Source organism: Mus musculus, chromosome 9 (assembly GCF_000001635.26).
Source record: "Mus musculus strain C57BL/6J chromosome 9, GRCm38.p6 C57BL/6J".
NCBI classification, from domain to species: Eukaryota; Metazoa; Chordata; class Mammalia; order Rodentia; family Muridae; genus Mus; species Mus musculus.
In genome coordinates this window covers 22,445,717-22,989,897 of record NC_000075.6, presented here as the reverse complement: position 1 = coordinate 22,989,897, position 544,181 = coordinate 22,445,717, and the positions used below count along the sequence as shown (strand labels likewise).

Below are 544,181 nucleotides of genomic sequence, written 5' to 3'. Positions count from 1 at the left end.
GCAGCTGCCCCAATAGGAGCAGCTTTGAGTGATGTCCCCATCAGCTTGCCCTGGATTCTAAAGAAAGTCTGAAACCTCCGGTGATTGGGACATCCTCTTTTATGAACAGTCTAATTAGGAAAATTCATGTTAACCTCAGCAGCCGAGTTTCAGTGCTGAGCTAGAATTCCCTGTATGTCTCAAGGGAGATAGCTGTGTCTCAGTTCCCTCACAGCCTCGGGCAGGAACACCTTCTCAGGAAATCCAGGGGCAGTCAGAACCAGCTCACAGCAAAGAAGTCTGCTTTGTGGTATCAGCCAGAGCACAAGGATTTTCACAGAGCACGGCAGCTGTTTTCCTAGAGAATCACACAGAGACGTCACAGAGAAGTACAGCAGAGTGTAACCCAATAGACCACATTATTGTATATTTGTATGTATAATATATACATGCATATTAGATTATACGCTAATCTAATAGACCAGTGGCAGAGGTCAGACTGAAACAGCTAAGGGGAAAAAGACAGTGAAACCAGCCAAAGATGACAGAGCCCAAGCACACCTACACATACACAAGTGTAAATGTGCACACTTCCCTGGACACTATACCCAATTCATACGACAGATGTATCCACCACATCTGGCATCTTAAGAATTTAGAGTCCCTCGAACGTACACGTGTCTAGGGACTGGAAGGAGAACTGCGCCTCATGTGAGTAGACTGTGAGTCTTTAAGGCAGTCCATACATTCAAAATTGCCTTTGCCCTCCAGAACAACACTAACTCTTCTGTGATCTCTGGATATGCCTGTTCTCTAACACCCCTTCAGGCATCCCCTGATCTTTCAGTAACTGTTGCCACCACCCCTTAGGCGAGCAAGCCTCATCGCGTCACCATGCTCCCAGGCTGGGGTATTTGTTTATGGTCTGTACTCCCATACTGCATCTCTTTACACTTAGCCACCTTGGGTCCTAGTGATGTACTCCTGTGCCTGCCTCCCCTGCTAACCTGTTGGCACAAAATTGGGGTTTCTTCATTTTGGAATCAGCATGCGTTTTGCCTGGCACTTAAAGCCAGTTTGACAAATTCAATAAATAAGCAAATGGACTGTTAAATTCTTAAAGAAATCATCAATAATTTCGTCAACAGCTCTAAGCATATTCTCATCACTCAAGTCCACCCACCCTCACCCCCCATCCCCACTCTTGGGCCGACCCCCCCCCCAACCCTGCAGCTGATGAGAGAGAAAACTGAGTTGAAAACATCTTAACATGTTGAACTTCAGACCGTTCTTTTTTTATTTTTTGTACCAGATTAATAGATTGAAAAATAAACTGAAGAGAGTTAAACCCGCTGCAAGGAACAGAAATACCGATCCAAGAAGCGCCTACATAGTGAAAGGCCCTGGGACCTGGGCTCTGGTTATTTTATCTCCCAATCGCCTCCCAGAAATGCTAGGTGTCTTTAGGTAATACTTGATGTCTGTCGTTTAAGATAACTCAACTTAGTAAATCGTCAGGATGACCTTGAAACACTAAGGGAACCAAACTCAGGCACTGTGGAAAGGAGAGAGTCCTTTAATAGCCAGCTGAAAGGACAAAAACCCCACTCCTGGTGCACGATGTTAGGATGATCATTTCTGCTCTCAGAGGCACCCACAACAGTAAGTACAAGAAGAAACAGCAACACCAGTTCTTCACCAGCAATAGGAGGCAGCTGTTGCCATAAGCCATAAAATATACACATTATAAAGAGGATGAGCCCAGCAGGGTACAGGGCTCAAAGTGCATGCTTCTAGGTGGTTCTCTGGCTGGGAAGCAGATGGAGTTGCCCAGGATCTCTGGAAATGCTCAAGCGTTGGAAAGCCCAGGGGCAAGGACAAAGCAGACAAAGGAGAGATTGGGTTGTGATTCCAACCCTCCTTTAGTGGGTTAGCACTTACACCTGGAAATAAACAACACAGTCACTGGCTCAGAAGCAGACCAGACTGACTGCTGAACAGTGTGCTACTCTAGGCTCCTTTCCCCATCTACCTTTGAACAGCAATGAAACTTAAAGCCTAGGTTGGAGAATGAAGTGGTCCCATCCCACTGAAAAGATCTACATCACTGGCACAAAGTCAAGGCCGTTCAGGACCTGGTTCCCAGAAGGAAGCAGTCCCCCATCAGCTCCTGCATGGTTTTTTTTTTATTTGTTGTTGTTGTTGTTGTTTTAATATGTAAAGGCACTCAAAAACACTAGATAGTTAAAGGCTTCCAAGAAAAGCTAAGAGACACAAACAGAAGCAGAAAAAATTCTTTTATAGGGACACTACAGAAAGCAGGACATATTGCAAAGAAATTAGGAAGCAAGAGTTTACCATGAAGGGAAACATCATAGAACATTTTATTCTTTGAGACAAGTTCTCAAATTCTAGCCTGACTGACATCAAACTCACAGCAATCCCCCTGCTTCAGCCTCCCCAATGCTGGAATTATAGGTATAAGACACTATATCTGGCTCTTTTGTATTTTGTTTCTAGCCCCCAGGCCCCAGTAATGGACTCTCCATAGAGGTGGACCCAACAGATTAACATAGCAGTCACTTACCCCAGAATTCCCTAATGTGCTTTAAATCAGGCCTGCAAGCTTACTTGATTGTCTCTCTATTTTGATAATTGAAGACCCCAGCATGCTGGACCTCTGCAGAATAAAACTCTCAGCATTTACATACTATTTGAATGTAGGGTATCATTCTTCAGGGAATCACGGACCTTTGCATGTGGAGGCTTGTCCTAGGATTCACTGGAGACACCCCCCACCCCGACCCAAATAGTAGAGTGTTTTTCTGATGGTAAGTCCAGGCACCCAGTTTTCTTTCGTCTTATCCATATCTGTATTTGTTTTGGGTTTAATTTGGAGGCTGAGAGGAACAAAGTGGACCTGTATTTTGTCACCTGGCCAGGAGCAATGGAAGATGCTCCCGACCCCTTACCAGAAGATGGAGGCCTTGTTGCTTCCCATCTGGATTCTGAACTGGCTGTGGGTCTATGGGTTTCCATGTGCAAGGAGACAGACAGTCTGAGATAGGCTTTCAGTTTGTTTTTGTTTTCCTAGGAATGTTCTTCTGTGTCTGTCTGTGTGTATTCTGTCCTCCTGTGTCTGTCTGTGTGTATTCTGTTTCTGCTTCTTATCCTCTCATACAATTTTTTTCTTTGATTCCTAGGATGGGACAAGTACAAAGCACCTCACTGGGCTTGGTCCTGAACCATATTAAGGATTCTTTCACTGAGTCACTTGGGTCTGATTGCTAGTCCCCTCAAACTAACCATCTTTTGCAGGAATGAATGGCCCGCTCATGGCCTGAGGAGGGGACTTTCCATCTCCCCATCATTTGCAAGGTGAAAGTTTAGTCTATGAGACTTGGGGCCACTTGGACCAAGTGCCATATATCACCACATGGCACACAAGACCTGCTTCAGGAGCTGAGTCAACTTGGCTACTGAGTGTCTGCTAAGAAGGCCCAACTTGGTCAACTTGAGGTCCCCTATCTGAGGAGGGCCAGCCAATGCATGCTGTCAGATGCCCCCAAAGCAAAACATCCTTAGCATCCCAGTTCCATCAACCCAAAGGCAAGTACAGGAATTTTTGGGATCTTTGGGTGCCAAGGGTCACTGAGTTAGCCAAACCATTATATGAGGCCACCAGGGCCCAAGAAGAGAATGGACCCCTGAGATGGGCATGGCTTTTAAGATGCTGGCCTTGGCTCTCTCGGACATTCACAAACCTTACCACCTGTATGTGGATCAGAGAAAGGAGAGAGCAAAGGGGGTGCTTACCCAAACTTTGGGACCATGGAAAAGACCTGTGGCTTATTTATCTAAGAAGTTGGACCTCGTGGCCCAAGGATGACCAGCCTGCCTCGGGATTATAGCTGCTACTGCCCGGATGCTGATAAAATAACCTTGGGGCAGGAACTTGTTATCAACATCCCCCATTCTATTGAAGGGACCCCCCAGGGATCCACCCAGCTAGTGGCTGTCTAAGGCCAAACTGGTACACTTTCAGGCTTTACTTTTGAATCCCCCTCACATAAGATATAACCCATCATCTGCCCTAAACCCAGCCACCCCGCTACCTGATCCGTCCTCAGACACACAGGATGATTGTTCGATAGTTCTGGAGCACATCCAGAACATCATATCGGAATTGACTGACAGATCCTGGCCAGACACTGAACTTATCTACTTCACGGATGGGCCAGCTTCATCCAGAATGGAATCAGGTATGCAGGGGCGGCAGTAATGGACTTGGACTCCGTTATTTGGCCAACTGATTTGCTGCCGGGAACTTCAGCCCAGAAAGCTGAACTAAAGGTTCTAACCCAGGCATTGAAACTGGCAAAAGGAGGCATAGTTAACATTTACACTGACAGCAGATGGAATTATTGACTGCGGAAGGAAATACTTGCCTTATTGGAGGCATTATGGCTTCCTCTGAAAGTAGCCATAATTCACTGCCCTGGGTATCAGAAAGGGGACATCAGAAACAGCCCAGGGGAACAGGCTAGCTGGTGAAACCAATAGGGAGGCCACCCAAGCTTCCACTGCAAACATCCTAGTAGCTTTGCTGTCCCCTGCACTCCCAGCCATTTCTGAATATACTGCTGAAGACAAATGACATCAGGGGAAGTGCTGAGGGTTTTACAGAAGAGACGGATGGTTGCTGACCTCTGAAGGCTGCACCACCCTAAGGAGATTGCTAAGCAACTCATCCATCAGACTCATCAAGCTTCACACCTGGTCACTGAAAGCTGAAGGAATTGCTGTGAGGGGCAGGGTACAAAGTATCTGACTTAGGACCCTTGGTTGATCAGGTGTCTCAGACTGAGCCACCTGCCAGACTTAGAACTCCTCAGGCCCCAGTCAAGGAACCTGAATCGGGGTCAACGGCCAGGGGCTAATCGGGAAATAGATTATACAGAAATAAAACCAGAGGTTTTATTGTACATAGGTTTCTTGTACATTAATAGCTATCTCTTTCTTTAGGTTAAGGAAGTTTTCTTCTATGATTTTGTTGAAGATGTTTCTTGGCCCTTTGCTTTGGGAATCTTCTCTCTCTTCTATTCCTTAGGTTTGGTCTTTTCATTTTGTCTTGAATTTCCTGGATATTTTTGGTTAGGTACTTTTTGCACTTTGTATTTTCTTTAAATGCTGTGTCAATATCTTCTATGATGTCTTCTATGCCAGAGATTCTCTCTTCTATCTTTTGTATTCTATTGGTAATGCTTGCATTTGTAACTCCTGATCTCTTTCCCAGTTTTCCCATCTCCAGGGTTACCTCCCTTTGTGATTTCTTAATTATTTCTATTTCCATTTTTAAATCCTGGATGGTTTTGTTTTATTCCTTCACCTGTTTGATTGTGTTTTCCTGTATTTCTTCAAGGGATTTATGAGTTTCCTCTTTAAGGGATTCTACCTGTTTACCTGTGTTCTCTTGTGTTTCTTTAAGGGAGTCTATCATGAGATGGAATTTTAGGTCAGAATCTTGCTTTTCAGTTGTGTTGGGGAATCCAGGGCTTGCTGTGTTAGGAGAACTGGGTTCTGATGGTGCCAAGTAGCATTGGTTTCTGTTGCTTATGTTTTTGTGCTTGCCTCCCACCATCTAGTTATGTCAGGTGTTAACTGGCTTTGCTGTCTCTGACTGGATCCTCTCCCTCCTTTGTGACTGGTTATGATGGACCTTGTTAAATCAGGCTGTCTCCGCAAATGTGGTTATGGTGGAGCTCTGGGAGTTGATCTGTATCTGAGTGTGGATGTTGTGGGTACAGGGGTTCTGTAGCACCTGATCTACTCCAGTGCAGTTGTGAACCAGAAGTTTTGCAGGTGGATAGGTCTTGCTTCTAATGGGCCCCATGGGGGGTCCCAGTTAGGCCTGGTATTGTGACAGGGGTGAGGGAGGTTGTCTCACCTGTGAGCCTGATTGTGACGAATCTCCTGGGAGTTAAACTGTCTCTGAGTGTGAGAGGGGTTCTGGAGCTCTAGCTCTGCCCCAGCTGGAACTTCAACATTTTAAAATCATGTGTGTTATGGTTTGTAGATGCTCTGTCCAGAAGTGGCATTATTAGAAGGTGTGGCCTTTTTGCAGTAGGTGTGCCACCATGGGTGTGGGCTTCAAGATCCTCATCCTAGCTGTCTGGAAGTCAGCATCCTGCTAGCAGCCTCTAGATGAAGATGTAGAACTCTCAGCTCTTCCTGCACCATGCCTGCCTGGATGCTGCCATGTTCCCACCTTGATGATAATGGACTGAACCTCTGAACCTGTATGCTAGCCCCAATTAAGTGTTGTCCTTATAAGAGTTGCCTTGGTCATGGTGTCTGTTCACAGCAGTAAAACCCTAACTAAGACATGTTACTTTAAAAGAACAAAAAACAAAAAACAAACAAACAAAACTCACTATATACTGTTTTTTAAAAAGTTTAGATTTTTATTCAATGAAATGTCAATAGATTTTGGGTTGAATCATGATTTTTGTTTCATGTTTTAAATTGCATTGTAATTATATGCCCATGCTTTATTTATTCTTTGATAATTTCTTGTATGTGTACAATAATTAGTCATTTTTACTTCCATTTCTCCTTCTTGTCTCTTTTTCTCTCCCACCTAAATTTTGTTATTCCCCAAAATGCCCCTTACTTTGATGTTGAGTGTGTTTGGTGGAGGAAGTTGGGGGACTGGAATCCATCTCCCTTTGAGTGTGGTTGCATATTTGACCATAGGCCCTCAGGGAGAGCCACGGCCTCATGAACCTGGAGCTCCATGCATGTTAGAATGTCCACTAGCCCATTCCTGTGTTGGTAACCACAGCTGCAATAAGTTCACGGTACAAACATCACATCATGTCCAGAAGTCACAGCTTCTCAGTAACCGTCCCTACTCTCTGGCTTGTGGCTTCTTTCTGTGGCAATGCCCCAAGTGTTGGACATCATGGTGCAGTTATCCTATTTAGAGCCAAGCACTCAACAGTTGTTTATTCTCAGCACTTCCCAGCTGTGAATCTCTGTATTAACCATCACATACCATAAAAGACGCTTCTCTGATGAAGGCTGAGAGTCATGCTAGTAAATGTGTATAAACATAAATATTTAGAAGGCAGTTTGACAATATATAAATTTAGTAAAACAACATTAGTAGGTCCTCCCTCCTCCCAGGACCTGGGCTTTTGACCAGGTTACAGTACTAGCAATGAATTCCCTCTTCAGAAGTGAGGCTCAAGTCCAATCATAAGGCTGTTGGTTATTCCCATAATAGGGATGCCATTGTGGCACCAGTAGACATATCTTGGTAGACTGGTTGTTATTTTAGTCCACCATGGTCCAGGAGCACCAGAGGCAGGACAGAGATGACATGCTAACCCTTCGAAATGGCTCAGGAAAGGGTGCATGTATGAGAACTGCTCATGTAAAGAGCTCATGGCACACAATAGACTCCAGGGCCAGGGAGAGGCTGATAACTTGCTTTGTCTCTTAGGCTGTGCTCTGGGAAGCCTACTAGCAGAGAAGTAGGAATGGTTTCTCCCCTTCTGTTATGGAGTATGGTGCATTCTTGAGCAACATGGAGTCTTACAGCAAATTTTTTCAACCCCAACATGAAGCACAGTTTGTGAACTGTAGTCTTACATTGTAAGAAATTTACATTGTCAAACCGTTTGTGTAGAGATGTGAGTCTATCGGAGAAAAGCCAGTGGGAGAAGAGCCAGTGACTCACCTGGGCAGCCCTTGTTCACCCAACCTAGGACCTCAGCTGAGATGTAGACACTCCAAACAAATGGTATCTAAGCAAACACAGTATTCAAGTGGCACCAAACCAGAAAGCCCACTTCCTTTTCACCTTGTTCTACTCCAGTTGGATTCTGCAAGGTTTTTTCTCAGTGCACAACAAAGATGTAATGCAGAAACTAAACATATTTATCACTAATCTTGCTTACTGGGCAGCTAATTAGTGGGAGCAAGACATAATGTTTTGAAATCTGGCTCTGGGATCAAACAAGCATTTGCAAAGGAATCTCTAACCACCTGCCTCCTTTACCATGGCCACATAATAAGATGTCTAGCAGGCTTGTGAGGCCAGTGAAGCCTCCATCTCAGCAGCTCCACTCATTAGTAGGAGAGATACAGAGTCATTTCCAGGCACAAGGGTTCCCTGCATGTCCTGGCTTAAGAACAGTGAGGGGCAGCAAGGTACAATTACAACTAAAGGAGACCTGGAGGAAGAACATAAGGAGGGTTTTAAGGTCTTGAGGAGTGACACAGCTAAATACTGAGCAAATTCTGCCTAGGATATCAATACTCTTTCTAGCATGCAGTATTGATAATTATTATTTCTGATTATGCACTCATCTGCATGGTGCTGAAGGACACTGGAAGGAGCTGGTCTTTAGGTTTTGACATTTTGTTGAATATGCAACTCTAATTTTAATTTTTAAAAACACGTGTATTAAAATACTTTTTATCTTAATTATTGAGTTTTTCAATGTTCTTCATGTATCTTGCTGCCAAGGCAAGTACCTCATATGATCCTATGTTTGTGGTCCTTTATTAAATGTGTGCCAACCTCTGACTAGAACACAACTGTCTTTCTCTATGTCTGTCTTCCCTCCTTTTTTTTTCATTATTTCTCCCTTCTTTCTACTTTTCTTTTTTTTATTAGATATTTTCTTCATTTACATTTCAAATGCTATCCCAAAAGTCCCCTATACCCTCCCCCTGCCCTGCTCCCCTACCCACTCACTCCCACTTCTTGGCCCTCTTCTTTTCTTTAATTCTTCCTTTTAAAAGATTAACATATTCCTTTTATCTGTACATATGTGTGCATGTGCATATGCACGCCTGTATTTATGTCTACCACATGCTTGTTGGTGCCTATGAAAGCCAAAAGAGAGGGCATCAGATCCCTTGGGCTTAGAGTTCCAGACAGCTAAAAGCTACCCCATAAGGGTCCTAGGAACCAAACTGAAGTCGTCTGTGATGCTAGCAAATACTCCTAACCACTGAGCCATCTCTCCATCCCCAAGGACACTATTGCTTTCCTTGTAAGAAATTCCAATCACCAGCCACCAATAGTGAGTATGGAGGAAAGGCAAAGAGAACTGGATGACTGGTGTGTTCTTTGCTGTCAGTATAATAGTATGGTTGAGATACTGCCAGCTGAGCCAGGAGAAGAGCAAAGGAGCCCCTCCCACCCACTCTGGAGCTGTCAGCATGGACTTAGCCCTCACTAGGAAAAGCAGCTGCCCATGTGGACTGCATGAGCAAGAGCTTGTGTTAGCTTAAGCATCCTTCAGCGTAGTTGAGTAGGTGCTACCAAACATGATAATGCTTAGCCACTGTCTTCTGGTGTGAGCAATTTTCCAGCCCTGCTAGAAAACCTAACAACTCTATTACATTGAGTTTCTGAGAGCTTCCAGAGGCTCCTGAGGTAGCCGATGGCCTGTTGACTCTTTTGCTGGAGTGTAATTATTGCTTTGGGAAGGATGGGTGGTTGGACAGATGGATGATTAAGAAGTGTAGGCACTTTAGACATAGACCCCGGGCACCGATATGACCTTGCGTGACCTTCAGTCACCCTCAGAAGTTCAAGTTCCTCATCTGTCCACAACAGGGAGGGAAGAATGATCACTGTTTCACAGGTTTACCGAAGGATGAAATGTTCCTGAAAGTGTCAATAAAGTGTAGGGACATCACTTAACAGAAGATTGTATTGGTTTAAATAATACTGAGAAAAATCTTGTATGGTTTGGAGGGTATTTTTGGAGAAGGGAAAAACTCTTTGGAGCCAAAATAAAAACAGCAAGGAAGCCCATGAATGATTAAGGGAGGTGAGTGTCTGCTACTGTCTATGGAAAGCAGAAATCAAAACAAAATTCCCTGAAAATAGAAAAATAGAGCTTTCAAGTATTAAAAAAAAAAATCCCCAGCATCAGACCGCGGCCATCATTCCTGCATAATGTGAGTATGTTTCAGATTAGAGACCCAGTTCACTCGGGGCACAGGCAAAATCCCCCAAAGCTGTCATTTTCTATTTTGAATGCTTTTCCAAATATGCAATATTCAAAATAAATGGTTAGATGCCACACACACAAGCAAAGAGAGCACTCGTGTTTTTAATAGCTTGTGAAATGCAGCCAGGGGTCTGCTGGTTGGGGTTGAAAGGAGGTAGTTCATAAACAGCTCCATCAAGCGTGACAGAGCTTGAGCTGAGTTTCACACAAAGAAAATTCTTCCACAACTCAAGTGCCCCAGCCCCTCAAACACATCTCACTGGTAGCAATGCCACAAGGATACCTTGTGGCTCTAGACTGGGAACGGAGAGGTGAGAGGTTCGAGAGTTATAAGAAATGTAAGATACATTTAATGCTCAACTTTTAATGGTTAGATAAAATCTTTCTGACAGTTTTATAAAGTTAGGAATTGAGTGGAGGCTTACTTTGGAGGGGAACATTGCAATATTCAATTTTACATTGACCCAGATCAATCTGTACAAGAACAGATATGTATATCTCATAGGAAGGGAAGGGGAGTAATTCTTTAGATTCCTTTTTCTCTTGTGCTTAGAATTATCTCAAAGTGGTTATAAAGCCTCAAATAAGTTATTAGCTTTCCTAATGAAATTTAATGTATTATTCTCACCTAGGTAAAGAGAGCAAACATTCTAAGATGTGTCTTCCAGTCTTAATTCAGCCAGCCACTGCCCATGAGCAAAGCTAAGTCCTTCAGCTGCTCTTCGGCACAGTCTTCAACAGGATGCATGGGGCCTTTCATCCTCCTCATCTAGAAAGATTCAACCTGACTCCTTAGTGGCTGGGATTGTTCTCTGCTCAGAGTCACATGGGGTTACATTATCTCTACTACCTAATTCTATCCAGTTGGCTGCAGTCGATCAGTCCAATGGGAGCTGAGGCTTAATCAATATCATCAACTTGGCTGTCTTTAGAGCTGCATAGGAAATTGGGGGAGCATTCCTCTGGGTTTTTTCTGAGCGTATTTCCAGAAAGGATTAAATGAGAGTAGACGGCCCTCACTGAACATGCTTGGCAATACACTATGGCTGGTAGCCTGCATGGAGTAAAATAATAGATTAAAAAAAAATAATAATGCTAGCTGAATGCCAGCATTCTGCATTCCTCTTCCTCCCATCCTTTGTGACAGCCTGTGCCACACCCTCCTGCCACCATGATGTTTTGTTCAAGTGGGTAGTGTCAAGATATTTGGACTGAACCAAAGCTATAAACTCAGACGATCCCTTCGTCATTTAAGTTGTTTCTGGCAGGTACTTTAGTCACAGTGACACAGGAGTAACTAATATATGACCCAGGCTGGAAAAATAGCTTCCTGTAGAATTGAATCAAATATAAGAGATTTATTTCTAGTCACTTGGTCAGGTAAACATTCTTCAAGAGAATCCAAGCATCAGAGAGGCAGAGGGGCAAAGATATGGGAGCTCTTAGCTCCAGTAGACAAGCCCTTCCCAAATGAAGCTCACATGCCTCCAAATCTTTGGAATCCATGATGCATCCCAGTCACAAAATCAATAAACCCCCCAGTTTGAAAGTAAGCAGCTTGGTTCAGGTTGGGTTTTTATAATTGCAGTCTACAGAGCTCTAACTAACATGTCCCTGTAATATAAAACCCCAAACTGAATTAGATCCCGCTGGTGAAACCTATCTCCCATTCTCACCACCACCCCCCATCACATCTCTCTCTCTCTCTCTCTCTCTGTTTGCTAAGTAAATTAGATTTATAGATTGGGAGACTGAATGAAGCCAGAGAGCATCTGATCCCATCTTTCGGCTTTCAAATGCAGAGCCAGAGACCTGAGGACCCCGTTCAAAACCACCTTGTTTATGGTAGAAGATTCCGGGATGCTATCTGTTCTAGCCACAGCATCTTAGGCATGCATCCTAGAGGCTTTCTGTCTTTCTCTCTGCCTCCCTCTTCCTCTTTGAATAACCCTTGCTTCAGTGTCGTCTGAGAAAGTTCTGTGAAAACTACGATCTAGGAATTTAAGAGGTCAGAACAAAAATACTAAGCTACAAGTCCAGATACCACAGAAAGATGGCACAGTGTGACAGAAAACCATGGTTTGGCCTCATTTGCCTGGGTTCAAATTCAACTCTAGCATTTAAGTGCTAAACCATTTGGTTAACTTATTCCTCTAAAGTACCTTATACATCCTGTGCCTACTTTATGAAGTCAGTGCTTAGCAAACTACCATAGGATGTAGACTAGTACTTTTACGAAAGGGCACGAGAGAGAAGAGAACACCCTGTCTTAAGCCTGGAGTGGCACGCAGGTGAAATCCCTTTTCAGTGCTCAAAAATCATGCCAGGAACTGTCCCAGTTGTGAGAGAAGAAAGGAGACTCATTGGAGATTAGGAAGAGCTTAAAAAGAGACATTCACAAATTGTTCTCCCAAATTGACAAGTGCCACAATGGGGTTTTGGGTACTTTTTGCATATTTTTCTTTCTAGGAGATTTCCATATCCAGGTGAGTGGGATACCTGTTCATACCCTGGGGCCAAATACTTTCCTTAGGTATTCAGAACTGCACATTTATCTCAGAACATGGATATTTACAGTGTGTGAAAAACCCGTCTTTCATTTTTCCCATTCCTCGGGTTTTCATTTCTAGCACCAAACAAAAGATCCCAGGAAGTCTTTCTCACTGACAGTGACAGAAAAGTAACGAAGCCAAGCGGATATTTATTTAAGTGACCAGGCGTTGATTTAAGTGCCGGTGATGAATTTGTCACCCTCGCTCTAAGGACTGTTATCTAGGTAATGTAATTGTCATGGATCATAACTATGGGACAAAGCACAGCTTCAGACACTCTGCCAGTTGCAAGAGGGCGGAATGCAAAGTGCTGTCTTCACTGTGCAACTTCTCCCGAAGGAAGGAAGAAGACAATTGGCCTTTCTCAGTCTGGGATTAGCCGCATGCTAACATGCACTGGCATCTAGTGGGAACGCGGGTCTGTGAAGTCCCAGGGCTGTGCTGCTCCTTTGCGGCACTGACTGCTGGTTAGTTACTGACATATGATGTACTCCAGTATTTCTAGAATAGCTCTGCTTTCCATTCTTGCTCCCCTCGTCATCCCCGCTCTCTTGGTCTGCACATGTTCTTTGCTCTTCCTGAAAGCCTTCCTTTTTCTCATTTACTGTGCTTGGACTTGATGGGTTCTTTCCTTACTCAAGGTATAGCCTCCTGTTGCCCATCCCAATTCTGCCTGATTCTTCAAGAACAATTCAATTCTACCTCTCAAGAAATTCCCTAGGAGAGTCCCCTGACAGGCGAGGTCCCTGCTCAGTGCTCATGCACCTGTGCCAGGCATCCTCCCATTGTTAATGGTGGACCTGCATTCCAGCAAATGCCTGCTCCTGTGGCTGCAGAAACCGAGGATCATTTCTATCTGCCTACTGGATGATCTGTACGCTTTATGGAATGATGGTTGAATCGGAATATGTAGTGAAGAAATCACTATTATGGGATGGGGGACAATAGAAAGGAAGACATTACCCTGTAAGTAAGAATTCTCCCATGTTCAGCTGAATGAATGTGCTCATTCCATTTACAGGGCAGAGCAATTATATCATAGAAAAAAAACTCTCTATTTTTGCAAAGCATTTGTTTCATATACAACCTAAAGTGACATGATATTCATCCAAGCACAGTGACATGCTTGCTACCTCTTAGGAAGGCGACCAGGAAAAGGGCAAGCATTCACAAGGGCCACCAAAGATGAACGGGAGTGTCCTAGCACCATTGCTGGGATGCAGACTAGCATAGCATTCATGGAAATGGTAACAGGTTCCTCAAAAACTTAGGATGCCTGGGGTCCTGCCACCCTGAGGAAAGGAGCACCAGGATTCCATGGGCAGGTCTGTGCTCTCCTTGAATAGGTAACACCACCCCGAGGAACAGACGTGAGCAAGCCCTCGCTGGGTTTTCAACCCGTTCCCCATGAAAAAAAATGCTTTCAACACCTTTGTCACAAAATACCGGACTGAGCCGCACGGCTAGAATATTTAGAACACGTGGCTTTGTTTATTATGTGCCATCCTAATGTCATCACTCTTACTAGATTAATTTTCAGTGGGAGGTTTGGTAGTGGTGAGGAGCTAGGAACGGCCCTCAAGGCCCTGCTTAGCACTGCCTTCCTTATTCAGGGTGTGGGATTCTGTTGCCCTAACCTGTAACCTGAAGGTAAAAAATTCTGGCTCTGAGAATTTTGTGAACGTTAAGCGAGCCTGTGCACACAGGGCAAATCCCTGGCAGGTGGTCAGTCGATGGCAGCTATAGGTTAAAGAGGAATTTAAAACTACTTAGCACCCCCTTCTCCTTTTAAGAGGGATTTCATAAGCGTCTACTCTAACACACATAGACAGGGTTGGACTACGGAGCTATGGACAACTACTGGACGACATGTCTGGAGGTGGCTGGCTCTTGACATTTACTGAACATTTACATCTCATCCAGGCCCCCAGACCCAGACATGAGTCTAAGAGATCGCTGAAGACTTTGAATGAGGGTAACAGGGAAGCTGCAACAACCCCATATGGAGCTGTTTCCCACAGTGTGCAGGAACCGTCTTCACTCCACTAGGTCCCCAGAGTGGACGACATTAGTAACAGGATGGCCCATGAAGCAAAGGCAGCTTTGTGTAGCAGGGCTGGGGGAAGCTAATGAAAGACAAATCAGATCTTCTTTCTGTGGCTACAGAGCATAGGAATGTATTAATTAGCAGAAAACCCTGAGGATAGCAGGGGGTAGAAGAAGGGGGTGTCCGAAAACTCTGACATGAGGTGGGGATAGGGTCACACCACCCTCTCCTCTCCTCAGCTTTCGCTGTCACCTCTGGGCCTTTTGGACCTGACACTGTGAAGAAGAAATCTGATGTGTCTGACAATCCCTTTCTAACGGATTTCAGGGAAGCGGCGGCAGGAGGCACATACGCTGGAAACACATGACTCGGCCTTTTACGGTCAGAGACAGGACTGCCCCTAACTCAAGCCATGCTCTGCTCGGTGAAGTTGACATGTTTGAGATTGGAAACCATCCAAAGATAATACAGGATCCAATCTATTTCTACAAGCCATGGCCTTTGCCTTCTTGTGGCCTACCTGCCCTCGACTGCTCTACTTGTGTCTTACCAGACCCTGCCCAGTGCTAATTGATTCTGTGTGTGAGAAAGCACTTGAAGGCTGCCGAGGACCTCCCAGAATAGGGCCATGAGCAAAAATCTGTACTAGATGGTCTCATTTGCCCTACCATAGGGACTTGCCAATGAGGACATTTACAGAAGGGATGTGCTGCTCAGCACACATCTAACAGCTGTCCCAAGAGAAATTCAAACCAAGGGCTCCCTAATCCAGTGCTCTGCTCTGACCTTGGCAAAATGCTACTGGGCATTTTAGACCAGATTGGTCTTTGTCACTGTGTGAGAAAGGGTAGGACATTAAACTCTATCCCTTGTGTCTACCCACTGGGTACCTTTAGGAATCCCTCATTATAGTATGACAACGTATGTGTGTATGTGTGTTTGTGTGTGTGTACATATATACATGCATGGATACATACATACAGACATACATACATGAGTACGTATGTACATATGGAAAAGTCACTTTAAGAACATTGTCTCTATCTGGGACTAGTCTGGCACTTTTTAAGAAAAACACTTCACACAGTTCAGCACCCCATTTACAGGCACAATATTGCCTGCGAGCATCCCCTCCTCAATTTATAACATCGATGCCTTACCTGTTCCTCGTGGGCTATATTTGGAGCCTTGAGTTTTGTTGTGTTTGAATGTGAAATGTCCCAGAAGGAACGTGTTTTGAACACTTGGTCCTTAGCTCTTGTTACTGTTCTGGGAGGCTTGTAGCTTTTGGAGCTTGGGACCCAGCTGGCAGATTCTAAGGTTGGGTGTAGAGAGCTGGAGAACAGCCCTGCATACTGACTATAAACACAATACCGTCAGCCACCATAGTCACCCTATGCTATTGCAATTTAGCAGCCATGTATTCCCATAGACTGTAGCCTTCAAACCAGGAGCCAGAATTAATTCTTCTCCTTTAGGTTGCTTTTTGTTTGTTTGTTTGTTTGTTTGCTTGTTTGTTTGTTTTTCAGGAGTTTATCTCCAGGGCAAAAGAGAAAATCAGCTTCAGCACTTACTGTGACCCCCTCTCTGAGAAGGGTTCAGGGACAGCAGAGATGCTCACAGTCATGTGAAGGCAGCCAATGGTGGCATCAGCAAGCCCACGAGGAAGCCTTGGAAGGACACTCTCCGGCAGTAACCTGATTCCAGGCTTGTAACCTGTCCAGAGGGAAATCGCTGTTGTTTAAGCCCCTGGTTAGCCGTACTTGCCATCGGAGCCCTCACAAATGAAAACCAGCCCAAGAGAACCACGCTGACCAGTCTCCCCTGCATATCACTGTCACCGGGAGTTCGAGAATTGATTCCAACAGCAGGGAAATTCTGGGGAGAGAGAACCCAAAACCTAACTTGGTGATGCTGAATATAGTCAATATTTATTTCACATGGAGGATAACCAGTAGCTGAAAAATAGTTTGAAGTATCTCCTGTGCTGTGGCACTTGCCCTCCAACCTTCGCAACTGGCTGACACCCTCACACCAACCCTTGCCTGTGCCTTTATTGTCTTTGTGTTTTCAGTAAGAACATGTTTGAAAGACAGTACAGCCCAGGCCAAGATAACAAGAACACGTGCAATACCACTCCTCAGTACAGAAGCAAGTCTCAACCTTCTTTTAATTTATTTAGTCATTATTTTATTGTTATTGTTATTATTTGTGTGTGCATATATAAGATGGATGTGTGTTGTGTGTGAGTAGGGAGGACACATGTGTACAGTGGCAAGTATGTGAAGGGCATGGGACAAATTTGTAGAGTTGGTAGTTCTCCTTACATTTTTTTTGTGGGTTCTGAGGATCAAACTCAGGTCTCCAGGTTTTCACAGTGAGCATGCCACGCACTGAGACACCTCACAGGTCCCCAATGAATGAGAAGTCAATGAAATCTTAGCATCAGGCTCTGGAAAGAGTACCAATCAGGAGGTGACAGTAGGAATGGAGTGTCTTATGACTCTAGACAGACTACAGTGTTCTCAACCCTTCAGAGAAGGCTACATGATGAAATCATTTAGTGTGCCTTAGAAAATGTCAGGGTTCCACCTTCATTTCCCAAAATCCTAGTCAGTTTGTCTGGCAGGAGACCAGGCAAGGGAATTGTTCCAGTGTCTCCAGGGCACGTCTGTCTCAGCTAGGTTTCTATCGTGATAAAGATATCATAACCAAAACAACATAGGAAGGAAAGGATTTATTTTATCTTAGAGCTTGTGTGACAGATCTAAAGGTCTAAGGTTTCTACCATCCAGGAAAGTCAAAGCAGAAACTCGAGGCAAGAGCCTGAAGCCAGGAACTAAAGCAGCGACTGAGGAGGAACACTGCTCACTGGCTTGCTCCTCATGACTTGCTCAACCTGCTTTTAAAAATGCAACTCGGACTATCCGCCCAGGAGTGACACTACCTACAGCGATCACACTCCCCCACCCCCACCCCCAAAACACTAATCAAGAAAATGCCCCAGGGTTTCCCACAGGCTAATCTAGTGTAGATATTTTCTCTATTGAGGCTCCTTCCTCCAAAATGACTCCAGCTTGTCTCAAGTAGTTAACATGAGACTAGCCAGCACAAGAGTGAAAAGGAGGGTTTGAGCATGCTCACACTAGCTCTGGAGCCACACACTAGGCTCCCAGTTTCTTCAGGTCTTACTTTTCTCACCTATAAAATGGCCACTGTGACTCAGTAAGAGAAAAGCCATACAGGTGAATATATGACCCATTCTATTAAGTGTTTTTTAAAAAATATATGTGTATGTGTGTTTGGGGTGGAGGATGTGCATATGAGTGCGGGTACCCACAGAGTCCAGAGAGGTTTCTGCTCCTCTGGAGCTAGAGTTACAGGTGATTGTGAGCTGACCTATCCTGGGAACTTCAAAAGTTTAGAATGTCTCTGAACCATCAAGATAGTATCATGAATAAAGGTTAGTAACACTGTCACTGGGATAGTAATTTGGTAATACGAATCGCGTAACTTAAATGTTCAAGTTTGAGTCCAGTTAGTTCAGTTCTGGCAATAATGATGTTTTTTAAGGAAATAAGCAGGCACTAGTTAAGGATTTCCCCTAAGGATGTTCACTTTACAGCACCAATCACAGAAGTGACAACACTGGGTGTGAACAGAATGTCTCACAAGGAACAGTTGTCACTTATGATCCAGACACAGGGATGATGTCACTTGTGACACAGTCACAGGAATGAATCTTAGACAGGAATCAAAACCACGTTTCAGAAATACTTTACACCACAGGAAGAGCTGTTCTGTGGTTTAGCTTGCAAATGTCACACAAAGGGATTGAAGGCGTGGTCCCCAGAGTGGCACTTTTGGTACGCTGTGGGACTTTTCAGAGGTGCACAGAGAAAGGCCATTGGGGACATGTTCTCAAGGTGCGTTGCTGCACTGTGGCCTCCTCCTGTCTGTATTGCTTGTTAACCGAGAATGAGTGGGTTGGCCTACTCTGTGCTCCTCAGCAGAGGCCGAAAAAGCAGTGATTCAGCCAAATCAGGAGCTAATTCTCCAAATCTCAGTGCTAAAAATAAACCTTTTCCCCGTGTAATTTAATTATCCTGGGTATTTGTTATATCAACATTAAGCTAACTAACACAAATCATGATGTATGTTAAATAAGTGAGAGTGAGAGACAATGGAAAACTTTATATAATATGTATACTTCAAACACAATCACATCAAACTGTTAGCCAGCTATAACAATTTATGGCAATTTATAGACTTTTTGGCATAATTTATTTTTCTATGTTGTCTTTCATATGTCTGGGTTGCTTTTATTACCAGATAGGGAACAACATTATTTTAAACAGCTACTGTGGGTTCAGACACAATAAAGATGGTGCATTTGGGGAAACATTTGGCAGAGAGAAGCATGAAATGTTTACAATGCTCTAGCCAAGGAAAGTAGCACCATGCCCAGAACAAAGCCCATGAGCAGGAGATCAGGTGAGAGCAGGACAAGACGACGACCACTTCTGTGTCTCCCCACCAAGGCATAAAGGCTCAGGCAGGAAGATAGTGAAGTCCCACTTACCTCATCTGAACTGCAAAATTCAGATTCTGAAGGCAGGATGGGGAGAAAGAATCCAACAAAAACTCTGACATGAGAGGTTCATCGTGAGACTAAGTAAGCTCAAAGTTCAGGGTCCCTCCTACCACAAGCCTTCCAAACCAAGGATGGGCTCTACAGCAGTCTGTCTGTGTTGAAGTGACCACCACCGCTCAAAATGTGTAAAAGAAAATATGTAGTCATAACCACTTCCTCTGTGACTTTGTCCCCTAACACTTTTCAAGTGACTGGCATTTGGGAGAACTGCCTAGACGCTGACACTATTAGGGTCTGGGGCTCTACGTTTATTGAACTGTACCTTTCCTGTGCATTGTGAGTTTCTTAGGAGCATCTCTGGCTTCTATTAGAATCATGAACAACATTAGCCACTCGCAACTACCGTCAATGTCTCCAGACACTTCCAAAACACCTAGAAGGATACGAAAAAGTATTTCTCCTGACTGGAGGTAGCACTAGAGAGACTACTGTCAGGGATAAAAAGTAATTTGAATAGTGAAATGGGAAAGGGGGAGGGGCTTTAGTTGGAGAAAGAAGTCAAGACAGAAGTAGAGGCACTAAGAATGCCTGAGAAGCTCATAAGAAATTCTATTATTGTTTACCTGAAATTAAATATTATATATTAGTTATGTACATATAATATTTACTATATGTAATATATAGTTATGGTTATATTTAACTAATATATATATATTAATATAACTAATATATAATATATATAGTTATCCAACTTGGGCTAACAATGAACTCCAATAATGACCACCATGGGACAATGATCCTAAGGGTGCAATAGTGGCATTCACATCTTGGTAGTAACTAACAGCTTTCTAAGTGGACTTGAGGCCCGAGCAATAGGAGGAAATTCATTCCGGGCATATGGCTTTTAGAGGGGAACTTAATCCCATTACTTTACTGAACCAGCATAATTCCTAAGTGCATTCTAAATAGTTATCTTTGTACTAGTTCTACTGCTATGATTAAATACCATGACCAAGGCAACCTATTAAAGGAAGGGTTTATTTGGACTTACAGTTCCAAAGAGTTAGGATCCACAATGGTGAGGAGAGTGTGGCAGTATATGGCAGACATGGTGGCTAGATCTGGAAAGCTGAGAGCAAAGGGTTCTCCCCTCAAGCCACAAGCAGAAAGCAGAGAAAGATATTTGGTAATGGCATGTGGTTTTGAGACCTCAGTGGCATTCTTCCTCCAGCAAGGCCTCAGCTCCTACCTTATCCAAACAGTAACACCAACCAGGGACCAAATATTAAAACATCTGAGCCTATGGGGTCACATTCTCATTCAAACCACCACAATTCTTATACCCACAGATAAATTCCATAAAAACCAAAAAGCCAAAACCCAAAAAATAAAAATAAAAAACCCTCTCTTTGCAACAGATGGAGACAATTACAGAAAAACCACACTGGTCAAACTGTAGAGAACACGTGGTTATGGTTACCCAGGTCCGGTTGATAGTCTACAACACAACTTCTTTATCTAAGGCTCAGAAAACATTATGAAAGAGAATCATAGAGAGCCAGAGGACCAGGAAAGCTGTGAAATTGTGTCTCCTAGAAATGACAGGTAAGCTACATCCATAAAACTGCAGCAATATGGCCTCTAAACAAGACCTAAACAAGGACATCACGAACAGACATGCTAACATGGGATGGAGAAACCTCATGGAGTGCCATCTTGATGAAGAACTATAAGTAATTAATAATAAATAATTATTTATCATCATAATAAATATTTATATACATATTTGCTATAATAAATGCTGAGAGTGGGAGAAACGGTCTTTCCCTAGAGAAGAACCCTTTAATTAGAATCAAGTGGTCAGCCTTGAAATCATAGACACAAATGACATTAAGTAGAATGACCATGATTTACTTATATATTTAGGTATAAATATCAAAGAAAAAGAAGTCATGAACTCGAGGGATATATGGAGGATACATGGGGCAGCTGAAGGGAAGAAAGGGAGGATATTATATAATTACATTTAGTTTAAAAAAATCGTTTTGATTAAAGGCAGATATTGCCCTGGCTGAGAAAAAACAGTGGCTTTGAGCTGAGAACACAGTATATTTTAGTTTGAGGTCTGTGGTATACAGTATATGATTTTCCAGACACCTCCATACATGGTTGGATATTCAGTTATTCTGGTAGGAATGTGTTCCAAGGAAACTTCCAAAAGTCTGTGTGCTAAATCATCCATGTGACATGAAGGTGCAAATCCAAGGGCTTTGTTATCTACAATAAGGACAAGTTGATGGCTTTATCACTTAAAGTATGTGGGAGGAGGGTGGAAAAACAATTTTAAAATGTGTGGAGCCAAGCTGTGCATGTTACAAAATGTGTGCATCAAGTTATCTTAGTTACTTTTCTATTACTGTGATAACAAACACGACCAAAGCAGCATAGAAAAGAAAGCCTTGAGTTGGGCTTCCAGTTCCTGAGGGTTAAATCCAAGATGGCTGTGCGAAGGCATGATAGCAGGGACGGAGGAGAACTCACATCTCAAACCATGAGCAGGAAGCACAGAGCACAGCAGAAATTACACGGATGACTTGAAACCTCAACGCCCACTTCTGGTGACATGCCTCCTAATCCTTCCCAAACAGTTCCCCCAACTGGGGACCAAATAGTAACCTGTGGGTGCCGTTCTCATTCAGATGGCCATGCTGGTGCACACTGCGATCTCAGTGTCTGAGACACAGGAGACAAGAATGGGAGTCTGCGCTAAGCTAGACTATAACCAGATCCTCTCAAAACACAGACAAAACGTGGAGCCAGAAGCTACTCCAACACTTGTCCTGGAAGGGTAGAAGAGAACAAACACTTATAGATATCTTCTGTGGAGGAGAAGCTGTTGCTTAATTGCCTCCTGCTTTAAAGAGGGAAAGCCACTGTTCTAGACTCTGAGACTACAGACAAGAGAAGACTCGTGCAAAGGAAGGAGTACTAGATCCCCTGGGTGAAAACATAGCTCATTAGTACCAACAGTACCACACTAATCCTCCCAGAGCCTAAAGTCACCTGATAGCAATCCCACAAGGGCTTGTTTATTTAACTTCAAGACTAAAGTTTTGGGGAATTCACTCTCATATCAAAATCAGGCAATCCAAAGAGCCAGCAGAAGGAGGATGTGCTAGATTATAAATATCTTTGGTTTCTATGAAGGGTTTGCATTTCTGCATCCTTGACTGTTATGACTATTATCCAGGAGAGTAGAGTATGCATCCTAAAATGTGTGGTTTTTATGTTACTTCAATCTCAACTCTGATTTTTATTACATAGTGGAACCATTTCCTTCCTCCTCTTTTGAAAATGTACACCTCCAGCACCATGTTCCACAGGAAAAAGCTTTCCGCAGCCAACTTTATAGAAATCCATATTAAAGTGAGTTCTAAACTCCATGCCAAGATCCTTTCCTCACCAGTGACTGCTTTTGTGTTTGCCGGGCCTGAACCAATACACGGCATTCCTGTATTCTCTTCCCTTTGCTCTTTATGGATTCGTGCTTAGGCGTTCATCCCCATCTTTAAGTCTTTCATATTTTCTGAGAACCGAGTGTAAAACCATTCTTTGGCGGTGGCAGTAAGAAGCGGTCATGTGGACAGGTGACTGAGAAGTTGGGGACCTCATCCCCAATCACAGCTGAGTTCAAGGTGTCTGGGACCCCTCAGCTTCCTCCGGCTATTTGCCAACAGGAAGTCAGGCTATTTACTCTGGCTCATTAACTGTCCCTTAAAATAACAATAAGTTTTGTATTAAATCATCAGATTACTAGCCCAATCTGTGGTCTGTTTCAATAGGATGTACAGGATATTGCTTCTTTCACATGTGTCTTTCTAGACCATATAGGTAATGACAGCCTAGTTTTCCAAGTTAGTTAAATTTAAAATCAACCCATTGAGGAGGAAGAAAAAAATCAAAATGACTCAAAATAGCAGTGGGCTTCAATTATATTTTAATGACTTTCACAACAAACCCCAGTGTCTGTTTTGGCAAAGAATATCTCATAATTTTATTGGGAAGAAAACAAGCCCAAGACATCAAAACATTTTTAGCAAAATCTCAGAATGATAGTTTTATTGCTTTGTGACTTAAAATAACAAGGGGGAAATCCCCTCAAATAAACTTCTGGAATATAACTGAATTCATATTTAATATTTTCCAGCAGATTTAGAAATCTGCTAGACAACAGCAGTTGGGCAGCTCTGGCTCCAGCCCCACACCCATAAGCTGCCATGCGGCTCCTGAGGGGGCACGTTGTGCCTGCTTCATCCTTGTGGTTACTTCATGCTCTTCAAGGTGATGGGAGATATCTGGGCTCTGAGCTGTTGACTGTGCACTGAGCCACTTGTAAAAATCACCATACCTGGAGTATAGTAAGCCCAAGTGGGAAGAGTAGCTTGGTCCCACTGGTATATATTAGCCACCCTGTCAGCGTCTGGCTTTGGCTTAATATGGACAGAATAAACACCCAATTGGATCTCTTCGAGATTCCCTGAAGTAAGGTAAAATCCTGGGGGCAAAGATTAAACCCTAAAGCTAATCTGGCTACACTGCTCCGTCGCTCACTACTCTACTAGCAAGAAAACCTCTTCCCAGTGGAGATGACCGAGATGATGGAGGTGGAGGCGAAGGTGAGGGTGGGGGTGAGTGGAGGTGAGGATGGGGGTTGGGGTGGAGGTGGAGAAATCTCCTACACAACTCCCACACCCTGAACATCTGTTTCTAACCCAAAGTTTCTGCACACCTTTGCTATATCACCCCACCGGAAGAAAGCTGGCCCTCCTCTCTCCTCCACAGAGTCCTGGTGGGGCTTCAGGTTTGTATTTCAACGAAATGCCACTCGCTTTTAACAGTGTTCTATTAGCCACCAAATCTATGGAGCCCATCCCTCACACTGCTACGCTTTAAAGTGGGTGCCAAAGGAGGGCGATAATGATGTTAATGAGTCTCCCAGTTTCTCCCCCATGAAAGTTATGAAGTTACTTGATGAAGTTAATTTATCGTAGAGCCAACACGTTGATGGGCGGGCAGGGGTGGGATCCTGCCCTGTTTCAGTTCCCCATCTTTTGTTGACAAGGTCTTTGAACTCCTGCCCACACAGAGCCCATGAATCAGTGTCGTTTAGTGGATACATTTAGATAATTGGAATAATAAAGATGAAGTGGATACAAAAGATCTACTTTTGTGATGGCTTCTTTTTATCAGAGAACCAGCAGTGGAGCCAACCAGACCACCTACGTCCATGTCCGGCATAACCATCCTATTCTCACCCCTACCTTACTACCATTTCATTCCTTCCTCGAAAGACACTAATTCCCCCAAACTCGGTGTTTCACATAAAAGTAATGAGGATTACACAAAAATTGTAAATTCAAAAGCTCAGCTCACTGTAAAGCTATACTGTGCTGAACAAAAGAAAAAAGAGAACAAAAGAAAACTAATAGTGCACATTTAAGGCCACTTCATATGCCATAAAATTAGGGCAAATACCATTATTAATAAATATATGCTTCCACCTGGGATCCCATCTGTAATCTAATACTCAGGACTAAAGCAAGAGGCTCACTTGTGAGTTCAAGGCCAGCTTAGGCTACAGAGTGAGTCCCTGTCTCTAAAATGTACAAACAAAGCAAATAAACAAAAAATATTAAATACACCTAAAACGGAGCTATGAAAAAGATCATTCTTCTGGGGAACTTGATAAAATCGGCAGGTTATCTGAATGTCCAAGGCTGCTCTGGGGTCCCAGATATGGTCATAAATTGCTCCTTACCCCTCTGACTGCTGTTAAAAGGAACCAAAAGGTGTCACCAAAATAAATACACCAAAAATGTGCATTTATGCAAAGCAATTTGACCATATTTGTTTCCAATCCCAGTATTAGTTTTCTATCTAGGATTGATCTTCAAAAAGCTAAGTTAAATAACCTAGACATTTAAGACAAAAATAAATCTGAAAAAAAGCATGCTATCTAGAGAAAAAAATGCCAAAACAAAAGTTCATTTCTTTAGACTTTCTAGAACATTCCACGTAAATAATCTACATACCTCCTTGTCTTGAGAAAGTTGGTACTTTCCTATCTATACAGATGATTAGAATAAGCCCACAACAAAGGAAGAAAACATCAACAAAATAATTAAGGCAAAATCAAATTCAATTTTAAAAATATTTTAAACAAATTCATCAAAACTAAAGACTCCAGAAACCTACAGAGCAAAGAAGTATTTGTTTTCTTTCCTTTCTCCTTTTTTTTTTTTCATCCCATAAAATTTGAATATCAGCACTCCAAGGAGGCATGAGTTCAGCATTTCAAACTGTGGTGGATTTTATTTTATTAAAGAAACCTGATACTTTAAAAGGATTAAAACACCCAGAGCTAGGATTCCGGTATCAGAAGACCCCTTTGCCTTTAAGTATATCAATACTGAATTTTATAAAATGCTGAGAAAAGTGTGAAACTTAGCATCGGTTTGCCAATTCAAACACAGACCAGCTCACCAAAAGGAATTCACAGTCCAGCTCAATTCACCATGTTGAAAATAATGGCCAACATTTTGCTAGGGAATAGGAATCCCAAATGATTGACACATGAGACAAGCTGGCAGAGCACATCAGGTAGGGTGGGCTGGTGTCTACTTCAATGCCAGGTTAGGGCCAAGCAGGACATAGAATCATCTTGTGCCAGGGCCTAAGCAGAGCTCCCGACTCAGGGAGAAGATGAATATCAAAGTGAGATCCTACTTGTGAGGAGGAGCTGGCAAGCCAAGGACACACTGCTGTAGCATTGCTGTGGTGATCCCTGATGGTGTAACTTAAGGGAGGAGGGATCTGGGCACACAGTATCAGAGGATCCATCCATCATATCTGGGAGGACACTGGAGTGTAAGACCATGGTGATGGAAACATGTGGTAAAGGTGAGGAATCACAGCAGACCATGAAGCACTGAGAAAAGCAGGAACTAGGAGGTGGGTATATAACTCTCACTGACTGGACCCTACTGAGTACTCTGTCAGCTGGGTCCCAACCTTCCAAGTTTACAGAACCAACAATCATTCAAATATGGTTGACATTTCAGACTCCAACCACAACTCAGAGGAAATGTAGGTGATGTCTTTATCAGCTGCAAACATAAGGAAATGTGGGACAAGGTCAAGGTTTCCAGATGAGAGCAGTCACAGCATAACCGGAACCAGGCAGGAAAGGGAACCCATTCCAAGATCCAAGCAAACCATGATCCCAAGTACAGCCTTTCCTGGGCCCCATCTAACGCAGAAGAGAAAGTAGACAGACTGATAAATTATCCCCTGAGAGTTAAAGTCCATTTTGTACATAGGGTTTTGGGGTTGTTTTGTTTTTGTTTTTGTTTTTGATTTTGTTTTGTTTTGTTTTTTTGTCTAATGACCTAGAAGCCTAAGGACTTCTGAAGACTACATGATAGTTAAAGAGAGGAAGAGAAGCCACTTTCAGGGGTGAGCCCTTGGCAGAAACACAGTGGCATAATACAACATGATCAGCCAATGAAGGAAGCAGAGGCCCAGAGCTGGGAATATGAGCTGTGTACTCTTTTGGGAATTTAAGAGACCTGAACTTGACTCAGAAAGCTTAAGAGGCAGGCCCTCAAAGGTAGGAATTTTTGGAGATTTAAAATTTTCCAGATAAGAATTTGAAGACTGCTTTTTTTTTTTTTTTTTTTTTTTTTTTTTTTTGCTAATCCCAAGCTTAAACCTGATTTTGCTAAACAGTTTGATTTTTCTCCAAATTAAGAAAATAATCAGAATTCAATAGTAAACTGAGCATTTATGGTCAATGGTCTAGTCTGGAGATCTTTTTTGTGACTGAGAAATGCAGTAACAATGTGACTACTGATAGAGAGGGTGAAATAGGCCTTCTGGGAAACATAAATCTCCCGGACAAGAGGAGCTGAATTCATTACATGCATTTCCGTGTAAAACCTGATCAAAATGAGCAAAGCAATCACAAGCGACACACAGTGAACCTGTGCCATGCCAAGAGCTTGCATGGTTATACTTCCTACAGGGCTATAAACTGTCTGGGAGGAAAAAGAGAAGCAAAACAACAAAAGAAAGGAAGAAAAGGGAAACAAATGGACCGTTCACATGTCTGGATTGAGTCTCAGCCCGTTGCATGAGGAACTAATTACCTCCAGTTTCAGAACTGGCCTTTTGCTTTGCTTTCAGTTTGAGGTGGTAGTGGCTGGATATCTTCTTGCATTGAACTAGCAGGCCTTCCCCCTTTGTAGTATCAGTTAGACCAGAGAAGCCACGTCTTTCCCTTGCTGTAGGGCACTGAGGCCATAGTCTCTCTTGGAAGAGTGGCTGTCTTTGCAAGTCCCCACTGTCCGTCCACCCAGCAAAGATCAGTAGGCTGCTTCCCCACCTCCGTACTTGTACAGAGTTATGGTTACCCCCTAGTGTTCTAGGGGGTGTTGGCTCTGGGATCCTCTAGGATACCTAAATTTGAGGATGCTCAAATACCTCATATATGAAGACATAATATTTATAAATAATAGGCATACCCATCCCCATACCCTAAATCACCTCTGGGTTACTTATAATACATAATGTAAAGTAAATATGTATTATTTACCAAATTATTTATGGACTTGTGGCAAGAAAAGAAGTCTATATGTTCAAGATATATGTATTTTTTTTCTAGTATTTTGATCTGTGATTGGCTGTATCTGCTGGTGTATAGATTCAGGGATGTATATATCCACTGCCAAGGTCTACTATGTAAGTTACATGTATGCCCTCTAAAGGCAAAAGGACTTTGCCTTCCAAGACAATGAACACAGACAGCTAACCCTGCCTCCCTCAAAATTTCACCAACTTAAATTTGATCTGGTATTTGAGGTTGAATTTGTTTGAATGTCAATGGTATGGTAGGTTTGCCACAAAATTTCCTGAGGGGTGGTGCACATGGAAAATTCTCTCAGTACCTCAACTGTGTCCTTCTCGGTTGTATTTTTCCTGTGCTGGAAATGCCTTCATTCCAGAAATCATACTGATTTTAGAACAATCTTTGCAAACAGTAGTATTCAATAAGGCTAATAGACTGTGACCCATCCAACAGAAAGATAGTAAGGCAGATGGTAATTCTCAGTTAAGGGTAAGCAGACTAGCTCTAAAGCTTTGCTTTTTAGGTTAGCTTGGTTAAACATAGGGGAGGTGGCAGAGCAGGTCCTAGTTTATGGTTACTGGTGGGAGGCAATGTTAACATTTGAGCTAAGAAATGAAATTCCCCCAAATTAATTCAGATCATCCTTTCTGTGATCATTTACAGGAGGAACACTTTTGTTACCACCCCAATAAAAGGTCCTGAGTGAGTGTGGCTGAGACTCCACCCCCAAGCATGACAATCACCTTCGGTGGCTCAGCCAGTGATAGCAGCCAGGATACCTACACTTTAAACACATTCCTTTCTGCTTCCACTACCCAAGAGCCAGAAAACTTAGGTAAGAAAAATGGAAGATCTTCCTGCTGTGGATTTCAACTCTAAATCCATTTCCAAAGTGAATTCCAAGACAAAAGGGAAGTCTTTACAATAAATGCCCTTAGAGCAGTTGAGTAGATACAGGGGGGAAATGTATCGCAGCGTTCTAGCCACAAGTTAAAAAAAAATAATCCAAATCGTGCTTACATCTAAATAAAAATCATAAACCAATAACTCTTCCTGAAGAAAGTGACTTGTAAGAGGAAAACATTTATTTATAGGTCAGAAGTATTACTTTTTCCTTTAGAAACAGTATACATAAATTGTAATATGTTAAAATTAAGTACTTGTGTTAGTAAAAGACATAATTTTTCAAAGATTAAAGATATTTGGATTGACTCTTGGTTAGTTTTATAAGTTGTATTTTGAAAATATTCACCTCCCAGACCCACCTCCACATCCCTCTCCACTCCAACTTTATGAGTTTGTTGTTGTTGTTGTTGTGTTGTTGTTTTAACAACCATTCAGGTTAAATTGCTGTTGTTCATATATTCCTAGGTATATAGGGTTATCCACTGGAGCATGGTCCACCCACCATGGACCACATCCTTAAGAAAACTGATCCCTCTTCCCCTAGAAGCAATCACCTGTTCCAGGCTCCCCCTATGGAGTCAGTATTTGTAAATGGTTTGCTCTTGTGCAGGCAACTATAGTGGCTATGAGTTCATGAGCACATCACTCCTGTCGTGTCCTGAAGTTGCTGTAGTTTCATTCTACTCTTCCCTGCCTGAGACTCTCACAATCTTCCCATCCTCTCTCCCTCAGCCTTGGATGGGGCATGATGCCGATGTCCCATCGGTGGCCAAGCGCTCCATTGGCACTTATCCTCTGCACTCTGAGCAGTGGTGTGTTTCTGCATTAGCTGTCATTCATTGCACAAAGAAACTTCTCTGGTGAGAAGAATCTAGGAGTTGAATCAATTTATGGGCAGAAGGTTACAATTTTAGAGAAAGTTTGAGATTATATTTAGTTAACAGAATAGTAGGTCACGTCTAAGAGCTAAATTAATTTACAGGTAAACGTTTTTAGAGGCAAGTTTGATATTATATCTAGTTAGTAGAATGGTAGTAGGTCATTCCTTGAGCTCGTTAGCTTCTCAAGCATGGGTTTGTAGCCGGATTTGTAGTACCTGAGCTTGTGCTTCCTCCCATGGAGAGGGTTTTAAATCCCATCAGAAAGGGGTTGGTTACCTCCATACCATTTGTACCATTATTGCACTATGGGCCTAACTCATCATATATGTCATTATTGGGGTTTACAGGGTTCATAGTTGGATGACACTGTTGATGTCTTGTCCCCCACCTCCAACAGCTCATGTAGTACCTTTCAGTAATAGCTAGCAGGGAGAACTCTTTCTACTCAGCACCATCTTGATAGCTCTCTGTTCTGTTATACATGGGTGTGGCATCTTCAGCAAAAGAGTCATACCATTGAGTTCTGGTGGCAGGTATCCCACACATGACACTAAACCTTTTATTTAGTCACCTATAGCATGACTAAATAAAATGAACATAATCCCCTATTTGGGAATCTTATAAAATAGAAGGTTTCCATATGACTTTCCAAACATATTTAGTATTAGTCTCCCAAGCCCTTCTTCTACTCTACCCTCCCATCTCTTTCTGCACCTAAATTCCCTTTCTATCATTTCCCTTTTACTTCATATCAGCTATGTTTGACTATCCACCATCCTGGCTAGTTTTCTGCCAACCTCACACAAGGTAGAGTCAGTTTGGAAGGGGAACTCTCAACAGAGAAAATGCTTCCACCAGACAGACTGGCCTGTGGGCACTTGCTTGATTTTTGACTTGGGAGAACTGTTTACCATGGGCAGCACCACCCCTGGACCGATGGTCCTGAATTGTATAATAAAGCAAGCTAAGCAAGCCAGGAAGCAGCATGCGTCCATGGCCTCTGCATCAGATCCTGCCTCCAGGTTCCTTCTCTGCTCAAGTACCTACCCTGACTTCCCTCAGTGATGGATTGTTACCTGGAATTGTCAACAGAATAAATCCTTTCCTTTCCAAGTTGCTTTTGGAAATGGTATTTATTGCGGTACAGAGACTCTTAACTATGACACCTTCCCATTTAAGATCTTTCTTCCCGATCCCCATCACAGGTCTCTTTCTAGTTCCCTGAACTCTACAACTACTCTGATTTAAACACACAAATTAAAGAATCATCACCAAGATACTCATAGGAGCAAGACTGTGCAGGCGTTTGTCTTTCTGAATCTGGATTATATTGTTCACCATAATGTTTTCCAGCTTCATCCACTTACCTGCACATTCCATTTTATTTTTCTTTATATCTGAGTAAAATTTCATTATGTATAGGTACCATATTTTTATTATTATGAATACCAAGGCTGTTTCCATGTTGTAGATATTGTGAACGAAGCAGCTATGAACATGATTGAGACTGTATTTGTCTCTGTAGTAGGATATTGATCCTTTGGGTATATTCAATGAGCTGGAGTTACATGCAGTTATGAGCAACCCAACATGGGTGCTGGTAATCAAACTTTGTCTTATACAACGGCAATATGCACTCTTACTACTGATCTATTTCTCCATCCCCTCAATAGATACCATTAAGAAAGAGGAGTTCTGGAACTAGAGAGATGGCTAATGCTTAAGAGCACTTGCTCCTCTTGCAGAAGAACCCCAGAGTCCCACGATCGCTCATAACCATCTTATGTCCAGTTCCCGGGGGCACTCTGAGAGCCTGTGTGCCCAGTTCTGGTCTCTGAGAGCATCGGGCATTCATGTGATGCTCATATATACATGCAAACAAAACACTAGTACCTATCAAGTGAAAATAAGTAAAATCCTTAAGAGAACAAGGAAGGGAGAAAATGAGGAATGTGGGAAGGGAGGGAGGGAGGGAGGAAGGGGAGGGAGGGAGGGAGGGAGATGGAGAGGGAGGGAGGGAGGGAGGGAGGGAGGGAGTAAGTAAAGGAAAGGAAAGGAAAGGAAACTTGGGCTAGGTAGATGGCCCAGTGGATAAAACATTTACTGTACTAGAAAAGGATTTAAATCTGAATCCTCAGAACCTACCCAGGGCTGGGTGGCATGGCCTGCATATGTAATCCTAGTGTTCCTATAGGGAAATGGCAGGCAGAGTAAGAAGAATCCTGGAATCTTATAGGACAGCTAGCCTGGCATTAAATGCAGAACACTGGAAAGAAAAATTAAACAAAATAACAACAGAGAGTGGGGAGGGAGAGACCCTGTATCAAACCAGGTAGAAGGCAAGGACTGTCAGGCAAGGCTTTCCTCTAACAACAACATATACATCACAACATCTCTCTCTCTCTCTCTCTCTCTCTCTCTCTCTCTCTCTCTCTCTCTCTCTCTCTCTCTCTCTCCCTCCCTCCCTCTCTCTCTCTCTCTCTCTCTCTCTCTCTCTCACACACACACACACAGGAAGAGGGAGAGAGAAGGAGAAAGAAGAGAGAGGAGCCATTGCCCCAGCATTCTAGACTTAGTGGAAATCTCCTACCCTTTAGGGATGAAAGAGAAAAATGACACTCAAGCCATAGGATGGCTGAAGATAATTATAGAACTCAAACCCACAATATCAAACTCCCATAAATAAAGAAGAACAAGGTATCTGGACAATAAGACAGATAACAGCCTAAAGCTGATATATCACAAAAGGAAATTTACAAAATGGTCAATAAACATATGTGAAGGTGTCCAGAGTCAGTTACTAGGGGAAGGAAAATTAAAACCACATGGGGTTTATAACAATACTTAACATTTGACAATGTATCTGATAGGGTTCAGGTCCCACCCAAACATGACGCTTGAGAAAACAGCATAAACAGGGTGTCTCCTGAGTCTCCCCTGATGCGGACTATAGAAGGATTCTCCCACCTTCCTCTAAGTAGGATGTAAGAATTAACACAGAACTGAAGGTTAATGCCAATGTCAGTGATGGTGGAGTGGTGGGAGGGGCTTTCTTCCTCCATCCAGGGTGGCCTAGGAGGGTGCAGCCAGCAGAGTGGTCAGGTCAGAGGAACAGTAAATAGCATGTGCACAGAGTTTGTTCCCATGCACAACCAGGAGTGTAACTAACAATGTTTTTAGAATGTAGGTTTAGATATCATCTTGGGTTAAAACTAAGAAGGGGTTTGAGAATTCTGGAAAGTGAAGGCAAATTATAAGATGAACCAGGAAAATATGGAAAACAACTACTGTTTAATAAAACATGCTGTAGAATTAAATTTGTCATTGTGTCCTGGATTTCCTGGATATTTTGAGTTAGGACAGGGGACTAATATCCAATATATATAAAGAACTCAAGAAGGTAGACTTCAGAAAATCAAATAACCCCATTAAAAATGGGGCTCAGAACTGAACAAAGATTTCTCACCCGAGGAATACCGAATGGCAGAGAAGCACTTGAAAAAATGTTCAACATCCTTAATCATCAGGGAAATGCAAATCAAAACAACCCTGAGATTACATCTCACACCAGTCAGAATGGCTAAGATGAAAAATTCAGGTGACAGCAGATGCTGGCGAGGATGTGGAGAAAGAGGAATGCTCCTCCATTGTTGGTGGGATTACAAGCTTGTACAACCACTCTAGAAATCAGTCTGGCGGTTCCTCAGAAAATTGGACATAGTACTAGTGGAAGATCCAGCAATACCTCTTCTGGGCATATATCCAGAAGATGCCCCAACCGGTAAGAAGGACACATGCTCCACTATGTTCATAGCAGCCTTATTTATAATAGCCAGAAGCTGGAAAGAACCCAGATGCCCCTCAACAGAGGAATGGATACAGAAAATGTGGTACATCTACACAATGGAGTACTACTCAGCTATTAAAAAGAATGAATTTATGAAATTCCTAGCCAAATGGATGGACCTGGAGGGCATCATCCTGAGTGAGGTAACCCAATCACAAAGGAACTCTCACAATATGTACTCACTGATAAGTGGATATTAGCCCAGAAACTTAGGATACCCAAGATATAAGATGCAATTTGCTAAACACATTAAACTCAAGAGAACGAAGTCCAAAGTGTGGACACTTTGCCCCTTCTTAGAATAGGAAACAAAACACCCATGGAAGGAGTTACAGAGACAAAATTTGGAAGTGTGACAAAAGGATGGACCATCTAGTGATTGCCATATCCAGAGATCCATCCCATGATCAGCTTCCAAACGCTGACACCATTGCATACTCTAGCAAGATTTTGCTGAAAGGACCCAGATATAGCTGTCTCTTGTGAGACTATGCCGGGGCCTAGCAAACACAGAAGTGGATGCTCACAGTCAGCTATTGAATGGACCACAGGGCCCCCAATGGAGGAACTAGAGAAAGCACCCAAGGAACTAAAGGGAACTGCAACCCTATAGGTGGACCAACAATATGAACTAAGCAGTACCCCAGAGCTCTTGTCTCTAGCTGCATATGTATCAAAAGATGGCCTAGTTGGCCATCACTGCAAAGAGAGGCCCACTGGACTTGCAAACTTTATATGCCCCAGTACAGGGGAACGCCAGGGCCAAAAAGGGGGAGTGGGTGGGTAGGGGAGTGGGGGTGGGTGGGTATGTGGGACTTTCGGTATAGCATTGGAAATGTAAATGAGCTAAACACCTAATAAAAAATGGGAAAAAAAAAGAATTAAATTTGTCTCTTCTTCTCCTGTTCCATTCTGGTATGGGATAGGGACACACATCTCCCCAAACAGAGATTGCCTTAATTAAAGTAAAGCTCTGACACCTGGAGAACTTGTGTACTTTTCTAAGAACTTTAGCAGCATCTGACTGTCTCAACAATAATTCAAGCATCAAAGATATGTATTTATTGGAGATACAAATGGCTACCACTGAGTAAGGATGTTGAGCTACATGACACCTGGATTCTACTACGAAAATAAAAATGGATAGAATTACTTTATGAAACTGTTCAGCAACATCACCAAAGCCAGGCATGTGTACATACACTTCGTAACCCAGGAATTCTACTCCTAGTGTACATGTAACATATAAACACACAAATGTTCACCACAAGACATATATAAGACTGTTTAGCAGCGCTGTATATAACAGCTAAGAATTAGAAACCCTTCAAGCACCTCTGGGTGATGTACAGCAAACATTTCTTAAGATTTGTGGGATAGAAGAATTTCACCAGCACAATGTCAAAAAAAAAGCCAGGCCTTGATCCTAGTGTTGGGTGTGTGAGTGTATTGAGTAGGTTGAGATGTTTACAGTGTGCATATTTCTTTGTGGCTGCTTATGTCAGTGAAATGCATACTGAGAGGTGAATATCTTTAAGCAAGTCTATGTATCGGAAGAGACACTCAGGCATTAGCATTCCACAGCCTTGTATGCTCCTCTGTCCAGCCGCACATGTATCTGCGTTGCTAAGCTGGACTTGGCCCATAAAGCCACTCTTCTGTATGATTATAATGGATTTCTGCATTTATGTGGCGCCTTTCCTCTGCAGAGATCAAAGTGCTTGTACATAATAAAAGATAGCATATCAAATGCCACGTATCAAACGCAGAGGTCGAGGGAATAAGGGGGAAACATTGAACTCGGGGACATATAATCTAGGAAAGCTACACACGTAAAATAGGTCATAAAAACTTATGTAAAAACATTCATAAACATCAACTATTAGGAATTCATTTGTGTGGAATAAAAAGCCTGCGTCTCCTGAAGTTGCCGTCTTACTCCTGACAGGGGAAGGACAGAGAGCAGCCGGGGCTTTCAATTTAGAACTTAGACTCCTAGGCACCACATGGCAAGATTTCTCTGGAGCCAGCTTGGCACCTCACTGCAGTAAAACAGAACAACTAAATAAACTCTCTGTGCTGCTGCTCAAAGCATTCTCATATGTGCCTTAACACAGAAGCTTACCAGCCCTGACAACTAATTAAATGGGCCATTTTCATATTTGTGAATGAAGAACTCTATTGATGCATTTTTGTGAGGCGTATAGATTACACACACTGCTTTTGTGTTCTGGGTTGGCCGCCCCAAGTGTGTTTCCTCCAAGCTTCTGCTTTTGAAATCACCACGCAAAGCAGACAATGAGGGGTTTTTCACTGATCTAAGGTCACCTATGAAACCTGTCTATGGTGACATTTTAACTTGGCCAGTGACCTCGGGAGATGTTTCCATTCACCTAGCAAAGGGCAAATTTAGCTGTAGGAAATATCTACAAACAAGAGAAGGGAAATAGTGTGTTTCGACGAATTTAAGTAGACTATATTCAGTACCTAGTTAGCTTCAGAGAGTCGGATACAAGCAGGGAAAAGGAAGCCTGTGTCCAGCCCTTGGGCAGGAGGACAATAGCCAATGATAATGGTCAGAAGGAGGAAAAACGGCCACAAACACATGGAAAGCCCTTTAGATCAATACCCTCACTAAAATCCCACAATTAAGCTATTAAGCTAGTAGTATTCTATCCCCATCTCATAGATACCAAAGTGAAAGTTAAAGACAAAACAAAACAAAACAAAAATAGTTAACTAACTTGTCCAAGGTCCCACTATTCAAAATGAAGCCAAGATATAATCACAGGCAACGTTACTCGAAAGGCTGTGTCCTTTAGTCCCAAAGCTAATGAAATTAGAAGGGATATGAGGGTGGGCACTCTACGGGACAATTTTGTATTGAATGACTGCTCTGTCATTCTCTGGGCCCAAGTTTTTCAAGGACTTCTTTGCAGAAGCAGTTTTTGTTCTCAGTCATCAGCTCCAGGGAAGGGTGTGTTTCTGAGGAGAATGGCCAGGAGCTCGGCTGCCGTCCTCCAGGGCTTGTGAGATGGAATGTCAGGAAGCCAGGCCGTGCTTGAACTTGTGCCTCGCCACAACACACATACACTGTGCCTACCCGTCATTACAGCCTGACCTACTGGCAAGGCTCAGACTTGTTCTTTCAACCTAACAGCACCGCAAAGGACCCCTGAAAAGGTTACCCACGTGATAGTTCAAATTCCCTCTATAGGCAGCGGCAGTGATTCATGAATAAGCGTGTTGGTAAGTTGTATAATAGGAGACCAGTGCCGGGGGCGGGGGCAGCTAGGAGATTTTCATCTGAACAGAAGGTCATTTTTAAAATTCAATTTAGTGACACCCTTGTGGGTTTTCCCTGGCACCTAGAATATATGGACTAATAATTGGGAACAGCTGCTCGTCTTGACTGGAACCACTCTATTTAAATAGCTCCAAGATTACACCCTTGGCCTCTGCTTCTTTATATACTTTGGAAATAAACTACTGGATGCCCTAATGTATCCAGACAATGGAAGAAGTGATTTATGGAAACTGACCACAAGCAGAGAAGCAAGCCCCATTCATGTTTCTGGTCAGCCATCACCACCCACGAACTATGGGGAGACAAGGAACTAACAAGGTCATGTGGTTCCTGAATCCCGGGAGTCTCCCACACAGAAGTCACCCTGAGACTGAAGTAACTCTCCCCCACAGGCCTGTTCTTTCAAGTGTCAAATCGTGACTCCACCAAGCACAATCTGACAATCCCAGGGTATTTGTTTCTGGTACACGCAAAAGTCTAAACAGCTAATGAAACTCCTTCAAATGTGGGATTTATTATGTTTAACTCGATGTTTAAAAAGACTTCGGTTTTCTTCACATTTGGGCAACTTTATCCAGTTTACTTTCCTTTTGAATCACCGATTCTAAGATTTATTGTGTGGCTGTTCTGAGCCAATGCTCGTCCCTCAAAATGGCTCAAGCTGAGTCTGTTCATGCCAAACACACCTTAGCCTTCCTTTTCCAGTGTAAATCTCCAACCAAAGAAAAGTAATAAAATACAGCCGAGGGCCTGAGTGTGGGAAACTATTATGGGCCCACTGACAATTAGTGAGTGTGTCTCCAGGAGGGTGGGAGAGCGGGAGGTAAAATGGCATAAAGGGAATGAGAAGCAATTGAATGGACATGTGATGACATCTAAGGGAATAAATACCCTATATTCTATAAATATTCCAAAGACCACGCAGATTGATAAGCTGATCAAGTAGAACCTCCTCTATCCTTGCATCTAGCCAAAATATGAAACTATGGATAGGCAAAACCTCAAGCATATTCAAATAAGTAAATAAATTATCCAACCCAGGATGCTTGATGGGGGAAAAGAGAAAATAACCCGAGGAAAGGAACACCCATCCCAAATAGAAAATACAGCCAGGGGAAGAGGTAGCTGCTCTGGCCACCAGGCTACTGAAGCCAGGCAGGAGGGCGGGCTCTGCAGGGATCATGGAAGTCTGAGACACTTGAGAAGCTGGGTGGGAGGCAGGTGACCTGGAACGGGCAACTTCTGAGGTCGGGTCATAAAGCAAAAGAGAACCAGAAATTTAAAAATGGGGGATGGAAAAATGAAAATCATAAGAACTCCATCCTCCTCCAAAGGGAGAACTCTTAAGGGAAACTACTTCACAAAGACATGAGGAGATTCTCAAATGAATAATATCTCCCACCACTGTCAACTCCTCAGCTGTGTCTGCCTGTGACAGATAATGCTGGTGGAGAGAAAGAAACTGTCTCAAAAAGAAGAGGAATCAGCGGACTGTGTGTGCACATGGACTGTGTCAGGAAACAGTGCACTGTGTGTGCACATGGTCTATGACAGGAAATAGTGCACTGTGTGTGCACATGGACTGTGACAGGAAATAGTGCACCGTGTGTGCACATGGACTGTGAGAGCAAACAGTGCACTGTGTGTGCACATGGACTGTGAGAGCAAACAGTGCACTGTGTGTGCACATGGACTGTGAGAGCAAACAGTGCACTGTGTGTGCACATGGACTGTGAGAGCAAACAGTGCACTGTGTGTGCACAGATGCACGGTATATAAGAGGAAACAGAAGCCCAGTGATGCAGGCCCATCATCCCAGAACTCATGCAGGATCAAGCATTTGCAGCTAGTCTGGGCTATACAGCAAGACTCTCGAAAGAAAAGAGAATAAGAAGAAAATAGGGCCCCCAAATCAGACTTCTTATTGGATGATAATAGCTCTTCCCCAAGCAGTGACAAGCTTTTAGAAATAAAGGAGAAAAAAAATCCTGAAATTTAATACACGATGTATATGTTTTTGCCAAAAATTTTTAATCTGAACTGAATCATCTTTAGAAAGAGACAAATTCAAGTTTAAGACCACTTTGCCCAAGTGGCCTGAACACACACGCACACACACACACACACACACACACACACACACACACTAATTTAAAGAATGACAACAGAAATCCTAGTCCAGATGGAAGAATCTTAAAAGAGATAAAATAGCCATAATACAGTAAGTGGCCGTTGATCGTAAGTTAAATTTAAAACTATAGTACTATCAGAACCGCAGGGGAAGTATTAATATTTCTAATTAGTTCATAGTACTTCATCAGTATCTGGTTTTCTCGGGGTTGTAATTCTTTGGGTTGTACAGTTTGTTGATATTTAATCACTTATTTAGGAGAGAAACAAGATAACCACCATTTTACAATGTTTTGGGGAAACAACAAAGCAATACAAGATAGGGGCTAGAGAGATGGCTCAGTGGCTAAGAACACGTAATGCTCTTCTAGGGGATCCAACTTTGGTTCCCAGCCCCCAACTCAGGTAACTCAAAATTGCCTATAACTCCAATTCCACAGGATTCAACACCTCTGGGCTCCTCAGACACTTGCAGTCAAGAACATATATAAATGCAAATACACATACACATAGTTAGAAATAAACAAACAAATTAATAAAAGGGTCCTTAGAACTGCCAAACATTGCAGGCTATTGCCAGAGCTATTAATTACCTTCTCCAAACTAATAGTAAGGCCCTATTGGTGAAAATATCATTTACTTATGTGATGAAACCTGTCTTGCACAGTCTGACTGTTGCGTGAGTCATGCTTCACTTGAAAGGCCCTAGTTCTCTTCTTAGAGGGCAGCTGACAGGCTAAGGATATCCAGGTAGTGTTTGTTCTAGTTATTTATCTTTTCCATACTTTATTTATAAAGCAATGTTCTTTAGATAATTACCTTTTATAATTTAACACAATAAATATTTTTACCCTACATCTTCCTTTTCCTCTTTAGAGATACAGTGTGAATGATCTAAGGGAACTTCTTAAAACTTTTTTTTCAGTTGCAACTTCTCTTCACCTATAGTGTTTATGTGACCCTAGATATAAAGATGCATAACATGGGTTCAGAGGTTGAACACTTCCTGCTAAGAAACAATTCTCTGCTATACATATAATTTTACAATTTAATAAAGATGAAAACAAGTTGTACACTAAGTAAATCTTAGATGAGTAGTTGATACAGCATGATGTATAACATCTTAAATATTTGTCAGGGCTGAGCAACATTTTGATTTTATAATTATCAGTGCTGAAAACATCATTTTGCTTACATCTATAGTACAAAGTAGCAGAAGTATGCTTAAGGATATTTCAGAAATGGAGATTCTGTCTAATCCCAAGCCAAACTCAAGGAATGATATTTTAAAATGAACTCAAGTTGGCAACTAAAACAACAATTTTTGAGATCAACCATTCTAACCCAATACCATCCAAAGATATAACCCTCCAAAACTTACATGCTGAGGAATGACAATAGTAAAGTATGGAAAGCCTTTGTTGTCCATAATTAAACCACTACATTTCCATAAAATCAGCACACTTTAAACGCACAGTAAAAACACTGTCACAGGTCACAACAGCCTGGTGTCTGAGCCAATGTGTTAGGTTGTGACCATGCATACAGTGTAGAGTGTGCATGGTGTATGCCAGAACCAATGCCCAAATAAAGTCATGTGATGTACCATGGATGAGTGTTGTCAGAAACACTTTATATTCATTACCATCTTAAGTCTGAATTTAATTTTTGGTCACTGACCATTCAGAAACCTCTTACTGTCTCCAAATATTCACGATCTTAGCATTCAGTTGCACAACCCCATATATAGTTACCACGGGAATTTTAAGAAGTTGTTATCTGAGGTGTAACACTGCATGCAGCAAGGTGTGGAAAACCAGCCTCTGCTGTGAAGGAGGAGTTTATGTGGGCATTTTCCAAATGGAAACGTCACCACATTCTTCTGTGTGCGTCATAGTAGGATGAGCATGTATCACAATAAGATGAGCATGCGCCACAGTGGAAGGAGCATGCCACAGTGGGATAAGCATGCGCCACAGTGGGATGAGCATGCGCCATAGTGGCATGAGCATGCGTCACAATGGGATGAGCATGCGCCACAGTGGGATGAGCATGCGCCACAGTGGGATAAGCGTGTATCAGTGGGATGAGCATGCGCCATAGTGGAAGGCGCATGCGCCACAGTGGGATGAGCATGCGCCACAGTGGAAGGAGCATGCGCCACAGTGGGATGAGCATGCGCCACAGTGGAAGGAGCATGCGCCACAGTGGGATGAGCATGCGCCACAGTGGGATAAGCATGTATCACAGTGGGATGAGCATGCGCCATAGTGGCATGAGCATGCGTCACAATGGGATGAGCATGCGTCACAGTGGGATGAGCATGCGTCACAGTGGGATGAGCATGCGCCACAGTGGGATGAGCATGCGCCACAGTGGGATAAGCATGTATCAGTGGGATGAGCATGTGTCACAGTGGGATGAGCATGCGTCACAGAAGGGTGAGCATGCGTCACAGAAGGATGAGCATGCGTCACAGAAGGATGAACATGCGTCACAGTAGGATGAGCATGTGTCACAGTGGGATGAGCATGTGACACAGTGGGATGAGCATGCGTCACAGGAGGATAAGCATACCTCCTAAACATTCCCCGTGCAGGTAAGGGACATTTTTTTCCTGCGTGCGTCACAGTGGGATGAGTATAAGTCCTAACCTTCCCTAGAAAGGTAAATGACATTGCTTGGGGGATTAAACAATGGCTTACTGAAAAAGACATTTGAATATTTGGCCCAAGCAATTAATTATTGAATCTGAGTGCATTCTTTCCCACAGGCTCCCTGTTATGTGTTCAGACTGGCATGCATATTCCAGACCCAGGAATCAGGAGTTGCTATTCTTCCAGCCAGAAGTGGGCAAAATTGTCCAGAAAGTGTCATAATAACATCTGAGTCATACAAAGCCCTTGTCTTTTAGTCACCCACTGTAGAACTGACATTAGGATCTGACTCCACAGATTTTATTTGTGACCTATACTCTCATGTGTCTGCAAAACGTAATGAGGAATTAATGAAAATAACATATTTCTATGCTGGAACAGCTCTTGAGAGAAGAGTCAATATTTGTAAGGAAACAAAAGAGTCAGCATTTTGAAAAGACTCTGCCCTACACTCTAGCTTAACCTATTTGACATTTGTTTTTAAAGAATTCAAAAGCACATTAAAAGCCCCACCTCAGCACTGCTGAAGTCACAAGAGAGGGTGACCTAATTGGGACATTCATGATATCCTTTAAAGCTTACCTGGGTCTCAGTCCTCTGATGAAAATTTTGTAAACTTGTAAGGTTTCTGAATTGTCCAAACTTCATTAGATTAAAAGCATCTTGATCCTTCAGGGGATAAAGCAGCAGCAACAGAGCTCATCTATGACTGGGCACAACTTCAAACCTCGGAGATCGCTTTCCACGCAAAGGGTCTGAGCCCCACTGGCTCTGGTGTGGAGTAGAGATGCACATGGACTCCAGAGAGAAGGGAGGTCTGATGAGACTCAGCATGTTGGTTGTAGGGTCTAAGGCAGCTATTTCTAATGGAGGATGTATTAGCACGGGGCCTATTACACTAAGCGTAGCTGGGTTCCCTTTAAAGGCTGGGGAGAGGGGGGCATCTTCAGTCCTGACCCTTAGGATCTGGCATTCAGGGATACACTTGGCAACATAGTGAGTTCAAGGTCAGCCTAGGCTACCCCAGGTGCGTGCATGCATATATATATATATATATATATATATATATATATATATATATAAACAAATAAATAAATAAATACTGAAGGCAGCACTGAACCTGGCCAAATCCATTTCTCTGTTCTTCACAGGCTCCAGACTTTCTCAAGCAGGCCACTAGTTGAGATGTAAGTCTAGCTTGTAAGTCTCCAGATAGTGGCGGGAATTAGAGGCCAGCAGCCCTGAAGCTGTGGGAGAGGAGGCTTCCAGAAGGCTTTCAGCTGGAGTTAAGTGATACCTATTTTTGACTCTGCCCATCCTGCGTGTGCTCACAAGGAAACACTTCACCATGGGGATATGTTCTTCCAAGCAAGGTGGTAAGTTAGACACTTGTGCTAGCTTCCACATTCCAGCAAAATACCCCTTTCCTTGCTAGAGCATAAGATGGACTTCCCCTTGGTAATTGATTGTAATACATAGCCAAACAGAAAAGTGTTTTGAAAAACGACTCCCCGATCCCTGCCTTTGGCTTAGGTAGAACAAAATTATTTTGGAGTTCATGCTTATAGCCTTAGTGTTTAGATGTCCATAGTAGGAAAAGGATATCCACCTTGGCCACCAAGTCCTAAGGAAAAACCATTTTCTCTTTCTGTGTTAACTGAGTTTGGGGTCAGCTCCTGACAAAGATAAGTAGAACTTCTAGTATTATGCGTGTCTATCCTTTGCCCATTGGACCCAGCTGGTAGGCTCCAACTCAAAGGTATTCTCTTCAAGCTAAACGCTCGGTTCTTTGTTGTTTCTTCACAGGAAGTGCATTTTATCACATAAAGGTAAGTGTCCTAGACTGGCAGGTACACACGTGAGGCTGTGGTTCATGTGCCATATGAAATTCATCCACATATTCCCATCATTGATTTACAATCAGAAGGGTGGCTCTCTTTGGGGGTGGGTAGCTGGAAGGGAACTTGGGAGTATTCCTGACCTGGGTGTTGGTTATGTGTGTGATTGTATAAACAGTGATGAATCACAGAGCTATGTCCCTATGATTTCTTCTTATGGATCTCTCTCTCTGTGTTATAGTTATAATAGTTGATGAACTATTAGTGAATTCTAAACAATAGAAAACCATGTCACCTGCTTAAAACTTACTATTGTAACCTCTCTTGTCTCTCAGGGTATTGTATAAAAGAATCTGGACACCATTGGAAAGGACCTTTGTAGAAAAGGAGCTATTGTCGATAATAAAGTTCTTGGGCAAATGACTACGCTCATCATTGTGTAGGACCTGCCTATATCTACATAATGTATTCATGGCTGCACACGCAGGCAAAGGCAGAAGGAACATGACTTACACGTTGCTGGGCCACAGTTGGAACTCCTATTGCCCAACCCTCACTAACCCACAGTCCCAAGATAGATTATTTTGCAACTAATTACTTGCAGATGCGAGATCGCTTAGAATGTTATGAAAATAGCAGATTGGGTCCTGGAGTGGACAACATAACAGAATCCTTGTTATTCTCGGCTCGAGGCCTTATTTTGTGGCTCAGTTCTGTGTCCTGATATTCTACTGGGGAAGAAGTAAGATCTGTGTCCAGCTCATTAGCAAATGCAGACTGTCCTTTCCTTTTCAATTACCAGAAACTGAAGATACAGCTTCAGCCCTCCTGTTATTTCCAAACAGTTTTCTGCTCCAGCCAATTGGAAAAATGACAGACTCTTCAAGAAAAGTGAACCAGGGGTTAGACAGATGGCTCAGCGGTTAAAGGCGTTGGCTAAGTTCAATTCCCAGCATTCACATGGTGGCTTACAACTGTCTTAATTGTAGTCCCATGGGGCCTAATGCCTTCTTCTGGTGTGCAGGCATACACACCAACAAAACATAAATATGTAAGTAAATATTAAAAAAGAAAAAGGAAAGAAAAGTGAGGCAGAAAGGCATTAAGTTATTCTGCTCTTTTAGAGTGGAAAGAAACAGAAGGTAAAAGACAAAGCCGTCCTGACTCAGTAAGCCAGTGTGGGAACTCAATGAAAGCTATTCATGGAGGCATGGGGGAGGGGTGGGGAAGGCCGATGGTGGGGCTGATAGGGAGGGGACAGATATCAGGGGCTGATCGTAGGGACCAATGGCATGAGGCGGGTGGGGGGGGGTGCTGTCAGGAGCTGATGGTAGGACAGGAGGCAATGGCAAGGAAGGGCACTGATGGTAGAGGCTGATGTGGGCAGGGAAACCGATGGCAGGAGGCCAATGGTAGGGTCGATGGGGAGGAGTGATACTGGCTGCTACAAAATGGCACCATTATCACTTTAAATCACCTTAAAGGAAGAAAACAGATTTCTTCTGAATTTTAAGATGAAAGACAGCTTGAAAAACATGGCTTACAAGATGGGGAAAAAACGAAGGCGAAGTTTGCTAGGGCCACTCTGGGATCAAGCTCTCCAGCAGTAGACCCATCTGACAGCCAGCAACCCACACTTCAGGGGAACTTAGGGAAATCAAAACTCTGAGGGGCAAAGTCTGTCGATCATACTGTCTTTGCAAGGGATCATCAATAATGTCGGGCCTGGGTATGCTCAAACATGCCTATAGGTAAGTAATCCAAGTTGGGCATGCAGTTCTATGCATGTCAGGGAACATCTCTTTTATCTCTGTAAATCACAAACAGCTCCCTCAATGACCAACTGTTAAAACCGAGAAAGAAAAGCAACTGACCTCCCTTAGAACAATGAGCTGAAAAGTAATGATTCTAGTGCTTAGAGGAAAAAAAAATATTTTGAACCAGAATCTTACCTACCAGTAAATAGTATTCACAGAAAATGTTTAGGCCAGAATGATGAAAGACTATCTTTTAGAAAAAGAGTTCACATCTCAAATCTAAAACATGGCAATGTGGGTAGGAGAAAATACAATAATAAGTTAAATAAACTCAGACACAGGCCTAAAGTGTATTAGTTAGGAGATCAGTTCTGTAAGAGATTTGTTAGAGATTGATGTATAGCTAGAAGCACAGAATAAAGAGAATATTTTTAGTTTTGACATCAGTTTCTTCTTTCTCCTTGACCGCTTCTAGCTACAAAACCAAAATGATGATGATGATGCTGATAACAAACAACTCTACCAATTTTCCCAAATTTCATAAAATGTTTGTTGTAACAATCAGGTTGTTGACTTGGCCACCCCTGAGGCGTGATGGCATTGATCATTGTCTTTCTTTCTTAGGCCTGACGTTTCTGTAATGGAAAATACAAATTTCCTGTTGAAAGAGATCAAAATAAGGGGAAAGTAGCTCTACACTGATATTTAAAAGATATAGATTTAAAATGAAATTATCTGAAGGATTAAACATACGAAGACAATCAAATATTAAGGTGGAATATCCAAAATGGAAGTATAATAACAGCATGACCAAATATGAAAAAAAAAACGTTTTGAATCTTTATGTGCATAAGTAGTAATAAACAAAGAGTAATTTAAGAAACAAGGCAATATTAACAAACTCAGTGTAATCATGAAATGTCATTTATACCATCTGCAAAAATCAATGGTGGGTCATATAGATCCCACATATGAAAGAGTCTACCGAATACCTACAAAATATGATAATGATCCTTAAGGAAAAATCTCTCTAAATTCCAAAACAAACAAAACAAAACCTAGAGAGGGCTCATTTCTCAGTCATAACATAAAGGAACTAGAAGGTTAACAGACAACACTCATCAAAAACCTGTCTTCACTTAGGCAACACTTAGTGCTTGCTTTTGAAATAAACTAGACACAAGAACACTGCAAGCTGAAACATCCCTTTCAGTGCATCAAAAAAGATAGGAAGCAGAGAGATTAGAACTCAGAAAGTGTTATCAATTTTAATACACGCACAATTAAAAGTTACTGGGAGGAAATTATGTAAATAGTCATTCCCTTGTGTGGTCTGTCTCATCCCAATCTCTCATGTGAACATTTTCCTTTGCTTTTAATCTAATTGTTGATGTCTTATTATTTTCCTAAAAATGTCTTGCAGAATCTATGGTGGACTCCATTCTAACATTTAAGATACTGCATCTATAATGGATTCCATTCTACCGTTCAGGATACTGCATCTATGGTGGACTCCATTCTAACATTTAGGATTCTGCTCCTTTAGCCATATTTTCTCATTAAACTATGTTGGGACATTTCAATATTTTTCTACCCTGTAAAGGGAGAGTTATCTAAACTCAGTATTTGTCAATACAGCAATACACCAACTTCTACTCATGGCCCCTTTAGGGGTTTGAATGAGAAATATCCCTTTAGGGGCTCACATACTTGAGTCCTTGGTCCCCACTTGGAGGCACTGTTTGGAGAGGCTGTGGGGAGGTGTAGCTTTGTTGGGGGATGGGTGATGCTTAGGGTGGGCTTCCTTTGCTCCACTTCCAGTTCACTTTCCCTGCTCCGTGTTTGTGGTTGAAAATGTGACCGTCTAGCTTTGTGTTCCAGCCGGCTGCTGCCTTGCCTTCTGCCAGCATTTTGGACTGGACCACTGGAACTGTAACCCTAAGCATACCGTTCCTTCTACAAGTTGCTCTGGTCAGGGCATTTTGTCGGTGTAACAGAAAAGTAACTAATACGGCTCCCTTGGGTTCTGGTCACCTCTATAGAAAGGACAGAAAAGACAGTGGCCGATCTCATGGAACTGGAGGTCGCTCATTAAACATCCCTGATGTGATGAAGTGGGGTTCTTTACTCCCTCCTCTCCTGAGTCTCCATCTTGGGAACAGAAATACTAACCCACGAAGCATCTCCAGAATCCACTCCTGTGTTCTTGAGCTGCATCGCTAATAAACAATCACAGCTGACCCAGTGAGCCCAGGTCCAGCCTCACAAACTTTCTAGACATAATTATCCAATTCATACAATCATGTCAAGAATTATCATATAAGATGAAACTTTGCTTTCTTCCCTGCTTCAAGTCAATGGGGGCATCTAGCTCCTGTCTGTTGTCTGCTTTTCTCTCCCCACCCTGAGTCGGGGTCCTGGCTTTCCTACCGAGTGCCCATCTCTTTGGATATAGTCCTCTCTTCTTTATCCCAATACATGCGGAGCTCTAAGATGAAGATAACATCTTTGTGGCTTTCAAAATTATTGTTACAATCTTACTTGCATGTTGGATACCATTAGAGACCCTTACCTCAGTCATATCTGAAATGAAGGCCCAGCAATAAGTGAAATTTTCTATCAGGTTTCTGGTCATCTGTGTGTTGACTTGTACTCTGTAACGATCTAAAATTAAGTTACAGTCTTCTTTACCCTTCAAACAATCACACTCTTACCTTAGCTGTCTATACTTATACTTTGAGCCTTTAGACCCCAAACAGTACAATAGACCTATAATCTTACAATGAATTTAATTTCCTACTTATTTCCTGAATGTTATTCTTTGAAGAGAATACTTAAAAGAAAAATACCTTACTGACTCCTACAGTTAGATTCTTAGGAATGACTGGAACAGCTCAATTCAGTGGCATCAGACAAAGCACACAGGAGTCTAGAGAGAAGCAACAGAAATGCCACACAGGCTGCTTAAAACAATCCTGGGGCCACTTACTGGGAGAATGCAGGGTTGGCTCACAGCATGGCGTGGCTGCAGTTGTAGGAACAGAGCTGGTTCTGAGGTTTGGAAAGACAGGATTCAGTGTGAGGTCCTGACATGCCTCTTTCCAGGACTGATTTTGACTTGGCTGGGTCTTAAGAATTTCCATATATGAGCTTTCTCCATAGATCAGGATAAGGCCCCTGTTTTCAATTCCTAGAACTAAATCAGAGGGCCGTCTCCATTGACGCACCCTCTCTAAGCCATCTCATGGAGCTTGGCTTTGGAGCCCACCCAGAGCAGATGATGAGGGATACTGTAAAGCTCAGAACAGACTTTTCTTTCCAATCTTAAGAGTCTACACACAGAGATTCTGAGCAGAGGGACAAAATGAGGTTAACTCCAGGCCAGACATCCAAATCCACAGCTACCGCCTGCAACTATGAGGTAAGTAGTAAGGCTTTCTCTCAGGATCCATGACGGTTTCTTTCAGGACTCCCTCAGATATCAAAACCCAAGGATGCTCAAGTGCCTGTGTAAGACGGCTCAGTGTTCACACGTCACTGGCACACACCATCACACATACTTTAAATCATCTCTAGATTCCTTATAGTATGCAATATACTCTAAATGCCACGTAAGTTGCAGTACAGTACTAGTTTACAGACTAGTTACAGGGGAAAAGTTTGTACATATTCAGAAGAACAGACACAAAAATATTTCAATTTTTTTAACATCAACAATTGGTTGCATGGTTACAAGATCTACAGAGGAAGAAAGATGGCTATGTTGTAGATGCTTTAGAAGGGGATGCTACCACAAATGGGAGGACAGTAGAGACCACAGGAAGAACCCTAACCGACAACTTCACCTCTGTACACTTTCCCTCAGAGGCACCTCTAAGACCTACATGAAGGAAAGCAACTGATTGTGGCCACCGGCACCCCTGCTACCAGGCTCAGTGACTGTGTGAGGAGTTCACTGTCCACCATTCCCCAACATGGAGGAATAAACTGGTGGCCAGAGTCAGCTTGGTGTTGTCTTTTAGCCCAATTATGGAACTAAGTCCTCTTACCTTAGAATGACAGGTTTCAGGTTCTGAGCAGGCACTACTCTGTAACTTCTGTGAACGTCTTCCCGAAGGCATGAACATTGTCACCCAGAGTCTGACTGTGGACTGCCATTGTTCCTTTCTGTTCTTCTACAAATGTGCATTGTGCAGAAGGGACCATGTGAGCTAACAGACTGACAATGAGACCTTAGCAGCCTCGGACAGGCACCAGGGAAAGGTCTGGAAGTGCTATTTGTAATGCCTACCAGGAACCAGCAACGATTTTCACAATTGTTATTCAATTTGATCCTCACCTCAACCACATGGGAAACATTATCATGTTTAATTCACACAAGGCAAAAGCAACTCAGAGAGATTTGGTGTGTGGTGCATCCGTGAGCCAATGGAGAGCTGGGGTCCCTTCCTGGAGACAAGTATGTTCAGGCTGCACTATGGTCCGTGTGCACCACCTCACACAATGCACGGGCAGAAGATTCTGGCTCTGTGAAGCCTCGAGAGACCTACTACAAGTCAGACCCAACTGAAACCAGCCACTTTTCAATCGGGCAGGGCCAACTGAAGAAGCAGGACTTTGCAGGTTTTCTTTCATGGGTCTCCCTGGAAAGCATGCCCCTTGTCAGGACCACTGGGAACCAGAAAATGGCTTAGTAAAAACTGTCTGCTACTGATTTCTTCCTGTGAAGTGAGGCTGTCTGAGGTACTGAGAGGAGCTGCTGTTTTTGCAGGTGCAGGAGGGGATAACAGGGTGAATGGGGCAGGCAAAAATGGCAAATTCCAACTTGTGCAGTCTAGAGGCAAGAAGGCCCCCCCCTCGCTGGCCTCGGAACTACACCTCCCAAGACCGTTACACACAGACTGTTAATAGGAGAAAAGGAAATCATTGTCCTCAGAACTTGTAAAAGGTACATGAAAAGGAATACTGTAAGTGTCCTATTGTTATTTCATGAGGAAGCTATCCGAGATTTTGAGCATACGGTTAATTAAACATATTTTTGAACTTATTCAGGAAAAAAAAAATCTTTTTTCTTACTTCTCTCCCAGTATTTTTCCAGAACTCAAACCCAAAAGTTAACCCTACCAATTTCGTAATGCAAAATAATTAGCTATGAGCCACCAGCCAGTATTTAGTATGTCAGAGAGTAATGTGATTTACCTCAAAAACAGAATTTAAAATGCACCCCCTAAGAATATCTTCAGTTGGTTAAGGGAAAAAGGCAATCACATGATTTTGAAAAGGTTTTTTGTTTACTTTTGTTTGTTTGTTTTTCCTTTTTAATCTCTTCAAATCCTTTTGAGACCAAACAAAACCCAACTGTCTAGAATTGATCCCCGTGAGCCCAGGACTAGGTTTGTACTTTGCTTTATGAGAAAAGGCAATTCAATCAACTCATGGGTGGAGAGAAAATTCCTTGTAAGGATTCTTCACCCAGTTGTAAGTGGCTCTTTCAGGAATCAAGACTCTGGGCAAGTGGCTTTCCCAGAATAAAATGCATCCAACTCAAAGGTCTTGTTTGCTTTGGCTAATCCTAGTTTGGGCCACATGATTGGGTCCCACAAAGATCTAGAAGGGGTTAGACTACCTACCAGCCCCCTAGCTGAAGGTTTTCTTGATCCTTGGCTCAAGTCCAAAGAAATTCCTCCTTGAAGACAAACCAGAAAAGCATTTTCAGAACATCCTATCACCAAGTTCCCCTTCCCCTAATCACAGATCAAGCCACTGTGCTTTCTGACATAAATTTCCAGTTCATTTACTTATTTTCAATAAAGAAATGCTGTGTAGACATGCGCTCTCTCGGAAAGCTTTATCCATTAAGGTCAGTATACCTATAATTAGGTTCCCTTAACATCCCTGCTTCACAGGAGGGAGGAGGAAGAAAATGTGACCTGGAGTTGGGGTTGGGCAGTGCTTACATTCTAAGAAGGTCACTGTGAGACATGACCAACACAGGCACTCACCAAACCCAAAGGGAGGACACTGAGGAAGAGGCCAGCTGACCAGAGCAAATGGACAACACAATGGGTAAGCTGATTCTCTGCAGAAATGCCGGTGGACTGCAGGAGTCTCTGATCCAACTCTGGGGTTCTCTGCGTGGTTCCCAGTGGGTGGCTCGGATGCAGTGCCTGACTTGGTTGCTCATTTTACAAGACACGTGTAAGGATCCAAACACCTCTCCACTAACTTGTGCTGAAAGAAGTGTAAAATATCTCCCGACACCTCACAACACCCCCCCCCCCAACCCCGTGACTTTTTGGGAACTTTGATGTGACCATTTCCCAGGATTAGGGCTGCAGCAGTTTGGAAGCAATTGCTGACAAGGAAGTCCAAGCTGGCTGTGTAAGGGGCATTTGTTGAATGCCCAGAGACAGCACCAGAAGCAAGCCAGCCCTCCACATTAAAGGAGACACTAAGGAGAAGGCACTCGCTGACTGAGCACTACCCTACCCCCGCCCCTTCTATGTCATATTTCATTACAGTCCCAGAACACCACTCTGGCCAGCAGACAGTTTCTTCTGTGTACTTCCCAACTTAATTTGTAGGCAAATCTCTTTTTCCTCAACATGAAACACAATCCTTTCTGTGATGAGAGGGAATTTGTTCTATTCTATGCACCAATTAGCAGCTGTGACTCTTTATCCTAATTCCCAAGTTCTTCACTAGAATGTCCCCAAGTGCCAACACTTTCCCCTCCAGCATCCCTGCATTAATGCTCATCATCAGGACTCCAAGCTGGGGAAGCTGATGAGGACTGGGCCGGCACCCAGAGTGTAGAGTAAGCCACGGTTGAGTTCTTCTGCACAAACCACATGCTTCCGCATCCCGTCCAGTGTTTCCTTACCATCTGAAATTACAGAAAGCTGGGATTTGGTTTGAATTAAAATGGAGCAGCCTTTTGGAAGGGAGGGCACCCTTGAATGGGACTGGATGAGTTAGGGCCACCCGCTGGGAAAACCTCTAAATTAGACTCTTGCAAGGGACCAAGTTGCCCCAGTGCGTGCTCAGCAAACCAAGTCTCACAATCCCTCCTGGCTTTTCTCCCTTCTATGCCTCTGTCTCATGATTTCTGCTTGATGTCAATTATCAAAAATTAAGATGCAATTATCAAAAGGGCACTTATCCAAAAGGAGAGCACTACACCCTTGGGAGAGGGACCCCGAGGCTGCCTTGATGAGTAAAGGCAGAAGGAAGAACACACAGATGTGGCCGGCTCCTGGGACACATTCCACAATCTCGAACAGCATGGTCAGCCTCTCTCCCTTCCTTTATTAAATTAAACAACCCTATGGTTTCCTCCCTTTCTGTAGGCCACCACATGCCTTTTTCTTGTCTTCTAACCCACGGTCCAATCACTTTCTTAGTTCTCTTTCTCTATGTCTTGGGCATTACTTCCTTTGAGAACCAAGTATTCCAGCACCATGACGGGCATTGTATTTTGCAGAGGGATGCCCTACCGCATGTCTCACCTCCAGAGTACTCTATATAGGTATGCAGGTTGCAGATAGTTTTCTGTAGGATTTTTTTTGAGTAAAGCCTGTTTCTTCTTGGAGGTCACTCTTAGAAAGCAAGAACACAGTTTCCTTTGGGCATACGACCATATCCCTATCCCCAAGGATAAAATCTGGCTGTGGCAGACAAATGTTTGTAAGATAAATGGCCATAGGATGTACATCATAGGATGTACAAATGAAATGGCTCATAGGATGTACAGGAGCAGGAAACCTTGTCTCACAGCAGGGTGTGGGGTGGACAATGTCTGGAGAAAAAGGTGTTGTAGAAGAATTTGGGTCTTCCAAAGGTGAATTTGAACTTGATGCTGAAATCTGTAGGATCTGCCCAGGAATCTCCAAATGAGGTCTGGCTGCTTGGCAAATCTAACTCACAGAAGACCTGAAATGTGCTTAAGTGCTTAAGCCCTTAGAGAACTAGGAATAAGTGAGAAAGAAAAAAGAGGGGGGAAAGAGGGATGGAGGAAGGAAGAGAGAGAGACAAAAGAGAGAGAGCACAAATCATGCACAGTACAAGTAGCAGCCGTCATGGTCGAGTGGTCCAGATGATTCTGGTCAGCAGACATTAAATGTAATTTTCTATGAATTTCAAGTATAGGAGTTTGCATGTTTACTCCAAAAGCTCTCCTCCAAATACTGAACTCTGATCTGACATTTAAAGTAGCATCTGAGCTTGTACCATTAGGGCCCTCACCTGCATTTCTCGCCCAATTAATCACTCTATTGCAGTGTGAACCATGTCTGCCATGTTAGCACAGATTCAGTTTTCCCTTAGACCCATTTGGCTCTGGTAAAGTCTCCACTGTACCATTTCTATGCAATCTCATCATTACTTGGCAAGGACGCTTTAGATGTAATTAAAAGCAGCTAATCACATCAAGGATTCAAATGGAAAGTTTCATAAGCGTGTGGCCCATTGCAAAAAAAAAAAAAAATGCAACTAGTAATAATGTGAGGGTTACACTGTGCTCCAGGAGTAAAAATCCAGAGTGCAGAAATAGACCTGAAGTATAAACTGTGGATGGGAGAAAGCACAAATCCCAAATTAGCCCTTTAAAGTCTTCTAAATATTTACACAGCAATAAAATACAGAAGACAAACTTGGAGGTAACCACAGTAGCAAGAGTATTGTCAGAGTTTAATTTGTTGATCATGTAGAAAAGATTGTATTTATTTAAGGATGATTCAGTTGGATACATGGCTTCACAGAAATGTAATTTTAATATTGAATAAGAGTATGCTGCCATGATGGTCTGGTATGTGAATTGTAAGTACTTTGCCTCTGATAATTAATGACTAAGTTTAAAAGTATGTGGAAGTAGGGGAGATGCACATTAGTACTGTTTGAATTCCTGGGGTATCAAGTTAAACAGAGAAACAGTGAAGACCAAAATGTGGATGATTCAGTTCTTCTTAGAAGGGGGAACAAAATATTCATGGGAGGTAGAGGGTGGAGAGACTTGGGAGGAAAAAAGGAGAGGAGGGGAAAAAGGAGGGGCAGTTTCAGGTATGAGATGAGACAGGATGATATACAGAGAGTCAGGAATTTGAACAGAGGTGTGTAGCAATGGGGCATGGAGAACTGGAGGTAGCCACCAGCAAGTCCAAATGCCAGGAAATCAAGAGGCTCCCAGGACTCAACAGGGATAAGATTAGCTGAAATGCTCAACAAAGGGAAGGGAGAATCTGTAGAGACCATATCCAGAGGTTTGGTTTTTCTACCTCCAAAGCATAGCAAAAACTCTCCCTTCCTCTGAGGAACCCTTGTTGGCTAGTAAAGTGATTGTTGGGAGAGGGGGCCACCCACTCATCTCCAAAACCCAGAAGGGCTCCTGTCTAAAGGAAATACGGGGATAAAGTGTGGAGCGAGACTAAAGGAAAAGTCTTCCAGAGACTGTCCCACCTGGGGTTCCATCCCATAGACAATCACCAAACCCAGACACTAGTGCTGTTACCAAGAAGTGCTTGCTGACAGGAGCTTGTTATAGTTCTCTTCTGAGAGGCTCTGCCAGAGCCCAACAAATATTGAAGCGGATGCACGCAGCCAACCATTGTACTTAGCAAGGAGTCCACAATGGAAGAATTAGAGAAAGGACTAAAGGAGCTGAAGGGGATTGCAACCCCATAGGAAGAACAACATTATCAACCAACCAGATGCGCCCCCCCACCCCCAAGCTCCTAGGGACTAAACCACCAACCAAAGAGTACAAATAAAGGGACCCAGGTGTAGCTTATGTAGCAGAGATGGCATTGTCTGGCATCAGTAGGAGGAGAAGCCCTTGGTCCTGTGAAGGCTCAATTCCCCCAGTGCAGGGTAATGCCAGGGCAGTGAGGTGGGAGTGGGTGGATGGGTGGGGGACCATCCTCATAGAAGTGGGGGGAGGGGAAATGGGATAGGGACCTTGCAGGAAAGGGGATAACATTTGAAATGTAAATACATAAAATATTCAATTAACAAAAGAGGGGGGAAAAGGAAAGAGACCATAGATGCAAGCATCACCAACAGAATACAAGAGATAGAAGAGAGAATCTCAGGGGCAGAAGATAGCATAGAAAATATTGACACACTAGTCAAAGAAAGTGTAAAATGCAAAAAGATCCTAACCCAAAACATCCAGAAAGTCCAGGACACAATGAGAAGACCAAACCTAAGGATAATTGGAATAGATGAGAATGAAGATTTTCAACTTAAAGGGCCAGTAAATATCTTCAACAAAACTATACAAGAAAACTTCCCTAACCTAAAGAAAAAAACGCCCATAAACACAAGAAGCCTACAGAACTCCAAATAGATTGTACCAGAAAAGAAATTCCTCCTATCACATAATAGTCAAAACACCAAATGCACAAAACAAAGAAAGAATATTAAAAGCAGTAAGGGGAAAAGGTCAAGTGTTCTCTTAGGGTCTGTATGACATCTGCCCAGAATCATCTAGCCTTCAGAGTCTCTGTTGAGAAGTCTGGAGTAATTCTGTTAGGTCTCCCTTTGTATGTTACTTGGGAGTCTTCACTCTCCTGATCTCTTTTGTAGGTTTTCTTTTCTATCTCCAGGGTTGTCCCCCATTGTGATTTCTTTATTGTTTCTGTTTCCATTTTTTTAGATCCTGGATGGTTTTGTTCAATTCTTTCACCTGTTTGGTTGTATTTTCCTGTAATTCTTTAAGGAATTTATGTGTTTCCTCTTTATGGGCTTCTACCTGTTTACCTGTGTTCTGTATTTCTGTAAGTGAGTTATTTATGTCTTTTTAAAAGTCCTCTATCATCATCATGAGATGTGATTTTAAATCCAAATCCTGCTTTTCTGGTGTGTTGGGGTATTCAGGACTTGCTTTGGTGGGAGAACTGGGTTCTGATGATGCCAAGTAACCTTGGTTTCTGTTCCTTAGGTTCTTGTACTTGCCTCTCACCATCTGGTTATCTCTGGTGTTAGTTGGTCTTGCTGTCTCTGACTGGAGCTCGTCCCTCCTGTGGGTCTGTGATCTTAGGTGTGTCAGCACTCCTAGGAGATCAGCTCTCTCTGGGTGGAATTTGGGTATGGAGGGCTATGGGACAGCATTAGCTCTAGAGTGCAGATGGAGACAAGAAGGGTAACCTAGTCTTTTAAAATTGAAAATGAAAAACTTTTTCATAGAATATATTCTGATTATGGCAATTCCTCCAGATCCTCCCCACTTTTCCATCTACACAAATCTACAAATCTATAACTTTCTCTCTCTCTCTCTCTCTCTCTCTCTCTCTCTCTCTCTCTCTCTCTCACACACACACACACACACACACACACACACTTGAATACTAAAAATAATAATAAAATAAAAACAAAACCAAAGCAAAGAAAAAGAGTCAAAAACAAAGTTCAAGACCCTGACAACACATTATGACTCAAAGACCCCTCCCCAGATGCCACTAAGTTTGTTTCATGTTGGCTGGTCATCTACTGCTGGGCATGAGGCCTGGCCTTAAGTGTGACTCCACTGGAAAAAGAGTAACTTTTCCTTTGGGAACAGTTACCAGTTTGGGATAGGGATGGGGACTTGTGTCCACTTCCCCTCTCAATGATGGGACCCCATTTAGTGCAGACCTAGGCAGGCCCTGTGCATGGTATCATAGTCTCTGTGCACTGATACATGTACTGATAATGCTGTATCTTGTTTCGGTGGTGTCCTTCATGCCGTCTGGCTATTACAATCTTTTTGCCTCCTCTTCCACACAGTTCCCTTAGCACTGAGGGGAGGGATTTGATGCAGAGATCCCATTTAGGATAGTGTTACTAGCTCTCTCACTATCTGCATATTGTCTACACTGTTGGTCTCTGGGTGTTTTAGGCTTTTTTTCTCATCTATTGCAGGAGGAAACTTCTCTTATGACATCGGAGCAAGACACTGATCTATGAGTGTAATATAATGTCATTAGGACTTATTTTATTGCTATGTTCCTTTAGTAGAAGAGTGTTCTTTGGTTTTCATATAGTAGACCTTAAATTCAAACATATTGGTTGGTTACTCCCATAAGCTTTGTGCCACAATTGCACTATCTTCTCTTACAAACAGGTCACCCATGTAGATCAAAGGGTTTGTATTGAGCTTGGTGTTTACCTTTCTCCTTTGGTATCATGTACGGTACCTTCTAGTACCATGAATACTAGTCAGTGGAGGTGAAGGTCCTAGGTAGGCACCAGCTCAACTTCTCCACATGTAATAAGTTGAGTAGGGTCTTACCAATAGTTTGTGGAGAGTAAACATTAGCCTTCACAGTGGTCTGGGTTGGATTATTTGGGGGATTCCCACGGGACCTCTTTGGCCAACAATTGGATTCCTTGTAATCCATTCCTGAAACTGGAGGTGTTATTTGGTGATGAGAGTTGTCCAGCTGAGGCTCTGTTTTCCCCATTATTTGGTGACTTCATCTAAATCACCTTCTTATATGTAGAGATTTTATGAAGTTTTGCTGTATCAGGTTTTTATATACTCCCTCAAATGGCCCTTAGGTTTAGCTTTCCTCTGTATTCCCTCCATCACCCCCTCTTCCCTCCCTCCTCCTGTTTGATCTTCCCATTCTAGTCCCCCCTCACCTGTCTATTTATAACTATGTATTATTCTATTTCCTGTTCCTAGGGAGATTCATCCCCAACCCCTCCTAGTTTCTCCCTCTTTACCTAGCTTATGTGCTTATATGGATTATATCTTAATTACTGAAGACTTAACAGCTGAAATCCATATATAAGCAAAATATACAATATATGACTTTCTGTGTCTGGGTTACCTTCTTAAGGATGATTTTTTTTTTCTAAGATCAACCACTTATCTACAAATTTGATGATTGATAATGCTATGTCATTTTTTAAATAATCTGGGAATTATATTTTGCAACCAATGTTTAAATTTGTAGAGGATTGACATTTCTTTCATTTGATGTTTGACAAAATTCACCAATGAACTCATTATCTGTGCATTGTGTTCATTGTGAAGAATATTGTGTTCATTCTTAAATTAATGTTGGGATGTTCAGGACGTTCTTTTATCCTTGTATCAATTTTTGCAATGTAGACTATTAAGAAATTTGCTGATTCATTTACACTGTAAAATGTATTGGCATAAGAACTCCATAACTTTCTCTACCTTTTCGCGTCTGTAGCCTCTCTAGTCATGACTCCACATTTAGTTTAGTATTGGCAACGTGGATCTCCTCTCTTTTATCTACCTTGATTAGGTGGATGTTTGTTTGTTTGTTTGTTTGTTTTTTACAAAAATAGCTTTGGTTCCAGAGGTTTGTATAACTTTTTGTTATTATATTTCCTTGAATTCATTATTTTTTGGTTTTTTGTTTTTGTATGTTTGTTTTGTTTTTGGTTTTGGTTTTTGGTTTCTCCAGACATGGTTTCTCTGTATAGCCCTGGCTGTCCTGGAACTCACTTTGTAGACCAGGCTGGCCTCGAACTCAGAAATCTGCCTGTCTCTGCCTCCCATCGTGCGCCACCACACCTGGCTTGGATTCATTATTATGTTCTTTTTTCTTACTTTAGAATCAACTTTCTTAAATGAAAGCTTAGCACTTAAAGCTTCTATCTTGTCAAAGAACCACATTGGATTTATCCCATAAATTGTTTTTGCTATCATTTAATGCACAGTATTTTCTAAGTTTGTTTGTAATTTCTTCTACAGCCTGTGAGTTATTTAGATGTATGTTCAAAATTTCTAAATAGGAAGGATTTTTCAATTCCTTTTTTATTGATTTCCAATTTATTTTACTTGTCATGGGACATACTCCGGGTCATTTTAACCCTTTAAAATCTATGTGGCCAAAGATATAGTCTCCCAGAGCATTCTGTGTTCACTTAGACAAATTACATTAGATGTGATAGTCAACAGCTGCTAACTGGAGTAATGGGGATATTCATGTCTTTATTAATTTTCTGTTTGTTCCTGTAATCAGTTCTTGACGGGGGACTATTGGTGTCTCTAACTGATGTTGATATTTTGATCATTGTCAAAGTCTTGTGGGGCTTTGCTTTATATATTTCATTGTGTTAATAAACACATCATCATTTACGATTGTTCTGTCTTGTCCTTTTTTTTTTTTCTTCCAGCACTGAAGCGTGAGTCTAAGGGCCTTACAAAAAAGGCAAGTACTCTCTTGTAGAGATCTACCTGCAGCAACTGTTGGGTTCTCTTGATGAGCTGTCCCCTTTATTATTAATTTCTCTTTTTTTGCTCTGGTAATATTCTTTGCTTTGAAGTCTACTTTGTCTCACATTTACATTCTGGCTACAATATCATTAGTGTTGGCACGGTGCAGATTTTTCTTCCTTTGATTTTTAACCTGTGTCTTTATATTACACTTTATACTTTGTAGGCAGCATTTAGTTAGGTCTGGTTTATAGAAATCCAGTCTGGCATAAATTATGCTGAATGTAATTATTGTATAGGTGGGTGTAAGGCTACTATCTTGCTATTTGTTTTCTTCTATTTTTCATGTTTTGCTCCTTTAATTTTTCTTGCCATTTAGATTGAATATTTCTTAGTATTTTATCTCTGTAAGGTTGTTTAGTTCTGTTATAACATTTATAATAAATATTTTAAATACATCACAGTCTACTCTTCAACATTATGACATAATTTTATACACAAGAAACTTCTAATAACATACTGTTAAATTCCTTTCTATCCTTTGTGCTGTCATAATTTTACTTATGTATTTAAAATATATTGCAACTATGTTTTTTGTTGTTGTTGTTTTTTTTAACAAAAAACAATTTGGTTTGAACAAATAAATGAGGAAGTTTGTCTATTTTCTGGCATTTACAATTTCTTGTATTCTTTATTTCCTGGTATAGATCTGAGTTTTCATGTGGGATCATTTCTCTTCAACTTTGGAAACTCTCAAAATGCAAAATTTAATATAGTTATACTGCAATGAAGGCAATCTGTTCTGAACTCCCCATGCCTTATATTTGTTTTTAGGGAATTCTTTCAATGGATGTGACTTTGTGGCTGACAAACATAGACTCCCATTACATTAAGTGTGTATATTTTCTTCTGTTTCATATTGCTTCAGTGGGAAGTTGTCAATTCTCTTGACATTTGTGTGTGTGTGTATTTTCTAGTTTAAAAAAATGTTTTCCTCTATATCAATGATTTCCCACCAATTGATTCTGACAAACACTGACACAATCTTCTCTGCTTCTCTTGGCATTTGCTGACCATATTGGCTTTGCAGAATTTACAGTTTTCATAATCCACTATTCTTGTACTATTTTTCTATGGCATCTCCCTTTTCTTGCCACTTCCTCAGCTCACATCACTGACTTTAGAATCCTTGATATTTTCAGATGGGACACCAAAAACTTACTTTCATACTTCTTCCTTTTTTCACTTTAGCCTGGATAGTATTAAATAACATGTCTTAAATTTTGTTAATGTTATCTTCTGAAGTATCTAATTTGTATTTTATTTTATATATTGTATTTATTTCTGGAAATTGTAATTGATTTTTAAAACACTATTGTTTCCTTTGCTTCCTGTTTTGTTTGTGTTTTTATTTTAGATAGTTGGATTCATTTATAATTTTTATTTAAAAACCCTTGCTTGATAACTCCAGTCTCTCTTATTTTGGGGTCTACTTCTACTGATTTTCTCCTAGCTCTAGAATACACCTTTTTCACTATTTGACTTTTTTACATTCCTAGTTTTAAAACATTGACTGCTTTTTTTACTTGAATGATATTTTAGCAGCGCATTGTGTTGTTCACTGTTGAAGCATGCTGAGGTTTGGACAGCTAAATTACTACAGATGAACTCATCTATATGATTTTGAGGCTTATTATATGCTTCTTATGACTGAAACAGCATAGTCCTTACTTGTGTGACTTTAGTCACATAGTCTATTACTATGTTATCCTTGGGGAATATTGATTAAATGCTAAGACTGTACAACAAAGTCTGCTTACTTTGGCTGGTTGAAACTTGGCTCTACCCTCTAATCCATTTTAGCTCTGGGCAGTGTCATGAAATGAATTTAGATCCTATTCATCTTCCGTTTCCCGATTTCTCTCAGATCTATCTCCCTACCCTCACCTCTCTACTCAGCAAACCAATTCTCTTCCTACTCTTCTTCTTTTCCTTTTAAACCCATTAAATCCTATTTGTGTTGACCAACCACTTTTGGGAGTTGGGCTACCCTGGAGTGTGGTTGACATTCCAGAGGCCATACCACTAAGAAAAACTAACATTCACTCTCATAACCACTATCAAATACAAATAGCTCCTCATCTAGTGCTGGGAATTCAATGCTCTCAACTACAACATTCTCTGCTGGGAATTTGGCTGTTGTTAGCTTGTTTAGGTCTTGTGTCTGCTGTCACAAGTGCTGTAATCTTTTATGTGCACCTGCCCTGTTGTGTTTGGAAAACATTGTATCCTTGAAGTTATCTACCATCTCTGGCTCTTAAAATCTTTCTGAGAGTCACCACTTTCTTGTTCTTACTGTTTTCCAAGAAGATCCCTAAGCCTGGAGGGGAGAGGTGCAGTTCTGTGTTGTGTGAACGAGAATTCCCCCATAGACTCATGTGTTTGAACAGTTGCTTCCTAGTTGGTGGTGTTGTTTGGCAAGATATAGGAGTTGCAGCCTTGCTGGAGAAATATATTACTGGAGGTGGGCTTTGAGGTCTTAAGCCTTCTGCCATTCCCTGCATGTGCCCTTCTCCCCCTCCTCTCCTTCTCACTTCCTCTTTCTGTGTCTCTAATTTATGTTAAAGCAAAGGTTTGTAGCTCTCAGTGTTCTTTTCCAGCTGCCAGTTGCTTGGTACCATACCTTCCTACTAAGATGGACACTCAACCCTCTGGACCATAAGCCCAAGCAAACTATTCTTCCTATAGGTTGCTTGGGTTATGGTGTTTTATCACAACAAGAAAGTACCTAACAAAAGTATGGATGCTTCATTTAGTGCTGAACACTCCTGTCTCTTATTCTCTCTGCATTGGTCAGTTGAGAGTCTCTGTGTTAATTGCCATGTATTGTAAGAAGGAGCTTCTCTGATGAGAGTTCAGAAATTCACTAACCTATGGTATATCAGTAAGGTATTGGGAGTGTTTTAATATTATATACATTTAGGAGAATAATAATAGGGTTTTTGTTAAGGCCAATCACAACTCTAAAACATGAGTATCTGTGGGTACTTGACCCCATTTATACTGCCAGGTATGTGTTTTCTCTCTTATGGAGTAGGCCGCTATAGTTGAATATTAGCTTGACTTCTTCATGTTTTATAATTCAAGTATGTGGTGTCTTCAACAATAAGTCCTGACCATCAAGTTCTGGAAGGCAACCATGACTCTGGGTTACATCACTAGGATGATTGATTCAAGTTCCATCCATATACCTGAGAAGTTAATTTCATTTTTAACAGCTGGGTAATATTCCATTATGTAAATATGGTACATTTTCAATACCCATTCATCAGTTGTTGGACATCCTGGCTAGTTCTGTTTCCTGACTATTGTGATAAAGCAGAAAACATGGAAGAGCAAATATCTCTGGGGTAAGATATAGAGTCCTTTGAGCATATGCTTAAGTGGAACAGATGGGTCATATAATATTTCTGCTTCTAGATTTTTGAGGAACATTTATCATGATTTCCACATTTGTTGTACCAGTTTGTACTCCTACTAGCAGTGAAGACATGTTCCTCATTCCATGGCCACATCAGCATCTGATGCAATTTTTAAAAATTAATTATTTACATTTATTAATTATTTATTCATTTACATTCCAAATGTTTCCCCACTCCTGGTCCCTACTCCCAGAATTCTTTACCCCATACCCCTACCCCTTTGCCTCTGAGAAGGTACTCCCCATTACCCCCAGGCATAGGGTATAAAGTCTCTTCAGGGTTAGGCACATCCTCTCCAACTGAGGCCAGAGAAGAGAGTACTCTGCTACATATGTGGTAGGAGTCCACAGACTAGCTGTGTATGCTCTTTGGTTGGTGGCTTAGTCTCTGGGAGCTCCCATAGGTCGAGTTGGTTGATACTCTTGGTCTTCCTATGGGGTTACCATCCCCTTCAGCTCCTTCAATCTTTCCCTTAACTTTTCCATAGGAGTCCCCGACATCATTCTAATGGTTGCCTGTAAGTATCTGCATCTATCTCAGTCACCTGCTGGTAGATGCTCTCAGAGGACAGCCATATTAGGTTCCTGTCTGCAAGTACAGCATAGCATCAGTGTAGTGGCTATTCCTGGTTGTCAACTTGACAATATTTGGAATGAACTACAATTCGGAATTGGAAGGCTCACCAGTGACCCTTATCTGGAGGCTTGGAGATCCTTATCTGGATCTTGGTTTGAAGATCTTGAGCCATAGTGGCTATGGATTCCAGAAGATTGAATCTCCGAGTTAAGGAACACACCTTTAATCTGGGCTATGCCTTTCATCTGGGATTAAAGGTGTGGTGGAACACACCTTTAATCTGGGCTACACCTTTTGCTGGAGACAATATAAGGACATTGGAAGAAGGGAGTCTAGCTCTTGCTCTTGCTCCTTTGCCTGCTTGCTGCGTGAGACTGAGTAACTGCTAGATCCTTGGACTTCCATTCACAGCTGCGACTGAACAATTGTTGGGAATTCGGCTGCCGACTGTAAGTCATCAATAAATTCCTTTACTATTTAGAGATTATCCATAAGTTCTGTGACTCTAGAGAACCCTGACTAATACAGAAGTTGGTACCAGGAGTGGTTCTAGAGTAACAGAAGTACAAGGATGAATCTTTTAAAATACTGGAATTGGCTTGTTGATCCACCAGCACTTTCAAATATTGAAACCTCTCCAGATTCTCTCCCTCCTGGGAGCTCAGAGAATTTTGAAGACCCATGGTTGAAACTATATTCCGAACTTAAAGAAGCTAATGCCCTTGATTTTCTTAATGAATTAGGTGATTCAGTGCACAAAGCTTTCTACAAGATGGGGAAAAAATCGAAAAATGATTTTACTGGCTGGCTGCTCTTAGTATCTGTGGAAAAAATGATGAATGAAAGGAAGGAGTTGTGTGATAAAATCGAAAGGCTCCAGACACAAGTAAACGATCTAAAAGTTGCTAAGTGTGTCCTTGAGGAGAATCTTCTCTCTTGTAGCAATAGAGCTCAAGTTGCAGAAAATCAAACAGAAACTCTCATTGTAAGGTTGGCTGAACTACAGAGAAAATTCAAGTCTCAGCCTCAGAGTGTGTCGACAGTTAAAGTAAGGGCTCTAATTGGCAAAGAATGGGATCCTACAACATGGGACGGGGATGTGTGGGAAGACCATGTTGAAGCTGAGAATTTTGAATCCTCAGATTCTCAAGGGTTTGCCCCACCTGAGGAAGTAGTACCCTCAGCCCCACCTCTTGAAATAATGCCTTCCCCACATGAGGAAATTAATTTTGCAGAGTCTGCTCACGGCCCACCAATAGTTTCTTCTAGACCTGTAACCAGACTCAAAGCAAAACAGGCTCCTAGAGGGGAGGTAGAAAGTATAGTCCATGAGGAAATTCGCTACACTACTAAGGAGCTTAATGAGTTTGCTAATTCATTCAAGCAGAAACCTGGTGAATATGTGTGGGAATGGATTTTAAGGGTGTGGGATAAGGGTGGAAGGAACATAAAACTAGAGCAGGCTGAGTTTATTGACATGGGTCCTCTGAGTAGAGATTCTAGGTTTAATACGGAAGCTCGCATAGTTAAAAAAGGTGTCAAAAGTTTGTTTGAATGGTTGGCTGAGGTGTTTATCAAAAGATGGCCTACTGGAAATGACTTGGAGATGCCTGATATTCCGTGGCTTAGTGTTGATGAAGGGATTTTAAGACTTAGGGAAATTGCAATGCTAGAGTGGATATATTGTGTAAAGCATAATTGTCCACAATGGGAAGGTCCAGAAGATATGCCTTTCACCAGCTCTATAAGACGCAAATTGGTGAGAGGGGCACCAGCACATTTGAAGGGTTTTGTTCTTTCCCTTTTCCTTGTGCCAGATCTTAGCATTGGAGATGCTTCTGCTCAATTAGATGAATTAAATTCACTGGGTTTAGTTGGATCCCGAGGTAACAAGGGCCAGGTGGCAGCATTGAATCGCCGGAGACAAGGTGATCCTAGTTATTATAATGGACAGCGTAGACAAAAGAATGTTTATAATAACATACCCAGTAATGGTCAGCACAGGAGAGGTGAAATTTATAATGGCATGACTCGCTTGGACCTTTGGTACTGGCTAATCAATCATGGTGTTTCCAGGAATGAAATACATAGGAAGCCTACTGCATATTTGTTTGATCTGTATAAGCAGAAAAATTCTCAAACAAATGAAAGAAAGGCTACATTAGATCGTGGTAAACAGCAATCTCGGCCAGTGAATCAATTTCCAGACTTGAGACAGTTTGCAGATCCGGAACCCCTTGAATGAAGGGGTGGCCAGGTTCCTCTGAGGAAGGATCTTGATAAGACACTCAAAGGTTTTGCTGTTACCCTTTCTCCAGTTCTTCCCCAGAGGGATCTACGGCCTTTTACAAGGGTAACTGTACACTGGGGAAAAGGAAATAATCAGACTTTTCGGGGTCTGCTGGATACTGGTTCTGAGTTGACACTGATCCCAGGGGATCCCAAGAAACATTGTGGCCCTCCAGTTAAAGTAGGGGCTTATGGAGGGCAGGTGATTAATGGAGTTTTGACTGATGTCCGACTCACAGTAGGTCCAGTAGGTCCCCGGACACATCCTGTGGTGATTTCCCCAGTTCCAGAATGTATAATTGGGATAGATATACTCAGAAATTGGCAGAATTCTCATATTGGTTCCCTGAACTGTAGAGTGAGGGCTATTATGGTTGGAAAGGCCAAATGGAAGCCTTTAGAGTTGCCTCTGCCAAAGAAAATAGTGAATCAAAAACAGTATCGTATTCCTGGAGGAATTGCAGAAATTACTGCCACTATCAAGGACTTGAAAGATGCAGGGGTGGTGGTTCCCACCACATCTCCATTTAACTCTCCTATCTGGCCAGTGCAGAAAACAGATGGATCATGGAGAATGACAGTTGATTACCGAAAACTAAATCAGGTAGTAACTCCAATTGCAGCTGCTGTACCAGATGTAGTTTCCTTACTTGAGCAAATTAACACATCTCCTGGCACCTGGTATGCGGCTATTGATCTGGCAAATGCCTTCTTCTCAGTACCTGTCCATAAGGACCACCAGAAGCAATTTGCTTTCAGTTGGCAAGGCCAACAGTATACCTTCACAGTTTTGCCTCAAGGATATATTAACTCTCCTGCCCTGTGTCATAATTTAGTTAGAAGGGATCTTGATCGTTTGGATCTTCCACAAAATATCACATTGGTGCACTATATTGATGACATTATGCTGATTGGACCAAGTGAGCAGGAAGTAGCAACCACTTTGGACTCATTGGTAACACATATGCGTATCAGAGGATGGGAAATAAATCCAACCAAAATTCAAGGACCATCTACCTCAGTGAAATTCTTAGGAGTCCAGTGGTGTGGGGCATGCAGAGATATTCCTTCTAAGGTGAAAGATAAGTTATTGCACCTGGCCCCTCCTACAACCAAGAAAGAAGCACAACGTTTAGTGGGTCTATTTGGATTCTGGAGACAACACATCCCTCACTTGGGTGTGTTACTTAGGCCTATTTACCAAGTGACTCGGAAAGCTGCTAGCTTTGTGTGGGGCCTGGAACAGGAGAAGGCCCTTCAACAGGTCCAGGCTGCTGTGCAGGCTGCTCTACCACTTGGACCATATGACCCAGCAGATCCGATGGTACTTGAGGTGTCTGTGGCTGATAGAGATGCTGTTTGGAGCCTCTGGCAGGCCCCTGTAGGTGAATCACAGAAAAGGCCTTTGGGATTTTGGAGCAAAGCTCTACCATCATCTGCAGACAACTATTCTCCCTTTGAAAAACAGCTCTTGGCCTGCTATTGGGCCTTAGTGGAAACTGAACGTCTGACAATAGGACACCAAGTCACTATGCGACCTGAACTACCCATCATGAGCTGGGTACTATCAGACCCTGCAAGTCATAAAGTGGGACGTGCACAGCAGCAGTCTATTATCAAATGGAAGTGGTATATACGTGATCGGGCCAGAGCAGGTCCTGAAGGCACAAGCAAGTTACATGAAGAAGTTGCTCAAATGCCTATGGTTTCTACTCCTGTTACAATGCCATCTGCTGCCAAGCATGCACCTATAGCCTCATGGGGTGTTCCCTATGATCAACTGACCGAAGAGGAGAAGACTAGAGCCTGGTTTACTGATGGCTCTGCACGTTATGCAGGCACCACCCAGAAGTGGACAGCTGCAGCATTACAACCCCTTTCTGGGACAACCTTGAAAGACACAGGTGAAGGGAAATCTTCACAGTGGGCAGAACTTCGGGCAGTACACATGGTATTACAGTTTGTTTGCAAGAAGAAATGGCCAGATGTACGATTATACACTGACTCATGGGCTGTAGCCAATGGATTGGCTGGATGGTCAGGGACTTGGAAAGATCACAATTGGAAAATTGGTGAGAAAGACATCTGGGGAAGAAGTATGTGGATAGATCTCTCCAAATGGGCAAAGGATGTGAAGATATTTGTGTCCCATGTAAATGCTCACCAAAAGGTGACTTCAGCCGAGGAGGAGTTCAATAATCAAGTGGATAAGATGACCCGTTCTGTGGACAGTCAGTCTCTCTCCCCAGCCATCCCTGTCATTGCTCAATGGGCACATGAACAAAGTGGCCATGGTGGTCGAGATGGAGGTTATGCTTGGGCTCAGCAACACGGGCTTCCACTCACCAAAGCTGACCTGGCTACAGCTGCTGCTGATTGCCAGATCTGCCAACAGCAGAAACCAACACTGAGTCCCAGATATGGCACCATTCCTCGGGGTGACCAGCCAGCAACCTGGTGGCAGGTTGACTACATTGGACCACTTCCTTCATGGAAAGGACAGCGTTTTGTTCTTACTGGAGTAGATACTTATTCTGGTTATGGATTTGCCTTTCCTGCACGTAATGCCTCTGCTAAAACCACCATTCACGGATTGACAGAATGCCTTATCTATCGTCATGGTATTCCACACAGTATTGCTTCTGATCAAGGAACTCATTTCACAGCCAGAGAAGTACGACAGTGGGCCCACGATCATGGAATTCACTGGTCTTACCACATTCCCCATCATCCTGAAGCAGCTGGTCTGATAGAAAGATGGAATGGCCTTTTGAAGACGCAGTTACAGCGCCAATTAGGTGGTAACAGCTTGGAAGGCTGGGGTAGAGTTCTTCAGAAGGCAGTATATGCTTTGAATCAGCGCTCGATATATGGTACAGTTTCACCCATAGCCAGGATTCATGGGTCCAGGAATCAAGGGGTGGAAAAGGGAATAGTTCCACTTACTATCACTCCTTGTGACCCTCTAGGAAAATTTTTGCTTCCTGTCCCCATAACTCTAGGTTCTGCTGGCTTAGAAGTTTTGGCTCCAGAGAGGGGAGTGCTCCTACCAGGAGCTACAACAAACATTTCATTGAACTGGAAGCTCAGACTTCCCCCTGGTCATTTTGGGCTTCTAATGCCCTTAAACCAACAGGCTAAAAAAGGAATAACAGTGTTAGGAGGGGTGATAGATCCAGATTACCATGGGGAAATTGGATTACCTCTTCACAATGGTGGTAAGCAAGATTATGTCTGGAGTGCAGGAGATCCCTTAGGGCGTCTCTTAGTACTACCATGTCCTGTGATTAAAGTCAATGGGAAACTACAACAGCCTAATCCAAGCAGGATGACAAAGGACGCAGACCCATCAGGAATGAAGGTATGGGTCAATCCTCCAGGAAAAGAGCCAAGACCTGCTGAGGTGCTGGCTGAAGGTGAAGGAAATACAGAATGGGTAGTAGAGGAAGGTAGTTATAAATACCAATTAAGGCCACGTAACCAGTTGCAGAAACGAGGATTATAAAGTAATATGAATGCCCATTGTAAATTTACTAATGCGTTTGCGATTGTACGAGGGATAGTTATATCATGTTAGGCGTATTTACAACCTTGTTATTGTTTCATGTGAACATGAGATATTATTTGTGTCAAGTTGACAAGGGGTGGATTGTAGTGGCTATTCCTGGTTGTCAACTTGACAATATTTGGAATGAACTACAATTCGGAATTGGAAGGCTCACCAGTGACCCTTATCTGGAGGCTTGGAGATCCTTATCTGGATCTTGGTTTGAAGATCTTGAGCCATAGTGGCTATGGATTCCAGAAGATTGAATCTCCGAGTTAAGGAACACACCTTTAATCTGGGCTATGCCTTTCATCTGGGATTAAAGGTGTGGTGGAACACACCTTTAATCTGGGCTACACCTTTTGCTGGAGACAATATAAGGACATTGGAAGAAGGGAGTCTAGCTCTTGCTCTTGCTCCTTTGCCTGCTTGCTGCGTGAGACTGAGTAACTGCTAGATCCTTGGACTTCCATTCACAGCTGCGACTGAACAATTGTTGGGAATTCGGCTGCCGACTGTAAGTCATCAATAAATTCCTTTACTATTTAGAGATTATCCATAAGTTCTGTGACTCTAGAGAACCCTGACTAATACAATCAGTAAGACTGTCAGGGCTTGGTTCCCACCCCTGGGATGGATGCCAAGTTGGGCCAGTTGCTGGATGGCCTTTCTTACAGTCTCTGCTCCATTTTTATCCCTGCATTTCTTTTAAATCAGATATACTAAATCTAATAAAAAAGAAAGTGGGAAATGGCCTAGAACACATGAGCACAGGGGAAATTTTCCTGAACAGAACACCAGTGACTCAGGCTCTAAGATAACAATTGACAAATGGGACCTCACAAAACTGAAAAGCAAAGGACACAACAGCAACCTGCAGATTGAAAAGATCTTCACTAACCTGTTGCAATTTTTTATTTGTTTTTTCTTTTTTAGGAATTTCTTTTTTTTTAAATTGGGTATTTATTTCATTTACATTTCCAATGCTATCTCAAAAGTCCCCCATCCACTCCCCCACCCACCCACTCCCATATCAATTTTTCTTGTTTTTTTTTTAATTGAAAAAAAATAAACACGCTACAATATATTCTGATCAAGGTTTTCCCCTCCCAGATTCTCCCCATTTCCCTACCATGAAACTCAATGCCTTCTTTCTCTCGCACTTTAGAAAACAGCAAAAGCACCAACAATAAAAACCAAACCAGAATAATAAGCACAAAGAAAAAAACACAAGAAGCTCACACACAAATCCCATAAAAACATAAAACTGGAAACCATAATACACAAGGAAAAGGTTTTTTAAAAAATGCCTAAAGCAACATCAAACAAACAAACCTCCAAAAATGTTTCCAGTGTCTGTTATGATGTCTCCCTTTTCACCTCTATTTTTTACCTGTTTGGTTCTTCTGTCTCCATCTTTAAGGGTTTGTTTTGTTTGTTTGTTTTTGTTTTTCAAGACAGGGTTTCTCTGTGTAGCCCTGGCTGTCCTGGAACTCACTCTGTAGACCAGGCTGGCCTCGAACTCAGGAATCCTCCTGCCTCTGCCTCCCAAGTGCTGAGATTATTTCTTTTCTCGAAGAATCAACTCTTCATTTTCTCTATTCTTTGTATTTTTTAGTTGTTGTTTCTATTTTATTAATTTCAGATAGCGCTTGATTATTTCTTGCCATCACCTCCTTTTAGGTGTTTCATTCATTTGTTCATTCATTCATTCATTATTGTTTTTGAAATGTAAGCACTTAGTTCTAGAAATTGACTAAGAATTACTTTCATTATGTTCCATAGATTTGGGTATGCTGTGTTTTCATTTTCATTCAATTCTAAAAAGTTTTAAATTTTCTTCTTATATTTTTGGTTGTGAGACTGGCCTTTAACAGCTGGGCCACCTCCTGAGCCCTTATTTGCTTCTTAATTTGTCCTAATTTTTCTTTTTTTTTTTTCCATTTTTTATTAGGTATTTAGCTCATTTACATTTCCAATGCTATACCAAAAGTCCCCCATAGCCACCCACCCCCACTCCCCTACCCACCCACTCCCCTTTTTTGGCCCTGGCGTTCCCCTGTACTGGGGCATATAAAGTTTGCGTGTCCAATGGGCCTCTCTTTCCAGTGATGGCCGCCTAGGCCATCTTTTGATACATATGCAGCTAGAGTCAAGAGCTCCGGGGTACTGGTTAGTTCATAATGTTGTTCCACCTATAGGGTTGCAGATCCCTTTAGCTTCTTGGGTACTTTCTCTAGCTCCTTCATTGGGGGCCATGTGATCCATCCAATAGCCGACTGTGAGCATCCACTTCTATGTTTGCTAGGCCCAGGCATACTCTGACAAGAGACAGCTATATCAGGGTCCTTTCAGCATAATCTTGCTAGTGTATGCAATGGTGTCAGCATTTGGAAGCTGATTATGGGATGGATCCCCGGATATGGCAGTCTCTACATGGTCCATCTTTTTATCTCAGCTCCAAACTTTGTCTCTGTACCTCCTTCCAAGGGTGTTTTGTTCCCACTTCTAAGGAGGGGCATAGTGTCCACACTTCAGTCTTCATTTTTCTTGAGTTTCATGTGTTTAGGAAATTGTATCTTATATCTTGGGAATCCTAGGTTTGGGGCTAATATCCACTTATCATTGAGTACATATTGTGTGAGTTCCTTTGTGAATGTGTTACCTCACTCAGGATGATGCCCTCCAGGTCCATCCATTTGGCTAGGAATTTCATAAATTCATTCTTTTTAATAGCTGAGTAGTACTCCATTGTGTAGATGTACCACATTTTCTGTATCCATTCCTCTGTTGAGGGGCATCTGGGTTCCTTCCAGCTTCTGGCTATTATAAATAAGGCTGCTATGAACATAGTGGAGCATGTGTCCTTCTTACCAGTTGGGGCATCTTCTGGATATATGCCCAGGAGAGGTATTGCTGGATCCTCCGGTAGTACTATATCCAGTTTTCTGAGGAACCGCCAGACTGATTTCTGTTAAGTTTTCATGAGTTCAGAAGCTTTCTGTAGTTGTTGTTGTTGTTGTTGATATACAGCTTTAGTTTGTTGTGGTAGTCACATAGGATGCAGAGTGTTATTTCACTCTTCTTAGTTATATCTCTTTTCTTCTGTCTGTTGAGACTTGCTTTATGACCAGGTATGTGTTTAATTCCAGAGAAGGTTTCAATGAGCTACTGAGAAGAAGGTATATTCTATTTTTTCTTGGGTGAAATAGTCTGTAAATGTCTGCTAGGTCTGTTTGTTTTGTAGTTTTAACTCTAGCATCTTTCTGTTTTAGTTTTTGTCTGGATCACATATCTATTGGGAAACTGTGGAATGAACTCACCAACTATCACAGTGTGAGGATCAATATGTGATTTTTTAGTTGCAGCATTTTTTATTTTCTTTTTTTAAAATGAACTTTGGTGCCCTTGTGTTTGGAGCATAAATGTTTAGAATTCCATTATCCTCTTGGTGGATTTTTCCTTTGATGAGTATGCAGTGTTCTTCTATAATATCTTCTGATTATTATTGGTTTGAAGTTTATTTTGTCAGACAATAGGGTACACTTGCTTGCTTCTTAGGTCTATTTGCTTGAAATATGTTGTTCATTCTTTTACCATGAGGTGGCATCTATCCTTGATGATAAGATATGTTTCTTAGATGGAGCAGAAAGATGGAACTTGTTTTCTTGTTTTCTAATCTAGTCTGTTAGTCTGTGTCTTTTTACTAGGGAATTGAAACCATTAGTGATTAGTGTTTATTCATACCTATTATTTTTGTTGTTATGGTATGGGTTTTTCCACCTCTTTTGAGTTATTGTTCTGGGATTACATGCTCCTTGTGTTTTCTTGGGTATGGTTAACCTCTTCAGGCTGATATTTTCTTTCTAGCATTTTCTCTAGAGCTGTATTGGTGGATAGATACTGCTTAAAATCGATTTTTAAAAAAGATTTATTTATATATTATATGTAAGTACACTGAAGCTATTTTCAGACACTCCAAAGAGAGTGTCAGGTCTCGTTACAGATGGTTGTGAGCCACCATGTGGTTGGTGGGAATTGAACTCAGGACCTTTGTAAAAGCAGTCAGTGCTCTGAACCACTGAGCCATCTCTCCAGCTCTAAATTTGATTTTATTATGTAATGTTTTTCTTTCTCTGTCTATGATTGATAGTTTTGCTGAGTATAGTAATCTGGGCTGCTGTCTCTGGTCTCTCAGGGTTTATAGAACATCCATCCAGCCCCTTCTGGCTTTCAGAATCTCCTCTGAGACATTGGGTATTATTCTACTGGGTCCACTTTTACATGTTATTTGGTCTTTTCCCTTGCAGCTTTTAATATTTTTTTTTTGTTCTGTAAACTTAATATTTAGACTAGTATGTGTCATGGGGAATGCCTTTCCTGATTCAGTCTCTTTGGTGCTCTGTATACTTCTTGTGCTTTCATCGGGACCTCCTTCTTTAGGTTAGGGAAATTTTCTATGATTTGTTGAAAACATATTTTGCACCTTTGATAAGCGTTTCTTCTTCCTCTATTTCTCTTATTCATAGATTTGGACTTCTCATAGATTACCCGATTCATTCTCTCTCTCTCTCTCTCTCTCTCTCTCTCTCTCTCTCTCTCTCTCTCTCTCTCTCTCTCTCTCTTCTTCTTCTTCTTCTTCTTCTTCTTCTTCTTCTTCTTCTTCTTCTTCTTTTCTTTCTCTCTTTCTTTCTTTTTAGATTATTAGATTCAACATGTTCTTTAACTGACATACCTATTTATTCAAAGGCATCTTCAGATTCTCCCTTCTATCTCTTTTACTCTGTTGGTAATGATCATATATGAGGCTCTTGTTTGACTTCCTAAATTTTTCATTTCCAGTTTTATCTCTCTTGGATTTTAATTAGTGATTCTATTTCTACTTTCATGTCTTAGATGATTTTCATTACTTGTAGTATTATTAATCTCTTTACTGTCCTTGAACATGTTCTTTTATTGTTTTTTTTTATTAGTTATTTTCTTTATTTTCATTTCAAATGTTATCCCCTTTCCTAGTTTCCCCCTGAAACCCTCCCAGCCCCTCCCCCTCCCCCTGCTTACCAACCCACCCACTTCCTGGTCCTGGCATTCCCCTACATTGGGGGATATAACCTTCACAGGATAAGGGCCTCTCATCCCATTGATGATGGCTAGGCCATCCTCTGCTACATATGCAGCTAGAGCCATGAGTCACACCATATGTTTGTTTGTTTGTTGTTGTTGGTTTTTTTTTTGGTCGGTGGTCTAGTCCCAGGGAGCTCTGGGGGTACTGGTTAGTTCATACTGTTCTTCCTATGGGGCTGCAAACCCCTTCAGCTCCTTGGGTACTTTCTCTAGCTCCTTCATTGGAGACCCTGTGCTTCATCCAACGGATGGCTGTGAGCAGCCACTTCTGTATTTGAAAGGCGCTGGCAGAGCCTCTCAGGAGATAGCTATATCAGGCTCCTGTCAGGAAGTTCTTGTAGACATCCACAATAGTTTTGTTTGTGAATGTTTCTTGTCTTGGTGTTTGTTTATGAGATGGATCCCGAGGTGGGGCAGTCTCTGAATGGTCTTTCCTTCAGTCTCTGCTCCACACTTTGTCTCTGTAACTTTTTCCATGGATATTTTGTTCCCCCTTCTAAGAAGGATAGAAGTATCCACACTTTGGTCTCCCTTCTTCTTGAGTTTCATGTGTTTTGTGAATTGTATCATGGGAATTCTGACCTTCTGAGCTAATATCCACTTATCAGTGAGTGTATACCATGTGTGCTTTTTGGGATTAGGATACCTCACTCAGGATGATATCCTCCAGATCCATCCATTTGCCTAAGAATTTCATGAAGTTGTTTTTAATAGCTTGAGTAGTACTCCACTGTAAATGGACCACATTTTCTGTAGCCATTCCTCTGTTGAGGGACATCTGGGTTCTTTCCAGCTTCTGACTATTATAAATAAGGCTGCTATGAACATAGTGGAGCATGTGTCCTTATTACATGTTGGAGCATCGTCTGGATATATGCCCAGGAGTGGTATTACAGTAGTACTATGTCCAGTTTTCTGAGGAACAGCCAAACTGATTTCCAGAGTGGTTGTCCCAGCTTGCAATCTCACCAGCAATGGAGGAGTGTTCCTCTTTCTCCACATCCTTGCCAATATCTGCTGTCACCTGACTTTTGATCTTAACCATTCTGACTGGTGTGAGATGGAATCTCAGGGTTGTTTTGATTTGCATTTCCCTGGTGACTAAGGATGTTGAACATTTCTTTAGGTGCTTCTCAGCCATTTGGTATTCCTCAATTGAGAATTCTTTGTTTATCTCTGTACCCCATTTTTAATAGGGTCATTTGGTTTTCTGAAGACCAACTTCTTGAGTTCTTTGTATATATTGCATATTTGCCCTCTATCAGATGTAGGATTAGTAAAAAACTTTCCCCAAACTGTTGGTTGCCTTTGTGACTTATTGACAGTTTCCTTTGTCTTACAGAAGTTTTGCAATTTTATGAGGTCCCATTTGTTAATTCTTGATCTTACAACCCAAGCCATTGGTGTTCTGTTCAGGAATTTTTCCCCTGTGCCTATATGTTCAAGACTCTTCCCCCCACTTTCTCCTTTATAAGTTTCAGTGTCTCTGGTTTTATGTGGAGGTCCTTGATCCACTTATACTTAAGCTTTGTACAAGGAGATAAAAATGTCTTTTTTAGCTCCTTTGTCAAAGATCAAGTGACCATAGGTGTGTGGGTTCATTTCTGGGTCTTCAATTCTATTCCACGGATCTACCTGTCTGTCGCTGTACCAGTACCATGCAGTTTTAATCACAATTGCTCTGCAGTACAGCTTGAGGTCAGGGATGGTGAATCCACCAGAGGTTCTTTTATTGTTGAGAATAGTTTTTATTATCCTAGGTTTTTTTGTTATTCCAAATGAATTCGCAAATTGCCCTTTCTAACTCTGTGAAGAATTGAGTTGGAATTTTGATGGGGATTGAATGGAATCAGATTGCTTTCAGCAAGATAACCATTTTTACTATATTAATCCTGCCAATCCATGAGCATGGGAGATCTTCACATCTTCTGAGGTCTTCCGCCATTTCTTTCTTCAGAGACTTGAAGTTCTTATCTTACAGATCTTTCACTTCCTTAGAGTCACGCCATGGTGTTTTATAGTTTTTGTGACTATTGTGAAGGGTGTTGTTTCCCTAATTTCTTTCTCATCCTGTTTATCCTCTGTGTAGAGGAAGGCCACTGATTTGTTTGAGTTAATTTTATATCCAGCTACTTCAATGAAGTTGCTTATCAGGTTTAGGATTTCTCTGGTGGAATTTTTGGGGTCATTATATATACTATCATATCATCTGCAAATAGTGATATTTTGACTTCTTCCTTTCCAATTTGTATCCCCTCGATCTCCTTCTGTTGTCTAATTGTCTGGCTAGGACTTCAAGTACTATATTTAATAGGTAAGGAGAGAGTGGGCAGCCTTGTCTTGTCCATGATTTTAGTGGGATTGCTTTGAGTTTCTTTCCATCTGGGTTGATGTTGGCTACTGGTTTGCTGTATATTGCTTTTACTATGTTTAGGTATGGGCCTTAAATTCCTGATCTTTCCAAGACTTTTATCAAGAACCAGTGTTGCATTTTGTCAAATGCTTTCTCAGATGATCATGTGGTTTTTCTTTTTTTGAGTTTGTTTATATAGTGGATTATGTTGATGGATTTCTTTATATTGAACCATCCCTGCATCCCTGGGATGAAGCCCACTTGATCATGATAGATGATCGTTTTGATGTGTTCTTGGATTCGGTTTGTGAGAATTATATTGAGTATTTTTACATTGATATTCATAAGGGAAATTGGTCTGAAGTTCTCTTTATTGGGTCTTTGTGTGGTTTAGGTATCAGAATAATTGTGGCTTCATAAAATGAATTGGGTAGGATACCTTCTGTTTCTATTTTGTGGAATAGTTTGAGGAAAATTGGAATTAAGTCTTCTTTGAGGTCTGATAGAACTCTGCACTGAACCCATCTGGTCCTGGGCTTTTTTTGGTTGGGAGACTATTCTTTAGGGGATATGAGGCTGTTTAGATCATTATTCTGGTCTTGATTTAACTTTGGTACATGGTATCTGTCTAGAAAATTATTCCTTTCATCCAGGTTTTCCAGTTTTGTTGAGTATAGACTTTTGTAGTAGGATCTAATGATGCTTTGGATTTCCTCAGGTCCTGTTGTTATGTCTCCCTTTTCAGTTCTGATTTTGTTAATTAGGATACTGTCCCTGAGCCCTGTAATTGGTCTAGCTAAGGGTTTATCTATCTTGTTGATTTTCTCAAAGAACCAGCTTCTGGTTTGATTCTTTGTATAGTTCTCTTTGTTTCCACTTGGTTGATTTCAGCCATAAGTTTGATTACTTCCTGCTATCTACTCGTGAATGAATTTGCTTCCTTTAGTTCTAGAGCTTTTAGGTGTGTTGTCAAGCTGCTAGTGTGTGCTCTCTCTAGTTTCTTTTTGGAGGCACTCGGAGCTATGAATTTCCCTCTTAGAAATGCTTTCATTGTGTCCCATACGTTTGGGTATGTTGTGGCTTCATTTTCATTAAACTCTAAAAAGTCTTTAATTTCTTTATTTACTTCTTCCTTGACCAAGTTATCATTGAGTAGAGTGTTGTTCAGCTTCCACGTGTATGTGGGCTTTCTATTATTTATGTTGTTACTTAAGATAAGCTTCAATCCATAGTGATCTGATAGGATGCATGGGATTATTTCAAAAATTTTTGTATCTGTTGAGGCCTGTTTTGTATTCAATTATATGGTCAATTTTGGAGAAGGTACCATTAGGTCCTGAGAAGAAGGTATATTCTTTTGTTTTAGGAGAAAATGTTCTATAGATATCTGGTAAATCCATTTGTTTCATAACTTCTGTTTCACTGTGTCTCTGTTTAGATTCTGTTTCCATGATCTGTCCATTGATGAGAGTAGGGTGTTGAAGTCTCCCACTATTATTGTGTGCTGTGCAATGTGCGCTTTAGCTTTACTAAAGTTTCTTTAATGAATGTGGATGCCCTTGAATTTAGAGCATAGATGTTCAGAATTGAGAACTCACCTTGGAAGATTTTACCTTTGATGAGTATGAAGTGCCCCTCCTTGTCTTTTTTTTGATAACTTTGAGTTGGAAGTCAATTTTATTCGATATTAGAATGGCTATTCCAGCTTGTTTCTTTGGAAACAACCATTTGCTTGGAAAATTGTTTTCTAGCCTTTTACTCTGAGGTAGTATCTGTCTTTGTCTCCGAGGAGGGTTTCCTATATGCAGCAAAATGTTGCGTCTTGTTTACGTAGCCAGTGTGTTACTCTATGTCTTTTTATTGGGGAATTGAGTCCATTGATATTAAGAGATATTAATGAAGCAAATTGTTGCTTCCTATTATTTTTGCTGTTAGAGTTGAGATTCTGTTCATGTGGCTATCTTCTTTTAGGTTTGCTTTTTCTTGCTTTTTCTTGGACATAATTTCCCTCCTTTGTTGGACTATTCTCTTCATTATCCTTTGAAGGGCTGGATTCGTGGAAAGATATTGTGTGAATTTGGTTTTGTCATGGAATACTTTGGTTTCTCCATCTATGGTAATTGAGAGTTTTGCTGGGTATAGTAACCTGGGCTGGCATTTGTGTTCTCTTAGGGTATATATGACATCTATCTAGGATCTTCTGATTTTCATAGTCTCTGGTGAGAAGTCTGGTGTAATTCTAATAGGTCTGCCTTTATATATTACTTTTTCCCTTACTGCTTTTAATAATCTTTCTTTGTTTTGTGCATTTGGTGTTTTGATTATTATGTGATGGAAGGAATTTCTTTTTTGGTCCAAACTATTTTGAGTTCTGTAGGCTTCTTGTATGTTCATGGACATCTATTTCTTGAGGTTAGGGAATTTTTCTTCTATAATTTTGTTGAAGATATTTACTGTCCCTTTAAGTTGAAAATCTTCATTCTCATCTATACCTATTATCCTTAGGTTTGACATTCTCTTTGTGTCCTGGATTTCCCGGATGTTTTAAGTTAGGATTTTTTTGCATTTCACATTTTCTTTGATTGTTGTGTCAATGTTTTCTATGGAATCTTCTGCACCTAAGATTCTCTCTTCCATCTCTTTTATTCTGTTGGTGATGCTTGCATCTATGTTTTCTGATTTTTTTCCCTAGGTTTTCTATCTCCAGAGTTGTCTCCCTTTTTGCTTTCTTTATTGGTTTCTACTTCCATTTTTAGATCCTTGATGGTTTTGTTCAATTCCTTCACCTGTTTGGTTGTGTTTTCCTGTAATTCTTCAGGGGATTTTGTGTTTCCTCTTTAAGGGCTTCTACCTGTTTACCTGTGATCTCGTGTATTTAAGGGAGTTATTAATATCCTTAAAGTCCTCTATCAGCATCATGAGATATGATTTTAAATCAGAATCTTGCTTTTCCAGTGTGTTGGTTTATCCAGGACTTACTGTGGTGGGAGTACTAAGTTCTGATGATGAGTAGCCTTGGTTTCTGTTCATAAGATTCTTGCATTTGCCTTTCGTCATCTGGTAATCTCTGGTGTTATATGTTTTTGCTGTCTCTGGCTGGAGTTTCTTCCTCCTGTGAGTCTGTAAGCCTGTGTCTTTACTCCTGGGTGGACCTGCCTTAGAGAGTCACAGGAGAGAATATTGAACATGTTCTTAATTGTCCCTATTTTGAAGCCCTTTCTTGTTTTTCAACTATACTGCATTTCACAGGGTCTACTGCAGTGGAGTGGAGTTACTGGCTTCTGGTGGAGGCACATTGTCTTGGGTGTTAATGTTTGTGCTCTGCTGGAGTCTAAACATCTGGACTTGAGATGATTAGATTGATTCTGGGTGTTGATGTTTCATTTTCCCTTTGCTGGCTGGGTGTTCCATTCTTTGGTGTCTGTAACCCTCTCTGGATCTTATAAAACTGTAGTGGGTGTGGGCTACCTGGTACAGAATGCTGCAGGTCTGTGGGTAGCAGTGAGAAAGAGAGCTGGTCTAGGAGAAAAAAGTTGAGTGGGCTTCAGGAAAGAGCTAAGGGGATCCTGTCCACACCAAAGGGAGGGGTCTCCAGGCACTGGGATGTGTGGTGGGAAGAGAGGATCCTGCAAGCAGGTTGCAGTAAGGCAAAGAATGATCAGGAAAGACGGATGAAAGGGCTTTCGGAACTCTGTGACAAGAGCTTGAAGCTCCAGTGAATGGAGCTTCAGTGCTAGTGGAGGTCCCTGCAACAGTCTGCTTACAGAAATTGGAATAAGTCTGGAGAGATTATGACCAATGACAAAAAGGAAAGTGGAAGTCACCTACCTGGGTCTTAGCTTTGTGTAGCCACTGGGGTCCCAGGCAGAATGCTTCTAGGTATAGTTGGCTGATGTAGAGAAACAGGAATGGGCTAGAAAAGACAACTGAGAGGGTCCAAGGGAAAGGGAATGCTGGGCCTGGCACAGGGTTTGCTGTAGACCCCAGGGAGTGGAGGTAGGGTAGAGAGGAAGCCCTTGCAAACATTTTGCAAGGCTTAGGATGAGACTGAAGAGATTTTCCACATCAGTCTAAAGTCATGAAAATGAGATGAAAATTTTCAAATAGAAGTTATATGATTCTTGTAATCAGACTAATGAACGAACCATATGAACACTTCAGAGAAACTTCAGTATCCTGCCTGCTACACTGAGCTGATGTGAACTGATTGAGATAAAGATCGCTTCAGCGGGGATACTGATGACTGGTTCATAAGAGCTGTCAGCTCCACAGTTATTTAAAATTCACTCCAAAACAAAACAAAACTCGACAGTTTTATTGTACAAATATGCAGAACCTTTGTAGGAATTGTCTTAATTTTGACAATAACTTTAATACTACATGGTATTGCTGATAGGTAGCAAGTCAGAAAGAAACTTATGCAAACTATCATCCATTTAAAACTGTTAACAAGGTCAGAGGAAAATTAAAGTTATTTTTTAAATTTACTGAATATGAAATGAGATCATAAAATATTTATAATAAAAAGATGAATAAAAGTACGCAATAAAAATTGAATAAACATTAAGAATATAAGAAAAACAATGTAACAGAATGTCAAAGGTATATTGCTAATATCTTTTGTATACATTTTGAATATTTGTGACAACTGTTATCTTTGTGCATACTTGTATCTTATTTAGTCATGCTCTAGATAAGTATCCATTTTCAGTGTTCAATGTTGCTTTTTAAAAAATAGGAACCTCATGTTAAAGTCATCAAGTTGCCAAAGTATTTACAAAAAAAGAATCATGAAATATTGAATTTTAAATAATGGTTCTTCTCTTTAAGGCCAACTTTAAATAAATAAAAATTTATTAAACAGCAGAGAGAAATCTAAGAACAATTGTGTCCATGGAACCTGAAATCCACCAGGAAAGGAAACTATAACTTCTGGCATATAAGCAGGACAAAAGGGTATACTGTGGAACACACTGTGACATTCTACAGCTTCCATGATAAGATGTTTTGTTTTAATTATTATTATTATTTTAATTTTTACTGTTTTTTTTTTGTGGTGAAGGTTGCATATGTGGAGGGAAGATACAATGGGGAGATGAATGAAATTCACACAAAAAAATCAATTAAAAGTTATAGAAAGAAAGAGGAAAGAGAAAAGAAAAAAGAAAGGAAGGAAGAGAGAGAAAGGAAAGAGGGAAGGAAGGAAGGAAGGAAGGAAGGAAGGAAGGAAGGAAGGAAGGGAGAGAGAGAGAGAAAGGAAAGAAGGAAGAAAGGAGCAAGAGAAAAAACCTGATTGAACCCAGTGGCTCCAGGTATTTATCACCTGAGAACTGCCTTCCCTTTTCACAAGCCAGTGGCTTGAGTGACTGAGAAACCAAACCAAAACACCAGGAAACTGAGGGATTAGGATGCATCCTCCATGACTGGCCAGCCTCTGTATAGCTTTAACCAAGGAAGCACACCCAGCCCAAGCTTCTCCCACAGGACTGTGCGTGTTTGGTCATGCCTAAGGACCGGAGAAGGATTGCATCAGGCTAGTTACAAAAGCACCTAAGACTCCTCTGGGAAAGCCAATCTTACTGAAGGAGGGCATGAGGGCTGTGGGAGGGAGTTTGAATGCAGTGTAGTATGTGTTATTTAGTAGTTACCCCTTAGAGAAAATAGATAACAAACACAGAGTGAGAAAACCAAGAGAAAATAGATAACAAACACAGAGTTAGCAAACCAAACACGCAATTCACATAAAATCACCAGAGACAGGAAAACAGAAAGGACATATTGTGGTAAATAATACCCAGTACATCACCACCAAGAACATGATCAAAGCCTGCAGCAGCTCTGAGCCCAGCAGTCTGAGCGGGACCTCCGCTCTGACAGACGTAGCAACAGGCTCTCAGACTTCATATTAAAGGCAGACGTCAATTTTTTAAAAAATCAATTAATAGATTTGACTACAAAATACTAGAAAACTTGCATAGAAAATAAAAGTGGCGTGGAAAATTGAAAACAATGTCTAGATCGAGCATGAGCAGCTGAAAGCTGATAGCATTTCTACGAAATATGACATGTGAGAGTACTGTGTCATCATGGCCACTACTAGCACACTTCCTACAGAGTGGAAGGAGGAACACAAACATGGTGTTCACCAAAGAACTAACACATTAAAACAACACAGGAAGTCAAAGAGCAGCCATCACATGCTACAAGGTTTTGCTTTAAAATGTCCTCTTGTATCCTTAATAATATACTTACATATGGGTGTGCATCTGTGCTTTTGGAAACTGACTAGACTAGAATATCAGCTCTTCTTCCTGTAGATGGTGGGATAGTTAATGAATTATTTAGTCTGGAGAAAACTCCATACTGTTGTGTATAAAGCAGAGACAATAATACCCACACTCCATTATGATCACAAGGAAGGAGCACATTCTTGTGTACAAAATCTAATGGACCTAATGGACAATGTAACAAGTTAGTGTTTTTTTATTTTAGTATGTTATGCTGACAGACTGAGCAATAATAAGGCTATCTGGCTAATTAAAAATCTGGATCATCTTCCAGTTCTGCAACTACACCAGGATAGATATATATATATACAAGCATATGAAGAATAATGGAATCAAAAAGCTACTGCCAAACAACAGAAATATTTTAATCTATGTGCCATAGACACATATAGCCCTGCCTACCACCACATAGCAGATCATGGATAGAGGAAAACAGAGACCTGCTGGACTGCTATGCCACCTACAGACCTGCCCTCGAGCCCCTGGCACAGGCAGACCATAGACAACTGCTTCCTGGAGAATGTCACCCAAGGGTCCGCCAGTGCTGTGTGCAGGCTCCAGTGGGAGCAATCACAACGTGCGAGTGTGTGGTTATCAGATGGGAGAAAGAAGAGGAGCAGCTTGAGCAGTGTGAAGAGAGATGGAACTGGAGACTCGAGGGTGGAGAGGAGTAGCCTGTTGTGAGTAGCCAGCCCTGCCACCTGGGGCCATTGTGAAGTCCCAGCCTGAGCTACTGCTGAGGGCCATGTCTGCATCTGTGGCTAACGCAGTGGCAGGGGTCAGTGTCAATGTCAGTAGCTCATATTGCTACTAGAGAACATGAGAATGTCCCTGGTCCAGGCAAGTCACTAGGGACCACTTGGATGCCCTAGTGTAGAACTGGCCCTACCCCTCACTGGATGCAGCCCTCTGGAGACCTGGCACCACCTCTCACCTGTAGCAACACTTGGGAGAGGGGGCCCTGAACCTCATCTAGGCAGCACAGTAGAGCATGCCCTGGTGGTAGGAGTGTGGGTGAGTGGCTCGAGGGCATGATTGTAGTAGAGCTGACCCCACTACTCTTTTGCTGTGAGGTGGCAAGGGCACAGGGGTGATACCTGCCCCCCTCATCACCTCTGGCAGTTGGGAAAGCTGCCTACAGGATCGTGAGTGCAGGAGAGCTATCCCTGCTCTTATCAGCTGCAGCACTTGAAAGAGTGGGCTGGGCATCTTGCCTAGGTAGTACAGTAGTGCTGGCCTTGGTGGAAGGGGCATGGGTGAGCTGGCCTTCTGCCCTCCAGTAACGCCATGGGAGAACTGGCCCTGTCACTTGTCTACTGTGAGGTGGCATGGGTGTGGTAGTGAATCTCCATCCCTGCCCCTTGCCCCCTGCAGTAGTCCAGAGAGCTGGCCCTGAGGGCATGAGAGCAGGAGAGCTAGTCCTGCCCCCTCACTGACTGTAGCACTCAGGAAAGCAGGCTTGCACCTTGCCTGGGCAACAGTGGAGCTGGCCCTGATAGTAAAGGCACACGTGAGTCAGTCCTGAGAATATGAGAGATGGGGAGTTGGTCCTACCTCTTGGAGGCTGCAACACTTGGGAGAGTGAGACGTACACCTTGATTGGGCAGCACAGTGGAGCTGGTTCTAGTGGTGCAGATAAAGAAAAGCCAGAGCTCTGACCAGCTCAGCTACCACTCAGGCTCAGCTTCCTGGCTCTGAGTTGGTCCAACCCCAAATCTGTATCATCTGCAAATTGTTGAGACATGTGAAAGGGCCAGTCTGGCTGATCCAAAGCTCTAGGATCTCGATGACAGAGGGCAATAACAGGATAACCAGGAGGAAGGCCAGTGAAAACCCAATATTGATAGTGTCACAAGAGTCAGAGATCTGGAAACAATGACTCATTGCAACGTACATTTGCAAGTAAAGATGTGAACAGCAGGGGATACTGTGTAGATATACGATGGGACACACATTGACATACTGTAGCTTCCACGATGAGATGTCTTCTATGATTTAAGTGTGTGTGTGTGTGTGTGTGTGTGTGTGTGTGTGTGTGTGTGTATGTGTGTGTTTGGGGGAGGGAGGTTGCAAGGACAAAGGGTGGACATGAGGGGATACGGAGGCAAGTGGGATTAGAGTGCACAATGTAAAACTCACAAAGAAGCAATAAAAAGTTCTTAAAAAATTATCAACCTATAAGTTGTTGTGATTGTGAAATGTTTAAATAAATTCAAACACATTTATTCCCTGAATGATATAAGAGTAACTAACCATTTTCTAAATGGGTGTCTGGTCCACTCCATGCGACAGGATCCATACCTGGCAGTATTAACATGGCTAAGAACCTGTGGTTAGAATTGTCATAGGCTCTAGGGGAAAACTTGCAACGATTATTCTCCTAAATGTCGACAATATTGAAATGATTCTCTATGACTTATTGTTACATTCATAAATTAGTACATCCCTCAGTCCTCATCAAAGAAGCTGCTTCTTGCAACAGATGGCAATTAGCCAGGAGACCTAGAACTGTTAAGTGTGCCAAGTGGACCAGGTAATGTTTAGCCCTAAATGGAACATCTGTGTCACATAACTCTCCCTAAGGCTTGCAGTCTATGCAGAAAAGGGCTGGAAAGATTAAGACCCAGAAGTGAGAACTGATTTAAAAACAAACAAACAGAGCAGAGTCTTGCCCAACACCCGCAAGGGCCCACACGGGACTCCCCACGGGACCCTAAGACCTCTGGTGAGTGGACCACAGTGCCTGCCCCAATCCAATCGCGCGGAACTTGAGACTGCAGTACATAGGGAAGCAGGCTACCCGGGCCTGATCTGGGGCACAAGTCCCTTCCGCTCGACTCGAGACTCGAGCCCCGGGCTACCTTGCCAGCAGAGTCTTGCCCAACACCCGCAAGGGTCCACACGGGACTCCCCACTGGACCCTAAGACCTCTGGTGAGTGGACCACAGTGCCTGCCCCAATCCAATCGCGCGGAACTTGAGACTGCAGTACATAGGGAAGCAGGCTACCCGGGCCTGATCTGGGGCACAAGTCCCTTCCGCTCGACTCGAGACTCGAGCCCCGGGCTACCTTGCCAGCAGAGTCTTGCCCAACACCCGCAAGGGTCCACACGGGACTCCCCACGGGACCCTAAGACCTCTGGTGAGTGGATCACAGTGCCTGCCCCAATCCAATCGCGCGGAACTTGAGACTGCGGTACATAGGGAAGCAGGCTACCCGGGCCTGATCTGGGGCACAAGTCCCTTCCGCTCGACTCCTGACTCGAGCCCCGGGCTACCTTGCCAGCAGAGTCTTGCCCAACACCCGCAAGGGTCCACACGGGACTCCCCACGGGACCCTAAGACCTCTGGTGAGTGGATCACAGTGCCTGCCCCAATCCAATCGCGCGGAACTTGAGACTGCGGTACATAGGGAAGCAGGCTACCCGGGCCTGATCTGGGGCACAAGTCCCTTCCGCTCGACTCCTGACTCGAGCCCGGGGCTACCTTGCCAGCAGAGTCTTGCCCAACACCCACAAGGGTCCACACGGGACTCCCCACGGGACCCTAAGACCTCTGGTGAGTGGATCACAGTGCCTGCCCCAATCCAATCGCGCGGAACTTGAGACTGCGGTACATAGGGAAGCAGGCTACCCGGGCTTGATCTGGGGCACAAACCCCTTCCACTCCACTCGAGCCCCGGCTACCTTGCCAGCTGAGTCGCCTGACACCCGCAAGGGCCCACACAGGATTCCACACGTGATCCTAAGACCTCTAGTGAGTGGAACACAACTTCTGCCAGGAGTCTGGTTCGAACACCAGATATCTGGGTACCTGCCTTGCAAGAAGAGAGCTTGCCTGCAGAGAATACTCTGCCCACTGAAACTAAGGAGAGTGCTACCCTCCAGGTCTGCTCATAGAGGCTAACAGAGTCACCTGAAGAACAAGCTCTTAACAGTGACAACTAAAACAGCTAGCTTCAGAGATTACCAGATGGCGAAAGGCAAACGTAAGAATCCTACTAACAGAAATCAAGACCACTCACCATCATCAGAACGCAGCACTCCCACCCCACCTAGTCCTGGGCACCCCAACACAACCGAAAATCTAGACCCAGATTTAAAAACATTTCTCATGATGATGATAGAGGACATCAAGAAGGACTTTCATAAGTCACTTAAAGATTTACAGGAGAGCACTGCTAAAGAGTTACAGGCTCTTAAAGAAAAGCAGGAAAACACAGCCAAACAGGTGATGGAAATGAACAAAACCATACTAGAACTAAAAGGGGAAGTAGACACAATAAAGAAAACCCAAAGCGAGGCAACGCTGGAGATAGAAACCCTAGGAAAGAGATCTGGAACCATAGATGCGAGCATCAGCAACAGAATACAAGAAATGGAAGAGAGAATCTCAGGTGCAGAAGATTCCATAGAGAACATCGACACAACAGTCAAAGAAAATACAAAATGCAAAAGGATCCTAACTCAAAACATCCAGGTAATCCAGGACACAATGAGAAGACCAAACCTACGGATAATAGGAATTGATGAGAATGAAGATTTTCAACTTAAAGGGCCAGCTAATATCTTCAACAAAATAATAGAAGAAAACTTCCCAAACATAAAAAAAGAGATGCCCATGATCATACAAGAAGCATACAGAACTCCAAATAGACTGGACCAGAAAAGAAATTCCTCCTGACACATAATAATCAGAACAACAAATGCACTAAATAAAGATAGAATATTAAAAGCAGTAAGGGAGAAAGGTCAAGTAACATATAAAGGAAGGCCTATCAGAATTACACCAGACTTTTCACCAGAGACTATGAAAGCCAGAAGAGCCTGGACAGATGTTATACAGACACTAAGAGAACACAAATGCCAACCCAGGCTACTATACCCGGCCAAACTCTCAATTACCATAGATGGAGAAACCAAAGTATTCCACGACAAAACCAAGTTCACACAATATCTTTCCACGAATCCAGCCCTTCAAAGGATAATAACAGAAAAGAAGCAATACAAGGACGGAAATCACGCCCTAGAACAACCAAGAAAGTAATCATTCAACAAACCAAAAAGAAGACAGCCACAAGAACAGAATGCCAACTCTAACAACAAAAATAAAAGGGAGCAACAATTACTTTTCCTTAATATCTCTTAATATCAATGGACTCAATTCCCCAATAAAAAGACATAGACTAACAGACTGGCTACACAAACAGGACCCAACATTCTGCTGCTTACAGGAAACCCATCTCAGGGAAAAAGACAGACACTACCTCAGAGTGAAAGGCTGGAAAACAATTTTCCAAGCAAATGGACTGAAGAAACAAGCTGGAGTAGCCATTTTAATATCGGATAAAATCGACTTCCAACCCAAAGTTATCAAAAAAGACAAGGAGGGACACTTCATACTCATCAAAGGTAAAATCCTCCAAGAGGAACTCTCAATTCTGAATATCTACGCTCCAAATGCAAGGGCAGCCACATTCATTAGAGACACTTTAGTAAAGCTCAAAGCATACATTGCACCTCACACAATAATAGTGGGAGACTTCAACACACCACTTTCTTCAAAGGACAGATCGTGGAAACAGAAACTAAACAGGGACACAGTGAAACTAACAGAAGTTATGAAACAAATGGACCTGACAGATATCTACAGAACATTTTATCCTAAAACAAAAGGATATACCTTCTTCTCAGCACCTCACGGGACCTTCTCCAAAATTGACCATATAATTGGTCACAAAACAGGCCTCAATAGATACAAAAATATTGAAATTGTCCCATGTATCCTATCAGACCACCATGGCCTAAGACTGATCTTCAATAACAACATAAATAATGGAAAGCCAACATTCACGTGGAAACTGAATAACACTCTTCTCAATGATACCTTGGTCAAGGAAGGAATAAAGAAAGAAATTAAAGACTTTTTAGAGTTTAATGAAAATGAAGCCACAACGTACCCAAACCTATGGGACACAATGAAAGCATTTCTAAGAGGGAAACTCATAGCGCTGAGTGCCTCCAAGAAGAAACGGGAGACAGCACATACTAGCAGCTTGACAACACATCTAAAAGCCCTAGGAAAAAAGGAAGCAAATTCACCCAAGAGGAGTAGACGGCAGGAAATAATCAAACTCAGGGGTGAAATCAACCAAGTGGAAACAAGAAGAACTATTCAAAGAATTAACCAAACGAGGAGTTGGTTCTTTGAGAAAATCAACAAGATAGATAAACCCTTAGCTAGACTCACTAAAGGGCACAGGGACAAAATCCTAATTAACAAAATCAGAAATGAAAAGGGAGACATAACAACAGATCCTGAAGAAATCCAAAACACCATCAGATCCTTCTACAAAAGGCTATACTCAACAAAACTGGAAAACCTGGACGAAATGGACAAATTTCTGGACAGATACCAGGTACCAAAGTTGAATCAGGATCAAGTTGACCATCTAAACAGTCCCATATCACCTAAAGAAATAGAAGCAGTTATTAATAGTCTCCCAACCAAAAAAAGCCCAGGACCAGATGGGTTTAGTGCAGAGTTCTATCAGACCTTCAAAGAAGATCTAATTCCAATTCTGCACAAACTATTTCACAAAATAGAAGTAGAAGGTACTCTACCCAACTCATTTTATGAAGCCACTATTACTCTGATACCTAAACCACAGAAAGATCCAACAAAGATAGAGAACTTCAGACCAATTTCTCTTATGAATATCGATGCAAAAATCCTCAATAAAATTCTCGCTAACCAAATCCAAGAACACATTAAAGCAATCATCCATCCTGACCAAGTAGGTTTTATTCCAGGGATGCAGGGATGGTTTAATATACGAAAATCCATCAATGTAATCCACTATATAAACAAACTCAAAGACAAAAACCACATGATCATCTCGTTAGATGCAGAAAAAGCATTTGACAAGATCCAACACCCATTCATGATAAAAGTTTTGGAAAGATCAGGAATTCAAGGCCCATACCTAAACATGATAAAAGCAATCTACAGCAAACCAGTAGCCAACATCAAAGTAAATGGAGAGAAGCTGGAAGCAATCCCACTAAAATCAGGGACTAGACAAGGCTGCCCACTTTTTCCCTACCTTTTCAACATAGTACTTGAAGTATTAGCCAGAGCAATTCGACAACAAAAGGAGATCAAGGGGATACAAATTGGAAAAGAGGAAGTCAAAATATCACTTTTTGCAGATGATATGATAGTATATATAAGTGACCCTAAAAATTCTACCAGAGAACTCCTAAACCTGATAAACAGCTTCGGTGAAGTAGCTGGATATAAAATAAACTCAAACAAGTCAATGGCCTTTCTCTATACAAAGAATAAACAGGCTGAGAAAGAAATTAGGGAAACAACACCCTTCTCAATAGTCACAAATAATATAAAATATCTTGGCGTGACTCTAACTAAGGAGGTGAAAGATCTGTATGATAAAAACTTCAAATCTCTGAAGAAAGAAATTAAAGAAGATCTCAGAAGATGGAAAGATCTCCCATGCTCATGGATTGGCAGGATCAACATTGTAAAAATGGCTATCTTGCCAAAAGCAATCTACAGATTCAATGCAATCCCCATCAAAATTCCAACTCAATTCTTCAACGAATTGGAAGGAGCAATTTGCAAATTTGTCTGGAATAACAAAAAACCTAGGATAGCAAAAAGTCTTCTCAAGGATAAAAGAACTTCTGGCGGAATCACCATGCCAGACCTAAAGCTTTACTACAGAGCAATTGTGATAAAAACTGCATGGTACTGGTATAGAGACAGACAAGTAGACCAATGGAATAGAATTGAAGATCCAGAAATGAACCCACACACCTATGGTCACTTGATCTTCGACAAGGGAGCTAAAACCATCCAGTGGAAGAAAGACAGCATTTTCAACAATTGGTGCTGGCACAACTGGTTGTTATCGTGTAGAAGAATGCGAATCGATCCATACTTATCTCCTTGTACTAAGGTCAAATCTAAGTGGATCAAGGAACTTCACATAAAACCAGAGACACTGAAACTTATAGAGGAGAAAGTGGGGAAAAGCCTTGAAGATATGGGCACAGGGGAAAAATTCCTGAACAGAACAGCAATGGCTTGTGCTGTAAGATCGAGAATCGACAAATGGGACCTAATGAAACTCCAAAGTTTCTGCAAGGCAAAAGACACCGTCAATAAGACAAAAAGACCACCAACAGATTGGGAAAGGATCTTTACCTATCCTAAATCAGATAGGGGACTAATATCCAACATATATAAAGAACTCAAGAAGGTGGACTTCAGAAAATCAAATAACCCCATTAAAAAATGGGGCTCAGAACTGAACAAAGAATTCTCACCTGAGGAATACCGAATGGCAGAGAAGCACTTGAAAAAATGTTCAACATCCTTAATCATCAGGGAAATGCAAATCAAAACAACCCTGAGATTCCACCTCACACCAGTCAGAATGGCTAAGATCAAAAATTCAGGTGACAGCAGATGCTGGCGAGGATGTGGAGAAAGAGGAACACTCCTCCATTGTTGGTGGGAGTGCAGGCTTGTACAACCACTCTGGAAATCAGTCTGGCGGTTCCTCAGAAAACTGGACATAGTACTACCGGAGGATCCAGCAATACCTCTCCTGGGCATATATCCAGAAGATGCCCCAACAGGTAAGAAGGACACATGCTCCACTATGTTCATAGCAGCCTTATTTATAATAGCCAGAAGCTGGAAAGAACCTAGATGCCCCTCAACAGAGGAATGGATACAGAAAATGTGGTACATCTACACAATGGAGTACTACTCAGCTATTATAAAGAATGAATTTATGAAATTCCTAGCCAAATGGATGGACCTGGAGGGCATCATCCTGAGTGAGGTAACACATTCACAAAGAAACTCACACAATATGTATTCACTGATAAGTGGATATTAGCCCCAAACCTAGGATACCCAAGATATAAGATATAATTTGCTAAACACATGAAACTCAAGGAGAATGAAGACTGAAGTGTGGACACTATGCCCCTCCTTAGATTTGGGAACAAAACACCCATGGAAGGAGTTACAGAGACGGAGTTTGGAGCTGAGATGAAAGGATGGACCATGTAGAGACTGCCATAGCCAGGGATCCACCCCATAATCAGCATCCAAACGCTGACACTATTGCATACACTAGCAAGATTTTATTGAAAGGACGCAGATGTAGCTGTCTCTTGTGAGACTATGCCGGGGCCCAGCAAACACAGAAGTGGATGCTCACAGTCAGCTAATGGATGGATCATAGGGCTCCCAATGGAGGAGCTAGAGAAAGTAGCCAAGGAGCTAAAGGGATCTGCAACCCTATAGGTGGAACAACATTATGAGCTAACCAGTACCCCGGAGCTCTTGACTCTAGCTGCATATATATCAAAAGATGGCCTAGTCGGCCATCACTGGAAAGAGAGGCCCATTGGACTTGCAAACTTTATATGCCCCAGTACAGGGGAATACCAGGGCCAAAAAGGGGGAGTGGGTGGGCAGGGGAGTGGGGGTGGGTGGATATGGGGGACTTTTGGTATAGCATTGGAAATGTAAATGAGTTAAATACCTAATAAAAAATGGAAAAAAAAATAAATAAAAACAAACAAACAAACAAACAAACAAAATCCCAGTGTTTTCAGGACACAGCAGGGCAGTTGCATAATACAAACTCACAGTGGTTATGACAACACATACAAGACCTATAAAAGATCAAACTAGACAAAATTCCCAACGTATAGTGAGGGAGGCAGGCAGAAGCGGGAGTGGGTAGGTAGGGGAGTGGGGGGAGGGAGGGTATAGGGAACTTTCAGGATAGCATTTGAAAGGTATATAAAGAAAATATCTAATAAAAAATAAATAAATGAAAAAATAGAATTTAATAAAGAAATGGAGGGGCTGTAGAAATGAAACAGCAGTTAAAAGCTGCTTTTACAAAGGACCCAGGTTTAATTCAAAGAACCCCACATGGTGGTTCAGGAGCATACATAGCTCCAGATCTAGGGGACCTGATGCCCTTCTCTGCCTTCAAGGGCATCAAGAGTACACACAGAGAGACCAAACACACCTAACATAAAATGAATAAATCTCATTTTAAAAAAGAAATAGCAATACTGAAGACAACTATAACCAAAATGATGAGAGAAATGAAAAACATGAGTTAAATTAAAACTTCAGTGGAGCCTTATCAAAGAGTGGATGATGTAGAAGACTGAGTATCAGGGTACAGAGATATAATATAGAAATTAGAATACTTAGTCAGGGCCAATATTTTTGTTAAAGGTATAAATGGAACATTCAAGAACCGTGGAATTCCATGAAGAGATGAAAACTATATATTCTAGTATAGTGGTAGGACAAGTATTGCATGCAAAAGATACACAAAACGTCTTTAATAAAATCATCAAAGAAACTTTCCCAAGCAGAGAGAAACCCAGATACAAAATGCACACAGAACACACCAAAACAGGCAGGAATAAAATAACAAAACCCCTTTGCAACATATTATAGGCAAAGTACTAAATTTAAACAACAAAGAAGATATATTGAAAGTTGCAAGAGAAGGGCCAACTCTCATATAAAGCCAGACTCATCATGGTAACTATTGACTTCAATCCATTCCATGAAAGCAAGAAGGGCTTGTACTCAAATTGTTCACTCCCAAAGAACATAAACTCTAACCCTGTCTAATATCTCTGGCAAAACTATCTATCATAATTGAAGTTAAAAGAAAAACTTTCCATGACAAACGCAGGCTAAGAGAATCCATGCCCCCCATGCTGGTCCTACAGTGGATGCCAGAAAGGGACAGTTCAGCCTGAAGAGAAAGATAAACAAACTCAAAGGACTACTGTAGAAAAACGATGACACTCATTAAGCAAAAGAGGACAAGAAATTCTCAAATACCACAAACTCAAAAGAATACTTTCCTTTCAATCATAACTCCAAATATCAATGGTCTCAATTTCCCTAACCCCACCACCACCACCACATACGGAATAGCAGACTGGATTAGAAAACAGAACCCTTCCTATTGCTGTCTCCAATAAACACACCTTACTGCTCAAGCCCAAGATTAAACACTACCTTGGGGTAAAAGGGTAGAAAAATTTGTTCCTAACAAACAGGATCAGAAAATAAGCAGTTATTGCTATCCAAATACCTTATAAAATATACTACTTCAAATCAATTCTTGTCAAATGAGGAAAAAAAGGGCTATTTAATATTAATCAAGGGATTACCCCAACAAGAAGATATACATCTATGTGCCAAATATTGGCCCATCTAAGTTTATAAAATAAACACTGCTAGACATAAAAATCACAGATTAACACCCAACAGAGCAGTAGTTGATAACCTCAATACACAATTATCATCATTAGACAGATCACCTGTACAAGACAACTGGATAAACACACAGTCTTTTCAAGACCCCACATAACCAAGATAGACTACATATCAGGACACAAAGCAAGTCTCAACAAAAACACGAATATTTATAAACAACTTTCTGCATTCCAACCAACCACAATGGAATAAAATGAGAAATCAACAGGAAAAAGAAGCTATCCAAACTCATGGACATTAAACACTGCATTCTCTAGTAAGGGAAGAAAGGAAGGAAGGAAGGAAGGAAGGAAGGAAGGAAGGAAGGAAAGAAATACAAATATCCCAGCATTAAAATAGAAATATTAATAAGTAATACTGAAACATGCAGCCCTGTGGGATACAAAGGAAGGAAATGCCAAGAACGAACTTCATAGATCTAAGTGTCTGTATTTTAAAAAGCAGAGGGATCTTAAAGAAGCCACCTGATGATCAACTTTATGGTAAGGGAAAACAAAAACAAATAGACTCCAAAGCAGTAGATGGAGAACAGTGAACACCAAGTCAGGAACCAATGAGTTAGAAATTAGAGCCAAAATCAGGATCAACAGTCCCCCACCCCCACCCCCAGCTATATATCCTGTGAGCTACAATAATGACCATGGGGGAAACTATCACTTTCTGATTGAATTTGAGGCCCTCTTCATAGGAGAGAACACATACCTAGTACTATAAACCTGGCCAAGAACCCATGTATAGTCCCCAGGGTTGAACAGATTACTATTATTCTGTTAAATGAACATAGCATCAAACTGCCCTCTAAATCTACTTACCTATAGAGTAATTCAGACCTTAGAGAACTTTGTGCAGTGGATAGCAACTATTGCAGAAACTCACAACTGGCCAAAGTGCAGACAATAAGTGTCAGTGGAGCACTTGGCCATAATGGGACATCTATATGATGTCATCCCTTGGACGTCTCAAGAACAGAGAGTCAGTTTTCTTTAAGGTGTGGCCACTGGTAGATCAACCATGATCTAGTAGATGACTCTATCCTCAGGAGTATATGACCAGAAAATTTTGGACTGGTAATTTTTGAAAGGTGGGGGCAATGCAAAGCTGTAGCTATAAGGAGATGGGGGGGTGGATTTGGTCAGATTTGGGGTTGCAGTGGGGAGTGAATAGCATTAAAATATACTGCATGGATTCTCAAATAACTAATAAATTTAATTCATTAAAAAGGAGAGCAGCCCTTCCAGTCCACGCCAGCACCGGGGCACTTTGGGCACAGAGTCTGCGGACACCCCCAAGGTCCCCAGAGGACTCTCCATGGGATCTTAGAACCTCTGGTGAGTGGATCACAACTTCTGCCAGGAGGCAGTTTCGAACACCAGATATCTGGGCACCTTCCCTGCAAGAGGAGAGCTTGTCTACAGAGAGTACTCTGAACACTGAAACTCAGGAGAGAGCTAGTCTCCCATGTCTGATGATACAGGCTAACATAATCACCTGAGGAACAAGCTCTAATCAGAGACAACTATAACAACTAACTCCAGAGATTACCAGATGGCAAACATAAGAATCTAACTAACAGAAACCAAGACCACTCACCATCATCAGAACGCAGCACTCCCACCCGACCCAGTCCTGGGCACCCCAACACACCCGGAAACCTAGACCCGGATTTAAAAGCCTATCTCATGATGATGATAGAGGACATCAAGAAGGACTTTAATAACTCACTTAAAGAAATACAGAAGAACACTGCTAAACAGGGAGAAGAACTTAAAGAGGAAGCACAAAAGTCCCTTAAAGAATTGCAGGAAAACACGACCAAACAGGTGATGGAAATGAATAAAACCATCCAAGACCTAAAAAGGGAAGTAGACACAATAAAGAAAACCCAAAGTGAGGCAACGCTAGAGATAGAAACCCTAGGAAAGAAATCTGGAACCATAGATGCGAGCATCAGCAACAGAATACAAGAGATGGAAGAGAGAATCTCAGGTGCAGAAGATTCCATAGAGAACATCAGCACAACAATCAAAGAAAATACAAATGCAAAAAGATCCTAACTCAAAACATCCAGGAAATCCAGTATACAATGAGAAGACCAAACCTACGGATAATAGGAATAGATGAGAATGAAGATTTTCAACTTAAAGGGCCAGCAAAAATCTTCAACAAAATTATAGAGGAAAACGTCCCAAACCTAAAGAAAGACATGCCCATGAACATACAAGAAGCCTACAGAACTCCAAATTGACTGGACCAGAAAAGAAATTCCTCCCGACACATAATAATCAGAACAACAAATGCACTAAATAAAGACAGAATACTAAAAGAAGTAAGGGAAAAAGGTCAAGTAACATATAAAGGCAGGCCTATCAGAATTACACCAGACTTTTCACCAGAGACTATGAAAGCCAGAAGAGCCTGGACAGATGTTATACAGACACTAAGAGAACACAAATGCCAGCCCAGGCTACTATACCCGGCCAAACTCTCAATTACCATAGATGGAGAAACCAAAGTATTCCACGACAAAACCAAATTCACACATTATCTTTCTACAAATCCAGCCCTTCAAAGGATAACAGAAAAAAACCAATACAAGGACGGAAACCACGCCCTAGAAAAAGCAAGAAAGTAATCCCTCAACAAACCAAAAAGACAGCCACAAGAACAGAATGCCAACTCTAACAACAAAAATAATAGGAAGCAACAATTACTTTTCCTTAATATCTCTTAATATCAATGGACTCAATTCCCCAATAAAAAGACATAGACTAACAGACTGGCTACACAAACAGGACCCAACATTCTACTGCTTACAGGAAACCCATCTCAGAGAAAAAGACACTACCTCAGACTGAAAGGCTAGAAAACTATTTTCCAAGCAAATGGTCTGAAGAAACAAGCTTGAGTAGCCATTCTAATATCTAATAAAATCGACATCCAAACCAAAGTTATAAAAAAAGACAAGGAGGGATACTTTATACTTATCAAAGGTAAAATCCTCCAAAAGGAACTCTCAATTCTGAAATTCTATGCCCCAAATGCAAGGGCAGCCACATTCATTAAAGAAACTTTAGTAAAGCTCAAAGCACACATTGCACCTCACACAATAATAGTGGGAGACTTCAACACACCACTTTCATCAATGGACAGATCGTGGAAACAGAAACTAAACAGGGGCACAGTGAAACTAACAGGAGTTATGAAACAAATGGACCTGACAGATATCTACAGAACATTTTATCCTAAAACAAAAGGATATACCTTCTTCTCAGCACCTCACGGGACCTTCTCCAAAATTGACCATATAATTGGTCACAAAACAGGCCTCAATAGATACAAAAATATTGAAATTGTCCCATGTATCCTATCAGACCACCATGGCCTAAGACTGATCTTCAATAACAACATAAATAATGGAAAGCCAACATTCACGTGGAAACTGAATAACACTCTTCTCAATGATACCTTGGTCAAGGAAGGAATAAAGAAAGAAATTAAAGACTTTTTAGAGTTTAATGAAAATGAAGCCACAACGTACCCAAACTTATGGGATACAATGAAAGCATTTCTAAGAGGGAAACTCATAGCTCTAAGCGCCTCCAAAAAGAAACTAGAGAGAGCACACACTAGCAGCTTGACAACACATCTAAATACTCTAGAAAAAAAGGAAGCAAATTCACCCAAGAGGAGTAGATGGCAGGAAATAATCAAACTCAGGGGCGAAATCAACCAAGTGGAAACAAGAAGAACTATTCAAAGAATCAACCAAACGAGGAGTTGGTTCTTTGAGAAAATCAACAAGATAGATAAATGCTTAGCCAGACTCACTAGAGGGCATAGGGACAGCATCCTAATTAACAAAATCAGAAGTGAAAAGGGAGACATAACAACAGATCCTGAAGAAATCCAAAACACCATTAGATCCTTCTACAAAAGGCTATACTCAACAAAACTGGAAAACCTGGACGAAATGGACAAATTACTAGACAGATATCAGGTACCAAAGTTAAATCAGTACCAAGTTAATGATCTAAACAGTCCCATATCCCCTAAAGAAATAGAAGCAGTCATTAATAATTAATAGTCTCTATTAATATCTCTGGATATTAGCCCAGAAACTTAGAATACCCAAGATATAAGATACAATTTGTGAAACACATGAAACTCAAGAAGAACGAAGACCAAAGTGTGGACACTTTGCCCCTTCTTAGAATTGGGAACAAAACACCCATGGAAGGAGTTACAGAGACAAAGTTTGGAGCTGAGACGAAAGGATGGACCATCTAGAGACTGACATATCCAGGGATCCATCCCATAATCAGCCTCCAAATGCTGACACCATTGCATACACTAGCAAGATTTTGTTGAAAGGACCCTGATATAGCTGTGTCTTGTGAGACTATTCGGGGGCCTAGCAAACACATAAGTGGATGCTCACAGTCAGCTATTGGATGGATCACAGGGCCCCCAGTGGAGGAACTAGAGAAATTACCCCAAGGAGCTAAAGGGATCTGCAACCCTATAGGTGGAACAACATTATGAACTAACCAGTACCCCGGAGCTCTTGACTCTAGCTGCATATGTATCAAAAGATGGCCTAGTCGGCCATCACTGGAAAGAGAGGCCCATTGGACATGCAAACTTTATATGCCCCAGTACAGGGGAATGCCAGGGCCAAAAAGTGGGAGTGGGTGGGTATAGGAGTGGGGGGAAGGGTATGGGGGACTTTTGTGATAGCATTGGAAATGTAAATGAGGAAAATACCTAATAAAAAATATTAAAAACAAAACAAAAAAAAAAAAGGAGAGCAATGGGATGTTGTGTTTTTGTTTTTAGAACCCCATGCTATCATCTTCTCAAAGACTGAGCTCTCAGCTCTAAGAATGTGCTGCAGCTGGTCCCACTCCTGACATAGCGCCAACCAATGGCAATACTCTGGCACTTCTCCTGCCCACCCGAGTCACCGTGGATGGAAAATACCAGTCAGCCTTAATATTTTAAAACCAGCCAGATAACACAACCTCTGGGCAGAGAATCTATTGCTCTACACTCATCAGCTATCCTTAATCAGAATTCTTCTGGTGGTGGAGGCCACCACTAGTTCTAGTTGGCCTCAGACTTTACATGGTTCCTCCTCCTGTCTCTAAACCCAACCAAAAAGCCCTTTATCTACCTCTTTTTCTCTCCTTTTCCTCCTGGGACCTGTCAAATCCTACCCTTATCTTCACTGAGTGATTGGCTTCTGCTATCTTTATTGACAGGATCAAGAAACTAATAGGGAACCAGACTTCAGTTAATAGCTCCTCTCCCTACAATGAGATAAGAATTTGATGGAGAAAAAAAAATAGTCATATATCAAATCACATGATTCAAGCTGGATGTGGAGGTACAAGCCTGTTATCCGAACATTCAGGCTGTAGAGGCAGAAGGATAAAGACTTTGAGACCATACTGGAGTGAGTTCCAGACCGATTAGGGTTACAAAGTCAAAAGCCTGTCTCATAAATCCAAATCCAAAACAAACAAAAAAGGGATCCTGTCCCTTCCACACATGCCCATCACAGGATGTAGGCTGCAGGAAGTAGAGGTGGGTAAAGCCAGAGAAAGTGAGTGCAGGAAAAAGAATGGACAAAGTCAAAAAAGAGACAGTGAGCTAAAGAACGCTAATTAGAAAGATGTAAGAAGGGGCTGAAGAGACAGCGCATGCATTAGCCCTTTCTCCACAGTCAGGAGGACTGCAGTTCAGACCTCAGGTGTCCCCACATGTCCCCACACTGAACCCCAGCTTTAAGAGGGGCAGAGATAGTAGGATCATTGGGACTTGCTTGTATAAACAATCTACCCAAGAAAATAAAAACCAAGTTTCAAAGGCAGACTGTGACAGGGGAGGACATCAGACTGTGCACACAGACAAGCACACCCACATATGCACATGTGTGTGCATACATTGTCACAACAAACAAACAGAAAGGAGACAAAGACTGGACAAGAAAGAATGAGCACACAGTCACATGTGAGGCACAGAGACAGCAATGGGAACCTAAGGTCAAAAATGGTGCAAGACTGAGACACATTTCCAAGCTTGGGAGTGTTGACCCCAGTGCTCAGGAGGCAAGAGGATTGTGAGTTTAAGGCCAGCTTGGTCTATGTGAGGTATTATCTGAAAAGACAGAAAAAAGTGAGAGAGAACAGAAGATTCAACACACACACACACACACACACACACACACACACACACACACACCTCTTCTGTTCACACACACACACTTTTGTGAGCTTTTCAGAAAAGGGGTTCCAGTTTTGTGAGGATTCCAGTTGACCAGAGTGCTGAGATATACTGGACACCACAACATCTTTATTCCAGTCCCTATGCTAGATGAAACTTAATCACAGGCCAAAAGCTACCCCCTCCTGTGCTAAACAACTAAGGCTGTTTCATTTTCTGTTGTGTCTCCTACAAAAGGATACTATAAATAACAGATAAGGCATTGTTTGCATTTCTTGACACTTCACATATTAAGAAAAAAACAAATTGTAATTTACTTTTCCTTTAGATGTGATTGTGAGATGTCTTAGTTAGGGTTTTACTTCTGTGAACAGACACCATGACCAAGGCAATTCTTATAAGGACAACATTTAATTGGGGCTGCTTACAGGTTCAGATATTCAGTCCATTATCATCAAGGCAGGAGCATGACAGCATCCAGGTAGGATTGGTACAGGAGGAGCTGACAGTTCTACATCTTTATCTGAGGGCCACTGGGAGAAGACTGGCTTCCAGGCAGCTAGGATGAGGTTCTTAAAGCCCATGCCTATCTAACTAATTATATCTGAATCCTTACTTAGGCAAAAGCCTCTGGGACTCCTTATCTATAATTCCTAATATATAAAATATCTATTTCAATAATAATAAAGTGTGAATCCCTTTATTAGCTGGATGTATAAAGGCCCCACTCACAAGGATGATTGACAGAGGATGTTCACGTACCAGCGTCCTTACAGACACTGTGTGTTCCTTCCTACTGGGAAATCCCCTTACCCTCGCCAGCCCAATAGAGCAGATGCAGTGACAGTCTTGAGCGCTTCTTTTCCTTATTAAATAACCACATCCAAGTCTTACTGTGGAGTAGCAAACTTTTCAGTTTCTCTTAAAAAATAGAGAGTGAAATCATACATACAACCCTGGTTATAAATTCAGTCCAGTTATTGTTTGACAATACGATGCTTTATTAAACTTGAAACAGTTACTACATAAGAATCCTGTGGAAAAAAATGGGCTATGAAATTATTTTACATCTGGATCCCTGTATTATAAAGTCTGTCCCCAAACTTCGTCACCTTGCTAAATCCTGACTATAAGCGCATGTGACTAAAGGCAGCAACCATTTTCTTGGGAAGAAAAGACAAATCTTGTCTTTCAGCTGACCTGTCTGTGACATCCCACGCCCTCCTAGCAACCAACAGCCCTGACCCCATCTTCATGCAGTCACCTCCAGAGATGAGCTTGGCACAGCACCGGGATGGGAACACAGTGTCCAGACAGGGTAGCCTCTGTAATGGCCTCTCCCCTCAACTCATTAGCATTACTCCAGACTATTCCAAAACTCCTTGGCGGGCTGAGACTTCTGGGAAGGAGAAACAGAGAGGAGAAGAAGAAACAGGTTTGAATATTGACAGAAATGGAGAAATGTCCCAGGCACCCTTACCAAGACCTAGATGTTAGAAAACAAGTCATTTTGCAAAACATTCTCCAACATGGCAGAAGGGGACCAGGGTCACTTTTCCAACATTCCCTTACCAGGCATGGGGGGCTCGGTCATGAGGTGCTTGTGGTTGGTAAACAGCTCTGTGGAGTCATCTAGTGACCTTTCCTCTAGGTCTGACTCTGGGATTGGAGTACAGCCACCTAAGTGAAAAATGCAAACAGTATTTTAAGCTAAGGAAACATGCCTTTCCACACAGTGACCACAGCTTGGAAGTACACTGCACAATGAAAATATATGATGTGCAGCTATCTTCGAGAGCAAACCAGAAAAGTTCTCTTAAATGTCTTGTTGTGGTCAAAGTCCATTTTTGACACTGAAGACATGGTCTCAGGATTTGAACTTGGTGGCAGTGACAACAGCATTAGCTTTCTGATTTCCTTGTTTTGTCAGAAATAATAAGTCCTACATCAAATACAATGCCCATAGCATAGCAACCTCTCTGCAGAAATTATCTTCCATATAGACCATCAAAAAAGATGAGATACAGAGAGTGCACACCAGAAGAGAAAGAGCACCGCGTCCTGTGCAGAGGAAGGCAACTGGGCTTCTATGGTTGTGCCCCTGGTGGTCTTCTCTGGACTTCATTCTTTCCCAGAGTCCCACACCTACTAAGACAGACATCCCCCACTTCATAATGCAACAGAAAAGCCATGAAACACCTTTTGGGACATTTCAATATGAAAATGATTTGGGGATGAGCTGTTTTTCAAAGCTTGGATACACCATTTCACCAGATCCATCAAAATCTTGTATGGGAAACTCAAAATCATTTGTGTTTCCTGACACCATCAGCCACATAGTCCATTTTGCTACTGCTTCCTGGAAGGGGACGAGCTCGTGTTTACCATGCATACACTTTTCCCCAAAGCCTTTCTTCTCCTTAATGAAGTGTGAGTTTTGAGTCCTTTCACACACTGAGTCCAAAGCCTCAATACTTAACTTTGGTTTTATGTGTGAAAAGTTTTATGAAGCTCATGACATTTTGAGAAGACAGCATGAACAGCTACCTTCACATCACTTTAGAAGAGAGGGCAGAGGCGAAATCCAGCTCTGATGGAAAAGGTACCTCGCCACCCACACCCCTGCATCCTCACTGAGAAACAAATAGGCGAGGGAAACAGAAGAGAAAAGAGTTTCCAAGTTCATAAACTGAGAAGTCCCCTGGGAACCTTGGGATTTCCAGTCAGTGGGCGGGGCTGAATTGGCCTAGTTCTGTCTGCACAAAGCAAGGCCCCACCTGTGAGAACTAGGCTACTTTTTAGTCTCTTTCCAATGCTAAGTAATGATAGGAACCACTCTTATTATGCATTTTTCTAGGCACTTAAAGCTCCCCATGCATTACCTGTTAATCTCTGTATATCACACCAGGAGTAGATACTATTCTCACTTTAAGGATAGGAAAATGTGCTCACAACACCCAGAGGAAGCTCTACTGCCAGGTGCTCTAACATACCCAGGACCATAGGATCAGAAGTAAGGAGGATACATCTGTCCCAACAACACGGGGAATAACTGGGACCAGTGGGATCCAGGGACATAGGAACCCCGCCTGACCAGTGTTCCTTCCAGGCTGTGTTATCTTGGGTGCAAACTCCTTAGCCAGTCCCACAATACCCAGAGAAAGCTCCATTCCCAGGTGCTCCAACATGTCCCGGATCACAGAATCACAGGAGCTTGGTCACACAGACTCTCAGGGCCCCAGAGGCAACTTCACTCTGACACACCCAGGGTCTCAGGATCACAGAGACAGCTGAACTCTGAGAAGTTCTGACACAACCAGGATCACAGGAAGGACAGACTCCAGTCAGATATAGTGAGGACAGGTAGAACTAGGGATAATCAGATGGCAGGAGGCAAGCACAAGAACATAAGCAACAGAAACCAAGGTTACTTGGCATCATCAGAACCCAGTTCTCCTACCATAGCAAGTCCTGGATACACCATCACACTGGAAAAGCAAGATTCATATCTAAAATAATAGATGATAATAAAGTACTTTAAGAAGAACATAAATAACTCCCTAAAGGAAATACAGGAGAACACAGGTAAATTGGCAGAAGCCTTTAAGTAGGAAACGCAAAAATCCCTTAGAGAACTACAGGAAAACACAATCAAACAGGCAAAGGAAATGAACAAAACTATCCACAATCTAAAAATGGGCATAGAAACAATTAAAAAATCACACAAAGGGAGACAACCATGGAGATAGAAAACCTACGAAAGAAGTCAGGAGTCATAGATGCAAGCATCACCAACAGAATACAAGAGATAGGAGAGAGAATCTCAGATGCAGAAAATACCATAGAAAACATTGACATGTCAGTCAAAAAATGCAAAATGCAAAAAGCTCCTAACCCAGGAGCAAAACATCCAGGAAATCCAGGACACAATGAGTAGACCAAACCTAAGGATAATAGGTATAGAAGAGAGTGAAGATTCCCAACTTAAAGGGACAGTAAATATCTACAACAAAATGAACATACACGAGGCCTACAGAACTCCAAATAGACTGGACCAGAAAAGATATTTTTTCCATCACATAATAGTCAAAACACCAAATGCTCAGAACAAAGAAAGAATATTAAAAGCATTAAGGGAAAAAGGTCAAGTAACATATAAATGCCTACCTATCAGAATTACACCAGACTTCTCACCAGAGACTATGAAAGCCAGAAGATCCTGGGCAGATGTCATACAGACCCTAAGAGAACACAAATGCCAGCCCAGGCTACTATGCCCAGCAAAACTCTCAATTATCATAGATGGAGAAACCAAAGTATTCCATGACAAAACCAAATTTACACAATATCTTTCCCCAAATGCAGCTCTACAAAGGATAATAGATGGAAACCACCAACACAAGGAGGGAAACTACACCCTAGGGAAAGTAAGAAAATAATCTTTCAACAAACCCAAAAGAAGATAGCCACACAAGCATAACTCTACCTCTAACAACAAAAATAACAGGAAGTAACAATCACTTTTCCTTAATATCTCTTAATATCAATGGACTCAATTTCCCAATAAAAAGCCATAGACTGCACACTAGCTACATCAGGGACAAAGACAGACACTACCTCAGAGTAAAGGGTTGGAAAACAATTTTCCAAGCAAATGGTCCCAAGAAACAAGCTGGAGTAGCCATTATTCACCTCAATACGTCAAATGACCCCTCCACAAAATGGTGTTCAAGTGGAAAAGACATGATATCAATCTGCATTTAGGTGCAGCAGATTCTAGTCAAAACATTCCAGGTCTCAAGTAATTGTGGAAACCTGAGTATATAATGTTCTCCATGACTTTTGCAGTCCTGGGATGGAATGAGGGCAGTCTTCAAGTTACCCATGCTTCCCAAAACTAATTTAGAATATCTATGGCATCTACCCTGGAATTGACTGAAGTAAGCACATTGGAGCTTTTTTGTCAGATGCTGAAAATCTAGAGAAGAAAACCAAATAGCAACATTACATAACAATTTATAGTTATCAAATTACACCAGATTTTCAAAGCACTCTTATAAAGATTGCATTTGTTTCTCCTCCAACTCCCTCACCCTTTCTAAGACAATCATATACATCCAATACCCATTTTATGGGTGAATACATTAAGACTCAAAGAATTTAAGAGTGAGTCCTTTGATTCCTAACTGTGGAAGAAGAGGACAAATGGGTACAATGTAGGATTGAAAGTAAGACTGACTTAAAAATCAATGATGCAATAGAAATAGATGTATAAAAGTTGGGGTCTTAGACAGATGCACTTAGAACTTAAAATCAGCAGAATGTATAGAAACAGACACTTATCTAGGACTAATTGGCTCTTCTGGGTCTTTTGTTGTTCCATATCAATTTGAGGATTTTCTTTTTCTTTATGTCAAGAATGAGGGGAGAATGTTTATTGTGATTTCATTAAATCAGTAAATTTTTTGGTAGGAGGGCCTTTTTTCACAATGTTAATTCTACCAAGCTGTACACTTGGTAGGTCTTCAAATTCTAGTATGTTTCTCAATCTCTTTCTTCATACATTTAAAGTCTTTATTGTAGAGAATTTATCCTCTTTTGTTATGTATATTCTAAATATTTTATTTTATTTGAGAAACTGGGAAGAGGAGTGTGTCCATGATCTCTTTCTTAGCATGCTTGTTACTCATATGTATTAAGGCTGGTAAATTTTATTAAGTCAATTATGTATAACACTTTGCTGAAATTATTGATAATTTCTACAATTATTCTAGTCAAATTCTGGGAACATTGGGTATAAGATAATATAATTTCCATTGAAAATAATTTGACTTAATATTTTCCCATTTGTATCCCTTCTCTTGCCTTATTGCTCCAGCTAATGCTTCAATCATGTTATGGCTGAGCAGTAGGGATAGTGAACAGTCCTCTCCCATTCCTGATTTTAATGGGGCTTATTAATAGTTTCATTCATTTAGGATGCTATTGGTCATGGGTTTGTCATACATAACTTTTATTATGTTGGAATATGTTTCCTACAATCCTACTTGTTTTAGGGCATTTATTATGAAGGCATGTTGAATCTTATCAAAGACTTTTTCTTTTTTGGCTTCTATTGAGATGATCATATGATTCTTGTATTTTTGTGCATGTATTTGGTTTATTACATTTATTTCTTATATGTTAAAAATAAAAAAATGATCATTAAAAAAGACAGAAAAAGAAAGAAAATAAAGTAAAATAAATAAAAAAGAAATGTCACCGAGAAGGGCGGGAGAAGGATAGGAAAACATAGGTCAATTGCCAAGGTCACACAAGTTTGCACTGGCCTTTTGGAGAAGCCTATGGGATAGCCCTCCTGCCTTGTTTACTCCCTCTAACGGAGGTAGAGAAAGCAAAGCAAGTGACAGTACTGAGCAGGGCTTGGGACACTAGTAAGACCAGTGTCAGGGAAGAGCAGGCACGCTGGTTACACTTACTCCCCATTGAAGGACCACTGTCCCCAAAGAGAGAGGCAAAGTCCAGTCTCCACTGTAGACTCACAAATCAGTGACTTTTCCATCTCCAGGACAGACAAGGTCAGAAGAAAGAGGGACCAGGAGTGACACTCATGCAATTACCTTCACAAACAAGCTAACTGCAGGTGTGGCAAAGCCACGCCTCTAGTAGGTGGGAAACTGCACAATATCTGCTGTGTGCATGAGAGATGCAAATTTCCATGTTACTGCCCCCTCTGGCTTCTGGCTTACTCTCTATGAGTCAAAGCTACAGCTGAGAACTTAAGAAGTATCCTGGCTCTTTGTCACATAGGTACAAGAAGAAAAGTCAATGGCTACAGATAAACAACAACCAACATCACTCTTCTGTGCCAAATGCTCTGCCCTCCTGATGCTGAAATAGGCAGTGACTATGTATAGTTCCTATTGATCCCTTAGAACTTCTCATTTTCTGACCAGACACACGAAGGGGCTGACCAGTCACTTGTTCTAACAATACAGGTCATTTGTACCTCCATGTAGCCAGACTGCCCAACCAAGTCCTGAATCCCTCCTTGCCTTGGGCCCTATTTTATTATAAAACTAACTGATATTGGAAATAGTTATAAAAATCAAGTCTTCAAAATGAAACTTTGAAGTAGAAATGGCCACTCATCTATAAGTGCTACATCCACTCCAGTAGTGACAAGTGCGACAGGTCCCGAAAACCTGGGCGCTGTCCCGAGGTGAAAAGTTCATGGAAACTTAGTCTCCTGGAACTGTGGTGAAAGGAATTAAAACTTGAGACCTGTGATTCATGTAATGTATGCCAAATAGCCCAAAGAGTTGTTTGTGAGCTTTGAAACCTGGGGCTGAGAACATAGCAGAACAGGCCGGGACATGCCCAGGCAGGCCCGTCATTCCTAAGACATTCCTAAGGATGCTTAGCGATAAAGATAAAGAGAATGACATGACGGACTGGCCCGGAGCCCCCCTATCTCCCGCCCTTCTGACAGTCTGCTAATGTTTAAATGAATCAATCATGTGAAACTGCGCCAATTCCTCCCCCAGCCACACCCCTTTCCTATAAAAAAATCCTAGCTTCCAAGCCTCAGGGTTGAAACCACTGTCTCCTTCGTGAGATACATTTTGACCCGGAGCTCCACCATTATGACTCCACAATGTGGTCAACACCTCTGTCTCCTGCGGGAGTTATGTGTCTGCCCAGAGCTCCGTCATTAAACTACCTCATGCTTTTACATCAAGATGGTCGTCTGTTCGTGATTCTTGGGTGCATGCCGAATCGAGAATTGAGTGGGGGTTTCCCCACTAGGTTCTTTCAGTGGCATCCTGTATAACAAATGCTCCAAAATCCTTGCTTTAGTTGCTAAACGGATCTGTGTGCTTTCCCTTAATATTGCTTTATTACAAGTGCTCCTAAGGTTTGATATTTTGACATATAGCTAAGTTAGATTCTAGGCAGTCCTTGATCAGACCCTGGGCATGGATAGCTAAGTCACTGCCCTACACAGAAATTTACCATTATCTAGGAAGAAGGAAGTTTGTGACTTAAAGAGGAACCAGAGTAGATACTTAGAACTATAGATAGCTGAGTTACACCCTTGCACAAGTATTTACAATAGCCTAGGGGGAAGGTGGACTATACAATAGACTAGAGTAGGAACTATGGCAAGGGCCCTTGCCACTGGCTTCTAAGATTAAGTGGACCTTAGGTGGAGCTGTTTTTTTATCCCAGTTGTTACCATTGAATTTTATCCCAGTTGGTTCTTGCCAGTCCTTCCCTGTTTGCATTCCTCTGTTTTGTGTAAGAATCCAGTAACCTCATTGTACCTCGCTGATGTGTCACCTTACTTCCCTATTTTCTTCTGTATAAAAAGTGTAATGCTCGATTTAACATTACATTCATATCCACACTCCCTTGTGTCGAGTCTGTTTGTCACCCCCAATACCCACAGACTCTATGCCCATCTGCCAGAACCCCTGATTCCCACAGATTGAGGGGGGCCGATTAGGCCCGGTCCGTGGCATATAAGAATGAGGGGCTCCATGTCTGGCTGCTAAAGGGGATGGTAATCACCCTGGTATTCAATTACTCATCCACGGTTAATGGAGGTAGGCATGCAGAGGTCAAGATGGAGACCCAGCTGCTGGGGCATGGAAATATCTATAGTGCTAAGGATCCCGCGTGGAGCAGCTGATTTAGTGGACCAGATAACTTGCAAAAGGAAAACGGCAGGCTCAGTGAAGTTAATAGGCCAAGTAAGTTAAACACAGAAGGTCAGACACCCTCCTGGTCTCACTAGTCTAAGTGAGGTCATCTTACCATCTTACCAACACCAGAAGAAACACCAGGATCTGGTTACAAATTCAGAATCCCAAGAACAAATCCCATACCAAATTCAACCCCAATGCTGCACAAGACAGATGAGTTTATCTGGTGAGATTTTTGTTAGGAGATTCTGTATATATATTTGTTAAGATATTAAAAGTAAGCAATAAAAAGAGAAAAATAAGACATAAAACTTTCAAACTAACAGACCCTCTGAAGCTCATCCATGGAAGTGAAGCCTGGGTCCCATGGATGCCAACTGACATACCCTTGGCTTACAGCCCATTCCATAGGAGAAAGTTAAACACACACACACACACACACACACACACACACGTGTCTGGAATCATCCAGACACAAACAGCTTGTGTGACAGGAGCCAAGGAACTGGCAGGTTCAGCAGGAATTGGGGATTCCTGACCCATGACCAGGTAAGGAACTCCAGGAGGGTAGGAACTCACCAGTCCTGTGGACCTACTGGTACTCTGTGCAATGTGATATACCAATTCACTCTTTCTATCATCAAACAACCCAACTGAAAAGAGCTCCTTCTCACACCACTGTGAACTGACGTTAACTACATCAGTAGCAATTTGCCCTTTTCTGATGATTCTCCAATTCTCTCTTCTCTAAAGTTTCCTCCCGCCATTTTCTCTACCACATCCCCAGCCACCAGGCCACATTTTTAACTTCTTCAGTAAAGGAAATTTGGAATGGGGTTGAACCAGAAGGAACTTAGAAATAAAGACATCAACTTATGATGGTACAAAAAAAAAATCAATGAGCATTCAGCAGAAACTATATACAGATTTTTAGAGTTACAAACCTATTTATTTTATGTATGTGGTGGAGTGCAGTGTGCCAGGATGAGCAATATGTGGAGGTCGGAGGGCAAATCACATGTGTTGGTCTTCTCTGGCCAGCATTCGGGTCCCAAGGGTTGAATCCATGTTGTCAGGCTTGATTCATGTATTCATCATGAATCAAGTAAGTAACTTTCTGAGGCATCTTGCCAGCCCCACTTAAAATTCTGAGTTTTGTTCTCTGTCCAGATTGGGGTATACAACATCATCCTGTCTTGATGCTCGGCAGTAGCAGCAAGCTTCAGATCTCAGTCAACCATCCCATCCCAAGAGAAAATGTCAGAGGCTGTGCACTGTTCTGCAGAGCTCTGAGTCTTGGGAGGTTAAGTAGCTTAAATATCCACTTATGAAATTTTCAACTTCAACAAGCTTATCAGGATGGACCCCCATCATATACCATCTGTATTTTCCTTTTTTGGCTTTGGTCTTTCCATTCCCAGGCTCAATGAATTGATGGATCTGAGGGCCATACTCAGGGCAAGGGTGGGGCAAAGATTGGAAGGAAAGACACAGTTGTAACTAGCCCAGGAGCAGCACCAGCCCAAGGTTAAGTCCCAAGGCATAGAGGACAGGACATGGGGCACTGGAAGTACTGAGCAACAGGAGTGGCAGACTCTACCACAGAGTCCTGGAGTTGGACTCTGCTATAGACTGGGGCAGCCACTGTGCCCTTATTTTTGAGCTCTGTTTATGTGCCTTTGAAGGGGGAAGGGTGGAACAGGTAGGCAATAACAACAAGATTGAAATTGTAAATCTTGCTATTTAAGAAATTGACATTTCTTGCATCCTGCCTTGATGCTGCAGTGGGCTGCCAACCTTTTTGGAAAATCTTAATTTATGAAGTGAAATTGAGAGATTATGTCATTTGCAAAGGTCAGACAGAAAATGTATACAGCTGAAGCCTAGCTCTCAGCTGCATCAGCATTCCTCAAAAATACTTTTCAAATTTCCTATCTGAACCAATACTTTTAAAAATGATTTTTGTTCTGTTTCTTTTGGTTTTTTGTTTGTTTGTTTTGTTTTGTTTGCTTTGGTTTTTGTTTTTTTTTTTCGAGACAGGGTTTCTCTGTATAGCCCCTGCTGTCCTGGAACTCACTTTGTAGACCAAGCTGGCCTCGAACTCAGAAATCCGCCTGCCTCTGCCTACCGAGTGCTGGGATTAAAGGCGTGCGCCACCAGGCCCGGCCTGTTTTGTTTTGTTTTTTTTTTGTTTTTTGTTTTTTGGTTTTTTTGTTTTTTGAGATAGAGTTTCTCTATGCAGTCCTTGCTGTCCTGGAATTTGCTTTGTAGACCAGGCTAGCCTCAAACTCAAAGATTTGCCTCCTTCTGCCTCTGTCTCTCAAACTCTGGAATTAAGCCACCATTCCTGGCTTAATCCAACACTTTTTCAAAAATGTAATTTAAAATGTGTTTTAAAAATTACTAGAAAATGAAAGGAAAAAATAATGCCAGCTTTTATTTTTAAGAATTAGAGTCAAAATTTGCAAAGTCCCTTGTCAACTGCTATACATTTTCAACATCTTTTTTCTCAGTTTTGAGCAACAGAAAGTCTGAAACCAGATGCTGGGGTTTGGCCACACTGTAAGCAGTGTCACTTACAAGACATGGTCGACTGTAACTAACAGGATGCATAGAATTGGGACATTAATAACAGAACACTAGAATGTACCAGAATCTTAGTTACCTTAGACCCCTAGCAGCCAGTGACTCTTTTTGGCACCAGCACAGGTTTCTCCCACTTCACCCACTCATCCATACCCTCTTCACACACATCCTACTTCCAAGTTGCCATATCTTTCAGAAAATCTCTCCCTCACCAGTGCAGGCATCCAAGTTTTGCTTCTGTTGTGCCTTCCACAGTGATGGAAAATCCACTTCTACTTTCTACTGAGATCTTTAACAATATGGGTTCTCACTGAAGAAATCTAGCATGTGAAGGTAGAACTCTGGATACATTTTCAGGAGAGAATAATGTTTTAAGTAGCTGTGACATCATGGAGTTTTATTAGAACTAAGCTATATTGCTTTGAGTAATTTCTGGGCCAGTCTGGAAACTTAAATATAATAAATTTCAAAAATGACACATGCATTATATGTTGTAAGCAACCAGAATAAAGGAATTATAAAAAAGGATTGTAAGTTAGAAATTACATCAATGATCTTAGAAAAATAAGACTGTAAAGTAGCACGGCACCCATAGAAGTACTATAGATTCTGCATATGATTGCTTAGGCTTCTGTAAACTGGTAATTCTTGAACACATACACATAGAAACACTCTTCAGCTCAGAAAGTTAAGTAGAAAATTCTATCAAAAATCTCAACCAATTACCCCTGCATTTGAAAAGAACATTAGGATTTTTGATGGGATTCCAAGTGATTCTCAAATCTGTTTTCATATTCAAAGGCAAATAGTAAAGTGGACAGACTTCCTTCTTACCAAGAGGAATGTCTGTTGTCAACAAGTCTCTCTCTCTCTCATTATATATATATATATTAATATATATATATAGCTTAAAAACTGTTAAAGACTAAGTTGTAAAGCTGGACCAATGTTTTATTTTTATTTTAATGATTTCTTTAACAGATATAAAAGGAGGCTGACCAGCAGAGTTTTTTCTTCTTTTTCTTTTCTTTTCTTTTCTTTCTTTTTTTTTTAAAGAGGTTGACCAGTTGTCTTTCCTTCCTTCCTTTCTCTTCCTTCCTTCCTTCCTTCCTTCCTTCCTTCCTTCCTTCCTTCCTTCCTTCCTTCCTTTATCTATTTTGATTTTGGTTTTTCAAAAAAAGAAAAAAGCATGAAGTTAGGTGGGGAGGGAGGTATAGAAGATCTGGGAAGAGTTGGGGTGAGGAAAGAATAGGATCACAATATATTATTTGAATTTTTAAATTAATTTTTTTTCACTCCATATTTAATTCACCCCCATTCACCCCCTGACTGTTCCACATTCCATACCTCCTCCCCACCCGCTGTGCAGATGTTTTAATTTTTAATTGTTGCTTTAACAAATACAGGAAGTCTGCCAGCAGAACTTAAAAAAAACATAATTTTTAAAAATAAATATGAGATCGACCAGTTGTCCTGTTTAACAAATATTTAAAAAGAAAGTTAATAAGTAGATGTTTGTTTTGTTTTGTTTTGTTTTGTTTTGTTTTGTTTTGTTTAAAAAGGAGGTTGAACAAATGAGCTCGGGCTTTCTCTGCAGGGTGATGTCACACAGTTGACACACAACTATTAGAGGTTATGATAGAAGGTCAGACAGAAATAAATGTAGCTGCCATCCAGAATACCAAAAAACAAAACCAGACTGCAAGGTGAACAGTGTTATAGTGTCTGTGGGGCAGCTGGCATGGGTGGAGCCAGCAGAAGCAGGGTCCTCTGACTTTCCAGTCATGATACAAAGCCTTCATCAAGGACAATTGTGTGCTTGTGCCTGTGTGTATATGCATGTGTGTATACATATATGTGTGTGTGCCTGGGTGTGTATGTGTGTCTGTGTTCTTCAGTATTCATAGACAGAGATACTTATTAATAACAGGCAATAGAATCATCATCAAGGCTAATCGTGTGTGTGTGCATGTGTGTGTGTGTGTGTGTGTGTCTGTGTTCTTCAGTATTTTTAAATAGTGATACTTACTGATAACAGGCAATAGAATCACCATCAAGGCCAATTTTAAGCAACAAATGTGAAATCAGCAAATTTGGAACTTGGTATATGAAACAGTAGCACAGCCATACTATATTTATTTCTGGTGATTTATTTTCATGTCAGCTAGAACAGCGAAATAATAGAATTAAGAGCCAAGATAAAATAACTAGGAGGGGGTAAAAAGGCAGATTTTACTGACGAAGTCTATAGCTAAGACACTGCTCCAGAGAAAATAGGAAAATAGGATAGTCTCTGCAAATGTTAGCATCCCAAACAGCTCTCCAAACTCAAGGCCTATCTGCCCCCTCTCTATCCCTCTTCATTCATCTCTTCATAACATCTGATTATGCCCCAAGAGAATCCTTGTGGCCTTGCTAGCCTGCCTCATGTTTTAGTTTAGACTCAGCCTAAACCAGGAGCTTGACCAGATGGTAAATACTGTTTGGAATCTACAGACCATCTGGTCTCTACTGCCACTGTTGTGACAAAGGAGCCAAGTTCCATGTGTACATGTGAATGTGTTTGTTGGCTAGGTTCCAACAAAGATTTATTTACTAAGGCAGGTGGTGGCCCAGGTTTGGCCCACAGGCAATAGTTTGCCATTCCTGACCTAACAAGACTAATAGAATGGTGCTCTGCACATCGTAATTCCCAGGCTTGCTACTTACAGGCATTTATTACACAGCTAGATGCCTTACCTTAGAGCATTGCCACCAACACATAGTTTCCACCGTAATTTCAAAGCATCATTGTTCTACTGTAAAACCATGCTGTTGTATATATACAGCCTCAAACTTCTCTCTTAAAAGACTTTGCTTTTTGCAATAGTTTTAGCTATATAGAGAGAGAGATTCAGTAGTTGTGCAGAGCTCCCATACATCCTCTGTAATCTCCCCAAGTCTCTCATTAGTGTGGTGTGGTTTTACAGTAATGAGCTAATGCTGGTGTGTTCCCATTGACAAATAATCCATGCTTTATTGAGATTTCTTTCAGTTCTATATAATGCCCAAAATACCAATGATATTGGTGATTTTGTCTTCTTGGCTCTCCTTAGCTGTGACAGCTTTCCAGAATTTCCTGCTTTGATGGCCTTGATGGTTTTGAGGTCTATTGACTGGCTATACTGTTGTGTGGTAATCCAGGCAACTGGCTTCTCTACTGCATTCATGTTTGATCTATTGTCTGTCTCCCTCCATTATCGCCCTACTTTTAACACTTGGTTCTACCTCTAGCCTATTTGCCTTTCTACTGCTGTTTCATCTGGTGTTTTCCTTATGTTGAGACTGTGGAAATACTAAGAGTGAGTTCTTTCATAAACTTGCTATATTAATATGGCCTCTGAGCGATTCATTTGCTTTCAAAGGTGAAACCAAATAGGTAGTGAAGGGAGAGGCCACAGAGGGGAAGGAGGCAAAGCCCAGAGCAGTATGAAGGTCTGCATCATGGAGTAGACTCAGCACGACCTGGGACAGGCACTGATCATAGAAGACTGGCAGCTCCCCAGGCCAGGCCCACCCAGCACCTTCTTCAGCACACGGAACTTTCTTTAGCTCTACTTTTTAATTTTCTCAGCATATTTTTGTGGAATCAAAGAACTTTTGTTTTTTTTTTGGGTTTTTTGTTTGTTTGTTTGTTTGGGTTTGCTTGTTTGTTTGTTTGGTTTTTTGAGACAGGGTTTCTCTGTATAGCCCTGGCTGTCCTGGCACTCACTTTGTAGACCAGGCTGGCCTCGAACTCAGAAATCCGCCTGCTTCTGCCTCCCAAGTTCTAGCAACTTCACTTAGGAGACCCCAAGAAAGAAGCTCAGGAAGGACAGTCAGTGCCATCAGAGCTTTCAAAGGGACGCCTCCTATCCAGGACTGGATCTGCCTGGGTGTGGCCATTCCAGTTACCAGTACAGAAAAGCAGAGGGCTGCCAACCTCTTCCTCGGGTGTATTTAAAGACTCTGGATTGGAGTGCAAGGGGAGAATCATTTCTTCTTTCTTCTTCATGTTCTTAACAAAAATCAAACAGGCAGATAATCACAAAGAATCCCACATGGCCACGGGCCCCTTTCTCCACCCAACAACCAAAATCCGGCAAAGCCATCTCACAGCCTGAACTGCCATTAAGAGTTAAAACAGAAGAAACCTTGACAATACATTCCAGGGACTCTTCTTTTGATAAAGATATACTTGATTAAGAAAGTTTGGGTCTTTTTTTTTTAATGTTAACTTTATGTTATTCAAAACTCACTTCATAGTTTTATAATTCATGGGGTGAGGGGAATGCCAAGAACCACACTCTTAAATAGGAAGTACTTCCCACAGGGACTCTCTCTGAGCACATTCACCTTAAAACTTGATGCTCTTTCCTTCACTTCTTCCTTCCTCTTTCCTTCTCTTTCCCTCTCCATCTTCTCTCCCCTCTTTCTACATGTTCATACCTGCATACTCATGCACTGTGGTGCACCCATCCATGGTTTCACATTCAATTGCTTTAGTTGTACATGATAAACCACAATCCAAAGATATTAAATGGAAAATTTCAAGTAAAAACATTCCAGTGGAGCACAGGTATGGAGAGCACAACAAAATCCTGCAATACCCAGATCTAATCCACTTCTTCCAACTCAGTATGTGGCCTGTCCCTGTGTCCAGTGTATTCTGAATGGCAGTCACGTTTGTTTCTGACTGCCCTGTCAGGCCCTTGGGACTCATCTTCATTATAAGACCAACCAGGGCATGGCAGCAATATAATGTTTTTGGTTTAAGTAACACTGACTATTCTTGATGAAGACCCCGAACTCAAGCAGAATGACTCTGTCACTTGGATATGACAAGCAGAAGCGGCAAAGGACTTCCCAGAAGTGAAAGGGGGACATTAACTTTAACTTCATCAAAGAAAAGGAGCACATGCAGAGAATACATTTCAGAACCATGAACTTGTCAGGAAAAACCGAGATTGCAACTGAGTTTGCATCTCATCTGTGAGCTCATTATTGCACGTTTTCATGGCTGCTGCAGCTCTTTGGATGAGGCCACACCCACGCAGATCCAGTCCTGGATAGGAGGCGTCCCTTTGAAAGCTCTGATGGCACTGACTGTCCTTCCTGAGCTTCTTTCTTGGGGTCTCCTAAGTGAAGTTGCTAGAACTTGGGAGGCAGAGGCAGGTGGATTTCTGTGTATAGAAAGGCTTTGCTAATAATGCTCTGCTTGATCATTTTACTAGTCACATCAAAACAAGTATTTTTCTAGCCAGAGAGAAAAGTATGTATGAAAGATTCCTGCATTATGCTTGAAGAGCAGCTTGGTTTGAGCATTAAGAAATATTTTAGCAAAATAGGAGAATGGGAGACAGGGTAGTAAGTGGGGGAAGGGGGATGAAGGACAGGCAGGTTGATGAGGTAAGGGAAATCAGTGAGGGATTTCATTTTTTCACAGTATATGCTTCTATGTAAGACAACTGAGGTGAATTTCTGAAGGGACCGATGACAAAATATTAAAACATATAAAATAGATGAGGGTTAGGAGATTTAAACCAGAATAGAGAGCCAGTAGAAAGAAGCGTAGATAAACACAGACAAGGGCATAGCAAGGGTGCAATACAGGCAGAGTTGAAGGCTCTGGAGAGAAAGTGTGAGGAGTCCTGAGTAACTCTCCTGCCACACTCCTCCTGCTGACCCCACTGCACACCCATGGAGGGCCCAGTCTGTCCCTAACTGGAACTCAACACTGCCTTAAGAGCACACTACGACTCGTCACACCAGATTATTGGAATTTTTTTGGCCCATGAACACATGTATGCATGCATATGTGCATGTATGTTCTTGTTCTGTTCCCAGGCCAATTTGGGAAGCCACTACCGTGTGAACTTGGGTTTTCAAAGGTGTTCACTGAGGCTGCTTTCCAGAAACCTTCTCATGCCTCACATTCAGGAGTAGGTTAATAAGGATAATAGGCATAGACCTTGTCAAAGCTTGTCTTAGAGACCGTGTCCTGGGGCATGTGGTTATTCTCCTTCTCCTTCATGCTGAGTACACATGGGTACTCAGGTTACTATCATATAACATGGTTCCTAGTCTTGTTGTTTTTCACTTTTAAGATTGGATATCACTATGCTGGCCAGGGTAGCCTTGAACTCTTGATCCTTCTGCCTCACTCTTCTAGGTGCTAGGGTTGCAGGCATGCACCACCATTCCCAGACCAACATTGGAGGACATATACCAATCTATCACCTCCATTCTCATGTTACCCACTACTGTGCATAATGTGGAAACATTAACTTGGCGCCATTATACAGCTTTAAAACTCAGCGAGGCAGAAATGAAATGTCCTTCTGTACAGTATTGGGTCTCCAATTCAGTGTTGTATTTTACTTCTCTGTTCCCTGTGAATTCACTCTACAACTTTGCTTTTTTTCCTGTCATTGGAGAAACCACACGGATCGTATTGGAAATAACCCAGTCATAAGCTATGGAGAAAAATCATCATTAGCCAGGGAGAGGCATAGGAAGGTCACTGGTGAGTGTGCCCCGTATAAAGCCCTGTGGAATGTGTGCAGCTCTATTCTGTTGCTTAATAACCAACTTTGATCCCCCCACACAGTGAGAACTTAAAACACATTCAAGACTATGCATGTACCCAATGCTTAAAAATATTTCCATTTCACACCTCACAGTGGAGACCAAGCGTGTGAATAAAAGGGAGCCTACTATATTTTAAGAGGTCTAGCATGTGTCTCAACAAGTTTTAAAACCCCCATAAAGGCTGAACACTCAGTCCCTCAGGGTATATGGGCTCCAGTCAGAGAGTCTGGATTTAAGAGAGTAGGGTGCTCCTGGCATTAAGATATTCCACAACTTTAATAACATTAGGTGCCCAAGTGTAGCTGGACCACTGGTTAGAATATAGGCCTACTTGGTGGAAGGCATTAAGAAATTGCAGGAACATAGCTATTTCCATCCATTGATGATTGTGTAAACAGAATGTACAAAGAAGAAGAAGAAGAAGAAATAAAAAGAAGCCTTACTTACAAAAAAAGCAAGCACAGTCCATAAATCCTACAGATTGGAAGGAGTCCAGGCTAAGAACTTCTCCAGATGTCAGTCTGTAAACAGGGCTTCATAAAGCAAGTGCTCCCAATTAATGGTTGGCAAAATTATCTCTACACTGTATGGGTGCATTATGGCACCCTGCTGTATGCGGCTGTAGGTAGCAGCATGGTTGACTGGTTGTATAGATTGTTAATCAGTTCTGAAACAACGAAACTCAGGGGAAAGACGTAGGGATCTGCACAATTCTGATTCAGCAAGAAAGTACCGTGAACTCATCACTTCAGGACTCAGAGTTCGGCTGCTCCGAGGTAACGAGAGCTCTCGCACTTGTGTGCATTACATCTGTTTTTCTAACACATTAAGTTCTTAACCTGTAGCACTTGGAGAGAAACACACCCAGTAAGAACATAAACATGGAAACTTTGAAAAAGCGCCTCACTATTTTGTTACCATTTCCAATCACAATGTTTTCACACATGTTGGGGAGGCCATTAGAGCATCCAGATGGGTCACTTAAATATTGCCTAGTCATTGTGAAGGGTGGGGGAGAGGAGAAAGCCAAGAACCACTTCCTTTGTCACCTGATCAATGTGTGGAGCACTCTGCCATGGCACGTAAGATTTTTTACATCTTTCTACGCTGATAAGTGAAGTGTTTTCTTGTTCACAATGAAAGCAGTTGAGATATCCATTTTATTTTCAAATCTTAAGGAAATTCAATGTGCAACTGGAAAAAGTCATAACTATGACATTTCCATTTAAAATATTTTCCTACCTCACTCTTCAGAGATCAGCACTCTCTCACGGTACACACACACAAGCAAAACGTGGCTGCGTTTGAGGAAGAGAGGAAGCCAGTAGTTCTGCAATAGTAATTTCTGAAATCTGGAAGAGTGGACGCATGGCCCTGCCATGGCTGGACACCACACAGGAAGAGCTGTGCTCTTCACAGCTCCCCTTACAGCAAGGGACCCTACCAACCATTCCGCACCTTAAGTTTCTTTCCATGACCCAATTAAAAGCTACAATATTGATCTGTTTTTGTTGTTGTTGTTTTGTTTTGTTTAACTAATGGCAGAACCTAGGAGGTGATTATGAAATTAAGAGTTTGGATGAGCCACTGGCTTACAAGCAGTTTAAGGGAAGAGAAGAAATCTTGCTGGAGAGGGAACACTGCATTTTTCACACACACGATGAGGAAACAGAATAAACAACCAGGACTCATTCCAGGCAACTGAATTACTTAGTGATCAGAATGCTCATTAAACAATGTGCTTTGTAGAACAAGAAGTATACACAGGATGGAAGCTGGACCACTAAATGTAGAAAGCGGCATTCTAAAAGGAGGCATGATGACAGCCAGTGTGGTCATGCTGTGAGTCCCAGCCTGCTTTCCTTGTGTAGGAAAACACACAAGCATGTATATATGCGCACAGCACACATATATGAATTAATGTATATGTATGTATGTATGTATGTATGTATGCATGCATGTGTGTGTGTGTATGCATGTGTGTGTGTGTGTATGCATGTGTGTGTGTGTGTGTGTGTGCGTGTGTGTGTGTGTGCGTGTGTGTGTGTGTGTGTATGCATGTGTGTGTGTGTATGTATGCATGTGTGCGTGTGTGTGTGTATGCATGTGTGTGTGTGTGTGTGTATGCATGTGTGTGTGTGCGTGTGTGTGTGTGTGTATGCATGTGTGTGTGTATGCATGTGTGTGTGTGTATGTATGCATGTGTGCGTGTGTGTGTGTGTGTGTATGCATGTGTGTGTGCTTTGATTCAGAGTTTTAATATGTATCTTGGGTGGGCCTTAAACTGTTTTTTTTTATTAGATATTTTCTTTATTTACATTTCAAATGTTATCCCCTTTCCTAGTTTCCTCTCTGAAAATCCCCTCCTTCCCCCTGCTCCCCAACCCACCCACTCCCACTTCCTGGCCCTGGCATTCCCCTATACTGGGACATAGAACCTTCACAAGACCAAGGGCCTCAAACTCTTGATCCTCCAGCCTCAGCTTCCTGAGTGCTGGGATAACAGGCATGAACCACTATGTGTAGTTTTTTTTTTTTTTTTTTCAGGCAGAAAATACAGCATTTCCTTTCTGAGAGATGGGGGTTAAATTAAGACTTGTATGGGTTTGTCATAGTGCTCAGTACAGCCTAAGCCCGCCAATAAATGTCAGCCATTATTTTCAGCATTAGCCCCAGCTGATGTCAGTCATTTCCATTCTAGCCAGCTGCACATTAAAGAGCAAGCCATGAGGCCAGCATGGATTAAATGTGACTTTCTAAGCCCCATTTAGGCAAAAGTTGAGGGGGTATGTAGGCTGGTGGTGGAATGCTTACAGCAGGACCTGGTGGCCAGTGGAAAAATTATCAACAAAGTATTAAAAATAAATCCTCTTAGGGGGAAATTACTAATGTGCTACTGTCAAACAACCACTCTCTCTGAGACCACAGCAGGAATTTTAAAGGGGCAATGACGATGATGACGATGATGATGATGATGGTGATGATGATGATGGTGGTGGTAATGATGGTGATGGTGATGATGGTGATGGTTGGTGCTGGTGGTGGTGATGATGGTGATGGTGGTGGCAGCAGTGGTCTATGATATGGAATTCCATTTGTCACTTTCTATTTACCAGCAGTGTTCTTACTGTGGAGAAACACAAGCCCACAAGATACTACGAAATAAATGGAGGCAGCGTGAAGATGGAAGAGTGAAACAGTGTTAAGTTTGCTTTCTCATGGGAAACTGAACTGGCCAGCAGATGAACCTTGAGAGAGGAAGTCTGCTGACCTAGTGTTACTAAACACAGGAGGCAGCCAAGGAGCAGAGGGGCAGAGCAGTGCGTTTAAATGTATGCCTCGAAGGAAGCAAACACCAATTATTTTTATATGACTTTAATTCTCCCAGTGAATACTTTATGGGTGTTGGCAAGTCCTTCTGGAAAAGGAAGGGATTATTAATGAAGGATTTGGTGGCAACCACTTACCAGTACTTTGAGAAGTGACTCTTAACAAAGAAGCATTTAGTTTACACCTCATCTCTGAAAAACTTAGAAACCTGAAGAATCTTTCTAAAACAGTAAAAGGTAGTATGGCCATATATACGACTCCTCCACATTTGTCTCTATAGCCCGTAAAATAAACAAATAAACTTCCCACATGGAAATGCGCAGAGCAATGGAGCTGGATATTTCTCTTCTGTTCTCTCTTTCCTTTTTTTCAAAATGAAACCTTTATTAAAACAGTGGCTCTCAGCCTTCCTAGTGCTGGGACCCTTCAATACAGTGCCTCACCTCCTGTTGATCCCAACCATAAAATTATTTTTGTTGTTGCTTCGTAACTGTAATTTTGCTACTGTTATGAATGTAAATATCTGATATACAGGACATTTGATATGCAACTCCTGAGAAGGGGTTGTGATTCACAGGTTGAGAACCATGGATTTAAAAGACCCTGAAAAAAAATCAAAAACAATAAAACATAATACACAGTGAAAGTAGCCAGACTCAACATGTACATATCCCAGTGCGCTTTTATAAAGTTAGAACATCCATTCTGAAGCTGGGGTGCTCTACATTGGATTCCTTTCTCCTTTCTCCTCTCTTCTCCTCTCCCTCCCCCTCCCTTCCCCTCCCCCATCTACCATCACCATTCAGCCTTTCTCCTCTGACCCTTTATTCTGCTCCTTTCTTCATGGCAAACTGTACCTATATGTTCAAATGTTTATTCATATATATATGTGTGTGTGTGTGTGTGTGTGTGTGCATGTGTGTGTATACACATATGTATATACACATATAGGTGTATATATATATGTGTGTGTGTGTGTGTGTGTGTGTGCGCGCACATACATACACATATGTATATATGTATATACATGAATGACTAGGGTTCATGAGGTTTTTTCCTGAGATCGGGCAACCTTATTTAATATTACAATGTCTACTTTCACCTATTTTCTTGTGAATTTTGTGATTAAATTTCTCTTTAAAGTTGAAAAGTATTTCATGTTATATATCTACTAGACTGATATCATATAATCATCTTTCTGTTTTGTTTCCCATTCCCCATGATGGGGGCTGTCAGCCCCCCATAGCTAAATGCCATACTGGCTTAATTCAAAGTTATGACATTGCTGTTCATTTTCCTTCTCTGTAAATCTGTTGACAGCTACAGCTTGTCCCTTGGAGTGCTGTCTATTTAATAATAAAAACCTTCTCTGGTTTACATGTGATCCATTCTTTTTAAATATTTTTTATTTTTTAAATTAATTTATTTTTTTACATTCCATATTTTATTCCCCACTCAACCCCCAACATCTTTCTATGGACAACTAGGTCCGTTCCATTTCCTTGCTGTGACAAATGAACCAACAATAAACACATAGAGGTACAAATATCTCTGTGGTAGGATATGGAGTTGTCTGGGCATATATGCTCAGGCATGAACTAGCTAGGTCATATGGTGGCTCTGTTTTTAATCTTTAAACTTTTTTGAGGAGTCTCAGTATTCATATGGAACTACAAAAGACTATAAATAGGTAAAGCACCCCTAGGAGTAAGGACTCTGCTTAGAGATATTACAGTGCCCAACTTCAAATTATGCTACACAGCTAGAGTGATGAAGACTGCCTGGTACAGGCACAAACACAGACAGGTAGACCAATAATAGCACAGATGTGGAAATACAACAACCAAGTTACACCCTTTGACAAAGGAGGCAAAAATAGACATTGGAAAGGGCTGCTCGTTCAACAAGTGGTGCTGGAAACACTGGGTATCTGGCTGCCAAAGAGTGAAATTGAGTTCATAACTTTAATCTTCTACAAAAGTCAATTTGAAATCGATTCAAGACCTTGGATTAAAACCTGAAATGCTGAAACTGCTAGAGGAAAAGACAGAATATTTTTAAGACACTGGAGTCGGGCAGGGTCTTCGGAACAGAATACCAGCATCACAGGAAGCAGTCCCAAGTATCAACAGATGGGGCTGTATGAAACATAAAGGTTTTGCACAGCAAAGGGAACTAACATTGGGACACACAGCCCATGGAATGGGAAAACCTTTTTACCAACTATAATTCAGATAGGGGTTAATACTCAAAATTTACAAAGAATTGCAGGAAGTAAATATCAAGGAGATAATAATGTCTGTAAGCAAACAGACCAAGGAAATTAATAAAGTTTTCAAAAGAAACACAAATGGCTAACAACTGTGTTAAAAAGTGTACACCATCCCTGATGTCCTCATCAGGGAAACATAATTACAGCTCCTGTGAGACACCACCTCACCCCAATCAGAGTGATTGTCATCACAGCTGGCGCAAATGTTGGGGAGGATATGGAGGAAGAGAAGCCCTTATGCAGTGCAGCTGAGATACAAGTTAATACAGCCATCACGGACGTCAGCTTGCAGAGTCCTCAAAAACTACGACGCTGCTATTGAGTTAACAAAGAATGCATGCCTGCTTGAGGAAATAGAGTCCTAAGGAACACCACAGTGAACAACGGTCCTCCGCGGATTTTCACGTTTGTGAGCAGAACATAATTCAACGGTGAGCAAGCCTTTGAGCCCAAAGATGGTAGCTGTGCTCTGTATTCTGTCTTATTTTCCCCAAATCTAACTTACTCATTCTTGAAAATTCTTACACTATGTAGAACATAGTCTCTCACAGCTGGATCTCAAAATGAAAATTCTCCAGTATCTTCAGACACGAGTCCTCTGGACTTAGTCTATCAAAATTTTAACTCCACTCTGCCATTATTGGCCTGTTTTTAAAAGGAACTAAATGTTTAATCTTTCTATGCCTCAGTTTCCTTGTTTGTAAAAGGCAGATGAAAACTATAGCCAATTCTTGAGAAGACTGTAAAGATTAAATGAGTTAATTATGGAGTAATTAACTCTAGACTGTCTGGTTCAAAATGATGGACGTGACTAAGTCACCACTATCATCTTCATCATATATCCCCAGCTTTCCCAATCAGAGCCCGAGATTCTCACGTGTGAAGAGATGGGGAGCAGAAAGGAGGGAGGCTAGTACATTTCAAAAGTAGAAAATATAAGTGACTGGTATCTGACCCCCCAGGAAAGTGAATTGTTGAGTTAGCTGTTCAAGGGGAAGTCTGACTTAGTGGTCTGACTTGGGAAAAATGGCAGTGTAAAGTAAGAAATAAGAGCTTTTAAAACAAAGACAGTATGGAACAAAAATGCTTTCTACATTATGATGAATATACATGGATACATGCAAAAGAAAATGACCATGCCTGTGGTCTTTATGAGAAATATTTTAAGTAGCGAAATCATTATAATTTACCCTATACATATCTCCAAGTTCTTTTAAAAGAAAATAAAATATCAATTCCATCTTGCAAGAAAAAAAAAAAAAGAAAAAAAAAGAGCTTGGCTAAAAATAAAAATAGGGACCTAGTGAGGCAGTTCCTTGGGAGATCCAGCCAGCAACTGACCAATGCAAATGTGGATGCTTGGAACCAACCATCAGACTGAGCTCAGGGAACGTGGTGGGGGAGGACTGGGGGAGCAAAGGGGGACTGTAACCCCATTGGAAGAACAACATAGGTTGCCTAACCACTCAGTCCTCCCAGAGTCTAGATCACCAACCAAGGAGTGTACCTGGAGGGATCCATGACTCCAGATACATATGTAGCAGAGGATGGCCTTGCCTGACAGCAATGGGAGGGGAGGCCCTTGATCCAGGGAGGTTTGATGCCTCGCATAGGGGGATGCTGGAGCCATGGGGCAGGAGAGGGTGGGAGGGAGGGTGGGTGGGTGTGAAGCACCCTCATATAGGCAAAGGGGAGAGGAGAGCAGATGTGGGATGGGGTGGTGGTAGAGGGGTAGCCAGAAAATGGGATATCATTTGAGATGTAGATGAATGGAATGATTAATAAAAATATTTTTTTAAAAGGGACAAACACTCTAACAGCATCTCAAACTCAACCCTTCCCAAATGTTATTCTTGATTTTCTCTTCAATCCATTCCCAGCTGAGCCCTGTCCAGTGGTTTGGATCAAAACTACTGAAGTCTTCCTAGGCTATCTTCTGGTTATATCATTAAATCTGCTGTTTCTACACTTAAAATATATCCAAAATCTGACCATCTCGGGCCCTGGCCCCGACTCTACCACTGTGATAAAACTCACAAGTTATATGAGGAACCCTCAAACAGTTTCTCTACCCACTATCCACTGGACTCTCTCCAAACAGCAGCCATTGATCCCTTAAAATGGTGATCCTGTTGTTCCTCTGGTAGAAGAGCCTGCTGCTTTTACCCAGAGGAAAAACAGTGTATGCCAGAGGCTGTGCATAACCTGACCCTCCCCACCCCCTGGAACCCCTCTCACCACACAGTCTCATTGGCTTCCTTGCTGTCCCTGTAACATTCCAGGGACATTTCCACCCCAAGGATGGTGTGATAGCCATTCTCCTTACCGATTCTATTTATCTCTCTGGTCACTGCATGAACAAATCCCTAAACTTCTAAATCTCTATTCAAAAGATATCATCTAAACACAGCCCATTCCCACTACCCAGCTTAGAATTATAGCAAAGCCCATTGCCTGACACACATTCTTTCTTTCTGTAACACTGATCATTTTAGCTTTCTAACATGCTACATGGGTCACGTTACTTGTCATGCTTAGTGTTTACTGTTTCCCCCGAGAATGAGAGTTACACATGGCAGAGACTGTTGTCTGTTTTGCTTGCTGCTACATCCCAAGGGTGAGAACAGTGCTTGCTATGACATGATCACTTATTGACTTGAGGGAACAGTGAATGGATTAAGCCTGAGAGATGAGAAGGGAGCAGTAGGAACCAAGATCAATTTTACTTTTCATATAAATAATGTTATCTTTCATGTTCACCAGGATATCAGAAAGTACAGCAAAGCTTGGTATATAACCTCTTGTCTGCTCTCACCACCTCAAGCCCATCTGGATGCTATGTGATGCCAAAAAAAAAAAAATGTTCTCAAAAAGTTCTCTGCTTTAGTTAATGTAAATCTTTCAGAACAGAAATTACTGGATGACAACTCATGGAGACTCAACTCTGAGAGAGAGTAGGCGCAACAACCAAACATTCCATCCTCTACAGAAACCAGGTCTCAGTGGTGATTTCTGTAGGAGCTCATGTTAAAAGACATAACAGAGCCCTTGGAAGTCCAGTTCATGATAGTGATTTGTGGATGAACACACTCCAAAGGAAGGCACAAAGACATCTGTCTGCTGGGAAACTTCTTAACTCCGTCTTCTTTCTGGTGGGCCATCAAGCTATGGCCTGGAACAGATTATTTTTCCCAAGCTCCTTCAAATCTAAGCATGCTTTAAAAATCAAGCCCAATGAAAGATTAGATAAACAACTGGACAGTGTTTTTTCTACTCTAGTAACATAAACATTTCACATCCCTCCCTAGCTCTGTACAGACTTGGATCTCTGATTCCAGAGAAGGTGAAATATCTTCAGTGTTTAAACATTACCTTGAATTATTCACATCTAACTCCATTTTTATCTTATACTTTTTTGGCAATAAAATGCCAGGGTTTATCCAAACTATGGTACTATGATTCTCTTCCAACAGTAAAATAACTTGGACTAAGCCAACTCTGTTTCCTTTGAAGATGAAAATGGCGGTCTTCCCAGCAGTCTCTCTTCTTACCGCTCATGGTCCCCAAACTACATCATTTCAACCCAAGCTTCATAAACATGAAGAAGGAACGTGGGGCTACCTGCCTGTAGTTTCCAAATGAATTGCCTACAATAGAGATGGGTTGAAATAATTGGCAAAGCAAGGGAAATAAAGAGAGAGAAGCTCTTTGGGTGGGGGTGGGGGGCTGGGGCAGACTTCACAAAGTAAAAGGTCCTTGAAGAAGAGGGAATGTCACAGGGGAGGGGGATAGAGCAGGGGTAGAGCAAATGGCATCATCTGGCCTGTGCACACCTCACACTCAGCAGGCTGTGAGATGATGATGGCCAAAAGAGAAGAGAAAACACCATGCTTAGCATGGCATCTCATTTACATCACATCCCACGCTTTCTACAATTCCACCCAGTCCTGGTCCTCACAACTGTGAGGGTAGAGAAAATGAAAAAAGTACCCTTGTGCTCTCAGAAAATCACACCGTTGCCTCAGGCCAGTTCCTGCACAGGTTTTAATACCTTTAACCTTCACTCCTGTATTGTAAGTGGAAATGGCTTTCTAAGTAACTGTGCGGGAATAAATGAGGTTGAAAGAAAGCATCAGACACAAGATTATACTCAATTCTTTGCAGTTAGTGTAATAAATGAAAAGATGTAAAGGAGAAACTGTTGATTAGGGGTTTTTCCTCTTCTAGCAGCATAGCTAGCAGCTTCTAGCATTATTAACACTAGTCAGTAGGGATGGAGCTTCCAAGTGAGTTATTGGCATGACTTCTCCATATTTCATGACATAAGTGTGTGGTGCCTTCATCAGTAGGATCTTATCAATGAAGTCGTGGGGGGTAACCAAGAGCAATGACAACAGCCTCTGATGTTGGGAGTGTCTAAGAGACCTTACTGACCAACAACTAGAAGAGGTAACACCCACCCCTGCAACTAGACAGTTCTTTTCATCTTTAGTTTTCCCTTTTCTTAACAGCTGAATAATATTCCATTGTACAAGTGTACCACATTCATATTATCTATTCATTAGGTGATGGACTTTAAGACTGTTTCTGTTTCTTATCTTTAGGGTATTTGACAGTAAAATATATAGTCCTTTAGATATGTGCCCAAGAATTATATAGCTGGATATTATGGTATATCTATTTCTAGGTATTAAGGAATATCCATACTGCCCTCCACAAAGGTGGCATTAGATTGTAGTCCCTTCAACAGGAAGTAAGTGGTCCCCATTACCCACATCCTCACCAGCACTTGTCATTATTGGTTTTTTTGACTTTAGCTATTTTGACTGGAGTAAGATGAACTCTCAAAGTGGTTTTAATTTGCCTTTTCCTGGTAAGATATTGAAGATTAAAAACTAATAATACTCAGGCATCTGTATTTTGTCTTATAGGAACTCTTTTTAGATCCATGCGTGCTGTTTGTTTTCATAGGTTTCGGTTTCTTTAGTATTTTCTATTCTCTAGATAGCGACACTGTCAGATGGTAAATATTGGCTCCTATTCTATAGGGCACCTCTTTACTTGATTGATGGTGCCTGGCACTGTACAGAAACTTTTTATATTTATAAGGTCACATTTGTTGATTGCTGGTTTTAGCTCTTGCACTATCTTGCCCTTAGTCAGAAAGTCAGTGAGTTGAAGCACATTCCCTTCCTTCTGCTCTAATAGGCTGACCGTGTCAGCATTTACACTGATGCCCTTGATCTGTAGTGGAGTTCATGCAGCATCAGAGATAGGGTTCAATTCATCATCCCTCTCTATGTAGGCACCCAGTCTGACCAATGCCACTCGTTGAAGAGGCGGTCTTTTCTCCAATGTGTACTTTTAGCTTCTCTGTCACAAGTCAGATGGCCATAGCAGCATGGCCTGATATCCTAGATTCTATGGTGTTAATCAATGTGTCTGTTTGTGTTCCAGTACCATGCTCTTTTTATTACTGCAGCCCTGTAGTGGAACCTGGAATCTGGGATGGTGACACCACCAGCAGTGTTACTACTCAGGATTGTTTTGGCTACCCTGAACATTTTGTGTTTGCATATGAAATTTAATACTTTTTTTCAATACATGTAAAGACATGCATAGGAATTCTGGTGGGGATTACATTGAATCAGTGGAAAATTTTTAGCAGGATGCACATTTTCACAATAATAATCCTACCAATCTATGGGCTTTTGTGGAAAGTCTTTTAATTTCCCATTGCCTTCAATTGGTTTCAATTTCTTGATAGACATTTTCATTGTCCAGGTCTCTCATGCCATTGGTTAGGATTATTCCAAAGTATTTTTGTTTGTTTTCTTTGATAGGCTATTGTAAACTGGATATGTGCTAGCCAGCATAGTTAGTTTTGGTTTTGTTTGTCAACTTGCTATTAACCAGGATCATCTGAGAAGAGCAATTACAAATTTCTTTTCTTTTCTTTTCTTTCCTTTTCTTTTCTTTTCTTTTCTTTCTTTTCTTTTCTTTTCTTTCCTCTTCTTTTCTTTTCTCTTTCTTTCTTTCTTTTTTTTTTTTTTTTTGATAAAATTTCCTCTTAGGACTGCCTTAATTGTAGCCCATAAGTTTTGGCATGATGTGTTTTCATTTTATTTCAATTTCAGTGATTCATTCATCATTTAATTGTATATTAGTTAATCTCCATGACTGTGCATGTTTTCTGTGGTTTCTATTTAGTAGTTCATTTTGGTCAGATAAGATTCAAGGAATTATTTAAATTTTCCTAGATTTGTTGAGAGAAATTATATGTTCCAAATTATAGATGTTTTAGTGAAGGCTGTACAGGCTGCTGAGGAGAATATGTAATCTCTAAGGTTAGAATGCGATGTTCTGTAACTATTGTTAGGTCTGCTTGATCTCTGATGTCACTTAGCTATGTTATTTCTACATTTCTTTTTTGTAGGATAACCTGTCCATTGGATATTAGTGTGACCTACTATTAATGTTTTGGGGTTAATCAACTGCTTTACACTTAGAATTTGCTCTATGAAGTTGGGTGCACCTGAGTTTGTTGCATATATGTTAAAAAATTTAATGTCATCTTGATGGATTGTTCCTTGATCAATATGAAGGGACATTTTTATCTTTTTTTTTTAAAGATTTATTTATTTATTATATGTAAGTACATTGTAGTTGTCTTCAGACACTCCAGAAGAGGGAGTCAGATCTCGTTACGGATGGTTGTGAGCCACCATGTGGTTGCTGGGATTTGAACTCTGGACCTTCGGAAGAGCAGTCAGGTGCTCTAACCCACTGAGCCATCTCACCAGCCCCTTATCTTTTCTTATTAGTTTAGATTTAAAGTAGTCTAGCAAAAACTATTGTCAACAATAAAAGAAATTCTGCGGGAATCACCATCCCTGACCTCAAGCTATACTACAGAGCAACAGTGATAAAAACCACATGGTATTAGCCCTCTCTCAGATGTAGGGTTGGTAAGATCTTTTCCCAAACTGTGGGTTGCTGTTTTGTCCTATTGACAGTGTCCTTTGCCTTACAGAAGCTTTGCAATTTTATGAGGTCCCATTTGTCCCATTTTTAAGATCAACTGTTGAGATATTTTCTTTATTTACATTGCAAATGTTATCCTCTTTCCTAGTTTCCCCTCCAAAAATCCCCTATCTCCTCCCCTCTCCCCCTGCTCCCTTACCCACCCATTCCCATTCCTGGTCCTGGCATTGCCCTATACTGGGGCATATAACTTTCACAGGACCAAGGGCCTCTCCTCCCATTGATGATAGACTAGGCCATCCTCTGCTACATATATAGCTAGAGCCACGAGTTCCACCATGTTTTCTTTGATTGGTGGTATAGCTCCAAGGAACTCTAGGGGTACTGGTTAGCTCATATTAATGTTCCTCTTATGGGGCTTCAGTCCCCTTCAGCTCCATGGGTACTTTCTCTGGCTCCTTCATTGGGGACCTTGTGCTCCATCTAATGGATGACTGTGAGCATCAACTTCTGTATTTGTCAGGCACTGGCAGAGCCTCACAGGAGACAGTTATATCAGGCTGCTGTCAGCAGGCTCTTGTTGGCATCTGCCATAATGACTGGGTTTGGTGGTTGTTTATGAGATGGATCACAAAGTGGGGCAGTCTCTGGATGATCGTTCCTTCAGGATATGCACTGAAGGCTGTTTCTGTGACTCCTTCCATGGGTGTTGTGCTCTCCATTCGAAGAAGGAACAAAGTATCCACACTTTGGTCTTCCTTCTTGAGTTTCATGTGTTTTGCAAATTGTATCTTAAGTATTCTAAGTTTCTGGGCTAGTATCCACTTAGTGAGTGCATATCATGTGTGTTCTTTGGTGATTGGGTTACCTCACTCAGGATGATATATCCATTTGCCTAGGAATTTCATAAATTCATTGTTTTTTAATAGCTAAGTAGTACTCCATTGTGTAAATGTACCACATTTTCTGTATCCATTCCTCTGTTGAGGGACATCTGGGTTCTTTCTAGCTTCTGGCTATTATAAATAAGGCTGCTATGAACATAGTGTAACATGTGTCCTTATTACAAGTTGAAACATCTTCTGGGTATAGGCCCAGGAGAGCTACTGCTGGATCGTCCAGTAGTACTATGTCCAATTTTCCAAGGAACCACCAAACTGATTTCCAGAGTGGTTGTACCAGCTTGCAATCCCACCAGCAATGAAGGAGTGTTTCTCTTTCTCCACATCCTCACCAGCATCTGCTGTCACCTGAATTTTTTATCTTAGCCATTCTGACTGGTGTGAGGTGGAATCTCAGGGTTACACACATATTTACAATGGCCTAAGGGGAAGGTGGACTATACAATAGACTAAAATAGGAACTATGGCAGGGGCACGAAGCCCTTGACCCTGGCTTCTAAGATTAAGTGAATCTTAGGTGGAGACCTTTTTGATCCCAGTTGTTAACAATGAATTCTATCCCAGGTGGTTCCTGTTAGACCTTCTGTGTTTGCATTCCTCTGTTTTATGTAAGAATCCAGTAACCTCTTTGTACCTTGCTGGTGTGTCACCCAACTTCCTTATTGTCTTCTGCATAAAAAGTCTGATGCTCGATTTGACAATATATTCAGATCCAACACAACCTCTCCTGTGTGCATCTGTCTGTCAATTCATCCGAAGCTTTGCCCACCCGTGACTAGAGACACGTTCCACTCAGACAAAGGGACCCAGAGGGTCTGCGGCACCTTCTGTTTCTACTTTGTGAAACAGTTTGAGAAGAATTGGAATTAGGTCTTTTTTGAAGGTCTGATAGAACTCTGCACTAAACCCATATGGTCCTGGGCTTTTTGTGGTTGGGAGGCTATTAATGACTGCTTCTATTTCTTTAGGGGATATAGGGCTGTTTAGATCATTAATCTGATCTTGATTTAACTTTGGTACCTGGTATCTGTCTGGAAAATTGTCCATTTCACCCAGGTTTTCCAGTTTTCTTGAGTATAGCCTTTTGTAGTAGGATCTGATGATGTTTTGGATTCCCTCAGGTTCTGTTGTTATGTCTCCCTTTTCATTTCTGATTTTGTTTATTAGGATACCATCTCTGTGCCCTCTAGTTAGTCTGGCTAAGGGTGGTTTATCAATCTTGTTGATTTTCTAAAAAAAAAAAAAAAAAAAAAAAACCAGCTCCTGGTTTGGTTGATTCTTTGAATAGTTCTTTTTGTTTCTACATGGTTGATTTCAGCCCTGAGTTTGATTATTTCCTGACATCTACTCCTCTTGGGTGAATTTGCCATAACTTTTAGGTGTGCTGTCAAGCTGCTAGTGTGTACTCTCTCTAGTTTCTTTTTGGTGACATTCAGAGCTCTGAGTTTTCTTCTTAGGACTTTTTTCATTGTGTCCCATAAGTTTAGGTATGTTGTGGCTTCATTTTCATTAAACTGTAAAAAGTCTTTAATTTCCTTCTTTATTTCTTCCTTGGCCAAGTTATCATTGAGTAGAGTGTTGTTCAGCTTCCATGTCAACATTCGCTTTCTGTTATTTATGTTGTTATTGACAATCAGCCTTAATCTGTGGTGATCTGATAGGATGCATGGGATAATTTCAATTCTTTTGTATCTGTTTAGGCCTGTTTGATGACCATTAAATGGTCAGTTTTGGAGGAGGTACCATGAGGTTCTGAGAAGAGGTACATCCTTTTATTTTAGGATAAAATGTTCTGTAGATATCTGCTAAATCCATTTGGTTCATAAGTTCTGTTAGTTTCACTGTATCTCTATTTAGTTTCTGTTTCCAGGATCTGTTCATTGATGAGAGTGAGGTGTTAAAGTCTCCCACAATTATTGTGTGCGGTGCAATGTGTGCTTTGAGCTTTACTAAAGGTTTTTTAATGAATGTGGATGCCCTTGCATTTGGAGCATAGATATTCAGAATCGAGAGTTCATCTTGGAAGATTTTACCTTTGATGAGTATGATGTGCCCCTCCTTGTATTTTTTTTTTTATAACTTTGGGTTGGAAGTCAATTTTATTTGATATTAGAATTGCTACTCCAGCTTGTTTCTTCAGACCATTTGTTTGGAAAATTGTTTTCCAGCATTTTACTCTGAGGTAGTATCTGTCTTTGTCCCTGAGGAAGGTTTCCTGTATGCAACAAACTGTTGGGTCTTGTTTATGTAGCCAGTCTATTAGTCTATGTCTTTTTATTGGGGAATTGATTCCATTGATATTAAGAGATATTAAGGAAAATTGTTTTTTCCTGTTATTTTTGTTGCTATAGTTGGGATTCTGTTCTTGTGGCTGTCTTCTTTTAGGTTTGTTGAAGGATTACTTTCTTGCTTTTTCTACGGCATCATTTCCCTCCTTGTGTTGGAGTTTTCCCTTTATTATCCTTTGAAAGGCTGGATTCATGGAAAGATGTGTGAATTTGGTTTTCTCATGGAATACTTTGGTTTCTCCATCTATGGTAATTGAGAGTTTTACTGGGTATAGTAGCCTAGGCTGGTATTTGTGTTCCCTTACAGTCTGTATAACCTCTGTCCAGGATCTTCTGGCTTTCATAGTCTCTGGGGAGAAGTCTGGTGTAATTCTAATAGGTCTGCCTTTATATGTTACTTGACCTTTTCCCCTTACTGTTTTTAATATTCTATCTTTATTTAGTGCATTTGTTGTTCTGATTATTATGTGACAGGAGGAATGTCTTTTCTGGTCCAGTCTATTTGGAGTTCTATAGGCTTCTTGTATGTTCATGGGCATCTCTTTCTTTAGGTTAGGGAAGTTTTCGTCTATAATTTTGTTGAAGATATTTACTGGCCCTTTAAGTTGAAAGTCTTCATTCTCATTTATTCCTATTATCCTTAGGTTTGGTCTTCTCATTGTGTCCTGGATTTCCTGTATGCTTTGAATTAGGATCTTTTTGCATTTTGCAGTTTCTTTGATTGTTGTGTCCATGTTTCCTATGGAATCTTCTGCACCTGAAATTCTCTCTTCCATCTCTTGTATTCTGTTGCTGATGCTCGCATCTATGGTTCCTGATTTCTTTCCTAGGATTTCTATCTTCAGAGTTGTCTCCCTTTTTGATTTCTTTATTTTTTCTACTTCCATTTTGAGATCCTGGATGGTTTTGGTCAATTCTTTCACCCGTTTGGTAGTGTTTTCCTGTAACTCTTTAAGGGATTTTTGTGTTTCCTCTTTAAGGGCTTCTAGCTGTTTATCTGTGTTCTTCTGTATTTCTTTAAGGGAGTTATTTCCTTCTTAAAGTCCTCCATCATCATCATCATGAGAAGTGACTTTACCATCTATATCTTGCTTTTCTGGTGTGATGGTGTATCCAGGACTTACTATGGTGGGAGAGTTTGGTTCTGATGATGCCAAGTAACCTTGGTTTCTGTTGCTTATGTTCTTATGCTTGCCTCCTGCCATCTGATTTTCTCAAGTGCTTGCTTCCCTCAATATATCTGATTGGAGCCTGTCCTTCCTATAATCCCAGTTGATTCAGGACTCCTCAGAGTCCAGCTTTCTCTGTGATCCTGTGAACCTGAGATTCTGAGTGTGTCAGAGTTCTTGGCAGTTAAGCTTCCTCTGAGACCCTGAGGTCCTGGTGTGACCAAGCTCCTAGGATGGTGGGATCCTGGAATCCTAAGATCCTGGGTGTGTTACAGTGCCTGGAAGTGGTGTCTCCTCTGAGGACTGTGGGGCTGTCAGTTGTGTTTGAAACCAAGGTAGATCGGCACTGATTAGAAGGAACACTAGCTGCTGGTTAGGCAGGGCTCCTGTGTCCTTGCTCCTACTGTCATAGGCCTGTCACAATTGGTTTGGAACAGATGTTGTGTTCCACTCACCAGTGATCCTAAGATCCTGGGTGTGCTAGGGTACCTGCGGCATGGAGAGTCCTCTGGGGACTGTGGGACCATCTGCTGAGATCATGCCCAAGGTGGCCCAAAGCTGGCACTGACCGGACGGGATACAGATTTTTAGTAGTCTCTTTTGTCAGACATTAGAAGAGGAGCTCCTGATTTTTTCCTAGTTCTCTTTGCTTGGAATACCATGTCCATTCTGTCTGTCTAAGGTTTCTATCTTTGGTGGTTAAGCCTTAGTAGGAGTGAAAACCCTGAGACTAATGAGGTCACAGAGAGGAACTGAGCTTCAGAACTATGTGGCAGGGTTAGAGAGTCCGGAAAAGGCTATGAGAAAGTGCAGACAAGTTGCTATGCAGACTCAGCATTCTGGAGATGTCAGTATCATGAGATGAGCACGGGGACAGCAGCAGGTGTGGACCGGAGCTGGCCTGAGCCTAAAAGCCAAGCTGCAGGTGCTGCAAATAGCAGAGTGGGAGAACTGGAGCCTTTTGGAGCCCAGAGGATTCTGAGTGACCCCCAGACATCACAAGATTTTTTTACATTCTTAGACTTTGGTTTTGATTTGATTTGATTGTGATCATGCCTTGATTCTTCTTTCTTAGCGTACTTTGAAATTTTACAGAGATTTTGGAATTTTAGACTTTGGATATTTTAGAGATATTTTAGATATTTTAGAGAAACTCTGCACTTGGAAGAGACTTTGAATGTTTTAAAGATAATGAACTCTGAACATCTTTGAATCTTTAAAGATCATAGAATTTTTAAATGTTGGGGTGTAATATTGTAATACTGATGCATGAGAGGAACTTAGGGATGAACAAGAAAGGAAAAGTTATGGTTTAACAGTAATGTGTTTATGTCAAATTGACAAGGGGTCAAGTATGCTGACTACTTTTATGTCAACTTGACACAACTCAGTGTCAATTTGGAAGAGGAAGCCTCAACTGGGAAACTGTGCCCAGTAGATAGACAAGGCTGGGGGTGGGGGGACGACGATGACACATTTTCAGATTAATGATTGATGTGGGAGGGCTCTGCCTTCAGGGCTGTTCTGCCCCAGGCAAGGGGTCCAGGGTGTGGTGAGAAGGCAAGCTGAACAACCCATGAGCTGCAGCCCAGTGATCAGTATTCCTCCACCGCCTCTATCCCTGTCCTCAGTTCCAGGTTCTAGCCCTGAGGTCACACTCTGGCTTTCAATGACGATGGACTGGAGGTGTTCTTTTCACATTTATAGAAAGTCTAACTAAGACAGTATCTGCCTCATGTTCCTGGAGGGTTGCAGAACATTTAATACTTATAGAGATTTGTTTTCTAAAGTTGGCATAAGCTGTGCTATTATGAAACTAATAAAATGCCCAATTTACAGACTATAAATTTACACAGGAGAAACTCAAGGACCACATCATGCATAATGCATAATATGTATGCAAATATCCAAATTAAGATGCTAGGAAATCAAACAGTATAACATTGAAGGTATAATTAATCCAGAAATAAAATTAATTTAATTAGTGAATTCTACTAATCGATACTTCAGGCAGGACTATTGGGGGCTGGAAAGCTGCCTCTGCTTTTAAGACCATGCACTGCTTTTGAAGAGGACCTGAGGACCACCATCTAGGATGAATGGCTTATAACCAACTGTAACTCCAGCTTCAGGGGCCTCAACACCCTCTTCTGGCCTTCATGGGTACTTCCACTCACATGCATATAACTGTCAGAATACAGTCCATGAACAACGCTGTATGAAGAACTGTGAGACCTTTAGAGAAAACTCCAAGGAAACAAGACAAGAGTCTTGAGACTCTTCAAAACAAGGACTTGTTCTTGGAATGTGTTTTTGTGCTCCTTCCTGGTATAGCACATAGAGGTGAATTTACTTCATATTATTCATTATTGCTTACTACTGTTATTCAATTAAATGCTTAAACTATTCCTTATAGGTCTGTATAGATAAACATGCCACACCCAGCTTGTCCTTGTGACTGTATCCAGCTTGGACTCACTAGAACTTTACTCGGGTGACTCTTAACCCTCAGAGTAGAAACTGTCCAATGCTCTGAGTAAAGTTGGCTATCGAATGAGACTTTAGTCTGCCTCACTTTTAGGCTCTACTCTTCCTGGTTCATGCCTCCAACTGGAGTGGTAAATATATACCCTCACACACATTTACACAGTTCAAAATTAAATGTAAAAAATAGAATCTTGCACATGCCTTTAATCCCAGAATTTAGGAGGAAGAGGCAGGAGGATCTCTGTGAGTTTGAGACCAGCTTGATCTACAGAGTGAGTTCCAGGACAGCCACAGCTACACAGAGAAACCCTGTCTTGAAATACACACACACACACACACACACACACACACACACACACACACACAGAGAGAGAGAGAGAGAGAGAGAGAGAGAGAGATCTTATTAGAAGATAATATTAAATACCCATTTTAATCTCTTAGTTTTAATTATTTGAGAATTTTATATATACAAATAATGAATTTTGATCATATTTATTCCCACAATCTTCCCAAATCTTCTCAAATCCATACCACCTCTCTACCCCTAACCTCATGCCCTCTCTTATTTTAATTTCATTCAACTTATTGTTTTAAAATGTTGGAAACACACACACACACACATTAACCCAATATATTACATGCACAGTGCATTGGTCTTTTCTTCTTTAAGAACTGCCGAGTCCAATTTGTACTGTTCATATGCTCTTGGATGTAGGGCTATCCACTAGAATGTGGTCATTTGAGAGTCACACCCTTAAAGAAAACTGACTCTCCCTCCTTTAGTAGCCACCAGTCATTAACAGCTGTCCTAAGCCCCTCCTCTTCCCATGTGGAATGGCTTTGATTCTGCATAGGTCTCATGCAGGCAACCACAGCTCTGTGAGCTCATGAGTGCAGCAGGCTTGTTCAGACACAGCTTCACTATGCTCATCCCTCATCTGTAGCTCTTGAAATCCTTCTGATGTTCTCTAAGCTGTGGGGTAAGGATGCGGTGCATAAGGGTGCAGTACAAGTGTCCCATTTGTAGCTGAGCACTCTGTGGACAGACTCTCTGCACTCTGACCAGCTGTGAGTTTCTGCATTAATCACTGTCTGATGCACAAGGAAACTTTTCTGATAAGGTCTGAGAGCAGCGCTAACCGATGGGGAGAGGAATACAGATTTACAAGGCAGTAGGATTGTTTCTGGAACCTGGGAGCTCTTCAAGCATGAGTTGTTGGCCAGATTGACTTTCCTGGGCATTTATTTTCCCTCCTTTGAGGCCAACCTAAAACCCAATCAGGAAATAGCTGGTTCCATTCCTAACTTTCCTGCCATCACTACATCTAGGCCTATGATGGGATGGCAGTCTATCACAGCTCAGTGTTCACAGCTTGATGAGGGTATTGGTGGCTTTTCCTCTCTGCAGGCAGTCTACATATCACCCTCTGGCTCTATGACAGCTAGCCACAGAGAAGAAGCTTCCTGGCTGGTCCCAACTAAACTTCTTCATGTCCTGAGACCAAAGTATATGGTGTCTTCAGCAATACTGTCTTATCACCAAGTTTATTTCTGATATTTTTAAAGCCTAGAAATATACATAACTAAGTTAGTAAGAAACAAAACTTATTAGTAAAGCAGATTAAAAAAATACACTAGTCTGGTTGAAAATGAGAACACTGGCTGGTTATCACCAACATTACTTTACAGTGTTCTAAAAAGTCAAGGTAGCATAAGAAGGAAAAAGGAAGAAATGCAAACATTAGGAACTGATTGTAATTTCTAAATTGTATTGATTAGCTAAAAATAAGCATTAAATCTGCTGAAAAGGCTGAAATATTATAATATATACATAAACTACAGAGGGCTAGTGGTGTAGCTATGTTACCATAAAGCATGCTCAGCACAGGAAAAGCCACACGTTTGAGCCCTAGCATACCCTTCTCTCTCTCTCTCTCTCTCTCTCTCTCTCTCTCTCTCTCTCTCTTCCTCCCTTCTTCCCTCCTTTTCCCTCTCCCTCTCCCTCTCCCTCTCCCACAGCCATACACACAGATGCACACATGCATACACAGTACACAGGATACATGCACAGTACAAATCTCTCTGTGCATCAGATATATATGCACACACTGACATACATACTTCCATGTCTTCTAATGACAGCTCAGTATTCACTGGCCAATCACACATACTAACTAGTCTCATACTATGATATTTCCTAGTGATGTAGATAATGACATTTATAAATGATGAAATAACCTACTAATGCACTCTTTTTTGTCATTAAGTAATACATGACTGTGTACATATAAAATTGTGTATGGACAAGATATAACCAAGAAAGGGAGTAATAGCCATATCTGGTTTTGCTTAGAAGCCTTCAGTGACTCCACATAGCTTCTTTCCAACAAACTGGTCTGGCCTTTAAATCAGCCCTTCCTACCTCAGTGCCTAAAACGACTGTGCAGCCCACATCCCTGTGCCTCATGCACACGCACACCCTGCCTCCTTTCTGGTCCAACTCCTCTTTGCACAGCCACACCCACACACCCTGGCCTTACTTGAGCCACGCCCTTGTCTGCTCAGGCCTCAAGGGCTCTGGATTGGTATTTCTCAAGTGAGGAGTTGGCTGAGGGCAGGAAAATAAAGATGCAAAAAAGACAAGTCATGATTCCACATAAGACCCATGACAAATAATTGAGCAAACACGTGTTCTGCAAAGGCTCTTTGGGTGAATCCCTGGAATATGAATTTGTATAAAAGACGGCAAGGAAAACCACCCAAAGAACAAGAAAATGGAGGACAGGGGGAAAGAAAGCAAACAATTTCAGTCCATTAATCTATTTTTAAAAGCACATGAATAACTATGGAAATTTTTTGTGTGGTTAATTCTATGTGACAGAAAAAATAAAGAGCTGCTGTTTACATAATGGATGCACAGTGTGCATCTTAACAAAGAGATGTCATTTACATAATGGATGCAAGTGTGCATCTTAATAATGCTGTTTACATAATGGATGCACAGTGTGCATCTTTCAGCTGTCATTTTTCTAAAATTCCGGAACAGATTAAAATGAAAGCAGGGAAATAATTTGGGAAAGGTTAGAATACCACATAACATGGGTGGCCGCCATCATGCCAGAAGCAGAGAAGGCTTTGACCCCCGAACTTTTAGAGGCCCTTTCCCAGCAGGTGCTACGTCTCCTAAGGGCACCAAAACAACAACAGCCATTTGTTGGGTGGATCCTGTTACCTGGTCCCTCAGGTGTCAGATCCCACCAAAGTCTCTGCCCAACAGTGGCTTCTTTATTTAATGTCTCTTTGTTAAGTAAAGATATAGCTAGATAGGCCATAAAAGTGTTTTTAAAGGACTAAGTTTAGGTTGAGGTAAAATGACATTTTATGCATAAGAAGATGGGTTTAATGTGCCAGGGCTATAATGTTTGCAGACATAAATCAGAGGTCTGGGACACAGTGACCTTCCTGTTTGCCTGGGAGAACTTACTCTGCATTATTTAATTCAACCAGGAAAGCTTAGTTTTGAAATGAATGAGCTTTAATGGTCCTTTCTATGGCTCTTCCCTCCAAAAGAACAGGTACAAAATATCTTGGCTGAAAGGGTCACTTTAGAACTAATCTGTCTCGTCTGTCTGTCTGTCTGTCTGTCTGTCTCTCTCTCTGTGTGTGTGTGTAGGGAGGGAGAGAGAGAGAGAGAGAGAGAGAGAGAGAGAGAGAGATCTTCAGTAAATAGTATGCAAAAGTTTTCTCTGGAGGCCATAGCGAGTGCCTGGTTGTAAAGTGTGGTATGAGCAGTCATCAGTGTTACAAAGGTTCTGTCCTGAACAGCATGGTTCACAATGCAGAGAGGGTTGAACCTTTAACTTTTCAAGCTACCAAACTGCAGGTTGCAATGATATCCATGGAAACCCTCAGCCTATAAAACTCAAAAATCCACAATTATTTTAGCATCCCAGTGGAATCCATTCCCCCCTGTGTAATCAAATCAGAATTAGTTCTGCTGGGTCTCCTCAGCTTTTTCTGGAGGAAACAAATGAATAACTTCCATCTGCTAGATTGATCTATAAAAATTGTCCCCTTGGTCAAATTATCTTTTAATGATGTCTCAGGCCAATCTCTGGTTCAGTCTCCTGCGGGGTTCTTTGATTTCTCCCCGGTCTCCTCTAAGCAGCCTATGGTAATCCATCACTGAGAGAAGCATCGTCCTGAGCGGAACGAGAGAAACAGCAATCACTTTGCATCCAGACAAGCAATCTTACATCTTGATTGCTACCGACCTCTTCTTACCCAGAACTCCATGTATGTCTAAAGTGCCTATAATTATATCCTGTGGATGCTAAGAACAGGTTTAAAAAGCATCATTGCCTTCTGCTGTCTCTGCTCAACAGTGCCTGGTGGTCCACTGTCTGTTCTCAAGTGATCACCAGGTAGACCTGCTGACCACTAGCATTTCACCTGGATGGACTGAGCTCCGTAAATAAAGACCATCCAGTATGGAGAATACAAGCAGCACACTGTTGTGATTCCCAGCTTCCCAGCTCTACCGCTCAACAGTCCAAGCCAAATCGCCTTAACAGTGTTTACTTATGTAGAAAGTGCAAGGAAAGAATATGTATCTTGTGGGATTTAAAAATCTATCAGATATGTTAGTCCCACAAAAAGCTTCTCAAATATATTAGCTATTTTTACTATAATAAAATATCCCAAAACATGATAGTTAAATAAATCTATAGGTGCAGGCATGGTATTCCAGTTGTGAGTATGGTTATAACAAATTAATATTCTTTATTAAAATCACATGAGCTGTAAAATAAGATTGCCTTTTTGGGAGCCTGAGAGAGGACTCAGTGGTTATGAGCACTTGAAGCTCTGCAAAAGACCAAGATCAGCTCCCAGCACCCACGTGGTGATTACAATCCTCTGTAACTTTAGTCCCAGAGGACCCAAAGCCCCCTTCTGGCCTCCATGGGTATTGCATGGATGTGGTACACATACATACATGTAGGCAAAACACCTACACATAGAAAACAAGGACATATATTTTAAAAAATCTTTCAAAAAGATTATTTCTTCTGGTTATTGTTCTGTCCCAAATGAATAAAACTCATCTAGTTAAGCACAAAATGCTTAGCTGTAAATTCTTAGCCAAATATTTGCTTAGACTTAAAGAGATGAAGGGAATTGAGTAATTCTCTAATCTGTCTAAAACCTTGATTGAAATGTTATTTTATTTTATGTTTCACAACCGTCAAGGGTACTAATCCATGCGCAGCTTATGCTGAAACTGACTGGGAAATCTGGTTGTCACCCACCTTGTTCATAATTTAACTTCTCTTCATCTTGTCATTAAAATGACAGGTAGTAGCCTGGTCACTGGTGGAAGGCTTTCATGTGTAAGCCTCAAACTGATGGGAAACAAATTTGAGTGTCTCTAGGTGCCATGATGGACATCAGGGCCAAGTGTTCCAGGGGGTGTAACCAATGTATTCAACCACTTAACAGTTTAGAAAATACATATCCCTTTCATGAACTGAGTAAATTGGGCCAATTTGAGATGGTGAGTGGCGTGGTGACCCTAAGACTTGGAAATACTGGAAAAAACCTGAAATAAACACGTCCTTCTCCATCTCAGACAGAACAAGGTCTTCTGTCCTGGCTCCTGTTCAGCTCATAATGAGGTGCTCAGAGAGTGAAGTGGCCAGGCTGTGGGAGCCTCTGAGGGACAGATGAGCTCCAAGCTAAACACTGGAAGGAGGGCCCCTTAAAATCCTCCCATTTTTATTAGGGATTTCAAACAGGAATGCCCAATATTAAGGTTTTTTTTTTAAGATGCCAAGAATTGGGGTCAAATAGCAAGCTTTAGTCTTCTGAGTGTGGAGAAATATACAGTTCTGAAGAGGGTGGGCAAGAAGGGCCCATAAAAAGCAGTAGCCCGTAGCTACCCGCCTCGGCCCAATAAGGAGCTTCATGCACCAGTATGTTGAAAGTTTTCTGCTCTTCTCACCACAAACACCTTTTCTTCATCAAAACTATTCCTGTCCAGACGGAAAGGCTACATCCGCTGTTTGCCTCTATCCTAGAGACAGAGACTGTGAGGGATCCTGTACTGATAGAGGCTGGATCTGAGAAGAGGGATGTGACAATGAGCCCTGCCTAAAGGGAGTGCACCATAAACCAGGGATTGCTCCCTGAAATCTTGTCTACATCTTTTTTTTTTCCATTTTTTATTAGGTATTTAGCTCATTTACATTTCCAATGCTATACCAAAAGCCCCCCATACCTACCCACCCCCACTCCCCTACCCACCCACTCCCCCTTTTTGGCCCTGGCATTCCCCTGTACTGGGGCATATAAAGTTTGCGTGTCTAATGGGCCTCTCTTTCCAGTGATGGCCGATTAGGCCATCTTTTGATACATATGCAGCTAGAATCAAGAGCTCCGGGGTACTGGTTAGTTCATAATGTTGATCCACCTATAGGGTTGCAGATCCCTTTAGCTCCTTGGGTACTTTCTCTAGCTCCTCCATTGGGAGCCCTGTGATCCATCCATTAGCTGACTGTGAGTATCCACTTCTGTGTTTGCTATGCCCCGGCATAGTCTCACAAGAGACAGCTACATCTGGGTCCTTTCGATAAAATCTTGCTAGTGTATGCAATGGTGTCAGCGTTTGGATGCTGATTATGGGGTAGATCCCTGGATATGGCAGTCTCTACATGGTCCATCCTTTCATCTCAGCTCCAAACTTTGTCTCTGTAACTCCTTCCAAGGGTGTTTTGTTCCCACTTCTAAGGAGGGGCATAGTGTCCACACTTCAGTCTTCATTTTTCTTGAGTTTCATGTGTTTAGGAAATTGTATCTTATATCTTGGGTATCCTAGGTTTTGGGCTAATATCCACTTATCAGTGAGTACATATTGTGTGAGTTCCTTTGTGAATGTGTTACCTCACTCAGGATGATGCCCTCCAGGTCCATCCATTTGGCTAGGAATTTCATAAATTCATTCTTTTTAATAGCTGAGTAGTACTCCATTGTGTAGATGTACCACATTTTCTGTATCCATTCCTCTGTTGAGGGGCATCTGGGTTCTTTCCAGCTTCTGGCTATTATAAATAAGGCTGCTATGAACATAGTGGAGCATGTGTCCTTCTTACCAGTTGGGGCATCTTCTGGATATATGCCCAGGAGAGGTATTGCTGGATCCTCCGGTAGTACTATGTCCAATTTTCTGAGGAACCACCAGACTGATTTCCAGAGTGGTTGTACAAGCCTGCAATCCCACCAACAATGGAGGAGTGTTCCTCTTTCTCCACATCCTGGCCAGCATCTGCTGTCACCTGAATTTTTGATCTTAGCCATTCTGACTGGTGTGAGGTGGAATCTCAGGGTTGTTTTGATTTGCATTTCCCTGATGATTAAGGATGTTGAACATTTTTTCAGGTGCTTCTCTGCCATTCGGTATTCCTCAGGTGAGAATTCTTTGTTCAGTTCTGAGCCCCATTTTTTAATGGGGTTATTTGATTTTCTGGAGTCCACCTTCTTGAGTTCTTTATATATGTTGGATATTAGTCCCCTATCTGATTTAGGATAGGTAAAGATCCTTTCCCAATCTGTTGGTGGTCTTTTTGTCTTATTGACGGTGTCTTTTGCCTTGCAGAAACTTTGGAGTTTCATTAGGTCCCATTTGTCAATTCTCGATCTTACAGCACAAGCCATTGCTGTTCTGTTCAGGAATTTTTCCCCTGTGCCCATATCTTCAAGGCTTTTCCCCACTTTCTCCTCTATAAGTTTCAGTGTCTCTGGTTTTATGTGAAGTTCTTTGATCCATTTAGATTTGACCTTAGTACAAGGAGATAAGTATGGATCGATTCGCATTCTTCTACATGATAACAACCAGTTGTGCCAGCACCAATTGTTGAAAATGCTGTCTTTCTTCCACTGGATGGTTTTAGCTCCCTTGTCGAAGATCAAGTGACCATAGGTGTGTGGGTTCATTTCTGGGTCTTCAATTCTATTCCATTGGTCTACTTGTCTGTCTCTATACCAGTACCATGCAGTTTTTACCACAATTGCTCTGTAGTAAAGCTTTAGGTCAGGCATGGTGATTCCACCAGAGGTTCTTTTATCCTTGAGAAGAGTTTTTGTTATCCTAGGTTTTTTGTTATTCCAGATGAATTTGCAAATTGCTCCTTCTAATTCGTTGAAGAATTGAGTTGGAATTTTGATGGGGATTGCATTGAATCTGTAGATTGCTTTTGGCAAGATAGCCATTTTTACAATGTTGATCCTGCCAATCCATGAGCATGGGAGATCTTTCCATCTTCTGAGATCTTCTTTAATTTCTTTCTTCAGAGACTTGAAGTTTTTATCATACAGATCTTTCACTTCCTTAGTTAGAGTCACGCCGAGATATTTTATATTATTTGTGACTATTGAGAAGGGTGTTGTTTCCCTAATTTCTTTCTCAGCCTGTTTATTCTTTGTGTAGAGAAAGGCCATTGACTTGTTTGAGTTAATTTTATATCCAGCTACTTCACCGAAGCTGTTTATCAGGTTTAGGAGTTCTCTGGTGGAATTTTTAGGGTCACTTATATATACTATCATATCATCTGCAAAAAGTGATATTTTGACTTCCTCCTTTCCAATTTGTATCCCCTTGATCTCCTTTTGTTGTCGAATTGCTCTGGCTAATACTTCAAGTACTATGTTGAAAAGGTAGGGAGAAAGTGGGCAGCCTTGTCTAGTCCCTGATTTTAGTGGGATTGCTTCCAGCTTCTCTCCATTTACTTTGATGTTGGCTACTGGTTTGCTGTAGATTGCTTTTATCATGTTTAGGTATGGGCCTTGAATTCCTGATCTTTCCAGAACTTTTATCATGAATGGGTGTTGGATCTTGTCAAATGCTTTTTCTGCATCTAACGAGATGATCATGTGGTTTTTTTCTTTGAGTTTGTTTATATAATGGATTACATTGATGGATTTTCGTATATTAAGCCATCCCCGAATCCCTGGAATAAAACCTACTTGGTCAGGATGGATGATTGCTTTAATGTGTTCTTGGATTCGGTTAGCGAGAATTTTATTGAGGATTTTTGCATCAATATTCATAAGAGAAATTGGTCTGAAGTTCTCTATATTTGTTGGATCTTTCTGTGGTTTAGGTATCAGAGTAGTAGTGGCTTCATAAAATGAGTTGGGTAGAGTACCTTCTACTTCTATCTTGTGAAAAAGTTTGTGCAGAACTGGAATTAGATCTTCTTTGAAGGTCTGATAGAACTCTGCACTAAACCCGTCTGGTCCTGGGCTTTTTTTGGCTGGGAGACTATTTATAACTGCTTCTATTTCTTTAGGGGATATGGGACTGTTTAGAAGGTCAACTTGATCCTGATTCAACTTTGGTACCTGGTATCTGTCCAGAAATTTGTCCATTTCGTCCAGGTTTTCCAGTTTTGTTGAGTATAGCCTTTTGTAGAAGGATCTGATGGTGTTTTGGATTTCTTCAGGATCTGTTGTTATGTCTCCCTTTTCATTTCTGATTTTGTTAATTAGGATTTTGTCCCTGTGCCCTCTAGTGAGTCTAGCTAAGGGTTTATCTATCTTGTTGATTTTCTCAAAGAACCAACTCCTCGTTTGGTTAATTCTTTGAATAGTTCTTCTTGTTTCCACTTGGTTGATTTCTTGTCTACATCTTGTTCCAGGTCATCGTGTAGAAGCAAAGATGGTTAAGTGTTAGCCTGTGTGATTTCTGCTTTATTCTCCAGAACTTGTTCAAATTAGGCTTCAATTATTTCCCAGTCTATCCATTAAAGTAAGAAACATGTAGAAAAAAGGCAGCAGTGGCTTCCACAAGCAGATGACTCCCTAGGAAGGAAGCCATCTCTAGCACTGCCCTGCTGTTCCCAAAACCATGGCTGTTTGATTTCTGGGGTCTCAAAGTATATTGGAAAATGTTCTGTTGAGCAACAGAACCAGCAGTCTGGCTACTGTAGGGATGGAGAGATGGCTCCGTGGGTGAAATGCTTGCTGTATTCACAGGAGGGCTGACTAAATCCCTAGAACCCACCAGATGTTAGGGTTGGCAGCATACACCTATAATCCCAGTGCCCCTACTGCAAGACAGGAGGCGGAGACGGAGGGAAGTGGAGACTGAATCCAGGAAGCTCACCAGTAGCTTGCCTGAACTACTCTGACCTTCACTGCAGCAATAACAAGAAGACCCTGCCTAAAACGGGGACAATGAGGATTGACACTCAAGGTTGTCTTCTGCAGGCTACATGCTCATGGTGCCAAGTGTGTTAACAGCCAAAAATATTTTCCTTTGTAAAAAGAGTAGGCATCAAGCCCAAGCATAACTTTAAGAAATGTTGAGGCATTTAAGGTACACATGTCTTCAACATGAAAATAATAAATTAACTGGCCAAAGAAAGGGTAGTTTAAATATTTTTCAAACTTCCTTTTAAAATAGCATTTTATTCCCTAAAAAATAATACTTACAAAACTACATATATAGTCATATGTATGTATGTATGTATGTATGTATGTATGTATGTATGCATGTGTAAATTCTTCTTCCCTACATCTGAAAATTAGCAGGGTAATCGATCCATGTGACCCTAGGAGATTTCTGGCCTTGCCATAACATGGCATGGGTAAGTACATTTGCCATCAGGCAGACATCTTTCTGCCTGTGCTGCCAGAGCTTACCTGACAAACATGTGACTTTGAAGGTGGTTCTGAGCATCCCTAGGTCCCATTTTCTTCATCTGAGAATGTACTCACTTGAAGAGATTACAAGGACGAACACTCTAATGTACACTGCCCCTAGTACACAGTACACTAAGTATGCAAAGGGAAAGAGAAATTATATAATTATATTGTAATCCCCCAAACAAATATTGATCAGTAGTTAACATGGGCATGCTGAAGTGTTTAAAGATAAAGGTTCTAGACAGATCTTTTTTTATTTTTCAAGACAGGGTTTCTCTGTGTAGCCCTGGCTGTCCTGGAACTCACTCTGTAGACCAGGCTGGTCTCGAACTCAGAAATCTGCCTGCCCCTGCCTCCCAAGTGCTGGGATTAAAGATGTGCATCACCACGCCCAGCATAGACACATAATTTTAAAATGCACAAAGATAAGATAAAGTGGATGTTAAGTAGAGGTGGGTTAGATAGGTATATAATAATATGGTTACAAAATGTTAAATTCAGACTTGATGTGTGGAATCTGGGCACCCATTTTTAGACGCTTCCCACGTCACAGTGAAACATTATAGGCCAGCTAGTTAGGAGAGCTGTGAAGAAAGAGGTTGACCTATCAAGCGCTGAGAAGCAATCAAACAGCAGCTTTCAAACACGGCTGCTAGGGATCGGCTGTGACCCGGCACTCCAGAAACTACCAGATGTTTTCTTGTAAGATTCAACATATTACTACTGTAAAAACTATCACTCTCAGCTTTACATATTCATCTAAAATGAAGAAGTATTCCCATAAAAAGCATTATCCATAAATGTCATGGCAGGTTTATTAAGCTAGTTCCAAACTCTATTAGCAGGAGACTAAGAGCAAACTGGCGTATTTATGTAACAGAGCACCACTGGCCAACCAAAAAAGAACGGAGAACTAACACATACAACTGTATGAGTGAATCCCTAAAGCATTGCAAGTATTAAAAACATACCTCGCACCAAAATGCACACTATATAGTTAATTTATGAAGAGCAGCCACATCTAACATGAATTTGGGGTCGTGTTCATTCAGGGCATGGTGGCCAGTGGGAGGGACTCTTCAGTAGGATGGCTGCTGTCTTTCATGAGCCATTTCTCAGAATGTTTTCCAGTTTGTTTGCTGGTTCTGTGTGGTTGGACTTCCTGTGTGCTTCCCAGGGCACATCTGCTGGGGAGTGAGGCCTAGTTACCAGCAACATTCACTGTGGTCATTTGGCTGAGGTAACGTCTCCCAGGCTTCTTAGCTACAAGGCATACTTTCCCTTCTTGGTAAGCAGCTACACTGGAAGAATGCTTTGAGGCTCCACAAATACACTGTTTCTCCTCAGAGTTCCCCCAGACACTGTTAGCATCTGCTGGCAGGCCTTGCTTGCAATGCTTATTCCTGTGATGTTTGTAACATTTTTGTGTTTCTCTCAATCATTCTTCGTTTATTAAATGAGACTTTAAGTAAGAGAAAAAAGCTATCTCTTCTCTACTTACTCTACTTGTTATTTATGGAAGCATGGGTTTGGGATAGTTAACTTATTTTAAGGGTTGTAATACAATACTATAATTGCTTGTTCCTTAAATTCTTCCAATTTTGGCTGCTGGAGGTCCTTGTGGTTGGCTTCTGAGCCTTTGAATATGCTTGTAATATTCTGCTGCTACAATGTGATCCAGGCCTCTCTTGAGTTTTCTTTCCTCTGCCCTAGAATAAGCCATGTCTCCAAAGAGTCAAGGTTCCTATGTTTAACTTAAGTTTCATTTCTTACGTGTTTGTCTTTAATGTCAGCCTTTCTTATATTTGAAAAGTGGTGCTTTCCCCACACATGGGACAATCTTTATGGCAGAAAAAAAAAAAAACAAGAATGCAAAGCATAAGCATGTAGTACCTATATAATAAGTCATTTAAAAATTAGAGATGGTAATTAGAATCGAAATATGGGCACCAGGTCTGCTCACATCTGCTACCTGCCTTTACTCCCAGATCCTAACAGCACATGGAGCCAGGGTATTTCACATTACACCACGTAAACATGTGCATACAAATCTCACTCACAAGTGTACACATACACACATATTATACATTACATATAACCATATACTTTATATGACATTATAGATAATATTTGTATAACACATACACACATATACAGATACAGAGATGAAAACCCTTGATCTCTCTCCTCTCTCCATCGTTTCCTACTCGTATAAAGCAATTTCAGAGCTGATAATCCCCCATGATGAGCAACGGACTCATCACCCTGAGCCGTCGTTGTGTGCATCCCTTCCCGCTCCCAGCCTGCTTTACATTATCAGTCAACATACGAAGCTTCACGCTTTCCTTCCCGTACCCACAGCCTTCACGAGTTCAGTTCAGCACAGAGTCCAGCTCTGCTTCAAGTTCTGCCCCCTCAGCTTTCCCCTCACATTCTGGCCATATTCATTTAGGTTTTTGAAAAAGTGGCATTCAAGTCATGACAGACAGTTCTAGGAGTTGGAATGACACATGGAGGGGTTCTCAGCAAGGGTTACCCCTCTTCTTCCCTACCCATCCCCCATCTCCTCTCTCCTTCTATTCCTCTACCATTCACTCACTCCCTGTGGTAACTGATGTCTACAGTTTCTTTATATATTTATTTTGTACAAATGAAGAGACACAGCCGCATACTATGATGTCATGTTGTACTTTCCTTTAACAATATGTATAAGTCAACCTGATGAAATTCAAGATGATTTGATCTTGTCAAAGAAGGCACGCCTCTGTGTCTCAATGCATACCTGCTGGTCAGAAGCCAGGCTTTCATCTAAATTGGGACCACATATGTAACTGCAGGAAAATATGGTACATGAACATTGGCAAAACTTCTCTGGAAGCTCTCCATGCAGACACTCAAGAATTAGTTTACAAGCATCCACTGCTTTCAAGGAGCTAATGCCTATCAACCATAGCTAAACCATCTTACACCTTACAGAATTAACAGTCCACAAGGCAGAGGTAGGAACTGAAGGGCAATTCAATTCAACTGGGGTAAATCTGTCTATGGTAATCTACAGGCAAGACTTTTCTGGGGTGAGAGGAGGGAGTGAGGTCAACAAGAACTTCTGGGGGAGGGCTCTGCATGCTGAGAAGTGGGGGAGGAGGGGCCCTGCATGCTGAGAAATGGGGGAGGGGCTCTGCATGCTGAGAAGTAGGGGAGGGGCTCTGCATGCTGAGAAGTGGGGGAGGGGCTCTGCTTGCTGAGAAGTGGGGGAGGAGGGGCCCTGCTGAGAAGTGACACCCACTGAGAGCAGCCCTGGCAAACGGAGCAGGCCGGAAGAAGCAGGAACTCTACAGAGGCAGCTGAATACTAATGGCTATATAGGAAATTCGGCTCTACCATGTCACAAGATGGCGAAAGACAAGGTTAGGAAAGAAAAAAATGCACCCTCTAATCCCCATGGCTGAGGCAGAAGGATTGCCCTAAGTTTAAGACAGACATGATGAGGACCCACATCTGCAAAGACCAAATCTGTAAGGATCAAATCTGCACACAGAGAGCAGCTGACAGATTTGAAACGCCCATAAGAGCAAAAGGAACAAAGAGAACTTACTGAAGCACCCATTCACTGGGCTAAACAGAAGAGAGGGGTCCAAAAAGAGCCTGACCTGAGGATGCCAGAGCCAAGAGACCAGGAACAAGAATAGCCCAGGAGGAGGAAATGGTCAAAGGGACAATGCTGCTCCAAGGGAGGTTCAGAAAAGCCTGGATCCAGAGAAGACAAAAACCAGCGAGACTTCTGGGATCTGGGCAAACAAATGCAGTATAAGCATAAAGAGGTGTGAGCAGGACTCGGCAGAGCTGGGTGCTGTTAGGATACAGAAGGAATTTATATCTTTTTAGGTCAAATAAAGAGCAGAGCAGTATCAGATGGGAGGAGGACTCATAATGAGGTCATGACCTCGGGGACACTGGCCTTATATTTTAACAGAGTGGCCTGAATCTGATTTTGGGATTCCTTAAGTAGCGTGCATCTAATTAGATCTGCTTCGCCATGACATCAGGCTCCACTCTGAAGGGGAGCAGAGCCCTAGACCCTTCCGGTCTCCTTCCCTTCCACTGACCTTATTACCTCACAGAAGCACCACTGGGACAGAGCTGACAACCCGGGAAACTCACTTGTGCCTCATGCAGTCATTTTTCTTAGTGTTGCACTGTGATTTCTTAGACTCTAAACATCAAGGATATAATATTTAGTCTTATAATTTTCTTTGGGAAATATGTCTCTAATTTGTCAAATGCACATTCTTCTTCAATGAAATTTAAGCCAATTTAGAATCATTCATTTGAAAGTTTTGTCTTTATATTAATAACATATGTATTTTATAACATTTTTGGCAAAAAAAGTACTGCTTATATACAGTAATGATTCCTTATTTCTCCTTGCTAAAGAAAAAGAGAGAGCTCTGAAAACAACCACAAGTATATCAACAGCAAACGAGCATTTATATCCAGCTTCCAAATCACGGCTATCAACCTTGGAAGAGAAACAAAGCAACTTAATTCTGGGGTCAAAGGGTCCTTGCCACAGACACTTGGATATCTTCATAGCATGTAGATATTAAAGCTGTTGAATTTACTGTTAAAATTCATTTTCTTGGATGAAATAAATAACACCATCAAGAATTTTAAGATAGGCATAAGATGTAAACAACTGCTGTCTAATCAGAGTTAAAGGCCACTCAACAGGAGGAAAAACATGCTTGACAGAAATGCAGCCAGCTTTTCAGGGATAGTGAGGTCATGGGCCTTAGATAAGACTCTACTATTGCCACTTTGCTAGATCAGCATAATTCTTTATTACACTCTAAATCTCATCCAGCTACCACCCCTCAGCAAAGAGGCCTCTCTTTACAGCAAATAGAGATCGTCACAGCAAACCATGAGTGCATACAATACAGTGATCAATCACGGGAAGACCAGCCCAACGGATACATTCACACCATAATTCTTGCAGCTATAGCTGAGGGAACATCATGGAAGACAGGGTAAAAAATAATTGAGAGCCAGAATACCAGGAAGTCTGCTATAAAGCATTCTGTCCTACAAATGGCTACGTGAACAAGACTGGATCAGTGGTGGTGTCAATGGGCATGTTAACCTGGAAGGCGGGGATTTTGCAGGCTCCCACCCTTAGGCAAAGAGCTACAGGTAACTAATGATCTCTACAAGGAGGAGCATCTCCCAGCAATGAGCCACTTATTGGTTGTCCAATTCAGAGTGGTCAGCCATGAAACCGCATACACACAGAAACAAAAACAACAAAAACAGACTCAGCCAGTTGTATTTGTATATAAACTTGTGCATGCATGCATGTATACACACATATGTATGTGACACAATAATCAAAGAAAAAGCTTGAAGCGGGGTGTGGAGGGTTTGAGGTATGATACCTGGGAGGGGCTGGGAGGAGAGAAGGAAGGAGGGAAAGTAATATAATTTTATTTCAGCTAAGACCATATTTTAAAAATCTTACTTTTGTGAAATAACTCATCATCATAATTTTAAAATATATGTGCTATATGCTTATTTATCTTATAGACTATAACACATGTATTATACATTATGAATTATAAAATTAAATATTTCACATTGTAATATATAAACTCTAAAACACAAAAGTATAGACATTTAAAAAAAAAAACCCTGTTGTCTCTAACATGTCCATCACCAACCTTGCACTATGCCAACATCCTAATAGCAAGAACTGACCTTTCTCGCATTGGCTCATATCAATATTATGTCTATAAATGTGTGAATATGTGAAGAATACAGTGGAATTTATGATGGTTAAGGCAGATAGCAACAGAATATGTCTAATGGAAACAAATCTAAATAGACACTCAGAGATAAAACTGAACCAGATGTTGTCTGCAGTCAGAACTTGCTGGGGTTTTTTAATCCCTTGAGAGTAAATAGGTGATTTCCATCAGACACTGCACCATGGTGCCTTCCACTTCCCACCCTGCTCCTAAAACTAAGAGCTGCCACTGACACCTAAGACATGTTGATTTATCTGTGGCTGTGGTTTTCAGTCATAACAAGACAGCTCATCCCAGAGGCTGACTGGCCTCAAGCTCTGTTGCTATGGGCTCTGCTCTGACTCTTGGCTAATGGCTGTTATTCAAGTCCCCAAGTCAGAACTAAGGAGAGACAACTGAAATGGGAGCAGGGCAGTCCTGGCTTTCCCTTCATTGGCAAGGGAACACCACAACCTAGTATCTCTGGACTAAGTACAGACTTGATGCACATCCTGCACCAGATACGGGGGTAAGGTGCCTTATACAGCCTGCCCTCCATAGCCTTCCTGACATTTCAGTGTCCTTATGAAGAGAATGACTTAACCACTGTTGAGAAAGGACACAGGGGCAGATTAAGTGCAGATTTAAGTCTGCTTGTTCGGTATTAGCCTTCCGGCTATATTCAGTTCCCCGGGTAGCCTCACACATACAATGCAGTAGACATCTATAGCCAAGCATTCCCAATGGAGAGTTCCAAAAACTAGAACTTTTTTTTACCTCAAAAAGAGAGATTATCTCCCAGCACTAAGTTCAGTTTTCAGAAAAACAGTCTGGATATGTTTTCAATCTTAAATATTTGGTAAAAAAAAGGCAACATAGGAATAGTTGTGAGATTGCTATTCTCATCACAAAAGGAGCACACACATTTCGCCTTCTTTCCAAAAGAAACGCATCAGGTCTTTAAAGTAACAGCCAAGGATTTCTTTATGTAATCTTCCATGACAGTTTTAGAATATCTGACACAGAAAAGAAACAAATCATTTTTCATTATAACCACCACGGTAAAATAAAAGCTGCCACGATCTGAGCATGCCCCATATGCCAGGCTCTGTGCTAAATGGCTAAGAGCTCGCTCAAATGCACGCAGTAACTTAACCGACAGGCCACACTGCCTCGCACCTTCATGCTCCTAAACCACGACCTATTGTCTCCGACTAATTATGCCATACTTGTATCATCACATGGCTTTCTAATGCCAGCCATGCAAGAGAATTCCAGATAAGAGCTCCAAACGCGGGCAAGGAGTGAACTGATGAAGAGCGAGCCAGCAGAGAGCAGGAAGGCATGCTGTGGAGTAAGGGACTCAAGATGCAAATAAAAGGGTGTTGCTCTCTCTTTGGTAAATAACGTGTGTGGGCGTGTGTGCACATGCACGTATTCGCGTGTACACATACACTCACACATACACACGGCGGCGGGGGGGAGGGGGATAGCATTATAAAAAGCAGTCTTCAGTATTTAAAGCAAGATTCAGCAACATAATGAAGTATTTTTAATTGATGAATTCCAGGCATTGGGGGGGGGGGGGAGTGGGAACCCAACTTTTTCAAAGCTGAAATGAATAAAGTGTAAGTTCCAGTAAACTCTTGGGCTTCTTGGCAGCCCTGTGTGGAGACCTGCAGTTTACAAGGCTGCTGCTTTCTTTGTCACTGCAATCCTGAAGTGAGGTTGCAGTAAAGACCGTCCAGATCGGCTCCTTCACCCTCCTGGCTGCTGCAGCCATGGGTACAGACTGGCATGGACTCCAGACCAACGTTCCTCCCTGTCTCCATCACTTACAGTACACACTGCAGCTGAGTGACCTGGGACTGTAACTCTATAGGCATAGAGGACTGGAGTATTCACAGAAGAATCAATTTTACACTCGACTAGAATAAAGAGTTGCTTGTAAAATGCAAAGAAAGGGACCCAAAGCACACAGTTCCTTTGACAGGTAAAGCATCACACAGTCTCCATTTTAAGATGAGATAGTTACAGAGTCCGAGGTGAGAAAAGTAACCGAGGTTGATCAGTTACACAGATATCTCGATTTCAGGTCAGAATGATGTGAGAACTGGCCAAATAAAACGGCTTCCCCTCTTCTGCTTGTGGAGATTGCTAAGTTGTTAAAAAGCAGTCTGGTGTAATGAAGGCCATGGGATGACAATGAGCTAAGATGAGACAACTGTTACTAATCTTGATAATAAACCCATATCCTGACCTTAGTTTAACGAGTAGAGATCTTACGAACAGCATCATAAGTCAATGAGTACTTAAACGCATTCTTTAAAAAAATCCCTTATTTAGTATCTAGACTTACCATTGGACCCTAGGGGCGATTCATCTCATCTGGAAGGCTGCTTTAATGGTATATTTTGTTTAGATGGCCAATCCCAAGGCCAATTGTCTAGGCCAGTGGGTCTCAACCTTCCTGATTCTGTGTGACCCCTAACCATAAGATTAGTTCATTGCTACTTCATAAACGTAATCTTGATACTGTTATGACTCATCATGTAAATATCTGATCTGCAGGATAACTGTAGTGATCGTGACCCACAGATAGAGGACCGCTGGTCTAGGCTTTAGCGACGGTTCTCCTCTCGTCTCTCTTATCGCTACAGTTTCAAGACATTAGATTTTTGTAGATTAAACATGTCAAGATCATTTTAGGATTTGAGTCTCACAATTACAGGCTTTGTAGTTAACTTAGTAGAAAATAGTGAATTTAATTTGGGGTAGATTTAAGATGGATTCTGTCTAGCCAGCAGATTAAAACTTTGCCTACAGGATACCATTCCAGGGATGCAGGAAAAACATACTTCATTTTCTTTTGAGTAGCTATTTCAGTTTTTTAATTGCCCTCAGTATTAGTATTGGGTCTACTATATTAATGGGAACTGTTTCTCCATCAGCATATATCAATACTGCATTTGAATTTTATGGCCCCTGATACTTGCTACAAAGAACATTTTAGACTCAAGGGTCTGGAGGGAGCAGCATCAGAGGAGAGGGCAAATGTAGGCGCACTTAGCGGGAAGCAAAGCCATCTGGGCCAGGTCGACATCCTCAGTTAACAAAGCCCTGCTCAGTAGCGTGGGCTACTGAGTGCTGTTGTTGTTGTTGGGGTTTTGTTTGTTCATTTTGTTTTGTTTTGTTTTTATTTCCAGTGAGGCCAGGACCCGGGGAGATGAGATTGACTTTTATCAGGAGGGATTAAAGTTAGACATTAGGAAAGCCCTTCCCGAGGAGATGCTGCTGAGATAATGGAGCATATAACCAACAGGCAGCCGGAGCCTGTCCCTGGAGACGTGTCACAGAAGCAGCGTTTTCCTACGTTTTTAGATACAGAAATGTCTGGACATTTAGGATGGAGACTTTATTTTTGGTCCTAGAATATGACTGCTGTTTAGCCAAGTCTCCTGCTACCTCGATGAAGCTACCTCAAATCGAGGAGGAGGAGGAGGAAGCCTCTTTCAACCTTGCCAAAGTAAATGCACTTCCCAGGGCACCTGAACCACAGCCTACCCCCAGGTGTGGCTAATTCTGCCATAGTTAATGAACGTCTCTCCTCAGGAGGTCATCGAGTTAAGGCAGGTTTGGACTGAGCTCCCTGATGAAATAGAAGGATTGTAAAAACGTTTTCTTTTAGAAAGATACACAGTCAAGTTGCTTGTAATGTGGTGGTGAAGATGAAGTTTTGTCATCTTGCTTGTTAGAGTTTTCCAGGATGGCACTTAGATTCATTTGGAGAATTGTTGGGAACAAAATAAAGGGGGAGGGCCAGGGGCCCTGGGGAGGCCCTGGGGAAGAGGAGGAAAGGAAAAGGGGCCTAACATCCGGCCAAAGCTCCTGTGCTCTGGGCAGGTGGACGCTTTCCACATGGCCCCAGGTGAGCATCTAAGCCTCGGACCCACGCTGCAGGGGGTGGAGAAGGGCAGCCCCCAACCTGGGGGTCCCAGGGCCACACCCTGTAGCCCCATGGGTATGGGAGAGAGGGATGAGGGAAGAGTTTCCCAACACTGACCAGAGTGCGCAGCGGATCTTGATGGAGCAGAGACTCTCTATGGTTTAAGTGCTTTATTATAGAAATGCAGGGGGAAAGAGAGGGGGGGGGGAGAGAGAGAGACTGACCAGAGTGTGCAGAGAGAAAAGTTTAGAGAGAAAGGGAAGAGGAGAGAGAAGTGAGAGAAGTTAGAGGTATGAGGACAAAGAAATAAGAGAGAGGTGGGGGCTGAGCACCCCCTTTTATGGTCTTCACTGTTGCTAGGTAACTGAGGAGGAGTTTAGCCTAAAGGTCAGAAGCTTGGGCCATTGCTTACAAGACTACTGACCATGCTTCTCTTGTGGGGTCTGTGGGAGGTGGTACCTTAGGCAGGGGCTGGAGTTCCAGGAGCATGAGGGAACGCCTACCGTGTCATGTAGGTGAATTATGACCATCGGGGTTCAGACCTCAGCTTGACTGGAGACCAGCCTGCAATTCCTCAGACAATATTCAGTTCTCTGTAGTGCCAGGGCCTAGCGAGAGACACTGTATACCCCCATTCACCTTCCATTAAACGTCTCCCACAGACCTGCCTGGAAGCTGCCAGTGTCAAAGGCAAGAAACAGAATCCCGGTCCTCAAGGAGCCAGAGTCAGGGCTGGGTTATGAGAAATTCATCTTAGGATAGTGTGACCTTACAACCATGTGCTAATAAACATATGGGTGAAGCTATGCCCCCGAAGGACAGGGGCACAGGAAGCCAAGACGAGGGGGCAGTGACCTTACACAGTGACTTAGCTTCAGTATTCTTTATACTGAAGTCAGCTCACTGGAGTAGGCAAGATGGCACCCACAGGCAGGAGAGCAGCAAGGCTGGGCTGCAGTAGGGGAATAATAGCAGTGTGAGTCACTGGTGGCAGTGAGGCGGGAGGGCTGAGCAGACATAGCCCAAGCTAGGACTAGACTGAGCTGGGGAAGACCCTAGGAGTTGGTAGGGAGGCCGTGGGGAATGCCAAGCCCTGAGAGCGCTGCCTTCACAGGTTGCACAAGGTCAGAAAACTGGCTAGTGGGTGTTTGACAGGCTCTTCAGGATCCAGACAGAGGCTGGCACGGTGAGCATCTGAATTCCTCTCGGGCTGATAAATCCCATGTACCCCAGGCGAACCTTGCTTAGACCACGCTAGGTTGCTGTTTAAATTTCAGCTCATTGTGCCTCTGACCAGGAGCTAAGTGATGAGTTCACATGCCTTAGGCAACTCTTGAAGAAGAGAAAAAAACAAAACACAAAGTCCTCGTGGTTGGCTAACTCCATTTTTAAAGAGCTGCTTTTTCCCGTTTGTACCTTCCTGACATCGGGAATGTAAAAGTGAAGTGTCAGGAGTCACTGAGTTCTACTTCATCTCTATCAAATTTCCTGTGGGTTTGGAGCAATTATCACAGTGCTTTACCGACCACCAATGCCCAGTTTATTTCTCATCTCCCACAAACACACGGATGGTTAGGAAACCGGCCCGAGACCACTGTGGTCGCTGGGACAACTCTCTTGCTAACAATCGTTTTCCCCAAACGTAGAGAGCAGCGTGGTGAATCATCTGTGGCCACTTACACTCAAGCTGAATACATTAAAATTTAATGTGTCGACACAAGCAGCCAGACTTCAGCCTGCGCAGCACATCCAGGCACTAATGTGTTGGGCTTAATTGTGCTTCGATGAAGTCAGCCGGCGTGCGCGGCAGACAGCCATATTTTGCTGTAAAATGAAAATTATAAACCTCTAATCACAAGCAAAATTTCTCTTTCTAAAATTCATTATTCATGCTTTCCTTTTCCTTAAATTATTCATTTTCTCAAACGCTCTCACACGTTTTGACTCCTCCACTTTCAAGTGATAAATGCCTGAACACGGAGGGTTGTAAGCCCCTGAATATAATATGTTTTTGGCCACACTGCAGGATCTGCTCACGGTGGCCCGGAGCTTCGTGCAGACTGGCTCTTCCCAGCACTGCCTCCCTCCACTTGTACTGAGACACAGGTTTATAGAATTCGGTCTGTCTTAAGAACACCCATGTCTAGATGAGATGTGCTGTATGCCAGGCCCTGGCCAGTTCTGCAACCATTCCTAGCCCTGGCTTCCTTCCCCACTTCACTGGAATCCTGTCTGTGCTTTGGCCAGTGTCTAGACTGTCTACCCTAGCCCCACACTTACTAGTGTGCCTTCGCTGTCAGCCTCAGTCCATCTTTCCAGTGTCACCCCCCCCTTCCCCCCATGCACATCTTTGCTGAACAGCTTTGTGGCTCTCCCTCTGCCTCTTACCCAGTGGTACCACATTTCCTGGCTTGCTGCCTTCATCATATACCTCAGTTTATCATGTTTGCTGTTCCACAATATTTCCTTTCCCTGCTAGGATAGATGCTGCATTAGGTCTATGTCTTTGTTTCTCTGTTCACCATTTGTTTACATGGTAAGTACTCAATAAAGAATTATACAGTAATTTAATCTTTAAGTCAAAACGACAATGGCAATGATGTTTAACTCCCAGTCACCCCTCTAGTTAAATAAGCCCATTATGTCCACAGCTGACCTCAGTTCTTTCCATAAGCTAACTTTCTATAAAATTAAAGGGCTCCCCCAAAGCAATCAGCCATAGGCAACAGTCTAGAACCTGGCACATTGGGGCCCAGGGGTTTTTCACTGACTCTCATTCACATAAGATGTTGAGACAGTAACAGAGAAAGGTAAGGTAAAGCCTGACATTCAAAGGCACTAGGCGTGAGACCTCCTGCTTTTCAGAATCCTGCAGCTGATGGACGATATCCCTCCTACCTGTGGAAAGGTCCTGAAACCACCTGGCAGGTTATCAGTCAGGATGGACTCTCAGGTACAGAGAGGACAGAGCCAACACCCTGCCCAGCACTGTTAGAACTGGGATCTACCATCGCTGCCTTCTCTACTTGAGCCTTCTCTGGCAACAGATCACTAAGCAGAGCACCTGCTCAGAGGCATGGGGCTAGGGGAAAAGGAAACGGGAAATGGGGTCAAATGGGTGTAGGATGTAAGATGGATGTTAAATGAAGAAGGATGTAGCCAGCCAGAGGGCCCAGGAATCCAGGCACAGGCTGCCAAGTGACTCTTGAGAGTTTTCCTCCATGAGTGCCATGGCATGCAAATATACATACATATATACATACATACACAAACATATACATACATACACATATACATATATACACATATACATACATACAATAAGTGGAATAAAAAATAAAAACTCAGAGTTCAGCTACTACCTTTTGAGCATTTTACTTCTTCAAATTCAGGAACACTTCTGGCTAGCCATACACTGTGTTCCTACACTAAGGAAATCTTTGATTCAGATATTAAATATGAATGAATTAATACGATTATCTTTTAAGTAACTAGAAAAATCTAGTCAGACAGCAAATGCTAATGCAAGGCAGCAAATCTCTCCTGGTCAGCAGTGCCACTAAATACCCGGCGACCCTGGGAGATGAGGTTACAAGTATTCAAGGTGGGGTTAGCATAGCATTTTTGGAGTACTAATAAGTTCCTCATAATACTACTCTGAATTATTATTATTGGCATTTATAGGAGACCTACAGCCAGGGGGAGAGAGGAAAGGTACTGGGTCTTGTTATAAAATCCATGCCTAAGATGACAAGGGCTCAGAAAAAACAGGCTTAAATAAATACTTGCTGAATAACTGATGAGCCAGATAAAGATTAGAGCAACAGAAAAGTTTAAATTTCAATTCCCAGTCCTTCATACAAGCCTCTAGACCTTCCTGTAGACTGGCTTGTAATTCTCATTACTCATTAAAACAAGGTTTTGGCATGCCTCCTACAGTCATTCAAACTGCCCTTTTGTACCTTAGGTGGCTAACGTGGCAATATAATTTACAGAGGATACATTATATTAGACATTACAGCCGTTCTGTGATGTTCTCAGATGCCCACCAAGGACTCCAGCAAATTGACACCTCTAAAGTCATTTTCCTGGCATCCCAAGAGTAATTTAGTGCCAGGCCTTCAAATGTGAATAGCTCATATGTCATCCCATTATGCCACCTGGCCTCTGACCAGCACACCTTTAAAATAGATTTATTTAGGCTATAAAATTTCAGGACAGTCCCTCTGTCTTCAAATATATTACATTTAAGCAGCTGGGAAAATAAAATTCTGATTTTCCAATGCTGAAATCTATGAGGCTAATTTGAGAAACAGTAAAGGGAAGACGATCAGGTTCTATTAAAGACACAAAGCTTAGATGATACTTCATAATGTTCTAAGGAAAATACTCACAAGAAGCAAGTTTTCTGAGTGGAAACAGCTATCAAGGACTCCCCGCCCATGGATATCACTTGACGTCAAGCAGAATACTATTTACCATAACAAGCACTAGGGGCTTCCCAACTGGAGCTAGGAAATGGCTACATTTACTGAACACATTAGACTAAAGTCCTGGAGTATATAATTTGCTTTTTGTTAATGAACTGCTCCTCCTTGTTGCCATGAGAGATAAGTGTTCTCTAACGAGTTTCCATAGACCATGAATTGAGCCCATAATTAAGCTGTTCTCAAGGAAATCCTTCAGTGGTAATGGTAACATAGAATGCCATGCCACCAAACGCTGCCAAGTGTTATCAGTTGTGTAAACAAAAGTAGCAATCACATATTCTGTACATAGATTTTTTTACACCCTCATTTATAGCACACAGCAATTAGAGAGAGAGTGGGAAGTGCCATTGTGAAATACTGCCAGCAAGTATTGGGCTGAAGCATCTGAAATCCCTAACGTAATTAAATCTCTAGGAGTTTGAGCAGACAGCAAAGCACTGAGCAATTATTCGGGAAAGGATCCCTACAGTTAAGGCAGACACAAGACAAGCACTCAGGCCAACACAGACACGCATGGCCCCTCAATGGATGGTGCACAGCCAACTGGGACCAGCAATCCAGGAGCTCTCCTTGATGTCGCTGTTGCTGGACCCTCTTCTCTAGTCAACAACTAAACCTTGGAGATTTTATCTCCTAAAAAAGTTCCCTGTCATATCTTCTCATCTTCCTCTGCATTGCTGTTTCCCAAGTCTGGACTGCCAGCATCCCTAGCTTCCACAGTAGCTACCTCATCTTGTAACTAAGTATCGGTATGATTACTTTAGCATTGAAAAAAAAAAGTAACGGCGAACTACATCTGCTTTGTTCACACAGTATCTTCATTCTAGCTACTATCTCGCCATCAGAATCCTCATTTTATGAGGAAGGGAACCATCCCTCACAATTCTTATCCACGGTTTAGCACTTACTATGTAGGTCATGGGGGTCAGACTGTATCATCTCTTTGTTTTGTTGGCTATAGCAGCAGAGATTCAAGGAAGGAATGAGTGAAGCCAGTTCTCTGGCCAAGCTAAAAGGTCAAAAGGAGGAGGAGGTGCCCCAAATTCACGAAGCCGAGATTTCATTACCCACCATGGAAAGGCAAGAAGGGAAAGAGAAAGGACACCAGGAAGGTAAAAGCAAAAAATCTGGGTAAAACCAGGAGGATGATTCTAACATGTGTCCCTCTGGAGGACTCCTAAGATGGAGAAGCTCATTTGTGTCATATAGTTCTTATATTTGCTATTTCTATATACTAAAAACTAGTTTATGATGACACATGTAAACTTTCTTCTAGTAAACACATTAAATGAATGAGCAAGCATATGGAGGCCGTGATAGGCATGTGTAAGAATCTCAGATAGAAGATGCCAGACTTGCCTGCCTCACGCCCTGGAGACCCTGCACTCCTCCGGCTTCCATGTGGCTACTTTCTCAGTTTTCTCTTGCTCATTTCTTGGCTGCTTCTCCTTAATTTCCGAGGTTGGCTCCTGCCCTTCCTTCTCCCTGACCTCTAGATGTTGGAAGGCCTTTCAGCTTAGACCAGCCCCCTTCTTTCTGCTCCCCACACAGAAGGGGACCCATCCAGCTCTAAATCCACACAGGCCCCATCTCCTGACAGGCCAGCGGCAGCTCAGCCTTCTCTCTGGAGATCTAGTGCTGTCATCTGCAAGGGGGCGCAGCCATGCCACCCAGATAGAAGCACAGTCAAGCTGGGCCTTCGATTTTGCACCCCCTAATCCATTTACCCCACGTTGTGCTCACTGACCCCTCTTCATCAGCAGGGCTGACCACCAGTTCATAACTAAAGTCAAAAGCCGTCTCTGACTCTCATTGACCTCCCACCAAACAGGCCCATTGCCAAGGCTGTGTACTGTAGCCTCTGAGGGATTCCTCGGATCTTCTGTTTGTATCACTCGTCCAATCACATAGCCTCTCATCACACTGGCGACTAGAGCTCACTGTCCCATTGTAGACCCGGCTCTTTATCCCCACACAGCAGGCACAGCGCATTCTTTAAAGCATTCATCAAATCATGCCAGGCCACTTAGGAGGACTTAGAGGCTTTCTGTTGTTTGCTTGTTTGTTTGTTTGTTTTGGATGGCACATAAATTCTTTGTCCCAGAATAGAAGAAAAAGTACATGATTGACCTTTTTGCTAACTCTTTTTCTCAAGAGCATCAAGAAGTAGTCTATAAGAAGAAAAGGGAGAACTGGGGGAGCAAGGAGACAGGACTCCGGCCTGATCCGGCTGAAGGCTGGAGTGAGCAAAAGCTACACTCCTCCATGGCTTCATTTCAGAGAAGAAGACGATTCGCCAGCAGAGCTACTCCAGGAAGCTCTCCGTATATCCACTGTAGGGCTGTCATGAGCCTTGTCTGCTGTTGTGTACACTTAATGCAATCCACAACTCTGCTCTTTAGCTGTGTAACTGCTTATTATCTGGCTTTTCAACACAAATAGCCACTCTATACGGACAGGAAGCCTCTCTTCACTAACGCCAATGTCTAGCACATGAATGAAGACGGTGGCATAGTTAAATGTCTATTAAGGACAAAAGTGAGTCCGTTCCACAGGGGAGAGTGGAGTGTGCTGTGACCAGACTTGCTCTTCACAGCACAAGATAAAAGGAAGTCTTCTGCATGGATTAAGGGAAAAGAAAGCCAACTTGAGCAAACACTGGAGATCAATTTAGCTCTAAATGAGATTGAAAATGACTAGAATATAGGTGAGTAATATTCTGATTAACAGAGAAAGATGCAGTGAGGTCCACTTCATGAAAGGAGGTGAGGCGGGGTCAGGTTAACAATCTGTACAACAGTTTCTAGTTCCAGAGTAGATCCAAGAAAGCCAAAGATTAGCCCAGAGCTAGAAACTGTCATGGAGTCTTGGGGAGCAACCCATACGGTTCAGAAGTAGAACATAGCAGGCCAGAGACAGGCAGGGGAAGAGAAAGTGGGTGGCCTGGGAGAGGGGGGAGGGAGGGAGGGACAGAGAATGTGTCACACAAAAAGGAGGAAGAGGAGACAACGGGAACATCACTCAAGCCAATTCTATATCCTGTCAGGCCACCTTCTATGTTCCAGCTGTATTTAATTATAGAGATGTAGAAATGGGTGACAAAGTCTCTTCCCCCAGAGGTGTCAGTCTAGGCAACTTTGGCAAGAGATAGCAGCATCCAGTTGTGGCTGAGAGTACGGCACTAAAATAATGTAAGGACAAAAGGTCTTCTCAACATTTTATGGTATAAGTTGTTTTAATGATCACTGCATATATTTTATCAAATACATTTATTAATTAGAAAACATTCCTTATAATTACTCTGGCTCCTTTTCTGAAAACTAAAATACATTCTTTGATCAGGAAAAAAAACCTATAAAGACCCAATAATATTATGATTAATAAACTAACCTAAACATAAATGAGCAAACACATAATTACTTTCACTAGTCATATAAGGAGTCTGTTTCAAATAATTAACTCTCTGGAGCTGCTCCTACCTGAATGAAGCGCAGCGAGGGAAAGGGAAGCCTCAGCTCACGAGTGACCCCACCCCTCCCCTTTACCCTTTTCTCATTGCACTTTCTACAGTACAGAGTGTTTGGAGTCTGCTGCCCTGTGTATTCACACACACACACACACACACACACACACCAAGGCAAGCTCTTTGGAAGCAGGGACTGTGCTGGGCTGGCTGAACATCATACTCCAATATGCAGAGTGATGCCTGTGACACCTGGGACACAGTCCGCACTAAACAAATTTCATCCTGTTGTCTCAGTCTTGGCTTAGACTATGATGTCATTTTCAGTGGAAGTAAAATATAAAGGATAGAAGAATGTGGTTTTTTCTACAAGATGATACATTCAGTTTTTAAAATATTGTAAGTATGGATTTTCCTGAATCTTTAACAAGAAGAGAACAACTGCACTCCTTTTGTACACGTATGCAGCCATGACCACTAAGTACATGCTCTGTTTACAGACGGTGATGCATCCAGCTTTGCTTTTTCACGTCTGAGCCCTCAGCACCTGCTGCGGTCTCTGCCTACAGCCAAGGTGGCCAGGACCTGGCACTTTGCCAAGGTCCAGCAGCCCTGCTCATTTACTTATCTGCAGCTGTAATTATTTCCAAGATTATTTTTAACAAATGTCAAAAATAGCTTAGTAGAGCCAACATGCAAACACCTGTGCTAAATAAAACTATCCTGCCAGGGTCAGCGTAAACCATGGCTTCTAAAAGCACCAACAGACCTTTTTGGTAACATTTTCCCCATGACCCTGAAGTACAGCTCAAAAAGTGTACTTACAGGGCACAATGGCCCAAGCCAAACGAGATGCATTAAGTAAGAGCAAATTACTTAACAAAATTAAAAGAAAGTTAAAAATATATAATTGGTGAAACAATATAACAGAGGAAAAGGGACTAAAATTTATTACACTTATGTATGAAACTTTCAAAGACTAAAAATAAATTTAAAAGACACAGTTGAGAGAGATCACACAACTAAAGAGGCTTTCTTTTCAGCGGAATATTTATGTATGCTGAGACCTATTAGAAGCTGAGGACTTGGCTTAGGTTTTAAGTTTTAACTGCTAGCTATACAACATGTAAATCAGAGGGGTTTGACCATTCAGTGATCTGTTGGAATGAAAACTTCAAAGTTCATTATGAAAAGATGTTTTCAAAGGTTGGCAACACAGACTGCTTACCTCCAGCAAGACAATTCTGGAAGAACATCACCCTTGCTTGTCGTGTCAAAAGTAACATGTTTCTGGTCAGGCCAACATTAAAAATAAGAAAGCAACGGGTGTGAGCCACACCGCTGGATCTGCCCTCACGGATATAAACGCTTCCCATATTCAAGCAACTGAAAATGATGTGATCTAAATTAATGACTATCTTACTTAAGCACCTGGTTCCAGAACAGCTTTAAAGTAATTAAAATCACTTCTATAGCTATCCTACAGATCTGAAAGAAAATGAAAAAATAATTAGTACACTGTCAATACTGTTCATGAGTTTCCATTGATGAGAGAGACAGATTTATCTTATTGTTAAAATTTTGATTACTCAGAAAGAAAGTAGGAATGAGGAGCCAAAGGCAAGCAGAGACAACAAGATACATAGTCACTACAAATCTGAGGAGAGCCAGCACAGTGTGACTGCTGAGGACAGGCTCGTTGATGTGACAGCAGGTATGAGTGATAGCTCAGAGGATAAAAATTGGGTTGGGCACAGAGCATACATGGACAATACCTAGTCTTCCCCGCACATACACAGCAGATGTGTAGCTTGGAGCGAGGCTGTTCCAAAAGCTGTTTCATGTCTGTGGGATGTGTTCTAGCTGGGCTGCCTCGTCTGGCCTCATTGGAAGAGGAAGCACCCAGCCTTGCAGAGTTGAAGTGCCAGGGTGGGAGATACCCAGGTGGCACCCACCCACCCAGGAGAAGGGGAGCAGGGATGGGAGAAGGGTTGTGAGAGGGGGGTGACCAGGAAGGGGGATGGAAAGTGAATAGGTATAAATAAATAAATAAGTAGATTTTTAAAAATTTGGGCTGTGGGAGGGGCTAGAGGTCTGTGGTTATTCAGTGGCAATTCTTCATAATTTTATTTTTATTGCCAGAAACTGTTGAAATAAACATCAAATTTCACCCTCATATTAGAAATCCCAGAAATATCAGTAGAATATGTGACCTTTTTTTTCACAGGATACAAAGCCTCAGAAAACATCTTCCATGAGAGTGACTAAGGGGCCCTTCCTTTTGGCTCAGCTGTGCAATTTTTAATGATACTGAAAATTTCACACAGTTGGGCTCCCACTGTAATACTTCCAATAAGAATAGTCCAAAGAAAAGACAGCTCCCACTTACAGCCAGGTGAGGGTAAACATGGGTATTCTACATGCTTCCATCTGTACATGTGGGCTCACAGGGTCACGTGACAGGAGTAAGAAATAAGAGCAGCAATGTCCTGTCCAAGGAATTCAGTTCATCTCCCAACACTCAGGCAGGGTTCTTCCCAATTATCTTTAGAATGCTGAGTGTCATATTAGTCTAAACATCTGGAGGGAAAGACATTCCCCAACCCCCCGTCCCCAGGGATTCTATCCCTGTATTAACGGCTCCTCTTCCAAGAACCTGGTCTTCGGTCATCACAGTGTAATTAGTTACTGGCCAGCATGTCTGTCACCGAGTGTTTGCTAAGCACACACTGGGATAATGTTGTTTTCTCAGGTCTTTGATGGTAGGCCTTCCTCTGCAGTGCCTCCCAATTGTTTCTCTTGTCAAATCCAGCTCTAATCCTAGACTCAAATATTCTTTCCCTAATCCTCCATTCCTCTCCTCACAGACTCCATTATGACGAGAGGAGTGTGCACCCTATTTATAACTGAATGTTTCCTTTACTTATTCAACTTAACTTCATTTTCAGAACAACTTTGTATCAATGCACTGTTTAAGAACAAGGGGCTACCTCATATTTTTCAGATTAAAAAAAACCATGGTTTGAAAGAAACAAAGAAACAAAGGAGAAAAAGCGAGCTACTACACAATTGCTTCCTTGCTTCCTGACTGAATTCGTCATTTCCCTGGTTATTAAAAATCACCTTTACTTTCTTCTTTTTTAATTATTTTTATTTAATTATTTTTATTTATTTACATTCCAAATGCTTTTCCCCTTCCTAGTCCAACACTGAGTTCTTGACTCCAAGTCCCCTCCCCTTTGCTTCTGAAATAGTGCTCCCCACCCACCCTGCCATCCCCACCTCGCCCCCACCAGCATCCCCTTCCCTAAGACATCAACTTTCTACAGTATTAAGGACATTTTTCTCCCACTGAGACCAGACAAGTCAGTCCTCTGCTATATATGTGCTGGGGGCCATGGACAAGCTCATGTATACTGTTTGGTTGTTGGTTTAGTCCCTGGGAACTCTGAGTAAGTTGTTCTCCCTATAGGGTTGCAATCCTCTTTAGCTCCATCAGTCCTTCCCCTAACTCTTACTTATTTATTGTATATTTCATGTATTTACATTTCAAATGTTATCCCCTTTCCTGGTTTCTCCTCCACAAACCTCCTATCCTATCCTCCCTCACCCTGCTTCTATGAGGGTGTTCCCCTACCTACCCACCCACTCCCGCCTCCCTGACCTGGCATTCGTCTACACTGGAGCATCAAGCTTTCACAGGACCAATGGCCTCTCCTCCCATTGATGCATGACAAGAGTGCACACGGAGGTAGACAGTCAGAACTAGACAAGAGGAAAGGGAAGAGGAAGAACGCAGAAGGTGTTGCAGGCAATGAGCAGTTAACTACGGAGAGGTGAGAGCTTCCAGTCTGACTCACTAGTGAGGTCATTTGGATGTAGGAAGGATCCTCTGTGTACACACATCTCACTACGACTGTAAGAATGGATACACTGTGCTACAGCAGCCAGAAAGACATACTCTTATCTAAATAAATGCCAGAATTTTTCTGTGTCAACCTCACACAAGCAAGAATCACTTGAGAGAAGAAAACCTCAATTGAGAAAAGGCCCCCACCAGGTTGGCCTGTGGGCAAGCCTACTGGACATTTTCTTAATTAGTGATTTATTTGGGAGGGCCCAGCCCATTGTGGGAGATGCCACCCCACTCCTCCACGACTTCTATATCAGCTCCTGCTTTTAGGTTCCTGCCATGCTTGAGTTTCTGCCCTGACTTCCCTCAGTGATGGACTATTGCCTGGAAGTGTAAACCAAACAAACTCACTCACTTCTCCCAAGCGCTTCTGGTCATGGTGCTTTATCAATATAAGCCCTAACTGAGACACTACTTAACTTTATAGTTGTCGTTGGTAAAAGTAGCTTTGGGACTATGTATTTTATTATTAATTAATTAATATCCCATATTTAGTGAGATTTTGTGCTGTGTCAGGTTTTTGCTAAGCATTTTCCATGTACTGCTACTTTTAATTTTGTAAACTGTAGAATAAAACACCATTATACTTCTATTTAGAAGGTAAGAAAACAAAAAAAATGCACAGGTAATTTTCCTACTTTGAAAGTCATTTTTTAAAAACAGTATGGAGAAAGTATAATAATCTATGTAGAACAAAAAGGCCCCGAAGTCAGTCAGTGCTTTCCCTGAAGCCCTTTCCATATGGACTTCATTTATAGCCCCTCAACAAAAGGCTTCAACCTTATGAAAGTTCAAAGACCAACAGTTAGAAGTTAGAGAGATGCTCAGTGGCCAGGACCACTGGCTGCTCTTCTTGAGGATCCAGGTTTGATTCTCAGCACCCACAGGGCAGCTCAAGTACCTGTAACTCCATTTCTTAGGGATATGACACCTTCTTCTGGCTCAGGGACACCAGTCACATGCATGGTGCACAGACAAACATGCAGGCAAAACACTTGTACACATGAACTAAAATGTTTTTAAAAGACCAATAAGTCAAACCCGGCTAATCATATGAAAGTAAACAACAAATGTCTCAACAGGGTTCTTGTGAAAGTTCAGGGAATTAAAAGTTCATTGGAAGAACTCTCAAATACAACAATAAACTCTTACAGCAATGGGGTCACTAACTCCAGTTTAGAACTCCAGTGTAGGCTGGCTCTCTCTGCAAGGACACACCAGTCACTCACGCAGACTGCACTCTGAGGTTCCTCCCATCCATTTAATGAAACAAAGGTGCGGAAAACGCCGAAGCCCTGTGGCCCACATCACGTCTCCAACTAATATATCCCCGATCCACATCCTTGCTAACTTTGCTGCTTCCTCATTTATCATCTTCCTTTTGGACCCCAAATTTAACAAAGCCAACGCAAACGCAGTTGATGCTTTGGACCATAGCGTCCCCTGTAAGCGCCTGAAGCACGTTTTCCCTTATGGCACCTGCCTGATACCGGACCGTCTTCAAGCTCTTTCTCTGTGTCAAGTTTTTCTGACATCCTTGTTTCAGGACCCATGACATGCTTCTATACTAAGACTATATGCTAAGACTTCTATACTCCATGCTTCTATACTAAGACTATCACTTAACACACCATTTACCATTGTGCAATAAAATGAAGTTTAAAGAAATGAAAAAAGAAGGCAGTAAAAACTTTGGTGTATATGAGGCTCCAGATATGAGTTATTTTCATTTTTATATGGACTCTATATCTATACCTATACACATATTCAAATATTTGATTTAATTTGGGTTCCTGAAATGTTCTAGATACCAAACTATAAAAAGCAGCTTCTGGCAGCTGAAGCTAAATCTCACAGCCTCACACACTGCAACAGACAAAGCAAATGATAGCCATGTGTGACAAGACCAGCTAGGTCATTAAATCATGCACATTTGAAAAATAAAAAATAAAGCCGGGCGGTGATGGCACACGCCTTTAATCCCAGCACTTGGGAGGCAGAGGCAGGCGGATTTCTGAGTTCGAGGCCAGCCTGGTCTACAGAGTGAGTTCCAGGACAGCCAGGGCTATACAGAGAAACCCTGTCTCACAAAAAAACAAAACCAAAACCAAAAACAAAAAACAAACAAACAAAAAATAAAATTAAAAAATTTTAAAAAGAAAAAGAAAAAATAAAACAAAACACCATCCACTGGTCTTTCTGTTGCAGGAGCAGAACGTATACAACTGAGTTTAGAAAAATATATTAATGAAAGTTAATTCCCTGTAAGATACAATTTCAAACAGTAAGATAAAGGTATCAGAGATAAAGTTAAGGATAAAGTAAGATTGATGGTGTGGCAGAATTTGCTCAGAAAATGACGTGAAAGTCCGGTCATGAGTTGATAAAGGCAAGCAGAAGAGGCCCGAGGCAAAGGAGGCCAGCAGGACACGCACAGGCTTCCGAAGATCTAGATTTAAGAGTCCCAAATGAAAGAGATTAAGTGATAATTCTTTTTGGGGGGGAGGTATCTGGGTTACCTCACTCAATATGATGGTTTCCAGTTCCATGTATTTACCTGAAATTTTTAGGTTTTCCATTTTCTTTCCAGCTAAATAGAGTTGTGGAGCCCAGACCCAAATGATTGAGCACTCACTACTCTTGCATCCATGGCCCAGGTATCATTGAGGAAGTGGGGCAGAAAGATGGTAAGAGCCAGGATCAACTGCGTCTCCTCATAATGTTAGAAACTGCATCTATAAAGTCTCAGCAACATGACTGCCTAAGCACCATTGAGGCAAGGAGACAGCAGTGGACAGTCACAGTGGATGGAGGAAATACCACAAGGAGACAGCAGTGGACAAGCCACAGTGGAGGGAGGAAATACCGCAAGGAGACAGCAGTGGACAAGCCACAGTGGAGGGAGGAAATACCGCAAGGAGACAGCAGTGGACAAGCCACAGTGGAGGGAGGAAATACCGCAAGGCCTCAACCCTACACCAAGAACTACAGGCAACTAAGGCTGCCGAGAGCAGGAGAAAGTGCATAACCACAATTCATGAAAAAAGAGAACAAGGAAGAGTATATAGAAGGGCTTGGAGGGAGGAAATGGAAGGGGAAATAATGTAATTATATTGTAATTTAAAAATAAAAGAAATTGTAATAATAATAATAATAATAATAATAATAATAGGACTACAGGCAACTAAAGGAAAGCTCGGGTAGGAGAAATAGTCTTCCCCAGGGAAAAGCACACTATTTCATTATCTGACACCAAATATCCTGCTATGAAAACATATAGAGTAATATCATACTGACTAAGAAGGTTGTATTTATGTATTTATGAATACACATACACACGTGCACACACGCGTGCGCACACACACACACACACACTGTACTACCACTCATTAGTGAAAAAAGTCATGAATTTGTAAGAGAGCAAGGAAAGGTAAATAGGAGGGTTTGGAGGGAGGAAAAGAAAAGAGGTCAAAATATAATTATATTATACTCTCAACAATAAAAGAAAGGTTTCTAAAAGGTCATGATGTTATTGCTAGTGGCAGAAGAGTATCTACCTCTGGCCTCCTGGGAGGGTGCTCTCATTGTGGGCATCACTGCAGGACCTGAGAGGGCATATCCAGAGTGCCCAACCCGTGAAGTCCCACGGCTACAGGAGACCATGGGGGTTTTATTCAGAGATGTTTATCCATCTGCACTTTAATAGGGGGCATGGTACAATTACACACACTCCTGACTTTAATACAACCACTTAGCAACCTCTCGGGCCCTGGTTCCCTCAGCTGTTAGTGAGGGAGGCGAACCAGGTGATTCCTAAGTTCTTATCTGAACCTTAAAATAAGCTTGTGTCTGCCTGTGTGTTCATTAATCCACTCCGTTCTAACACCCTACCCCACAGCCTCATCCAACCTGACAGCACTCCACTGTATGCTTGGTACTCTAACACTCCCCTGCGACCCTGGAGATTCTAACATTCCACCATAGCCTTGTTTCTTCTACCACACCAGTGCGCCCTTGTATACTGAGTCAGCTGTTACAGCCATCCTGCCATTGTGAGCTGTACAACTGGAGATTGGCAGCAGAAATAACTCATGGTACTTCTTACTTTCCCCATTACATTAGTATCATGCCATTTATAGAGAAAAGAAAAGTTAAGGACAAACAAATACACGATGAGCACGTGATGCATCTCTCCTGGGAGCCTGTGTCCTCACAGAAAAGGAAGAACTGGGAAGCGCCCTGTGGCCTTTCCCCCACACTGCCCCAGGAGCTGAAGAGGTGGGGGCTGCATGGAGAACAGCTCATCCCAGAGGGGGCTCTGCTGAGAAGTACCTTTGTAATGCTGTGGTCTGTGTGGCCTAGAGCTCAGCACAGCGGGCCAGGATGTCTGTGTTCCATACCTAACACTTCCAGAGACGGTGTGAGCTCTGGGCTAGACTGCTTCTCCTGCTTCTGCTTTCTGTGGTGACAGAGCAGCCACGTTCCATGTCTCGTCTCCCCCAAGAATGAGCTAAGTATGGGAGTGAGACGTGTGACAAGTGTGAGTTATGAGAGGAAAGTATTTCAGGTGACAGTGAGCACCGTGATGAGAAAGGACGGGGTGCACAGCTGCTCACAATTACTGGAGGTACAATTAGAGCTACAGAGAAGGGAAGGTCACCAGCAGGGAAGAGGGGTGGGTGACTGACATCACACTCCAGCACAGTCAGCTTCAGTGTAGCTGGTGAAAAGTGCTCAGCCAGACGGGCAGGAAGGGCTCGGCCCGTCTAGCACTCCTAGGCTGGGAACAAATGTTTCCTGTCTTCCTCTTTCTTTATTTCTTCCTCCTCCATGTTCCCCTTCCTCTATCTTTGCCAGTCACATACCCAGAGTTTTTACATTGACAGGTTAAATATTCCAAACCCTGGACATGTGCACAACTCTCCAGTTGCTTGGCTACTTGCAGAAGAATGGCCTAAGTTGCACACGCAGTAAGTGTGGCTAGAGGAGTCTCTGGGTTTCTGCTCCCAACCAGGCGCAGACTGGGCTCCACAGGAAGGCCTGGGCAACCACAACCTCAGCTGACAGGAGTTTCTTTCTGTTCCTGTTGCTGCGATAAGAATGTCCTGCTGAAAGGAACATTAGGAAGGAAGGGGGTTATTCTGGCCCAGGGTTCAAGGATAAAGTCACTAACTGGGGACATGTAAAGGAGGCAGACCATACAGCGGACCATACAGCATCCACGGCCAGGAACAGAGGCGTGAGGACTAACACTACACTTGGCCTGCTTTCCCATTTGGCACAGTTCAGGCAGAGAGAAGGGTCCAGCCCAGCCTTAAGATGAGTCTTCCTATATCAAGGTAACTGGCACAGACACGCCCAGAAGCCCATCTCCCAGGTGACTGCAGACCCTGCCAGATCAGGTGTGCTGAGTCCCCCCTCCTGGACTCCTTCCAGAAATCCCACTCCCTTTCCTGTGTAATGTGGAGGGAAGGGTGCATACTCTGTGCCAATCAGAATGAAGAGTTTTCAGGTCATACATCATTGAGCTGTAATGCTCATTTCTTAGGAGGATACTCCTCTGAAGGACTGGAGATCAAAAGGAAGAGCAGGAGGATGTGACAAGGACAAGACACCAAACTCCACCCTCCACACCCTGGTAAAGAACCGCCAACAGACCAGCTAACAAATACTCTTCATAGTAAAGGTTGGGTTTTATATATAGTTATAGTGCAAAAAATTTTTTTTCAAATAATCAAATGCAGCATCCTGGGATTACAAGCTGGCTTTGAAGGATGAACCACATGTACCTGCAGCAGCAGTCGTAACTGGGGATTCTGTCCCAAGCATGGTGCCGAGTGCTTTTCACACACAGAAAGCCATGGCAATCAAGCAAGTATCATTATTCTTACCATCTAGAGCAGTGGTCTCAACCTTCCTCATGCTGCAACCTGTTCATGTCACGGTGTGGTGACCCACAACCATAAAATTACTTCATTGCTACTTTATAATTATAATTCTGCTACTGTTATGAATCACAATGTAAATATCTGATATGCAGGATATCTGATATGCAACTCCCAAAAGGGTCATGACCTACAGGTTGAGAACTGCTGTTCTAGAGGAAGACAGCAGGGTTGGAAACCAATGCCCAAGGAGGGCTAAATCAAAAGGAATAGAAGCAAGATCCAAACACTGGTTTGTCTGCCCCTGAGGCCTGGGCTTATCAGCTTGTTATACAGGCTCCATGTTTATCTTCTGAAGATTCCACCCAAATTCCCTCTTCTGGGCATTCTGACTAAAGAGGGAAAGAAGGCAATAGCAAGAAGATCAGCACCGGGGACAGAAGTCATACATGAAAGAAGAAGAGAATCATGTCACCTCTCAAACTGGGCGCTTGAGTAAAACCACAGCTGCAGTGTGTAATAGCGTCTCTGGCATCGTGGTCCACGAGCTGCTATCGAAAGGTCAGGATGGAGAAGCAGGCCTAGGAGCTTCCAAGGGCCTGAGTGCAGTGTGACTGACCACTCAGACCCACACTGTGGGAAGGCAAGCTTAGCTGTCTGGACCTCAGTGAAGGAGCTCATGGGCCAACTGGGGCTCTCCCCTCCTTGACCCACAGGCGCCTTGGTCCTCTCTGCTCGCCTCTGTGATCCTGGGTCTTTCCCTCAGACTCTTGCCCCTCGTTCCAATGATCACAGTGCAGGCAAACAGCAGACGAGATCTAACTCATCTGGATCACATTAATTCCTTGTATCATGTTATTTACATTCATGAAATTCAGCATCTTAAGATCACATTTGGTAAAACTTTTCCTTAAAAACACTTTTATTCTCTAATCCTCTTTTTATTGGTTAGAAGCAAAACAAAATGGATCATATATTTAAGGACAGAGTCAAGAAAAAAAAAAGACATACCATTCTACAAATGTTTAGCAAGCAAATACCCAGAGAATATTTATCCACGTGGTTACCACAGGATATGCGAGGGGAAACGTGAAAGCAATTTTCTTGGCTATCATCATTTTAATATGAAATTTAAACCCAAATACAGCTGTAGGCACATTTCTCTCCTGGGAAGAGCGCTGTCCTTAGGCAGGAATCTTACCTGGCACAACCATGGCCTGCGGGGCCGCTGCATCTGTGCTCACGCAGAGACGCCCACCTTTGGCTAACCTATCACACAGCAGGGTGATGTGCTTCTTCAGCCGGCTGGTATCTTTGGGTATGTTCAGTTGGCTGCTGAGGTTCAAAGCCTGCTCCTTGGAACTCTTCGACAGGCAGGTTTTCAAAAGGTAGGCAATGGCAGCATCCACGGTTTCTTCCCAGCCCTGTGTGCAAAAGCCAATTTGGAATTTGTATACAAATGACAGCAAGCCAAAGGGACTTGTTACTGTTAACGAGGAGGCGTTAGCAAGGTTTTCAGGTAGTGAGCTACTAGTTCTTTTTGACTGCCTCCCCCAAGGACTGAGGCAATTGGATGAGTCCACATGTGGGAAGTGCTTTGTCCTGTGCCAGGAATAGGAAACACAGTGATAAGATCAATCCCCAGTGCAGGCCTGTTTGATGATCTGGTGGCTTAACTACCAGGAGTGTCCCTTCTTCTGCCTTACAGTCTGCAGAAAAGGATCTGGCCCTTACAGAAGCCCTAGATACAGCAGGGGCACCTGGGATGGAGAGAAGATACTGACATTTCAGCTCCTTGAGCCATAGTCTTGACAAAATCTGATAGTGCTGGTCTCCAGAGGGATTTTGGGAGCTCTAAGGATCTATCTAGTTCCACTTCAGTATCATGTGGCAAAAATAATGGTACAAAATTTGTCCCATTTTTCTTCGGAGCAATTGTATGAGCTACAGTAAAGACCCCAGGAAATGTGGTGTCACCTTAAAATGTGGAGGCTGCAATCCTAGGAACATCACTGCTGCACTGGGACCTCAGCGCCAGCAAAGACAGCAGCAGCACACTGTACTAGTGCCAAAGGGACCAAACTGGCAGGCTCAAGAAGTAAAGGCTGTATGGCAGGAAGAGCCCATAAAAGCAACTTAAGGATAACTGAGTAAGGTCTTCCTGACAGAGGGTGTAAGGCGTTAAAGTTAGGAGGGCACTTGCCTCCTGCTTCCTAGGAGTCCTACCTACAAGCCTCTGGTTATCTCTGCTCTATTGGTAGCTGAACTGAGCTCTGGATGCGCAATGACTACACAGCTCAGGGTCCTTCCTCATTCCTTCCAGGCACATAGAGTTGGTTCTTAAACCAAAGTCCAGAGTCTCTCTATACCCACCAGGGAGCTTCCCTCTGACTGCCATAAACAGTAAACCAAGACTTTTGATTCCATTGACCCATTTCTATCTCCCTGTAATAGATGCCACCAGCAAATTAGGAAAAAGAAAACTGAACCTGAGAATCCTTTCAAGAGGAATTCAAGATCTTTAGAGCAGTGTCCTACTCCAAATCACTAGGACACAATCAACCACTAGTTGCTACAAAGACATCTTTCTACGACTAGCAAAATCTACATTCCACTAATATCTAAAATTGCCTTTAGTAACCTTCTCAGAGAGGACATTTTTCTAAGTTGCTTTTGGAGCTTTTGACAAAGTCCTCTGGAGTGTAAGAGTGAGTCCTGCAAGACCCTTTAGCAACTATATGCTCTGTGGCCATTGCAGCATGAAAACAGTTCTTCTGTCATTTAGACTGATCATTTAAGCAACCTGCTGTATTTATAAACAGACTGCATTAGCTTACTAGAAAACAAAAATAGACCATAATTACTCACACAGAAGACTCCTACAGAATGACTTTTCCTGCTGCCAAGGTGCAGAACAAGTAAAAAACCGTGTTATGTGTTGTCAGAACATGGTCCAAGAATGGAGTCTTATGAGGGGAACTCTGGGCGTCTATGAGAAAACTCCAAGAAAACAAGATAAGAGTTGTGTGGCCTCAGTTTCTTCAAAACCACAGAATTGTTCTAGGAATGTGCTCTGGTGGCCCTCCCAGGTGCAGCGTGAGTTTACTTCAGATTGGTCATTACAACTGCCGATTGCGATTCCATAGCCGTGGGCAGCAATGTGGAGCTTGGTTTGTGACTATACACGTTACTCATGTGCCTGTTTTTAACCCTCAGAGCAGTGCTTCTCAGCCTGCGGCTCATGACCCCTTTGGGGCTTGCATATCAGATATCCTGCATATCAGATATTTGCACTACAATTCATAACAGTAGCAAAATTACAATTATAATGCAGCAAAAAAAAAGTTATGGCTGGGGTCACCACAACATAAGGAAGTGTAGTAAAGGGTCCAGGTGTTAGGAAGGGTCTTAACCAATGCCTCTGAGTATAAATTGTCTAGTGCTCTGAATAAAGTTGGCTATTGCACGAATTTAGTCTGCTTCAATTTTACGTTCCATTCTTACAGGTTCTTCTGACAACTAGAGCAGTAAACAATATATTTATTATAGATAGTTCATATAATGAGACATAGTAACAATACTTAGATTGCTAGTAAAATATTTAGAGGGCCTAAACTACTGCATAAATTCAAATACAATCATAAGAGTGTGCTTGTGAGATAAGAGATAGTGAAGAGTTTCTTAGGAGAAACTCAATGTGATAATACATGAGTAAGCAGATAGCATAACTAGCTAATAAAATATAAAGCAAAACATTGTTCAGGAAGTAGACACTCAAGCATGAGGAGCTGGGGGCTGAGCTGTTCTCATACCTCCTTGGTGCCCAGTCCCTTGCCTCCGTTACCAGCACTGAAAGCACACTTGTGCCCACCTGCAGATGCCAGGTTCCCATCCTTTATGCAGACTAATAATCTGCCGTGTATTTCAAGAGTGAAATGCAATATTGATATGAGAAATTACTGCTTAAACTTCTAGAAGAGAAGTAAGCACGTGCCCTTTTGTGAAACCACCTTTGGCTTTAGTTCTCAAGTCTATAGCTTTAACATCACGGCTGGCCCATGTGTTGCCTAAGGGAGCAAAAGCCTGGGTGAGACAGGAAGGGAGGAAGGGATGGGCTTGAGTGTGCATCTTATTTTGCTTTGCCTTCGTTGTAGCCCTTTTCAGTGGTGGAAATCGGCTTGTTCAGATCAGGGTTGAAGGGGCTCATCTCCTCAAGTCTGGATAACTGCACCTTTCCCTTTGGTTTCCTCAAGACCTTGGCTCTTCCCCACAGGGTGAACTTTGTGCCCTAGTTCTCTACCTGAACTGCACTTTGTGACCCTCTTGGGATGTTACCCTGACAAGATGGAACTCTTCTTCTCCCCGGCACCCTGTGAGGAACTGGACCCCAGCCTTGCTGCATGATGAAACGCAAGAGAAAAGAATGTCTCCAAATACCACTGCTTTACGGGATCTTCCCCCGTTTTCCTCTCTCCCCTCTAGTGTGGCGTTCTGAGACCACACAGAAACATCGATGTTTTAGGCTATGGCTTTGTGCTGCCTTCTCTGTCAAGGTTGCCAGTGGCTGCAGGAAGGGCTTCTATTTTGATCATCCTCAACTAGAATTAAAATCCAGAGAAGTATCTAGAACAGCACACCAAGTGACCCTTCTATAGTATAATTTAACTTGCCATTTTTCTCCATAGGAATCAAATGAAAATAAGGCTAGTTACCACAATTCAAATTTCAAAACTGTAATGAATATGAAGTGGTAGAACTTTAAATGGTTTTGTACACTTCAGGGGAAGTCCATATATTAATTTCTATCTGTTTCTCTATGTATGGCACGCATGCATGTTTGTGCATATGTGTTCAGGCGTGAGAGTGTGGGTACACAACTGCAAAGCATGTGCATCAGAGCCAGCGAGTAACTTTGGGCACCAGTCTTCACTTCCTGCTTATGTAAGGCAGGGTCTCCTGTGGTTGGTCACTGGGTACACTGGAGACTCAGAGACTTTCCCAGAATTCTCTGGTCACTATCTGCCACCTTACCATCGCACTGCTTGCATTGCAGAGGCATGCTACCAGGTTGGTCATGTTTATGAGTCCTGAGATTCATTTGTATTTATTCTTAAAAATATGTATGATTAAATGGTACATGATATTAAGTACTGTGAAATTAAAAAAATGAAAGAGACTCAGATATAGCTCCTACCTGTAAGTACCTTGCATTATCAATAACAGAAAAATATGAAACTATAATGATGTAGAAAAAAACATATATTTAGAGAGTGGTAGATTTAAAGATTTCAGCAGGATTTATTTTATCCTCTAGTCCTTGTCCTAGAACCAAAATCCTCAAGTAAGTTATTCAAGATAGGAAGGGCTTTCTTCTGACCACCACATTTGCAACATTGTATATGCGCATGTGTGTAAACACACACATACACACACACACACACACATCACAAATATTATTTATAAAAATTTTTAAGACTCATATGGTGTCTTGTTAGTTACCAAAACTTTTCCTGTATGTACAGAAAAGCAAGGGAAGATTATGAACCTAAAGTTAGTGAAGCAAGCATGAGTCACTCAAAAAGCAATGTTCCTATTTTTGCAAAGCAATGTTTCCTAGAGCATAAGGCTAACCGACCCCCACAGAGAAAGAAAGCCTGTCACTGCCACCCAGGTACATGCATTCCCACTGTATGCGAGCAACACTGAAGTCAGCAAGGCCACCCATGTCTAGAACCAATGAGATCTGCCTCATTCCAGTTCTGCAAAGGAAACACCAGTTTGCCTAAGAGGAACTGCTGGCTTTGGGCAGAGCCTTCTTCACCTTCAGAAACATGTGATCCAACTGAGGGAGGAGCCAAAGCAACACTGTAAAGGAATTTCTGAGGCGTAGAAATTGAGACAGTGGTGCAGCAGTGTTAAGCATGCCCGACCCCCTCCATGACACCTTCCTGCTGCCATAGGAGGAAGTGCCGTGCAGTGGCCTATGGTACTGACTTAAGAGAAACACCTGAGCCAATGCAGGTTGCTTACATATTTCTTCTTACTCGGGAACGCAATATGTTATTTTTAAAAATTATGTCTAAATGAGACTCACAGCACTCTTTGAATGATTACTTAACATTTGAAGTGTTAAAAAGCATGCCATCAGAGCTTAACTGCAAGTCCTCTTGCTTTTGTTTCTCCTAACAATACATGGAGGAATGGGAGGGCCCCAGCACCGGCATCTTACTGCTGAACTACAGTAGTGATGACCCCATTTGGATGCTTGCCACACACCTGGTCCCACATCAGGCATTCAATTCGTCCTCACACATTTTCAGGGGTATTAAGACTATCCTCATGAAAACCACACACCCTAGTAAATAAAGTTTCCAAATGCACCACAAATGTCTTTGGATTTCGTTCTGTGACGGTTTCCCGGCAATGCTGAGGACTGAACCAGGGTGTTGGATGTGCTAAGCATGTGACCTACCGTTCAGCTACATACACACCGCCTGGATCATAGTTTTAGAAAATATGGTTTAACATATTTGGTTTCCTAAGGGTGTGTCAGTCTGCTTTTATTTTTTTAAGAACTTTTTTTATTACTGATTTATTACTGTTGTCACCTCCAAATGACATAATAAAACATAAAGGGGGCTTATGCAGTTTAGTTGATAGAAACTAAGCAAACAAGGTAATTTTTGGTTCCTTTCTGCTAAAAAATATAACTTGGATACATGTATAGATAACTTGTACATGTATTGCTTTATTCATTTATTGTGCTTAAGTGGATCACTTATAGTAAGGTCACAGCCAAACAAAACAAAGTCCAGAGTATGTAGTTAAAAAAATTCCTAAGAAAGGATACACCTGAAACAGAAGCCGATTCCTTTCTCAAGTCACAGCATCCAATGTAACCTGTGAGCCATGAGCCTGATGCTGCTGACCTGCCAGAGCCTCAGTCTGCAGACTGTAAGTTCATCCCCTCCCAGCGCCTGTAGACAAGTTTACTCATACTCTGAGTATCCTGCTCCTCCTCTGTGCTGTCCGTTTACGAGGTCAGACATTATCTGAATGGTCACAGTCCCTCCCCCCACTCTCCCCCCACCCCTGCTTCAAAACCAAATTGTTTAAAGTACAAGCTCCTTTATCAGTGTACAGATGAAGAGGCCTGTGTCTGAAGTCTGATAACATACATAAGGACTCAGAATCAATTCAGCATTTTGCTCTAGAAGACACTTTAATCCGGGTATGGCATCATATTCTACTCAATACATTTATGTTTCTCAAAATTTGTATTTAGTTTGCTTCAGTATTTCATAATTATAAACATTATGATACCAAATGGACTCTACCATTCTCTTAGTTCATTAACTTAGATTTCTGATATAGTGTTAGCTTTATGATATATGTTTTCCTAGAGAGATCTCTGGAAAGACAGTATCAGAAATAAGCAGCTATGCACATTTTAGTAAATGTCTGTTTTACCATTTATTGCCAAATATGGCTAAGGCATAGGAAGCGAAGTGTGCTTATCAATGGCTGTCACATGTGCACATTTATCACTGGTAAGATAAAAATTCTTGAATTTATCTCTGTTGTTAGGTTATGTGGGTGGGTGGATGCTCCAGTATACAGTCAAGCACAGTTTTACAACTGGGATACACTCTGAGAAATGTGAAATATGTCACATGTCACTGTATGAGGATCCCAGACTGTACTTGCATACAGATAGCTATCATGTGAGTAACCTCAACTTTTAAATATTGAATATTTATTTTTTAAGTGTGTTATTTGAATTAATTTAATTAAAAATTAATTTAATTGAAATTAAACAAAACTATCACACAGCCCACAGTTACCCAGACCCAAGGTCTATACAACTCACTGAACTTGAGTCTATAACTTTAGGGAGCCGTTATCATATATGCTGTCCCTTTACCTTTTGTGGTGGTTTGCATATGCTTGACTCAGGGAGTGGCACTATTAGGATGTGTGACCTTGTTGGAGGAAGTATGTCACTATAGGAATGGGCTTTGAGACCGTACTCCTAGCTGCCTGGAAGTTAGTCTTCTCCTGTTTGCCTTCAGAACAAGAGGTAGAACTCTGAGCTCTGTCTGCACCATGCCTGCCTGGATGCTGCTATGCTTCCTGTTTTGATGAAAATGGACTGAAGCTCTAAACCTGTAAGCCAGCTCCAATTAAATGTAATCTCTTATAAAAGTTGCATTAGTTATGGCATCTCTTCACAGCAATGGAAACCCTAACTAAGACAGAAGTTAGTACCACGAGTGAGGTATAAGCCTGACCATGCTTTTGCTTGAAAGAATGAGAATTTGGGGACTTTGATTTGGAAAGCAGTGGAATGCTTTAAGTGGGGCTTAATGAGATATCCTAGTAGATATATGGAAGACTTTGTTTTGCTGAGGGTGATTTGAACTATGGAAGCCTGGCTCTAGAGGTTTCAGGGGAGAAGAATTTTAGTAACTGGCCCAGAGACTGCTCATGTGATATTTTGGTAAAGAATGTGGTTGCTTTTGGCCTTGTCCAAAGAGTCTGCCTGAGGCTAAGGTGAAAATAGTCAAATTAATTGCATTCTCAAAGAAAGTCTCAAAACAATCCTAAACTCTCTGTTTTGTGGTTTAGTCTCATGAAGGACATCTTGACAACGCTTAATCTGTGATCTAATCTGTAATCTTAAAAAAAAATACAAAATGTATGGTTCAAGTAATAAAAGGGCATTAGGAAGAGCGATGGAGCTAAATCCTGTGTTCATGGAGATAAACAGATTGCAGACTGGTGACTTTGGAGCAAGATCTCACCCAGGTAAGTTTAACATTTACGAATTTGCCATTGAACAAGGAATAGTTATATATAGGCATTATTATTATCTGGTTATTGTTTCCATTCAGACTTTTAATCTTGAATGAACTACAATCCAGAAATGGAGGCCACTGGCTTTTGATCCGGATCTTGGGGAATAGTGGCCAGGAAAAGAGTAGGCCCAAGCATGCTGATACACAACTTTAATCAGGAGAAAGAGGCAAACAGATCTCTGAGTTCAAAGCCAGCTTAAGATAGAGCAGGTTCTAGCTGAATAAACACTTAAGTCCAGGCATGGTGATACATTTCTTTAATCTCAGTATTCAGGAGACAGCCATGCAGATCTCTGAGTTCAAGGTCAATCTACAGAGCAAGTACCAGGACAGCCAAGGTAGGGCAGTGAGGAGTTGGAAGACAGAAATCTGGTGATAATGTTTTAGAACAAGGAGGCCATGTTCCAGCCCCAGCAAGCAGCAGACTTCGCCAGCTTCAGCCATGTGGCTCTTGCTTTAGAGTTAAGAGTAGAAGAGGTTACTGGGACAATTGATACTGGATGGCTGGAGCTTTGAAAGTATCAGTGATTAAGAGGAGACCAGCATCACTGAGGTGAAATCTTCTGGGGAGTGTTTTCTGAGAGCACAAAGAAGCTGTGTTCCAGAGATAACCAAGGATGTACCTTGTATTGAAGCTTGACTTGGTAATATTTAAGAGTCACCCAGGTGGTCCTGGTTTTGAAGGTATGAAGAGGTTATTGGAGAGTAGCTAAGGCTTGGCACTATGAGAGGCCAGGGAAGGCCATTGATAAAGGTAGAGCCTCAGTTGCAATTGACAGACAAGAACTGAAGGGGCCTTGCAAAGAACTTGAGGCTTGGCACCATGAAGTGATCCTATGAGAGGCTGTGGGTGAAGCCTAGTTGCAGTGGAAGACGCCAGTGTATTGAAGATGCCAGTGCCATGGCATAATCACCAAGAACAACATCAGGAGTGGAGTGGAGTCAACCAGAGTGTACAGTGCTACAGAGGGCAGAGCTGGATAAGTGACACTAGCCCTTTTGAGGAAGATCATATGTGAATCCCAGACATGGATCAAGAAACTGTAAAGTTGAAGTTGTCCTGGATACTCCAAGATGTTAGAGATGCCAGAGCCATGGTATACTTGCTGAGGAAGGCTGCTAAAAGGGAGTAGAACCAGCCAAAAAGAACTGTGTTGCAGTCAACAAAGATGAAAGAAGTTAGAGATCTGAAGAGCACTTTGACATTAGACATGAAGATACAGAGTTTGCAGTTTGCCCAGTTTGGTTTTGGTCTTGCTTTGGTTCAGTATTTCCTCACTATGATGTTTTAGAATGGTAATATACATCCTGTGATGGTAGAAGTATGTAATCTGATTTTTTTTTACTTTGACTTTATAAGGGATTACAGTTAAGTGATTGGATGAATCTCAGAAGAGGCTTTGAACTTTAGACTTTTAACATTGTTGAGACGTTTAACATTCTTATAGACTATGGGACTTCTGAAGCTGAACAAAATGTATTTTGCATTATGCTATGGCTAAGTATGGCCCCATAGACTCATATAGTTGAACAAGTGCATGGGGGCCAGGGAGTGGAATATGGTGGCTTGAATACGGTTGGCCCAAGGAGTGGCACTATTAGGACGTATAGCCTTATTAGAGTAGGTGTGTCACTGTGGGTGTGGGTTTTAATACCCTAGTGCTAGCTGCCTGGAAGTGAGTGTTCTGCTAGCAGCCTTCAGATAAAGATATATAATTCTCAGCTCCTCCTGAACCATGCCTGCCTGTATGCTGCAATGCTTCCCACCTTGATGATAATGGACTAAACTTCTGAATATGTAAACCAGCACCAATTAAATGACATCCTTATAAGAGTAGCCTTGGTCATGGTGTCTGTTCACAGCAATGGAAACCCTAAGACAATGACTAAGACATTATGATATTATGTCTCACATGACTATACATGTGCTGGTCATCTAGCTTAATGTATTTATATGATGGATCTATATGAGCTAGGCATGGTGGCACACACCTTTAATACCAGCACTTGGGAGGTAGAGGCAGGTGGATCTCTGTGAGTTTGAGACCAGCCTGGTCTACAAAGAGAATTCCAGGACAGCCAGGGGTGTTACAGAGAAACCCTGTCTCAAAAACAAAAACAAAAAACAGACCAAAAAGATCCATATATCAAAAAATGCTTTGCTCTTATTCAACACAAAAACATTTGGTGCAGTTCACAAAATAAAGAGCATAGAAAAAGAGGTAGAATGTTTCCCTTGTAAAAAGTGATCTTTGAAAAACTTTACAGTTATGGAAGAACATCTGTAATTATTTGAGAGATTATAATAAAATGTGGAGTTTCATCCTCTAAATGATGATAGACTAATAATTCTGTGCTTCAACTCTGTGTGGATGCAAAAGAATCTGTTCTTGAATTTATTGGACATGTAGAGAAGAACACTTGACAATGTTGGGACAATGTGAAGGAAAACAGTGTCATGCCCTGCTGGAGTCCACAAGGGAATACAGCCCAGAAGGAAAGAGGGGGGAGACAGACTGACCTGCCTACAGCAAGCAGGTAGATGGACAAACAGCCAGTGCTATCTACAGGAAGACAAAGCCAGTGGCTCTGCTTTGATGAGACTCAGCACGGCTTCTGTGGATTGATGCTGTGGAGGCACAGACGGGGGAGTTTATAAATGAGAAATGGCGGAGCCAGGGGACACAAAGTCCTGGCTGTCCAGCACTGGCACTCGAACTCCATGCAGGTGCCTCAGAGCCCAGGCAAACACAGAACCAGGTGTGAAGCAGGAGGACTGCGGTGCTGGGCTCCAGAGACATGACAGATGACCTCCACAGAAATGGCAAGAAGGCTGTTTCAAATGCCAGCACGGGCAGTCAGGTAGAAAGGAAATGGCCAGAGGCAAGGAGCTTTCCAGAAAGGAATTCTTAAAAGATTTGGGAAATTGTATCTTATATCTTGGGTATACTAGGTTTTGGGCTAATATCCACTTATCAGTGAGTACATATTGTGTGAGTTCCTTTGTGAATGTGTTACCTCACTCAGGATGATGCCCTCAAGATATAAGATACAATTTCCTAAACACATGAAACTCAAGAAAAATGAAGACTGAAGTGTGGACACTATGCCCCTCCTTAGAAGTGGGAACAAAACACCCTTGGAAGGAGTTACAGAGACAAAGTTTGGAGCTGAGATGAAAGGATGGACCATGTAGAGACTGCCATATCCAGGGATCCACCCCATAATCAGCATCCAAACGCTGACACCATTGCATACACTAGCAAGATTTTATTGAAAGGACCCAGATGTAGCTGTCTCTTGTGAGACTATGCCGGGGCCTAGCAAACACAGAAGTGGATGCTCACAGTCAGCTAATGGATGGATCACAGGGCTCCCAATGTAGGAGCTAGAGAAAGTACCCAAGGAGCTAAAGGGATCTGCAACCCTATAGGTGGAACAACATTATGAACTAACCAGTACCCCGGAGCTCTTGACTCTAGCTGCATATGTATCAAAAGATGGCCTAGTCGGCCATCACTGGAAAGAGAGGCCCATTGGACACGCAAATTTTATATGCCCCAGTACAGGGGAACGCCAGGGCCAAAAAGGGGGAGTGGGTGGGTAGGGGAGTGGGGGTGGGTGGGTATGGGGGACTTTTGGTATAGCATTGGAAATGTAAATGAGCTAAATACCTAATAAAAAATTAAAAAAAAAAGATTTGGACTGTATGTTGTAGTCAACTCTGGTAATACAGAATATTACATAATTAAACAATAGCAGTTGCATCTTATATTGCCATTATGAATAAGAAACTAATTCCACATGTTTATCTTGCTGGCTAGGACCATGGGAAATACCAAAATATTTACTTTCTGGCCCACATTCCCATAGACAGTTATAATTGTGATGATACTTGAGCCGTCACAAAGGCAGACTTAATAGTGACACCAGACTTCCTCCTGTTTCTCTTTTGAGCAGGCTCATTAGTAATGGTGGTGATTAGTCATCGCTCAGTCCAGACAGCAGGCACAATGGTTCTGACTTCAAATCTGACCTGCGGCCTAGTCACCTTTCAGCCTTAGAAGTGAGCCTCGATAAGTCCCTCCGTACAATAGGACTTCCTATTATAAACATCTGCTTTCTCACATGAACCATGTTCAACATGTTAAAAATAAGTTTCCTTTCCGTATCCGTTTGTAAAAGGAACCATCAATCAATTAGACTGAAGGTTCAAGTCTCCCTCTTCCGTTGATGTGAATTTCCATCCAACTTTCTCAGGGAGTTTTAAAAGTTAGTACCAGGGAAAGTTAACTATTAAGTCCTTGAGAATACAATAAAACATTTCTTTTTCAAATGGTAGAAAATACTGCCAAAGATATTGAATGCAATTCAAAGGAATTGAACTATCAAGACAAATGCTATGCCATGCGGAGTTTACAAAGCCAGGTCTCCACACCAGCACACTCTTGCTCTTTTCATTCCAGGCTCCCCCAGAGCCAAGTGAACACACACAGACCTCAGAAAGAGAAGGCTCCGGCAGCCTACTCAGAAACCCCAGTCCTCCTCCTCCTTGCTCTCTTGCCATCGGCTGGATGAAAAATCCAGTCATCTGAGCTGTTTACTAAAATAATGAGAAGCAGATCTGAGCTGTGATCAGGAAGGGTAAAGAGAATTCATCCACATCCAATCCAGGATAAAGCAAGTATCCAGGAGACTGCAATCAAAAGAATTCAAAGGCCATGTTCACGCTGGCAGAAAAGATTCATAAAGGCAACAGTATTTGCCAAGGCCATGTGGAGGATACTATACTTTGCTTTTGGTTGCTGTGATGAAATGCCTGAGGTTATACCCAAATTATAAGGAAGGAAGGTTTACTTGGACTCACAGCTTCAGGGTTATCAACCACGGTCGTTTGGCCGTGTTGCCTTTGGGTCTGTGGCAAGACATAAATAGTAGCATCGTGGTAGCATATGGCAGAGCAGTTCTCACCTCAGGTCAAAGAGAAAGTGAGAGACCGGAGGACATGACTGTGATCCCAGGATCCCTTTCAGCTACCTTCATGACACACTCCCTTCCACTAGGTTCCACCCCCTCCGGGGTTTACCATCTCTCAGTAGTGTTGCAGGCTAGCAGCCAGGCTCCCAGGGCATGCATGGGTCTGTAGAATACTTCTAAACTATATCAAAGGCAGAGCAACAACAATGCTGCTGTCTCCTGCCTCCCTTTATGCAGATACATTCAGATCTCTCAGGTTAAGCTCTTGTTTCTACAAGGACCTGGTGTTGACATACGACCACACTGATCCCAGGACACCACAGATAAGGGACAGTAAATCAGACATCAGGAAGGAATTTCATGTCAGTCTCCTGCTCTGCTTTTATTAGTTTACTATTATGTGCTGTGATGAGTCCAACGGATATAGCCCTGTTTTTCTTGCTGCTTACCACTGCTAGGCTACAGACTTTCTGGAATGCCAGACGTCTCTGTCTGCACTGTCTGCACTGTCTAATGAGCAAGCACCCATCACATGTAGCTACTAGCGAGTGAAAGACAGATAATGAAGTCAATTTATTTCACGTCAGCTTATTTATATTTTGTGTTGTAAGTGGCTACTGTATTGAAGAGTTCAGGATTACAATATTTGCTTATGAAATTGAGTTAAAACCACCAAAAATGACACCTAAATATATTTTGTTTACAAGTTATATCGTAGCCCAAGCAATGCTTAAAAACTAGTAAATCCTTAATAAAAATTCATTAGATGATTAAATGACTTGATAAAAGATAATCCCATTGAGCCTAAAAATGTGTGTATATGTATACACACACACACACACACACACACACACACAGACACACACACACATACACACACTACACCTGTATGACTTTTGGCTTCTGTGAGGCATCAGAGGAACAAGATGTTAATGTGTTACTGTCACAACCTCTAATACAATCCTCATTGGCAGGAGTAGACACAGTATGTTCTATAGAACTTCAAAATAGATGGGATAGACTTTCAACCCTGCTCCCTGTAAGATTTTATGCTCTCAAATATCTTCTACTCCTAGCCTGAAAACTATTTGTTTTATTATAATTTAAAGTTATTGGGAGCACGGGAGTAGAGCTCAATGGTAGAAAATATACTTAGCATTCCTAATGGTCTGGGTTAGATACACAGCAAGCACATACACAAAAGCCCTACTACACACAGTAATGAAATATTATTTCAGACTACATTATGCCATCATTACAGAAAGAGGACAGTGGAAAGTTTTAATTATTAAATCTACCAGTGAAACTATACTTAAGACCTCTTAGAGACAAAACAAAGTTTTCAATATTATTCTCAGTAGACAAATCATCTCTACAAAGTACATCTGGTGCATATATGTTTTAGCACCTTAAAAAAAGTACATGTACTAATCTGAAATACTAGCATTTCTTTGCTACTGGAAAGTGACGGATAAACAAGGGAAAGCAAGAGTGAAAGGACAAAAGAAAGGAAGAGAGAGAGAGAGAGAGAGGGGAAGGAAGGAAGGAAGGAAGAAGGGAGGGAGGGAGGGAGGGAGGGAGGGAGGGAGGGAGGGAGGGAGGGAGGAAAGGGAGGGGAGGAAGGGAGAAAGAAGGAAGGGAGAAGGAGAAGTATCCCTAAAGAGACAGGGAAACAACCATGAGTTCTGCTACACACGCAGCGCTGTTTCAAACAAACTGCTGATGACTGGCACTGACCCCTGATGACATTCAAAGGGCACTGTGCTCTACTACTAACATGGGAAGGTTCTGAATATTGTTTGCTTTGTTAACCTGATAGCATTAGGAAGATATTATTCTAGAGTTTTCTATCAAATGTAGCCTGCTTGATATATTCTATCTCAATAACTACACAACAAATCAGTATAAAAATTATACGGATATGTTTGAAACATAAATATCTTCTGAACATTCCTTCCTACCTGTCACTTGTGGGGACATCTGCCCTTGGGCTGAAAGTGTCTTCTGGAAATGTTGCCCACATGTCCGGGTCTCTCCCCTCACACATGTGCTTTGCCATCCACCCTCAACCAAACCATCTAAATTGCATTCAGATTTTTGTGGTATCATAATAACTTCAATATGGGGTATATTTTCAACATTCTGGTAAGAGACTCCTTTCTTTCCTGCCTCACCCTCCTCTCAAGTTATTTCAGGTTTGAATATTTCATTTTCATGGCTCAGCTGGGTAGCACAGAGGCCCACCACATAACACTTATTTGTGAGGTCTACAGACACAGCATGAGAATTTTGAACTAGTAGTGTGTCAAAACCACACAGTGTATGTGTGTGTCTTAAAAGATGAAAAAAAATGTTTCTTTGAAGATACAAGCTGTCTCAACATCCTAACTCTGAAGTGAATACAACAACTAAAGATGAAGAGTACCACAAGAAGTATCCAAATTGCTCTTTGTTTTCATTCTTTGGTCTGTGTTATTTCCAAATATCTTACATCCAACAGACATAAGTATATTCACCTTCTAATCTCACCACATTAGGAAGAGAGTTGGAAGAAACTTTCTCTGCATTCTCTGGAGAATAGAGGATATATATATAGATGGGCAACATAGAGAGTCTCCAAGAAGAGATTAAGCCTTTCAACGTTCGACATGGTGAACATAGTCATGCATTTCTACAGGACTCTGGTCTCCTTGGCGCACATGGTGAATACATCATGCATTTCTAAGAGATGCTGCTCTTCCATGGTGAACACACTCAATCTAAGATCAACTCCAAACCCCACACAGTGGTGGGAGAGAACCAACTCTGCTAAGAAAAACTGAGTGGCATTACACATTATGAAGTTCAGTAGTAAGTTAGGATGGTGAGACAGCTTGTGTCTTAAAAGAAACATTTTTTCATCTTTTAAGACATACATATACACACTGTATGGTTTTGACCCACTAGTTCACAATTCCCATGCCATGTCCGTAGACCTCACAAATAAGTGTTATGTGGTAGGCCTCTGTGCCACACAGCTGAGCCACGAAAATGAAATATTCAAACCTCAAAGTTCATTCCTTCTAACAAAAACCAATTTTTAATTGTTCTTAGAAAATAAAAGATAAAATAAGAAAATGACAAGCTGAGACAAAGTGCAAAAAGAAAAACTCTTTGTTGATAGTACATTTCCCTCATCCTGACATACCAAACTGGCAGTGGATGCCTGAACCCTCGGAGCTAAACCCTAGACAAACATATTTTCATATATGTATACACCTGATTTATAAATAGGCACAGAAAGAAACCGATAATAGCTAATAATGAAATCAAGGACTCATAACAACAAACTATAATAAATATTATGCTAACGTAGATTCTCTCTTGTCAAGACAATATTTATATATTAATATTTTTTGGTCTGCTGTTGAACACAAAACACAGAAATTTAGAACCTGCAGACAGTGAAACAGGTTTCAGGAAAGCGATCCACTGTCAGTTAGAGATGTTTAGTTTATTATTTTTGTGTCTATCCATGTGTGCATGTGTGTGTATGTATGTGTGCATGTGTGTGTATGTATGTATGCATGTGTGTATGTGTGTGTATGTATGTATGTATGTATGCATGTGTGTGTATGCATGTGTGCATGTGTGTGTATGTATGTATGCATGTGTGCATGTGTGTGTATGTATGTATGTATGTATGCATGTGTGCATGTGTGTGTATGTATGCATGTATGTATTGAGGGGGGGACGGTATGTCACTGTGCATATGCAGAGGTCAGAAGACAACTCTGAGGCACCGGTTCCCTCCATCCACCTTTACTTGGTCTCCAGGCACGGAGCCTGGTTGCTGAGCTTGCATGGTCTTTGTCCTTACCTGCTGAGCCATCTCACCAGCCTTGGCAGCACTAATGCTCCTACTTTTTATATACGGGGTTTGTGTGCACTGGCCTGCCCTGCTTTCTTCTCTTCCACCTTTCACACTCTATACATTCTTCCACTGAATCAATACGGCCTATGCACCAGGGCTGTAGCAAACACAAGACATGATTCTTGTTCTCAACTGTGACCGCGAGGCACACAGTTAGCATGAGGGTGACTTGGAAGGAGGTGCAAGCCTGCTCCAGGGATGACTTCTAATTTCCAGTCCTCTACTTGCCTCACTCTTTAGCTCCTCTTACAGCCCCCCCCCCGGGGGGGGGAACCTAACTCGCTCCTAATGCACACAGACACAGTAATTCAGGCCAGGTAAGGACTCTGGTGACTGACACCATGGTGGGACCAAACCAGAGACTACCTAAGGCTTTATGCCTCCAGAGCGAGTTTATAAACAATCCGACCCACCCCCTGCTCCTTCCCTCTTTGTAGAAAATAGTCTCCGGTTCAGTTTCTGAACGTCAATTTGACTTACAAAACTTTTTGTTGGTCTCTTTATATCATTTGCCAATAAAATAAGTAGCCCACTTTTCAGTGTATGTATTAGTATTTTAGGTCACAAAATAGAGCTTTTCTGTCTTAAAATTTTGATGCAGCTGACAAAACTTGTGATTTTTTTTTTTTTAATGACTGTGGTAGTTTAAATGAGAATGGCCTGTAGAATCATTTTTGGATGCTTTGTCTCCAAGTATTGGTAAGGTTTGGGAAGGACTGGGAGGTTTGGCCTTGTTGGAGGAGGTGGGTCACCATAGGAGGGCTTTGTCCATTCCATTCCCAGTTAGCTCTCTCTGCCTGGTGTTTGTCAATCAGATGTAGGCTCTCAACTACTACTTCACTGCTCTTCCTGCCTGCCTGCCTGCCTGCCTTTCCTGCCTGCCCTGCTTGCCCTGTCCAGCCCTGTCCAGCCCTGTCCTATCCTGCCCTGCCCAGCACTGCCCAACACTGCCCAGCACTGTCTGCCATGCTCCTAGCCATCAATGGTGGTCATGGATCCTAACCCTCTGGAACTATGAGCCTCAGATTGAACATTTTCTTTCTTAAGTTGCCTTGGTCATGGTGTCTCTTCACAGCAATAGAAAAGTAACTAAGACAATCACTTGTTCACTTAAATAAGGCATCTGGCTAAAACACACACTTTCTGAGCAGACAGACTTAGAAAAGCATTTAAGCATAGGAAAACTTAGGTGTTGTTACTTGTAAATGGAGGTAGAAACACTCCTTAAGCTATCTCCAGGGCCACATCTGTGATTGATGGGAAAGGCCTCTTGAGCACTAACTGCTAGTCTCAGGGCTATTAGTTTCATAACCACGTCCTTAGGTTTAGGTTTGAAAATGGGTTTGAAACCAGCATCCCCCTGAAACAACCACCACGAGGAGTATGCTCACACCTCTGGTCTCCACGCTGCCTAGTATTCCTCCATAAATAAGTGCACGCAGAAGAGCACCTGCGAGGTACTTGGTCCTGTATGCATCTAGGATTCAGAGAATTTCGGTGTTTTTCTTTAGTGGGCTCTGGTGAAAACCGTCCCATCCTCATTTTCTCCCTTTCATTCCGAAATGCCTCTTCGAAGGACTTTATGAGCGATTATAAAGAACTCTGTAACCGTAAGCAACTCTTCCCGTCATTCTCAGCAAAACCATCCCAGTCCCCTAACCTTTGAAGTAACACTAAAACTTAAGAACACCGAACAAATGAAAATGACTGAAGTGTTTTCTCTGGCAGCCTGGGAAGGATTAGCTAATCTGGAGGATTTACTGCGATCACTCAGACTGTCAAATGACTACTTTCCTGCAGCTCAGAGATTGAAGAGCACATAAAAACAGACTGAGGACTACATAAAAATGGACTGTATACCTATTTTTAAAACCATTCGTGGTGGGGGGAGAGTGCCATCATATGACACTTTTATTATGGTTTGAAGAAAAGGAAAACAGCTTTTTTGTGAAAACGTAAACCTTCTTTTGGTGCCTTAAAAAAAAATCATAGATAGCCATGTGATACCAACCCCAACCCCAACCCTCCTCAGTCATGCGGCTGTGGGACTTGAGGGTCCTTACCAGTTCCTGCGTGTCTTCCTGTAGTGGCAGAAATGCTGCTTCCAGAATAGCAGTCTGGTCAGCGCTCAGCCTCTGCCACAGCCTGATTAGCAGGATCAGCAAATGGGTGGCACTCTTCAGGCCTGAGAATGACTGCAACAGCCTGTCCTGGTTCTCCTCGATCGCATCTGCTAGAGCAATCACCTGAAGAAATCACAAACTTTGGTTAGGGACAATTTCACAGTCCTTGAGCCTCGGCAGATCTCTTTGCTGTGCTTCTGTTTTCCTTGCAAACAGCTTGACGGGCTCTGTCTTCTTCCAGACACAAGTTACACTGAGTAATACCAAAGTCGGCTGCTAGCTTCCTTCCTCGGGAAAATGCCCCACGTAATTCCAAATCCATATGGCAGGGAAGAAAACATCCCCAGAATCAGCTTTAGAGGGACAGTGTTCAGTGTGTGCTTCGCCATAGGAAGAGTAAAGCTATCTCAGTCTTCTGTAATTGCTATGAAGACTGATCAATTAAAACAAAATCAAAATAACTGTTAGTCTTTGCTTTAAATAACTGGCACTTTTTCAGAACATAACTCTTTTAAATTTGTCTTTATAGATTATATGGCACTGAGATATCCAATACTTCTTAAGGACTTGTAAAAAACCAAACAAGATTCAAATATCTGATTAGTTAAAAAACTGTCATTTTTAACACAAATGTCAGCCACCAACCCACAGGGCATTAGAAAGCAGCTCAGGGTGTGTTAGGTTTGCAATGCCAAATCTACTTAGGATAAAAATTGGCAGGAGTGACTAGAATCTGCTCTAAAAACTTCTCTTGAAAAATCTTGTGGAAAAAGGAGCTAAAGCAACAATTGGGTGGAATATCCAAGTCTGCCCATCAGTGCTTGATTCTATTTTATTTTAATGTCTTGGTAAATTCTGTGCTCATTAAAAGTAATGAACCGGCTGCCCGGGAGACTCATGGCGTCTACAGTCCCCAGGACAGGAAGGGCCAGCGCTGGAGCAGTAAGCTCCTTCTCGAATGCCTGCCTGCCAGCTCGACGACTCAGATGAGATTCAGGAGTCTGGTGCAGGTAAGTCTCCATTCAGTGATACTTCATGGCTTATTGACGCTGGCCCAAAGGGCTTGTTAAAGCACTGTCATTCAAGCAAGTGAAGTCTACAGCTGTGTGGTCTCTCAAATTCCATGTAGGGGCTCCGCAGGGTGTCTGAGAGACACAGGACACTCGATGGGGGGGCGGGGAGGGGGAAGACAGCACAGCTGATCTTTGCCTGAACATGCCATTCACACTAGGACTCTTTTCCATGTGATCAACACCTTAAAGGAGTCACAGAAGCCAATTACAGTCAGTCAGTTCTCCAGGAAGCCAGTATCTGAACCATGGCCAGTAGCACATAAAATCATGGCTTCCTGTGCACCTAGGACTGTGCTTTCCACTAGCATTCTAAGAAGTAGACTGGAGCTCGTAGCCCACAGGACCTCATAATCATTTAAAAGAAAGCATACATACAGAACCAATTAGTGCAAAGAAGCATTGCTATAATAATGCCTTAATTGTGCAGAAAAGAAAGTGTAAAAGAAGCTAGCAAGGGGCCGATTACAATGGACCGGAGTTAATATCCCTGGGGCCTCCTTCACTCAAATGGGGCTGGAGCGCATCCCCTTCCCATTACTTTAAGAAGTCCCCTAGAAGAGGCAGGAGAGGCAAGATTGCATAAACTGTAACACCTGAAATCATATGCACCCTGACCATGATCACAACTGACTCTTGTTGAAGTCTGAGCTTACACTCGCTGTCTTGCTATGAATGGTAACAATTAAGCATCGTTGTGGAGCTATGATGCCAAAAGGACGTGCTTGCTGGCAAAAGTTATAGAAAGATCAAGGTCATAAACCCCCGCTGAGTACCAGGTCCGTGCAGGAAATGTGCAGAGTGCCCTGTAGGGAAACCACAAGGGACAGATCTAATCTCTACCTTTAAAGAGTTCATACTAAAGAAGAAAAATAGGGTGAGGGAGCAAATATTGACCGTATAAGGGAGGCCCTATAGACCACAAAGAAAACTGTCTTGGTGGCATGACTGTTAAAAATGGTCCCCCGATTACCTAAGCAGAGATGGCATGCTGTGGCTTCTGTGCTGTGCCATGTGATCAGCGCCGTTGGTCACTTGTACCTACTTGACATCATTTCTCTCATTCAGAGGAGAAGACTGAGGCCATTCTCAGAAAGGCCCTGAAGTCGTCCGGGCATGGAGCATATACATGGGCAGAGGAGGTGGGGACATCCAAGTGCACGAAATGTGTTTAGACTTGCATTTAAAATTGACCTTGACAATATAAAAATTGCTAGTAAAACTGGCATTAATCTAAAGTCTTAATTTTTTTTCCTACTTAAAGGATATACAGCATCATCAGAAATTGTGAAAGGCAGGCCACTGATGACCAGAAAAGCTTTCCGAGTTTACAAGCTGTTCTTGCACCCCTTTCTTCCGGCCTGTGGGAGAAAGTCCTGTCACTTTCACTGCACTGGGAACTTCCGGTGGGGTGGCCACAGCCCTATCTAGTAAGTAAAAGAACAGAACTGAGCACTGGCGTCCATCTTGCCCAACCTGCTTGAGACTGTAGTCATGCTGTAGGTTCAGAGATGAGCATCCTAACTCCAGCTGAGCTTGGAAGGCTTCAGGGAGGAGGAGCATGTGGAGGGGGAAGCACACCGCAGCTCACTTAGTGAGCCCCTCCCAGATGATCTAGAGAAGGATCTAATTGTTCAATTTTCAGGAATTTTGCAAGCCAGTCATTTCATATGGCCATTACTAAGAATTACAGGACTTAGACTTAAATTACCAAAAAAGAAAAGGATTTATAAATATTAAAAACTCATTATTTGCTGCTGTTACATAGGCCTCATGGTAATCTTTACTTAGTTTATCTGTCTTTGGTTAACAGTTCACAGTAAGTAGTAGGCTACTGCCCATTTCTTCCAACTCTATACTCGGGGACCTTATATCGACAGCTTGAAATCTGCTACTGGGATTATCTACAACAGAAAACTCAATGAGTATTAAGAGGCATGTTAATGATTTATCTGCACACCATCGAGAAGGGAGGCCTCCCAACACATTGGTAGTGAGGAAGGGGCCTTTGAAATCGGATTACAAAGAAGAGACTGCTTGAGGAGGTGCGGTAATCAAGAGGTTGGTCATGGGAATTCTCAGGTGGTGGGCAGGCACTTAACTCTGAAAGCACCAACTATTCCAAGTATCCATGTTAGTCAATAAAGCACCGCCAGGCAGAACAAATGCTTGTGGCACTCACTGGGACATTGGGGAAGCTTCTATGCATGTTCCTTACTACCAAGGGAAAATTCTCGCTAAGTGTAGCAACATGCCAGTTCACGGACCCACCCAACTTGCTAAGCAAAGCTGTCGTGAAAGAAAAAAAGACTTAGTGAGACAGCAGCCCAAGCCATAGGAACTTTCTTTCCAGAACAAGGCCCAAGATACATTAATCTGGGAGAAGCACTACCTCTCACCGTTTCAGACTCCCTGGATGTATTTCTGTGCCATTGTGGAAACAGTCCGTTATCCCCAAATGGTCATAGAAATTGGGAAGAAATGGGATAAACAATTCCTTATGTAAATTACCCCCAAGGAAAATCTTCCTGACCTACTGGCCAGCATGAAATACTAAACAGATCTCCATGTTCTCAATTTAGTTTTGCATGTAACAGCCAAGTTTACTTTGTTCTCCATGAGAGCCAAATGAATTAAACAGAATTAGCATATTAAAAAGAGTTGGAAAAACTAGACCCATCAAGATTCAGATCTGAATGACCAAGGCCCAGAAGAGCTTCAGGATCACCTGGAACTGAGAAATGAAGCCAACCAGATGCTAGAACTTAACATTTGAGGGTAAGTGTCTCCCCGCCCACCAGCCCTAGGCTCATGACTGTCTGAGCAAGCTGTGTGTTCCCTAGTGTTCCACAGAACTATAGAAGGGAGGCCTATAGGAAACAATAAATGCTAACGACTTCAAGCACAATGTGCTGATGGCCTTTGTTTTGCTTTTGCAAATTGATGGTTTCCAAATAAAACAGAGACCCCAAAGGACATCTCTGTCTGATGGCCATATCAGTTGATGCCAGAGTAATGAGGCAGAGGCCCAGGGAGCTGCAGGAAAACACTCAACTCATAAAGCGAGTGTGAAATTAATCCCAAATACTTCCAGCTGCCAAGACAGGCTCTAAAATTGGTTACAGGAAAGCAGCAGCCGCAACAACGGAGTAGACATGAATCATGCTATGTGAACACGGACATGTCCAATTTCTCCACCTAAGCTAGTCCAATCTGCTTCCACATCTCATGTGTGGCACGCAGAGTCCTACTGTGCTGCTGTGGAGACTGACTGTGATCCAGGAGGCAAGCTTAGAGCCGTTAGCATCCGTCACTCAGAGATAGAAAGTGCTGACAGTGTCCATTTCCCAGTGAAGAGATGAAGGCTTAGAGTCTTCTGTGCACATGGGCCAGGGCAATGAGCAAGGGCAGAGAACTGCCAGGATTCCAGTGTGTTTGCTGCCTTCTCAATGAGTGCCCTCTGTCTGCACAGAAATATGAGTATCCACAGGTGACCCTACAAGACCAGCAGTGGATCCTCCTTTGATAACGTAAGGTAAGCACTGCTCAGATAACATACCTGCCACAGGCATGTCCTTTAGTTACACCTTACATCCTTGGGGCTTTCAACACGAGAACTGAAGATGGCTGCTTTCTTCCCAAAGTCACATCAGAAGGCAGCAGTTCATAATGTGTAAGAATTCGACCTGACCACAATCTCATTTTCTCTAAACAAAGGGAGTGGTATATTCTGTATAGTTCAGCGATGTGAAAGTTGCACAACAGTGATTCTGCAGGCCATCCCTTTAGAGAAGCTACTTTTTCAGAAAAGGGTGATTCATCCATTTTTCTATGAATCACAAGTTACAATGTTTTCAATTGTCTAAATAAGCCCGCATTTGTGATAATTGTCAAGATTTCACTGAAGGCTTTCTAGGAACCAAACCCAGGCTGAAGTCTTTATGTGGATTAGTCCGTTTCATTCTCACAAACAACCCTAGGAGGTAGCTACCATTATTGGCCACATCTTAAAAATAAGGAGAAAGAATTACAGAAAGGATCAAACGGCAAACAACAGAGAGCCTGGGAAGCAAGCAGACAGGCCCTCCCTGCCCAGGGAGTCAACTGCCTCCATGCCAGTCCTCTACTATCTCTCCCCAGCAATGGGACACTTTCTTTAAACCGGGCGCCAAAACAAGTTGGTTCCTGTCAGCTATCTAACCACAATGATGAGAAAAGTAAAAGAAGAAGTTTTCATCCATTAACGGCTAACACCATTAATGCTTAATGACATTCAAAATGTCAGAATAGTCATGTGACTCTGGAGTCAATAAGGCTTATGTATGAATATGGGCAAAGCCAATTCCAAGCTGTTCAACTTTTACCTCTCTCAGGCTTAGTCTACTCACCTACACAAGAATTCTCAATAAACATTAGTTAATATCCCTTCTATTCGTTTCTCGTTTCTTTAGCTTCTGTTAACTATTTCTTAACTTTCCCCATAAAGTCTAGGTATAACAAGCAAATTATTTTTATTAGACAAATAATGGTATTGAAAACGGAGGACTCATCTGCTAATATGCGGAGCACAGGATCAAGTCCCCTCTCCCAAGAGCGGGAACAACTGGTCACCACTTTTCCATGTTCCACCCTTTGTGATCACTCAACAGGACAGTCTTCATTTTGTAACTAAATTTCACCAAGTTTCAAATAAAAATGTCATGAGACACTGAAGCAAGCATACTGTTAAAAGCTATGCAAGTCATGTATTGGATCCCTTATTTTCCTTTCTTACACTTCTATTGAAACATGAAGCTGGGCTGGAGAGATGGCTCAGCTGTTAGGAGCTCTCGCTGCTCTTGCAGAGAGGCCTAGAGTTCAGTTCTCAGTACCCCCACACTGGATGGCTCACAACCATCTCTAACTTCAGGGAATTCAACATACTCTTCTGCTTCTGTGGGCACACACACACACACACACACACACAAACACACTCTCGCGCGCGCAAGAGCACAAGCACAAGCACACACACGCATACAAGCACAAGCATGCACACACGACTTCCCCGCTTCGGTGTTATCTGAGATCAAATTCCAACAGTCCAGACTTTAGCATGGCAAAGGCCTTGTAATAAGAATGGAGTTTACTAGAGCTCAATTTTTACTTTGGCTGTAAAGATGCAATTTGTATCTAAAAGCATTGTTAATTAAATAATACTTAAAAAGAAAAGAGAAATATTATGGATGTCAGAAAGGCAAGATGAGCAACTAGGTTGCTACAGTAAGGGCATCCTGAATCTATTACCTATATGCATCCATTACTCTTTGAACTCCTGCACAGACTAAAGCCAGCCCTGGGAGTTTTATTATGAAGGCATAGCAAGGATCTAATTTTTCTTGCTATTGTTGGTTTGTTTGAGACAGTCTCTCTCTATAGCTCTGGCTGTCCTGGAACTCAGCAATGTAGAGCAGGCTGGCACTGAACTCAGAGATCCGTCAGCTTCTGCCTCCCGAGAGCTGGGATGATAGGAGCTCACCACACACCGAGCAAGAACATAATTCTTAGCCACTTTTAGTGCTGCATTAGGTTACATGTAGAGGACAATGAATGGACTCCATTCTGTAGCATCTCTAACAGGGAGGCTCCTGTAGAATTCCTCTACCATGCAGCTTTCAATTCTAAACCTGGGATTAGAATACATTTTTCACCATGACCATTTTGCATGGCTAATATGAGCAGAAATCAATGTATATGTCTCATTAAAAGCCTGACTTACACATACTATATCCATAAAATGATAAAAACAAAAACCAAAAAAACAAAAACCCTGGCAGTTAGGAGCAGCAAGGCCTGACTACTGTGACCCTCGAAATCAAGGCGGCTCTTGCCAGGATTTGAATTTTCCCTGACGCTAATCTGTACTTGCCAAATGCCTTGCAAATCCACATAAAACTCATTTTAGAAAACAAATTATTCCTGAGAAACTTCATTATACTTAAGAAACCCCTCTCCTTCTCCTTTTAAATGTTCTTCCCAGAAGAATGTAATCACTGTGGGGACATAGCTACTGGCTGAGGCATTTCAAATATATAATACCACTGATACATAAAAAATGTTAAAGGAGAGAGACAACTAATTTACAAGTGACACAGAGAATAACTGCTATTTCTGCACAGCTTATTCACTAAGTAGACATGTAACTCCATCAGCTGAAAGGAAACTGACTCCAATGCCTGTCTCATATAAAACTAAAAATACAACTGATCTCAGGCCTGATTATGGTTTTTACCTCCCCGCCTCTTCGCCCCCCGACAGCTGGCCAAAGTTTTACCTCTGTCTATAAAATGATCTACCTACAGCCAAGTGAAACCCAAATTTAAAAAAATAATAATAATTAACAGAAATCAAGTTGTAAAAAGACAAATGAATATTTTCTGGGCCATGCTCTGTCACTGAACACATTGCTTAGTGGAGCTGGAATCTATGGTTGGCAATGTAGAGCCCATTTTACAAGCCCTGGAGAATGCCACAGTTATCTCTCTCCAAAAACAACATCTACAAGGGCTGAATAGCTTCTAAGTTTAGAATGCTTTGGGCAACAGTCTTCTAGACAGACATGTCTGTGAGTAGGAAGCCACCCACGCAGTATGGAACACCACAGTCCACGAAGGGGAGCAACAACGGGATGAGGAGCTGGCTGGCTGGGTGTCCCCAAGCTCCCCTTTAGCTAAGGCGGTCAGTGTTAGGTGAGTTCTACATGTGGCCAACTACAGTATGCTAGTGATCCACTTCTGACTTCTGAGAACCTGGAGACCCCACAGTGCTGGTGACAATACTGACCATTTCCTCAGACTTCCTGAAATGAAGTAACATTTATATACTCGTACACATATGCACACATGCAAGTACATGACCCCCCCACACACACACACACACTCACATGTAAATAAGCAAACAAAAATAAATCTGTGAAGATGGCCTGGTTCTTCTAAACACTTGTGGCTTTTATGACTTTGTTTTTTAAGGTAAAAGACTTATTTATACCCTTACTACCTAGTAGAACAGGCTTACAACTAGAGTACATAGAAATAATATATATGTACATGGACAATGTACATGCAACAATACAATAAACATACGTACATGCAATATGTCCATGGAATAACACAAGGCAACAAGTAGGATTGCCTGGTTTTGTGTAGCATGAACTGGGGTAAAGGACAGCATTTTTACAATCATGGCCTGTTGGAACACTAGACTTGGAAGAGGCCTTGTTGAAGAGACCCTGTGCTTAGTTTCTTCTCTAAATGCTTCCAGGCCAGAGGCTGCCTTGCTGGCAGCTTTACCTGCCTACAATCTCTGGCACATAGCAAGATTTTCATGAGCAGCTGATATTCTAGAATAAATAAGAACTTGCAATGGCTCTGTAACATGAGAACATCCACAAAGACGGTGACTTACTAGGGCACCATGCAGGATTGCTTGGGACAAGCTTGCCTTCCAGGTGAACAAGATCAAATCTGCTATGTTTTAAGGACAGTTGTAGGCTACATGATTGATTAGGCTGACTGTGTCTGTAAGTAACGAGGATCAACATCCACACTTCTACATGCAAAGCTTATCACAGATTCGTCCAAGTCTTCACTGCTCTCACTGCTCTGAAGATTAAGAGGCTAGGTAAGTCCTTATCACTAGACTGCCTCAGCAACTGCAGGAGGTACCCAGCATCTTGTGCTCCACACACTAGGTGCCAGTACCATCTCCTGCCTTTAGCTGGAACAACCAAAGGCATTTCCAGATGTTGCCAATCAATGTCCTTCTCAGAAGAAAATCACCCTTGTTGGGACCCTCTGGTCTAGAGTCCATGTTCTTATACTCAAAGCACCTTTGATTCCTATCAGCAGTAGAGCCCAGAGTCAGAGCAGAAGACCATGAAAACTGACATTCAGGCACTTGGTATCTCAGTCAAACACTGGAGACTATGAAATACCAAAATGTCTATCAGAAATGTGTTTGGATAGATGATATTAGAAGTTTTATAATTAAATTATAAATACCAGACTAGGTCTGATCCACTAACCAATATGCCCATACTTTCCTTTCCATGATCAAGAAGTATTAATCCAGTATTCCACTTGTGGGATGGGTCCAGGACTTGAGTTTAAATAACCGTAGGTATTGCCTTTCAGTAAGCTTCTTGATGCTCATCATGATGTGAGCATTACTTACACAAATAATTTAAGACTTACACATTAAGTAAATTGCCAAAGGCAGTATACAGTATTGAGTCTATGAAATGGGGATGGGGTTGTATATGTGACTTAGGAGCTGTTAAGCCTTATCAAACTAATAAAATAAATAAATAAATGTACTATTAATGCCATAGCAACTTACTATATGCACCATGTGCCAGACATAGACTTGAGAATTCAATAGAGATTGCATCTGAATCTTCTTAACAACCTCTCTAGGAAATTATTGTTTGTGACTAATGAAGACAATAAGATTCAGAAAAATTAACCAACATGGTCAAAACCATATGTCAAGGCAACATGGTCAAAACCATGTGTCAAGGCAAAGATTCCAATCGGGTCTGCCCCAAGCCTACAAAGCAGAAACCCTTCTCATAACACCATGCTATATCCTAATACAGAGATACAGACAGACAGACAGGCACACGTGAGCATGTGCGCGTGTGCGCATACACACACACATAGAGCAAAGAGAGAGAGGGAGAAAGGGAGAGAGAGAGAGATCTATCTATGCTTTTAAGATGTAGTTAATTCTACTTTTATTACCAGGGTCAAGTGGCAGATTCTACAAATGAACTCCCCTCACCAACTGATTGCGTAAGGATTGCACGAAGGCAAAAAGTCCAGAATCCTTTGCATGTCTCTCTTTTAAACAAATGCACACTGGGGTGCACAACTGCTTTTGTTTCAGTAATGTCCTCATGTCCTCTACATTGTTCTCTCTGATTTTCTTCTTCCTCTACCCTATATGGCAGCCTTACAGCAATTTGGGTCTGTGACCCCTGCATTGACCAGGCACATCAAACACTAAAATAAGCAAACCTATCACAGATGGAAAACCAAATCCCCCCCCCCGAACCTATCACAGATGGAAAACCAAATCCCCCGTTTTTGCCATTTGTCCCTAAGAGGCCTCCATGATCTCTTTTTGCATTTGTTTTCTCCTCTCTAACAGGAGGGTTTGTCATAGGGATGTCAGTCACAGTGACAAACACAGCACATGGTAGACACACTACAAAGCCTGGCTTGATTGCCATTATCTTAGTCTTTGGTGTTGCATGGTCACAAATTCAACCAACATAATCTTCATGAAAGCAAAACGAAACAAAATAATCACATACCTGAAAATAAATGCCTTCCATTTGCCTTCTCATTTCTTTTTATATAATTTTGACCTCAGTGTCTTATCATGGGATAGCTTTTCAATATAAAAGAGACATTACTTGCCAAAATTTAGCATAACATCCACTCTCTTCCAGCAGCTATATGCCCTCCTCTATTGTGCCCATTACATTTAGAATTGTGCATTTAATCCTCCCAACTCTGGAAGCAGAGAGTGCTTATCTGTGTATACTGTGTCCCTAGAACAACACTAATGAGGGCCTAAGACATAGCCTGCTCCTGAAACATCTGTTCAGCTAAACAGAACTACTCTCATCTAGCACATTCTACATGGCTAGCTGGTGGCTTGATGGTTGTCCTTGCAGAGTCCTCTCAGAAGCAGAGAAGGTACTGAGGCACAGGGAGAAAGGCCAGGGGTCTAACTTGTAAAACATATAAAGCGAGATGATCTGCAAAGTAAAGCGGATCTGTGCTGGGCCTCGGGGCTCAGTTACAACACAGTTTTCTTTGGGACTCTGCTTAGTGTTAAGATGTCAAGTTCTTCATCCATTTCCCAGAAGATGGCTGCTCTGAGTGCACTCCCTGGCTGCCTGCTGTGGGCTCTCTCTCCTGAAAAGATATTTCACTACCCCACCCCGCCCACTGTGCCAGAATGAGTTCCCTCACAGGAACTCCATAACAAAACTCTGTCCATGGGTTTTCGGTGAAGAACTGGAGACTTCACGGTGTGAGAATCTTCACAAGCACACCTTGCTCCACACCCAGCTGGCCAACAGCATGTTCTTTGCTCAAACTTCTTCCTTCCACAAAACTTTCTGGAGCTAGCAAATCTACTTTGGCAAAAAGTTTTACTTATTTTTAAACTAATGCTACTTTCTTATTTTTTCAAAAAGTAAAACAATGTATTCTAAAAATGTATTTCTCTTAATAAGATTGATTTACCCTAAGGGGAGCATATTTTGTGTGCACATTCACACACTCACACCTACACCCATACACATCTACATACATAAACAAACACATATTCACACCTACACACATACACACATGCATACACATATGCACTTACACATATATTTCTACTCACATATATACTCATACATACATGTACTCACATACACACTTGCACACACATATAAACACACACATGCACTCACATACATACTCACACATACATAGACACATGCACTCATACATGTGCAAGCATGTATGTAGTACTAAATAAATGCAAGTCCTAAATAAATTTCTCCTGCTCTCAATCTGCCTTACGTTGCTTGTAGCCCGAAGGGTGCAGCAGTGGCACGCATACCCTGCTAGTCACCAACAGCTCTGTAATTGGACTCAAGACCTACTCAACAAAAGGAAACTCATACCTAACACTGGACACCTAGCCAACTACCACAGTCCACAAAGGGGAGCAACAACGAGATGAGGAGCTGGCTGGCTGGGTGTCCCCAAGCTCCCCTTTACCTAAGGTGATCAGTGTTATGACAAGTTCTACATGTGACAAATTACAGTATGCTAGTGATCCACTTCTGACTGCAGACAAAAGAACCTGGAGACCCCACAGTGCTGGTGATGATAGTGAATAGAAAAAGCATTTAAACTCCATGTTATGAGAAAGGAAGATAAAATGCCAAGAACCAAAAGCAGGCGTTAAACTAAAATTTCAGGCCCAAGCTTTTGCTCATGGTACCAAGGATGAAAACATGCCACTCCTTATGTACAAGGCACAGGCTAGGAAAGCAGGAAAGCACACAGCCTCCAGTGTGCACATCGAAGGGCATGGAGAAAAGGTGAACACACACACAGCACAGAGGGGCTGAGGTGAAAGGCAGGCAGGAGGCTGAATCGGGGCAGAAACTTGCAGCTAACAGACAGTTGCTCAATAAAACGGAGTCATGGACTCACCTGACCTGTGGCTGCTCTTCTCCAAACCATGCTGGTCTTCACTATTCCAGCTTGAAATTGTGCGATGCCATGTATAGCTTACTGTCTATCAACATCTCTTACACTCGATGCTCATGACCCCTGGACTGTGATAAACAAATGCTATCCTACTTCTCAGACCAAACAGCAAATGTTCCCTGACAGTTGAGTACAACAAGGTTTAGAAAGGACAGAAGCCCCTACTGGCTTCTCTCACCAAAGCCACTGGAGATCCAAGGAGATCCGAAAGAGAACCCGGATGATGTGGAAAGAGAATTGGTGTACATCCCTTCTCCAGTAGCCAGCACCTGCCTAGAACCCACTCGCTTTGTTGCAAAGGTCATAGGCCTTGACCCGAGTCCAAGCTCTGACATCTCACCTTATGTCAAAACCGATTTTCAAGAAAAGACTTCTCACCTTCTAATGCAAAAAGTGACAAAGTCACACTAATTTGCCTCATGGTTATTATGAAGGCCAATTATTGTAATGTGGGGCTAAACATTAATAAACCATCAGACATGGTACAAAACTATGAAGATTCCAAAAGAACAAGGTCTCTGAATATTCTTCACTAATACTTTCCAAACCAAAACCGGCTGCTCAACTTATTTACAAGGGAAAAAAATAAAATGTGTAGCATATCTGAAAAAATAACATCTGGAGGAAATTACAGTCTTAAAAATGGGGAAACTAACGCATTATGATGAATCCTAGGCATATGTCCGAAGACAAAGCACGCTGTGCAGTGCAGATCTGCTACATGATGCAAGATAGAGTGAACCTTCAATAGCTACGAAGTAAGGATCGGAAGACTGTTTTATAGAAAGAATTCCTGCTTTCTGGAATGCTGATGGTACATTCCAGCCTATAAAATAAGCCATTGCCAGAGCTTGTGACAATCACATGATAAAGACACAGATCACAACCCAAATGTGTGCTGAACAGAAGACATGTTGCCTAAGACAGGAGAGCACCGGTGAGCATCAGGCACTGGTCTCACGGGAAGGGAAACAGCTGTCCTGCCCCCAAACCCCCTTTCACCTGAGTGGTCATGTCTGGAAGGGCAATGGCTTTCTGCCATCAAAAGTCAGAGAATTTCAGCACATGGCAAAACATCAAGTAGCTGGCTTCTCTATGGATCAGGAACAATCTTTGTTCTTCAAACTTACACTGCTGTAACCAACCTATGACTTAAAATTCCTGAGTCTAAAAGGTAGGCTAGCATCTCTGAATGTGCAAAAGCTGTAAAATGGCTTATTCACTCTGAAGTGACTCTTAACAGGACTCAGTACAGCCAGGAAGTTATCAGTCTATTTAAACAAATCACATCTCTACAACGTTTGCTCAGGAGATTCTCCTGACCATGAGGAGGCCATGCACACCCCACACGAGTTTGAGAAGCAAACTTTCTTCTAAGACAGTCCCCTACTAACATGGAAAACCCAAGTCAGCTTTCATATCAACCAAGGCAAGAAATGTTCCCTGGACAACACTGGTGGCGTGTCTCAAACAATCTGGTTCAGCTATGCCCTTTATTTATGAAGACAGATGCTGCTTTGCGTATTCCCCCACCACCTTACCACCATCTCCAAGGATATTAAAAAGATCCATTTCTAAAGCTAGGAAATCAGGCTTCAACCCACCATTGTGTGGTCATAAGAATTACACCAAGCTACTCGATGAGTCATCAGACCCTGGAGTCAATCAGCGAACAAATTCGTCATTTTTCCTCTTTTGACAGAGGTGACTGGCTATCCACACCACAGCAAAATAACTGGCAAGAGCAGGCAAGGTCGGGACAGCAAGCCAAAGGCCCTCTTAAGGCTCACACCTAATCAACTGTTTAATTTGGGCACTGAATGAACAGCCAGTTTGAATGCATCTCCCCTCTCCTGGCACACATTACACTATGTCTTCCATATAAAGGCCCAGGAGAAAAATTCTCTCTTGGACCTTAGCGTTAGGAAAAGTCAATATGCCACTGAAAACCAAGCAGCAGTAACACAAGATGTGAATGTGAACAAAAGAAAAAAAAAAGCATTTGCCCTTAAATGTTCTAGCATGTTCCTTTAAAAACAATAAGAATCTTTTAAATGACTGTGGCTACAGCTTTGTACTGATTGCAAAGAAGGCATACCTGTGGCCCATGCCTATTATATTATTAACCATTACCCAGTTTTCTCTTATCTGGACTGCTGGAGGCTTAAAAACTCTTTTTAATTTATCCTTTGCTTTTTTTTTTTTAATTAGGTATTTTCCTCATTTACATTTCCAATGCTATCACAAAAGTTTCCCCTCCCCCCCCCCACTCCCCTTCCCCCTCCCACTTTTTGGCCCTGTCGTTCCCCTGTACTGGGACATATAAAGTTTGCAAGTCCAATGGGCCTCTCTTTCCAGTGATGGCCGACTAGGTCATCTTTTGATACATATGCAGCTAGAGTCAAGAGCTCCGGGGTACTGGTTAGTTCATAATGTTGTTCCACCTATAGGGTTGCAGATCCCTTTAGCTCCTTGGGTACTTTCTCTAGCTCCTCCATTGGGGGCTGTGTGACCCATCCAATAGCTGACTGTGAGCATCCACTTCTGTGTTTGCTAGGCCCCGGCATAGTCTCACAAGAGATAGCTATATCAGGGTCCTTTCAACAAAATCTTGCTAGTGTATGCAATGGTGTCAGCATTTGGAGGCTGATTATGGGATGGATCCCTGGTTATGGCAGTCTCTAGATGGTCCATCCGTTTGTCTCAGCTCCAAACTTTGTCTCTGTAACTCCTTCCATGGGTGTTTTGTTACCAATTCTAAGGGGCAAAGTGTCCACACTTTGTTCTTCGTTCTTCTTCAGTTTCATGTGTTTTGCAAATTGTAACTTATATCTTGGGTATTCTAGTTTCTGGGCTAATATCCACTTATCAGTGAGTACATATCATTTGAGTTCTTTTGTGATTGGGTTACCTCACTCAGGATGATGCCCTCCAGGTCCAACCATTCGCCTAGGAATTTCATAAATTCATTCTTTTTAATAGCTGAGTAGTACTCCATTGTGTAAATGTACCACATATTTTGTATCCATTCCTCTGTTGAGGGGCATCTGGGTTCTTTCCAGCTTCTGGCTATTATAAATAAGGCTGCTATGAACATAGTGGGACATGTTTCTTTCTTACTAGTTGGAACATCTTCTGGATATATGCCCAGGAGAGGTATTGCAGAATCCTCCAGTAGTACCATGTTCAATTTTCTGAGAAACCGCCAGACTGATTTCCTTTGCTGTGTAGATTTTCCTGGATACTACTGGACAGAGTTTACTGACTGACAAGATAAGTTCTGGTTGAACTTAAATGTCTTGTGTCAGGCTCTCAGTTTAGCTGAATTAATATCACTACATATTTAGGATTCAGCTCAGTAAGTCATATTTCTACCTTGTCCCACTTCATCATAACATTAATGATAAGTACTTGAGAATAAACTATCTACTTTGCCTCAAAAAGAAGATTTTTGTCTTCAAAAATCAAAGGTATCACTCAATAAGGCCCATTAAGACGGAGTTGACATCTCGCTGGGGGTTGGTGGAGTGCTGCTATGCACACAAATGCTAAAGACAGGTCCTTATATGCACCAAATGATGCTAGGTAAACTTTGCTGCCCAATTTAAAACTATTGGTTAAATAAAAGTGGGTACAGCCAGTTACTGGGGAGAATAGAGTTAGGCAAGTTTCAGTTACTGGGCTGGGGCTCACAGGTAGGGAAAAAGAGAAAACGAGGAGAAAGCAGGCAGAGAGAGGAGATGGCTGCCATGAGGCCAGGTGTATCATGAGCATGTGGCCAGGGAAGTGGGCCCTGAGGACACGCTGATGGATCAAAAACAACCTGGGTGAGACTCTAACAGCAAGTCCTTGGGGAGCTCGGCTGGAGCATTAACCAGTCCAGTGTACAGAAAAGCGTGGGGGGTAACGCCCCAGTGATTGTGCTAGAGCTGGCTTTAAAATACCGATAGGGTGCTGCCTGGCCGGGGTGATTTATAACTATTAAAGTTACTAAATAACATTTTAAAATACTATTTACAGGCCCCTTCCCTAAACAAAGGTGGGTAGCACCTGCTACTGAATCTAATGGTAAAACATCTACAATTTCTTATAAACAGCCTTGACAGGGTTAAATAAGTGAAGGATGTGGTTGTTAGGAAAACCCGCATTGAAGGTTGGAGAAGGTTAGCTCCAATGGAGGAACACAGTGACTGCAGGCATGGGGTAAATGCCATTAAAGGGCACTGCTGTAAGGATGATAATGTGTCCCCATACATTGGAGACAGCTATGGCAAACAAGCGGAAGATAGCTAGAAAGTTATGAAAAGTTTACTTATCAGTGAGACCCAACGAATAAGACAGGATTAGAGTTTAATGATTCAAAGGTCCATGTCGAACGGGGCAGTATGTAGGGAGGCTGCTTCTCTTCATTGTGTCTATTACACTGTAATACCTCACTGTAGCAGAAAGCCAGTAGAGAGGCAACAGAGGGCTTCAGGCTCACGGTGTTATGGCATAGTCCCTTGTTTCTTGGTGCCATAGAGGACCATGGCAGTGAGAATGTGGGACCAAGGAGGCTCTTCACCTCATGATGGACAGGAAGTGAAAAGAGAGAGATGAGTCCGGGGAGCCAGTTGTGACCTTCAAAGTCCTGCTCCCAGCCATCTACTAAGCATCTATCTAGCAAGGCCCCCACTGCCCCAAATGCCTATTGCCTCTCAAAATATCGTCACCAGCTGGTGGCCAAGTGACTAACACATGCACCTGCTGGGGACATTTCATATCCAAACCACAAAATAGCTGGTAAGAACTTTCCGCTTAGGTCAGTCACCAAACTACAACAAGCTATCAATTATCAAACATGTCAGTCTATTTTTATGTGATTTCTAGAAGAAAATAGAAGTTTCTTCTTCATTTAAAAGTTGTGATTTGCTGGGATGATAGCTCAGTAATACAGGAGTCCTCAGCATTGTAGTTCAAAAGGCTGGGCATGGCTATATACCCATTGTCACCCAAGCCTCGTGGGGATAGGGACAGGAGGGTTGCCAGGATTGGCTGCCAGCCTAGTTCCAGATTTAGGAGTGAACCCTGACTCAAAGGAGTAAGACAAAAAGGAATGGAGCAGGACACATGACCTTTTCCTCTGCCCTTCACACCCAGAGCCCCGCACTCCATATGCACATCATATGCTACACACAATGCACATATACTGAAAAATAAAATATAAAAATAAAGACCATGACTTATTCAGGCTAAGGAATAAATATGTAAATTCATCTTTGTTTTGTTTCTACCCAGGATCTGGCATACTATTCAATTTCTAAAATAGGGAATACTAAAATGCTATATTCACAGGGTTAAATAAATATCATTTGGAGAGGTAAGGCATATGTGGCATAAACGGAAGGACTGCCCCTTCTGCAGGTCACCATGATCCAAATCTATTTCTGGTAAGGCTGAAGAACCTCGGAGACGCAGCTCTGTGCTGTATAATCTCAGCTGAGCTGAGAATGTGTGGTTTCTAACATCTTAGCAGATGAATTTAAGGCTCACTAATTGAAAGAACTGTTGTATAAAATCAGTAATTAGGGAAAGGAAAGACCAGTAATTAGAAGTTCTAAACACTACTAAACACAATCTTACTTCCAGGATATCCCCTTCTGTCTCAAACATACAGTAGAATGTCCTATTTTAAGGCGTAGCTCATGGTGCTTCACCTATATTATAGCTAAACCTAAAAAAAGCAGACCAACACAACTAGGAAATGGAGACCTTTTTCCTGCAGATTAAAGGATGAGTTAGGACCAAAGAGCTGATCACAATGGCACATCCCAACACCCACAAGGGGCATAATCTAAGACACAAGACAACGACGCCTCTACCAACAGACAGGGAAACCTCCCCAGTGCCACTCAGCAAGCAGCGCGTGACCATCTGTGGCCCCTCACCCATGCACATCTGAGCAGCACTAACTGAAGCTGATGCACTATACAAAGCGCGCACACACACATATGCATGTACACAAACACACAGACATGAAGTTGGGGAAGGGGATGTGAAGAGGGCATATGAGGAGAGCTAGGGGAGAGTGGGGACAGGTTAGATTTCATGGTACATATGTATGAAATTAATAAAAAAACATTAAAAGAATGTGCCAACTAATGACCATGAATAGCAGCAAAGCTATTGATAGCACAAAAGCACAATGACCGTCAGGTCAGGATATATGGCAGACGCACAGGTAGCACCTGTCAGGAGAACCTTCTCATTGAACTTCTCTGCTACTTACACTTAGCTATCATTTATTCTCTGCATCCTCAAACTTAGCCTACACATGCTTGTTTACTTTTTAAAGACACGTCTCATATAGCTCTGGTTGGCTTCAAAGTTGCTATGCACCTGAGGATGATCTGAGCTTGCCTGCCTGTCTCCACCCTCCTAGACTTTGATTTACTTCATTGGAATTTGCTTTCCTCTCTAATGAAATGACTACGTTCCCTACAAATACAGACTCTGGTTTATCCTTCTGTGTGGAGTCTTGTACAAAATTAGTAGAGCCTTACACAAAGTAACAATTTGTTGTTCCTACTGCTGCTGCTCCTAAGGATCCAAATAAGGGTTTACTGTGACAAGTAAGTTGCTGCCCCAGTGAGAGTTTAGACCACAGGAGATCATTCATCCTTGCTTCCCATCACTCTGAGGCTCTCCTCTCTGCTGTGAGTCTACCTGAGGAGCGCAGAGCACCAACCTGAAGGTAGCAAGCATCACGCCTGACGGTCTAAATCTCAAAGAAGCACTGGCGGCTGCACTCCTCACTGGACCGGTTGGTTTGCCTACTACATCAACTTCAGGAAGACCAGTTATTGGTGGATGGATGGAAAAGCACAATCAACAAAATATAAACCACATACGGAAAATACAAATGCTTAACTGGGGGGGGGGGGAGGGACTCCAAAAACATCAACATAAACTTTGTTTTTTCTTGGCTATCTATAACAACTTATAGTGATGGCTGTGATGGCCTGCCCTGGCTAGCTGTGGTGGGAAATGATGTACTTGGTCCTGCTGTGACTTGAAGTGCCAAGAGCAGGTTGGTACCCATGGCAGAGCTCCCCTTTCTCCGAGGAAAAGGAAAGGAGGTAAATGGAGGAGTGGTTTGTGAGGGTGGGGCTGGGAAGAGAGGAGGGAGGGGGCTGTAACTGGGATGTAAAATGAATGAATGAATGAATGAATGAATGAATGAATAAATGTAAAATCATAAAGATGCATGGTTATTTGAATCAACATGCCAAAAGTCATGCAGATTGAAAAATACCCAAGATTATTTAATGAGAGGAAAATTACAAATACATTTTAAACACATATTTCTATTGTTCTTACTAAGGCAAAGCTAAAGTACAATTACATACTCTGGACTAAAGGTGTTCCCCTTGATGCCTATCTGAAATTCCTCCTTTTTTCCTGTCATCTTTAACTCCATTGCACCTCACATCAGCTACCCATGTAGTACTCTGTGAGCAACGTAAGAGTTACTAGGACCATACCAACCTCACCTGACAAAAGTACAGGCCTCGTAAGTGCTTCCCAAGTGCATAATAAAATTACAGATATTGGTATACTCCTAAAAACCCTAATTTTTCCTTGAGCTTAAAGCCTTGTAACTCTGGCCCCAAAATGAGCCTCCAGGGTTGAGAGTTGTCCTGAAACTGACATTTGGTATGTTTTTACATATTTTCCTAGAGGAAAGACCCCTGAGTTTTCAGAGTCCCCCTGGAGTCTCTGACCTCATAAAGGGTTCAAAGCCATGAGTTTAATATTCCCCTCTCAGCGCCTCAATCATATTTAATGGTCCATATCCACTATTATTTCACAGACACAGGATTTCTGGCAGAGTCAAGAAAATCTGCCTTTGCCTCAATGCAGGAACCATGATCTCCTGCTCCTAGCCCTCAACGTTTGCTGTGAGGTTCATGCACCACTCCACCTCGCCAGGTTCTCCCCCCCACCCCCCACATTTACTGTGGTATACCAGGGAGCATCTGTTGCTGAGAAAACGCCATGACCAAGGCGACTTAGAGAAGGAAGATTTTATTTTGACTTGAGGTTCTAGAGGGTTAGAGTCCACAATTGTGGAGACAGCATAGCAGCGGGTATAGCAATAGGCAGCAGGTATAGCAGCAGGCAGCAGGCAGCAGGCAGGGCAACAGAAACAGGAAGCTGCTTCTTGGACCATGAGAGGGAACTGAGAGTAGCATGGATTTTTGCTCTCCAATTCTATTGTCATGATGTAGGTCCTCCAGCAAGGCTGCAGCATAGAAACCTCACAAACACCACCGCCAACTCGAACCATGCATTCAATTACTGAGACCATGAGGGGCTTTCTCATGTACAGCATCACACAGTGTTACCATCCCTCAGCTAAGGATGGATGGCAAACTAACTGTCTAGCAGAGGCCATCAATCCATCCACCTGGATCTTTCTTTCTCTCTCTCTTTCTTCCTTTCTTCCTTCCTTTCTTTCCTTCCTTCCTTCCTTCCTTTCTTCCTTCCTTCCTTCCTTCCTTTCCTTCCTTCCTTTCCTTCCTTCCTTCCTTTCTTCCTTTCCTTCCTTCCTTCCTTCCTTCCTTTCCTTCCTTCCTTCCTTCCTTCCTTCCTTTTTTTCTTTTATAGCTTTGCACAGCAGCAGTATCGTAGCCAATGAGGCTTATCCAAGGCAGGATTATTGTTAATTGAAAACTGTTTTTCTTTTGTGCTGTATTTATTTATTTATTTATTTATTCATTCATTCATTCATTCATTTTTTATAGCAACAAAGACTTAGGTAGAAAAGCCTTAAAATACAATACAGAAAATGAAGTTGTAAGCACTCGAGACTTTAGTAACTTTCAGGCGGGTTACACTCAAATGTCTTCCATCACCCACAGCATACCACACCATTCAGCTCCAACTCTCAGGTGAGAATCTTTGCCTATAAAACAGATCCCAGTGATAATGTCTCCTTAAAGCTGTGCAGTAGTAATTCATGTCAGCACTCATAAATAAGAGTAATCTTAAGATATAGCAAATATTTTTCTCTCATAGAATATTTTAATTTTGATGTGGGTCAATTTATTTAAAAGTTTGACAGGCAACCAAAACTATTCTGAGGAACTTAGCAGAATGCAAATGACAACTAAAACAAGAGTCTACATCTCACACCAATGACTCCATGTTTCTGGATCTCTTATTTAAAAAAAAAAAGTTAGGACCAGTGAATAAAGAAATAGGAATCCAATACATGGGGAGATGGGAGAGTCTAAACGCTAAACCAAAGACAGCCTGGACTTTATACTTATTTTCATAATCAATAATTTGTGAGTAATACTCCCTGTCTGGCTTATATTTTTGTTATTCCTTGTTTTTGCTTTTCCATTTCTCTTTGAAGACTATTCTTCAAAAACGTGAAGTCTAATAGTATTAAGACTAAAAACTTCCTACACATGCATATATACATCTGCATGGACACACACACACACACACACACACACCAAAAACAAGCCAGGTGTGAGGCAGAGATAGTAGGATTGTTGCACATTGGAGGCCAGCCTGGGAAACATGAGAAGATTAAAATCAGTCTATATACAGAAACTCTATCTCGAGAAAGCCAAAGCTAGAGGTGGGGGAATCCATGTTAGCCATGAACACTATGTGAAACAGAAGATGAATTCTACTCATCCACGCCTGAAAACCTAACAAGACTTTCTCTTTTTTTTTCATTTTTTATTAGATATTTTCTTCATTTACATTTCAAACGCTTACCCGAAAGTCCCCTATACCCTCCCCCCGCCCTGCTCCCCAACCCACCCATTCCCACTTCCTGGCCCTGGCATTCCCCTACACTGGGGCATATGATCTTCACAAGACCAAGGGCCTCTCCTCCCTATAATGGCTGACTAGGCCATCTTCTGCTACATATGCAGCTAGAGACACGAGCTCTGGGGGTACTGGTAAGTTCATATTGTTGTTGGGTTGCAGACCCCTTCAGCTCCTTGGGTTTCTTAGATGACCATTTCCTTAGAATCTTTTCATGCTGCATGGTTCTGAAAGTACGGTCTTTTATGGAGAAGCATAGGCACCTGTCTTAGTCAGGGTTTCTATTCCTGCAAAAACATCATGACCAAGAAGCAAGTTGGGGAGGAAAGGGTTTATTCAGCTTACATTTCCACATTGCTGTTCATCACTGAAGGAAGTCAGGACTGGAACTCAAGCAGGGCATGAAGCAGGAGCTGATGCAGAGGCCATGGAGGGATGTTCTTCACTGGCTTGCTTCCCCTGGCTTGCTCAGCCTGCTCTCTTATAGAACCAAGACTACCAGCCCAGTGATGGCATCACCCGCAAGGGGCCTTTCCCCCTTGATCACTAATTGAGAAAATGCCTTACAGCTGGATCTCATGGAGGCATTTCCTCAACTGAAGCTCCTTTCTCTGTGATAACTCCAGCTGTGTCAAGTTGACATAAAACTAGCCAGTACAGCACCTAACCATGGAAACTTGTTAGAAATGCAAATCCTGTTTCTACCGTAATCTGTTGAAAAAGAAACTCTAGAGATGGGACATCATGTTTTAACAAACTCCTGGTTAACTCTGATGAACATGTTTCAGAGTTCCCGCTACAGGAAAAGTTGTCAAAGGATGACTGCAGCCTGCCTCGTATTCTACATTTATTATTACAACAGAGACAACCTACTCACTTACTTATTACTTATTATTGCTACAATAGCACAGATGAAACCCAGGGGCAGACTTTATAGTCTGCAACATCTATTCTCCACACCCTTACAAACAAGCTGGCCAACCCTTGACAAACTGGAACCGGTCACTTTGTTATTCTTGCCGCTTAACTGGTTTAAGGTGGGTTTCCTGGGGAGCCATAGACAGATAGGGTATCCAGGATGAAGGAGCGAAAGCTGCTGGTTGTGAAGGTGGGGTGTTGGAGGAAACACTGGCCTCCTGTAAGGAACATGGGCACAAAAGGACATGCCCACTATCTGTCTAGCTCGTATACTGGCTGGGGTGATCTGAGAACTGCACTCACCAATCCACAACCAGAGAGAGAGCCAGACTATGAGCAAAACCACTCCCAGACACAGGATGAAAAAGAAAAAATCTAGTATCTATAGTTCAGTATTTTGGTTTTTCATGATGAAACTATATTGCTTGAGTGATAAGGGTGGAGGATACTAAAATTAAGGACAGAAAGGCCAGACTGAAAATCCAGGAGTTGGGAACCCAAACAAGGACAGACAATTTAATTACATTTAGTCTGTGTTTTGATGTATATATGTTTAGATCCATAATCCATACAAGTTCTAAAGTAAAACAATTCTGGTTTGACACAAACTACGTTTTTCCTGCAACACCTGCGAAGACTGCTTCCTTTTCCATTACAACTGGTACAAAATAAACAGCCAGCCAGTCACAGAGACACAATCAAAGGCACACAGTGAGCAGCCACACAAGCTCGCCACACAGGCAACCCTTTTCTCCAAGAATTCAGCAAGGACCATAACTTAGATATCAATTAATTTTAATCTGTGATGGACTCAATTCAAAGGAATACTTGAACTCTTGGGGATACCAAGAACCTTGTTTCCATAGATTACAATGTAGCCCAACTCATAGCGACATCACACACAACGCACCTGACATTTTCTAGGGGCAAAACCAGACAGACCACAAGCCCCTTTCTTGGACTGGCTTCTGTCTGGTGGAGAATATAATAAATACACACCGAGAACTTTACAAAAAAAGAGGAATCATAGCTCAAAAAGCTTCAGTATAATGAAAACAAAAAGAAACAAATAATCTAGTTAAAATCAAAATTGTGTTAAAAATGGAAATGACAATTTAACAAACAAATAGAAGATTCTAGAAGTTACACTTTAAGAAACTCGCATCTTTTCCAGCACTCGAGGAACCTGAGATGGGAGAATTTTTAGTTTAAGGCCAGACTGGTCTATAGAGTAAGATCCCATATCATAAAGTAACCAAGCAATCAAGTGAGAAGCACCCACAGGGAGATTTCTTCAACGTCCCCTGCACTTGGAGATTTGTCTTCATTAGTGTCTCAGTGCACCTGGTATGAGATACTATAATCCTTCAAGACAAACTTCCCAAGGATAGCACCAGCTTCATAAGTGACACAGTCTTCCTGAACACAAAGAAAGACCTGCATTGTTACAGGCTCATCCCAGGTCTACATGGCCAACTCAGGGCCTGGGGAAAGCAGGTTCTATACTGGAAAGTAACTGCATGGGTAACTGAGCCCTGTCTCTAAGAAGGACAGTTCTGGGATGGATCCTTTCATTACACGCTTGAGCAGATGGGAAAGTGATTTGTTGTGTGGTTGCGGTCACTGTCACCACTAGCAGTGTTTATTATGGTGTGAGTTCCTCCAGCAATAGTGTTTATATATCTACTACGGCAGAACAGGAAGAGTAAGTTAGAGGTTGAGGCTATTGCTCCTGTGTATTAGAAGCCAAGAACCATAGGATAAGACGATGCCTTTGACCTCACACAATTAAATAAGCCATTAATATCTTATTAGTTTGCTCCAACTAAAACCCTTTCATCAATGTTTGATGCAGTTGCCTCTGTGTTAAAGAATCAGTGGTTAGCCCGCAGGAAGCCTGCTAGTAAGGGCAGTGCAGGTGTTCATGCGTGCTGCCTACGGCCAGGTTGCCCACCAGCATGTCCCTGTCCCCTTAGACCTTGGAGTCCACTCAGCTGCAAGCTTACTTATTACACTTGGCCCACATTTTACAACTAGAGCCAGAACATTTTCTTTGAGATATTTTCTCAAGTCTTACATAAGAAATCACCGCTACATTTTTTTTTCCTGGAAAATGATCCTCCTTATGAATTTTGTCTTGCTATTATCCACTATAATATCAAAAAATAAATAAAATTCTCTGTGATCAAGGCTCAGGCCTTTGTCCAAGATTCTCATCTGCTCTTCATCTATTTCTTTTTCCTCAGAAGTTAATAAACTCACCTGGACAGCTTCACCGCGCTTCAGATATGCCTTTTGCCTCTAAAGGGATAAAAATGTCATTCCACTGCACAACCCACTATTTATCATCAAGCTAACCACACCTAACCCTGTTGCTTGCCTACTAATTCTCAGGTGGAGCCTACATAGAGACAAAATAAAGAAATGTCCTTCTAAAAGCTGTGCTATGAATCAAAGGCCCTGAAGGGAAAGTGGGTTTTTACTCTAGTAAATGACAGGAGAGCAATTCCTAGTGGTGGGAGGAGGAAGTCCTCAGCCTAAGCCACCAGTGTCAGTTGCTCTACCAGCTGTGCACAGCCCATGACAGCAGCTTTAGTGACCTGATGATGGTTTTGAAAATTGCACTTTAGCTGGAAATGTTCTAAAATGGTTCTGTAGTTCTGGTTTGCTGACAACCAACATTACAAATTTGGCAAGAAACCCATTGCCCAGCTGCCTCTGATTTACTGAGCCTAGGCACAATCTCCAGCTCGACTGTTGGGCCAGAGGCAGCCAGCACTGCCCCTGCCTCAGGGCATCGTGGAACTGGGAATCCGTAGAGTAGGTGACAGGAAACTCTGTCCAGTCCTGAGCTGTCACTAATGAGAATGCCCTAAGGCCTCTTAGATCGCAGATTCCACATCTGTAAGGTTCTCTCTAGCTCTAAAATCATAGTCCACGGACAGTTACTAAGCATCTATAACAGCAGTTCTCGATCCGAAGGGCGTGACCCCTTTGAGTGTGGCATATCAGATATCCTACATGTCAAGATATTTATACTATAATTCATAACTAGCAAAAGCTACAGTTATGAAGTAGCAGCAAAATACTTTTGTGACTGCAGATCACAACAACGAGAAACTGTATTTAAGGGTCGCAGCATTACTGGAGTGTTGAGAACCACTGGTCTCTTAGGAGGCACATGTGTGACAAATGCCACACTCAGGACTTCGGGGTCTGAATGTTCTCTGGTTGTCTACACAGTCAACTTGCTACCCTCTGTGCCTGGAAAGGGACGCTGCTAAAGAACCCAAACCAGACTCCACGGTCTCATTTTGGCCAACTCATTTCAAACTCCTCTACTGACAGCTATGCAAGCAAACAGGTGACGGTTTTAGACCCGAGAGGCTATTCATTCTAGGCCTCTCTTCTGTCCCACTTCCTCACCAATTTGAAAATTAAGTAAAAAACAAGTGAAATCATAGAAACAAGAAGCTCAGGTTAACAAATAGTTAGCCAGATAACAACAAAATGTTGCCCTAACTGATTAATGAAGTGATTTTATACTTTTTAGTAAAATCAACTAAAAATCAGAACTAATCCATATTTTAGTAAAGATGTCATATTCAAAACTGGTCAATGGGGATTTCAAGATGGCTCAGTGGGTAAAGGCACTTATTACCAAGCCTAATGACCTAAGCTCAGTTCTAGGGACTGACAAGGCACAAAGAGAGCTGACGTTGCCAAAGTGTCCTCTGACATCCACACACACTGTGGTACACATGTGCCCCGGCATGCACACACACACACACACACACACACACCCATACTACTTGTGAAAGTGAAATAAATCAATCCATTTAAAAAGCCTACTTAACAAGTAATTCATAGATTATGATAACCCAATGCCAATATGTGACATGATGTCATTCTAGAATCTAAGAATCACTGTCTAAATCCAGGAGATATTTGGTGTTTTCTGAAACATTTGCTTAAACCTTAACATCCTCTGACATAAGAACATAGGATGTCCTCTCGTGTCCATTTCTCTATACCTGCACAGAGGGCAGGTGGAAGGACGGGTCCCTTGCATTGCTCCCACATTATTCTAGAGCTAGTGTGACTTCTCTTCTATAGCAGATTTGAAATCCTTCAGAGGTGAGATATCAGCAGAGGTCCCAATGTGCGCACACGCACACCTCCCTTGGAGGTAGATCACACATGGTCTGCTATGTAAGGACAGACACCAGCACTACTTGCAAGGAATTTACCATGGAGTACCAGCCTCTGCCACAGTAAAGGGGGAGTGAAGGGAGAGGATTCAAGGACTGCACTAAGTAGCTGGGTGAGAGGGAAGTTTACACTGTTCATTTACATATCAATCAAACTGTGATACCTTACAAGGTTCTGAAAGGGACTTTTTTAAACATCTAAGTTTTATTTTTCCACAGGTGAGACAAGTTGAGTGAATTGCAATAAATTATCTATCTTAGAGTCTGGGTTGTTTAAAAAAAAATCAAGGGACCAAATAAACATATTAATAACATTCTGGGGGAAGTGCCCATATAATTCTAATTTCTACAACGGGGCAAGGCAGTCATACAGTTGGGTTTAGCACACACACACACACACACACACACACACACACACACACACACACACACAAAGGAATTTCACGAGGGCTGGCTGCAGGTCCAGGCGCTGGGCTAGGTCCTATGTTCCAGAGATGAACAAGACATGGCTTCATCTCTCTGGGAGTTTATATTACAGTTCCAAGCTCAACAAAAGCTTTCTCAGAACAAATCCAATCTAACACAGCAATGTCTGGTAGTTATGGTAATTAAAACAAAGGGGCCTTAAGCACACTCACAAGTGTGTCCTCTAGAGAGAAAGATGATACTATTGTAAGAAAACCAAGACAACATAGCCTGGAGGTTTGAGTTGCAAACTTGGGTTACAGGATTTCAGCAACCACAGAGCCAGGCAGCTTTTCTTCTCAGAACAGCTGGGAAAGTTGTGGGGTGAGGTGTCTGGTCCAAGACTATTACTCTTTTTGGCTTCGCTTAGCCTTCCAAAAAAAAAAAAAGATTTCAAACAGACTCTCATATCTTAACCCTCCAGATATTTTCCCAGTTTGTCAACCTTTAATTTTGCATGCTTGATTTTTTTTAATCTCCCTTCCTTTATCAGTGTCTCTATTATTTCTCATTCAGTTGGGAATGCTGTCCTTCTGTCTGTAAATAAACAGAGCTTTGTGATATACCACACATCAAACGTGTTTAGCTAAGTAAAAATTGACAATGTCTGGAACAGTAGCTATAAAGGAAAACCCAAGATGTTGTCTAAAAATATTCAGGGACATCTGTATACGTTAATCATAGTGTATGTACTCCAGGGTCTCTCTCTCCCCAGCTAATAGAGAAGGAAAAAATCGCCAAGTAAAGTCATGGCATCCCCAGTGAGGCCCTCACTGCAGGCTGCACAGGTGTGCTCCTTGTTTATTCTACACCCCGGTCATTTTCAAGAGGATACGTTGTTCCACCCCTCTATATAGCCTTGGATTCTATGTCATGTCATAGAGCATTTGCCTGGGGTTTGATCAATTATCACGAAAGTAACAGAGAAAATCCTTGTCAGGGCAGCATGCATTCTTCAGCCAGTGGATGGACAGGCTCACTATGTATACTTTATGCTCACTTCAGCCCCAGAACTAAGCTGACTTCTCTGTCATTTCTTTCCTCCCCATTAATGAGAGCCATCATTCTTCTCTTCACAACTCTTCTTGGCATCTGGAAGACTAGATAATGTACTAGATAATGTCTGCATATTAAAAGATGCATCTCATTATCTTTCAGCATAAGGGGTATCTTTTCACTCAAGCCTGTCTGTGTCTCATCTCTGCCGCCCAACAGTGATATTATGTTATAGGTGATGTATGCTTTCTTGTTTATATGAATGATTGTGAATGACCCAAATTGAAGTCCAGGTTCATAGAAAAACAGATTAATATCAGCATGTCCTGGATTTTATCTAAGGTATGAATTGCCCATTATGGCTATGATACCAGAAAACACAACAGGTATCTCAGTTGGGCATGTGTTAAAAATCTATACGAGATGAAAAGGTTTAGGTGGAAGGCCAGCATTTGGGGTTATACATTATGTGTTTATCCAACAATGTAACTTTTATTGTGATTAAAAGGTCTAAAGGCTCAGGACAAGAGGCTGGAACAGAAATAGGGTGGACCTGTCACAGAAAACTAGCGATCATTGAATGTCAACAGGATAAAACCTCAACGCTAAGTTTCCACTAAATCCCGGAATATAGTAATAATGACTAATAGGATGCAAATTAGATGACCTAGGCTGGGGCTGGGTCACCTCATCTCTAATACCTGGAATAAGTCTTTAAAGTAAAACAAGGGTCCAGTCACGTGGGACTAATATCCACGTGAAGATCTAATATCCAGCTAAATGATGGGAGAAAGTTGCCCTGCATACCTGAACTGTGCTGACACAGTTGGTGGCAAACGATCTCAACCTCATAGGAAAGTCATACCTGAGAGGTGGTGGGGGCAGTAACTAGCTTGACTGGTTAATCATGTCACAGTGTAAACACTGATCCAAAGATAATCTTGAGGGCCTAGAGAGATAGCTCAGAAGGTACTGTTCCTGACAGCTATACAAATGAGAACACTGTGGGAATTTAACAGAATCAAGCAAGAAGTACTGAGGTGTCTTCAAATGTGAAACAATACTTTATTAAATCCACTATGTAAAAACCAATCATACAAGTAACTGGCAATAGTCCGTATTGACTGTCATTACAGCCAGTGTCATATTTTCAGTTGACTGATCTAAACGGTGGCCGTTAAAAGTTTTGGAAAAAAGCTATGATTCCTTGCTTCTCGTGGGAAGATTCTAATGTAATTACAATTCATATGGGATTCCAGTCTCACATGCTTTGCAGTTGTTCTCCCTCAACCTATTCTGAAGAAAACAGATAATAGACCCAAGTCAGGGACTAGACAGGAAAGCTGGGACTTTATCCCAAGCTTCCAGTCCATGCCGTGTGCCCTGTTGTATCACCTCTGGGCTTTAATAGGTAACTCCCTTATCTCTCTGAAGCTGTTGTACTTTCTTGTGATGTAGTCTTTCATCTCTACCTCCAGTTAAACAAAGCTAGTCCTGACTCCATATATCTTAGCCTTTACAATACATCTCCTACCCAAAGGACACAGGCAAATTTATGTAGCCCAAAACTTGAAAAGAACAAGAATTGTGATTTTTAACATATAAGCTTATATGTTAAATATATAAATAAATGTTATTAAACACTAGCACAATCTACAATATGTAAGAATGTTATACTGTAAGATTCACCCACTTCACTGGACAGCAAGCAATAGAAAATCTAGAAAATATTGTATCACTTAAAAATTTTCATATATCAGATACAACATAAATATCACCTGATATAACTTCTGAGATAAATGCATTATAGCTTAATTTTTCACTACTAAGACCTAGGGCCTTGTACATGCTAAGCAAGCACTCTGCCCCTAAGCTGCCTCTCCAGGCTCAAAACTTAAAAATTTTGAGTTTCAGCAATTAAAAACAATGAATTTATGAAATTCTTAGGCAAATGGATGGATCTGGAGGATATCACCCTGAGTGAGGTAACCCAATCACAAAAGAACACACATGATATGCACTCACTGATAAGCCCAGAAACTTAGAACACTCAAGATACAAGTTGTAAAACACATGAAACTCAAGAAGAAGGAAGACCAGTGTGGATACTTTGTTCCTTCTTAGAATGGGGAACAAAATTTCCATGGAAGGAGTTACAGAGACAAAGTTCAGAGCTGAGATGGAAGGAAAGACCATCCAGAGACTGCCCTACCTGGGGGTCCATTCCATAAACAACCACCAAACCCAGACACTATTGCATATGCTAGCCAGATTTTGCTGACAGGGCCCTGATACAGCTATCTCTTGTGAGGCTATGCCTGTGCCTGGCAAATACAGAAGTGGAGGCTCACAGTAATCTATTGGATGGAACACAGGGTCCCTAATGAAGGATCTAGAAAGTACCCAAGGAGCTAAAGGGGTCTGCAACCCTATAGGAGGAGGAACAACTAACCAGTACCCCCAGAACTGTGTCTCTAGTTGCATATGTAGCAGAGGATGGCCTAGTCGGCTATCAATGGGAGGAGAGGCCCTTGGTCTTGTGAAGAGCATATACCCCAGTACAGGGGAATGCCAGGGCTAGGAAGTGGGAGTGGGTGGGTTAGGGAACAGGGCTGGGGGGAAGGTATAGAGGACTTTCGGGTTAGCACTTGAAATGTAAATGAAGAAAATATCTAATAAAAAATTTTTAATTTTTTTGAGTTTAATTGTTCCATAAATTAATTTATCATCTTTACACTGGCATAAAATCTCAATGGTCAACCATAAATTATACTCTTCTGCTTTAGCAAATAGAATAACTTTAAAACCTAAAATACTTAAAAAACATGATTTTAACTTTATTTTGTATCTGGTTGCAATAGCTCCATTGTACTTGCTGAAGCCTGTGCCAGTGTAGAGGAATTTGATTAATTTTATTTCAAACAAAAATAAAATCACATCATGGCTCACAGAGATACTGTTTAAGTTCGCAGTCTGGCAACACAGCACTTTGAGAGTTGGAAAGGATCGGTGTAGCATGGAAGGATGCTGGAGCCCATTTCTCACACCGATCCAAACAACACAACTGGCCTTGCTTTCACAAGGCTCCCAGCTGAAACTAAATCCACAGTGCAAGGTATGGGAGTGTCCAGGTCTGGAAGTCAACATGGCAGCTCCCCGAGCCGTCTCCCTAGGAATACATGATGCTGCACAGTTGGCTAAGGAGGGTAAATTCGAGTACCTGCAACTCTGCATTTTCCTCGCCTTGTGGAGCAACTAGTTTGGTTTTGTCAAATGATTGGTTGCTGAATAGCACAGCTTCAGTGCCGTGGCCAGCCACAATTAAACACAGGGAAAGTCTGGGCACCGCGTGTCCTGTGAGCAACCCTCAGCTCCACAGCAACTCATGCAGACACCGCCTCTTCAGGTCTGTTTGTCATCAAGCACAGCCCACACCCTGTATCACCGGTTTTCTCCTGGCCTATCCCTATAGTGTCAAGTCTTAAAATACTTAAATGACTTTGTAACTGACCTCCTCACACAGACGTTCTTTAAACATTGCCTAATAAAGAATATTTCTTTTAAAAGTAGATGGAGCCTGGGCTTCCTAAGTGTCTCTTGGGCCAAACCCACACAACCAGGGCCATCAAATGGAAGAGCTGTAGTTAAGACACTTCCTTCCAGCTTTATAGGTAGGCCCATTCTGACTTCTCTGAGAAAATATCTGTCCTTTGTGTGCCACAGGTTCTGAAGAATCTATGCCAAATAATCTTTAAATGGCTTTCCGTATGTGTGTGCCTAAGTACGGTTCACTTACAGGCGAACAGAGCTCACCACCACTTTTTCATTACTGCCAGAAGCGATGTGAGCCATACTGATATTGGCTCTCACAGCTCTGCACTGAGCTGCCGCAGTTTCAACGTCTTCGGCTGTAATGGTTTTTCCGGTTGGTCCATGGTGTTCCCAGTTAAGTGTGAAGGCCCGTGGGAGAATGTACTGGTGCCGAATAACTGCTGCAAGCGAAAGCTACCGCTGCTGTTGCATCCTCCAGCACCAAGCCCCACACTGGCTTCACAGACAGTGTGCCTGTCTCCCGTTCTAGGTCTTTGGAAATAAAGTGCTTAGGAAGCAGAAGTGACTGAGAGTTACTAACACTAAGAATACACATTTTGAACACCAGTGCTGACCCTTATAAGTCACAGCTATGTTGTATGAAGGAAGAGCGTCTTAGATGGACTTCAACACTCTAGCAACATGGCAAAGAGAATAAAGAAACATTCCGTGGGTACTGCTTCAGGTGGTTTTTTTTTTTTTTAATCATTTTCTTCATGTCAAGAATAAAGTGTGTGTCATCTCCTTAATTGTATAAAGGGCTATTGAGCACTCAGTACAATTTGGGGCATGTTTTTTTCTATATTTTGACCAAGCTAGACGGTAGGTAGATATGGAGCCTGGACATTTAAATTGGCTTTCTCTAAACTCAGGGGAGAGCCAGCTAATTGTCTGAGAGCAGAAGACGAGAACTCCGGCAATCTGTTCCAAAGAATCTTGCCAACTCTCAGGAGAGGAACACAGGAATTGGCCAAGGCTTTGTTTTTTTCTGGGCTTATTTTATTTATTTACTTTTTAAGCAGGTCTGAAAAACAGTGGTAGATATTGTAAAGATAATCTATTTTTAATAACAAAAATCAAAGCATCGAGGAATGTAAATTTCCAAATTAAGTATTTTGATTTAGATAGCAGACACAAGTTAAAAGTAATTTTGGAAAATCATCCCACTTCTGTGGAAAATGTGGCTGTCCTTTGAAAGCTAACACAGAGCTATCTCAAGACCTTACAACCTCAGAACACAGAGCTATCCCAAGACCTTACAACCTCAGAACAAGGCACTGGTCCGGCAGAACTCCAAGTGAGCATTCAGGCTCAGGAACATGCCTGCACTAGTCACAAGGTCCAGAGGTGAAAACGGTCAAATCTCTATCACTGGATGGATAAATAAGCAAGGTGTGCTACATTCACAAAAATAATAATATGGTATTAGCCATAAAAATAAAGAAATGACTCGTGGCACAAAGAAGATGAAACTCTAGCACATTATGATGGTAAGTAAAATCCAGACACCTAGATCACATGTGGTGAGAGCCACTGCTATGAGACATATTAAATGGGTGAATCTACAAAGACAGAGAACAGAGATAGGTGTCTCGGGGAAGAGGTAAAGTGGGGCAGTATTTATTGGGTACAGAGCTTTGCTTTCCTTCAGAGGAAATACTGTGGAACTAGCCAGAGGATGATCTCACTGCATTGTGGATAGTCAAAGCCTATAAGTTCCTCATCTCAAAACGGTCCATTTGTGATACATACGTTATAACAAAAAGGTGGAGCTGTCCAAATGCAGAGGGTTGGGCTAAAGAGCTGAAATCAAATTACCCTTCCAAATGACCCAGGGGAAGAGGCTGGTAGGATTAGGACAGCCCTAATGGAAGAAGAATTGGGGGAGAGAGAACATCATGCAAGATTCGATGGGACAACACGGTTGGTCTGGAAGAGAGAGAGAAGACTGCAAACTTGTCTTGTAGTTGCAGTGGGGAAGGTTGGTGCTTGCTCCCTTCCAGTAGCTCCCTGGGCTCTGGCTCTGGGCTCCAATCCTCACAGCAGGGGACCTGTCAGCTTTTTACAAAGTGAGGAGGTGAGGTCTGATTCTGGGGAAGAGAGAAAGGAACCTAAAGGGTTTGTAATTTAGCAATAACAGTTTCATCTCAATAAATTATTTCTTTAGTGCTGTCCAACTAAAACAGACAGCATTAGTGTTTGAGAAATACAGACTTGGAGAAATCTTCGTTTGAAACTATTCTCAGGCAGGGCCTAAATGTGTAATAAATAAATAAATAAATAAATAAATAAGATATTTATAATGCTGTGAACAATTCAGGTTGCAGTTTGTCCTCACACTTGGGTTTATTTAGACATTATTTGTGTCTAAATAATCTTTTTTCAAACCAAAATTATTTTCACTTGTTCCTAAAAAATATTTTTAACAAGAACAAAATATTTTTTACAAGAACAATGATGCTAACAAGAAAAGCCTGACAGGTTACACACATCAATCATGAGCATAAACAGCAAGATTTAAACCAGTCAGTCAGTTACTAATCAAAGCTAAGAAAAGGTCCAGAAATTATCAAGTCTTGGAACATTAAGTTTTAGAAGAATTTAAAACACAGCTTTCTATAACTGAACTTGGCTAATGAAAAAGTATCCAATAAACTTAACTCAATAAAACTCTTCCAGCAAGGGTCACCACTGCAGATGTTTCCCATGCAGAACAAATCATCTGTGTGTGGACCAGACAGGATGGAGCACTATGTGGTTCTACAGCTGTGATAAAACTGAGTCAGTCAGCAGCTCAACGACAAGGCTGACTTGAGGCAACAACAGTCCCAAACACCATCACCGTGTCAGAAAAGAGGCCTGTTTCACAAAGCACATCGTCACCAATGTAATTCAGAAAGGCTGTCCTCTTAAAAGCCAATACTGTTTGACCCACATAAACTCCAACATGAAAAACCTATTTTAAAATACACTCATGTTTATGACAAATACCAAATAATAAAAACAGACCTAATAAACAAAGCTATTTTAGATTTGAGGGGTTAAAAGCCAACGCCCACATCTTGGTTTCTAATACTGCTCCTCTGTGAAAGACACGGGAGCCTTGTGGGGAAACACTGATACAAGGACAGGGTAAGCAGCACACAAAGGGGCAGGGTGCATTCTGTAAATCTCAAAACTTCCAAAAGCTTTAGGCACTTGTGTAGACTACCCTGCATCGTCCACATAAACCATCCCTAGCTGCAGTCGGTACAGCATCACCTGCACAAACCATCCCCAGCTGCAGTCGGTACAGCATCACCTGCACAAACCATCCCCAGCTGCAGTCGGCACAGCATCACCTACACAAACCATCCCCAGCTGCAGTCGGTACAGCATCACCTGCACAAACCATCCCCAGCTGCAGTCGGCACAGCATCACCTACACAAACCATCCCCAGCTGCAGACAGTTCTGCCCAAAGCCCTTGGGTTCCTTCTCTTGAGCAGTTTCTTAGCCTCAGCTCCTTGCACACTTGAGGCCAGATGTTTATCTGTGGTGAGGGGCATCATGCACACTGGTGGGGCTTAACAGTGCCTTAAGCCTCTCTTTCCCAGACACAAACAGTATCCTCTTCCTCCCAGGTGACATAATAATAATAATAATAATAATAATAATAATAATAATAACAACAACATCTCTCCAGTCATTGCTGTATGTCCTGGATGAGGATCCTAAATTACCCCTCCCCAAAACTAAGAACTATTTTTAAAATAGTCTTTTCAACAAAACCAAACCAAAATGTTTTGTAACACACTTTTCTTCAGAAAGGGTCAATAACGCCTGTAGCTATCAAGTTATGAAAATCGATTGAGAAGATGTGTGGGAAGTATTTGTGAAATGTCAGCTGTTTCTACTGACCCAAAGGAGTACCAGATGTCCCTGGCTCTATCATGGAGGAACTTAGGACAACAAGAAGCAGGCTGACTTCTGCCTCAGACTTGATGGGGAGAACTCAGAAACCCACAGTGAAGCTGGGCTGGTGATTCACTGTCAAGAGCTTCAGGGCTACTGGTGCCCTTTATGCCTTTTAGGTAAAAAAAAAAAAAAACCCAGATGTGACGTGCCTTTGACCAGACAGTCTGTTCACGCATCAAGAGATCTCATCTCCTACAGCAGAAACGGCATGGCTTACCCCCCCCCCCCCCACACACACACACACTTTCTTTTGCTTTTGCTTTGTTTTCTTGTTTCCTATCTCATCGTATCGCCTTCATGTCTAATAGGTTTCTACTCAAGGCAGTCTGACAAAGTCACTTACCTTATTCTGCAAGAATTCCTTCCAGTAACAACTGACAGCTTACCCTGGCATTAGAGGCCACCGAGAGCCACTGCTGCTCTATGTGCCTCCTTTGAGCAGGGTGATAATTAAGGAACTGAGTTTTCTTTTCTTCTTTTCTTTTTAAAGCCTGTCTGGACTGGGACTCCAAACCACCCAAGTTTAGAACCACAGAAGACTGTAAGAGAAACCCGGGGCTGCCAGTTTTGTGCTCTGTTTTAAGAGCTGTTAATAAGTGATTGCTTTAGTGGTTCATATTTTGCTAGACTATTTTAAAAAGAGGAAATCATTTAACTGCTCAACAAGTAAGTCAATGTGCCCGTCGTTTATGTCTAATAACTGTTTTGGAAGTATTTGGAATTTCTGGATATAATGAAATCATCCTGTGAGCATCAAAACAGAAGAGTTGGATCACTGTGTGTACCCTCTGCTCCCCCTGCCTCATCTGTGGACCCTTACTCCAAGAGACGAGTGTTTATACAGTGTTATTAGTGACTTTTGGTAAGCCGTCTTTGTTTGATCATAGATATCACAATGACCTTTAGTCACAGTACAGAGAATATCCTGGAACAAATTTGGGAATGGCAAGTCTTAAAAACCTTGGGCTCTGATTTTAAATTCTTTCAACTGGTGGGTAACTTTAAATTTCCCTCAGGTTTATAATTGAAGAATGGACACTGAAATGTGTACTCTGCTTTGGTAACAAATGTAAGGGAAGCGCACAGTGACCCAGGTGGTGTCTTACCAGTCTCCCCTCCTCTCTGTGCCTACCTGTACTCCTGCATCAGGCGCAACAAGTGATGGCCTGAATTAAAAGCAGAGCTTCTCTTTTGATTCTCTCTTCTGTATTTATTCTCTGCATCCTGGATATGGGTAAATAAATGTCTCTTCCAGCAAAGATGGGAAGTTCAGGATAGCTGTCTTGCATAACAAGATCCTAGATGTCAGAGCCTGCTAAATAACTATGCCATTGCATTCTAGGAAGTAGCAGTTGGAGCTGTGACTAAAAAGTGGGAGGAATCCACCCATTCAGTGGGTTCACATTTTAATGTAGAACTCAGGGAAGGCGCTAACTGGAAAGGATTGGGGTTTAGCTCTTTGTAGTTATGATTGTGTGTTGGGTTTCCTAACTAGACCCCATCTCTGAACCAAGTCTCACTATTCCTCTCCTGGGAGCAGTGAGGTAGGCTGGGTCTGTGTCTCCCTGGTGCAGGTTAGCCATTGTGAGTGCACAACAGCCATGGGGCTTCCCGATTGTTTGAAAGCCTAAGATGAGGCTTTGTCCTTGGTCCTAGGGTTTCAGGGGGACTTGTAAGATGCTGTTTTCACACTGGATCATCTTTCTGGAAGGTACATGGGACACTGATTAATGAGTCACAGAAGCAACTAGCCTTAGGATTCTGAGGGTTGGTGACAAGAGATCTTGCTAAGGAACCAGAACACTGTCAGGAATGAGATGAATTGGTTTATGTGAGTGTGCAGTTAGCTTTTGTCTCTTAGAACTGATTCATCTTGGGAAACAAGACAAGGCAGATGCCAGAGCCTCTCTTCTGCCTGCCCCAGGGCAAGGCTTTAAGTTCCTGGGAACCCAAGAGAAAGAACTCTTGCATCTTAGCTGGCATTACTGTTCTTAGTAAGTGCCTGCACTGTAGTAATTCAGTGAGAAATGCCACCAGACTCGTGCCTGGTAACCGAGATCACATAGGCTGTCACCTCTTCCATAGCTAGCTGACTCCAGATGGATTTGTCTGGAAGCCTAATGTCTGTATCAGTGGAGCAACTTAATGAAGTTGTCCTGAAAGGGTGCTAAAGGCCACAGCATCTCTATTTAGAGTTTAAAAATACAATTTAATGTCTTTAAGCCAATGCTCTTAAAATGCCAGTCCATAAATTAACCTGCCGCCTGCCAAATAGTTGCCATTTGTGGATCAATAGAAGTTCAAAGGGGTTAAGTGACTTGTCAAAGTAACACAGCAAGTAGCATAATCAGAAGGAGATTTGAGGCTTTTAATTTGTAGTCTTTTCTCTAAAGCAATTAGCTGGTTTGGTCTCAGGATTAGCACAAGGCAGGTCAAGTGGTATCCACAGGTGTTCCTGGGAAAGAGGCAGTTTTCTCCCTGGAGAGATCTGGCTTTTGTTCATCTTTCAGTAGTAGTTGTTACCGTGAATCTCTGGATTTGACTAACATGTGTGTCCTGCTATTTATGAAGGAATAAATGTAAAATGAAGTCAAGGAAAGTTTGAATGGACCCTACATGTAAGGATGCCTTCTAGATGGGAGAAAAGACTGAGATGAAACCAGCGTCTTCACTGTTGTAAGAGCACGGCCCCTAGAATGAGCGTTGTTGTAGCTGTTGCTTCAATTCTTCTATAACTGTGTTGAGAGATGATGCCAGTGTGTAGGATTAGACTTGTATTTAAATTCCTGGTTCAGTGTAAGATTGTGTGGGGTCACTGACCCCCTTGAAGAGAGTTCCTATTAGCAATGTTGTGCCCACTTCTCTGTGGGAAATGCTTCCAAGCTTTCGGGTAAAATAAGGAGGAAGAAGCTACAGGTTGCTCGTTGTCTGGGACACGGGGATTGAAATCCAGTGCTGGCAGAAGCTGACTGAGCTACACTGAACCTGGACCAGGCTGCGAAAAGCTGGGCTCTGTCTGCCCAAGCTAAGAGTCATTTCATGCAATAGGTGAGCCTGTCTCAGTTACAAACCCAGGATGTATTTTGGCAGTTCCAGGGCCTGGGTTCAGTAGGTGCTAGTTAACTAGTGGCAGCAGAGATGGGATTCCATAAACTGGCTGCCTCCTTATGTGGTATTTGAGGTTTAATTGGCAGACAGCTGACCTTGTCTCTAATTAAATTGCTTCTCAACCCAAGATCTTGAAAGACAGCTTTTGTGGCATATGTCAAACACTGCATTTCTCAGCTTGTGAGTAGCATTGGGAAATATGAAGTTTGCAGATCGTGAGTGTAATGCTAAAAGAGTCATTAAAAGCCTTACTGCTGCTTGCTGAGGGGAAGAGGACGAGAAGGGGGTGAAGACACAAAGCCTAGCTCCCTCCCTTGAGCCCTCTTCCCTTCTAAAGGCCACATGAGTCCGGAGGTCACAGTTTTGTTCTGTTTGTTTCAACTAGCAATTTTTATTTATTCAAGATTTGGGAAGTTTGCCCCCAAAAACTTAGTTTTTAGTTAGGGGTAGATAATTTAGGACTCTCACTCCTGGACATCCAGCAGTGTCTGGGAGATTTCTGTTTTTAATCTCACCCAGGAAGAGGGAGGATGCTGTTGGGGTCAGAGAGAGGGGGGGGGGGCAGGGTAGGGCACTGTTAAGCCCCCCAGCCCCCTATTGTGCATGATGCCCCTCACCACAAACAAACATCTGGTTCCAAGTGTGCAAGGAGCTGAGGCTGAGAAACTGCTCAAGAGAAGGAACCCAAGGGCTTTGGGCAGAGCTCTCCTGTCTGCAGCTGGGGATGGTTTGTGCAGGTGATGCTGTCCTGTCTGCAGCTGGGGATGGTTTGTGCAAGCAATGCTTAGGGAATCCCACTCAAGTGTCAAACACTCCTGGTTTAGTCACCTCTTGCAAATGGCATCACAGCTAATCCGCCCTGGCATAAAGAACCTATCTGCCTTGGGATCTGAGCTCCTCTCCACATGCACAGATCAGTCCTTAAAGCCAATGGGCCACAGCAACCCTCCCTGGGACCCCCTTCTCCAGACTAGCTTTGATTGGCCCAGCACCTGAGCCACTGCTCCTTGGCCCCGTCCCCCAGGCCTCCTCCTCATGATTCTGCTCTAATATTCGTGTGAAATATCAAGAAGCCCAGAAGAGAAGAAATAATCCTGATAAGAAAGAAATGAAACTTCCTGATACCATAACAAATTGCAAAACTATAATAGCTCAAACAGTGTGGCGCTGGCCCAAAGCCAGACATACAGAAGAGCTGAACAGAAAAGAGGTCGGGAATATACCCACACGAGTATGTTCAAACAAATTTTATCAAGGAAAACAAAACCACACAAAAGGGGAAAGCATAGACAATTCTAACGAAATTAGGAAAATGGATAATTACATGGAAATAAAAGAAACTGGACCCTGAACATGATAAACAAAAGCTGTTCAAAGTGGATTGAATAGCATAACCTAAGACCTGAAACCACAGAACTACTAGAAGAAACTGTGGGGATCTTGCTCAGTACACAGACCTCAGCAGTGACTTCTTCTGACCTGGCACCAAAGGTACCAGCAACAAGAGTCAGAAACTAGATGGCAGAAAAGGTGTGAGACAGCAAAGGGAACAGTAAGGGAAAGGGTGACCGTCAAATGGGAGTAACATTTGCAAAGCATCTATGTAATGGTGAGTTAATGTCCACAATATGTAAAACCTCCTCAATTCTGCAACGAAAATACAAACTCACTTAAATAAAAAAGACAAAGAACTGAATAGAAGATTCTCCAAATGAGTACAGCTCGTGGGGCCAACAAATATATGAATACCTGCTGGTTATTTGAATTGTCAGGGAATGCATATCTAAACCATGCCCATGAAAATGGCCATTAGGATAGAAACTATAAAAACAGATTTTAAAAAAAAAGTAACACTGGCCAGTATGCAAACAGCCAGTAGCTCTGAGCACTCTGCATGAGTGGCAATGAGGCTGTTGCTAAGGAACAACGCGGAGGCTCCTCCAGAGTTCACACTACAGAGCAGGGATCCGAGGGGTGGAGGTAAGTGACCATCAGAATTCAAAGCCCCTACCCCATCTGCCTTCTTAAGAGCAAAGGAGAGATTGGAGCCTCTTAAGGTAGACAGTGGTGCAGACAGGAGATGCCTCGGGTTACAGATGGCACCACAGATAGTTAAAGATACCAACCATAGCTAGAAAGGTCGGGCACACGGGAAGAGATGCCTGATCTGGGGAAATACTCAGAGGTCTGCACAGAGCTGGGACCTAGAACTCTCCCAACAGCAGGCTGAGGCTAGGAACCTGGCAGCCAGGAGGCAAGGGGACTGAGCTCCTTGCTCTCGGCTCACCAGCCGTAACTGTAGTCTGTCCACTCCGAACTAAAACAACAACAACCCCACTAGGCACTAATAAAATTGTGTGCCTGCCTACACATCCTGTACCAGCCAGCTAAAACTGAATTCTTATATTAAGGAAAATGGACACAAGGTAGACACTAGCAGTCTCTGAATGACGCATCCCTGTTTGGCTCTGCATAAAAAACAAAAACAAAAACAAAAAAGCCTGTTCTGGTTCTTTAACTACCCCTAAATAACCTACAATACCCAGAAAAATCAAAAAACAAAGCTTGAATGGTTAAATATCACCAAAATTCTTAGTAAATATATCTGCCAGATCAGCTTTATCAGGTCAGTACTCCACAACCTCATTTCTCCACAGATAGCAAATACACACTGAATAGCCCAGTGACAAGCTTCTATAAAGTACCACCAAATATCTTAGGGGAAATTAAGATATTTATGTTAACACATATCTAATCTTCTAACATTCAAGTGACATCTAAAATTTCCATCTGCAAAACACTCTAGATGCCAGGGTAGCACTCTCTGTCAGTCCAAGCCATGGGCCCTGCAGATGTAGATCATCTGCTGTGCAGATGTAATGCAGTAGGCGCTATGGGTGCTCCCACGGTGGCCTGTGCTCTACGACACAAGGTCTATCCAGAGCACCATCCTCTTCCGAGTCTGTTTCTTTGTGAAGTGCCTACTGCTGTCACTTACTGAAACCCTCGTGTGATATCAGCCTTTGGCCCCAAAGTGAGAGGAGAAGCCAGGAATACATTGGAATACAGTCTGCTCTGTCTCTCCCTGCACATCTTTAGCAATCTTTGTTTTTGTTTCTTCCTCTATGATAAAGTGTAAGAAACAGGGTCCTAAAAATAACGCAAGGTCCTTGGATGGTCGTGTGGAGAATGCTGGCCCTCAGCTGTGCAATGTGCTTCTTTGCGGACTTATTGGTTCACAGGTTTCTTTCTCGCTGAGGATGGCTTCCTGCCTGTCTCTGCCCGCAGTCATTAAGCGTCCTGGTAGCAGGACTTGCCACATTCAGTCTGTCTGGGGAGGATGAGCCGAGCAATCACCTGGGTCTCAATCTGTTCTCCACATGTTCAGGATCTGTCCAGATGCCAGCTGGAAGGCCTTGGAGGGGCTCAACAGCAGATCCAGCCTCGAGGCCGGTCTACATCAGCAGAGGGGAGAAGACAGGGAATGACTCAGTCTAACAGCAGGAGAGGAGGACGCGACCCTTATTCGTCCCAGGAGCACTGGAGGGAGGGCTGCCCTGTAGAGTGCAGTACCATCTTTTGATAAAGAGAAGGAACAGGGGACACTGAGGGCAGCAATGCAGGCACTTTCTCATCCAATCCCCCCTCTGTCTCTTCTGGCCTAAACACCAAGTTTCCGACTTTAAATAAAACTCTTGATGTTTTCCACCAGCCATTTGCCAGCTGTGGTCATAACACAGAGTAGGGATAGGTTGATACTTCATGTTAATTTAGTTTTGTATCAGCTAAGATGATACTCGTGACATCCTACACCACAAGGAACATCAAGCTTTTTCTGAAAACTGACTTAATATGGAATTAGTAACTAAGTATAAATTTTACATTTACTATCAAGATGTTAACCAAGACAGAAGTACAGACATTCTCAAGTAAATCGTGACTTTCCAGGCCTCCTCTACTGACATGTAAGGTCCTGGGCCACGTCTCTATGACCAGAGGATTTTGTTGTTGCTCCTTCTAATTTCAAACAGCCATATTTTAGAGGTTGTGTTCTCATATCAAAAAACCTTGTATTTAAGCTTTCATCGTTTACACTGCTTGAAAGAGCAATACTAAAGTACACATTGGCTGCCTCAAAACTACGTTAACCTCACTTACACGGTGCGATGTTAATCTTCCCTGTCAGCTTAACTGGATGGGGAATTTAGATGATTAAGTAAAAGGTGAAGCAGTGGGCACCTCTGAGAGGATTTCCTTGACTAGACAGATTATTTGAACAGGGCATCTCACCCTAAATGTAAGCAGCACTTCCTGGTGGCAATGCAGATACAAGGGAAATAGAAGAGGCAGCCTTGCTTTTGCCTGTTTGCCTTCACTCCTGCAGGCAAGGTCATATACTCTGCTGCGGCTATAACTGCATCCCTTCTTTGACTTCACCAACAGAACCAGCTTTAAGGAGCTTCTAACACAGACTTAAGACCAGCAGCTCTTCAAGAATCTTCAGGAATTCAGCACCCGATCTGGACTGCTGAGACTTGCAGCTTGGTGAACTGAGTGATTATCAGGTTCTCAGCCTCTCCTGTATGAAGACCACTGTTGGACTATCCCAGCCCAATCTGGTAGGTGACCTTTTAATACATCTTCACTTGGTCAATTCCTTGAGAAAGCCCTGGCTAATTCAGGTGGAGTATATAGATTTCAACAAAATGATGAGCAATTAACAAGTAAAGAACGTTCTAGTTCCACGAGAGCACAGGAGGCTATTCATGAGTCAGCTCCTCAGTCGGGTCTCACCAAGTTTAATTTTATTATCAATATCCACAAGGTGTACTGAGCAGACGCTTACCGTGTTAGATCAGCACTTCTGACATAAATGTAACACACATGGTTTTCTTTAAAATGTTACATCCTGTAAATCTGCACATGAAAAATAATGGGATTGGGGTAGACCACTCAAAACCCACCCAGCTTCTCAGAGTGCTAACTGAAATATAAAGTCCCACCAGGAATGTTAGCACAGGTCAATCTCCACTAATATTTGCACTTAGGGGTCAGTCAGTCATTTAAAAACCTGAAAATGTAGTCTTGGACTTTCTCCTGCAATATGCAGGTGCTTGTGTGGATTCAGCTCAACTGGCTCCCCAAACTCTCTCTCTCTCTCTCTCTCTCTCTCTCTCTCTCTCTCTCTCTCTCTCTCTCACACACACACACACACACACACACACACACACTGGGGTTGGGGGAGCACCCTGTATTCTCTGCTTCTGCACTATACTATAGGAAACACAGGAAGCAACACAACCAATCACAATTTTCCACAAGTAGAATCTTCTGCAAGACTTTTTTTTTCCCAAGAATTTACCTCTCCAAGAGCTTCTGGCATTGCTAAGACTGTTGTAGTTGTTGAGAAAACTTGCTGCATATTGGAAGTGAATGGACTTCAAGGGGCTTCTACCCTCCATCAGAGATAGGCTCCAAGGTATGGCCTAGAGCACCCGGAACTAAAAGCAGTTAGCTTGACCTCTCAACAGGCGATATTCTGGGGTTTACTTGAGATCACTAAGCCTCAACCCTGGCACATGTTCAAGCCAGCACTCATTTAATACATGTGCTCTTGGAGCCAAGACATCTGTGTGTTGTAATGACATGCAAGCTACAATGGAGTGTTTATATCTCACTTTAGTGTAATATGACATTTAACTGTTGCAAATCAGCTTTCTGTAATGACTAACCCTTACTGAAGGGTTTATTGTATTTCCAGTTAAAGACTTTAGCAGTGTACAACTTTATATGGATTGATTAAGCTATTAATTGTACCAATTCCAGAAGACAACAGCTAAATGTACAAAGTGAGGACATGACCACTCCACGGCATGGTTGAGGGGAAGGTTTTTAGTGTAGACATGAGGGAGACAACAGCCAAAGGCATCTGGAAGAATCCAGAGCAGAGAAAGAAAATAGTAGACTGAAATGGCCAGCAGGCTGGACCCAGCGTCGGGGTGGGAGGTTAAGAGGGTAAAGAGAGAGGCGGGGAGAGAGAGAGGCTGAAACAGCAGGGTTATAAGAAGAATGAGAAGCTGGGAAGGGAAGCTTCTAAGCAGGGCGAGAAGAGCCCAGAAGGCAGTGTAGACTCTGGGACAGGTACCTGTGTGACTGAGGAGCCTGGAGTCCACCACGTCCCTTGGTGTGTTAACAGGCACCACCCAGAGCCACTTGTCCTTTCTGCTAATGATAAGGAAATGGCTCCTTTGGTAGAAGGGAACCAGCTTCATAAGTCCCAGAGGAATGCTGGCTTTTGTCTAACTGACAGATTTTGGACCTGACAGTAAACATGTTGAAAATTAGAAAAGATTTAAAGTAATCTATAGCATCTCAAATTATCAGATTATTTACTTGACTAGGCTCAGGCAACTTATTTCACATTCCTCTCCCTGAAGAACAGCATTATTCTTCCCCCAAACTGACAAGTGAGACAGGATGTCTCGCAGCAGAAGAGAATGACCTGCTGGCTTTTAGGAGCTGGGAAGAAGAGCTTAGCATTTGGGAGAAGCACTACTCTGAGTCCCCTCAGAGACAGCAAGAGAGGTGGCCACCTCAGTCTGCAGGTCCAAGAGAACTGAGGAGAGGCAAGGTCACACCCTGGCATCCCACAGAGCACCTCAGGATCCCTCCTCAAAAGGAAAAGCAACCATTCTGGTCAGGGCTGCCTCAAGGGGAAGGGAAGGGAAGGCAATTCTCCTTTAAACCTGAGGCGGTAAAGGCAAAGGTCATTGCAGAGGTCAGACAGCCGACTGAAGTAGCTCCTCTAAATTAGAGACATTCTCTGGTAAGCTACTCCACAAAGACTGAAGTCCTGGCTCTCTGTGTCCAGAACTTCCAAATCTGCCTGATGGATTTTCTGGGTTCTCACTTGACTGTCTTAAACCTCTAATCCATGGTGGCACAGAGCTGTCTAGGGTCACACAAAACAAGTTTGGGCTTGGTAAAAGGTCCATGCTCACTATTATATATATATATAGTCCAGCAACATTCACTTGCTGGAATGTTAGTCCAGCAAGGACTCCTTATAGGTCAAGATGGAGAATCAACAAATTATTTTCAGTTTCCCTGGAAAGTTCATGTTCATATGTAACATGGCTTCCAAAGTAAGGTGACAAGCTCTTTATAACCACACTGATCATTCCTCACTGGGCATAAAAATCATTGTTCTATATTGTGTTCATGACAATATGTAAAAATCAGCATTTGATCCTTGGGAGACAAATTGGAAGCAGGGACAGACAGTGGGGGACAGTGGAGAGTTTGCTGTGACAGTGAGGTCTTGGCAGACAGCAGACCCAGAGCACAGGGACCATGGCACCTGCACAAGCCCAGGTCAGGCAGGCTGACATCTTACAGATCTACTGCAGAACCAGCATATATATGAGAAGAAACCCTCTCTCCACCTCTCTTTCTCTGGGATCAAATCAAGATTCTAATGACCGGTTAGACTGACTTATTTCATTGGTCTTAAAACAGGTTCTGCCAGGTGTGGTGGCGCACACCTTTAATCCCAGCACTCGGGAGACAGAGGCAGGTAGATTTCTGAGTTCGAGGCCATCCTGGTCTACAAAGTGAGTTCCAGGACAGCCAGGACTATACAGAGAAACCCTGTCTCGAAAACAACAACAACAAAAACAAAAAAACAAAAAAAAAAGTTCTTTTTTTAAACCAAAATAAACTTCACAACTCTTGATAATACTTCCATTTCAACTACAACCTAGTCATGATATTTCATAGGAATCCACATGATCCACCCGCTTTCCATACAAAGGCATGAGAGTAGACTAAGATCAATTCAGTCATCAAAACCAATTCCAGTATGTGACACTGCACAGGAGGAATTTTCATGCCTGGCACAGTAACCCTGACCAAAAGCCCAGGACTAGGGAGACCACAGCCTGTGGTGAACCGTCTGCTGTTGTTATATTAAATATCACGCTGTCAAATGGTCTTATAAATACTAGTGTTCGTAGCTATAGATTTTATTGCTCTAAATTTTGGCCAAGAAGCCTCTTTTTTTATAGGTAGTGGTTGATATAACCATGACTGCTCAGCTCAGCTCAGCCCAGGTGAGCTCAGCCGTGGGTGAAGCATCTACATGAACCTCTCCACAGCCAAGGCTCAGGGAAAATCGCAGAACAGTGGATGGACAGAATATAAAGAAGAGAGCTTCAAAATACAGACTTCAGGCTATGACATGACCACTGGACATGGCAGCCCACACCAACTGTGATTACCTGTGGGTCTGCCTCCAGTTAGTAAGCAGGTCAACTTTACTTAGGGTTGTTCAAGGCTTATAAAATGGGGGGGGGGGGCTGAGGGTGGGGAGGACATCCAGGATGGGCAAAGGTGATTGGCTGGGAGCTTAGGGTACCTGGAATGCCTTGTTAGCATGGGGAAGCATTTCAGGAATCCCAGTTGCTGGCTGCACAGGTTTTGTGAGGAGAAAGGAAATTGGTCCTATCCAGTAATTGAGGCTACCTGCATTCCTCAGGTAGAGACATATGTGTGAGCTTAAAATTCCCCAGACAAGGTCAGAGGAGAAAACACCACTAATGAAGTGAGTCCCCATAAAGCTTGGAGCCCCGAGGCTATCTGGTCATGGTAGACTTTGACCCTAGGGCAGAGTTTCCCACAGTTATCTGCAGACATGGTTGTACCTTGTACAAGACCTATATAAGCTCAAGTCAGTCAAAACCCCAGCTGAAAGGGGAAAGTGTTGTGTTTATAAAAAGATAAAGAAAGGAGGGATATGTTCTATGGAGGTGTGGTGAGGTGTGGGGGAAGGAAGTGCCTCTGCTGGCCATGCTGAGACATCCCTTCCCCTGAGGGACCAGCCACAGGACGGTATAGAACAGAGTTTATTCAGGGCATGGGGAGGGGAGTCAAGAGGGTAGTAGAGGTGGAGAAAAGCAGAGAGAGTAGAGAAGCCAAGAAGTAGAGGACTAGAGGCCAGTCATGAGTACTTGGAGAGAGGTGGGGGGGGGAAGGGACGAGAGGATGGAGCAAGAGAGCGAGGAGGGGGAAAGCTGCCCCTTTTATAGTAGGTCAGGCCTACCTGGCTGTTGCCAGGTAGCTGTGGGGCAGAGCTTAGGCAGAGTGCTAACAGAAAGGAGGGACTATTAGTAGTTGATGGTTGCTGAGGAAAGAGAGTCTCTTGCCTTTGGGGTTGTAGCTGTTTGTAGGTAGCCATGTTCAAGTGCACATTGCCACATCCACACACACAGGAACAGGACTAATGGGACTCACAGGGTGACTAGTAACCATAAAGAGGGAAGGGCACTAAATTGGAATGGGCAAAGAGTGGGGGAGGGGGGGTTACAAGAAGTTGAAGGGAAGGGATAAGGAATGGACAATATCGAAATGCATTGTATAAATGTGAAAATTTTAAAACTAATTCCATTAATTTCTCATCTATGGACATAGAAAATACCAAATATGTCTACATTTCTAAGAGACTCTACTAATCTTCAAAGCTATTTCTCAGGAGTGTTTTTGTTTATGTCTGCTGATATTTACATACCCTGATAATTTATCAAAGCAAAATGGAGTGAGTCCCTTTTATTTCCATCAATTATAATTTAGTGTACCAACCTATTATACTATAAACTAGTTTGCTAAACTACTATATTACAGATTTAACAACTGAGTCAAATCTTCCAAAATGCTTCAAATATAGTCACTGATGGCTTTCTTGATATTCTCTTTAAGTTCATACTTTAAATGTGTATTCTATATATTCTACATATAGCTTACAAACCACAAGCCACATTGCTCTTTTCACAACATTGATATTACTGTCTGAGTTATACAAGCTATTGTTATCTTAATCTTTTCCTGCTCTTTGAGAAATCCAATACCATAATTAGTATCAAGAGCTTTCACGCAGAGAGTTCAAAGATTTAACCATTATCTGAATGCAAAAATTTATTATAAGTATAAACTGTGGAATGCTGGAAACATCCCTACAATTGGTGGGAATCTTTGAGTTAAAAGAGCCTATTAAAGGAATTCTTCTAACACATCCTTAAATTATCTGTGTTCCAAAGAAAATAAGTCCAACTCCTTATAATGGCTTCTTAGAAAGCAAATAAAAAATGTATGAGATGAAATAAAAGCCACCAGAGTACACATTAGTTCATCTGGGCTGGGCCACAGCCTCATGGACACAAACTGGATAAGACAGCACAAGAGGTGTAAACACAAATGTGGACTGTCATAGTCCACACTGCTATAACCAGCATGCGAGCTCGGGAAATTATTCTAAAGACCTGTATAAGATTCATACAGTAATAGCTCAAACTAGAGTTAAATGAGTAATTACTATGTTTCTAAAAGCTGCTACTACGATTGTTTACTTCAATGAGCAGAGCCACTGAAAGCAGTGTTTCTCCATCTCACATCTGTTGAAATCAATGTGGCCTCAACATGTACATTGTTCCCACTCCCACTGGTGCCTGGGGCTCCAGAACCTCCCAGGCCTTTTCCTTCTTTTTATCAATTTAAAGCTTATCCTTGTCTCAATATCCAAGGCTGGATATTTATCTAGCATGCTCTAAGCCCTGGGCTAAATAAATAAATACACAGAGAAAAAAGAGAAAGAGAAAGGAGAGAAAGGAAGGAAAGGAGGAAGAACGGGGAAGAAAGAAAGGAAGGAAGGAAGGAAGGAAGGAAGGAAGGAAGGAAGAAAGAAAGAAAGAAAGAAAGAAAGAAAGAAAGAAAGAAAGAAAGAAAGAAAGAAAGAAAGAAAGAGAGGGAGAGGGAGAGGGATGGGTGGGGAGGGAGGGAGGGAGGAAGATCTTGCTTGCATACAGTAGGGCACCTTCTTGGTAGCTCCACACTGACTGTTTTGACACTTCTTCTTCCTTCCACTGTTTTCCACGATCCTTTCTCCTTGTTTTATAATCCTTGTTACCCCTGAGCCTATTTTTTCATACTAGCACTTTTTCCATATAAACATCTTTATACTTTCATTTTTCTTGTTGTTACAGGATGCAACAAATGCAGTCTTAGTGTTTACTCCAATGAGTTTCAGAAATCTCCCTTATTCCTTTTTCTCCTTTTCTATAGGCATCTGCTCTTCTGACCGTCCTTCTCTAGATCATGTGTGTGTGATAAGTTAGAACTTATACCCTGTCACACTGTATGCACAATGCGATGCATATTGCTAATACTTAATCAGTTTTCACCTCCTTCTCTGGCTCCATGATTCTCACCCTTTAGCTTTAGGTCTGCTTGTTGCTCTAGTAGTCTTAGACTACGCAAGCAAAACATGTACCAACAAAAAACACTTATCTTTCTTGATTCTGTAGCACAGATAAATCTAGTCTTGGGGAATGCTACTGAACTGTATCTATAATGTGTTTTTTTTCTATTATTAATAGTTTGTGCAACTCTATGTTTTATTATTTCATACTTGAATAAATAAAACCGCATAAAAACGAAGTCCTGGAAATTTACCTCTTTTATTACCACAGCAAGTAACATACAACACTGCTATCAATCCTTGGTGCCTTTGATGTAGGCATGGAAAATGGTATATATTTTCTAAAGATTTATTTATTTATTCTATGTATGTGATTACACTGTTGCTATCTCCAGACACACCAGAAGAGGGCATCAGATCCCATTACAGATGGTTGTGAGCCACCATGTGGTTGCTGGAAATTGAACTCAGGACCTCTGGAGGAGTAGTCAGTGCTCTTAACTGCTGAGCCATCTCTTCAGGCCCTGCAAATGGTATTCTTAATCTACTGGTGAAGGAAAGACTCACCTGTAGCTCCTGCCTACCAAAAGCTGGGTACTCAAGTGAATGGACTCTGTCAACACAGAGAGAACAGCAGTGGACAAGGAAACAGACCTGCTTTGGAAATGAATATCCTGGGTTTGTGTTTGTTTCCTTCCAAAATGGTGCTTTTGGAGAATACGGTAACATCTGCAGCCATGTCTGCTCCTTTTAATGGCTCTTCAGGACCACGTTGACCTGAGCCCTGATAGGCTGTGAGGAGCAGCCTATCAGAGGCTCCCGCTGCTCTGGGACTGGCTAAGAAACCACTTCATCAGGCTTCCCCTCTTTGAGTTCATTGTTTGATGCTTAGAACATGGTGTCCCACTACTTGTTCTAACTTATGTTTCTCACTTGCTTGGTGTTTATGGCTATTTATGTTCTCTCTGAGGACTTTCCATGCATGCCCACCACCTGGCCTCCTGACCACCTGATTTTCCTGATGAGCTCTCTGACTATGAGCACTCTGTCACACTCCTTTGAAATAAAAATAGAAACTCAGCCTCATTTGCCTGCAGTTTCTTTCAATTTAAAAAAATTATATTTTGCTTTAATCAAATTTATCACATTTTTGTTCCATTATTTCTTCTATCTATAACTCAATTTAAAAGTCTTTCCTCACCCTAAGGTTATTAACACAGGCTCTCCTTTGTTTTTATAAAAGCTATGCTTCTCTCATCTAGGTAGGTAATTAAAAAATTTTTTGTTTATGGTATGGACTAGAATTCAATTATAAATTTATATTCAAATAATCAATTAGTTTATTTCTATGCTATTTGAAAACACAAAGCCATACAAAATGTTTATTGTGGTAGTCACCACAGCATATTTTTGTTTGTATATTATATTTATAAATATTAATACTTATTGTCAATAGATGAAAATTGCTAAAGAGAACTTGTGTCTTTATCACTTATATATTTCAGAACCTAATATATCCCACAAAAGTAGTTTCTGAGTGTTTTCTTTGTTCAAGTACAAAAGTCATGTCACACTAAAAAAACATATGAGCACTGCTGGCCAAGAAGCACTCACTTCTTGACTATAGATCAATCTATTTTTCCAGATAAAGAATTTATGTGAAACTAAAATTAACTTTCCAAGAGACACTAGAAATAATTCTAACAGTCCAACATTTCTGACTGTCCAGTACAAATGCTCTGGAGTTAGGGAGACAGGGCTTGAGTTCATCAGATGAATGGTTTTCAGTCACTGCTTGGAAGACGAGCATGGGAAGGGAGGTCAGCAGGCTGGACTTTCACAGAAAGTGAGCCCTGCTCTGGCTCTAACTTACCTCAAGAGAAATAGACTTGAACTAGACAGCCACTGACCATCCTTCTAGACAAAGTTTAAATGTCTGAGATGGTTTCAAAGCAGAGACACCTTATGGTGGATAGAGATAGACTGTGAAACAGGTTGATGGCTGTGGGCTATGTTTTTCCTTTATTAAGCCAATGTTTTGAATCATATACAAATGTCCTCACTTGTGTACAAAGCTTTCCATCAAACATTCATGATAAAGAATCATGGTATATGAATGCAGACATCATTGCGTATGTCAGCAAGATTGTGCTGACAGGACCCTGATATAGCTGACTCTAGTGAGGCTGTGCCAGGGCCTGGCAAATACAGAAGTGGATGCTCACAGTCATCTATTGGATGGAACACATGGCCCCCAATGGAGGAGCTAGAGAAAGTACCCAAGGAGCTGAAGGGCTCTGCAACCCTATAGGTGGAACAACAATATGAACTAACCAGTACCCCCAGAGCTCATGTCTCTAGCTGCATATGTAGCAGAAGATGGCCTAGTTGGCCATCACTGGGAGGAGAGGCCCTTGATCTTGCAAAAATTATATGCCCCCATACAGGGGAATGTCAGGGCCAGGAAGTGGGAGTGGGTGGGTTGGAGAGCAGGGTGGGGGAGGGTATAAGGGACTTTTGGGATAGCATTTGAATTGTAAATGAAGAAAATATCTAATAAAAAATTGTAAAAAAAAGTCATGGTATAATATATTTCCATATTGCAGTGCATATGGTTGTTATATGGATGGCTTAGTTATCTTTTTAATTTATAGTTAAGATGTATCCATTTTAAAAATCCCACATAGAAGCTACAATATTTTCATTTCATAGAATAGACAGTAACTCTCTTAAAGAGCTAATGAGAATCCACAGCTAACATCCACTCATCATCAGGAGGCCTCCTAAAGGCGTATGTAAGCTTCTGCTTTAGATCTACAGCTTCTTTACGTCTGTGTGTGCTGTCTGAAAAACAGACTGAGATAACAGACTTAGAGAGCTCTAGCACTCTCTCTATCATGCGAGCTCTCTTTCTCATATAGAGGCAACATTTGATACAAATAGTATCATTTCTTCATCTTAAGACTTTCACTTCTTTTGTTCTTCCCAAAATGACTTCATCCTGTAGGATATATACATATATATTTATCTCTGTCACAGTTTGTCTATTACAGTCTTAGAATTCTATACTAGTTTATAAAACAAAATTCTTAACTCTTCCAGAGCTTTTGAATTTTACTGTAGTTGTTAGAGAGAAAATGTTTTCACTAATAAAGCTGAGCATTTTTACGTTTAAAAAAAAAAGAATCATGATATAGTGACAAATTACACAGAAATAACCTCTGACCACTAATGGTTTATACTTTGAACATGTAATAGTACATGTTTAACTCAGTAAAGATAACTTTTAAAACATTTATCCGTTTCTTACTAACAATTGGGACACATAGTAATAGATATCATTAAAGAGATAGGTACACTCCCTTTCAATAATTCACAGCTTTGGAAACAAAACAGATACGTAATAAGATAATGCAAATAAAACTTTATGAGTGCTTCTATGACGACGAGGGACTCACAGGCTTCCGCAGCAGTGAGGGCAGCGTAGATTCCTTCAAAGTTACTGGAGCAGTCATCACAAATAAATAGGTCTTACATATCATCAAACATGATACTATTGGTTTGAATTTGAAAAAAAAATGCTTTTCTTCACTATTTACAGCATGAGAATTTAAAATTATGAATCATATAATTAAAAGTGTCAAATATGGAATTCTTAGAAAACTAACTTTCTAAACACTGATCATGTGGGTGAGAAGATTCAAAGTTGCTGTAGTGACAAATGAAGAAAAAAGACTATTATTCCATTCATAAATAACAGCAAACTAAAATTTAACTGGAAAGGATCTTCAAGAATACTATAGTATTTTTTAGTATAAAATATGACCCAAATTCATATGAAGAACAATATCAATGTCATATTTTTGCTATAGGGCCCCACATCTCTAGGCTCAATTAAACATCAGAAAGACTGTAGATGATGGAAACTGTAATCGTATCACCCAGGGGACCCAAAGGGTAGTGGCCCCAGCTTCAGTACAACAATCTCTAGGAAGCCAAGGGCTCAGTATATTCAAGCTGCATTTAAAGCTTTCCATAAACTCTGTGTGTCAACAAGTTGAGAAGGCTGAAGAAAGCAAACAGCTGGCACTGCTAACCTAATAGCCTATAATCCTCCCAGCTATGAGCAGACAAACCATGCTGAATATGGAGAAAACACACCTCATCTGCTTGTAATCAATTTAGTGATTTTTATGAAAAATGTCTCCATAATGAACATGAACTGCTATTTTGTAAAGAGCATTTGTGATTCCTGTACGTTAGTCAAACAACGGCAAACACAGGATGTTACCAACAGACAACCAGTGGCAGTTGGTTCAGTCTCTATTGATGTATCTGCATTGCCAGGAAAGACAAAGACCCTTGTAAAGGCATCACTTTTCTGAGTGATGAATGCTTAATGGACGTGGTTGCTTCCAGTGACGTCCTTGGCCCAGTCCTCACCTTCCACCAAGGCAAAACAAGAACATTTATTAAGGATCTTCTGTACGTGTATATCTCCATTAATAATTTGAGAGAACACCATCCATCACTCTCAGATGAGAAAGCCAGGATCAGAACCTATCACAGGCTCCAGGAGGTTTCCCTGCCTCTGGATGAGTAGAATGGTTAAACGATCCCAGGTACTCTGCTTGCTGGTATGTTTCCTCCCTTTCGGTGTCAATAAAATTCTAGAGATGCAGGATCTCAAGAAAGACAATCAAACAACCTTTCAGATGACAGTATCCACTGTTATAAGATTTGGGATCATTTTATAACCCATGAGGACACTGCTCCTACCAAGTAAGACAGAAGAATGAAGGTCACCGTTTGCCTCATGCAACGTTTCTAAAGATGAATCGATAGTTCAAACAAATTGGCGGAATCACAACATTAAAAACCATTATTTGTTTCACAGAGTCACTCACGGGGAGGTAAAATCTTTGATTTTTCCTTAACACATACGATAACAGAATGTTGAAAGGAAGTAATGGAGTCGCGGTGATGTAACTGAAATGTTTCCTCTGAGTTTGGTATGTTCTGGATCTCGTTTAAGGTCAGAGCTGAATACTACATTCAGTGTGAGTTGCATTACATCATAGCCATCACTGCACAGTTTTAGACTTCATTACTTAAGACCCAGTAAGTAAAAAACAGACGTGCCATTTCAAATGTTACTTGTTTGATTACATTAACTAAGCATTCAATTAATTTTGCCATGATTATAAATAAAATATCTAGGTCATAAAAGAGTTCTGCAAATGAGCTAAAAAAAAATACAATCTCAGTAATTGCTTCTGAAGCAGACAGCAGCTCTCTCTTCCCCATGTCAGACCTGCAGAGCTCTTACCTATCTGGATGATCAGACCTGTACCATCCCTAATTCATAGGCCTGCAGAGTCCAGCCATTTAAGCTGTCAAAATTACATGCTAAAATAAAATGGTCCCTAAGCATCAGGCAGCTGTTAGGGGCTGCTCCCCAAAGTGTTCTGATTACTTTTAGCAGAAAAACAGTGTCCTAACTTCTCTATTAAAATATATCATTGAAATATATAATTGAAATGAAAATACACGCAACATCAAAATAAAAATGATGACAGCAACATAAACTAAAGTCTGAAAAGTGGTTTTTTTTTTCACCAAATAAAAGATATTGGCTCAATGTTTGGAAAGTTGTTTAACAATATACAGCATGAACTTTTCAAGTGCTCTATTATTTGGTCTAATAACATTATTTCTAGAACTATATCCTAAAGATATCATTATAGGGATACGGACATAGATGTAAACAAAGAGATGAATATTACTTATAAAACACACCAATAATAAATATGATCAAAAATGATGTGTATGTGTATACGTGTGTACTATGTGTTTATGTGCATATATGCCAGGCCTAGGTATCTCTCTTGAGTTGCTGATCAGAGGAGTCCAAGAGACCCCTAAAGCAGTGAAGGCTACTTGTTGTCGTTTCCATTGGTTGTCTCCGTAAAACTGAAGGTTTTCTCACATGGGGCTTGGAGAAATGGAGCTGGACTTGACCTAGAAGCCTCCTCCCTGAGGAGTGGCTCTCACAATACCAAAACCAGAGGGAGCAGGCAGCTGCCAGGAGAGGAAGGCCATCAGTGGTCCTACCCAGCTGTAAAGTCTGTGACCCACAGCAAGAAGCTGAATGGCAAATGTCCCAGAAAGCACAATAATGGCACTTATACCTGGGGGACCAACAACCACCTCATTAAAGTTAAGGCTCATCCAGTAGGAGAGAGTTCATGCCTAGGACTGTAAACCCACGGCTGGTGAGGACACTGACCCAAGAGAAAAACCTACAGTAACCAGTTTCATAAACCATTATATAAATTGACTGTATTCTAAATAACTATAGATAAGTGTAACTCTCACCCTTTGTTGCAGACAGAAACCATCACATAACTCTACAACTGGTCAAAATGCAGAGAACTGACTATGGGTGTCCAACCTCAGTTAATAAGTCAATAATAGAATCCCTACAGTTAAGGGCCAGGAACATTGTAGAAGATGGGTCAGAAAGATAGTAAGAGCCAGAGAACCAAGATATCTGCTGGGCAAAAGTATTTACTGTATATGACAGGGAAGCTGCACCCATGAAATCTCAACTCTATGGCTGTGTGACTAGGACCCGAGAAATGGCAAGGCCAACGGTAATGCCAGTGTGGAGGGAAGAAATTTCATAAGATACCACTCCTTGATGAAGAGCTATCAGGAACTAAAGTTACTGCAAGAGGGAGAAACAGTCTTCTCTAGAGATGAACTCCCTGATAGGTTATAGGTTATCCCAGTTCCAAATAGTTAGTCATGAACTCATGTAAACGTGAGCAACACTAAATGAACTCAGCAGGTGCTGCTTATAAAGTGTGTGAGTGTGTGTGTGTGTGTGTGTGTATAACAATTATAATCAAAGATAAGAAGCCATGAATTTGAGGAGTATGAGGGCAGTGTAAAAAAAGATAGAAAAAGGACAAGAAATGTGGAAATTATGGAAATAGAGCACTCTTTATGACATTCTCAATAAATAAAAGAAAATAAATGATGCTTGAAAATTAACAATTATCATATATACATCAAAAATCTAATTTTAAAATGTACTATGGCAACATATATGTGCTATAATACTTAAAATTTTTATTTAAACTATAGATATAACATAAACTTTCTCCACATTTTTTACAAGACTAGAAGCTGAGCATATTAATAAGGTGATAAAATTCCATGTAATTTTATTTTCCTCCTCATATGATTCCAAATTTTGTGCATGCCAAATTTTTCAAGTTATGTGCATTGGCTATTCATAAAGTATGAAATTACTTAAAGGATAATGCTTATATCAGCCCCATATCAACTGATTTAATTCCAGTTGGCATCAACAAAATTAAAAGATCTGCTCTATAAGAAATCTTTTCTATAAATGTGAAAGGCATGCAAACAGCACAAGCTGAAACGGAGAGTTCTCGACATAATTGTATCTCTTCAGACTGAACACTAAGGCTGATAGCACTAATGGGCCGAAGCTAGAGCGGCATGAATAATACATCACTGTGCCAATCAATGGAACCGCATTACACGCTGATGGAAAACAAATGCCCAGAGTAAAAACACAGGCATTCAAATGCAGCTATCACCTACTCCCCACAACATCAGGGTGTGGGAGGGCTGGGACAAGTCTGCCAACAGGATCCCAAGATATGCCAAGGGAAAGGCACTAGACGGTGATCAGGTGACGGGAACTTTCTGATGACTACACATGCATTTCCATGTAACTACTGTGTCCTCTTCTACAAAATCCGTGAGGCTAGAAAATTCAACTGTTTAATTAACATATGCAATTTGTACAAAATTAAATGAATTATGCTGGAGAAAAATAAACAAGCAAACTCGGCAGAGTTATCTCTACCTCTCAGTCAAGGGTCTGCTAACGAGGCAGTGGAGGAACTGATTCTGTTTCTAGACTCTGGGTGGAGCGGCTAGGTGATTGACGAAACGTGCCTCAAGGAACATGCACGTCTCCTTACTCATGCACAGCTGTTACAGATCAGAGCCTTGGGAGAGAATGAGGGAGAAAGAGACCAGCATATAAAAGGCTGTTTGACTCTAAAATCCTGCAAGGGAAACTCTTAGCGCAAATGTTCTACAAATGATACCGCACAGGAGTATTTTAGAACCAAGAAAAGCATGCTATCAGGAGACCTGGCTTGGGGATGTTCATGACAGCTCCCTCACAGACCTAGTTATAAGTGATGCCATTTTCAGTTCAGATCATCTTCCATGGTATAGTGAACTAGATTAATCTGATCTTCTCTATTAAATTATTTCTGGGACAACACTAAAGCAAGGAGATAAAACACTATACTCATGGCTTAACACTTGAGTTTAGCAGTCAAAAAATGAACACCTGGAGTGAATGGCACTGGCTGGTCTTCTAAGGAAGCTTTTAGGCTTATTCACAAAAGGTATATGTAATCACATTGCACAGCAATCACACTGCCAAAGGGTAATTTCTGAAGTAACTTAAGAAAAATAATATAACCTAAATGTTTAACGGACTAGAGTGCATTCCCATGGCTCTTTCCTCTTGGTGATCATTTTGAGATCAAAACTATGATGGACTGCCCCGTTAAGTGCTGCTCCAATTTGCTCTTCTTCATTAGTGCTAAGTCCCTTCAAATCTTAAGAAAAGACATCTAGTGATAAAGCAGAGCTAAGTCCATTGTATACCAGAGTCATTCCTACTAAACACATGGTGCTTATCTTAGTCTATTCAGCTCTGAGGATACCATGCCCTCCACACCAGGAAGACCTACAATGCACCAGTTTTGTTTTGGTTCCTGTTGTTGTTTGGTTGGTTTCATTTTTTACCTTGATGTCATGCAGAGGAGTTCTCTCCCAATTAGCCACAGGTTCATGGTGGCTCAGAGCTTCCTCAGACAGGTCTCCTATGTACAAGCTGGGCTCAGAAAATGAAACTCACAAACAGAGAAATGCAATGTCAAGAGAGGAGTACAATCCTTTTGGCATTTTAGCTCCTTGGCATAATTGTCATTTTCCTGATGGATTTACCTACATGAAATTTAAAGTCCATGTGTTCTCATCAGCTTGCACATTAAGCAAAATTTAAGAAAAGTGTAAGTTTTTAAATCTTTCTTCATAAAAAGTGAACTTAATCAAGTGCCACCACAAAATTACTAGGTCAACAGGAAATCAAAATTGAAATTACATGCCATGAACAGCACTGTGTACCTATAATCCCAATACTCTGGAGTCTGAGGTAGGCAGATCTCAATATCAAAGCCAGCCTGGTCTACAGATAAAGATTCTGCCTCAGTGTGTTGTGAGTGAGTGTGTGTGTCTGTGTGTGTGTGTTTAGGCTAGAGAGGTCAGTGTATAATATCTGCTTCACTCATTCTACCCTATTCCTTGAGGCAGGGTCTCTCACTGGCCTGGTATTCATCCACTCAGCCATACTAGCTAGCTAGCAAGCCCCAGAAAGCCTCCTGTTTCCACTTCTCAGTTGTATAATGAATCCAGCTTTCTAAAATAAATAAATAAATAAATAAATAAATAAATGGTTTATTTTAGATTATGTATATGCTTGTTTGCCTATGATGGGATATTTTTTGCATAAATACATGTGCCCACAGCTGTGGGAAATATTAAAAAATGGCTGATAAGCTTCCTGTACCAGCAATTCTCTGCTCCATGGGGCCTGGCCGGCCATGCACTGGCAGGTTATGGCTGACCTGTTTTTATCTTGTGGAGACTCTGATTCAGAACTCCTCAATCTCTCCACCCGGCTTGCTAGGTTCCCACTGGTGGGTCACTACCACACTAGCCCCATGTTTCAATACCCCCACAGCCTTTGTGATGCACATCAAGCAAAACCACGCTTTGCCACCATACCTTTCTCTCTGGAACCCAGCTGAGTCACCATGAGAAGAAAAGCACCACACAAACTTAGTTCAGAAACAATGGTAACTCAAGCTCAGGGCGCAACAGATTGAATCCTACTCTTGTAAACCATATGTCATCTTGTAAGCGGATTTGCCATAAGCCAGAGACACTCGTAGCTACATCTTTTCCTCACACTATCCCTGTCCAAAAGGACCTAACTCTCTCCTGCTTCCTCTCTTCATCCATCCAACGTGGAAGTCCCTCCAACTGGCCCAGTGACTGGCTCCTTTATTCATTAGGAGACTGGTTCACAAGAAGTCACTACTTGAGCATGTGACTTATTCCTTGTCTGCAGCCCCTCCCAGGAGAGCAGAATTAGCATCAAAGTACAAACAGTACCAGGCCCATCCACAACACTCAAGAGACTAAAAGAGGGTGTCAGATCCCCTACAGCTAGTTACAGGCAGTTGAAAGCCATCCATCCTGAGTACTGAGAGCCCAACTCAGGTCCTCTATAAGAACAGCACAGACTCACCTGATGACTCATATCCCTCCAGCCTCTGCCCAGCTTCTTACCTGCTGCAGATCTGAACCTCACACCTGTGTAACAGGTGCCTGACTAAGTGAGCCATCTACCCAGCTCCCACGTTTATAAAGTATAGACTATTCATGAAAAAAATCATTTAAAAAAACAGCATGGCCATGTGTTGATCAACTATCTAATTACCATCTATGAACTGTATTATCACTTTTAAAGAAAAATTTTTAGTTAAATTTATTTCTTTTTAAAACTGGAAAGGTAAGTATCAGTAGCCCCGCTTTAGAATAACAGAACTCTCAAGGTTCAACCTCTTAGAGTCAATGACAGGTCCTAGGAAGTATCTAACAGCCTCCCGAGACAACAGCTCTGAATTTGAGTATGGTTTGTAGGCAAATTCATAGCCTGGCCTGCTTTCAGTGTTCCAGAATCAAAAAGAAGAAGAAAGGATACAAACACTCAAATGAAAGCAGTGAGAAAGAAAACAGAACATGGGGGGTGGGAGCCAGAGATTGGATGATTCAGAATATAATGAATGACTTAGCTAAGTCTTTCAGCCCCAGATAAAAACTACTGAGGAATGCAAGAGATAACTAGGAAAGGAGAGGGATCTACCTGCAAGCAAGGGCAGCACTTTATAAAAAGCTAACTACTGTACAGTGCCTGCAGAGACGTTCCTGCATGTGCCTAAAGAATAGAGGTGCCCAAAGGAGAAGGAAGAAGAAAACCACTCCAGCATTCAGGCCATGCTGGCCTATGCAACGTTGAGCTTTTCCCAGTGCCCCTCTTGTCCTTAACATACTATAAATGTATTGTCACTCTCCAAAAGGTACACTATTTGGCTACAGAGTCAGTTTATAGAATACAATCTTAAAAATTATATCGAAGCCACAGCAGCAGCGGTCGCCATCTTGGTCCGGGACCCGCCGAACTTAGGAAATTGGTCTGAACGGGTGAGAGGGTGCGCCAGAGAGCCTGACAGCTTCTGGAACAGGCGGAAGCACAGAGGCGCTGAGGCAGCACCCTGCGTGGGCCGGGGACAGCCGGCCACCTTCCGGACCAGAGGACAGGTGCCCACCCGGCTGGGGAGGCGGCCTGGGCCACAGCAGCAGCGGTCGCCATCTTGGTCCGGGACCCGCCGAACTTAGGAAATTAGTCTGAACAGGTGAGAGGGAGCGCCAGAGAACCTGACAGCCTCTGGAACAGGCAGAAGCACAGAGGGGCTGAGGCAGCACCCTGTGTGGGCCGGGGACAGCCGGCCACCTTCCGGACCAGAGGACAGGTGCCCGCCCGGCTGGGGAGGCGACCTAAGCCACAGCAGCAGCGGTCGCCATCTTGGTCCCGGGACTCCAAGGAACTTAGGAATTTAGTCTGCTTAGGTGAGAGTCTGTACCACCTGGGAACTGCCAAAGCAACACAGTGTCTGAGAAAGGTCCTGTTTTGGGCCTTCTTCTTCGGCCAGGAGGAGGTCCAAATACAAGATATCTGCGCACCTTCCCTGTAAGAGAGCTTGCCAGCAGAGAGTGCTCTGAGCACTGAAACTCAGAGGAGAGAATCTGTCTCCCAGGTCTGCTGATAGACGGTAACAGAATCACCAGAAGAACAATCTCTAAACAGAGTCAACTATAACTACTAACTCCAGAGATTACCAGATGGCGAAAGGTAAACGGAGGAATCTTACTAACAGGAACCAAGACCACTCACCATCACCAGAACCCAGCACACCCACTTCGCCCAGTCCAGGGAACCCCAACACACCTGAGAACCTAGACCTAGATTTAAAAGCATATCTCATGATGATGGTAGAGGACATCAAGAAGGACTTTAATAAATCACTTAAAGAAATACAGGAGAACACTGCTAAAGAGTTACAAGTCCTTAAAGAAAAACAGGAAAACACAATCAAACAGGTAGAAGTCCTTACAGAAAAAGAGGAAAAAACATACAAACAGGTGATGGAAATGAACAAAACCATACTAGACCTAAAAAGGGAAGTAGACACAATAAAGAAAACTCAAAGCGAGGCAACTCTAGAGATAGAAACCCTAGGAAAGAAATCTGGAACCATAGATTTGAGCATCAGCAACAGAATACAAGAGATGGAAGAGAGAATCTCAGGTGCAGAAGATTCCATAGAGAACATTGGCACAACAATCAAAGAAAATGGAAAATGCAAAAAGATCCTAACTCAAAATATCCAGGAAATCCAGGACACAATAAGAAGACCAAACGTACGGATAATAGGAGTGGATGAGAATGAAGATTTTCAACTCAAAGGTCCAGCAAACATCTTCAACAAAATTATTGAAGAAAACTTCCCAAATCTAAAGAATGAGATGCATATGAACATACAAGAAGCCTACAGAACTCCAAATAGACTGGACCAGAAAAGAAATTCCTCCCGACACATAATAATCAGAACATCAAATGCACTAAATAAAGATAGAATACTAAAAGCAGTAAGGGAAAAAGGTCAAGTAACATATAAAGGCAAGCCTATCAGAATTACACCAGATTTTTCACCAGAGACTATGAAAGCCAGAAGAGCCTGGACAGATGTTATACAGACACTAAGAGAACACAAACTGCAGCCCAGGCTACTATACCCAGCCAAACTCTCAATTATCATAGAGGGAGAAACCAAAGTATTCCACGACAAAACCAAATTCACGCATTATCTCTCCACGAATCCAGCCCTTCAAAGGATAATAACAGAAAAAAACCAATACAAGAACGGGAACAACGCCCTAGAAAAAACAAGAAGGTAATCCCTCAACAAACCTAAAAGAAGACAGCCACAAGAACAGAATGCCACCTTTAACAACTAAAATAACAGGAAGCAACAATTACTTTTCCTTAATATCTCTTAACATCAATGGTCTCAACTCCCCAATAAAAAGACATAGACTAACAAACTGGCTACACAAACAAGACCCAACATTTTGCTGCTTACAGGAAACTCATCTCAGAGAAAAAGATAGACACTACCTCAGAATGAAAGGCTGGAAAACAATTTTCCAAGCAAATGGTATGAAGAAACAAGCAGGAGTAGCCATCCTAATATCTGATAAGATTGACTTCCAACCCAAAGTCATCAAAAAAGACAAGGAGGGACACTTCATTCTCATCAAAGGTAAAATCCTCCAAGAGGAACTCTCAATTCTGAATATCTATGCTCCAAATACAAGAGCAGCCACATTCACTAAAGAAACTTTAGTAAAGCTCAAAGCACACATTGCGCCTCACACAATAATAGTGGGAGACTTCAACACACCACTTTCACCAATGGACAGATCATGGAAACAGAAACTAAACAGGGACACACTGAAACTAACAGAAGTGATGAAACAAATGGATCTGACAGATATCTACAGAACATTTTTCCCTAAAACAAAAGGATATACCTTCTTCTCAGCACCTCATGGTACCTTCTCCAAAATTGACCACATAATAGGTCACAAATCAGGCCTCAACAGATTCAAAAATATTGAAATTGTCCCATGTATCCTATCAGATCACCATGCACTAAGGCTGATCTTCAATAACAAAATAAATAACAGAAAGCCAACATTCACATGGAAACTGAACAACACTCTTCTCAATGATACCTTGGTCAAGGAAGGAATAAAGAAAGAAATTAAAGACTTTTTAGAGTTTAATGAAAATGAAGCCACAACGTACCCAAACCTATGGGACACAATGAAAGCATTTCTAAGAGGGAAACTCATAGCTATGAGTGCCTTCAAGAAAAAACGGGAGAGAGCACATACTAGCAGCTTGACAACACATCTAAAAGCTCTAGAAAAAAAGGAAGCAAATTCACCCAAGAGGAGTAGACGGCAGGAAATAATCAAACTCAGGGGTGAAATCAACCAAGTGGAAACAAGAAGAACTATTCAAAGAATTAACCAAACGAGGAGTTGGTTCTTTGAGAAAATCAACAAGATAGATAAACCCTTAGCTAGACTCACTAAAGGGCACAGGGACAAAATCCTAATTAACAAAATCAGAAATGAAAAGGGAGACATAACAACAGATCCTGAAGAAATCCAAAACACCATCAGATCCTTCTACAAAAGGCTTTACTCAACAAAACTGGAAAACCTGGACGAAATGGACAAATTTCTGGACAGATACCAGGTACCAAAGTTGAATCAGGATCAAGTTGACCTTCTAAACAGTCCCATATCCCCTAAAGAAATAGAAGCAGTTATTAATAGTCTCCCAGCCAAAAAAAGCCCAGGACCAGACGGGTTTAGTGCAGAGTTCTATCAGACCTTCAAAGAAGATCTAACTCCAGTTCTGCACAAACTTTTTCACAAGATAGAAGTAGAAGGTATTCTACCCAACTCATTTTATGAAGCCACTATTACTCTGATACCTAAACCACAGAAAGATCCAACAAAGATAGAGAACTTCAGACCAATTTCTCTTATGAACATCGATGCAAAAATCCTTAATAAAATTCTCGCTAACCGAATCCAAGAACACATTAAAGCAATCATCCATCCTGACCAAGTAGGTTTTATTCCAGGGATGCAGGGATGGTTTAATATACGAAAATCCATCAATGTAATCCATTATATAAACAAACTCAAAGACAAAAACCACATGATCATCTCGTTAGATGCAGAAAAAGCATTTGACAAGATCCAACACCCATTCATGATAAAAGTTCTGGAAAGATCAGGAATTCAAGGCCAATACCTAAACATGATAAAAGCAATCTACAGCAAACCAGTAGCCAACATCAAAGTAAATGGAGAGAAGCTGGAAGCAATCCCACTAAAATCAGGGACTAGACAAGGCTGCCCACTTTCTCCCTACCTTTTCAACATAGTACTTGAAGTATTAGCCAGAGCAATTCGACAACAAAAGGAGATCAAGGGGATACAAATTGGAAAAGAGGAAGTCAAAATATCACTTTTTGCAGATGATATGATAGTATATATAAGTGACCCTAAAAATTCCACCAGAGAACTCCTAAACCTGATAAACAGCTTCGGTGAAGTAGCTGGATATAAAATTAACTCAAACAAGTCAATGGCCTTTCTCTACACAAAGAATAAACAGGCTGAGAAAGAAATTAGGGAAACAACACCCTTCTCAATAGCCACAAATAATATAAAATATCTCGGCGTGACTCTAACGAAGGAAGTGAAAGATCTGTATGATAAAAACTTCAAGTCCCTGAAGAAAGAAATTAAAGAAGATCTCAGAAGATGGAAAGATCTCCCATGCTCATGGATTGGCAGGACCAACATTGTAAAAATGGCTATCTTGCCAAAAGCAATCTACAGATTCAATGCAATCCCCATTAAAATTCCAACTCAATTCTTCAACGAATTAGAAGGAGCAATTTGCAAATTCATCTGGAATAACAAAAAACCGAGGATAGCAAAAACTCTTCTCAAGGATAAAAGAACCTCTGGTGGAATCACCATGCCTGACCTAAAGCTTTACTACAGAGCAATTGTGATAAAAACTGCATGGTACTGGTATAGAGACAGACAAGTGGACCAATGGAATAGAATTGAAGACCCAGAAATGAACCCACACACCTATGGTCACTTGATCTTCGACAAGGGAGCCAAAACCATCCAGTGGAAGAAAGACAGCATTTTCAACAATTGGTGCTGGCACAACTGGTTGTTATCATGTAGAAGAATGCGAATCGATCCATACTTATCTCCTTGTACTAAGGTCAAATCTAAGTGGATCAAGGAACTTCACATAAAACCAGAGACACTGAAACTTATAGAGGAGAAAGTGGGGAAAAGCCTTGAAGATATGGGCACAGGGGAAAAATTCCTGAACAGAACAGCAATGGCTTGTGCTGTAAGATCGAGAATTGACAAATGGGACCTAATGAAACTCCAAAGTTTCTGCAAGGCAAAAGACACTGTCTATAAGACAAAAAGACCACCAACAGACTGGGAAAGGATCTTTACCTATCCTAAATCAGATAGGGGACTAATATCCAACATATATAAAGAACTCAAGAAGGTGGACCTCAGAAAATCAAATAACCCCCTTAAAAAATGGGGCTCAGAACTGAACAAAGAATTCTCACCTGAGGAATACCGAATGGCAGAGAAGCACCTGAAAAAATGTTCAACATCCTTAATCATCAGGGAAATGCAAATCAAAACAACCCTGAGATTCCACCTCACACCAGTGAGAATGGCTAAGATCAAAAATTCAGGTGACAGCAGATGCTGGCGAGGATGTGGAGAAAGAGGAACACTCCTCCATTGTTGGTGGAATTGCAGGCTTGTACAACCACTCTGGAAATCAGTCTGGCGGTTCCTCAGAAAATTGGACATAGTACTACCGGAGGATCCAGCAATACCTCTCCTGGGCATATATCCAGAAGAAGCCCCAACTGGTAAGAAGGACACATGCTCCACTATGTTCATAGCAGCCTTATTTATAATAGCCAGAAACTGGAAAGAACCCAGATGCCCCTCAACAGAGGAATGGATACAGAAAATGTGGTACATCTACACAATGGAGTACTACTCAGCTATTAAAAAGAATGAATTTATGAAATTCCTAGCCAAATGGATGGACCTGGAGAGCATCATCCTGAGTGAGGTAACACAATCACAAAGGAACTCACACAATATGTACTCACTGATAAGTGGATACTAGCCCAAAACCTAGGATACCCACGATATAAGATACAATTTCCTAAACACATGAAACTCAAGAAAAATGAAGACTGAAGTGTGGACACTATGCCCCTCCTTAGAAGTGGGAACAAAACACCCATGGAAGGAGTTACAGAAACAAAGTTTGGAGCTGAGATGAAAGGATGGAACATGTAGAGACTGCCATATCCAGGGATCCACCCCATAATCAGCATCCAAACGCTGACACCATTGCATATACTAGCAAGATTTTATCGAAAGGACCCAGATGTAGCTGTCTCTTGTGAGACTATGCCGGGGCCTAGCAAACACAGAAGTGGATGCTCACAGTCAGCTAATGGATGGATCACAGGGCTCCCAATGGAGGAGCTAGAGAAAGTACCCAAGGAGCTAAAGGGATCTTCAACCCTATGGGTGGAACAACATTATGAACTAACCAGTACCCCTGAGCTCTTGACTCTAGCTGCATATGTATCAAAAGATGGCCTAGTCGGCCATCACTGGAAAGAGAGGCCCATTGGACACGCAGACTTTGTGTGCCCCGGTACAGGGGAACACCAGGGCCAAAGGGGGGGAGTGGGTGGGTAGGGGAGTGGGGGTGGGTGGGTAAGGGGGACTTTTGGTATAGCATTGGAAATGTAAATGAGCTAAATACCTAATAAAAAATGGAAAAAAAAAATTATATCATTATGGAAAAGTGGATTAAGGGTGTTTACAAAACCAGCCTAACACTGAAGCAAACAAAATGCTTAACAAAGAGGGTGTAGTGGCTATTCCTGGTTGTCAACTTGACAATATTTGGAATGAACTACAATCCGGAATTGGAAGGCTCACCAGTGACCCTTATCTGGAGGCTTGGAGATCCTTATCTGGATCTTGGTTTGAAGATCTTGAGCCATAGTGGCTATGGATTCCAGAAGATTGAATCTCCGAGTTAAGGAACACACCTTTAATCTGGGCTATGCCTTTCATCTGGGATTAAAGGTGTGGTGGAACACACCTTTAATCTGGGCTACACCTTTTGCTGGAGACAATATAAGGACATTGGAAGAAGGGAGTCTAGCTCTTGCTCCTGCTCCTTCGCCTGCTTGCTGCGTGAGACTGAGTAACTGCTAGATCCTTGGACTTCCATTCACAGCTGTGACTGAACGATTGTTGGGAATTGAGCTGCCGACTGTAAGTCATCAATAAATTCCTTTATTATCTAGAGACTATCCATAAGTTCTGTGACTCTAGAGAACCCTGACTAATACAGAAGTTGGTACCAGGAGTGGTTCTAGAGTAACAGAAGTACAAGGATGAATCTTTTAAAATTCTGGAATTGGCTTGTTGATCCACCAGCACTTTCAACTATTGAAACCTCTCCAGATTCTCTCCCTCCTGGGAGCTCAGAGAATTTTGAAGACCCATGGTTGAAACTATATTCCGAACTTAAAGAAGCTAATGCCCTTGATTTTCTTAATGAATTAGGTGATTCAGTGCACAAAGCTTTCTACAAGATGGGGAAAAAATCGAAAAATGATTTTACTGGCTGGCTGCTCTTAGTATCTGTGGAAAAAATGATGAATGAAAGGAAGGAGTTGTGTGATAAAATCGAAAGGCTCCAGACACAAGTAAACGATCTAAAAGTTGCTAAGTGTGTCCTTGAGGAGAATCTTCTCTCTTGTAGCAATAGAGCTCAAGTTGCAGAAAATCAAACAGAAACTCTCATTGTAAGGTTGGCTGAACTACAGCGAAAATTCAAGTCTCAGCCTCAGAGTGTGTCGACAGTTAAAGTAAGGGCTCTAATTGGCAAAGAATGGGATCCTACAACATGGGATGGGGATGTGTGGGAAGACCATGTTGAAGCTGAGAATTTTGAATCCTCAGATTCTCAAGGGTTTGCCCCACCTGAGGAAGTAGTACCCTCAGCCCCACCTCTTGAAATAATGCCTTCCCCACATGAGGAAATTAATTTTGCAGAGTCTGCTCACGGCCCACCAATAGTTTCTTCTAGACCTGTAACCAGACTCAAAGCAAAACAGGCTCCTAGAGGGGAGGTAGAAAGTGTAGTCCATGAGGAAATTTGCTACACTACTAAGGAGCTTAATGAGTTTGCTAATTCATTCAAGCAGAAACCTGGTGAATATGTGTGGGAATGGATTTTAAGAGTGTGGGATAAGGGTGGAAGGAACATAAAACTAGAGCAGGCTGAGTTTATTGACATGGGTCCTCTGAGTAGAGATTCTAGGTTTAATACGGAAGCTCGCATAGTTAAAAAAGGTGTCAAAAGTTTGTTTGAATGGTTGGCTGAGGTGTTTATCAAAAGATGGCCTACTGGAAATGACTTGGAGATGCCTGATATTCCATGGCTTAGTGTTGATGAAGGGATTTTAAGACTTAGGGAAATTGCAATGCTAGAGTGGATATATTGTGTAAAGCATAATTGTCCACAATGGGAAGGTCCAGAAGATATGCCTTTCACCAGCTCTATAAGACGCAAATTGGTGAGAGGGGCACCAGCACATTTGAAGGGTTTTGTTCTTTCCCTTTTCCTTGTGCCAGATCTTAGCATTGGAGATGCTTCTGCTCAATTAGATGAATTAAATTCACTGGGTTTAGTTGGATTCCGAGGTAACAAGGGCCAGGTGGCAGCATTGAATCGCCCGAGACAAGGTGATTCTAGTTATTATAATGGACAGCGTAGACAAAAGAATGTTTATAATAACATACCCAGTAATGGTCAGCACAGGAGAGGTGAAATTTATAATGGCATGACTCGGTTGGACCTTTGGTACTGGCTAACCAATCATGGTGTTTCCAGGAATGAAATACATAGGAAGCCTACTGCATATTTGTTTGATCTGTATAAGCAGAAAAATTCTCAAACAAATGAAAGAAAGGCTACATTAGATCGTGGTAAACAGCCAAATGAAAGAAAGGCTACATTAGATCGTGGTAAACAGCAATCTCGGCCAGTGAATCAATTTCCAGACTTGAGACAGTTTGCAGATCCAGAACCCCTTGAATGAAGGGGTGGCCAGGTTCCGCTGAGGAAGGATCTTGATAAGACACTCAAAGGTTTTGCTGTTACCCTTTCTCCAGTTCTTCCCCAGAGGGACCTACGGCCTTTTACAAGGGTAACTGTACACTGGGGAAAAGGAAATAATCAGACTTTTCGGGGTCTGCTGGATACTGGTTCTGAGTTGACACTGATCCCAGGGGATCCCAAGAAACATTGTGGCCCTCCAGTTAAAGTAGGGGCTTATGGAGGGCAGGTGATTAATGGAGTTTTGACTGATGTCCGACTCACAGTAGGTCCAGTAGGTCCCCGGACACATCCTGTGGTGATTTCCCCAGTTCCAGAATGTATAATTGGGATAGATATACTCAGAAATTGGCAGAATTCTCATATTGGTTCCCTGAACTGTAGAGTGAGGGCTATTATGGTTGGAAAGGCCAAATGGAAGCCTTTAGAGTTGCCTTTGCCAAAGAAAATAGTGAATCAAAAACAGTATTGTATTCCTGGAGGCATTGCAGAAATTACTGCCACTATCAAGGACTTGAAAGACGCAGGGGTGGTGGTTCCCACCACATCTCCGTTTAACTCTCCTATCTGGCCAGTGCAGAAAACAGATGGATCATGGAGAATGACAGTTGATTATCGAAAACTAAATCAGGTAGTAACTCCAATTGCAGCTGCTGTACCAGATGTAGTTTCGTTACTTGAGCAAATTAACACATCTCCTGGCACCTGGTATGCGGCTATTGATCTGGCAAATGCCTTCTTCTCAGTACCTGTCCATAAGGACCACCAGAAGCAATTTGCTTTCAGTTGGCAAGGCCAACAGTATACCTTCACAGTTTTGCCTCAAGGATATATTAACTCTCCTGCCCTGTGTCATAATTTAGTTAGAAGGGATCTTGATCGTTTGGATCTTCCACAAAATATCACATTGGTGCACTATATTGATGACATTATGCTGATTGGACCAAGTGAGCAGGAAGTAGCAACCACTTTGGACTCATTGGTAACACATATGCGTATCAGAGGATGGGAAATAAATCCAACCAAAATTCAAGGACCATCTACCTCAGTGAAATTCTTAGGAGTCCAGTGGTGTGGGGCGTGCAGAGATATTCCTTCTAAGGTGAAAGATAAGTTATTGCACCTGGCCCCTCCTACAACCAAGAAAGAAGCACAACGTTTAGTGGGCCTATTTGGATTCTGGAGACAACACATCCCTCACTTGGGTGTGTTACTTAGGCCTATTTACCAAGTGACTCGGAAAGCTGCTAGCTTTGTGTGGGGCCTGGAACAGGAGAAGGCCCTTCAACAGGTCCAGGCTGCTGTGCAGGCTGCTCTACCACTTGGACCATATGACCCAGCAGACCCGATGGTACTTGAGGTATCTGTGGCTGATAGAGATGCTGTTTGGAGCCTCTGGCAGGCCCCTGTAGGTGAATCACAGAAAAGACCTTTGGGATTTTGGAGCAAAGCTCTACCATCATCTGCAGACAACTATTCTCCCTTTGAAAAACAGCTCTTGGCCTGCTATTGGGCCTTAGTGGAAACTGAACGTCTGACAATAGGACACCAAGTCACTATGCGACCTGAACTACCCATCATGAGCTGGGTACTATCAGACCCTGCAAGTCATAAAGTGGGACGTGCACAGCAGCAGTCTATTATCAAATGGAAGTGGTATATACGTGATCGGGCCAGAGCAGGTCCTGAAGGCACAAGCAAGTTACATGAAGAAGTTGCTCAAATGCCTATGGTTTCTATTCCTGTTACAATGCCATCTGCTGCCAAGCATGCACCTATAGCCTCATGGGGTGTTCCCTATGATCAACTGACCGAAGAGGAGAAGACTAGAGCCTGGTTTACTGATGGCTCTGCACGTTATGCAGGCACCACCCAGAAGTGGACAGCTGCAGCATTACAACCCCTTTCTGGGACAACCTTGAAAGACACAGGTGAAGGGAAATCTTCACAGTGGGCAGAACTTCGGGCAGTACACATGGTATTACAGTTTGTTTGCAAGAAGAAATGGCCAGATGTACGATTATACACTGACTCATGGGCTGTAGCCAATGGATTGGCTGGATGGTCAGGGACTTGGAAAGATCACAATTGGAAAATTGGTGAGAAAGACATCTGGGGAAGAAGTATGTGGATAGATCTCTCCAAATGGGCAAAGGATGTGAAGATATTTGTGTCCCATGTAAATGCTCACCAAAAGGTGACTTCAGCTGAGGAGGAGTTCAATAATCAAGTGGATAAGATGACCCGTTCTGTGGACAATCAGCCTCTCTCCCCAGCCATCCCTGTCATTGCTCAATGGGCACATGAACAAAGTGGCCATGGTGGTCGAGATGGAGGTTATGCTTGGGCTCAGCAACATGGGCTTCCACTCACCAAGGCTGACCTGGCTACAGCTGCTGCTGATTGCCAGATCTGCCAACAGCAGAAACCAACACTGAGCCCCAGATATGGCACCATTCCTCGAGGTGACCAGCCAGCAACCTGGTGGCAGGTTGACTACATTGGACCACTTCCTTCGTGGAAAGGACAGCGTTTTGTTCTTACTGGAGTAGATACTTATTCTGGTTATGGATTTGCCTTTCCTGCACGTAATGCCTCTGCTAAAACCACCATTCACGGACTGACAGAATGCCTCATCTATCGTCATGGTATTCCACACAGTATTGCTTCTGACCAAGGAACTCATTTCACAGCCAGAGAAGTACGACAGTGGGCTCACGATCATGGAATTCACTGGTCTTACCACATTCCCCATCATCCTGAAGCAGCTGGGCTGATAGAAAGATGGAATGGCCTTTTGAAGACGCAGTTACAGCGCCAATTAGGTGGTAACAGCTTGGAAGGCTGGGGCAGAGTTCTTCAGAAGGCAGTATATGCTTTGAATCAGCGCTCAATATATGGTACAGTTTCACCCATAGCCAGGATTCATGGGTCCAGGAATCAAGGGGTGGAAAACGGAATAGTTCCACTTACTATCACTCCTAGTGACCCTCTAGGAAAATTTTTGCTTCCTGTCCCCATAACTCTAGGTTCTGCTGGCTTAGAAGTTTTGGCTCCAGAGAGGGGAGTGCTCCTACCAGGAGCTACAACAAACATTTCATTGAACTGGAAGCTCAGACTTCCCCCTGGTCATTTTGGGCTTCTAATGCCCTTAAACCAACAGGCTAAAAAAGGAATAACAGTGTTAGGAGGGGTGATAGATCCAGATTACCATGGGGAAATTGGATTACCTCTTCACAATGGTGGTAAGCAAGATTATGTCTGGAGTGCAGGAGATCCCTTAGGGCGTCTCTTAGTACTACCATGTCCTGTGATTAAAGTCAATGGGAAACTACAACAGCCTAATCCAAGCAGGATGACAAAGGACGCAGACCCATCAGGAATGAAGGTATGGGTCAATCCTCCAGGAAAAGAGCCAAGACCTGCTGAGGTGCTGGCTGAAGGTGAAGGAAATACAGAATGGGTAGTAGAGGAAGGTAGTTATAAATACCAATTAAGGCCACGTAACCAGTTGCAGAAACGAGGATTATAAAGTAATATGAATGCCCATTGTAAATTTACTAATGCGTTTGCGATTGTACGAGGGATAGTTATATCATGTTAGGCGTATTTACAACCTTGTTATTGTTTCATGTGAACATGAGATATTATTTGTGTCAAGTTGACAAGGGGTGGATTGTAGTGGCTATTCCTGGTTGTCAACTTGACAATATTTGGAATGAACTACAATCCGGAATTGGAAGGCTCACCAGTGACCCTTATCTGGAGGCTTGGAGATCCTTATCTGGATCTTGGTTTGAAGATCTTGAGCCATAGTGGCTATGGATTCCAGAAGATTGAATCTCCGAGTTAAGGAACACACCTTTAATCTGGGCTATGCCTTTCATCTGGGATTAAAGGTGTGGTGGAACACACCTTTAATCTGGGCTACACCTTTTGCTGGAGACAATATAAGGACATTGGAAGAAGGGAGTCTAGCTCTTGCTCCTGCTCCTTCGCCTGCTTGCTGCGTGAGACTGAGTAACTGCTAGATCCTTGGACTTCCATTCACAGCTGTGACTGAACGATTGTTGGGAATTGAGCTGCCGACTGTAAGTCATCAATAAATTCCTTTATTATCTAGAGACTATCCATAAGTTCTGTGACTCTAGAGAACCCTGACTAATACAGAGGGCAACATGAAAAATCAGCTGAGGCCACTACAATACCCTGTAGAGCTAATTAACAGCCTTGTCCAAACACAGGCAAACTTCTGTAGGTATAACAAGTCTATGCACGACATTTGTTCTGTCTGTGTCACCACTCCCAGCAAAGTGATGTCTTGGGACATAAATGTCCCTTGTCAGTAGACAGCAAAAGGGAGGACAGAGGACACAGTGTTGGCTATGTTCTACTCTCTGCTCGGTTTCATTTTCCCTGGACCCTGTAAGGCCACGTCAGTCATCTTTCCCCAGTTTATGAGGATGGAGGAAGAAAGAAAATAATTCTCTCCTGGTCTGCTTTAAAAATTCATAAACACTCTCTGTACTTTGGACTGCACTAAACTCTGGAAACCCCCAAGACAATGAGGTGTGAGAGGAGGATGTGCAGTAACCCACTTATCTCTACTGGAACTCCAGGGGGCAGGGGCGGGGCGGGGCCAGCGATGAGACAGCTTTAAAAGCACAATAAATATTTAAAGCCACTTGAGTTCAGCATATTGACTCAACGGGAGATAATAGCCCAGAACCACACACTTCAAACATGAGTAGTGCAAACAGGGCTGCCGTCTATCCAAGTGTTCCTGTGAGTGTTTCAGGCATGCAGCAGGCAACCACATCCTTCCAGGACAGTCTGAACTTATATCTGTTGTCCTGGTGGAGTTTTCAGTATATTAACTGATGATTCTTAATGTTTTCCTTTTTCCATTCTAGAGTGCCTACTTAGATTATAAGGTCATCCTAACCTAAGGCCGGCACCATCAACACTGTAAAATGATGGGAATCTAATAGTGAAAACACACATACATACACACACACACATTCAAACTATAGATCTGTTAATTATGTGACCTGGGGGAGATTTTCCAACTCTGATCTGTGGCTCTCTTGGGCAAAAGGAGCACAGTAAGAACCACTTGAGTGTGGCTATGGAAGTTAAATAATAAAATCGTCTACGCTTAGCATAGTAGCGGTCTATGAAGCTATGGGTTTTCCACTCATGGTTCATCACCATTTGCTCCTCACTACAAAAACAGGAACTACTTCACACCAGGAAAGATAAAACAAAAGGAACGAAGGCAACAGAGACAGCTAGGGAGAAGGGCAAGCTGACTAGGGAAGCTGGCAGGAGCAGAAACTGAGTGGCTCAAAGAAGCAAATTTACAAGGACACTTGATCTTCCTGAATGTATGGAAGGTGCCTGGGACAGGAGGCACTACTGACCTCCCAGTCTCTCTGCCTCTCTCTCACCCTCCTAAGTCAGTCAGGTGCAGCTAGGATCTGAAGAGATGACTCCTTCATCTCCAAGGACAGTCAAAAACTGGGAAGAGCCTATAACTTTACAGAATTTGTGGACAAACAAATTCATCTACCATCGCTTTGCTGATGCCTGGTAGACTTAAGACTCCTGTATCAGAGGCAAGGACTGGACTGCTTAAAACCACAGTCACCAGAAAGGCAACACACACACACCAGTCCCCTAGGCCCACCTTCTAACAGGTGATCCAAGAGGCTCAGAATCACATGTGTGCATACAGCGGGAGGCTGTCTTGCACCTAGAGAGCTCTGAGCTCAAGGAACCGTGATGGTCACTCAGTCATATGCAGGATTTGTCCCAGGAGAGAAATTAAGTCTCAGTGACAACAGACCTTGACTAGCTCCTCTTTCCCTGCAAGGAGACACTGTCTCTACCATCCAAGACCGTTTGCCACACAATAGCTCTAGAAAAGGTGGTCAGTGTCTCTGCTCATAACGTGCAGGAAACCATGGTGCCAGCGACATGTCATAAACCGTGCTCCATCTTGCAATAGGCACACACATGAGCATGAAGACACACACACACACACACACACACACACTCTCGAGTATAAGTGCACAGTGTTCCCTATGTAGATAAACTAGAACACTAGTCAGCGTAACTTTTTGGTGTTTCTTTACAACAGAACTTCCCAGAGCCTTTGAAAGTCCAATCTGGCTTAGTGACTCTCCCACAGCAGGATACATGAAAGTCCAATGTGACTTAGTGACTCTCCCACAGCAGGATACATGATGCACTGTTTCAAAGCCCACTTTTCACAGAACACCTATTAATATCTCCCAGAGGAATATTCCTTGGACCACAGTTTGGGAAATTTGGAGAGAGTTTATATCATGTGCCCGATTCCATCATTTTCCCTTGCATGAAGTTAACTAATATTTTCCCATTTACTTCCTAAAATCTAAATTTTACAGGGAAGTGTTTACAAAAAAATGCTTTTTAAAGTCCCATATTATTGAAAGGAAAGACATCAGATTTTCTATCTGCACTGGAGATTACTAAAAATGCTTATGATAATGTCAGCAGTGCACTGAGCACTTGCTGGCACCCAGTGAGTGCTCAGACAAACAGCAGCTATTGTGAGTCTCAGCCATTCTGATCACAGCGCAGTCACAGAACCCTCTTTGTAACACACTGGATTCCTATTGTAAGCAGGCGGGTGCGACTGCAGCCACATTGGGTCATGACTGGTGATGTTTCCTTCTTGAATTCTCTCCTACATTTTCCTACATGCAATGTTTTCCAGTCTCCTCGTGCCAATGTTTTTCTCTACAAGCCGGACCATATAAACCTCTGGGTTTATTTTAGTCTAAGTTTGATAAATGTTACCTAAAGCAAGTCTTCCTTTTTGTTTTAACACCAAAAATTAGATCCACATTTATTTGAAAGAATTCAAAGTCCTTGTGCTTGTATTCTTACAAGACTTCCCTCCCCAGCAGGCCGCCAACGGAAGGTCAAGCAGGGTCTCAGAAGTAGGCGGCAAAAGTCCCTGGCTTAGCGATTCAGTGTGGCCTGCTTGGGTGCTCCATGAGAAGGCAATGTCAACTGAGCTTGCTTGGGCCCCAAAAGTGTTTTCTTACTCCTCATTCCTTCCAGCCTCTCTCTGCCAGTGCCTTCGGTTTCTGGGCCTTTTGAGGAAGGCTGACCTGGCAGACAAGTTCCTATCCATTTCAGCACAGGAACCCAGGGCCCACCCAGGCTCTCTCCAGAGGATGCCTGCTGCAAGAAGTCAAGGGCAGTGCCCTGACCATGTGAGAGCCGGGAAGGACGGCAACAACCGTTTCTGTGACCGTCTCTGCGCTTATGGGAAGGAAAGGGAAGGGCAGCTCTGCAGCACAGCAGGGGGATGGCAGCCCGGCACCCAGCATCCTCACAGTGCCCTGGATACGTGCTTTTGCTCACCATTCAGCTTCCTGTCTGGGGAGAGCAAGGATGGATGAACACACAGTAGAGTAACGTGGAGCCAACCCTTCACACTACTGTGATATTCCCACAAGCTGATGGTGACAATTGAGTCCACATGTGTCCCTCAGGATGATCCAATCTCTACAGTCAAGTTTGCTTAGAGCAGTGAAGCAAGAAAGTACAATTCCATCCCCAAAGGTTAAAACCGAATGTTACAATTCTGTGTTTCCTTCTCCAGACCTTCTATAAAGGAGAAGGGGAAAACCAAACATCCAGCAAAATCCTGAAAACGCGGCACACATATTACATTCTTCCATGAAGGTATATGAAGACTGCTTTCTAAAACCTCATGTCATGGAATGTTTTAGATGCTTTTAAATACTTATTTCACTATGCATGCATGTGTATATGTGTGCACATATTTGTCTGTGTGTATGTGTGTGTACATGTACATATGTACATGTGTATGCATGTGTATGTATATGTGCATGTGTATGTTAGTATGTAAGTAAGCTAATTTTTTGAGACAGAGTCTGTCACTGAACTTAAGAGTTCACATCTGGCTATATGAGCTGGTCAGCAAGTCCTAGGGATCTTTCCATCTCTGCCTCCCCTTACACTAGGATCATAAGTTCTCAGGATCTGTACTGGCTGGTTTTGTGTCAACCTGACACAGGCTGGAGTTATCACAGAGAAAGGAGCTTCAGTTGAGGAAATGCCTCCACGAGATCCAGCTGCAAGGCATTTTCTCAATTAGTGATCAAGAGGGAAAGGCCCCTTGTAGGTGGGACCATCCCTGGGCTGGTAGTCTTGGGTTCTATAAGAAAGCAAGCTGAGCAAGCCAGTGGAGGCAAGCCAGTAAAGAACATCCCTCCATGGCCTCTGCATCAGCTCCTGCTTCCTGCCCTGCTTGAGTTCCAGTTCTGACTTCCTTTGGTGATGAACAGCAATGTGGAAGTGTAAGCTAAATAAACCCTTTCCTCCCCAACTTGCTTCTTGGTCATGATGTTTGTGAAATAGAAATAGAAACCCTGACTAAGACAGGATCCTTCCATCTCTACCTCCTCTTATACTAGGAACATAAGAGCAGGTGGTGATGCCCAGCTACTGTACCAATGCTGGGAACCCAAAGTCAGGTCCTCGTGTTTGCAAAGTGACTGAGCCTTTTTCTCCCAAAGTCCTGAGAAATTCAATCATCAGTGCCATTTGTATGAGTTACAAGACAGTTGCCAGGCATTTTTCTGACCCTTTCACAAGAATTACCAAAGAAACTTCTAAATATTTCTCTTCTTTTTTGAAGTGAATAGAACTCAGGGTTGAGAGCAGGAATCTGTACTTTTATAATGTCCTTCTCTAGATGAAACCCCAAGAAACACGAAAACCACTAAGGCACAAAGAGCATCTCAGAGCAGCACTGAGACTGGCGGCAGCAGAAAGTTCTCAGTGGGAACCAGACTCGCTCTGCTCCTGTTGGGGAGGAATGCAGAACAGGAGTCTCTCTGTTGTTTTGGAATTATATAGCAAGTAGGTTTTTTGTGTTCCTGAATATATTGCTTTTTTTTGTTTTTTACTTTTGAGATTGTAATTTAATTATGTTTCTCCCTCTCCTTTCTTCCCTACAAACCCATCCATACAGCCCTCCCCACTCTCCTTCAATTTCATGGCCTCTTTTTCATTGATTGTTATTGCAGGCACATGCGCCATACACACCACACACACACACACACACACACACACACACACATACACACGCGCGCGCACACACATATCACTTTTTAAAGTTATTCCTCAGACAGAGAATTGAAAAGATTGAATTCTCAAAAAATATGTTATATGTAACATACAAGTATGAAATACTGAGGAAAAATAGGCCACTCTTGCTTAATGTCTGTGCAAACCTGCACTACCAGGGACTATGGATAACAAAGCAACAACTAAAACACAAAAACAAAACCCACCCAGCAGCTCAAAGCCTAGCTCCTGCTAAGAAGCGAAGCCTCAGTTCTGCAAATGTTGAGTCTGTCCTTTTGTGATGTGTGTGCTACCGAAAGGGTCCTTTTCCCTCTCCCACCTGTCAGAACCTGATCCACTTACAACTTTTCAAGTGGATATTCAGCTTTTCTTTAGTTGTGTCTGCCCCCTGGTGGCTGCTTACCCCATCTCAGCTGTCAATCACCCTTGAGAAGGAGAACAGATACTATATGCCCCAGTACAGGGGAACGCCAGGGCCAAAAAGGGGGAGTGGGTGGGTAGGGGATTGGGGGGGGTGGGTATGGGGGACCTTTGGGATAGCATTGAAAATGTAAACGAGGAAAATACCTAATTAAAAAAAAAAAAGGTTAGTTGGTTGCCCAGTACTCTGGCTGGGATACCCACACATTCTTGTTGGCGCTCTCTGGGCCTTTTATTTCTAAAGCACATGCAGGTTTGAAGTTTATCAACTTGGAAAACAATGGAGGGAAACGTTATGCTTTGGGGGGCACCTTCATGGTGCCCTTACTTGCTTCAGACAATATGAGGCCCTACTAAGTATCTCAGCAGAGGAAGCCCAGCCAGACCCCTATCACAGCCCTACACACAGTGGTTCTAAGGCCAAGTGCTGCTCCTACTCCAGCCTGCAGACCACTGGACTGAGGGAGGACCGGTGCACACATGCCTTTGTTGCCAATCACGTGGTCCAAGCAAGCTTGCTAAAGCTTTCAACCCTTGGCCAGCTGCTTCTGGAATCTATCCAACTGTCTATATCTTCCTACAGGCTGTGCTTCTTGGCTCCAGACCCTCACTGTGACCACTGTCCTGGCTGGTTAGGAAGTGCCACTCATGTCTAATGAAGAGTCACGTACTGGGTCATCCTGAGTAAGATTTCTTCCTAGGCATTTCTGTGCCAGCCTTATTTCAACCAGATAATCTATTGTACAGATTGAATAGTTAGAGTCTATTAATTATATGTTCTATAAAAATTAAGTTTCTCTGATAGTCAGCTCTTTTGTCTTTTGCCAAATATAGTACTTTGACTCCTTTCTTTACAATGTATTTTCCATTATCTATGAACACGTGTGCCTGTCTGTGCAGAGTCTGTCATGTGTTACCTATGAACACGTGTGTCTGTCTGTGCAGTCTGTCATGTGTTACCTATGAACACATGTGTCTGTCTGTGCAGAGTCTGTCATGTGTTACCTATGAACACGTGTGTCTGTCTGTGCAGAGTCTGTCATGTGTTACTTATGAACACATGTGTCTGTCTGTGCAGTCTGTCATGTGTTACTTATGAACACATGTGTCTGTCTGTGCAGTCTGTCATGTGTTTTTTATGAACACATGTGTCTGTCTGTGCAGTCTGTCATGTGTTACCTATGAACACATGTGTCTGTCTGTGCAGTCTGTCATGTGTTACCTATGAACACATGTGTCTGTCTGTGCAGAGTCTGTCATGTGTTACCTATGAACACATGTGTCTGTCTGTGCAGTCTGTCATGTGTTTTTTATGAACACATGTGTCTGTCTGTGCAGTCTGTCATGTGTTACCTATGAACACATGTGTCTGTCTGTGCAGTCTGTCATGTGTTACCTATGAACACATGTGTCTGTCTGTGCAGAGTCTGTCATGTGTTACTTATGAACACATGTGTCTGTCTGTGCAGTCTGTCATGTGTTACCTATGAACACATGTGTCTGTCTGTGCAGTCTGTCATGTGTTACCTATGAACACATGTGTCTGTCTGTGCAGTCTGTCATGTGTTACCTATGAACACGTGTGTCTGTCTGTGCAGAGTCTGTCATGTGTTACTTATGAACACATGTGTCTGTCTGTGCAGTCTGTCATGTGTTACTTATGAACACATGTGTCTGTCTGTGCAGTCTGTCATGTGTTACTTATGAACACATGTGTCTGTCTGTGCAGATTCTGTCATGTGTTACCTATGAACACGTGTGTCTGTCTGTGCAGAGTCTGTCATGTGTTACTTATGAACACATGTGTCTGTCTGTGCAGTCTGTCATGTGTTACTTATGAACACGTGTGTCTGTCTGTGCAGTCTGTCATATGTTTGTAGCTCTCTTAGAGGCCACAAGAGGGTGTTGGATCCCAGAGCTGGAGTTATGGCTAATTAAAAGCTGGACAATATGGGTGCTGGTACTCAAAAGAGCAAAATGTGCCTTAAATCATTAAGCCATCTCTCTGGGCCTATGTGCTTCTTTTCTTAAAGTATCATAGCATAAATAAAAAAATAATATTATATAACATTTTTAATTCTTTGAGAATTTCACAAGATGTATGTAGCATATTTTAACAATTATTCTTTTTAAAGTATGAGTTGGAGTAAAATAAAATCCCTATTTTCTTACTTAACCAATATATTTTACAGTTCCAAGCATAAAGTATCACCACTGTGAAATCACACACTATTATCATATCTTGCTTTCTCTCTAAAAAAACAAGTTGGCAGAAAACAGAAAGGAAAGCTTCTCTTAGTAAATTACTAATGCAAGAAAAAGTCAGCTGCTCTGCAATGGCGAAGCCTGATTCGGTGGCATGTTTCAGTCTACAGCGGTCTGTAGATGAGATCTCACCACAGGGTGAGATGAATCTCCTGCACGGCACGGCGAGGTGATGCAGTATGTCATACGTCTTCCCAAAAGCAGCACAGCCTAAAGCATAGCAGCTCCTAAACCTGCAGCACCATCAGTTCATACATGACTCATATGTACAGAGCACCATGCACTCATACATGACTTATATGTACAGAGCACCATGCACTCATACATGACTTATATGACTTATATGTACAGAGCACCATGCACTCATACATGACTTATATGTACAGAGCACCATGCACTCATACATGACTTATATGTACAGAGCACCATGCACTCATAGATGACTTATATGACTCATATGTACAGAGCACCATGAGCTCATATATGACTCATGCGCATGAGAAAAATACTCCAAGCACAATAAACTAAATGGTCTCATTTAAAAGAATCTGTACTCTTAGATTTTATATGTAATAGCACACATTCACAAATCTGGATGTCTATATACTAAATTGAAATTATATAGCTTTAGTGGTAAGATTTGGGTAATTGCTATGTCTTTCTCGTTATCTGTATTTTCTGATATAGAATTCTCTGTCCATGTCAAAATACGCCATGCTGATGCTTCCACACTGTATGGCACCATTGCCACGTTCCTTCTTCCTATGCTGCTGGCAAGCAGAGAGCATCTTGAGTCTCGGACAGGCAGGGGACAGGCAGGGGACAGGCAGGGAGTATCCTGACAGCAGCTGTACACAAGGAGCCCGCTCCAGGTCTCTGAGGTTTCCATCGATTTTTCTTAAATGTGAAATTCCCATGTGTTCTTACACTTCAGTCTAAGGAAAGGCACGAGCTTGTTTTGCAACCACTGGCTTTTGCTGCACTCTGCTGGAACATTCCCTGATGTTCTCCACGATCACTAAGTATGCCTAGATCCTGCTACAGCTGAGGAAAATGGTCTCATAGACAGTTACATATTTCCAGGGTCAGTTAACAGTAATAAAAGGGTTGGAGTTTACAAGCACACACCAAACATTTGTTCACGTGTTAAAGAATGGCTGTGCACATTGATTATGGTAAGGTAGAGGGGGCATCGTTAAACATTAGCAGTTCCTCTTTTGTACAATGCACTTAGCGATAGATTTATTTTTCTCAGCACTTCTAAGCAAGCTGAACAAATCTACCTTCAGTTACCACAACAGTGCAGTAAATCCCTGGACACACCTAACCTGACTCTTAGGAAGTGTCAAGGTCACCTGCTTCTTGTTGTGTTTTAATCTGAACTGCATTAAAGCAGGTCATTTTGCAGTTTACTGGGAAGTAGCCAAGTGACTAATACCTGCTTTATCCAGTGACCAGCACTCAGGTCTCAATCGCTCGCTCAATACACCCCCAAACACCCCAAAACACCTGCAGTCAATAACCAGTATGAAGCTTGCTTGGTGAAAAGTAATCTACGCGGCCCCAAATTCCACAAAACCGTGGAGAACCCTCCACACTACCTGTGCAACAGACCAGCCCCGGGCTGTGCTCCGGGCTGGACTCTCTCCACACAGAGGAAAACTTCACCTCAGCCGCCTTGGACGTTGCCAACACAGATTTGGCAAGTATCCCGGTGGAGAAAATACTTCTCGATTTTTAACTAATACCTGCTTAAATTTTGTTTTGGCCTCATGGCCTGGAAAGAAAAGTCTGGAATGACCCCGTCTTTTGACTTTATAATCTGCATAAATCTCTCAAAAAGAGGCTTCACCAGGAAACTTTCCGTGGAACATTTCATCTACAGAGAGAGAGAGAGAACTCTGTGGCTGTCCCAGCTGCACCTCAGAGCACAGTGAGGAGACTGCTCTGCCTTAGGACAAAGGTACAAAGCGCTGAGCGGCTTCAGCATAGATCCCAGGCGAGGCCTCACCCAAGCTGGCAAACACCAACTGCACGCTAGCACCCCCAAGTGTCAGGTGCCTGGCCAACAGCAAGGCCAAAAAACCCAGGGCCAAAGGAGCTCAGTGTTAGGGCCTTGCCGGTTTTGTTTTGTTTTGTTTTGTTTGTTTGTTTCCGTGAATGACTTTTACAAAGCAGCTCTGTGTCTAGGGGAAAGTCACTACCCTGCCAAAGAGGACAGCCCTACTTGCTAAGCGCTTAGGGATCGGTGGTCACAGGAAATCATCAGCGCCTGCGTGGGAAAGGCACCCTAGCTTACAGAGGAAGAGATGGGGCCTCAGAGCTTCAACAACCTGCCCACAGCCACAAAGATGGACAGTGCAGACACAGAAACCCAGGTTCATGGAACCCTGGAATCTGTCAACCACACCAAGCTGCACTGTGACCCTGGCTCTTATCCCATCTCATCTATGAGAGGTTGGAAGAGGTCATTATATATTCGAGGCATCTCTCTATTCCTCCTTTAAGTGAATTAACTAATTTCCAAGACCTCTTCATATTCAAAATATCTACTATTTTTAGTGTCTGTTTATGTCTTCCACCTGCCCTTACACTCATTTTCTTCGATGTAGCATTGGGAAATAAATTAACCAGTCTACACTAGTCAAAGGTAATCAGAGAAGTTTTGTGTGTCTGACACTCTGGTACTGAGCATAAAATCTGTAATTATCAGTAATATTCCTACTGAACTTGACTGTTACTGGATTAGACTAGTTATTGAGTAAAGGCAGGCTAAACAAAATGTCCACTACATCTAAGGGACATAACCTAGTTTGTAAGACTCCATTCCCTAAAGCTGTTTATTATTTACTTGACATAATTTTGCAAAAAAAATAAACATTTATAATCAAATAAGGGGAGGAACTTATATCATACTATCACCATTAAAACCTGGTTTAATGGCATCCTGTATTCATTATTTATCACAAACTCTAAGCATATTTACACAATAAGGTGACACGAATTTAACTAAAAAAAATTATTACATTTATAAAGAAACAACATGATGCTTTTGAACAACCTCCCATTTCCGTCAACTTATTTAATTATTAGTGACTTCAAAGGAAAAGAGACATTTCTAAAATCCATTTTTCTCAAAAATGTATTATTTTATCTCACTATTGATGTATAATTTAATTAAAGCTCCAAGCCCACATTTTTCTTTCTAAGTGGCAGGCATTTTCATTAACTAGCACATAGTTAACCCATTGTCACAGTCCCCTAAAACAGCCCACATGGTGGGGAATAATTAAGGTAGCTAGGGGAAAGGTCACTTAAGACTTCACCATGGTGTGAGCTCAAATTATAGGTTTGAGCAAGCCGGGAGGACCAATGCTCGGGAAAATGTGCAATCTTAATGGAATGCAGAACAAATGAACGTTTTAACGTGTGATGCTACTCGGTTGCATAATGGGATTTTGTTGAGTGCTACAGGAGGCAGAAAATAAAAGTAACCCTGCAGGGTATGCCTGTTAACTGCTTCAGGCTCGGGGCATTATTGGCTCACTAAATGGGCACATAATAACATGAAAGACTGGTTCTGCCCTCTGGTTGGTGCTTTTCTGTTGGTTGCTCTTTTTTAAAAGACTGGGCAAGACCAAGCCTTTTAGGAATTTGTTAGCTTGTTTCCCAAGTTTATTCTCTAGCCTGAGGAAGAGGAGCTCGTGACCAACGCCCTCTTGGCCTTCCGCCCTAATCTATCATTAAGTCAACCAGAAAGGTGGCTACAAGATGCGTTCAGACTGAGCCCTCTCCACACAGACCACCACCTTCTGTCCCTGCTGACCCAGGAGCCTGCAACTCAATCCCTGCCTCCTGCTGGTGAAGTAATAACCATCGGCCTTTGTTTTCATCCAATTAATTGAGTGAAAATGGCTTCCACTGTGAAAAGACCCTTCATGACCCAGCTCCAACTCTAAAACCTGGCACAAAAAAAAAAGAAAAAAGGAAAAAGGAAAAAGGAAAAAGGAAGGAAGGAAGGAAGGAAGGAAGGAAGGAAGGAAGGAAGGAAGAGAGGGAGGGAGGACGGGAAAGGAGGGGAAAGAGGAGGAACGGAGGGAGGGAAGGGGGGGGGGAGACTGGATCACCAGCAGCGTAAGCTTCAGCCCTGTGAGTCAAAGAGTCACAGTGTCAGACACTGGGGACACATTCAGTTTCCCAGGAGAACTTGCTCTTTAGCAGTCACTTCTTGTTCTCATTTTGAAGGGTGAAAACATACCCATTAGCCTTTAGGTAGGCAGAAGTCTTTCCTCAGTAGACACAGGCTATGTCCTGATGACATGCACAGCCAGAAGCATTCTTTAGTGCAGAGACATATTAACAGATAAGCATCCAAAGAAATTAGTATCGTGCTTCTCTCCAGACCAGCAGATTTCAGACAAATCATAGGACCTAGCAGTGAGTGTCTGTCCAGTGCCTCATGTAGGCTCGCCATCAGAGAGTTTAACCCTTACTACAGGAAAGTACCTACAATGAAAGAGTGAACACAGATCCACCATTGATCTCTCCTCATCATGTGTCAAAGGCCGCAAGGCACGTGTCTGAAAGCAAGGCTAGGGCGAGCAGAAAGAAACAGCACTAAGGAAGAGCCCACTTTGATTGGCACAGAGGCCTGCGAAGGGGCTCCCCCTAGCCAAACATGTACCAGTGTTCTTAATGCTATACTTAATACTTACTAATATAAGTAATCCTTAATACTTAAGTCTTTGACAGGCTCTGCTAACCATGCCTGACGTCTGCCTCAGAGCCTGGGTGGAACCTTGGAAATGCCAGGAAACCCAGGACATGTAGGTAATCAGAATAGGAGTTGGGATAGAAATTACCTGCTAATAGACCTTGAATTATATTGAAAGCATGTCTATATGGAGTAGAAGACTGACTGTCACCAACATAGAAATAGGAAATGCTAAGAGGAGGAGTTCCCTGACTTTAGCTACAACATTCTCAATGTGTTTGTCAGTAAGGGAATAATACCATAAGAGAAATAATGCTATAAATGTTATTTCTTTCACAGAACAGTCCTCAAAAAATCTCATTTAGCCTACCATGTGTGAAAATGGAATTGAACTGGTATACATTTGAAATAAGAAATAAAAAATTGTATTTTTACAAGTGACTTAGTATATTATTCACCCTAAAATAGTGTTATGGATTTGACTCCAAATCTACAAATCAGCTGTAAAATACGGTGCCTACTCTCTAGCTTCCAGAGTGCCACACTTCCTCTCCCAGACTAGATTCCAAACTATTGAGGAGAACAACCACTTCAAATATATTTCCTCCCCCTTCCTGACACCCTGCCCAAGGTCCTAAACAAATAGCTACTGCACCAACATAAATAAATGAAAAGTTCCCCTAAAAGAACCAGAGGAGTCAATATTCCTACTCCCCTAGTCACACAAAGGAACGTGGACACTGGGGCTTCAGTGTCAAAAACAAAAAGACAACTGGTGATCTGTCCGTCCCTCCCTGCAGTCCCACACGTGTGCTGGTGCCACGGCTTTCTACAGTTAGACTGCCTGTAAATTACAACCGCCTTGGCGATAAAGACTGTCTGCTTTGGCTTTGGCTGCTGCTGCAGCCTCAGTGACCTCATGTAGACACCCATAATTCAGCAGCCTGGCATGTAGCAGGTCAGGCACGAGGGTGACCACCCATAATGCCATCATGAATAGGATAAGGACATGGTAGTTGTGAACTTCCATCAACCTGGGCTGCATATCAAGGTACTGTTTAAAAAAACAAAAAAGAAACAAAAAACAAAGCACATTAAAGGCACAAATAACTATGATCCCTAGATAATCACAGCCCCATCCCCCAAGGTCTACACTGGTTAGTAGCAGATTCTGAGCCCTGAAATCTACAGTTTGTTTTACACTTTTATCAGTGCAGACTTTTAAAAGACTCCTTGCCCTCCTCTCCCCTCCCCCCCCCACATATACATACACACACACACACATATACACACACACACACACACATACACACACATATACACACACATATACACACACACATACACACATAAACACACACACATACACACACACATACACACACACACACACACATACACACACCTTTTCTAGCTGTCCATCTTGGGAAGTATAGTATGTGAAGCCAGGTCAGTGTCGGGAGAGCCCAAAGGTCACAAGAACTACACAGAAGTAGGATTCACCATCAACCTGACCACATTGTGAAGAAATCAGACACGGAGGGTCAGTGGCTTCTCAAGAAAAGTGGGTTTTGTTTGTTTTGTTTGTTTTAGTTTTTAAAATTGTTTCAAGTATTAATAATATGTTTAAAACAATATTCTGTGAGCCCATTGCAATTTTTTCTTTTGTCTTGACAGTTCTAAAGACAAACTGAGATCCTCGTAGTCCTATGCTTGACTACCAAGCCCCCAATTCTAATGCTTCATCAAGAAGATAGACACAACTTCTCAGGCTGCTCTGAAAGGCAAAATTACCCCCTGCTACTTTGGAAGTATTAAAGCAAAGCCATGAAGGCTGTCAACAGGGCAAGACATAACATGCAGGAGTAAGCCTCGGCAGCCACGAGGCGCCTACAAACCTGCAAAGTTATAGCCTGAGCAATGGTTTACAAACTTCTGCAAAGAACTGAAATCATAAATGATACCCAAGATCTACAGTTGAATAACTTTTAAGGTATTCAGTTGGAGACGGGCCTTCCCATCCTTGTACAGACGGTGCAAGGGGCTCCACAGACGCCCTGGATGCTCTGCAAGCCCGTTTTAGAACACTGACCATTTTAGTGGCAGAAATCCTGGGGCAAGAAGAAAAGCAAGAGCTCGAAGGAGACTATGATAAGCATATGTATTCAAAGCCAGGACAGAATCAAGTATGTTTTGTGAGATGTTCTACTATAAAGTGCTGTGTTTATGATGGAAAACACCACAAAACTCTCCTTATACATGCTGACTATAGTGTCCTGTTGCTTGAGTTCACAAAAGCATGGATACAAGATTGTAACATTATAAGGCTCCACCACAAACTAGAGGAAGTTCCTTAAAAACTGAGCACTGGACCAAGAGTTTCAATGATACACCATCTGGTATCACAACAGCACAAGTGAGGAAGGTTCTCAAGCACTGGGAATGAGACCAGGAACTTCAGACGTCCTCTAGTGTATAAGTGGCACAACTGTCTCAGCAGTAACAAGCCACTTTCACCTGAATTTGAGGCCCACTGTCCTGGAAGGAACTTGTCTGCATCTGTAAATCTGGCCAAACTGCTGTATATATACACTCAAAAAAATGTTTTGCTGTTGTTTGTTATTTTAGGATTTCTTTAGATTTAGTTTATATGCACGAATATTTTTTCATGCATGTATGTATGTGCACCATGTGCATGCAGTGCCCAGAGAAGCCAGCAGATGGCATCAGACCCCCTGGAACTGAATTTTATGGGTGGTTGTGAGGCACCATGTGAGTGCTGAAATGCAAACCTGGCTCCTCTACAAGGGCACTGAGTGCTCTTAACAGTTGGCCAGCTCTCCAGCCCCTGTTTGTTTTCAGGTGTTTGTTTTCTTCTGTTCTGTTTTGAGAGAGCATCTCGCTATGTAACTGTCTACAACCCTCTATATAGATCACTTTGGCCTCGAACTCCAGAGCGCTACCTTCCTCTGCCTCCCATGCGTGAACTTAAAGTTGTCTGTTGAAACACTCACATTTATATGTACAGATCAGTACTCTGTCTAGCCTTCATCAGACAAGGTTGCTGTTGCTGTTGCAGCAGGTGACGGTTAATGTATGAATCTTATAACTGACCAAAGTTCAAAGAATAAGTTACAGCAGAGTTCTCTGTCTCAAGAGAGACAGAGACAGCTTCTCCAGAGAGTTAGGGATCCCAGTGGGAGGGGGAAATGTCACATGGGGAGATTTATCACAAAGATACTACCTTCTTCTGGACACAACTGAGCTATTGCACTCATGAGTTCACACAACCCACTGTTATCTGGACGACACATAATCTATCAATAGTTCATTTGGGTAAAGGAGAGTCCCAGGCGCCCTTCCCCTCCAAATGGACTATTGCAATTAGTCCCATTGTGAATCCTCCCTCCCTCCCTCTCTCTCTCTCTCTCTCTCTCTCTCTCTCTCTCTGTGTGTGTGTGTGTGTGTGTGTGTGTGTATGTGGGGCCACGGGTAAGTTGACCTTATCCACTGGATACCTTCTCAGCCACACCCAAGGAAGTAGATAATTAAACTCAGTGAGACACACATGCAAATGAGGGCTGAAGAAGAGCTCACTGAAAACGATCCCAGTGGGGGGGGGGGTGGATATAAAATTGACTAAAATTTATAATAAAAAGTGTGTCCACGCATTCTCAACAAGATCTACTATGGAAGCCTTAACTGAATGTGTCTTTAGCGACTGGGAAGAACACTCAGTATCCGAGCTCTTGCCAAGCGTGTGAAAGGCTCTGGTGGGATCCCCGGGTAGGTAGGACCCCGAGTGGGTAAGATGCACGCTCTCTCTAACTGGGTTGCTTTGTCCTTCACTGACCTTTTCATCTCAATTTCTGCATCAGTCATTTCTTCTCCATCTTGTCACATTAAACCTATGACAGATGGCTGCTGTCCCCAAACCTTGTGCAGTTCTCATTTAGCAGCACAAGGACACCTTATACATGTTTATCTTTATTGTCCCTGGATTCATGAGTGCTGCCACCAGCAAGAAAGCCTTACATGGCCTCAATGATGGAACATATGGAAGCAGCGAGCCACCTCCTCTGTAAATCCTGCACCCTGCAGGAGCCTTTGAAATGAAACAGAAATCCACTAAAATAAGACCCAGCCACTAAGCAGCATTTATTCTAGATTATTTGTTATCTCACAGAACCAAAGGAAAGAGATAGCACCCCAGGAGTTCAATTAGAGAGACTTCCTCAAACTCTGATCTCTTCCAATTCCTTCAACCACTATGGTTCTGTTTTCCTTGCTTCTTGGCAGTACACAGTTTACAGTTCTCAGGTATACAAGTACCTAGAATATGATCACCTAACAATAAAATATCCTCATTCTTCTTAGGCCAAGTAAAATTAATTACTAGATTGAAATTTTAGCTTAATTCAATTTATTATTCCTGCTCTTCAGATAGTCACTAACATGTATGTCTCTGCTTTTCTATACTATTGTTACACCTAATCTTTTAAGATAACATTTTTAAGTAAATAAATAATTCCAATTTTTTAATGGGAGAAAAACTGAAAATAGACTAATAGATTAAAAGCCTCAAACACAATCCCTACATTGAATACAGAGCTTTTAAACATTAGCTCTAATGAACAAGTAAAAAAAAAAAATTTAAAAGAACAGTAGCTCATCTCAGTGTCAGCCAAGACCAGGAACAGGTGAACCACACTGCCACACCATATTCAAAGCATGAGATACCATTTTTAACTTTAAATTGGCAAAGATACCATCCGATGATTTTTATTTATTAATTGTCCCCAGGTGAGGAATGGTGGCTCACACCTGCAATTCCAGCACATGGTGGAAGAAAGAAGAGCAGGGGCTCAGAGTCATCGACTATATAACCAGCTATATTACCAGAGGTCAGAGGAGGTTACAAGACTCCAACACAAAACAAACAAAACAAAACAAAACAACCTCCAATGTTGGCAGAAAGTGGAGTTCAACTGTTGCTGCACAGAAGAAACATGAAGTACCCTTTCCAGGAAGAAACATATGTCAGATGCCTTTGAAAATACACATTTGTCTTGAAATAGCTGGTCCACAATGGAAACTTACCCAAGGAAATAGTCAACAACGAGCCAAGTTTTAACTCTAAAGAAGTTCACTGAGCAATGTTTACCACAGTAAAGATGTTGAAGGAAATGGATGATCCAATACCAGAAAATTAATCATATTAATTTTGGTAGAAATAATCACACTATATAGATTTAAGAAAAAACATTCCTACAGTATTTAAAATAACATAAAATATCCCTGAGATCCAACAAGAGAGGCTGAGTCCCACATCCAGCGCCCCAAACTAGACTGGCCACTCTCACCTGCACCATAACCAGTCTCTAGACTTCAACTAGGACTTGTGATACCTAACCCCCAACCAACAGATTCCACCCATACTACATCCCACCTCCCCACCCAGCTAGGTCTACCCCACTCTCTAAGAATGGACACACATCCTGTAGACTCCCAGGAACTTGTGCTCACCTGACTTCATTCAACCTAAGCCATTTCCACCATGTAGGCCCAACCTGCCCGCACAGCACTCTTCTTCCCCAACCTTCTCTGTCCATATCAAAAACAGAACTAACAAAAGTAGTCTACATGCATAGGTCTCATCACAAAAACACAAATAATATCCAGTGTCTCCTCACTAAAACCTACCATTCCTGTAGAAATGTTTGCCAGTGAGAATAACCTTGATGAAGTCGAGGTCATAGAATTTAAAAGAACAATAACAAACTTCATTTAAAGAATTTAAAAAGTTTAAAGAAGACAGAAATACCTCAATGAAATGAAGTGGTTAAGGGGTTGGTAGAGTAAATGAAAACTTTCCCCACAGGCTCACATATTTGAGTGCTTAGTCACCAGGGAGCAGAACTGTTTGAGAAGGATTAGGAGGTGTGGCCTTGTTGGAGGAAGTATGTTACTGAGGCTGGGCTCTGAGGTTTCAAAAGCCCATGCCTGGCTCAATGTCTCTCTCTGTGCTTGCTGCCTGCTGGTCAAGATGTCAATATCTCCATTACTTCTCTGGAACCATCACCCCCTGCCTGTTTGCAGCACACTCCCTGCCACGATAATGGACAGACTCTCTGCAGCTATAAGCAAATCCCCAATTAAGTGTTTTCTTCTATAGGTTGTCTTGGTCATGGTGTCTCTTCACAACAATATAACAGTAACTAAAACAATGGGGATAAATGACTGAAGTGGTATCCAGGGCAACATAAGCACAAGACTGGTGGAAAGGATGAAGATGAGCCAAGGCTTAAGAACTGAACAAATGTAGCACATTTTCTGTATCCATTCCTCTGTTGAGGGGCATCTGGGTTCTTTCCAGCTTCTGGCTATTATAAATAAGGCTGCTATGAACATAGTGGACCATGTGTCCTTCTTATCAGTTGGGACATCTTCTGGATATATGCCCAGGAGAGGTATTGCTGGATCTTCCGGTAGTACTATGTCCAATTTTCTGAGGAACTGCCAGACTGATTTCCAGAGTGGTTGTACAAGCTTGCAATCCCACCAACAATGGAGGAGTGGTCCTCTTTCTCCACATCCTCGCCAGCATCTGCTGTCAACTGAATTTTTTATCTTAGCCATTCTGACTGGTGTGAGGTGGAATCTCAGGGTTGTTTTGATTTGCATTTCCCTGATGATTAAGGATGTTGAACATTTTTTCAGGTGCTTCTCAGCCATTCGGTATTCCTCAGGTGAGAATTCTTTGTTTAGCTCTGAGCCCCATTTTTTAATGGGGTTATTTGATTTTCTGGAGTCCACCTTCTTGAGTTCTTTATATATATTGGATATTAGTCCCCTATCTGATTTAGGATAGGTAAAGATCCTTTCCCAATCTTTTGGTGGTCTTTTTGTCTTATTGACGGTGTCTTTTGCCTTGCAATTTTTTTTAATTTTATTGGCTATTTATTTCATTTACATTTTACAAAGGAGTATGCCACCAGAGTGGCTTCAATTTAACTCATAACAGTGAAATGACTAAATCATTTTTCATTATTCTCTACCTGGAGAGAAAGAAAGTTAAAATGGCTGAGGACAGAGCATTTGAAGGCATCAGGTGCTTTAGAAATGCTGGGCTGCCCACACCTTAACTTTGGAAACTTTGTCTTAGCTAGACTAGCAGGTGACTACCAGCTACAGACACTGTCAGCTATCCCATTGCCTAGTGTTGATAATGAAATGTCCAAAAACATTAATTCACTTAAAAAAAACTTAATTTTTCTTCCTTGCTGCTTGGTGTACACTGTCTATTAAATAATATTAACTGCTAGTCAGCAGCCCTTAAACAATTTCTGCTTTAGAATGCTTTATAATATTGCGCCTAGTCCTTGATTAGGACACTCATGGGAAAATGTGCTTAAAAAAATAAATGTAACCTAACTGCTATGTAGCAAATAACTTATCTCACCTGAGACAAGTGTAAAGTTTTCAAATGTCTCTAGCTTCTTTAACATGGGAAAGATGATGGGACCTATCCTTGTTCCAAGGTAATTACTTTGTAAGCACGAAGGTATCATAAAAATTCCACAGTGACAAAACAGAGTGCTGAAACAACTTGATAATGAAATGCAGCCACAGTGGTGGTGGAAGACTGCCCACAGTACCTACAGTGCCTGCTCAGTTCCAGGAGTGGGAACAGCAAACAGACTTGTAAAGGAGAGTTCATGTCTCATTAGCAAAATAATTGTCTTGCCCCAGAGAAAATCCCTGGCAGAAATGGAAGGCAAAGTCTCCAGCACCTCCCAGACAAAAGACCAGCTTCCCTGGAAGACCAGTGCCTCCCACAAGCAGGTGACAAGCACCTCCCAGCCCGTGGGGACTGACTGCACTCCCAGCTCTGTGCTGGGTACCCAAACACAGAGGCCAATACATCAGGGACAGCAGTTACTTTAACCAGAGACAGACTAGAAACAGCCTGAAAAGAAATCTATGTCAACTGAAATGTGCATTGTTTGTTTGCTAGAGTTTAAGGACCTAACAGAAACATGGCCCAGAAGCAAGGCTGCAAACTCTTCTAACAAGACGGGTCCTAGTACCAAACAAACACCCCACACTGGAATGGCACATTATATCTACAGAGCTCCTATCAGTCATGGCATTGCTTACTTCTCTGTCGCAGGGATAAAATGCCATGAGCAAGGTAACCAACAGACAACAGCTCACTGAGGCTCACGGTTCCAGAGGGATGAGGCCAGCACGGCAGAACACAGGCATGGCTACAAACGGCACACGGAGGCAGGGACAGGAAACCCAGAGCTCTCTTCTTGGACTGGGAGTATGAAGCAGGGAGCAAAGGAGAAGTGGGGCAAAGCCTCATGGTCTCAAAGCTCAGTGACATAGTTACTACCATCAGCAAGGCTACAGCTCGTAAACTTCCCAAACAGTGCCACCAGCTGGGGACAAAATGTTCAAACATCAAAGCCCACAGGGGACATTTATAGTTCACAGCACCACAGCCTCTACTGATATCAGTCAGATGATTATTGTTTATTGTGCTTAGACACGTCTATTTAACAGCCTCATATTTCACTTGACATGTACCATTTTCTCTTTTGAATTCTTAAGTAACCTTATTCAGTGGTAAAAGGTTAGATAGAAGAAAACATGGGCCTGTCTTCCTAATTATCATCTACACTAAAAAGCCAAGCTCTTTGAGGCTAAAACCATCCTAACAATACCTCTACATACCTTTTCCAACTGCAAAGGCTTTTCCACATGCTAACTCTCCAGTGAATCTTTACTAGCACACTATTTAACCTGCCACTGAAGCAACGGCTTCAATGACCAAGTGCTCTGTTTTTCTGAGGCTTTTTGCTTACTAACCCCAAACACCTATTACTGAAACATCTGGAGACTGTCAAGGCTCCAAAGCCACCAAAAACACCACAAAATGCATTTCCTAATATATATCTGAAGAAGTTAAAGGCGCGTACACAAGATTATAAGAAACATATACAGAACTTACTATAACTAATATGTCGCTTTGTGTTGTTTCCTGGGAAATGGTTAGCAGCTCAGTTTAGACAGAGGAGAGAATGTACAGCTTGTCTCAAGATGAGTTTGTGGGTTTGTGCACTAACCCCAGAGAGCACGGTGCGCCTGACCATGAGGGCTGGGATAGGCAGCCTTGCGAAGCCTTGTCAAGAAATGCTTTAAATATTAAAAACCTATGTCAACCCTTGTTCTGCTTATGAGTAGACTTGATACAATCAAGAAAAATTGGTTTCGGATGTGGAACACTTCGGGGATTTGAAGTAGTTTGCTAAATAGGAAGCTAAATCCAATTACTTTCCTAAAGATTTGGCATCTTTAACTGAAAACCAATATTCCAATTAACATTAAACAAATATCCAAGCTTATCCACATATTCCAGGCATCCTTTCTGGCTAACAACCCACTGCATCTCTGTATTTAATTATTCCCATATGCATATATATGGTCTGCTTTATACTCAAAGTATATAAGGCAAGAAAAAAGGAAAATTTTAAATGTCTTCTGTGGCCCACTCTCCTGGGCACAACCTAAACTCAACCTTCTATATAATTACGCCTGTTTTCCTAACTAAGTGCATGCCAACACGCTTCTCCTTCACACAAGGTTTCCAACTGCATAAATGATGTGTCAAAGTCTCTCTTAAAATTTTTTTCATTCTGGTCCCAAATTACAACAAATTAACAAACGGCGTTAAGTACTGTTCTTAGCTCACTAAGAGCTTAAAGCACTTGGGATATTGTGAGCAGGGATATTACACGGCTCCCTTTAACTTAAAGGATGGTGTGGAGGACAGAGTCAGGCAGCAGACTCTTCTCAAAAGGCACAATGGGAGTCAGGTGTGGCTGGACAGCTTATGCAGATGTCGGAGGCTGTTTCACAAGCCATTGCACGGTATGCCATCTCAATCAGAGTTAGCTTTTACCATAACATATGCCATAATCTCCCTGATCAGGAATTATGATCAGAACAAGAGAAATTTATTCAAAATAAGAAAAAATTGTTTTTTATTAAAACTCTTATTTAACTTCTGTAGCTGCTTATAGGTCAACTCTCTAAAGAAGAAGCAGTGTATACAACTGGACTTGGATAGATGTGGAGATGACACAGTGATCCAGGGCTCAATTCTGAGGTACTGTCACCCACACAAAACAATTATTAAGTAATATCCGAGTTGGATAAGGAAGAGACTGAGAGCAAAGATCGCCAGGCCCAGCTAAACAATTCGCACACAGAGCAGGTGCCCTTAAGCCAACTCATGGTGTGTGTTGTTGTAGGAAATTTCTAATTTCAGTCATGAGTTTCTACTCCACCTTTGAACATTGGTTCCCAGATAAAGAGACACAGAACCTTTATTTTTATGATAAGCCTTTAAAGTACAAGAGCTGTGCAGATATCTACCCTTAAGCTATTAATATCTATTTCTCCATCAATAAACCCAAGTTATAACTTGTTAGGTTCCATCCGGGCTGCTCTTAACTCCAACTGGCCAGTCCTCATGGCCATGTTTACATGACTCACCCACCCCATGGCATCTTCTCCTCTCTCCACCTTCTTCTCTTCTTCTTCATGGTCGCTGTCTCTCACCTCAAGCCCAGGAACTGAAATCCCACTTACGTCTCTTCTGCCCAGTTACAGGCCACCAGCATCTTTATTTAACCAATATTTTAAATTAAGGAGCAAGGTCATATAGCATTACTTGGTGTGTGTGTGTGTGTGTGTGTGTGTGTGTGTATTTTCTCATCCCTGAGGCAACCAGGGCCAGTATTTAGCATTACAAAATATAACAACAAACCAAATCTTAACAAACGTAAAGCATCAGGGGGCGCTCTGGTGCTTGCTCAGCACACGCTCTTTATAACCTCCGTGTGAGCATAGCCTACTAACTTTGACAGTCACTAGTAAAACCCACAGAGGTTGGTTTAGGAATCAGCAAGTCAAGTGAACATCAGGTAAGGGATTAGGCTATTACTCCAACAACCCAATAATAAAAGTAACACAACCCAATTAATACTGGAGGAAGGATGGTGTCTATGTGAGAAGTTGTTCAATATCATTGTTCAGGAAAAAATACAGCCACGATAAAGTATCATTAAACACCTGTCAGAATATCAGCCCACATCTGATTATATAATTATTCCCTCAAACAAACAAAACTCCATAAACTAAATAAGACAGAGATAATATGGACACATTAGAACCATTTTATATGACTGGTAAACATAAACAAATAGTCACTATGGAAAATAGTTTGCTGATCCCACAAAAAACTCCATAAACTAATTATTACAGAAATGATATGGACACATCAGAATCCTTTTATATGAATGGTAAATACAAACATAGTCACTATGGAAAATAGTTTGCCAATTCCACAAAAGGGGTGGTGCCATGGCCAGGAGTGGTGCCCCTGTATAAGGGCAGTATATAAGGTGACCAGTGAAGTCAGATTCATAAAAATACAAAGGAAGGTGGCTGCCAGGGCTGAGGACAGGGACCTAGGGAGCTGCTGTACAATGAGTTTAGAGTTTCAATCATGACAAAGGAGAAGGGTCTAGAAGTCTACAGTCCAGTATCAAGCTTAAAGTTGACACTACTGTTCTGTCTAAGTCACATTTGTTAGCAGGCTACATTTCATCTCATGGGTTTCATTTAGCCACAACTTGAAGTGGATATGTCAATGAGATATAAGAAAGAAGAGAAAATAAAAGTAGACCATTCTTACTAGATATATGTGTGAATACAGGGGAGGATGGGTCACCTCTTAAAGCAAAAAAGAGAATCCTCAACAAGTGTTAGGGTGTAATGAAAAAACAAAGGAAGAGACCAAAATGATCAAAGAAGCTGACTACGCAGTCAGTTTTCAAGTGGCCAGCAGTGGATGCAAGGGTTTAAAAAGAATGAACAAAGTCTTTCTTTGAGACAGACGAAACAGGAAAAAGTTAAGAGTAGAGATGGGCAATTTCCACTGTGGTTAACATTATGCATTAAACATGAAGCACCCCCATGGGCTCACGTGTCTCAACACTTGGTCACTCTGTTGAACAGCTGGTGGCACTGTGTGGGGAGCTATGCCAGCTTTCAGGAAGGACGTATAGAGCATGGACCTATATTGGTTGCAGCCTTGCCCAGCTTCCAAGTCCTGGATCTCTCTGCTCCCTGGTCCTCCAAAATGTAGGGAGCCCTACCCTGGTGTTACAATTGTCATGACCTGCCATGTCCCACTGCCATCAGGAACTGCACCTTCCTGATGATGAGTCAAAAGACATCTTTCCACCCTCAAGTTGCTTCTGTTATATTTGGTTATAATGACTCGGGAGTAGCTAAAAGGCTCAGGTTTTAGCATGTGGGAATGGCTTTGTCTCCTAGTAATGTAAGAGAGGTATGCCTGGGGTGATTGCTGACTGACTCAGACAAATGAAAGTGCTGAATGGAGAAGGTAAATCAGGAGATTATACAAAGGATCCTGGAAGCAAGAGCAGGAAAAAGACCAATGTTTCGCCATCCTTAAGGAAAGGATGGTGAAAGCAAGAGGCTTGAGACGGTAGAAAGGAAGGCATTTGAGATGACTGAATGGGAGTGGCGTGCAAGGTTACCTGACCCTGAAACTCTATTCCTAATCACCTACTAAATAAATAAATAAATATTAATAAGTAGCATATATCCATATAATACACACAAACACTCTCAACTGCATTATTGGTGCACTAAGGAGAAGCTGGAAACAGCTAGCCAGCGGCCAGTGACCAGGTAAACGGTGACTGGGTGAACCAAGACTGTGAAAACAGGGTATCAATGCAGCGAGAGCACTCATCAATGAAAGGATGACCTGATGCTTGCCACAGGAGAGACGAACCACAAAAGTACTGCGTGAACTGAAAGAAGCCAGCTGCAAATGACGTCACTTTTCATTCCATTTGTATGAAGAATCTAGAAAACTCCACTGTACAGAAAGTGAACCGGCAGCTGTACTCAGGTAGGACAGAAGATTAAGGTCAATGGGAACAAAGGAGCTTTTAGGAAAATAGTCACCTTCTAAAACTGGATTACGGAAATGGTTTTACTGCTCTTAAAATTATTTAAAATCTTCAAACAACACATTAATGATGTGTTTGGTATGCAAATTAGATTTCAATGAAGCTGTTTGGAATTTTGCTTACTTTTAAAACAAGTTTAATGTTCTACTGGCTAATTTTGTGTCAACTTGACACAGCTGGAGTTCTCACAGAGAAAGGAGCTTCAGTTGAGGAAATGCCTCCATGAGATTCAGCTGTAAGGCATTTTCTCAATTAGTGATCAAGGGTGAAAGGCCTCTTGTGGGTGGGACCATCTCTGGGCTGGGAGTCTTGGGGTCTATAAGAGAGGAAGCTGAGCAAGCCAGTAAAGAACATCCCTCCATGGCTTCTGCATCAGCTCCTGCTTCCTAACCTGCTTGAGTTCCAGTCCTGACTTCCTTTAGTGATGAACAGCAATGTGGAAATGTAAGCTGAATAAACCCTTTCCTCCCCAACTGCTTCTTGGTAATAATGTTTGTGCAGGAATAGAAACCCTGACTAAGACAAATGTCTTTTCATTTTATATTTATGAGTGTTTTCCCTACATGTATGCCTGGTGCCCATGGAGGCCAGATGATGACATCAGATCTCTTGGAACTAGAGTTCCCATCAGTTGTCAGCCGCCATGAAGGTGCAAGGAACCAAACTGGGGTGCACTGCAAGAATCTCTCCACCCCTTAATGTTCTTATGCTCATATGTATATACAGGGTACAAAGTAGTACTGTTATTTTAATATGTGAAAGTAATGAATAAATGAAGGAAACCTCGATTATTAACACCTTTATAATCAGATTATTTTAAAAATTACTTTTAAAGAAATTTCAGATGTACCACACTCCATTCTGTCCCTACAAACATTTGTGACCCAGTGCTACGGTGGCAGAGACAGGTTAGCCTCTGGGGCTTGTGAAACCCCAGCCTAGCCGATTTGGCAACTTCTGGGATAGTGAGAGATTCTAACTCTCTCAAAAAGGAAATTAAAACAAGAGGCAGACATTGTCATTCAGTCTTCTCATTCCTTGAAGAGTGATGCCTTGGTCTTGGTCTCTTAAGAGGATAAACTATCTTGACTAGCATAGTTTCTAGAGATACCAGAGCTGAGATTGGAAAGATCAGAGTCCTACCTTTCAGAAACTTTGGAATGTCATAATGAGAAGTGTCGAGCTAACGTGACAGACAATAAGTTCCCAAAAAGGCCTTGGACTAGAAGGTAAAAGCAGATTACAACTGCAGAAAACTGTGATGAGTCTTATCTAATGAACCAAACAGGCACATGATGTGTTTGACTGGAAAGATCAAGACCTGTGGGACTTTTGAGACCAAGGCTTCTACCTACCAAGGGCAGATCCTCTTACAAACCTCTATAATAAGTTAAGTGGTGGGAGCTGAGGTTGTAACTCAGTGGTCAGGTACCTACCTCACTCTTAGGCACAAGGTCAGGTAAAAGTTGGAAAACTAAGTTGATATTTATGGACTTAAGTGACCCTAAAAATTCAACAGAGCATGGCTTGGTGACTGAGGAATCACCCAAGCAAGTTTGGATGGGAGATAGGATTTCCCTGGAGTTTAACATCCTGATATAGGAATTTAGGAATCATTTAAAGAGAAACTTAAAACTATGTATGTAGCTCCCTGGGCCCTGGATTTTACACACACACACACACACACACACACACACACGTGCCATTAGGAGACAGTGAAGTCAGATGCTGAATAGCTGCTGATCTTAATGAATAACACTCCATTTATGGCTTTCATAAAGAGTGAAAAGGTTTTGAATTAATGGCAATTAAATATGTAAATGGCATTTCTTTTAGTTATATTAAGTTATTTTTACCTACTTGCTCACAAACACACACACACACGCACACCCACACACACACACATATATATATACACACACACACATATTACATATACATATACGTGTGTATGTGTGTGTGAGAGAGAGAGAGAGAGAGAGAGATAACAGGAACACCTTTGATGAAGATTCCTTCCTCCCTGGGCCCTGGATGAGAGAGAGAGAGAGAGAGAGAGAGAGAGAGAGAGAGAGAGAGAGAGAGAGAGAGCTAACAGGAACACCTTTGATGAAGATTCCTTCCTCCCTGGGCCCTGGACTACACTAATACTTTAAGTGGTTCACTGAGTCATGAGATCCCTGACACAGAAAAAGCACAACTAGGCTTAGACAAAGTGAAGCTGTGCACAGATGTTCTTCTAAAGAGGGCACAGCTCTCTGTTGTGAAAGATCACAAAATGATGTCCTTTGGAAATAGACTGTGTCCCTTTATTTAAAGAAGGACCAAGGAGATGTAGGAAAGGGATGGAAGAGGGCAGACCGAGAGGTCTATAAGGCATGTAACGATCATTAACTAGCAATCAAACCATTCAGAACTCAATTTAGAGAAAGCAGATATGCGGGATAATTGTGCTAGATGGGGTCAAACATGGAAACAGATAACATATATGAAAGCAACCCGCATACGGTTACAGAAAACTGGAGGTCACTTCTAGGTTTCTTCACTCATCACTGACACAAAAAGGTAAGATATTCATTTTCTTATAACAGAACCATCAATAGTTTTATTGTACTATTAGAAACATCTTATGTCTGAGTATATCTCAAAGAGCCAACTTGAAGACAAAAGATCAAACAAGAAGCAGAAGAAAAGTTCAGCCGCAGATGTGTGCTGCTCACTTCTGGCTTCGGGTACTTTAGTCCAGACTGCAGATCCCGTTTCTGAATCTGATAAACTTGCTGAGATAAAATGCTAATGTTAAATTTACTATCTAGGCAGCTCTAGCAAGCAGACACTCGAATACTGACTGAGAGAATGCAGACAAAGGGTGTGCATTCAATTTATAAGAAATGCACATGGCCCCAGGGAGGTAAAGCATCCCAGATGGTTATTGAAAGGAGAATGCTAATAGCTCTGCTCTCCCCCGATGGACGATCTACTGCCACTAATGTCAATCAGCTTTACGTCTCTAAGCCCAGGGGAGCTGCAGCACTATAACAATGCTTTGTGCACACACATCTTGGCTGAAAGTAACTCATTCCCACAAAGCCCTGTAAGTTAGAACGCTGTCAAGGCAGCCCACCACCAGATACCGGCCAGCCAGTCACACTCCAAGGATGCCACAAAATGACCCCAACGTCTACAATGGTTTCTTAGGTCCTGAGCTGATGAAAATGTAAGATGCTTAGCCCCTTTATATAATCCTTCAGTGCAAACAACATATACTTGTGTAGATGACAATGGGAAGAGTAGCAGCAGGTGGATGTCACCCCCGCAGCTTCTGACAAGTCTAAGGAAACTACACAGCATGGACATCAAGGGGACTGGACCTGAGCCTGATGAACACTGAGGTTTACATGGTGGTACCCTAACTGAACCCCAAACCAAGCAAAGCCACATAACCATCTCACACCGACACTAAAAGTCATTGTGTCAGTGACGGCCTGCTTGTAGATAAGAACTTAAAAGGACTGTAGGAAAGGAAATGATCAAGGAGAGACATTGGGGCCTGCAAGATGGCTCAGAGAGATTGCTGCCAAGTCCAAAGATCTGAGTTTGAATCTGGAACTCATATGATGGAAGGCAGGAATCAACTTCTACAAACTTTCTTCTGGTATCCACACTTTTTAAAAGATATATATATATATATATATAATTTATTTTATGTATACGAGTACTCTATGTACACCTGCATGCCAGAAGAGGATATCAACACATTACAGATGGTTGTGAGCCACCATGTGGCTGGGAATTGAACTCAGAACCTCTGGAAGAACATTCAGTGCTCTTAACCACTGAGCCATCTCTCCAGCCCCTGGTGTCCACATTCTTGCCATGACACGCACATACCAACAAAATAAGCATACATACATACATACATACATACATGCATACATACAATATATGTAATAAAAATACATTACAAGAAATAATATAAAATTCCCCCTATGCAGAATTGTGCTATCCAGAAAAGCAGGCACTAGCCCCACTCAACACGTGAAATGTACAAGTCTAAGATAGGCCAGGTTTGTGAAGGCTCACAACACAGTGCAAAACATTTCAGTATTATCTCATCACATGTTTAAGTGATATTTTAACATATCTAGCTACATCAAATTCCTAAAAATTACTTGTTTCATTTTACTTTTAATATAGCAACTAGAAAATTAAGTATTACATAACTGGCTCAGATCTGTGGCTTGGGCACATTTCTGCTGCTCAGCACTGGCCAAGACTCTGTACCCACGCAGATATTAACTACAACAATACATTTATTCAGACACGCTTTGTAGCCTGTATTCCAGGTTTTATTCCTACGTGGATGCAGTGAACGTTACGTGGCTGTGCTAGGGTTTTGTATGTTTCTCAGGTCTGAATGAGACCCAGTGAGGGTCCAACAGGAAACAGGAACCACTTTAATTCCTGCATCCATCCCAGCACAGCCTTTGGCCTAGTCACTCTCCCTGGAGTCAAATGGCATAAGCCAATTCCAGTGGAACAGCAGACAAAAGCACTAAACAACTGAGGCCTAGAAATCATCTTAGGACTAGAGTCAGGAAAGAAGAAATCCATCCCCCAAGAAAACATTAATGAATCTGTGGTCACACCCCTTTGTCAGGAATTCATTAGCATAAAATTTACCCTTGCAACTATTTCAAGTATAGAGGAGTGTAAGGCATATCCACATTGTTATAGAAAAGTTATCTTAATGCTCATCAAATTGTTATCCAAAAAAAAAAATTGCTTAATAATTTTAAGTAATGGGGCTAAAGAAATGCGTCAATAGGTAGCATGTGCTACTCCTCCAAAGGACCTGGGTTGGGTTCCCAGCACGCATGTCAGGCAACTAACAATCACCCTTAGCTCCAGCTCCAGAGATCCAACTCCCTAATCTACACCCACAGACACCTCTACTCACATGTACACACACACACACACACACACACACACACACACACACATATATACAAAAATTTAAAAATAAGTCTTTTAAAAGAAAATTTAAGTACTCTAAAACTATATACCACCTTTAATTTTACACTCACTGCAAATCTGTACAAATATGTCTATTATAGATGTATCTGTGTCATTATTTGTAACTTACTATTTACTAATTCATAATTAGCTAACTTTATTTCATAAAATTATGTGCATGTATATATGTATATATGTGTGTGCCTATGTGTATACATGTGTGCATATGTGTATGTGTGTGTGTGTATGTGTATGTGCCTGTGTGTAACTATGTGTATATGTGTGCATGTGTGTGTGCCTATGTGCATGTATTCATGTGTATGAATTCTGGGAAGCTCACACATGCCGTGGTATGTTGGTAGAGATCGGAGGACCTTGAGGTCTCAGGCTGCCTTCCACCCTCACCTTAAGACAGTATATCTTTGCTCTTCTCCACTCTGTATGCCAAGCTAGCCACCACACAGGAGCTAAGTATTCTCCCGCCTCCTCCACCTCCATCTTACAGTGGGAACACTCGCATCAGCACCACTTCTACCTGGCTTTATGTGGTTCTTTACGTGGGATTCACACTTAGGTCCTTGAGCTCCTGCAGCAAGCTATTTACCCTCAGTGCTGCCTCTCTGACCTTGACTGCTTCAATTAGATGAACTACTTCATATTACTTTAGTTGTTAAATAATAAAATAAACATGTGAACTGCTGCTGTAGAGTAAAATGACCACAGGCATTTAGTCACTGTGGAAAGCTAGTAATTAATACATAAACAACTGGTAAGCATATTTTCCACTGCGAACGTCTCAGCTAAAGTCCCAAGAGTAGAATCCAACCATGGAAAACTATAATCTACATTTTCTTTTTACTGTCATTCTTCTGGTTTATTTTTTCATTTTAAAAACCCTCATTCACGCCTAAATAACTGTCTGTAAATCCCATGCTCTGTTTTCTCATTTAGCTTCTTCTGCCTTTGGAAACAGAACTTCCATAGCCTTTAATGGCGACACAAAGACTTGGGCCAGCCACAGCATCACATCCCCACTTGCACCTTTTCAGTGTGCTGGGCCTTGTTCCCCTTCCCAGGGGCAGTGAGTGAAGCAGCCTCTGGAGGGATTCATCACATGATCATTTGTGTTGGCACCAAAACTGCACTCATTTAAAAGCCATGCACCAAAAAGCTCTTAGATTTCGACATGACTTAAAATGATTTTTTTTATATCAGTGCCATGCAAATAAACAGAATGGAAGGAAGTTTTAAATGCAGGAAAAAGTATGAATAGCAAACCCCAAACCACACACTTTCTGTTTAAAATTATGCCTAATAGAGCCTCTGTTTTGCAAAAGAGGAAAATTAGCCAACTCCCTCTCGAAAGCACTAATGATTATCAACCATTGCATCACACACATGTCATCTGACACACTCAGATCAGTAAACATTTCCTTCTTTGCAACAGAGGCTTAGTGTTCAAATGCAGGGAAAAAACCTCAGCCCCCAAAAAGAGTATCCGGACACAAGCCAAACCAGAGGCTATGTCTAATTTCCCTATTTTAATTTACCCTACCAATCAGTCTTGCTTTGACTAGCAAATGTACGTGAAGTTCTTACAACTTGGACGAGAGCAGATTTCCCGAAGCGTCTCTGGTGATTGGTTTGAGTATTAGCTTTCTGTGATGGCACAGGAACCAAATTTGAACAGACGTTAGCAAGATGGCCAACGCCCTCTTCCTCTGCACAGACTCCAGGATGGATGACTGTCTGGGAGATCTTGCTGGTGATAGCTGAATGCAGTGTGAGCGAGACGATTACATATATATCCGTATATACATATGCACAGACGACTAGCTTGCACACACATCCTTTTGCAGGAGGCCAAGCGTGCTTATGCTAAAGAAAATCTGGGTGTCTGATTCCCACCTTGCAAAGGTAACAAAAACAGTTCACATGCTGGAACATGTTTGATATCTGGGTGGCATCGATAGCATTCTAAAATGCCACCCGATCCCGATGCCTTCGAGTACTGGAGGCACCAGTGGATTTTACTTCAAACTGACCAGATTAGCATGAGCAGCGCATCTTCCCTTTCCTTCGTCCCTCGGGCCCTCCCATACAGCAAAGTGGATACACGGCCATGTTTCAGTTTTACAAATGAGGAGATTTAGACTTCTAAAAACAGGGATAAGGAGACTGGCAATGTGCTTACTTTCCTCTAAAGCTATGTCCCCAAAGCTGAAAGTATTGATCCTGTGCTCAGCAATTTGAAAGTCCCTGTTCACAGGAAGCCAGCTCCTCCCCACACACATATATCATGAGCTCATTTCCTGGAGGGATACTGTGGAGCCCTGTCCTTGGTTCATCCATGAGCCAACTTCAATGAGAGGTATCTTAAAGAGGCCCCAAGAGAGTGTGATAGAGTGGCAAGTCCCGTGTGGGAAAGGGATGCTAACAGGACAGAGCATGAGTGAGGACATGTTGCTGCAGATAGGAGAGTCTCTGCGCAGTGAAGCAGAGAGCACCAAGGTAACTAATTCAAACACGTGCATCTGATGTCTATGTCAGGCAGAGAAATACATGGCCTCACAGCTGGAGCTTAGGAAGCTGAGGCCACTGGATGGCAAACTGGGGCCAGGCCAACCTTGAAGACAGGTGGGGGGGGGGCAGAAAGGAAGGGGAGGGAGATAAAGGAATGGAATAGGAGTGAGTAGGACAGAGAGGAGAGGAGGAGAAAGGAGAGGGGAAGGCAGGAGAATGAGGAAGAGAAGAGGGGAGGGTAAGAAAGGAGAAGGAAAAAGAGGACAGGGGAGTAGAGGGGAAGGGGACACAGAAGGGGAGGGGAAGGGAAGACAGGGGAAGGGAGGACAGAGGAGAGAAGGGGAAAAGAGGGGAGGGGAGAAGACTGTCCACCTTGTACCTATCTTAATACAACTTGAAGCAATCTAAAAGGCAAAGAGGCTTGATTGCAGGATGCAGTTTCTTGTGAGAGTTCTCTTCACCGAGAGTTTGCTTGGCTACCAGTTAACCTAGCCACTCATCCCAGAGAGATGCCCTGGAGTCACCCAGATAAGTGGTCAGGCCATGTGATACACCCTGCCCTGCGTTTCTACCCTGTGCTGGATTCCATTCATCTTACTCTACAAGTAAGGTTAGAAAGCAGGGGAGGATACTGTCTTAGTTATCATGTTATTGCTGTGAACAGATACCATGACCAAGACGACATTTAATTGGAGCTGGGTTACAGGATCAGAGGTTCAGTACATTATTACCAAGGTGGGAACATGGCAGCATTCAGGCAGGCAGGGTGCAGGAGGAGCTGAGAGTTCTACATCTTCATCTGAAGGCTGCTAGTGGAAGACTGACTTCTAGGAGTTAGGATGAGGGTTTTAAAGCCCACACCCACAGTGACACACCTACTTCAACAGGGCACACCCTAGGCTGAGCATATATAAACCATCACAGATACCTAATGAAAAATGAAAGGCCAGGGCCCTTGGTCCAACAAACACTAAGAATTCAAACAGCTACTGTGACCGTTGAGCCAATGACTACACATGTCCAATGAAGTCGCCTTGAACCAGTGTAAAAGGAGAACGTACAAAAGGTCTAGGTAATAAATGCCGCCATTCCAGGGATGCCTGTAACACTGGCCACTTTAAATAAGTCCTTAAAATTAGAAAAATTATCTTGAGACCACACTTGTGGATAAATAAGATTTTAATGAAAATAAAATACAGATTATACGTAGAATTCAGTGGTAAAATCCTTGCATAGCACAGAAGGTCTTAGAGTCAACATAAAGCATTTGTAATGTAATACAATATAATATTTAATATGTTGTAGTATTAGTAATGCTAAAAGAAAGAGAATAGACCCAGAGTTCTTTACTTCTCCAAATAAACGGTCACCATGCATCTTTCCACGTTTGTGATCTGCACAGACCAAACAACACAGGAGAGGGCTTGAAAGTGAATGCTGGGCACAGTAACACACACATCTAATCCCAGCACTCAGGATGCAGAGGCAGCTGGATCTCTGTGAGTTTGACGCCAGAATGGTCTACACAGTGAGTTTCAGAACACAAAAGGGGGACAGGGTAGGTGTTTGGACATTGGGCCTACATCCACCAGATAAATTAGCTAGGCTGGCCCCTGGGGCCATGAGGGATACAGAGGCCAGTGATCCCAACTATTTACAAGTCAAATGCTAAGTGTGTAAGTAAACACATCCTAGGCCATACACCCAATGTCAGGTAAGCAAAGCCCGAGACTAATGGAGCAGCTGATCCACAGGGACAGGAGCAATAATGGCTATTGCCGCGTGCACCAGCATCTGGGATGGTCTGATGTACAGGAAAGCTGTTAAATGATATGGGTAGCATTTGAGCTCAGTAGGAAAGAGAGCATGTTATGCAATAAGCTGGAGCTGAGCAACTTAGCTCACCAATTTTGGCAGGGAGATTAGATTCTCACTAAATTGAATAATAAAGTCCAGATGGACTTAAAAGTATATAAAGAATGAGGGAGTATAAATGCTAAAATAAATTATAAGTTGATACCTCTGCACTCCTGACATTTGGAAGGTATCCTAAGCAGAGGAACTTAAAGCATATGCATATATATCACTATGAAAATAGTTTTAAGATTTTTACACATTAAAAGACATTAAAATAAAGTAAAATTAAAATGAAAATTTTGTAATACCTTTTAGCATATGATTATATGACAGAATAGCTTTTTTATACAGGCTGCAAGAAAGATTAGTATAGAAAGTATTTATGCATGATAAGGCCACCATAAAAATTGCTACCAATGTATTCAGCAGAAGGAAAACATGAACAACTTGATAGAATAATTACCGAGAGACACCTGTGATGTAAATCACACACAAAAATATAGATGACCACATTACCATGGTAAGCAAGTCCAGGAATAAATAGTGAAATGACAACCACAGTAACATGTCAGTGAGAACCACAGAGAGCCAAACAAGACAACCTTTGCAACAGGCATTTGTGGCTGGAATGTGGCTCTGTGTTAGAGCACCTGGCTAGCACACACAAGGCCATAGGTTCTGTTCCCAGCACTATATCCAGAAAAGGGAAGAAGGAATAGAGAAAGGAAGGAGTCGGGAGACAGAAAGGGAAGGGAGCAGCTGACAAGAATAGCTTCTGAGCCGGGCAGTGGTGGCGCACGCCTTTAATCCCAGCACTCGGGAGGCAGAGGCAGGTGGATTTCTGAGTTTGAGGCCAGCCTGGTCTACAGAGTGAGTTCCAGGAGAGCCAGGGCTATACAGAGAAACCCTGTCTCGAAAAACCAAAAAATAAACAAACAACAACAACAAAAAAAAAAAAAAACAAAAAAAGAATAGTTTCTGATAGGAGAACTAGCATTTAGCTCTACAAATGTATGTGCATGCACAGATGTGTGTTTGTGCATTTGTGTGTGTGTCTCTGTGTATATGTGAGTGTAAGTCTGTGTGTGTGAGTGAGTCTGTGTGTATATGTGCATGTGTGCCAGGGGGTCTGTATGTGAGTCTGTGTATATGTGAATTTGAGTTTGTATGTGTGAGAGTCTGTGTGTATGTGTGCACATGTGCATGGGGGGGTCTGTGTGTGTGAGTCTGTATGTGTGAGTGTGAATCTGTGTGTCTGTGTATATATGTACATATGTGCATGGGATGTGTGTGTGTGTGTGTGTGTGTGTGTGTATAAGTATGTATGTAACTTTTGGGAGCAAATTGTTTGGAAATGAGTCACTCAGAAGTCAGCCACCTGGGTTCAGGATCCTCATGTCCTTTCCTTGTTGTACCAAACAACTGGGGTCAGGCTGGCTTACAGGAGCTGGGAGACACCCACAAGGACACAAGGCTTCATCAATCTTAGTTAAGGTCTCCATCTGTGAGGCTGACAGATAGCAGAGTTTCATTCAGATGAAATATTACTGAAATCTCCTTTGCCTGATCAATTAGTAGCACCGTGTTTGAGAAGGCATAATATATTAGTCACATGACCAACAAGAGTAATCACAGCCCAATAAAATTTGTTGACATCTTGAATACCAAGCACTACTCAGAGTGATTTACGTGTTTATATATTTACATAGTCACAAATCCACAGAGGATATGCTGTGTACACCAGTATTCTGTAAGAGGCTTAGAGAAGCTAAGTTTCATCCTTTTTATTATTCCAAGTCATTTGTCAGAGATGACGCAGTTAGCAAGAAGCATGTGCATGGCTTGGATCACAGGCAGGATGATGACAGGCAGGATGGCTGGTCACACAGTTCTTAGTTCTCATGCTCCGATACATCCGAGACCCACCCCAGCTCTCGTGATGGTTACGGTCAATGCCAGCTTGGCTGGACTGAGAATCGATCAGGCGATACACCTATGGGTGTGTCTATGACGGCATCTCCAGAGGAGCTTACCTCAGGAGGACAGACTTGCCCTCAGTATGAATGAACAGACCATGTGCTAGTGTCCTAGAATGAATGGCAAGGGTGAGTTGAGTGTTGCTGTCCATTCCCTCAGCACCCCCCCCCACCCCGAACGCTGATGTGGTGTGCCTATAGGGCCTCACACATCTCATGGCTTCCAAGTAGAGAGGGCAGGCACAACTCTCAGGAGGAGGTTCACTCTTCACTATGGATTCTGGGGATCAAACTTGGGCTATCAGAACCAGTGACAAACACTTTTACCAAATGGGCCAACTTGCAGGCCCTAAGGGACGTGTGGTTTAAGGGTTGGGGGGGGGGGAATTATCTTCTATTCAAAAAAAGGGCTCAATAATTCTGAAAACAGGAAGTGAATTAAATTTGCCTCACAGCTGACCATAGCGCACATGGCCTCATTACATTAAAAGCAAGAAAGATGTTCTCTGCCAAGAATTTAATGCAGTATGGCCTTCCCGGCCATGTCAGTTTCCCTGAGTCCTCTAATTATGCCATTTAGAAAGAAAAGGTCTCCATTTCTCAGCACTGTTTGAACATGCTAGGATAACGTGGATTGAAGGGTTCTCTGATGCTTGCTACTTTGCAATGGTGCTTTCACTAAAACATGGTTTGTCTTTATAAGTGGCAAGAAAACATTCACTTAAAACAAATATTAACTAAGCACGTGGAGACACAAATTATAAACACAAAGGCAAAAACATGGTAATTTAAGAAAAATGTTCATTTCTGTCTCTGTGTTCATAAAACCATCACTGCAGCCTTAAACAATGACACCTCAGCACCACAGACACACAGTGCCAAGGGACAGTGCATATGCCACTGCACAGCTCAGGGTTCTTCTCTGACTGCTGCCAACCAAGTCTGTCACAATGGCACTAGGACCAAAAAATTAAAGGCACCCTGCGTGACAAAGAAAGGACTCCATAAAGCTAACAGATCTCATTTCAGACTGAAATAACAGAAAAATACCTTAAAGATCTAGTAACACGCCGTGCACGTTGCACACCTATAATCCACGCACGTGAGAAGAACATGAAGTTTGGAGATCTGCCTTGGCTACAAAGTGAGATTTACCTCAAAAAATGAAAACAGTCATAAAATAGTTTTGCTATGAGAGTAAGATGGGGCTTTAGTAAAGACTGGTCCTTCACAGATTTAGCCTTTCAAAAGTATGATCTATGTCAAGACACAGAAGAGATGACTAAACACAGACATGTGACACAGAGGCATGTCATAGGCTGGCTTGATCCCAAGGCTTCCTAACTGAGGACGGAGCTCCTGGTAGTGAACAGCTGCTGGGGAAAGGACATTCACTCTGCTTTGGGGATGTGGCTATGATTAAGTTGCCCACAGTCTAGTGGATGGCACCATACCCATGTGCATTTGAGCAGCACTAATCAGATTAATGTTTTTTTTTTAATGGGGGTATGAAGTTAAGAGGGTGATGTGCTGAGGAGGCTGACGAGAGTTGGAGGGAGAAACTGAAGGTGGATGTGGTCGTATCTCATTATATCATGTATAAAATTACAAACGGCTGATCTTTAAACTGTGAGCTGTTTTGTCTCATCATCTGAGGTTCATCTGCACTGAGAGACTCCATGCTGCAGAATCCCCTGTAACCACTGTGAAGGAGCGGAGCTCTGCACCCGTGTGGGATGTCTCCAGCAGAGACACCGAGAGAAGAGAGGTGCGCTGAGACCTGACGCGTGATATTCTCGTGGGGATTTAGCCTCACAAATCATCTCATTACAGACGCACTCTATCAGACAGTTTCTGGGAAGAGGCCAAGCAGATAAGAGCGGCTCTGTTTTTGTGAGGATGTCAGAGAGCAACACGGGGGATCTGGCATTAGGAACGGCTACAGCTTTCTTTAGAAAAGTATATTCCTGCTAACCATAAAATTAAGTTAAAGAAATTAGACTTTTATGCTCAAGAAGTTAAATGTACAATCAGTACATTAGCAATTCAATAAATTCAATAAAATTGAATGGCAAAGAACAATTCTGGACAGCATTTCTTTCTTTCCTTCAAAAACTGTTCACTCTACATCTATAAAGAATGAAAGGCTAAAATACACATTTCAGTACAAATCTGATCATCTAGTACCTATTATTACAAATGTAAAATCCCAACTTTGGAGCTAGGCAGAGAAAGAATTGAAACGCCAACATTCAAATCCACAAAAGAGGGTGGCGGTCTTGCGACACATGCCACTGGGAACAGAGTAGATGAAGCTCCCTCGGCAGCCCCTGTGCATTCCTCTAGGGGGCACATTTTCAACTAAAGCATTGTTGTACATATGAAGAGATGCTTTAGGGGGAACAGATGAGTGGTCACAGAAGTGTGGGGACAGAGGAGGGGGTGGGGAGGAAGGGAGAAAATGAAAAACAGCCAACCCTAAAGGCAAGCAGGGTTTTAATTGGTGCCCACATCCTGCTGGCACCATCCTGCTGGAGCTTTCTAGAGTGTCACCGCTGGGAGAAGCTAGAGCAGTGACACGTGGATATGTCTAAATTACCTGTCACAAGTACACAGGAATATGCAGTTATTAGAGTTTTCTAAAATCTCAGTTTTAAAATTCACAGTGTAAATACTGCCAATATTATTTTTAAAACAAAGTAGTGATCCCATGTAGAAACCCAAGAAGACACAAGAAGGCCGAGGTCTTCATTATAATCATACAAATACTGGGAGCATGTGGTAGTTTCTTGGGAAAACAGAGAAGAAAAGGAATACTTATAGGCTACACCAAAAGCATCACACACGCATCCTGATCCTACTGTCCAGCATATGTCAGTGCCCTGGCGCCTGACCCTCGGGAAGGAAGAGACAGGTGTACTGACACACATTTGCCCCGACATGGCACTGACCTGCTTGTATGTCCCGTCCAGCAGGGTGTCCAGGTGCTGCAGTGGGGCAGGGGTCTTGTCTCTGAATCTTGTCAGAAGCCGACGCTGAATGGCCCGAAATTGTACAGCTCTTTCAGATAAAAGTTCTTCCAATTTTTTACCATTTATCCGCAGCTATAAGGAAAAATGTCTTACATTGGTGTTAAATAGAAACTATAAAGGATGTTTATATTAAAGTACAAACAATGCATTAAACGCTGTGAAAGAGTTGGACAGACGTGAACAGAGTAATAGGCATTAGGAGCACATGGGACTTGGCTCAGGACTACAGGGACAAGGCAAAACCAGTCAGTGAAGGCTGAGCCAAGTGTCACAATGTGTCACAATGTGTCACAATGTGTCACAATGTGTCACAATGTGTCACTGTGGAGAGCGGATTATCTTTAACATCTTTCCTGAAGACAGGCTACAGAGAAAAAGCTGAATTTCTCTTTTTCACTGCAACAAACAGAATCGCAAAGTGAACTGAGGTTTAGACACCAAAGCACTAGAAGTAAATTAGTTTTATAACCTCCACTTTTATTGTTTGAAACAAAAGCCACTGACACACATCACAAACATATACAAATCTACACAAAATCAATCTGCTAATTTACTAATAAAAAATAGAACGCAATTTCCTAGCACTTAAACAGCTGCTATGGCCCATGATTCTTACTCCACTCCTCCTTGCTCCTACATCTGTCAGCACCTCTCAGAAGCTGCAATGGGTACCCACCACCCTCAGCGGCCACCCCTGCACCTGCTGCTAGGGCCAACCGGGTCTTATGGCTCAGATGGCATCTACTGCCACAGGCACAACACAGGCTCAGATGTAGAGCATGCTCAGCTGTACTGCTCTGCCCAGCCTGCCTTGCATCAGGTCCCTGCCAGTTCTGCCTCTTCACCCCCCACAGATGGGGCCCTGCTCCTATGAGAGCAAGCAGTTCCTGGACTGCTTACCACACTGAGTGGCCTAACCCTATGCAGGAGCTTCAGCGAGACCCTGAAAAAGTGTGAATACACTCACGGTCTGAGCTCCCTGCCCTGAAGAGGCCATGGCTTGCTCTCACCCTCACCCCTCACCAACAGCCGAATGGAGATGAGACAGTACTTGGGACTGGGAGTAAGGAGGGTAATTCTCATCTCAAAGACTAATAGAAGACATAAATCTTCAATTTAAAAGTTGACTTTAGACCATACACACAAAATGGCAAACAGAGGGCTGCGGAGAAGTCTGTGAGAGTAAGGTACTTACTACATTAGCATAAGAATAGAATTTGAGTCCTTGGAACTTCTATAAAAACCAGCCCTCCTGTAGCCCCAATCCACACACATGTGCATGTGCACACACACACACACAGAGAGAGAGAGAGAGAGAGAGAGGAGAGAGAGAGAGAGGAGAGAGAGAGAGAGAGAGAGATCGCCCTAGGAGAAGTTGGTTATCTAGAATGACCACAATTGGGAGCTGTGTGATCAGGGAAAGACCTAACCCTGATAAATGAAGTGGAACACAATCAAGGAACATATCCAATGCCCCCTCTCATCTTCCAGGATCTGCACACACACACACACACACACACACACACACACACACCCTACATTCATTACTTCTCTATTGCCGTCATAAAACAACATGACCAAAGCAACTTATAAAGGAACTGCTGATCAACTGGACTTTTGGATCCAGAAGATTAGAGTCCATGACAAGGAAATGAAGACATGTGAGCTGAGAGTTCACATCTCACCACAGCACACACAGAGCACACAGACAGCACCGTGGAGAAGCATCGAGGACCAGCCCTGGAACACACCGCCAACAAGGCCATACATCCTAATCTTCCCCAAGCAGCTCCACCGAGGGGAATTTATGAGCATGTGGGGCCATTCTCATTCAAACCACCACACATGAAAACTGATATACACCTGTGAACGCACACATGCTGCACTCCACACATGAAAACTGATATACACACGTGAACGCACACATGCTGCACACCACACATGAAAACTGATATACACCTGTGAATGCACACATGCTGCACACCACACATGAAAACTGATATACACACGTGAATGCACACATGCTGCACACCACACATGAAAACTGATATACACCTGTGAACGCACACATGCTGCACACCACACATGAAAACTGATATACACACGTGAACGCACACATGCTGCACACCACACATGAAAACTGATATACACACGTGAATGCACACATGCTGCACACCACACATGAAAACTGATATACACCTGTGAACGCACACATGCTGCACACCACACATGAAAACTGATGTACACACATGAACGCACATATGCTGCATACCACACAAATACACATATACAAAATTCATTCTAAATGATTCACTGCTGTTAAGAAAAGTGAGAAGATAAACAGCAAGTTGTATAAAGCAATAGTAATAACTATATTCATGACAAAAATTATGCCATAGTGTCTAGACAGCATCTATAAACCAATGCAAAAGCCCTACAGACCAACAAAATCACTAAAATAAGAGAAAAGAAGTAAAATTTATAGTAAAAAGGGTTAATGACAGCTTTATTTATTTTGTGCAAAACATTATAGCCATAAAAAGACCTTAAATTCAAGATGGTTTTACCTCAGAATCTATGTACCTGAATTATAAGAGTGTAACACAAAGCCTCACCCACTTATCCACAATAGCTTCTAAGTAATAGCCTTTGATCTAATGATCCCACTAGTAAAAACTTATCCAAGAGATAATGCTTACAGATATTATATAGACATAGGATATTCATAACACTATTGTATTATTACTATGCTTTGATATTATCAGTTAAAATACCCACCATGAGAAAACTTGATTGAATAATGAGGAATACCGTGCAAAGTACAGTACTGGCATTCAGTACTCCCTAGTGATACTAATACAGCAAAGCAAGCCACAGAGTAGTTTTCCTGTCATGCTGTCCATGTGCTTTTTCAAGAAAAGCTGAGTATTAGCATAGCTGTGACAACACCGACTATTTCGAGAAAGACACTTAACAGCCCCCAAAGAGGAGACTGGCAGGTTAGGGGATGAGAGTCAGGAGCCTGTCTCCTACTGTGAAAAATAATATCAATGAAAAAAATCCAGTCAGTCTGATAAGGAAAACATACCTTTCATTATCAAAAACTAAGAGGCAGGACTGAAGAATTATAGTATTAGTAGACATGATAACATAGAAAAGAGAAAATCTCATGGGGTCCCATCAACAAACAACTAATGTCTGCTGAGAGAAGTGGTCTTTCTAAGCTATGAGCCCCTAATTGGTTACCCAGTACAAAATGATCAGTGCTGAATCACACACACACACACACACACACACACACACACACACGAACAACAAAAGCAGACTCAGTGAGGGGTGTGTGTGTGTGTGTGCGCGTGCACATGCGTGCACACACGTGTCATACATACATATGTGTACATCTCACATAATAATCTAAGAAGAACAATCTATCACTTTGAGAGTAGGGAGGGAGGCATGGGAGAAGATGGATTGAGGGGGTATGAGGGGGGCTAGAGGGTGGAAAGAGAAAGAAGCAAACAAAGTACTTAAATATTTGAATTTAAAATGTATTAAACCCTTTTAAGGAAAGGGAAGTTGGAACTCAATCGAGAGGAGAATGGCAGGGTAGAGATGACTGGATCAGGAAATGGGAAGGGAAGGAGGTACACACCAAAGACTGGGGGAGGGGGAGGGTAAAGGGGAACAGCAGGGCATGAGTAACTGACAGGGATATGGGGAGGGAACTCTTTAGGAAAGGCAGGGAGGTAACACAGAGGACAGAGAGGTGGGTGAAAGAACAGTGAGGATTCCTGAGAAAGCCACAGGAATCACAGTGTTAACTGTTTATACAACAAAGTTATAACACACGTAACTCCATGACTAAATTTGTGTGTGTAAAAGGATCATTAAATATATATAACATATATGTATAGACATATATTTTATACATATACATGTATCTGTACACAGATTATATATATAATCTAGTTATATATATATATATATATATACATATATATATATATATAATCTAGCTATATATATAATATATAATATATATAGGAAAGGGAAGTATATAATATATATATAATCTAGTTATATATATATATATATATATATAATCTAGCTATATATATAATATATATATGTATATATATATTATATATATAGTGGTCTTTTCTAATCTAGGCTGATGGGACTCCCACTAAGAGCCAGAAACTACCTAACAAAAAACACAGTTCCACACATGAGAAGCCCTCTTTTGAATTCTTGGCCAGGGATGTCCAAGGAACTCTCAAAACATACAGCCTATTGCTGCTGCCTTTGGTTACCCACCAGAGGTGGAAGGTAACTGCCTATTACTGATTCCTTTCCAAAACAGGGCCCAGAAACCCCTGGGCCCAAAGCTGGAATTGTCTTCTACCTGAGGACTAGCTTTTGTGGTACCCAAAAGCACTATACAAACTTCCAAAGGATGGAGGCACAAGGAGTCCTACCCAATTATGACTATCTCTGAAGCACACTGACAAACAGCAAGACATGCTGACCCTACCCTACTAGTGCACACGTTACCTGGGTGGTAAGCAAAGGCTCTCTAGTTGAATGTAACACCCATTTAACAAACAGGAGACACTGCCTGGTACTGGAAGCCTGGCTAACTACCCAGTGCTAGTGAACTCTGGTTACTAGAAAAGAACCTGAAACCACCAATTTACTACTCAGCACAATCCCTAACAACAATCTATTAACACTTGTCCTTATACCCACAGATAAGTTTTCCCTCCTCAAGGAAACTTTTCTTTAAGATAGATGGAGACCATTACAGAAAACCACAATGAAGCAATAAGCAGAGTTGTAAAGTCCAGTCCTACCGCACACACCCACAGAACATTCCCACACCTGAGGCTCACAGAACACTGCAGAAGAGAATGGCTGAAAGACTGTAAGGGCCAGTGGATCCGGAAGTTTGCCGTGAGACTGTGTCTCCGTCATAACAGAAGCTACACCCAGAAAGTCTCACCAACATGACTGCCCAAGCATGAGCTGAACAAGGACAGCACCAACGAGGAAAGACCACAATGCCTCATCCCTACACAAAGAACTCGGGCAACTGAGGACAGCTGAGAGCAGGAGAGACGCTCTTCCCCAGGAACGAGCTCACCAACTGGTTGCCCAATGCCAAGCAGACAGCTCTGAAATGTGCCCATGGGTAACTTTATATGGACTCAAGAGATTATGCATAGCAGTGCACCTGTACACACATGTATTTATATGCACAGGGCTGTAAATCTGAAGGAGAGTGAACAAGGGCACATGGGTGAACTTGGAAAAGGGAAAGGAAAAATATAATCTAATTATAATCTCAAAAAATAGAAAGAATACATGGGCAGCATGAAAAAGTAACAAAATTAATTTTAAGAACTAAAAATTTTAAATAAATAATGGTGCTGGAACTGAAGCTCAGCAGTCAGAGGCCCAGGGTCTGATTCCTAGTACTGTGCATGCCAGGCAGGGTAGTGCTCAACCAGCAATCCCAACACCCACAAGTGAAGGTCGAGGGCTCACAAGGTGTAAACTGTATTTACCATCAGATGCATGGGATCTGTAGGCGTCCTGGGACATAGGAGACCCTGTTCTAAGAAGAATGACAGACCAGTTATAACTCACCTACTTGAGATCTGCTTCCATGTTATTCTCTGAGTCTATGAACACACGATACTAAAATGACTTCCTTGATATGCAGGTATCAACCAGGATGCCATTCAATGTGTAGCATGAACCAGAGATTACGCTGTTTTTCAATATCAGAACTTCATAATTTAGGGGCCTAGAGGCTGGAAAGATGGCACTGTGGGTAAAAGTGCTTGCTGAACAAGCCTGACTATCTGACCTCACAAGCCACAGGGAAGGAAGTGAGCCAAGTCCCAAGCCAGCCTCTGGCTCTGCATGCAGATACCCAAACTTCCCCTGCACAGCATGCACACATCAGTAATAACAGCAATTACAAAAATAAAAGAACTGTAGTACTTTTGCAAATAATTATCCATTATGAGGCCCAAAACCAAGAATTGCAATGAGTAAAACAGACAGAAATTGTTTCCTTGCTTACACAAAGCAACCTAGATTCTAGAAGCTACCTTGATTAAAAATTTAAGAAATTATTTATATCGGGAAACAGACAGTGGAAACAGGGAGCAGAGGAAGAAAACTCATTATCCCTGTGTGTGTAACAAATCAAAGTGCCAAAACTCCTCCCCCAAAGGAAAGAGCCTGATACGGAAACACTGTGGAGTCCCTGTCCAAGAACCCGGGAGGGAAAAGTGTATGGCAAACCTATTAGCCAGCAAAACACAGCAATCTCTATTTTAAATGTTATGAACATAGAGTTAGAATTGTCTCTCTGTGGACTCTGTTTTGTAAACCACAGTCAAGCAAGGATTTCTTAAAATATATCCTGGAAGAATAAAATTATCTCAGTTCTTCATACAGCTTCTGCAAACCTATTCTAGAAACAATATTTGCAAAAAACAATATAAGGGGCCTGGGAATGTAGCTCATGCCAAAACATTTGCTTACTATGTACAAGGCCCGTACTTCCACTTCCCAATATTCCAAAAGAAAGACTTATATATAAATATTACTACATTTTATTATATATACAATTATATTAAATATACAAAAATTATATATGATATCCATAATTATGCTGAAATGTTAAAATTCAAAATGTCTTCATATAAAGTATTTCAATACATGCTCCCAAACTGTCAATTTTGGTGCCACAATTGAGTCAAATACATACTAACCCACAAAATAACCATAGCTGAGTTGGGGAGACAGCTAATGGGGAATGCGTCTGCTGGAAGACTGAGGAGCTCACTTCAGATCCCCACATAAAAAGCCACAAGGCCTGGAGTGAGGCTCAGGGACGGGATGTAGACAGTCACAACCCGAGCCTACCTGGCCAGCCAGTCTAGCTGAAAAGGAGAGAGACTATCTCAAAAAAAAAAAAAAAAGAAGAGTAGAGAAGACACCTGATATAACCTCAAAATGGGCTGAACTCCTTGAAGAACAATAGCTGCAGGGGAATGAGAGATAGCTCAATGCTACAAGTACTTCCTGCTCTTTCAGGGGACCCAAATTCAGGTCCCAGAACCAATGCTCACAGTTTCTGTAACCCCAGTTTCAGAAAACCTGGTACTGGCTTTTGGCCTCTCTAAGGGTACCTGCATGTATGTGATGTATATATATATATATACACACTGAGGACCATATATGTACACATAAAATAAAAATAAAGCAAAATCTTAAAAAACATAGTCACCCTAGTAACAAATGCTAGATACTCAAGATTGTCTTCTTTTTAACAGCCCCTATAGGATGTGTGCAGATTCTATTCAGTGAGTGCACCTGTGACGTAATGCATAACAACTCAATGTCCATTCATCCAGAAAACATGAATCTTTGCAAATACCAAATGATCTTCCAATGATATGGAAATTATATTACTGAGACACTCAAGAGAACCCGACAAAAGCTCTGACAGAACTTCCAAGCACATAGGAGAATGTTCAGAGCAACACAGACACTGTCGGACTGAGATTTGTACATTTAACTACTCAGAATTTACTAGGCAGCCATCATGCAGGTGCAGAAGAGCATTTTCCATGGTTAACATGGTCATTCCAACGCAGAAGATCTGCTGCGCTTACTATGGATAAAAAAGGAAACATCTCCTTACAATCACACCCATTTATGCCCTGTGTGAATTACTCGGGATGATAAACTCGAGCAGTTTTAACCATGGGTTTTTGAGGTCGAGGGTTAAGTTTACATGTTGGAGAATCCAATCAGCCATGTTTGAAGGTGAGGCCACAAACCAGGCTACACCCTGCCACTCTGCAAACATCTGCAGCTGATCAGTAACTGAGCACAGTCCACCATCCACTTAAGAACAACTCACAGCATACCACTCTCTCTTCCATAGCATCTCTTGCTCTTTCATTTATTATTCTGGTAAAGGTTATTTGGTTTAATATCATACCTCAAAATGATGATCAATCAACTCAAAATATTCTTGAAGGGGCACACACCCAGAAAAAGAACACGAAAAGTCTTTGGTTCCCTGTTTTTCAAAATGTTCCTGAAGGCGGAGGATGAGTTCATTGGTTATGAGCCAGAGATCTTCAAACTGTTCGCTCTGAATGCGGTATCGTTCTAAGAGAAGAAAATAATGAAGGAAAGTGCTCATTAACACACGATTACCACCTGAAACTAGGTGAGCCCTCAAGCAGCCTTGACATGAATGGCTAACTAAAGGATAAAGACCCCTCTTTGTAATGGTGCTCTGATCTCTGCTGCCCTGAGGCTGTTTTCTGCATCAGCTACCTACGGGAGTACTTCAGATGTCCTTCCAGGGGAGATGGTCAGGGACAGGTTCTCATGGTGTGCCTAATAGTAAACAGAAATAAACAACCCAACTGTGGCGCAACACAGTGGTTGAGCCCTGGTTGAAAACACAGATGAGACCTATTGTATTGATAATGAAGCACTCTATGACATCTGCTTCAGAACCCAAAAGCTGAGCACACCCACTTATGGTGACCTGAACCACCTAGTGTCCACCACCATGAGTGGGGTAACCACTTGCTTTCGATTCCCTGGCCAGCTAAATGATGACCTGCAGAAAATGGCTATAAACATGGTGGGTGCCCTTCCCTCGCCTGCACTTCTTCATGCCTGGCTTTGCCCCCTTGACCAGCCGGGGAAGCCAGCAGTACCGTGCCCTGACAGTTCCTGAGCTCACCCAGCAGATGTTTGATGCCAAGAACTGACGGCTGCCTGAGATCCATGGGCGCCACTTGACTGTGGGTGCTGTGTCAGGGGCCACATGTCTATGAATGAGGTAGACGAACAGATGCTTAACGTCCAAAACAAGAACAGCAGCTACTTTGTTGAGTGGATCCCCAACAATGTGAAGATAGTTGTCTGTGACATTCCACCTCAGGGCCTAAAAATGTCCGCCACATTCATTGGCAACAGCACCACTATTCAGGAGCTGTTCAAAGGCATCTCAGAGCAGTTCACAGCCATGTTCCCATGCAAGGCCTTCCTACACTGGTACACAGATGAGGGCATGGATGAGATGGAGTTCACTGAGGCTGAGAGCAACATGAACGACCTGGTGTCCGAGTACCAGCAGTACCAGGACGCTACAGCTGAGGAAGAGGGAGAGTTTGAGGAGGAGGCTGAGGAGGAAGTGGCTTAGAGCTGCCTTAGTCGCATGGGAGCAGTGTGAACTCTATTCGTTCACAGCCTGTCTGTTAGCCATGTCCACTGTGCATTTGCTGTCCTGTGTCCTGACATCACTTGTACAGATACCACCATTAAAGCAATTCATAGGGGGGTGGGGAAGATAGGCAGCCACGAAAAAGTACATTGTGGAAGTACAAGTCTACTTCTGAACACTGCTGTGACATAAAACATATTCTACAGGAATCACTACAATCAGGATCACTGCTTTTGTAAAACTTTCTCAACGTGAAAGGATGTTTAAACTTGACACTTCCTTAAAGAGAAAATCATGTTCCCTGTATTCCCTGAAACTTGAGGACCAAAAGATCCTATCTATGTGTGTACTCTCTAGTGATGGTGGCTGTGACGGCAATGCCAACAATGACATGAGGTTGACGGTATCTGTAACAATGGCATCCATTACATCAGCCAAGGACTGTGGGTGTACAAGGATTCTTGTCATAATAAAAAAGACAAAGGCACAGAATTCCAGTGACTCACACAAGGATCAGGAAACACATGAACTGTGACAGCTAGAACTCATACTACATACATCCTTCTCTATCTAGTTCAATTTTCCTGTTCTTCAGGGACCTAATACACACCAGGCTCTTGTAACAACCACACTTTCAGTTAAACTTCAACTGTCTCACAGGGCAATGATGTCATCATTTTGTAAATAAACAAACAAACAAACCATATCTCAGAAGACTTTAAGGAATTAACTAGGACATCCAGATGGTTATGTATGAAGAAGAGACTGGAATTCTAATTACCAATACAAAAAAACTAACCACTGATCTTAGCTACATGATAATGTTACATCTATATAAATGAACACAAGCTCAATCTGTCTGCTGCTCACCAGACATCTAACCACAGAGGTTTAACTTCTAAGACAAAGTTATACAAAGTCCCTTGAAAAGTCTCAGAAGTTACAAATTCCATTTAATTCACCATCAATTATTTATATTATCTACAATATTGTAAACAGAGAAATATTAGAAGCATTGGCAAAGTCTTTCTGCTTACAAGATGTAAAGACAAAATGGCAGATACACATGATGAAGTTTGTCTTAGAATTTTCCATGGTACCATGAAAAACCTGTAAGTATCTCACAAATTCACCCTTGGGTTTTGGACTTGTATTAGCAAACTCAGAGAGCGAGAGATTCTCTTATACCCCCTAGTGATCTTCTTTTTCTGCTAGATATGTTTATTCCTTACTTTCTTCTTGTTGAGACACAATATCATGATCAAAAGAAAGTTAGGAAAGAAGGGCTTCAGTTTAGCACACAGTGTTGGTGGAATGGAGACCATTAATAGTGGAGAACGTATGGTATGGTGGCAGATACAGCAAAGAAGCTGACTGATCACATTTTTATCCTCATAAGAAGTGGAGTGGGAAGGAGTAGGAGGGAGAGGGGGAGAGGGAGGGGAAAGGGAGGGGAGGGGGAGAGAGAGAGGACAAACATAAAGCAGAGCAAGGCTATCCACAGTGACATACTTCCTCCAGTAATACTCCACCTCCTAAAGGTTCCATAATCTCCCAGGACAGCAACACCAATCGTGGATCAAGTATTTGAACAAATACAGGAGCCTATGGGGGGCATTTCTCATTTAAACCACCACAGTGGGAGTAACCAATGCTGCGTATGCCTCCACAGTTCATGGAAAATGGCTGCTGCACTCAACTGTGACCAGAGTGTCTGCTCTGCAGCTGGGCACCATGCCCACTGTCTTCAAAAATGTCTTCTTCGGGCAGCATGGCCATCCTGCCACTGCCTCTTTCAGCTTCTGTGATGCTACTTCCTACTTCAGATTGGTTTCTCAAGTCCTCCAACAGGCTTCTTCAGAAAGGCTGGCCACTAGCATCCTAGCTCCCATCTCTCCTGCACCTGAACAGAAATAGTCCTTGCCACTCGACTGGCAGCTCCTCAAGAGCCCAGAACGTTTTTGCAACTCTCCATGGTCATAAGAAGACTGTTAGAGAAGGACTTCCCACTCAAGGTGAACTAAGCTGAATCAGAACCTTCACAGCTGCCAACTTCTGAGACTTCTGCTCTAAGGTCCTTGTTTCTTTCTATGTGCATCGATCTCTTCAAAAAGCATACGAAGTATACTTGACAGGCTGGAGATGTAGTTCAGTTCATAAAGTGCTTGCCATGAGTTCAATCCCCAGAAGTGCATAAAACAGAAGCAGTGGCTCAAAACTGGAATTTTAAAAATTAAATAGGACCAGTGAAATGGTTCAGAAGGTAGAACTCTCGCACACAAGCAAGTAAGTGATCTGAGTTTGACTCCTAGATCCCACAAAGTGACCACAAAGAACCAATTCCCAATAGTAGTTCCCTGATCTTAACACCAGTCAACACACATGTGTGTATTCACAAGTGCACACATACACAACACAAGGAAATGGATGAATCAATGATAAATGATAAAGTAAGATAAAGGACCTGCAGCCAATTTTTAAAAGGGACAAACCAGATTAATGAAACCACCTTTGTAAAGTGAAGTAACACAAGACCACCCTTAGAGTCTCAGTAAGTTCCACATGAACAACAGGAACGACGACAAAGACACTGCTGATTCCTAACACTTCCCTATCACCTACAATGGACTAGCAAGTTAATACAGCTCTTTAAGGGACTATTTCAGGGGATTCAGGCAACATCTGCCTATTTCATTGTTCTCTTATAGATTTAAATTTTTATTGCCTTTTTATAGATTATTAATAGTTTTCAATAGTCATTCAAATAATAAGCCTGAGTTAATGCTAACTACTGCCCTGAATACAGAGTATACATTCCTAAGCACTATGCACAAAAGTCTTGATCCTCAAGGTGGAGAGAATGGCATGTTCGTCAGGGCAGAAAAAGTCACCCATGTGCTGGACCAAGAGAAGATGAAGGAGAGAACCCCTAGACAGATCAACACTAAAGCCAGGGTCCACCTCTACATAGAGATCCTTATAACCGAGGCTCAAACCCAGGGCCTCATGCACACACCAGAAAGTGCATTAAGCTATATCTCCACTTATTTGTTTACTTTTTATTTTTGAGATAGAGTCTTAGTAGGTATCCTAGCTGACCTCAAACAAACTCTGTAGCTCATGCTAGCCCTAACCTCCTGATCCTCTTATCTCAGGCTCCTAAGAACCTGGGGTTATAGATCTGAGCCACAAAGGCCAAGCTCATACACAGAGATCCAGGAGGCTGGCAAAAAGTTTCAGTGTTAAGCTGGGTATAGTAGTGCATGCTATGAACACAGCACTCAGAAAGCTGAGGGGGTATTCAAAGCTAGCCTGGGCTACCGAGTGAGCTCCAGATAAGCTTGCATTGCATGAGACCCTATGTCAAAGCAAAACAGGACATTTAGACAGTATCATAAAGGCAGAGGCTTCGAGATGAAGGGAAGTTGAGTTATGATGTGTGTCTCTCCTTTTATCTGCTGAATTACAAAAGCTCCCAAGCAGAAAATGAATGGGAAAGAATCAAGAAAGAACTTACAGTTGAGACACTATGACTGGGTGAGACAGCTGTGCTTTACGGAACAATTAAGTGCCCCATGAGAGGGAAGCCGCTGCTTCTCATGGCTCACTCCCTGAATCAAGGCAGGACCAATCCATCGCCACTACAGATAAATAATGTACTCAGAGGGGAAGGCAGATCAGCCCATAAGGTCCTTAGAGAAGGAGGCACGGTTGGACTTACACAGACAGACGCCATCTTTAGGCCACTAAATGTCAGAGCAATGAAAGTTAAATGTGCACAGATGATGCTGTGTGGAGTAAAGGGAATGAAAAGCAAAATTCCACGTGCTTAATAGGGACTTTATTGATACTGTCACCAAATAACAGAGACGTAACCTCAAGCACTCAAACATGCATCATATGCATCTTCATAGTTACTCCTTACTGGTAACTTCTTTCTCCCATGTGTCTGCATACACGGGGAGAAAAGAAACCTTTCTGCAACAAAAACATAGACCTGGGATGCAGTAAGATAAATGGTATTCTTTTTATTTTTTATTTTTTATTTTTTATTTTTTATTTTTTATTTTTTATTTTTTATTTTTGAGACAGGGTTTCTCTGTGTAGCCCTGGCTGTCCTGGAACTCACTCTGTAGACCAGGCTGGCCTTAAACTCGGAAATCCGCCTGCCTTTGCCTCCCAAGTTCTGGGATTAAAGGTGTGCACCACCACACCCAACAATAAATGATATTCTTAAACTGGCTTTTTTCTCAAATTAGCAAAAGTCGACAAGGAACTGAGTCAAAGGCCCACAGGCCCAGGTTTGGCTATGGCTGTTTCCTAAGTGTCCCGACTCCAAGTGCGTGATGACTCACACAAAGACACGCCACTGTGTGTGTCATGGAGAAGAGGGTGCAGCTTCCTGTTTGTAACTGAGGATGAATGGGCGAGAGTTTTAAATACTTGGTAGTTAAAGTTCTAACTACCAAGGGAGTTGCTAGGGCGAGCATTCCACTTGTTTATCTCCTTTTCGTTAGTATTCTGTAGCAGCACTCAGTGGAAACAACCACTTCAGCTTCCCAATAAAATAAATCCGGACAATGAGACCCAGGTCAATTGCCACCCCGACTCTACCAACAGTGGAGGGAATGGTGTGCTTAATTAAGCTGACCACAGAATGCCACACCAGACTCTACTCATGCCAGATCATCTGAACTTCATCAATACAGATGTATTTTATATTAAATCAGAAGCAAGGCATGCATTAAATTATATTATTTGTAAAACTTTTAAGAGAAAAGAGCACAAAGTTGGGAGAAACAATATAAACGATCTCAGCAGATGCAAGTATAACATTGAAAATGTATAAGCTCTTCCATAGCAATCGGAACTGTGGAGCCGCATCTACATCTACTGTTTTGAAAGCTAGATTCATATTATAAAACAACTGACCCCATAGTGAAGAGACTGGTAAATATTAACTAATGAATCACTAGCCCACAATGATCACTTGGTATAAGGCAGCTATCAGATGAATTCAGATCCAGCCATTAAAATCCTTAACTGCCCCTAAAGTGGCCTTGCTAAAGGACTGTCACGGAACCCCTACAGCATGGTCCAGGCACTCAGGAAAATTCACTATGTCTAAACCCCTTACCTATCTGCCAATATCTGAAGATATCTTTCCTTCTTCCTGCACTGACCGTTACCCAATTCTCACATTTATTCCTCAAGGTCTTTTCAAAACCTCGAATAGAACTATTCTCTGTGCCAGCACATCAATATCTGATTACTGGTTCTCCTAACCCTTTTGTCTCTCCTATTGTCATCCATGGGTTCTGCAAGGGGTGGTCAAGCCTCATGTCTAACAAGTCCCTGGATGAGAGACATCTACTCTGCAAAGACGGGCTGAAGTGAGAGTCTCACACACACACACACACACACACACACACACACACACACACCCGCCCCATGCGTGCTTCAATATACTTTAATTAGCAAGTGTAAAGATCACATGTGCTTTCTTCTTCGAAGCAAAAGGGACAGCGTCAAGTTCGACTCATCTTTGCATTCGTGTCTATGGTTTTTCTACCATGCCCAAAAGCACGCTAACAACAGAGGGGGAGCTTGGGACGTGAGGCTCCTCCATCTGTCCCCCTCTGGCATGTTAAAATCATGGGAAAGCCCAGTGTGGTTCGGTCATCCTTTCTATTTCTATTGTCTGCTTAAATCTACACAAACAAATGTGTGTGTGGTTACCATTCTCTGCTCCTCACCAGCCTAGCAGGACGCAGATGCCCAAGCTGAGAAATGCCTCCCTTCCATTTTGGAGGGAATGTTTCACTGTCCACTACCAACTGACGCTGTTCAGTTTTGTTAGTTATCTGGGTGGTCGGTAGGTTGGTTGTGGTTGGTAGGTTTTTGTTTGTTTATTTGTTTTGGCACAAGGTTTTGCTGAGTGGCATAATGTGGCCATAAACTCATGAAACTCCTGGTGACACCTCTTGAGTGACTGACATTATAGGCATGTGCCACCACATCTGGAAAATGAGAGATGCTAATGAGGAGTTTATCATCCTAACTTGCTTCTTGTCGGTAGCTCGCTTTTCCTTTTATGATCCGTATGGTATATCCTTGGTGCACAGTGCTCTAAGTTCACAAAGATACATCTACATGGGGGTCTCTCTCACTTGAGGGCTGAGGATTAGCGCAGCCTTTCTAGTTCCCTTGAACTTGGCACTTCATTTTTGTCTCCACTGACCATCTCTATAGTTTAACTGTCCATTTCCCCAAACTACACCTTGACTTTACAGACCTCACATGAGAGGAAACTGCAGTCTAAGGCTAGGGAGATGGGCTGGCAGTAAAAGTGCTCACAACACAAGCAAGAGAATCAGAGTTGAAATCCTCACAACCCAAGCAAACCACAGGAGGTGTGGCAGCCCAAGGCAGAGCCGGGCTCCTCAAGCAAGCTGACTAGCAAGGCTAGTGGTGCAGGTGAGATCCAGGTGAGACAGAGAGACTCTGCCTCAAAGAAAAGGTGGAGGGGCACCTTGTGCTCCCATACACACATGTGTATGCACATGCATATATGAACATTCATGTATACAGCACACACGTGTATGAAAAAAAGGAAAAGTATGCAGTCTTTTTAACCTTTGCGTGAGCCCTGAGCCTGCTCCCAGACTGCCACCGTCCGTCTGTCTGTCTCGCCAACTCATTCCTCCCACCATGGCCTTCCCCAGCCTATGGCACAAAGCTCCATTTCTCTCTCGTCACATATCAGCTTGCTGTGATCTTTACATCTCTGATTATCAGCTTGGATCTGACAGGCCCACCCTACCACCACTCTCAAGAATGGATTTTATCTGAAATTCTCCATTGTAAAATCCAATAGCTGCTTTAAGTACTGGCTGTAATAAACAAATCACTGCTGGGGAAAAACCTGACATGATGACAGGGTTTGCTCTAAAATTCAAGGTCGAAACTTGCTGTGGACTGTGCACCACCTGTTTCCTCCAGAATTAGATTTTTGTTCTGAAGACACCAGTGCCACGCCACCTTTATCCTCAAGGTAGATGACACCAAACCTGTGGAACCCTCCAGTCAAAGAGTGTTTGTCCTTGTGCAATCCTTCCTGCTACAAGGAGCTGGGGTGCAGCTCCGTGGTGAAGCAAGGGCTTGGCATTTACAAGGCCCTGCACTCAACCTTCAGGGAAAACAAAGAAAAGTGTGTACCATATAGCACACATGATTATCAAGCAGACTTCTAAAGGAAATGAATGAAAGGAATCTACAGAAAATCCTAGCAAGAGCTGAAGACAATTCCATATGGCCTATGGATCATGTACCGAGAAAAAAATACTGTGTCCCTTCCACATGTTGGAAATCTGGCAATCCAGATTCCTTCATATCAATTACTCTTCTGTGCTTTTTATAAACATGAAAATACCCAACAAGAGTCAGGTACAAGGGGACCTGCACTGAGGGTGCAGAGAGGAGCAGCAATGTCTCCCTCACGCCCAAAACCTGAGTCCCACACTCATCATCATCACAGAGGCACCCCCAGGACAGGAACCCACATCACTAAAGTCAAAGAACTACCCCAGAAATAGAGCGGCTGCCCCCAGGACTCAGTTCACGCATTCCTAGCTTGCTTGTTGAAAGCGTCTGTGTTCTGCCTGCCCACAATGGGGCCATGCAGCATGAGCACACCATACATGTGAGAAAGGTGGCTACATATCTGGGTGATGTGTATGGAACGGGAAGGAGACAGAGTGCTCAGAGAGCCACTTCGTCAGAAGAAAACAACTACAAATGCAAATGAATATCAATATGCCCACAGACACAAAAATATCCGTTGTTTAAATGGCTTCCTCTGAAGATGAACTATAAAGCACCACCAACTGGTAGTGGAGCAATGGCTCAGACATTAAGATCACTTGCTGCTCTTCCAAGGACACAAGTTCAGTTCCCTATACCCACATAGAAGCTCAAACCAATCTGTAACTTCAGACTCAGGGATAGAACCTCTTCTGGCCTCTGTGGTACCAGGCATGACCATGGTATACACACACACACACACACACACACACACACACACACACACGTACGTATATGTATATACACATAATATATGTATATGTATATGTGTGTATATATATATGTATATATATATAGGCAAACACTGATGTACATATAAGTAAAAAGTTAATCATAAAAATAATCAAGCACCATTAATCCAAATCAGAAAGACACTCAAAATTTCAAAAAAAAAGATTGGTGACAAATTTTTAGTTTAACCAGGGAATAAATTAAATAAGAAAATGCAGCAAAATGATTCCAACATTCAAAAGAAGAGCAAAGCTAAGCACAGCCTGATGATCACGTGTACCTGTGTTTAGCACTGTGGCCAGTGCACCAAGAAATCTTGGGCATTTAGACTTCATCTTAGGCATATCCATGTGATGCCAAGATAATGGCTGTTGTCATGGCATCACAGATGAAGTAGAAAACTGGCTTTACCTGTGTGCTTTGCTCTAGAATGCCTACTAGCATTCTCACTTATTTCATCTGTTAGCAAGCAGCATATCCTAGAAACGCCTATGATCTTAGCCAAGTTCAAGAGCAGGAAATATGCTGCTGCTAACAACTTTTGGTTTCCAAGAAGATGTCTTCATGTCATTCATTCCGTCACTGCAAGGCAGGCCAGCCTGACTGCAAGTGCAGACAGTACCCACTGCTAAAGTCATAGGATAGTGTTTACTCTCTGCACTGCTGGAGATCAATCCCAAGGCAAGCACCCTACCATTGACTGAGTCACATCCTTACCCACAAAACTGCACATTTTCTAAAGTAATGTGCTCTCAAACTATTCCAATGTACAACACACATACGCATGCACGCGCGTGCACACTTTATCCTAAAGAAATGCTTAATGTTATCATGTTTATGTCTATGAAAATATATACATAAGATAGTGGATTTACTATCTTGAGTATGATAAATACAAAATAAGAAAGGTTTTTTTTTCCATTTTTTATTAGGTATTTAGCTCATTTACATTTCCAATGCTATCCCAAAAGTCCCCCATACCCTCCCACCCCCACTCCCCTACCCACCCACTCCCCCTTTTTGGCCCTGGCGTTCCCCTGTACTGGGACATATAAAGTTTGCAAGTCCAATGGGCCTCTCTTTCCAGTGATGGCCGACTAGACCATCTTTTGATACATATGCAGCTAGAGTCAAGAGCTCCGGGGTACTGGTTAGTTCATAATGTTGTTCCACCTATAGGGTTGTAGTTCCCTTTAGCTCCTTGGGTAATTTCTCTAGTTCCTCCATTGGGGGCCCTGTGGTCCATCCAATAGCTGACTGTGAGCATCCACTTCTGTGTTTGCTAGGCCCCAGCCTAGTCTCACAAGAGACAGCTATATTTGGGTCCTTTTCAGCAAAATCTTGCTAGTGTATGCAATGGTGTCAGCGTTTGGAAGCTGATCATGGGATGGATCTCTGGATATGGCAATCATTAGATGGTCCATCCTTTCGTCATTTTTAAACCAACTAGTTTCAATTACTTTTCTCCTATGACACTAAGTTAATGATACATATTTAAATTGGAATTCAAGCCTGGCTATATACTTATTGCATTTCTATTTGATATTAGTCTCAGCCAAAAAAAAATTTTTTTTTCACTCATTTCATGTTCCTTTCTGCTGATGTCTGTCCTGGCTACTTTCTTTGTTTGTTTGCTTGCTTTGTCAAGTTAACACATTCGACAGTTACCTGGGAAGAGGAACCCCAACTGAGAAAACGCCTTTATCCAGATGTCAGTAGGCAAGTCTAAGGGCATTTTCTTCACTAATGATTAACAGGGAAGGGCCTAGCCCATGAGGGACAGTGCCACCCTTCTTAAGCATGCTGTCGTAAACTCCTGCCCTACAGGGACAGAGTGTGATCTGAGCACTGTAAACTCTTTCCTTTCTCAATTACTTTTGGTCATGACATTTTTAGCACAATAATAGAAACCCTAACTAAGAAAATGTCAAACAGGGATGTAAAGATAAGTATAGATATACATATCACTGATAGATACATAGATAGATGATAGATTAATTAGATGATAGATAGATAGATAGATAGATAGGTAGATAGATAGACAGACAGATGGATTTTTAAAAATAAGTTGCCCAAAGTAAAATATATCTGAACTCCAAACATGAGGGAGCCTGGGGCAGGAGACTCAAAAGCTCAAACACAGTATAAATTACATATGGAGAACCCTGTCTCAAAAAACATTAAAAATAAACATATACATACCAAAAAGAAAGTTAATTCTAGTTTTTAAGACTTCTTGAAAACTAGATCACTGTATATGCATCTTAAAGCCATTTTAAAATTCCTCTCATCCCTAAAACCAAAGCTACACGTCTCTAACACAATTTAGTTTCACACCTCTCACACCCTATATGGGTGACTCTTGTCTGCCACATCTGGCCAAATATCACCTTCATCCTTTGCAATGTCCTTGGTGTGACACAGTGCCCTAAGCTGAACTTTCCAGCAACAACGATGGCATGGATTTACTTACGGGATGTTCTGGAAGCAAGAAGAGTCACTCGAGCGCCTCCTAGGAGACGGAAGCCCATTACATTCACTTGGTCGTCATCTGATGGGTTGGCAAAGTCTGCAAGGAAGGGGAAAGGAATCACCTACAGGATCGCAAAGTCAGCACTGCTTTAAATAGAAAGCTTAGCTGGGGCGTTTCACATTGCTAACATTCAAATGCACATATAACCTGTATTAGCTCATCTCTACAGCAGCTTCTAAATGCTCAAATCTCTGCCTAATAACAGTACTCTGGAATGATTTCATTTGCTTTTTCATAGCTGAGTCCAGGTGTGCAGGTGAACAGCCGCAAGATAAATTCAGGGGGAAACATCACTCCTTAAGGCAAACGAAGGATCTGGGATTTGCAGAGAGCTAGGAAAATGTTAGATCCGATGTCAGAAGACTATCACTGCCCATGGTGGTACATGCAATAATCCCATGATCAGAGCAGGAAGAACTCTGGTGTGAGGCCAGCCTCAGCTATGGAGAGACTCTGTCCCCAAGAAGACAGGGGAAGAGACTGAGATCAGCAGAAGCCACAGACAAAAGTACAAGAGTGTCACAATAGATGACATCTATTGTATTTATATTCATGCCAAAACTAAAACAAAACAAAACTGAATGGTCCCTATTGAAGGGTCCTAGACTGACTATATTCACTCTACACTAAATATAGACACTTCCCTTATTATACAGGTATACTACACTACAATACCCCATTATACATTTGAAAAATCATCAAGTCCAAGCCCACTTCATACATTTGCCCTTTAAACATAATGAGTTAGCCTCACGTGCAGCTAACTGTGCTCAAAATGTTTATAATCACTGGGTGAAGACAGTCAACTTTTATACTGCATCGCAATGGCTGTTAAGGTATTCTTAACCTACAACCTACCAACTCCACTTTCATATCTTTATCCAAGAAATGGTCATAAGTTTTAGGTTTTTCAAAGGCATTTTCACAAGAATACAATATAAACATCTAAAAATAGAATGAGTCAGATTATTTCATGGTGTCCATCTATAATAAAATACCATGCAATAATTAAAGTCATGAACGAAAATATCTATGGTCCACAAACATGTTCCTAGGCAATATGAAAGAAAATCTATAGGGGAAGGGCAAATGCTCACAAATATCACCTTAGCTGTATTAGGGGAAAGGAGAAATAGACATGAATTTCTGGACAGTAGAATTATCAGCAGCAGGTTCCTTGTGTGGACTTACCTTTTTAAAACTTCCAATCTATTTGTGATGAAAGCTAAAATCATTTCACATAAGCCCTACATTTCTTCATAAAGAAGCAAATAAACAATTAGGGAGAGATCTGAAGCTATTTCTTTGACATGAAGCTCATCAATCTCTCCCTTTAGGTAGAATATGTAGATTTGAAAGAGCCATTGTATCTAACGTCAACATAAAGGAGCCTTCATTCCCTGATGTTGATGTGAAATCTACTTTAAGCAACTGCATGATTCCATGAAAATGGATATAACGGATAATGAACATGATTCGTGTTTATTAAATTTAAAATAAAAAATGCATAGTATATGTATACAATCTTGGGGAAAATAGTTTTTAATTTGTCACCGAATGTTGTTTCTAAAGCAGTAAGATGCTGACAGGGTTGTCATTCTTACAATGTCAACAAGACAGTAGAAAAGAGGGAGCCCACAAAGCTTTGTAAATGTGTGGTTGACGCCATATCTTACCAAGATCAACTCTGGGTCAGGATGTACGTTTGTACTCAGTCTCTAGTTGAGCTCGGTTTATATCAATAAAAGTCAGCTGCTTGGATCTAGTACTTAAACATTATCAATAGCACCAACAAATTTGTTATTGTTCAACATATAATTTCCAACTATGTATCCCTGGAAGTTTGTGCAACCCAAGGAAATAATCAGTTCATGCAAGGTGCTGCAAATTGAGTGACCATTATACATTTTTACATCCAACTTTGTTACAAAAAAATGAAGAGAGGAAGAGAATGGAGGGAGAATGGAAGAAAATAACAGGGAGGAAACCACAAAAAAATTACTATGTGCATACAAGCTCAATTCAAAATTCAGATTGAATGATTGTTTAAAAAAAACACTTCATTTCAGAGATTTGTTTTCCATAGTAATAAATAAATAAAGGTTTAAAAAGCCTGTCTGCTGGCTGGGAGTGAGTCACACCTTTAAACCCAGCACTCAGGAGGCCGAGGCAAGTGGATCTGAGTTTTGAGTTCACGAGGCCAGCCTACTCTACAGAGTGAGTTCCAGGAGAGCCAGAGCTACACAGTGAGACCCTGTCTCAAAATAAGAACCAAAATAAACCAGCCCTACTCTTAATGAATAGCAAATCGAAAGCATCTATATAATAACACAAAGGAATGACTTACTACAAATTAATCAGATTTTGTGGGAAAGTCTGGATTCTAAGTCCTACTCCTCAAACACAAGAGGGGGGATACACTTCATAGTGAACAGGCTAATTTTTAATAAAGTACTTTAAAAAGCTATTCAACTAAGATTCTTTTTATTTTGATTCTCGTCATTACTAAGAAACAGATACAGCAGAAGAGGAGGTGGATGGTGGGAGCCTGAGATGATGGAAGTGTCCAAGGAAGCAGTGTCTTCCCGACACCACAGGCTTGGTGTGCACATGAACTCAGAGACTGTGGGAGCATGTACATGGATGGCCAGCACAGGCTCAAGCCAGATGGGGTCCCAGCACTGCAGAGAGGCAGACATGAGCTCCCACCCAACCAAGAAACTATCTGTATCTTATAACTGCTGGCAGTGGCCGCGCCCAGGACTTGATGAACACAAAGCTGACTCTGTGGTTCAGACTTCTTTAGGTTTTTTGGGGGGGCTGGGGGTGGGAAGTGGGTGTGGGGTCTGTGCTTTTGTAGATTTTGCAGGGGGAAGAAAGTAAGACCATCCAGTTGCATGGGTGGAGAATTGGGAGGGATCAGGAAGAAGGTGGGAGGAGGGGAAATCATGATCAAAATATACTGTTTGAAGAATGTTCTAATAAGAAAGATGAAAGAGGGGGTAGGTATATTCCAAATCTAGAGTACAGCACTGTTTATCTAAGCAGAGTTGCAGTTCTTCTACTAGGGCTTTCTGCTTTAAGCTATTCAAGGAAATAGCTATGGAAGGTCTCACCCCCACCAATCACCCCAACCTTCCCTATGGCCCTCAAAGCCTGGACAGCGATGCCCACTAAACAACCAGAGCCGTTTGCTCCTCCCCAGGGGCTGTAGACAGAACAGCCCTGAGGAGCAGCCATCCATGAGACAGTCCTCAGAGGCGACAGCAACGATGAACAATAGTCTTAGAATGGGATGCAGCCAAAGGTCTACAGCAGAGGTTCTGAACCTGTGGGTAGAGACCCCTTTCTGGGGGAGGGGGGGGGTCAAATGACCCTTCGACGGAGGTCACCTGAGACCATTGGAAAACACAGACATTTACAGTAGAATTCATAATTGTAACAAAATTACAGTCATGAAGTTGCAACACAAACAACTGTATGGTTGGGGTTTCCAGAACGTGAGAACTCTAGTAAAGGGTTGCAGCATTAATAAGGCTGAGAAAACACTGCATATATTAACATTGAAAATCAAATATTTACATTTCAAGCCAAAACTTCCAACCCAGCCAGACATCCTCACTGAACAGGTACTGACAACCCCCTATTGCCTGCCACTGGGGGACTCCACATGGAACCCCCATTTCTGAGCTCACAGGCAGATGACTTCCAAAGTCCTACCTGGGAAGAGACCGAGCAGACTGACAGGAGATTTGTTGGTGTCTATAGTTAGTTTGTGGCTTGCAGTTTTTGAAGGCTGACCAGGTAGGCAAATCAGTTTCAGAGGAAGTCTAAATTTACATTGGACAACCCGAGGAATACCTGAAATGAAAAAAAAATGTAGATCTGAGTTTGACAAATAACGTGCAGTCCAAGCAGACGCTCCAGCAAGCTTGCCACCTGCCTCTGCTCCCCTTAAGACAAGTGACTCATGTGCACTGCCACAACGAAAAAGAGGGGGGAAGGGGACGGGAAAGGGAGGAGGGAGAGGGAGGAAATGCAACTAAATAAAGAGAAATAAAAAAACATTCTACTGAGCGAGACAACCGAGAAAGACAATCAGCACGTTCTCTCCCACTTGTGGCCCCCAGCCCTGAACCCTTCCATGTCAGTGCACAATGTGCAGTGACCGCAGATACAAGGAAAGGCCACGAGGAATCCAGGGGAACTGGGTCCCTAGAAGATGAAACAGCACAACACAGTGGCTATAAAGGGAGAAATGGGAAAAACAGATAAGGAAGGATTACCTGGGGGGAGGTGGGGGAGGGGACAGGGAGAGGAAAGGAGTTTAAATAACACTAAGGATGCTTGAAAAAGCCATAGAAAATTACGCCATTTTGTGTTCAATTAAAATTACATATAATATATAGATGTGTGTGTATGCATAAATACTTTTAATTGAAGTTTTACTGACTGTGGTAACAAATGTTCACTACAAAACAAATTATCAATAATCCAAGTGCCTGGCCTGGGAAACTTTCTTTCTAGTCATTGGTCACAGTGGCCCTAGAGACCCACCCAACCCCCAAACATACAGTCTATTGGCATTTCCCTGATCGTCTTCCAGACAGAGGACTTGGGAGAATCGAGCTGCAAGTAACCCAGAGGGCTTCCCTGAGAACTGGTCTTATGGTCTGGGAAAGAGCAACACATGCTACCAAGGGAGGAAAACCATCAAGACCCCTGCCAGGGTCTCAGGCCTAAGAGCCTCACTGACCAGACTAGACGGACCTTCTAAAGGACACAAGAGTGGTGCTTACATCCTGGTGTAAGCAACAACCGACTAACTCTGCCTAAGGTCTGCCCACAGGAAGGAACTCACACCCAGAACTATAAAATGAACCTGTGCCTGGTAAGGCCATGAAATCTAGAGAACAGTTCCATGTTTCGAAACCAGCATAATTTGTAACTGCACTCTAAATGCTTATGATATATCCACGGGTAAATGTAGCTCTCACCCTCTCAATGAAGCATCCTTATGCAGCAGAGAGAGACCATTACAGAACTTGTGAAAACACAGACATCAACTGAACACTGGGTACCTGTCCCCAGCTGACACACTGACAGCCAATCCCTACACCTAAAACTTCATCCCAGAAGAGGGAGGGAAGACTGTGAGAACCAAAGGACCAGGACATCTGCTGCAGGACAGGCTTCTTTAAGAAGAGGAAACCAAGCAGGGGGGGAGGGGAGAGGTGGGTCTGGGAGGAGAGGGGAAAGAGCAGTGGTGAATATAACTGAAATACATTGTATGAAATTCTTAAGGAATTCATAAAAATACATTTTTCAAAGCATTAAAATGAGTGCGGGCTTGAGGTCTATCTTTTAAAAGCATATCTTTAAAACCAAGCCCATTTGGAAAGCAGACGACTCAGCCAGCTCCTGAGACAGCTGTTCAATGTTTTCCAAGCCCAGCCTTAGCCTACGCTGTCCCACATGCAGCTTCCCTGAACTCTGTATTATTATCTCAAATCCATCTAGTTTGTACTTATGGAGGATTCGGATCATCTTAGCTATTCTTTTTTTTTTTTTTTTTAAAGATTTATTTATTTATTATATGTAAGTACACTGTAGCTGTCTTCAGACACTCCAGAAGAGGGAGTCAGATCTCGTTACGGATGGTTGTGAGCCACCATGTGGTTGCTGGGATTTGAACTCCTGACCTTCGGAAGAGCAGTCGGGTGCTCTTACCCGCTGAGCCATCTCACCAGCCCCCATCTTAGCTATTCTTAATAAATCAGGACTGTAGACATGCAGGAGTACAAAGCACACAAGCTCTTACAAGTTTTCACAGATACTGAAAATGTCATTTTTAGGTCTCATCAAGAAATTAATTCACATTATAATTTTAAGTTCTAATTTTTCAAGCCTAACCATCTAACCATAAATGTTATCAGTACGCATACAGGTATAGTTAAAGCAGGTATCTTTATTAAATAACAAAGTTGAATAACTTAATTCTCAAACTTATCTTAAATCTCCTTTCTTTATTTTACAAAGAATGAAACTACATTTATAAGGTTATTTATAGAATCTAAGAATCAGCACTTTAACACTAAGCTTCTACAAATATAGGCATCTGCATCTTAGTGACATACTGCACAGAAACGGAAAACTCCAACTGTCTCCTGTGCTTGCTGGGCTTGCACACTGATCTCCTCACCCTCCACAGCAGTCAGTGAGGGCTCAGAAATACAACAGAAGCAGTTAAAATATGGCTGCACGACCCAAGCAAGAGCCTTGAAATTAGAATTACATTTTCTTAAGATGACCGAGTTGTGTGGCTTAATCCCCACTGAAGACGGACGTCCATCTCCTGTCCCGCTAGGACAGACAGCAAGGGTGTGGCTGATGCTGAGCCTCCTGGTGACGAGGTGATTAAAAGCTGTTTCAGATCATGTGGAGCATCACCTGTCATCTCCAAAATGCAATCTATTACCCTCCACCCCTTACCTAGCTCAGATTTTGTTCATAACCAACAGATGTTAAATTCACTTCTGGAATCCTGGATGCAAATTATAAAAGATCCCTGGGTATCAGTTCCTGACGGTCTGTGAGGATTTTAGCGGCATATGTATTTGTACTTAATAGTGATGAAATGCTTTGAGTCAAAATATTATGGTAGCACAATCTAAGATAATTCCCAAGCCACAGCTCTCAGTTCCACCACACGCATAAAAAAATTACAAAGAGCTCCTTTGCTAACTTTAAGGAACTTCCCATATATTACACGCATCCTCAGATTATGAAAATGAAGTCTTGAGTAGGATTCTATTCTGATACATAGGTTCTAGCCCCGGGTGACAGATACAGTGTGGAAAGGTCAAAGCTTGCTTCCATCTCCTTAACTTTAAATGAATAATACAACAAAAAACGTTTTAACTTCTGACTTCTCTATACAAAAAGGAAACAACTGTATCCATACTTTCAGCTAAATTCCAAGTTAACTGTTCAAACAAATTTTCTTCAAAACCTGTATCCTGGCCTCTACACCATTTGTACCAGGTACATGGACTTGGGATTTAACAATTAGGAATGATCAACAACACTGCCTTTATATTAAACTAAAGAAACTGGTGAGAACATAGGGGTTCAGAAATGGAATAAAGTACAGAGATGGCTCTGTGGCTAGGAGCACTGGCTACTTCTTCCCGAGGTCCTGGGTTCAACTCCCAACACCTACACTGTAGCTCAGTATCTCTAACTCTAGTCCCAAGGAGTCTGACACCCTCTTCTGGCCTCTTCAGGTACTGCAGGCATGTAGTGCACACACATTGAGGCAAGACACTCATACATAAAACACAAAAATGAAAATATTTTTTAAAAAGAAAATAAATGAAAACAAGCAGACAGTCAACACTAATAGCTCAATAGGGGAAATACATTATAATAGAATTCACATGTCACTGGCACGAGGCAGCGTGACACTCCAGGGCAAGGTCTGCGGGAGCTAAGGTTTGTAAAACATCTCCAGAATTTGTTTGACTCTGGAAACTATAAGCCTACGCCATAGGACATCTGGAAACATTATTTGGACTTTCATGACACTTTTACCTAAGAAACTGATTATAGCTTTAAAAAAAAAAAACCAGCTTGAAATATTTTGCCACTAAGAAAAAAAACAATTTTTTTTTTTTGAGAAACTAGATGTGATGGTTTATATATGCTCAGCCCAGTGAATGACACTATTAGAAGGTATGGTCCTGTTAGAGTAGGTGTGTCACTGTGGGTGTGGGCTTTAAGACCCTTATCCTAGCTGCCTGGAAGCCAGTATTCTGCTAGCAGCCTTCAGATGAAGATGTAGAACTCTCAGCTCCTCCTGTGCCATGTCTGCCTGGATGCTGCCATGCTCCCACCTTGATGATAATGGACTGAACCTCTGATCCTGTAAGGCAGCCCCAATTAAATGCTGTCCTTATAAGAGTTGCCTTGGTCATGGTGTCTGCTCACAGCAGTAAAACCCTAATTAAGGCACTGGATTAACAAGATGATGCTGACAGGGGAAAATTATCATGCTGCTACTGTGTAACACCCCAGTCCAAGCAAAGCCCACACACAGCGATAACAATCTCTAGTGCTCAGTTAGACAGGAAGATGATCAGAGGTGCATTTCCCCTGAGATGTACAACCAGTACAAATCCAGCACCCAATTAATTATTCTTCAGGCTATAACTATATCAAAGAATCTGGAGCTAAACACCCATAGAGGTGTGTGTGTGTGTGTGTGTGTGTGTGTGTGTGTGTGTGTGTTTATGTGCTTCTGTGTGAATCCATGTGTCTGTGTGCAGGTGTGTGTGTGTGTGTACATGCTTGTATTAGAGAAGAAAACCGGGGCTGCAGAGACAGTTCCGTGGTTAAGAGAACTTGCTGCTCTTCCAGAGGGCCGGTTTTTGACGTCCAGCATTCACATGGTGAGCCTTGTCTGTCACTCCAGTTGCTGGGCAGAGGGTTGCTGAGTGCCCCCTTCTGGCCTCCTTGGGCGCTAGGCACAGGCATGATGCACCTGCTTCCATGCCGGGAAAACATCCACACCATAAAATAAACGTTCTTAAGGAAAGAATTACACGTATTAACGGGCTTGTGAAGCCTTGTGTGGTGGCACTACTGTGACCCCAGCTCTTGGAACTCAGAGACAGAAGGATAAGAAGTTTAAGGAGAACAGAAATGTCCATCACTCACTGGACTCCAATAGCAATGTAGTCATTCATCCATCTGACTTTGCTCTACAGCACTTTGAACCTTTAAGCAAATGTAATTGCCTCTCTCTCCTAGGCTTCCCTTCCCATAACCCACTCGAGGAAATGGGTAGAAGGAACTTCTACAATGTAATTAATCACAAAATCATTTATCAAGCAGAGAGAAATTTTATATCAAAACCACTCTTGAATGAACAATTTTTCCAATATAAGAATTGTAATTACACCTGGCATGCACACCAGCCCAGCCCACTTTCAAATAGGAATCCAAAAAGTGCTTGAAAAGAAAAAGGGAAAGGGCAGTGTGGTGGAGAGCCATATCTATACATCACACCCTATAGAAGACCTTCAAGGTCGTTCTAAAGGTACTGGAGCAATTTCATGTTGCAAACAATCAGCCCCGAAGCAGCAGCCACATCTGGCAGTCAGGACTTCCTGCGCCCCTCCAGGAGTGACCAGCAGCGTACCATGCTTCGTCTACAGCATGGCTTACTCTGCCATGGAACGTAGCTTCCGTGCAGAAATAACAGAGGCTGACTCTGTGGGACCACATAAAGCCTCACTTCCTGCTTTTCTGACACGTGAAAACAGAACTACTTGTCTCAACACAGCCTGAACAGAGCAAGACACCAGAATGCACCTGCCTCTGAGTCGAAGGCCTGTGGGTGTCAGGGTCTGGAGCGGCAGGAGACTGGAGTTTTTACTACTAGATAGAGCTGAAAAGTTCAATGCCACTCCCTCACATTTCATGGTAGTTTAAACCACATCAAAACTTATTTTAAATCATTGTTACCTTTTTATTGAAATATGAACATTTCCATGTTTTCTATTTCAGGCACGGTCTGAGCTGAACTTATGATAAAGGGATTAAATATCTTTCAGCAACAACCTTTACTGATTCTTTTAAACTTAACCTCTTGAATACAAATGTGGTAGTTTACAAAACTTAAATTAAAATTGTATCAGCTATCTACACTGTTAAGAATTAGAATTTAAGTAATATTAGCTTTTCTCAAATAAATTTTATTAAGTAAGTTTCATATTACTAAGCTACATATCTATACTGTTACTAAGACACTTCTCATATATGTTTAGCTTTAGAACTCGTGATATTAGAAACGATGTGACCCAAACGGTATCACCATCAAGCTCATGTGAGAGTGCCAGGTATAGTGTGTAAGCCTTCCTGCACTAGGGAGGCAAAGGCTGGCAGATCTCTGAGCTAGCCTGGCCTACATAGTGAGTTCCACAACAGCCTGGCCTACACAGTGAGTTCCAGGACAGACAGGGCATCTAGAGAGACCCTGTCTCAAAATAAAAGAAAAAAGGAAAAGGAAAAAAATAAAGATTGTGTGAGCAAACACTGCAGGTTTAACAGTGGTTTAGTTATATCTACGTAATTATTACTAGTTGATTAATATTATTACCTAAAACTCATCATAATAAGGTATCTTTAGTAAAGATAACCTGTAGGGTTAAATCTGTATATCTACAGGGGAGAGTAAGTTAAGAGATACTTAAATGTGTACCCTGATACCTATTGGGAAATCTAAGAAACAAACTTAAACTGGGCACAGCCAGGTGTGTGCATCCTGTGGCAAAATGAAACACAGCACAAACCAGGCAAGTTCCCCTTGGCCAGACCAGGCTTCCAGAACTTCTGGACGAGGCGAAGCACACTTGTATAACAGTGCACACAGCACTCTTATCAGAAACAAAGGTCGGTCTATTTGAGCATGTAGAAGAATATTTAAAGTTAATTGACATGTAATTTTTTCAATTTATTCATTAATTGGGATAAAATAATCTAATGCTAAGAACTTCCAGCAAAATTCTTCCAATGTTTCTGATGTTTCTTTTAAAAGGCACTTTGGGTCCGGAGAGATGGCTCAGCAGTTAAGAGCACAAGATGCTCTTCCCAAAGACCCAGGCTAAGTTCTCAACACCAGGCAGTTCACACCTACCTAACTGCAGATACAAGGGATACGCGCCCTCTTCTGGAGTCCAGAGTACCTGCACTCACACATGCACATATACCCACCAACCTCACAGACATATATGCACACATAACTAAAGATAAAATGAATCTTTTTTAAAAAGTCATTCTGTTCTTATCCTTCACCTCAATTGTACTGATAACCCTCTGAACATAGGCACACTGCCCTTCATAGCAAGACTGAGTAAGACATTACGTCATATTAAAGGCATCTGTTACAACGTAAGCATATGTAATGAGTTCATTTGTGCTATAACGCCCATTGAGTTTAACAATAAATTTTATCCTGGAAATTCATTTTTCCCTTTCATTTAACTTACCATCAGGATTTCGATCTATCCATTAGAAGCAATGCAAAAGAGAGAGTGGAGAGAGAAAGAACACAAACTAATTATCTATGGCAAAGCTCCAACACAAGTTTGATACACATCTGTTTGAAATACATTGTAAACTTTCAAGAAGTCCATCACACTTTCCTCTGAGAAAACAAAGCCTTCTTTGAAGAGCAACCCCCAAGTAAATACAATTCAACAGTGTGTTTATTTACACCTCTGTTCTCAAAACTCTATGAGAATGACTCCAGTGGAAATATGCTTTAGAAACAATTCAGTGTGCAACTGACATGAAGAGCGTCAGTGAAAGCCGAGAGCAACGGGAAAGCACGATGAGAGGATCTCGAGATCGTGCCCAGGCAATAGCTGGAGAAGACACCACTCTAGAATATGATTATTTGGGTGTCCAGGCTTGTCTTTTGCTCTTATCTTACATGCTTTTTGTGTTGGTTTATAATTAACTTTGAACCAAATAGTGTCTAGACCTCTGCTTTACCAATAATTTAGGACATTTTAAATTCTATACATAAGAAAGTAAATGTGACCATAAGCCACAGAGACACTGGCTGGTAACACAGGATTAAAATGCATTTTTAATGCTCTGTCCATAAGGTATCAGCCATTCCCCTTTAAATTTATTTTCAACCAGTATCACTACTTTCCTTGAATAGTAATGCATGCAAAGTAAGACATCAGCCATCCCTGTAACTGACCATACAGTAACGGTTACTCAGATGTTAGGATAAAGGATCGAGAGGCAGCAGGCAAACAGGTCTCTCTTATGCCGCTCAGGACTCAAAAAAATCACAATCAAAGCCTCAGCGGCTTCTCAGAGATCTTCAAAAGGTCTCTCACCCTCAACCTGTTATCAAGTTCTCACTTTTCATGAGATCAAACCTGTCCAAACATAAAGGTAATTGATCATATAGTCCTGATCTAAAAATCTGAATAACAGATAAAGTGATCACTTCTGGGTAAAATAAGATATTGAGACAGTTTAAGTCTAAGCAATTCACAAAGCAGATAAAACTAGAGTTTTAAAAGATATACCTAAGTTACAAAATTATTTCAGAGCATCAGTAATTGCCAACCAAGGAAATAAATAGAGAGATGGGGGAAGCCAAGTTGGCAACACTGAGTATAAAAGCAAGAAGACTTTCTTCTTTGTTTTTTGAACTATACAACTTTTTAACTGGAAAAATAAGCTTTAAAAGAAACCTGTCCAAAATGTTTTCTAAACACAAATACAAAGTCACTGCAATGACTGACTATCAGCGTTGCCACCTTGGAATGCCATTACTACGTTCTGATACTGAAGCACCTCTCAATGTGTTACCCACTGACTTTATATTCTAACAAAGAACTGACATCAAACTGTACCTGAGAGATAATTACCACACAGGAAACGGAAAGCTTATCATAACCAAATCTAAGTTCAGAGTTATAACAAGCCAATCCCTCCTAGCCTAGAGACAACCTAAATGCCTACTTAGTACAATCTTATGATATCTAATATTTTCCATGCTAATTTTAAAAATAAAAATTTTACATCTAAAAATGACTGACTTGAACTCCAGATGAAAAGTTACAAATCTGTTCTTAAATACTCTAACATGGAAGCCAGGGAGTTTTGTTTTGTAGTATAACAACTATCTAAGATTGAATAGTGATTTAAAGTTATAGTAACCTATGTTTTCTCACTAATTCATACTAGGTTTTTGAGTTTAAATAAATGAAGTCTGGTATAGAGAAATACACCACACTTGCTATTAAGTGAAAAAAGAGGACCTTACACACAGAAACCACGTGAGTGCCTTTGCCAGCACCACAGTTCCTGAGAGTAACGGCAACAGTAACTATCAGTAGAAAAGAACATCCTTAAACACACAGTCTTGTACCTGGCAGCTGCCATAGTTTAAATGTGGTTTATAAAGTTGCAAATCAGCATGTTTACCTGTCGGTCTGGAGTAAGAAACAACAGCATTTCCTTCTAACTCGGATGGTGTGTAGTTTCTCTTCAGGTACACAGAAAACGCTACTGAACTCGTCATATCTGGAACTGCAGGGAAGATGAAGGTCATATGCCTTACACAGGGGAACAATTAGCAACAGTAACTAAACTTGGTGCAGCTTTTACTCTGTGTCAGGTACTTCAGTAAGCACTTGGAACAGCCTCTCTCAGAATCATCACAGGGACCTTGGAAGGTGGGCAGAGAGCATTATCGCCTCCATTGTTTAACTTTGAAGCAAGCAGACTACAGAGGTAAGAACCAAGGTTACAACACTATTGTAGGCCAGGAACCGACTCTGCACATGGCATCTAGTGCTCCTCAACCCTGCATCTCTTTACCTGGGTCAACAGGCAGAGAAAACGGGGGGGGGGGGGATCACAAAGTCTGTGGCGGCTACAGCTAAGTCTGAGTGGGATCAGATATGGATGACACACTAACACGTCATGGAGACTGACTAGTCTGCTGCCCTGGGTTGGAGCATGGGCTTCCAGCCTCTACACAGAACCACTGGAGTTTAACTAGGACAATTCTTCAGAATAATTTAGAAAGATTAACAGAGATTAACGAGAAGGCTCAGAGGATAAAGGCACTTGCTGCCAAGCCCAAAACCTGAGTTCTAACTCCAGGACATACATGGTAGGAAGAATAAACTCAGTCTTGCAAGTTGCCCTCTGATCTCCAAACTATGGCAAGTACAGACCCATGTGTACATTTATGTGCACACACAAAAACACAAAATAAATGTTAAAAATTAAAATAAACACATGCAAAAGAAAACTTAAAAATTTGTTTGTTTGTTTGTTTGTTTGTTTGTTTGAGACAGGGTTTCTCTGTGTAGCCCTGGCTGTCCTGGAACATATTCTGTAGACCAGGCTGGCCTCAAACTCAGAAATCCGCCTGCCTCTGCCTCCCGAGTGCTGGGATTAAAGGCATGTGCCACCACTGCCCAGCTAAAAATAAATTTTTTTTTAATTGTAAAGAAAGTTAAATTGGAAATATTGTTTAAAATAGAAAAGAAGCCAGATATAGAGACATATAGAGACCTTGAATCCCAGCAATCTGAGAGTTCATGGCCAGCCTAATCTACATAGTTCTAAGACAGTCAAGGCTATGCAGAGAGAACCCATCTCAAAAAAAAAGGGGGGGAAGGAGGGGAGGGAGGGAGAAAGGAAGGAAGGAAGAAGGGAAGGGAAGGAAAAGGGAAGGAAAAGGAAAGGAAAATTTTAAAAGTTAACCAAGACATCATGTTAACTGGACTAATAGCAACTAATAAATGTGTTTCAAGTGGGATTCTATACAAAGAACCTTTAATAATTGCCATTTTATGACATGTTTACTATTTTCTATGCTACTATATTCTTTATATAGTTTCATTTTCTAATTAAACTATGAAAACAATACTGTCATTTAGATATATTATTCTGTTTATCAGTTAAACTAGCTCCTCAAATAATTCATCCAAATCAGGCACCGAGAAGTGTAGGAGACAGTACTCGGCCAACGCAAGCCAGTGCTCTAGCTTCAAATGTTACTGGCCACGAGGGAAGCACCATTGAAGAAAGACTTCCAGGGCTGCGCATGTAACTCAGGCGGTACAGTCCTTACCTAGTCCGCACAAAACTTCAATCCCTAGCAACTCAAACACAGAGAGAGAGAAAGACAGAGACACAGAGAGAGAGACAGAGACAGATAGAGACTTCCAAATTATAGTATTCAAATACAATAGATACAGCTAGTTAAGGAATGTACTTGGAAATTCATAATTCAAAAATTATTCATCAAATAATTAGTACATGGAGGAGAAATATCAGTGGAACAATGACAGTGATTTCCCAGGAAGATGTCAGGACTTCTCTTTGGAAAAGTAACACAGCAGCCGGGTGGTGGTGGCGCACACCTTTAATCCCAGCACTCTGGAGGCAGAGGCAGGCAGATTTCTGAGTTCGAGGCTAGCCTGGTCTACAAAGTGAGTTCCAGGACAGCCAGGGCTACACAGAGAAACCCTATCTCAAAAAACCAAAGAAAGGAAAGGAAAGGAAAGGAAAGGAAAGGAAAGGAAAGGAAAGGAAAGGAAAGGAGAAGAGAAAAGTAACACAGCCATGAAATGAGTACACCATTGAAAACATCTCACACCACATAAACATCAGGACAAGACAAGCTTACCCGTGAAGTCAAAGGTGAACTGATCACAAGTCAACTGTAGTGGAGGCTGCACATAGATAGACAGCTTGACCTTCTGCAACACCACTCGGTTCTGCAGGGTAATCTAAGACACAAAAACCATTAATAACATACCATTTCACCTTATCCAAATTGACAAACTACTCAAATCAACTAAAAACGTTAACAAATAAAGTAGAAAACCCAGTAAAACCCAGTAGTTGTACAGCAGTTCACAGCACAGCATGCCTAATAGCCAAAGAGTAGAAAGAATACAGATGTTCATCAAATAGCATTCAGCAAAAAGAAATGAAGTTGACACATAAACTATGAAAAATATTACACCAAGTTTAAAAAAAGGCTAATCACAAAGAACCACATTGAGTATAATTCTATTTACATAAAATGTATAGACCCCTTCCCCTGCAAGACCCAGGAATCACCTCAGAGGAGGGAGCAGAAATACTTAAAAAGCCAGAGGCCGGGAGGCTGGGATCAAAACAGTGACTTTGGCCATGGCCAGACCACTGCACCCGTGAACTCACAGCAGCTGTGGTCGCTGCCTAAGACCTGCCTGAGATCAAGCTAGTCAACAATCTAACCTGGAGGGGAAGGGCTCACAGGCTCCAGGCCTGGCTGAGGGGAAACTGACAGTTGCTGACCTCTAAGAGAGGGGGAGACTGGGTTTTTTGCAGGGGTAAAGGCTGAACACACTCCAGTGGATGGCCCCCTACCATGAGTAGCACAAACTAAACTGGCTGAGTTATAAAAAAGAAAGACAAGAGAAATTATGGGTGGGCAAGGATCAGGAAGGAGTTAGTTAGAAAGGACGGGAGGTGAATATGATCAACTCTACTATATAAAACTCTCTATGAGTTAATACAAACATTATAATGAAAATGTGTCTATCTGTTACACAGAGAAAACCTATCTTGAAATCCCTTCAAGAAAAATTCCTTATTTAAATGTTCAATAAAAAAAACAGAACAGGCACCTCTATGAAAATTACATAGATCAGCAGCTGCTTCAAAATAAAAGAGATAAAGGAAGGCAATTAAATGGCTACTTTCTTCTAAGGAAGGGATACAAAAGGTTCTAAAATAAGATGAGGGTGTGCTTGTCCCAATATGCAAAGATGTGACCAATCTTTGTGAGTTGCTTAATTGCATACAGTGACCTGTCAGTATCAGAGATAAAATGGTTTCCCCTCTGACTGAAGAACGGCCTGTGGCATAGCGTGTTTGTTCTCTCTTTAAGCACACGTGTACGGTTGTGGATTATTATCTTATCTAATATCAATATACTTATCTTTACAAAGGGCAATTACTCTCTCCTGATAGCCTCACTTCTATGGATTTACAGCACTCTAGGACACTCCAAAGCTCTGTGTATTCTTCTGTGGCTAATCACAGAACCACGACAACATAAGCAGTTCTAGACAACATCAGAGGAGGTGTTAACTACTACACTCCTGAGGGATCAAAATTCCAAACTCCACCATCTGACTTAATGATGCTAAGAAATCCTTCCCCTGTAAGAACCAAGTTAGCCTGGAAGCTGAGGCCAGGCTGTCTCACTCGCTCCTGAAGAGGCGTGTCAGTGAGGGTATCAAATAATGAACAGCTGGCTGCCTTACACTGGATGTCTTTTCTCTGTGCTTGTGATTTCCTAAAGGTTTCAGCCTCTTGGAACTGTCTGTCAGATGACGTCATCTAACTATTAGCAGACAACCAATGAGCACCCCAGATAGGGTTACTGTCCAGAGGCAGACTCGAGTGCTGAGATACATCTCCTCAGGTGAGCCTCCCCTACAACCTGGAAGTTGGTTGAAAGTGATCCTTCTATGTGCTTCCTTCATACGGAGCGGCTCCGTCTGGTTACTAGACTATCACGTGAGATACACGCAAACCACTGTCAACTGACATAATGCAATTATGTCTTCATTATGTGGGAATCGAGTTTTTACCTTAAGTAAAAAGCACGCATCATCTGTCTCTCAATTATACAAATACATTTGTATAAAACATACAAAAGTGTGTAATTGACCTACAAACATTATATACATACAATTTAAGTCAATAAATGTTACATATTGATTCTAAGTGATGTATTCTAGACAATCTAAAAGTAATCAAACAAAAATGTTTAGAGATAAAAAGTAATGTTTTAAGAGAAAATTATTGAAGCAAATACATATGGTAAACAGCAAATTAGCAAACAATGTGTTCTTAGATTTTATTGTAAAAACCCGGCTAATGCACATGGAACCTTGTACTCCAAAAACAGAGCTTCCTCAGTAATGTCTGGCCATTTGGGCAAAACCCCCAAGGTGACTGTGGCAAGATAAAGCTGTGGAAAGGGGACACACAAGCTTCTTTCAGACAGCTAGTTGGGCCAGTAAATTAATAGGGCACAATTAAGTATTCCTCTATTAACAATAACATAATGTTGTCTGCATCCATAGAATTGAATATAACAAGCATAGTGGCTTCCTACACTTCCTACACTAAAGCATGCTGTGAGTGACTTAGGTGTCTCATCTCACCGCATCTCCACAACCCTGTGAAATAAGTACACAGCATTCTAAAATTGGAAACCACAGCTCAGAGAGCCGAGTGCTTCCTCCTGAAGCCACCGATTGAAAGGAGAAGCGTAACTGAGCTGCTGTCTGCCCAAACCCGGGATGCAGGCCTTTGCACGAAGTGTTTAAATCACAAGGAACTTTATACATAAAGGGTTCCCTGTTCTACGCTTCAGAACAGAGCTACAGAGATCGTAAACAGCATGTTCATCGCTGCTGAGGCAGTGGGCACAGAAGAGCTGAAAACTGCCCCGGGAGCATCTTGTAAGCAAGAGAAGGAAAAGTCCCTGTAGGAATAACAAACTGCTCAGAAAGAGGCAGACATCCTGACTCTGCCGGCATAACGACGGCAGCTTAGACAGCAATCACACAATCTCTCATTGTTACAGGAAGGGTGTGCATGTGGGTTTAGATGAACAAACATGATAGCTCCCACATCACATTTATTGAATCCAACAATGGTCCAGGCACTTTCAAAGCACAAATCAAAGAGATATGACAAAAATAACTACAGTAACAAAGAATAGTTGTTTTTTAGCCAAAAAGTGAATTAAAGACTTGGCTAAATCATAAACCTTGTATTTTAAAAGGAAAATAATTGTAGAATATTAAGGAGAAAATATAAAATGTTAATACAAGAATTTTCCATGCCATTTTCTGATTCTAAAGAAATAAAATATAATCCTTAGGAAATATAATACCAAATGTTTACCCTAGGTATATAAATACGACTGCCAGGCCAGGTATGAACGAGTGCTCTGCCTGTTGCCTGGAACAGATGGTCATGCATCATGCACACATACTCAAGGTAGCCACATCTTCATTCATTTGGAACGGATGGAAAAATTTTCTCAATTAACTGGATTTATTATGATGGAAACTTTCATGGCTATGTATCTTGGCTGCTGCTGTTATAAAAGGCCATAGGAGAGATTTACAGCAGAAAGTTGTATAGAGTCTGTCAGACAGCACCAGAAACTCATTGGGTCTGCTGTGTAAGTCCAATCCATGCCATGCGACCCCGCATGTCATGGTCTCTCTTCCACTTTTATCATGGCAACGAGAAGAAGAGCTGTGACCAAGCCTTGGTCCTTATAGGTGACAGAGGAACTTTTCAGAAGTATCATCTCGTTAGGGTGGCTGGTATAAATAAAAGCCTAGAAGTGTGGGAGGGAAAGGCGTGCTCACTAATGCCAACACCCTTTGATGGGAGGGTGAGGATATATATACACAGTGTTATCTGGTTTAGCTACAAGATTTCTTTTTACAGTACACAGTGAGATCCTTGACTTCTCCAGGACTGTGTGTGAATGATACCATTGCACAGGTCTAAAACAGCTCCCCTCCACAAAGTATAGGTCATTCCTGAGCCTCTGCAGTTACTTTCCTAAGCGTTTGATTTCTTGCCACTAATGCCTTTCCAGAAGGGTCTGTGACTGGGGAGGGGATAGAGAGGCTGGAGAAAGACCACCCTTGTTTCCAATGGCAAGAGTCCAAAAAAATTAGCTTAGGAAACTGTTCTAAGATTGGGCTCCCTTCAGCTTCGAGCACAGATCTCCACACTTGGGCCACCCGCTGGGCCAGTGTAAGCGAACACAATTGGTAAAGCCGAGGACCTTGTCAAGTTTCTCCAAGGACAGCAACCTATAATCTGAGCAAACAGAAAGTCCGTCCAAGTTTTGACTAACTGAATCGCCAAGATCCACAACTTCTCCTGGCTTCCAAGTCTGGACAGTGATAAATATTTTCAGCTTAATAACGTGCTGACTGATCACCACACTTAAAGTGCCCTAAGAACATTCCAGATTTGAGTTCTAGCTCTCAAACTCTACAGTGGCAAGACTGAAACTCTCAACCAAAACTACATCACGCTGGTTTTATTTCCTCAGGACTATCAATTTGTCGTTACGCTACTTTATAGCTTCTTCATTTCATATTCTCTTGCCATAAATGCATCCATTTAAAGCTAATGTCATAGCAGATAAATGCCTTGGAATCCTATTGAACACATTTGTAATCATAATAAAAGAATGATTTTCTTAATATACATGTACTTCTCTGATAGACCTTCACAATCCAAGCAATGGTGCTACAGTCAACTGACTGGCCTGTTACTAGATAGTAATCACACGATTTCTTCATAAGATTTAAAAGTCCCAATTTTATTTCTAGATCATGTTATGCTCTTAAACAAGGGATAAGGAAAGCCGAACACCTTTTTTTTGTGTATGCACAGTTTTCTATAAATGTAATTACAAATTTTGTACTTGAAGGTAATAACTAAAGCTTTCTATTCACTACCAAGACTGAAGGAAACCTACAGAGGGTAGGCACTTATCTTACATGTCTGTAAACTGAGCAGAGAACACCAGGGATAGGGTAATGCCATATGCAGTGTGTCTGCACGCTGCAGTCTCACACTACTACCCTACCTTCACTGTGATGGACGGGACACTGAACGCAGCAGTCTCACACTGCTACCCTACCTTCACTGTGATGGACGGGACAGAGTCAGCTCCAGGTTCCACATTGGTGGCTTGCTGCAAACAGAAGTAAGAAGAGGAAGTTTCGTTACTGATTTCACATTATCAGAGTGGAGGAAAGTACCTGGTCTGACAGACATTCCCCACCACTGCACAGAGAACTAACTGAGGGGCTCATCACTCTAATGACAAACTAGGAGTCCTTAGGCCATGTTAGAAATAGTTGTGTGTAAAATCATAAACAGTATTCAAAACCCACTCCTCAAGATGGAAAAAAGGTTAGCAAAACCAAGTTTACAATCTCTCCTTGTAATTACCATAAAAACATTATATTATACCATTATGTGAGATGCACGTTTATCCTGGTTATAAATTTGTTCCTAAGACATGTAACTAGTGATAACTGCATGGCCTGGCTTACACCTGAAACTGAACCCGGAAGCGCGTTTTCTTTAACTGTTGCATCTCAGAAGTGAGTTCAGCAGGCACCCACTCAGGTCGGTTTGCCTGGCCCTACCACTTAAAACACTATAGCATCAGAGAGTCAGGCAAGCATTTCCTTATAATGTTGTACAATGTGAGGAAAACTACTCTGTAATAGACTAACGACAAGAGGGGATATATTTTCCAACAATATGCATATGAAATTTTATGGAACAACTAAAATTACAATGACTGTGCACAGTGAACAAATCAAATCCACACTTTAATTGGATTTTTTATGTAAAAAAAAAAATACTATCTGCTCCTAAATGGAGATCATTCTGATACCATGGCATCAGCAGAATGAAGAGCTGAGAAATTCATATCTGTGTCACATTTGAACACTGATGAAGTTGTTCAGTGAGGATGTTAAAAACAGTCGTATTTGTCTCCACTAATGAAGACCCCATTCCAATACAAAATCCACTTCTGCTTCAGGGATGTGCACTTTCAAAATGATGATTCAAGATAAATACTAACCTTTCTGCTCTAGCACTGTCTTACCTAAAGCCAGAAAATAACTTTGTATTTGCCCACAGATCTTACAGGAAACGTCGTCTTTTCAAGTCGTGTCTAAGCCCCTAGATATTTCAAAAATAGTAGTATTTGGGGAACAAAATTATAGCCAGGAAAATGACTGAGAAAATGTCATGGCTTTATAGCCGTATAAACTTTTGGGCTAAGGTTTTCCAATGGGTTAAACATGATAGTTTAAAGAAAGTTCTTAAGGAAAATACAGTAAGGCAGGGGAAATGGAGCAGGAAGTACAATAAGACAGACAGTGAAGCAGGAAGTACAGTAAGACAGGGAAAAGGCACCAGTGAAGGAGATCAGCACTCAGTTACCAATCAGGGAAGTTCCTTTATAATTTAACACTACTATGCAAGGCTTTGTCCTCCAAAGACCAAAATGTTCCCAAAGACAAAAGATAGTTCCTCATTTAAAATAAACAACTCTATAAGTAACCCAACAGAGGGGGAAAGAGTCATTCCCACAGCAAAAAAATAAAAATAAAAATAAAAAAGAAAGAAAGAAAAAATGAAAATGCATGAACATTTGTCAGCTAAGTTCCCCTCACACTACAGACTTCAAGTAGGGTGACAATGGTGTCTGCTGAAGAGCCAATGTTTCCAACAGAGCCTCTGCTGTGAGTGAGCTGGGTCCATGGTTCTTACACATATGTTCTTGACTCTTTTAACTGCACCTAATGTACTATGCCATAGCAACATTAACATGATTTTTACTGTAATTTGAGTTGGCTGGTTATACCAAACTTAATCTTTGAAGGCTCTGACAACCACTCGCTACATTCTGCTATGATACATAAATAGCAAACACATTTCCAAGACAAAATTATATGATAGTATCAACTCTAAATGCAGAAAAATGTTCAAGTTTGGTCACTAAACTGATCAAGTTTTGACAGAGATACATATAAACTTAATGAATTCCATACAAACCTCGAGCAATGGGACATGATTATTACAGACACATATCCTGAGGAAGAGTAAACAGGATATGGAGTAAAATAACCAAAACCCATCCCCTTCCAGCCATCCTGTTTCTCCATCTAATCACTCACAGAGCAAACAGACAGTGAGCATCTAACACATGCAAAACTAAGGATACATCAGTGAACAAGAAGGGTAGTGGGAAGACATGGTGGTGCTGATGTTGGTAAAAGCAGAAAGCAATTGATAATGACGACACTATAACAATTAAACAAGGCAGAACCCTGCAGTGAGGGAAAAATCCACTCAGAAAATAACTCACTACTGTGGCAATAAGATTTAAGAACCTCTCTATATCCCCCTCACATCTCTAAATCCTGCCAAGGTGCCCCTTTCCAACACTAAGAAGACAGTGATGTTTTTGTCTAGATCAGTGGTTCCCAACCTGTGGGCTGCCATGCCTTTGAAGGTCAAAAGGCCCTTTCTTAGGGGTCACATATCAGATATCCTGCATATCATGTATTTACATTATAAGTCATAACAGAAGCAATATTACATTTATGAAGTAGCAATGAAAATAATGTTATAATTGGGGCCATCACATCATGAGGAGCTCTACTAAAAGGTCACAACATCAGAAAGGTTGAGAGCTACTAATCTAGAAAGCAACAAAATCTGAAATGTGTTATCATCCCATAAATTCCTACCAAGAAGCCTAGAACTTAAATCAACTTGATCATAATTCACAATACATAGCACATATACCTACAGACACAGAATGCAGAATTCACCACACACAGCACATATACCTACAGACACAGAATCCAGAATTCACCACACACAGCACATATACCTACAGACACAGAATCCAGAATTCACCACACACAGCACATATACCTACAGACACAGAATCCAGAATTCACCACACACAGCACATATACCTACAGACACAGAATCCAGAATTCACCACACACAGTACATATACCTACAGACACAGAAACCAGAATTCACCACACACAGCACATATACCTACAGACACAGAATCCAGAATTCACCACACACAGCACATATACCTACAGACACAGAATCCAGAATTCACCACACACAGCACATATACCTACAGACACAGAATCCAGAATTCACCACACACAGTACATATACCTACAGACACAGAATCCAGGGTAGAAGACACTGAAGCAGAGACTTTCAAGTCATCTTCCTGTTCAGTCAAGGGCCAAACACCTGAAAATAAAAAACATAATCATAAAGTAAAATGTGCTGTATACAGTTTACATACATATCAAAAACCAAATTGTGAAAATATAATGAATTATAAAATTAATAGTTTTAAACTAATTTTTTCCTCAATAACACTTTGAAAAAAAAGATGTCTTCCTTCAGTACCACCTAAGTACTGAGCCAGTAGGCACCTAGTACTACCTAAGTACTGAGCCAGTGGACACCTAGTACTACCTAGGTACTGAGCCAGTGGGCACCTAGTACTAGTAATTGTAGTTGTTTCCCTGAGAGTGAAAGCCTAGACTAGTACAACCCACTAGAAGGTAAGTCGGCTATGATTAACATCATGCAAATATAGAGATCTTCTGACTTCACAGTTTCATCCCCAAGAACTTATCATGAACAGGCATACCCTATGTATCTTTATAAATAGGTGATTAAACAAAATATGAAATATCAACATTATTCAATGGTTCAAAGCAGTAAGAATTTCATAAATCTGTATACCCTGATATGAAAGGACTCAGATACACCTCAATATTTTAAACAGAAAAATGTAGTATACTTAACATGAACATATATGTGTAAAGCATGTGTATAATACTGAATATGTTTTAGAAATACTCAAAACTCAATAAGGTTTGCGGTCAAAGACTAGAACTAGGATCTAGGGTCAGAGAGATTGGCTTTGCGTGTTTATCTTCTTAGTACTGTCTGAGCTATTTTACCACACATATATACCACATACACATACCACATACAAATGCATATACCACATATAAATAAATATACCACATAGGTGTACCACACATAAATGCATATACCATGTAAAATAAATATACCACATACATATATTACATACACATACATATGCCATATAAACATATATATACCACATGCACATACATACACACAGACACATGCATATACCACAAGTATACATACATACATACGATTTAGTTAGGTCTACTGAGTCCCCAAGGTCTATATTTTAAGCCTGATCTTGGGCTCTATCATGCTAAGGAGAGGTAGGATCATTGAAAGGTGAGGTCTAGTAGGAGGTCCTTCAATCACTGAGGAGCTGCTCTCAGAAGAAACTGACATAAGCAATCCCACTCTCCTGCTAGTTTTCACTAAAGAGTTGCTATGAGAAACCCCTTCTTTTCTGTGTCCCTGGTTTACCATACATATTTGCCCTCATACAAACTTCTGCTTCTACAGAACCAATTTCTATAAAGTACTACTAGACATAAGCCAGTCTTGGATTCATGCCCTTGAATCTCTCACAACTGTTAACTAAATAAACCTTTCCTTCATAAATACTCAGCTGCAAGTCTTTTGTTATGACAGAAGGTAGTTTGAATATGCTTGACCTAGGGAGGCACTATTAGGCCTTGTTGGAGTAGGTGTGGCCTTGTTGGAAGAAGTGTGGCACTGTGCGAGTGGGCTTTGAGACCCTCCTTAAGCTACTTGGAAGTTAGTCTTCTCTTGTTTGCTTTCAGAACAAGATAGAGAACTCTTGGCTCCTTATCCAGCACCAAGTCTGCCTGCATGCTGCCATAATAATAATGGACTAAAGTTTTGAAACTGTAACATAGCCTCAATTAAATATCATCCTTTATAAGAGCTGCCTTGGTCATGGTATCTGTTCACAACAGTAAAACCCTAACTAAGGCAGTAGACTAACAAACACATACTATTTCCATAATTTTAAATTTTCATGTTACATAAAGAATTATCATAAAAAAAGCAAGTTATTCCAAATTTTAAAATATAAATTATATTTATACATATAAATAAAATGTGTTTTTATACACATATATGGTCATATATTTATATTTTGATATATATTCATATTTATAATATGAACATTTATACTCATACATATATGTGCTTAGGTAACATTTTTAATAATAAATCTATGTGCACGCAAGTACATACCTATCAGATAGTTGACTGCCTAACCAGCATCCATCCTTTCTCCTTTATCTTTGTGGCCAAGCTTATTTTTATTGAAGTATTCAACTTTATTACAGAGAAAGGTCCCTTTCTGGACTCCAGGGTCAAATTTAAGCATGGAGGTTTTATTCCACTAACTGCTGCTGTAGACGTGAGCACAGCTCCTAGTGTCAGGACCAATGGACAGGCAAGGAGGCTGGGGCTGAGCAGTAGAGGCACAAGCTTTTAGGAAAGCCTTTCTCCCTGAAAGGCAGATCTGGAAGAACAGCCTTCTTGTCTGGAAATCCTATCTGCACCCGATGCCTGGTGCATCTACAGCTACCCAGGATCCCGGAAAGGAGAACTCCACACACTGGGGACAGATGACTGAGGACACAGGGGCACAGGGTTAACACCATTGACTCAGGTGTCTCACAGCAGAAGGACTGCCCTACACCACCACAAGGCAGTCCCACCACTACAGAACCTGGTAAGAATACACAAGGCTGCTCACTGGCCACTTGACAACCATTTGCTTCTTCGCTTAAAGTAGCTCAATTTGTCCAGAAGAACAGCCATCAGCAAAGCACACTAAACTTCCTGGCCTGTTCTGCAGATTGGAAGGGCCGCTGAGATAAAGGCTGGCGCTGCTCAGGGTGTGGCTTCCAGGAAAGCTCCTCTAGGGGCTGACTCAGCTGCAGATGTGAGGCAGAAGTTCCAGAAGCATTCCTGAACCAAGACATGATGCTGGAATGGAAGTATCAGGATCCCTGAAGACCGAAATTGTGGATCCAACCCTGAACTGCCTGCGACTCGGCTTCTTTTACAGGAGAAACAAACAAACCTCTCTCCTCCGTTTAAGCTTCTATATTCTGGCATTCTGTTACCCACGCACAACCGGAATGAACAAACCAAGTTAAGCTGTTCCTAACCCTTGGAGATAACATCAACTAAGCTAGCCGAAGTACCTTTCAAATGCATGAAGACCAAGCACTTAAGTCAAGGGAAATGCTGTCTCTTCAAAGTCCCCACGGAAAATGACGACTCCTAACAAAAACCCTTGGCAGGATTCGTACTAGCGCTCTTAATTTCAAAAGCTGCGCGTATACAAAGAAATTATTACTATAATTTCATGCTTGTAACAGACAGTTCTCATATAACTTACAGGCATAAAATTAGCTTCAAAATTTTATTACAGTAGGCATATATGGCATGTGTCTAACAAAATATCTTCTTTAAATTGGCCGTAGATTTTGCTACAACCCTTTCTTTGAAAAAAGTTTTTAAAAGCTTTTAATAGCCCACCAAAAAAAAACCCTTTTTCTTTTAAGGCTAAAGGTGTCTTCATCAAAGCTCTCTGCTCAGAGCTCAGGAGGCCATGCACGAGAGGAGACCGAAAGACTGTAAAAGTCAGAGAGGATGGGGTGTCACCAAGGAAACAGTGACACACACATGAATTCACAGAGAATGTGGTAGCATGCACTGGGTACTGTGGCAGCATGTACTTCTTAAAGGTTTTCCTTGGTTTCCTTCTTAGGAATAAAACTAAACAATGATAGTCTAAAAGTACAGAGATATTCAAACATTAACCAAACTGAGATGATATAAATAATCAACTTTCACCGAAGTCTGTGGATCCATCCCAAGCTTAAGGAATATAATCTACACTAACCACAGAAACCAGACAAATAAAAGGGCATCGGGGCAGAGGGTGGGTAGGTCCAGAGAGCAGGAGGAGAAGCATACAGATGGTGCCAAGGTGCAGTGGGGAAAACGGGAGGGATGGTTAATTCGGAAGTCAGGAAGGTAGGCAATGCGGGGGCAGGGGTGGGGCAGGAATGAATGATAGATGCTAAGAATGTTTGAAAAAGCTATTGTTTTATGTTAACATGAAAATAAATGTATACTAAATATAAATGTGGGTGTACATGTATATAGAGTGTGAATGAAGTCATACAACTGTGGTGATAATATTGGCCACAAGAGTCACAGACTATTTAACACAAACCCATAGCAGGCATGGGAAATCTCTCTCTGCCTCCCAGAACTTGAAAGTAAGACACTGTTTCGGAAGACACCGCATACTTCGGGCATAAGACTTGGAAGAATCGAGCTGGAGCTGCTCCGGAAGCCTCTGCCCTGAGGAGTAGTTCTTGTTGTATCTTAAGGTGCTATGCAAGCTGCCAAGGAAACAACTATCAGTGGTCCTACCAAGCTGTAACCACAATGACCAGCACGGCGAGATGTCCAGTGTCTAAGAGTCACATAACTGGCTTGAGGTCAGCTCAGTAGGAGGCAAATTGGGCCTGGTGGAGTAAAGCCAGGTAACTAGTATAGCTGGTGAGAACATGGAATCTAAGAAGAGAGCTGACTGCAGTCACCTTGCTAAGCTAGTATAGTTACTAACTGCACCCCAAATTTTATCCATAAACTCACAAATAAATGCAGCTTTCACTCATCAAAGAAGACATCACAGAAATCCACGACTGGAAAAAAAGGCAGAGAACAACTACTGCAGGAAGCCCGTCCCCAACGGCCATGTCTACAACACAATCCTAGCCTAAGGCTTGGAGAACACTGTGGAAGAGAAGGCTTCAACTACAAGAGCCAGAGGACCAATATGTCTGCTGCCACGTGGTGTCTTCACACATCATAGGGAAGCTGCATCCATAAGGTCTCAACAATATGGTTCCCTAAACACAACTTCACAATGACACCAGCAGGTAACGGGCCAACATAGAGAGGAAACTCTCACAGGGCCTACCCCTAGTTAAAGAGCATCAGTCAGCCAATGGCTGCTGAGAGAGAATTAGTCCACTCCAGAGACAAGCAATACTAAGTGGACTTAGCAGGCTGTGTGTGTGTGTGTGTGTGTGTGTGTGTGTGTAGTAATAATAATTAAAGGAGAAGAGGTCAAGGCTTTGAAGAGTGAGAGGACATGAGAGGAGCTGGAAGGTGAAAAGAAAAAGTGAAACTGATTCTCAAAAAATAAAATAAATATATTTCTTAAGTGAAGCTCTTTCAAGATATACAAAAGGGTTAAAGAAATAGCAAGCAACACATCAAAATCTTTTCACTTATCACTAGGGCTACCAGGAGGTAATGTTTAGCTGTATGGGATTTTTTATGCCATTTATATAATTCATGTTAGTTAAACTATCATTAGCTATTGCTTGTAGAAGGGCAAAAACTGCAAGACAAAAACTTTGGAGTAAAACCCACATTAACTAATAAGCTTGAGAAACTTCATTATATATATATAATGAAGTTATATGCATATATACACATACATATATGTGTGTATATGTGTTTATGTATATACGCATATATATGTATATATGTGTATATGTATATATGTACACACACACATATATATACATGTATATGTATATATACGTATATATATACACACATATAAAACAATCTTCCATATATATATATATATATATCAAAACTGGTATCAAAACAGAAAGCTTAACCCTGACTGTGCAACCTGAACTGAGATGCGCAGTTCTCGCCACCTTCCATCTGAGGGGGATGTGCTGACAAGAGGCTGTAGACCTCCGTTTCAATGGTTTACTTTAAGAACGTTCTATAAGAACATGTGAAGCTGAGGCATCACATCTTTGCTTTTAATATTCCTATTTTAATATATCATCTCAGCTCCTTAAAACCAGAGGAATAAAGTCCTGGTAATACAAATCAAAACTACATAAACCTAGTGCAGCCAAGGCATCAGGATTAAGGTTGGCTCTGTCCTGTTGGCTGGCCTTTGATGCTCTGTTTCTTTTATTATTCTTCTTGTTTTAACAGTTCTTTTATGTGAAAATGGTCCATATTTTTTCTCATTAAGAAAATACTTTTACCTGACCCTGAAAAGGGAACTTAAAGTAATGATTTTCACATGTTCACCATGAGCTGCAGGATTGGTGTTTTGTTTCTCCTGTTAATTTACAATGAAATTACACCCTTGTGAGTCCCAACAAAAAATAACATTGAGTTACTCAAAACCCGGGAACTGAAAATATCATCAGGCTCTGAGTCATTAGAAGCCAGAGTATCACAGGCCACACTCCATTTGGATGGCTAATTAACTCCAAGCATAAATTATATCATCTAAGCTGCAAATGACTGCATTTTTAGTAACAAAGTGGCAATTCATGTACTACTTGGATTTCTTCTCAAAGCAGCAAGTGAAGCCAAGTATATTGTAAGTGAAAAATTGACCACTGCGAGCTTCAACACTCTTCTCACAGCCTGAAACCACTAAGAAGTCCTTCTGCTTCACTGAGAGGGCAAAATATTTAAAGGCCAAATGAAGCTGTCCCTGCAACACAGAAACCAAAATATTATCTCCAATAAGACTGGCTTTCAACAGCCACCTATACAAAGTCAACACAAAAACCCTGTCCACCAAGAGCAATGTTGATTCAGCATCTTTAACTAAGCCTGGGAGTGAATTAACTAATATTTACAAAACAATATCCATATACAACATGAGGCAAAGTTTATAATGAGCAGCAGACGTAGCCAATAAAGACTGCAAATGGGGTACCTTGCAACTTTACATCTTTGATGATTTTCTGAAGTTCTTTCAATTCCACATCAAGTTCATCATAGTTGAGCTCTCTTGATTCAACTTTTGGAGCCTGGAACAAAGAAGGGTCTGTCCCCAGATACGAGCACTGCAGGTGACCGTCATCACTGAGAGTCACTATCACTCCCTTCAAATCACTGTTAGATATAAGAGAATAGGAGGCGTGGTTAAACTTCCAGTCTTACAAATGACATTCTTACTTAGCATACCATAATTTAAAAATAAGTATAAAAATAGGTTTATTTCAAAGACTCAATTATAATGTTTTAAACATCATCTATATTTATGCATGCACACACAGTGTTAAGACATATTATAGGAGGGGAATAAACATTAAAATATATTAATTATACTGGTCACCATAGGAATAAAATTACATAGTACATTCAGATCTTAAATTCATATCAGGCATGTGAGTTCCACTGAAAACAATGGAGCAAAACATAAAACTAGGTTTCTATTGGGAGACCAGGAATGAAGCATGGCCCCAAGGCCAGGAAAGCCATGGTGTGACCCCAAGGTCAGGACAGTCACAGCAAAGTGATTTGGAAACTGAGAAGAATTCTTGAAGATAGATATGCTCTCTCCTCTCTTCATCCCCCTCCTCCTCTGCCTCTGGATTCCTGGGACTAACTCTTTCACACATGACCCTCCAAGGCTCCCATAAGGCACTCCTCCCCAAGGAGCTCTCTGATTGGTTCTTTTTTCTCTGCCCATTCTTTGAAATCCCCCAATGTAAGTCCTTAGAGAAATCATTAGGACAGCAGTGTTTCACCCTCACAGACTAATGAGGATTCTTCACTATGAATGTTCTTAGAGAAAAGGAGACTCCATTTCAAACCCACTCCTTCCCTCCCTCCTACCCTGCCTTTTTTCCCCCACACCCTGAAATGTCACTCTGGGATGCTTAAGCAAAAAAGTCTTTGTCGGATATATACCCTCAGTCTTGGACACCTGAGCCTCCACAAGCATAAATCAAACAATTCTCCTCTCTTCCTAGCCTGCTCAGTCTCTGGAATTCTGTAACAGCAGCCCAGACCGGACAAAGGCAGTGTTTATACTCTTCCTTCTTTTAGGCTACTTTAGCGCCATTCCTCTCTAAAACTTACCTACATGTTGCATGATATACACATTATGGCTGATATTAATATGCAATGTTTAGAAATTAAAGCAGCTGAAGGAAATACTATATTTTCTTGTTCCTTGGTATTCACAGAAAAAAAATCAACATAGCCATAAATCATTTGATGTTAATACATGAGTTCTTTCAGTTTTTATTCTATTTTCTACAGTGGTCTAACAAAATACTAAGCCTTTTGCTGTTGCTGCTGTTGCTGCTGTTGTTGTTGCTGCTGCTGCTGTTTTAAATGTCCACACGTGCATGTGCCATATATGGAGCATATTTTCCCTGATACCCTCAACCATCCATTTGCTCCTGGCCCTCTCCTATTAGTCCCCATGTGCCCCCTAGATAATTTTATTCCCATTTTCCTGTCATATATGCATGCCTGATTTTGTGTATCTATATAAAATCTAGAAATAGTAAATAAGAAGAAAACATTATGACCGAGGAAAGAAAAAAATCTCAAGTAATTTTGATTTGCTGTCTGTGATAGCTAGTGAGGTTGAAATGTTTATTGAACATTTGTACTTCATCTTTTGGGAACCGTGTGTCCATTTCATTAGCTTCTTTATTGACATGACAGTTTACCTTTGTTTAAGTTCTTTGTATGTCTTAGATGTTTATCCTCCGTCAGACGTGTAGCTAGTAAAGATTCCAACCCATCGTGGAAGTTATCTCTTTACTCAACTGCTTTCTTCCTTTCACTTAATTTCATAAAACCACACTTGTCAACTGTTGGACTTATTCCTGAGTGAATAGAGTCCTATCAAGAAATTCCTTGCCCATTCCTCTATCTTGAAGTGTTTGTTGTACTTTCCCCAGTATTTTGAGAGTTTCTGGTCTTCCATTAACATCTTCGGTCCACCAGGAGGTGAGCAGTACACAGGGTAAGATATCAGGATCTATTTTCGTTCTACACATGGATAGCCAATTTTCCCAAGAGCATGCTTGAAGAGGCACTCTTTTCTCCAATGGTTACTTTTAGCATCTCTGTCAAAATGTAATTGACTAGAGCTGTATGAGTTTATATCAGGATCTCTATTATACTCTGTTGACCTACATATCTGTTTTGTGCCACTACCAAGCTATTTGGAAGAGTAGAAGGAGTAGGAGGAAGAGGAGGAGGAGGATTTTATGTGCTTAAGTGTTTTGCTGGCATAGCTGTCTGTGGCCCATGCACATGCCTGGTGACGTTAGAGACGGAAGAGGGAGCTGACTTCCCCTGGACCTGGAGTTTGATGGGTTCAAGCCACCATATGGGTGCTGGGAATGAAACCAGGTCCTCTGGAAGAACAGCCCGTGCTCCTAGTCACTGAGCATCTCCCTGGTCCACCATGCTGCTTTTGATACTATTTGCCAGCGCTTTTTTTCTTTAGAAATTTCATGCAGTATGTATCAAAAGATGGCCTAGTCGGTCATCACTGCAAAGAGAGGCCCATTGGACTTGCAAACTTTATATGCCCCAGTACAGGGGAATGCCAGGGCCAAAAAGGGGGAGTGGGTGGGTAGGGGATTGGGGGGGTGGGTATGGGGGACCTTTGGGATAGCATTGAAAATGTAAATGAGGAAAATACCTAATAAAAAAAAGAAAAAAAATTTCATGCAGGATTCCTATACTTACATCATTTCTACTCCTACATGTCCCAACGCAACTCTTATCATGACCCCTCCCCCACTTCCTCTCAAATTCACAACCTCTTCAGTTGTTGTCTTACACACATACCCCTGCTGAGTCCTTTTAACTTACCAGGAGACTGACTCACTCTCTCTCTCTCTCTCTCTCTCTCTCTCTCTCTCTCTCTCTCAGCAACCATTAGTTCCCTGGAGCTCTTCATCGAGGGATGTGGCCTTGGGGCACTTCCCCCATCCACACGGTTTATCAACTGATATTGACATCATGTACATCTTGGTCTGGCAACTATATTTTGCTAGTTCATGGTACAACTTACCTGTTCTGTCTACAACGTAACAGCAGCAGACATTCTGGCTCTCTGGTTTTTACAGTAAGGATTCTCATAATTATTCCACAATTATTCCTAAGCCTCGTATGTAGAGGTTGCATTGTAGAGGTATCTGTTGGTTATCCCTCTTTTTAAGTAAAAGCTCTTAGAGAGAGCTATTATTCAAAGGGGGTAAGAGAAAGAAACAGAGCTCTAAACTCAGAAGAAATACTTTTCAAGCTTCCCAATTCTGCATCATTGCCAACAGTCATGTTGTTAACATAAAGCTCAACTCAGTTGAGAGAATGATACCCGTGCTCAGTCCTTCCTATAAAATGACCCCTAGCAACTGCTACATTACTTATAATAAATACAACTTTCCAGCTAGATGTGAGAGTGCACACCTATAGTTCCAGCACTCAAAAAGTTCAGGCAAGACAATTTCAAGTTCCACGCCAACCTGGACTACATAGTAAGACTGTCTCAAAAAATGCAAACCAACCAACACAGTCTAGAACATTCCTGTACATGCTGTGCCTTCTCTGGGGCTCATACAATAGTAAGCGCCACAAACCCCGTGACATGGCTTCATAGAAACAAGGGCTACATTGGGGTCCCTGGCCAGCAGGGCGAGAGTTCTTACACTGACTGCTGTATGGAGCTGGGTCAAGTGGGAGAGGTCCTCCCAAATTCCCCATCTCTAAACCAAGGCGGTGAGAGGCGATGATCCTCAAAAATCCAACTGCTTGTATTGGTTCTTTCATCTACCTCACAAAACGAAATCTCCCCAAAATGAAATTAGTCTCCTGAACTGAAATGTTAAAAGCAATCCATGGCGCCTATGGGGCAGTGCCTGTTAGTCATTGCGGACAACTGAAGCCACCTAGTGGTGGACAAAGTCCTTACAGCCTCCGAAAACTATTTCTAGAGGAACACACTCCTGCTCTACATTGCTCTAAGTTCTCCTTTACCCCCAGTCCCGTAAGGTCTGGGAACCTGAGTCCTCGAGAGCTTCCTGATTCGAAAGGCCTGTCTTCTGCTGACTTCTCAAGACAAGACTGGAATCACTATCCTCTGGATTCAGACAGACATTCCCAGCTCAGATTTAACTTCCCAGCGACCTATCAAGCAGGAGAGCTGGCATGGTCTGGTATAAGCATTCTTCCTTATTCAACTATGTGCCTCTCTAAATCAGATAGCCTGATAGCTCTCACATTCCAAAACTAACAATTAAATATGCTCTGAAATTCTGCAAAATTTATTGATTTATAGGAATATAAACCAGGTTGTTCCACTGTTTACATAGCAAGCAGTTGCCAGTTTAGACTTAGGAGAATTATTTTGAAAAGCATTGAGGTTCTGAGATAGATAATGAGGGATGTGTGTATTTCTTTAGCTTTTCAAAATCCATTCTTTACCTATGGTTGGTGTCCAAATGGAAGAGAGTCTTGTCTCACAGAAACACCTAACCTCAACATTGATAGGATATCTTGATCCTTCAAGAAAGTCCAGTAATTTCTTGAGTGATTTACCTTTATTTAATCACATCAGAAACTTTGGATAAAATTTAGATCAAATAGGAGAAATTTAAGTTGTAGATAAAACTGCTTGTTCTTTATTATTATTTTAAAAAGATGCTAAGACAAGCTTTAAAACTCTAGTGTTCATTAATAGAATTTCTGTATACAACACCTATGACGGACAAAGACTTTGACCCAGGCCTATAAAACTACTAAACTAGTAATATAGTCATTTGGCATTTTTATACAATGGAAAAATAAAATATATTCATATTCACATATATAGTTAATTCCAATTAACTATAAAGAAAATATTATTAAACAATGTGTTTTTAAATCTTTCTTCTTCGTGGCTATTTTATAGAACAATAAGGTCTATATAGGCTATATGGGCTGGACCTCTGAATGAATTTCATGCTCAGTGGGTCAGAAGTTAAATGTAACACTGTATATCCAGTTAACTTAAAAGCACAGTTAACATTGAGTTATTTTATGCAAATCAACTAACACAAGATCCATAAGTGGACTTTATGAACAGGTCAAGGTCAGGGATGCTATATCCCCAGGATATATACTTTCTCTGCTATGTTAGCCATAGAACAGGAAAGTAAACAAGAACTCTGTTCAAGAGTCTGAAAACCAGCCCATTGCTGCACAGAAAATCCCCACCACTGCAACACACTAAAGCCAAACTCCAGATGGATTTGAAACATTAAACTTAAAAAGATGAAACTATAAAAATATGTATCTTCCTTTGAGATGTGAAGAACGTGTGCTGAGAGAAACAGTAGACTAGAAACCAAAGAATCTCTAGATGAAGTCACAGAAAAATTTACAGTTGTTGCATGCTTACCAGCCAGCTATGATGGGGCATGTTTGCAACCCCAACAGCACCATGCTCTGGATGCAGAGGCAGGAGACTGCTTGAGTGTGAGGCCAAAATCGTCTACGTAGGAAGATCAAACTAAATAGTGAGACCCGGTCTCAAAAATAGAAGGGAAGAAAAAAAAAAAAAAGCTCCTACAAAACAGTACAATTATATCCCATATCTGAACAGAAAAGGTCCAAGAACAAGCGCAGACAGCAGAGATACGCAGGTGCTGCTGCTGCTGGGGTGAGGAGAGGCTCAGAGGGGAGCTGTTCTCCCTGTGCATGACTGAAGATCTGACTCCCACCCCTGGAAACAAGTCAACAGCCTAATGCGGTGCTGAGCATCTGCAATCCCATGGAGAGGGAGGAGATGGGGAGAACTAAAGGAGAATAGGCTGGAAGGTCACTGAGCCAGCAAAGCCTAAAACACACAGCATAGCAGAGAATCGGGAGGTAGAAGGGGAGACGGAACTCCTGAAAGCTGACCTCAGACCTCCAAGTAAATGCCATCGCATATATGCATACACACATACTCACAGTGAATAAATAATTTTTAAGTTTTTTTTAATGATGCTGTCCGTAATTAGATGTAAAAATTCAAAAATCAAAGAAATTTATTATTTTGGACTATTCTCTAAATTTGGTCACCTCTGCAAACTTGTATGAGTTCGTGTTCAATAAGAACTTCCATTGCTAGACAAGTTATACAAGGTAGCGTCTCTCTCGCCCAGAAAAGAACTTGGATTTTTCGCTAATTTTGACATTTTAAATTTTGTTTAAAAGCCTTTCAGAGAGCATCTTAGAAGTATGTACCCATATCTGAGAAATGCCTCCACTTTCTTTACAGTAGTCTGCTTCCACAGTTATTAAGAGGATTTAGAAGCGACCCAGAAAAGGGGAAATGGATTTTCAAACACAGAAAGTCTGAGGGATGTTGAAAACCCACTAAGTTATGTCTCCAAGTTGGGGTGTAGAGAGATGGCGAGCTGGTTCCCAGCATCTGTGGGCCCCTGAACTCTACCCTCAGCACTGCAAGCAGCACCACAGAAAGGGAGTGAAGAGATATTTCTGAGCGTAACATGCTGGGTATATATAATGCGTACTAACACAATTACTTTTCAGAGTTTAACTGCTAACCAGATGACAACAGTATGTGCTCATTTGGGTTATGATCTATTCTTACTGTGCTTTAGAGTTACAAAACTAATTTTGAGGAAAATTTTTATTTCTTTTCAAGCAAAAAGTCCTCTTTTCCATTGTCAGGACGTAAATGTGAATCAGCGACTTGGAGAGTAAGCATCAGTGGCCTTCACAGCCGTTCTCCACTTCTCTTGGTCAGACTAAGGTCTCTCTCTACAGAGGTCAAACCCCGGAGGACTGAGGCTCCGTTCTGACCGAGAGAGAATGGACAGCTTCCTTCATGTGCTGATACAACAAACAAAGGAGCAATCATTGTTAAAACAACAGGAACACACACTGGTTCTGGCTCCTCTCCAATACCATTTTATGCAAAATAGAAGCATTTTAGCTATCTGTTTGCCAACAGCTGGGTTTTATTTTTATAAAGTGAGGCATATCAAAGAAATCTTTAAACACTAATTTTTCTGTTATGTCAGGAAAGCAGCATATGCATTATGGGCCTTCTTGAGCACAGCCAGCCCCTGTGAGTGGCTTCCTTGACCCAGAGGGCTGACTTGGGTATACAGATAGTTTTGGATCTATTATCATTCATTTGAAACACACGTATTAAACATCCACTATACATCAGAAGATACAAGAAAAATAAGATGTCATTCTTGCCCTATTTTTAAAAAGGGCCTAGGTGGAAGAGAAACCATATATTTATTTTAAATGGCAACTGTTCCCCCTCTGATGGCTACTGTGGTTCAATAGACAGTTCTGACCTATATGAAATAGCTGACCATGGCTTCACAGGGCAAACAGCACCAAAAAAAAAAAAAATAGACCCTGAATTATAAAAAGATTCTCTTTACAAGCAGACTCTCACAAAGATTGGAAAGGACAGAGGGAAGCCAGGACACTATAACCCCAGGAACCAACTCAGTGCTAGCATTTTAAACAGCTTGTAAACCTCCAAGGAGACCTGTCCCAAAGTCTAGATACATGCACACAAACCTCTGATTACAAACCAGAGCATATTTCACCAGCAAACACTGTCAACATTATTTTCAAAGTATGTCCAAAATCTACGTCCTCACTAAGTCCACTATTACACCATTACACACATGGAACAAGCACTATCATGTCCTCCTTAAGTGATTAGCTTACTGGAATCCAGTCTCCTAGAGCTTTCCAAGCATGAAAGGCAGAGTGCTTAAATCAGTCTGCAGTCCTCCTGTGGTTCCAGAGCCTCTAGTGCTCTAGTGGCTCTAGCGGCACACAGACTATTCAAGGTCCCATAAAGCATGATTCCACCCACACTTCCTTTCTACAACTGGTGTTATAGAAAGTAGATACTATATAGAACAAAGTAAATCTCACATTACATGCAAAAGCTAGTCTGAGAGTCAGGGCACTGCATGGGTAAGGTTATGTGTCTGATCTCCAGAACACACATTAAAAAAAAAAAAAAAAAAAACAAACAAATTCAAGGGGTAGGGGCACACGCTTGTAATCCCAGGGTAGGGAAACAGAAACAGAGAGATCCCTGGAAGTCAAGAGTGAGCTAGCCAAGCATACTTGGTGAGCAGTAAGACAAGGACTCTGTCTCAAAAAATAAAATAAAATAAAATAAAATAAAATAAAATAAATAGAAAAAAAATATATATGGTATATATGGCATCTGAGGAAGAATACCAAATGTTCACCACTGGCCTAAACACACACAAATTTATGCCTGTACACAGGCTTACCTATATATGCATGAATATGTTCACATATGCACACATACACACACCAAATAAATAAATAAATAAATAAATAAATACAGGAAGATCAAAAGTCACCCTCCCCATAAACAGTAGCAAAAAACATAATTTCTATTTCAGATAACTCATAGGAGGACTTAGATAAAATAAAAGAAACAAAAAGAGGAAAAAATAAAACCAGAGGACATACAAGTGCCACCAAATGCACAAAACACAGCAAAGAGACTCCAGGAACATGAGCCAGCAACCCAACATGTCAGCCTACAAGTTCGTGGCTTCTCAATAACAGAAACCGAACACCAAGACAGCAGAAGTGAGTGGGTCCTACTTTAAAAGAATCAGTGACCAAGATAAAAGACTCAATGAACAGATGAACACAGCAAAAACATCAACTCAGGACACAGAGATGAAAATCAAGTGGGCAAAGTGGCCTTTAACTTAGATGAGAAATTCAAAAATATGGACAAAAAACTCAGAAAGAAATTGAGATACAGGAAAAGAACCAAGCAAATTATAAAAATGAAAGAACTGATCAAAATACATAACAGAAAGCATAATGTCCAGAGAGGACCAAGCTGGAGGATTATATTCCAGGAGAGAGGACAAAACCAAGATTAATTTAACAATCACAGCCAAAGATCAGCAACACTGAGATTTTTTTTTTTTTTAATTCAAGAGACTAAGCCTAAGAATCAGGGGTGGGAGCAGTATAAAGTCTAAAGACATAGAAAACGTGTTTAATAAAATTAAAGCAGAAAATATAACAAACTGAAAGAAATGGACATCAAAACACAACAGGCATTGAGAGCCCCAAATAGTCTTGATCCAGAGAATAATCTATTTACAATATATGCCACACTACAAATCAAAGTAAAAATACCAAAACATTAAGGAGAACGCCAGCTCACATATAGAGTCAGAAACAACAAAATCATCTCAGATCTTAATCACTACCCTAAAATGCAGGGAAGGAAAGGAAGATATATCCCAAGTGCTGAAAGTTAGTAACTGTCGCCCTAGAGAGGTGTAGTCAGCAGAGTTATTTGTTAAAAGCAGGTGAGCATATCATCTATCACCTTGGACATAACTAACCACAAATAAATCAAAACCCGAAATGCAAAATCCAGAACACTGAAACTGCTGGAAGACCCAGGCAGTGCCTGCAGCATGCAAGGGCAGGAAAGGGTTTTGTGGATAGGGTTGCATTTGCCTAAAAATTGATAAGTGTAACTTCATAAAGCTTAAACCTTTTGCACAGCTAAAGAAGCAAACAACTGAAAAAAGAGGAAGTCCAAAGAGAAATCTTTGCCAGCTATGTATCAGAGGACTAACATTCAGAATACATAAAGAACTCAAAAACAAAAACAAACAAAAAAAAAAACATTCAAAAAATGGACAGGGAGTTCTCAAAAGAAGGGAAAAAAATGGCTACAATGTTCACCATCCCTAGCAATTAGGAAAATGGAAAACAAAATAACTTTGAGATTTCATCTTACCCCAGTCAAAATAGCAAAGATCAAGAAAGCAACCTAAAATAAAAGTTGGAGAGATTGTGTAGAAAAGAAAAGCCTTCATTCATTGTTAATGGTACTACAAACTGGTCTACCTTGAGATAAATGTGGTGAATTCTCTTAAAAAACAAAATAAAATAAAACAAAACAAAACAAACAAGAAGGAGGAGGAGAAAGAAAGCAAAGAAGGAAGGAAGGAAAAAAGGAAGGGAGGGAGGGAGAGAGGAGAGACAGACAGACAGACAGACAGACAGACAGTCTACTGTAAGACCAACAACCCCATCCTTCACATATGCCCAGATCTACAGATACTTGACCAGTCATGGTTACTGCTGCTCTACTCATAATACTCATGAAATGTAAACAATCCAAACGCCCTTCCAACCACAGACAGTGAAACCGTGAAATATCCATACTATGGAATGCTATTCAGCTGTAAGGAAAAGTAAAACCATGAAGGTTGCAGATAAATGGGTGAAAATAGAAAGATCATACTGAGTGAGGTAACGCAGACCTAGAAAAACAAAAGTAAGTATGTATTAGCATGTCTAAGGCTCCTAGCTGCAAATCTTCAGATGGGAGTACATATTATGTAACTGAAGATGCTACTCTAGGAACCAAAAGAGTAAGACTAGACTGTTATAGCCTGGTTGGGGGGGGGGGGGACGTCATTAGAGAGGGGTATGAGTGATCTGATGGAAATGGGAAAGTGAGCGTCTCATCTGGACAGGGACATCAAGAACAGAAGGGAAGAGATAAATACAGAAGCAGGAAGAAGGTAAAATAATAGTGAAGATGCCTGAGAATTCATAAGGTGTTTTACTATTAACTATCTACCTAAGAATAACTATAATACATTCAAGTCAGTGTTCAGATGTAAAGTTTAAATGAGAATTTCCCATCTGTGCTAACCCTGCTGCCTCCAAGAGCCAAAGGCCATCTAAAAAAAAACACCCACACCAGGTAGGAGAAGCCTTCTTTTGAGTTGTAGGTAAAGGTTGTCCAAGAGACTACCAAAAAACCATTACAGGCTATTGCTTATTGCTTGGGGTTGGCCCCAGACATAGAAGGTAAGTCCCTATTGCTGAAGAGACTATTCACTTCAGGTGCATGGCCCAGAGACCCTTGAGCTAGAACTGACCTAAACACCTCTTCCCTAAGGACTAGAAGGTACCACTCAAGCTTCCACGGGAGGGAGATAACCAAAAGTCCTACCCAGCTGATGTCCATAACCCACAACAACCAAAATGGCATGCCCTAAGGATGTGTGGTGGTATGCAGACCTTGACGGTAACCACAGCTGTCTAACTGAACTGTACACATACTCAACAATAGAGAACCCATGCCTGGTGCTGGGAATCTTTAGTCACACTTTTTCATCATCAGAAACTTTCAAATTAAAACCATTTTGAGACTTCTTGAGTTAATTTCCTTTCTTCTTGCTGTAATAAATTTCTCCTGACCAAAGCAATTTAAGGGAGAAAAGCTTTACTTAGCTAACAATTACAGACCATCACTGTGGGTAAATCAAGACAGCAAGAAACTGAAACAAGTGTTCTTATCATCTCCACAGTCAGGAGCACAGAGCAATGGCTTAATACAAGCAGGCTAGTGTTCAACAAGGTTTCTCCACTCTTACACAGTTCAGGATCCCAAAGCCAGGGAATGGTGACGCCCATAGTGGACAAGTCTTCCAACATCAATTAATGCAATTAAAACAATGCCTCACAGGCTGTTCTCCCAGGTGACTCTGGATTCCATAAGCTAATGATTAAAACTTTCACACTGCCTCAGCCCTGTCAGAGACTATCAATAAGAAAACAAAAGACAACTATAGAGAGCACAAGGTCTTTATGTTCACAGATAACACTAGAGAATCTAGAAATGTTAAACCCTCATGCTGTTTTATTCAGTGGAAGAGATTTACACCTGTTTTTGGCCTAGAAAGCTGGGATTAGATGTAGTTAATAACCTGGTGATCTTTTGCAATCTGTAGAGCCAGGATTCACCCAAATCCCCAAACTATTATGTTTATCCCAGATACCTATGAACTATTGCATGAGTTCAGGCAATAGAACTCATTCTTATGGAAGAGGTCTCATGTACAGTCAAGAGTCTTATAAGATGCTTATTCTGGACCCTTCCTCCCTAGACCCTTCTCCTGAGCACTGCTGCTCAGTCAATGGAAAGAATTCTTACAGAAGAGGTCACAGGTACTTTGCAAAGGAGTTAGTTTCCAGCTAGCCATCCTTAAGCTTTGCTTTGATTATTGTCACAAAGAAACTTTATTTCAATTTGTAGGGTGATTAACTATGTCAAAAATGACTGTAGACATTTGAACCAACACTATCTAAGTTGTGTTTCCTTCTGGCCCCGCTCGGGTGGCTCTTCTGGAGCTGCAGCAGTTGCAAGGATCCCCTCAGACGACAAATGCTATCAATGCTGTGGAAAGACTGCAACTTTGACTCATGGGTAGGGAAAGTTTAAACTGTTAGAGCCACTTAGAAAGGCAGTCTGGAGATTTCTCAAGCACTCTACATGTGTACCATGGCTCAAAGGGCTCTATATCCTTCCACAGCAGCACTTGAACAGCTATGCTTATTGCTATCTTTGTATGACTTATGTTTGGGGTAAAGAGCACCATGAGTATCCCATGATGCGCATGTGGAGGTCAGAAGACAAGTTTGTGAATGAACTCTCTCCTTCACGTAGGCTCTGGTGATTGAACGAGGGAAATCAGGCCCACAACACAAGTGCTTTATTACTGAGTCATCTTGCCCACCCTGCTTTTTTCAGCAAACTCAGTGCTTTATGAAAATAAGTCTGACAGTAAGAAAAAACACTGGCATAATGTTTTAAAGTATGTGTCAAGAAATTACTTTTTCAATTTTTAAGAAACAATTATGCCTGTTGGTTCTTTTCGACATATCCACTTCCCATGAGCCTGATGCACACAGCTCACACTGAATGCAAAAGGGCTGTGCCAGGAGGAAGCAAATCGAAGGCCTAAGTTCCTACCATGTTTTTCCTCACTCTTCCAGGCTGACTTCCAACGAAGGAAAATTGTAATGATTTTTAAGGTGCAATTTGAGGCTTGGTAAATGGCATTCTGTTATTATTGCTACCCACCATTACTTTTAATAATCAAGAACATGGGTTATTTAAGGCAGGGATGTGGTAATTAGAATGGCCAGGGAATGTACAAGGAAAATGGAGGGACCAAGGCCAGCTTCCAAAGACATCACAGTAGCACGAACTCTGAAAAAATAAGTAGTCACCAAAAAATTGCTGAAATTACAGGGTTATAAATGGAACTAAACAAAGTTCTTTTATAGTTAGAACATTTCTTTGCATTAGGGCTCAAGACAAACCTGTTCTTTTATTAGACCTACTAGAAAGTCTACATAAGCCTATGAAATCAGACTAATTTGTATTTTCAGACTAAACAAGAAATTACCAACTAGAAAAAAGAAAGTGATGTAACTCTTTGAAGTGGCCACTTTGTACTGTGGACACAAAAGGTGTTTAAAAGGACTGACTCATTCCAACTTCCTTCATTATTGTAAAAATCAACTGGCATCTCATACGTCCAGTAACCATCCTAGAGGCTAAAGATGCACAAGTGTTCTGCACACTCCTAACAAAGGACTCAAAGTATAGCAGGTGATACAGACCATGCTGTCCATGGAGACTACAGGGACACAAGTAAAGAACATCAAAGTCCAACAGGGAGGGAGAGAGCCCATCCTATAGGAGGTGACTTGGGACACGTGATGAAGGGAGTGTGGCACCACACCAGGGCCCTCCAGGAACACACATCACAGTGTAGCAAGGTCTTTTCAGTAAGAGTCAGAACCAGTCACTCAGTGGGTATCTACTGGGTAACAAAGGCATGGCAGGCACAGTTCCAGAATGACTGTGTAGTGAAGAAAAGACATAAAAAGTTCTGAGCTTCCCAGTGCTCAGACTCTGAAAAGCAGGAAAGCAACAGACAAAAGAAATAAACACAGAATGTGTTCAACAGTGACAGGCAGTGGAGAAAAATCACACAGGTAAATAATGAGTCAAACTAGGTCAAGTGTGAAGTATATGATATACCCTTAGCACTGAGGGTACAGTACACAGAGCTGAAGTGCCAAGACCTACCTGATTTTCATAGACTCCATATCAAAAAATAAAAATAAGTAAAGCCATCCAATTGAACACAGGAGAACAGATATGATGCACAGGAGTCAGGTTAGGGACACTGTAGAAGAGTGTACTGGCCCGGCCACAGGCATCACTATTGGCTAGGAATGCCTGGTCTCTAGTGGGATGAAAATGGAAACTGGACAGTGAGTTTAAAGGAATCATAAGAAGAGAGTATAAGGACTGTGAATCTCTGGAAAGGTGGCAGCCTGCCTCCCACCATGGGAAGCTCGCTGGGAGGTCTGACTGAGGAGAAGCTACGTACTTGCCCATTCTCCATCAGTATCTACACCGCACCTGAAAACAAAGACTGGTTCCTCTGCTCAGTACTGCGGGAGCCAAGGCAGGAGGATCAACCTTGAGGCAGACCCAGGCTGCAGAACAACTAGGGCAACAATGGCTATAAAGAACAAGATCCTGTTTCAAAAGTTTTACTAATAACATCTCATTTACTTTTAAAAACACCATATTATATGGTGGTATTTGGAAGGACATCCCCAGTGACAAGGGGATTAATAGATCTGTACCCTGCTCTGTTCTGGTGTGCTTCTTAATGTGCTTTTTGAACAAAGTAGCCCAGGCTAGCTCAAATTCAAGACTTCCCCTTGCCTCAGCTTGCAGAGTACTCGAACTATGTGCCGTCTGTTGGGCTCAGTAGTCGGGTGAACATACTGCTTTTGTTGAAGACCAAGCTCAGTTCCCAGTACTCACGCCAAATGGCTAACAACCACTTGTAATTCCGGTTTAGGAGGATCCAGTGGCCCTGCATTCATGTGCACACATACCCACACAAGCATATAACGAGAGAGAGAGAGAGAGAGAGAGAGAGAGAGAGAGAGAGAGAGAGAGAGAGAGAATGAATACATAACATCATTTGTGAAGTAACATAATAAAGCAACCCTTAAAAGGCTCATGACTGAACTGAAAAATTAAAGAAAGGCTTCGTGAGGATTTGAAATCTAATGCGAGTGGGACAAATGGACGAAAAAAAAAGGCATTTCAGCTGGAGAGGCATCAAAGAGGCAGTTTATGTGACTACAAATGTCACTGTGGGTGCAATCATGTTAAGTCATTGGCAAGAAACTTCTTTTTTGCATGAGAGTTAATTCAACAAAAATGCAAATGTCTATGAACTCCATTATTCTTTTTTCAAAAAGTAAATCATTTTTAATATGTCAATGAAAAAATGTGTCTTATAATTTTTATTAATTCTATTGAATAAAAGAATATCAGTAGAAAAATGGCCACTATTTTTAAGCCACAAAGATGTTAATATCAGAACAGCTTTCAAACAGTACCAAAGTGAAGGGAACAGTCAGCGGGCGACAAAAGCACAGGCCGTACTCCAGCAGATCGTGTGTGCTTGCAGGGAGGAGCGGAGCAAGCAGGAGCAGTAACGCAGTTAGGCAACAGCTCACAAATGCAAATGCTCTCTTCAAATGCACATCTGACCATATTACCCCCTGGGACTGGAGCCAGCAGTGATTTCCCACTTGGAAATCAAAATCCTTTGAACAAATATAGGATTTGCAGCTGGCTGCTCTCATCAAGCTCCACTAGCAACCTCCCACACCCTACAGCCTGCCCTCCATCTCCTGCCATGGCCTCCACTACAGTGACCCACTCCTACTTCTGTGTCATGGCCACTCTCTCTGTCCCTTTGGTACCTGGCCTGTTCCTCCTCTCTCTTCTTCAAAGGCATCATCACATAGTTCAAGGTAACTTCACAAATACATTTCCATTCAAATGTCAGAATCTCTCCCCCTATCTCAAGGTTTGCTACTGGATCTGTTCTCTCATGGTATTTTTACTGTTGTGGAAAAGTTGAGCAATTTTGTGCTTAATCTCAGTCTCCTCCACTCTAGGTTCCATTAATTCAGTAACCACAACCATTTTGCTCAAAAAAGATACACCCAGAATATAGCATGGTACCTAACACAGAGGGGACTAAATAATAACTTGCTAAGCTAATTGAATGAAGAGAAATCAGCCCTTGTTGTGGAGGCTTCCCATGCATCACAACACATTTAAAAGCCTACCTGGCCTCCAGTCACCAGACGCAAATAACAGCAATCCCTCCTATAGTCATGGCAACCAAAAACTTTTTCAAACCCTGGGTAATGCCTCTCAGAGACTGGGGCAAAATCACCCCCATTTGAGACTCATAGAGCAAGCTAGCATAAAGGTAAATTGTAGAGGAATGGCCTGATGCTGCTTGTATTCTAATGCTATATTGAGCCCCCCAGGCCTGGGTGTCCCAGAGATGAGAGAATCTGCATGTAGATCCAAATGACAGTGTGACCTTGCCCGAAAGTTATTTCTAGTTGATAAATAAAGATGCTGACAGCCAATGGCTGAGCAGAAGAGACATAGGTGGAGTTTAGGATTCCCAAGCTTGGGGTCAGAAGAGAAACGGGAGGGTGAGAAGATAAATGGAGAAGAAGCTGCCATGCGTTAGGTGAGTTCAAGAAAACATGTCCCTGAGGGCTGGCCAACTGGAGTTAAGAGCAGCCCAGATAAAACATAGTAACTAATTAATAACTCAGGGTTACAGATAAAAAGTAGATTCTAGTAACATAGAGAATAGATATCTGCCCAGCGTTCGTGCTGTCTCAGGCATGTTGTGAATATAAAGGTGATGTGTGTCTCTTATCAAACACTCAATGGTCAAAGGCGAGGACGGAGCCCGAGTCGGGTTAAGAGTGTCTACAAGAGTACAGCACAGTTTCACAAGACAAGTCCCTCTAACACCTGATGGATGGAGGAGGTCTTCCCCAGAACTACCTTTCCCTCTCAGTCACGTCTCAGTAAGGATGAGAGACTATAGCATCTTCCTACCTCTGGCCATCTGGGTGTGTCTTTATAGGTTCTCTTACATAAGATGAATAAGCTATTTTAAAGAAAATGACCAAAGTTTTGCTTCTGAAATAGCAGTAACAATCAAAATTAACTATTAAAATCATTTCCAATATATATGGATTTTTTAAAAACCCTAATTTACAAGTCTATATATGACTACATGTTCACTACTGTGTTCATTTAACAGGAGTAGGAGGTTCAGCACAGGGACCTGGGGCCTCCCCAGGGATGGATCTTGACCATATTTGCAGTAGCAGGCATATGTTCCCTCCTGTGGAACAGGAAGTGGTCTTAAAGCCAATCAGAAAGCAGGTGACTATCCCCTTACGATTTGTGACACTAGTTCATCATTGAGGACATATTGGTCATTATTGTGACACACAGGACTCACCACTGGGTAAGACAGGTCAATGCCTTTTTCCACAGCAGTACTATGAAAGCTTGTCGGGAGGGAGGCGGCTTCTTAGCCATTGCCAACCTGATTTCTCCATGCCCTGTGACCAAAGTATGTGGTATTACCAGCAACAGGCTCTTACTATTAACTTCTGGCAGAAAGTCAAGAATAATGGCCTGTACTGTTCTGAAGTCTCTATAATGCCCCTGACCAACATGAAAGGAAGTATTCTACATCTAGAACTGGGATTTTTGTTTGGCAACCCATGGCTTCTAGAAGAAGTGTCGTCTCCTATGTAGGGTAATTTCAGTTAGATAGATAGATAATCTATGAAGTTTGTTTAACAATATGTTCCCATACAGATTTTTCAAATATAACTAGTATTTATTTCTCATCTACCATTCCGCTGCCCTTATCAGAAAGTTTCTTTGTGTAATGGACAGTGATTTACACAGAAACTCAAAAGTGGTCAAATGCAGAGAACAATTGTTAGTGGAGTGTTCAGCCAGAGATAGACTGTCCATAACACAGACACAGACACAGACAGACACAGACACAGATACACAGACAGACACAGACACAGACACACAGACAGACACAGACAGACACAGACACACAGACACAGACACACAGACACAGACACACAGACACAGACACAGACAGACAGACACAGACACACACAGACACAGACACACAGACAGACACAGACACACACAGACACAGACAGACACAGACACACAGACAGACACAGACACAGACACACACAGACAGACACAGACACACAGACAGACACAGATACACACAGACACAGACAGACACAGACACAGACACACAGACAGACACAGACACAGACACACACAGACACAGACACACAGACAGACACAGACACACACAGACACAGACAGACACAGACACACAGACAGACACAGACACAGACACACACAGACAGACACAGACACACAGACAGACACAGACACACACAGACACAGACAGACACAGACACAGACACACACACAGACACAGACAGACACAGACACAGACACACAGACAGACACAGACACAGACACACACAGACACAGACACAGACACACAGACAGACACAGACACAGACACACACAGACACAGACACAGACACAGACACAGACACACAGACAGACACAGACACAGAGGGGAGAGGGAGAGAGAGAGAGAGAGAGAGAGAGAGTTCAAGGACCATTGAAGAATAGTGGGTGAAAAGACTTTTAAGACCCCGGAGATTGAGGAAGTCCAGAGAGAATCATTCTTTTCTGGACATGGACACTACTCAGGAACTTGCAGTAACTGTGGCTACCTGAACAAGATCATGCAGCCAACATCTCAGCATGTGAGAGGAGGGCTCTGGACAGTTGATGAGCTTCTGGGTGGGGAATATAGGTTTTCTTTAAGAGTGTGGACCCTTGTGATCCTACACATTGATCACACATCAGTAATTGGCCCCACACCCATGAGTATTTGGGCATCAAACACTAGAGTTGGTGGGGTGGACAGGAAGGAGTGGGTAGAAAGATAGAAGGTGGATCTAGGAGGAGTTTAAGGGTTAGAAAGGGGTGAGTATGATCAGCGTACATTGTATTAAATTCTCAAAGAATTAATTAAAATATTAAACTTTTTAAAAAGATCCAAGCCAGGGGTGATGGTGCACACCTGTAATCCCGCACCTGGGAGGCAGAGTCAGGGAGATCTCTGTGAATTCAAGGCCAGCCTTATCCACATAGTAAATTCCAGGTCAACCAGAGGTACATGGCGAGATGCTGTCTCACAAAAATGAACCAAGAAATCTATGCCATGGGCTTTGGTGTTAGCACAATCAGTGGACAGAAAATGGACAGAAGGAAGACGGTACACAGAGTGAGTGACAGCACATAATTATCACTGGAATCTGAGAAAAGTAACATGAAAACATCAGAAAAGACGCCTAGGTCCTTGCCTGAGAATGCCCGAGCATGAAGCCAGTCATGTACAGTGCAGGAGGGCAGCTGCTTTCCTCAGTGAGCGCAGAGAAGAGAGTAACGGGTGATGCCCACCAGACACGTGGGCGCAGCCTCCGCAGACAGGGCAGACTGTCAGGCTGCGCTCTGCTTCTCTGGTTCCTATGCCTCTGGGCTTCTGTGCTTCTTCACACCCTCGATTTTCTTCCAAGGCTGTCCTCAATGTCTCCTAATGCTCATCTGCACGCTTTGAGCCTCCAGCGCCATCAGACAGTTCTACCCCTTTGCTGGTAACTTTCTGCTTACACTCTCACTTAAAACCATGAATTCATGTGGCCAGATCACGTCTACATATTCCACTCAAGTCCTTCTGGTTTAAAATGTGCCTACAAACACATTTGCTTCCCTTTATACATTTCAGTCACCGTAAGTTAGACAGCTGAAAACAAAACCTTTCTCCTTTTCTATTTTCTCAACTCTTCCAATATCACTACAGTTAAACCATCATCAATGCAATGCTCCAAACAATCACCAAAATAAGTTCTGCTTCCTTCATGCACCTATGTTAAAGATCAGTGTCTTCCTTTGCTTCCTGTTGCTGTGATAAAACACCATGAGCAAAGGTGACTTGAAGAGGAAGGGATTAGGATTGTCTTGGTTTCCAGGTTGTAGTCCATCACAGATGGAAGCCAAGGCAGGAACCTGGAGGAGGGACTGAAGCAGAGACCATGGGGAAATGCTGCTTAGTGGCTTGCTCCTCCTGGTTTTCTTAGTTTGCTTCCTTAGACAACCTAGGACCACCTTCCTAGGGATGCTGTGGCCCATAATTAGCTAGGCTCTCCCACATCAATCATTAATCAAAGAACGTCACAAAGACTCGCCTACATGCCACTCTGATGGAGGCATTTTCTCAGAGCTCCACCTTCCCAGACAACCATGGCTGTGTCAGGCTTACAATTTCCCTTCTGGTGTCTGAGTTTCCTCACTTACAAAATGGAGTATCTAAGCCAATGAACTAATTACCTTCTAGCAGGTAGAACAACCTAGCTTTTAAGCTAGTTTAAGATTAGTGGTGCTCAATCTCGGTAATGTATTAGAATACCTGGGGACCACCTCTAAAACACAAAGCTGGTGACTGCAGCTCCACGCACGTGACATTGAAGATCCCCAGACTCCAGTGTCTCGAAAATCACTGCCACTGAGAACTACCTATTAGACTAATGGCTCTCTAACTTGCTGGCGTCGTGACCCTTTAATACAGCTCCTCACTTTTTGGTAACTCCCAGCCATAAAATTATTTTCAGTGCTACTTCATACTTCATAACTGTAAATTGCTACTGTTGGGAATAGTAATGTAAATATTTGTGTTTTCTAGTGCTCTTATGTGACCCCTATGAAAGGGGTGTTTGATCCCCAAAGGGGTTGCAACCCACAGGTTGAGAGCCACTGGTCCATGCTATCATGTCTGTCACTTCCACCTGACAAATGAGGAAATTCAGGCTCAGAAAATGGCAAGTTCAAAGCTTCATATCTAGCAAATGTGCCATTGTGCCATAAAGCAACTAACTCTTAAATGCACACTCCACATAAAAGCAACGGTGATGCTTATATTGCTTCAAATAATGTATCATTACCATCATTACCCTTGACCTACTTCACTATTGCCTGAAAGTTTAGTCCAGCTGAAGCGAGATAGCCTTTAAAACTCACAGACGTTTACCCTGGGTCTACTTTACTACTGTCTGAAAGTAAACACAGAAATCACTAAAAAAATAAAACTTGAAATTTGCGTTCCCAGTTAATTTGGACATCAAACCTATCTTAAATTCTACTCTGTTGACTCTCAGAAGCAGAGAGACCTGGTATAAGCTACATCTTCAAATGGAGTCCTTGCTAACTGCATCCCATAGTGTTGGGAGGACACTGCTGTACTTCTAACTAGTAAGGGTCTAGGAGGCATGCAGTCACCCAGATGCCCAAGGTCCTGAGAGCACAAACCGTACCTCAGCCACGTCTTTCTCCAGGCAGAAGATGACATGAATAGACTTGTGCCTCTTTAGTCCTTCCTGCTTACATAGTTGCTGTCAAGGTCAAGACACACTAGTTTCACCTGACTTTTGACTTGTCTGTCACTCATTAAATGAGGTCACATTGTTGACCTGCTAACAATATCTTGCAATTGGTTTGTTTTAGAACTTGAATTTGGGATATTATAAACCAGGCGTGGTGGTGCACGCCTTTAATCCCAGCAATCAGGAGGGAGAGGCAGGCGGATTTCTGAGTTCGAGGCCAGCCTGGTCTACAAAGTGAGTTCCAGGACAGCCAGGGCTACACAGAGAAACCCTGTCTCGAAAAAAAAAAACAAACAAACAAAAAAAAGATAGTTCTATTATCACACAAGTCTATCATTATTTACTAGGCTTCCATGAAACTGACCAATTTATAATCACACTCAGCAATAAATAAGTCATCCCGACACAACCCAAGTTGGAAACATTTTTTGTTATAGGATACTTTCAATGTCTGTCTGTCTTTAAAACTGAGAAATTTCTATTAAAAAAATAGTTGCTAAAGTAAAGACTACACTAAGAAGGGTGATTTTTAGGGCCTATTTAATTACTAATAAGGATTATGGGGCTTTCTTTATGGTTGCTAATTACATCTGCTACCACTATTACTATAGGCCGTAAACACCCTCTGAATTCAAAAGACTTTAAAACACTTCGTCACTTCCTGTCCAATAAAGATTGTTTATACAAAGAATAAAAAATTTTATTTTTCCACTCCATGCACACAGCTGAGAGATGCACTATAGGCACATATATGCTATGAGTTGAGAGCTACAGTAACACACACAGCAATCACTGGTAGCTGTCTTTAGCCAAACAGCTGAAGTTCTTTCTCAATTATAGAGTCCGGAAAAGCATTGCCCCATTTCTACAGCTCTTAGGCAGCTCACAGATGTTGTTCACGGAACTGGTCTTACAAATTTCATATCATTCAATAGATTGCTTATAAAATTTGCTATCTTAACTACCTGCCAAAGTATCTTACTGTATACTTCTTGTATAATACCTTATGCTAGAGTCACATGAAGATAGAATTTGAGGGGATTTTTAAGTGCTTAAAATAGACACTAGACCACCAACCAGGCAGCATACATCAGCTGATATGAGGCCCCTAACACATAGACAGCAGAGGACTGCCACGTCTGGGTTCAGTCAGAGAAGATGCACCTAACCCTCAAGAGACTGGAGGCCCCATGGAGTTTAGAGGTCTGGGGAGCAGAGGGGATATCCTCATGGAGACAGGGTGATGGGAAGGAGGTATGGGATGGGAACAATCAGAGAATGGACCGGAAGGGGAATAAAATCTGGAGTGGAAAAAAAAAGAAAAAGATTAAATAAAATTAAAATAAATAAATAAATATATGAAACAAATTACTCTGGTATGTAAGACAGCAGGACTGTGAAGGCGGCTCCCACGCACATGTGGGAATCCTTTGCAAAGCTATCTCTTACTGGAGTCCAGGTAAGAACAGAAACACATGCTTTTTGTCTGTCTACTCTTACAAAACAAATTTTTCACAACATAACCTCTCAAGAAATGAAAATACTTCAGATACTTTCCACCCTGCAATTGCAACCTAATAATTCAAATATCTGGCTGGTAGGATTTAGTATACAAGCCTTTTCAGATTATAATCAAAAGAAAAGCAGTTCCTCATTTGTATTCTAGTGTTCAATGACTACAGAAGGGAAAATACATATTTTAAAGTTATAAAACCTTTGCTTTTCTTTGCTTCCTTTTCCTCTGTGTTTTTATTTTGAATAATAGGAATATTATGAAGACTGCAATAAAAATAATATAAATTAATTCTGTTTTGGAAATGAAAAATACTTCAGTCATATAGTGGCCTTAATTGCAAATCATTAGATAAAATAATTTGTCTTTTTAAATCACAATCTTCTATCATTTTCAAAATTCTTTACTTCAGATAAGCTTCAAAATTGGTGTGTGTTTCATCAAGAACCATTTGTCAGTGGGCAGGGTTGCAACTTTATAATCCCAGCACTTAGGAGGCTGATGCAGGGGACTCCCATCTTGAGTGAGACCCTGCATATTACTTTTCTATAGCTGTGACAAAGCAATGTGACTAAGTCAGTGTGCAGAAGAGAGAGCTTACTTGAGTTTATGGCTCCTGGGAGATAAAAGTCCACCATGATGAAGATGGAGATGGACAGCAGCAGACATGGCGGCAGGAACAGGAAGCTGAGAGCTCATCTCAGTGTAACATGTATAAACATTCAAGTTTAACATTCAAATGTAAACATGTAGCAGGAACCAGGAAAAACTACAAAGAATCAAAGTCTGGCCCTAGTTATATACATCCTCTAGCAAGACCACATCCCCTAAACCTTTTTCAAACAGTTCCACCAACTGGGGACCAAGTATTCGAATATCTGCGCCTTCAAACAACTATACCCTGTGTTCAAAACACACTGGAGGAGGAGTGCAGGGGGGCGAGGGTGTGTGACATGCATAATCATGAAATTACAAAGAACAAAGAGGAGGCTAACGAGTCTATGTTACATTTTCCTCAACTGTAATAGGCAATAATTTCTTTTCATGGTATTAACAATAAGCAAGGACAGCCCCGTATAAAGGAAAAGGAGACGATTATACTTTCCTTGGCCTTTCTGGCTGGCTTCCTCCATGACTGCCACCCTCCTGTTAAGAACCCATGTTTGCCTAGCACGGCAGCACTTAGAAATACAAGTCAGGAGAACAGGCATGAACCAAGGTCAGCTTGGACAGCACATGGAGGCACGGTAATTATAAGTCAATGTTAATAAAGAACATGTAAAACTACCGAAAAGAGGAACCAGGGAGCAGAGAAATGCCCACCTGATGAAAGTCCTTGACTTGCAAACCGCATAACCTGAGTTCTATCCCTAGAACCCATAATAGAAAGAGAGAATCAACTCCCCAAAGTGTCTTCTGACTTCCAAACCCAGGCTGTGCGGTGTATGTGTGCAGATATGTTTAATTTATAAAGAGTAACAATATGCTCTTAAAACAATAAGTTAATGCTCCAGTCTTTTTTATTCTCTTTTTAAAAGGATTATAGAAAGTAGCAACCTGAGAATAAACATATAACCCTTCAGTCTACCCTAATAAAAGTACTGAAAATTAAAGTTAAAAGAATTTAAGAGGCAGGCAAGATCGATCAGCATATAAACATGCCTGCATGAGAAACCTGAAAACCTAAAATCCCCAGAACCTACATGGTATAAAAAAGAAACATCTCATACAAGTTGTCCTCTGACCTTCACACATTAGTTCAGGCATGCACATGTGCAATCATACACACACACATATACACAGACATACACACACCAAGTTGAATTCATTTTTTTTATTTAATGAACCCAAGAAATGAACTGTATAAAATAAAAAAAATATACTTATTTAAAAAACAGCCAATTTCTCAAATAGTATCTACAAAAGCCAGACCAGTAGAAAAATTTTAAGTGCTAAAATACCATGACTACTGAACTGGAATTTTATACTCAACAAAAATATCCTTCCAAAGTAGGCATAAAATAAACAAATTTAAATTTGCAGACAAGTGGATGGAAGTAGAAAATATCATCCTGAATGAAGTAACCCAGACACAAAAGGACACGCATGGTATATATTCACTTATAAGTGCATATTAGCCATAAAGTACAGAATTCCTATGCTACAATCCACAGACCCAAAGAAGCTAAATAGCAAATCTCACTCAGAAGGGGAAACTGTCATCAGAAGTAGATGGAGGGAGGGAATGAATGGGAGAGGGAGGGGAGGGGAGGGGTGAGGGAATCAGGTGCAGAGAGAACAGGGTAGAAAGGGCTGGGGAAGTGAGTGGGAAATGATGGAGAATGGGAGTGGATAGTGTGGGTGGGACGAATGAAATCTCTAGACAGTGTCAGAGACCTGGGTTTGGGGAGGCTCCAGGGAGTCTGTGAGGCTAACTCTAGCTGATACTCCTAGCAATGGGGTATCCTGAAACCTGAAGTGGCCACCTCTTGTAGCCAGGCAGGACCCCCAGTGGAGGGATAAGAACACCAACCCGCCCACAAAACCTTCAACCCAAAATCTGTTGTGCCTATAAGAAGTGCAAAGACAAAGATGGAGCAGAAACTGAGGGCCAACCAATAATCGGCCCAACTTGAGACCCATCTCATGGGTAAGAACCAATTCCTGACACTATTAATACTTTGTTATACCTTCAGACAGGAACCTAACTTAACTGTCCTCTGAGAGGCTCCACCAAGCAGCTGAAAGGAAACATATGAAGAGACCCACAGGGAAAAGTTAGATGGAGCTCGGGGAGTCTTTTGAAGTTTTAGGGAAAGGACTGGGGGACCTGGAGGAGATAGGAACTCCAAAAGAAGACCAACAGAGTCAACAAAACTGAACGATTTAGGGGCTCCCAGAGACTGAACCACCAACCAAAGAGCATACTTTGGTGGCTGGATCTAGCCATCAACCTCCATCCTCCTCTACCCCCATCCTCAACTCCCCCTCCCCACACACACATATGTAGCAGATGTACTGCTTGGTCTTCGTGCAGGTCTCCCATATCTGGAATAGGAGAGCTGGCACTGTTGCCTGCCTAGGAGCCTATTCTCCTAACTGGGCTGCCCTGTCTAGCCTCAATGGGAGAGGACGTGTGTACCCCGTCCTGCAGTAACTTGATGAGCCAGGCTGGGTTGGTACCCAGGGAGGCCTCTCCCTTCTAAGAGGAAAAGGGGAGGGGAGATAGAGGAAGGAACTGTGTGAGGGGGGCTGGGCATAGAGGGTGGGCTACAATTGGGATGTAAAGTGAATAAATAAATTAATAAAATGAATTTTTTTTAATCCTCTAAAGAAAAAGCTGAGAGTGTCACTTTCCAGTATGGAAGAAGTCAAAATATCACTTTTTGCAGATGATATGATAGTATATATAAGTGACCCTAAAAATTCCACTAGAGAACTCCTAAGCCTAATAAACAGCTTTAGTGAAGTAGCTGGATATAAAATTAACTCAAACAAGTCAATGGCCTTTCTCTACACAAAAAATAAACAGGCTGAAAAAGAAATTAGGGAAACAACACCCTTCTCAATAGTCACAAATAATATAAAATACCTTGGCGTGACTCTAACTAAGGAAGTGAAAGATCTGTATGATAAGAACTTCAAGTCTCTGAAGAAAGAAATTAAAGAAGATCTCAGAAGATGGAAAGATCTCCCATGCTCATGGATTGGCAGGATCAATATAGTAAAAATGGCTATCTTGCCAAAAGCAATCTACAGATTCAATGCAATCCCCATCAAAATTCCAACTCAATTCTTCAACGAATTAGAAAGAGCAATCTGCAAATTCATCTGGAATAACAGTATACCATATTAAAAAGAAACAATTAAGTTAGAGCAACTTAAGACACAACCTCAAAATAAAAATAACAAGGGTATATATAGCTCACTAGTCAGACTCCTGGCTAGTATGCAGGAAGCCCTGGGTTGGGGTGGTATGGACTTAAAGATTTAAGAAGGAACAGCAATAATGAGAATGGTAAAATGTGGATATAACTAAATATTATTAAATATTCAAAACATATCACTCTGTTGTAAATTACAATTAAATCTATCAAAATGGGATAGTATTAGTAATATTATTCATATTTTTTAAATAAGTGAGTGGAAGAAAATAAAAGTGTATCCAGAGTTAATCAGTCCAAAGTCCTAAAGGGAACTCTCGTAACTATAAGGCAAGAATCTTAATTATGTTCTCACGACCATAATTAGGAGAAGAAACAGGTTAAAAGAGTTAGAGATATTTTTGTTGATACTAAGAAACTATTTTCTCAATAATACATCCATGAACTGGATATGTTATGTTTTCCTTGCAGACCTTCCATCTGTTTCTAATTGAATCCAGGCAAGAAGAAACTGACCACTCTATCCAAGGAAACTTCTTGCTCGGGCTTCCAGTTGGGTTTGGCCAAATCTTCTGGCCAGAGACAGGAGAGAGGAAGGAATGGGGGTTCCAGGTATTCATTTCACTGACTCCCTCCTGCCTGGCTCCTGCCAGGCAGCCCTCTGCTGTAGCTGCAGCTACTCTGTTAGGCTCAGACAATAAACCCTGTCTCCTGGGCCTCCATGTGCAGAAAGGATGAGTTTCACTGGTGTCACCACCAAGGTGCATCTCCTCTCTCTTTTTCAAAGATAGATTTATTTATTTATTTATTTATTTATTTATTTATTTATTTAAAGTACACTATTGCTATCTTCAGAAACACCAGAAGAGGGCGTTGGATCTCATTACAGTCAGTTGTGAGCTACCATGTGGTTGCTGGGATTTGAACTCATGACTTCTAGAAGAGCAGACAGTGCTCAGTCAGTGATCTTAAGCTCTGAGCCATCTCTCCAGCCCTGTATCTCCTTCTCTTATTAGTACTTCTTACACTGTACACACTTACAGTCTTGGCTATCATATTTGAATGTGCCATCTACTTTCTATCATAATAATTCATAAAATGAAAGGTTATAAATTAGTTATGTTTCCATTCTTAGTTAGGGTTTCCATTGCTGTGAAGAAACTCCACAACCAAGCCAAGTCTTATAAAGGAAACAATTAATTGGGGGTGGCTTACAGGTTTAGAGGTTCAATCCATTATCATTAAGATGGAAAACAGCAGCATCCAGGCAGGCATAGCACGGGAGGAGTCCTGCCTTGTTCTGAAGGCCAAGAGAAGGCTGTCTCCCACATGGCGATGAGGGGGGTCTCAAGGCCCACCCCCACAGTGAGACACTTCCTCCATCAAGGCCATGCCCACTCCAACAAGGCCACACTTCCAAGTAGTGCCACTCCCTGATCCAAGAATATTCAACCCACCACAAAACATAATAAAAAATAAAACAGACACCAATACCCCAGATGCTAAAGTCAGGAATAACAAGACTAAGAAATTTTGCTAGTGTGTCTCGGATTTTTATGTCACCCATTGTAAGTAACAATGCCTACTTCAAAATGCACTGTTTAGTGTGATTTGTATTTAATGTAAATATATTTCATTGACACAAAGTTATAGATATTTATCAGGCATTACTTATTTTGATCTATATATTCAGTGTGTAGTAAGACCCAGGTAACGACCATATCAATCACCTCAACTGTCTATTATCTGTGTTAGGCTACTCAGAAGCCTACAGTCCATTCTGCTGCATGGATTGACTGTAATCAGCTATAGTAGAACATTAGCAGTTGTTCCTCCTAACCATGGTGTTATTTGATACAATAATAAGCTCAGGACAGCAATTTACACAAAGCAAAAATTAAATAATTACTAAATTATCATCATTATTGATTATTCCTACTTACTTCACAGGTATAATACAAAGTTGACTACATAACTGTTGTCAATATATACATAAATATTTACATTAATTGTTAGCTAACAGATCAAATTTCATACCAAAAAGCTAAGCCAAGGGCAAAATGTGCCTCTTACAAAACTAAAGTTCACCCACCACAAGATTAAAATATAAGTAGTATACATAAATTTTCTATGTAAATAAACATCTGCATACCTTAGAAGAGAACACTCGCTGGGCGTGGTGGCGCACGCCTTTAATCCCAGCACTTGAGAGGCAGAGGCAGGTGGATTTCTGAGTTCAAGGCCAGCCTGGTCTACAAAGTGAGTTCCAGGACAGCCAGAGCTACACAGAGAAACCCTGTCTTAAAAAAACCAAAAAAAAAAAAAGAAGAAGAAGAAGAAGAAGAAGAGGAGGAGGAGGAGGAGGAGGAGGAGGAGGAGGAGGAGGAGGAGGAGGAGGAGGAGGAGAACACTCACACACTAAGTGGTTCTGATCCAGTTCAACATTATTGGGAGATTTTTTAAAAATGTCATAAACTGGAATCAATCCTACTTCGGCTGGCTTCAGGCTAAAGTAAATTCTAACTGGGTCGAGTCAAAAAAATCATTTGAATATATCATATATAATTGCCCTAAGCCCCACCCCTCTGGAAAAAAGGATGTATCAGATAGAAATCAAACATGCATTTCTGACCAGAAGTACTTAAAAATAAGAGCAGCAATTTGAAAACTTAAACCAAGAACACATACAGTATTCATCTTTCAGTTTTAATGCTATGATTGCCGGTCTGGGCATTCGTGCCACTGGGAGTTAAGCAGCCAAATACAGCCAGCCAAGGGAAAAGGCGGCGTGTGGCTGCCAGACTGGGTGCAAGTCCTTCAAAAACCACTGAGGCCACTGCCTGCAGGAGCTCAATAGTAGCAACATATGTGGCAACTCCGGGCAGCTGTCTTCCAAATCTTCTCTAAGTGAACAATAGCATCAGCAACAATAAATGACTCTGTACCGACTCCTCCTCGAGTGGAAGGAGAAGGGATTAAGTTGTTCCTTCACACTGCACTGAGTAAGTGGTTTCCATCCATCCCAGTCTCTGTGCGGACTACAGTTCAAGTCCTGGAGCACAGGTAGGAGACACAACTAGCTGTCTTCCTGAATCAGATCCTTCTCACATAAACTGTTCAAACTTGATGCCACCTAGCAAATGAAGAGAGCTGAAACAGAACCCTGAACACGTGGTCACTAACGGACGTATTGATATGACTAATTATATCATTTTTGGGGAACACTTGAGTCTGTCTATCTTTCTCACTTGGGCCCAATTTTCTCAATGAGAGAGGCATCCAGAGACAACTGTCTTTCTCTAAGGGGATTTAATTCCATCGCTTACAGTTATAAGCGCTCAAAGGGAAACACTCACCAAAAGCAAGCCAACTGGCATATGTAGCAAAGTACCAGCCACAACAGCCATGTATAATACTAGGTGCCTGGCACTCTCCAGAGGGCTTACGTTACCTCTCATCCCCATCACAACACCATGAGGGACGTAATGGACATACAATCACTTACAGACAGAGGGGCTTAGGGGCAGAGAAAGTTAACATGCTGCCCGAGGTCTCAGAGGCTATGAGCTGGTGAGCCCATGCATGCTTCATCGCCCTCTGCTTTAATCACTGTGATAACCCACACTAAGAATGCTTTTTTAAATATTCCTGGCCTCAAATATCACTGAACTAAGGGGCTTCTGTAACTCTGCTTCACCTCTTCCATTTATTCTCAAGTCAATAATTCAGTCTATAATTATCAACCAAAAAGTCTATGCAGCCCAGGCTGGCTGTGAGCGTTCTACACAGCTAACACTGAACTTGATTTCCTGGTCTTCTTGACTTAACCTTCCCAGTGCAAGGATCACAAGGATGTGTACCACAATGCCTGGTTTACGCCATGGTCTCAGGTGTAGTAGCCAACCACACTGCCAGCTAGGTTATATTACATCCCCAACCATCCTGATTCTTAATATACTATTTTATCAACCTAATTCAGACTTATTGGCAAACACTGATTCTATTATTGCTTATTCTACAAACAGTGCATGCCTATAAACAGATCCATTTCTTCCTGTCTTTCCTCTGACCCCCTTTTACCTCCAGCTCTGGTGCCAGAACCATCCTCCTGTGATTGACAAATAGCATGCACTGTTACAGAGCAATGCCACAGGTCAAGCTAGCCACCACTGGACAGTCACACCTTCCCATCACAAAGGAACTTAGGTCGGTCCCTGTAGCACATTCCTCCCAGTGTTCTGTGGCATAATTGCAGGGCTTCAGAACAATGAAGTTCACTGAAAAGATTTTCACTCTCATGTAAAGCTGATGCCCCCTGAGTAAGGGAAGCGGTAACTACCAGGAAGGAGCATGTTCCTCGTGTACCCACTGAATCCTGCAGGAATTCACCACAGAGCATCCTGCAGCCATAAGGTTCTCATTTCTCCATGTTTTCCTCTGGCCTGTTCTCTAGGGCTTACATCCCAGAAAAGCAGACTGTTTCCCCTCTCTTGTCAACGGTCTCTCCTGTAAGGGCCTCTTCTGTAGCAGACATAGAGCAGCATTTCCATTTAAAATTTTCTTTTTCATGCCACGATTCATGAAGATAACCAGGCTCAGAAAGACAAAAGCTTTCCTTTGAAGAGTAAATGTCATTGGCTCTCAGTCTTTCCTTTCTTCTGTTGTCCTAAGGCCCAAGAGTCAAGATACACTATTGAGTTCTATTTGGTTTCCTAGCCTAAACAAACCACCATTAAAGGTGCCAAATTAATTCTGAGTGAATTTGCTTCAGGGCACCTGCAGGGGCTACAGGCCTTTAATCTTTGCATACCAAGAGTGTTTATTCACTTCTGCTGGAAAGAGATGCAGACCTGGGATGTCAGAGGTTAGTCAGTGAAGGAGGGAACCAGGAAGAATCTCTCAAGATAACAAAAGAAAGTGCTGACCCCTGCGAGTGTTTTCCCTGGCAAGTTCCAAGAACTGCCAGTTTGGGTCACAGGTTCAGCTTCACTAAAAGCCTTCTTTGCTCCCTTGGCTTCCCAATGTGCCAATGAAGCAACTTAGAGAATTTCCAAATTACAAATGAAACGTGAGAGTGAGTATGACAAGTAATAGAAGCCATGAATAAAAGTGTTTTAAACTAGATTAGGTATGCAGACACACAGGTAACCTATACCCATATAATCCATTCACAGAGGATCTTTCCGTGATCTGATCCACGCAACACGGAACACTGGTCTCAGAAGAACTACTCAGGGGCTGCCAGGAGTCAGTAAGGATTCAAAGTCTCAGTCCCTCTTTTACAGTTTGAAGTCAGGGTCTTACTTCAAGCCCAGTCTCACTAGGACTCAAAGAGCAGGTGTGTTTCAAAACTGTGACCCCCTTGCCTCTGTCTTATAACCTGGGGTTTGCAAGTATCTACCACCACACCCAGTTCCAATTACATTTTCTAAACGTTTTTCACAAATGCAAAGCTAACAATTCAGTGCAGCAATTGAATCACACCATAGGGCTTCTCAACAGCGGCTTCCCAATCCATCTGCCTACAACTCCTACATGTTACAATCAAACAGCTTTTCTTGAATTCTTGAATGACAGAATTGTCTAAAATTAAAATTGAAAGACATTATACTCAAATATAAAATGGAACAATATTTTCCCACAGACTAAATAAAATAGACTTATTAGCATACATGATGTTTTCATGTAAATATAAAAATGGATTTGATCACATTCTCTGCCTTCTCCATCCCTCTGCCTTCCCAGTTTAGAGTTTGTTGACTAATTAACCATTTAGCTACATAGACTGTAGCTGCCAGGTGTCAACTTCAGAACATTTTCCAGACTTTTCTTCTTTCCAATTCAGAATTAAATACTAAAAGTTATATATGAACCACATAAAGGAATATAAAATCAGAAAAGGCAAAAATTATCTATTATGCTGAAAAACTTAACTCTGTTTTATTTTTGTTTTGTTTGTTTTTGAGGCAGTGTCTCACTATGTAGGCCAATCTGGCTTCAAGTTGCTATCTCCCTGGCTCTAGCTCCACCTCTCGGAGTAAAAGCATATACCAACACACCTGGCAAGGTCAATTTTACCATAAATATCCTTGGCTGTTAATCAATCTCTCTCTCTTTCTCTCTCTCTCTCTCTCTCTTTCTCTCTCTCTCTCTCTCTCTCTCTCTCTGTTTCTCTGATTCTCTGATTCTCTCTCTCTCTCTCTCTCTCACACACACACACAGAGAGAGAGAGAGAGAGAGAGAGAGAGAGAGATAAAACTAAGTTCCTCTGAACTTAAACTTCTTTGAATCTGATTTTAAATCTAATATTATTTAAGCGTAACTTCTAAGACAGCCCATAGTAATGGTGCTAACTAAAGACACAAGACCACACTGGTCTCATCCCAGCAATGAACACGTCATTACTTCTAAGTAGAACAAGTTTTACTTAGGAACATAGAAGGTATCAGCAAAAAGGCATTCAACAAACTAAACCAATCAGCAAGAAAACCATCTGCAACCAAGCACTAAACAGCAGGGCATAGCATGCGCTGCTGAAGTCAGCTTATACACATGAAAACCAAAAGCAACTATTTGATAGAGTCGAATTTGGCTTCATGAAGATAAACTCATTTTGTGTATCGTGCTTGGGCTTTTTATTATACCAGCAAGACTACGGATGCATAAAAGCCTCTAAATGTGATTTGCCTTGTAAGAACACAACTCTAAGGTATCCCGTTAGAGATTAACCCCACAGCACGGTATCTGGCAGCTAAGAATCTGAGTGAAGACACTGACTGCTGAAACTACCTGCAATCAACAGTCGTCCACAGCCAAGTCTTCTTCCCTCCCCTTTGCTTTTCTCAAAGCAAAAACATACATATAAACACAAGTGAGTTGACAGAAGAGGACAGATGGACAGACGGACTGATGATAGAAGTTTGTGTGTACATCTGAAGGCAGGGAGGGAATTTATCTGTGGCTAATAAAAGTGAGCATTCTACTTGAAAATCTAAAATAGATGAAGCCTCATTGAAAATCCTTGGTCAGATCAAAGTCAAACATTCTAATGCAACATATGACAAATTACTTATCTGTAATTACTTCTAAGAAGGTGTCCATTAAACTAATGTTCTCTACTATCGAGTCATAGGCTCGAGGCCACGCTCAAAGACAGAAAGGTATCTTAGACACACTTACATACAGACTATGTAACTGTGCTGAACAGAGAAATGAAGGAGTATAAAAATACCTCTATGGAGGCTGGAGAGATGGCTCAGAGGTTAAGAGCTCTGGTTGTTCTTCCAGAGGACCCAGGTTCAATTCCCAGCACCCACATGGCAGCTCATAGCTGTCTGTAACTCCAGTCCATGGGATCCAACCTCCTTACACAGACATGCATGCAGGCAACACATCAATGTCCATAAAATAAAGCAGCACAATGAAGCTGGCCTAGGTTGGCAGGGTTGTAGATGAGCTAAGCACAAGGGCATGAGTGTGGGAGAGCAAGGAGCAGAGGAGATGCTACCTTGCCCCGTGCCGTGCACTACCTCCAGAAGTCAGGAAAGCTGCCCACAGGGTCATAAGCACAGGAGAGCTAACCCTGCCCCTCACTAGCTGCCGCACTCAGGAGAGTGGGACCTGCACCTCCCCCTACCAAGACAGTAAAGCTGGCCCTGGGGCCTGGGGCCCGGGGCCCGGGGCCCGGGGCCCGGATGAGCTGGCCCAGAGTGTGACCGAGTAAGAGCCACCTCTGCTACTCTGCTATGGGAAAGCCCCCTGCCCCTTGCCATGCGAGGTAATCGATCTGGAAAGCTAACCCTAGAGTCATGTGTGCCATTGGGACTGTGCTTCAACCCTCTCAACCTTCTGTCTGGCTCCTTTCAGTTATTACAATGAACTAAGGCATTGCTGTGAGTTTTGCTGAAATTCATATATAAGCCATTTGAACTATCTAAGTCATACTTAGACAAAACCAGAAGATACAAGACCAGAGAGGATTTTGCTAACTCATAGAATTCTTATGAGTTGGGCATGATTTGACTGACATTTGATCAATATCATTTGATGACAAAGGTGTGCTAAAGTTAACGGCAGCATCAGATGTTTGTTGTGCATAAGCACGCGTCACAGAACCCAGCATTCATCTTATCTAGGACTGAAGCCACCATGATCCTGTACATGCTAGACAAATGCTCTACCACATAGTCACATCTCCTGCCCTAATGTAAGTACTTTCTGTCGCTGAAGGGAGTCCTGTGGTATTACTGTTTAGGGCCACTCTAGTTTCAAGTTGTTGTGGGAGAGCTACCACTTCCCTCAGAGGCTTCTGGGCAGCTGGCTACTAGAATGGGTGCTTCTTCTTGCAGCAGAGGACTGACTCTTCCTTGTTTTTCAAGCTTTACAGAGAATCTGTATACAAGAATGTTGGTTGAAGGGACAGATAAATTAGTGTAGGTGTGATCTGTAAATAAGACTCAGCGTTGGGGTCAAAGACACACTGATGACACATATCTGTAATCCCAGAATTCCTGCAGCAAAGCAGGAGGGTCAGCCAGGAACTTCCTGGGCAAGGTATCCTGGGGTATGCTCTGCAGCAGAAGTAAGAGAGACCCTGCCTCAACAAGACAGAAAGCAAAACTGGCTCTCAGAACACTATCTCCTGACAACACACATGCTGTGGCATGCACACAGCCACATGCATGCACACCCACACATACACAAACACAATTTTTAAGAGATAAATTAAGATTTTATTTAAACCAGATTTTCTACATTTAAATGTGATATAATCTTGAATATTACTATAAATTTTCATGAAATTGTTACAAACTAGGAGAAAGTTATTTATTTGAATAAAATCATGCACAATAGTCTCCCTACTAGGAACATACAACTATTGTTTGATCATTCTAAAATTTATTAGCCTGTAAAAGTAACCTGGACAAAAATCACTCTGAGTCTAACAAAATTAACTAAGCAATTCTTAAGGGACTAACTTTGAGACACTAATTACAAAATAGAGAAAAAAGATTTTTAAATGAGCAATGCAAAATTATTTTGTTGGTTAAGAGGAAGGAATTTACTATCAAAATGCCATACTGCTAGAGCGGAGGCCCAGCTCAGTGGTACACCATCTGCCTAATACTAGGAGGCGCTGCGGTCAGCTTCGCCATTATCACACAAATGAACATATACAGAAGTTCTACTACAGAAAACACAGAAATCAGTAAAATTTATGAGGTGTGCCATTAGGCAACTTCAAGTAGATAAATAATTTATGGTTCATACTACAGCACTTTATACCACATTCTTAATACGAAGATGGCATAGGTAGTTCACTAAAGTTGTCACGTATAACTAATACCTTCCTCTTTAAAGCAGTTCGTGGGCCAGAGAGCTGGCTCAGTGGGTCAATGTGCTTGCTACCACCTTAACAACCTGAGTGTAAACCTCAGGATCCACGTGGTTAAGGAGAGAACAAGTTGTCACCATCCCAATCGCATGCCCAAACATGTTCTCTCTCTAAATAAATAAATAAATAAATAAATGTAACAAAGTAATTCCTGAGTAGAAAAAAATAACATACATTTCTTCTTCTAACAAAGATCTGATAATATGTTTTTAAATGAACGAAGTGCACAGTCTATCCTTTATTTTTAAAGCAATTCACATTGGAAGGGTAAGCCACTGCAAGGCACGAGAGAAAATCTTGACACATAAGATAAGTCATTAAACAGCCTGAGCCATGGGAAATGTGGCTTACTTAATGCATGCATCATTCTGGGCATTACCTCCACTGTAGACGATGCCACATGCGAACCCAAAGCAGTACAATGGGAGGTAACTTTTATTTGTGTAAGTTCATTTCCATAAAACTGTGTACAATGTTCTAAATGTTGCCTTTTCACGGGGTGCTAGATACATTTGAGTTCGCAGTAGTGAGGTGATGTCATTCCTACTGAAGAACAGCAGGCACAGACCGCCTGGAGAAAAGAGCAAAGCCTCGCCTACCATCTGGATGCCGGCAAGCCTGACAAGGCCAGGAGAGGACTTACCGCCACTCCTAACTCTCAACGCCATTATCCTTTAACTTCTCATGTGTGTCTGCCCTGTAGGTACCTGGATATTGTTTTCACAGGATTCCTATCGCTAATGCATGCACAGCCCCATGCTGTATTCAAGGTCTGGAAACGGCTGGGGCCTGGAAAAATAGTCACTTTTTTGTTCTTTGGGTGTTTGTTTGTTTGTTTCTTGGTTTCGCCCTTAACAAATACATTTGCTTGTTCCATCAACAAAGGTTTATAAAAACCAAGTACAAGCTTTCATATTCCTAAACATCCAAAGTTATTACAAAATTCTTTTTGAAATATAAATTGAATGTAAGCTGAGTCAGAATAATTTTCTTTCCATAAAAATGTTGAGCCAGCCATGGTCACACATAATCCTAACACATGGGACATGGAGGCAGGAGGAGCAGGAGTGGAGGACAGTATGGGCTGTAGACCAAGGACCTGTACCCCACAACAAAAACATTAACCCAGAGATGGTGGATCTTATCTGCAACCCAGCACTTGAAACAGAGGACTGTTGCAAGTTCCAGGCCAGCCTGGGCTACAGGGATTAAAGCCAGTATAAAATATACACCAAGACAGCATCTCAAAACCAGCACTGAACAAAACAAAAATTTTAAATGAATTACTTTTACTATAGAGGGTTGAAGAGATGGCTCAGTTGTTGAGAATGCTTGCTGCTCTTGCAGAGGACTCAGTTCTGCTCGCGGCACCCACATTAGGAAGTTCACAACTGCCTGCAGCTCCAGCTCTAGGGCAGCCAGGGTCCTGTCTGGCACCCATGGGCACATGCACAAATGTAAACATATATATACCCACATGAACATGAATAAAAAATAAATCCTTTGAAATTTTTCAGTGCTTATACCTATTTGTTTACAATGTGAGGACAAAGGGGAACAAGAAGAGAGGAATTTGTCATTAGAAATTAGTAGAGATAAGAAAGTTAGTAATGTATAAAAAAAGCAAAATTTTTTCATTGCATTTTAACTACTAAATTATCCAAAAATTGAATGGATTGGAAATTTTTAAATAAACTTTTTTTTGAATATTTTCTTTATTTACATTTCAAATGTTATCCCCTTTTCTGGTTTCCCCTCTGAAAAATACCCTCCCACTATCCTCCTCCCCTCCGCCCCCCCTCACCAACCCACTCACCCCTGCCTCCTGGCCCTGGCATTCCCCCATACTGGAGCAGAGCCTTCATAGGACAAAGGGCCTCTCCTCCTATTGATGTTCGAATAGGCCATCCTCTGCTGCATATGAGCTAGAGCCATTAGTCCCACCACGTGTACTCTTTGGTTGGTGGTTTAGTCCCAGGGAGCTCTGGGGGTACTGGTTAGTTCATATTGTTCCTCCTATGGGGCTGCAAACTCCTTCAACTCCTTGGGTTCTTTCTATAACAACTCCATTGGGGACTCTATGCTCAGTCCAATGGATGATTGTGAGCATCCACCTCTATATTTGTGAGGCACTGGCAGAGCCTCTCAGGAGACAGCTATATCAGGCTCCAGTCAGCAAGCACTTGTTGGCATCCACAACAGTGTCTGAGTTTGGTGATTGTATATGGGATGGATCCCCAGGTGGGGCAGTCTCTGGATGGTCATTTCTTCAGTCTCTATTCCATACTTTGTCTCTGTAACTCCTTCCATGGGTGTTTTGTTCCCCCCTTCTGAGATGGATAGAAGTATCTACACTATGGTCTTCCTTCTTGAGTTTCATGTGGTTTGTGAATTGTATCTTGGGCATTCTGAGCTTCTGGGCTTCTGGGCTACTATCCACTTCTCAGTGAGTGCATACCATGTATGTTCTTTTGTGATTGTGTCACCTCACTCAGGATGATATCCTCTAGATGTATCCATTTGCCTAAGAATTTCATAAATTCATCGGTTTTGTTTTTGTTTTTTTGGTTTGATTTGGTTTGATTTGTGTTTGTTTTGGGAGAGGTTCGGTTTTTCTTTTTTGTTTTGTTTGTTTCTTTCTGTTGTTTGGTTGGTTTGGGTTTTTCTAGACAGGGTTTCACTAGCTGTCCTGGAACTCACTCTGTAAACCAGACTGGCCTCAAACATAGAAATCTGCCTGCCTCTGCCTCCCAAGTGCTGGGATTGAAGGTGTGCGCCACCACTGCCCAGCAAATTGTTTTTAATAGCTGAGTAGTAATCCATTGTTCAAATGTACCCCATTTTCTGTATCCATTCCTCTGTTGATAGACATCTGGGTTCGTTCTAACTTCTTGCTATTATAAATAAGGCTTCTATGAACATAATAGAGCATGTGTCCTTATTACATGTTGGAGCATCTTCTGGGTATAAGCCCAGAAGTAGTAGTCTTCAGGTAGTACTATGTCCAATTTTCTGAGGAACCGCCAAACTGATTTCCGGAGTGGTCGTACCAGCTTGCAATCCCACCAACAATGGAGGAGTGTTCCTCTTTCTCCACATCCTCGACAGCATCTGCTGTCACCTGAATTTTTGATCTTAGCCATTCTGACTGGTGTAAGGTAGAATCTCAGGGTTGTTGTGATTTGCATTTCCCTGATGATTAAGGATGTTGAACATTTTTCCAGGTGGTTCTCAGCCATTCGGTATTCCTCAGTTGAGAATTCTTTGTTTAGCTCTGTACCCCATTTTTTTTGTTTGCTTTTGTTTGTTTTTTTCAAAACAGGGTTTCTCTGTGTATCCCTGGCTGTCCTGGGACTCACTCTGTAGACCAGGCTGGCCTCGAACTCAGAAATCCACCTGCCTCTGCCTCCCGAGTGCTGGGATTAAAGGCATGCGCCACCACGCCCGGCTGAACCCCATTTTTAATAGGGTTATTTGTTTCTCTAGAATCTAACTTCTTTAATTCTTTGTATATATTGGATATTAGCCCTCTATCGACTGTCTCTGTGCCCTCAAGTTAGTTTGGCTAAGGGTTTATCTATTTTCTTGATTTTTCTCAAAGAACCAGCTCCTGGTTTGGTTGATTCTTTGTATAGTTCTTTTTGTTTCCACTTGATTGATTTCAGCCCTGAGTTTGATTATTTCCTGCCATCTACTCCTTTTGGGTGAATTTGCATCTTTTTGTTCTATAGCTGTCTGATGTGCTGTCAGGCTGATAGTGTATGCTCTTCTTTTTTGGAGGCACTCAGAGCTATGAGTTTTCCTCTTAGGACTGCTTTCACTGTGTCCCATAAGTTTGGGTATGTTGTGGCTTCATTTTCATTAAACTCTAAAAAGTCTTTAATTTCTTTATATATTTCTTCTTTGACCAAGTTATCATTGAGTGTTGTTCAGCTTCCACGTGTATGTAGGCTTTCTGTTATTTATGTTGTTATTGAATATCAGCCTTAGTCCATGGTGATCTGATAGGATGCATGGGATGATTTCAATATTTTTGTATCTGTTGAGGCCTGTTTTGTATTCAGTTATATGGTCAATTTTGGAGGAGGTACCATGAGGTGCTGAGAAGAAGGTATATCCTTTTTTTTGTTTTGTTTTAGGAAAAAATGTTCTATAGATATCTGTTAAATCCATTTGTTTCATAACTTCTGTTAGTTTCACTATGTGTCTGTTTAGTTTCTGTTTCCATGATCTGTCCATTGATGAGAGTAGGGTGTTGAAGTCTCCCACTATAATTGTGTGCAATGCAGTATGTGCTTTGAGCTTTACTAAAGTTTCTTAAATGAATGTGAATGCCCTTGTATTTGGAGCATAGATGTTCAGAATTGAGAGTTCATCTTGGTAGATTTTACCTTTGATGAATATGAGGTGTCCCTCCTTGTCTTTTTTGATAACTTTGGGTTGGAAGTCAACTTTATTCGATATTGGAATGGCTACTCCAGCTTGTTTCTTGGGAACATTTGCTTGGAAAAATGGTTTTCCAGCCTTTTACTCTGAGGTAGTGTCTGTCTTTGTCGCTGAGGTGGGTTTTCTGTATACAGCAAAATGCTGGGTCCTGTTTTTGTATCCAGTTTGATAGTCGGTCTTTTTATTGGGGAATTGAGTCTGTTGATATTAAGCAATATTAAGGAAGCATAATTGTTGCTTCCTGTGCTCGCTTCGGCAGCACATATACTAAAATAATTGTTGCTTCCTGTTATTTTTGTTGTTAGAGTTGCGATTCTGTTCTTGTGGATATCTTCTTTTACATTTCTTGAAAGATTACTTTCTTGCTTTTTTCTAGGGTGTAGTTTCCCTCCTTGTGTTGGAGTTTTCCCTTTATTATCCTTTGAAGGGCTGGATTCGTGTAAAGATATTGTGTAAATTTGATTTTGTCATGGAATACCTTGGTTTCTCCATCTATGGTAATTGAGAGTTTTGCTGGGTATAGTAGCCTGGGCTGGCATTTGTGTTCTCTTAGTGTCTGTATAACATCTGTCCAAGATCTCTGGCTTTCATAGTCTCTGAGGAGAAGTCTGGTGTAATTCTGGTAGGTCTGCCTTTATATGTTACTTGACCTTTTTCCCTTACTGCTTTTTATATTCTTTCTTTGTTTTGTGCATTTGGTGTTTTGATTATTATATGATGGGAGGAATTTCTTTTCTGGTCCAAAATTTGGAGTTCTGTAGGCTTCTTGTATGTTCATGGGCATCTATTTCTTTAGGTTGGAGAAGATTTCTTCTATAATTTTGTTGAAAATATTTACTGGCCCTTTAAGTTGGGAATCTCCCTTCTCGTCTATACCTATTATCCATAGGTTTGGTCTTCTCATTGTGTCCTGGATTTCCTGGGATGTTTTAGGTTAGGATCTTTTTGCCTTTCTCATTTTCTTTGATTGTTGTGTCAATGTTTTCTATGGTATCTTCTGCACCTGAGATTCTCTCTTCTATCTCTTGTATTCTGTTGGTTATGCTTGCATTTATGGCTTCTGACTTCTTTCCTAGGTTTTCTATCTCCAAAGTTGTCTCCCTTTGTGATTTCTTTATTGTTTCTACTACCATTTTTAGATCCTGGATGGTTTTGTTCAATTCCTTCACCTGTTTGGATGTGTTTTCCTGCAATTCTTTAAGGGATTTTTTTGTGTTTCCTTTTTAAAAGCTTCTACCTGTTTACCTGTGTTCTCCTGTATTTCTTTTCTTTTTATTCGATATTTTCTTCATTTACATTTCAAATGCTATCCCAAAAATCCTCTATACTCCCCCCCCCTCGGCCCTGCTCCCCAACCCACCCACTCCCACTTCCTGGCCCTGGCATTCCCCTGTACTGGGGTATATGATCTTCGCAAGACCAAGGTCCTCTCCTCCCTATGATGGCCGACTAGGCCATCTTCTATTACATATGCAGCTAAAGACATGAGCTCTGGGGTACTGGTTAGTTCATATTGTTGTTCCTTCTATAGGGTTGCAAACCCCTTCAGCTCCTTGGGTGCTTTCTCTAGCTCCTCCATTGGGAGCCCTGTGTTACATCCAATAGACGACTGTGAGCATCCACTTCTGTATTTGCCAGGCACTGGCATAGCCTTCTCCTGTATTTAAGGGAGTTATGGCCTTCTTAAAGTCCTCTATCATCGTCATGAGAGTGAATTTAGATCTTGCTTTTCTGGTGTGATGGTGAATCCAGAACTTGCTATGGTGGGAGGATTGGGTTCTGATGATGCCAAGTAACTTTGGTTTCTGTTGCTTCTGTTCTTATGCTTGCCTCCCACCGTCTGATTATCTCAAGTGCTTCCTGCCCTCACTTTATCTAGTTGGAGCCTGTCCTTTTGAGTCAGATCTTCTCAGAGTCCAGCTTTCACTGTGATCCTGAGATTCTGGGTGTGTCAGAGTTCTTGGCAGTCAGGCTTCCTCTGAGACCCTGAGATCCTGGTGTGACCAAGCTCCTGGAATCCTGGGATCCTAAGATCCTGGGCGTGTTAGATCGCCTGGAAGTGGCACCTCCTCTGGGTGGGGATGGGGCTGTCTGCTGAGTTTGAAACCAAGGTGCCTTCCAGTGCCGACTGGAAGGAACCTGAGCCACTGTCGGACAGAGTTCCTGTGTCTCTGCTCCTGATGATCCCAGGCACTCCTGGTGGGGTTGGAACAGATGATGGGTTCTACTCACTGTGATCCTAAGATTCTGGGCGTGCTAAGACGCCTGGGGAGTGGAGAGTCCTCTGGGGACCGTGGGACTGTCTGCTGAGTTTGTGCCTAAGGTGGCCCGGTGCTGGCACTGACTGGAAGGATAATCTTATTTTTTTAAAGTTTTTTTTTTAAACATATGTAGGCATGTGTGTCTCTGTGTGGTATGTGCAAATTTATGCAGGGGCCCATAAAAGCTAGAGGCTTTGGGTCCCCAGAGCTAGACAGGAACTGTGAATGACATGGGAGCTAAAAGCGAACTCAGGTCTTCTATACGGACAATACACACTCTTAACTACTAAATGATCTCTCAGGACCCTTAAAGTAGCATTATTTTAATGAACATGATTATTTATATTTTCTCTTTGTGTTGAAGCAGCCATACCACTGAGCACAGGCTGCCATTTCAGAAAGTGTCTGTTTGATGACAAAGTCCATAGAGTATACATGTCAATTAACCAAGACTTAAATCCCTACCTTTCCAGATGAGAAATAATTTCCTTATAAACACCAAGTACAAATTATAATGAGGACTTAAATAATAACAGTTTTAATATTATTAAAACATTATTCAAAACTGATATACTTTATGTTTGAATATCATTTTCAGTTATTTTTAATAAATATCCTATCATTTTGGAAGGTAAAAATGCAGCAACAACCATGAGGGAGAGAATCAATGAACTGCTACAACACATATACTAAGCATTGTTTTTTCAGCTTCCAATCCAGTCACACTGAATGCAAGACTCTAATGACATAGGCTATCAGGGCACAACAATGGCAAACATTACCACATCTCAAGTTCTTCCTTTCGTAAATAAACAACTGATTCTCATTTTAAGACATCCAATACCCTATAGCGTACAATATATGTACAATATTTATTGTCAATAATTCAAATGTGTACCAAAGTTAGTTTTGAAACAAAGACCATATAAGAACTAACAGAGTAAAGAAACTGATCTTAAACAGAGAGACTGCTAAGCAAGTAAAGGCCGCGCTTCCAAGTCCGACACCTGTGTTCAACCCCTAGGTGGACAGAAGAGACTTCACATGCAAGCCATGGCATGGGCATATACACATGCAGGCATACATATACAAGCCATGGCAAGGGCATATACACATGCAGGCATACATATACAAGCCATGGCAAGGGCATATACACATGCAGGCATACATATACAAGCCATGGCAAGGGCATATACACATGCAGGCATACATATACAAGCCATGGCATGGGCATATACACATGCAGGCATACATATACAAGCCATGGCAAGGGCATATACACATGCAGGCATACATATACAAGCCATGGCAAGGGCATATACACATGCAGGCATACATATACAAGCCATGGCATGGGCATATACACATGCAGGCATACATATACAAGCCATGGCAAGGGCATATACACATGCAGGCATACATATACAAGCCATGGCATGGGCATATACACATGCAGGCATACATATACAAGCCATGGCATGGGCATATACACATGCAGGCATACATATACAAAACACATGCACACAGAACACAAAGAGAATGAATAAATGTAATTAAAATAATAATAAAGAATCTAAAACCATACAAAGTATTTCTGCAAAAACATTAGCAATAAATAAAACTAACATCACCCCTCCCCACAAAAACCCCACTATTTTCCTTTTCATATTATCCAATAAGCAGCTAGCATCTTCCCCTCTAGGAAACAGGGACATACAGAAAAAAGTAAACTCATCTTGCTTCTGATCTGAGCCTACACCTGCAGCGCTCTTGGATCAGCACACTGTGTCCATCCCAGAGCCTGCCTGCCTGCCAGGAGGCTGGCTCTAGCCCAACAGCACAGGTGAAACACACACCCACACCCTACCCTAATCGCCCCTGACCTCCTGCCTGCTGGGACCCCAGCAAGAAAGAATCCCAGGGCTCTACCTCACCCTGTTGGAGCACCATCTTCCTCCTGGTCCTTACCTATACACCAAGCAGTCAAGGATCAGCACACCTCGCCCCACCCTCCCAGGAAGCAGACTCTAACCCAACACACACAGCTCCACCTGCCTCCCAGGAGGCCTGCACCAACCTGCAACACCCAGGCCAGCCAGAGACAACCAGATATCAAAAGGCAAGCACAAGAATACGACATCAACAGAAGCCAATGAAATATGCCACCATCAGACCCCAGCTCTCCTACTACAGCAAGTCCTGACAATTCTAACACACTTGAAGAGTAAGTCTGTAACCTTAAATCTCATCTCATGAAGATGATAAAGGCCTTGAAAGAGGAAACAAACCCCGTAAAGAAATACATGAAAGCACAAATAGGTAGAAGCCCTTAAAGAGGAAACAAATAAACCCCTTAAAGAAATAAAGGAAAATACAATCAAACAGGCAAAGGAAAAGAATAAAATGGTTCAAGACCTAAAATGGAAATAGAAACAATAAACACAAACTGAGGCAACCCTGGAGACATAAAGCATACAAACGAGAACAGGATATACAGACACAGGCATCACCAATAGAATACAAGAGATGGAAGAGAGAGTATCAGGCATAGGAGAATCAGGCATAGAAGAAATAGATACATTGATCAAAGAAAATGACAAACGTAAAAAGCTCCTAACTCAAAAAATCCAGGAAATTTAAATGAGTGCTTCTATTTTCATAGGGGTTATAAAACTGTCTAGCTAGTTTATCTGATCTTGATTTAACTTTGCTATATGGTATCTATCTAGAAATTAACTCATTTCATTTAGATTTCCCAGTTTTGTGGAATACAGGTTTTGGAAGTAAGACCTAATGATTTTTTTGAATTTCCTCAGTTTCTGTTATTATGTCTCCCTTTTCATTTCTGATTTTGTTAATTTGGATATTGTTTCTCTGCCTTTTAGTTAAACTAAGGGTTTATTTATCTTGTTGATTTTCTCAGAATGCCAGCTTTTGATTTTGTTGATCCTTTATATTGTTCTCTTTGTTTCTAATTGATTGCAACCCTGAGTTTGACTATTTTCTGTCATTTGGATGTGTTTGCTTCCTTTTTTTTCTTTTTAAAGATTTATTTATTATTATATCTAAGTACACTGTAGCTGTCTTCAGATGCACCAGAAGAGGGCTTCAGATCTCATTACGGATGGTTGTGAGCCACCATGTGGTTGCTGGGATTTGAACTCAGGACCTTCAGAAGAGCAATCAGTGCTCTCTCTTAACCACTGCGCCATCTCTCCAGCCCCACTTCCTTCTGTTCTGTGTTAAAGGCTCACAGCATTAGGAAGGTTGAGAACCAGTGCTCTAGAGCCAAAGGGCCAAGAAGGTGAAACCTTTTATCACCAGGAAAAATCAGACACTTTTCCTCAGGCCTCAATTCCATGTCACAAATCTCCACCTGCACCCCACCCCATATCTGTCACAGGTTAGAGAATCAGGAACACCAAGCACGCAGGTACCTTTCCTACCACCAGAGGCCATGCCCTTTGAGACTGGGAGCCACATTTCTAAAAGGCTGACAGGCTGGATGAGAAGATGACTAACATGGCTATCCACAGGCATGCGTGTTAATAGGTAGAAGTTTGTCTTCCTGAATAACTATTCTGGATGAAATACAAATGTAGAAAGAGTATCCTGAATGGCTGGAGAATACGTCACCAACAAAATTATAAATGCAAAAGCAATGTGTAGAAGGAAATCATAGTAAAGAGTTATTCTAAGATTTAAGATAAAAGAAATTAGGAAATCTAGAAAAGAGATAGAAAACACTCTGTCAAAAACATCAACAGACACTCAGGGTAAAACACAGATGCCAAAAGTTAAAGTAAGAGTCTATTTGGACAGAGCTTCAGAGAAAACCGAAATTCTAAAAACTGTTTTCCGGTAGAAGGAGTGAGCATCACTGACTATAGAACATGGGGCTGTGGCTGCAGCCTGGAAAGGCTCATCACGCCCAATGTCACTTCAAATGCTTCTCACCGTGGGATATCCCACAGTGCAAGAGAGAGGGAGGCTACCAATACATGGCGATCTTTATCTGCCTGCAGATTACAGCACGTGTGTGTATGCAGGGGTGCATGTGAGTACAGACAGACAGACAGACAGACAGACAGAGAAACATTAAACTAAATCAACTAGGTGCCCCCCTAAATCAGTGAGGTATAAGCAGGAAGTGCAGGTTTAGGATTAGAGCATAATGAACAAGGTAGAGCCAGGGCTGCCAAGTGGGTGGGAGGGACAGGAAATACTGCATGTTGGTTTCTGAGTTAAAGGCTGCTGTTAAGGATAATTGCATCTGCTTGATCTGAATCCAGTGCTTCTCAGTCACTGAAAGAGAGATATTAAAGGAGCAGTGAAATCCTTTACAAATAAGCACATTCATCCAAGAAAGTTTCTAACAAATAAGTTCAATCCTAAATGTAATAAAAAGCAGAAGTTATTTCAGTGCTTATAATTTCAACAATCACTGCCTCAGTTTTTCATTTTTTGAAATTATAATTGCATCATTTCCCTGCTCCGTCCCTCCCTTCAGTCTCTCCCAAGCACCCTGCCGTTCACGGCCTCTCTTGCTGTAACTGTTCTCCACAGTGGACTGCAGTTTGCATCCATTTATGATTCCACCGCCAACCCTTCCAGCGCTGGTTCTCTGCTGTTTTCTTGATCTTTGCCATTCTGACTGGGGTAAGGGAGAATCTCACAGTTGTTTTCATTTGCATCTCCCTAATTGCTAGGGACAATGGTTTTTTGTTTTTGTTTTTGTCTTTGTTTTCAGAAATTTCTTAGCCATATTTATTCCTCCTCTGAGAAGTTTCTGTTCAGACCCCAAGCCCACTTTTTAAATGGATCCTTTATTTTGGGGCTGTTTTTGTTTTCTGAGTTCTGTGTGTATTCTGGGTATTGGTCCTCTGTCAGAAGAATGGCTGCCAACAACTGTGTCCCATTCTCTGGGCTTCCTGTTCACTCGGTTGATTCTTTCTTTAGCTGTGCACAGCTTTTAGTTTTATGAGATCCCATTTGTGGGCCTCAATTCCCAGGCAAATGGAGTTATAAGCAGTCATGTTTGGGTCTTGGGTTCTGTTCCATCTGTCCACATGACTATTTCTATGCCAGCACTGTAGCTTCTGAACATAAGCATGCTAAGTTACTATAAATTACTTCTAAAATTCTAATAAAATTACAATGAAATTTTAATAATGGGAAGCAGAAAAGGGAGCTATTTCAGTGTGACCACACTGGGAAGAGAGACAGAGGATCCCCAGGGCCGTGAGGTGAGCTTCAGTTTTATGTAGGTCAAGGATTTGAATCTCTAAGAAGTCCCTGCCAAGGCCTGTCCTGCCCACCACTAATCTACAATTGCCCAGCTTCCTTCTCATGCTGGAAGGAGCTCTGATGAAGAGTTCTTAGAACTGTGGAATTTCTTCCTGGAATCAGGTCCCCAGCCCTTCTCCTTCTCCCAGTAGGAGACTCCTGTGGAAATCCCATGTCTGTGGGGGTCCCTTGTTTGGACATTCTGGTTGACAGTCTGAGAGTCAAAATGTATCTTTAAAATAGCTTCATTTCTGCCTGGCCTATTACAATTCCCCACACTGTTTTAAGAGCTCAGTCTTGGGGTGATATATGTCTGGAACAAATGTAATCAACAAAATGGTCATGGAGAGCAGGGCTCTCATCAGAGGACCTGGATTTGACTCTTAGCCCCGACAGGTGGCAAACAACCATCTGAAACTCCAGTTCCCGGGACTCCAACACCCTTTCCTCAACTCCGTGGATATCAGGCACACACAAGGCAGACAAACGTGGAGACAAAACACCCATTCACATAAAGTAATTGTTTAAAAAATTTCATTTTGGCAAGTGAATGCTACAACTTAATCACTCATGCAACCATAAGTGCCCCCTTGGTAGCTCCAACAGTAAATATCCAGGTCCTTGTTGGGGGAAGGGCTCATCCTGACCCCAACAAGGGGTCACTGAAAACTTCCACAGTTAATATTCTAATAGGCAGAACTAGAAGGCTCTGCGGCTAGGCAGAGACTTTAGAGATGGTTCCAGGCTCCAGCTAAGCTCCTCAGTCCTGACACACGAGCTGAGCTGCTCAAGAACAGGTCAGGATTTCAACTCTTACACTAACAACCTTATATATAAAACTACTCTCTGGAAAACTGTGGCATGATTTTAATATTGATATTATTTTCATTTCTCTCTCATTGTTAAGTGCAAAGTTATTCTACACTCTTCATCACATGACATAAGCAAGTCTGAAACAAGTGTGGTATTCCCACACTCTACCCATCAAACACAGGAGAAATCCATTTTCACTTTAGAGAAAATAATCTACCAGGAAAAGTATCTCCCTGTTATCTTCAACAGTGTTCAGCTTTAATTCTAAAAGGGTAAGTCCTCAGAAATATTAAGTGAAAATAATTAATGGTGCTAATTAAGGATATTTTTATATACTTTTCCAAAAAAAATATTTCTACTACTAAAAGTCACACTATAATATCACTTGTAACTCTTTATGAAACCATAAAACTTCTACAGAATTCCTTGACTAAGATATTTAATAAGAGCCAGGTGCAGTGGCTGAGGCAAAAACATTGTAAGTTCAAAGCCATCAAGGGCTAAAAAAAATGAGACAAAACAAAAATCTTCATGAAAGTTAAGTTGAAGCACTTACTGAAAACAGCCTACTCTGACGGCCACGGGGACGTGGGGGAGTTGTGTGGCCCACTTCAGTGTCACGTCCTGGTAAATATGCAGCATGTGGTTATGGTTTCCAATCAAAGTATTTATTGTACCTTCAGAAACTGCAGGTTGAAGATACAGAAAGAAGATAGTAAGAAAACGGCCATTCAAAATAGTGCACTCTGGTCTCTTATGGGAAACTTATCACACACTAATAGCAATATCTTGATTTTAACACATAAAGGTTTTAGGTGTTAAGATATAAGCTTTCAACTTTAAGAAACAAAGAGCAAAAAAGAAACAAATCATTTTATAGACAATAAGTATAGTGATCAGCCAAGGTGTGTGCATTTCATCTACAAGGAGTGAATTTTATTAACATATCACATACCTAAATTAATGATTGACTGAGTGGCATTTACGGTAAGGACTTCTATTGGACATCACTGCTCTGCTTTAAAAGAGCAATGTTCTCATGGAAGCATTCTTGAATAGTCACATTATGGAAAGCATTAATGAGCTGGAAGCAAATCTACAAGTGATCTTATACAAAGTCCAATGGCTGGCACAGCCACATGAACTAATTTATGTCAAGTGTCGACTCAAACTGTGAAAGTTAAAAGCTCCATTATTCATTCAGTAAAAAGCTGCTTTCCTAGATGTTTAAAATATGTGTCTGAGTGTGGCTTTTTCCAATGTCTGTATGCACTTATAAAGTGTAGTCTTGCGATACAGAAAGGATAACAGAAAAATCTCCGCACCCACCTGAGCAGTACGGTAGAAAACAACTGGGGTTATAACCGAGCTTCTTCATGAATCGAATCTGCCCATTATCCTTTAGGCAAAAGAAGTTTCTCTCACCAAGAACAAAAACAGAAGATGCAGATTGGTTCAAAGGGAAGATACAGATATCAAGGGCTTGCTCGCCAATATTCAGAGTCCAGTCCACCTGAAAAGCAAAAGCCAGGAGTGAGGCAGCTGCTAAAAACTGATGTGCCCACCACTTCCAAGCAAGAAGATAGTGTGTGTTTAGCATCTTGCCTCAAACAAACACAAAATGCACAGAACACATAAAGCAATGGTTTGTAATACCAAAAAAAAAAAAAAAAAAAAAAAAAATAGTGATGCCCTAGATGCCAAAGATAAACGCTGATGTCATCTCCAGCCTCAGAAGAGCTGAGGAGCTGAACTGAGTGCAGAGAAACCAAGGTGGTTAGAGGTCACAGTACATGTAATGAAGAGCCGAGCCTGGGGAGACCTACAGAAAGCTTATCTCAGATGTCCTGAGAATTCACCAGCACATTCCCAGGGGGAAGCTAGGGAAGGCCAGGGAGCCACCATCCTACAGAATTCCAGGTAACAGTGCCCAACAGCCACCATGGACTGAATCTGCACTCAAGCTCCCAGTCCTGAGGCACTGCAAAGCTCACAGGAGGAACTGGTCTCAGGAGTGGGGAAAGTGAGCCATACAATATGTAGTTTTGTTCCACCTAATAAGTCTTTTAAAACAGTGCTCAGAAAGATCAAACTGTTTTCAAACAACAGTGTATCAGGACTAAGCTTGGTCTATAATAATTCAAAACTATCTAAAATGTAACAAAATAGAATTGACTTATATGACATCTAATAGTAAATTTTAAATTACCAATCATGGAAATAAAACAATCAGGAAATATGATTTACAACAAAGAGAAATAAATCTACTAAAACTAAGGCAAAACTGATGTTAAAAAATAGAAAACTGCCAATATAAGTACCTTTAAAAGTTATACAGAGATATTGAAGATAGAAACACCGCACTGAACTTACAGAAATGAAATCTTTAGCAAATGGGCTCCATTGCACTAGAAAAAAATGTGAGTGGTCACCATTACAGCACAAAATTTATCCCAAGTGGGAAAGCAGAATTGGAGGACATTGAGGGGATGGAATACTTGGTGGTAAAAAGCTTCATGAGGCCAGGGCTCCACCTGGGCCTTCGAAAGGGGAAGTCATTCACTGACCAAAATGAGAAGAAAAGTCTCCTAGCTGTGGGACAGTCAGTAAGGTCAGTGTAACTGGAACATTCCATAAACAGAGAGAGAAAAGAAATATTTGAAGAATTGATGGCCAAATTTTGTAATTTTGTAATTTAAAAATTTTTATAAACTCACAGATGCAGGAGGTTCAACAAGTACTAAAGTTGGAAGAATAAAGGAAGAAAGGAGGAAAGGGAAGAAAAAAGACATCAGAATCTAAGCTGATCAGATTAAGTGTTAAGGAAAACACCTAAAAATTAGCCAAAGGAAAGATCATTATGAGCAGAAGAATGAAATGTACAAACCCTCTCAGATTAGGAGGAGTTTTCTGGCTAAGCGATGTGGCTCAGGGAACAGAGGAGCTTGCCGCCAAGCATAAAAATCTGTATTCGGTTCCCAGAATGTAACAAAGAGAGAGAACTAACTCAGCAAGCTGTCTACTAGCATACTAAAAAACACACACATGTGCGTGCACTCGCGCACACGCACACACACAAGCACACATGGATCTTGCCACTCAGAAACATAAACAAACAAGTTAGGCGGGGGTGGGAGATGAGACAGGAAGGAAGAGTGTGACCAGACAGATTGCATGCATGTGGGAACTGATGAGGGACAGCTGAACAATTTAAAAGGTGTTCTTCGACCACTGTGCTGCTAAGGCAGCACAGCAATAAACTATCTCCCGATAACATGTGGCTATACTCACAAACCAATGCACCGCCCAGCCATCGCAAGAGGCTTCCTTCTGTCGTACAGAGGAACAAATACAGAGACCCACAGCTGGGCAATGTGCTGAGAATGAGACACCCTGGGACACTCACTCCTAAATGGGACATGTCCATCAAATCCCTCCCGTCAGGAGTCAGGGAACCCCGTGGAAGATGAGGTGGGAAGAGTATAAGAGCCAGAGGGGATGGAGGACACCAAGACCAGGCTTCTAGACACAGCATGATCTATGTGCACAAGAACACAGAGACTGGCAGCTCAGGACCAGCACAGGTCTAAGCCAGATGGACTCCCCATGCTGATAGGGGAAGTGGACACAACCCCATGCCTAACCCAGAGCCTATTTCCAACTGACAAACTACCAGAAAGGGAAAATTTCGTGTTCTGGCACATAAGCCAGTTACGGGCAGGCCCCACCCACTCCCAGCAGTAGTTGGCCATCAAAAAGCAAACTCACTGGCATTCTTACAGTAACCTTTGTCTCTAAGGCTTCATCCCGGCTTTGCTTGACCTCACAGACATTTTGTTGTTATATTATGGTTTCTAACTTTGTTTTTATGGGTTTCTTGTGTTCTTACATTGGTTTTCTTTTTCTGTTTGTTTGCTTGTTGGTCCTATCCTGGTTTGTTTTTATTTTATCATACCTTTATTATTATTATTACTATTCTTAGATGTCTCTATGTTTTCTAATGAGAGAGACAAAGGTGTGGACTTGTGGGGTAAAGAAGGAGGATGGGGAGGAGGAGGAAGGGAGACATAATCAGAATATCGTATAAAAAATTCTGCTTTCAATTTAAAAAGGAAAAACATTATTTGCTTCAACTTGACTTAACTTAGGTTAGTTGATCATATGGACCTAGAAATGCATCTGCTTTTATCTTAATTTCAAATATATGTGCCGTGTGCATCACCCACTCTTTCCTCCAACCCTCCTCCTATATGCTGTATACACCCTGCTCCCTTCAATGTCTTGGCACGTGTGTGCATGTGTGTGTGCTTGTGCATGTGTGTACATGTGTGTGTATGTATAAGTATGTGTATATGTGTCTATATGTGTATATATGTATGTGTGTGTATATATACATGTATTATGTGGTTTATTTGTATGCGTATATATATGTGTGTATATGTGTCTGTGTGTGTAAATATACACATACAACCTGTTTTGTGTTTAGTATTTTAGTTTCTGGACCAATGGAAAATTAAGACTTTAAGGTCTAGAAAGAAAGAAAGAAAGAAAGAAAGAAAGAAAGAAAGAAAGAAAGAAAGAAAGAAAGCAAGCAAGCAAGCAGAGAGAGAGGGAGGGGGGAAGGAAGGAAGGAAGGAAGGAAGGAAGGAAGGAAGGAAGGAAGGAAGGACAAAACAGAAATTTTTAAAAATGACTTTAAAGTTTTGTGTTAGTTTATAATCTCTTCAATGAAAAGTGGTGCCACCCAGCCATTTACAGTTGCAGCACGCCACGCTGTATTCTGATGCATTTCGGCATGTGGACAGACATGATCTACAGCACAGCAACAGGCAATTCAATCCCTGGTCATTGTACAGCGGATAAAGAGAAATTGTCAAAATACATTTTTAATTTTCTTCCAGGAATTCTCTACAACTGTGACCATGAGTAGCGTTCCTGAGCCGTATAGACTTACAACTAGCCGCTTTCCAGAACCAAGTTTTTGCTGTTCCATCTCCTGCTTCTTGTCTGCATCTGTGGCAAAGGCAAGTACCTGGTACCTGTTTGAAGAGATGGCAAAGGATAAGTGACATCATAAGTTTTAAAGTAAAAATCACTTTAAACTTTAAAGGTACACAGTCCATAAATGCTGTGAACAAAAATTTCTTTAGTTCTAAGGCCTATACATTTCTGATTAAATTTTCGTGAGTTTTATTATGATGCACGATATAAATATTCATTATGGTCGTACTGTGAAGTCAGCACTACTGTTAGCTCTCCAGAGAACTTTATGTAGCAAATAACAGTCAAGAGAGCCTAGCGCCTGAATACCACATGCCCAAAAGAGCGTAAATACTGTGGCCCAGTCACTGTCATAGGAATGATTAATACATACTCCTCAGAGTTATCATACTCAACCCTCCCCAGGCAAACCACTGGCTGCCGTGAATTTAGAGACGCACTAAAGCACAGCGCCTGCGGAATGCTGAGGAACAGAAGCACACACACCAACTTGGCATGGGGCTATCAGAAATAAGGTGGTTCCTTTAAGTGATGTCAGTAGATGCCCAGAGAGGACAGGATGGCAGAGCTGCCGGGCAACAGTCAGTGCTGGGCTTCGCTGGTGTTTTATGACATGAAGGGGAACTGACAAGTCACTCACCCTGCCGAGGCCTCCTGTCTATGAAAGTAGCTGTCGCTAGTACAGCACCTGCAGTGTACATGCTGCTAATCGCTCATCCAAAGTGTTTGGGGTAAACGTGCTTAAGAGCTCAGAGGAGGCTGGAAACCATGTTCACTCTTACAGCCTCGAAGCATAATGTGAACTTCCAAAGTGCTGCAAACTCCAGGCTTTGTCGAGCATGTCAGGGCTCAAAATGTTTGGCTAACGAAGACTTTCAGACTAAGAATGCTCAAGCTATATCACATTCCCAAGTTTTGATCAAAGGCTTGAAAGACATAAAGACAGATACAGATTTATGGAGACAGACAAATCAATGACTCGCCAGATACTTGATACAGTCTCAATAGTGGGCATTAGGAATGATCTACACATACCCTACAGTTTCCATTTCAGTGATAACATTTAGCTCAAGCCATTCTCTAAAACAATTTGTAATATCACTCAATATATAAAGTTACCCAATAAAGTTTAAGTTCCCTTATTTCCTATTAATTAATGGGATATTTTTAGAATAACCTACTTTAAGTTTAAAAAAAAACTTCAAACAAATTCCTTCTCTTCGTAGTAAATCACAGTTATTTATATTGATCTTGTAGGGCTAAGGCAAAACTTAAAAACAGATATATTCAGACAACTCATATCAACTAAGACAGAGCTGTGTAAGAACCCAAGGCCAGCAGCCTGAGTGAGCAGAGTGCGGAGGATCCAAATACATGCAGACATGGCGGTCCAGGGCTTGGGCGCAGCTGGGCAGGGCACTGCTCTCACATGCACAGTGCGCAAGCCCAACCACAGCACTGAGATGCTCTATTCAAATAGCATAGGCTGCTATGGTTTGAATGTGTCCCCGCAGATCATGTGGTACAAACTCCATCTCCAAAGTGTGACAGGCTTGGGTAAAGGAGCCAATAGATGGTCATCCACACTCCAGAGTGTGGTGGTTTGATGAATTTTTCCATGGGCCTGTGTATCTGATACCTGGTCCACAGCTACCGATGCTATTTAAGAAGGTTGCACAAATCAAAATGACTCTGAGATTCCACCTCACACCAATCAGAATGGCTAAGATCAAAAACTCAGGTGACAGCAGACGCTAGTAAGGATGTGGAGAAAGAGGAACTCTGCTCCATTGCTGCTGGGATTGCAAGCTGGTACAACCACTCTGGAAGTCAGTCTGGTGGTTCCTCAGAAAATTGGAAATAGTTCTACCTGAAGACCCAGCTAGACCCCAATAGATTCTTGATTGTGTCAATAAGATGGTGGAAGCCAATCATTGGGCAAAAGGAAAAAGGTGGGACTTCTGGGTCCCAGGAGGAAGAGAAAGGGTCAAGAGGGAAGAGGCAGAGCAGGTGGTGGAGAGGAGGAAGCAGCAAACATGTAGGTCTCAGGGCACCTATGGTTTGTAAGGAGGATGGGCAAAATATTCTCACCCAGCCATTGAGTTATCTGGCTAGTTTTAAAATATTAAAGCTGTCTGGTGTTTTCCATCCACAGCGACTAAGGTGGGCAGGAGAAAGGGCACAGCCAGGGCAATCTTTGGTGGCTTGGTGGAGTTAGTCTCAAGAGGCTGAGAGAACTCAAGCAGGGCTCTCAAGTATAGAGCTAGCATGTTTTTAAATTTCCACACAACAGGGCATGGGAAACCTCTAGGAAGTCCCAGATGCCAGGGATGCGAGAGGCTCCCAGGGCCCAGTGAGGATGACATTAACTGAAATACCCAAAAGCAGGGAGGTAGAACCTGAAGAGACCATATCTAGTAGATAGGCATGGCCCCCAGTGGAGGGATGGGGCCACCCACCCACCTCAAAAATTTTAACCCAGAATTGTTCCTGTCTAAAGGAAAGACGGGGACAAAAAAAAAAAAAAAAATGAAGCAGACACTTAAGGAAAGGCCATCCAGAGACCTTCCCATAGTGTGATCCATTCCATCCACACACCAAATCAGGACACTATTGCTGATGCCAAGATGTACTTGCAGACAGGAGCCTGGTATGGCTATCCTCTGAGAGGCTTTACCAGCACCCAACTAAGACAGATACAGATACTCACAGCCAACCCTTGGACTGAACACGGGGACCTCAATGGAAGAGTTAGGGGAAGGACTGGATAACCTAAAGGGTACTACAACCCCCTAGTAAAAACAACAGTATCAACTAACTCAGACCCCTTGGGGCTCTAGGGGCTAAGCCACCAACCAAAGAGAATAAATGGGCTGGTCCGTGGCCCCCTGCTACATATGTAGAGGATTGCCTTGTCTGGCCTCAGTGAGGCGCTTGGCCCTGTGGAGGTTCGATACCGCAGAAAAGGGGGATGCTAGAGGGGTGAGGTGGGTAGGTGGAGGGGGGTGAACCCTCTTAGAGGCTTAGGGGAAGAGGGAAGGGATGGGATGGGGGGTCGTGGAGGGGAGACTAGGTAGGAGGGAGAGGGTGTGAGTCTCACAAAGCCAAGCTTTAAAGTGTGCAGCTGCAGAAAACGTCTACACCTCAACCTTGAACTGACCTTCACAACCCCAACGTTTCCAAAGGTAACCCAAAAAAATCAGATCTCAGATTCCAAGCTCCAGAAAGGGGGCAGAAACAGTGTGCAGCTATGACCGAGGTCGCAGAGCTGGTCCTACTGTAAGCCAATGCTCAAGCAAGCGATTACACAGGTAGGTTACTGCCTGCAGACTCCAACCTACCAGAGGATGGCAGGGAGATTAATGGGATTATTACAAAAATCCAAAGCTCATTGGGCCCTTTGAAGCTTTTTATATGGCTACAAAGAATTATTATTCATCTGAGGTCAGTGAGCTCCGGGAATAGCCTCATTACCATCAGATCAGCAAGTACAGGCACAACCCGCCTTGCCTCCTGATTCCAAATCCAACCCTTTCTCTTCCTGAAGACGGCGGAGAAGAGGATTTTATTACTTGAACAGCTGACAGTAATTTAGATGACAGCCGACCCGTGACAGTATGTCTTCCTTAACACCTCCTAACTATGACCAAGAACTCACATGACACCCAACTCCAAGCAGACGTGGAAAATCTGAAACAAAGAAAGCACGTATCTTTTTCCTACAATTCAAGTGTTGGTGGTACTAGTTAAGGAACAGCAGCCCTTTTGCGACTGCTGAAGGAATGAATACCCAGGCCCAGGACAGGAAGACACTGCCAAGAGTATCCGAAGTGTACTAAGAACTGAAAGGTGCTGATAACAGACACGGCCAGTCCAGTGCGCTGGTGGCATTTTGACCCAATAGCCACAAACGCTTAAGTGACCCACATAACGGCAATGGCAAATGCGGCCACTTGACTTTGTGCCCTGCCAGGAAAACAGAAACATCAAAAGCCCTAGCCTCAATACAGAACAAACAATTCTCCCACAAAAGTAAAAGAGGGGCCAGGCGTGGTGGCACACGCCTTTAATCCCAGCACTCTGGAGGCAGAGGCAGAGGCAGAGGCAGGCGGATTTCTCAGTTCGAGGCCAGCCTGCTCTACAGAGTGAGTTCCAGGACAGCCAGGGCTATACGGAGAAGTCTCGAAAAACCAAAAAAAAAAAAAAAAGGGACCTAGCAAGATGGCTGCAAAAAAAGCCCTTGGGGCAAGCCTAGGGACCTGATTCAATCTCCTGGCCCCACATCTTGGAAAGAAAGAACCAAATTCTACAAGTTGTCCTCTGACCTACACACATACACTATGGCACACAACACCTATACAATAAAATAAATGAATCTTTAAAAAAAATACAACAGACCACTGACATGACTCAGAGGGTAAAGGTACTTGCTACTAAGCCCAACAACCTTGAATGGCATGTACCATGCCACACACACTTGGGCCCAAGCATGTGTCTATACACAGACAAAAATGCATACATTCATAAACATAAGCATGCCTGGCTTGACTGTACATGTCTGTAATCCTAAATTAGAGGCTGAGGCAGGAGGATTATAGCTTTACCCAGTCAGAGCTAGAGAGTCAAGTCCTATCTCAAAGGAAAGCCAAGCCAAGAAAAGAAGAAGAGGAGAGGAGAGGAGAGGAGAGGAGAGGAGAGGAGAGGAGAGGAGAGGAGAGGAGAGGAGAGGAGAGGAGAGGAGAGGAGAGAGGAAAGAGGAAGGGAGAGGGAGAACACTCAATCCTAAATTAAAACCACTTCAGTCTATATTTACAATGGTGAGTTCTGTGTCTTAAGAGACTGGGGGCTGGGAAGGTGTAAACATGCATTAACAAGAAGCTGGCCAAAAGATTCCTACACACACTAAAGCTTGAGGCAAAAGCCCATACATGCTCCTATCTGAATATAATTAACTTTAAAGTAGTTAACTATCAATATCAAAATGAAGGTGAATTAGGTCTTAAAAGCCCATTCTCTTAGCCGATTACATCCTGTAACTGACTGCAGACAGACTTAATGAGGCCTCAAGAAAAGGAACCAGGAGTTTTATGCTTTCCCCTTTCCTAAATTTCCCTGGTGAATATCATTTAATCCAATCTATCAAACTTGAAAGCATGCATACACACATCACAGAACATAATGCTATAAATCTTACCAACTGCCCCATGGCTTGTGCACTTTTACCAGTATAAATTAACCTCATAATGGATAAAGTATGAGGTTTTTTACTTAGATGGAAACAGTTAAATAGATCAGTGTATTCGAGAACTATCAGAATTGAATCAAGACCTTTATGATATTCACCTCACATGTTAAGGAAATGCACTTATCACCTCCTAGTAGGATCTCTCCTAGAGGTACTACAAACTAAATCACTCTCAGGCATGAATGTGCATGAACACGCACATACACACACATACACATGCACACACGCACACGCATGCACTCTGAGAGTAAACAATGGTGGTGGATTCAGATCTGTGTGCTGTGCTGCGCCCTCCAGTACCCCTGCTTGGCAGGAGGTAAGAGCACCACCTGAGTTTGAGTAAATCACAAAGACACTTTTCTTAATTTCTCAAACAAAAGATATTTATTTTCAGAGCCAACACCACAATTCATCCTCTCTGAGCAAGAGCCAAAGGAGCTATAGAAAAATGCAACGTAGTGACCTGCCGCATCCATCAGCCGCTGCTTCCTCACACAGTTGCTGTTTTCAGGATGGACAACCATTCGACAGAAGACTGCCACTTACGAAGGGGAAAATGCCTGTCTGACTGAACACAACACTGACATGAAGGCACAATCTCTATGGCCACCGCCCAAGAGATTTATATTTTATTCCCAACTTGGGGGGGGGGGGCGCATCAGGTGGCCAAAAACACCACCAGAATAATATGATGTGTAAAGTTCTAGATGTTGCCATCATGAAGACAACAAGTGTTAGAGCCAGCTCAGCAGTGACGGGCAAGCTCAGGCTGGCTCCCAGCACCCAGCTCCAGGAGCCCACAACCCTGTGAGTCCAGTTCCAGGGGAACCTCAGACCTTCCTCTGCCCTCAAAGGCATCTTCACACATGTGATACATATAAAGCCACAAAGGCACACACATGCACACAAATCAACAATAAATCTTTTTAAGATACAATATGATAACTAGCTAAAGATATTTTAAACCAATCCTATTTATGCTCCCAGAACAAATTTCTAATTCTTTTCCCATTCTCTATACCAACAATAATTTTTGTGAATAACAGAGTAGAAAATGCTTTCTCGCAAATTAACTCAGGAAGATCTGTAGGAATTTCTAGCAGAAGTACACACTATGTTCATGGGGTCGCTTCCATGCCTCGTCTACAATGAACTGCTCCTTTGTAAAGACCATGAACAGTCATTGCAATAGTTACAGCTTTTCCCAGACATGTTCAAATACCATGTGCATTCCTTGTTATTATAAAGTCACCCAACACATGCAACCTATGGCCTTTTCACTCAGTGTTGCACTTGATTGTCTGTCTGACCATTGCTGAGGCACATAACTTTTTGTTTTGTTTTGTTTGCTTTTCTGAAACAAGTTCTCACTTTGTAACCCTCGCTGTAACTCACTATGTAGATGAGGTTGGTCTCAAACTCACCGATATCCACCTGCCTCTGCCTCCTGAGTGCCAAGACTAAAGACCTGGACCACCACAGTCAGCCATTTTATTGTCCTTATATCCATATACATCAGATATATCACTATATATCTCATATCATATATATCACTATATATCATATATATATACATATATATATATCAGATATATCACTATATATCATATATATTATATATACCACTATATATCATATATATATCAGTATATATCATATATATCAACATATGTCATCATATAGTCATTGTATCATGTTAATATTGAGCATTTTCTATTAGTTGTGAGTTGAAAGACATTTACTCTTTATAACAAAGTGCTCAACACTGGCAGTGTCATCTGCTAAGGATGCTGACCATCCAGCAGTGGTGAGAGCTGCCTCCTCCGGGCTTCTTTGGAATCAGCGCATGGCATAGCCTTCCAAATACTTTACATACATCACTGTGATGATCTAAGCCAACCCAGTTAAATTTTACCAAAGAAGCCAGTAATTTCTTCAACTGTAATATTCAAGGTCTTCAAGAAAAATAATTAATCAGCAACAAACACAATAATCATGATTCCAAAGGTCACACACAGACTCACTTGTAACTTTCCACTTGTCTGCAAGAAGACACAGTTATGAAGGAATCCGTGCGGGGACTGTAAGCAAGAGGGCCAGGCAGAAGAAAACCAGGGAGAAACCTCCCAAACGCATAGCTTTCCTGCTCAAACACCATCAGCATCCCATCCAGAGACTGGATACAAATTAAATCCCGACCTAGGAAAAATTAGAAGAAATTAGATACCTTATTATTTTTAAATTTGATGTTTAATAATCACTATTCTGCACAAATATATCACAGTTAGCTTTTGCTCTACAAGACAATCTCAAGGTAGTTTCAGTTTTGCTTTACAAGCCAGTGGAAATATCAGGCTAGTAATATAAATACAGGTACGCATGTCCCAAGTTTTATATTCATAAGAGATTTATAGTTTCCTTGTGTATTCAAATCGTATTTACCAGGGGTTTATACTTTTAATAACATTTCTTTGTATACATTATACACCAATTTCAAAATAATCCCTAAGAACAATCATGATTCTAAGATACTGCTTTCCCCAAACTCCAACACACAACAAAACCGTTCTCCAGGGAACTCCTCACTGTCATGGAGCTCTCCCCTGTTCTCATTGACTTAGACATCAAACCCAGCACAGAGGGAACCAGGGACACCAGCCAACAGTGCAACACATGCCCAGCATGAAGCAAGCTCTGAATGCAAACCTCAACACACAGCACACTAGAACACACACATAAATGCATATGCACTCATGCGTGCACACACATACACAAATGCACTCATGCATGCTCACACATACAAATGCACACACATAAAAATGCATATGTACTCATGCATGTACACATACACAAATGCACACACATATAAATGCATGTGCACTCACGCATGGTCTCTCTTACACACACACAAATGCATAAGCAGTTATTCATGCTCACGTGCACAAAAATGCGTACACACAAATAAATTGATGTCAGATGACCTTACTGGGAGATGGTGCTGAAATATTTGTGGATGACAATATACGGGATGCAGCTTTAAACATTGCAAATCAGCCCATTGCAACTGCTTGGCTGCCAAAGTTTCAGAACCAATGCTCTAGCACGATAGGTTAAGGAAACAGGACTTGAAGAGAACCTGAACCCCAGAGAAAGGTAGCACTTTGGCCGCTGTGAACACAGTGTAAAGGTTTCATCCTGAAACTCCAGCAACATCAAGGCAAATACTAAACCTGTTCAGTCCAAGACACATAATCTAGGGCTCAGTGCACTCCACGTCAGTTCTGTCGCTGGGACAGCGGTCCCCAGTCTGCCGGACAGCATATCCACCTCAGTACCTTCTTCCACAATCATGTAGGACAACTAGACCAGCAATAGAAGCTCCGCACCTCTTCACCACCTGCCTGATGCTGCACAGCTCGCAGTTTCCCCACACAGCTCACCACAACATCCACAGCCGCACCTTTGCATCCGGTGTCCTCTCTCCCTTGCTTCAGTGGCCTCTCTCCCTTGCTTCAGTGGCCTCTCTCCCTTGCTTCAGTGGCCTCTCTCCCTTGCACTTTTCTTGCCTGCTCCAGTGAAACCGTATGCTTTCTTTTAATGTGTGAGGAGAATGACTTCATTCTGAATTTAAAAATAGTCCCCAGCTTTATGTAGACTACTTAGTGATGTCCCTCACAGTTTGGGGATAGGTATAGTCTACAGCGGAGGAGGAAAAAGAATCCCTCAAATAAGCGGGAAGTAAGGACGGGGTGAGATCGTCAGTCAGAGGTTAAGATGGAAGACACTATCTGAAGTCTCATCTGGAGGCAAGGAATTCCCATAAATGACGGGGCCACGTGGAGTGAGTCCGACTCTGAATCAGATCGTGTCTTCCCATAAGGGTTGTTTCCCTGCAATCACCTTCGGTCAGTGATCTCTCAGAAGCCCATCCAGACCTGCACCTTAAACAAACTATCCATTAAAATGGTCTTGTTTTGTGTCTCTCATCAACCCTAACGCAATAGCAGAAGCCCTGCTACTCATCAGCATAAACTACGAACTGCCTGGCACGCAGGAGATCCAGGAAGCAACAGCTTCTGAGGTGGAATCAGCTAAGCAAAGGAGTTTATTCATCTGCACTTTGGATTAGCTGGAATTTTGTTCTAAGTATTTCATACACTTCATCTGAAGTATGTAAGAAATGCTTTAGTTATTATAACCTTGGCTAATAATATTCAGAAAAATGTAGAGATCAAACCAAAACATAATTCAAAAACAAATAAATAAATCTTTCAAATCACTGCTTTGGAAACCACTTGAGGACACATACCAAAAGCTTCTTACAGGTAACGAGAACAGAAAGAAAGGACCATAAAAGCTGCCAGAGTGTTCTAGGTCTGATAGTGCAGAGCCAACAGGAAGTGACAGGATTCCAGGATGATTTCAGTGACATACTTATGGACAACACTGAAGAGTCCTTACCACATGGTTAGCACTGTATTAGAAGCTCTTGTGTACTTGCTTATAAGGCTTGGAAAAATATTAGCAGAATAATGACAATATTAAATAATACTGTAATTTATTACATATTTATTAGAACCCCAGACTTGTGCTAAAAAACTATCATGTTAGCTATAATAGTCAACAACTCTAAAAATTATGCAATGTTCCCACTTTACCCATCAAAATACTAAAACTCGAAGGCCCGAATTAATTCACGTAACATCAGAGAATTAGAAAGTGACAGAGCAGAACTCAGGTTGGGGCCCATCTGGGTCCATAGACCTCCACTGACTCCTGCAGAGGAAAGAATGGTATGCACTCTGAAATCGAGAGCTTATTGGCATGCAGAGTGTAAGCGATGTGGACTGAATTAAACACTGCAGAAGATCAGAACATCATCACAGTGAACTCGCTCAGAAAGGCTTCGAGATCAAGGAGGGCTGCATCACCACCGAAAGGATGAGCAGAAACATCAGAGGAGGCGAATGGAGAGGGAATGTCTGGGAGAGAAGATGAATCCTCAGAAGACACAGAGGCAGGGACGCTTGACTTACAGACACACTTGATGTACAGTACAACAGGCCAAGACTCAACCAAGGCAGCACAAATGAAGAACACGGGCTGAAATACATGGTAACATTTTAATGAAGTCCCCCAAAATTATACCTATAACTTTTAGCTAGAAATTATTAAGAAAGTTGACGGTTTCAGCATGATTTATAGACAATCATCCCATTAGTCTCAAACAGAAGAGAGAAATTATGTAATTTAAATATTTGTAAGACCCAAGAAGGGATGAGAAAGGGTCTATCAAGTAGCAAAGGGAGGGCTGGTGAGATGGCTCAGTGGGTAAGAGCACCCGACTGCTCTTCCGAAGGTCCAGAGTTCAAATCCCAGCAACCACATGGTGGCTCACAACCATCCGTAAGAAAATCTGACTCCCTCTTATGGTGTGTCTGAAGACAGCTACAGTGTACTTACATATAATAATAAATAAATCTTTAAAAAAAAAAAAAAAAAAAAAGTAGCAAAGGGAAAATGGTGCCTGAGAGGACAGAGAGGAAACTAGAACGTTCCACCATGGAGGCCGCATGAAATGAATCCGATTAAACAGTGGGTCTCATTTCTTGATGTTAAAATACACAAAGTGCTAACATGATACATAAAACAGCAGCCAATTACATGTTGAACTGACCACTAGATTAATGGCTTAATAAATTAAAGTCTGCTCACTAAAACAGTGTGTAGGAGTTTGTATGTATGGCCATTCCCAGAAATTCTTTCTACTAAGCATAGCCCAGAGAATTTTTCCATCACTCGCTACTATGGCAACAAGGCAACAAGGGATGCCATTTCTGCCATCTCTCTGCTGTCCTCTCTCCCTGTGGAATCCACGTGGCACAGGAAGAGGAGTGGTACACTACACGTGAAGAAAGACCACCATCACTCAGAGTAGTCTCTGAATCTCTCCATGCTCATATTTCTTCTGCACACTGACCGAAAAGACAAGTGAAGAAATGCGATCGTGACCTGTAGCCAAGCATATATTGTCATTCAGCGTACAACTGTCAAAAGTACTTGGTCTTGCTCCAAGTTGGAGAAACATGAAAAACAGCTGCATAGGTAGTCAGAAAGGCAGACGGGATGCATCAAGAGATTGATATACAGGAACAAAAGAGTCCACAAGTCTGTGGAACTTCCGTTCTTTTTACACAGGGAAAAAGGTTGTGCTGTTGTTACAAAAAAATCTGAAATACTAACTCATTAATCTTTAAGCAAGCCTAAGTCAAGAATGATGAAATGTGTCTGCTGTGAGTAAAGACATAAAAATTTTCAGAGCAGGATTCCAAGCACACAGCCAGTACCTGGACTCCAAATGTCCTCCAGGCTGCACACTTGCCATTAAGCATCCTTCTGTGATTTTCATTCCTACCACTGTACAAATAAAACCACTGCCGTCTCTTGGAGATGCACAAACCTTGGGCTTTTCTAAACTGTAAACTCTTGGTAACTGGTTGAAGACAAAGAAGGTTAAACTCTTTCTAATTCCTGTGGAGGTGTGAATGAGAAAGGCCCCCATAGGCTCCTGTGTCTGAACACTCAGTCCTCAGTTGGAGGAAGTGTGACACTGGGGGTGAGTTTTGAGGTTTCAACATACTCTGGTCATTTTGAGATCTCAAACATATTTCTTTCTCTCTCTCTCTCTCTCTCTCTCTCTCTCGCTCTCGCTCTCGCTCTCGCTCTCCCTCTCCCTCTCCCTCTCCCTCTCCCTCTCCCTCTCTCTCTCTCTCTCTCTCTCTCTCTCTCTCCCTCCCTCCCTCCTACCCTCCCTCCTTCCCTCTCTCTGCCAACTTGTGAATCAAGATGTAAGGTCTCAGCTGTTCCCACCTCACACCTTTGCTCCGCCATCTTTGCTCCTCTACAACAGTAGGCCAACACTTTCTCTTCCAAGTGGCCTTGATCATGGCATTATATCACAGCCAGAAAAGCAACTAAGATGCAGCAACTCTTTCATTTTTTTCTTTGAACAAATAATTTGTGATGAATAATAGTCCATTATATACTAAGATTCCAAGCTTAAAATCTTAGTTATAAAAAAAGGAATAAATTTTCAAACCCTAAGCAAACATAAGAATAAACCAGCAGAAAACATGTGTTTGACTAAATCGTTAACATTGGTAGGTAAGTTTCAGAGAAATAACACAGGCTTTCAATGAGGACTCAAGTGTTGCCTCAAAAATAACTCTGTGAGACTAATTCCAAATTCAAGAAAAAGCATTGGGTCTGCACACCAACTCTTCCTATGAGCTTGACTCTTGACATTTTAATGTGTCTCATCTTAAATGAAAATGTTAATAGCTTCAAAAGAACATGACTGTGCTTTACCAAGTTATTTAACATAGTCTTTTCCCCTTTCTTTTTCTCTCTCTCTCTCTCCTTGCCGAGCACAGAACCTTTACCCTAATTATAAACAAAATAATAGATAATTTTAAAAATCACAGGAATCCGTTAAGTTAGCATTGCATGTGATGATTCATTAAGAGTTCGGGTTAGGGTGGGATTGCAAGCTTGTACAACCACTCTAGAAATCAGTCTGGCGGTTCCTCAGAAAATTGGACATAGTACTACCGGAGGATCCCGCAATACCTCTCCTGGGCATATATCCAGAAGATGTCCCAACCGGTAAGAAGAACACATGCTCCACTATGTTCATAGCAGCCTTGTTTATAATATCCAGAAGCTGGAAAGAACCCAGATGCCCCTCAACAGAGGAATGGATACAGAAAATGTGGTACATTTACACAATGGAATACTACTCAGCTATTAAAAAAAATGAATTTATGAAATTCCTAGGCAAATGGATGGACCTGGAGGGTATCATCCTGAGTGAGGTAACCCAATCACAAAGGAACTCACACAATATGTACTCACTGATAAGTGGATATTAGCCCAGAAACTTAGGATACCCAAGATATAAGATACAACTTGCCAAACACATGAAATTCAAGAAGAACGAAGACCAAAGTGTGGACACTTTACCCTTTCTTAGAAATGGGAACAAAACACCCATGGAAGGAGTTACAGAGACAAAATTTGGAGCTGTGACGAAAGGATGGACCATCTAGTGATTGCCATATGCAGGGATCCATCCCATAATCAGCTTCCAAATGCTGACACCATTGCATACACTAGCAAGATTTTGCTGAAAGGACCCAGATATAGCTCTCTCTTGTGAGACTATGCCGGGGGCCTAGCAAACACAGAAGTGGATGATCACAGTCAGCCATTGGATGGGCCCCCAATGGAGGAGCTAGAGAAATTACCCAAGGAGCTAAAGGGAACTGCAACCCTATAGGTGGAACAACAATATGAACTAAGCAGTACCCGGGAGCTCTTGTCTTTAGCTGCATATGTATGAAAAGATGGCCTAGTCGGCCATCACTGCAAAGAGAGGCCCATCGGACTTGCAAACTTTATATGCCCCAGTACAGGGGAACGCCAGGGCCAAAAAGGGGGAGTGGGGGGGTAGGGGATTGGGGGGGTGGGTATGGGGGACCTTTGGGATAGCATTGAAAATGTAAACGAGGAAAATACCTAATAATAATAATAATAAAAGAGTTCGGGTTGGATCTGAAGAGAAGGTCCCAAATGTCTTATCACAGCTTGTATCCACAGGAGAACGGGAGAACTGTTTCCTCAGGTGCAATGAGCATTGATGGTTTCATAATTCTCCACTAGCAACTTTCACAGACATTGACTGTCTAACTGGCATGTGCTGGGAGACACACAGTGCAGTTTATATGAAACCTAATTAAATACTCCAACAATATAAGAACAAGACATATTAAAATAAAAGGCTTTGGGATCCTGACCAGTGGCTGCAGGAGGCGGGGAAAGCTTCAGAAGGAAGATCACACGTGGGTCTTGTGAATTTAGTTTGCCAGGCAATCAGAGAAGTAAAAGCAGAAGGAACGGTGTGTACAAAGCCTCAGACTACAAACGAGAGGTGTTGGAGGGTGTCAGGAGGGAGAGGGTGGACAGCGGAAGACACTGCTAATGAAGAAGGCTTGTTCATTAGAGCTAAGGTTAAAGCAACATCCCCAGGACAGCCACATCCACACTTACATCAGTCTCCTCATCCGGAAAGTAGTAGCATGAAGTAGACATTTCACGATGCTGCTATGGGGATGAGACATAACGAAATGCCCACTTTATCACACCTGACAAACATCCGATAAACTGCCATCACTACCACTATTACTACACAGGCACAACTGTGTGACACTGTGTGGAAATCAAACAGTGAAAAAAAATTTAAAGAGAGTTTTTTTGCTTTGGGGAAAATGTATCAGGAGAAAAAGCACACACATACATACATACATACATACATTCACATGCACATACATACACACACACATACATAGTACAGCATACATACATATATACATACATACATACATACAAACATACACATACACACATTCATAATTTCATACACACAAACACACGAACAGACACACATATCTAGAAACTCATCCTCTTTGTCAAAGGAAAGGGTTCTTTTTAAGATTTTTTAAAGGCTTATTTATTTATTTATTTATGTAATGTATCTGAGTACACTGTAGCGGTCTTCAGACACACCAGAAGAGGGCATCAGATCCCATTACAGATGATTATGAGCCACCATGTGGTTGCTGGGAATTGAATTCTGGACCTCTGAAAGAGCAGTCAGTGCTCTTAACTGCTAAGCCATCTCTCCAGCACTTTTTAAGATTTTTAACTATGGAAAACCCTCCCAGAACTTGAGTGTATATGAACCACTGACTGTTCAGGATGATTGTCTGCCTAAGTTAGATTTATTTTCCCTAAGACAGCAATGTCCTTAAGTTGATAACTAACGAAATCACATAAAAGGTATTCCGTAGGGCTGGAGAGATGTCTCTGCAGTGAGGGCACTTGCTGGGCAGTCTCAAGAGGCAAGCAATGGATTCCAGCATCACGTAAGATGCTGAGCATCCAACACACACCTGCAACCCAGCTCTGCAGGAGGAGGCAGAGACAGAAGATCTCTAGACTTACCACCTTACGGTATCAAAGACAACTTGAGTGCCAAATTCAGGGAGAGACCCTGCCTCAAAGAACTAGGTGGGGAATGACAGAAGAAGGCACATAACGTGCTCTTCTGGCTTCATAAACATATACAGGTGCATTTACACGTGTAAACATGCACACACAATTAAATAAGTTAACAATCCTCTTTTAAGTATTCTTTGTGCCAAAATCCTATCTGGAAACAGAGAATGAGCTGTCGCTAACTGTGACTTCACTGCCCAAACACACACACATTCATTCACTATGTTCTCATTTATATTCGGTTGCCCTGCCCTCTCAATCTCTCTTCTCTCTCTCTCTCTCTCTCTCTCTCTCTCTCTCTCTCTCTCTCTCTCTCTCTCTAATTCTAAATAATATATGAGAAACAAGATGGATGCCATTACACAATAAAATCCATGTGTTCAAAATTCCTCATCTGAAAGATAAACTCTTAGAGATGGAATGGAACACAGCTGCATCTGTTCATTCAGAAAGCCAGCTAGTTTCAAAGCCAGATAAACTACTCAGGATAATAGGTATAAGAGCTCTTATTCTCTGACTTTCTTCCCTCTCTGACCCCCTTCTCCCCTCCCCCCCACCCCATGTTCCTGGCTGGCCTCTTCTTTCCCCTCCCCTCCCCTCCCCTCCCCTCCCTTCCCCTCTCCCCTCTCCCTTTCTCTCTCTGTCTCTACTCCCTTCTCCTCTCCCCTTCCCATGTCCTAAATAAACTCTATTCTATACTAAAAAAATAATAATAGTCATAAGAAATTCAGAGATCACTTATGAAAACACACAAAATTGTTTATGTTCTCATTTTGTGAACCTATTCTGCATACACAATATTATTAAAAATTAAATCTAGGGGGCTGGTGAGATGGCTCAGCAGGTAAGAGCACCCGACTGCTCTTCCAAAGGTCCTGAGTTCAAATTCCAGCAACCACATGGTGGCTCACAACCATCCGTAATGAGATCTGAAGCCCTCTTCTGGTGCGTCTGAAGACAGCTACAGTGTACTTACATATAATAAATACATAAATCTTTTAAAAAATTAAATCTAAGTAGGGAGAGGTAACTTATAGAGCCCACCTCCAGCAGGAAGACAAATCAAATGAGGGATGGGGTTGCCATCCCACAGTCACAACTCTGACCCATAATTGTTCCTGTCTGAAAGAATTACAGGGATGGAAATGGAGAGGAGCCTGAGAAAAAGAAGGTCCAGTGACAGGCCCAAAGTGAGATTCAGCTCAAGGGGAGGTCCCAACCTGACACTATTACTGAGGCTCACAAATGGAGTGCTCACAAAAAGGGATCTATCGTGACTGCCCTCCAGAAGACCCAACAAGCAGCTGAAAGAATCAGATGCAGATATTTGCACCCAACCAATGGACAGACGCAGCTGAGCCCTGTTGTTGAATTATGGAAGGCTGAAAGAAGCTGAGGAGAAGGGCGATCCTGTAGGAGAACCAGCAGTCTCAATTAACCGGGACTCCCAAGATCTCTCAGATAGGAACACCAATCAGGCAGCTGATATGAAGCCCCCAACACACATACAGCAGAGGACTGCCGAGTCTGTGTTCATTCAGAGATGATGCACCTAACTCTCAAGAGACTGGAGGCCCCAGGGAGTTTAGAGGTCAGGTGGGGTGGGGGTGGGGACATCCATGTGGAGACAGGTGGGTGGGAGGAGGTGTGGGATGTGCAACAGCCGGAGGGTGGGAGAGGAGGAATAAAATATGGAGTGTAAAAAAAATTAACAAATAAAAAATAAAGAATTTAACTTTTAAGAAGAAAAAAAAAACTTAACTCTACCTCTGATCTGAAATGGCTAGCCAAACTGAATTAGATGATACTTCGTGAACTTCTGTCGCAGGGCTCAGAGTACCGATTACCACTGTTTAATATATCACATCGTGCTTTTCCTTAAAGAAAGCAGTTAAATGCATCTTTAACAAAGGTCACAAGCACAGACCTGCCACAACAATCAAGCCGCCCAAGCAGCTAATTTATTAGCAGTATCCTACGAGCCCCAGACGCAAGGGCAGATCGGTCCAAAGAGCCTCCGGGGGTGTCGGGGTGTCGGTGAGCATCAAGGCAGCCATGGCGGCTCATCACACTCAGGGGAAGCCCCAGAGGGGAGGGGATTTTATTCACTAAGCCAAGGACAAAGGAAAAACTGTTTTCGAATCCTGTTCAGGCCTAGATGAGTAGGTACTTCTGTTACCTACTCCAAGGTAGGCCTCAGGAAATCAAAGGGTGAGGCGAGGGCGCCCTCTGCTGTCCAGCACAGAATCGCGAGTTACCAGGCAACAACTGACTTGGGTTGTTTGCCTTGGACTTTTTTGAGACCATCTCTCTTCTGTCCACTATATCCAGCCAGACATTTACTTTGTAAAAATGTTCCTTACCCATTCCCATATTTTCTGGGATTTTACTATTCTCTATCATTTTGATGCCTTAAATCACTGAAGTGTGGGCTGTGGTGATAAATTCGTGTGTAAAGCTTGCCGCCGTGTAAGCCAACAGTCTGAGCTCAATCCCCAGGGCCACAGGGATTCCTGGGGCTCACTGGTTGGCCAGCCTCACCTACTTGGAGATTCCAGGCAAATGAAAGGCTCTGAGAAACATAAAGATGGACAGTAACCGAGAAATGATGCCAAGGTTGTTCCACGGGCACATACGTAACTGCACATGAGAACACACACACACTCACCCTCACTCACGCACACGCACATGAATGTTGTATCATGTATAAATGTAAAGCTATGCAGGGCCACTTACATGTGTCAAATGAATCTTTCTTAGTGAAAGATTCATTTGACACATGCTCTGTGCTCTCCATTTCACTGAGATCACACAAAGAGGAAAGTAATTGAAGAACACAGAAGTGAAGTTGATTTGAGGAGAACAAGGATGGCAGTCAACGATGTCTCGTCTCACATACTCCGGTGAAATTACCGGAATCAAAGATTTTACCATAATCTCCACGAAAGTAGTGCCAGCCCGCTTGTCATTGGCTCAGCCGAGCAGCTCCTCTGTAAGGGAAGAAGGTCAAGAACCATTGTCCTCCTGTGGCGGGAACTGAGGCTCAGGGAAGCTCTGTGGTCTGCTAAGGGACACACAGCAGCCGAACAGCAGTGTCACGGCTCACGGCTGTCTCTCCAGCTGCACAGATCCACACAGCAGGCACCTAATGAGATCTCTTTAATTCCATATTTAAGGTAGCCTACCATCACAACTGCATGTCATGGACTTATGACATCAGATTTAAGTATAAAATATTAAGTATTTTATTGGACAGATAAAGCCTGATATAGTTGCTCATCAACAATTAAATTATAAAAAAGGAAAGAAATATCAAGTAACACCTACTCTCTGTGTTGAATAAAATATTTGTTAAAAGCAGAATTTAAAGTATATCAATATGCTGCCAAGAAACAAAGGAAATAAAATTCAGAAGCCAAAACCGAAGTGAAAGTGGAATCCACAAAGGTACACAGAGCCCTCGGGACATTTTCCTAAGCCAGATAATCTAAACATAAGCTTTCGTTTTCATGCTCTCAAATGACACACAGAAAAGGGGAGGATGGGGCGGAGCTGCCCAGGACAGAGCCCCCCACCACGCTCCAGACAAACCTAAGACCACAAAGAACTTGACCCCTAATATGAACAGAATTCAGAAATAGCATTACCTCAACCAAAGGGGAAAGAAAAGAAAATGCACACATCAGAACTTGGAACCAGATGAAGGGGGAAAAATCTCTCTTAAGAATTCATAAAATTTATTCTGTAATGTAATTCATTAATGTAAATTTACTGACTAAACCATTCTATCAGATAGCCAAAAAATAAATAAATAAATAAATAAATAAATCTGTGAATTTAGAATAAAATGGTCCAGGGCTAGAAATACAACCAAGCATATAACCAAAGAAAGCTCAAAGATTAAAGGACCACACCAATCACTCACACGAATAAAGTTCTGAAAACTCGACCTCAGTCAAAACCACATCATACAGGGACCTGAGAGAGACACGAGCGGGAGACAGCAACAGTGGGATTAGACTCACAAAGACTTCACATACTGAAAATGACAGAACATAAGAATATGACATTCCTAAGCTTAAGGAAATTAAGGTAGGCATTAAAAATATGGCCAAGGGCAAGCTGAGCAAGCCCAGAGGTACATGTGCCACAACAGAAACCAACTCCAAATGTGTCCACCATGTTTCCCTCTTCGATTACAACCTTAAACTGGGCATGCTGAGGAACATACCCTCTAATGAGCATGCTCAGGGCTGTGCCCAATCTAAAGCACTCCTATGAATATGTATAAGCGCCCAAATAAAATCTCGGAATTTCCTTTGCTCACAAGAAGCATTGCTTCCAAAATAAATCACATCTCTCCTCTCCTACTGGCTCTTTTAAAATATATACAAATGTATTATGTATGACTGACATACAGTAAGAGATTCTTGTAGGTGGCAGACTTTATCAGAATGTATGGGGACGACTGCTGGAATAGAGTTAACCAAGTGAGCACAAGTCCAAGAGCAGGGTTAGAGGGGACCCAGGGCTAGCTAGACATAGTGGCACCTGAGTGTGATCGCAGCCCTCGGGAGGCTGAGGGAAGATAGCCTCCAGTTCAAGGCTAGCCTAGGCTACAGAGACACACTGTCACACAGAATTTGTCACGCTAAATGCCAGTGATGTAGGAAAAAGAAAAGTAAATCTAAATAAATTGTGCAAAATGCATCTCAGAAATAGAGAGGAGATGCTGTGAAGTTAAACTCCCAGCAGGACGAGCCGGACTGCGTGCACACAGCTGGGCTGGGACAGAGCCACTGGGGGAGCTTCAATGACACAGGGAACCCCAAACAAATAAAAGTCACTAATAAATAGAAATAAATAAATAAATAAAGGACAAATAATCACTGAGCATTGTTTAGAATTATTGGACATCAGAACCTTAAAATCCATTTTTAAGCCCAATAAATCCCAGTTAGACAAGTAGAAATAAATCTATTAGATGACCCAAAAGAAATTATGGAATACCAAACATGTACACAGAATCTCACAACAGCAATAGGAAAGGAAGATCATCTAACAGAAAGTTTTTTTAAAAAGCTCATCTAAAAACATGATTGCTTCAATGAATTGAAAAATAACTGTCAACATAGCACTGCATGCCCAGCCTTGCACACGCTTATACGTGGATACACACACTCCCTAAGCCCAGCCTTGCACATGCTTACACATGGATACACACACTCCCTAAGAGGCAAGATCAAGATAGACATTTAACTTTTAGTAAAAGCAGGATTCTGCTCACAATAGCTACCTAAGCCACCATGTTCCAGAGCCCAGAACCCACCCTGGCCCCAGCTCTACAGATACAGACTCTCCAGCATCAAGAATGGACGTTGGACTTTTTTCTGTACCTAATGAGATAATCATGTGGCTTCTGTAATTATGTGGCAGACGTGTGTGTGTGTGTGTGTGTGTGTGTGTGGTGTTGGTTTTGGTTTGGTTTTTTTGATTTTTTCAAGACAGGGTTTTTCTGTGTAGCCCTGGCTGTCCTAGAACTCACTCTGTAGACCAGGCTGGCTTCTGTAATTATGTGGCAGACGTGTGTGTGTGTGTGTGTGTGTGTGTGTGGTGTTGGTTTTGGTTTGGTTTTTTTGATTTTTTCAAGACAGGGTTTTTCTGTGTAGCCCTGGCTGTCCTAGAACTCACTCTGTAGACCAGGCTGGCCTCGAACTCAGAAATCCGCCTGCCTCTGCCTCCCATGTGCTGAGATTAAAGGCGTGCGCCACCGCTGCCCGGCTAGGCTTGTTTTAAGTAAATGCCTGAATGGATATGGAGAACTGGGAACACTCAGTACTCTCAGGAGGACAAAGTGATACAATCATTATGGAAGTCAGCATAGAGGACCCTCCAAATTAAAAAAAAAAAAAAGTATCACATGATCCAGCTGCACCCAAAGGACTCCACAGCCCACCACAGCGACCACTGTTGCTGCTCTGTTCACAAAAGCCAGGAGATGGAAACAAGCACATGTCCATCAGGTGGTGAATGGGTAATAAACGTGTAGCATATATATACAATGAAATGTCACTAGATGTTAGAACACAGTCCAAGACCAGAGTCATGGGAGGAGAACTCAAGAGTACTTATGAGAAAAGCTCCAGGGGCTGGAGGGATGGCTCAGCAGTTAAGAGCACAAACTGCTCTTCTGAAGGTCCTGAGTTCAAATCCCAGCAACTACATGGTGGCTCACAACCATCTGTAATGAGATCTGATGCCCTCTTCTGGTGTGTATGAAGGCAGCTGCAGTGTACTTAGATAAAATTTATATATATATATATATATATATAGAGAGAGAGAGAGAGAGAGACAGAGAGACAGAGAGACAGAGACAGAGAGAGACAGAGACAGAGAGACAGAGAGACCAAAGGAAAAAAAACAAAAAACAAAAACAAGACAAGAGTCTTGTGGTCTCAGTTTCTTTAAAAACACAAAATCATTCTTGGACTGCGTTTTCACACTCCTCCCAGGTGTAGCAGATAGGAGTGTGTATACTTCAGCTGTTGTTATGCATGTGCCTCTATGAAAAAGCATGGTTTTGCCATGTGTGGCTTGTCCTTGTGATTGTACATTCTACTCATGTGACTCTTAACCCAGAGTATAAATTGCCTGAGGTTCTGAACAAAGTTGGCTATTGCATGAGACTTTAATCTACCCCTTTTATCGGCTCCATTCTCCCAGGTCCCACCACCTCCAGAGCAGTAAACAGTCCAGCCTTTAAGAAAATTAAGTTCAGAGAGGAATTGATGGAGCTGGAAATAATAATTCTGAGAGAGGTAACCCAAGTCCAGAAGGGCAAACAGCACATGTTCTCTCATGTGGGTGCTAGCTTGGAATCTTCAGACGCTTGTCTTTAAATCAGAGTAGCCAGAGAAGTCGGGAAAATGGTGATGCACATTAGGGGTGACTTCTTAAAGAAAGACTGTAAACAATGGCAATATAAAGGGTGGACGGGGAAATGGAGCAAGAAGGGTTGAGTGGGGCGGGGACAGCAGGAGAGGGTACAGAAGTGACTGTGGGAGGGATAAAGAACACCAGAGATCTTTGAAAATGCCATATGAAAGTCTACTACTATAAAAGCTTCCTACAATAAATACATGTGTATATATAATGTTAAAATAAGTACTCTGGCCCAGGGACCGACCTCTCTCCTAGACACCACAGGCTAGCTTCACTGTCGGGTCTGAGTTAGCTCTCCTGACCTTTGTCAGTGGGGTCCTATATATTCATAACTGCTACAGACTATCGCCATCGCTCTTAGTTACCTGCCCCACCACCTCTATGATGGTTAGACCGTATGGCCAAAGGTAGCATACACTTGAGTCAGAGGACACGAATGAAGCAAGCTGCTACAGACCTGGAAGCTTCATGGCTACCCTAGCTTTCATGGTGCTGAAAGGGGCTGTGGATGCTACTGGAAGAAAAGCAATCATCACTCTCACCCAGCACACTATAATAACAAGACATACCCCATGGTACAACAGCAGAACGAATGGGATGGCAGGAACCAACCAGCTTCTGTTTGGATTAAAGGCCGGCTCAGCAAGATGACGCTCGTACTTGGCCTCATTAACTTAGTCAGGAACCCATGGCTAGGTAGACCGTACATCCTAGGGAAGAAACTACTATTATGATTCTATTAAATGGACATATTATAAAACTGAATCCATGAGGCTTGGTTGGGCACGCCTTTACTCACAGCACTCAAGAGGCAAAGGGAGGTGGACCTCCATGAGTTCAAGGCCAACCTGGTCTACAGAGTGAGTTCCAGGGTAGCCAAAGCTATCTATAGAGTCTTTTAGTCAAAAAACAAATTAAACTTAATTTAAAAACTGACTTATCATTATACACATAGATCACTGAATCTCTGAGTGCTCCCACCATGGTGGTCATGGACTGACCCTCTAAAACTTCTGTTGCATGCACATACAACCTGGTGCTTTCCCTACTGCGAGAAGTTAGCAAGAACCAGTCGAGGAAGAGGCAACATTCCCACATACAGCTAGACTGTAAAGAGAGATGATGCCCCTAACCTTGCAGCTGGGATACCCTCACCAACCTTTGCTACTGCCCCAGCCCAAGGACCATGAGTGCCAAGGAGATGAAGTCATGGGAGACAGGAAGAGGGAAGACTCCAGGGACCCCACAAAAGAGCCAACCCAGACAGCACTTAGTGGTCTACCAGCTCTGGAGACCCCATCCTGTCCTGAAGACTCTCTGAGCCTGCACTCCTTCCTCTGCTCATCACCTTTGGAAAGGATCCAAACCACTGCACAGCTGGCCCTAGGCTCCAGGACCCCAGAACAGTATCTCAGTACGCCTGTAGTTTAAACAGTTTCCTTTTTCTTATATGAATGTTCATAATAATTTTATTTGTAGCAGCCTAAAATAAGAACTATCCAAAGATGCCCATCAACAGTAAAATGAACAAAAATCTTGTGATACATTCATGTGATAGAATGCTATATGACAAAATAATTATACATGAAGCAACATGGTAAAATCATTTTAAAATTATGAGTGCAATAAGTCAGACATCTAATGATCTATGCTATATATTACATTTACCCAAAGGGCCAGTAAAACCAATTTACAAATCGCTATAAATGAAACAGGGATCTTGACAAATGTTTTAGGATTTAGGGTGTAAATTGGGTGCACATGTGTGTTCAGTTGATAAAGATACAAATAGAACACATGAAAATTATTTACTGATAAAAAATGCATCATCAATGTACTTTAAGCAATCATCTATGAATATTTACATTCATCTTGCTATGGAAATGATGCTATTTGAATGCTATCAGGAGCTGTGTTAGACAGCTCATCTTTGGGAGCAACATAAGTGGTCTAATTGCTCTCATGTGGAAGTCTTGAAACTATGAAATGAAGCTGTTCCCCATCTCTGGCCTTATTAGAGCATTACAATAATAATCGAGAAGACCTAAGCATGTGGAAATACTTGAAACCTGTGAGACTAGCTTGCTTTCCGTTCCTTTCGGGGCTGCTGACAGGGTGGTAAACACTGTGTGTGTTTCCTCTTAGGGTGTGAGTGATGCATGGTTAAGTCAGATCTCCTGACTAATTGTGTTCATGAGACCATTCTCACAGTAGTCCCTTTGGACTCTGGTGGGGGGGGGGTTGGCTTAAAATACTCTAACAGAAGCAATCTTCAAACTTCAAAATATTGCTTTAGATTGCAAGAATTTATTTCCACCCAGAACAAAAAACAAAATAAAAACATAGCAGGATTCCAAAAAGACAGCTCAGCAGGTGAAGGTGTTGGCCCCATGGACTGGCGATCCTTAATGACCACTAAAGGTTGAGCAGACAACTGAGCCCACAGACAGATGTCCTCTGGTTTCCACACATGTGCCTTGGCACATCCACCCACACACATATGCAATATTATTGTGTGTGCATACACAATAACAAATTGTAAATTATTCTTATTCTTATGCAGGCTTAATCCAAGATATTGTAGCTGTCTGTTATTGACTTCCCAGGTGGGAACGCAGTTACATGCCAGTAGATTTTCCCTTCAAAGGAAATGATGAAAGGTCTGTGGGTGCCACTTACAAGGTCTGGTACCTGCTTGGCATATACCATCTCCAGAACCACTAAAGATCCATCTAACAAAAACACAAATGAATGCACGTAACTTAATACTCTTTTGCCTCATGAAAAGTCCTCAGCCTTTGATAAATACCATTTAAAACAAAAATTTTTTTGAGATTGTAATATAATAGCAGCATCCCTCCTTCCCTGTTTTCCTTTTAAAGCCTATACAGGAAAAGCAAATGGTTCGTGCTGAAAAGGGCCCCCACTGCATAAAATAAGATTATGAATATTTTATTTGTAATTTATAAAAATGTATTGGCCACTGAGCTGCAGAGTTGCATCCGTGGTTAAGAGCACTTACTGCTCCTGCAGAGAGGACCTGAGTTCAGTTCCCAGCAACCACAAGGTGGCTCACAACCATTCCTAACTCCGATTCCAGGGAAAACAGCATGCTCTTCTGGCCTCTATATACCAGGAATGCACATGGTGCACATACATATATGCAGTCAAACATTCTACATGAAAAACAAAGGCAAATAAATCTTTAAAAGTAATAATAGCTGTAACTGTAGTTACTGGTGGGCACGGTGCTCACACCTGTACTCCAGTATGTCACTGTGCAAGGCAGAAGAAGTGCATTCAAGACCAACCTTGTTTCATAGTAAACTGTAAGCTACGTTGAAATATATAAATTCCATGTTAAAACATGCATCCTTGGGCTGGAGAGCTGCTTAGTGGTTACGAGCAGTCATTGCTATTTCAGAGGACACAGGATAATCTGTGCCACACAGTAGCTCAGAACTGTTTGTAACTGCAGGCTGAGGGAGCCCCTCTTCTGACCTCCATAGACAACAGACACATGCATGATACACATAAACACACATTTTAAAATTCAGTGAATAAATCTAGAGTATATATTTTTTAAAAATCTATCTGTAGCTGGTAATATTTTGCTAAGTCCTGAACTCAGTCAAAATTACAAAGGTAGATCATAAGAGAAAACAAACAAGAATACTCTACCACTTTCAACTCCTAAGCCATCAGTACCCAGATCCCCACGGGGTCTGCAGGACTGCTGTGGCTTTCCACGGGAATTGTTTCTCTGTCCTTTGTTTCTGCAGCACAATGTGCATCATTTGGGGGATACTGCTAATTGTTCATTTCTGCTTAGTTTAGGTCAATGCACAACTGCTTCTTGTTATAAAAGCTCAAGATCTGTAATGGAATTATGGGTTTCACAAATAAAGTCCTGAACTAAACAGATGAATTGTCTGAGTTGGAACTTTCCCTAGGTCTACCCACACCAGAACACATGTCTTTTCAATTATCCAGCAAAGACTAGGGCTTCTGTTCAAACCTAGAGTTTATTGTTTATAAAATTAAAAGCAGATACACACATCTAGATGTGTGTACACACACATATAAATGTATACACCTGGGTCACATATCTTATAAGAACGGTTGAAAGGTTTAATGTGTTATACACGAAATTACTTTGCACACATGAGGAAATGAATGTTAATCTATGACATAGATAATTCATTCAGAGGAGCTTCTCAGGCTACACACATGTCCCTGTGTAGGCCTCCATAATCACTCACACAATTCAACAAAAGGAAATTAAGATATTAGTAAGTTCTGGCACCCTTACTTTTTTGTTTTTAGTCTTGACTTTTGACTCTGGAGTTGAACCCAAACCTGTGATGCCCGGCACACCCAGCCCTAACAATTATTGGTTTTTAATCACAAATTGTTTACAAGCACTTTTTGCCATTTTTATCCCAAGATGGGAAAGTTGCATTTTAGTCTATAGTATGTCTAACCATTAAACAATGTTACTGCAGGGCTGGAGAGCTGGCTCAGAGGTTAAAAGGTTTTGTTGCTCTTACAGATGACCCAGGTTCACTTCCGAGCAGCCACATGACAGCTCACAACTATCTGTAACTCCAGTTCCTGGGATCCAAAAGCCCTCTTCTGACCTGCTAGCAAAACAATGATATACAAATACACACAAAAAATGAAATAAACAAATCTAAATTTGTATTTAATTAACCACTTTTTTCATCAATAATGACTTGAAAATATGAGTTTCTATTTACATCTACATTAAGAATTAATATTTTCTTCTTGATAATGTTCTTATTTTCCTATTTTTTACAAATTATAAGAAATTAAAGCAAGAATTAAAACATAAATATGAAATATATCAGAAAGTTTAGTGCTGCTGTAAGAGTCTAACTTAGAAATTATAGCTTCTTTGATGGAAGCGTGTGATAAATTCTAACTTGAATTTAACAGTTGACATGGCAGAAGAAGAGAATGTGGCTGAGGCCTACAAATCCCTCATCCTGTAGGATGGAGACCTGGCAGGTTCAAATTATGAATCAAAACCCCAGAGACAAGAATGGTCTTAATTACACTGAGCAATCCCATTTCTTTTAAAGTACATACAAATTAAAATTTCCAAGTATTGACATGTATTACAATTAGTTATGCGAGTGTATGCCTGTGTATGAGTATGTACATGTGAGCTCAGGTGCCAAGGGGTCCAGAAGCGCATTAGGTCCCCAAGAGCTAGAGTTCCGTGAGGTTGTAAGCGACCTGATATGGAACTTGAGTTCTTTGGAAGAGCTCTATATGCTCTTGCCCACTGAGCCATTTGCCCACTCCATACCATTTTCTTTAAGATACTTTCTAAAGTAAAGTCTTGGGACTTGGAGAGTTGCTTGGTGGAACAGTAAATGCTTAGGGGACATGAGGGTCGGCCTGACCCTCAGCACTAATTGATATAAACTAATGCTCACCTCTGCCTTCATTCTCAATTGCAATCCTGTCCTCATCTGCCCCAGCACACCTCTACTCTAAACTCAAGGAACCTGAAACGCAGCCACAAAACCTTTGACATAAATCTGTCCTGCCTACAGGACATGCTGGGGCAATGGTGGCTCAGGACCTGTGGGAGTGGCCAACCAATGTCTGTTGAACTTGAGGCCCATTCCACCAGGGAGCACCCATGCTTGACTTTGGGTATATGACCTGGAGTAGAAACTGGCGAGCCCAGAGACCTAGGGTAGAACCAAATACAACTGGTCTTTAAAAATATAAATCAATGGACTGATTCCTAATGGTATTCTGCTATACTCACAGATTGGCGCCATGTCCAGTCAACCGTGAGAGGCGTCCTCTCAGATGTTTTTAGTTTGTTGTCAAATTGACATTTGAGACTAGACAGCACATTTATATCAACAGATTAGGACAATATCACATTATCAACTGCAAAGATTTTTTGAAATATCAAATTAATAATTGTTACTACACTGTTTCGAGTTGACTGGTTTGGTTTCAGACATGGTTTCTCTATGTATCAACCTGGCCTTGAGTACACTTCGTAGCCCAGGTTGCTTCAAAGCTAAAGAAATCCTTGTCTTCACTTCCTGTGTGCTGGATGGTAGGCATTCAGTCAAACCTGCCTGTTTTTACTGCTCTCCTTCAATGTTTTAATTTAGACCAACAGCTATCTGTGAAATGAAACCAAATACATTCATTCATCAAACAGAAGTTATGGCAGACAGATGAGAATGCAAAACATTCCTTGTCCCAAGTAACTCATAGTCTAAAGCATAATCCAGGGAAAGAAAAACCACAAAGGCAAGGGATAGAGCTATGGCACATTCGCACAAAGGACCTTATCGCTGTTTTGTTGTTGCTGTTTTGTTTTTGTTTTGTTTTAACCAGCTCTGACCTGTGAATGTAGCTCAGGAACTGAAGATGGGCCTTGGCCTGTGGCTAGCACAGAGCACTAGCCTAGCTGATGGTATGTTTCTGGGTCCCATTCACAGTACAACATGCATACAAAGTCACAGTATAGACACCAAAAGCTACAGAGGCAAAGAAGAAGCGGGTGTAACTTATTTCAAAACCCTCTTTTCTGCAAACTGAAATTTTAAAAAATGAATTAAATTCTAAAAGAGAAGCTAGCCACATGAAAACCTAGATACAGAGAGAAGCACTAAGAAATCTTTTGCAATCTACTCAAACAGGAGGAATAAGTGTGAGAGAGCTACTTCACAGCAGCCTGGTTACAGTTAGTAACAATGTATCATATACTAGAAATGTGCTGAGTTTTTTAATAAATGCTCTTAAAAAAAAACTAGTATACTAAAGTGATAGAAGTGTTTAGTATGAGTTAATTATTGTAGAATGTATCCTTAATCAGCACACTGTGTTGTATCCACAATATGTGCAGTTTTTAATTTGCCAATTTAAAACAGTAATTTTTTTTTTGAGCCTGACATATGATCAGACCAGGGAGCTTAGGAAGGCCAGAGCTATAATAAACCCTGTTGTTCCTATTATGAGTGAGGAGAATCACCAGAAATTTCAAGAAAAATAAAAATACATGAGCAGAAATGTCCTTTGAAACCTTCTTCTAAAGCAGCATAGGGGTGAATGCAAGGAGGAGGGCCAGGGAAGGAAACGGGCACTGGAGGATGGGGGTGGGGGGAGGACACAGGCGCTGGAGGAGGAGCGGGGAAGGACACGGGCAGGGCTTGCGTGGACACGCAGGACACAGGATCAGGGACCCACAGTATCTCTTCCTCACATTCAGTGTTATTAGAGCCCCACTGAGCTGGACATGTAGCACATGCCCAGGAGGCTGAGGCTGAAGATCATGAGATGAAGGCTAGCCTGGGCTGCATCACATAACCCTGTGTCAAAGACTAGAAAGAGGGCTGCTGAGATGGTCCAGTGGATAAAGGCACTTGCCACACAAGCCTGGTGACCTGATGGTGTTATGCCCTGAGTCTGTGGGAAACCCAGACAAACCCAAGAATTGCAGAATTGCAAAGTCTGCTGCAATTTGCAAAAGAGTCTTTTTATTATTTCAAGTCTTAACTCAGATTGCAAGCCCCCACCTACAACATAGGTGCTGGCACAAGATGACAGGTCCAGAAAGCATTGAGTTTATATACAGCGCAGTTAGGAATTCTCTGGATGCTTAGGGTGCAGGGGAGTGGAGGTTGGGTTGGGTAGACTGTAACTCAAACATGATACCATTTTGTGGGAAGGAACTGGAACTGGGAGGAGGATTAAAGAGTGTCTTTTGTGAGGTTATCAGGAACTAATTTTATGGCCACCCTTTACTGTCTGTGACCTCTGATTACCTTTTTCTATGATTCAAACGTGGGGTCTTAATCTTGTTTGAGTTTGTTATCTTTAAGGTCCCAAGGACAGGCACCTGGAGAGTTCAGCTGTTTATCAGACAGCTAGCTAGTTCTTGGCAATGCAGAGGTGACCAGGCTGTCTCAAACTAGCATTTGTGGCTCCTCAGGGTGTTTTCATTAAGGAGGGCTTTATGGACAGTGCCATTCTAACCCAGACTGGGTTCCTCAGAGCGGCTCGGGAGGGGGAGGGAGCCCTGAGCTTGCTGCAGGGGGGATGAAGCACAGTACTGCACTTGCCATGGGCGGCAGGTAAAATGGGGGCTTCGGGGGGGGGGGGGTGCTAAGGGGGCTAAGGGGGAGCGCAGAGGCAAAGTGTCTGCACACAACACTGGGTCTCTTTGGTGAGTCTTCCAAGAAACAGGGCAATTAGCCATAGAGTTAGCATCAGTAATTCAGAGGCTACAACAATGAACCCAGGAACTCACATAGACAAAAGAGGTAGCAGCAAAGAACTGATTCTTAAAGTGTCCTCATCTCCTCATGTGCATCATGGCGTGCACGTGAGTGCACATGCAAATCTTTTTTTTTTTTAATTATATTTTGGAAACCCTAGAGAACAGCATAGAAATCAGAACCATGACTGGTCTGATCCTTAAACCTGTTAAATTAAAAAAAAAAAAAAAAGTCATATAGTCTCATGCACTATAGCTTGCCTGAAAGCTACCACCAAAACATGTGTGCTGGGTTCATGCCTGTTATCCACCAAACTGGAAGGTCGCATGAGTTTGAGGCCAGCCTGGACTGAAAAGTCAATGCCTTGGTTATTAAAAATATGAAATATTTATGAAGTGCCCACAATATAATTATCCATAATTTCTACCAAGGCGAATTCTTTAGTTTTGAACTTTCTAGATATGATGCCATTTAAGAAAAATGTTAAATTTTTGAAAGAGCTCATGCTGTATAATTAAGACATCACAAATGTATTGAAATGAGTCACAGCATCTGCGCCCTTCATGCTAACGTCCACACAGGTTCTACTGTACACATCACTGCATCTTTCTCTTAGGATTAAAATTCCTACACTAGGTTGGTTTTTAACCAAGATTTTTCTTCTAGGGGAACTATTTGTATACATACCAGTTTCATGCTCGTCAAATATAAACATGATTCTTTTTATTCTAATTTTTAAAATTCAAGCATGGCATGCTGCCAAATTTAAGTCAAATATCTCAATGAAAAATACTAAGTCTATCAAGGCTTTGGGGGTTGCTAGAAGGTTTTTAAAAAGTTGTAGTCAATTAAAAATGCATTCTAGTGAATGAACTATACACTGATTATCCTCGGTTCCCTGAGCTCCCAAGTACTGTAGATTGCAATTGACACAGCTCCACAACCTCAAGCCACAGACTCGCTAACACAAGGAAGGGCAAGGAACGTATTCTAAAGGAAGATGGAACTTGCCAAAACTCGGAAGCAGTTTAATTTTCTTCTCGTTTTCTCCTGTTAGAATTAAATGTAAAGAAAAAAGGATATTTTAATCACAAATTAAGATGCATTAAATAATTTTTCATAGAGTTCACAGTGTTTGGTGGTTCCTTTCTTATGCGTTTTTTTAAATCTGCTTCAGCTAAATTTTATTTGCTAATAAAATAATAACTACTGGATTGTATCAGGTAAGTGGTGCTGGCTTAGGCACGCGGTGACATACATACATAAACAGCAGCACCTTCATCTGCTGTAATTACTTTTTTACCAACATCACATCTGGTATAACAAAATTTCTAGTATTAGAACTCTAGAATATCAGGAAGAACCTTAAAGACGTAAGACAAATCAGGCTGGCTGGGGAGAGCAGTCCAGTGGTTAAGATTCCGTGCAGAGGACCCGAGGTTCCCGGCTTGGATAACTTGAACCAGTTGTAACCTCAGCTTCAGAGGCACGGGATGCCTCTGGCCTCTCATATGCACAGAGCTAAACACATGTATACAAACTTTTAAATGAAATAAATCTTATAATCTAACTGCTATTAGCATATTCATTCAATTTACACTGACAACTATACATACTATACGCCTGAAACTCAAGTGATTTGAAGGGCGAAACTGGCAAATTAGGGGCAGGGTCTATAGTTAGAGAGGGAAGAGTGAGGTCAATACAGAAAGGGGTGAGGGGAGAGGCAAAATAACAATGAGAATGTCTGCAAGAGACACAAGGAATAGCCACACTATTTTCTACTTACCTAAAAATATATACAGCACACACAGAGACAGAGGCACGGGCAGAGACAGGGGAGTGAAGGAAGTTTTCCCACTTGGTCTGACAGTCAAGACTATCTAATGTAAACCCTAGGAACTCACTTGACAAGTCCCCTTTCAAGTTGTTGGTCAGGACAGTCCAAAAGAATCCCAGAACAATATAGGCTGCTGCTGTTTCCCTTGGTTACCTCCCAGAGGCTGAAAGGAATTCAGTATTGCTAAATTAAATTTTAGCAATGCCCAAAGGACCCCAAAACAATATAGGCACTTGGGACATGAAAGCCACAAGACCCAAACTGGATCTGACGTGAAGCCCTACTCTCTGAGGACCAGCTTTCTTAATACCCAAAGGTGCTATGCAAGCTGCCAAGGGAAGCAAAGGAAAGCCCCACTCTCAATGGAAACCAGCACTGTCTACTTGGACTTAAGGTAAATCAGGCCTGGTGCTAAAAACCCAGCCAACTACCCAGGGCTGGTGAGCTTGGGGACCTTAGAGGAGAACCCACTACTGCCACCTCCCTAAACCAGTGTAATTCCTAACTGCATTCCAAATACTCATCCTTATATACAAAGATAAGTATCGCTCACAACCCACATCAATGAAGTTTCTTTTGTGGCAAGTGGGACTATACAGAAAACCACAACCAGTCAAAATGCAGACAAGAAGCGACCCTGGGGTGCCTAGGCTCCTCAATGAATACATCAGTGCAAGCCCTGTGCCTGAGCTCAGGAAGCACTGGGAAGGACGACAAAGATCTTAAGGGCCAGAGGACCAGAAATCTGCTGTGGAATTGTGTCTCCTAGAAATGACAGGAAAGCTACAACACCCATGACATCTCAACAGTAAGGCTGCTTAAAAAAGCCCTAAAGAACTACAACAGCAGTCGACATGCTAACACAGAAGAGGGAACCCTCAGAGGGCTCATCCCACAGACAGGCAACTGAGGAATGCTAAAGTGGGAGAAATGCTCTTCCCTAAGGGTGAGACCCCACAGTTGGTTGTCCATACCAAGTAGTTAGTCCTGAGGTCATAGTCACATACATACATGTAGATAGGCATCATATATAATAAAGAAAAAGAGGCCATGATTTCAAGAGGGAGCAAAGGAGTACATGGAGGGGCCTGGAGGGAAGAGAAAAAAAGAAAGGATATGATTATGTTCTATTTTTTAAAAATAAAATTTAATTTTTTAAAAAATGGATGAAATATATCCCCTAATCTCAAGAGAGAAATACTGGGCCCCAGAACCACTAAAGCAAGTCATTACATCACAGCTTAATTCAAGCAATAATTAAAAGCAAGATATAAACAAGCCCCGCAGGTACAGGCAAACAGAAGCCACTAACTCAGTAGGCTTCTCAGAGACGGTGACAGCCGCGCCCAGGGGGACATTCGCTGCCAGGCACTCTGAACCAAGGAGTGGCATGTGCACAACTACCGTGCTCAGCTTCGAAGAGACACTTCAGATTCCCACCTATACTTTAGCACAAGCACGCAGCTTTAATCTTGTAGTTGTAAGACTTGGCTCCTTTACCCCTCGGCTGCAGAGCCGTGCTTGTTACATTGTTATTAGCAGGGCACAGAAACTGCAGAAGTAAACAGGACACCAGCCTTCATGCTTACTACAGTTAATAGAAGATTAAATGTAAATGAGAATGTGTGAATACAGGAAGTGGCTAATGCTTGCTAGGTAAATAACACATCCCAGAGGAATATATCACATTCTTCCACACTACAACAAAAAAACACAGGAAAATCACCAGAGAGCATGCCTTTAACCAACGACAGAGGCAGGCGATCCCTGTGAGTTCAAGGCCACCCTGGTCTACACAGCAAGATCCTGCCAGGACTATAAAGAGAGCCTGTCTCAGAAGAGAAGACAACTCACCAGAGAAGTATCTTCATGTGTAATAAACATGATATGCTACACACTGCAAGAGTGCATTTAAGGACACAAATGTGTATTGCACACATACAGGGATCAGTACAAAGATGGCACTCAGTCAGATCACAAAAACCCAGACAGAAATGTAAACCCTGTATGGGTCCCTCTGCACATCGGGCAGCCTAGAATCACAGCAACAGATCTCTGGTCCCCCTTCTGAGCATACCTCAACAGAGAAGTGTCCTTTTCTTCTAATCATGCCACGAAACCTAACTTTCAGATGCTGTTTCTGATGAGTCCCCAACTGTGAAAAACACCGAGGTGAAAGTGTGTAGTCAGTCACTCACCAGCAGGTGCCCGGGAGGGAATGCTTGACATCTTCATTCCTCATCTATAAAATACAGTGCAGTTAGCAGACACCAGTGAAGTGCCTGACACGGAGGACACACTTAAAGAATGCACTCAACCAGTCAAAGCAGTTGATCACATGAGGCCTACCAAACAGTGCACAGCATCTGTCAGCATTCATCCAGTAGGGCTTTCTACCCCAGCACCTGGAACTCCGTTATTGAATCATCAAAATATCACAAACTAGTCCTACAGTTCACAGCTTTATTTCTGTGGCTATGCAGCTCAGTTCACATTCATCAGCCTGAGAAACTTCCTGTTTAGAGTCACAGACACTACCCAAACGTTTCAATATCCTTATTAATCACTATAGCTTGCTGAATCAAAGTAGCTGAATTTGAAACAAGTTCAATTTCATTTCCTTCAAAGATTAGCTCATCTTCCTGCACCTGAAATACTGACCAATGCAGATGTGCACAGGTCCCACAGAGAGCCACTTTGCCCACAGGAAGACATGGAATGTGCACACCCACAGACCTCATGCTGATCTAAGTTCTGTGTGAGTGGCAACCAGTTCCTTTGTACTTCTGGTCAACCCACTTCTTCTCCTGTCAGAGACTGAATTCTGCAGCGGTGACTAACTCACCCCCTGGCTTTTCCGCTGGATCCCTTCATGATACAAGTCCACTTCATTCACATCTTCAGGGATGCTCACAAGTAAATGCTAAGAGCAGAGGCTGCAAAGAGGTCATGTTTGTTTCTTTCATTGGCTTCTTTCCAGGACACTAGCATGCCTTTATCTTGTACCATTAACAGGACTGAGCAGACTTGCCTCAGAGAAGCCATGGAAAACCCTCATCTAAAGGTTTGTGCAACCATTGCTGAGCCGTCGAGCACCTCCCAAGGCCATATGTGGTTCATTAGCTCCAGCATGACCTGTTCAATTACTATACACTATAAAAGTAATATCCTGGAGTTACAAAGATGACTTTCTTCCCAGGAGCTTAAGCCAGTTCTAAATAACAGTTCATCATGGCAATGGCAGCATCCATATGCAATCATATTTTGGGGAAGCCTGCAGCTAAGAGGGAGGGTTTCACATAGAATTAGGCACCGGCAAAGCAAGGGCTCACAGTCAACATATGTATAAGGAACATCAAATCCTTTCTTAAACTATAGCAGTGTATTCTCCCCTGTAACATTTGAGTTCAATTCTAAAACTTTCTCTTTTTGGGGGGGGGGGGTTGGTTTACTGTATTCTATATTACACTAGTGACTTTTAAACCTACTACAAACAGAATTGTAACTGTACACAAAATTTAATGTGCATCCTACAGTCTGTTTTCAGTCCATTTTGTTTCTTCTGACATGTGCTTTCATGTATAAGCAGTGAACACTGGGTATTTTATGCTTTACATTTTAAAATACAGTCTTCAGAGCTCAGCCAGAAATGTCCATTTCTAAAGGCCAACTGCAGCCAGCTGGCTCTGGGAGGACATGTACAAAGTGGAACCATAACCAACCGTGGTTCTCCGCAGGTCAGATGGAACCACTCATAGCATTCAACGTGGTCTCCGGCGCAAGCTGCAAAGAGTGTCTTCAGCTAGCAAGTGTTCCTTTAAAATACCAAATGGGCTACTGTTGCTTAAACACTAGTGTTACTGTGGCATGCTAAAATTATGCACAGTATTCTGTATGAAAATGCAATTAGAATATGTGTTAAATATGAGCACAGTATGGAGTGCATATACAATTTAAGTAGCTAATAGTAATGCTAAAGAAGCTGTAAGTCTTTAATGATCTCTTCTATTCTCAAAGGCTGGTCCATGGTGCTTCACAAATAGCTCCATACAAGTAGAAATGGCAACTGCCCAACACCAAAATCATTGAAAGCTATGGCAAGCCTTGCTGTTCTCTTTCTGACATGCAGAAAATGCTATGAAGCAGCAGTATGCAAGAGAATTCTACAGTGAGACATGCACTTCTACACGATTACACATATCTATAATCCCAGGACTCGAAAGGCAGAGGCAGGGGATCGTACATCCCAGACTAGACACAGCTACATAACAAGACCTCAAAGATAAACAAATAATTAAATAAATAAAAGTTTAAAAATCGGTTCTTAGAAACAAATTGTCAAATCACCAATATATTTGCTGTTTTCCAAAATTGCATTTTTTTTAACTAGCTAACTGCTTCAAAAAGAAAGGCAAGTGCAGTTGTACAAAGGCTCACTGAAAGCGGGTGTGATGTGGTTCATCCAAGACCCCTTCACGCACACTGCATCCTGTTGAGCTCTAAACCCATGTGTCTGTTGCACGAAGTCAGGTCTACAGTTCTCTCAAACTGATGCTGTGACAGAGCAAAGCACAGTGAACTTCTTGCTGACACCGAAACCAATTTTTCAATACGTTTCGCATGTGACTGACTTTATAACCCCTATAAAGATAAAAGTTTTCCACTTATTTATTTACTGAGAGAGAGAGCTTAAGCTCACACTGGCATGTGTGTGTCTCTGCGTGTGTGTGTGTGTGTGTGTGTGTGTGTGAGCATGTGAGTACAGCACACACATGAAGGCCAACGACAATGTACATGTAGGCATGTGCACAGCAGAGCACACATGCAAACGAAGGTCAGAGGATGCCAGAGTCCATCTTCCCCTTTGAACACATGAGTCCCAGGATTGAGCTAAGGTTTCCAAGCTTGAGTAACAAGTTTCTGATAAACCGCCTCGATAGCCCATATATACTCCATTTTCAACAGGAATTGGCTCTTGCTGATTAAAAAAGCAACTCATACACCAGGCATGGTGGCTCACAGCTATAATCCTAGCTAGCGAGGTAGGTTAGGAAACCTACAAGTTCAAGAGCAGCCTGGACTATACAGCCTGCTCAACAACAGCAAAAGGAAACACAAATGTTAAAACTCTGGTGAGCGGGATGAATCATTTTCCTGCACTGGTTTGTTGCCCTCTAAGGGACTATTTTCCTGTGTATAGACAGACAATAATGCTTTCCATGAAAAACCGAAAACAAAGTTCTATTCTCTTTTGCAAGGACAGGCTGTGGTCTAGATTTCAGAATCAATAAACTGCACGTTACTACTGAGAGAGAAGCCCACAGTGGGAGAAGCGTTCTATCAGTGCAGTCTTTAGAAGTGTTTAGAAGCATTAGTCAAACTCTTCGATCCTCAAATAGGGAAGGCTGAGGAAACCAGGAGCAGTGAGCTACAGATGGTAACGATGACCTTTCCCCTGCTGATGTAGGGGTCAGCACGTAACAGTCTCATTTAAAATGTCCCCCTTTGTGTTAATTTCCTAAATCAGGAAGTCTAAGAGAAAAAAAATTGTCAGTAGAAAACAAAGCTGACAACCGCACACTCGGCATTTATGTATCACCTCAGAGTAGTTCTGCTGCAGGGGTTGCTGAGAAGATTCTGCCCTGACAAAGGCCGCAGACAGGAGAAAGGTTTCAGCTCGCCATTCCTGGTTATATCCACCACAATGGGAAGTCAGGAGCTTGGAGCAGCTGGTCACATCACTGAGCAGAGAGAAGCATGCGTCCGCCCAGCTCCTCCCTCTGTTACACAGTCCAGGACACAAACCCAGGAACAGTGCTGCCCAACGTTAGGTCAGATCTCCCCTCATCAATGAATGCAATAGAGACACACACGTACCCAGAGACATGCATACAAGCCAGCCTAACAACAAGGCAATCCTATACTGTGTCCGGACGGCAATTAGAATCATACATACATCTGCGTATATGACAAAACTACTCTCGGGCTGAGGGGGCAGCGCTGAGGATCTGACTGAGGACTTAAGACCTGGGAGGCTTCTATCCCTGAACTACACCCCAGCCTGGATCAGTCTACTCACCTAGCTCCTGGAATCTCTGTTCGTGTCTCATGTTGGCACTGGCAAACGTGAGGGGGAAATGCACATGTAATTCATTTTAGCAAGTAGGTGAACAGGAGGGGAAATAATCGGTGCTGTTTAGAATGTTTAAGACATAAGAATCCATATACTATGCAAAAATAGGGACTAACAGGTATTAGATGCATTCTGAAGTCTCTTGCAGCCTTGAGGATAAATGTCTGTGGCACCAACCACAACCTCACTTCATCTTCAAATGGCAAGAAATGATGCAGAAGTTGTTCATTAGCCAGTGATGGGTTCAGAAACATGTGCTCCCTTGTGTGATGTTTAATACAGATTGTCAAGATGACAGGATCTTGAATCACCAAGGACACACACACAATGTAAAAATCAATACCTATGTGTAGAAATGCCTAGCATTAACGCAATTTCTAAAAATAAACATTCTAAATATCTTCAGTAATTGTTACAGCTCAGATGGAAAGGTATCCTGGCAGTCAGGAGCCAAGGAATACCACGAAGTCACCACTGTCACCTCCCACAAACGAACTGCACACGCCGGTGTGGTGGCACACGCCTTTAATCCCAGCACTCAGGAGGCAGAGGCAGGCGGATTTCTGAGTTCGAGGCCAGCCTGGTCTACAAAGTGAGTTCCAGGACAGCCAGGGCTATACAGAGAAACCCTGACTCAGAGGGAAAAAAAAAAACAAAAAAACAAAAAAAAAAACGACTGCACACAAGATAATTATGGCAAGCCAAGACCCAGGACAGGGGACTGCCTCTGCTCAGGTGTGAAGCAGGAAGGAACTGAGCAGAAGACAGGATTTATATAGAATTTCTTAGGAGGCAAAGCTCTCCAGAGTGGTCTGATCTTGACCCTGGTTTGATTCTGTTGCAAACTCTGGTCTTCAGTTTAGGGTAAAGTCAGATCAGGGTGTTCTTCCTTTAGCCCTGATCTCCAGGTCAAGTTGGGATCGGTTTTTGTTTTTTTTCCTTTGTCCTTTTACCTACACTGGCTATCCTGCAATTCACTCTGTAGACCAGGCTAGCCTCAGAGATCCACCTGCCTCTCTGCCTCTTAAGTGCTGTGAATTCATTGAATTTTTATTTTATATATAATTATATATAACATTGGAAATATATATAAAATAAACTCCACAATATTTAGTCTTTCTTTTGAGGACCACAATTCTCTCCACTTTTTTTTTTTTTTTTTTTTTTTTTGGTTTTTTTCAAGACAGGGTTTCTGTGTAGCCCTGACTGTCCTGGAACTTACTCCATAGACCAGGCTGGCCTGGAACTCAGAAATCTGCCACCCTCTCCACTTTTAATGTGCTTGAATGATATTTTCTCAATGTTTTTTGTTACTGGGATCTTTTCTCAATCAAATACTTGGGCACTCTTAAAACACTGAAGGTGACTCTCACTGTTGGCTCTCACACCGAGGCAAGGAAGATATTCCCTTTGTAAACTTTGTAACTCCTTAAGGGTTGCAAGTGGCCAGGCCCCTGCCTGAGGAACTCCAGTGACCAACTCCTGCCCCCGACATCCCAAATGGTCTAACAGTATTGTGTATGGCATAATACTAAGAGGCATAATAGCAGCAGAAAAACACAGAGATTCAGGTTTTGTATGGCATTGAAGCCTTCACAAGGAAATGAGAGAGCAACAATTAAACCACTGAGGACACTAAACTAAAAACTAATCTGCATGTTTCTGTGCTGGGCGAAGCGAGGGCCAACAGTGTGAAGAGCTGTGATACACCAAACAGGCTGAGCCCGGATAGCAACAAGGAAGGCGCTGTCATAGGCGCATCCTCAATGGCTTGAAGGGAGGTCCAGAACCTTCAAGGTCAGATTAAAGCCTACAAGAGCGCACCAAGACCTTCCTTGTTCCTGCTGTTTTCTCAAATTCCTTGAGCTTAAAATACTCTTAGGGTAGCATTTCCTGAACACCATCAGAGGTAGTGGGACTGGACTATCTGGATACCCACTTCAACTTCTCCACAATCATGTACAGAAATACTCACCCACTGTGCACGTGGATCTCTGTCCAGACTTAGCAGTGAGGCTCTAAACAACAGATAGCTACAGAATATATACCACATTCTCCCAAGGGTGAGTACCAGGGGATTCTAAAATCTGAGTCATCCTCAGATACATAATAAGTTTGAGGCCAGCCTGAACTACAGGAGACCTGTCTGAAAAGAAAGAAAAGAGGGAAGGGAGGGAGGGAGGGAAGGAAGAAAGGGGGGAGAGAAGAGAGGGAAGAAAGCGGGAGAGGGAGGAAGGGTGGGAGGGTGGAACTAACAGATGCCTCTGTGATTCCAACCACAAGGAAGGACAGCCACATCACTTCCAAACAATTAGCACAAAGTGTGGACCTAGGAAAATTAGCAAGTAACCAACTCACACAGGAGACACTGGGCTGTTTTTAGAACAGAGACATTAGATTTCATCAACACATTCCTGAAAGGAAAGCATTAAGCATCTTCTCACCACCGTGATCACAGCTGACATTCTCACAGCAACGGCCTTTTCAAAAGCAAGGTTTGCAAGAACAAAAACGAGTGTTTAAGTAACCCTGTATATTCTAAAGATCCTTAATTAAAGAAAAAAATTTCAATTCTAATGACTGCCCACACTCCAGAAGCTAAAGCAGGAGGACCACAAATTCAGGCAAACCTGGGTCATCTTGCAAGACAGAGGCTGATCCAGGCCACAGCAACGGGACTGGATAGGTGGCTCAGTTAACAGCATTCACTGCTCTTACCAAGGACCTGGGTTTCTGGCAGCCACAGACAATTCACAACTACCTGTAACTCTTGTCCCAAGGAAAACAATGCATTCTTCCAGCCTCCACTGCACCGTACAAAGGTGGTACACATACACTCATACAGGCACACACACATTAAAAAACAATAAGCCTTTTAAAAATGCAACAAAAGTTTCAGGCATTGACAGGCAGTGGTGGCGCACGCCTTTAGACCCAGCACTCAGGAGGGAGAAGCAGGCAGATCTATCTGTATGAGTTCCTGGCCAGCCTGTACTACAGAGCAAGTTCCAGGACAAATGGGGCTACACAGGGAAACTCCACCCCAAAAAACCAACCAAACAAAAGAGATTAAGAAAATAAATGTGTAGGAGGTATGTTTCTGCCTATAAATCCATATTCCATGAATAAGTGATGTATAAGTTTAGGCTCTAATCCATGCCAATGAAATCAAGAACCCTCCATGAGTCTATACATGAGGAAAACTAAATCATGACCACTCATTTCACTGCTAAATCCACTTTCTGCTTGAGAGCTCTCACTAAGGCTGCAGAACATAAACTAGTCAAAACTCTGGCACTCAAAAGCTCGGTGCTGCCATCTATGCATGCTTTAAAGGAAGTGCTTCTAACCTGTCTTCCTTACAGAGGCTGCGCATGCACTGGGGAGCTATGAGAGCTATGTGGGCATCAGGCTGAGCACACGGTCACCATGCTGAGAACGGATATGTCAGTTCACACAGCACTGGATAATCTACCACCTTGTAAACGGGTGGAGGGAGACAGCACCCATAAGAATAGAGAGCCTGCCTAGAGCATTTCCGGCCTTTTGCCCACCTTTCAAAGCCTATTACAGAGTCAGAGAGATTTGTGAAATACCCCAGCTTTCTACATGAGAACACAATACAAAGCCATCACAGCCTCGCGGTCAGCTGGTAACTGAACTAGATACTTCACTCTTCTTTAGCTTTCTGCTGGGTATACAGAACTATCTGAGGTGGCTTTAAATTTAATTTCCCTGAAGTGCGGCAATGCTGAGCATCTTTTCATGTCTCTAGGAGACCACATCTTCAAAAGAGGGCATCAAATATTTGTCTATGTGTCTTGTATAGTTTTTAATGTCAACATGACACAATCTGGAGTCGTCTCAGAGTAGGTAATCTCAACTGAGAAAATGCCTCCAACTGACTTAGCTATGGACAAACCTGTAGGGCATCTTCTTAATTAGTAATTAATGTGGGAAGTCTCTGCTGACTGTGGGTGGACAAGCCCTGGGCTGGCGGCCTGAGCAAGCCACTGAGCAGCATTCTTCAGAGGCTCTACAGCAGTTCCCACCTCTGTAAGGCCTGGGCTGCCCTCAGTGGACTGTGACTCGGGATCTGTAAGCCTACTAAGCCCTTTCCTCCCCAAGCTGCTTTTGGTCATGGTGGTTTTTCACAATACTAACTCTAAGGCACCACCCATCTTTAAGATTTGAGCTGATTGTTTTATTGTTATTGGGTTGTAAGAACTCATTACAGATGCTGGAGTGAGGGCCAGAGGTTAAGACTGTGCACTGCATTTGAAGAGAACTCGGTCAGACTGTTAGCTCCACACCTGGCACCTTACAGCCACCTGAAGCTCCAGCTCCAGCAGAGCCAACGCCCTCCTCTGGACGCCTCAGCATCCCACACGTGCACTCCCACATGGGACATACTTAAACAGCAGCACCTTCATTTGTTTATGTGTATGTGTGTGTGTGTGTGTGTGTGTATACACATATATACATACATAGAAAGAGAGGAGGAAGAGAGGGGGCAGAGAGATCTCTTTCCAAACATGATATCCTGGTTCATTAACTATGTATCAGTCATTCAGACAACACCACACAATGCTGCCACCTATAAATTTTAGTCAGTCTCAGAATCAAACAATACAGTAGTTAAATGTTTTTTCTTCAAAGCCAGCTTAGGGACACAAAGAAGTTTCCAGACCAGCATGGGCTACATGACAAGACCCTGCATCATTCATAGCAGTCAAAAGATGAGAACACTGTCTGCTAGCTAATGGATATTGGATAAATGCAGGGAGCATCCACATAAGTGAAAAACATCATGAAATAAAACAATAAAGTTCTGGAGTGCACTATAGTGCGTCGTTATTATTTATGGCAACTGTTGACAGATGTGAAGGGTACTAGTGGTTGCCTAGGACTAGACACCTTAGAGCAACTGTAGTTACTATTACTGAGGACAGTTTATTCAGGGGAGTGAAACATTCTAGAATTGACACAATGACACAGCAGTACTCCAAATCTATTAAAGCACAAACAACGGATATTTTAACAGGTACCAGTCACACCTGAAGTACTGTGACAGATTCCTGAGAAAACAGTTTAAAGGCAGAAGGGAACCAAGGGTTTCAGAACCTACAATGAGGCAGCTTCCTCCTCCTTCCCCTTTGACTCCAGCCTGGTTCCCAACACACTGATCGGTGCCACCTACATTCAGGGTAGGACTTCCTTCTTAACCTAATCATATCTGGAAAGAACGTCACAGACACCAGAGTGGATGTCAATCAGCTGCAAGTCTTACAAGGTATCAGTCAAGATTATCAGTGGGCTGCTGAGAGGGTTCAGGAAGTTGAAGCACTTACTGTAACCTGACAACCAAAGTTGTCCTCTTACCTCTACAGGAACATTATGGTACATGTACACACACACACATACACTCACACACTCACACACACTCACACACACATACACACACTCACACATACACACTTCATCTTTGTGTTAGATCAAGACACAAAATCTACACATCATGATATTATTTAGAACTAAGGAGTTAACCATCAGAAAAAAAGAGATGAAGTTAATGGTAGACATGGCTAAATATAGCTATAGCCCCAGCACTGATTAGGCTGAGGCCGGAAGGTCATGAGTTCAAGAAAAGCCTGGGCTACATAATAAGGCCATGTGGACAAAAGTGGGGAAAGGAAGAGAGAAAAGGGAAGTGAAGGAGAGATTATGACACTGTGTCTTGCTGACATCAGTCTATTAATATTATGTCTCTCCATCTAATATCTCATCTGCCTGAAGGTTTAGCCCTGCAGTAGGAAAAACCATATCAGGCAGTGTCCTTAAACTACCCATCACCATTGAAATCATACATGAATGTGTGTGTGACACATAGCAACTTTCAAGTAGGAAAAGAAGAGATTGAATAGATAAAATAAAGAATAAAATAAAATAATAAAAACCTGCTGGCAAGAGTAGAGGACTGACTTCCACACGTCTAACTTGCTTTAGTAGCTATGAAACACAACATGCCCAACTGTCCAATACTATATATATATATCTCCTTAGTCTGCCACGACATATCGGCCTTTAAAATCCAGACAAACAGCTATAGCCAGGTAATCTTGAAACCAGGGGAAACTACAAGAAATACATGTCAGGTATATTAGGGCACCTTAATTTTAGGATCTTCATTAACCAAGCAAACCACTACCCTGGCGCCTACCTGCCAGCTGCTCTCAGCGTCAAGCTTACACTTATTCCAAGACCATTAATAAGCACTGCCTTCCCGCAGATGACCTACTCTGCACACTACCAAGAAGACAATGTGGGTCTCAGGAGTTGAGGTGGGAAAAGCAAAGCAAAGAAACAGAAGTGAATGATGGAGCCAATTTCCTAAGTTTCAAAAGAATTTGTCACCATCATTCAGAAAGAAAAGAACCATTGACTGAGTCCCAAACTATATTATGTGTTGATCAATCAGGAACAGCCTAACACTGCTGAGAAAACCACAGAATAATGGAATTTGGAATAACTTTTCATGGACAGGCAAAACTTAAACATCATATCCTTTTGAACACTAGCGACAGTAGACATATTAATAATGTGAGGCCCTGTTCCTAATATACCTGGGCCACATAAAGCCACTGCCAAGGTCTGAAACAGTCACAACAAATCTCTCAGCCTTGCAGCATAAAATTCAGTTGATAATTTCTTTGTCTAACACCTAATAAAATTCATTCTTCCAAAATTGTGGAAAAGCTCAGCACAGTCCTCCCTTATTATAAAGTTTCCTGTTACAAGGTTGCAAGATTTACACATATGTTAGGCTTCATTGTGGAAAGGAGACCTCCTCATAACACCCTCTTTGTTAGAAGACTCTGTGCTTTGCCTCCGGCTAGATATATAATAAGAGTGAAACGAATTTGGACAGATTGCTGAGCAAAAAGAAAAAAAGTGCAGTTCTTTTTAGTCACCCCCGCCCCTGACTCCTTCTGCCCCGCGTGGCTTTTCTTCTTAACTGTTTTGTTCCTTTTTTCCTCTTATTTTTATGTATTCCCTTCAGTAAATGAAACATTATAGATTATTAAGACCAGTTTGTACTACTTTAGAAACTGTTGATTTCCATATACTTCTGCCTTCCAAAACGTTCAACAAATGTCATCTTTAGAACAATGAGCTACACTAGGACTTGATCAAGCAGCTGCAAACAGCCATAGCAAATCTTAATTTTCCACTCAGACTATGTTCACAGTCCCCTAACATCATGAACGTAACTTTCCAAATTAGATTTAGGAATACCTCTGTTATCGTTTCCACCTTAAACAACACTACCTTGGTTCAGCCAAAATCTGGAAGCACTGACTTAAAAAGGTGTGTGTGTGTGTGTGTGTGTGTGTGTGTGTGTGTGTGTGTGACAGAGTGTAGAGGTCAAAGTAAACTTCAAGTATCCATCCTTGCCTTCCATCTTGCTCAAGACAGGGTGAGACAGGGTCTCTCTTGATTGCCCACCACTATGGAGACCAGGCTAGACCGCTCAGCAGCTTCAAAGGCTCTCCCACCTCAGGAGCACCAAGATCCACACCACCATACCTGGCTTCACCAGGCTCCTGGGATGTGAACTCAGGTCCTGATGCTTGCATAGCTCTTTACCCACAGGGCTACCTCTCCACTGCGAACTCATTTTAACTTACATTTTTAAAAAATCAAATACTAAGACAATATACAAGACATTTAATATACCTAGCTTAACCATTTCTGATATTTCAAATTAGCCAGAAGTGATAATATAAGCAAATATTTGTGTTTTAAAAGTATAAAAACTAAACATGTATAATATCATTCTTCCACATAAAGTATGCCTAATACTAGAATTCTAATCTTAATATTTTGAATAATATTTTATAATGATAATAAGAATCAGGATTGGGATATCTAGAGCAGCCTCATTCATATTTGCCCCAAATTAGAAATCATTCTAAATCTGAAGATTACCTCCTTAATATTTGTTTATATATGCACCTCCTTAATGTTTATATATGCACCTCCTTAATGTTTATATATGCATCTACTTAATGTTTATATATGCACCTCCTTAATGTTTATATATGCATCTCCTTAATGTTTATATATGCATCTCCTTAATGTTTATATATGCACCTCCTTAATGTTTATATATGCACCTCCTTATTGTTTATATATGCATCTACTTAATGTTTATATATGCACCTCCTTAATGTTTATATATGCACCTCCTTAATGTTTATATATGCACCTCCTTAATGTTTATATATGCACCTCCTTAATGTTTATATATGCACCTACTTAATGTTTATATATGCACCTCCTTAATGTTTATATATGCACCTCCTTAATGTTTATATATGCACCTCCTTAATGTTTATATATGCACCTCCTTAATGTTTATATATGCACCTCTTTAATGTTTATATATGCACCTCCTTAATGTTTATATATGCACCTCCTTAATGTTTATATATGCACCTCCTTAATGTTTATATATGCACCTCCTTAATGTTCATATATGCACCTCCTTAATGTTCATATATGCACCTCCTTAATGTTCATATATGCACCTCCTTAATGTTTATATATGCACCTCCTTAATGTTTATATATGCACCTCCTTAATGTTTATATATGCATCTCCTTAATGTTCATATATGCACCTCCTTAATGCTTATATATGCACCTCCTTAATGTTTATATTGCATCTCCTTAATGTTTATATTGCATCTCCTTAATGCTTATATATGCACCTCCTTAATGTTTATATATGCACCTCCTTAATGTTTATATACGCACCTCCTTAATGTTTATATACGCACCTCCTTAATGTTTATATACGCACCTCCTTAATGTTTATATATGCACCTCCTTAATGTTTATGTTGCATCTCCTTAATGCTTATATATGCATCTCCTTAATATTTATATATGCACCTCCTTAATGTTTATATATGCACCTCCTTAATGCTTATATATGTACCTCCTTAATGTTTATATATGTACCTCCTTAATGTTTATATATGCATCTCCTTTCCTCAGGGGACTAAGGAACTGACAGGATGAGAACTGAGCCAGGGCCCTGCTCAGGGATGCTAGGCATGGGTTCGTCCACTGAGCCACACCTAGAGTGACAATTTGGGGATTTGGGTTTCTTTAAAAAAAATACAGAGAGAGAGATTATAAGAATGTTTTTGTTTTCATCCCTGGCGTGGGCTATGGGGCTGCTTCAGACTGTCCACAGCAGCTGACTATGATTTACCTCATGCTTCGGTTAGGTGTGATTCTGCCAACTGCAGATAGCCTCTGCAATTATGTGACATTTGGAATTCTGGGGACTTTTGAGAGGGTATATAAATGCTAGGGCTACAAGAGGTGACGTTGGTTGTTGGTAGGTGGGTTGGTGAGTTGTTGGTTGGTTGTTGGTTGGTTGTTGTTCATGGTTTGTTAAGTGGTAATGCACAAAAAAGAAACAAGAAGAAATTAGGTATCCTGACTGCAAAGATCAAACTTGCCCCAAGGAACAAAACGCCTCTAATAAGCAGGACATAGTCTAACAATAGCACCTTTCCCTTTCCAACCCCTGATCTTCCCTTTCTCCTCTATCCTCTTTCTCTCCTATCTAGTATTAGGGGTTGAAAGGGTGGAAGAAAGGGGGTGGAAGAGAGAAGAACCCACAAAGCAGCAAAAGACAGCTACACACACACCCAGACCATTAATGAATATTTTCTTTTTCTTCTCTTTTCTCTTCCTTTCCCTTCCTTTGTCTTCTCTCTTCCTTTCTGACTTCCTCCCTCCTCCCCTCTCCCTTCCTCCTTCCTTCCTTCCTTCTTTTCCTTCCTTCCTTCCTTTCTTCCTTTCTTCCCTCTTTCCTTCTTCCTTCCCCATTTCTGTCCTGGCAGAGTCTCACTGTGTAGCACATGCTGACTTCAAACCCATGATCCTCTCATGTTAGCCTCTGAGTGCTGGGACTGGGCTGTGCACCAGCTCACTGGAACTCCATATATCACAATGTCATTTGAGTCATTTAGCCTTCCCAATTCAATAACATTAACACCAAAAAAAAGAAAAATGTGCAGATTTTAAATGGTCAAATCCTACCAAAACTACCACTTTGACTTGGCTTGTTGGCACACATTTTTAATCCTGGCACTGGGAAGAATGAGATGGAAGGATCACCACAAGTTCAAGAGTAGCCTAGGAAACATAATGAGTTCTAGGCCAACTTGGAATATATAGTATATAGAGGTTTGAATAAGAATGCTCCCATAGGCTCATGTATTTGGAGGAAGTGTGTCACTAGGAACAGAATCTGCAGTTTTAAAAGCCCATACCAGGCCTTGTCCCGGTCTGTCTGTCTGTCTGTCTCTGTCTGTGTGTGTGTGTGTCTCTATCTCTCTCTTTCTCTTTCTGTGTGTGTATATGTGTGTGTGCACACACACATGTGTGCAGGCACATGCTCAGCTACTTCTACAGTTCCAAGTGTACAACCACACTCCCCACCATGATGATAATGATCTAAATCTCTAAAACTGTAAGCAAGCCCCCAATTAAATGCTCTCTCTTATAAGAGTAGTTACCTTACTCATGCCTATCACAGCAATAGAACAGTGACTAAGGCACAGTGAAACCCTGTCTCAAAGGGGTTGAAGGGGGCAAAGAAGAAAGGAAACTACCACTTTTTTTTTTTTTTTCCATTTTTTATTAGGTATTTAGCTCATTTACATTTCCAATGCTATACCAAAAGTCCCCCTTACCCACCCACCCCCACTCCCCTACCCACCCACTCCCCCCCTTTGGCCCTGGCGTTCCCCTGTACCGGGGCACACAAAGTCTGCGTGTCCAATGGGCCTCTCTTTCCAGTGATGGCCGACTAGGCCATCTTTTGATACATATGCAGCTAGAGTCAAGAGCTCAGGGGTACTGGTTAGTTCATAATGTTGTTCCACCTATAGGGTTGAAGATCCCTTTAGCTCCTTGGGTACTTTCTCTAGCTCCTCCATTGGGAGCCCTGTGATCCATCCATTAGCTGACTGTGAGCATCCACTTCTGTGTTTGCTAGGCCCCGGCATAGTCTCACAAGAGACAGCTACATCTGGGTCCTTTCGATAAAATCTTGCTAGTATATGCAATGGTGTCAGCGTTTGGATGCTGATTATGGGGTGGATCCCTGGATATGGCAGTCTCTACATGGTCCATCCTTTCATCTCAGCTCCAAACTTTGTTTCTGTAACTCCTTCCATGGGTGTTTTGTTCCCACTTCTAAGGAGGGGCATAGTGTCCACACTTCAGTCTTCATTTTTCTTGAGTTTCATGTGTTTAGGAAATTGTATCTTATATCGTGGGTATCCTAGGTTTTGGGCTAGTATCCACTTATCAGTGAGTACATATTGTGTGAGTTCCTTTGTGATTGTGTTACCTCACTCAGGATGATGCTCTCCAGGTCCATCCATTTGGCTAGGAATTTCATAAATTCATTCTTTTTAATAGCTGAGTAGTACTCCATTGTGTAGATGTACCACATTTTCTGTATCCATTCCTCTGTTGAGGGGCATCTGGGTTCTTTCCAGTTTCTGGCTATTATAAATAAGGCTGCTATGAACATAGTGGAGCATGTGTCCTTCTTACCAGTTGGGGCTTCTTCTGGACAAAAAGACCACCAACAGACTGGGAAAGGATCTTTACCTATCCTAAATCAGATAGGGGACTAATATCCAACATATATAAAGAACTCAAGAAGGTGGACCTCAGAAAATCAAATAACCCCCTTAAAAAATGGGGCTCAGAACTGAACAAAGAATTCTCACCTGAGGAATACCGAATGGCAGAGAAGCACCTGAAAAAATGTTCAACATCCTTAATCATCAGGGAAATGCAAATCAAAACAACCCTGAGATTCCACCTCACACCAGTGAGAATGGCTAAGATCAAAAATTCAGGTGACAGCAGATGCTGGCGAGGATGTGGAGAAAGAGGAACACTCCTCCATTGTTGGTGGGATTGCAGGCTTGTACAACCACTCTGGAAATCAGTCTGGCGGTTCCTCAGAAAATTGGACATAGTACTACCGGAGGATCCAGCAATACCTCTCCTGGGCATATATCCAGAAGAAGCCCCAACTGGTAAGAAGGCCACTTTTTTTTTTTAAGACAACGTTTCTATAAACGTTGCTAGCATTTTCTGGCTCCCAAATAGCTTGGCTATAGGCCCTGTATTCTACCACACCATTAGGCTTAATAATTGTAATTATTCAGCCACAAGTTGGGATTTTTGTTGTTATTCTTCAAACACCACCAAGAAGTTTCAGATCATCGTTTTACCATCCTTAGAAATAGAAGGCAAGAGAGTATAGAGAAATACTCGGTATTCATACTTTACAAAATGTAACAACCTCAAATAATCATATCACTTAATTTAAAGACTACATGGGTCTGTCTTGAGAGCCCTTGGGAACTAAAGGTTTTGTACAGCATAATGCACAGGAAAATGTTATTTAAAGTTAAACTATTTATGCTATTTAAAAGTGATATTGTTTTATAGGCCTTGGATCACAGATGTATAAATGTTGTATACATGATATAAAAAAATCCACCAGCACAGGATGAGAGTCAGCCCTACACCCCTTGATCTGACTCCTCACCATGGACTCCTAAAGGATCTTAAAAGACACATGAGGGAATTCTCCAGTGTTACATAACACCTACACATCCACGCTTAGTCAGGAACAGAAGCCATTGACCAGCAGGGTCTTCTCTAACATTAGTCTCTGATATTTCAACCATATACATTAGAAAAAGGAGGCCGCATGGTTCACTGGTGAAACAAGGGCTATCAAAACACCCATCAATTCTCTGGGAGGAAAACAGCATTAATCTTTTATTAGCAGTAACACCCCCACAGAAGAAACAAAGCTGGGTTCTGGCTGTTCCTTCACCCCATCAGAGCATATCAGTTCTCTCTCTGGATAGTAATCAAAGACTCCAGCTGGCTTTGGGAGCAGCCTCTCCATAGCCACATGTGGCCACTAATATGTGCCCTTGGCAGACAAGAAAAGGCTCCACTTTAGACAATGAGAAGTTATTTGAGGCAAACAGCAACTTCTGCCTTTTCCTTCACTATTCACTATTTTCTTTGGCGGGCCTTTTATTCCTAAGTCTTCATGAATTTTTTTATTTATGTGACAATATAATCCTATACAAGTTTATAAAAGTCATTTTATTATTTGAAAAATATTTCACCATGCTCATATATATTATTGGTAAAATTCTGTTCACTTCCTTTACTGACAATCACACTTTGAACATACTAGAGCTTTATATACTGTTTAGTCTTTCCACCTTAGTAACAACAGAGGACTAGTGTACAGCCAGACCTCTCAATCCACCCAGTGCACATTATGTCTGCACTATGACATTAGACTTCCTAGATGAGTTCTACCTTTTCTAGGTTCTACCTGACTTTAAAAACTCAATGTAGAGTATTTGGAAAAGTTAAAGAAAAATAAACTTTCACACCACACACAGAGAAGGCACTATTAAGAAGCCAACGGCAAAGCTGAGGCACACCTGCAACACCAACATTCAGTCTTCTGAGGCAAAAGGATCATAAGTTTGAGGGTAACTAAAAATATATGACAAGACTCTATCTCAGAAAGGGAGGTCAGGGTTAGTGACTCTGGACTCTGTCTCCAGCACTGCATGGTAGTTAGTGAATGTCTGTAATCCCTTGGGAGATAACAGGAAGCCTGGAAGTACAAGGCCACCCTTGTGTAAAGGAATTTTAATTTATCAACATGGTTGCTCTGGCAAGAGATGACTTCCAAAGACCTTCTAAATCTGAATGATCTGACTGGAATTCAGACACGCCTCATACCTTTAACCCCTCTGGCTGGACTACAGACATGCCCAACATACCTTTAACATTGAAGGTAAATTTAGTTTGTAGAAGGAAGCAGCCATGTCTGAAAGTGCAGTCGAAATGAGGGGCAGACAAAGTGATGAATCAGAGAAAGATTTGACAGAATGAGTCAGAGATAGGATATGCCCAACTCACACGAGAGCAGCACAGGAAAGAGAGGACAAGAGAGAGAGATGGAGGGGGAGGGCAGTTTTTTACCAGGGACAGTTTTACAGAGACAGGTTGACAGAGAACAGACTGCCAGAGTTAGAGGCCAAGTAGAGCAATTCAGTCAGAAGCTAAGAGAAGCCACTTTGAATCAGTCACCTTGGAGAGTAGTTTGGGCCAGAACAACTGAGTTGAATTAGCCAACCAGAGTTCAGAAAGAACTAGAAAGGGTGAGCTTATTCAGGAGTAAGTTTCCGAGATGACAATTCCATCTAGCAAATAAAAATTCTTTTACACCCTTGGGCTCATAGAGAATATGAGATCAACCTGTACTCTGAGATCTTGTCTCCAAGAAAGGGTTAACAAGTGAAGTACCTCATATTATAGAATTTAAATAATTGCTTAAAGCCAAAACCATTTTGAGCTATGAGGATTATAACAAATATTGAGTACTTTGAAAATTATGTTACACACTTAAAATTCATGACAAAAGGATAAATAATGTACAGAAGTGACCATACAGACTTGTCTCTACTGCCACACTTGACTTGTATATACTGCAGCTGACATAATGGAATATGATTGTAATCAAAGGTGGACTCAAGGGGTCTGGTAACCTCCGCTATTTCATCAGTTTGGAAGATGTGACTAACCTAACTTCTACACTGTGGTGGTAGTTCTCATGTGTCTTAGTTAAGTTCTCTACTGCTGTGATAAAACACCATGGCTAAAAGCAACTGGAGGAGGAAAGGGTTTACTTCATTTTACAGATTATGGGCAGGATCTCAAATAGGGTGGGAACATGGAAGCAGGAACTGACCCAAAAGTCATACAGAATGCTACTTACTGGCTTGCTCATCCTACTTTCTCATAGCATCCCAGTACCCACCAAATGTTCACAATGGGCAGAGCCTTCCCATATCAATCAGTAACTAAGAAAATGTACTACAGGCCAATCTGCTAGGGGCATTTTCTCAACTGAGAGTCCCTCTTCACAAATGACTCTAGAGTGTGTCAAGTTGACATAAAACTGGCTAAAATGGCATGTCTATTGAAAACAAATAAATAAATAAATAAATAAACCTCAGAAGTCGCCTAGATTGATAGCACAATGATATGTGTTCTTAAAACTACCCCCCAAAACCTGCTGTGGACATCTGCTGATACTCTGGGAATACGAAATGTGCAGCACAGGTTTGTGTGTTGATGGCTTGGTCCCCAGGTGCTCACACTATTGTGGGAGATATTTGAAACTGCAGGAGATGGCATACAGTACAGGAAGCCCATTACCTGGAGCTTACCTTTGGGAAACTCTGCCTCAAAGAAGTGTTTAGAAAGATAGCCTTTCAATTTACTTATTGTCATACTCCCCTTGTATTCCATATTTTAAAATATCAAGCTTTACATATTGAACATAATGTGTTTAATGACTGTTCCCTTTTGGTGGAGAAAACACGAAATTCCAAAAACATGAAATTACTCTGGATTAGCTGAGGGCAGAACTTCTCAGGAACGTCCTGCTCCATACTGTGTCACCAAAGGCTGTGTTTGCGGCTGGCACCAAATCCCTCTCCTCCTCCTGTCTCTGAGTCTACATGTCTCAGATATGACTAAATTGAGAATATGACTACATCTACAGAAAAAAATCTATAAATTTTGGCAATAAGGAATGCTGAAAATACATAAAATCATGCTGTGCAGAACAACAAATGTCAATCTCTCTCTGGAGAGGGGGCAGGCAGGGCATGGTGGGCAGGCAGGGCATGGTGGGCAGGCAGGGCATGGTGGGCAGGCAGGGCATGGTGGGCAGGCAGGGCATGGTGGGCAGCAGGAACCCAGGTTTATGCAGTGTCACCTCAACCTTCTTTAGAAGTGTCTCCCTCCATGAAAAGCACTTGGTGCAGAGATGTAGGCTGACCAAGGTGCTGAGGACGGGCGACCGTTGAGTGCTCAGTCCTAAATGAGGCTCTATTCCAAGGTACTTAAATAAGGTACTACTCCACTGCTCCAAGGCTCGGGAACATCAGCTAAGAAAATGTTCAAGGCCTAAAAGGCAACTTGGCTTATATATAGGGTACAAAAGGAATTAAAAGGGAAGGGATGTGGGGCGAACTTGATAACAAATAATATTCTCAAATAATATATTTTAAGTTAAAAATAGAGGATAAAAACAATTTTTTAAAAGCAACTTTGATTTTAAACTTTTTAAAAAGTCTTTTCTTAAGCAGAACACACATCTAATTCCCAGAACCAGGGAGGATGAGGTAGGAAGACTATAGCAGGTCTGGGGCAGCCATGACACAGTGAGAACAGACTAGCAGGATGGCACAACAGCTCAGACTCAAAAAGGTTCTGACCTAAAACACATTCCTTACTGAAGAAAAGGTGTGTGCATGTGTGTGTGTGTAAGTGTGTGTCTGTCTATGTATGTATATGTATGTGTGAATCTGTGTGAGAGTGTGTGTGTGTGTGTGTGTGTGTGTGTGTAGAGTATGTGTCTGTGTATCTGTATGTGTGTCTGGTATGTGCCTGTGCATGTGCATATAAGTGTGTGTACATTTAAGTGTGTGTGTCTCTGTGTGTGTGTCTGTGTATCGGTGACTGTGTTTGACTGTGTGTGCATGTGAGTATGTGTGTCTGTGTGTGAGTGTATATTTGTGAGAATGTGTGGGAGTGGAGAGAGAGTGCATGTGAGTGTGTGTGTATGTGTGTGTTCAAGACTTTCTTGAACTTCCTTATAAACCAAAACACCAAGCAAAACGAAACTGAACATAAACATATTACCTAGAAGCAAGTCAGCGCCCTGGTGTGGTCTATGAGTAATAAAGCTGATCACTTAGGGGGAGGCAGTGGGCAAAGACACTTGCTCTCAAGCCTGACGCCCTGAGTTCAATCGCCAGGCCCCTCAAGTTGTCTTCAGACCTCGTGCACACATGGTTCCTTTCCTCTTTATTCCTGCTCTGCTCTCTCAGTCTCTCACCCTCACTCTTTCAGGCCCACACTTAAATAAATGTAACAACAATTTTTAAATTACATACTTAAGTTTGGCCAGAGCAAACTTAACTTTCTGATAGGAGACTCACTGTAGATTCAAAGGCAGCCGGGTTAGGGAGGGCTTGATATTCTAACGCCACAGGATTCTTGATGCTGAAGCCTGAGTTCATTAAAGAGAGCTTGAGCAAATTTTCAGCCGTAGAGCTGGAACAAGGATGGAGAGAGGGGCACGGTGTGCCTGGGTGCGTCAACTTGGCATCACCAAAAACACTGTTAGAAACTCAGACTCACAGGTCCAACCTCAGAATACTGAGTCTCAGAACAATCTTGTTACAATGGCCTTGTGATCCAAATGCAAGTTAAAGTTTCAGGTGCACAGCTGGGAAGAATTCACACATTACATCCTATCAGATATTAACTAATAATTTCCCTTTTAAAAAACACTTCTTTGCAACTTAAAGTTTATATTTGTTTTTAGTTGAAGGAAGAAATTTTAGAATACAATTCCCCATTCACAATTCATGTTATTTTTGTTTTGTTTTTCTTAGGCACAATTCCTGCCAGGCCCTCATCCCCCTGCCTCTACTTTCACAGTACCTGGATTACACCAGGGCCACCCCTTCAGGCTGGGCTCCCTTGTTAATCAAGCAGTCCCAAACAGACAGTAGTAGAGGCCTGCCCTCTAGTGGCAGCTCTTCCAGAGCACAGCCTGTGTCTCCTCACCTTATCTAAAGTAGTTTTACTTTTTACTTGATTCCTTTTCTCAAACACTAAGTTTTCTTCACATCTAAGTAACTTCAGATTAAAAGAATAGCTCACTCTTGAGTGATTTCAGCATCTACCAGGAGGATCCAGATACACAGCCAGTTCCAGCCAGTTCTAGCCTGTCCCAGCCCGTTCCAGCATGGTCTACAGTAGATCTGTCTCCAAAAATGAAAAATGCACAAACAAACTAAAGAGCAGCACACTCCCTATGCAACACTGCAAACTGTGGCTTTCTTTCAAATGAATAAAACTTAGGAGTTGTTGGCGTCAGGACCTCCAAATCCTGTGACATCACATAGGCAGGACCTACAGACCTGTTGCCAAGACAACGGCCACCATATTCCCAGAATCCATTTGGCTCACCTTCCAACTTTACCTGCATGACGTCATTATCCATATATATATATATATATATATATGGAACGCCTCTCTCTCTCTCTTTTCCCCTTCTCTTTCTGTCGCCACCTTCCTTGCCCATCTCTCTGCTAATAAACCTCTTACACGTGGAACTGTTTTGACCTAGTGAGCTGTGTTCTAACACATCAGGATTGACTTGTCTCCTTCCCCAGTGCTAAACTGCTTCTTTTGTGTGCCAAAAAGGAAAAACACTCTACAACCATCAGACTCCACCATTTCTACATTCTGGCAAACATTTCTGTCCAGTATTGGAGTTTGAGTGCAGGGCAGCGAGCACACCGGCCACATTCCCTAAGGCAGCATCATTTATTTCTTGAAAGGGTCTTGTTCACTTCAGGCAGCTAGCCTTTGACTCAAGAAGCTGACCTGACTCCACCACCTTCTGTTTCAAGTTGTAAAATGTTTTGTTCTCACCAAACGTAAGCGTGTCAGAATGGCCTCATATGCTTTGTTGGGCGTTTTCCATGTGAAACAATTCAAGAGCTAAGAGAAGAACAGGTAGGCCTTGTTTTCAGCTGTCCTGGTTATGCACAGGGGAAGAAATGCCTTGTCGCTCTCCTCCCGCTCAAAGCTGAGGTTCTGCAACTAAAGACAGCATACCCGGAAAAAAGCAGACATATAATAGTTTTACATGATGTCAGAGCCTTCGTGAGCAAATGAAGGCCAGAAGGAACAATGTCACTTGTGAATTTCTAGCCCACATTGGATGAAAATGTGGGTTGTTACAGAGAAGCTTCACCGTGCAACAGGGCATGGGCAGACGTAGCCTGGAGGTGCTCAGCATGGGCTCCTAGGCAGAGTCTCCCTCTGACCCTTTATTCAAAGAGACAAATAGTCCTCACCTCTGCCTAGGGAGCCCACCTCTCACAGGACAGTCACAGGACCTGCAGGAGTTGGAGATCAGGACGTCCATCAGTGTGGCAGGGGTCTGGGAAGGGGCTTTGTTTGCTCCTTTGTTTGTTTTGCTGCTGAGGAGAGCACTGGGGCCTCATAAATGCTGAACATAACTACCAGGGAGCCCCAGGCCCAGCCCGAGAGCCTGTGTGGTAGAAGAGTACGTCCTGAACCCCATCACATTACTCTGACAATCCATTAGGAAATCCATCAAAAGGGTTGCACGAAAGCAAAGAATGGTCTGGTGAAAACTAAAAGTCCAGTTCAGGCTACACAGTGCTGAGTACATAACCTGAACCACAACAATGCTATGAAAACAACTGCGTGCTGGCCTCACGGTACAACACTTGCGCTCCAGATGCATAGTAATTTTGTTTATTGTTTCTTGTTTGTTTGTTTGTTTGTTTGAACAGGGCCATACTCTCATCCAAAGCTAAGGAGGAACTCACTATCTACCCTAGACTACTCTTGAATTCATGGCAATCCTCCTGCCTCAGCTGCCTGAATACCAAGAGTAGAGGCATGAGCTACCACACCTAGCTAGATCCACAGAACTTAGCTATTTGCTTTGGTGATTTGGTGAGAACAAATTGAAAACAGTTAAATAGGCAATTTGAGGATCAGGTCCCCCAAAGATGTCAGACATTTTAAAAGAGTGATCATCAACTTGAAAGGTAGGGGGTGTGAGGAGGCTCTGTGTAGACAACATTACATCTCATGTAAACCCCAGCTCTCTCTCTCCTCTCTCCACTCAACTGTGTCCTTGAATAACCCAACCCTCCTGTCACTCAGGCAAGTGCATCTACAACCTAATCAAGTGTTTTGTTCCATTACTCAAAATAAAAATATTCTAAATTGGGGGCTGGAGAGATAGCTCAGTGGTAGTGAACATTTGTTGCTTTGGTTTGGAGTTTGTTTAGAGATTTATTTTATGTGTGTGTGTGAGTGTTTTGCATGGATGTATGTATACCCTTTTATACCTGGTGCTAGTGCAAGCCAGAAAAAAGATTTCAGATTCCATGGTACTATGGTCATGAGCCACCAGGTTGGAACTCCTGTGCAAGAGCAACAAGTGTTCCTAACCACCGAGGCATGGCTCCAATCCCACTTCTTGCTCTTAAGGAGGACTCAGGTTCAGTTCCCAGCCCATGACAGCTCACAACCATCTAGTCCTAGACAATCTGACATCCTCTGGCGTCCTCAAGCACCTATAGGGACGTGGTGCACATACACACATACACACACACATGTACATGCACACACACATGCACACACATACACACGCATCACACACACCCATACATATACATACATGCACACAGAGTGGGGAAGAGAAAGAGAGACACACACACACACAAATGAATTTTTAAAAAATTATCCCTGCCAAAAGCTAAAATATCACAAAACTCCTAATCACAGTTCTGCAGGTGATAGATGCACATACATGCAAAAACAACCAAAACGCCATGCGTTGCCACCACAAGCCAGCACCCCAGCTCCTCTTCAACCATGTTTACTGCAGTGGAAAACCATGAGCTATGTCTGGATGGACATACTGCAGGGAGCCTTTTTATTGCTTGGAAAAAGAAACATACAAAGGAGGAGGCACTAGTCTAAGTCACAAGTGCCAGCCTTCTCCTTTCCTGGGTTTTACCAAGACACTCAGGAAAGAACTGCTTCTGCCCTGAACATACTACTTCTCTGGTAATTATTTGCACAAAGTCACAACTACTCTCATGGCATTCATATGCTATTAGTATTATAAGTAATCTAGAATATACAAGGCACACAGAGGAAGTAATCTAGAATATACAAGGCACACAGAGGAAGTAATCTAGAATATACAAGGCACACAGAGGAAGTAATCTAGAATATACAAGGCACACAGAGGAATCCACATGATGGGACTCACCTGTGATTCTAGCACCTGGCAGTTTGTGCAGAAGAGGCTCACTGTGAATTCAAGGCAAGCCCTGCCCACAGGGTGAGATCAAAGTCAGCCTGGACTACAGATCTCAAAAATACAGACAGACAGACAGACAGACAGACAGACATTTAAAAAGCAGCCATGCATACAGAGGACATGATATGTGTAGGCTAGACACAACCATTACCCACTTACTCAAGGAACTTGAAAATCTGCCAACGTTACATGCAGTGAGGAGATGAGAGATTTCCTGGAATTTATCCTGAAGCCCCAAGATTCTGAGTGAGTGCATCTACTTGATAAAGGTGATGGCCTGGTAGAATCTGGGAGAGGTTTCTCTCCTCTCAGGTCACAGCTTGTTTGTGTCAGAGATCCTGACTTGAAGAGCAACGTCACGTCACATTTAACTACCTATCTGTCCCCATCCCGGGGCTTTCTTGTCTAGAAAGAATCCACGCGCACTTTCAACATGAGAGGCTGGGTAGCAGGTTTGCGGCCCACCTTCCTTTAGCAGGTACAGCTGGGACTGTCACTAAGATCCAAACTTCATGCTGGCTTTGTGATGGTGGCACTCACCTTCACTTGCAGCAGTCAGAGGCAGAGGCAGAGGCAGAGGCAGAGGCAGAGGCAGGCCATTCTCTGAGTTCAAGGCCAGCCTGGTCTTTCAGGGCAAGTTCTAGGACAGCCAAGGATACACAGACAAACCTTGTCTCAGAAAACAAACAAACAAACATTTCATGCCACAGAACGTGGCAGGCACCCAGCTCTACCACAAAAGAACTCACCTTTAATTAGCTTACTAAGACAAACTCTGTAGAAAACATATTGTCTTAATTACTTTGCTACTGCCACAACAAAACACAAGGCCAGTGACCAAGGCAACTTATAAAAGAAAGCATTTAACTTGGGGCTCATAATTTCAGAGAGTAAGTCAATGACCATCATAACAGGGAGCTTGGGGGCAGACAGGGGGACATGGCACAGGAGCTGAGAGCTTACATCTGATCCACAAGCAAACAGCAGAGCGACGGCTAACTAGGAATGGCATGGGATTTTGAAATGTCAAAGCCCACTCCAGTGCCACAGCTCTTCCAAAAAGGCCACACCTCCTAATCTTTCCCAAACAGTTCATCAACTGTGGACCAAGCATTCAGACATACAAGGCTGTGGGGCCATTCTCATTCAAAGGACCACAGATATTTAGAGAGAGTACTGAAGACCTTATAAAAATGCAAGGCATGTGATTATCAACCAATTTCATTTTTTAAAGTGTACATTTATTTTAAGTAAATATAAAATTTTTACTAAAATACTTATTTAACTCTTTAAGATTAAAACCACATAACATTCCATTGTAATATGACCAAAGGATGTAAATCTGACACTTGAAATACCATGTGTATAACTCAAAGCAAGTTACCTTTTACACCACCAAAGGGTCCATACGTCATATTGCAGGCCGTCCTCTGAAGATGGTGCTCATACATTAGTTTTATCTGATATTGGTTTCCATGTTCCACATTTCCCAATGTCCCTACGGAGAAAAAAACAAAGGGACCATTTTAAATCTGTTTATGCAGATTCATATTAATTTCTTCTCATCCTCTGTATCAGCCTCAAGTCAATTTTAGTAAAACTAAACATGACAAAACAATAAAAGATATGAACAATTAATACACTGGTCACAGAAAAAGCTAGCACAGTTAAAAAAACCATTTTTTTGAATCTCAGTTAGATTCCACCACTAGAGAAACAATAAGGCAGGGAGAACTTTGTCATGTATCTCGATTAGACACTCCTGAATGAGGCATAATTATTTAAATGACAACAAAGCCATCTAACTTCAGTTCTAAAATAGACACCATCACATTTCCCATTATAAACAATAATGGAACAACAAACAAATGACAACTTTAAAACAACACATTTTCTTGTCCACATCAAAATACCCAACACCTTCAAATACCATGTCCTATAACTAGGATTGAACCCTACCACTGAGCTACATGGCCAGACCTTATGTATGCCAACCCTACAATGCCAGTCCTAATTTAATGGAGAAATCTTCCAAACTTCCTTCAACAAGTGAACAGAACAATGTGCTCTATTTGAGACCTTGTAAGAAAAATGTCTTTCAAAACAAAGGGTTCTCTCTCCCTCTCTAAAACACAGGCTGCATATCCTATAATCGTATTCTAGTTCTTTCCAAAAGACTCTACCTATATCTACTTTCTGCTGCTAGAATTTCAAGGCCGGCAGAACTACTTGTCGCAGTCAGGCAAGTGAGGGAGCAGTAAGGGGCGATGGGAAGGGGAGGACTTAGAAAGTAATGTTCCCGTAAAGAAGTACCTCTCAGAATGCAAACACTGAAGGCGATGTTAGAGTCGGTTAAAGCAAAAGAAATAGGCCATTTGATGATTAAAACCATGGTTCCCCATCGTTAGATATATCTATAATATACCTATAATCCCAGAGCTTAGGACAGTGAGACAGGGAACTCATAAGCTACTTAAGACCTCTCTCGAAAAGAAAAAGACTGAATGAGCATATTTACAAATGAGCATCTATTGCTTTGTGGGTTTTTTGTTTTTTTGTTTTTTGTGGAGTGGGTTTCTATGTTCAAAAATATTTGCCAATGAAACCTAAAACTATAAGAATATATTTTTCCACATTTTAAAATAGAAACGTCATAATTGTTCAAATAAAATCCTAAAGTCTTTCCAAACTCCGAACAATACTGAAACCAGAGCCTCAGAGCCAGATACTATATGCCCCCAATCCTGGCTATCTACTGTCTCTTGAAAACTTGAAAGGCTCTCTAAAAGTGCAAATTTTCCCTAAAATATCCAATATCTCATAACTGTATGTCTTAGTCAGGGTTTCTGTTCCTGCACAAACATCATGACCAAGAAGCAGTTGGGGAAGAAAGGGTTTATTCAGCTTACACTTCCATACTGCTGTTCATCACCAAAGGAAGTCAGGACTGGAACTCAAGCAGGTCAGGAAGCAGGAGTTGATGCAGAGGCCATGGAAGGATGTTATTTCCTGGCTTGCCTCCTCTGGCTTGCTCAACTTGCTTTCTTATAGAACCCAAGACTACCAGCCCTGAGATGGTCCCACCCACAAGGGGTCCTCCCACCCTTGATCACTAATTGAGAAAACGCCTTACACCTGGATCTCATGGAGGCATTTCCTCAACTGAAGCTCCTTTCTCTGTGATAACTCCAGCTGTGTCAAGTTGACACAAAACTAGCCAATACACTGCGGGTTTCCATAAAATTAAAATAAGTTATACACGTTCTTCCTTGAAGAGAGAACAATCGAGCACAGTCAGAATCAGATCAAAACCAAAGACAGACATTGTCAGACTTCTCGGCTCATGATCTTCACAGCTCCCGAGGGCTTCCCACAGTATACATCAGCCCACACAGATTATAAGCTCAGTCAGGTTCCAGTCCAAGGCTCCCGACTTCCTTGGTGATGGCCCCATGGTACTGGCATCTCTAAAATGCTGGAGTCTCTGCAACTGGACTGCACCTTCACCAATAACCTTTCCGGGGACCCTGACTCTACCACATGGTCCCAAATCTCAACTTCTCTCCATGACCCCCTCAACCCTGGGCTTTAACATTTATTGATGGCCTTTCCCGGCTTCTCTTCAGGGACTCCAGCTATGCAACCAGGTGCCAGTGCTCTCCATGACCCCATAATGCTTCCAAAACTAAGTTCAGCCACCAACATGTGATAGCCTTGGCCCTCTCTAGACTGCAGCTTGTGTGCTGAGGCCAAAGAAACATTTCCTCAGAAAATTCATTTCAATGATGTTCAAGTCTCTTCTAAATCACAGCTGAGTCTTCATCCACAGCTGAGAAGCTCCAATTGTCCCAAAAAAGCAGAGGTTTAACTTTTGTAGCTCTTAATTAAAAATATCAATGACCCTCATACAGTCCTTAAAGGCTCTCTCAAAGTTCCCTCTGAGACTGTACAAGCCAGGCCTCCATTGTCTGCATCACTCTGAAAATTCTTCTCTTCCAAACTCCCACAGATCTGAGCATTCAACAACTTCTCTAGATAAAAGTCCTAAAGTCTTCCCACAACTGTCTTAAGTCTCAGTTCATCTGCTGTAAACAAACACCATGACAGGAGCAACTCTTATAAAGGAACACCTGAGGCTTACAGTTTCAGATGTTTGTCCATCATCATGATGGCAGAAAGCATGGTAGCCAGTAAGGCAGGCAGGCATGGTGCTGAAGTAGTTGAGAGCTACATCCTGATGTACAGACTATAGGCAGAGAGAGAGAGAGAGAGAGAGAGAGAGAGAGAGAGAGAGAGAGAGAGAAGCTGAGCCTAGCATGGGCTTTTGAAACCTCAAAGTTTCACTCACAGTGACACACTTCCTCCAGCAAGGCCACACCGCCCAATCCTTCTCAAATTGTGCCCCTCCCTGAAGACTAAACATTCAAATAGATGAGCCTCTGAGAGCCATTCTTATTCAAACCACCACAACAATTCTTCCCAAAACATAAGCAGGTCTGCCACAGCAATACCCCATGACCTGGTTCCAATTTCTAGGTTTTCACTTCTATGACTAAACACTAAGATCATCAACAACCTGGGGAGGAAATGGCTTATTTCAGCTTACAACTTTCTAGTCATACTACATTGCTAAGAAGCACAAACTTAAGGCCAGAACTTGAAAGCAGTGGCTAATGCAGACACCATGGAGGAGTTCTGATTACTGGCTTGCTCTCCACTGTTTACTCAGCCTGCTTCCTTAAAGCACCCAGGCTATTCAACTGGGCCAGAGAGAGCCCAAGATAATTTTATCTCTACAATAAAAATGATAAAAATATTAAGTTATTACATATTGTTAAATATATCAATACAATATACTCATATATTATATATTAATAATAAAATTTAATAAAATTATAATATAATATAAGTTATATAATATAAGTTTATAGGCTTTCTGTTGTTTCTGTTGTTGAATTCTAGCTTTAACCCATGGTGGTCTGATAAGGAGTTATTTCAATTTTCTTTTATCTGTTGAGGCTTGGTTTTTGATCAGCTATATAGTCAGTTTTGGAGAAAGTTCTGTGAGGTGCTCAGAAAAAGCTATATTCTTTCGTGTTTGGGTGAAATGTCCTATAGATATCTGTTAGGTTCATTTGATTCATAACTTCTGTTAATTTCATTATTTCTTTGTTTAGTTTCTTTTTCAAAGATCTGTCCATTGGTGAGAGTGAGGTGTTGAAGTCTCCTACTATTAACATTTGAGGTTATGTGTGTGATTTAATCTATAATAATGTTTGTTTTACAAATGTGGGTGTCCTTGCATTTGGGGCATAAATGTTCAGAATCTCTCCTGTTTCTGAGTTCTGCCCAAGTCCCAACTCGTTCCTCACTCAATCATGTGCTGCAGAAGTGAATGCATCTAGAGTATTTCAACAGAGGGAAGAAGCAGCAACAGGATGGCAGTCTAGAGCAGAGCCACTGCTACTCAGCCCCATGCCCTAGAAAGGTTACCTTTCACATGCCAATTCAAGAAAATATGGGTGTAGAAGCCATCTGGGGCAGTAAATAGTAAAAGTATTGAGGCGCCAAGAAAATCAGACACATGGGGGTGGAGGTGGGGTTGTAAATAGCTAAGTAAGTCACTACACGGACCTAGGGAGAGTTCCAGCTCTCAGAGAAGTTTCCAGAGGCAACACAAGCTCCACAAGCCATTCTGCACTCACACCCAGGGCCCCCCACTGATTGTGGAGAGTGCTCATGCACACCTTCCAGTCTGCAAGAAACAAGCATCTACATAGCCGATGACGTAACCATGCTTTAAGGTCAAACATATTGGATGTTCCTACGTATTCAATACGCATGCTGTAGGTTTTTCCTTGGGTAATACGTCTTTGGCCAATAATACATAACACCTCCCCTAAAGAACCTTCATTATAGAGGGAATACTTGGGTTTTTTTCTTTCTCTACACTTTTCACATCTTCAATCTGGCACTGGAAAGTGGGAGCGCTGGTATGCAAATGAGACCCTTCTGACTCCAATTCCAACGTGATGTCTTCAGCTCCAAGCTACAGCTCCTGACTGTAACTGTGGTGGCACTTGGCCTTACTCTGCCTGCTACTGTGTCCAACTCTGCTTCCCATAGTACCGCCCACCCCAAAGAAATAACCTACTGGCAATGAACTGGGGGTTAGGCTGTGTTGACTTCATATTAAAGTTGGCCTGAGGATAGCTCCTTGAGTTCATATGAAACAAAGAACAATCTAACAGTATATCAACAAACTCCAACTTAGGAGTAGCCTCTGCCAATCATAACAGCCAAAAATGGCCCAAAGGTGGGACAAACTTAAGAATTCATATTAGGAAACATAAGACAAAGGGTAAATAATTAAACAAAGTAGACCCAAACTTGGAGCAGGAGAAAGAAACTGGCCAGGCAGTTAGAGGAGAGACTTCCAAGGCCAGCAACTCTACTTCTTGTCCTTCACCATCAGTCAGTCCCATCTCAAGTAGAAGCTGGAAACAGCCTTGGTTCTCTCCCAAAATGTGTCCTAGTCAGAGGCCAGAAGCAGCAACAGCACTGAGGGTACTTGTTTCGGGAAATATCTAGAGCTAGCCCCTGCCACTGGTGATCTCACTGGCGCGGTCTCTCAGCCCACCAACTCGACAGCCCTGCTAGGCCCCATGGCTCCCACCAGGCCATCTCTTGGATGGAGCCCCGAATTCCTCTCACTTTCACGCAATGCCCCACACCCCTGGTTAGCCATCTCAACACCTAATTACCTGGCAGAATCAAGACTCTTAATGCTTAATTAGCCACTCAGATTTATGTATCAATAATAACACAATTTACAAGAAGTCAATATAATAATTTCAGAGCCAAATGATAATGATAAAGCTTTAACACAATTATTCTAACCTTTTGATAACACCACATCAGCCTCCATTCTGGTTCTCCCTCTCCTCCTCAGACCGCTCTCTCTATCTCCTCCTGAGACCTCTCTCTCTCTCTCTCCTCCACCCTTGCTCTGCCTCCCTTCTCCTGTCCAATCACAAGCCTCCCACTGCCCTAATGTGAAAATCCTACAACAGGAACTGGTTCATGTTCTCTCTGGTTTCTTGATTTCATCTTTTTCTCCTCTTAGATAGCAACCTAAATGAACCCAGGTACCTATGTGAGACATCCAAAGCCACAGTCCAAGACACCAGGATGGAGACACATGACCACCTCATGGGTGGGACACTGGGCTGACCTGCTCATCCTCCCAAGCCAGTAAGGACTTCCTAACCCTTCTAGCCTCGGGGTATGGATGAGGCCTGCTTGCTTTCTCTTATAGCACAGCTCCCTTCTAAAACTCACACCCACGTCTGAAATTCATCCTTCAAGTCCTAAAGCGGTGGCTGTTGACAGACCAGGAACCTAGACCCTCTGAGCCCCAACACACATGCCATTTACACTCAGCTGAGGCGGGAAAACCTCCATCACTCAAGGGTACACTACCACATCCACCTTCCCCCATTTCCTCCTCCCAAATATCAAAATGTCACTAGAACTTGGGTTGAATCAGAATTCCAAATACATTGATAAACTTCCAAAATTAAGGCAACACCACCCAAAACTCAGTGTAGCTGGGAACAGTGGGTATACCTTAAATCCCAGCACTGAGGAGGCTGAAGCAAGAGGATCTCTGAGTTCAAGGCTAGCCTGGTCCAAATAGTGAGCTTCCGGCCAGTCAGAGCTACTACTGATAGTCCATCTCAATAAATAGATAGATATTTTTAAAATAAAAATAAATTTTATAAAAATGGTACAATTGCAGAGAATAAGACAACTTACTTTCCTTTGATAACTCTTTTGGAATGAAGGCAACAGTTAAGAATCTAAATTTTCTGAGCATTTTTTTTCTTTTAGAAAAGTATCAGTGACATAAATATTAAAATTGTTTGTATTACCAAAAATAAATCATATGAGATATATAGAATGAATACACTAGTTATATATGATTCTAGTCTACATAAGACAATCTCTATTTTAAAATATCTCCAAAAATTCTCCAATAATATCAAAGGTAAAAGAAACAAATTATAGATCTTCTAATAAGTTTTCAGTGCAATTTTAGATAAGCAATCTAAATGTTTAAGTAACCCAGAGCCAACACATAGTAAGTATATATTTCCTAATTAGGTCACATAAGCACAGGCAAAAATAATGGAGAACATCTTTTTCCCACTCCAACGGCCATCATCAAAATTCTATCAATAAGTCAGATTCCTGTAAACACTTACTGTAACATACATAATTTTTGAAAAGAATATTTAAAATAATGTAATCACTATAAATTCAAGCATCTGAGGCTAGAAAGGGGGCTCAGTGGTTACAGGCACAGCATTTGCTGCTCCTACAGAGGACCCACATCGTGTGGCTCAGAGCCACGTGTGACTCCAGCACTAGGGGAATCTGATGCCCTCCCTTTGAATTCCAAGGGCACTACGCATACACATGCACACACACTCAAACACAGACACACACATACATACACTTTTTAAAGATGTATTTTTAACTAAGTTCCAACATCTCAGCTCAGAAACTAAAGCCCATCAGGAAATAATATAAGTCAGATGTGGTAGTGCACACCTGTAACCCAGGAAGCTGAGGCAGAAGAATCCCAAGTTTGAGCGCGCGCGCGCACACACACACACACACACACACACACACACACACACACCCTTGGCTACATTATTCAGAGGAAGGAAAGTGGGGAAAAAGAATAGAAAGAATAGAGGAACCTTTAGTTCATCAAGACATTGATGTTACACATACGCTTAAAGGCACAGTATCCAACATTAGAAAGTCCACCCAGCAACCTCTGACTGTGTAGGCCTACTTGTTACTTCAAAGACTGAACTGACATTAAGTCTGCTTTCAGAAGCATGGCGACTACAAAAGAACTTCATGAAAGCATAGCAAGGTTCTGGGTTCAACCCGAAATACCACACAAATAAGAAAGGGCGGAAAGGAAAGCGCTCGGAGACAGGGAGTGGGAAAGGGCGGAAAGGAAAGAGCTCACAGACAGGAAGTGGGCAAAGAAGGTCAGAGGCAGCCGACATTGTCATCTGCCAACACCCACCACTCTCTTCAGCTACAAGTGCCTGTGCTTCCCCTGCGCTGGGAGCCAGCTCACAGCTCCTCCTGGAACCTTAAGGAATGTAACCAAAAGAACAAAAACATTATCTCCCCTAAACCATCAGCCTGTCAATACTACAAAAGGCCACAGAAATGAGGCAGGGGAGTCGGGTGGGCATAAGGAAATGTGGTTTGGACAATTCCTGGTCTCCAGGGAATATAAAGCTTTTAAATGAATGCATAGGATTAAAAAGCAACAACCCTACCATTCCCTTAGCAAATCTCTCTTATTTCAACATGAACTCAAAGAAGCACACTGGTTTTCCCCTAACAAACAGTGACCAAGCAAATTTCTTTACTGAGTTCTTGCATAAACATGGTATCCCTGGTCTGTGCCCTACACCCCAGTGCTATTTTATCAGCTCCTGTCTTGCTAGCCATAATTAAAATGGGCCAAGGAATGCTCAGAGTCTAATCTATCTCCTTGCTTTTTGACTCCCCACAGGCCAGAAGGAACAAATTATCTCAGGTCAGGGAATAACCAACTGGGGACAAGTTCTCTTCCGTAGCCTGTGAAACCCAGATAGGAAAGTATCACGTGCAGCTATTACAAAGTCCAGAAGAGCAGAGCACATGCTTGTGGCCCCAGCACTAAGAAACTGGAGGCTCACCATGTTCTGGAACATAGGGTGAGTTAAAAGTCAGCTTGAGCAGAAGTAAGATCCTCTCCCACAACCAGGCAAAATGCAGAGAGTGACACTCAGCCCTAAATAGACATCTGTATCATATCCCTGCCCTAGGCTCAGGAAACACCACCAACAAGGGAGCAGATACACTCTAAGAGCCAAAAGTTGTATGAAAGATGCTATGAAATGCTGTGCTCTGGACATGACTGGGCCATTGCACACACAAACTCCGCACCTGCAGTTGTCAGCACAAGACTTACATAAAATCAAGCCAGTTAAAACTTCAACACGGAGAGAGGGGTCCCATGAGACCCCCACCTGTGCCTACATGTATGTCTTTGCATTTCATGGATGCCCAAAAGCATCAGATTCCCTGAGACTGGAGCTGCAGGTCATCATGAGCCATGATGTGGGTTCTGGGAAGCAAACCTGGGTCCTCTGGAAGAAAAGTAGTGTTTGTACCCTTTAGCCATCTCTGTAGCCCCTAGAATAATTTTTTTAAGATCCTGTCTCCAAAAAAGAAAAAACCCCAGAATTAATAGAGCAACCTATGTCGTGTCATTATTATTATTATTATTATTATTACTATTATTGCATACTAAGTACATGCCCTTTCACTAGAAATAGCAACTGTTTTTCTAGAGAAAAACAGGCCTCTGACTCTCAAGGCCCTGCCTCAGCGTCAGCATGCTGGGATTGTAGGCAAGCACCTCATGGCCACCCAGGAACACATTTCACCATGACACCAGTGTGCATTCACTTCGTCAGACCTCTGATAAAGACAGGTGACTGTGGTGACAGAGGGGAGCAACAACGACAGCCCTGCCACAGGACGAGGTGACACAGAGGAGGACTGGCCAGAGAGGCCCACATGGCCTAACAGTGAGTTCTGAGCCAGCCTGCACTGCTACTAAAACCCTTTCCCAAAAATCAATCCATCAATCAATAAAGATGAGCGACTGTCGCCTGCTTCAATGCCACCCATCAATTTCTAGTTGTTTTCTACCATCTACCATGCCCCTAGGTACCAAGGCTGCCTTTAAAAGTTAACAGACATTTGCCCCTGAAATATCCTGAATTTTAATAAGGGCCAAAATGCTAAAAAGCCAAGACACACTAAACTCGTACCCACAGGACCAAATCATGGAACAAAACCAATTTTGCCTCAAACTCAAGGGTCTTGAGGTCTGACTGAGTGAGGACAAGAAGCCAGGAACTAAAAGAGAAACACCTGAGGCTGACCAATGAACAGACATTTCACACCTGTGACTCAACAGCTAATCACCTGTCGCCATGGCTGAGCATCTCTTAAGCTTCAGGGGTCCTAGGGAACCAGAGCCTCCTGCAGTTAGTCACAGGCAATTCTGGACACAATTCCTGACAATGGCGAGATTATAGGAAACCCTCTGATAAAAACAGGAATACATAAGAATAGTGGACCAGGAAATGTACAGACAAGAATAATGGCTGGCAGGGAGGCTAACAGAGACTAGGAAGCCCTCGCACAAACACCATCTACTCTTCCACCAAGCACCCAGCTTGTGACATACCTCCCACAGAGAAGAGCAACCTCTTACCTGAGACGGAGTAGACACAGAGCTTCCGGGAGTGCAGCACGGCCAGATGAAGCATCTCGGTGCCCCTGTGGAAGGGACAGTATCAGAAGCCTTTAAGTGTTATTTCAGATAGAATCTCAAAGTTACAAATTATCTTCAAGAAGGTCTCATAACTGCAGCTACTAAGAGTTAATAGAACACTTCATAGACATAGGTCTAAGCTGAGAAATAACCACACCAGTGGGTACCTGCCACTGACTCAAGCTGCGCAAGGCTCAGTTGGGGCAGCCAGCGTCTCGTCAGAGCCAGCCAGGTCTACAGAGGGAGCTAAATGAGAGAGGATGAAGGGGGCAGCCAGGCATGGTGGGCACAACATTAATTACAGCCCTGAGGGCAGAGGCAGGCAGATCCTGTGAGTTCCAGGCCAAGCCAGTCTACATACTGTTGATACATAGCAAGACCTGTCTCAAAAAAAAAGTAAGAAGAGCAGGGATGGGGGGGAGGGGGAGCTGACGGAAGAGGAGACGAAACTCAGGGCCCTAAAGAACCAGGTCTGAGCCTCTGTGAGCCCACTGCACAGCAAGTTCCAAGCTCTGCCTCTGACTAACTCACTCACCTATGACTTTCCACAAGTCACCTAATCCCCCCAAGCCTATTTCTCCCTCTGGAAGATAAGAGGCTTCAATTAAATTGAATACAAGCTGGGGGAAGCACCTGGTAGCACAACTAAGCTCATGCTGTCAGTATCAACAACACAGGTGTCTTCCAGACCCCAGTTCTCTTTAGAAGTGTTGAAAACTCTCAGCTTTCACTGAGTGGAAATAAAATACCAGTCTGCAGTGCCCCTCCTACCACATGCAGAGGTTACCAGAGGCAGAGGCAGGACACAGAACAGAAACCCTTCATTCACAGTCTTCAAGGGATCACAATGGGTGCTAGTGAGGAAGGCTTTGATTGACTGAGGACTGCAGCTAGACTTGGGAGGTAACTGTTGTCTGGTTCTGGGCTTCTAGCCAGATCTACACAAGCTTTCAAGAAAAGCCAGAAAACAAATATTTTATGTGAAACATCCTGGTTCTTTTCAATTAATAGCTCTTTTAAATTTAAAACACTGCAGGCCGCATGCAATTGTGGGCGTCTCTGTTGCAGACTCAATGGGAAGTACAAGGAGCATGATTAAAGTCTGAAGGCGACTCTGCTGATGCACCTTCCTTCTGCACACGTGGCCCCCTCCTTACAGAGTAAGAACTGCACGAGGTCACGCGTGCACAGCACTGAGCATCCTCTGCTCTCCTGCCACAAAAGTGTGACCTACGCCACTCAGTGTGACCTACCACAGACTCAATAGTGCTTTCAGAACTCTGTGGACCTGGGTGCTCGGTGCAATACTTCCTCCTTGTTCCAAAAGAGAACAAGACGGCATGAAAAGAAAGCACCGCCCAGAGTGAGACACAACGGGTCTGAGCCTTGGCTGCATGAGCCCACATCTAACACATCTTTATCTAAAGTGCAGATCATTACATGCTACAGGAAAGGTCATTGAGACAGAGGCTGGAAAAGAGGCTGAGAGCCTGTAACTCCAGTTCTGATGCCCTTTCTGATGTAACTCTGCATACATGTTACACATATGTACACTCAGGCACACACACATAAACATAATAAATGAATAAATAAATCTCTATAAATAATAATAATAACTGGCAAGAGTGGAGAGCAGTCATTCGTGTTCACCTGCCTTCCTCCCCACCAAGTGATCACAGAAGTGAGAGCAGAACACAGGTCCACCATACCGACCAGGGCTGGTCACAGCCCATGCCACAGAATGGGCAAACATTAAATCATCTCTGCGATTGCCTAGAGAAGCAGCAACGGAACAGAGAGCATCATGGTAACAACTGCACTGAGGGCAGGAATTCTAGGGACAAAAAGGACGGTGTCTCCTTAAAAGAATAAGTATTCCTCCTAGTGCTCCAGCATGGCTCAAGGTGGATCTGCCTTTTGATGAGTGGTCACCTAGCCAGGTGACTAGTGGCCCAATTGGAGACAACTGCATGTTTAAAGCCAGAAGTAGATTTCACTGTTTACTGTAACATACTGTGCTCTGAAGAATAGCCCTAAACTCATGTAGGAGACAGGATGAAATTGTAATAGATGTGAACCATTTCTACCATCAAAGTCCAAAGATCTGGTTTCAAAGCTGTTCACCTGAAGGGATTAATGTCAGGATAGGAGTGTCAGTTCCGCCCTGAGTTAAGCCTTCCAAGCAGGAGTGCTCACATGAGCAAAGAAACCAAGGCTTCCTTCTGACGAGATTTCCTGCTTAAGGCCAAGAACAGGAATGGAGGCCCCATCCCTGAACTACCTTTCTAACCTCTGTCTCTTGTCCTCATCATGTCCCCTATGGGAAGATAACTAACTCTACATGTCATGTGGAGAACCAGGAACAAGCATTAGTTAACATAAGAGAACAATAAACACATTCTAGGAGCCCACCATAAGTCCCTGGTAGACTTTGGCTCACACACTTTAAAATGTCCTTGGTTTTGGCTGCTCCTGGTCCTCTATCTGGGACTTAGAATGTTAAGGTATTGCATTAACTCATGGTTTTAAAAATGGCAAGTTGGGTGTATCTCAATAATATAACATTTGCCTAGCATACACAAAACCTCGAGTTATAATTCACAGCACTACAGTGCAAACAGAAGACATGATAAGAGAGAGAGGGAGGGAGAAGAGATGGGAGGGAGAGGAGAATAAGGGAGGAGAGAGGTGCCAAGGACCAGCTTCAGTTTGGGGAGGGGTTCTCAGAGAAGAGATGTTGAGGGAGTCAAACAAATGAGTCAAAGTCAAATCATGGGTCCAAGCTGTCATACTGTCCCTTACATGGCCAAGCTGAACTCAGCAGAGGAGAGGGAAGAGAACAGAAATTGCAAATGTAAAGTTAGCTAGGCATACTGAGACACATATTTAATCCCAGCACTCAAGAAGAACAGGTAGGTGAATTTCTGAGTTCAAAGCCAGCCTGATCTACATAGTGAATTCCAGGCCAGCCAGGGCTACATAGTGAGATCCTGTCTCAAAAATAGAATAAAATAAAATAAAGTTATTGACCACTGGTAAAATAATAGTACAGAGCTTATGTGGGAGGGGGTAACCAAATACCTTCAGACTGGATTGACAGTCTGATCGGCAGGAAGGAATTCATGCCAGGCACCATAAACCTGGCCAGAATCCTATGGATGGAGGCCACAGGACCTGGAGAACCTATGATTGTGGTGCTAACCCTCAGTCAGAGGAGCTTCCTTCTGGAGTGGTTCCTAGGAGAAGTCATGTTCCTCTGAGGTGTGGCCACTAGCATCCTGCCGGTGCGACAGTACACGGCCCCGTCCCACACGCCCACCAGCAGCTCTGATCAGCCTCAGAATTGGTTGGGTTATCGAAAGAAATAGAGAAGAATGACTTGAAGCTGGGGGTATCCAGAGGGAGTGGGAGGGGTGCGTGAGGGTGAATGTGAACTAAGTATACAGTATGCGTAAATAAAATTCTCAACTAGCACACACTAAATGTCATATTGAAAATTATTTTAAACTATAAAGTTAATTACACACACCTCTGTTAGCATACAGCTGTAAATCTGGCCACTGGGAGGCTGAGGCAAGAGCACCAGCTCTAGCTGAATCCAGAGGGGTATACACAATGAGACTCTATCTCAATTTCACTGGTATAGTAAATAAAAATAAAATGGAAAGGTAAAAATGCACCTGAGATGCAAGAACCCTTTGTGTGTCCTACTTTGTAAACCTAGCATGTCCAGGTTCACAATGACCACCTGTCCACAATGTGCACAATGGCCACCTGTCCACAATGTGCACAATGACCACCTGGCCACAATGTGCACAATGACCACCTGGCCACAATGTGCACAATGACCACCTGGCCACAATGTGCACAATGACCACCTGGCCACAATGTGCACAATGACCACCTGGCCACAATGTGCACAATGACCACCTGTCCACAATGTGCACAATGACCACCTGTCCACAATGTGCACAATGGCCACCTGTCCACAATGTGCACAATGGCCACCTGGCCACAATGTGCACAATGACCACCTGGCCACAATGTGCACAATGACCACCTGGTCACAATGTGCACAATGGCCACCTGTCCACAATGTGCACAATGACCACCTGGCCACAATGTGCACAATGGCCACCTGTCCACAATGTGCACAGTGACCACCTGTCCACAATGTGCACAATGACCACCTGTCCACAATGTGCACAATGGCCACATAACCACCACCTGCATTTAGATGGAATCAAAATTTATCAGCCACCTAAATGACAGCATCTCCCTGATTCAGCCTATCACCATCCATAAAAGGCTTGTTTTGTTGACATGTTGCTGTTGTGGTTGTTGTTGGGTTTGTCTATTTGTTTGGTTTTGGCAGGGGCAGGGAGCTCAGCTGAAACAGAGAACCAGGCTGGCCTTAGACAGGCTATGTACTGAGGATGACCTTGAAATCCTGATTCTCCTGCTTCCACCTCCCAGATGTCTGGTTTATAGGCATGTATAATCATACCTTGCAAGCCATAAAAGTCTTACTCCAGGTACTGGCCTAATGCATCCATGATACACGTCTCCAACAAATGAAGCATGACACTAGAAGAGAGTTCATACTTGTGCTGCCTGGTTTAAGTCAACTTGACACAAGCTGGAGTCATCAGAGAGGAGAGAGGCTCGATTGAGAAAATGTCTTCATAAGATTGGACTGCAGGCAAGGCTGTAAGGAATTTTCTTAATTAGCGAGTGACTGGTGATGGTCCAGCCCACCATGGATAGAGCCCATCCCTGAGCTGGTAGTACTGGGTTCTATTTTTAAAAAGAGCAAATCCATGGGGAGCAAGCCAGTAAGCAGCGCCCCTCCATGGCTTCTGCATCAGCTCCTGCCTCCAGGTTCCTAACCTGTTTGAGTTCATGTCCGGACTTTCTTCAGTGTTAAACCGTGTGATATAAACATAAAAATCTCTTTCCTCCCCAACTTACTTTTGGTCATTGTACTGGCTGGTTTTGTGTCAACTTGACACAGGCTGGAGTTATCACAGAGAAAGGAGCTTCAGGTGAGGAAATGCCTCCATAAGATCCAGCTGTAAGGCATTTTCTCAATTAGTGACAAGAGAGGGAGAGCCCCTGGTAGGTGGTACCATCCCTGGGCTGGTGGTCTTGGGTTCTATAAGAGAGCAGGCTGAGCAAGCCAGGGGAGGCAAGTCAGTAAAGAACATCCCTCCATGGCTTCTGCATCAGCTCCTGCTTCCTGACCTGCTTGAGTTCCAGTTCTGACTTCCTTGGTAATGAACAGCAGTATGGAAGTATAAGCTGAATAAACCCTTTCCTCCCCATCTTGCTTCTTGGTCATGTTTGTGCAGGAATAGAAACCCTGACTAAGACAGTCATGGTGTTTCATCACAGCACTGAAAACCCTGGCTAGGACAATACTTAAAAGGGTTGCTTGGCTTTCAAGTAGATATCAGAATTCTTAATAAATGCCACCTGCTGCAATGAACAAGGGGACTTAACAATGATGCAGACTAGTCAGATTAGGAGGGCAAAGGTGTTCACAAACAAGAGACAAGTGCACTCTACCTGTAGATAACTTCCACAGTACTTTTTTACTTTATATTTATCCCGGGTGGTGGGATCACAGGCACAACCAGACTCACTCTTTTTTTTTTAATGTGGTGGGTATTCTGCCTCCATATATATCTATACCCCACATATCTCCTCCATATACATCTATACACCACATATCTCCTCCATATACATCTATACACCACATGTCTGCAGTGCCCACAGAAGCCGGAAGAGAGAGGTGGATCCCCTGAGCCTGAGGTGTAGACACGTCTGTGAGCTGTGATGTGGGTGCTGAGACTCAAACCTGGATCCCTGGACAAGCAGCCAGAGCTCTTAACCCCTCACCCAGCTCTCCAGCCCGTGGATTTATTTAAATTAAAACATAATTACATCATTTTGCCCTCTCTTTTCCTCATTCTGACCCCTCCTGTGTTCTCCCCTACTGCCTTCTCAAGTAATAGAAACTCCTTTTCTTTGATATTGTGGCATGGGTGGGGGGAGGGAGATACACAAACTGTTTAGTCATTTAGGACAGTAGTCCTTGGAGTGCCTGATTCTCCTCCTCTGGGCCTTCACTGCCTGCTTATAGTTCTTTGAATAGAGGAGGAACTTTCTCCCCTCCACATTAGCATATAGGTCAATATATATAACCCAGACAGACAGATGGACAGACAGACTAAGAAAGAGGGAGAGAGGCAGAGAGGAAGGGAGGAAAGAAAAGAAAAAGGAGAAGATTAAAGAAAGGAAAGGGAAGGGGGGGAGAGAGGAATGGAGGGGAAGGAAGGGAAGAGAAGGAAAGGATAGGGAAGCGAAGGGAGACAGAAAGCCAGAAATAGCCAGAAATAGCCAGCCAGAATACAAGAAAGTTCTTGAAGAAAGAGAGGGGGGAAGGGAAAGACAGGGTGGAGAGATACAGAGATAAGGAAGAAAAAAAAAGAAGACAAAAAGGAGGAAGAGGAAGGGGAAGAAGAAAAAAGGAAGAAGAAAGAACTTTGAAACAGATTTCCTTTAGGACAGGACCTTTCTATTTGAACCTTTGTGTACTTATTAAACAGATATTTACCTGACTCCGGCCAATTGTTCTTTAATAAATATCTGCCTTTTCTTTATTTGGCTTTGTTTATAAGCTTATCTCTTTGTCCCGTTGCTATAAAAGTGTTCTCAGGATTGAAGTGAGCTTGCTGAACAATCATAAGGCCCTCTCTTCAGACCCCAGCACCCTTACAACACCCGAGGCATCACTCACACTCCTGTAACCCCAGCTCCAGTGAGGACGGAAACTGGAAGGCACTGGGGCTTTCTGGATACCCTAGACAAGAAATTGCAAGCCCCAGGTAAAGGTTCACTCTCTCAAAGGAAAAGGAGGCAGAGAGTGTGCACCTGCACATACACACCTGTGCATGCATGCACACACTCACACAGACACAAACACACAAAGAAATAAAGCCCTAAGTTAGCGCATCTTAAATGTACATGTTTCTACATAAAGTGTTTAGAGCATAAAGTTTGCCTGCATCACATATATTTATAACATACATAGTTCATGGAATGTTTTTGAAATCCATGAAAGTGTCATTATAAGGGACATTGAATCCCCAAGAGGGAAACTCCCGCAGTCAGTGGGCTCTACTCACGAGACAAACTTCCCGACTTCCACTTGCAGCACTGGGTCCCGCAGATGCACTTCTAGAAGTAAATCTTCAGCCTGAGGCCCACCTCCAGCTTTTACAGAATGGGGACTAAAGATTCTCAGGTAGCCCATGAAGCTGCCCACAATGATTTTATCTGTAAACAGATTTTGAAAACACAGTAAGAAACAGACATTGGCAAATATTGAGAATCAACTTTCTGAAGACGAAAGGAGTCAGGATATTCAAAGATGCTAACCTTGCTTCGAACACCAAAGTCACTTTTTCAACAGATAACGGGATTAAGGTAATTCTACTTGAATCACACGTATTCTCTCAGAGAACAGTTCTGTACCACTAAAAGTCAAGGAAACTAGTAAATTAGAGCATGCTTTTCTTAAGCATCAACTGGTATCCATCTCAAAAGACTGGCAAACATTGCAAACCAGCTTCATCATGGAACGTTAATTCTATATTTGATTATGGCTGCTGAAGGCACTCTAAGTGGGGTGTTGGGATCTTGCTAGTATGCCCCCACGACAGTGAATGGTCTTAGGTACAACAGGGTGAAGGAAAGAATATGTGTAGCAATTTAAACTGTGTCTCCCAAAATGACGGGTTCAAGTCCTTGCTCCACGTATGTGCTCTAGTGTGGAAACAGTCTTTGCAGATAGAACCAGGTTAAATGAAGATATGATTATCCTTTAGGGGGAAAGGCAAGGGAAATCCAAATGACAAACTATGATGCAAGCAGTCAAGGTGAGATGGCACAGGCATGGAATCCTAGCACTTGGGAAGCCACCTTAGGTACTTCTCTATGGCCTCTGACCAAGGAAGCTTATAAAAGAAAATGGGTGCAAAGTCATGACCCCCAAGGCAGGGTGCACAGCAGCAGGCAGGCAGCTGGCAGGCAGGCATGGCACTGGAGTGGTAACTAAGTGCTTTCTTACATACTCTCCCAAAAGTAGGAGGGAGGGAGAGAGGGAGAGACAGACAGACAGACAGACTGAAAGAGAACTCTAATGACATGAGTTTTGAAACCTCAAAGCTCACCCACAGAGACACACTTCCTCCAACAGGGCCACTTGCTAATCATTCTCAAATAATTCCAACCACCTGGGGACCAAGAATTCAAATCTATGAGCCTAAGGGGGCCACTCCCATTTAAACTACAACAGGAGCTGAGGGAAGACAAAGGACTGGAGGCCATCTTGAGCTATACTGTGAGCTTAAGTCCAGCCTAGCCTAGGGAAGGTGGGCCAAGGTTGGGAGATATCCATCTGACAATACTGGCAGAAACTGGAAAGACACATCTACAGACTAGGGTGTCTGGGATTACTGGAAATGAGAAGAAACAGAGAAGGATCCTAGAAGCTTCAGAAGAACTAGAAAAGGGTGCTAGAGAGACGGCCCAGAGGTGAACAGCACTTATTACCCCTGCATAAGTAAGTACTGGGACTCATTCCCAGCACTCACAGGATGGCTCAAAACCACCTGCAACGCCAGCTCCTGGTTATCTGATGCCCTCTTCTGGTCACCATGGGGTACTGCAACATATGGTACACATAACTCACACCAACACATACACTGTACACATTAAATAAATTAAATGAATTAAATAATAAAAAATTAGCTCTTTAAAAATAATGCTAAAATGGACAAAGAAATGCTAGAAACCTGAGAAGTAGCATGGCCCTGACAACACCTTCACTTCCAAAGCTTAGCATCTATAACTGTGACAGCATGTGTTGTGGCCATCTTATGTCATTGACGTGATATTCGTTATAGTGATACTAAGAAACAAATCCCAACTTCCTTAGGAGGAGATGTACCTTTGCTTTACTCATAGATTACTGTGCCAGGCCATGGGCTAGATCGTTCCCTCCCACAGACTAACTCTTCACGGCCTCAGCTTTGCTCTCCAGGAAAGGCATTCCCATGGGGATTTCAGTCCTAAGGAGACATAAAGCCATCAGGACTCCAGAAGACCCCATGGCAGCATCCTGTCCCTGACAAGTCCCAGCCAAACAAACTCTGCTGTGCGACTGGGGAATGCTGGCTCTCTTATTCCTATATCCTTTTAACTTAAATAATGATGTCATATTACTTGTAGCCAAAAAAGTTACAATTAATGTACAGAGAAAAAAACTGTAAGCATGAATATCCCTGCAAGAGGACATTTGAATCCCTGTGTTCTGCTGGAGCACCACGTTGTAAGGCTCCTGGCCCTGCTCTAGGTGGGGCTATGGAGCACTGCTCCGAGAAAGAGAACAGATAAAACACCACAACCCGTCATCCGGAACCTGGTGCTCTGTCCTAGACTGCTTCCGTTGGTGCAATAAAACACTGACCAAAACCATGAACAGAAGGGAAGGGTTTGCTGGGCTTAAAGGTTAGTCTGTCATGGGCATGAGTCGGGGCAGTAACCAGGAATGAGGAAGAAGAAGAAGAGACCACAGAGGAACACACACCCTCCTCCATGGCTGGCTCAATCTGCTTTCTTACACAGTCCAGGACCACCTGCTGGGGATGGTACCACCCACAGTTCGCTGGGGCCTCTAACACCCATCATTGATCAAGAAAATGCCCCGCATACACGTTCCAGGCCACTCTGATAGAGCTAACTCCTGAATTGAGAGTCCCTCACTCTCAGTGAGGTGACTGTGGTTCATATCAAGTTGACAGAAACAAAGCAGCACATGAGCATTACCCATAACCCTCTGGTGGACTAGTCATCTGCTGCCATTGGCCACCCAGACTAAAAGGAGAAATGACAACATATGAAAGTTGGCTTTTTCTACAGACACTGGATAATTTAAAACACATCTATGGTACATTTGAAGATCAAAAAGTCAGACTCTGCAGAAAGAATTAACATTTATATCAGTGGAACTTATCACTAAGAATCAAATCCAAAGACAATTTCTTTGGCTTTTAAACTGTAGTAACACAAAGTAGACAAATCTTGGCTCTCTTAGGTAAAAGTAATGATATTGATCAGAAATAACGGGGCTATGGGTTCATAACAAAATTACTAGAGTCTGGAAAGCTCGTTCCTTATCGAGTTCCCTTGCATGCTGTCATGCCTTAGACACCATCACACCCATCATACCTCACCAAATAGCTAAGACTTGATTTCAATTGAGCCCTTCAAAAATCAGAGGTGGAGGCCTAGGGGGACAGCTCAGCAGTTGGAGCCTTTGTCACCTTTCTGGAGGACCTGGGTTCTATTCCCAGCACCCACACAGTTGCTCTAAATCTTCTTTAACTCCAGTTCCGGGGGATCTGAATCCTGTGCTCTTTTCTGGCCTCTGAGGGTACCAGGCTCACACATGGTACACAGACATACATGAAGGCAAAATAAAATAATAAAAATAATAAAATTGAAAAATCAGAGGCAATGAGAATGGTCAAGTCCACAGATAATAACCTAAGTTCAAAAGAAAATTGTAAACTTATGATTTTTAAAAGGCCTGCCTATTACAATAACCAGATCTCAGATTAAGGTTTTACTCACAGATTTCAAGCTATGATAAATCCATTCATTCAAATGAGATTGCCTGGGAAGCATTAACTGAAAAGCCATTAAGACCACTTCTGCCTTCTCCCCACCTCCTTGAGTAATAGTTTAAGAAAGCACATTTATCACATTACTTAAGGCCTTTTCCCTCACTTACAAGCATAAACATTTCAGGTCAGTGAAAAACGGCCACCACAAGCTTCTAGACAGTCACAACTTCTTGCCCATTGTCACACATAAGTCAGAATCAGAGTCACATGACCAATGACAGTCTGTCTATTATCATTGCTGTTATACCCCATATACCTAATATGAACTTTAAATGAACAGGTTTTTTTTTTCCAGTAAACAACAAGTTTTGCCTTCATGTACACATGTCTGTGGGCTACATGTGTGCCTGGTGCCCACAGAGGCCAGAAAACAGCATCAAATTTCCTGGAACTGAAGTTACAGACAATTGTAAGCTGCCAAATAACTTCGGGGAATTGAAACCTGCCCTCTGGACAAACATTGTGCAAATGTGACTTTTATTCACCTGATATAACTGTCATCTCCGAAGCTTACTGCCTCCATCTGTTAACTTAGACCTAGTCCTGGAAGCTTCTGGCCTCCATACAATCACATCTAGGCCTCAGATGTTTTCAGCCTCTGAGACTTGCTACTGAATAAGTTCACACCTTCCCCAGTTCTTTCTGATCCCCGGCTGGCTGGTTCAACTCAGCTGTTTGGCTCTAACTCCACTCAAAGCTGGCTGATTCAATATGGCTTCTCTCAGTTTCTCACTAAACCGCTCTGCTTGGCCTCATACTAACTTTGACAACATGTTCTAATCTTCTGGCTCCTTCTCGTTCTCTGGCTCACTCTGCCTTCACCTGTGTCTAGCTTGCTTCTGCAAAACTCTCCTGGTAAACCTGCTCACTCTCTCTCTATCTCACCCCAACCACACTGCTCTTTCATAAGTAGCTTCCCTTTCCTCTCTCTTCACATGAGAGTTGGGTGTATTCTATTCTATCAAATCTTTCTCTGGTTTGTCACTTTTCTGCCACTCTATTAGACAATCACTTTTAAACATGGGTGCGTCCATCTACAAACTAACTTTACCTTCATTGTTTGAGATTAGAGGTGTATACTAAGCGTGTCTATATTCCAGACAGATGAATCAAAGGTGTGTACTGTACTAAGGGATGAGCCACACACCACAACCAGAAACAGTTTTTTTTTCCCAGTAAACAACACACTGTGATCAAATACCCTGCAACTGCACTATATGCTCTTAACCACTGAGTCATCTCTCCTGCCTCTAATATAAATTGTCCTAGGATCCTTCTCTACCAGACTGTGGTGGTTTCAATGAGAATGGTGTCCACAGGATCACAAATTTGAATGATTGGTCACAAGGGTGTGGCACTATTTGAAAGAATTAGGAGGGATGGCCTTATTGGAGAAAGTATGACATTGGAGATCGTCTTTGAGGTTTCAAAAGCCTAAGCCAGGCCCAGGGGCATTCTCTTCCCACTGTCTGAAGATCTGAATGCGGAACTCTCAGCTATTCCTCCAGTACTGTGTCTGCCTGCATGCCACCATGCTTGTGATACACAAGTTATTCAAACATAGCACTAATTTCACACTGTAACTATATAGAACTTGACCCTTTTTAAAGACTTGAACACATGACTATGCAGAGAAGCAAGCAATGTAAGGCTAGGACAGTAGCTGGTTTCTCTAAAGCAAAATGAAAGCAATGGCGCAGCGACTGTCTCCCCTCAGTAGCAGAATCCGTGTGTCCTCATCATGGCATCGATGCTTTCGCGCTCCACTAGAAGAGCACATTGTTTCTGCTGTAAAGGATTTCGAAAAGGAATTTTTCAGATTCCGTATCTTACTACCTCAACCCTAGACCACCCTATGTGGAAGCAAACCGAATGGTGCTATGTGATTTGTCTACTAATTCCACCAAGTAATATCACAGCATGAACAAAGCCCACACGATATAAATAAAACAGAGGCAAGGACACTTCTGCCAGCCTGCTGTCTGCACGCTACTTATAAAGAGAAACACCAGGTATAGTGGCACACACTTGTAATCCCAAACCCAGGAGGACCAGAGTGAGATCGGGCCAGCCTGGACTACACAGTGAAACTTTATCTCAAAAAAAAAAAAAAAAAAAGGATGATAAGGGGGCAGGTAGGTACATTCAAACCTGGGCTATACTTACGGCACTTTAGTCATGTTCTCCTAAGTTCATGTTTTTTAAATGGAGTCATTTCTATTTCCTGTCTTTAATGCTCGGCTCCAGTGGGGAGGTACAGACTAAGCCCAGCATCAGAAAGCCTCCTTGGCATGTGTGAGTCCCCGAATTCCATTCCAATACTGGGACAACAAAAGCACACCCACAGGTCCTCACCGTGGCCGTTCCCACTGTTGTCCACATCAGCCAAGCATAAGCAGCCCTGGTCAAATTCTTCTTTTTCTCCCAACACAGTAGACCACCAGTCACGGGCTTTAAATAAGGACATTTCCTTTCAACCTAAAAATAAAACATTTGTTTATAATAAACATTAACTTTATGAAAAGAAGAAGTCAAATTATCCCATTTGCAAATGACAGGACTATTTTTAAAAGATTCTATGTAATCCACTAGAAAACTCTTAAGTGTAAAAAACACAGTAAAGCTATAAGATACAAAAATCAATATAGCCTTCATGTACAGCAGAAAGAAATCTAGCCTACTCATAACTCCCCAAAATGTGAAGTACCCATGGGCCATAGAGAGGGTGTGGCAGTCGAGAGCACACACTCATCTCCCAGAGGACCCGAGTCTGAATCCCAGCACTCACAATGAGTGGCTGTAACTCCTGTAACTCCAGGTCCTGGAGAGCCGATACCCTCTTCTGGCCTTCAGTGGCACTGTACTCCAGTGCATCAACCCACACACAGACATACACACATAATTTTAAAATAACAGTGATAAGATAAATTACTCTAAATGTTAAGTACCTGAGAATACACCTAAGCAACAAATTGAAACATCAAGACTGAAGAAGGAAATCAAAGATGCTAGATAACTGAAAGATCTTCTCTGCTCCTGAGTTAACAGAATCAATATTGCAAAGTGGATAAAACACCAAAAGTAATCTACAAGTTTAATGTAATATTTATCAAAATTCCAATGTTATACTCTGCAGATCTAGATAAAACAATCCGAGTATTCATATAAGACCACAGATAGCCAGAGTGATCCTCAGTGATAAGAACACACTGGAGGTATGCAAAACCCACCCCAAATTACACAGTGATAGCAACAGCCTTGTGCTGTCAGAAAAAGACAGGCGGACCACTGGGACAGCATAGAGGAGTCACATACAGACCAACAAAACTATGGCGACCTAGCTTTTGGCAAAGGAGGCAAACATGCAGTAGAAAAAAAAGAGATCATGTTCAACAAATAGTCCAGGCAAAACTGGATATCCTGCAAGGGTTATATTAAATCTGTATCTTTCACCTTGCACAAAAATATCTCAAAGACCTTAGCGTAAAGCTTGAACCCCTGAAACTGCTAGAGTAGACCAGGAAGAATGTCTGTCCTTCAGGTCACTGGGGTATCTCAGGCCTCAAGAGAGAAGCTTCGTCTTGCAGTAGATGGGAGTCAGCCCAGAGACCCACAGCTGGACAGTGTGCAGGGACGGAGGGAGGGAGGGAGGGAGGCAGGGAGGGAGGGAGGGAGGGAGGCAGGGAGAGGCTTTGGAACACTCACTCCATCCTAAGTGGGATGTCAAGTCCTTCCCTCAGTGCCCAGGATCTAGAGGAAAGAAGAGGCAGAAAGATAACAAGAGCCAGAGGTGATGGGTGACTCCAGGAAACAGTTTCTTGGTTCTTGTCATTAAAGAGGGAGAAAGAATATAAAGTAAGGTGGGTAGGAAGGGACAGAGGATCTGGGAGGAAGGGGGATAGCAAAACATGGCCAGAATATACAGTGTAAAATGTTTTCAATGGAAAAACTAAACTATGCACACACACACACACACACACACACACACACACAAACAAAATACAATTTACAAAGCCACTGGAGAAAAAGACCCTGGAGTAGACGAGACGTTCTGAGTGGAACAGCAGCGGCACAGGACCCAGCCCACCCTCAGCGGATGGGAGTGCATCAAGTACAAAGTCCCAGCCCAGCCGACAAACAGCAGAGCACACAGTGCAGGAGGGGAGGAGATCGGTGCCACTAATGCTTCTGACAGGGCTAATCTACAGAACTGACAAAGAACTGTAGAAATTACATACCTAGGAAATAAAACCGCCGGGCAGCAAATGTGCTAATGAAATGAACAGTGTAGCAAAACGGGAAACAGATGGCTGATTACTATTAACTTTTGAAATTTTTGATTTAAAAAAAAATACACACATAAAGGTGACTTTTCTCACGCTAGCATGTGGTATATTGCGGTCTCCAGGCCTGAAGGCTCAACAAGGCCTCACTTTTAACTGTACATGGGCCAGACGCAGCCTAGCATTTAGAAAGCAAGGAGAAGGGCTAGAGAGATGGCTCAGAGGTTAAGAGCACTGACTGCTCTTCCAAAGGTCCTGAGTTCAAATCCGAGCAACCACATGGTGGCTCACAACCATCTGTAATGAGATCTGACGCCCTCTTCTGGTGTGTCTGAGGACAGCTACAGTGTGCTTACATATAATAAATAGATAAATCTTTAAAAAAAAAAAAAGAAAGCAAGGAGAAGATACAATAAAAGAAAAATCAAAATTGGAACAGCAGGCTAAATGCAGGGCACATTTATATAAACATATTTAACATTTAAAAATAACAATGTTGGTAAAAAATGATGAGAGTTTAGGGCTGAGATGACTGAAATTGGCCAACCACAAGCTTCGGAACCTGTACTGATGAATTATGCTGGTGTTGCTGTTGTTGTTGTTGTTGTTGTTGTTATGCATAAAGAATTTTGTTTATAGCAAAGGGTATTGACAACCTATGCATATACCTTTTAAAAATCTAAGTAGGGCAGAAAACCAAACTAAAAAGTATCTTTCTCTATGGTGAATCCAGCAGCTTCTTTTATGAACTATTTGTTAAAGCTTGAAATAATCATTAACACTAGAAGCCCCGTCCACGCTGCACTGGATCTAAACTGCTGACTTCTTAGGGAAAGAATAGGATACAGAGTAAGTAATCACTTTCCCCAGAACGTGTGCAGCTCAGCTCTGCCTGTCTGTGACTCCCGACGTGACCTGCTCTTGCCACCGGTACTGACACGTGTGTACACTAATTCCTCTGTGCACACGTGTGATGTGACGCTAGTCAGGCCAGAGGACTTGTTATTATTTCACTAGCATCACCTGGACTCTTACTTGCTACACACAGAGAGAAGCATGGGTTTAGGCAGGCTGAACACAAAAGGCAGAGTAGGGGACGGCACTGTGAGGACTATAACGTAAAATATCAATCAAGGCCACCCAAACTCAGAAACAAAGAAAAGAAAAACACATATTCTCCCTCATGTGCCAATTCTGATCTACAATGTATAGACACACACACACACACTCCAGTTTTAACAGAGAGCGGTAACTGTGGGTATCATAGGACATTTAGAAAGGAGGTTATGTTAGATGACAGTGTGAGACCCCGGCTAAAAGCATTTCTCCCTGAAAGGCAGAGCCCCTAAAACATTTCCCCAAGCTTGTTTTCCCTGATCTTTAGAAATACAGCTAGAAAGAAGCTCTTTGTTCTCTATAGCCAGCAAAAAGCCTTTTTGTTTCTATACTGTACAACCAGAGATGCCTGCCTTCCTGTGCCGAGGACACGGAGATAAAAATTCAGAAAACACTCACTCCCCACTCCTGCCTCGTTTCACCAAGGACACCCGGAAGAGAAGAACTCTTCCCAACTCCTCCCAACTCCTCAGCTAGCTGTTAAAAGCCCCCTACTGTCACCCCTGCGAGGCGCAAGGGGTTCGTCCTCAGCTAGCTGATAATAAAACCTCTTGCAGTTTGCATCAGGTGTGGTTTTCTCTCGGGACACTGGGGTGCTGGCCAGCTCATCCCAGGACTTGAGCGGAGGCCCAGCATCGGGGGTCTTACAACAGTGAAGAGAGAATGTAGGCAAAGGTCCTGGGTGTCATGAAGGAAGACATAAATCTAATCGTCTTTCTAGTTGCCACTACCATAGTCTTTCTCTCCTTGTGGTAGGTAAGGGATTTAGAATCTAATTGACAGTGTGTACCCTAAGTGCAGACACAGGCTTCAGCATGGCCGTCCTAATGTTATATTCACTGAAATACATAGGGTTCAAAGCTGTTTTGAGCATCCACCTTAATCACACTGTGTGATGTTTTTATTTCTGAATTAATTATAATCAAATGACTTTTAAAAATAATGACCTTTAAAATAAAGTCTTGGGTCTTTTGGTTGCTATTGTTATTGTCTTTAAAGACAAAATTTGGTGTGTCCCATGATGACCTTGAACTCCTGATCTTGTACCTCCATATTCCAAGTGCTAGGATTATAGTCATTTGCTACCACAACCAGCTGAAATTAATTCTCTCCTAACACATAGCAAATTAAACTTGCATGGCTTTGAGATTCATGTTCGAAGTTAACTCTTTGTATTATACACAAGAGCATGAAACCACAATTCCAAATGCTTACAAGCATTAATGAGATACTCTGCAACACCACTATGAATTAGGCTAGGAACCTGTATATTCATTTTGAAATAATCCTATTTTCTAAGAAGTTTAGGAAGGAATTGCACAAAAATGGGGAAAAAAACTTTTCTAAAGGCTCACTATTTGTTGTGGATGGCTCTGGGCGGCTTGCTCTCCCGGGAGAGACTGTCTGGAATGAGGAGTGAGTCACCTACTCAGGTGGCTTCTTGTGAACCAATCCTCTAATGAATAAAGGATCTGGGTGAGTAGGAGGGACTTCCGGGTTCGATGGAGGAAGAGAGGAAGCAGGAGAGAGTGAGTTCTCTTTGGAACGGGACATCAGAGGTGTAAGATGTAGCTGCTAGAGTTTCTGGGTATTGTGGAGGATCTGCAAGAACTCGCCGCCAGAGGAATGGGATTTTAATAAGGCTTACAACACTAGCCTTTAGATGCTGCACCCAGAGACTGAGTTGCCATTGTCTCTGAAGTAAGTTTGTGTTGCAATTTCCTTCACGCGGTGCCTCGTCTGGGTTCAAGAGTGAAAGGTACAGTGGCCAAGCGTAGGTTTGCCTGAGGTGCTCCATGAAGGCATTTAAAGCACGGGGTTGTTGTGGTAGCGCCTCACCAGTGGGAACCTAGCGATCTGGGTGGAGAGATTGTGGAGTTCAGAGTCAGAATCTCCACAACATAAAAAACAAGTCGGCCATTGCCCGCCAGTGCATGGCCAGCCAGGTCTCGGGGCAGAGAGTTGAGGCACAAGCATGGAAGCATGCCAGTTAGTTCTATAATATTTCCCGCAACAACTATTAAAAATTGAAACACAGAGCTTAGCACAGAAATCTTTTAACAAAATATCTAACTTCCTTTCATGACCAACTACAACATCCTCTGCTCTGGAAGTACAGGTACTCAGAGAGTGTCCACTTCCTCCAGAAAAGGCAAGGTGGAAGAGAAACTGTATCACAGGTGCGAATACACATGCACACATGTGCACATGCACACAGACAGACACCAGGCAATCAGGTTTGCAGGTCCATACACTTAACCGTGTGTCCTCAGACAACCACAAGCCTCTGTACCTTGATTTCCTTCACAGAATGAGCATCCCCAACCCTTCCTTCTAAGTTACTCCTGTGAATGCATACTGCACTTTTCAACAAAAATACAGCAGCACCTACCCTGAGATTATACATTCCTCTACTTAATTGTTTAGACAAAGTCTCACACCATAGCTCAAAGGTAACCTAGCAACCCTCCTGCATCAGCCGCTGAGAACTGAGATTTGAGTACCAAACCCAGCTTCTGCATTAGTTTCTACTGTACTTGAAACATCCCTCCATGGTATGGGCTTCAGTGGTACTTAGGGCACACATTTCCTTCTTAACCAGTTACTTACAGAAGGTCTCCACAAACATTCAATTCAAATGAGTTGGTTACAGAGCCACCACTCACAGGAGTGAAGGCTTAGGTCCTGAACCTCTGGACACCACATCTCTATTGCTCAGTAGATAGTGTCACTATGTATTTCTGTATAAAGACACTTTATATTGTTGACTCATAACCACTGAACTCACGGTCAGGAGCTGGGACTCTATCAGCCTGACCAAAACATTTCTTATCACGTGGATTTTCTCACAGCTTCCTTGTACTTAGGAACATTAGCCGGCACTTCATTACTTCATTGCTTCATTACTTCTTTGGTTGTTTTGTTGTCTTGTCTTGTCTTGCTTTGCTTTTTGAAACACAGTCTAATCGTGTAGCCCCAACTGGCTTTGAACATTCGATCCCCTGCCTCAGACTCTTGAGTCCTGGGATTGAAAGCATGCACCACTACTAACCACTGCCTAGGCACGAAACAGGAAATGCAGAGCTGGCGAGAAGGCTCAGCAGGGCTGGCCACCAAGCCTCCTGACCTAAGTTTGATCCCAGAGAACAGACTCGCACAGCTTGTTCTTGTTTCTAGCATAAGAACTGAAAGAAGACAAATATTGGCCTTGGCATCTGTGGGGTGGGTCCAGTAGGTTACCATTCTCGCGGCTGAAGCAGCGGCCACAGAAGAGTGAAACACAGTGAGAACACTGCTTATGAGATTACAACTGACTTTTAGCAAGTGGCGGGTTCACAAATACAGAACCTGAAAATAACAAAGACCAACTGTACTTTTTAAACACACAGAACAGCCTGTTCCTTGAAGTAGGTCTTCTACACACACGAATCATAGAAACCAAGGCCATGTTCTTCCATCTAAAATAAACCAAGAAACTGTCTTAGAATGCTGAAAATCAACACTGGAGACAGGCTGTGTGAGTCTGGATTCCCGTGACAGCACATACCACCCACGCAACCACGCAACCACCAAGTGTGATGACCACCTTTGTCAACCTGACTGGGTTTGGAACTACCTCGGAGATCCATTACGGGCTTGAGGTCATCCTGGGCTATATATAAGACTCAATCACACACACACACACAAAGTAATATGATATACAATTTGGAAAAATCTATAGGGCATTATGCTGAATGTAAAAAAATTGAACATATTGCTAGAACAGCCTCCAGATGACTAATCTTACCTATATAAAGTGGATCCGTGGTTGGCTGGAACCACAAATGTCTAGTATAGGGAAATTCCTATGGGACTCATTTCTAAGAATTATAAAGATAGAATCAAGATATGATGACTCATACCTGTGATGCCAGCACTTGGGAGGTGGAGGCAAGAGGTTAGGATATATACCCAGCCTCATGGTGAGGCTGCATAAACCCTGTCTGAAAATACAAAACCTCAAACCGAAACCCATTTTGCTATATGTTACTCAAAAGATTAATTTAAAAATATTGTAGTTTAGTTTAATATTATCAGTTTATGGGTTTAGACTATTTATACTGTTGTTATGGTAAAACATTTCTGAGATTGTGATGTGTTAATTTTCAAAATATATTCTAATGAAGTTATTGCAAAATGATAAATTCAAAGTAACAATAGGCCAGCCACATTGGCTTGTGGTTATAATCCTAGTAGTCATGAGCCTAAGGCAGTACAGTATGATTGCCACAAGTTTTAGGCCAGTCTGAGCTACATAGTTAGACCTTGTCTTAAAAAAAAGGGGGGGGGGGCACGGCAATGGTGCCGCACACCTTTAATCCCAGCACTTGGGAGGCAGAGACAGGCAGATTTCTGAGTTCGAGGCCAGCCTGATCTACAAAGTGAGTTCCAAGACAGCCAGAGCTACACAGAGAAACCCTGTCTCAAACAACACAGAACAAAAAATTGTGAAATCCAAGCAGGTGGTACCTCTCTATATATGGGACACACTGGTCTGTAATGCCAGCACATAGAGGTAGAGGCTATAGGTTTCCTACCAGTCTGGCCTAAATAGCAAATTCCAAGCCATACAGGGATACAGAAAAGGAGGCCTGGAGGAGCTGGCTCAGTCAGTCCGTGCTCACAGTGCAAGCATGAGAATTTGGGTTCAATCCCGGGAACCCATGTAACTGCTCATGACCCCAGCACAGGGGACACAGACAGGAGGGTCGGTCCCGCAGGCTCCCTGAGTCGGTCCCGCAGGCTCCCTGGCCAGCACGGCCCTAACAGCAAGTTCCAGGCCACTGAGAGACCGTGTATGGAGAAAACCTGAGGAACAAAACTGAACTTAACTTCTGACCTCCACATACATGTGCACACACCCAAACAAGTACACACGTACATTCAACATACACAGAAAAAGCAAGTGTGGGATTCCATCCATACCTTTCCCTCTGCTAAGAAAGAAGTTACTGTGCTGGGTATATAGCTGAGCCGGCAGAATGTTTGCCTGGCATGTAGGGAGCTCTGACCTCAGTCCCCAACACTGCATAATACTGGTCATGGCATGCATGCCTGTAATCCCAACGTTGGAAAGGTGGCACTGGAAAGATTAGGAGCTCCTGGCCAGCCTCCAGTATGACCTCCTTAGTAAGACCAGCCTGGCCTACGTGAGACCCTGCCTCAAAAGTGGGAAGGGGGGATATAAATAAGTGTATGAGTTCCAATATATGTGAGAGTTTATATCACTCATGAATAATGGTTCTGTATAATCACACTAACTCCAGATGACCCAACTTAAACCTGGCAGTGAGTACCCAAAAATGCATTAAATATTTTTATTATAGTTTAATTGGATTTTTACTTGAATGAAGCAACGGTATTTAATAGACTACAATTTTTTTTATTATATTCTCCAGATACACAGAAAAACAGAATCATTATATACTTTGGTCTTACCACCTCCCCACACACTAGCTCTCTCACTTGTTTAACAGTGTCTCATGTAGCCCAGGCTGGCCTCAAACTTGCTATAGAGTCTGTGCCAGCCTTGAACTCCTGACCTTCCACCTCCTGAGTGCTAGAATCTCAGGTGTGCACCACCACGGCCAGCTAAGGTGCATCTTTTCTCATAGCCCTGAGCAGCAAAATCAGTAAATCTGTTCTTGAGCCGTGCGGTAGAGAGAATGCATTCCCCAGGCACTGAACAAGTCACCTGGTTCAGAAGTGGGGAGTGCATCGAGAAAGCTATGACCAGTTGCTGCAAGCAGGATCCTGAACATCCTCAGGTAAGGCCTTGGCCCACAGGCTGCTTTGTGGGAAGGGGAAGGCTCCTTAGAGGGACCCAGTTGCAGTGCTGGAGAGCTGGCATCAATGGTGTAGGTGCAGAAGAGCCAGTGGGCTGACCAGCTCAGCTACCACCTAGGCCCAGATCCAAGAACCACCCCAACATCTATCCCATATATGAACTACTGGAGAGTTCTGAAGACCCAAAGTTACAAGATCTCCATGACACAGGGCAACAACAGGATACCTGAGAGGAGTCCTGGTGAGGATCCAGTATTGATGGTGTATCGAAGCCAGAGGCTTCCAACAAAACCAATTCCACTGCAATGAAGATCTACAAGTAAAGATGTTAGGACAAAAGGGTATACTATATGGCACACTGTGACACACAGGTGGGCTGCAAGGGTGGAGGGCAGGTACAAAGGGACAGGGAGTTGAGTGGGACTGGGGTACATAATGTGAAATTCACAAAAAGTCAATAAAATGTTAGATTAAAAAAAGAAGGACCACATTCAAGGTCACCGTCATCAGGGAAACCCCTAAACGGGGCTATGTGCCTTGCCCACTTCTCCTTTGCCTCCTAGCCCTGACATGAATACTTTTGCTCTGCCATGTACTTCCACGGTGACATGACCGCACCACATATCCTCAGCAACAGGTGACTGTGGACTGTAACCTCTAAAACTAGGAGCCTAGGAAACTGTTTCACTTGTAAATTATCTCAGGTGTTATTATAGTATCTGAAAGCTACTAATATAGCAACCAAATCAAATGTGGATGAAGCATCATAAAGGATGGAAATTTGGAGCCATAAGCGCTGTTAAGAAGGAAATAGCAACAACTGAGGAATAAGCGGTCCTCTACCACACTGCAGCAGCGAGTCAAAGGGCAGACGAAGGGAGAGCTAGGGCTGCTCAAGAAGGAAGACTGAGAGGAAGAACTACTCAACAGCCCAAGGAAGACTCTTCACCTCAGTCAGGCAGAAGAAAAGAATCTCATGGGACCTGCCTAGAAAACATACTATCCCTCCCCAAATAATGGATGGAGAGGGTCTCTTATATTGTGCCATTGAATTATATACCAAAAAAGAAGTATTTAGCTAAATGAGACACACAGCTAGAGTTTGAATATAGAAACAAATAATAACTAGGGCTGGAGAGATGACTCAGTGGTTAAAGAGCACTGACAAGTCTTCCAAAGATCCTGAGTTCAAATCCCAGCAGCCACATGGTGGCTCATAACCATTTGTAACAACATCTGATGCCCTCTTCTGGAATGTCTGAAGACAGCTACAGTGTACTTACAAATAATAAGTAAATCTTTTTTAAAGAGAGAAAGGAAGGAAGGAAGGAAGGAAGGAAGGAAGGAAGGAAGGAAACACACACATAACTACATCAATGAAAATAGCCATTGTGTGAAAATGCCCTTGAAAACCTTTATCATAGTGGAAACATAGTGATAGACACCAACAGTGACAGCATCTGGGAAGTTGAGACAGGGGGATTATAAATTTGGGATCAGCATGAGCTACAAAATAAAAGAAAACCAGTAAAGAACAGGCTTTTGCAGATTGCTACAATAAAGAATGGTGCTCCAGCAGCCAAGCAAGACGCCCAAAGGGAAGAAGGCCAAGGGGAAGAAGGTGGCCCCAGCCCCCGCCGTCATCAAGAAGCAGGAGGCCAAGAAGGTGGTCAACCCTCTGTTCGAGAAGAGGCCCAAGAACTTCGACATTGGGCAGGACATCCAGCCCAAAAGAGATCTAACACGCTTTGTCAAATGGCCCCACTACATCAGGCTGCAGGGGCAAAGAGCCATCCTCTACAAGCGGCTCAAAGTCCCTCCTACCATTAACCAGTTCACCCAGGCGCTGGACAGGCAGACAGCTACTCTGCTGCTTAAGCTTGCCCACAAGTACAGGCCAGAGACAAAGCAAGAAAAGAAGCAAAGGCTACTGGCCCGTGATGAGAGGAAAACTGCTGGCAAAGGCAACGTCCCAACTAAGAGACCACCTGTCCACTGAGCAGGAGTCAATACAGTCACCACCTTGGTGGAGAACAAGAAGGCTCAGCTGGTGGTGATTGCCCATGATGTAGACCCCATTGAGCTGGTGGTTTTCCTACCTGCCCTGTGTCGAAAGATGGGGGTGCTCTACTTTATCACCTGCTCAAACATCTGGGAATGTCTTGAGACTCAAAGTGTTGGTACCCCGGAGCTTTTAGAAATGCACACGCCTGTCCCCTTCAAACATCACGCCCAGATGACCGAGCTGCATGCTCCATGCAGTATTAGAAGGTCCAATTTACTGGACAGTGAGTCTCCCCAGCCCAGGAAGCCTAGGGCCAGCCATTCTGGATTTCAGACTTTGGAATATTTGCATATGTAATGTCTTAGAGAAGAGCCAACTTTAAACACTAAATTCACATATATCCCATAAGCATCTTCTACACATGGCCTGAGTGTGATTATATGCAGAGTGTTTCTGAGTTTTGACTATAACCTGTCAGACGAGGTAGGCGTGGACGCCCCACGCGTGGCGTCACATCAGGACTCTAAGGTTTCAGATTTGGAAGCTCTCTGAGTTCTGGATGCGAAGATGCTCAGCTCATGCCTGGCAACCTAAGTGAGCATTCCCTCCATCACAGCTCCACCTTGCCCTTCTTTCTCCTAGGACCTAATGGTTATTCCAAAGCTTGGAGGAATTCATTTTGTTTGCATCAAAGCTCTTACACAGCCGGAAGTATCCGTTAATCAAGTAGTCCTCCCGTTCTGTTTCGGACTTGTCTTGCTTTCCAAGCAGAGTTGGAATTTAGCAAGAGATTTGAATACAGGTTTGGTGCATTGGAGTTGAGAAAGAAAAGCATCCAGAGAAAAGGCAGACCACCCAAGACTGTGGCGAGGTGCCTCGTCCCAGCATGCTATAGGACAGCTGCAGTTAAATCCCTCAGCCAATGACAAACCTTGCTTCTGCGCATGCGCTGTCCGGGTTTCAGACCCTTATTTCAGTACACACTAATAGTGCTGTAAAATTTAAGGTCTGGGGAAATGAAAAAAGGCATGTGTCAGTACAGGGTTTTCATTTCTTTTGCTTTTTTGTCTGGTTTTTGGTTTTTGAGACAAGGTCTCCTATGTTGCGTGAGCTGGCCCAGAACTTGCTCTGTGACAAGGCGGGCTGTGAACTCAGAATGTTCTTGCCTTGGTTTTTCTCAAGGCTGGGATTACAAAAATCCTCCACCACACCTACATCACTAGTTTTTCTTTTTAAAGGATATTTTATCACATTTGAGAGAGGCTTGCGCCATGGCACACCTGTGGCGGACAGAGGACAACTTGTGGAAGTTGGTTCTCTCTTTCTGTATGTGGGTCCCCAACTGACAAACTGAGTTCAATCCTTGGGACCAACATGGTAGAAGGAGAACCAACTCCAAAGGTATACTCTGACCTCTACACACACACACACACACACACACACACACACCATAAATCAATAAATGTAATTTTAAAGGAAAATTTTTTTTTACTCTACAGAGCACAAAGATACCATTATTTGGTTATCCCTGACCACAGAGAAGGTAAGAAATCTGCCCACGTGGTCACTTACTTATACTTAAGTTTTATGTATGAGACAGGCAGTTTCAACCCTCACTAAACCAGACTCACACATGTAGAACTGAGTAATATCAATGGCCACAGAATGCAGTGGGAACAACCCGAAAGTCTGAGGCAGGCTCTGAAATCAGGAAGTTGTCCTAAAACTGCTGTTGTTCACATATGGAACTTTCTCCAAATAATGTTTCTGTCATTAAATTTCAGGAAATAGCAATTGGGTTGTCTGGTCCAGGACAATGGTACAGTCATGTAAAATTAAACAAATATTTCTTTGAAAGCAATATGACAGCCAAGCAGTGGTGGTGAATGCCTTTAATCTCAACACTGTGGATGCAGAAGCAAGCAGATCTTTGAGTTCGAGGCCAGCCTGGTCTACAGAGTGAGTTCCAGGAGAGCTGGAGCTACACAGAAAAACCCTGTCTTGAACCACCACTCCAAAAAAAAAAAAAAAAAAACCCATTATGACAAGGGCTTGTATTGGAGTTTTCAGCTGACGTGAAAGGCACAGGAGTAGTGGTCAGATAGACCTGTGTTCACTTCCTAATGTGACGTCTCAACCGCACACCCTCAGAGAAGCCCTTATGCTCTAGCATCAACTGATCTTGGTGGTGGGAAAATACAGTGCTCTAAGATATGCACTTCCTTAGCCAGTGTTCAGCCACTACAACCATTTAATAAAAGTCAGTTGTAACCCAGTAAAAATAATGCGGAAATAGAAGTGGTGGTGATCATCTAGGTGTGACAGCAAGGTCTTATAGGCACACAATTTCAACTGGGACAACCAAAGGGCAGATCAGAAAGTGTGTGTGTGTGTGTGTGTGTGTGTGTGTGTGTGTGTGCGCGCGCGCGCGCGCACAAGTACCTGTGTATACAGGTGAGTGTGTGTCTTACTGGGTATTGAAAGAGCTACACCCCCAGACCTTATAAATGTTATAATCAGCAAACATGTTTTATAATAACTTGATATATTTCAATACTTTTCAAAAATACCTGAAGGGATTGGAGTGTTCAGTGGTACACATGTACACACATACACTCTGAGCAAGGAGACATCCTATGTATCTGAAAGGCATAAAACTGTACAGTACTGGTAGTAGATTTTTTTCTTCCTGCAAAGAGCCTTTCAATCAAGAAGCTATACCATAGGACCAGTGAGATGGCTTGGCAAACAAAGATGCTTGCTGCCAAGCCTGACCGGACCCACATGGTGCCAGAGAACTGACTCTTGCAAGTTGTCCTCTAACCTCCACACCTTCACTGTGGTACCCATGCCCAACAACATACATGCACTGAAATATTAAAATATTAAAATCTAATCAACTTTTAAAACTATAGCATAAACATAAGTGGGAGGTATAACCACAACCAATATACATAATTTTTAAATCCCTAAACTCTTACAAATAACTTGTAAATGGTTTTCAAAATAAAGTCTCTTGTTCTTAATTCTTATAACATTCTAACCCATCACCAAAGAAAAGACAAAACCCAATCTCAATTATTGCTAATAAGTTACTTCTTGTCTCTTGGAATGTTAGCAAACAGTAATACATTCCATGGTGGTACACACCTGTAATAACAACATTTGGGAACCTGAGGCAAGATATGCTTAAAGATGGCCTAGGATATACAGAAAGTTCCAGGCCTGTTTTGGGCCACATTATAAATTTTTAAAAATAAGAGAAAGGAAGAAAAGATAAAAACCCCACTTTCTCTCCAGTATCTTTCAATTTGTGTGTATAAAGTGAGATGTATGTATATATGTGTACACATTAGACACAATTTGATGTTTAAAGACAATGTGAGATACCAAAAAATAATCTATACGTTTATACAGAAAAATCAAAGGCAAATGCAGACCTTGCTTGGGAGGAGCTGCTGATAAAATCAGCTTAGTCCATCTAAACTGCTGTGGTCTGCAAAGGAAAGAGAAAGGATAACCATTAATCCTATTGCAGGCAGCACTGGAGAGCATCAACATGCTCCCACTTCAGCCGCAGACTGAGCAGCGATTTGACGCTCTGCTCACAAGACCTGTTGAAATGTCACAGGAGAAAGAAGCTCTTACTCCACGTGACTGCTACATGGACTCCTTAAAAATCACTCCCCGCTCAAAGGTGTTTATAGGATCTACCCACGCCGTGTTAGCGGTTTGTTTGAATGCAAGCCTCCTTTCTAATTAAGAGATCATCCTACATCTCCCGAACCATTACATGGCATTGAGCGTTAGTCCTGTTGACCAAGCATAGCCAATGCATTTATACATCCGAGATTAATTTCTGGGATATTTCTTACCTGATGCCAACAAGTGGGCTTTGACTCGCCTTGCTACGAACCCACTATCCACAGACTTCCCTCCGGATGAGAATCCAGTGCTGGAACAGAAGTAACAGCCGTGCAAGGAAAAACAACACTTAACACCACTAGTACCTCTTGGTCTTGTTTGTGTTCGAAGTTTTCCACGTTCCCAAGCAGACAGAATCCTGCCAAGCAGCAACACAAGCTCCGCGGAGGTGAAGTGAGTCCCAAGATCCCCTGCACCCTCTTGTCATCCCCCAGAGACAAGCAGGGGAGACGACATGGATCCCTCGGAAGCCACAAGTGACAAGAGAGAAAAACTCCAAGTCCGGATGCTCACAGAGAGGATGAAACCACCAGGGAGACTGTAAGAGGGGTGAGGCTGCAAGACAACAGCCTGCGGAAGACACCTCCCCACTCCAGCCTGAATCCAAACCGCCTTCGCCCTGTTGTCATAGCATTTTACAACGGAGGCTACTGCGCAAGTCAGACGCGGGACCGCAGGGCTTGCTGGGTGTTGTAGTCCGAGCGGCTGAGCGCGAGCTGTGGGGATGATTTCCCGTGTCGCCCGTATGGAGTAGAGTGGCTACGGGGCGGGGTAGGGCTGGGCGCCTCAGAACCACCTAAGCAGGCCTGTCCCTCAGGGTATCGGCGGCGGAAGTCCCGCCCCTGTGGGGGTTCTCGTGCCACAGACCACGCCCTCCTGTGCTTAGGTGTTATCCTAGTGTCTAGGCCTGAGCATGTAAATGGTTTACCTGTTTGAATCCGTTTTCTTTCTTTCCTTGGCCTAACTGCTGTAGCCAAGATTTCAAGCACCGTATTGAATAACAGTGAAGTGTAGACCCCCTTGTTTCATTACTTGTTTAGAAAACATATCTACAGTTTCTCCCATGTAGTATATATAGGTTATAGGTTAATTTATATAGTCTAGATGGCTAATCTTTGTTGTCAACCTGATACACCTAGAAAGAGGTGACCTCAACTGAAAATTCCCTCCGTTTAGTTAACCGGTTGGCAAGTCTGAGAGCATTTTCTTGATTGCTTAGTGATGTGGGAGAGCCCAGCCCACTGTGGGCTAGGCTGATGGGTCTGGGCATATAAGAAAGAGAACCAGAGAGCAGCTGTCCTCCACAGTACCCACTTCAGCCACTGCCCTGTTTGGGTTCCAGAATTGACTTCCTAACCAGTGGACTGTAACCTGTAAGATGAAAAAGGCACAATATGTTCTCCACGCCATTTTTGGTCATGGTACTTATCAAAGCATCAGAAAGCAAGCTGCTGCAGCTCCGTGGCGTTGGGGTATGGCCACTATTTTCTTCAGGCCTTTTATCATAATAGAATATTAAATTTTGTCAAAGGCCTTTTCAGTGTGTACTGAGACGACCATGCGATTTCTCTCCCCGAATCTTTCTGTATTGAATTACATTTATTGTTGGACTGTCCTGGCATGCCTCGAATGAAGCAGAGTTTGTTCACCCTATATTTTTTATTTTTTTTAGAAATATGATATTAAATTATGTGTATTTCTGGGAAATTTCTACATAATAGTTTTTTTGTTGTTGTTGTTTGGTTTTGTTATTTTGTTTTTTTTTTTGTTTGTTTGTTTGTTTTTTTAGTTTGGTTTTGGTCTTGGTTGGTTGATTGCTGTGCTCTTACCAAGTTTTTGGTATCAGAATGAAGTTAGCGTTATAAGATGAATTTGCAAGTGTTCTTTCCAGTTCTATTTCATGAGGAAATTTGTTTCTTTTATTTATTATATCTGTGCATATGAGGGTTTGGCCTGCATGAATGTAAATGCACCATGTGCATGCCTTGTGCTTACAGAGGGCAGCCCAGTGCTTCTGGAGAGCAGAAAAGAACACTATATTCCCTTGAACTTGAGTTACAGACCACTGTGCACCTACACACACATGCTGAGAATGGAACTCAGGTCTTACGGAAGAGCTTTATTTGCTATTAACCATGGAGACATCTCTCCAGCCACCTATTTTATGGGAATTTTATTTTATGTTAATTTTTAACATCTGATTGAATGACAGAGTGTGCTCCTCTAGTTTGGAGGTTTGTTTATTCCAGAGACTGCTCCTGCTCCCATGCCCTTGCCTATTACTGGTCAGCTCCAGCTGTGTACAACTCCAGCTGTGTACACCCTCCTGATGGAACTTTGATCATGTGATTCTAGAGAAGTCTCCTTTTCTTCTCGATTTTCTAATTTGGGATCCACTTTTTAAACATGACACTGATGATCCCTCTGAATTTCACGAGTATCCATGTGGCATCCAGTTTTCATCTCCACTCGCAAATAATTTAGAGAGGTCTCCTCTTTCTTTTGCTTAGTTTGGCTGAAAGTGTCTAGTTTTGTCTTTGCTAAGATTCAGCTCTTCCATGGACAATTATTATTCTTTTTTTCTAATATATTTTTATTACTTGAGAATTTCATACAATGTATTTTTAAATTATTTTTATTTTAAGCATATTTGGATTTTGAATAAGAACTAATCAAGCTTGATAACTGTCTTAATTAGGGTTTTACTGCTGTGAACAGACACCATGACCAAAGCAACTCTTATAAGGACAACATTTAATTGGAGCTGGCTTACAGGTTCAGAGGTTTAATCCATTATCATCAAGGCAGAACTTAGCAGCATCCAGGCAGGCATGGTGCAGGTGAAGCTAAGAGTTCTACATCTTCATCTGAAGGCTGCTAGCAGAATACTGGTTTCCAGGCAGTTAGGATGAGGGTGTTAAAGCCCACACCCACAGTGACACACCTACTCCAAAAAGGCCACACCAACTCCAACAGGGCCACACCTTTTAATAATGCCACTCCATGAGCTGAGTATATACAAACCATCACATTTCACTCTGTGGCCCCCATAGGCTTCTTCAAACATATGTGTCCATTGTGGCCATACCTAAACATAGCAAAATGCAAAATACATTTAGTCGAACTTCCAAAGTCCCTATAGTCTATAGCAGTCTCAACAATGTTAAAAGTCCAAAGTTCAAGGTCTCTTCTAAGATTTATCCAATCACTTTACTGTAATCCCTAAATCAAGACAGGAAACTTTCCAGCTGGGCAAACTCCAAACTGCATCTCCACGGCTGATGTCAAAGCGGTCTTCAGATCTCCAACTCCCTTTTCATCTTTGTTGCCTGCAACAAACTTCTTTCTTCTGGCCTGGTTCCACTCCCTGTTAGCAGCTTTCTTCAGGAGATAGACTTCAATGTTACAGCTTCTTGTTTCAATGTCTAGATCCACACATGATCTTCTGGGTTCCTCCAAAGGGCTGGCATCACTTCTCCAGCTCTGCCCTCTGAAGCACTCTAAGCTCAGGTTGATTCACTCCATTGCCACTGCTGTTCTTGGTGACCATCTATGGTACTGGAATTTACAATACAATGGGGTCTTCCACTGCAACTAGGCTTCACCAATAGCCTCTTATGGGCTCTCTTCATGGAGCCAAGCCTCAACTCCTTTGCATGATCCCTTCAGTCCTGGACCATCAACTGCAACTGAGGCTGCACCTTCACCAATGACCTTCCATGGCCTTTCACAGAGCTGAGCCTCAGCTGCTCTTCATGACTCCTTTAATACCATATATTTTATATTTTTTCCTTTCTAATTTTGTTATGCTTGTTCACAGTGGTTCATACCCATAATCCCAGCACTTGGGAGGCTGATGTAAAAGGAGCATGAGTTTGAGAGCAGCCTGGGCTGTATAATAGGATGTAGAACCGGGGGAAAGAGGCAGAGGTCGCTCAGTCGGTGACATGCTTGCCATTCTGTTACGTGAAATATAAAAAAGCACCAACCCACGCTAATGCCAGCTACTCTCTGGCCCCAGCGGTCTCTCTGGCCCTGGCGGCTAGCCTCATGTAGCGACTGCCCATCTAGCTGTCACAAATCCCAGGAACCAGGTAAAATCAAAACTCTAGAGGCTTGTAATTTATCAGTCAGATTTAAATTAGCAAATTCTCAACCCACAAACTGCTCGCACAATGAACTCAAAACTCAATTGCTATAAACACAAGCTACACACCTAGACGGGTCAGACACACCCTACTTATTACTTAATCACCTAAGAAATCCCCAATACTTGTGGCTTCCAGGACCACGAGTTTCTGGTTCCTCTTCCTCTCCTATAGGTCTCATCTTTATGAGGAATAACCTCATAAACTTAGGAAGTTTACCCGTACAACCCCCTATCCAAATTCCCATAATGGGGGCTGACTTCCAATGCTCTCGCCTCTTCCTGTTGGTGCACATCTGCTATCCCATCCTGTGGGGAGTGGAAGCAGGAGGAGAAGAGGTTCATGGCCATCCTCTGCTATGTGAAGGGTTCAGGCTAGCCTAGACTACATGGGAACTTGTCTGGAAACACAAAAATGAAATAAAATACAAACAATAAAGACTTTCCCACTAGTTTTGTTTTTGTTTTCGACTTTCCCACTAGTAAGAATATCTTCTAGACACTACATTTGCTGACTAAATTTGAGTGTCTCACAAAGCACTTGACATGGCTGGCGTAGGCAGGTTCTGCCTGTGGCTAGATCGACTTCCAGAAAGCAGTTCTTCCTAGATTAGTGCTTTCTTTTTAATGATTTTTGTTTGTTTGTTTTGTTTTTAGAGACAGGGTTTCTATGTATAGCCCTGGCTGTCCTGGAACTCACATTGTGGACCAGGCTGGCCTCGAACTCAGAAATCCGCCTGCCTCTGCCTCCCAAGTGCTGGGATTAAAGGGGTGCGCCACCATGCCCGGCTGATTTTTTTAAAGAAGTATTTATTTACTTATTTATTTATTTTATGTATATATGAGTATGCTGTAGCTGTAGTGATGGTTGTGAGCCATCATGTGTTGCTGGGAATTTGAATTCAGGACCTCTGCTCACTCTGGTCAACCCCACTCGTTCTGGCCCTGTTCACTCCTCCCTAAAGATTTATTTATTATTATATGTAAGTACACTGTAGCTGTCTTCAGACACACCAGAAGAGGGCATCAGATATCATTACAGATGGTTGTGAAACACCTTGTGGTTGCTGGGATTTGAACTCAGGATCTTCATAAGAGCAGTCGGTGCTCTTAAACACTGAGTCATTTTTCCAGTCCTTAATGGGTTTTTAAAAAAGATTTATTTATTTTATTTTATTATATGTGAGTACACTGTAGCTGTCTTCAGACACTCCAGAAGAGGGCGTCAGATCTTGTTACGGATGGTTGTGAGCCACCATGTGGTTGCTGGGATTTGAACTCAGGACCTTCAGAAGAGCAGTTGGTGCTCTTAACCACTGAGCCATCTCACCAGCCCCCTTAATGGTTTTTTAAAACACAAATTTACTTAGTGTGTGTACATATGTACAGAGTAAAGATCAGAGGACAACTTGCGGCAGTCAGTTCTATCTTCCGCCATATTGGTCTGTGGTCCCTGGGGATCAGATTTTGGTCAGTCATGGCAGCAAGTGCTTTTACTCATTGTGCTAGCCCCCAGCTTAGTGTTTAAGAGTAAAACACTAGTTTGTAGTTCTAAGGCAAATCACTTTATCTGCTCATAACCTCAGTATATTAGCCCACCACTTGATTTCATGGTTTGTTGTGGTTTTATTTTTGTTTTTTGAGATCAGTTCTCAATATGTAGCCCTGGCTACCCTATGAAGACCAAGCTGGCCCTGAACTTTCAATGATCTTGTCTCTGCTTCCCTAGTGCTATAGTCAACAGCATATGCCACCATGCCTGACCAAGATAACATACTTTTTATTATTTTTGTGGTGCTGAGGATTTAACACAGGGCCTGTGCATTCTAAGCTCCAGCACTGAGCTGCAGACCCAGTTCCATCTATATTTAAGGAATAAATTTTCAATTCGTGAGTTTTAAGCATTCGACACTTTTACAAAGGATTATTTTTATTTTATGTATATGAGTATTTCCCCTAAATGTATACACATGTGTGCAGTGCCCATGGAGGCCAGAAGAGCGTGCACTGGATCTCCCAGAACTGGAATAACACACAGTTGTGAGCTGCTGTATGTATGGGAACCAATCCCAGGCCCAGTGCAAGAATGGCATGCCCTCTTAACTGCTGAGCCACCTCTCAACCCCAAGACATTTTTATTTTACTTTTATTTTCATTTAAGTTGGGATACTTATTGAATGGTAGCGTAGCATGCCTCAGACCCTAATCAGTTGGTTGTTTTACCTAAAAACAGGAGACATGAGATTGATTAACCCTGAATTTATCTAGTCTATCTGCTCCCTCTCCAATATTTAAGGCACAAAAAGTAACTACGGTATTTTACTGTCAGATTTTACAGAGGCCTATTCCAGACCTGGGAAAAGGCCCCTTCCCAACCATCAGCTTTAGAGTCCAGGAACGGTGAGAGCATCACAAACAGATCATTCTGAATGAGATCATCCAGGAAGCTGTCCCCAGTTCCCACCCCATCACAGTGGAGCAGTCACCTTCATGGGAAACAGATTGTCCCCTCAAGTAATGAGGTATATGTGACTACCTTGCAAGACAATGATTGAAATAACCAATCATAACATGGTTTGACCAATATTTAATTGTTGGTAGCTGATCCCTGCCTCAAATCTTCCCCTCCTTACATCCTAAAACCTCGTGCCAGTTATCTGGAAATAGGCTGTGAAACTCATCTCTATTTTCTCAGTGTGGGCCACAGTGATTAGTATCCTTTTGTTGCCCCTCCCGCACTGGGAGTCAGGCTCTGCTTATGGCTGGTAGAATTAGCAGCAGGTGGTGCACACCTTTAATCCAGGCACTTGGGAGGAAGAGGCAGGCGGATTTCTGAGTTCGAAGCCAGCCGGGTCTACAGAGTGAGTTCCAGGACAACCAGGGCTACACCCTGACTCGAAAAACCAAAATAATAATAATAATAATAATAATAATAATAATAATAATAATAATAATAAATAAATAAAACAAGCAAACAAAAAAGATTTAGCAGCACAGACCAGATTGAACTCATAGAGAACTGCCTGCCTCTGCTGAGTACCAAAATGCCAGCCTAATACCTTTCTTTCTTTTTCTCGGTCGTTCCTCTTTGCTACCTTTGGATAAGTGTAGAGACCTAACTTGGAACGCTCCGAGTGGAGCTTCCGGCCTGAGACACCGCTTATAGGAGCAAAGGAGGAAGAGCAAGTTTTAAAAAAGGATGCTCCTCTGCAGGATACTGTGTGTCTGCTTTTATTTTTTATTTGCATCACCAAAAATCTTGGTATAAAATATTATGAATATATTGGTCTGTGTTTTTACTACGAATTCGCATAGTCTGGGAAACTGAAGATTTTATAGAGAACGTTGTTTTCTTCCCAGAATGGATGAATCCATAGGTAACAAGTAGCAGCCAAAAGGCTTTTAGTTTAGAAGGCCATACTGCTTTTGCAGAGAACCAGAGTTCGGTTCCCAGCATAGGGTGGCTCATATAGCCCACAGTTCCAATTCTAGAGAGCCATCGTCCTCTTCTGAATTCTGGGCAACTACCGAACTCCACCCCTGCACCACCACCCCAAATATATACGTAGAAATAAAATCTTTTCTCTTTTTCCTTTGTAACAGGATCTCCCCAGGTCTCTGACTTTACTAGCTTGACCTCGTACTCACAGGTCAGTGTTTCTGCCTCCTGCGTGCTGATATTAAAGACCTTTGACACCTTGCCCACCCACAAATACTTAAAACCTTCATAATATAAAAAAAAAAAAAAAATAGAAAGCAACGAGTCGCAGAAGTGGGTGTGGCCTGCAGGCGACTTGGAGCACCCGGAAGCCCTCGGGCCCCGCCCGCCTTCGCCCCGCCCCGGCCCGCCCCGCCCCTCTCAGCTAAGGTTCCCGCAGGCCTCAGGGCCGCGGGGGCCTGGCTGCACGTTCCCTGTCGGCGTTCTGCGGCACGGGCCGGTGGGACGTTGGTGGGGTTGCGCTGCGGGGAGGAAGAGGCGACTTTCCACCTTCTAAGCCCGCCTCGGGTCGCGATGTCGTCCGGGGCCGGGTCTCGGCGGCCGCGGGAGCCGCCGGAGCACGAGCTGCAGCGGCGGCGGGAGCAGAAACGGCGGCGGCACGACGCGCAGCAGCTGCAGCAGCTCAAGCACCTGGAGTCCTTGTGAGTCGGCTGGGCCGGGTGCGGGCGGTGCGGGCCGCCGCCGACGGGTGGGCGTCGCGGCCTGGCGAGCCCCCGGCTCCCTCTGCTCGAGGGCGGCGGAAGGACGCGAGGAGGGAGGCCGGCCACTGTCCCCGCCACGGCGACCGTGGCAATGGCAGTTGACGCGTCCGGAAGCCGAGCTCGGAGCCCCTGGGGGTCGAAGGACGCCAGCCTCTGTCCACTACCACGGACGGCATCGGCGGGAAGCTCAGGGTGGAAACTGCGGGAGACGCGCGGGAAGGCAGCGGACCCGCAGCCGGGCCTGAGGGTGGAGCCCGATGACCTGCGACGACTGTAGTGTAGAGTCGCATGTAGGTGAGGGAAGGTGGCGGGCCTCCCGTCCACAAACTAAACCGAGGTAAAAGTCAGAACCGGGGAGGAGAGGTTTGGGGACGCTGAGCGTGGTGAGGACAGGACATTGTAGGAGACTGTAGAAGATGTTTGTTATGCAGACATTTCGTGTGTGTGTTTGAAGACAAGTTTCCCTGTGTGTATCTTATGCAAACAAGTCTCCGTGTGTGTGTGTGTGTGTGTGTGTGTGTGTGTGGTGTGTGTGTGTGTGTGTGTGCGCGCGCGCGCGCCTGCATATTACCTCACCTGCCCGCCACCTTTGATCATTTTATCTATGCTTGACACATCACTGGCACATTGTTTGTGTGTTATTTTCTTCTTTCAGTGATGGTGTTTCAGTATGGAGTTTTCCCTCTTATATGCCCACAACCCCAGGCATCCTGTTCGTGTCTAAGACAAGGAAGGGCTCATGAGCCTCCCACCTTAGACTAGAGCGCCCTCTTAAATTAAATTTCTCTACATGTGACCTCCTTCACCTAGGAAATTTTCACACTACTGCATGAGTATGGGTATGTAAAATAGGGGATACAAGTCAAACACTTACTGATAATAAGACATAAGGAAATGTGTTTAAAGCAGTTCTTATATATGCAGTTTTACCATTGATTAAAAACAAAAGCAAAATTGAATACTAATGAGATAGATTACTTGTTTATTTTTACACAATTTAATCTTGGCTGCATATTTGAATGATGAAGGATGTAGAACATCTTCAACATTTTTCAGAATGATTTTATATTTTGATTTTATAATTGTTGAAGCTTTCACACCACTGTCACTATGCATAAGTACATAGAATATACGATAATAGTAGGAGTATGTTTAGGGCCATTTCAGAAATTGTTGCAAATTTGATCCTAACCAAAAAAAAAAAAATTGAACATTTTTTAAAAAGATTTATTTAAGTACATGAGTACACTGTAGCTGTCTTTAGACAGACCAGAAGAGGACATCAGATTTCATTATGGATGGTTGTGAGCCACCATGTGGTTGCTGGGATTTGAACTCAGGACCTCTGGAAGAGCAGTCAGTGCTCTTATCCTCTGAGCCATCTCTCCAGCCCCTAATTGAACATTTTTTAAAAGATCTATTTATTATGAATATCTTGCCTGCACGTATGTACTTGCATCTCCTGCATGCCTGGTGCCCGATGAAGCCAGAAGACTTCATTGAACCCCTTGGGACTGGACTTGTAGTTGTGAGCAGCCATGTGGGTGCTGGGACCCAAACTTGGGCCCTCTGCCAGAGCAACAAGTACTCTTAACCACTGAGACATCTCTCCAGCACCACGGGACAGTTCTGTATGAAACGTAAGGCAGCAACATTAGCGGCATTTTTAAAATCAGATATTCTGGGCCAGCAAGATGGCAAAGCCCTGCTGCCAAGCCTGATAACCAGGGTTCAATGCCCAGGACCCACAGAGTAGAAGGCAGGAACAGACTCCTGACTTCTAACCTTTACACATGTGCCTTGGCACATATGTGCGCTCACACTTACGTGCACACTAAATAAATAAGTATATAAAAATGTAATGTAATAAAATATTCTAGCACAGTACTACTTGAAAGTAATACTAACTTAATGCTTACAACCCAGCAATGATAATGGGAATATACTGGAAGCCTTTGTTTTTCATGATTAAACCATCACCAGTATTAAAACCTGCTTCTTCGGAATTCCAGCATATACCACAGATGAGCTCAGACATCCAGCCTTGTAGAGGGAACTGCTAGCAGCTTCTCAGAATAGCCTTTGCAGTTTGCTGACGCCTCTCCTGGAAGCATAGAGAGCACTGAAAGCCCAGAGTGAGCTATTGAGAAGCATGCATTTGATGATCTGATCCACCCACCGTGAGGAACAAGGGATTTAGTGCTCAGGCTCGGGCAGGGGTTACACTGTACGTAAAACTCCCAACAATTGGTGGGGAAAAAAGGAGATTAACAATGCTGTCTGGTTGCTTCTAGCATTTCTGGATACAGCGACAAAGGAAAAATATCAACTCTGATATAATTGACTGGCTCCAGATGGGCATAGATAGTCTAATGGTTTCTAAGTGTGCCCTGGAGTAGCCACAGAGCTTAAGCTGAGGAAGATCAAGCCAAAGACCCCATTATACACTTGGCTGAATTGCAGTACAGATTCAAGTTCTCTCCTCTGACAGGGTCAGCCATAATAGTTAGGACACTGACTGGTAAGGACTGGGTCCTGTACTTGGCCTAGAGATGAAGCAGTTCTCTACTGAGGCTGAAGACTTTGGAACCTCAGATTCTCAAGTGTTTATCTCACTGTTAGCGGAGTAGTCTCTCCACTCTTAGCAGAGAATGTATTCATACCTAACCCATGTAGCATTGTTCTGTCTGCATTTGTGTAAAGGAACCAACCCTTCATCGTCTGCCAGACAGCAGTGACTTCCCTTGAGAGTCGCCAGGCTGATACTGCTGTCCTTCAGGACCCACTGACCTACATCCAGATCTAAGGCAGGCTCCTGCCATGAGGAGGTGTGCTGTGCCACTGAAGAACCTAATGAGTTTGCTGATCCATTCAAGCAGGAGTTTGGGGATTATGTGTGGGGATGGATTGTAAGGGGATGGGATAATGTTGGAAAGAACATAAAACTGCATCTGAGTAAGTTTATTGATACAGGCTCACTAAGTGGCGAATCTAGGTTTGATATGGAAGATTACACAGTTTTTAAAAAGGTGTTAAGGGCTGGAGAGAGATGGCTCAGTGGTTAAGAGCACCGACTGCTCTTCCGAAGGTCCTGAGTTCAAATCCCAGCAACCACATGGTGGCTCACAACCATCCATAATGAGATCGGATGCCCTCTTCTGGTGCATCTGAAGACAGCTACAGTGTACTTAGCTATAATAATAAATAAATCTTAAAAAAAAAAAAGATGTTAAAAGTTTGATCGGTTGGCTAAAGAAGCGTTTGTCAAAAGATGGCCTACTGAGATAGAGTTGGAGCATCTGATGTCCCTTGGCTTAATGCATATACTGTGTAAAAACTAGTCCTCCACAATAGGAAGGCCAGAATTCTGACACACCCTTCACTAATGTCATGAGACAAAATGGTGAGGGGCACCAGCACATGTAAAGGCATTTGTTGTCACCCTTTTCCTTGTGCCAGACCTCAGAGTGGCTATGCTGCTGTTCGATTAGATGGATTCATTGTGATTGGCTTAATTGGGCCATGAGTAGCAGAGGCCAAGTAGCAGCACTAAGTCACCAAAGGCAAGGTGACTGTAGTTATCATACTGAGCAGCATAGACAAAGCAGTGTCCGCGGTGACCTGACCTGAAAAGGACATCACATGTAAAGTGGGTTTTAAAGTGTCATAAATCCTATGGACTCATCAGTCATGGTGTTTTCAGGGTTGAAGTAGGTAAGAAACCTACTATGCTTGTGTTTGATCAGTATAAGCAGAATTCTCATAGGAAAGATAGACTACATTGAGTTGTGGCAAGAGGGAGTCTCAGCCCATGAACCAATTTCTAGACTTGAGCCAGTTTGCAGACCCAGAATAACTTGAGTGAAAGGAATGGCAAGGCTCCCCTAAGTAAGAACCTCAGGAAACCTCTAGAGTTTTAGTTAGCATTTCTCCCATCCTTCCCCAGAAGGAGCCCTTTAAGTATATACTAGGGGAAAGGAAACAGACTTTCCATTCTAAATTGGGTGATTTCAGGAGACCTCAGAGAAGCACGGTGACCCGCCAGGTAAATGGAACCAGGTAATTAATGGAGTTGTGGCTGAAGTCCAACTCATAATGGGTCTCCAAACTCATCTTGTATTTTTCCTGTTCCAGAATGTATAATTAGTATAGATAGACTTGGCAGTTGGCTAAATTTCTGTATAGGTACCCTGACTTATGGAGTAAGGGTTATTGTGATTGGAAAGGCCTGGTGTAAGTCATTGGAGTTGCCTCTACCAGGGAAAATAGTGAACAAAGGCAATATTGCAACCTACAAGGAATTTCAGAAATTAATGCCAACTAATAAGGACTTGAAAGATGGCAGGGGTGGTCTTCCACCACAGATCCTATCTGGTTGTGCAGAAGATAAGTATATTGTAGTAAATTGACAAATGACTGCCAAAAACTTAATCAAGTAATAACTTATATTGCAGCTTCTGTATCAGATGTGGTGTCCTTACTTGAGCAGATTAGCATATCTCCTGGTACATGGTATGCCGCTATTGATATAGCAAATACCTTTTCTCAATACCTGCCCATAAGGACCACTAAAGACAATTTGCTTTCAGCTGGCAAGGCCAGCAGTATACTTTTACAGTCTTACATCAAGAGTACATTAACTCTCAAGCCGGGCGTGGTGGTGCACGCCTTTAATCCCAGCACTTGAGAGGCAGAGGCAGGCAGATTTCTGATTTCTAGGCCAGCCTGGTCTACAAAGTGAGTTCCAGGACAGCCAGGGCTACACAGATAAACCCTTTCTCGAAAAAAAAAAAAATATATTAACTCTCTAGGCCTATGTTGCAACTTAGTTAAAGAGATTTTGATATCTGTCTCTTTCACAAAATTTCACACTGGTTCCCCATGTGTTGATGGCATTGTGCTGATTGGACCAGCTGAGCAGGAGATAGCAACCACTTTGGAATTGTTGCATTAGTGAATAGGGAATAAATCCAACTGAAATTCAAGGACCTTCTACCTCAGTGAATTTTTTTTTTAGGAGTCCAGCAGTGTTGAGCATACAGAGATATTCCTTCTAACATAAACAATAAGTTGTTGCACTTGGCCCCTCCCACCACCAAGAAAGTAGCACAACCTTTAGTGGGTCTATTTGGATTCTGGAGACAACACACTCCTCACTTGGGTATATTACTCTGGCCCATATACCAAGTGACTTAGAAACCTGCTACCTTTGTGTGGGGCCTGGAACAGGAGAAGGCTCTTGAACAGGTCCAGGCTGCTATACAGGCTGCTCTACCACTTGGACCATATGATCCAACAGACATAGTACTTGAGATGTCCAGTGGCAGATGGGATGCTGTTTGGAGCCTTTGGCAGGCCCCTATAGGTGAATCATAGCAGGGACTTTAGGGATTTGGGAGCAAGGCTTTACCATCATTTGCAGACAGCTATTCTTCCTTTGAGAAACCGCCCTTGGCCTACTACTAGGAATGATTAGTAACTGAACATTTGACAGTAAGTCACCAAGTTAGAAAGGAAAGAGCTGTCCATCATGTGTTGGGTATTATCTCATCCACTAATCACAAAGAAGGCCCACCCAGCAACAATCCATTATCAAATGGAAGTGTTATATACATGCTCAGGCCCAAGCAGGTCCTAAGGGCACACGCAATTTACATGAAGAAGTTGTCCAAATGCCTATGGTTTCTAGTTCTGTTACAATTCCTTCTGTAACCAAGCATGAAGCTGTAGGCTCGTGGTGGCAGAGTCAGAGGTCATGAATGGGTTTGACAACATGGACTTCCACTCTCCAAGGCTGACCTGGCTAAAACTGCTGCTGAATGCCAGATCTGTCAGTAGCAGAAGCCAAGAGTGAGCCCCAACTATGGCACCATTCCCTGGGATGACTAGCCAGTAGCCTGCTGGCACGCCAGCTGCTTTGGGCCACTTCCTTCACGGAATAGCCAACAGTGTTTGTTTTTTTTTTTTTTTTCCTTACTGGAACAGATCTTTATTCTTGCACATAATGCTTCTGCCAAAACTAGGCTCTGTGGGCTTACAGAGTGCTTTATCCACCATCACAGTACTCAACACAGCTTTGCTTCTAAGTACCCGATATTATGGCCAGAGAAGAGTGACAGTGAGCTTGTTCTACCATGTTCCCCACCATCCTGAAGCAGCTGGCCTGAGAAGAGTGATGAAATGGCCTTTTGAAGACACAATTAAAACACTAACTACTTAGGTGTCAGCAGCCTGGCGGATAGGGGTGCGTTCTCCAGAGGGTGGTATAGGCTTTGAGTCCTATTCCAGTATGTGGTAGGGTCTCTCATAGCTAGAATCCACAGATTGAAGTGGGAATGGTTCCACTCACTGCCACCCTAGTGACCTGGGAAGGTCTTGCTTCCTGTTCTGCTGGCTTAATAGTTTTGGGGTTGGGGGTGCTCCTGCCTGGAGCCACAACAAACATTCCACTGAACTGGAAGCTCACACTTTTCCCCTGGTCATTTTGTCTTCTGATGCCCTTAAACCAACAGGCTAAGAAAGGAATAACAATGTTAGCAGGGGTGGTGGATCCAGATTACCATGGGGAAATTGGATTGCCCTTCCACAGTGGAGGTAAGAAGGATTCTATTTGGAGTTCTGGAGACCCATGGGGACCTCTCTTAGCACTACCATGTCCTGTGGTTAAAGTCAATGGGAAACTACAACAGCCTAATCCAGGCAGATGACATGGGCACAGATCCTTCAGGAATGAAGGTTTGGTTCCCTCCTGCAGGAAAAGAGCCAAGACCTGCTGAAGTACTTGCTAAAGGTGGAGAAATATGGAATGGGTAGCAGAGGAAAGTAGTTATAAATATCACTACAGAGATGGTGTGGCTCTTGCAGAGGACTCAGGTCCAGTTCCCAGCACCCACATAGCAGCTCACAACCATCTCTACCAGAGCTGATGCCCCACTCTGACCTCTACAGACACCAGGCATACATGTAGTGCACAGACATACATGGAGGGAAAACACTCAGACATGCTAATTTTTGAAAAGCATTTTAAAGTACTTCACAGAGTAAAGATTAATGAGTTGTCCCCAAAGACTCCGAACTGTAATCCTGCACTCAGAAGGCTGGGACGGGAAAATGGCAACTGTGAAGCCAGGTTGGTGCATGAAGAGAGACGCCACCTCAAAAGACATCCATCCATGTTTCTGTGAATGAGTCTGCATCCATTTCAGATATTTCCCCTTCCTACCTAGTCTTAGAGCAACTTAGTACATGCTCAGTGATATCACAGCAAGACCTAAGGGTACAAAATAGATCTTAACTGCTCTTTTTAAATCTTAAGAACTACAGAAGTTTACTACACCTCCATGGGGTTCAGCATTCAGGAGACTGAGGCAAAAAGATTGTCATGAGTTCAAGCCCAGCCTGGACTACAGAATAAGACCCTGCCTCAAACAATAACAAAAATAACTAGTCTTTTTTTTTTTTTAATCTGTTTGTATAGTTTTCCTTTTTTAACATTAGTCCTAGTGATTTGGTCTACAGCTAGAGAACCCAGGCCCAGGTTGTACCACCAAACTATACCTCCATCCAAATGTAGGTTTGATGTTTGGGCTGGAGAGCTCTTGTTTTGTTCCTAGTTCTGGGATTCAAAGCCTTACACATGATGGGCTAATGCTCTTCCACTGAGGTGCCCATGTCTTAGGCCTCCATTCCCACATTTCTTTCCTTTTTTTGTTTTTTGAGACAGACTTTTACAGTTGGTCTAGAACTAGAGAGCCAACTGCCTCTGCCTCCCAAGTGCTGAGATTAAAGGTGTGCACCACCACACTCGACCAGCCTAGATTTTGTTAACTGTCACAGTGGGAACAGATTTATCTTATTTCTTAATCTCTTTGCTTAGCACTTGAGTAATGCTTTGAGGTGTAGTGTCTTTCTGAATGTATGGATTAATTTGTGCTAGCAGTAAATAGCAATCACCTTACTTTAAACTTACAAAAACATCCATACAATACACTTTTATGGAACACTTTTTGCTAATAATAACAAATTTCAAAATCTGTAATTGTATCGCATTCTTCTACAGTGTTAAAATACATGCATTTGGACCCTGTTATAATTGGCCATATGTTGTTTGTTCAACACTTGTAGCTCAGTGATGAGTTTGGGGATTCATGTACTTTACTAGCAAGTTCCTTCCAGTCCTGATGCTTGAGACTTTGTTGGTATTGGTAATTAATGGCTGCTGATGGGCTATGGCATCTAGCCAAATGACCCAGGTTTCTGTTGGCTTTGCTGAGTTAGTCTTGTATCATAGCATAGCTTCCCTTTTGAAAATGTCTTAAATATCTGCTTTGGGAAAGGTACTATACTAAGTCTAAGAAGCTAATTTTGATCCCACCCAGCTATTTACTATGCAGCCTTCAGGGGACGCACCTTGCCCTGACCTTTCAAGGCTTTGGATTCATGGCAGTTCTAATCCATCCTTATACTGGTTAGTTTTTGTCAACTTGGCACAAACTAGAGACAACTGGGAAGGCAGAAGTTCAACGGAGGAATTCCCACCACCATCAAATTGGCCTGTGGGAAGTCTGGAGACATTTTTTTTTTTTTTTTGGATTAATGATGAATGTGGGAAGGCCTAACTCCCTGTGGGCAGTGCCACCCTTAGACACTTGTCGTATAAGAAGTAGTCTGAACAAGCCATGATCTCTGCTTCAGTTCCTGCCTTAGCTTCAGTCAATGATAACCTAATCTAACCTGTAAGCTGACATAAACCCTTTCCTCTCCAAATTCCATTTGGTTGTGGTGTTGGTGACAGCAACAGAAAACAACCTATGCCGTTCCCCTATCAAGTTATTTCTCCTACATTTCCGAGCAGGAAAGGGAAGATCTGAAGACCCCTTAGGCCCTGCATACAAGAGTCAGAACAAAGACAATGTACATCCTTGTGCTTTTCTGTCCCTTCCAGCCTCTAGCGATGAGCACTTCCGGCGGGTGGTGGGGAGCCATTTAGAGAGGAGAGGCCCAGACAGAAGTGTCCTATATCCCTCTGTGGAGTTCATAGAAATCCTGAGCCACCTGAGTGTTGGTCTTTGAGCATCACTCCTCCTGGGCTGCCACTTACCCCAAAGACAACCCTCGTGAGTCTGGAGTGCATAGTGTGGGTACAGTGGGCTGTGGCTGGTGTCTGACACAGCTGGGATGGTAGGGCAAGCCTCTGCTTTGCCCCGTGTACATGTGTATTGTTTTCTGTTGACCTGTTTGATGAAGCCAGCTTTTTGTGTTTTATTTTCTAGTTATGAGAAACCTCCTCCTGGGTTTATAAAGGTGAGTGACTGTGTTTGTCCACTGTATTAAATGTACTTGAGCTTAGTGGTGTATTAGGAGAAAAAGTATGTGGGTTTTGTTTTCAACCTCCTTGTATCAGCGGTTCTCAGCCTTCCTGACGCTGTTACCCTTTCATACAGTTGTTCATGTTGTGACTTCTGACCATAAAATTAGTTTTATTGCTGCTTCATAACTGTAATGTTGTTACTGTTGTGAATCGTAAAGTATCTGTTTTCCAATGGTCTTAGTTGACCCCTGTGAAAGGGTCATTCAAACCCAAGGGAGTCACTACCCCACAGGTTGAGAACCACTGCCTTATATGAAAACATATACCTGGTGAACCCTAATTTGGAACTTTGTCACAAAGGCTATGCCTTCCTAGAAATTTAATCTGCTATCCCAGGAGTCCTGAAACACAGCTTCCTTCTCTCTTGGGCAGGATCTTCCAGAAGCTCTGCTATCCGTTTTTCTTGTCTTCCTCACTCAGCCATCTCCTCGGTACATTAATGCTGGGAGTCTTGAGTACCCTCAGCTCAGGGAGCCCGTGAAGGGGCCTGAGAGGACACACGCAGTGCTTAGGGCAGGGACCCCTGCAGCCTAGTAGGAGGGGACTCAGGAGCAGGCAAAACCCAAAAGACTTTCAGTAAAAGAAATGTTTTAAATAACTAGAAAGTAAAGAAATACTGCAGTTCTAACTACAGTCATGCACTCGTGAAAATGCCCACGAGAGACACAAGCGGCCTGTAAGAGAGAAGGTGCCGCGGACTCCTAAGGCTGCCTCTCCACCCGACCTGCATTATGGAAGAGTCTGCTTCTCCCTGGGGTCAGGTTTTCAGAGCTGTTTTCCTGTGAAGTCTCTCTCTGATGGTCTAGACAGAGTGAACCCTTTTTGATGTATTTTGTGTTAGTGCATGGAGGTCCCAAGTCATTCCTGCATGGGCTTGTGCTTCATGGTGACTCCTGCAGTAGAGCCCAGCTGTCTCTCTGTGAAGTTGTCTCACTGACTGATTCTTCGCCTCTGCAGTCCCTGGGGATGCTGTTAGGGTGGCCTTGTCACTGAGTGAGAGGAAGTCAGACAACAGCAACCTCTCAAGCAGGAAGCAAGGACGGAGTCCTGTTTTGGTTTTGGTTTGTTGGGTTTTTTGGTGTCAGTGTGTTTTTTGGTTCTGGTTTTGTCCTGTTGTTTATACACTGTTATCTTCCTGCAGGAGGACGAGACGAAGCCAGAAGACTGTATACCAGATGTGCCCGGCAATGAACATGCCAGGGAGTTTCTGGCTCACGCTCCGACTAAAGGACTGTGGATGCCCCTGGGGAGAGAGGTCAAAGTTATGCAATGTGAGTGTGCAAGGGCTTGAGTGATCTCCAGCATCTGTCGTCTACTAAACAAGGTGCAGGGTGGGTAACTCATGAACGGGTCTATTTGGCCCACAGTCTGGTGGCTGCAGGGTCTGCACAGCAGAGCATGAGCGTTCTGGCCTGTGTTCCCTGCTAGCATCATACATGATGGAGAAGCCAACGGAAGCACAGGTAGGGAGTGATCAAGATGGCTGTACAGCCACTCCAACCTGGCAATCATTCTCTCCCACTCATGAGGATTTAGTCCCCGTGACTGAAACCTGCCTCTAAGCGCTAACACCACATCTAAAGGGTCCTCTATGCTGCACTACTACAGTGTGAGCAAGACTTTCAACACAGGAACCTTTGGGATAAATCAGATCCAATACTACTAGTATTCCTCTGTGCACACAGGTTCTATGCTGTACTTCACAGTACCATACCTGTTCTCCTCACACAGTGTGTGTGTGTGTGTGTGTGTGTGTGTCTCTGTCTGTCTGTCTGTCTGTCTGTCTGTCTGTCTGTCTATATTGCTGTAGGGATCAACTGATCAACTGTAGGACACTGCCCATGCCAGGTGAGTGCTTCACCAGTCCCTACATTTTTTACTTATCATTACTAATTACTGAGTGTATGTCTGTTGTATATGTGGTTTCCATGGCACACATGTGGAGGTCAGAAGAAAACCTGTGGGAGTTGGTATTCTTCCCCTACCATGACCAATGCTGTTATAGGCTGAGCTGTATGGCTGACTGGACTCCAAGGCTTATAGCTTCAAATCCAGTGATCTTTCCTTAGCCATAGGGCTGGGGAGTAAGTACTACAACAGCAAAAAGAGCATCCCAGGAGAGACCCCAAAGGCATAATGGATGCACCAGAGCTCTGCTTATAGGCTGCCAGTGTTGAGTGGTGTTTATCCACTAACCTGACAAAAGTGACCACAGGCCACTGGCTCTGGACAGGCAGAGTTCTCCATGCATATTGTGTCCCACCTGCCTTCAGGGTTGTCACACACATAGTACAGCATTTCACAGGATGCATCTGTCATGTTCCTGTCCCATTTTGTTATATTTTGAAATCAGGCATCTCCACGGCCCAGGCTGGGCTTCTTGAATTTGGTTGTTTGTTCCCTTGGTTTTGTTTTTGTTTTTTGGATTTTTCTTTGTCTTGTTTTGTGTGTGTGTGTATGTATGTGTGTGTGTGTTGTTGTTGTTGTTGTTTGAGACAGGGTTTCTCTGTGTAGCCCTGGTTGTCTTGGAACTCACTCTGTAGATCAGGCTGGCCCTGTGCTCACAGTGAAACACCTTTCTCTGCCTTCCAAGCGCTGGGATTAAAGGTATACGTTACCACTGGGCAGCATGGTTTTTTTAGTTTTTAAGACCAGGTCTGGGATTCCAGTCTCTGCATCTCCATGGCAGCTTAACAACCATCCGCAATTGCAGTGCTAGGAATCCAGTGATCTCTTCTGCCCTCCCTAGGCACCAGGCATGAATGTGGAGTATAGACAGACAGACGTGCAGTCAAAACACCTATACAAACAAAATAATAACTTAAAATATTGAAATATATAGAAAAGAAAAATGTTCCCTTACAACATGCTTTGTGTAGTTGCCGGCGTGGACCAGATCAGGTTATCTTCCCAGCAGCCTCTTGTTTCCTCGCCTCCTTGGTCAACACCAAAATACAGCTGTCACTTGGCTCTCTATCCCCAGGCAGCCCTGACTTGTCTCCATCTGGATGGCATGAAAAGATGTGGGGGTAACTGGGACCCCATCCTTGCTGCGTCACACAGCTCGGGCTGCCACACCACATGACAAGCCCATATTCACTGCTTTGAGTTGTATGCTTGTTTCTGTGACTTGAAACACGTTTATATGTGTTTATTTTATCAGGTCCTCAGGACCTTCTGTACTTCTCATTATAAATCTCTTTAGCCAGGTATAGTGATGCTCACCTTTAATGCCAGCACTTGGTAGGCAGTGGCATGCAGCTCTCTGTGAGCTCTAGAGGTCTAAATAGTTCCAGGACAGGCAGAGCTACAAAAAAGCAAAACAAACAACAATTAAAAACATCTTTAACTGGAGAGATGGCTCAGTGGTTAAGAGCACCAACTGCTCTCCTGAAGGTCCAGAGTTCAACCACATGGTGGCTCATAACCATCTGTAACAAAATCTGACTCCCTCTTCTGGAGTGTCTGAAGACAACTACAGTGTACTTACATATAATAAATAAATAAATCTTTGAAAAAAGTCTTCAAACACAGTTTCTCTATTTATCAGATTATGATGTAGTTCTAATGGCACTAACTAACATTTTAAGAGAATGTTTTCTTTAAACACAGGCTCAAGCTGGAGAAGTGGCTCACAGTGAAGCGTGCACAGTGCTCTTGCAGAGGAGCACAGCTCAGCGGCTCACAACCACCTGGAACTCCAGTTCCAGGGGACCCCACCCCATCATCTGGCCTCTTTGGGCAGTGCACTCACGTGTACAAACACATTCTCAGATACATATACGCATATTTTTTAAAACAAGGTCAGGTTAGTTATGGTGCAAGCCTTTAATCCAAGCACTCCAAGTGAAAGGCGGGCTATCTCTATGAATTTAAGTCTAGCCCTTAAATGGAACAGAAGTATGCCCTTTAAGTCCTAGGGCTTCAGAGGCAAATGTCACTTGAGTCTAGAAATTTGAGCTGTACCTGGGGCAGGTGTGTGTGTGGCGCTTCAAATCTGGTTTACTCAACCCAAGAAGGTGCTGTTGTTGAGCAGCTGGAGGCCTTAACCGCAGCCTCAAGCGAGCACACTGAGCCGCTCTTTCTCTCTAACTGCAACTCCTAGCCCTCAGAATCAGAGCCAGTTCATAAATAAAGACTATTCTACCTTTTAATTATTTTTATGTGTATGTGTGATTGCGTGAGTTCATGTTCACCACATGCATACAGCTGCCCATGGAGGCCAAAAGAGCATTGGATGCCCTGGAACTGGAGTTGCAAGGGATTGTGGGCCACCGTGTCAGTGCTAGGAACCATCATTGACCTTATTTCGTTTTTTGTTTGTTTGTTTGTTTTTTGTTTTGTTTGTTTTTTCGAGACAGGGTTTCTCTGTGTATCCCTGGCTGTCCTGGAACTCACTCTGTAGACCAGGCTGGCCTCGAACTCAGAAATCCGCCTGCCTCTGCCTCTGCCTCTGCCTCCCCAGTGCTGGGATTAAAGGCGTGCGCCACCACTGCGTAAAATGTAGTGAAGTACACAGAGTAAATTCACATTTTATGATACTTTTACAATGCATTGCTTCATAATATTTGGTGATGAACATTTAAACACTCCTAGCCTGACAAGATTCAAAGGTGTGTAAGGAAGCAGTTAGTTGACCCTCATTGCTTTCTGGGACCTTCACGGTTTCATCCATTAATCCTGTAAATCTAAAGAAAAACTTGAATCTACTGAAACATTATCTCAATGAAGAAAGAACATATAATCTTACGGAACTGTTTTCTGTGGTTTTAGGTTGGCGTTGCAAACGGTATGGCCATCGAACAGGCGACAAAGAATGCCCTTTCTTTATCAAAGGCAACCAGAAGTTAGAACAGTTCCGAGTCGTAAGTAAAACCCCACTCCGTCACTGTTTACAGTTGGCACAGATGGCAAATGTTAGCTGGGGAGTCTGTAGTGAGCTGCTCAGTAACTGCTTTCCCCAGAAGCCTCCCAGCCAAGCTCTCAGATGTCAGTACACCTGTATGCATTGTGTGACAGATAACAAGCAGCTAATGGGGGTAGAGGTGTGGCTCCTTTGATAGAGTGCTTGTCTAGCATGCACACAGCCCTTGGTTCCAGCCCAGCACCGCATTAAGTAAGCCTGATGGTGCGTGCTCTTGTCTCACACTGAGAAAAGAGCTTTCAGAGGCTGGAGTTGACTGTGTGCCCGGTGCTTGCCCAGCACATACAGACCCTGCATAGGCTCAGGCCCCAGCACTGCAGAAGGAAAAGCAAAGGCAGATACCCTCAGCCTTAGGAACAAGGTTCATTTTCTTTTTCCCAAAGCCAGCACCGTGGGCTCAGCCCCTTCTTTGTAATTTGCTATATATAACTTCACTTTTTATTACTAAGGTGAAGGATTTGTCCCAGGGCCATGTAAATGTAGATGTGTCTTTTGAGCTGGAAGTGTGTATTTGCTAAGATGACACAGGACAGCTCTACTGTCTCCTCATGTCACCTCTCAGAGGTGTGCATTCACATCCAGTGACTAATTCTGCTAAGTAAGGCAGGATCTTATGAGGTTATTGGTGTTTCTAAAATGGGGCCAACCAGACCAGTGTGGTGACTCGTGTCTGCAGTCCAGTACGCAGAAGTGTCAGGAAGACCCTGAATGAGGCAAGCAGGGAGCCCATAGCAACAGCCTATCTCACGAAAACAACCTCAGAACGTCTTCAGGGACGAGGCAGAGGACTGGGTGGATAGTAGCCGTTGCCAGGCAAGCACAGCACTGGAGTGTGAATGAATCCCTGTCATGCATATAAATACTAGGTGGGCATGGCAGCCTGCTAGTGCGCAGAGGGCAGGAGCGGTTCGCTGTGGAAGCTGGCTGGCTGGAATGGCTACCTTGGGGGCTCTGGCTTCAGCTGAGATGCCTTGCCTCAAGGAATAGGATGGAGAGCTCTGGAAAAGGAGTCCTCACGTCAGCCTTGTGAAACCTGAGCACAGCCTGTGATGGCACCACACACCTTTAGTCCTGTCACTCATTTCTGAGCGTGAGGCCAGCTTGAGGTCCATAGCACGTTCCAGACCAGCCAGGGCTACACAGTGACACTCTGTTGCACATATCTTATGGCTCAAACTCTATTACAAGTACACCAAAAGTTAACAGTAATTATGTCTGGTTAGCAAGCAGATTTTTTATGTTTATTTTTACATATTTATTTCCAGCACTGTGGTAGAGCCAACGGCGTAATTGTCGCTGTGTTGATCCCTGAGGAAACAGCTCCTAAGAAGAGACTTACCCTGCCTCAGTCTCAGTCCAAAGCTGACTCCAGTCCTTTTTCAGACAGGATTTCCCTGTATATCCCAGGCTGACCCCAGACTCAGGATCCTTCTTTCGTAGCCTCCCAAGTGCTGAGGTTACAAACTCCATCACAGCCACCAATCTGAAGCTTTAGACCTGGAGTGAGGCGGACCATCATGGTGGAGAGGCCGTGTGGAGCAGAGCTCCTCTAACGCCCTGACAGCTGTTAGCCATCAGGTCTGAGCTTGCCTCCCCCAGAGCAGCCCACAGGTACAGAAGATTTGCAGACTCCTCTGGGGTGACAAGTATTGTCTCTTGTTCTCTTTCACCTAAGACAGTCTTTAAGTGATTGCATGCCTGGAGTCCTTAGGAAGCTCGGACTGGGCTTGACTGGCTATGCCACCAAAGATGACCTCAGCCCACTCGCCCTCCGCCTCTCTGCTTACAACCCTTCAGCCCCACCCTGCCTCTGCCACTTGCTTTGTTTTGGATACAGGGTCAGGATGTGTGGCTGAGGATGATCCTGAAGTTTTGATCCTCCTGCCTCACCTCCAGGGTACTGAGATCACAGATGTGTGCCACTGTAGCTGGTTCTACAATGCTGGGGAGCAAATCCAGGGCTCTGTGCACCTCAGCTCCGGGGCTCTGTGCAGCCTAGACAAGCACTGTGCACCTCAGCCTGTGTTTCTAAGCACTTAGTTCTTTCCATAGTAGTGCCACCGCCTGTGGTTGGTTCTGGGATAGGTGTTTCATGGGATCTTTCTCTTTTTTCCCAATTTTTCTTAATATTGGTGTGTGAGCGTGATTTTGCCACAGCACTCACATGTGAAGGTGACACAACCTGAGAGAGTCAGTTCTCACCTACCACATGGGTCTTCGGGATCAAATTCAGGTGATCAGACTTGTTGGCAAGTATCTTAACCACTGAGCCATCTTGCTGGCCCCTGTTTCTGTATTCTTAGTATCTTGTTTAAGAATGAATGTCTGGCTCATGAGTAGAGGCATTTCCTGCCAAGCCTGCTGGCCTGGGTTTTCGCCCCAGAACCCAAATAGTAGAAGGAAAAAAAAAAAAACTTCTGAAAGCTGTTCTCTGACTCCATAAGCACACAGTTGCACACAAGCATGTGCACATTTGTGTAATGTGTACTGCAGAATAGTAATAATAATAATGTGACTGCAGAGATCGCTCAGTGGTTAAAGGCGCTTGCCCATCTTCAGTGGACTTGAGTTCCATTCCCAGAACCCATATCAGGCAGCTCACATTTTCTATAACTCCAGTTCCAGGGTATCTGATACCCTCTTCTGGCCTCCATGGGCACCCCCACACATATATGACATACATGTACACATGTACTTGAATAAAAACTAAAATGCTGTTTAAAAAACATAAACACACAGATTTACGAAGAAAAAGAATATGTCCTTCAAACCAAAGCATCAGTACAGATTAGGAAAGAACAGACTGTCGCGCTTGGCACGGGAGGGCTGGGCATGGAGCAGCACACCTCTGATCTCGAAGTCAAGAGGCTGAGGCAGGAAGAGCTCTTGAGCTCTAGTCTATCCTGGTCTACAAGGAGAACTTCATGCCACTAGGCTACATAGTGAGACCCTGCCTCAAACAAAAAACAACAAAAAGATGCTCTGGAACTGGAGTTGTAGATGGTTGTGAGCTGTCATGTAGATGCTGAGAATAGAAACTGTCCTGGAAGAGCAGCGGTGCTCTACCCACTGACCCTCTTCCCAGCCCTCCCTATAAAATTGGAGAAGTGTTTTGTACCCTTAGTGTATCTACAGTAATAAAGTCTGAGTATGGTGGCACACAGCTATGATCTCAGTATTCAGAAGGCTGAAGCAGGATTGCTGTGACTTAGGGGGCAGCTTGGTCTACATAGTGAGTTTGAGGGTCATCCAATAACTGTTTCAAAACATAATAAGACTTATCTCCAAAAGCCCTAATAATTATAGGCCTTTAAAGGGATTAGAATACATTGTAAGACAGGTGTGATGGTTTCTGTTTGAGAGCCCAGCACTTTGGAGACTGCAGCAGGATCAGCATAGTACAAAGCCATCCTGGACAGCATTGTGAGGCCTTGTCTCAAGATGAGCTGGACGCAGTGCTGACCCAGCACTGCAGGGTACAAGCAGGAGGGTCAAGACTTCAAGATCATCTGCAGCGCCTTAGCAAGTTCAAAGCTAGCCTGAGCTATATAGTAAGATCTTACATGGTTGGGAAAAGACATAGATGCTGATATATCTATCATCAAGCTACAGGAAGCTAACTGTATTCTTGGCACTCAGGGGGCTAAGAAGGGAAGGTTAAAAACTCAAGGCCAGTCTGAGCTCCATTGCCAGTTTGAAGCCAGTCCAGGATAAATAAAGACTCTCAAATTTAACAACAACAACAACAACAACAAAATCTACATCAAATATTAGTTTCTGTACATAGAGGTTTAATTTTTACATGATAAGCAGTACATTGTAACTAACCAAACTGCAACCCTCTACAACCCTTAAGGCACATGAAGATCCTATGTACGACATCATTCGCGAGAATAAAAGACATGAAAAGGATGTAAGGTAAGGCCGCTCGCTCATCGATACCAATGTCCTCTCTCTTGTTGTTGGGTTTTTTGTTTGTTTTTCTTTTTTTTTTTTCGAGACAGGGTTTCTTTGTGTAGCCCTAGCTGTCCTGGAACTCACTCTGTAGACTAGGCTGGCCTCAAACTCAAAAATCTGCCTGCCTCTGCCTGAGTGCTGGGATTAAAGGCGTGCGCCACCACGCCCGGCTCCAATGTCCTCTTGAAGTCTGAAATCATGCAATGTTATAAACAACACTGGGAGAGCAAGATTAATCACTGAACAGAGATGTCAGGTAACAAGCAGGTCAGCTTCTACTGTAGATCCCTAAATATGCAGTGGGCATGCCTCGACTTGTGGACAATCACATTGTGGTGTGTGTGTGTGTCTATGTGTGGTGTGTGTGGCTACAGTGTAGGCCAAGCTGGCCTCAGTCTCTGGAGTGCTGAGATGACTCATATGCCACCACACTCTGTGTGACTGACGAAGTCCAAGTTTTTGTTATTTTCATTTTTAGACAAGATTAAGGAAGGGGCTGTGGTTCAGTTGGTAGCATGTCTGAAGCCCTGGGTTGTGTTGGATCCCCAGCACGGCATATACCAGCTATTAGGATGCACACATATAGCACCATCACTTAGGACGTGAAGGCTGGAGGATTAGAAGTCAAGGTCACGAGTGACTGGGCATGAGTTGAGGCTAGCCTGGAATAATGAACACCAGGAAGGTGTGTTTGCTAATTGCTGTGTTAGAGTTCTTGAGAAGCTGCACTCCTGTCAACAGTGCGGATGGCTCAGGCGGTGTGCGTTTGCTAGGAGCCACGGGGCCTGAGGAGCAAGCACAGATATTTAGGACAATAAGAAGGGGAAGGGATGTCTTAGCAAGGCAGTTACCCATGATCCACTCCTCAGTGCTGCCTGATGAAGTGTTGCTGTGGTGGCTCTGTCTAGGATCCAGCAGTTAAAGCAGTTACTGGAGGACTCCACCTCAGATGACGACGGGAGCAGCTCCAGCTCCTCGGGGGACAGAGAGAAGCGCAAGAAAAGGAAGAAAAAAGAAAAGCACAAGAAACGCAAGAAGGAGAAGAAAAAGAAGAAGAAACGGAAGCACAAGGCTTCCAAGTCCAGTGAGAGCTCTGACTCAGAGTGACAGCACCACCCACAGGCCAAAGGACAGAGCCGCCGCCGAGAGTGAGAGACTGGACATCTAGCACAGCCCTGGGCCCTCACCGCCTCCTGGTGCCAAGTGACCACTGCAGAGCAGGTGGGCTCCTGCGACACCTGTGTCCTCTACCTTATGGTCACCGTGTCTGTGACTGCTTCAGTAGGCCGCTGCAGTGGGAGGTGATGAGAAGACCCTGAAGGGGCAGACACTCTAGGGCACTGCCACGGCGGCGTTTGCCCTCCATGGTGTGGTAACTCATTTTCCATGAACTTAAGGCTTCACCCTTCTTTGTGGTTTGGGATAATAAAAGTCCATGTTTTATTTTTCAAATGTAGTCATTATTAATACAGACAAGTCTAAACACTACATACTTCTTTTTCCAGCTGGCTTACCTGTTTGCATTGAAGTTTTTCAGAAATATCTCATGTAGACCTAAGTGCCTCCACATGCCTCCAATCCCAGCCCTGGAAGAGACTGATACAGAAAGATTCCCGAGTTCATGGCTGGCCCAGGCTAAGTAGCAAGACCTTTATTTTTAAAGAAAAGATCTCATATGCTGCCAACATGATATATAGGATGTTTTGTTTCATTTTGAGACTGGGTCTGACTATATAGCTCTGTCTGGCCCAAGGCTGGCTATGTAGAGAGACTGACTTTAAAGTCATAGACATCTGCCTGCCTCTGTTTCCTAAGTGCCAAGATTAAAAGCATCTTCCACTATGCCAGTGCATATAGGGTGTGTGTGTGTGTGTGTGTGTGTGTGTGTGTGTGTGTGTGTGTGTACATGCACGTGCGTGTCTGAGGACAACCTCAGATGTGACTCTTAGGTGTCCTCACTGGCCTGAAGCTCAGACTGGCTGGCCAGTGAGGCTCAGGGATTCTCCTGTCTCCACTTGCCTAGCACAGAATCACAAGTACATACCACCATGCTGGCCTTTTCACATGACTCCTGATGCTTGCAGTGCACTTACAGACTGAACGATCTCTCTAGTCCTACAGATGGCCTGACATGCTGACTGTTGTGTTCTTGGCTTTCTAAAATGAACAGTTTGAAAAGGACCCTCGTAGTATCCAATATTTGCTGCCTTGTAAGTGTAAGTTTGGCTGGCCAAGAGTCCTACCATCTTCACAGAGGCACTAACTCAGAAAGCGGCAGGAAATAAATCCAAGGGAAGCATCATACTGAGGAGTGAGCTGTATCACAGGGCACACCCATCAACTCCTCCCTCATGTTGCATAATCACAACCTACCCAAGCGCCCGCAGTGAAGACTCCATGTGCCGGAGGTCAGGGCTGCTGCTGCTGCTGCTGCTGCTGCTGCTGCTGCTGCTGCTGCTGCTGCTGCTGCTGCTGGTTGTGCCAAAGCTGTCCACACTCTTTGTTGGTTTTGGCTTTTGGTTTTTGAAGATGGTTTCTCTGCATAGCCCTGGCCGTCCTGGAGCTCACTCTGTAGAGGTCTGCCAGCCTCTGCCTCCCGACTGCTGGGATTGAAGGCGTGCGGCACCGTGCATGGCTTGTACTTGTACATGCTCTTGAACAAATGAGCCATTCCTCCAGTCCCAGCATAGCAAGTCTCAAAAGCATTAAAGGCCTGGGTAGGAGGTACAGAGTGGTCTTTGCTCACAGAGAAGCACTAGGGAGCCTGGAATTATAGCACACAAGATTGTTCCTTCAAGGGAAGGGATGCAATACCTGTTAGCCCCCAGAAGCCTGGAGCAGATGTGCTTTCTAGCCTGGTGACCTCGCCATTGGTGCAACTAGGCTTTTCCAGCATCGGGCCCTCCCCTAGACCCTCCTAGGATATGTGATTTTCTTGGTCAGTCAGTAGAACCCATCTTTATGGACTTCACAAGTAGTTTTTATACAGTCACATCTTATCTGTCCTCCGGGAGACTTAGGTACACTTTGTTGTACATGGGACTGAATTATCATTAAACTATACTACACTTAAATACACCTAAGATAAACCACAGCTAGACAGTAATCTGTGAGTATAGCAGAATATCAGTAAGAATTTAATGGACTGTTTTTTGTCAGTGGGATATGTATCCTCCAGTTTCTGGTCATCCAGACAGTGTCAGACATGGGCCTCAAGTAATTGGTTGGCCACTCCCATAAGTTCTGTGCGAACCGTTACCCCAGTACATCTTACAAGCAAGACAACTTGTAGGTTTTGTGGCTGGATTGGTGTCTGAGTCTTCCCCTAGAAATCTTGCCTAGTTACAGAAGATGGCCAGTTCAGGCTCTATATCCTCCATTGTTGGGGATTTGATTTGTGCTTACATGGGAATTCGCACAACAGCTGTGGGTCCCTGCCAACAGTTGGTTTATTTGACAACAAAGAGCCAATGGCCAATGGCTGGACAGGGGACAGAGGTGGGACTTTGAGGAAACACTGAATAGGGAGGAGAATTGCCGGGGCAGAAGGAAGAGGATTCACACATGAGAGCTGTGGAAGACAGAGACCCAACCATGTAAGAATCAGGGAAGAGCTGACCCCATTGGGTCTGGGGAGCAGGGATAAAGTACAGATTTTATAACTCAAGAATACCAGAGTGGAGAGTATGTTAGCCACGTGGAGGTTCGGCTGTAGGAAGAACCAATTACTAGCCTACGTGTACATGCTGCAAGCAGGGAACTGGCCCAAAACGGAATTCTCATAAGTTCAAGCTGTGTCAGAACTGGCCAGAGGCTGTTTATCAGAAGAAAATAGCCAGAAATGTCACTTTTCAGACCATAGCCAGGTTTATTCTAGGTCAGCCTGTCTGTCCTCTCCTCATGATAGATACCAAACAAGGGGAGAGGCCTCGCTTTCCCCAGATAATTGATTTGAGTAGGTAAATCCTCCAGGGACTTAGTACTTGGTAAAAGATGGAAGACAGTAACTCATACTCAAGACTCCATCTCCCCCAATACACACACAC

The 544,181-nt window shown here is 42.3% G+C and overlaps 2 protein-coding genes, 1 long non-coding RNA gene and 2 pseudogenes across 12 annotated transcripts; 4 read left to right on the top strand and 1 right to left on the bottom strand.

Moving 5' to 3' along the window:
- Window positions 1-101,614: 101,614 nt before the first annotated feature.
- On the bottom strand, window positions 101,615-514,339 carry Bbs9 (Bardet-Biedl syndrome 9 (human)). Of its 10 annotated transcripts, none has more exons than XM_006510416.4 (24): window positions 513,708-514,339; window positions 513,273-513,328; window positions 498,958-499,080; window positions 493,039-493,189; window positions 485,789-485,853; window positions 475,805-475,918; window positions 422,019-422,193; window positions 414,703-414,787; window positions 411,078-411,261; window positions 410,305-410,434; window positions 360,778-360,956; window positions 354,211-354,287; window positions 351,115-351,168; window positions 346,051-346,153; window positions 343,830-343,934; window positions 341,864-341,878; window positions 334,533-334,673; window positions 330,753-330,848; window positions 318,941-319,113; window positions 310,834-310,986; window positions 195,965-196,147; window positions 177,355-177,577; window positions 102,210-102,317; window positions 101,615-102,036 (listed from the first exon to the last, which is right to left on the bottom strand). In XM_006510416.4, exons 3-24 carry the CDS (start codon window positions 499,067-499,069, stop codon window positions 102,005-102,007), a joined length of 2,658 nt encoding a protein of 885 aa, XP_006510479.1. In that variant the 5' UTR covers window positions 499,070-499,080; window positions 513,273-513,328; window positions 513,708-514,339; the 3' UTR covers window positions 101,615-102,004. The 10 variants fall into 10 exon arrangements, with proteins under 10 accessions (XP_006510479.1, XP_006510481.1, XP_006510480.1 ...); XM_006510418.4 differs by having other exon boundaries at window positions 513,843-514,339; XM_006510417.4 differs by lacking the exon at window positions 513,273-513,328.
- On the top strand, window positions 184,893-198,857 carry Gm39309. Its single transcript, XR_003948296.1, has 3 exons — window positions 184,893-184,961; window positions 196,896-197,034; window positions 198,359-198,857. It is a non-coding gene; the product is annotated as a predicted gene, 39309 (long non-coding RNA).
- On the top strand, window positions 319,382-320,161 carry Gm16165 (predicted gene 16165; annotated as a pseudogene).
- On the top strand, window positions 509,398-509,965 carry Gm2976 (predicted gene 2976; annotated as a pseudogene).
- A 7,202-nt stretch (window positions 514,340-521,541) lies between the features above and the next one.
- On the top strand, window positions 521,542-541,587 carry Rp9 (retinitis pigmentosa 9 (human)). The gene is made up of 6 exons (NM_018739.2): window positions 521,542-521,824; window positions 531,157-531,187; window positions 532,396-532,525; window positions 536,028-536,119; window positions 540,035-540,096; window positions 541,044-541,587. The coding sequence occupies exons 1-6, from the start codon at window positions 521,697-521,699 to the stop codon at window positions 541,240-541,242; spliced, it is 642 nt and encodes a 213-aa protein (NP_061209.1). The 5' UTR covers window positions 521,542-521,696; the 3' UTR covers window positions 541,243-541,587.
- The last annotated feature ends 2,594 nt before the right edge of the window (window positions 541,588-544,181 follow it).

Excerpts from the sequence above, each read along its gene's own strand:
- Bbs9 (XM_006510416.4), bottom strand. The coding sequence starts at position 499,069 with ATGTCCTTATTTAAAGCCCGTGACTGGTGGTCTACTGTGTTGGGAGAA. Across the intron at positions 414,788-422,018 it reads AGACAAGTGGAAAGTTACAA|GTACCAGGTACTTGCCTTTG; the intron begins GTGAGTCTGTGT and ends CTCTTCAAACAG. Across the intron at positions 196,148-310,833 it reads TGGACGGGACATACAAGCAG|GTGATTGCTCTAGCAGATGC; the intron begins GTCAGTGCCATG and ends TGATTTCTTCAG.
- Rp9 (NM_018739.2), top strand. The coding sequence starts at position 521,697 with ATGTCGTCCGGGGCCGGGTCTCGGCGGCCGCGGGAGCCGCCGGAGCAC. Across the intron at positions 521,825-531,156 it reads CTCAAGCACCTGGAGTCCTT|TTATGAGAAACCTCCTCCTG; the intron begins GTGAGTCGGCTG and ends TTTATTTTCTAG. Across the intron at positions 536,120-540,034 it reads AGTTAGAACAGTTCCGAGTC|GCACATGAAGATCCTATGTA; the intron begins GTAAGTAAAACC and ends ACAACCCTTAAG.